General features: G+C 42.0%; 2 protein-coding genes, 8 long non-coding RNA genes and 8 pseudogenes across 30 annotated transcripts, besides 24 other annotated features; 7 read left to right on the top strand and 11 right to left on the bottom strand.

Annotated features, from left to right (window-relative positions):
• Positions 58,946-59,644: an enhancer, noted in NCBI's record as "H3K4me1 hESC enhancer chr10:29214143-29214841 (GRCh37/hg19 assembly coordinates)". NCBI's record gives its function as "activates a minimal SCP1, AML or CMV promoter by ChIP-STARR-seq in primed H9 embryonic stem cells {active_cell/tissue: H9 hESC(primed)}" and the evidence as "EXISTENCE:reporter gene assay evidence [ECO:0000049][PMID:30033119]".
• Positions 78,130-79,329: an enhancer, noted in NCBI's record as "BRD4-independent group 4 enhancer chr10:29194458-29195657 (GRCh37/hg19 assembly coordinates)". NCBI's record gives its function as "activates an origin of replication core promoter dependent on BRD2, P300/CBP, MED14 and CDK7 cofactors, and independent of BRD4, by STARR-seq in HCT116 cells {active_cell/tissue: HCT116}" and the evidence as "EXISTENCE:reporter gene assay evidence [ECO:0000049][PMID:35650434]".
• Positions 85,334-85,908, top strand: RPL21P93 (ribosomal protein L21 pseudogene 93; annotated as a pseudogene).
• On the bottom strand, positions 102,960-138,450 carry C10orf126 (chromosome 10 open reading frame 126). The gene is made up of 5 exons (NR_164114.1): positions 138,395-138,450; positions 137,595-137,739; positions 136,492-136,642; positions 111,567-111,602; positions 102,960-104,720 (listed from the first exon to the last, which is right to left on the bottom strand). It is a non-coding gene; the product is annotated as a chromosome 10 open reading frame 126 (long non-coding RNA).
• Positions 104,628-104,848: an enhancer, noted in NCBI's record as "heart enhancer 23". NCBI's record gives its function as "activates a minimal c-fos promoter by transgenic reporter assays in zebrafish embryonic heart {active_cell/tissue: heart(embryonic)}" and the evidence as "EXISTENCE:transgenic organism evidence [ECO:0001131][PMID:20075146]".
• On the top strand, positions 110,351-110,465 carry RNA5SP308 (RNA, 5S ribosomal pseudogene 308; annotated as a pseudogene).
• A 38,188-nt stretch (positions 138,451-176,638) lies between the features above and the next one.
• On the bottom strand, positions 176,639-241,208 carry LINC01517 (long intergenic non-protein coding RNA 1517). The gene is made up of 4 exons (NR_120652.1): positions 241,097-241,208; positions 240,751-240,835; positions 178,720-178,811; positions 176,639-176,968 (listed from the first exon to the last, which is right to left on the bottom strand). It is a non-coding gene; the product is annotated as a long intergenic non-protein coding RNA 1517 (long non-coding RNA).
• Positions 188,808-195,547, top strand: LINC00837 (long intergenic non-protein coding RNA 837). Of its 3 annotated transcripts, NR_038374.1 has the most exons (3): positions 188,808-189,085; positions 190,215-190,316; positions 191,914-195,547. It is a non-coding gene; the product is annotated as a long intergenic non-protein coding RNA 837 (long non-coding RNA). The 3 variants fall into 3 exon arrangements; NR_038376.1 differs by lacking the exon at positions 190,215-190,316 and having other exon boundaries at positions 188,808-188,964; NR_038375.1 differs by lacking the exon at positions 190,215-190,316.
• Positions 224,055-224,159, top strand: RNU6-270P (RNA, U6 small nuclear 270, pseudogene; annotated as a pseudogene).
• Positions 256,144-256,438: a silencer, noted in NCBI's record as "tiled region #10738; HepG2 Repressive DNase matched - State 7:EnhWF, and K562 Repressive non-DNase unmatched - State 23:Low". NCBI's record gives its function as "represses a minimal TATA promoter and a strong SV40 promoter by Sharpr-MPRA in HepG2 and K562 cells {active_cell/tissue: HepG2 | K562}" and the evidence as "EXISTENCE:reporter gene assay evidence [ECO:0000049][PMID:27701403]".
• On the bottom strand, positions 258,585-271,740 carry LOC107984170 (uncharacterized). The gene is made up of 3 exons (XR_001747283.2): positions 271,703-271,740; positions 269,615-269,743; positions 258,585-258,680 (listed from the first exon to the last, which is right to left on the bottom strand). It is a non-coding gene; the product is annotated as an uncharacterized LOC107984170 (long non-coding RNA).
• Positions 262,373-262,874: an enhancer, noted in NCBI's record as "H3K4me1 hESC enhancer chr10:29010913-29011414 (GRCh37/hg19 assembly coordinates)". NCBI's record gives its function as "activates a minimal SCP1, AML or CMV promoter by ChIP-STARR-seq in naive H9 embryonic stem cells {active_cell/tissue: H9 hESC(naive)}" and the evidence as "EXISTENCE:reporter gene assay evidence [ECO:0000049][PMID:30033119]".
• A 2,151-nt stretch (positions 271,741-273,891) lies between the features above and the next one.
• LOC105376470 (uncharacterized) lies at positions 273,892-276,829 on the bottom strand. 2 transcript variants are annotated; one of them, XR_001747282.1, is made up of 4 exons: positions 276,657-276,829; positions 275,120-275,203; positions 274,303-274,557; positions 273,892-274,123 (listed from the first exon to the last, which is right to left on the bottom strand). It is a non-coding gene; the product is annotated as an uncharacterized LOC105376470 (long non-coding RNA). The 2 variants fall into 2 exon arrangements; XR_001747281.1 differs by lacking the exon at positions 274,303-274,557.
• Positions 283,965-284,466: an enhancer, noted in NCBI's record as "H3K27ac hESC enhancer chr10:28989321-28989822 (GRCh37/hg19 assembly coordinates)". NCBI's record gives its function as "activates a minimal SCP1, AML or CMV promoter by ChIP-STARR-seq in naive H9 embryonic stem cells {active_cell/tissue: H9 hESC(naive)}" and the evidence as "EXISTENCE:reporter gene assay evidence [ECO:0000049][PMID:30033119]".
• Positions 300,075-300,983: an enhancer, noted in NCBI's record as "H3K4me1 hESC enhancer chr10:28972804-28973712 (GRCh37/hg19 assembly coordinates)". NCBI's record gives its function as "activates a minimal SCP1, AML or CMV promoter by ChIP-STARR-seq in naive H9 embryonic stem cells {active_cell/tissue: H9 hESC(naive)}" and the evidence as "EXISTENCE:reporter gene assay evidence [ECO:0000049][PMID:30033119]".
• BAMBI (BMP and activin membrane bound inhibitor) lies at positions 301,926-307,337 on the bottom strand. The gene is made up of 3 exons (NM_012342.3): positions 306,885-307,337; positions 303,313-303,600; positions 301,926-302,875 (listed from the first exon to the last, which is right to left on the bottom strand). Exons 1-3 carry the CDS (start codon positions 306,958-306,960, stop codon positions 302,457-302,459), a joined length of 783 nt encoding a protein of 260 aa, NP_036474.1. The 5' UTR covers positions 306,961-307,337; the 3' UTR covers positions 301,926-302,456.
• Positions 306,440-306,584: a silencer, noted in NCBI's record as "fragment chr10:28967203-28967347 (GRCh37/hg19 assembly coordinates)". NCBI's record gives its function as "represses an EF-1alpha promoter that drives an FKBP-Casp9 reporter gene in an ReSE screen in HepG2 liver carcinoma cells {active_cell/tissue: HepG2}" and the evidence as "EXISTENCE:reporter gene assay evidence [ECO:0000049][PMID:32094911]".
• Positions 307,310-307,869: a silencer, noted in NCBI's record as "silent region_2257". NCBI's record gives its function as "represses an Ori minimal core promoter by ATAC-STARR-seq in GM12878 lymphoblastoid cells {active_cell/tissue: GM12878}" and the evidence as "EXISTENCE:reporter gene assay evidence [ECO:0000049][PMID:35858748]".
• Positions 315,617-316,118: an enhancer, noted in NCBI's record as "NANOG hESC enhancer chr10:28957669-28958170 (GRCh37/hg19 assembly coordinates)". NCBI's record gives its function as "activates a minimal SCP1, AML or CMV promoter by ChIP-STARR-seq in primed H9 embryonic stem cells {active_cell/tissue: H9 hESC(primed)}" and the evidence as "EXISTENCE:reporter gene assay evidence [ECO:0000049][PMID:30033119]".
• On the bottom strand, positions 316,833-316,939 carry RNU6-1067P (RNA, U6 small nuclear 1067, pseudogene; annotated as a pseudogene).
• Positions 325,329-325,879, bottom strand: TPRKBP1 (TP53RK binding protein pseudogene 1; annotated as a pseudogene).
• Positions 326,449-327,012: an enhancer, noted in NCBI's record as "H3K27ac-H3K4me1 hESC enhancer chr10:28946775-28947338 (GRCh37/hg19 assembly coordinates)". NCBI's record gives its function as "activates a minimal SCP1, AML or CMV promoter by ChIP-STARR-seq in naive H9 embryonic stem cells {active_cell/tissue: H9 hESC(naive)}" and the evidence as "EXISTENCE:reporter gene assay evidence [ECO:0000049][PMID:30033119]".
• Positions 329,265-329,827: an enhancer, noted in NCBI's record as "NANOG-H3K27ac hESC enhancer chr10:28943960-28944522 (GRCh37/hg19 assembly coordinates)". NCBI's record gives its function as "activates a minimal SCP1, AML or CMV promoter by ChIP-STARR-seq in naive H9 embryonic stem cells {active_cell/tissue: H9 hESC(naive)}" and the evidence as "EXISTENCE:reporter gene assay evidence [ECO:0000049][PMID:30033119]".
• On the bottom strand, positions 332,103-332,228 carry RNU4ATAC6P (RNA, U4atac small nuclear 6, pseudogene; annotated as a pseudogene).
• Positions 356,467-356,646: a silencer, noted in NCBI's record as "silent region_2256". NCBI's record gives its function as "represses an Ori minimal core promoter by ATAC-STARR-seq in GM12878 lymphoblastoid cells {active_cell/tissue: GM12878}" and the evidence as "EXISTENCE:reporter gene assay evidence [ECO:0000049][PMID:35858748]".
• WAC (WW domain containing adaptor with coiled-coil) lies at positions 361,746-452,079 on the bottom strand. Of its 18 annotated transcripts, none has more exons than XM_047425315.1 (15): positions 451,851-452,079; positions 450,824-450,860; positions 450,512-450,624; positions 449,101-449,296; positions 401,353-401,459; positions 395,007-395,122; positions 394,026-394,138; positions 388,817-389,125; positions 376,427-376,672; positions 374,037-374,159; positions 372,936-373,084; positions 370,173-370,291; positions 368,496-368,685; positions 367,074-367,201; positions 361,746-365,321 (listed from the first exon to the last, which is right to left on the bottom strand). In XM_047425315.1, the coding sequence occupies exons 4-15, from the start codon at positions 449,237-449,239 to the stop codon at positions 365,252-365,254; spliced, it is 1,809 nt and encodes a 602-aa protein (XP_047281271.1). In that variant the 5' UTR covers positions 449,240-449,296; positions 450,512-450,624; positions 450,824-450,860; positions 451,851-452,079; the 3' UTR covers positions 361,746-365,251. The 18 variants fall into 18 exon arrangements, 17 of the variants coding, with proteins under 17 accessions (XP_047281271.1, XP_047281272.1, XP_047281273.1 ...); XM_047425316.1 differs by lacking the exon at positions 451,851-452,079 and adding an exon at positions 451,238-451,740; XM_047425317.1 differs by lacking the exon at positions 451,851-452,079 and adding an exon at positions 451,276-451,357.
• Positions 450,737-450,986: a silencer, noted in NCBI's record as "silent region_2255". NCBI's record gives its function as "represses an Ori minimal core promoter by ATAC-STARR-seq in GM12878 lymphoblastoid cells {active_cell/tissue: GM12878}" and the evidence as "EXISTENCE:reporter gene assay evidence [ECO:0000049][PMID:35858748]".
• Positions 450,997-451,106: a silencer, noted in NCBI's record as "silent region_2254". NCBI's record gives its function as "represses an Ori minimal core promoter by ATAC-STARR-seq in GM12878 lymphoblastoid cells {active_cell/tissue: GM12878}" and the evidence as "EXISTENCE:reporter gene assay evidence [ECO:0000049][PMID:35858748]".
• Positions 451,257-451,336: a silencer, noted in NCBI's record as "silent region_2253". NCBI's record gives its function as "represses an Ori minimal core promoter by ATAC-STARR-seq in GM12878 lymphoblastoid cells {active_cell/tissue: GM12878}" and the evidence as "EXISTENCE:reporter gene assay evidence [ECO:0000049][PMID:35858748]".
• Positions 451,547-451,696: a silencer, noted in NCBI's record as "silent region_2252". NCBI's record gives its function as "represses an Ori minimal core promoter by ATAC-STARR-seq in GM12878 lymphoblastoid cells {active_cell/tissue: GM12878}" and the evidence as "EXISTENCE:reporter gene assay evidence [ECO:0000049][PMID:35858748]".
• Positions 451,547-452,486: a biological region, named in NCBI's record as "NANOG-H3K27ac-H3K4me1 hESC enhancer GRCh37_chr10:28821447-28822130".
• Positions 451,657-452,340: an enhancer, noted in NCBI's record as "NANOG-H3K27ac-H3K4me1 hESC enhancer chr10:28821447-28822130 (GRCh37/hg19 assembly coordinates)". NCBI's record gives its function as "activates a minimal SCP1, AML or CMV promoter by ChIP-STARR-seq in naive H9 embryonic stem cells {active_cell/tissue: H9 hESC(naive)}" and the evidence as "EXISTENCE:reporter gene assay evidence [ECO:0000049][PMID:30033119]".
• Positions 451,847-452,036: an enhancer, noted in NCBI's record as "active region_3193". NCBI's record gives its function as "activates an Ori minimal core promoter by ATAC-STARR-seq in GM12878 lymphoblastoid cells {active_cell/tissue: GM12878}" and the evidence as "EXISTENCE:reporter gene assay evidence [ECO:0000049][PMID:35858748]".
• Positions 452,067-452,486: a silencer, noted in NCBI's record as "silent region_2251". NCBI's record gives its function as "represses an Ori minimal core promoter by ATAC-STARR-seq in GM12878 lymphoblastoid cells {active_cell/tissue: GM12878}" and the evidence as "EXISTENCE:reporter gene assay evidence [ECO:0000049][PMID:35858748]".
• WAC-AS1 (WAC antisense RNA 1) lies at positions 452,504-464,941 on the top strand. The gene is made up of 3 exons (NR_033805.1): positions 452,504-453,123; positions 458,850-458,910; positions 460,247-464,941. It is a non-coding gene; the product is annotated as a WAC antisense RNA 1 (long non-coding RNA).
• Positions 464,942-489,044: 24,103 nt separating this feature from the next.
• LINC02652 (long intergenic non-protein coding RNA 2652) lies at positions 489,045-551,850 on the top strand. The gene is made up of 3 exons (NR_134496.1): positions 489,045-489,137; positions 548,637-548,716; positions 551,751-551,850. It is a non-coding gene; the product is annotated as a long intergenic non-protein coding RNA 2652 (long non-coding RNA).
• Positions 491,127-491,696: an enhancer, noted in NCBI's record as "NANOG hESC enhancer chr10:28782091-28782660 (GRCh37/hg19 assembly coordinates)". NCBI's record gives its function as "activates a minimal SCP1, AML or CMV promoter by ChIP-STARR-seq in naive H9 embryonic stem cells {active_cell/tissue: H9 hESC(naive)}" and the evidence as "EXISTENCE:reporter gene assay evidence [ECO:0000049][PMID:30033119]".
• Positions 539,849-540,069: a silencer, noted in NCBI's record as "fragment chr10:28733718-28733938 (GRCh37/hg19 assembly coordinates)". NCBI's record gives its function as "represses an EF-1alpha promoter that drives an FKBP-Casp9 reporter gene in an ReSE screen in K562 erythroleukemia cells {active_cell/tissue: K562}" and the evidence as "EXISTENCE:reporter gene assay evidence [ECO:0000049][PMID:32094911]".
• On the top strand, positions 541,962-542,283 carry RN7SKP39 (RN7SK pseudogene 39; annotated as a pseudogene).
• LOC107984216 (uncharacterized) lies at positions 542,485-543,696 on the bottom strand. The gene is made up of 3 exons (XR_001747401.2): positions 543,604-543,696; positions 543,226-543,403; positions 542,485-542,700 (listed from the first exon to the last, which is right to left on the bottom strand). It is a non-coding gene; the product is annotated as an uncharacterized LOC107984216 (long non-coding RNA).
• Positions 547,707-548,732, bottom strand: RPSAP10 (ribosomal protein SA pseudogene 10; annotated as a pseudogene).
• Positions 552,442-552,551: an enhancer, noted in NCBI's record as "active region_3192". NCBI's record gives its function as "activates an Ori minimal core promoter by ATAC-STARR-seq in GM12878 lymphoblastoid cells {active_cell/tissue: GM12878}" and the evidence as "EXISTENCE:reporter gene assay evidence [ECO:0000049][PMID:35858748]".

Raw genomic sequence — 561,654 nt, 5'->3', positions numbered from 1 at the left:
CAAGAGAGAAACTCCATCTCAAAGAAAAGAAAAGAAAAAAAAGAAAAGAAAAGAAAACCATGACTTAGAGGGTGTGAGCAGTCTGCCCAAGCTCACACAGGTGGCAGCGCTAGGACTCAAGCTGCAAGGCTCTTGCTCTTATCCCCTCTTCTGTACCACCTCCTGCATCAATGGGTGTGTTCTGCCAGGCACGGCCCGCCACCTCCTCACACCTGCCAAGAACAGCCACGGGAACATGGCCAGCAGTGGTGAGAACAGAGCAGCCATTTCCTCACTTCCTCTCTGCTCACCCATCCCCCGAGCCCAGTCCGGTTCACTGCCCCACTTTCCTCATGGTGACTCATACTATACTGACATGAGAAAAATTGCCCTGCCTCCAAGCATTTTCTTGAGCTAGCTCTCTGCCCAAAATTTCCTTCTCTCTCCTCTCCACTAATTCATTCAACTCAGCCCATATTTATTGAGCTTCTACTGCATGCCAGGCGCCATGCTACATGCTGGGAATCTCGGACTAAAACATGATAAGCCATTGTCCTCACCCTAGCCAGGTAAACAGACTACTAGAAACAACGAGAGAAGCCTTATGACGACATAAGCAAAGGTAGATACTAAATAATATGGGAGAGATGGGCATGGATGGTTTCCTAAAAGACACCCATCCTTCTGAGCCCAGCCCAAATCCCATCTCTTGCTGTTATCATCTGTTTTTCTTCACTTCTCGTTCACCTCTCCTGGCCTTCCCCATGCTATGTTGCATCTCCTTTCGCATCCATCTGTCTTACTTAGCATCACAGGCAGACTAGTTCCAGACAAAAGAAACATTTCATAATTCTAAATCCTTCCAAGTACACAGAGTATTGCTTCATATGCAGGAGACTGAAAGAAGACTTTAAGTATAATTAACACACCCTCTCCAGACCAAATCTTAGTCTCGGAAATCCCAGTACAGATCATCACATACTGTAATCCCTCCATTCTGGCCTGGACAACTACTAACCTGTGTCCATCATTCTTTGGAATGAGCTCCTCTGCAGAGAAACCATGAACACATCCACTTCCCTGGAATCTGAGTACCAGAGAAACAACAGGTGTTACGGAGGCCAAATCCTGGCTTCCCAAGAGGGCCACGTGCTAATCCCTGGAATCTGTGAATGCATCTTAAAAGGCAAAGTCTGTAGATGTGATAAAGTCGACATCATAAAACGGAGAGATTATTCCAGATTATCTGGGTGGGCCCTACATGCAATAAAAAGTGTTCTAAGGGCTGGGTGCAGTGGCTCACGCCTGTAATCCCAGCACTTTGGAAGGCCGAGGCAGGCAGATCACCTGAGGTCAGGAGTTCGAGACCAGCCTGACCAACATGGGGAAACCCCATCTCTACTAAAAATACAAAATTAGCCAGGCTTGGTAGTGCATGCCTATAGTCCCAGCTACTTCAGAGGCTGAATCAGGAGAATCGCTTGAACCCGGGAGGCAGAGGTTGCAGTGAGCCAGGATCCCATCATTGCACTCCAGCATGGGCAACAAGAGCAAAACTCCTCCCCCCCCCCCCAAAAAAAAAGTGTTCTAAGAAGGAGGCAGAGGGAGATTTCCGACAGAAGAGGACAAGGAGGTGCGACCATGGAGACAGAGATTGGAGTAATGCGTTCACATGCCAAGGAATTCCAGCAGCCTTGCCAACTTTGATTTTGGCCAACAAGGACAGATTTTGGACTTCTGACCTCCTAAGCTACAAGAGAATAAACTTGGGTTGTTCTAAGCCACCAGGTGTGTGGTGGTGTGTTACAGCGGTCGTAGAAAACAATGCAATTGCTTTCAAGTGTCGTGAAAGACAGCAGCAGGTACATGAGCTCATGCTGGAAGATCCCAGGTGGCTTCCCCTCCTGCACTCGGGGAAGAAGGGAGCCTCTTCTTAGACTGGAGATTTGCCCTTCATGTGCTCCAAGGGACAGATTGTGGCTTTTTTTATGGGAAATGGCAAGGCTTTGGGTTGTGGGTCACTCTTTTCTTTCCTCCTCCTCCTCCTTCTTCTTCTTCTTTGTGAAATGGGGTCTTGTTAAGTTGCCCAGCCTGGTCTTGAACTCCTGGGTTCCCATGATCCTCTCATCTCAGCCTTCCAAGTAGGTGGGACTACAGGTGTGCACTACCATGCCCAATTTCTTCCTTACCTTCTTCCCCATATTTCCAGAAGTCTTTGATATAACAGAGTTTCTGAATTTTTTCACTGTATTTAAAGATAGTTCACCTAGTCAGAAAAAAATAAGCGTAAATCCTCTACCCAGAACTAAAGGAAATCAAAGCTCACTGAATGGAACCAAGCAAGAAAATGTGTTGAAAAACATGACCCACAACTTTTTCAATGTATACTTTGTGCTTCATCTCTTCATGCCCCTTTCTCCTGTCATGGATGTTGTCTGAGAAGGAGCTCTACAGTTTAGTGCTAAGACTTATTTGTGTACGGTCCAGTTGCTATAGGCTAATGCAGTAGAAGGAGTTGGAAAGAAGACAATATTGATGAAAATTCAGCAGGGTCTACGCAATTCTGTGCAAGTAGGATTTAAGGATTTTTACACCCTTAAAACAAAGGTAGTCTTAGTGCAATTTCTCCTGAAGTGGGTTCCTTCATTCCTTAGCCAGAGGTGATCTGATGCTCACTCTCGTGTTGTTGAAGAAACACTTAAAACATATGAGCCAAAAAATGCAATAGAATATATTCCTCCTATCGGGAGCATGGGAACTCTGTAATGGAGTGCTCTGCCAAGATCTTAATGAGACAAAAAAACCCTTAAGTGTTATAAAAATAAGAAATAAGAGGGCAGTGAATTTAGTTAATCCCATTGATTTCCTAATTCTTTGCCCTTATTCCCAAAGTATACATTTAGAAATGAGATGTAATTCTGGGAGTGATTTTCAACAGCCTCATAAAGGTGGGTAACTTGCACATTCTCTCTCCAGGTCTACCACCTACCACTGTAAAATATGGACAGAAGTGCATGTGGCTCTAGGGGAAACTTCCCAGGCACATATTTAATAAATGCAGTATTATGCTGTTGCGGGGGTGAGGGGTGGATAGAGCAACTGGAATGGGAGGTGTGGGGTAAAACTCTAAAGCTTCCATGCTTGGTTCCTTATCGCTGTCCTAGGCAATGAGTTAGCCAAGGGGAACTAGATGTGGTATCCTTAGTTATTCGATGGCATGGCAGCATAAAGCCACCATCAGTTTGCACCAACCCAATGTTTTTGAAAATATTAAAAATGCACACTTAGAATGTTCAAATCTGGTGTTATAGTAAAGTGGAGAGCGATTCCATTCAGATGAAAGTTACCCTAAAATTCATTGCAGGAGCTTCTGATGTGCACTATGTTATCAAGGCAGCAGGAGACGACACCAGTGTTCTTTTGTAACCCTCTTGCCTACAAGAAATATTAACTTTGTGTGTGTCTACTTTTCATGTTAAGCACCTTTCAATTTAGTCCATTTTCAGATACTACAAATAGCATTGTCATTGTCATCTTTGTGCATAGGAGCTGCTCTCCTGACTTTTCCTCTGCTTGTAGAGTATTTGAAACCAGATTTCAATGTCTAGCCCTTTCTCTGACTTCTGGTATCCCTCTTAGAAGTCATTTCTTTTCGGAGTACTTCTACTTTCTTATATGAGTTTAAAGGAACTGAAACTTCTTGCTCCCCTGGTCAAAGAAATTGCACAGATATCTAGAGTTATATACAGAAAACACCTAAATCGTCTCAAAAGATTAAGTACATCTCAAGGCATTTTTCCTTTTTCACTCAAGGTTCATAAATGTGAAGCTGGTTTTCATTTTACCAACTTTCGTCTACAATTAAGATGAAAAAAGGAAAATATCAACATCCCATAGGAAATGCTGAATTCCTGGATGTTGATCCTAAATATTCCCAGACAAGAATCTAGAAGAAAAGCAGTATATGAGTAGATCTTCACAGTCGAAACTCAGGCGATCTGGAGAGGTCCAGATAAAAACAGGCAGTATCAAGTCAATATCAAAAAAGCTGCAAAATCTTGAAGATTTCACAGTGACTAATGATTTAGGCAATTGTCAATATCAGCGGAATCTATTTGTCTCTAGAATAGGCCTAATTTTCATTCTTTTAAAAGAACTACTCTACTCCTCATTTATTCTCCACATTGATATACAGTAAACAAAATTTAGATATTACCCACATTGATGTTAGCCCTCTGTTTGTGGGTTTTCTCCTTGTTTTCAAATGTCTAAGCAGGTCTCTACCCTCTGATCCCAACAAACATCTTTTTGTTGGGAGATATCAAGAGAGTTTTACCTGCAACCAGGTAATGACTACTGGGAGGCTGTGGGTGGGAGATGAGTTATGAGCCCTCCTATGACATCTCCTGGGACACATATGATTGGTGGTGGGAGAAGCCAATCAATTACAACTCCAATCCATCATTTGAAGCCAGTTTAATACACAGGTACCTCATTTGTAACAATGCTGAACAATATATATTTTCAATTTTGAAAGAGCTTGTTCTCCCAGGAACATTGAACGCATTGCATGTGCTTTTTCTTGCTTGTTTGTTTGCCATTTTTTGCAATTCGTCTTTTAAAAAGGTGCATGTAGATCTTATTGTGATTTCCTTCCATACCAGACATGCATCACAAATTACTAATTTCATTAGTTTTCCAAAAATGAGGACAAATCCTTCATTGTATAGTAAGTACTAAAATCTTTAGGTCTATAAAGGGAATCTGGCCAAATTTCTTCCCCCAAGAACAGCTACTTTAAACCACAAGCTTCAGCTAAGAAACTTCCTGGCATCATTAGCACATTAATTAATAACCAAGAAGACATAAGAAGATTTATATATGATGTTTGCTCTTAAGTGTAATGTAATTCCCTGACTTCATAACCAAGATTTTTTCAAACCTGCGTATTGAAAGCAACAAAGAAAATACTATTCCTTTCTCCATTTACAAAGGAAAGCCTAGTTTTTCCTTTGTTTAACTATTAATGTTACTGACTGTAACCATGGCAACAATATAAAAAATAATTGAGATAATAATAAAAGGATGTTTTGTAAACTTTATTTTAATGAAGGACCATGAATTTCACAATAATACAGCTTATATGTTTATAAATGTGATCAGCCCTCAAATACAAACAAAACCCACCATTACAATCACTATCAGTGGGGGAATTTTAAATGACTGGAATGTTTTGCTAGATCTTACTTTGATTTCAAAGAAGCAAATCAGAAGGAAACAGTTTACTTTTGAGATTTTAAAGAAACCATATAAAATATGTCCACTTAATACACATTCATTTCATCTCTACTTCCCATATCTAGAGATCTATGGAGCAAGAAAGGACCTTTCAGGCCTTGTCAGTGCTTGAGTCATAAAAATAGATTCAGAAATGTTTATTTCTACTGACTTTTCCACTCTGGACTTTGGTGGGATTATTATGGTTCATGTAATTGTATTATTTTCAAAAAATTGTTAAACGTGATTGGCCTTTTGTAAGACTTTTTAATTAAATAAATTGACAATTTATGAAACATTCCCTTGTCAGAATACGAAAATTGGTTAATATGGTTATCACGGCAACAACAGGTGAGATAATTCAGGACAGGATAGCATTTACTCTAAGTCAAAAAGTAATCAAGGTTGTGGCCGGGCACAGTGGCTCATGCCTGTAATCCCAGCACTTTGGGAGGCCCAGGCGGGCAGATCACTTGAGTTCAGGAGTTTGAGACTAGCCTGGCCAACATGGTGAAACCCTGTCTCTACTAAAAATACTAAAATTAGCCGGCCATGGTGGTACACACCTGTGATCCCAGCTACTCGAGAGGCTGAGGCAGGAGAATCGCTTGCATCTGGGAGGCAGAGGTTGCAGTGAGCTAAGATAGCGCCACTATACTCCAGCCTGGGCAACAGAATGAGATTTCATCTCAAAAAAAAAGCAATCAAGATTGTGAGTTCAGCACGCACTAAAATTTCTCTGTCTGCTTCTACTGTATATAAATGCTTTCTATGCCAAATACGTAGACATTTTAGAAAATTATTAAATTGTCCCAAAGAAGAAAAAAAGTTGTACATTGTATTCAAAAGCAAGAAATAACCACCGCTATGGAGGAAGAATACAAATGCATTAACTCATGAACTAAACACAGCTAAAGTAGAAATGAGTGAATTAAAATGTGGAACAGAGGAAATACCCAGAACATAGCATAGAGAGATAAAAACATGAAAATTGTTTTTAAAATTAGTTAAAACACATGGAAAACAGGAGAATTTGATGAACAGACTTTCAGTAGGAGAGTATAGAAAGAATAAGGAGAGAAAACATTCAAATTTTTTGGGAAATTTCTAGGAAAAATGAAAGCTATAAATCAGAATGAAAATATCCACCAGGATTAATGAAGTTAAAATCTCCGTACATACCATGTTAAACTGCAAAATTTGCAGAATTTAAAACTGAAAATACTGTAAGTGATCAGAGAAAAAATTAGATTGCCCACAAAAGAAATATCACTAATAGACTTTTCATGAACAATAAAACAAAACCAAACCAAAAAAATGCCAGAAGAAAGCTAAGTACTATCTTAAAAACAGTTGAGGCAAAATAGCTATTAACTTGGAGTTCTGTTCCCGGACCATCTTTTAAGAATGAGAGCAAAATGGAAACATTTTCAGAGACATCAGGACCTAGGAAATATACTCTCTCAGATGTTTGCTGGAAGGACAGCTAAAGAATATACCTCCACAAGAAGACTGAATCCACAATAAAGAAATGTTTCTTTTTAAACATTTTTTTATTTAACTTTTATTTTAAGTTCAGGCGTACATGTGCAGGTCTGTTATATAGGTAAGCTTGTGTCACGGGGGTTTGTCGTACAGATTATTTCATCACCCAGGTATTAAGCCTTGTACTCATTAGTTATTATTTTTCCCCATCCTCTCCCTCCTACACTTCACCCTCTGAAAAAACCCCAGTGTGTGTTGTTTCCCTCTTTGTGTCCATGTGTTCTCATCATTTTGCTTGCATTTGTAAGTGAGAACATGCAGTATTTAGTTTTCTATTCCTCTGTTAGTTTGCTAAGGATAATGCCTCCAGCTCCACCCATGTTCCTGCAAAGGGCATAATCTTGTCATTTTTCCTGGCTGCGTAGTATTCCATGTTGTATATGTACAACATTTTCTTTATCCAGTCTACCACTGATGGGCATTTAGGTCGATTCCATGTCTTTGCTGTTGTAAATAGTGCTGCAATGAACATATGTGTGCATGTGTCTTTATGATAGAACAATTTCTACTCCTTTTGGTATATACCCAGTAATGGGATTGCTGGGTCGAGTGGTGTTTCTGTTTTAGGTCCTTGAGGAACAGAGGGCATAAGTTTCAAGGATCAAGACACAAATGCGGCAGAAACAGGATTCTAGTATTTCTTCCAACAGAGTTGTGAGTCGGGAAGTATTCCAAGATAACCCCAAATGTCCTTGCAATCCTATCATAATTAATAAATCCTAAAGCAGTAACAGAAAGAGGAAGACAAAAAAGAAAAGAAGAAAAGAAAGAGAAAAAATGTTGTGATTAAAATAAGCTTGAACTGAGACGTAGGTGTTAACATGGTGTTCAGATAAGGAGAGTGTTTGAAAATAGCACAGAATGTAACTATATTGCCATGTTACAGAGAATATAGACATTGGTGAATTTTAAGTTTTGAAAAAATATATAAGTATACACATTAAAACTTTATTAACACTAATAGACTAGAAATGCAATAAATAAATTTCATATCAGTAGAAAGAAATAAAAGAAATGAACGGACCGCATAGCTATACACCATCCTATGATGATAGTGGCCCTTGGGGTGCGGACTGGGAACACTAGGGTTGGAGGCTAAAGAGGATTTTAGTTTTAACTCTAATGCTTTATTGCCTTAAAAAAATACTTCAAGCACATATGACAAAATTTGAAAAGTTAATATTTCTAGGTGTTAACATTTCTAGGAATATAGGTTTTTGTTACATCATCCTTTATACTTTCTCAAATTAAAATACCACAAGCAAATAGGACAAAATTTGAAAAGTTAATATTTCTAGGTGTTACCATTTCTAGGAATATGGGTTTTTGTTACATTATCCTTTATACTTTCCCATATTTTTATTTTATTTCCCATTACCCTTTATACTTTCCCATATTTATTCAAAACAAAAAAATGGAAAGCTTCTGTGCTTATTCTGAGCTGTTATCCAAGTGTGGGTAGAACATGAATGAACTCCAAAGCAGTCCAGGTTCAAGTCCATGAAGTCTAGCAGATGAGCTCAGCTCCCGTCCGGAGCAGACACAGGGCTGTAATGCATCCCCCATCTGTTGTGTACAGGTGAGAAAAATTCTTAATGGAAGAGAACTCCAGTGAACTTAAAGGGTCATTGCCTTTTAAACACTAGTAGTTTATAAAAGCCCCATTATCTTATGCTCTCTGTTGGTTTGAATTACTCGTTCCTGGCTTCAGTGTGCAAGCAGTGGAACAAAGATATCAATATAGAAACTGCCATAGCCGGGGGTCAGCAGGGGGTTACCCAATTAGAGAACCCTTAAGAAACCACAGAAAAGAAAATAACTTCTCTGTCATAATAAGGACCCTCTCCACGGGAGATGGAACAATCACTCTGTGTGTTAGTTTTCTCTTGCAGTGGGTGAATCATGGAGCACAATGAGAAACAGTAGATTGTCTTCTGTGAATGATGGACCCTGGCGGCGGGTTGCCCATGGGATTAGTTGTTCCCTGGTACAGCTGTTAGCACTCCACCCACGCATAAGGGAAAAGGAGTTAGAAAAGACAACACAAAGGGCAAATCAGTGAATGGGCTGTGTTTGCATTTCTCTCAACGGACATTTACATGAGAAGCATTCTCAAATGAGCTGCATGCTCTTGGAATATAGCAAGATCACGCTTATTGGCTTAAGGAAGTCCTGTAAATATCCTCCTCATTCTTCAATGGTGGATCTTAGTCTCACTGGTCAGAAGGCTTCCTCTTTATTGCAGAGTCAGGAATGGCTCAGGGCAGGCACTAGATATGGATATTGATGCTACAGTCTCTACCAAAGATGGCAAAAGCCCAACTCAGGCAGTGGCAGTGGGGATAGAGAATAGGCTATAGATCTCAGAGAAGTTTTAGGGGTAGAATCATAGGAATTCGTGGCTGGTTACCTGCGCAGGAGTTGTGAGTCGGGAAGTATTCCAAGATAACCCCAAACTTTCTTGCAATCCTATCAATTGACTTAGGAAATAAGAAATAGAAGTGCTAAAGGAGAGATGGGGGTGGCAGGCAGGACAATTAGATGAAGTCTTGGAGACGTTGAGGAACATATGGACCTTTGTGGGGTAGATCCGGTAAGGAACTGGAAATGTGCAACCGGAGGTTACGTAGAGATCAGGAGATGGCAATTTAGAAATCACAGGTGCAGTGCTGGCAGCTGATTCGCAGGTGTGGGCGGGACTGGCAAAGGTAGCATATGATGTGAGAGTCCTCCAGTCAAAGACTTCTCACAGCCATGGGGGTTTCACGGAGTAGCTTCCTGAAAGGGACTGTGAGAATGGTAAGCAGGTGAGACCCCAGCCCCCATTTAAGTATAGATCAGCACTTTCTCATTTCCAAAGTAAGATCTCTACAATAGGTTTCAAATGAAGAGAGGATCCTATGGCTCAAAAATTTTTCTGAAAACCCTTGCTCTTGTTCACAGATTGGCTGAGGCTCATTAAACTTCTCCAGTGAGGAAAGGAAACACTTATACACTGCTGGTGGGAATGTGAATTAGTTCAGCGACTGTGGAAAGCAGTCAGGAGATTTTTCAAAGAACGTAAAATAGAGCTACCATTTGACCCAACAATCCCATTGCCAGGTATATACTCAAAGGAATATAAATCACTCTACCATAAAGACACAGGCACACATATGATCACTGCGGCTCTATTCACAACAGCAAAGACACAGAATCAACCTAGGTGCCCATTAATGGTGGATTGGATAAAGAAAATGTGGTACAGGCCGGGCTTGGTGGCTCACACCTGTAATCTCAGTACTTTGGGAGGCCAAGGTGGGCAGATCACAAGGTCAGGAGATCCAGACCATCCTGGCTAACATAGTGAAACCCCGTCTCTACTAAAAATACAAAAAGAAATTAGCCAGGCGTGGTGGCGGGTGCCTGTAGTCCCAGCTACTCGGGAGGCTGAGGCAGGAGAATGGTGTGAACCCGGGAGGCGGAGCTTGCAGTGAGCCGAGATCACGCCACTGTACTCCAGCCTGGGCAACAGAGTGAGACTGCATCTAAAAAAAACAGAAAACGTGGTACCTATACACCATGGAATACTATGCAGCCATAAAGAATGAGATCATGGCCTTTGCAGCAACATGGTTGGTACTGGAAACCCTAATCCTGAGTGAATTAACACAGAAACAGAAAACCAAATACTGCGTGTTTTCACTTATAAGTGGGAGCTAAACAGGGAGTACCCATGGACATAAAGAAGGGAACAATAGACACTGGGGCTTATCTGAGGGTGCAGAATGGGAGAAGAGTGAAGATCAAAAAACTACCTGTCAGTTATTATGCTGATTACCTGGGTGACCAAATTATATATACGCCAAACCCCTACAACATGCAATCTACCCATGTAACAAACCTGCACATGTACCCCTTGAACCTGAAGGTTGGGAAGAAAAAAAAACTCCAGTGGAACAGGCTTTGGGGTTGGCAGCTCTAGCCCTGGTGGAGCGCAGCTGGTAGGACCCCAGGGGCCAAGGTAGGCAGGGAGGTGAGGTCGTCACAGGTGGTCTATCAGTAAGCCCACACTGGGATGGGGAGGATGAGGAGGCTTAGAGGAAGTCGGGTCCTGGCCAGGAAGATCTCGGGGTGAGATCGGTTAAGCAGGCTAAAGGCGTAGTGAAGCACAAGCAGCCACGTCCATTTCGGGGAAAGTCCGATTGAGAACATCCCAAAGTATGAGGCTTGATAAATGGGTGGGTGGAAGTTTGTCCTCAAACAGGAAGCATGTGCCATGTTTGGCACTGTTTGAGGAGACAGGGACAGCAGCTTTAAGACCGAGCTATGTAACGGAGTCCTTTCTTACTCCACGGCTGAGGGGGTCATTGCCCAGGGTTGCATCATTTAAAGGACTCTGAGAATGTCACTTGGACAGGAGATTAAGCTTTTACCCACTGCCTCTAATCATGAAACAAAAGTGCAAATACCCCTCCCTTACACTTAACTTACATTTGAAATAAAAATACCTGAGGCCAGCATGGTGGCTCATACCTGTAATCCCAACGCTTTGGGAGGCTGAGGAGGGAGGACTGCTTGAGGCCAAAAGTTCAAGACCAGCCTGGGCAACAGAGTGAGATCTCATCTTTACAAAAAAAAATGTTAAAATTAGCCAGGCGTGGTGGCAGGCACCTGTAGTCCCAGCAACATGGGAGGATGAGGTGGGAGGAAGGCTTGAGCCCAGAAGTTGGAGGCTGCAGTGAGCTGTGATTGTGCCACTGCACTCCAGCCTCGGTAACAGGGCAAGACCCTATCTCTAAAACAAATAAATAAAAAAATAAAAATGGCCAATTATGAAAGGGACAGGAAAACTAAAGCGAGTTAGAATCAAACCTTGTCATAAAATTGCAGAACTCATGGGATCGTCTTTGATCTGGGAACATTCAAGGGTGCTAGAAGTTAAAAGGCGGGAGAGCTGAGACTGCTGAAAGGCCAGTGGATTGGGGCTGGAGTTGGGAAGACAAACTGTTTCTGCTGCGTTTGTGTTCTGACCCAGCCCAATAGCACCAACTTCATAATTGGGACTACAAACCTCTTCTAAGTCAGAGTCCCAGAGTTCAGTGTGAAACCTCCCTTCCCACTCACATTTCCTGACCCTCTTCCTTTCCTGTTTGGAAAGCTCTGAGGTTAGCAAACATGCCTTTCAGTCTGTTGCATGCAGTTGCCCCCTGCATTCCTCCATCTGCTCCCACCTCTCTACCTGGCCACTCACCTGAGCTCTCTGCAATTTCCACCACAAAGATGGCTCCAGTGCTCCAGGCAATGAGAACCCCATTCTTTCTGGACTGAACTTCAAACATCTCTTTTTTAATCTTCCTCTGCCCAGGATGATTTATTTTCCCTATCCTTTGTCTTTTATGAACCCCTCTTAAGAATATCCCTGTAAGCTAGGTCTTGGCATTTTTAAATCCTTTTTCTAAAAGAATAGGTGGGGGGAAGGACTTTACAAGCCACGAATATGATACCTTCAATGTCATCAAAACACCAGATTCATCAACCTTTCAAGTCTCCTAGAAAGAAATACCCGGGCAACCTTAATATTCCATTCCAAAGCTTAACAACTTTTATCCTAATCTGTCTCTCTTTTCATTATTTCTACATTTCAACTTTTCTGATATTGTTGGGATCCAATTCGTGTACCCCCAAAACCATTATCATTTTGGTCTTTAAAGTCTTTGTCTCAATACTTTATACTAAAAAATGCAATATAAAAATTAATTACCTTGTGTCATGGGAAGCCAGCCATTTAAAGTGTTGTCAACCTGCATTATTACCATGAGCATGACAATAAAGTTTAAGATGAATCATGTAAAGCAAAATTGGAAATGTACTCAGATGAAAGAGCCAGCAGGAGTTACAACCAAGCCTTGCAATGAAGGCATTGAACAGATGACGACATTCTAAAATTCCCATTTGTTTTTGACCAGATGCAATTGGAAATAATGATAGGTCTATGTAAATTCAACCCGAGTTCTTTTTTCATTTCAGCTTACATGATGATAGATCCTAAGATGCACATATCTTCTGCCTCTGCAAATATTCAAGAAGCAAGAAAGAACATTCGAAAGTGGCCTTTGCACCCTAATGATACATCTCTCCCCAGCATCTGTCATCAAGAATGATACTTGCCAACTCCTTTTCGTAGACATCAGAAAGGAGCATTTTGCTAATGAGAATATGTTATATGACTGCAAAGGAAATATACTCTTCATGACTGTTGGAAGAAATACTAGAATCAAAGTCAGGAAATCCGAGTCTTAATCCTGGCTCTGTCGTAAGAAGACTTTGGTCAAATCACGTAAGCCAGTCTGTGTTCACTTTCTTCATCTGACAAAAGGTAATATTTTAAAAAGCAAACAAGACAAAACAAAACAAAAAATACTTGCCCATCTATCTTATGGATTTACTGCGAACATGTCTTGAGAAGTATAAGGTATCCTAGCTGATTCTTACTCTCATTATTGTTTATAGCTTTCCGGCCTTATTCACCTAAACAGATTACATGAAGTTGCCTCACCTCCTCCCCTAAAAAGGGCAGTGCCATAAATTTAATATATGTAAAAACAATCTGCCCTGACATGACTGAACAGGAATTAGACGTTGAACTGATTTAGAATTCACTGTTCTCTCTGACTGTAAACCCTGTAATTAGAGTGAGCTATAAACCATGGTGCAGTGTAATTCCTAGGAGCATTCTAGCAAATAGTATAGAATTTTAGGGGGAAGAGTCATCGGAGATCATCGCGTCCAACCTTTCATTTTACAGATAGCAAAACTAAGGCCTGGGAAGGTTAAGAAGCAGCAGTTAACGATGATGTTGGACTTGGATCCAGATTCCTGATTCCTTGCCTTGTGGACTTTCTTGTTGAAAAGCTACCCATTGACCTCCCATAATTCAGTTGAACTGATGTGTTGCGTCAAATACCCATTTAGAGATTTCTATCACAGCTAGTGTTTCTTTCTGCCAACACAGGCCTGTCACATAATAGTGGCAGGAATTCCTCTTTTGTTATTGGCTTCCATTATAAAACTAGAGAAATGTTTTCCTGGAAAGGTCTTCCTGGTACGTTGAGTTGCTGATGTCTCCCCAGTGATACTATCTGTTCCTTGGAGGCAGACACAGTGGTGCATGGAAAAGACCACAGGTTTGGACTTAGAAGAAAAGCCTTGGAACTGGGTCTTGGTTCTAAGTCTTTGTAGTCGAGATCTTCGGGGAAAACTTGGTCTTATTCGGAGCAAATTTTCTCCTCTGGGGAATGAAATAACAATTCTGAAAACACTTTGTAAATTATAAAGTATGGTATAAATACTGGTGATTATTGCCTTCGAAGCCCAACAAAACACAGTGTGTGGCAAGCTGCAAAATTGACACTTGTTTAAAAAAAATTTGGTCCCAAATTACACAACTCGATGGTTTGGTAGGCATTGTGGGAAACCAGCAGACTATTGGTATCCACGTAAGAGTTTTTTTCTCCTTTCTTATATTTTGAATCTCTCCTCGGATTCTAACTTACCCCATTTCCATCTCTGACTCACTAGAATTTTTTCTGTGCCCTGCCATGACCTGGCTTCCTATTTTCAGTAACCAAGATTTGCTCGTTACTCAAAGCTCACTTGAGGAGGTCCTGCACATATAGAACAATATACTAAGGGAATGGTGCCATGTTGGACTGTTCGTTTTTCTTTGGCTTGGCAGTAACAGAAACTTAATTCAAACCCTCTTAAGCAAAATGGATGACTCACTAAAATGATACTAAGACAGCTCACAAAATTTAAAGTAAAACCGAATAACCAGGAATGGGGACTAATATGTCTCCTGTCCCAGGGTTCACCTAGCTTCTCTCACTGAGTTGGCCTAATTCTCTCTCACTGCGGGCAAGTCCCCTCCACATCATAGGAGATGGCCATGGCATGTCACTTTGTGACTGCAGAAACATCAGCTATGGTTTGAGAAATTTTAGAGCAGGACTCAAATTAGCCTAGCTGAGGTCTGATGTTGAGGGAATAAGCTCAGGTTCTATGAAACAAGCCTGGGCATGCAACTCAAGTGGACCTTTTTAACCTCCAACCAAAATAATTGGTTCAAAGAAGGGTCAGACATGGTTGCTCACACCTGTAATCCCAGCACTTTGGGAGGCAGAGGTGGGTGGATCACGAGGTCAAGAGATTCAGACCATCCTGGCCAACATGGTGAAACCCCATCTCTACTAAAAATACAAAAACTAGCTGGGTGTGGTGGCACACGCCTATAGTCCCAGCTACTCGGGAGGCTATGGCAGAAGAATTGCTTGAACATAGGAGGCAGATGTTGCAGTGAGCTGAGATTGTGCCACTGAACTCCAGCCTGGCGACAGAGTGAGACTCCATCTCAAAAAATAAAAAGGCTGTATCCTTTCAAAAGAAGTGCACAATTTCTGCTGACCTGTCAGAAAAAAAGATTGATGTATACCACAATTTCTATGGCCTCATTTTTCGCCTCTAAAAACAGAGCTCTTTACTAAACAAATAACATATAATCACTAAAGATCAATACCTCCAATCTGATGATTGAAAAAAATAAAAGTACCTACTTATAATAAATTATTTTTGAATGAATCTTCTATCATATCAATAACTCTTAGCAATCTAACAGCTATGCTGTACAACCATATTGGGGTACATTGCTTTGGAAGAGTCATGGCACGTGTAATACTTTTTCTTCCACCTCGTTTGCCTCTTGCATACCTGAGTCCTCCTGCATCCAGTGAATCCAACAGACATCTGAAGGTTTAGTTATAGTTCTAAGGCTGCTCATAGAGCTATAACTGAAGTCCTTGCAGGCAGTTTCTCCTTGTACTAACAGAGTTGACTTTGACTTTTCTCCAGAGCAGAGACTCTCGAGCTTTCACACGCATAAAAATTACCCGGACAATGTGCTGAAATATGGGTCCCCTCACCAGTGGTTCCCAAGCCTTTCTGTTCATCAGAATTAACTAGGAAACTGTGAAGTATTTTGGAGGCCAAGCTGCATCCCAGATTCATGAAATCCCAGTCTCTGGGGTTGGCGCACAGGCGCCAGGAGTTTCTGATGTTCACCAGGCACTTCCAATGTTCAGACAAGTTTGGGAACCTGGTATGGTTTGGCTCTGTGTCCCCACCCAAATCTCACCTCGAATTGTAATCCCTAAGTGTCAGGGACCTGGTAGGAGGTGATGGGACCATGGGTATAATTTCCCCCATGCTGTTCTTGTGATAGTGAGTGAGTTCTCATGAGAGTTGATGGTTTTAAAATGTTTGGCAGTTCCCCCTTTGCTCTCTCTCTCCTGCCACCATGTGAAGAAGATGCTTGCTTCCCTCCAACTTCCACCACGATCGTAAGTTTCTTGAGGCCTCCCCAGCCATGCAGAACTGTGAGTCAATTAAATTCCTTTCTTTATAAATTACCCAGTCTCAGGTAGTATCTTTATATAATAGCAGTGTGAAAACGGACTAATACAGACCTCCTGCCCTAGCTCTGACTGACTGTACATTGGAGCCACCTGAACAGTTTAATGAAACGAAAGTGCCTGGGACACAGCCTAAACCTAAAGCTTAATTCCAATCTGGGTGGAGGGAGAATGGGGTTATTTATTGGACATGAACATTGTTTTAAGCTCCACAGCTGATTAGTCTTCACCCTCCACTAGAGACTATGATTGGGTCTGGGGTAGAGCCCAGATAGCTGCATTTTATTAAGCACTCCCCTCTGTCCCCCCCGTGATTCTGACTCAGGGGTCTACACCTCACTTTGAGTATCATTTCACTTAGACTATGGCTGCACAAGCAAACAAACAGCACTAGCGTCTCCCTGGAGTTCATCACAAATGCAGAACCTCAGGCCCCACCCCAGCCCCCACCACCTGAATCAGAATCTGTATCCAATTTGAGCTTAAATATCCGGTCTAGAGGTGTTCCTGAATACCGGTTGCACATTGGAATTATCTGGAGCTTTAAAAAATGTGGAAGCAGGATCCCACTGTGACAGGCTTTGATCTAATAGGTTGGCGGCATTGCACCTGGATTTTTTTTTTTTTTTTGAGACAGAGTCTCACTCTGTCTCCCAGGATGGAGTGCAGTGGTACGATCTCAGCTCACTACATGCAACCTCCTCCTCCTGGGTTCAAGCGATTCTCCTGCCTCAGTCTCCCAAGTAATTGGGATTATAGACGCACACATCCATGCCCAGCTAATTTTTGTATTTTTAGGAGAGATGGAGTTTCACCATGTTGGCCAGGCTGGTCTCGAACTTATGACCTCAAGTGATCCACCCGCCTCGGCCTCCCAAAGTGCTGAGATTACAGGCGTGAGCCACTGCGCCCAGTCGGCACCTGGATTTTTTAAAGCAGCCAAAGTTGAGAACACTTCTAGAAACTCTGCTGTCGTTCATTTAATGATTATTCAGTTCTTTTCGTTGGGCTTAAAGATTTCAGTTACATCATTGACCCCTTTAGATCACATTGGAAAATTTCAGATCAGTCACGATAAGTCAGTGTCACGGCTTGAACTTGTCTGAGTTCATAACAGCAAAGCGTGCAGCTAATGCTAATGAAAAAAAATGTTTCAACTAAGGGTTTTTCTGTTCACGTACAGTTATTCCCTCATTTCTGACCTGTTTTAAAGATTATTTCCTTTTTTCATTACATACACATGTAAAAGTCTTAAGTAATAAAGCATAAAAGGCCCTAAGTACAAAAGTTTATGGGGATTTTTTTGTAATATATTCCGAAGTTCAAATTCAGTCTCCTGAAAAATGACATAAGGGCCTACTCATGAGACAGAACTAATGAGAAGGGCTTATCTTGTCTCCTGTTTACTTTGTAATAGTAATGTAATTTGTAATGATGATAAGATTCCTGAAGGATGCCATTAGAGCTGAACAAGGGTTGAGATCTGAAACTGGACACATCAGTCCAATGCCCAGCATGTAGTAGGTGCTCAGTGAATGAACATTTATTTCTTCTCAAAACCCTCTCAGCCCTATGCCCGTGTCTCTTATGATATATATCCTTTTCAGCCTGAATCTCTGTCTTGGCATCATCTTATTCTGCCCTTCTAGACTTAGATTGTAGGTTTCTTTTTTGCTGTTTGGATGGGTTTTTTTGGGAGGGAGGAGGGGACAGGGTCTCACTTTGTCTCTCAGGCTGGAGTGAAGTGCTGTGATTATAGCTCACTGCAGCCTTAACCTCCTGGGCTCAAGCAATCCTTCTGCCTCAGCCTCCCAAGTATCTGGGACTACATATTTGCCCCACCATGCCAGCTTATTTATTTATTTATTTATTTAAAGAATCTTGCTCTATCACCCAGGCTGGGGTGCAGTGGCACAAGCTTAGCTCACTGCAACCTCTGCCTCCTGGTTCAAGCGATTCTCCTGCCTCAGCCTCCCAAGTAGCTTGAATTACAGGTGCCTGCCACCACGCTCAGCTAATTTTTTTGTATTTTTAGTAGAGACCAGGTTTCACCATGTTGGTCAGGCTGGTTTTGAATTCCTGACCTCAAGTGATCTGCTTGCCTCGGCCTCCCAAAGGGCCAGGGTTACAGGTGTGAGCCACCACACCTGGCCAATTTTTTTAAATGTTTTTGTAGAGATGGGATCTTGCCCTGTTGCCCAGGCTAGTCTGAAACTCCTGGGCTCAAGACAGCCTTCCACCTTGGCCTTCCAAAGTGCTGGGATTAGAGGTGTGAGCCACCATGCCCAGCTGAGATTGTAGATTTCTTTTGAATGGAGAACATGTCTTATTTATCAATCCCACCTTTTATGCCAGAATACTACATAGCATAGAAATCAACCAATTGCATGTGTGGATAGGTCATAAGTGGATGAGATATTCCTTTGCACGATTTTCCTTGACAGGTAAGCTGTCATCTTCCTCATAGAGGTATTCAGACTGAGTTTTCTCAATTTATCTTCATCAGTCCCTGCTGAGTCAATCTTATTGAGCATCTCTTTAACTTGTCAATTCTGATCTAAGCCAGGGAATTCTGCTATGTGTGCAGCTACAGCCAGACTTCAGACATCTGAATGGCCTTGGTCTTTTTATAGTTTTTCGCATGGCAAATAGACTCAGGCTTCCGCAGACTTGCTGATACGGAGCGAGGTAAATCAATTTCCACCATGCCAGGTACTGAGGCTGAGGCTTCAGGACCACACTGCTGGACACAGAAACTTCCTCATCTTTTCTCTCATTCCAAACTTAGAATAACACTGGCTGTCTTACAGGACACCAGGAAGACTGCAAAGATCTTAACCCTGGTCTCAGGACAGACTATAGAATAAGCATCTGAGAGAAGAAATGGAGAGAGTGGGATTATTTTCCCTCTAAGAAAAGAAAGGATGATGTAGAAAGCAGGTAGTATAGGAAGAAGCAATCTCAGATAACAGAAATACAGTCACGTTTGTGTTGAAATAACTTTTCTAAGCTTATTGGGATCCTCTAGAATAATGAACTTTTTGTGACCTCCCCATCTATCATGTAGGTGGTGATTATACCACATCCCCTAACAGGAAGATGTTGACTCTGCTTCCAAGGCAAACCAGTTATGAAATACCGCCATAGCCACATTCTTGGTCCATTCTACAGTGCAATTCAACAACTGGGTTCAAACCCTTGGTGTGACAAAAAAAAAAAAAAAAAAAAAATAAAGATAAGTGGAAAAGAAAGATCGTTGATTTTTTAGACCAAAAGGAAACTAAGTTAGCTATTTCTAATTTCTCTGTGAAACACTGGTTTCCTCTTACTCCCTCAAAAACAATTGGTGTTTCTCTAGATAATGCAATTATTTATAGGCTTCTACTGAATCTTTTATATTATCCTTTTCTTAGACTTCCAGGGCAGGCACAACTGGGCAAATAGTAAAAAAGTTTATTTTATTTTTTTTTTACCTTGATTAAGTAGATTGTATGCATACATGTATTTAAAACAAAAATAAGTAAGAGAATGATAAAATGCATGACTTGAATCCTGGCTACTCTTGATGGGGGAGGCAAGAGGAGGGGAGAGAGGAGGGGCATACAGGCAAACAAAAGTTACAGATATTACTCCGGGCTTGAGTATGAGCAGGCAGTTCACGGGGCTTCACCATATTACTATAAATAAATAACCTGTAATCCCAACACTGTGGGAGGCTAAGGCAGGAGGATCTCTTGAGCCCAGGAGTTCCAGATCAGCCTGGGCAACATGGCAAAACCCCATCTCTACTAAAAATACAAACAAAGAAAAAACTTAGCCTGGTGTGGTGGTGCCCGCCTGTAGTCCAACTACTTGGGAGGCTGAGGAGGGAGAATCGCTTGAGCCCAGGAGGTTGAGGCTGCAGTGAGCTGTGATTGCACCACTGCACTTCAGCCTGGATGACAGAGCAAGACCCTGTCTCAAAAGTAAATAAATAAATAACAAAAACAAGTATTACAAAAACTATATTTCTCATTGTTCTACTTCTGCCTTGTAGGCAGTTGCATTGGTAAGTTTATTCTGTAAGCTATTTAACTTCTGACATTTTCCCCATTGATCTTCTTCCACAAGTCCAAGTGAGTAAATGGAGTCAAAGCCCACTTGGAGGCCCAGCAGCCCTCTGCTTTCTCACCCATGCCTGAATGTGTGATGACCCCTGAACTGGGCTCCTGTGCTATGAAGCTTGCCCGACAGTGGGAAAATCTCCAAGTGTGGTTCTTATGCCAGCTCTCCTTTACCAGTGAGCCAAGCTGCTAGGAGGAAGTTATGCTACTCTTTCTTATGTATATTGCACATCAGGCTCACTATGCGCTGGTTACTTGCCCAAGTCTGCTGAGACAGAACACTCACACACGCAAGTTACATGAAGTGAATTTATTACTTAGGCAGCAAGGGACAACAGAACCCTGGAATTCACGATGAGCCTGTGCCTCCCTAAGTCTCAGGAAAATTGCCCATGGCAGATGGAGTTTCATCTGTGTATGCCCCAATTGCATCGCAGCTGAGGGACCCGAAAAAGCATCCTGCCCTGAGTTTTATACCCTGTGGTTACAGGACTCATTAAGCTAAACCATTGAAGGGACATCCTTTTTCTAGGAGAGGCTGGAACAGAGCCCAGGCTGTTCCAGTCAGCTCCCCCTTATCTCAAGATATTGCATTCCCAGCACACTCATCAGTTATTATTGAGAACAAGTAAGAAATGGGAAGAAATGGGTTAGTCCAAGGCCCCCAGAGAACTGTCTTACATATATCTTTTTAAGAAATCTTTCACAAAGGAGTGGTTCTATAGGTGGATATGGGCATTCCTGGGGCTAGCTGTAATACCATGAAACACTGTAGAAGCCTTCTCAACCAACCTGTTTGATCAACTCCAGAAACATATCTGGTGCCCTGTAAGACAAACAGAACAATGGCCTGGGCTCCCAGAATGCTAAAGGTGATGCCTGGCCTCTTCTCCTGCTAACTGTTGACTTATTTGCTTACTCGGAGTTACTTAATACCTTGTGATAACAGTCATAGTCATATAATTATGAGATTTAATTTTGAGTTAAGTAAATTGATGAAAACAAATATCAGAAGAGGGTTGTTTCTATAAACCTAGGTTGAGTGTTTTGGAAAGCTAGATAAATGTGAGTTGCAAAAATGAATCAAATTAGGCAAGGGTTAGACAACTAAAAATTACTGGGTAGGAAATTCTTCAAATCTATGAGGAGTCTGCACTCTAGTTTCTTTGTGCTTGTCCTCAGTTTTATTCTAGTTTAAAGAGAGCAAAACTAGAGATAAAGCATGCTGCTTTACAGGAATGGGTTTTGTGAGGAAGAGAAAAAGGAACCCTAAGTAGAGGCCCTATAATTGGAGTAAAAGCCCTCAATCTGGCATCAAAAGCTTGGCAAATGAATATATATTTATACATGTCAAGTTCAAATTGTCTTAAAATATATATATGTGTTCATCCATTTTCATGCTGCTGATAAAGACATACCCAAGACTGGGAAATTTACAAAAGAAAGAGATTTCTTGGACTCACAGCTCCACGTGGCTACAGAGGCCTCACAATCATGGTGGAAGGCAAAGAGGAGAAAGTCATGTTTTACATGGATGGCAGCAGGCAAAGAGAGAGCTTGCACAGGAAGACTCCCATTTTTAAAACCATCAGATCTCGGGAGACTCATTCACTGTCACGAGAACAGCTAGGGAAAAACTTGCCCCCATAATTCAATCACCTCCCATTGGGTTCCACCCACGATGTGTGGGAATTGTGGGAATTACAATTCAAGATGAGATTTGGGTGAGGACACAGCCAAACCATATGAATATGTAACATTTTTAATGTTTCTTTGTTCCATATTATTATCCTTATTTTTAGTAACTGACCCACTTATAGTTTCAATTATATTGGCTAAGAAGCTTTCTCCTGTGCTACCAAAACTCACCCCCAGGACATAAAATTGTTAAATATCTGGGAAGGTAAGCAACAACAATGAAACACAAGTTTTCATCATTCTCTCCTTTGTCCTTTATTAATTTGTTTGAGTGAAGACTTAAGAGGCAGGACAGTACTTATTTAAGTACTGACCTTACCAAGAGCAGCCCTTGATCAAATTACACATGATACTCATCAAAACTTTTAATAAAGTTTTTTTTATTAACTCTACAAAATAGGAATGCTTCATTATATGACTATATTTAAAAAAAAAAAAAGGCAAAGAATACAGATAAAGCTAAGTTCCTGTGATCACACCAAACCCCATCCTAGTTCGCTTATAATCAATTTGGTAAGTACCCTTTCTGACCTCTTCCTATACTTTTACATATTTACATATATGTCTGTCTTAGTCGATTCAGGCTGCTACAGTAAAATACCTTAGACTGGATAATTTATAAAAGAAACAAAGATGTATTGCTCATAGTCTGGAGTCTGAGAAGTCCAAGGTCAAGGTGCCAGCAGATGGAGTCTGGTGAGGGTCCATTTGTCGTAGACGACAACTTTCTGCTTTATTCTCACATGGCGGAAGAGGTGAACAAGCTCCCTGAAGCCTCTTTTATAAGGGCACTAATCTCTTTCATGAAGGTGAGACTTTCAGGACCTAATAACTTCCCAAAGGCCGCACTTTCTAACACCATCACATTGGTGATTAAGTTTTAACATATACATTTCAGGGGACCCAAACATTCCAACTGTAGCACTGTCTATGTAAATGTATACTCATGTTTTATGCTTTCTGTTTTATTTTACATAAATAGTTTCTTATTACTTATTGTTCTTCAACTTAATGTTTTACACTCATCAACATATGTTGGGGATATTTTTGTAGCATTAGTTTATTTCCACAGTGGCCGTTTTTGTTGCTGTCAATCTTTTATTAATATAAACAATGCTGCAGTGAGCTTCTTTGTGATTCCTTGTGCACGTGTGTAGAAATTTCTTAGGGTAGGATACTAATGAGTGGAATTGTTAAGCCTTGAGTATGCACATATTACATTTTAATTGATAATGCCAAATAATTCTCCTAAGAGGCTGTACTAGTTTGCACTCCCATTGCTTCGCACATCTGTTCCAGTTTAATATAGAAATGACTTTTCAACTTTAACCAAACTTAGTATATGAAAAATTGTATCTCATTAGTTTAATCATTTACATAATTGGCTTTCAGATTCCCATATCTTCCTAAAATTGCCTCATCCTCCTCTTTTCATTTTTATACTGATTTTATTCTCATTTTGTTCTTATTGACATGTCAAAATTCTTGGAAGTAATACTTTGTCTATTGTATATGTTGCAAATATTTTTTGCTATGCTCTTGCTTGTCTCTTTAACTTTGTTAATAGTGTCTTTTATCATTTAAAAATATTGTTATTGTTTTCTTTTCTTGTATTTGATGCAGATGAGTTTCTCATTCTTTGTCCTTTCTGGCTTTATAAATCCTATTTAAGAATGCCTTCCCCATTTTAAGTATTAGAGACATATTTATCTATATTTTCTTTTAATGCTTTTATATTTTCATTTTCTTTACATTTAGCTGGTTAATCTATATGGGGTTTATTTTTCTAGTTAGGTTGATTACAAATAAAATTTTATTTTATTTTATTTTTACTAAATGGATAGCTGTTTTCACATGAAAGTTCTTGGAATTTTTATTGGAATTACATCGAATTTATAGATTCATATGATGATAAATTATATCTTTATAATAATGAATCTTCTCACTGATAAACAAGATATATTTATCATTTATGCAGTTTTTTAATTCTTCAGAAAAATCAGACATTATTATTTTTAAAGATCTAAGATTTTGAGCATCTCTTGTTAGATTCATTTTTAAGGTTATAGTAATTTTTTTTTTTTTTTTTTTTGAGACAGAGTTTCACTCTGTTGCCCAGGCTGGAGTGCAGTGGCATGAATACAATTCACTGCAGCCTCGACCTCCTGGGCTCAAGCAATTCTCATGCCTCACCCTCCCGAGTAGCTGGGACCACAGGTGTGTGCCACCATGCCCAGCTAATTTTTTTATTTTTATTTTTTGTAGAAAGCCTCATTTTGTTGTCCAGGCTGGTCTCAAACTGCTGGGCTCAAGTGATCCTACTGCCTCAGGCTCCCAAAATGCTGGAATTACAGGTATAAGCCACCACGCCTGGCCCTAGTTTCAATTACTTTTAATCACTATTATGAATGGGAGTCTCTTTCTCTCTCTCTTCCTACTCTGCCCTCACTTACCCTCTTCTCCACACCCCATTTATAGTTTTAAACTGTTAGTGGCAGTGCATAGCAGAATTAGTAGGTTATTTTTAGCGATGACATCATATCCTTCCACACCACCACACTCCCATATTAGCTCTAATACCTTGTCTTTTAATTTTTTTTTAAATCTAAGTTAGGGATTCCCTACCTGCTGGTCACGGACCGGTACCAATCCCTGGTCTGTTAGGAACCAGGCCGTACAGCAGGATGTGAGCAGCTAGCAAGTGAGCATTACTGCCTGAGCTCTGCCTCCTGTGAGATCAGCCATGCCATTAGATTCTCCTAGGAGTGAACCCTATTGTGAACTGCGCATGCCAGGAATCTAGGTTGCACACTCCTTATGAGAATCTAATGATAAATGTAATGTGCTTAAGTCATCCCAAAACCATCCACCTCCCTCGGTCCCTGGAAAAAATTGTCTTCCATGAAATCAGTCCTTGGCATCCAAAAGGTTGGGAATTGCTGATCTAAGTAGGTAATTTTTGTCTACATATAATAGCTTAGCATTTACTCTTTAGTTTTTTTACTCTTAATTTGTGTGTGTATGTGTGTGTGTGTGTGGTGTGATTTCGTTGGTTGGCATTGCTTCTAAAAAGTAGGATAAAAGTGACTGGTGGCAAATATTCCAGAACTTTTTCTGATTTTAGTGGGAGTTATTATAATGCTTTGTTACTAAATATAGTGTTTGCTGTCGAATTCTAATTGATATATTTTATTAGGTTAAGCCAGCATCCTTTTATAACTGATCTGGTAAGGGATTTTTTTTTTAATTTTAGGAATTCTTTAAAATCATGATTAGATGTTGAATTTTATAAAAATTGGTTTCAATAGGCCGAGTGCAGTGGCTCACACCTATAATCCCAGCACTTTGGGAGGCTGAGGCTGGCGGATCACCTGAGGTCAGGAGTTCAAGACCAGCCTGACCAACATGGTGAAACCCCGTCTCTACTAAAAAATACAAAAAATTAGCCAGGCGTGATGGCGGGAGCCTGTAATCCCAGCTACTTGGGAGGCTGGGGCAGGAGAATCACTTGAACCCAGGAGGCAGAGGTTGCAGTGAGCCGAGATCGTGCCACTGCACTCCAGCCTGAGCATGACAGAGCAAGACTCCATCTCCAAAAAAAAAAAAAAAAAAAAATGGTTTCAATATATAATAATAGGATTGCATTTTCAGTTTTAGTTTGGTTTTTTAATTGACATAATAACTATACATTTTTATGGCGGTACAGTGTGATGTTTCAATACACGTGTACATTGTGCAATGATCAAATACCCTAATTTAGCATATCCATCACTTCATATATTTATCATTTCTTTGTGGTGACAACATTCAAAATTCTCTCTTCTAGTTATCTTGAAATACACAATAGATTATCCTTAGCAATAGTCTCCCTACTGTGCAAGAGAACACCAGGACTTATTCCTCATAACTGTAACTTTGTACCCATTAACCAAGGTCCCCTTAACCTCCTTCTCCCTACCTTCTGCAGCCTCTGATAACTACTGTTCTACTTTCTACTTCTATGAGGTCAACTTTTTAAAATTCTATATATGAGTAAGACCATGCAGAATTTATCTTTCTGTGCTTGTCTTATTTCATGAAACATAATATTCACTAGGTTCATTCATGTTGTCACAAATGACAGGATCTCATTCTTTTTTATGGCTGAATAGTATTCCATTATGTATATATACCACATTTTCTTTATCCATTCATCCACTGATGGATACTCAGGTTGATTTCATGTCTTGGCTATAGTGAATAGTGTGGCAATAAACCTGAAAGTGCAGATATCTTTTTGACATACTGATTTCATTGCCTCTGGATATATACACAGAAGTGGTATTGTTGAATCATATGATAGTTCTATTTTTAATATTATGAGGAACCTCCACATTGTTTTCCATGATGGCTATACTAATTTATCTTTCCACCAACAGTGTAGAAGAATTCCCCTTTCTCCGCATCCTCACTAACATTTGTTATTTTTTGACTTTCTGATAATAGCCATTCTAACTGGGATGAAGTGATGTCTCATTGTAGTTTTGATTTGCACTTCCTTAATGATTAGTGATGTCGAGAATTTTTTCATATAACTGTTGGCTGGCCATTTGTATGTCTGCTTTTGAGAAATGTCTACTCAAGTCTTTTGCCCATTTTAAAATCGGATATCTGGTTTTTTGCTACTGAGTTGAGTTCCTTATACATTCTGGATATTAATCCCTGTCAGATGTGTAGTTTGCAAATATTTTCTCCCATTCTATAGGTTGTCTTCTCACTATGTTGATTGTTTCTTTTGCTGTGCAGAAGCATTTTAGTTTGATATAATCCTGCTTGTTTATTTTTGCTTTTGTTGCAATGTCATGAAGCATTTCTTCTATGTTTTCTTCTGGTAGTTGCATAGCTTCAGGTCTTACATTTAAGTCTTTAATCCATTTTGGGTTGATCTTTGCATATGGTGAGAGATAATGGTCTAGTTTTATTCTTTTGCATGTGGATATCCAGTTTTGCCAGCACCACCTATTGAAGAGGCTGTCCTTTCCCCAATGTGTGTGTCATTTTTGTCAAAAATCAGGAAGCTGCAAATGCATGGATTTATTTTTGGGTTCTCTGTTCTGTGCCATTGGCCTGTCTGTTTTTAATGCCAAAACCATGCTGTTTTCGTTACTACAGCTTTGTAATATATTTTGAAGTCAGGGAGTGGATTGTATGTCTTTATCTTAATTTGTTAATGTAAAGAATTATATGGCTATATTTTCTAATGTTTATTTATTATCTTAAGCATGTTTACATTAATGAGATAAATCCTATTTAGTCATGATGATGTTAATATGCTGCCAGGTTTGATTCTAATATATCTTTTTTTTTTCCTTTAACTTTTAAGTTCAGGGGTACATGTGCAGGATGTGCAGGTTTGTTACATAGGTAAATGTGGGCCATAGTGGTTTGCTGCCCAGATCATATCATCACCTAGGTATTAAGCCCAGCATCCATTAACTATTCTTCCTGATGCTCTCCCTCCCCCCACTCCCACCCCTGACAGGCCCCAGTGTGCGTTGTTCCCCCATGTGTCCATGTGTTCTGGTTGTTCAGCTCCCACTTATGAGTGAGAACATGCAGCATTTGGTTTTCTGTTTCTGCATTAGTTTGATGAAGATAATGGCTTCCAACTCCATCCACATCCCTGCAAAAAACATGATCTCATTCCTTTTTATGATGGCATAGTATTCCATGGTGTATGTATGTCGCATTTGCTTTATCCAATCTATGATTGATGAGCATTTAGGCAAATTCCATGTCTTTGCTATTGTGAATAGTGCTGCAATGAACATACAAATGCATGTATCTTTATAATGGAATGATTTCTATTCCTTTGGGTATATACCCAGTAACAGGATTGCTGGGTCGACTGGCATTTCTGCCTCTACATCTTTGTGGAATCACCACACTGTCTTCCACAATGGTTGAACTAATTTATGCTACCACCAACAGTGTAAAAGCATTTTATACTGTCCTATAATTTTTATCTAATTTCACATGGTCTCATAAAATAAGTTAACTATCTTTCCATTTAAAAAAAATTTAAAAATGGAAAGTTTGTTAAAGATGGAAATTATCTTCTTTGAATATTTGTGGAATTTCCCCTTAAAGCCAATTGGATGCAGGGAGATTCTTACTTTTCTATTTTAACGTATTTTTATTACTCTCTTCTAGCTTCTAAAACTTGTCTCTGTACTTATATTTCTCCCTTTTATTTATTTATTTTTGTTTTGAGATGGGAGTCTCGCTCTGTCACCCAGGCTGGAGTGCAATGGCATGATCTCGGCTCACTGCAAGCTCTGCCTCCCAGATTCACGCCATACTCCTGCCTCAGCCTCCCGAGTAGCTAGGACTACAGGTGCCCACCACCACACCCGGCTAATTTCTTTTTGTATTTTTAGTAGAGACGGGGTTTCACCATAGCCAGGATGGTCTCGATCTCCTGACCTCGTGATCTGCCTGCCTCAGCCTCCCAAAGGGCTGGGATTACAAGCGTGAACCACCGCACCCAGCCATATTCCCCCTTTCTTGCTTAATATTATTTACTGAAACATCTCTATTATTTCTTTGCTAACAATTACCATATGTTTTTTGATGTTATTGGTATTTTCAAAGAAGTGTCTTGTTATTTTGTAATCATTATTAAAATCAAGTGTTATCTAAAATATATTTTTTAAGTTTCATTTTTGCTTTATTTTCTTTCTTAATCACTACCTTCTTTGAATTTATTTTGGTTTTATTTTTCTGACACTTTGATTGGAAGCTTGGTTTATTCATTTTACATCCTTCTCATTTTCAAGTAGAGGTATTAAAAGTTATAATTTTTTTCAATTGGAACACTTTCAATTGCATCACAGAAATTTTGATATGTAATCTCAGCATTAATGTCAAAATATTTTATAATTTTCACTAATTTTCTATTCAGTCTAAGAGTAATTATGTGTTTTTTTTTTCATTTTTAAGCATACAGTTTCTTGTGGTAGTATTCTATTATTAATCTGCAATTGTATTGCACTGTGCTTATTATAAGTGGACAATATGATAACTTTTGGGGACTTGATGAAATTTCCTTTGTTGCCTAACACATTGTTAATATTATACATGTTCCATGTATGTTTAGAACAATTACCTATTTGCCTTCATTGGAAACAAAAGTTTTGATTTTGTTGGTCAAATCCTGTCTTCTCTATTCTTATATATTTTTTGTCTATTGTAACTGCAGATTTCAGAAAAAGGTTGTTGGGGTCTTCCACTATAACTGGATTTCTTAATTACTCCTTGTTTTTCTATCAGTATTTTATCTATATGCTTTGAGTTCATATTCTTCAATGCATAAATATTTAAAACTAAAACTTCTTAGAACAAGTTTCTTTTATGAGCATGAAATAGGGCTGCCATTTTTCACACTTTTTATTCAAACTGTTTTGTCTGTAATAAGTTGATGGCCAGGACTATTTTTTTTTTCCTCTTTAAGCCTCCTATTAAAAGAATATAAAGAGATAAAGATATTATTTTTAAGTTCGTTATTGTTATTTTTAAAGTCCACAATTCAGTGGTTTCTTTAAGTACAATTGTTTCAGAACCATTTATTGAAAAGCACTATTCATTTCCCATTGTTGTCTTGGCACCCTTGCCTAACTCAGTTGATCATAAATGTGAGAGTTTATTTCTGGGCTTTCAGTTCTAGTCCCCTAATCCATAATCTATCCTTATGCCTATAGCTTTGTAGTAAGCTTTGAAATCAAGAAGTACGTTTTTCAATTTTTTTTCTCCTTTTTAAGATTGTTTTGCTATTTTGGGGCCCCTTGCATTTTCATATAAATTTTAGGACCAGCCTGACAATATCTGCAAAAACAAAACCCCAAAAAACAAAACTTTAAAAAACAGACAGCTGGTATTTTGGTATTTTGTTAAGGATTGTGTTGAATCTGTAGATCAATCTGGGTATTGCCATCTTAATAATATTATCTTCCAATTCATGAACATGGGATATCTTTCCATTTCTTCAGGGTTTCTTTAAGTTATTTCAACAATACTTACAGTTTTTAATGTACAAGTCTTGTACTTCTTTTCTCAAATTTACTCCTAATTGTTTTATTCTTTTTTTATGTTGTTGTAATGGAATTTTCTTAATTTTGTTTTTAGATTACTCATTATTAGCGTGGAGGATCCAGCTGATTTTTGTATATTGATCTGATACCCTGCAATCTTATTGACCTTATTTGCTAGTTCTAATAGTTTAACTTCTTCCTTTTCTATCTGGATGCCTTTTATTTCTTTTTCTCGTCTAGTTTCCCTGGCTAGAACATTTAACACAATGTTGAATAGAAGTAGTGAAGGCAAACATTCTTGTCATATTTCTTACCTCAGGGAAAAGTATTCAGTCTTTCACCATTAAGTACAATCTAACTGTTTGGTTTTTGTAGATACCCTTAATCAGCTTAGGGAAATTCCCTTTCATTCCTTCTTTGTTAAGTGTTTTATCATAAAAGGGTGTTAGATATTATTAAATGCTGTTTCTGTCTATTAAGTTAATCGTATAATTTTTGTCTTTTATTCTATTGTTATGATGCATTACATTGATTGGTTTTGTATGTTAAACCATTCCTGGGATGAATCCCACTTGGCCCTGGTGTATATGTTCCTGGATTGGGCCCTGGTGTATATGTTCCTGGATTTGGTTTGCTAGTATTTTGCCAAGGACTTTTGCCTCTATATTTACAAGAGGTATTGGTCTGTAGTTCTTTTCTTGTGCTGTCTTAGATTTTTTTTTTTTAACATAGTAATACTGACCTCATAGAATGAGTTTGAAAGGGTTCTCTTTTCTTGTATGTGGCATTTGGTTTTTTTTGTGGTTTTTTTTTTTTTTTGGAAGAGTTTGTGAAGGACTATACTTTTTTTCTTTTTGCGAGAGTTTGTGTGTGTGTATTCTATCACCATATTTTCTGTTACTCTCTCCCCTGCCACCTGTTAGAGGGTTTTTACATTTTCTTTTGCTTGTTTTCTTTCTCTTCTTCATCTCCTCTCTTTCCCTTCTCTTCTCTCCCTCACCTCTCACCTCCAAAGGTATAAAATTTTTACACTCTCCTTCCCTCCTTTTATAGATTACTCTTACATTTTAACACACATACTTAAATGTGTACTACTACAAACAACTAGACTTAGTGTCTAGAGCCTCCCCCTAAACAAGAACTGAGAACATTTCTGATCTCTTACTCTCCACATCTCCGGTAACCTCACTCCTTCACTGGCTTTTCCACCACCACCAATTCCAATTACATTATCTGGCCTTTTAGGTCTATAATTCCAATAATTTTTTAAAATACTGATATTTTGTTATTTTTAAGAGTAAGTTTTATCGATTTTCTTTACTCCCCATTGCTTCTTACTTCCCTCTTCTTCTTTCTCAGAGATGATAATAAATTTTCTGTGTCTTTGTACATCTGAAAATGTCTTTATTTTTAAATTAGGCATACTTAGAAAAATATACTGTAACCACCCTCTGTATTCAGCACCTGTATTTAACAACATTTAGAACTTTCAGCCATAGTTGAGATATTTTATTTTTGCAAGTGAATTAAAACATTGCATTACATACACAGTTAAAGAATCCCTCATCTTCTCTTACCCTTCCAGAGGTAACCATTTTTCTAAAGTTCCCATGCATATTTGGGAACTTTCTTAAGTTCCCATGCATATGAAAATAATTCCCATGCATAATTTTGAACTAGATACAGAAAGAAAGAGAGATATAAAAATAATAAATATAACAAATAAAGCTGATTCCTCTGTTTTTTAAATACACATAAATGGTATCACATGGTGTTAGTATCACCCTGAACTCACATTATCAACCGACACTAGATTTATCCTGGCTCTCATATGTTACTTTGCTTCTTTCTTATTGACATTATATATATTCCACTGTTCATTTTTTTTCCATTTTCCTATGATGAGTTATTTCTACATTTTTTTTTGCACCTTTAGGTGACCTCATTGTGTAAAAATTCAAAAACATTGCCCCAGTATCTTCCTGCACTGGTTTTAGCTATGCCCATGCAGATGCCAGTCTTATTCTTCCTGCTTGGGAGTTATCTGGTGTTTTTCTCTAGATACTTACAGAACTTTTTTCTTCATTTGAGCATTCTGGAATTTCCCTATGATGCATCTTTTCATTTATTCTACATGGAACTTAAGCACATTCAACCTCAGTACCATTATCTTTTTGCCAGATATGAGAAATGTTCTTATGTGATTGTTTTGAAAATTATCTCTTCATTCTTTCTCTTTTTTCTTCCTCTAATTTGCTATATTTGGAGCTTCTGAAACTATCTTCCTTATCTCTTCACTTTTCTTCCATTTTTTTCATCTCTTTGTTATTTTCCTGCTATACTCTTGGAGAACTCCTCAGCTTGATTTTCTAGCCCTGTAAGTGTTTTATTCTGCTATTTACACAACATCTAGCAAATATTTATTGAGCACCTAGTGTGTGCTAGGTACTCTTTTGGATATGGGAATACAGCAGTAAACAAATAAAGTTACTGTCTTCAAGACTTCCTATTGATGGGAGCCAAAAAATAAACAATATATCAAGTAGTGGAACATGTGTGAAGAAAAATAATGCAAGAACAGGAGATAGAGTATAACAAGGAATGGAATAGAAAAGATGGTCAGGAAGATCTCTTGAATGACATGGCCTCTGAGAAGAGGACTACAATTCCCTGAAATTCTGCAAAATTATCTCAAAGAAGGTTTCCCCAGGATAGGAGGGTCTCTGCTAGCCCCTACTCTTCTAGCCTGACAGATCTCATTTCTGATTTAACTTTTTGACATCGTGTAAAATGAGTTGGCTGTTCTATTCTGCATCTGCTTCTCACCCTCCACTGTTCCTGCTTCGGGTGGGGAAGGCTGAGGACAGGGCCAGCCTGGTGTCACCAGGGCACTACAAAGACTCCAGGACCGCAATGGGGTGTGATTTATCACACTGAGAGTTGAGGCGGAGTCCTCTCCTGAGACAACAGAAGATGCTGCTGTCAGAGGAAAGAATGAAAACAGTGCTGGAGCGCCAGAGTCCAAAATGGTAAGGGGAAGTGAAAATGAGGAGAGGTATAGAGCAGACACTTTAATGTTTGCAAAATGTGCGAGCACCGGTGAAAAGGGCAAGCCCCAACACAGTGATATTAATTTAGGGATCCTGTTCAGGCACTTATAATCTGCCTTAACACTTGTGGCTTTTCTCTGTGGGCTGGCTGAAATGTGGTTCATTGAGGGCAAGGGAAATGTTGGTTAGAAGCGTGGCTTAATGGCTCAAGTGTACAGAAGACACCATCTAATATGTAGTTCACTATAACTAAAAGTAAAACTACTATTTGATCTAGCAATCCCCCTCCTGGATATCCACCCAGAGGAAAAGAAACCATTATATTATACGAAAAAGATACTTGCACATGCACGTTTACAACAGCGCAATTTGCAATTGCAAAAATATGGAACTACCCCAAATGCCCATCAATCAATGAGTGGATAAACAATGCCCATCAATCAATGAGTGGATATATACACCATGGAATACTACCCAACCATAAAAAGAAACAAAATAATGGCGTTCACAGCAACCTGGATGGAATTGGAGACCATTATTCTAAGTGAAGTAATTCAGGGATGGAAAACCAAACATTGTATGTTCTCATTTGTAAGTGGGGGCTGGGCTATGAGGACGCAAAGGCATAAGAATTATACAGTGGATTCTGGGGACTTGGGGGAAACAGTGGGAGGGTGGCAAGGGATAAAAGAGTACACATTGGGTACAGTGTACACTGCTCAGGTGATGGGTGCACCAAAATCTCAGAAACCACCACTAAAGAACTTATTCATGTAACAAAACACCACCTGTTCCCCAAAAACCTATTGAAATAAAATAATAATAATAATGTAGTTCACTGTAAAGGGAACCTATAAAAGCCAGTGCTACTCTAAACGGCTGTTATAGAGGATGTAATCTCCTTGACTAAGATCTAGTAGAGGACAGTCAAGCATCAGATGGATGGATGGACTACAGAGTTTTAAAGTTTCAATAAAAAGTCAAGATTCTATGAGGCTCAAGTTGAAATACAGAGCATAAGCTCATATGAAAAGAAGAATGCATTATTCAGAATAGACTTGGCTATTATACGATGATCAAAAAAACAGAAGTCTCTGTGGCTTGCCAAAGAAAGGTTTTATTCTCACTCACATAAAGTCTAATGGGAAAGATGACTCTGCAGAGCATCTCTCCTCCATCTGGTAACCCAGGGATTCAGGCTGCCTTCATCTTTTGATGAGGTGAACTGAACACATGGCTTCCATGGTTACTGAGTCAAGGAAACCAAGGCCGTGTGTTCAGATGCGATATTTCTAAGGATCAGATCTGGAAATGGGTTACAATGCTCACACCCCATTGATGAGAACCAGTCCCATGGTCCTAATCTAACTGAAAGGGAGGCTAGGAAATGTAGTCATTCTACTTGCTTTGGAAGAGGAAGATTCAATGGGATTTCGTGAACATGTAGCATTGTCTTTGCCACAGACAGATGTGAATTACATTGTATATAATAAGGAAAACCTATAAGAACCGATTTTTTAATTACTCCATGCATAAGAAGCTAATAATAATTTCTCTGTGTCCCGAGTGAAAGCTTTGTTACTCCAACTTCTCAAAAAGTGAAGGCATGTCCACCTGGAAAGTTTCACTCCATGAGCACCTGGACTCCAGATACCTTGGGAGCAATTCAAGCAGAGAAAGCTCTCTCTCAAATGGATTTTTGTCAGTTCATTTGGAAAACACTTTGGGTCCCTTGGGAGACAACAAAGATAAAAATGTCTTTATGACATTCCTCCTCCTAGGCACATTCTACGACTTTTTCAGGGTCAGGAAAATGAGTGGCCTGTCTACAGTCATCAGCCCGGTCACTGTGTCAGAATCAGGATGACAGTCAGCACACAGCTGCTTGTGCTCTTCCTACGCACACATGAGGTCAAGAGATATTTCCATTAGACAATGAGTCCCTTGCAGGTATGCTCTGGATTGGGGTTAGGGGTGCCTAAATCAGGTCAAGCAATTTGACTAAATCTCCTAACCCAGAATTCTTCCCTAAGTAAAATCAACAAAACAGATGTGGTTCTCCCATTAGTCTTTACTTGTTGTAATTACCCGCTAATGTGCCTTTTAAGGATTTAGAGGAACATTAGCCTTGAGTCTTGCAACAAAACCAACAAGTCTGCCAGGTTGCTGTGCTCGCTGGATCTTGAAGACTCACATTTCCAGCCTGCATTTTATAAGACAAACTAATTGGAATGCATGCATTTTAGAAGACAAACTAATTGGAAATTAATTGAGGAGAAACCCTGTAGTGGATTTACACCTTATCGATTTAGAGAAATATTCTTAATTTCTAAAATCCAATCTTCTTTAATCCTGACTTTCAGGAAGCAGTTTTACATTGTGGGGGGAAAAAAAATGATGCAAGCTCTAGAAATACACAGATCTTCATTTTGCTCCTCTTCCTGTGACTTATTAACTAAGGAACTTTCAGAAATCGCCACACCTCTCAAAACTTGTGCTTCCCCACCTGTACAACAGGCTGATGAAATAACTGGCCTCACGGGTTGTTTTGGGGATTAAGTGAGATGACAATATAAGATATCTGGCACCTAAGAAGTGCTCAGAAAATATTACTGTCACTGCTCCTCCTTCTAACAAGTGATCTTTTAATTATTTACAGTGCCCAAAAGAATTGCTGCTTCTAAATTTCTTCCAACCTGCAGCAGATGAGATCTGTGGAACATCAGACATCTCAATGAGAAGTGAAAATATCATCAATCATAGCTTCAGCTCTCAAAGGTGAATTTTATCCTAAAACTATTTGATTCTTATTAACATATGCTCATGTGTAGAAAATTTTTATGTCCCTTAATTTCAGGACATCTACCTTAAACACGAATTTAAAATGTGGGAATATTAGTAATCATGTTCCATTTGTTAAGCTTTTATGCCTAAGGCAATGTACCAGAGATTCCCAAAAAGTAGATACTTTGATTGGGGTAAATAATTTGAGAAAACTATCATCATAATCTCCCCAATAGCCCTTAGATATATGTGACCGAAAGAGTCAATGATGAAGGAAATGGATAAATCCTACGGCTGCCTAAGAACTCAAGCAGCTGTGATTAATAGGGCTTGTATACAGCAGGTGCCAATCAATCTCCTTATTTATAGAACATCTTCAACTTACCAAAATATTTAGAAATAAAATTTTCTAGTTAATTTCTAATAAATTTCATTGTTTAATTGAGAGTCAACCAGAAAAACCTTATTTTTTGTTTTACCTTTATTGTTCAAAGTCTCCCTAAAATGTGAATAAGAGGGATTTCTAAACAGCATTGTAGCCTTGGTCTCCTAAGAACACTTTTTTCTGAGAAGAGAAAGGCAGCACAGCATAGTAGCAAGACACCTAGACTAGATGTTGCCAGGCCTGAAGTTTACCCTTAGAATTTTCCACAATTGAGTCACATGCCTTTGGGTGTATCACTTGGCTCTATGAACCTCGGTTGCCTCTGAGATATATTCAGTTATTTGTTATATGATATTCAGGCATAAGAATTCTGCAAAAGTATAGCAAAATGAATGCATTTTCTCAACTGACAGCTGTTGAGGTTCTATATGTCCTATGAGCAATTGTGATTTGTATTGTCATTATTATTACCTGTGAAAGTCACTCATGTCCATGTGGATGTGAAAGACTAGTGCAAAGATGAGCCACAGGGCTGTTTTTCACATTAGTAAAAACTTGAAATCAACCCAAATGTTCTGCTTTTTGTTTGTTTGTTTTGAGAAAAAAAAGGGGCTAAAGCGTAGTAGTGCAATCATGGCTCACTGCAGCCTCAAACTCCCAGCCTCAAGCAGTCCTCCCATCTCAGCCTCCCAATTACCTGGGACTGTAGACACACGCCACAACATCCAGCTATTTTTTTTTATTTTTAGTAGAGACAGGGTCTTGCTATGTTGCCCAGGCTGATTTTGAACTCTTAGGCTCAAGTAATCCTCCCACCTCAACCTCCCAAAGTGCTGGGATTACAGGCATGGGCCACTGCACCTGGCACCAAATGTTCTAAATATTTGAAATATACAGGCCTGGGTTTCCCAGTGTATCTCCCCTCCCACAACTCTTTCATGAGACATTGACCACAGGTAGTTTTTTTCCATGTAAAATGTAGTATATAGTGTTATATGAACGTTGCTACTGTGTTCACAATGTGTGAGACTTGGGCCTGAGCCATAAGAGACCAGCGTGAACTTGTGTAACGTGGTCATACGGGAAACTAGCTTCCTATCATGTGGCTTGGCTCAAGACTCTGCCCAGTACACATGCTCCGTATTAAGTGATGTGAAAACTGATCCAAACAAAGTCTCTCTGTTAGGAACAGTAAGAGAGTAGCAGGGACCAATGGATCTCTGTGTCAAGGGGATGAAATGGCCCAATCACTAGTGGTGGAGGTCCCCTGAGCTTGCCTTGCCTCTTGAAAATGAGACATTCTTCCAGTCTTTCTTAAAGTCTGGTACCTGGAATGTCTGAACAACGATAAAGACAGCTTTCTTGATTTCTTCATATTCTAATCTTAGCTTTCCTCACTTAAGTAACTTAGCAATGTGTCTTCTTTGCAAACTAAAAATGTCTACGTTTAAGATACATTAGCGTATACGTATACAAAACTTGATAACTTTTTCCAAAACTACACATACAGAGGAGATCAGAAAGGAAATCCATCAATGTGTTAACAATCTGAGAATACTGGTATCTACTTTTACTTTCTCCATGTTGCTTATCTTTATTTTCTGATTTTTTTAAACACACAAGATTGTTCTTATTGGAGGGAATGAATTTTTTGTTGTAAAAATAATAAGTTCTATCCAGCTCAGGGACAAGATGACACAGAGTTACTTCTCTCTGCTCTTCCTCTCTAAAAATAGCTAAATATCCTGGAACTAATTCAGCAGACAATCATAAAAGAATTTGAAAAAGTGAGAAGAAGGCTAGAAATGTCAAGCCTTAAGGGATGATGTCAGAGTGAGTTCCTTGCGTTTTTTTGCTATGGTTCATATATCACAGACTGGACATCAAAAAGGCAGCCTTTTGGCAGCCTTGAACCACCTACAGGAATAGACAAATAAAAATACTTGCTCCTCTGCTGAAGAACTGAGAAAGGGGTGGTCCAGCGGAGACCTAATGAAGTGATCTACCCCAAACCCAAGGCAGTGGCAGGCCAATCAGCTGCAGCAGCAACTAAAACCCAGTGCTTCCAAAACTACCCCTCCATTCACACTGAAAGCTCTTCAGGGATTGATTGAGTGAGAGCCCAGCAGAAGCAGAAGAACAAAGTCAGCTAGAACAATATGCAAGGGCTCTGAAATTAAATGGTCATTGAACCAATAGCTCACAAAAATAGGCAAGACCTAAACTTAAACAGAAGTTGAAATAGAATCAAAAGCTGCCAAGCATAATATTCAAAATATCCAAGACACAACAGAAAGCCATTAATGATAGGAAGAACCATAAAAAACACAAAAGTGAGAAAAGACCATCAGCTGACAGCAGCACTGAGATGAATCATGACTTGGGATTATCAGATAAAGAACATTAAGTAGCCATCATTAAAATGCTTCTACACTTACATATTTTCTAGGAAGAAATAAAATAGAAAATCTTGGCAAAGAAACAGAAACGTTTTTTTAAAAAAAACTATAATTTATAGTGAAATTATAGAAATGAATAATACAAGTGAAAATTATAGAACTGAAAAATACAATTACTAAAACTAAAAAAACCCCACTGTATGAATTCAGTGGTAAAGTGGAGACAACAAAGAATAGAATTGGTGAACTTTAGTTTATTCAAAAAGAAAATAAACTAAAAAAAAATTTAATGAATGAATTCTTAGCATTTATGGAACAAAAATGTAAGTTTAAAAAAATTATATTATTGAACTGCCAGAATGAGAGGGAAAAGAATGTGAAGCTGAAAAGGGAGTCAAATAAATAATGGCTGAAAATGTCTCCAGTTAGCAAAAGACTTAATCCAACAAATCCAAGAGGTTGGGCAAACCCAAACAGCATAAACTAAAAGAAATTCCCACCAAAACACATCATAATGAAACTTCTGAAAACGAAAGACAAAGAAAAATGTCTTAATAATAGCAAGAGAGAAATAACATATTACCTGTAGCGGAACACCAATTTAAATGAAAGCAGATTTCTCTTTGAAACCTAGGAGGCCAGAAGGAAGTGACACAACACTTACAAGTGCTAAAAGAAAAGAAAAAAAAATTTAAAACACATAAAACTGAATGAAAATAAAAATACAATGCATCAAAATTTTGGAGAGACATCTAAAGTAGGGCAGAGAGGCAAATTTATAGCACTAAATGCTTACATTAGAGAAGAAGAAAGGTCTCAAGTCAAAGATAATAGCTTCTACCTCAATAAACCAGAAAGAGAAGAGCAAAATAAGCCCAAATCAAGCAGAAAGAAGGAAATAATAAAGAGAAGAGCAGAAAGAAATGAAATTAAAAACAAGAAAACAATATAAAAAGTTAATGCAACAAAAATCTGGTCCTATGAGGAAAACCCAATCTCTAGCAAGACTGAGAAAGATAAAAAAAGAGAAGATACAAACCACCAGTATCAGATAAAATGGGGAACCACAACAGATCCTGCAACCATTAAAAAGATAATAAAGAAATACTATGAACAATGTTATGCTCATAAATTCAACAACAGAAAAGAAATGAACCAATTCCTCAAAACCACAAACTAACAAAACTCAGCCCAGATGAAGTAGATAACTTGAATAGTCCTATAACAATGAAAGGAATTGAATTTATAATTTAACAGCTCTTGGAAAACGGTTTCACTGAAGACTCTTACCAAACATTAAAAGAAGAATTCACACCAATTTTAAACAATCTCGTCCAAAAAATTGAAGAGGATGGAATAGGTCCTAACTCATTTTATGAGGCACATATTATCCTGATATCAAAAGCAGACAAACACAGAACAAAAAATTAAAACTACAGCTCAATATCTCTTACAAATTTAAACATAAAATTTCTCCACAAAAGATTAGCAAATCAAATTCAGCAATGTTATAAAAAGAATAGTACACTATTCTTTAGTACAAGGGGGATTTCTTTCAGGTATGCAACCCTAGTTCAACACTTGAAAATCTATCAATGTTTAATCCACAGTAGTAACAAGCTAAAGGAGAAAACTCCCATGATCATATCAATTGTTGCAGAAAGAAAATCTGATGAAATTCAAAACCCAGTTATGACAAATACTATCAACAAACTGGGAATAAAGATCTTCCTCAACCACATAAAGAGCATCTATACAAATTCTATATTTCTACTCCCAGTCGTATATGACCATTAAGCTAGCACCATGCCTAATGTTCAAAGATTGAACACTTTCCCTCTAAGATCAGGAACAAGGTAAGGATGTCTGCTCTCACCACTGTTATTGGAAGTTCTAGCCAGTGGTAATAGGGCAAGAAAAGAATTAAAGAGCATACAGGCTGGAATGGAAGAAATAAAACTGCCTCCATTTGTAGATGAAATTATTATCCACATGCAGTACCCTAAGGAATCTATAAAAGGTTTTCTAGGACAAATAAGTCAGTTATTGAGGCCACAGGATACAAGATCAATACATAAAAATCAATTTTATTTCTGTATACTAACAACAAACAAGTTCAAACTGAAATAATTGCAATACTGCTTGCAATTACTTCAAAGAAAATGAAATACTTAGGTATAAGTCTAACGAAACAGATAAAAGATCTATATGCTGAAAATTACAAAGTATTGATCTTTTAAAATCATAAAAGACTTAAATAATTGAAGGGCCATATTGCGTTAGTGGATTGGAAGACTCAACATAGTAAACTTTTCAATTCTCCCCAGATCTACAAGTATAATGCAATTCTTGTCAAAATCTCAGAAAAAAAAATTTAGATAGAAAATCATATTCTAAAATTTATATGGAAAGAAAAAGTCCCTATAATAGCCAAAACAATTTTTTAAAAGAATAAAGGGGTAGGAGTCACTCTTCCTGATATTAAGTCTTACTACTTAGCTATAGTAATCAAGACGGTGTGATAGTGGTGGAGATACAGTCACACATATCAATGGAACAATAAAGAGCTCAGAAATAGACCCACAAAAACATGTTCATTTAATTTTTGGCAAAGAAGCAAAAGTGATTCAATGAAAGAAAGACAGCCTTTCTAAAAAATGGTGCTGGAAAATTGGACATTCATAGAGAAAAAAATAAACCTCAGTCTAAATCTCGTTTCTTATTTTAAAAATTAAAATGTATGATAAAATGTATAATAAAATGTATCAATGGAAAACAAGAAAATAGAAAAATTTTAGAAAAAAAAATAGAGGAAATCTTTAGGATGAAGACCAGGCAAAGAGTTATTAGGCTTGATGCCAAAAGGAAAATGTATAAATTGGGCCTCATCAAAATCTTAAAACGTTTGCTCTGTGAAAGACCCTGTTAAGAAGATGGAAAGGCCGGGCGCAGTGGCTCACGCCTGTAACTCCAGCACTTTGGAAGGCCGAGGTGGGCGGATCACGCCATCCTGGCTAACATGGTGAACCACCGTCTCTACTAAAAAATACGAAAAAAAATTAGCCAGGCATGGTGGCGGCAGCCTGTAGTCCCAGCTAATCGGAAGGCTGAGGCAAGAGAATGGCGTGAACCCAGGAGGCAGAGCTTGCAGTGGCCCGAGATCGCGCCACTGCACTGCAGCCTGGGCGACAGAGAGACACTCCGTCTCAAAAACAGAGCGAGAATCTGTCTTAAAAAAAAAAAAAGAAGAAGAAGAAGAAGAAGATAGAAAGAAAGACAAATTACAGACTTGGAGAAAATACTGCAAATCGCATATTTAACAGAGGGTTTATATCTAAAATAGAAAACAAGTTTTCAAAACTCAATATTTTAAAATATTCAGTTGGAAAATGGACAAAAGACATGCACAGATTTTTCACTGAGGAGGATATATAGATAGCAAATAGGCCTATGAAAACATGCTCAACATCATTAACCATTAGGGAAATGCAAATTAAAGTCACAATAATTGTCTCTATATACCTATTAAGATGGATAAAATAATAAATACAACACTCAGTGCTGGCAAGGATGTGGAGAAACTGGATTACTCGTACATTACTGATGAGACTGCAAATGGCACAACCACTTTGAAAATTGGTTTGCACTTTCTTTTGAAGCTAAAAATGGACTTACCATACAACCCAGCAATTGCATTACTGGGCATTTATCCCAGAAAAATAAAAACTTATTTTCATGAAAAACTTCTACAGGAAGATTTACAGCAGTTTTATTCATGCAAGTAAAAAACTAAAAACTACCTAAATGGCCTTCAATAGGTGAATGGTAGAACAAACTGTGATACTTCTATACTATGGAATACTACTCAGCAATAAGAAGGAATACACTATTGACTGATGCAACAAGTTGGATCAATTTCAAGGAAATTATGCTGAGTGAAAAAGCCAATCTCAAAAGAATACATACTGCATCGTCCCATTTATACAATAGTGAAATCATATAATTATAGAGATGAAGAATCAATTCATGTTTGCTGGGGGGTCAGGAATGGGGTTATTTGGAAAGGGAGTAAACATGACCATGAAAAGGAAGCATGAGAAAGCCTTGTGGTGATTATAGATCCTGTTTGTGACAGTAACTACACAAAGCTATACACATGATCAAATTACACAGAGCTACACACACACACATATACACACACACACACATAAATGCATGCAAAACTTTTGAAATTTGAATAAACTCTTCGGAATGTACCAATGCCAATTTCCTGATTTTGATATTATGCTGTGGTCTTGCAGGTTGTTAACGTTAGAAGATACTGGATGAAGAGGCACCAGAACTCCTTGTACATTTCTTTGCAACTTCCTTTGCAACTTCCTTTGAATCTATAATTATCACAAAATAAAAAGTTAAAAATAATAGTAAGTGCTGTTTACTTTTGGAGACCAAGGCAGGGGGTTCATTTGAAGCCAGGAGTTTGAGACCAGCCTGGACAACATAGTGAGACCTCATCTCTACAAAAAAACTTGTAATTAGCCAGGTGTAGTGTGGCATGGCTGTAGTCCCAGCTACTTGGGAGGCTGAGGTGGGAGGATCACTGGAGCCCAGGAGCCCGAGGCTGCGATGAGCTGTGATCACACCACTGCACTCCAGCCCAGGTACAGAGCAAGACCCTGTCTCTAAAACATATAAAAATAAATACATAGTAAGTGCTGTTTAAAATATTTACTTCAAAAAATACATATCCTTTTGCACTTATGTTCATTATTTTTATCCATAATTTTCCAGAAAAAAAGTTTGTGTGTAAGATAAAAACAGGAAATAAAAGCACACTAAAAAGGAAGATATTTTGAAATTATCTGAATGATTTTGAAATTATCTGGTGATAAGTGTACCCTTGCTACACTTATCAATCAATCACTCAATCTAGAATAATTGATCTGGGCCATGAGCAATTTTTAAAAACATAAAAATAAAAAACTCTTCAAGATATTTCATGGCTCCTTCTCCCCCCTGGCTGGATTTTAAGGACAGGACAAACTGCTGTTGAGAGAAGTACGATTTGAATTTAAAGAAACATGGACCAGTGTCTTCGGAGCAAACAGGAGAAAAGTAAGAAAGACCTCAACTCAGCCATCTGAAATGAACTGTTTATGAGGACAACAACCAGCTCTTCGGGCCTACTTTATATAAAACCCAGATCAGATTCTATTGGGAGGAAAAGAAAAGGTGGGAGGAGGAAGAAGCTGAGAACATCTCCAGGAGTCAGAGCTCAGAAAACAGGAGAAATCTACAAATCAGGAAAACACAAAGAATAATTATGAGGAAAGCTGTGTCAAGCACCCAGGTACAAGTCATAACAACTGTTACTATCTTACCCGGTGCAATATTTTTCTTCCAGTCCGAGACAGAAATAAACATAAACTATTCTAGAAACCTGGATTATATTACCATGTAATTGTTTGCATAGAATTAAATGGCTTGGGAAACAGGAGAGCCCAGAACCTTGCTCCCTTTGTACTCACTGTCTTAAATAAATTGTCCTGTTTGCCAATTTGCTTTTCCACAAAGAGAGGCTCCATCCTGTCTCTGAATTTTTTTTCAAAAGCTTATTTCTGCGTTTTAAAATTCATTTTCAAGAATCTATTTAGCTGAGAGTAAAACCATTTAATGACTAAAGTTTTGAATCTAAGTAGATGAAATTATTTATGTAGATCATTAGAAATACATGAGTGGCCTCTCTCGTTTCCTGTCTAGGGAAAACTTATCGTTAAATACGCTTTTGCACGGTTACTGAAACTGAAGCAACACCCAGTTCAAATCGTCTGCAGACCTTAAATTATATTTCCAAAAGCAACAGCTCTTTTCTATGAACAATGGCAATACTTGTTATGGGTTTAAATAGGAATTCTTCATTTGGAATTTTTGAATATGGGGACATTCTGGGAAATGTCCAGAAAAAAAAAAAATCCCGCCAAGGGTTCAGCAAACAGTTGCATAACCCTCTTTTTATCTCGGGTGTTGACCCAGTCATTCATTCCATGTTTGCTGTGGTGAGTTCAGCAAAGCTGGTTGCCAAGACAACCATAATCCGTGAACAGAGCCGGCTCCATTGGTGGTCGGTTACAACACGCTTTGTCCCGTCGGGTGTCCTGTAACCGAATGAATGGAGAGACAGAAAACAAGCACCTTCAGTAAACATGACCTAATGAGAGCGGCGTCCTCCAACTGCCTGGGAGGCACCGGAAGAAACCTACCAGGAGCCAGGACTCTCACACGGACAGAGGCATCACCTCCCAAAAGAAGTCCGTGTCATAAAGGGTCCCTTGGTTGTGGGGTTTAATGACATGAAACTATTCTATTCACCTCCAGGGCTAAGGAAGTATCTTTTGATTTATTGCACTGTTCTAAACACTATGTAATTAGATGAGCTTGGAACTCTGCAAGGGGGGCAGTTTGTAGTGCAGATCCGTTTCCCACTGAAGTGCATGGAGGCTGCAGGAGCGGAGGTGAAGGGGATGGAGGTGAGTAAGAGAGGGGAGTTCCCCTGCGGGGCCTTCAGACTCCAGCTGGGATAAGGCGTGGTTGTGCTGGGCAGGGACCCTGCGCCTGTGCCCCGTCCTGCAGGCCAGCAAGTCGCCCTTCCTAGGAGGCAGTCTTCAGTCTACACTCTGCAAACAGCGCCCCCTGGAACCGTGCAACATGAGGGTCCTGGCACTTTCGTGTACGAGTGTTTCTGAAAGGTCAGAGCTCCGTGGCAATTGCAATCTTACTTAAATTATTTCTGCTTCTCCTTTTCGATTAATATCGATCGAGTGTGTTGTAATGTTCTGGGACACTTGTGAATTCTACTGTCATTAACGTGTGAATCCAGGTTGATAGCAACAAAGAGTCATGTATGAAATGCCTAACCAAGAGGCTTAGATTTCCATAATCACTTAATACTTGATTCCTTTAGGATTTAGTTTGCCAAATATATCTTTCCAGAGATAGCAGCAAGTCATTAATCTCATAATGAAAGATACTAACAGGAAGAACCCTGTTCAATATAAATGTATCTTTAGTGGTACTTTATTCAGCTCTGCTTAACTAAAGCAGTATTATGGGCTGTGTACTCATTTGGAGTTTTGTGCTCCGAATCACCTGAGAAACTTTTATTAGACATACAGATGCCCAGACCACATCACAGATCTGGAGTGGTGCCCAGATACTGGTATTTATATTAAGTTCTTTTGCTATTTCAGACACAGAGCTAAATTTAAGAGTCACTAATTTGTTTGATAAATCAGAATAACTCTTGCCTTTCCAAATTCACTAGATGAATATGGAGATCTAAATTTTCTCCCACATTAGCTGTATTAACCTGGCCTGAGATAGGATTTCACTGTCCTGAAGGAAGAAGAGGCGCATAGGGCTTTTTCAACCAACATTCGTTTAATTGCTTGTTTCTTATGAAGGGCATAAGGCTGTGAACTGATCATTTTAATTGGTAAACCCAGCAAGTGCAACTCCCTCAGGCAAAATATTAGGACCTAATACAGATTCAATAGGTGTGAGAGAGACGGAAATAGGTGTATCTATTTGAGGTTCTGGACTAAGAAGGAATAATTGTAGCATTTATCAAGTATTTACTATGTGCCAGGCACTGTTTCGGTGTTTTCTGCATAATATACGCACGTAACCCTTACAGTAACTTAGCCCTCACCATGTTACCGGTGGAGGATGTCCAGGTTCTTGGCATTTTGAACAAAGAATTGGACAAAACTCACAAAGCAAGGAAAGAATGAAGCAACAAAAGCAGAGATTTATTGAAGACGAAAGTACACTCCACAGAGAGGGAGCAACTGGAGCATAGGGGCTCAAGAGCCCAGTTACAGAATCTTCTGGGCTCCGAATACCCACTGGAGCTTTCCCGTTTGCCACTTGGTGTTCATCTCATGCAAATGAAGCAGTATCCCGCAATCAGTCTGATTGCAGTCTGGTTGCAGAAAGCAACCAATCAGAGGCTAAAGTGAAGTTACAAAGTTGCACTCCTATGCAAACAAAGACTTATCCCGCAATCAGAGGTACTTTCAATTTTCCATCTGCCGCGCAGAAAAGAGGGGGTTTGCTAAGGGAGAAGCCTCTGGTCCTTCTGTTACTTAAGCTTGGAAAGTTGGGGTTTTCCTTTCAATTTAGTTCTAAGAGGTCAGCTTGAGCTGGCCTTAGGTTCCCTGCCTCCAGAGCCTATTCTCCTGCCTCAACAACAACCTATGGTAACTTTATCATCATGTCCATTTCCCAGATACAGAAATGGAGGCACTCAAAGGTTCAGCACTTTGCCTAAAGTCACACAGCTAGTAAACAGCAGAGCTGGGAATGGGAGGTGGGAGAATCGTTCTGGAATCCTCTGTCAGCCACTGCACTCTACTGAGGCAGGTAGCATTGTGTTTGTCCTGAAAAATCAGCCCTTTATGACTCTAGTAAGAACTTTTTCATTCAACCATCCTCAGTCTCCCATTTGTCATGAGTAGCTTATAAACTCATCATACAATCTTGCTACAGAAAAACCCACCAGAATTAGAATTAATTCTTTCCCAGAAATATAGAGAAGGAAAATCACTCTTCTTCTTCCACATAACTAGAGTCTTGGAGGACAATCTCAATGTGTATTTGTCAGCGAAAATGGGTGAGTGGATAGAGGTTGGAGAATAATTAGATTTCCCTGACCCTAATTCCTTATTCTACATCTAATATTGTGTCTGGCTAAGCCAGAGAAAGTCCCAGCCTCTAGGTTATATGGCAGCCTAAGTAAAAGCATGACCTCAAGGCTGACTCTAAAGAGCTATTGCAGGAGATCTTTGGCAGCTCCAATTCTATCCTTAACATATGCTGGCCACGTCTACTTTCATACTCACCTGTCAAAACTCATTTCCACCATCACCAAGGGGCCATACTAATTATTCTGTAGTCACTTTGGCATATTATAAGTTTTGTATTATTACTTCCAATAAGCATCTCACTGGCTACAGCTTAGAATATCTTTTTCATTGTTGGGATTTATAAAAGATAAACAGGATATAGAAATATATAGTATGGCTGGGTGCAGTGGCTCACGCCTGTAATCCCAGCACTTTGGGAGACCCAGGTGGGCAGATCACTTGAGGTCAGGAGTTCAAGACCAGCCTGGCCAACATGGCAAAATCCCATCTTTACTAAAAATACAAAGATTAGCCGGGCATGGTGGCGTGCACCTGTAATCCCAGCTACTCGGGTGGCTGAGGAGGAGAACCGATTGAATGAACCTAGGAGGCAGAGGTTGCAGTGAGCCAAGATCACACCACTGCACTCAAGCTTGGGCAACAGAGCGAGACTCCGTCTCAAAAATAAAACAAAGTACAGTATGCAAGTCCACAGCCTCAAGAATAGCCACTCTCAACTGAGTGGCTGTCAGTTACCGCCACAGTGTGCCCATGAGCACCCCTTCCTTGAAGTAGTTGAGAGTTGGCCACCACCAGTTCTCCCCTTGTCAAAAGTCACACCTCTGCTCTCAAAGGAGTCCCAAACAGGGATGTCTGGGTACCACTTTCTCTCCAATCTTGACATGCCAAAAGGATAAAGAATAAATAAACCGGCTTGCCACATTTGAGATGCTGCCAACCTCTGGCTTTACAGAAGTGGTCACTGAATGGTCTTTGGGACAAGTGGTGTGGGTCCCAATGGCCTCACACAAAGCCCCATCACTGATGGAGAGGAATGACAGATGTCCTTCTCCTCAGCCCCGGGCCATGCCACAGGGACACTCTGTGGCACTCCCCTGTCCACAGTGCTTTTGCTAGAGCACCATCATTGTTAATTTCAGAACAGGAGAAACCAGAAAACAGTCAAGCTCCTTACTTCTGAGCATGCATACCCGGGCCCAGCCCCACCCAGGCTCATACAGCACCTTGGCTAGAACCTGAGTCCCACCCTTACTGTGGCTGTATAAATTTACATGTGATTTTAATAAAAAATAGATGCACAAGCCCCACTCCTTGCCCAGGCTTGCTTTGTATGGCGCCCAGAACAATGCGTTCCCAGTGTGGATGTTGAATAAAGCACCATTTGATGATGATCTTCCTTCAAGGCTCAGAGCCCCCACTTTCCTCTTTAACAATAAAAGCCTTTGGCTGTTCAGCTTCCTTCTTACCCCAAAGCAGAGATCCCGGCTGAAGATCACATTCCAGAGCTTTCTGTGCCCACTGCCCCTTGGCCTCCCCTGCAAGGGTCCTCAGTGTAATTGCAGGCTCAGGTTTGACTTCCTTGGGAAATGTCTTTAAAATCAGAGAAATCTAAGCGGAGTTCGGAATCATTCTGAAAATTGTCGCCGACCCCAACCCCCAGCGTATCTTCATGCCCTGCATGGGGGAACCCATGGTACATTTGAAGGCCCCAGGCTGGGCTAGCCTGTGTTCACCGCAACGGCCTTGATCCAATCACTTGCTGAGGAAGAACTCCCGGGGAGATGAATGCCATTACAAATCTTACCCTCAACATGAAACGCCAGTGATTGTTTATTAAATTGCTCTTCAAAGAGAAAACACTGGCAGGCATGTATCATTAAAATGGAAGCAAAGGGAAACGCTGTAACCTTCAACACCGAGTTTTTCTCCATTAACCCCAGACCAATACAACTGAAATAGCCGGGAGGAACTTCTGGCCCTGAGCCCCATCAATTACCTTAATCTCAGCCCAGGGAGGGGTAATACAATCCATCCAATTTAAGTATTTCCAAACACTGCCATAAGAAAGAAAGAAAAGAAAAGACAAAGAAAAGCCCTCAACCCTAACTCCACTGTCTCAAGTCCAGTTCAGGACAAATTGCAATACACATGAGTAACATGAAAACATAAAAGACATACCCTCCAGTGAAAACCTTGCACAACTTTCCCAAGTAAGCAGAATTAATCACAGGGAACAATTACCATTTCCAGTCTGAATATTTATGACATAACAGAAAACCCCTTTAAAATACTCAGTGGCTCATAATTTTTTTTTCCACTCTTTAAATTTTTTTTTAAATTGTGGTAAAATACACGGAACATTAACGTTGCCATCTTAACCTTTTTTTCTCACACTGTCGCCCGGGCTGGAGTGCAATGGCGCGATCTCGGCTCACTGCAACCTCCGCCTCCCGGGTTCAAGCGATTCTCCTGCCTCAGCCTCCCAAGTAGCTGGGACTACAGGCATGCATCACCACACCCAGCTATTTTTTGTATTTCTTTTTTTTTTTTTTTTTTTTTTTATTGATCATTCTTGGGTGTTTCTCACAGAGGGGGATTTGGCAGGGTCATAGGACAATAGTGGAGGGAAGGTCAGCAGATAAACAAGTGAACAAAGGTCTCTGGTTTTCCTAGGCAGAGGATCCTGCGGCCTTCCACAGTGTTTGTGTCCCTGGGTACTTGAGATTAGCGATGGGCGGCCAGGCAGAGACGCCCCTCACTTCCCAGACGGGGTGGCGGCCGGGCAGAGGCTGCACTCTGGGCACTTTGGGAGGCCAAGGCAGGCGGCTGGGAGGTGGAGGTTGTAGCGAGCCGAGATCACGCCACTGCACTCCAGCCTGGGCACCATTGAGCACTGAGTGAACCAGACACCGTCTGCAATCCCGGCACCTCCGGAGGCCGAGGCTGAGTGGCTCATAATTTTTAAAAGAGCTACAGAAAAAGAAAAGGCACTCTAAATTTATGATGGAAAGTTGGGGGGAAGTCTTGATGCCCCGCCCACTCTATTTGGTATGTCCCACACATCATTTTTATTCCTCTCCCTTCCAGAATCCCAGTAATTTTTTTTTTTTTTTTGAGATGGAGTCTTGCTGTCGCCCAGGCAGGAGTGCAGTGGCATGATCTCAGCTCACTGCAACCTCCACCTCCTGGATTCAAGCAATTCCCCTGCCTTAGCCTCCTAAGTAGCCGGATTTACAGGCGGGTGCCACCATGCCCGGCTAATTTTTGTATTTTTAGTAGAGACGGGATTTCACCATGTTGGCCAGGCTGGTCTCAAACTCCTGACCTCAGGTGATCTGCCCGCCTCGGCCTCTCAAAGTGCTGGGATTACAGCCATGAGCCACTGCACCTGGCCCAGAATCCCTGTAACTTTCACTCCCACCTTTGCTGATAGGTCAGCTGAGTGGCAATGGGAAGATGGGATGTGCTGAAGGCACTAGTGTCCTCTGTTCCCAGCACTTCTCTTTTCCACTCCAGGTGTTTCCACCTTCCCCAACCTCCTCCCTCTCCAGCAGCCATAGAGTAGGCATTGGCACGCAGAAACGGAAATAACACAGGACCAAGAGTCATGGTCCCTGCTCTACCACACCTGTGTGTGATCCTATGCATGGCTCATAGTCTGCTGATCTGAAAAATGGAGGCCTTTAATTGGAGCACTTCTGGTTTCCTTCTGCTTCTATCAATATAAGAATTCTGCGATTCAAGTATTGCTTCAAGAGATGGATCCATCATTCGCTCATTCACTGAAAAAGCACAGATTGAGTAATGAGTATGTGTCAGGCACTGTTCTAGGTTCTAGAATGAAAGCAGTGAACAGAAGTGTCCCTCTGTCCCTCATGGAACTTACACTCAAGTGGAAAAAACTGGACAACAGCCAAGTACACAAGTAAAAATAGTATAATTTCAGATCACAAGTAAGAAGAAGGTATGTCCAGGGTGAGGCTATGGCTTTTTTAGGTAGCATAGTAGGGGGCCTGAATGAAGTACGGGAATGACCAATTTCTGGGCTATTACTCAAATATAGTAATGGGAGAACCTTCCAGTTATTTCAATATTTCAGAAAGTTCCATAGAAACTGTGTATTCAGCCTATATGTTAACTAAAATGATTCTTAGCTTTTGGCTAGAAATATTGCCATTTGAAATGGTATTACTGATCATCTCATTCCTCTAATCAGCCAAATTAGGGATCCTGAGAATCTTAATCTGATTGAAATATGGAAAAATCAATTATTATATTACTTATAAAGTTATTAGATGGTTGTGAGTAGCAAATATTTGAGACCATTGGCTGTAAGACTAGACACCTCTACCTCTAGAATGGACATTGCAAGCCTTCCTCTTATACAAAACAGAAATAACACCCTTGTTTTGAACATACCTAATTTTCAACCATGATTGTGTGGCCTGTGGATTAACCAGATTCCTTCTCTCTCCAAAGACTATTTTTCTGTAATTTACTATGATTCCACTTCAGACTGCAGGGAGAGAGAAAATACATCTAGTGAAATTTTACTCTTAAAAGCTGTTCTTTTGAAAGCAATGCTAAGAGAAGGAGCTGAAACTATTAGCTTAAAATTTAGGAGAAACATTGAATTTCAGTTACTCATTCTCTTCATATTTTCCAGTCTCTTCAGGTATCCAAGCATTCATACAATAATTTTAGTTAAGAAACACCTGGCCGGGCGTGGTGGCTCACGCCTGTAATCCCAGCACTTTGGGAGGCCAAGGCGGGCGGATCAGGGGTCAGGAGATCGAGACCATCCTGGCTAACACGGTGAAACCCTGTCTCTACTAAAAATACAAAAAAATTAGCCAGGCATGGTGGTGGGCACCTGTAGTCCCAGCTACTAGGAAGGCTGAGGTAGGAGAATGGCGTGAACCCGGGAGGCGGAGCTTGCAGTGAGCCGAGATCAGATCATGACACTGCACTCCAGCCTGGGGGACAGAGCGAGACTCCATCTCAAAAAAAAAAAAAAAAAAGAAAAGAAACATCTTGTGTCTCTGCTAGATGCCAGGAATACAAAATGAATAGAACACCACCTCTGTCCTTAAGGTGCTTATAGTATATAGTGGCTCAAAGCATATACTAAATTATATAGATGAAGTTTGTACTTGAAATATAGGTTATCTCTTACATTGTGTCAGTAAGAATTATGCTGTAGTAACAAACAATTCCTTTTTTTATTTTTTTATTGAGACACAGTCTCACTTTTTTGCCCAGGCTGGAGTGCAGTGGCACAATCTTGGCTCACTGCAACCTCCACTTCCCAGGTTCAAGCAATTCTCCTGCCTCAGCCTCCTGAGTAGCTGAGATTACAGGTGTGTGCCAGCATGCCTGGCTAATTTTTGTATTTTTGGTAGAGACAGGGTTTCCCCATGTTGGCGAGGCTGGTCTCGAACTTGTGACCTCAGGTGATCCACTTGCCTCAGCCTCCCGAAGTGTTGAGATTACAGGCGTGAGCCATCGTGCCCAGCCCCAAATTTTTGGTGGCTTAAAGCTACCAAAGTTGATTTTTCACTTGTACTACATGTCTATTGAGAGTTAGCAGGAGCCCAGAGGAGTTGGGGATGGGAGTGGAGTCTATTCTTCCTAAATATTTAGGTATTCATGTTGATAAAGCAGCCACCATCGTGCATATTACTGGTTGTCATGCCAAACAGAAAGGAAAGCTCTGGAGGATCTCAAGTCGGAAACTCAATCTTCTAGCACAGAAATGACACATGTTTTACATCATAACTCATTGGCCAGACTGATCTCAAGAACCCACCTACCCACAAAGCAATCAGGAAGTGGGATCCTACCATGTGCCCAGAAAAGGAAAGAACTGAAAATATTTCACGAACAGCAATCACGATTATGATAGATATAAGAGAGCCAAAAGACCTGGTCTCTGGCCTCCAAAAGCTTGCCTGCTAACAAAATTTGTTTCATCAAGAAAGAAACTAAAAGTCCTTAAAAGACAAGTTTAACAATGCCTCAGGGAAGTATAATTATTTCGTTGTTTACATCATCATGTTGAAACCTCCTGTTTAATTGGGAAGCATGCCCTCTACTTGCCCTCCACTTCTCTGTAGAGTGTTTCCAGATTAAGAAGAAGGAGGGGTAAGAAGAAGTGTAGATGTTCCTACCCCCTAGAAGCACGCAATCCAAAAAGTCATGAAAATCAGACCCTCAGATTCCATCAAGACTCTGCAAATAAGTATGTGTATTAGCTCAGTCTCCAGTCTCTCTCATTAATCCCATCCTAAGGAAGAGGAAAAGTGGCCATTGCTACCCTTTTCCCATTACCAACTGGGCAGCCTCCCAGGGCTCAAGAGCAGAGTTGAGAGTATCAAGAGAATGCTAACCTTTCAGAAGCCCCAGAGGAGAGCTGGCATTTACACTGAAGCAATTAGCCAGCAATTTTGGCATTTGTGATTGGCTCACAGAGCCAGCAACTCAGCCAGAATGCTTTTCTAATAAACATTAAGTCTGGTTCAACTTGAAAGTGTTCCCCAGAAAAGTCCACTGTACAACAGCAATCTCACATATGTAAATAATCGTTGGGCAAGTTTGTGACAGACTTTCAATTTTGATTAGATATTGTCCATTTAATTAGGATGCTCATCCCAAATCTATTGGACGGGATGGAAGAGAGGTTGTCATTCCAAGTTCTACTGTGGCCAGCAGCTGACGTGACTTCCCAGTCTAACCAGACTTAGAATTGCTAAATCTTTCTGCTTAGAATTTGATATGAAATACTAGAGGTCTTCAAACATTCATGGAAATGCATATTATGAAAAAAATTCATGAATTTCAAATTTTTTTGCACCAACATAAATTTGTACTAACTTATTATAACATGTCTGAGCAGGATCTAGTCTGAGGCATTCTGAAGGATAAGACGTCTGTTGGAAAAGAATCCCTGTCACAGCAACATGAATTCTGCTAAAGTAAAACAAGAACAAACACCAAATTTGTGGTGACACTTGGGTGAAAGAATGGTGAAATCATTAATGCTTTACAAAAAGTTAATGGGGACAATGCCCCAAAGAAAGCACTAGTTTACAAATGGCTCATTTATTTTAAGAAGGGGTGAGATGATGTAGAAGATGAAGCCCATAGCGGCAATCTACATCAATTTGCAAGGAATAAATTAATTTTGTTCATGCCCTAATTGAAAAGAACCAACAAATAAGAGCAGAAACAATAACTAACATCATCTCAATTAACTAACTAACTAACTAACAATCAACTAACTAACAATGACATCATTTCAATTGGTTCAGCTCACACAATTCTGACGGAAAAATTGAAGTGGAGCAAACTTTCCACCTGATGGGTGCCAAAACCATTGCGCCCAGATCAAGAGCACAGGAAATAGAAAGCACTGAGCTTTGGGAATTCTAAACAAGTGGCATCAAGATCCTGAAGCATTTCTTCAGGAGAAGAAACATGTAACTGGGGATGAAATATGGCTTTACTTGTATGATCCTGAAGACAAAGCACAATCAAAGCAATGGCTACCAAGAGGTAGGAAATGGTCCAGTCAAAACAAACATGGACCAGTCAAAAGCAAAGGTCATGGCACCAGTTTTTTGGGATGCTCAAGGTATTTTGTTTATTGACTTTCTGGAGGGCCAAAGAACAATAACATCTGCTTATTATAACAGGGTTTTGAGAAAGTTAATCAAAGCATTAGCAGAAAAACACCCAGGAAAGCTTCACCAGAGAGTCCTTCTGCACCACGACAATGCTCCTGCTCATTCTTCTCATCAAACAAGGGCAATTTTGTGAAAGTTTTTATGGGAAATCATTAGGCATCCACCTTACAGTGTTGATTTCAGTCCTTCTGATTTATTTTTGTTTCCCAATCTTAAAAAATCTCTAAAGAACACTCATTTTTCTTGGTTTATAATGTAAAAATGATTGTATTGACATGGTTAAATTCCCAGGACCCTCATTTCTTTAGGAATGGACTAAATGGCTGATATCATCACTTATACAAGTATCTGAAACTTGAAGAGCTTATGTAGAGAAATAAAGTTTATATTTTTAACATTTATCTTTTCATTCTATTTTCCATGAGCTTTTTAAGTCCCCTTGTAAGAGAAAAATTTGTTTTGAGGATTGAAAATATTTTGATTTCTAAGTGACACCAGGGTAAACTTTTCTACCTGTAATCCTCAAACCACTATAATTATGACTAATAAATATAATAGTAATTCTTATGATACCCAATGGAAAAAAAATATCTTTTATGACCTTGTCTACCTCTAGGCTAAAACACTCTATCTCCATGTTCTAGGTTTCTTCAAAGGCTGGTTCCCTAGCCACCTCCCCTCTCTCCTTCTACTTCCATACGCCAGCAAGTCATTTACCTGAAACTTCTCTCACCAATGACTTCTTAATTGCCCAATGCAACAGCTTCTTTTCCTACTTGACATTCTGCATCGTGGTATATCAGGAGAGTATCCTGTGGATAAATAAACAGGCTTCAGGAGCAGTAAGACCTTGAATCCAGGATCTACTCTTATGAGCACTGTGATATGAAGTCTTGGAAATCTAGGTTTCCTCATCAGGAAATGAAGATAATATGAGCTCCTATGTCATGGGTTTCTCATGATGATTAAATAGAATAATATGTGTAAACAGTCTGACAGTGCTTGGCACAAGGCCAGCTCTCAATGTTTGGTTATTGATTTTAGTATTGAGCTGGGTGTGGTTCATGCCTGTGATCCCAGCACTTTGGGAGGCCAAGGCAGGAAGATCACTTGAGGCCAGCCGGGACAACATAGAGAGACCTCATCTCTACAAAAAATTAAAACGTTAGCCAACCATGGTGGCACATGCCTATAGTCTCAGCTACTCAGGAGGCTAAGACAAGAGACTCACTTAAGCCCAGGAGTTCAAGGATACGGTGAGCCATGATTGCACCATGCACTCCAGCCTGAGTAACAGAGCAAGACCCTGTCTCTTAAAATATAAAAATCATAATTTTTTTAAAAAAGATATTAGTATTCGTGGTGGTGATCACTGTTTTCTTCTTCACACTGTCTTCTCCCCTTATTTGGTTTCTATGATACATAATTTCCTGGTATTCATTTAAAAAATTTGACGATATTCTCACTTAATGCACCAAACCTCCAAATCTCCCTCTCCTGTGTTCCCACATTAGTTCAGAGGCACACCATTTCTCACCTGGACTGTTACAACAGTCTTTGAGAAACATTCCCCATAATGGAATCTTTGCTCACTCCAGTCCATGCTCCACACGCATACATAATTCAGAAGCAAAAAACTCTTTAAAAACCTTCAAACATGGCCCTCTCCTGATCCAAACATTTTACAGCCTTCCTGGAAGTAAAGTGACCACAGTTCCCTTGGTAACCCTCTCCTTGGAAGAGCATCCCTGGAGACTCCCTTCAATTTGTTACCCTAAATGTTACCTAAGCCTCCTCCCTGGATTTCATCCTAATTTTCCTCTGTTTAGCAAAAATGTCTTCCCAACCCCCAGGCCATAAGCCAGTAGTGGTCTGTGGCCTTTTAGGAGCCAGGTCACACAGGAGGAGGTGAGCAGTCGGTGAGCTAGCATTACCGCCTGAGCTCCGCCTCCTGTCAGATCAGTGGTGGCATTAGATTCTCATAGGAGCACAAACCCTGCTGTGACCTATGCATGCGAGGGATCTAGGGTGCACGCTTCTTATGAGAATCTAACACCCGATGATGTGAGGTGGAACAGCTTCATCCCGAAACCATCCCCCCAACCCTACCCCTGTCCTGGGTCTGTGGAAAAATTGTATTCCACAAAACAGTTCTCTGGTGCCAAAAAGGTTGGGGACTGCTGGTCTACACCACTTGTGGCTTTGGTTGGTAAAACGCTTTTAATTTTGTTTAAGATAAAGTTATTTTATGAGTTAGGAAATTTTCAGCTACAAGTAACAGAAAAAAACCACCAGTTCAACTGGCTTGAACCAATAAGAGGTCATATTATGTTCTGTATCGAGAAGTCTGAAAATTGAGTGGCTTTTCAAGGTTTGTTAATCCAGTGGTTCAACCATGTCATCAGGGACCTGAGTTCTTTGCATGCTTCTATTCCGTCATCTTCAGAATGCCTGTTTGATCCTGATGGTTTCAAGAAATCACAACCTGACATGGCACTACCCAGTGGGCAGTATGCGGTCCCAACCAGCCATGAGTCAAGCATCTTTATCTCCATTTCATAAATAAAAAAAATACAGGCTCAGATAGGTTAAGTGACTTGCCCCAGGTCACACAGCTATTAGTGGTAGAAACAGGATTTGGACTTCTGTTTACCTGACTCCAAAGTCCATGCTCATAAACACTTGGTTCTACTCCTTCCAAGCATGACAGCAAATGACTTTGCCCTGGAAAAAGTAGGATTAAACGTAGTTTAAAAGTAGGATTCACCAGGCTAATATTTCATGCACACTTCATAAGACCTGGATTTCTATCATCAATCATCAGCTATAGTCACCATTCTCAAAAAATATTAATAGTGTGCTTACACTACACAAATGCGTGTAATGTCTTAATCTTTAATTTCTAATCAGAACACACATTCAGACAATGTTTTCATATAATGGTTGCAACTGGCTTCTATGTGTGTGATATGTGAGTATACATAGATGTATGTATATTCATATATACGTCTGCATATGCGTATATGTGTACGATTCCATTTCATTGATAAACTAACCAAGGGCCTAAAAAGTTAGGAACTCCGTCCAATTTATACGGCTAGTAAGACATTGAGGGGTTTTAGGAGACATCCCGATGACCTCCTGATACAATATTCTTTCCTGGAAGACGCTTAAGCTAACAAATTCCTTCCATTCAAAGTAGAGGGAATTGTAGCAGAATTTCAGTGAGCTTTTCTAAGTGACATGATGGCAATGTCCTATCAGATAAAGGGACTCAGTGCAGGGAGCACGTGTCATACCCAGCGGTGGTGCAGCAGGAGAACTAGCACATCAATCTCTCATGTCACATTTTCTCACAGACCTCTGTGAACCACAACCACCCTCTCCATTGCTTGCCTTTATTTTCTTTTTTTTCTTTTCTTTTTTTGAGATGCAGTCTTGCTCTGTCGCACAGGCTGGAGTGCAGTGGCGCAATCTCGGCTCACTGCAACCTCTGCCTCCCAGGTTCAAGCGATTCTCCTGCCTCAGCCTCCTGAGTAGCTGGGATTACAGATGCCCACCACCACGCCCCGCTTTTTCTTTCTTTTTTTTTTTTTGTATTTTTAGTAGAGATGGGGTTTCGCCATGCTGGCCAGGCTGGTCTCGAACTCTGACCTCAAATGATCCATCTGCCTCGGCCTCCCAAATTGCCGAGATTACAGGCGTGAGCCACCGCACCCGGCCTCTTTTTTTCTAATACGAGAAAAGGCATACAGATCTATTTAATATGTACACACAGAGAGAAACACCTTTCCTCCGGTCCATATTTCTATCTAGGTGAGTACCAGACACACTTGATAAGTAAGCAAGCAAATCCCTCCTTGATTAGTGGAAAACAGAGGAAATGTGGGTTATTTATTTGCCCTATTTACCTTCCAAGAGAATCACAAAACAAGTAAAGTTAGTGAATACTCCTCCCAAAACTCACACGCCAATTTTCATCCTGCCAGCCTGAACCACTTGCCCCAGGGCTTGTAAAGCAAAAGGAGGACTATAAATAATTCAGGTCTAATCCTCAGGGCAGGTGACAGGGTCCTCAGAGTGCTTCACATGTGTGTCCTGATACCTGACTCCCCGGGAACACAGCAACACCGGTCCCAGGTCATCGAGCCCTGCCGCTGAGCCTCTGCACCAAATTGGCTTTGAGAAACCACACAGCTCCCATGGCAGGCTTTTCCTCTCCTTCTGCGCCTCAGAAGCTCAGGATGATCTGTCCCAGACCACATTAAGCCAATCAGATCTGGAGCCTGAGCACTGGCCCGGCGTCTTCCTCGCTTGCGCCCAGTGGCCGCAGGCCGACCCCCTCGGCGGCCCTGATTTACGCATCTAAGTATCAGGACAGCCTTGCTATGCTGATTTTGGAGTCTGGCAGCATTTCCTGAAACGAAATGGTGGTTGGGCTAAGGCCTGGCAGCGACCTCCCGGTGACACGAGCTCATGAATACGCGGGTCTGTTGCTGCTTCTGCGGCGTAATTCTCCGTGCGGAAACCTTCGGTTAGGGGCCGCCGCCTCCCTCTGGTGCGCAGCCAGCCCCGCCGCCTTATTTCTCTTGGCCGAGCTGACATTACCGTATGTTAGCTTTGCTCTACAAGCTCCCGTGGTACAGAGGGGTGCTTCCACACATGGGGAGGATGCGGGGAGACGGAAGGAGGTGGGTGCATGTGGCTCTCCAGTGGCACCCCAGTGCTGCGCTCAGACCCGTGCCCTGAAGGATCCCTATTCCAGAGACAATCAGGGCGTTCCCCCGGAACCTCAGTAATACCTTTCTCTGAAGCACTGTGGGCAGGCATGTTTTAGCAGCAGGGGCCAGTAGCCTGTTCTTGCCAAAATCTCCTTTACCTCTTCCCCGTCTAGCTCTGGGTGGCCAAGGGAAATGGCTTGGCGGGCTGGAACTGCCTCAGGTTCAACTGAAGGGAGCCTGTGCTGCCTGGAATCCAGAAGGCAGCACAGTTTTCTTCGGGAGCCCTCAGGAGCCTCCTGAGAGCTGGAGCCAGGGAGCGTTCCCCTTTGTGATTACACTGACACCCTTCCCACCTCCCCTGCACGTGCTTCTGCTTTGATTCAGAACACCAGAACAAAATCAGATCCACCCCAAAAGAACACATGCCTTAAAAGCAGAGGAGAAAAAGGTTGTGGAGCCACAGTTGCTTCTGCTTCCCGACTCATCAAATTCTACAGCGCCTTTCAAATTACATAGAAAATAGGGCCGGGCGCAGTGGCTTAAGCCAAAAATCTCAGCACTTTGGGAGGCCGAGGCAAGCGGATCACTTGAGGTCAAGAGTTCGAGATCAGCCTGGGCAACATGATGAAACCCCGTCTCTACTGAAAATACAAAAATTAGCCGGGCGTGATGGCGCCCGCCTGTAATCCCAGCTACTCAAGAAGCTGCAGCACGAGAATTGCTTGAACCCAGAAGGCGGAGGTTGCAGTAAGCCGAGATCTACCCATCACCCCCGACTCAAAAAAAAAAAAAAAAAAAAGAAAAAGAAAAAAGAAAGAAAAGAGGGTGGCTCATGGCAAACACGTTAAGTAAGTTTCATCTCGTGTGCCAGCTCCATTTAATTGGTAGTGGTGTTCTAGAGCACTGTGCTAAGAAACCTTCTGAGGCAGAATTCAACCAGCAGGAAGGAATGCTAGTATCCTTTACTAATTTCCTTTTTTTTCCCTTTTTTCTTTTTTTTTTTTTTTTTTTTTTGGTAGAGGTGGAGTCTTTCTATGTTGCCCAGGCTGGTCTCAAACTTCTGACTTCAAGTGATCCTCCTGCGTTGGCCTCCCGAAGTGCTGGGATTACAGTCGTAAACCACCACTCCTGGATTATCCTTTACTAATTTCATTCATAGATGAGAGATTGGGAGAAGAAAGAGGAAACTGCCACTTATTTTCCACATAAGTGTCATCTTCAAGGTAGGAGACAGGGCCAAACCATCAAGTATTGAAACCCAGGCTTTACCACTTTCTAGCTGTATGATTTGGGGCAAGCTACTTAACCTCTCTGAATCTCACAAAGCCTTATCATTATATGGAAATCATATTTAAAATTATTGGGAAGGAGACAAGATTTGACATTTTAAAAGCATCACTTCCCCCTGTCCTGAGAGGTAAAGGTTGTGTCCATAGGCCTGGAATCAGATGGGCATGGGCCTGAGCCTTGGCTGTGACTGCAATGCGGGGTGAATGGAGGAGATCTAGCAGAGTAATGCCTTTATAGAGGGAAGATTTACAGAGGATAAGCCATCTAAATAGAGCTGGATACAGAGAGGAAATCATAGAAGAGTCAGGGACAAGGACAACCAATCCAGTTCCAAGTGGATGGTGCAGGAGCTAAGCCTCAAGTGCTTCCCAGACAGGTTGGAAACTGCTGTGGCAAATTTTTTCCTAAGGTCCCAGGAAGATGCCAATAGCACTTAGATGTGAGTTCCCAGACCTAAGGATCTGGCACTGGAGGGCAAAGGAGGCACATCTTAAATATTTGATCTCTCCTCTCCTTTTCCCACCTGCTAGTTCCTTCAGTCATGTGCCAGCCAGGTGTCCATGACAGAGAAAGGCCACTGAGATGAAAGGGCAACGCTGTTCAACTGGAAGCTCTTTGATTTTGCTAAACACGCTAGTGGCTTTGGGTGTGTACACCAGTTATGAAGCTATTGTCTGTCAGCTCCATGTCTTCCTTCTGTATTCTGCTCAGTGATGCTGATGTCAGACCTGCAAACCACACTTCTATATGGCCACCTGCTCTATTAGGTTCCACCAAGAAGGGATTCAAGAGGGAGACTGCAGGGCTGGAAGAGGAGAAGGGAACATATTTCTTCTTATCTGTTTCCTACTCTTTTGAGCATCATGGTAGCAATACTACTTCACTGCGCAGAGGCAGTTCCTTTCCACATCAGCCACAGAATCCAGGTGCCAGCTTTTCTAGCACTTGCACAGCCAGCTTCTTCACACCTCAGCCTTAGAAACACCAGCACCAGATAGACAATATTTCCTCTGTGGAAATCTGGGTCCCAGACCCTCACACTTCTTCTCCCAGCTCAGAGACACTAGCTCTGACTAAGAAGTACACTTTCATCCTAGGTGAGAATCCCATCTTCACAGGGCCCATCCTCAAGCATTTATGTTTTCATAGCTCCAAACTCTTCCCATAGTTCTTTCAGCCCTTGGGGTGGTAGCTGCCTTCTGCAATTGCTACCTCTGGGATACCTTACTATACATTCTGCCATTTCAGTTAACTGGTCAGTAACCTAATTCTAGTTAGCAATTCTGTATATTAAATTCTTTCTGTGAAAGTCACTGGTGTGGTTTCTGTTTCCTGCCTGGACCCTGGACTCTGAGTCAAACCTGAGAATTCTAGTAGAAGAGCATGGAATTGCTCTGCATCACAGAAGGAAAAGAATGTGAGCCTGCCAGAACAATCCAGGAGGGAGGGTGAGAGGCAGTCATGGAAGCAGCGAAGGGGGCACCCAGCAGACAGGCAGCCTAGAGAGGACACAGGGAGTGGGGAAAGGGGGGTCAAAGGGCTATAAGAGCATTTTAAGAACTGCTTGGCTGGGTGCAGTGGCTCACGCCTGTAATCCCAGCACTTTGGGAGGCCAAGGCAGGCGGATCACCTGAGGTCAGGAGTTCGAGACCAGCCTGACCAACACGAGAAACCTCGTCGCTACTAAAAATACAAAATTAGCCAGGCATGGTGGCAGGCTCCTGTAATCCCAGCTACTCAGGAGGCTGAGGCAGGAGAATCGCTTGAACCTGGGAGGCGGAGGTTGTGGTGAGCCAAGATCGCCCCATTGCACTCCAGCCTGGGCAACAAGAGCGAAACTCTGTCTCAAAACAAACAAACAAACAAAAAACCGCCCTGCCTGCTAGTCCCTCCTCTCCCTTTTTTTCCAAACCTTCAATGAAGTCTACTCCATCCATAGGTAGTGTGAAGAGAGTTAATCGTTTGTTTTAAAGACCTTTTAAGAAGCTTAGAGATGGACTTGATGCCAAGTATTATCTTGTTAACTTGTACACTTTTAAGAACTGATCATAATCCTTCTCATTACAACTGTTGAGAAAAAGCTAAGAGTCTTTGATGGGCAACATGAGTTTTTGGTCAAACAAGTCTTCAAAGCAATGACTGCCCAAGGATTCTTAGAAATCATATAACTTTTCTACTAGTGAAAAAATGATTTTCTTATCACTCTGTTCACTTCAAGGTGGAGCGAAAGATGACATTGCTGGTGAGATGTTCAGCACTCTTTGGTCACGTTGGAAAAAAATTGTATTCGGTTGTCAGAGATGAAGAATTGTTAAAAACAAAATCTTTTTTATTCCTCCTAAAGACATTACAGCTCACAAAATCTCTGATAGCTTCCTGTAGCATGTATTTTACTATTCAAGGAGACAATTGAATGGGTTTATTTCTTCTTATGTTACATCTCAGCTTTAATAAGTAATGTCTGGCTGGGTGCGGCGGCTCATGCCTGTAATCCCGGCACTTTGGGAGGCAGAGGCGGGAAGATCACCAGAGGTCCGGAGTTCAAGACTAGCCTGGCCAACATGGTGAAACCCCGTTTCTACTAAAAATACAAAAATAAAATTAAAATAAAAATAGGTGATGTCTTTGAGCTAATTTATGCTCTCCATACCTTATGATCATCTAGCTGTGTGTTGGCAAGTCCAGGATGGTGGCTTTTGACGAACTGTGCTTTAAGGCAAACCATGGAGTAGAGAAAGATGGACAGCAGAGGATTTGGGGCTTTAATGGGCACACAGCCTGCTTAGGAGGAAGCTCATTAGTCTGGAGCTCCTGCCCCTTGTCTTTGTGAAGCCATTACTGGTCCCCTGGTATGCTGCTCATAGGCAAGGCAAAAGAAATTTATAGGAATCAAAGCTTATAGAAACAGCAACAACTTTAAGAGTCAGTTTGTTTAACCAAATTAAAATTGTTCTTTTTTTCTTCCTCCATTCCCAGAAGTGCATTTCTATTTCCACTGAGTTAATAAAGAAATGCGATGCAAACAGACCTTCTAAGTTCTCTGAAGCCCATGTCCCGGTCAGGCTAATAACTACAGCCCAACACACTGCAGCCACTGTGATTATGTGGCAGGTGTTGTGTTAAGCACTTTATACATTATTGCTCATTTAATCCTCTCAAGAACACCATGAACTAGATGTTATTTTCCACATTACACAAATGAGAAGATTGTGGTTGAAGGTGAAGGAGGTTAGAGAACTTCCCAAGGGTTCTTAGCTTCCAATTAGGATAGCCAGCATTTCACTCAGGTCTGCTCTATCAGGGGTCCCCAAGCCCCCGGGTCAGTGGTTTGTGGCCCATTAGGAACCAGCCCGCACAGCAGGAGGTGAGTGATGGGTGGGCCAGTAAAGCTTCCTCTGTACTTGCAGCCACTCCCCATTGCTCACATTACCACTTGAGCTCTGCCTCCTGTCAGATCAGCAGTGGCACTGGATTCTCATAGGAGCACAAACCCTACTGTGAACTGCCCATGCGAGGGGTCTAGGTTGTGAGCTCCTTATGAGAATGTAACACCTGATGATCTGTCACTGTCTCCCATCACCCCAGATGGGACTGTCTAGTTGCTGGAAACCAAGCTCCACACTCCCACTGATTCTACAATACGGTGAGTTGTATAATTATTTCATTATATATTACAAAGTAATAATAATAGAAATAAAGTGCACAATAACTGCAATGCGCATGAATCGTCCCAAAACCATCCCCTGCCCCAGTCCGTGGAAAAACTGTCTTCCACAAAACTGGTCCCTGGTTCCAAAAAGGTTGGGGACCATTGTGCTACATTCTGTAGCCCGTGTTTTTACCCACAGTGGCATACAGACAATCTGTTTCTGGTTATATGATCACATAACTAGTTGTATGTTGGGCACAATTTGGTCTCAAACTTCGTTTTGGAAGGAGAAACCTGTGAAGACAAAGTCTGTTTGGCTTGATGTGTTGGATATCACCTCAGAGATTCAATCCATGGATCTGTGTGCTGGACAGTGGGGAGGGCACTACTGAAAAGAGGTAGAAGAAATGCCTCAGAACTACACAGACCCTGTGCTCTGCTCTACCCTACAATGGAATGGTACCTGGATCTGACATGGTGCCATTATAAATTGACAAAGTGGATTTTTTTTTAATGATAAAAAGTAGCTGGTGAAAACATAAGAAGTACAGGCATTCATTCAACAAATCTTTATTGTGCATCTGCTATGTGCCAGGGACTGTGCTAAAGACATAACAGTGAACCATGCGGACCCTTGGCCTTCGGGGAGCTTCCTGCAGGTCACTGTGCCCTGTCATGCACTGGGGTGAAAGTGTGCATTGCTAATGCCTTTGTGAAAGTGATAGCTCAATGCATAATTTTTAAAAGGCTTTAAAATGTGCTGATGCTCTTCCTATTTTTCTTCTTTTTCTTTCTCTTTCTGAACAATTTTGTCTTCATGCCATAGGTGGTATAGAACAAGGTACGTGGGGGTAGGGGAGGGGCTTGTGAGGCGCCATGGTGGCCCAGAATGGGCTGTCAGGACCATCAAGAGGTGAGGGGCTGTGTGTGCAGGGGGAGGGCTGGCCTGGTGAGGAGTCAGGGCCTGGGTGAGGCAAGAGCTTTCACATGGAGGGCAGCGGGGTGAGGAAGATGTAGAGACATGGAGGGAAAATAGCAAAAACAAAATGTGTTTACTCTTCAATGTAGCAAAATTGCATCCAGAAATTACTTTGTGGCAATTAAATAGCAAACTAGATGGGCCAAATATGGACACATAGAGATGTGGGTCACATCATCATTCATAATAGCAAAAATTTGAAGACAACTGAAATGACCAACCAGAAGACACATGACTCCAGAGCCCAAACAGAGGTACACAAATGGATATTCATTAAAACCATGGGTGACAGTGCAGATCCGGGGTGGTAAGAAGGACAGATGAAGCTGGGAGAGTTGATTATCCCTATGGGCAAAGAGAAAATTGGACCCCAACTTCACACCATGAAAAAAAAAGAATCACCTCCTGGTGGCTAAATGGGGAAGACAAAACTTCAAAATTATTTAGAAGAAATTAAGGAGAAAGATCTTTATGGCTTCAACATGGTGAATTTCTTAAAACACAAAAGTTTTCCAACTTTAAAGACAAATACTGATAAGCTTCACTACATTAACATTAAGAACTTCTTTTTATCAAAAAGGCCCCATAAAGAGAGTGAAAAAATAAGCCACACACTGGAAGATAAATTTGCAATTTTGGAACTGACAAAGAATTTCTCCAAAAAGCTGAAAAAAAAAAAAAAAGACAAACAAGTCAACAAGCAAATAGGTAAAAGATATAAACATACATTTTAAGAAGAAAAAACAAATTAGTAGTAACCAGGGAAATGCAAATTACGCCATACAGATGTACCACTTTACACACAGCAGATTAGCAATTTAAAAAGAAAATTTGACAGTACCAATTACTAGTTAAGACATGGAGCAACAGGAACTCGTACACACTGTTCGTGGGAGTATAATTTGTCACAATTTACTGGAAGAGCCATTGGATATAATCCTACAAAGATGCACACACCCTATGACCCAGTGGCATGGAGTGGTGACATGGGAGGGTGGCCCACAGGCACTTTGCTCAGATTCAAGAATGTTCACAGCCATATGTGCTGGGCTGAATAATGTTCCCCCCAAAATTAATATCCTCACCAGAGCCTTGGAATGTGGCTTCACTTGGATACAGATCACTGCAGATATAATTATTTCAGTTAAGAGGAGTTAATAGGGTGGGCTCTTGATCCCATAAGACTGGTGTCCTTGTAAGAAAAGGAGGAAAGATAAAATACAAGTAGGGAGACCCCCATGACTATGGAGGCAGAGACAATGGAGGATGTGTCTAGAAGCCAAGGACCATCAAAGATTGCCAGCGATGTCAGAGGCTAAGAGAAGGATATGGAATTGCTTCTTCACGGCAGCCTTCAAAGAGAGCATACCCCTCCAGAAACCTTGACTTCAGACTAGCCCCTGTATAAGAATGCACTTCTGTTGTTTCAATCCATCCTATTTGCAGTCTTTTCTTATGGTAGCCTTCAAAAATGAGTACATCATGTTGTTCATAATGGCTGGAAGATGCAAACAACCAAATATCCATCCTCCAGAGAACACGCAAATAAATGGGAGGATATTCATACAATGAAAAACTATGCAACTATGAAAATGAATGAACTATAGTTTGACACATCGACATGGAAGATGCCTTTACTCTTTCTCACCACTTATTGAAATTCTGATCACTCACTGAGGACACCCATTTCCAGTCCTTCCTCCTGCATAAAGGCCATGAGAGCTACCATTTACTTATTTATTTGTTTATTTATTTATTTATTTATTTTTGAGATGGAGTCTCACTCTGTTGCCCAGGCTGGAGTGCAGTGGCACCATCTCAGATCACCACAACCTCCACCTCCCGGATTCAAATGATTCTCCTGCATCAGCCTCTCGAGTAGCTGGGATTACAGGCACACACCACCATGCCCAGCTAATTTTTGTATTTTCAGTAGAGACGGGGTTTCACCATGTTGGCCAGACTGGTCTCGACCTCAAGTGATCTGCCTTCCTCTCCTCAGCCTCCCAAAGTGTAGGGATTGCAGGCGTGAGCCACCACGCCTGGCCAGAGCTACCATCTATTGACTCCTTCTCGGCAGTCGATGTCATGCACGCCCTTACTGACCTTATCCCTAATCCCTACAACAATCCTTTAAGTTAGAGATTGTTAGCCGTCTTGAAAAGAGTTAGACAGAAGTATTCAGTGCCATTAAATGACTAACCTAGGTTGCCCAGCCCAGGTGTCAGGCCCTATTCTCTTCTGCAGCTCAGCTCCAGGAAACATGTTTCCCTCCCCAGCCCCACCAAAAAATGCAGCCAACCAGACACATAATATTATTTTGGGGTCTGTAACATTACCATGACTCATGATTCTCTTCAATTCACTTGCCTTTCATCTTGCATGTCTTCTTTCTAAATGCCTTATGTCTAATTATTTCTTTTACCTCCATCATCTTCTAGAAAAAGGCATAAGCCTTATATTCCTCTAGATAACACAGGAATAGGAACCAAAAAAATGCATCGCATTCAAATATTTACTGAGCTTCCATTATGGCAAGCCTTGTCCTTGGTAGCTGAGTGGAATCGAATCTCCTGCAGCCTGTCACAGCTAGTCATACAGGCAGTAAAGGACGAAAAATGTACAGTGAATGCTTCCTTATCTGTTTGTTTTCCCTTCCTGGGAAATTCTGTCTACACAGCTGACCAAAGCTCAAGCAGAATGACGGGACACACCATCGACAGTAGTAACAGATCCACGTACCTACTAGCCATAAACAAGCTAGGTTTCCATGCTTTCTTTTTGGTATTTCTCTATGTCGCGTGTCTAGCAACAGAGTAGAATTAGCAGCTTCCAGGTTGCTGGGGTTTAGAGGCAGTGACAGATGCAGAATGAGGAAGCAAACAGATTAATATGTATTAAATGACTGCATTAGTGCTCATTACTCTTAAGCTCAGTACTTGTGTGTACATGTGAAAGTGGTATTTTTCCATGACTCTCGCCATGGGAGCTGATTAAAACAGAAGCACTCAGAATTAGCCCAGCAGTCCAAGCCAGCATCCAAACTATTTATTCCCTCTCTCCCACCCCCACCGTTTCAAGTGCCAGTCATAATTGTTATTTGATATAATGGCTCCTCAACCTACAGCTCTCACCCAACCCAAAAAGAGTTTGGTGGCTTAAGGTTTCGACCAAAGCTCCATTTCATCCTGTATAAAAGTGACTTGGAAATCCTTTTTATCCTCGATTTCTGACAAGAAAATCCAGCTAACAAGGTCATCTGAGATGCCACCAAAACAATATGCAAGGCTGGGTATGGTGGCTGATGCCTGTAATTCCAGCATTTGGGAAAGCTGAGGTAGGAGGATTGGTTGAGCTCAGTTCAAGACTAGCCTGAGCAACATAGCAAGACTCCATCTCTACAAAAAGTAGAAAAATTAGCTGAACGTGCTGGCAGCTGGTTTTTAGCATTTACAGGCCCAGCTACTCAGGAGGCTGAGGCAGGAGGATCACCTGAGCCCAGGAAGTCAGGGCTGCAGTGAGCTATAATTGCACCACTGCACTCCAGCGTGGGTGACAGACAAAGACCTTATCTCTTATAGTAAAATTAAAATATATATATATACACTATGTATCTCTTATAATAAAATTCAAAAAATATATATATATTTGCTTTATTGACTACTGCGTTCCAAGCTCTGCTGGGAGTAACTGGAGGCAAATTTTAATGCAACCCAAAGTCCCAATGCTTTATACTTGAGGATGCCTTCTCCAGTGCTTGCTGAGGAGACCTGTGAATCAGGAAAATGGCACCAGCATGCACAATCCCAAACTAAGACACTTCTGAAGATGCCAGGCCCAAAGCCATAAACATGGACCACCTTTGGTACCAAGTCATCCAGTCTTTCTTGGCATAAGCAAATGATGAGGCTTTGAATACAACTGAGCTGGCCATAAATGCTGGCTCTGCCAATGTCTAGTGATATGGACTTTGACAGTTGATTTAATACTGCTCGGAGCATCTGTGAAATGGTGACAATAATCCCTGTCCCTGTGGAGTTGTATGCAGATGAAAGGAAAGAGGATGTGAAGAGCTGCCACACAGTAGGCAAGCAGCGCTAGTTCTCCTTGCTTTCCTGTTTCACTTACTCATCATTAGACATCTGGGACAAGCAGTGACTTCTGCTGTCTTGAAGTTCACTTACTATTAATTCAAACAAGACTTCCTGACTGCAGTCTGCCCTCATTACTGGCAATGTCCTGCCTGATCTCTAAGGCAACAATCACTCATTTTGTAAATACAACCTTCTCATCTATTAGAAATTAATGAAAATTCCATGAAAACGATTTTCAGGCACTGTAGTGACATGAAACTTCAGGAACTCATTACCTTAAATGTCTCACCCAAGGAGTTGAAATATTTCAAAATCCACATGCATATAATATTAATGCAAGAGTGTATAATACGCATAGTCTTCTCCAGGGCAAGTAAGCTTTTAAAATATACTACCCCTAACTTTGTTAGAGTTTTCTTACTTGACAAGTTATTCTCTTTGCTTATTACTTTCTACCCGTGTCTTTTATCACTACTCTAGAAAAATCAAGAACAAACTATATTGGGTTGAACCCTATGAAATTCCTTATATTTGGTCATTTTTGACCTATGGGAATGACAATCTCATAAAGGTTTAACCTGCTAGAGCCAGGCCAAGGATAAAGGAAATCAGAGCAGTTCCTGAGAAAATGTGGTTGGGCTGCTCCCCTGCCCAAGGAGACCTTCGCTTTCCAAACACAAGGTCATCACATCATTGGTGATGTCTGCATTGGTTAGGTTGGGTAAACTTGACATTATTATTTGGGTTCTCTCTCCCCACTGGTAGGGCAGGTGCTAACTGAACAGATGAGTAATTATGACTGCAATAAAAGTCACTGTTGGAGGGGGTAAAACCATTATCTCCACACCCAGACTGAGGACAGCTCGCTTGGTTTGCACAGTTCTTACAACCCACAACACTGTGGGTGCCATACCCTCTTGGGGAGTTGCCATCGCATTCCGAAGCTAATGACATTAATCATTAGCCAACTCAGAAAGGTTAATGGGCGGCTCGAGGGAGAGGAATGTTTTTATGGAGTTGATGTTCCTGGGAATTGGATCAGAAGAGCATAAGGGGGCCCTGGATGGGACATGAGCATTAACAAGTCCCTCCACCCACCTCATCCCACACAGCAGGACTCTTTAGGCTCAGCAAAGTGCTTCATCCAACACTTCATGAATGAGCCAGAGGACGGGAACCAGGCACGATTCCAGATCCAGCTTCATAATCCCTTCCCAGAATATAGTTTTCTCAAAGAGTGTCTTGTAAATTAAAAATGTGTTTGCATTATTTTTATTTATTTATGTATGTATTTATTTATCGAAGACAGGGTCTTGCAATGTCACTCAGGCTGGAGTGTTGTGGTGTAATCATAGCTCACTACAGCCCTGACCTCCTGGGCTCAAGTGATCCCATCTCAGCTTCCCAAGTAGCTGGAACCACAGGCGTGCATTACCACGCCTGGCTAATTTTTCTACTTTTTGTAGAGAAAGGGTCTCACTCTGTTGCCTGGGTCAGTCTCGCACTCCTGGGCTCAAGCAATCCTCCCACCTCGGCCTCCCAAAGTGCTGGGATTACAGGTGTAAGCCACCATACTGGCAGATTTGAGAAATCTTTAACTCACCAATGGATTAGCTGTTGGGGAGTGAGGAATATCAAGGTCAGAGTAAGAGGGATTATAGCAGAGAAAATCAAACCACTGGCTGAAAACTAAACATTTCAGTTACATTGTGATTATTTCACCTACGTACATAATGAGAACCTCTAAAGACATGTAAAATATGGAATTGTTTCAACTTTTAAGTTTGCTTTTTAAAAAATGGAAGGTATCTTATAGACATAGTAATGCTTTGCACTTATCCCAGTTAGAACTAGTAAGTCCCCAGACCTCACTCACCTGTAATTACCAAAAAGATCGTGGGGCTTCGAGGTGGGGAGAGGAGTTGTTTTGTTTTTTTGAGACAGGGTCTTGCTCTATTGCCCGGCTGGTGTGCAGTGGTATAATCATAGCTCACTGCACTGCAGCCTTGAACTCCTGGGCTCAAGCAATCCTCCTTTTTTCAGCCTCACGTGTAGCTGTGACTACATGCGAGCCACCACTCCTGGTTCATTTTAAAAACAATTTTTTATGTAAAAACTGAGTCTTACCATGTGGCCCAGGCTGGTCTCAAACTCCTGGGCTCAAGCAATCCTCCTGCCTCAGCCTCCCAAAGTGCTGGGATTACAGCTGTGAGCTACTGTACCCAGCCTGTGTTTTCTTATTATCCAAATAATCATGACTTTGAGGCCCAATTCCATAACTCAAGAAAGTTATTCTTCTCCCTGCTTCTCCTTCATGAACATGTTGGAGAATTCTGGAGAGATGCTGGATGTGCCGCCCACCCATCCCAGTAGTCACTCATCCCTCCAGCCACCCTGACTCCAAGGCCGGTGCTGCAAAGCCCTGCAAGGAAATTCCCTTGAACAGGCTCAACACTGGCTTCCTCAGGCTGCTCGGCCATCCCCATGCAAGACACTCCAAGTGCAGACACAAGCTCTGCCTGTACTTCCACAATGCACAGAGAGGAGCAGCCCAACTGTTTAATAAAACTGTACTGAAGGCATGGGGCTGACACAATTACAACTCCGAGAAACATTCCCATGCTTATCAAAAGGGGTTCCTCTAGAGGGTCCCGGCTCTGAACGCCAGCCTTGGGCCTTTGGCCTAGCTCCTGGCTACCTTTTGCCTGGCTAAGCCAAGTCAGCCTCCTCTCCACCAGGCTCCAGGTCTCTTTCCCACCTCCGAATCCAGCTGGAGCCTCTCAGTCCCAGAACTAAGTGGCAGCCTTGCTCATTCCCATCCCAAGATGACTGGGAGCTTCTCCTTCCTAAAAGGGGGACCCTTCAACCACCCACCAGCTGCAATGCAGCCTCCTTGGCCCCAAACACCAGCCCCAATCACCAGTGATTCATTTCCATCTGCTGGTCTTCATAACACCACGCCTGGTGCTGTCGCCCAGATAGCCAGGGTCAAACCTGATTCCATTTCTTTTTATTTTATTTTATTTTATTTTATTTTATTTTATTTTATTTTATTTTATTTTATTTTTTGAGACAGAGTTTCACTCTTGTTGCCCAGGCTGGAGTGCAATGGCATGATCTCAGCTCACTGCAACCTCCGCCTCCTGGGTTCAAGCGATTCTCCTGCCTCAGTCTCCCAAGTAGCTGGGACTACAGGCCCCCACCACAATGCCCAGCTGATTGTTTTTGTATTTTTAGTAGAGACGGGGTTTTGCCATATTGGCCTGTCTGGACTTGAACTTCTGACCTCAAGTGATCCGCCTTTCGCGGCCTCCTAAAGTGCTGGGATTACAGGCATGAGCCACTGTGCCCGGGCAAACCTGATTCAATTTCCTTTCCCAGTCTTTCATCCAGTGTGGAGTAAAGAGAGGGTCGAGATACTTTCTGGGTTAGCTCAGGGTTTGCACTGTCCTAAAACAAATATAATCAGACAAATAGACAAAATATACATGCATTTATACATACAAACAGATATGTACACACATGTGCATGCACACACACACACACACACACACCTTCCCAAGACAGTTTCAGAGACAGTCACTAAAATCTAAATCCATATTCAAAGATGCAGCAAGGACAATGTCCCACTAAAAATGGACTCTATTTATGTTAAACAGAACACATTACTTCTCAGCCTACATTTAAAGTAACATTGAGGATGACGCTCATTACACAAATTATTGTTCTTGGACAAACTGAAGTGTTTATTCTGCTAACTTTTCCCAAAACAAAGGAAGTCACAATCGTGAATTGGTTGCTCAGCCTCTCGTAACTATGAGTAACTTTTAAGGAACAGTTCTACTGCTTTAAAAAATATTTTTCCACTGGGCATCACTACACAATGATGCAGTCATAGCTCAAAATATTTTGGAAATTCCTCCTTTGGAATTGCCTCCAGAGCCAAGAGCACATTCCTTTAGAATAGTCTCAATGGTTATAAACCTTTATACCAAGAAGAAGGTGTATTTGATTCTTAAAATAAACCAAAAATTATTTTAAAATGGAGCTGGTGAATGTAGGTGACCAAATTGGGTGACACTGCTTTGGTATACAAAATGTGGCCCTAAAACATTAGGCAAGTTTTCCTGTGCGAGTCATAAATTATCTGTGAAGGCCATTCACTAAACACACTTTAAAAATTTTTTAACGCAATACATTTTTACTCTGTACCAATCCTTGATGGGGCACAAACCCCGAAAACAACTAATTTCAATGTTAAATGGAAATATTTACAATAGTAGTATGTATGAAACCTCAAGCATCTCAGAAGAGCGGTGCACAGGAGGAGAAGAAGGGTTGGGAAGGGTCTCAGAAAAGGCTTAAGAAACATATGTCATAATAATTAGAGTTTTCGCCATGGCCATCTTGAAGGCCACAGCATTTATTTAGATATATTCATTCAGATATATTTGTTGAAGCCGTTACTCCATTGCTTTATAATCATGCTTCAGAATAAAGGAGCATGAACTTCATTTCACCCCCAGAGTTATTGTAGCAGGACCCAACAAGACATTAATTTTGCCCGTGGTTTTTGACCTTTTTTTGCTTCCTAACACACTTTCAGTTATGATCTTGGGCTTTCTTTGAGCAAAAACCTCTTGGATTCCATACACCATCGTTATTTAGGAAATCCCTTATGACTTCCAAAACATTCACATGTTTTTCCCGGAATAACATTGCACACATTTATATGCGATCACGTTTTCCTGCCCCATGTATGTTTATGAACCCCAGAGCATGTTGCTTAAGGCCAGCCCTTACCGTGTAGTGATATTGCAGCAGCTGCTGAACAGCACCCTGCTATTACAGCCCTGCATCCTGGTGAGGAAGGGAAGAACCCCAAGGATGGGCTGGGGACGTGGAGGCACACAGGCAAAGTGGGGTTCCTCCAGATGGCGTTCCATCCCAGCTCTATGACTGCCTGAGTAAAGAGTGCCTTGGGGCTTTGGGTGGCAGGTTTTACTAGTCAGGCCTCCATTTATATCTCCCCTAAAAGCCTGAAACACCAATGGCTCCTCTTGAGTTTCTCAGTCACAGTGGAGAGTGGCTCCAAGGCCCTTTCCCAGGAAAATTCAGAAGGGGTAATGACCTCAGAGTTTTCACCTGTGGCACCGGCCTGAGTTTCTCATGAGGCACCGGACTGTCATTTCTCATCAAAATCGTCTCTTGAACTTCTAAAGTAAACACCAGGAGGAAAAGGAATGAAATGGCTTTGCAACTGTGGAAATTGTACTATGTCCGGTCTACAGGGTGAAATGAGTTGCTATTTCACTAGGCCAGGTACCTATACCCTTATGAATCAAACAGCAAAAGAGGTGAAAAGGAACTTTAGCCACGTCTAAATTTCACCTAGACCCACTGTTTTATACTTTTCTTTGACTTGCTCTATAAATATTTTACTACAACTTTCAAAGTTTATAGGGTCCTTAAGACTTGTAAAAGGGTTGAGTAACTAGAAACCAATGACTGATACCTACCACAGGGATCTTGATTTTTTTTCTTCTTCTTCTTAAGATTCCATGGAACAGATTTCATTCTACCCAGGATTCCTTGAAAGGTGGCTTGAAACTCATCTCTCAATTGAAGTCATGAATCTGCAGGGGACAAAGAAAAATGGCATCCACATATCAACTCTAATTGATTTGGGGGCACTCTCCAGAGAGTCAGGAATCTGGTTTAGGTCCCAGACCTATAGCTTCCAGGGCTCAGACTCCTCAGAAGCTAAGGGTATGTGCCCCGATGACCTGGATCCCTGGTGCTGGCATCACATCCAGATTCCCCAAAGCAGAGAGGGCCCAGTCACCTGGTCCTACTGCATTCTGGGAATGACAGACATGCCACTGGTTTTAAAAGGATGTATTTCCAATGGACCCTTCACCAAGTTGCAAATTTTAATTGTATAATAGAGAAATATGCATGAGTGTCTTCTGGTTTCCAGCGACTTGAGTTTTGTTGGTTATTGAACTAATTATCCTGATTCCTAAATCCCATAAAAGTACATAGGACTATAGTTATCAGTCTAGGCAAAATTAATTCACTTGTACATTTGGATACATTTGTTCTAATGACTGAATCGTGTATCTCTTTTCTTCAAAAATACAGAGTTTGGCCAGTGCACGGCAGCTCACACCTGTAATCCTGGCACTTTAGGAGGCTGAACTGAGAGGATCACTTGTGTCAAGGTGTTCCAGACCAGCCTGGGCAACATATCAAGACCTCGTCTCTGCAAAACGTTTTAAACTTAGCTGGGCATGGTGGCACACACTTGTAGTCTTATCTACTCTAGAGGCTAAGGCTGGAGGAACAGTTGAGCCCAGGAGGTTGAGGCTGCAATGAGCTATGATACCCCAATATGATTGCCCCACTGGGTGACAGAATGAAAGTCTGTCTAAAAAATTTTTTAGAAATAAGAATAATACAGGTTTATAGATCAAAATGTGGCTCCTGAAATATTAGTTTTGAGCTTCAATTCAATAAGAAAGCCATCGTATTAGTCCATTCTCGCACTGCTATAAAGAAGTACCTGAGACTGTGTAATTTATAAAGGAAAGAGGTTTGATTGACTCACAGTTCCAAAAGGCTGGGGAGGCCTCAGGAAACTTACAATCATGGTGGAAGGTGAAGGGAAAGCAAGGACCTTCTTCACATGGCAGCAGGAGAGAGAAGTCCAAGCTGAGGAGATGCCATATGCTTATAAAACCATCAGATCTCGTGAAGAGTCACTCCTGTCATAAGAACAGCATGGGGAAAACCACCCCCATGATCCAATCACCTCCTACCAGACCCCGCCCTCCACACATGGGGATTATGGGAATTACAATTCTAGATGAGATTTGGGTGGGGACACGGGGCCAAACTATATCAGCCATACAGGAAGGGAGCGTGAGAAGCTGAAGGTTATGGTTCTTATGCTTTCTAAGTGTCTTCCAGGCCCTGAGCCCACTGTCTCACCTCCACAGTGCAGATATGCCTTAAACACAATTAAAACTGAAACCAACATTAAACAGAACTAAATGTAAGAAATTAACAGAAATTAATTACCACATATCAGAGAGACAATCGCCTGTTTAAAGCTTTAATATGAAAGATACTTCTTTGAACATAAAAACCCCAACTCTCACATATTTTCAAGGTAGTTTTGTACATTAGAAAATAATTCTCTGTATTCCGTGATGAACGATTCATCGTGGAATGCCTTTTAAAAAACAAAGACATTGAAAATGTGGTTGCAGGCTGGGCACAGTGGCTCACGCCCATAATCCCAGCACTTTGGGAGACTGAGGCAGGCAGATCACTTGAGCCCAGGAGTTCGAGATCAGCCCGGGCAACATGGCAAAACCCTGTCTCTACAAAGAAAATTTTAAAAAAATTAGCTGGTCATGTTGGTACATACCTGTAGTCCTAGCTACTTGGTGAGGCTGAGGCCAGAGGATTGCTTGAGTCTGGGAGGGAGGCAGAGGTTGCAGTGAACTATGATCATGCCACTACACTCCTCACCCTGGTCAACAGAGTGAGACCCTGTCTCCAAAAACAAAAAAGAAAAACTGTGATTGCAGACACAAACACTTAAACATAACTCTGCAAACTTTTCTGTTACCTTTGAAAACCTATTTCCGTACAGGGAGGAAAAAAACCCTTAGCCTTGTTTTGATAGGGAAATTTGATTACTCATTTGAATAGACTGAGTATGATAGTTATTTGACTTTTGAAAATGTTTCAGGTCTCCTTCCTCTCTGCTATCTTAGGATCTGAGCTTCCTGAAATTTTGAACCAAGGGCCATGAAATACATTTTCTTAGCCTTTGCTATAACATTCAGCATTAAACAGAAGACAAGAAGTGTGGCCGGACATGGTGACTCATGCCTGTAATCCCAGCACTTTGGGAAGCCAAGGAAGGCAGATCACTATAGGCCAGGAGTTCCAGACCAGTCTGGGCAACATGAGGAAATACTGTCTCTACCAAAAGTGCAAAACATTAGCCAGGTGTGGTGGTGCGCGCCTGTGGTCCCAGCTACTCAGGAGGCTGAGGTGGGATGATTGCTTGAGCCTGGGAGGTGGAGGCTACAGTGAGCCAAGATTGATCGCCACTGCACTCCAGCCTGGGTGACAAAGTGAGACTCCATCTCAAGAAAAAGAAAAAAAAGAAGAAGAAGAAGGCATGAGGTGAGAGGCAGGGAATATTCTTACAAATCCAGGATGGTTTCTTGGAGGAAATGGTCTTTCTGTTTTCAGTCCTTTATTTTATTCTTATTATGACTCAGGGACATGCTTTCCTTTGTATATTTGATCATCAAAAGATCCTTTCCATATTTGGAAAATTCTGTGCTTATGTTTGACTTTCTTGTTTTACATGGAGTGGGGGCGGGCGGGGAGGCAATTCCTGAAGTACAACGGGCCTCATCACAGAGGTTATACTTGCTCAGTGGAGTGTGATATTCATGTCTTTCTGTGCTGGATGCGTTTTTTCTTTTTAATATAGACATAAGCACTTTGCATTTCCATATGCATTTTGACTAGGTAAGTAAGACATAAGATTGGCCACTTTCACATTTTTTCTGCTTCAAGCAACTAAATTGTACACGCTATACTGACGACAGGCACAGCTTGGCACCAAACTGGATGTGAGGGGAAGATTTGGGGTGTGCCAGAGAAGCATCCGCAGACTTCAGAGCCTGCTGGTTCTTTTGAAAATAATCGCCGAGTTTCATCTGCTATCACCTGCTTTGCCTGCGTTCCTTTTGATAACTGCCTTCCTTTCAGGGCTGACTGAATAAGAGTTATTGATTTAGTGCTTCAAGATCTCACAAGATTCAGTCATGAAAATGAGATCTGGCCTCGGGGGAGAAAACCGCTTCCTGCCCAGCACAGAGCCCAAGCAGGGACAGTGGCCGGATCTGTTCAGTGCTCATTAACGAGGTAACTTTGCCATTTATCAAAGCGCAGGACCAGTCTGGTGAGCCAAAACCAGAATATGAAAATAGATCTTTCTTCTGAAGTTCAGATGTGAAATATTTTCCGTGTTTCCAAGAATTTTTTTTTAAAGCCTCAACTTTTGTCCATACCATAATTTTCTGGGAGTTTTCCTAATTAAAAATGCTGATGGGTATGGACTGTGTCCTTTCATAGAGAAGGCATTTAAGGGCATCTACAACTCACAAGTTCAATAAGATCACCCAGCATTAACATGCCTTTGATGAGGCATTCGTTTATTATCTCTAGTTATTTCTCAATAATCACACAACTGGCCTAATGACACAATGGGCTTTATAATAATGAATTTTCAAAAGAAAGCAAACATTTCCTTTGAGGCTATATTCTCCAATGAATTTGGCATGCCCTGGTTTGAAGACTTTCATCTCCAAATAGGCTGGGGTTTCTCTTTTATCTAGCGGCCTGCCTTGCTGAAACCTTCTCCGACACACAAAGGAAAGTCTAAAAAATGTCCAGTTCTATCCAAGACTTCAAAAGTGCTCAGGGAGCCAGATAAAATCTGTCCCAGGATTTTTTCTCTCCCCGATAAACGTTTAGGAAAACCTTACTTCTGAGTCCAGGGCTACTTGGCTAGGACTGAAGATGCTAATGAAAAAGTGTTTCACTTAGGAACCTTGAGTGAGTCAAAATTAGAGAAGGCTTGTTACCCAAAGGCCTGTGGTTTTATTATACAAGGCCCATATACTTCACCAAGGCTGGTAAAGTCATTCAAACAACGACGTGTCAAAAGACAGAATATAGGCAAAAGTTCTGACCCATCTGGTTGGTTGTGGCATCTCCTAACTCAAACACCTTTGAAAAAACCCTCGTAAAAGGTGAATATAAGGCCTGTTAGGCCTCAGAACACAGTGGTTGTAGGACAGAAACCTTCGATCACAGGACACTAGAAACACTCTCCAGATCAAAGTCATTCTAGTAATTGTCATTGTGCATTATGGAAAACCGAGTCCTGGGTTTGTGCCTTCCTTCCCCAGAACATGATTATTACTGAAACAGATGCATGTTGGATTTCCAGATTGTGAAGCTAAGCTGTAAGGGTCTGCCTTGTCATGACCTTACTGGCTGTGCATGGTCTAAACTCAACTACCTCCCAGTCTCCAGACTGAACATCTTAATGTATTAACTTAGAATATACTTCTTGTAAGCTTTCTTCCAACCCGGGTTCTACTCATTTTGTTGGTCAAACAAACAAACAAAAAATTCAATCTAAAATCCACAGTTACACAAGGATATGAATGTAAGAAAGGCTGAACGTGAATGATTCCAGGATAGAAGAAGTTAATAAACCAATTAACAAAATCTGTGAGCATTGCTAACCTTCAAAAGAGGAGGATAAGGTTACATTTTGTTTAAAGACAAAAAAAAAATCCTAATTAGTATCATGCTCTAAAATATACCTTTTATTGAAAGCTAAGTTTTTATTTTTAATTAGTTCAATAAATGGCAATGGGCAGCCTTCTCCTACTTAGCGAACTCACCAGGCTGTAGAATTGTTGTAGGAAATTAGCTCCATTTCAGTCTTTGATCCTTGAAGACCAAAGTGTGCAATTTTGCTGGAGTAGTGTCGGTCGTTTGTAAGACCTTAGTGAAAGAAAAGTCTTAGTGTCCCTTAAAACTCCTTTAAATATGTAAAAATGCACAATGTCAGGGACCAGGACCCCGTCTACATTAAACAAAGAACAAAGTCGATCACTTCCCATAAAGGGAAGGATTTACATTAAACTTTCCCCAGCAGAAAAAGAAAACAGAAATTAAAAAGATCAGACTGTGTTTTCTAGGGAAATCTCTGCATCTCCTTTTGTGCCTAATAATCTTCATTTACTGGGACACCTAAGCTTCTTTGTGACTTTTCATCTAAATATATATCCAAAGTTGTCTTCACTGCCTCATTAAAGTAAAATAATATCACAAGGTAACAAGTGTTTACGTTAAAAAAAGTTTGTTTGTTTTTTAATCCCAGGCAATGACTTTTTTTCAAGCTATGCAATAATAAGACACTCCCTGAAAGTTTGTTTTATTTGCCTCTGGGCTTGTCGTTTTCATTTTCCTGCCCTTTGCTTACTTTTCTGTTGCTACTAAAAGGTAAACTTATTCAGGCATCTGTGTGTGTGTGTGTGTGTGCACGCACGCGTGTGTTTATATTATTTATTGATATACATCTTAAATAACGAACTTTGCAAAATAAAATCACATTATGATGAGTTTTTTTAATCCTATTCTTAATTCTCTAATGGAGTTTCCTTGCTTTGCTTAAAATAAGTGGACCACTGTTTGCCTTTGAATTTCTTTTCCATGAAAATATTCTTTTAAATATATGCTTGCTTTAATAGCATTTAACCTGGTAATTTTGTTGTGACTGGTGCTAGCTAAAATTTGAGAACAGCCTCATGTCCACAAATGTTATATACCTTTATGCAGCTAGAATGGTTTGCCAAACATTTGCTCTATATTCCAGATTTATGATCTACCTTCATTCCTCTGTGGCCCCTAGTTTTCAGCCATATTTTCACATCATCCTTCTCTCCTCCCCACACAGGTTCAAAGTTCCATTTTCCCAGGATTCTTCTCAAAGCTCAGCAAGTATATCAAATTTCCACTTCAGCATAGTGGGACTATCTCATACAATCTGCAACTTTCAATCTCATATACAATGATATTTTAATTGTGTGTCTTACTTGCAAGATATCTGATCATGCGGTATTAAGCAAGTCCCTATATTTACTTTGGAGCAATATTTCTTTCCTAGGGCTCATTTGGCCGGCTTCACATGCTAGTGTAATAATATATCATACACAAACTTAGGGAAGAAATTAGAAAAACAGTCTATTCAGAAGAAGTATTTAAGAAGTCTACTGGGTTGGAAGACTTTCTCCCCTAGTTGAGATCATTTTATTTTTCTTAAAAAAAATTAATCTATAAATTATGTCCTAGGAGAAAACCTCACAGTGGATATTGTAAGCACCAAATCCCTTTGTACCCTTTATTTGTGTAGCAAACCATCTCCATGCCTTGTGAGAACCATATTGTTCTTCAAGATGGCAGGCTCTGGAGCAGAATTCCCTGCCTCTCAATGGCTGGGCCCTTCTCTGAGTTGGGACTAAGCCACCCTGCCTCCTGTAGTTCCATGGGCCTCACCTGGCCTGCACGCGGTATTCCTGGTTTGAATTCATCTGTGCCATTCTCCTCCCCTGCCAGATACTCGAGGATACCCATTCCCACAGTCTAGAAAACAGTTCTTAGCTGTTAGCTAAGAAACTGATCTCTATCTCTGCGTTTACAAAAACAGAATCCCCATCCCTGAACCTTCAGCTTTTATAAAGGTACTTTTGTTGAGGTGGCCACTGATTTGCTGGCATTGTATTTATGTTCAGTCTCCCATAAATGGCTGCTTGGAGCAGCCGACCACAAGAATTCCTCCCTATCTCCTTCTCCTTCCATTGTAGCTGCATAAAGGAATATAACATTGGTGGATGTGAGGTGATTCTCCAGTTGCTTTTTTTCTTGGAGACGGGGTCTTGCTATGTTGCCCAGGCTGGTCTTGAACTCTTGGCTTCAAGCGATCCTCCTGCCTCAGCCTCCCAAGTGGCTGTGATCACAGATGTGAGCCACCATGACTGGCTGCAATTAGTTAACACCAATCACAAGAAAACTACCAGGTTAAATACATATCTTTATATTTAATATATATATTTATATACATATAAATATATAGATATTTCTATATATAAATATAGATACATTTATATATAAAAATATAGATATTTCTATATATATAGATATATTTATATATAAATATAGATATTTCTATATATATAGATATATTTATATATAAATATAGATATTTCTATATATAGATATATTTATATATAAAAATATATAGATATTTCTATATATAAATATAGATATATTTATATATAAAAATATATAGATATTTCTCTATATAAATATAGATATATTTATATATAAAAATATATGCATATATAAAATATAAAGATATATACATATAAATATATATGTATATTTAACCTGGTAGTTTTGTTGTGACTGGTGTTAAATATATATATATATATATACATATATATATATATATGTATATATATATATACATATATATATATATGTATATATATATATACATATATATATATATGTATATATATGTATTGGTATATATATACATATTGGTATATATATACGAAATTGATGCTGAGGCTAATTCTAAACCCTTATTCCCAATCTGTTTACCTTGCACCAGGGTTTGTAAAGGGCAAAAACAGCAACAACAGAACACTTGGTACCAAAGGAAAAGGGAGAGTAACTAACACCTCATGCTGGCTCTTGCTCTCTGCCTCCCCGTATCCCTCTCTCCACATCTCATTGTTCCACTTAACTATTGCTGTGGAACAAATCACCCCCAAAAGTTAGCCACTTCATACAGACAGCTCTTTATGCTTGCAAATTTGGTGGGTCAGGGTTTTGGTCAGAGTACAGGGAAAATGGCTTGCTCAGCTACACCTGGAACCTCAAATGGAAAAACTCTACAGCTAGGGGTGACGAAATGGCTACAGACTGGAATCTTCTGGAAGCACTTTCACTTGTATGCCTTGTGGTTGATGCCGGCTGTCAGTTGGGACCTCAGTCAGAGCACTTACATGCGCCATCTCCACGTGGTCTGGACTTCGTCACAAGATGGCCGGCTCAGGGTCCTGTTGCAGGTATCCCAGTGAACAAGGTGAAAACTGTGTCACTTTTTCCAACTGAGTCGTGAAAGTCATGCAGTATTCTATTGGCTAGAAGAAAGTAATGAGCCCACCTAGATTTAAGGGGAGAGGATATAGACCCAGCCTCTTAATGGGAGTAGTGTCAAAAAATTTGCACTCATTTTTTTAAACTACCACGCTTATCAACATTTTCCCTTAACGGCAATATTTTTAGTGCTTTCAAAACTATCTCTTCATAAGTTTTCCCCCAGCACACACACACACATTCTACAATGCACTTTAACATAGGATATTTATGTTTCATTTTTCTCTGAATATACCTGACATTTCGTCCTTTATCTGTACAAGATAACCAAAAAAAATGTGGCTGAAAAAAATTAAACTTATGGGGAAAGACCAAAGAAAAGAATCTAGATTCAAAGGCAGGAGAACCGGGAGAGCCCAGTGGTCTGAGTTGCAGTCTGGGACCGAAAGCAGAAGGATACAGATATCCCCACTCAAGGCCATCAAGCAGAGAGAGCAACTTCTCCATTCCCCACCTTCTGTTCTACTCAGGCCTCCAAAGGATTGAACGGGCCTCACCCACATTGAAGAGAGCAACCTGCTTCACTCAATCCACTCGTTCAAATGTGAATTTCACCCAGAGACACCCTCCCAGACACACCCAGAAGAATGTCTAACCAAATATCTGGGACTTCATGTCTCAGTCACGTTGACACATAACATTAACCATTACATTCACAAAGATATAGGAACCTATTCTCAAATTCATACATTTGTTCATTCACTAAACAAATATTTATTAATGTTTAATGTGCCAGGTATGGTGATATAAGCTGAGAATACAATGAGAAAAAAAAAAGCAAAGAAGTAATACAAGGACATATTTCCTATCTATATCAACCTATTTCATCTCTGATAAGTCTAGATTATAAAATAGTATAATAATAGTACAGTAATTAAAAGTAAAATTTTGTTCCTTTAACCTGAAAATTGGGCCATCCTCTAAGTTGAAGAAAATATTTTTCTACCCCATGTTATCTCAGAAGTTACACAGCAGCTTCTATTTTGTACTGTTAATCTGAAATTGGGAAAAATGTACACAAAATTCCCAAGTACATATTCATATTTAATTCATTCTCCACATGCCTATGTGCCATTAATGTCAAAGGTTTCATTTCATTTCAACTGGTAATAATTTAAAGCCCACCAAGAGATGGAATGGTTTGAGAAATACCATAAACAATGTACAATTATGACTGCCTATTTTTCCCCAATTTTATCATGCCATAATTGGCTAAAGACTTTTTTTTTTTGAGACGGAGTCTCGCTCTGTTGCCCAGGCTGGAGTGCAGTGGTGTGATCTCGGCTCACTGCAAGCTCTGCCTCCATGGTTCACGCCATTCTCCTGCCTCAGCCTCCCGAGTAGCTGGGACTACAGGCACCCACCACTACACCTGGCTAATCTTTTTGTATTTTTAGTAGAAACGGGGTTTCACCATGTTGGCCAGGATGGTCTTCATCTCCTGACCTCATGATCCGCCCACTTTGGCCCCCCAAAGTGCTGGGATTACAGGCGTGAGCCACCAAGCCCAGCCGCTAAAGACTTTTTAAGAATCAAATCTACAGTGAAAATTAAAATAAATGGGAATTTTTCTATTTTAAAAGCTCTCCTGTCACAGTTATTTTAACACATATAAAATGCAAGATAGAAATTTCTGCCTTTTGGCCGGCACCGCCATCTTCCAGTAATTCGCCAAAGTGACGAACACAAAGAGAAAGAGGAGGGGCACCCGATATATGTTCTTTAGGCCTTTTAGAAAACATGGAGTTGTTCCTTTGGCCACATATATGCGAATCTATAAGAAAGGTGATATTGTAGACATCAAGGGAATGGGTACTGTTCAAAAAGGAATGCCCCACAAGTGTTACCATGGCAAAACTGGAAGAGTCTACAATGTTACCCAGCATGCTGTTGGCATTGTTGTAAACACACAAGTTAAGGGCAAGATTCTTGCCAAGAGAATTAATGTGTTTATTGAGCACATTAAGCACTCTAAGAGCCGAGACAGCTTCCTGAAACGCATGAAGGAAAATGATCAGAAAAAGAAAGAAGCCAAAGAGAAAGGTACCTGGGTTCAACTAAAGCGCCAGCCTGCTCCACCCAGAGAAGCACACTTTGTGAGAACCAATGGGAAGGAGCCTGAGCTGCTGGAACCTATTCCCTATGAATTCATGGCATAATAGGTGTTAAAAAAAAATAATAAAGGATCTCTGGGCTACAAAAAAAAAAAAAGAAATTTCTGCCTTTTAGATACCTCTTTAATGGTGTTACAGTCATCATCACAGTTATAAGTATGTTGATATCAATAACAATCATTATTTGGATATTTATATGTATGGTGCTAAGTAACTATTTCCATTCTCATTCAATTCAGAAACATGAGTCAGGTTTTAAATGCATCTATATTTCTAACTGGTATGAGTATATAGGAAAAATATCTAATGCATCAATGTGTCCATAGAGCTTTATCATCTATCATATATTTATAAACATATAAATATCAATATATATGTACAGAGAGAAGGAAAGGATTTTTAAGAACATAACTATATATATTACAATGCTTTGTAAAGGACATGATCCATCTGTTCATACATATTTGGGGTTGAATAACATTCTAAAGATTATATGAAGAATGTTCCCAATTTACAGTCAAGGCAGCTGAGGCCTTTAAAAGTTAAATTTCTACCCATGTTTTTTCTCATCTGCTGCTTTCCCCAACACTCCTCAATGTTTCTTTACAACTGTATGTTTTCATAAAAGCAAATAAAAATATAAAATTTACATTTGCTTTAATCACAGTGTACAGTATACACAGTGAACGGTATTCTTCTAGCACTGAGTAACTTGGACATCACCTTGCATCATTTCTAATTTCCCCAAATAGGCAAAGTCAACGTCAAGGTTAAAACTATCACGTGTTGAACTTCCTTTCTGTGTTCAGTGAGTGCAAAACATGCTCCTTTTTGAGAATTCCCAGAGGTTATTCAGGGTTATTGAGGCATAAAGAAAACAGGGCTCACAACCCAAAGCCATTGTTTCCTTCCCTGAGCTTCATTAAGACTTTGCTGCCCATCAGCCCGGTACCAGAGAGCCAAACTCGAGAGCTCAGGCTCATAGATTTGGTATCAGTCCGGAAAGCACGAGTGTGAAATGGAAGCCACATTCACTTAGTTCCCCTTACAGAAGTGTCAGCTCCACTCAGAAACCGACTGTCTTCCCTGCCAGCGAAGGAGAGGAGAGTGCTTTGTCTCGTTCATTCCATCACACAAAACCATTTGATGAGCTTGACAGCATTGCTTGCTAATTACGGGGCAAGCTTCTCAGCACGAGGTTTGTTGCATCAACAGGTCCCCGAACAATCCAGCAATTGTCTGGGGGAAGCTCGGCCACTCGGGGTTGAGCACTTTTACGTCAATTATCCCCACCGGTTGTCATGACTTGGAGCCGCTCTAGTGGAATGAAGGGAACAAAACGATACGGAACGCTGAGGCCTGCACACAGCAAATTGGCTCCAGAAAACATTCCGGTTGTATCTATGTTTCTGGCTGTTGACGATATGATGAGAGGTCGCTGTCCCACACCACCCCTGCTCCAGGAAAACATGAAAGAGCGCCCATTTGGGAGAGTCTAGCATTTAGATAGAAAGGGCTCATTCCATAGAAATGTAATCATTTTCAACCCAGTCTATGTCTGCTAGGAGTTTGTGATTTTTGAAATATGAACAAAAAGGTTGAAAAAATAAATTCTCTTTCATTCTTGGCTTTTCTGTTTTTTGTTTGTTTCTTTTTGGAAAGAGAGGGAGGTAGAAGTAGGGGAAGATGGGAAACAATATACTATTGAGAGGTGACAGCGTGCTGGCAGTCCTCACAGCCCTCGCTCGCTCTCGGCACCTCCTCTGCCTGGGCTCCCACTTTGGCGGCACTTCAGGAGCCCTTCAGCCCGTCGCTGCACTGTGGGAGCCCCTTTCTGTGCTGGCCAAGGCCGGAGCCAGCTCCCTCAGCTTGCGAGGAGGTGTGGAGGGAGAGGCGCGGGCGGGAACCGGAGCTGCGCGCCGTGCTTGCGGGCCAGCGCGAGTTCCGGGTGGGCGTGGGCTCGGCGGACCCTGCACTCGGAGCGGCCGGCCGGCCCCACCGGCCCGGGCAGTGAGGGGCTTAGCACCTGGGCCAGCAGCTGCTGTGCTCAATTTCTTGCTGGGCCTTAGCTGCCTTCCCGTGGGGCAGGGCTCGGGACCTGCAGCCTGCCATGCCTGAGCCTCCCCGCCCCTCCGTGGGCTCCTGTGCAGCCCGAGCCTCCGCGACGAGCGCCGCCCCCTGCTCCACAGCGCCCAGTCCCATCGACCACCCAAGGGCTGAGGAGTGCGGGTGGATGGCGCGGGACTGGCAGGCAGCCCCATCTGCAGCTCCGGTGCGGGATCCACTGGGTGAAGCCAGCTGGGCTCCTGAGTCTGGTGGGGACGTGGAGAACCTTTGTGTCTAGCTCAGGGATTGTAAATACACCAATCGGCACTCTGTATCTAGCTCAAGGTTTGTAAACACACCAATCAGCACCCTGTGTCTAGCTCAGGGTTTGTGAATGCACCAATCCACACTCCGTATCTAGCTACTCTGGTGGGGCCTTGGAGAACCCTTGTGTCTAGCTCAGGGATTGTAATTACACCAATGGGCACTCTGTATCTAGCTCAAGGTTTGTAAACACACCAATCAGCACCCTGTGTCTAGCTCAGGGTTTGTGAATGCACCAATGGACACTCTAGCTACTATGGTGGGGCCTTGGAGAACCTTTGTGTGGACACTCTGTGTCTAGCTAATCTGGTGGGGAGGTGGAGAACCTTTATGTGGACACTCTGTGTCTAGCTAATCTGGTGGGGAGGTGGAGAACCTTTGTGTCTTCCTCAGGGATTGTAAACGCACCAGTCAGCGCCCTGTCAAAACAGACCACTCAGCTCTACCAATCAGCAGGATGTGGGTGGGGCCAGATAAGAGAATAAAAGCAGGCTGCCTGAGCCGGCACTGGCAACTCGCTCGGGTCCCCTTCCACACCGTGGAAGCTTTGTTCTTTCGCTGTTTGCAATAAATCTTGCAGCTGCTCACTCTTTGGGTCCACACTGCCTTTATGAGCTGTGACACTCACTGGGAAGGTCTGCAGCTTCACTCCTGAAGCCAACGAGACCACAAACCCACGGGGAGGAATGAACAACTCCAGACACGCCACCTTAAGAGCTGTAACACTCACCGCGAAGGTCCGCAGCTTCACTCCTGAGCCAGAGATACCACGAACCCCCTCAGAAGGAAGAAACTCTGAACACGTCCAAACACCAGAAGGAACAAACTCCGGACACGCCGCCTTTAAGAACTGTAACACTCATCTTGAGGGTCCGCGGCTTCATTCTTGAAGTCAGTGAGACCAAGAACCCACCAATTCCGGACACACTATCTTGATGGATATGGAGTCATAGCGTTTGAAAAGAAAAAAAATATTGAGAACTGAGAAAAGGCACTTTGGGAGGTCGAGGTGGGCAGATCACCTGAGGTCAGGAGTTCAAGACCAGCCTGGACAACACGGTAAAACCCCGTCTCTATTAAAAATACAAAAATTAGATGGGCGTGGTGGCAGGTGACTGTAATCCCAGCTACTTGGGAGGCTGAGACAGGAGGATGGCTGAAACCCAGGAGGCAGAGGTTGCAGTGAGCCGAGACCATGCCATTGCTCTGCAGCCTGGCAACAAGGCATGCCATTGCCCTGCAACAAGAGAGAAATCCCCCCGCCCCCCCCAAAAAAAAAAAAACTAGAAAAGGAAAGGAAGGTATAGTGGAGAGTGCCGTTAGTTCACTGAAATTCATTTTCCATTTCTTCCTGAGCACAGTCTAGACTACATTTTCCAGCGACTTTTGCAATTAGGTATGGCGTCCAGTCCAGTGGATCATGAGCAAGCAATGAGGAACCCAGGCCTTCAGGGAGTGGGCATGTCTCGTCCATGCTCTTTCCCCTTCTCACAATGGAAACTCAGACATGCCTCTATAATCAGCTTCAGCCATGCAGAAGACAATTCTCCCAGAGAACGGGGCAGGGGAGGACAGAGCAACGACTCAAAAGAAACCTGTGTCCTTAAATAGTGGTGGAACAGAACAGGCTGCACCTGGAACATTTATTTTGGATGGTTATACAAAAGAAACTTCTTCATCTTTTAAACTTCTATACTGTTGAGACTGTGTTATGGCAGCTCAGCCTTTTACCCTACCTAATATAAAAATGATTCTCAAATCAGATCAGAAAGAGATTCTCCAGGTCCCATCTTTCCTTTACCAGCTCTCCATATGTCACATGTTGGCTGGGCAGGGTGGCTCACATCTATATCGCAACACTTTGGGAGGCAGGTATGAGAGGATCACTTGAGTTCAGGAGGTTGAGACCAGCCTGGGCAACGTGGCGAAGCCCTGTCTCTACAAAAAATAAAAAAAAATTAGCCAGGTATGAGGAGGTGCACCTGTAGTCCCAGCTACTCAGGAGGCTGAGGTGGGCTGCACTCCAGCCTGGGCAACAGAATGAGACCCTGTCTCAAAAAAAAAAAAAAAAAAAAAAAAAAAAAAGTCACACATCACTGTGCGGAAAGCCAAACCTTGGCCAAGACGAGGGCCAATGATTCCCCCAGCCCCTCAACTCTTTCCTCAGGCAAGCAGCTCACTCGAGCAGCAGTGATGATCTTCAGCTCTCCCTTTGGAAGAGTTTGTTGCTGTCATCTTAAGGCAGCAGGCAGCCAAAGGTTCTCAGGCTCGCGAGGGCTGGGTGACTTTCCTTCTGAGCAGGGGCAACCCAGTCCATAGTTCACAGAATCTCTTTCCTACCCAGAGGCCAGCAAGGAATTGTGAATGCAGGAGTCAAGTGAAATATGTGGAAATAGCCCGAATGCCTGCGTCTTTTAAGACTCACATATGAGAAGGAAATAATCATTTTTCCAGAGAGAATTCTGTATGGAGGATTATTCAGAGTGAGGTGTTACCCTACTGCTCAGAAGCAGGCAATGAGTTTAACTCATTCCCTGAAGTGATTTTTACCTTTGATTTTAAAAAGTGATGGAGATCAAAGAACATGATATGTTTGGGTTGTGAGTAGATTTATACACAAGATTAATGTGTTACTGATTAATACATTAGATTTTCATTCATATGTAGGTTTAAAGTGAACTTTCTGTAATGGTGGGTATGTTCTGTATCTGTGCTGACCTATATGGTAGCCACTATCCACATGTAGCTAATAAGCACCTGAAATGTAGCTAGTACAAATGAAGAAATGTGTGTGTGTGTGTGTGTGTGTGTATATATATATATATATATATAAAATATATATAAATTTTTTCTGTTGCCCGGGCTAGAGTGCAGTGCCATGATCTTGGCTCACTACAATCTCCGTCTCCCAGGTTCAAGCAATTCTCCCACCTCAGCCTCCCGAGTAGCTGTGATTACAGGCGCCTGCCACTATGCCTGGCTAATTTTTTGTATTTTTAGTAGCGACAGGGTTTCAGCATGTTGGCCAGGTTGGTCTCAAACACCTGACCTCAGGTGATCTGCCCACCTTGGCCTCCAAAGTGCTGGGATTACATGTGTGAGCCACCGTGCCCGGCTGAAGAAACGTATTTTTAATTATATTTAATTTTAAGACATTTACATTTGAATAGCCACATGACACTAGTGGCTGCTGTACTGGATAGCATAACTATAGACAAAGGATCAGCAACTTTTTTTCTCTAGAGGACCAGATAATAAACATCTTAGGCCTTCTGAGAAGTGTGGTCTTCATCACGATGAGTCAGTCCTGCCGTTGTAGTGCCAACAGCAGCCATAGAAAATATATAAATGAATGGACATGGCTGTGTTCCAAAAAAAACTTTATTCACTAGAGTCACTGACAAATTTGTAAATACTTTCCACAATATTTTCAGCTACTAAGGCTAAGTAGATTTCCACCAGAGTGTTAGTGACAATATAATTCAGTATCTGGATTTTTTTTTTCCTTCTTCGGTAAGAACCCAAGGAAAAGAGTGTTTTACGTGGAAGATTGAATCTCACATGTTAGCATTTCAGACCCTGTTGGACTTGATGGGAGAAAACTTTGGGGCAGGATGGTTTTCGTTCCTCGTGCTCCCACAAACCGCATTCCAGAATGAACGGGTCCTTGTTCTGCCTCCTTGAGGAGCTCTGCTCTGTGCCCCAGGCCTTGTCATGAGTGTCAGCTCCTATCAGACCTGCATCTTTACACAGCTCAGAAATGTAGGAAAAATCGCCCTGGCCAGTTTCTCTTCCACAACCAAATCTGTCCTTTCAAAGCTCATTTTTCATGCCACCTTTATTTTGTGCCAAGATTTGAAGATTAAAAGGTAAATAAATCAAAAACCCTTTTTACCACATGGTAAAGACAAATCAATACACTCAATTTCTCAGAGTCTCAGAGAAGCCATGCATCATTTTTTTTACATTTCACCTCAAAAACCATTACTGGCAAATATAGGATACATTATTTCCTGCACACTAGGGCTCAGCAAGGAAGAGAAATGGAAAAAAGAGAGTTTTGAGATGAAAGAGTCACAGCAATTAAGGAATCTGGATTAGCCTCGAAATGCTTTGCACAATCAGACATGTGGTTTAATATTAGTTAAACGTTTAATTTTAGTAAACATTTGTGCCCTAAAACATTGCTGTGTACCTTAGAGAAAGACCTTCTTCCCCTGGCCCAAGAGTGGTGGAGATGATCATAGCCCTGAGAATAAATGCTGCTCGATCATTAGGAAAGCACGTGGTTAGATGTATAATATCATCAAAGTTATATCACTAATTGTTTCCAATTGTGGTCATTCTGCAGGAAAATGAGTTTTTCTATGCAGCCATAATATTGTCAACATTAAGTAGGAAATGCTTCCATACATATGACACCCAGCACGGAATACATAACAAAGTTGGGCAGGGCGCAGTGGCTCATACCTGTAATCCCAGCACTTTGGAAGGCTGCGGCAAGAGGATGGCTTGAGCCTAGGAGTTCAAGACCAGTCTGGGCAACACAGGGAGACCTCACCTTTACAACAAAATTTTTAAAAATTAGCCAGGCATCGTGATGCTTGCCTGTAGTTCCAGCTACTTGGAAGGCTAAGGTGGGAGGATTGCTTGAGCCCAGAACGTTGAGGTTGCAGTGAGCCATCATCGCGTTACTGCACTCCAGCCTGGGCCACAGAGCAAGACCCCATCTCAAAAAATAAATAAATAAATACAATTAAAAATCAAAAACAATAATCCCAGCACTTTGGGAAGCCAAGGCGGGCTGATCACCTGAGGTCAGGAGTTCAAGACCAGCCTGGCCAACATGGTGAAACCCCGTCTCTATTAAAAATACAAAAATTAGCTAGGTGTGGTGGCTAGCGCCTGTAATCCTAGCTACTCAGGAGGCTAAGACAGGAGAATTGTTTGAACGCGGGAGGTGGAGTTTGCAGTGAGCCAAGACTGCGCCACTGCACTCCAGCCTGGGTGGCAGAGTGAGACCCTGTCTCAAAAAAAAATTTTAAAAAAACAAAATAACCAATGTTGATGGAGGCAACTGTGTATATGCTTTTGCCTTTTCTCTGGTTTGTTGCATCACCTTCTAAACTTAGCACTAAGTGTCAGCAGAGCATGGCCTAGTTGTGGTGCTTCTCGGAACACACGCAGAAGGGCCTGAGGATGACAGAACAGAGTTTAAATGAGGAACTGCTCATGTCTGCTTCTTCAGATTGTTTCCTAGTTCTTTGCCTCTGTTTCTCGGTACCTCTGGCTTTCCAATGCTCCACACTAGCAATAGCAAAGGCCCTGCTAGCATCTACACCCCAAGCTTCACCTAGCCTTAGTCAGCAGCTGCCAGGCTCTATGCACCATGTGGCTAATGACTGGGCTTGTCTAGTAGGAGGGCCAGCTTCGGTGTCAGCCAGCCAGGGTGCACTAGAAGCCAACTGTGTAACTCTCCAGGATGAGTCAATAGGTGCAGGTAGAAGGGAGGGGTGGGGAAAAGAGAGCCCTGAAGACACCACTCCCTTCTAACATTCTGGCAAAGAGAAAGAAGAGGAAGACCACAGAGGAAGGAAAGGAGAAACACCACGAAGAGGAGAATCCAGTGCCCAAAGGAGACCCAGATGGTTTTCTGCCCCCTGCAGACCCTCAGCTCTCAGGGCCCTGCCTCAGGAACTATCTGGGAATGTGGTCTCCAATGCAGGTCTCCTGTCAGGAGATTTGTCTGGAATATCCCACAAAGATTTTGAATGCACAGTTAAAACCATACCACCTCTGTGTGATGTAGGCAAGAGACTGCTCAAGCCCTCACTCCGAGGGTGAAGAAGGCTCTGGAAGTTTCTCATGCCCTGGTTATGACAGCTGCAAGGGCCTCTCCCAGAGCCACAATGTGCCCAACTGCATTCTGTAACCTGAGCAACAAAACATTTTCCCCAGCCCCCAGCCAGGGGAAACACATTCCCCACCTCAGGCTCCACAAGGGCTGCCTGGGGCTCTTGGCAAATCCTTAGGGTTGTCTTCAGGAGGAGAGTCCCAGTCCCCCGATTCTAGAGGATATGAGGAGTGAGAGAGTCCTATAAACTCAGGCCTGACTCTCAACTGGAGTGACCAAAACCTCATTCGATATCTACCTACTCTTAAGGCCTATGACAGCCTTTTACTCATTTAGAGTTTACAGTGTGTGATAATCCCCATTCCCCTCATCCAAACCCCACCCACCAAAAAAACCCAGCTGAGATAATATCCACATTTACTCAACACTGACCAAAAAAGAACCTGCATCTCCTTTTATGGTAACTGTTCTCCAATTTCTGACTCAGAAACTTAGGTCACCATAAGTGAAGTGGGGCAGCACTGGCCTTGAATAAGGTGATCTGAGTTCTAATCCATCCTCAGGAGATTCATTTAATCACATAGTGACATGGTTTGGCTATGCGTCCCCACCCAAATCTCATCTCCAACTGTAATCCCCACATGTCGAGGGAAGGATGTGGTGGGGAATGATTGGATGATGGGGGCACTTTCCCCCAGGCTGTTCTTGTGATACGAAGTGAATTCTCATGAGATCTGATGGTTTTATAAGGGGCTCTTCCCGCTTCGCTCCTGTCTCTCCTGCCACCTTGTGAAGAAGGTGCTTCCTTCCTTCACCTTCCGCCATGATTGCAAGTTTCCTGAGGCCTCCCCAGCCACGTGGAATTGTGAATCGATTACACTTCTTTCCTTTATACATTACCCAGTCTTGGGTATCATCATTAGAGTAGTGTGAAAATGGACTAATACACACAGGTTTTTTAATGTATATTAAATGACAGCTGAAAGAATGACCATCTCTCAAATTCTATGGTTCTCTAAAATAAATGACCAAATCTAGGATGCTAGAAAGTATTTTACATAGATTGACAAAGCCCTGAGGAAGAGGGATAAAAGCAAATGAAACCATCCTAATTACAACTGAGGACAAATGGCCAAATTTGCTACTTTATTAGTATTCCTGATAATTAAAGGAGTTAAAGATACCTAAGAAAGTCAAGGGTCTTAACAAGGAGTTCTAGACACCTGGAAGGATAGGATGTTAACCTCTGCAGTTAACTCAGATCTACCATATAAAGAAGTCTAGCTTATTCTTTATAGTGATATAAGAAAAGTGTTTTAGAAAACTACTTTAATAAAGGGTCCAGCTAGGGGGAAAATCGTTCATTGGATGAGAGATAAAATTTTAGCAAAAGTTGAAAATATGAAGAATTTCTGGTGTGAAGCTGTGGAGCCGAAACCCATGATTTTCCACAGAAATGTGAATCCAAAGGAAGCCAAAGATCTTAATGCACATTTCAGTGAAACCACAGGTAGAGAAACCACTGATGCTGCTACTGAACTATTCACAAACTGGATGGGGAAGATTAAAAACCAGTTTTCTTAGCATAATGTAAAATATCTACAAGAGAGCCGGGCATGGTGACTCGCATCTGTAATACCAGCACTGAGGGAGGCCAAGGCAGCAGATCACTTGAGGTCAGGAGTTTGAGACCAGCCTGGGCAACACAGGGAGACCCCATATCTACAAGAATTACAAAAAAAAAAAAAAATATATATATATATATATATGTATATTAGCTGAGCAGGGTGGCAAGCATCTGAAGTCCCAGCTGCTTATGAGGCCAAGGTGGGAGGATTGCTTAAGTCTGAAAGTTCAAGGCTGCAGTGAGCCATGATCACACCACTGCATTCTCTCTCTCTCTCTCTATATATATATATTTGATTATATATAATTAATTATATATATTTAATTATATATAAATATATAATTAATTATATATTTAATTATATATAAATATATAATTAATTATATATTTAATTATATAAATATATAATTAATTATATAAATATTAAAATATATATTTAATTATATATTTCTATATAATTAAATATATAAATATATTATTAAATATATAATTAATTATATAGAGAGAGATATATATCTAGATATATAAGATCACAGAGTGAGACCCTGTCTCTCTCTTTATATATGGATCACACCACTATAGATAGATAGATAGATATAGATATGCCTATATCTGTCACACCACTATAGACAGACCACTAAATATATATATATATGGTGGTATAATCTATATAGAGAGAGAGCTATATATCTCTATATATAGATATAGATATAATGGTATGATCTCTCTCTCTCTCTATATATATATATATAAAGAGGGAGAGACAGGGTCTCACCGTGTGTGTGTGTGTGTGTGTGTGTGTGTGTGTGTGTGTGTGTGTGTGTATACATCCACAGGAAGCAAGGAAGCAATCGGGTTTTTCTCTCTAGCCGCAATGGTTCACATAGGAAGAAGGTCGCTGGCCAGTGTTCAGGGGTGACTAAAACTGGAATATTAAAGGAAATTTCCTTCCCAGGTCATTTTTCTCCTCAAAGCAAAAGAAACCAGTGAGCATTTTATCAAGGAAGAGGGACTTGCCCTCACTGGGGTGATATGACCTCACATTGGGCCAGATGCGCTGTATCCTCCAATGAACCCCAGGACATTAAGGGGCAAGCATTTTTTAAAAAAATCAAACACCACCTGTATAGGCAATTTTCTTTGTTTTGTTTTGTTTTGTTTTTGAGATGGAGTCTTGCTCTGTCACCCAGGCTGGAGTGCAGTGGTGCAATCTCAGCTCACCACAACCTCCACCCCACTGGGTTCAAGTGATTCTCCTGCCTCAGCCTCCTAAGTAGCTGAGATTACAGGCATGTGCCACCACGTCTGGCTAATTTTTTGTATTTTTAGTGGAGACAGGGTTTCACCGTGTTAGCCAGGATGGTCTTGATCTCCTGATCTTGTGATCCGCCTGCCTTGGCCTCCCAAAGTGCTGGGATTACAGGCGTGAGCCACCACGCCCAGCCTTGTATAGGCAATTTTCTAAAGTTCTAATTGTGTTTCTCTAATCCTGGAAGTTGAGAACAGGCGAAACAGACATCAATCAGTTTGTACTACAAAAAAATCTAATCACGATAGGACACCAGCGAGATGATTGAATATTATAGGGTACATCCATAATATAGGATACCATGCAACCGTTTTGAAAGAATAAAGCACAACCTTTGTATTGAACTGAAAAAAGTCTCTAAAATATATTGTTATATTTTTCTTAAAATGTTAGTTACAGATTAAAACATATGATGTGATATGGTTTATATTTTTATATTTTTCAAATCTCACAGAAGGAAATCATGTTATATATACACATACCACAAATGCATAAAAACAAAGATCTGGGAATCTCCTAAGAACTTTGGGAGATGACTGATATAAGACAGGGGAGTTAAGGGGGTTATCAGCTGCATTTCTATCGCATGAACATTTTTCCAACTAGGATACATTGTGCATTACATATGATAAAATGATTAAGATCAGGATCTTTGATATAAGACTTGCTGTTTCAAATTTCAGTTTCACTGCTTAGTAACTGAGGTAAATGACTTACACTCTTTTAGCCTCACTTTCCTCATCAATAAAATGGAGAAAACAATAGTTCCTAACTCACAGAGTTGTTATAAGAGTTAAATGGCCAGTACACTTACTAGTTACCCACAAAGTTAAAAATTTAAAATTAGAAAAAAGACAACAGGCGTGGTGGCTCACACCTGTAATCCCAGCACTTTGGGAGGCTAAGGCAGGCAGATCATGAGGTCAGGAGTTTGAGACCAGCCTGGCCAACATGGTGAAACCCCATCTCTACTAAAAACACAAAAATTAGCCAGGCCTGGTGGAGAGCACCTGTAATCCCAGCTATTAGGGAGGCTGAGGCAGGAGAATTGCTTGAGCCCAGGAGGCAGAGGTTGTAGTGAGTTGAAATCGCACCACTGCACTCCAGCCTGGGCAACAGAGCAAGACTCCGTCTCAAAAAAAAAAAATTAAAAAAATTAGAAAAAAGAATTAAATGACCATATGATATGCACTTAATACTATGGCACGTAACACAAATTAAATGCTCAATTAATGTTAACTATTATTATTATTGCTATTACTACTTCTAAGATTATGCTTAACTAAGTACTGATCAGGAGAGCATGCCACCAGTGATCACGCCCCCATTTCAGAAACTTACTGAAAATGAGCAAATGGGATATAAGTTCCCACTAATGAATTAACAGTCACTAGAGGGGTGTCCCCTCTCCCCACAAGGAACAAGCTTACTCTCAATCAAAACTAGAGGCTATGAGTGGAGAAACACACGGCCAAGAAATCACAAAGAAGGCAGAACCCCAGTCAAAGGGTAGGGCCACTTTGATGCATATCTTGAATGCTCAAATTAATTTCTAGAACCTAACTCATTCCTGAACAATTTTTTCTTTTTCTTTTTTCTTTTTTTAGCATTGGAGTTGGGGTCTTACTCTGTCACCCAGGCTAGAGTGCAGTGGTACAATCACCGCTCACTGCAGCCTCAAACTCCTGGGCTCAAGCTATCCTCCCACCTCAGCCTCCCAATAGCTGCAACTACAGGCATATTCCACCATGCTCAGCTAAGTTGCTGGGGGTTTTGTTGGTTTTGTTTTACTTTTAGAGAAGGGATCTAAACAAAGGATTTAAAATGTGTGCTCGGGACAGACAATTCACAGCCCAAAGGGCACAGACACCTCAAGTGTCAAGGCCCCTCCATCCTAGGGAAGAAATGCTCAGGCCGTAAGAATAGGGAGGGCTGGGAGACAGGGGTGAATCAGGATTTTTCCTTCTTTTTTTCTTATACATAGGCCTCACTTCTGTTTTAAGGAACCTGGAGCTCAGCATGCTTCATTAGGTTACATAAATTAATCTTTAATATCTCAAACAAATCCAGAAGCTGTTATACAACAAAGTCATTTATTTTAACATGTTGAAACACATACCCACACTGCACCCAGAAGAACCACAATTTTTTCAAGCTATCAATTATAGCCATTAGAAACCAGATAATTCAGAGTTAGTCCTTGATGCAAGCAAGCCAAGTGGTTTAAAGTCTATTCAGAGATGTAATATACACTTTCATTACTTATAAAACAAACTTTTAGGGTTTTTTTTTGTTTTTTGTTTGTTTGTTTGTTTTTGAGATAGAGTCTTGGTCTGTCGCCCAGGCTGGAGTGCAGTGGCGCAATCTCGGCTCACTGCAACCTCTGCCTCCTGGGTTCAAGTGATTCTCCTGCCTCAGCCTCCTGAGTAGCTGGGATTACAGGTGTGCGCCCCCACCCCTGGCTAATTTGTTTGTATTTTTAGTAGAGACAGGGTTTCACCATGTTGGCCAGGCTGGTCTCCAACTCTTGACCTCAAGTGCCTTGGCTTCTCAAAGTGCTGGGATTACACGCATGAGCCACCGTGCCCAGCCAAACTTTTAGGTTTTTTGTTTTTTGTTTTCAAAGCTCATGTGTGGCAGGCAGCACTCTTCCTAACTGGCTCAAGACTGACTTTGGCCGGGCGCAGTGGCTCATGCCTATAATCCCAGCACTCTGGGAGACCAAGGTGGGAGGATTGCTTGGGCCCACAAGTTTGAGACCAGCCTGGACTACATAGTGAGACCCTAACTCTACAAAACAAAAACACAAAAATTAGCCGAATGTGGTGGCACATGCCCATAGTCCCTGCTCCTCGGGAGGCTGAGGCAAGAGGATGGCTTGAGCTCAGGAGATCGAGGCTACAGTGAGCCAAGATTGCGCCACTGCACTCCAGCCTGGGCTACAGAGCAAGACTGTCTCAAAAAAAAAAGAGAGAGAGAGAGACTGATTTTGTGCTATAGTAATAATGTTACTAAACTTAGATTTTTGAAAGTCTTCAGACAGATCCTTGAGACAACCAGGGACCAAGGGCCTACTTGAGTCAAGGTGTTAAGTGTTAGAAGAGGTTCAAACTAAACACTTATTAACTAAATTGTTAACTTGGGGGATAAGATCCCACTTAAAGAGGCAGTACTTTGACTGTTTGAGCACCAACAAGGAAATGCTGTAATACCTTAGTCATATTTGCTCTCTGGGAAAATAATAACTGAATATATGTTTACTGATAGAAGTAAGTTCTCTGAAGAATGACAGAGTGAGTGTCATTTTCTAAATATTAAACTCCTTCGGCCTGGGGGAGTGTTTCTCATGACAAAGGACTTGCTGTTTGTTTAGGTATTAGTATGTATTAATAATGAGTTTTCAAAGAGTGGAAGGGTTGAGGACTGTTTGACTAAACTCTTTCAGAGAGTTCAGTGTACATAAACTGTTCATTAACAAGAGCAGAAAGATCCCTGGAGGTAAAATTTGGATTTCAGAAATGTGATTTTTATTATATTTGGAACCAAAGCACAGTAGGAATGCATATCAGATTATAATAGAGAGATAAGATTTGAAATTCAATTACTTGCCATAAACAGTTCATGGGTACACGCTCCAAGGATCAATCAAACGAATAAAATGACGACAACTTGGAATCATGCTATTATCAGAACAGGATATCTGAGGAACATTGCACTCTAACTGAGTGCTTCAATGGAAGATTAATTATTCTGAATATAAGTAATTCTAGAAATAGTGTTTAAAGAAAGCTGGGCCTATGGTGGAAGACGGCTTGTCATTCCCGACCACTCTGAATGTTTCTCAAACTCCCCTTTGTACAACAATGTAGCAAACACTGAAGAAATATGGCCAGGAAGTTTTATAATTTATACTCTCAAGGAGTCTGCGTTAGTAATGGAAAACAGGACAAACAGACATAGAGATGACACATAGATGAGTGATATACACAGAGAGACCTCACTGCCTGGAGCACAGCGAGGATGCCAAAATTATAAGAACTCTCAAGAAACTTACAATCATGCTCAGAAAATAAAATATACATAGGCGATAACTAGTTTTCTAATAATCAAAGAACAATATATCAGAATCTAAGCATCTTAGAGGCAGTTGAGAAATTAGAGTTGATAGACTAACTCTTTGATAGATGAAGAAGAAATAAAGATATGAAAAAAATAAGGCAGAAACCAATAATTAATGAGTGACTATGGGTAAGACAGACCCCAGGCTGGTCGCCTTATACATTATCTCATGGAATACTCATGACAGCTCTGTGAGGCATGGGGATTACCCTCCTTTGACAAAGGAAAGGACAGAGGATTTGAGAGTTGAAGGAAAATCACACGGCTAAGAAGATGGATCAGGGACCAGACCCAGGTTATTTTGTCTATGTCTGTGGTCTTTCCCCAGACAATGCAGGGAGGGGCTAAGTGCCAGATCTAATGCCTGGTAACAACATGGATATGTATATTTGAACCCAGAGGAGACAAATCTGGGAAATCTTCACAAGAAAGCTGGAATTGAACTAAGATGTAAAAAGAACATAAACCAGAAACGTCTAAAGAACAAAGTAGCTCAGATGGTTTCTACCTCCAGTGTGCGTCTTTCTCACCCATAAAAGAGAAATCTTCGCCAGGGCTAGGCATAGGTCTTACTCTCCATGAAATTTTCAGTGCCAGCCCTCATATCTGGACCTCGGTACCCTGAGTAAGTGTGTGTTGAACTATTAAACGCGGAGAGACTTGGGGATGATAGTGGTAATAGGCTGTGAATTGTAAATTCACAATTGTGAATAGGCTGAGAAACAGAGAGCAGATGTTGCCTAAATGAACAGCAAATAAATGGGGAATATGAAAATTTAACAGATTTATCCAATTATGGTGTCCATTCTGCTGCCCTCCTGTCCCCCATGGGTAGCTGACCTCTGACCTTGGCTAGAAGAGTATTTGCGGTTTTAGAGTCGCTGAGCAAGGGTCACATCATTAGCCCCAAGGTTGAGGGTATTTCTCCCTCCTAAGTCCTAAGAAAGTCAGTGTGAAGGTGGACCCAGGGTCTGAGTCCACACTAGCGGGCGGGAGCAGAAAAATACCCCAGACCCACCATTACCAACAAACCTGTCAATTGCAGAACTTTGGCTGGCAACATTCTTGGCTTGCGGGTGAGGAGAGAGTTGGAAGGGACAGACAGAAAGGTGCCAGTGAATCAATTTTAGTTTTGGCAAACACTGGATGGAGACACATCAATAACGGTAGGGCTGGAGATTAATTAAGAAAAAACTTTAAATGGAAGAGATAATCTATTATATCAGATAATCTATTATAGCAGAGGCATGATCTTAGCTCACTGCAATCTCTGCCTCCCAGGTTCAGGCAATTCTCCTGCCTCAGCCTCCCAAGTAGCTGGGATTACAGGCATGTGCCACCATGCCCAGCTAATTTTTGTATTTTTAGTAGAAACATTCATTTAGTGCATAAATTAATATAAATGAAATATATCAATAGAACAGTGCTAGATATAATCTAAGTTCCAGATTTTGCCCTTTTCTCTTTTTTTCTCAAATATGTTTAGTTGTGTAATATCTCAGCAATTCAGAAGAAATGAAAACAATGACAATGACCAAGGGGTTCATCCACTAGATCTAAGAAGTATTATCCTTAACACTATCTTTCCTTTAGTTACCTTTTTATTTTTTGAGAAAGAAAATATTTTAGTGCCAGCTAAAGCATCCCCATTTCATTGTTTACTCTCCATCACCAGAGATAGACAGTAATTGACTATATTTTTATATTTTACAGACATAAAACTGTAAGCAATATATAGTAACATTTGAACATCTTTAAACGTACAGATGTGGTGAATTACATTAAAAAGATTTCCTAATGTAAACCATCCTGCCACATTAGGATAAACACTAACTGGTCAAAAATGTATTATTTAAATATTTTGATAGATTTGGTTTACTAATATTTTATTTAAGATCATTACACTCATTTCATAATTAACAATGACCTATAATTTTGCTACACTCTATTTTATTTGTTCAGTTTTATTATCAAGGTTATGCATACAAAATGATGTGGGAAGTTGTCCTTTTTCTATTCTTTGAAAAAGTTTATACAAAGTAGTGCTTATCTGTTCTTTGAAGATTTTGTAAACTTGGCTGTGTCTGGCCTGTTTTTTGGAGAGGGAGGCATCCGGGGAAGGAAGGCTGTAGATTATTAACTTGATTCACTTCTTTTGTTGATTATAGGTATATTCCAGCTTTTTCTTTCATCAGTTTTTGTAATTAATATTTTTCTAGGAGATTGTCTGATTTCTCTGTTTCCAAATGTATTGTCAGGAACTTGTCCATAGTATTCTCTTACAGGCTTTAAAATCTCCATCAGTAGTTATGCTCTGTTTCTTTTTCATGCTTTTTCTTCTCTCGTCCTTGGTCATTCTTGCCAGAGATGGCTTTATCACTCTTTTCAAGGAACCGGCTTTTAGTTGGGTTGATTTCTGCATTATTACTTTGTTTTCTAGCTCATTAATTGCTCTCCTTATCTTTATGGTTTCCTTCCTTCTTCTGCCTTCTTTCTGCTTGCTTTGCTGTTGTTTTTCTGTTGTACTGTGTCAAGCAAGTAGCTGGCAAATTTTTCAGTCTTTTTCATTTTCTAATATATGTGACTGAGGCTGTAAATGTTTATTTGAACCAGAGGTGGCCAGTCTTTTGGCTTCCCTGGGCCACATCAGAAGAAGAAGAATTGTCTTGGGCCACACGTAAAATACACTAACACTAATGATAGCTGATGAACTAAAAAAAAAAAAAAAGTCTCACAATATTTTAAGAAAGTTTACGAATTTGTGTTGGGCCGCATTCAAATATGTCCTAGGCCACATTGTGGCCTACAAGACACGGGTTGGATAAGCTTGATTTAAAGTATCATTTATTTAGGCTGCATCCTACAGGTTTTTTCTCTGCTTCATTTTAATTACTTCATAATCCGTATTATTATTTATTTTGCTCTTACAGTTTTTCAATTTTGTTATGGAGCATTTCAAACATACAAATGCAAACACTGCTTCACGTGGAATCCTTCTGGAATGTTCCCAGTTCAACATCACTGCAAGTGAGCTAATATATGCTCTTGGGTAATAACATTCTCTCGTTATTTTTACTCTAAAAATCCATGCGTGTGTCTTATTTCTTCTCTTTGAAGACAAAACTATACCTTAAATAACCTCATGTCATACAATGCAAGGGCTTTGCAAAATCCAGCTGAATTAAATCTTTTTTTAAATCCCACATGACCAGATTAAAAGCAGCCCATTTTGCCAAAATGTAGACTTGCTTCATAGACAGTTAAAAGTAATTTTTAAAACACAGCTCTCATTTCATCACTACAATTTCCAAGTTTGAACTTCTACAAAAGTTCAGGATAGTTGAACAAGCACCGTTTTTGGAACTGTAAATAAAGCAGTTGCCTATGGAACCCGGGTCCTGCTTTTTTTGCCTCTTTGCCTGCCACTGATCCTTGTCCTGCTGCTGCCTTTCCAAAGGGCTCAGTGTGTGCACTCCCAGGGAATGAGCCATCCAAGCCGCAATCCTGAGCCCAAGAAAAGCACCACCGAGCCTCCGCAGGAAAAATAAGTTGCTGCCACACGAAGGAAAAGATTCCAGAGCCTTCAGACTCCACCGCCACTGGCTCAACTGTTTCTAAGAATAGCGTGAACTGTGGGAAAAAAAAAAAAATACTGGCACCAGACATTGGTCTTTAATTGTCTCCAGGCATTAAAATAGAAACAAGCTGAAACGGAAGTGCCCCTGGAAACCCTCTCCCAGCCTCACTCAGTGTGGACCAGGAAGCGGGATGTGGATGCGGCTTCCAGAGACATGGACTCCAGAAGGCCAACCCTGCGCCGTGGTGTCACCACGGAGCACGTTTCCAGGACAGGATGGTCTCTTCCAAAGTGGAAGAAGGCCAGGGGCCAGGAGCAGTCTCCAGTGGCCCAGGCCTCACCCACTTTCAGGCTTCCTAGCGATTCTCTCGAGGCCTCTGATTGGAGGCCCCATGGGATGTGAGGGGTCCGCCTCCCAATAGCCGAAGTTGTTTATCAGAGGCTTCTCTTTCTGGTTCATTTTCATAATCTTAAATTTAGCTAATTGGTTCCTAAATCAAATTTTGCAAATAGTTTCTTGTCATAAAAAACAACATCAGCCTTATAACTGGGAGGCCTCTCAGCATAAAGGGGTGTGTGCAGTTAGATCCTATATTCATAGGCTGGAGAGCCCATCACATCCCCTACAACATAGAGGGAACTCTTCAGTTCAGAAGGCACAAAATTGTGTTTTGTTTTGTTTAATGAAGATGTGACAGTCATCTGAATACTGGGTTTCATAACCTAAACAGATTTCCAAACTTTGGGGATTGCTTCCAAATAAAAAAAAGTGCTGCATGCAGAAAAAGATCAAGGAGCCCAATTCTAGTTTCCACTCATTCAAATTTCTCTTGCCTAGTGCCTCATTCAAATTTCCCTTGCCTAGTGCATTAATCATTTTATGAAAATAGGTTTTTTCCCTGCAAGGTTTCTAGTATTTATGAAATTACTCTTAGTTGGAAACATAAGATAAACCAACACTCAAGCTTTTCTCAATTCCTAGACAAACACACTAAATAAAAGAGGTGGTTAGGACTAAGTTTTCCAGAAACCCAGTGCCAATTCCTGATGGGATTATTTCAGCTCTACTTTTTCTAACATGGTTAATTGTTGATGAAGTATGGAAAAAAACAGAAAATAAAATGAAGCTCTTTTCTCTTATGTGCATAATATTCCATAATATATGGAAGTCAAAAGCTGCTTCACAGGTGGGGAACAGGGCTGGTGCAAGGGGAGATACACACTTCAAAAGAATGCAACTTAATAGGGCTGGCAGGCCCCACGTGGCTCCAAACCCTACACAGCATGGCCCTCCCAACTCAAACTCCAGTTGAAGACCTCAGAGGGAATTGACCGGATTCTGTTTTAGAAACACATAAAACCAAAAAAATCTAGCACCAGAGGGAGACAGATACAAATGGGAACAGCCCAACAAGATGGAACATTTACAACGTAGGTCTCTCAGAAGCCCTGTCTTTGGTTGCAACCATCAGCACATGCAGAAATGTGTCACCCCCCACTCTACACCCTCCCCCAACACAGTGCTCACTGTGATCCTTATCTACCCAAACCAGATTACTCAAGCCAGAGCAGAGATTGATTGTCTTTGCCCAAGGTCGGCAATCAGCCATCAATTATACTTGCCACATGCTAGGCTGTTCCTAACTCAGAAATCTTAGAGCATTTAGTTGCACATAGAAAGGACTCCATAAATGTTTGTTGAATTGAATGGAATGATTGTGCTCAACTAATAGCCATTGCTCAACTGTTTCCCAATATCCACTGGTCCTTAACATCAACTCTCATCACTTGGACCTTCTCTTGCCTGTGTTTGTCAACAAGGTTTATATTTCAGGACACCAGACCAACTCACCTTCTAGACCCTGAACCTACCTATGTTCTCCACCAACACCTCACCCTCATCTCCGCCTTAACTCAAGATTCACCTGTCTCCACTGTCTGACATCTCTTGATCTATTCACAGCTACCAGTACTCAGCTGTGACATTTAGAAGTGGAATCAAGGAGGAGAAGGATTGTGAGGAAAGAGGAAAGAGTTTACATTTGCTCTCCCCACTGCTGTGTGCCAGGCACTGCATATATTATCTCTTGTAATTCTGTTTTTAAAGAATGCTGGAGACTAGGGAAATGATACTTCCACTGTCTGAGCCTTTGGGTCAGGAAACTAACTCAAATGCCAAGATCCCAAATGCCTTCCACAATGGAGACATTAAACCCTTTTAAGTTAGTGATTTTTAATTTACGATTTTAAATTATGAGAATTGATGAACACCCATAATGAAATTTTCATCCACCCACTATAAAATGAAGTACTAAAATGTGATTCCCTAAGGCTGAAATATACTATTCAAAGAACTATCCTTTGTTCTGAGACTATAGGGGAATCCTATCTTAGGAAGGAGTAAAATAATCTCTCATTGCAAAAATTCACATGCTCAAAATTGCTCTTCAAAATCTTTCAAGGAGGTACCAAAATCAAGTCCAATAAACCATTACTTCTTCTTTTTTTTTTTTTTTTTTTTTGAGATGGAGTTTTGCTCTTGTTGCCCAGGCTGGCATGCAATGGCACGATCTTGGCTCACTGCAACCTCCACCTCCTGGGTTCCAGCAATTCTCCTGCCTCAGCCTCCCGAGTAGCTGGGATTACAGGTATGCGCGACCACGCCAGCTAATTTGGCATTTTTAGTAGAGATGGGGTTTCACCATGTTGGCCAGGCTGGTCTCAAACTCCTGACCTCAGGTAATCTACCTGCCTCGGCCTCCCAAAGTGCTGGGATTACAGGCGTGAGCCACTGTGCCCAGCCCCAGTAAACCATTATTACTTAACAAGTTTAATCACAGCCTATTTTTCTTACAGCATTGGACAAGATCACTAGTTCTACAGCTGACTATACCTGGTGAAATATTTGGCCCACTTTAAGTGCCAGGCTGTTAAAAAGAAAAAAAAAAAAACAAGCAGAACAAAAACCTTCTCTTAAAGACTAGAATCGCACTCAGCTGAGGAACACGGAACTGTGTGGTAGTCACGTGGTTGTAAGCATATGTATAAAAGTCATCACATTTTTTGCCTTAGATTTTTTCACTTTACTATGTTTAAATTTACCTCCATAAAGTGTTGTAAGAAAGTCTTATAGTGATTATCAAATGATTTTGCAGGGAATTCTCAAACAAGAATTCTCCCTTCTCTCACAACTGAATTTTAATCAATGCACTTAAATCCTTAAGTTTTTGAGTTTTAAGCTCCCTCCTTGGGAGGAAGTTCAGTACCTAAGGAACCTTCGTAATTCTTTCATATATTGAGTAAAGATGCCAAAGTCACTGATTAAAGCTCCCTAACCTCTTAACTCATTACCACAAAACCACCCTGGGGGCCAGGGATCCTGGGTTTTCACTGCCTTCTTTATGAAACTTTCTTTCATCTTAGCGGAAATAATAACTCAAAATCAGTATGTTAGTCGGTCAAAGCATTGTTAATCCAATAGCAAATGTCTTGACTTTTTAGATTACAGGCAACTAGGGAAATACTTATAATAGTTAAGGTTTTTTTAAAAACAAACAAACAAATCTTCCATGAAGTCTATATGAATTATTTTTTTTTGTTGCTTTACAGAGCAAAAATTGTCTTAAATCTTCTCGATTTAAAAAAAAAATCAAAGTGATGCTTCCTTGTTAGCTTGCAAAACCCAGAAAATGATACTGTCGGAAAACACTAGTGATTTAATTAGCTATTAAATAGACAACTTCCTTTCACCCTCTCGATTCATAGCTCCCATGGGAGAATTTATTAACTTTAGTGGCTAAGTTCACATTAATTAAGCCTAACTGCCCTTGACCAGTTAAATAGCTAATCTGTAAAAATGTAGCTGATTTTGGATGTGTGTGTGTATAAAATTATTGATAATTTTTTATGTATTTTAATATCGCCATTGCTTCAGGATACTGCTTTACAAGCATGCATCATTAGAAGATAAATCCATAATGATAAAGCATTTCCATTCACACATGCGATCTTTCGCATCAGCCTTGTAAATTTCAGCATTGCCCCCGAACATTTCTTCACGTGTTTTCCAAAGCTAAGTCTCTGGAATCCCTGACTTTAAACTGTTGAGTAAGTTCAAGTTGAGTTTCATGCTGGCAAAGAGAGTGCCTAACTACAAAGAAATACCTACCGTGTAATCGCTGTTTCATGTCCGCTCGGACCGCCCATTCTGTTTCATTATTGCTCTTTCAGCCACCTCCAGGCCGAACACTCAGACAAAATCACTCTGGCAACTTGTGAATGCCTTCTGCTCATGTAGGATGGCTGTTTTGCCCCCTGTGCTTTCTTTACTGAGCTGTTTAATAAACAGCAGGGTAGCTGGGAATTTCTTGGAAGGAGCCTGGCAGGGAGAGGGCACCGTGGTGCCGACTTTCCAGGCTGACTCGCCGTTGCATTTGCAAACCTGGGGCTCCCCAGCCATCCCCACAGAGCTGCTGAATAGGTTGCTAAGGGCTTGGCAATGTTCTGCACAGCCACTGCTGATACTAAAGAGGCCGCAACAGGCTGGATCCCAGAAGAAAGGAACTGCTAACAGGTTGAGTCACCATGAATGCGGGACTCCTTCGTTTAATAATCTCAGACAATTCTTTCTGGGCTTAAACGCCCCACAGTCCTGTGACAATGTCCCAGAGATTCAAAGGTAAGTTACCTGATGCCTTCAGAACACATTTCCTTTTATTCACAGGATAGTAAAGCTTCTCCCTCATGCATATTCACTGGGGTTTTTTTTGTTTTGTTTTGTTTTGTTTTGTTTTGACGGAGTCTCACTCTGTCACCCAGGCTGGAGAACAATGGCACGATCTCTGCTCACTGCAACATCCATCTCCCAGGTTCAAGTGATTCTCCTGCCTCAGCCTCCCCAGTAGCTGGGACTACAGGTGCCTGCCACCACGCCTGGCTAATTTTTGTATTTTTAGTAGAGACAGGGTTTCGCCATGTGGTCAAGGCTGGTCTCGAATCCCTGACCTCAGGTGATCCTCCTGCCTCGGCCTCCCAAAGTGCTGGGATTACAGGCATAAGCCACTGTGCCACATATTCACTGTTAACCAGCCCTCTTCATTCATGGCATCTGGCCTTAAACAAGGGAATGAAAGTTTTTTGTTTTTGTTTTTGTTTTTACATCAAAAAGGGAGGGGAATAGATGAGAAGGAACATTAATATCAGCTTAACTGACCTGAAACAGCAAGTGCAAAGTTGAGGGGGATGTTGGGGTCCAAAGGTGTGTGGAGGTTCAGCAGGCAATCTTTCCCCCCCCACACACATCCTCCAAGTAGGGGAAGTGGAGATCGGAAGGAGACATTGCTCTTATTTTGGTTGTTAACTGGACACAGGTATGTAGTCATGCCTCGATGACAGTCACAAAGTCCTGGACAAGGTAACATTGGAGTCCAGAATAGATGCCCATTTTATTTCCACCTGCTATAGAATGCTGAGCGCTTAGGAAACAGGAGAGCTTTTGTAGTAGTATTTATCTCCACCCATCTCATTTTTCTGTCACTCTAGGGTGGTTGAACCATGGCATTATGTTCTCTATCTCATTCCTACTATGGGATGAGGCAATGCTTGACAGAGAAAAACTGGGATTTGGACAAGATCTATTCAATGTCCCTGCACATTGTGTAGAAGCTAGAATTGATGGTGCAAATATTACATCTTGAAGATAATGCACCTGATCTCATCCAAACTCAGAAGCTAAGCAGGTTTGGGCCTGGTTAGTATTTGGATGGGAGACCACCTGGAAATACTGGGTGCTGTAGGCTTGGCCGGGCACAGTGGCTGATATGGTTTGGCTGTGTCCCTACCCAAATCCCATCTTCAATTGTAGTTCTCATCATCCCCACATGTCATGGGAGGGACCTGATGGGAGGTAATTGAATAATGGGGATGGGTTTTTCTCATACTGTTCTTGTGATAGTGAACAAGTCTCATGAGATCTGATGGTTTTATAAAGGGGAGTTCCCCTGCACCCCCTCTCCTGCCTGCTGCCATGTAAGACATGACTTTGCTCCTCTTTCACCTTCCCCCATGATTATGAGGCCTCCCCAGCCATGTGGAGCTGTGAGTCCATTAAACCTCTTTTTTTTCCTGTGAATTACCCAGTCTCAGGTATTTCTTCATAGCAGTATGAAAAAGGATTAGTACAGTGGCCCATGCCTGTCGTCCCAGCTACTGTCATCTCAGCCTGAGGATCACTTGAGACTAGGGGATCATTTGAGCCCAGGAGGTCGAGGCCAGCCTGCACAACACAGGGAAACTTCCTTTCAAGAAGTAATAATTAACTTAAAATTTAAAAGGTGAGACTGCTCCAGGACCTAGCCAGTCTCTGCAGTTACCCTGGGTACGTCACAAGCCACAGGCACACAAGTGTAAACTCCCCCGGGGGACAAGGCCACCTCCTTCCTTGGTGACTTCCTAGCATGTACAGGGTGTTAGCTTAAACTATAACCTGTCCTCCCCAGGCCACAGGACCTTTGTCCTGGCCCCTCCCTAAGACTCACCAATCACCTCCCTAGGGAAGCAGAAGAAACACATAGGGTGCAAAGTGCCAGAGTGGCACACACCACAGTCCCAAATAATTCACCCGGGTGGCCAGGGGCTCATCTGTTCCCAGTTAAAAATACATCTACAAGCCAGAAATCTTGATTTCAAACAGATCCAAGGGTGCAAAAAGGCACTTTGAGCACATAAGGTATAGTATATAATAAGGAACATAAAGTTTCGTTAGAATAAGTAAGTGTTAAGTACACGTGTGTGTGTATGTGTGTGTGTATATATATATATATATACTAGAAAACTTTTTCAGTTAATAAAAATATATCATATATCATGCAAATACACTGTGGTGTGTAATAAGTACTTACCGTCATTGAGTTCCAATCGTACAATTCTAGGCTTACCTGAAAATGAAAAAAAAAAATCACGACATTAATTAAACCTTAAATAATAGAGACTAAACATAATTCAAGCTGTGTACTTATCCAGCATAACCTGAAAGGAATAGAAATTTCCATTACACATTCATTGCCTTAAAAGATCTTCAAAACCATCATTCATAATCATAAATAAAAATGATTGTAAATCAAAATTTCTCTGATCTACAGGGAGCAGTATGACAAAATCATGTAGAAGGATTTGTTGTGATATCATCCAGTTAAACCCCAGGAAACAGTGATGCAACAGCTCTTGGGAAAGATCCTGCGGTGTTATCAGTTCTTTCTTTCAAATTCTCTTCAAGCTTGTACATCTAGAGTATCTCCTGCTAAATGGCAAATAAGCATTGTTTCATAATGCTTATAAGGCATTCACAAAATAAAATACTGACATTTTTTGACTCTTTTTCTTGTCCATATAATGTGGATTAGTCTCCATGACAACACCAACTGTCGCATCACATTATCACGGACACCTCCCAACAACTGCTGTGCTGCTGTGACCCACAGTAACCCATTGTTCGATTTTTATTTTATTTTTCGAGACAGGGGCTCACTCCATCACTCAGGCTAGAGTGCAGTGGCACAATCATAGCTCACTGCAGCCTCAAAGTCCTGGGCTCAGGCTATCCTCCCACAACAGCCTCCCATGTAGCAGCGACTACAGGCACACACCACCATGTCTAGCTATTTTTTTTTTTATCTTTAGCAGAGATGGGGTCTTGCTATATTACCCAGGCTATTCTCGAACTCCTAGGCTCAAGCGATCTTCCCGCCATGAGTGCTGAGATTACAGGTGTGAGCTAGCACACCCGGTCCATCATTCCATTTTTAAATAGATGACCATGTATTGAAAAATCTTGGGGAAATTATTTGGCTGCTTATGTGTGTCTAGTATTTAAATACCCGGAGAAATGGGTTTCTCCTATATGTTGTAATTTAGTGTGGATGAGTGTGATTAGGAGGCTGTGGGCCCTGGAAGTCATTCCTAGTGTCTTGGTGACATCAATTCCACTGGAGCTGGCTCCCTGGGAACTTCTCCACACACAATGGGACTTTCCCAGCCTCCAGAGTCTTCATGTCCACACAAATTTAGACACATTCATCACAGAGAGAACATTCTTGAGGCTGTGTGGCAATGAAAACTTCATTTGTTAAAGGTTAATCTATGGGGGCAGCAGAAATACTCAATAAGGGGTTATTAAATTTTCTTATTAAATGTGATCAGGGAGCTTTGTTGTCTGGATGTCAAGTTAAAGCCACAACTGGGCAAAATTCTTCTGAAGACAGTCAAGCACAGTGTAATGCCCCTAACTGTAGGTCAACATACTCTGTCACTTGCACTTGAGAGTCCTTTCATCGTAATGAAATGTATCAAGTGTTGAGTGTGTGTTTTACAGCTTACACGGAGCCATAAGCCAAAGGAGTGGGTTTCAGTATTTCAGAAATTCCCTAGGCTTCAGGTTTGACAGGAGGGAAATAGGCCATTATCCCCCACGTCAGGCAAAGGTCCTGCTAGATAGAGTACGCTCCCCACCAGCCCTGTACCCTTCAACTAAGGGACACATAACATGCAGACACGTCTCAGAATAAATTCACAATAACCACATACAGTCCACGACCTCACAACTCATCTGTCCAGATAATGTATTTTACAAATAAGGACGCTGACACTCTGAAAAGTGAGAAGAATTAAGAAAAGTGAGAGACTTCAAAAGAAGGCTGAGCTCTAATCAGAAACCAGGTTTCCAAATTTTGGCTTGTTGCAGGAAACAAGGAGGCATTTGGGCACCAAAGGACAAATGTATAATGGAGCTTTTGATCCCCAAACTAGGGCAGTGATGGCTTCTGACACAGTCCACAGAGGCCTGGACCATGAACACGTAAGAGCAGAGCACTGGAAGTTCTGGAACAATCCCAAAGCTAAGGCTGAGTGCACCACGCAGGTAACAGAAAGGCTGGCCGAAGAATGAGTCAAACTGAGAACCCCCAGAAGGAGGGACCCTAGTGGGCCCCAACTGGCTATTGCTCTTTGGGAATGAGCCCAATGACGTCAAAAGAAGCCAGAAATCCAGATGATTTAATATAAAATCTCCCAATTTCTTAATGCCGGCAACCTGTTCAAAACATTTTTTAGGCTGGGCGCAGTGGCTCACGCCTGTAATCCTAACACTCTGGGAGGCCAACGCAGGCGGATCACTTGAGGTCAGGAGTTCGAGACCAGCCTGGCCAACATGGTGAAGCCTCATCTCTACTAAAAATACAAAAATTAGCCAGGCGTGGTGGCGGGCACCTGTAATCCCAGCTACTCGGGAGGCTGAGGCAGGAGAATCACTTGAACCCAGGAGGCGGAGGTTGCAGTGAGCTGAGACTGCACCACTGCACTCCAGCCTGGGCAACAGAGTGAAAAAAACAAAAAACAAAAAAACATTTTTTTAGAAAACTTGCCTGCAGGCATAATTCACTTCCCAGGCCTCCAGCTTTCCATTTCTGTCCTGAAGCAGTTCATACCGAATTTTTTTTACAGACAACCATGCATATACTGCTGGGTTGCCCTATTCATTCCTCCATCAAATTGTAGTGCATGTCTTCTGTATCCAGCTCAAAGGTCAAAGGCTGTGCAACCCAAAGATGCAGAGATATCAGGAATATCCAGGAAACCAGAAGAATGAGAGCACCATATTGCTTATGTTTGTAAGGAAGGAACTTGGAAGGATCTTGGACGGGACTTAACCTACAAGGAGAGAGTGCTGAGGAATAAGACTGTCTTGTAGCAGAGGAGTGGGAAGTCTCAGGATAGCACCGTTAGAATGTCTTGGCAAGAATCCAGTGAAGGTATTATAAGGGGGTAAACAAAGGCAGCCTCTCTGGGAATGGAGAGAAAAGATTCAAGAGATATTCAAAAACTAGTTTCAAAATGTGATCCATCAAGAGTGACACTGCCTTCAACATTAGTGGCTTCACACAACCTGCCTCTACCCTGAGGCCCGAGGCCACAGAGCAAACCTCTCCCCGGTACCCTCCCCACAGCATCAGTCACATGTAGCCAGCAAATACTTACTGGGCCCCTGATACACACAACACCTCAAAAGTTGATCAGACTAATTTTAACAAAAAGTCTTACTGACAAACACACTCATTATACCAAATGGCATTTAGATTTACTGAAACGTAAGTATTTATTATTTAAGGATGTATTGCAACATATTGTGACATCTTTTCAAGGTGTGCATGTACACAGCTTTCTGAAGAGCAATGTTTCAGGACTTATCAGTATCAGTAGGATGTTTTCAGGTGCGAGTAACAGGAAATCACAACTAAAAGTGGCTGTAAAGTAAGGAAATTTGTTAGCTCACATCACAAAAAGCCTAAAGAGAAGGTTTGCCTTAGGCGTGATATGTCAGGCTCCGGGTCCACTTCTTTGCATTTCTTTCTACTTTGATCTCCATGTGTATTAGCCTCGGTCACAGACTGGAGATAAGATGGCTGAATCAGCACCAGGCCTCACAATTAAAAGCATCTAGAGAAAGAAGAGGAGGAATCATCTCTTCTTCAATGGTTTGTAAAGGAATTTAGAACTTTTCCCTGAAGTCTCCTTCAAGCCAGCTCTCCACCTTTGTGTTAGAATTCTTTTCATATCCATCAGCTAAAGTGAGGTCACTCATGTATTCCAAAACCCATCGTTGGCATGAGTTGCACAGTCACCATGATTGGCTTAGGTTAATCCATTGTAGTGGAGTGAATATTGAGGAGTTGATGACATTAGCCACAATAATATCAAAAACCTTGGCCGAGCAGTAGCTCACACCTGTAATCCCAGCACTTTGAGAGTCGTGGCAGATGGATCGCTTGAGCCCAGGAGTTCAAGCTCAGCCTGGGCAATGTAGTGAGATCCTGTCTCAAAAAACATATATATAGAAAAGATTAGCTGGGCATGGTGGTGTGCACCTATGGTCCCAGCTATTCAGGGAGCTAAGGTGGGAGGATCGGTTAAGTGAAGGCATTCAAGGCTGCAGTGAGCTACGGTCCCACCACTGCACTCTAGCCTGGGTGAGAAAGAGAGCCCCTGTCTCTAAAAAAAACAAAACAAAACCAGAAAAACAGGCTGCAACTTTTTACCATCTTTAAAAAAAAAAAAAATCCCTTAACTCCAAGTCCCTCAATGCACCTCCTATATTCCGTTCCCTTTTGTAATAAAACTTCTCTAAAGAATTATCTGTGTTGACCATCTTTCTTTTCTCCTTTCTTATCCTTTCATGAAAATACTCCATTTAGGCAGGGCGCAATGGCTCATGCCTATAATCCCAGCACTTTGGTAGGCCCAGGAGACAGGATCACTTGAGCCCAGGAGGTGGAGGCTACAGTGGGCTGCATTCGTGCCACTGCACTCCAGTCTGGGTGACAGAGTGAGACCTTGTCTCAAAATATAAAAATTAAAAAATATATACTCCATTTAGACTTTCATCTTCACTAATCCGCAGAAACCGCCCTTGTCAAGATCAAAACGACCTCCCCATTCACAAAATGAATGGCCAATGTTGTGTTACTTGTTGCATCCGCTGTGCTTGGCACTGCTGAACAATCTCCCTTTCCTGAACACTTCCTAAGTTTGGATTCCAAGGCTACATGATTTGAAACTTCTGTGCAGCCAGAAAGGGAGCCCTGCTCTACACTCTGGCATCGCTAGACTACAGTTCTCAGACCTCAGCTTTTCTTTTCCATCCATTTTCACACCCCAGATGACTGATTCTATGCTGGGGACTCCCAAAGTAACATCCTCACCTTACCTTTCTCCCAAACTCCATACTTTGCCTATTAGACAAAACCTCTTTTGTCTAATAATGAACGACAGTTCCCCAAAAGCCCTTTTACAAGAATTTCCATTATTCTAAAAGTTCTTTAAATATCTGCAGTTCATTCTCGGTTCTTTGCCAACTTGTTTTCAGCATATGCTCAATAAATGATGGTGAGTGATAAATTATTCATTGATCATAGTAGCAACTTAGGACTCCCCTCAGATGGAAATATAATACAGATGAAAAGAACCAGGCAATTCCACAGATAGTACATAAAAGGGCACCTAGATTTTATATATTAAAATGAAGAATTAGGGCCAGGCATGGTGGCTCACTCCTATAATCTCAGAGATTTGGGAGGCCATGGCAGGAGAATTGCTTGAGATAAAAAACTCAAGACCAGCCTGGGCAACATAGCAAGGTCCTGAATCTACAAAGAAAAACAAAAATTAGCCAGGCATGGTGGTGCACACCTATAGTCCCAGCTATTCGGGAGGCCAAGGTCAATGATCACTTAAGCCCAGGAGGTGGAGGCTGCAGTGAGCTATGATTGCACCACTGTACTCCAGCCTGGGCAACAGAGCAAGAACCTGTCTGTCTCTAAAAAATGTTGTAATTAAAAAAAAAAAAAAAGTTAAGTGAAGATTTATAGTGCATTCATTCACTACGGAATGGCAAGGAGTGAGGATGCATTATTTTTTTAACCTGAAACTAGGCCAATAATTTTTTTCTTTCTTTTTTTTTTTTTTTTTTGAGACAGAGTCTTGCTCTTTCACCCAGGCTGGAGTGCAGTGGCGCAATCTCGGCTCACTGCAACCTCCGTCTGCCAGGTTCACACCATTCCCCTGCCTCAGTCTCCTGAGTAGCTGGGACTACAGGTGCCCGCCGCCACACCCGGCTAATTTTTTGTATTTTCAGTAGAGACAAGGTTTCACCGTGTTAGCCAGGATGGTCTCGATCTCCTGACCTTGTGATCCACCCACCTTGGCCTCCCAAAGTGCTGGGATTACAAGCATGAGCCACCAAGCCCGGCCCTGGCCAAGAATATTTTTAAAGCTTCAGGTCTCATTCAAGAGCAACCCAGAAGCAAAAGTATCTTATTCAATCACCAAAACACAGTAGGCACTGATCCAGAGGAAGGAGGAGCTGGCTACTCACTCCAGCGGTTCTCAGCTTTAGGCAAGTCAAAAGCTTACATTTCTTAAATCTGCAAAAAAGGAAATATGTCTGCCCTGCAAGTCTTTATAGGGTCCTGTGTTGGTAAAACTAAATATCTGGGATAATAGTCTTTCGAAGATTATTTAAAGTGATACTACATTTATTCTTATTGTACAACCCAGGGCCATATTTAATAACCAATTATTTAAGGAGTGCTACATTAACAATTTATCACAGAAACCTATAAAAAGAAATGTTTAAATTTAGACTGTCTGATATTCGAGGTTACAATTTTCCCCATAATCATTACAAGAACGATTTTTTACTAAACCCATGTCCATGATCATAAGACCGCCAAGAAATACGTTGAACTTGCAAGGTTTAACATCATTCCAGCATATCTTCCTTCTGCCAATATATTATGTCATCATTAGTGGCAACGTTTTAATTCTAAAGATTCTTTTAAAGGAAAGTCCAATTTGGCAAAGTTTTTTCCTGCCCTACTCCCACCAAACTGTTACAAATCTTACTTACTTGTCAAATTTTTGTGTAAACTAAGGTTTTCATTAAATTTTTAAATAATCTTTCAAAAATCACATTATTTTAAGGTGTAGTGAAAATTTCAATGACACTCATTTTTGGATCACTTTTAGCCCAAGTGCCACCTTCTTCCTGTCGGCTTCCATGGCAGTTCCCACTTTCAGATTCTATATCTGTAGCTAACATTACACACCAATTCTGGGTCATAGCACATATTCTTAAAATTAACTGTTTGACTTTGCTGTCTAATCATCAGTTGCTTCTTTGGGAAAACATTGGAGATTAACCACATTAAAGAAATAGCTGACATTTTTAATGGGGAAAATAAAACATGTCCCTAAACATTTCACGGAAACTCAGTATTTGTTAATTCATACCTCCAAAAAATTCTAACATTTAACATTGTTTCACAGTGAAAAGTGGGAATTAGGCAGAATAATGAACCTATTACTTCAACTATGTTCAAAGTGGCCCCATAAACTGGAGCTTTGATTTTACAATGGAGACACTGAATGCTTTTGTGTTTAATCTGTCTTCACTGTGGTTCCACAGGGAGTCCCTATATTTCAAACATGTCTGGCTTAATGAATTTTTTTTTCTTATTATTGCTGCAATCTGTTTTGTTGTCAGATTTACTCCAGCTTGGAGGGCTTTGTTATTCTCTTTTCAGGCATCAGACCCTTTCAGTTTCTGGATATGTTGACTGAGGATGCAAAACAACTGGTCTAAGTGGACCTGCAATGCCACCATGGTAGAAACCAGACGAAACCTTCAAAACAACTCCCGCCTCCTTTTGATCAGTGAAGCAACCGCAGCCTAATATTTTGAAGTGTATTTTTCTTATCTTTAGATCAACTCAAATGCATGCAGTCATGAGAACAGACCTCCCTAGAACCTCTGAGGTCCACAGCAGCCTGGCTCTCATCATTTTATTTGTGTTGAGGTCATCGTTCATCGTTAGGTGCCATGTTTTCATAATTTATAAGGATACTAATCCACTAAGAAATGGTTTCACCAAGGAAGATCTCAAAGATCTGCTCAAAGAGTCTGAAAAATCTCCATGACCCCTCAAGACGATATCGTCTATATCATTTTACCACAAGCAAAGGGCAAACTGATGTCCAGGTAAGATACAGTCACATACGCACAGCTATGTAATTTCTCCATTCCCTGATTTCTATTTAAAAAATCTGCATGCCATACTCTGGAAAATAGGAAAGTGTCGTATGACAACACAATGCCCCTGTCCTCTGATGGGGGTGTCTGCCTTTTGTGTGGCCATCGGGCTTGCTCTGCTAGAGTGTGATGCTGGCCCTACTGAGGACTTGGAATAAGAGTGGTCGAAGTTCAGGGTGGGAGTTAGCCCCTCCCTGCAGGGAGTGGACATCCCAGCATCGGAGAGGAGGAAGGATCTTAGAAGCAAAATGGAACCCTGAAGATGTCCCGAGATAGGAATGAGAGGGGGCATGGTGAGGTGGCTCACACCTGTAATCCCAACACTTTGGGAGGCCCAGGTGGGAGGATCACTTGAGGTCAGGATTTCAAGACCAGCCTGGGCAATATAGTGAGACTCCCATCTCTACAACAAATTTAAAAATAAGCCAGGCATCATGATGCATGCCTGTGGTCCAACTACTTTGAGAGATCAAGGTGGGAGGATTGCTTGAGCCTGGGTGTTTGAGGCTGCAGTAAGCAGTGACGGCACCACTATACTCTGGTCTGGGCAACAGAGTGAGACCCTGTCTTAAAAAAAAAAAAAAGGGAATGAGAAGGAATACCTCTGTCTTTATGGGCTTCTGTCTTTTGCTTCTCTTGAGGCCCTCCCAGGAGGTAGGATCAAACATGCCCACTGTCCTGTGAACACAGGGGTAAAGCCATGTGGGAAGGTGACCAAGAAGAGACAGTAATTGGAAAATGCAGTGATATGATTTTATAAGCCAGATTATTTAACATCATGTTCCTCTTTAGAATTATATCCTTGCAATTGTCCCTTTCCATTTGTTGAACTCAAGTTTAAGTGTTTAGCCTGAACACAATGGTGGCAAAGACTCAATAAGCAAGACTACAAGTCCTGCCATTTTTGCCCACAGGAAGAATCTCCCTTTTTAGAAACCCTGGCATATCTGGGTTTTATATTATTCACAGTGGGGCCAGGCACAGTGGCTCACACCTGTAATCTCAGCACTTTGGGAGGCTAAGGTGGACAGATCACTTGAGGCCAGGAGTTTGAGACCAGTCTGGGCAACATGGCAAAACCCCATCTCTCCCTAAAAATACAAAAATTAGCTGAGCGTGGTGGCACATGCCTGTAGTCCCAGCTGCTTGGGAGACTGAGGCATGAGAATCACTTGAACCTGAGAGGTGGAGGTTGCAGTGAGCCGAGATCACACCATTACACTCCAGCCTGGGCAACAGAGCCAGACTGAATATATATATATATATATATATATATATATATATATATATATCACAGTTTAGTGAATAATGCTCTCACTTTTGATTGGGTAAAGATGGAGAGAAATAGAGGTAAACAGCACACTATTTGGATTCAATTTAACCCCTGTAGATGAGAAAGAGGTATAAATAATATTAATATTACAGCCCAAACCTGCAACTCTCAAGCCTTTGAAGACCCCTTAGCTCTGGACAAACCATGAGAGTTGGTCACTATCCAGGATAGATTCACAAACACAATGAAGTGGCCAAAAGGCCAAGTTCCATCACGAAGGCTGACCACAGCCCCCGAATCAACCTTGGTCTTCTGGAGCGATAGACCCATGATGAACACTCACATCAAGTACTGGAGCACAGAGGGTGGCTGCCTCTGGAGAAGGAGATTCTCCCACATTCTGATAGTTTCAGCCTTGCTGTCTACACAGCATATATAAATTAAAAAACAAAAAGGAAGGAGGAAGGAAGAAAGGAAAGACGGAATGAAGGAAAGACTCATTCTTCATCCCAAATTGCTTTCCTTAGCTTAGGCTCAACCTCCGTTGGTATCACAGGTTGGTCCATTCTCTAACCTTGGCCACTACTGAAGACAAGCTGCCTTGAAAACACAGTCTCATTGCAAGTATATACACCCACACACACACACACATACATATACGCACACATATACACACACAAAACACACATATACATATATGCACACATACACACACACACATACATACATATACACACACATATACATATACGCACACATACACATATACACACGCAAACACATATACATATACGCACACATAAACACATATACACACACACATACAAACACATATACATATATGCACACATATACACATATACACACACACATATATATATGTATGTATGTAAGCCTGGCATGGAGGTTCACATCTATAATCCCAACACTTTGGGAGGCCAAAGTGGGCAGATCACCGACTCCAGGAGTTCGAGACCAGTGTGGGCAACATGGCAAAATCTGGTCTCTACCAAAAATACAAAAAATACAAAAAATTAGCCAAGCATGGTGGCATATACCTGTAGTCCCAGATACCCTGGAAGCTGAGGCAGGAGGATCACTTGAGCTCAGGAGGTGGAGGTTGCAGTGAGCCATGATCTCACCCCCACACTCCAGCCTGGGCGACAGAGTGAGACCCTGTCTCGAAAACTATATATATGTGTATATATATTCCACCTGTCCTCCCTTTCTCTCATTCTTCTCCACCCTAATTAGTAAAATGATTGTGAACAGGGTTCAGTCCGCACGGGAAGAAAACTCAAACCTGATATCATCAGTGTTTCCCTAGTTGCTTTTTGGTTTTGATTCATTCAGACTTAAATTCCAGGTGACCAACTCTCCTGTTTGCCCAGAACTAAGGGGTTTTCCAGAGCTTGAGACTTTCTCTTTTAAACCCAGAATAGTCCCCAGCAAACTGGAACCACTGCTCTCCCTAAGTCAGCTGGGCGAGGCTGGATCCTGGTGCTCCTGAGGCTCTTGACGACTTCTGTACCAAAGCTTATGTGAGTTCATCATTTCAAACGCAATAATCCCACATCACTGCTTCATCAAGTCAGGTTCTTGGTCACAAAAGGCCAAACTAGCAATCTTGTCAGCAGCCCCTTGGTCCCAGCTACCATTTTCAATTATAGCCCAAGGAATAAAGTAAACTCCTTCAAATCAGATTCCAACTTAAATCTACATCTAACCAGACCTGAATGAAACTCCTCAAAAGACAACAATTAAAACTCAGAAACAGACAAACCCTTAGGCTAAGGATTAAAGACAAGAGAAGTAAACATTCCGAGTTATTGCCTGGACTATAGGACCAAAAAGGGACTTTGGACATATTACAGCAGGTGGCTTAAGACTGGACCAGGAACCATCTCCTTTATGCTAAGTCCTTTGGGATTGTCTCCCGTTTTCAATTAAATGTGAAATTATTCCTGTAGATCCTATAGTTTTTGTGTTTTAAAAGTCAACCATTAGAACTCAATGACTGCCTGTGTGGGAGTAGAAAGTCCCTTTGACTGGAAAAAAAATATACGGTTGACCCTTGAATTGCAAGTTTCCACTTATATGTGGATTTTCTTCCACCCCTGCCACACCCGAGACAGCAAAACCAACCTCTCCTCTCTCTCCTCCTCCCCAGCCTACTCAACACAGAGAAAACTAGAATGAAAACCTTTATGACGATCCACTCCCACTTAATGAATAACAAATACATTTTCTCTTATGATTTGCTTAATAACATTTCCTTTTCTCTAGCTTACTTTATTGTAAGAATACAGTACAAAATACATAGAACATACAAAATACATGTTAATCAACGGTTTATCTTATGGATAAGGTTTCCCGTCAATAGTGGACTATGAGTCGTTAAGTTTTTGGGAAGGCAAAAGTTATACACAGAATTTGGAGTATGGAGGAGTATGCATACTGCCCTAACCTTCAAGTTGTTCAAGGGTTAATTGTACCTCAAAACATAAAATGGCTATGCTCTGAACATGGGGTATGACTCTTATTTTCAACCATTGGCTACCCTTGTTAAAACAGAACGGTATCATCTAGTGAGGTGGTCCTAGGAAGGAAATTACAGTTGCCCATGTTTCTCTTAGATATTTAAAGATGTCTCAGTACAAAGCTCTCAGGAAATCCTCAGAATTTTCTTCATCTCAAATTCTCTGACTTGGAAGAGAAGCTGTACGAGTAAAGAAGAGGGGAGAAAGCTATGAATCCCCCACACACTAGTAGGGTTTATTTCATGACGACGCCATCTTGTTTTTGGCTTCCGCCAGCTGGGTGGTGCTCCGGCACTGGAAACTCTAAAGCTTGCCACAGGAGCATGGGAAAATTCTGAACTTCCGAAGAGCACTATATGAGGATCATCTCAGCACGGAGAGAAAACAAAAGGAAGAGATGAGTCTTGGTGAGATCTGCGTGAACTTCATCGTGATTGCAAAAGGGTTGACTAGGGTAGAAAAAAAAGCTGAGTTGGAGAGAGGTTAGAGTTTGCAAGCAGCTTCCCTGCAACACTGCCTGCATTAGGAAGGCTCCATTCAGAAACATCTAATACCCATTATGGAAAAATAGACTTGCATTGTAGAATAAGGGGAAAAGGTCACTGCTTGGTGGTCTTAGCTTTTTATACTTTCCAATTCTTCTGCACCCTCAAAATGATAGCCACATTCAGGGCATGTGGAGTAAATGAATGCTCTTTACCCAGGCTGCCCCCCACAAAGGACGAGGGCATTTGCCCAGAGAGAGGCCTCTGCTGGGGCTGCTGCTCCTGGTGTAGGGGCTAATTAGGACACGCAAGGTCCCCAACACTTCTGTGGTGTGGGTTGGCCCGTGGATGGATTTTCCATTCGATCTTTATTTTTTTCCCCCTTCACATTTTCCACACGGCACTAAAATTACTCTTCAGAAAAGCATTTATCTTCCTGTTACTGCTTCACAGCCTGTCGCCGTTAGAGGATTTTCAGGAAGGACTAGCTGGTACCTGTAAAAATATCCACTGACTTTTATGAGTGGAACATCACCAAAAACTCCTATTTCCTTTCCTCCCCGTTCCCTCCCAACCCATCCTTTCCCTGCTACCCACTCAACTCATAAACTCAGTAAAAAGATTTCACCATTTCTCATCCTTTTTCTCACTTTTTTCTTCAATCTTTTTTTGTTGTTTTCGGAAAATTTATTTTGAGAAGAAGCTTCATTTCCAGTACCTGCAGCTGACTTCCAGAAACATATGAGAAAATGCACAATGAGATATCCGAGTGTGTCTCGTTTTATTAATATCAAAGTGTGATGTGTGTTTGCATTGCTCAACAGGGATTTTTGTTTGTTTTCATTTGTTTTAATCGTGTGTGTGTGTGTGCACGTTTGTGTGTGTGTGTAAGAACTATTTCCTCCAGGTTTTTTTTTTACTTTTTTATCATAAAAAAGCTAACTATTTTTATAATTCATGCTGGAAGATTTGGAAATACCAAAATAGGGAAGAAAAAAAAAACTTCCACCAAGCTAAAAGCCAGGAATGCTAATATTAATAATTTAGCATATTTTTCCATTCTATTTCCTGAAGTTATTGTTTTTATGCGATGGTTTAGATTTACGGGGAGGTTCATCAACTCAATTCAAGTGTTCCTTCCCTGAGAAGCCTTTCCTTGGCTTCCCCTCGTGTTCACCCCATCAAAATGAATTGTAAATATTCTCTGTGTACACATTTGTGTCACTTACTTGACTGACAGCTCCTGTTTGATGGAAGCTTTCTTTAGTTCATCTTAGTTACTCTAGGATCTAACACGTGGCAATAAATTCAACAATCAAAACAAATATTAATTTGCACAGTCTCTGCACTGGGGCAGTTACCAGAGACTGAGCATTAATCAGTGAAACAGACAGATATGAGGGCCAGCCACGGGTTGTGGAAAGAGGAGGAGCAGAGACATGGTGAGAGAAGGAGGGCTTATAGAAAGGCAGGGGCCAAACCAAGTAGGACCATATGAGCTGGGCAATGGGGAGCCACTGGAAGATTTATACAGGCATCACACTTTCCCTGGATGCTGCGTAGGAAGAAATTGAAGCCTTCCACAAGTGGAACCAGGTAAACCACTTAAGAAGCTTACGGTGAGCTGGGCACGGTGGCTGACACCTGTAATCTCAGCATTTTGGGTGGCCGAGGCAGGAAGATCACTTAAGGACAGTAGTTTGAGACCAGCCTGGGCAACATAGCAAGACCTTGTCTCTACAAAAAAAAAAAATTAAAGATTAACTGACCATAGTAGTTAACTGGCCTGTAGTCCTAGCTGCCTGGGAGGCTGAGGTGGGAGGATTGCTTGAGCCCAGGAGGTGGAGGCTACGGTGAGCTATGATTGTACCACTGCACTCCAGCCTGGACAACAGAGCAAAACCATGCCCCCACCCCCCACCCCCGCCCCCCACCCCCCCCAAAAAAAAGAAGAAGAAGAAGGAGAAGAAAAAACTGGTGGTGGCTTGGACTATAGTGAAAGAAGAGGTAATAGGTGGACGGATTCAAGATGTGTTGTTTTAGAGGTAGAATAGTCCAGAATTTCTGACAAATCGGCTATGAAGGTAAGTATAGGGAAAAGACACGTAGGCCATCCAGGTTTCTGAATGGAGCCACAGGTGGATGAAGGTGTGATTTATTGAGACAGGGAAGACAGGAGATAAATAGATTGAAGTGGCAGGAATTAAGAGTTCATTCTGGGACATACTAACTTTGGGATGCTTGTGAAATTGCTACATGGGAGTAGAGAGTGGGCAGTTGGATACACAAGTCTGAAGTTCAGAGGAACAGTGGTCTAAGCTGAGGCTATAAATTCAGGAATCACCAGCAAATAAATGCTATTTAAAGCCATGGGTCAAGTTGGGACCACCCACAGAGAGTGTGGCAAGAGCAGTGGAGGGCTCAGGAACACAGTCATACAGCTGTGTTAGGAGGGGAGGAAGAGCCAGCGAGGGAACTGGGAAAGACAAAGAAACCCAGGGGAGGTGGTGACTGCCCTTGAGCAAGGAGCAAGATGAAGGCAGAAAGCTGAGGCTGGGCACAGTGGCTCATGCCTGTAATCCCAGCACTTTGGAAGGCCAAGACGGGCAGATGACTTGAGGTCAGGGGTTCGAGACCAGCCTGGCCAAAATGGCAAACCCCAACTTTACTAAAAATACAAAAATTAGCAGGCATGGTGGTACACGCCTGTAATCCCAGCTACTTGGCAGGCTGAGGCAGGAGGATCATTGAACCCGGAAGGTGCAGCTTGCAGTGAGCCAAGATAGCACCACTGCACTCCAGCCTCAGCAACAGAGTGAAACTTTGTCTCAAAAAAAAAAAAAAAAAAGAAAGAAAGAAAGAAAAGAAGAAAGCTGAGCCCTGAGTGTGGCAAGGAGGAGGTCACTGCTCACCTGGAGCAGGAGTCACCATCAAGCAGCAGAAGTGGGAGCCCGACTGGCATGGAGAAGAGGTGAGGTGGTGAGATGGCATGCCCAGCTGACTCTTCCATGAATTTTAGGCATAAAAAGCAGACAAATGGAATGATAGCTGGACATCCTCTAAAGGATCAAGGAAAAACATTCAGAATGTTTGCATGCTGATGGGAATAATCCAGGAGAAAGGGGAAGCTTGATGAGGTTAGAGATAGAGGTGATAATAAAAGGAGGAAGTCCCTGAGATGGTGCAGGGATTGTGTGCAAGGCATGAGCATAGGAATTGGCCTTGGACAGGGGAGGGATGCATTACAATTGTACCTGGAGGGAAGAAAGGGGAACAGTGGAGGGAGATGATTATAGATTTAGTAGGAGATGGGCCGGGCACGGTGGCTCACACCTGTAATCCCATCACTTTGGGAGGCCGAGGTAGGTGAATCACTTGAGATCAGGAGTTCGAGACCAGCCTGGCCAAAACAGCGAAACCCTGTCCCTACTAAAAATAGAAAAATTAGATGGGTGTGGTGGCGGGCGTCTGTAGTCCCAGCTACTTGGGAGGCTGAGGCACGAGAATTGAGAATCACTTGAACCTGACAGGTGGAGGTTGCAGTCAGCCGAGATCGTGCCACTGTACTCCAGCCTAGGTGACAGAGCAAGACTCCATCTCAAAGAGAAAAAAAAGACACATGGTTGATGTCTAGTGGGGGTATGTGATAATTCTTTTCCATATCCTCTTCCCCCTTCTTGTCCAAGCTTCAAGTCAGCAGTTTTGATGAGAAGATTTAGTGGGAGTCTGACAGAGTTCTTCTTCAAAGAAGTGTGATGTGAGGCCACCAAGTGAGATCAAGGAGGGAAGGTGGGTGAGCATGCCCACTGAGCACACAGGAGCAACCTAGTCCAGCCTAGGGGAGGCTGGAAAACTGAGTTCCGTAGAGAAGGAGGAGGAATGGGGAAATACTGGAAGATGCTAAGCAGGGAAGTGACAGGATCTGACTAGAGGCAGAGAAGATGCGGGGTGGGCATGGACAGTAGGTTGCTGGGGGAAAGAGACTGGAACAAAAGAGACCAAGTGGGAGGCTGAGAGTTTAATGGACATGGGAGGTGAGGCAGGCCTGGAATAAAGGTGTGGTGATGGAGAGAAGTGGGCAGATTTAAGAAATACTTAGAAGAAGGGGCCAAAAAGATGAACTTGAATCAAAAACACATTTATTTATAATTTTCTTAAACAAACATGACTTCATTTTGAACTGCTGGGTAGCTATGTTATCAAATATATTAACCTGAGGGTCCTTTGGTAAGTCTGATGGTACTCCCAGGCACTGGTTTGTAAATGCCCTGGTTGAGACGTCTCTCTGTTTCCCCCAGCTTCTCAGCACAGTCTAGGCACACAACCTTGGGTAAGTGATTTTTTTTTCCAGCCAAGTGAAGCTACCCAGGGGTAGGACTGCAGCTTGCTCTGGCCTTCCTCTGCAGCAGGGAGCTGGCCAGTAGCACTCACAGTGCCTGGTGACCGTGCAACTGGGTCACACATCATAGTAAAACCTCAGTGATACCTTGCACTAGTGTGTAAGGCTATGTGTCACAACATGCTGTCATCTGTATCATTTGATCCTTTCCAACCCTGAGAGGTGAGCAGAACAGAATTAATCATCTCAGTGTTACAGATCACAACACTGGTAGCCCAGAGAGGCTAAGTGAATCCCCTAAGGTCCCAAAGCCAAGAAAAAAGGAAAGGGTCAAAACATCTTGCCCCATATATCACAAGGAGCAAGTTTCTTCCTTTATTATTTTTATGTTTTTGAGAGAAGGTCTTGCTCTGCTGCCCAGCTTAGAGTGCAGTGGCACAAACACTGCTCACTGCAGCCTCAACCTCCTGGGCTCAAACCATCCTCCTGCCTCAGCCTCCCATGTAGCTGGGACTACAGGCATGCGCCATCGTATCTGGCTAATTGTTTTATTTTTTGTAAAGACAGGGGTCTCATTTTTCTCATTTTGTTGCGCAGACTGGTCTCGAATTCCTGGACTCAAGTGATCCTCCCGCCTCAGCCTCCCAAAGTGCTGGAATTACAGGCATAAACCACTGCACCAGGCCATTCTTCATTCTAGAGCCATACCCTTTAATGTCTTCCTTTAGGGTGACAAGAAGTGACTGTGTGGACTCTCAGAACATGTGTTCCTAATTAAGAACTCTTGAACTCTACCACTGGAAAGGCCTCAAAACATCAGTGCAGTGGCTTCTGGTTGCACCCACATCATCAGAAAGCATTTATTCAGGATCTTCTTAGGCCCTTTCGCTATCGTCCAACAGAAAGAATTAATTTTCAAGGGATAAATTGATTATTTTCCCCAACTTGCCCAACCTAGTGGGCAAGTCAGGGAATGATTCTGTAATTTGCATCTATGGCCTACAATTCCAGCATCATTTAAGCAAATAGGTCACCCAAGAAGAAATCACAAGCCCTGCCTCCCGCCTTCCCTCTAAGGTTTGGCTCATGGGCTCACTCAACTCCAGGCCTCAAAAGATCTTTTCTTTCACCTTGATTCTCTTCTGCTTGTATTAGAAAGTAATAGTTTTGGGCCTCTCTTTCTCCTCCTATTTTCTTGTTTCTTCTTCCCACTTCTCAATCTAGTGTTGGTGAGGAAAATTTAGAAGGATTCAGAATTGAGAAGATAGCGATTCAAAGAGGTGAGTGGGCCAGGTGCGGTGGCTGACACCTGTCATCTCAGCACACTTTGGGAGGCTGAGTTGGAAGGATCATTTGAGGCCAAGAGTTGCAGACCTGCCTGGCCAACGTAGTGAAACCTCATCTCTAGCAAAAATTTAAAAATTAGCCTGGCATGGTAGTGCGTGTCTGTGGTCCCAGCTAGTCAGGAGGCTGAGGTGGGAGGATCACCTGAGCCTAGGAGTTCAAGGCTGCAGTGAGCTATGATTGCACCACTGCACTCCAGCTCAGGTGATAGAGCAAGACCCTGTCTTAAAAAAAGAGATGAAGAAGCAAAGGAGGGCCATAAGCTGGAGGAGGGTCTAGAATAAGGGGCCAGAGTAAGACAAGGAGCACAGAGAGGGGGCAAGCATGAAACACACTCAGCATTTACAGCCCATGAGAAAAGAATGCCACACAGGGGTTTTTTAAATTAAAAGTATCCTAAAATATATTAGAGAAAATTGTTTTTTTAAAAAAAAGTTATTTTTTTAAGGGGAATGGCTTACGAAGACCAAAATCACCACCATAGCAGTTCAAGGATAGAGAATTTATTCTAGAGAATCACAGAGGTGCAATGCCAGGTAGAAGGATAAGGAGGAAGGAGACGGGGAACCCAAGCCCAGGACCACATGTTGGAGAGCACACGGCAAGCCAGCCTGGAGGGCCAGGGCGGAAGGGAGGCCAGGGCCCATGACCAAGACCAGAGCAGAGCAACCCAGAACGGGGTGAGGCAGAGACAAGACCAGGAACTGGTGAAGCGTGTGGGAGTGGAGCGGGGGCCCTGAAAACCACTTCAGTCTTACAGGTACAGGATCCTGGCACCAACCTTCACTGACTTTGCCCCATTGCCTAAACTGGGTTAAATGCCACCCTGTTACATATGCATGCAGCAATGAGTGCTTTGTATAATTTCTACCAAAAAATTTATTTTAAGCCATAAACCATGGAAAAAGACACTACACACACACATACACACCCACACACCATTGCTTACCAAACATTGAGAAAAAATAAAAGTAATGTCCTTAATATTCCATTTAACTTTCCAGCCCTTCCATTTATTCTCAGTTTATGTTCTGTCTGCATATTTGGAGTTTAAATGTCCCTTTTCTTTCTGAAGTGGTAGTGATAGTTTGTTTTCCCACCTGCTCATCTCTCATTGAACTTCTCATCGTTCAAGTCACTTTAGATGTATCTCTGTTCACTCTATTTAAGTACATTTCCCCCACACCTATCCCATTGTTTTGTTATTGCACCCTGTGGGTTTGCTTTATCAGACTCAAGGAAACTTTCCGATGGCCATGGTTGCTCACGCCTGCGATTCCAATATTTTGGGAGGCAGAAGCAGGAGGACTGCTTGAGACCATGAATTTGAGACCAGCCTGGGCAACATAGCGAGATCCCTCTTCCTAAAACTTTTTTTATATTAGCTGGGTGTGGCAGTACATGCCTATAGTCCCAACTACTGGGGAAGTTGAGGTAGGAAAATCACTTGAGCCCAGGAGTTTGAGGCTGCAGTGAGCTTTGATCACCCCACTGCACTCCAGCCTGGGTGCAGAGCAAGACCCCATCTCAAAAAGGTGAGAGAGAAATTGTTCAGCTTCACAGAACACAAGACTGTTGCTCAAAGTGACATAAAGCATCAGGAATGTGTACTAGATCATAGAGCACACTGTCCCCTTTCAGGGCACCTCCAAAATTGATTCATTCAAAGGCACAGTGGCCTCAAGGACACACTCCCCTTCCATTTTTTGACTCTGCTAGCCACAACATGTTGGTCTCTCTCATCTGGATCCCTTCATTGTTCAAAATGGCTGCCTCCAAGGTCCCAGGGTCACCTGCTGACACAATGACCTCCAGTACAAGAGAGACTGTGTCTTCCTCCTCTGTGAGTCTTTTCAAGAACCATTCCTCGAAGCCCCCTATATCAGTCAAGGTTTGAGCAGGGAAGAGCTTGCACTCTTAGAGAATTTAATAGAAGTGAATTTAATGGAGGGGCTGTTTAAAGACTGCAAGCGAGCAAAGTTAAGAGAACCAAGGAGAAAAGGTGAAGTGCCAAGGATTATAGCAGGAAGTCCACCCTGCTTCTGGTCCTGAAGGAGAAAGGAGAAAGGAAGTTTCCACCCTTCATAAAGAGAGCTGTAGCTGAGGAAGAAAGCTTGCCCGACACGGGAGCTGTGCCTTAGAGGAATGTGGCTACTGTCTGGATCGCAGCCAGAAGGAAGGGAGTCTGAGGTCGAATTATGAATACTCTGCCCTCCTAGCAATGCCTCCATTAGCCAAATCCAGTGGAATGCCAGAGGACAAGGAAGACTTCACAGTGCAATCTTTAGAGGTCAACCTCCTGGGGCACAGAGAAAAGCAGAAAAAGACAGATGAGTTCTGGATGGAGCGGGACAAATGGAAACAGACCAGCATAAACCCCTAACAGATCTTCCCATGTACATAGTAGTCCAGAAAAGGATCTCATGCCTCCCCTTAAGCCAATCACTGTCAAGGATATTGACTTAGAGGCTTCGACTTGTCAAGATTTAACTTTAACTCATATGGGAAAGGGATAAACTCCCACATGAAATTAAAGTTTTGCCAAAAAGGGAGGAGAGAGGAATATCTGCTACAGTAAATATTTCTGGGAAAAAAAAATCTGTTTGACAATCTCTTTTAAAAAACTATTTTTACCTGAGAAAATAAAAATATTAAAAACTTTAAGCAAGGCTTCAAAAATATCTTTTGGAAATTTACTAGTCAATGAAATCTAAAAAGCTTTGGAATAGCTTCTACACACGTATAAAAACAAAAGACTATTTAGTCTCATTAGGATTTAGGGGTAGATGGTGGGCAGGCAGATCGCCAGTTAAAACAATTCTCTGGGGGACACTCTCCAGTGCTCTGTCTACTAGAGTTTTAAGTGGCTCACAGAGGTGATCCTGGGGAAGACCAACACATTTCCTCTCCTGTTCTGAAGCAGATCACAACGCACATATCACATTTAATCCTTACCCAATGCAACAATTATTACAAGAGACACAAAGGCAAAGGTAAACCGTTTATTACTTAGACTAAAAGTCACTCCCATTGTGACCTCTTTATTGAAAGAAGAACAAGCTAGGAAATGAAATGTGTGAATTGCAGACATACATCCCTGAACTGTCTCATGATAAGGAGTTGATCATTTTGTTTAATTGCAGTTGGCAAAACATTTAAAACGTTTGTCTTCTGTTCCTGAAATGCAGATGTTAGAACTATGAGGAATATACTGTGATCTCGATTTCCTTTATCTCTGTTAAACTTCCAGTTGCCTTCCAGACAATTCTGGTGTGAAGAACTAAAGTATTAAATGAAACAAAAGCTAAGAATTAAAATCAAGAAATAAACATTTATCAAATGTCAACAGTACCAAGACCTAGAAACAAAAAGGCAACAAAGATGTCAGATGTCTGGCTCAATGGATGATAAGCAAACAGGTACACATAAATAGCTTGATGTCAATTACATTTTGAGAGATTTCCTTCTGTGTGTTCTCATAGGTATGTTCTAACTCAAGGGGAAACCAGCTAATACCAGGAAAAGTATTAGCACGTCTTTGGCTCAGCATTTTTGTTACTTATAGCATAGTTATTTGTTAACTCCAGTAAAATCCTTAGCTCTGACAGCAAACAACTATATAAAAATCACAGGTGGGGCGCGGTGGCTCACACCTATAATCCCAGCACTTTGGGAGGCCAAGGTAGACGGATCACGAGGTCAAGAGATCAAGACCATCCGGGCTAACAGTGAAACCCCGTCTCTACTAAAAATACAAAAAATTAGCCAGGTGTGGTGTCGTGCACCTGTAGTCCCAGCTACTCAGGAAGCTGACGCAGGAGAATCGTTTGAACCCGGGAAGCGGAGGTTGCAGTGAACCAAGATCGCACCACTGCACTCCAGCCTGGAGGACAGAAAGAGACTCCATCCCAAAAAATAATAATAATAATAAAACAATTACAAAGTAGCCAAATTAGTCCCTCAATCCTCAAATTTCAGATGGTGATTTTGAATATTCTCCTTTATTCTTTTTTTTTTTTGAGACGAGGTTTCACTGTCACCCAGGCTGGGGTGCAGCGATGCAATCAGGGCTCACTGAAGCCTCCACCTCCTGGGCTCAGGTGATCCTCCCACTTCAGCCTCCTGAGTAGCTGGGACCACAGGCATGCACCACCATGCCAGGCTAATTTTCAGTATTTTTTGTAGAGACAGGGTTTCGCCATGTTGCCCAGGCTGGTCTCAAACTCCTGGGCTCAAGGGATCCTCCCACCTCAGCCTCCCAAAATGCCAAGATTACAGGCATGTTCGGCCTCTCCTTCAGTCTCACACATTTGTGATTGTAATGAAGGCGGAGTAGTTTGACCACAGTTCTATAAGAGAGAAGAAATTGGCAAATATGCCCGTTTGTATCTTTCAAGCACAGGCATTCTGCCAGTCACCATTTATCTTTACATTTGTACAAACAAGCTCATGGCTAAGGAAGCATTAAGATAATGACGAAGAAGAAGAAATCATTTGGAGGCAGTTAGAATAGACCTTTAGAAGGAAATGGTTAAGAAGGAATCTCAAGATTGAAGGAGATATTGATAAAATGAGAATGACTGGAAAACGGTCTAGTCAGCATCCGAAGAAGAAAAATGGGCCGCGTGTATTGAAGGTGTTGGCTTTGATGGAATTTAAGTTCTGAGAAGACTGGTTATTAAAGGGAGGAGATTTGTGGATAAAGATGCAACAAATCTCAAAGTCCATGGGCTTCGAGCTTTAAAAGAGAAAAAAGGAAAAGACTGGATGATGGAAAACCAAATAAAGAATCTTAGGTAAAAGATTATGTTCTTTGTATAAAAGCTATTTTGAGGAACTGGTTTTATTTACTAAGTGCCTGGATGAAGAAACGGAAAGACCTTCCCACTCCCACCCTTGTCTCAGCCATTGTGAGAAGCCGTGTGACCTCTTCCTAAGTCCAAGGAATTGAGCTGTTGTCAAGGATCTCAAATATTTTTTTTTAAGTGGCAGCCAAGATGTTGTTGTTGTCTAAACCTAGTAAACATATATGATTGCGGTGCCACAAATAGCACTAGGTAATAAGAAAGGCAAGAGAGTGTTGAAACAGAAGGCGAAGAATGTATCCACCACTGTCCTTAATTTTGGGTGACTATCAAATATTCAAGAGGAAGTGGCTCAGCCATAGAAGGTGCTTAATCTAAATGTGAGACCAGTTTGGTTTTGTTGCCCAGAATGTAGTTGCTTCCGAAATACAAAAAGCAAATTCCATAACAAGCAAGAAACGTCTGTGTGCAATTCACAGAACCCCAGCCTAACTCTGGTTGAAGGAGGTAGGGTAGATGCTTACATTTAAAACAAAAATTTTGCATCTGTAATTAACTTAGATTTATCTTCAATGTAGTTTTCCTACTTAACTTCCAGAATATTTTAACTGTAAGAGCCCCTGCATTAAAATACTGTAATGAGAAAATCTGGTACTACTTTGTGAATCAACTTTTTAAATGTGCATAAACATTTCCATGTGTTAGCAAGCCTCTGCAAAGCCATTGACCGCACCCGACTGCCTTATCTGTGGCTAAACAGACTACAACCCAGCAGACCAGAGCATCATGTCAGTTGCATCCTAAGGAAAGCAGACAATGAGGTTGATTTAGAAGTGCAAGAGATTTGGGGTGGGGGGTAATATTTGTAAAAAGCGTAAGAGGAAATATCAAGATTGCCCAAGCATGGAAAGCCTTCAGATCACGATGCAGATTTGACACTTACAAAAGGAAAAAGGGTAGAAAACAAGATAGACAAGAGAGAGCCTCAGATTTTGGTGGGTCAGACACGGATTTGACCAACATGATGGGAAGCTCTGGAGCAAAGAGGATTCCTGTGTTGGACAGACACGGCCTTGGTACCACCATGGTGCCGGTATTGGCTGGGAGCTGCCCAGAAAAAGTGTGGTCTTGGTTGAAAAGCTGAAGCAGATCCTCCAGGTGCTGCAGCTGGAAGCTGTCGGCTGGCTACACTCCTTGAAGCTGCCAGGTAAGTCCTTTCTCCAGTGAAGATCTGAATCATTGCACACCTCAATGCCTACCTCCATCCATCCCTGCAGGGCATCCAGTAATCTTCAAAACATCTGGGAGTTTTTCCCCAGAGTAGAGTCACTTGAATAAATGTCTTTTGGGGAAGGACAAAAGGAATTATACCCATAGACTTGGTGTGGTGTTGCTGGGTCCTTCATCCTGGGAACATGGCCACCCTTTCTATTGGGGGATTCCAGGTCTGAAAACTGCCTCAGGTTCCAGGTACTAGACAAGGAATTGCAAATGTTTGATAGAGCAAACACCCTCAGCCTCCTGGGCATCCTTGTTGGATTTTTTTTTTTTTTAATACAAGGTCTCACTCTGTTTCCCAGGCTGGAGTGAAGTGGCACAACTTCAGCTCACTGCAACCTCTACCTTCTGGGTTCAAGTGATTCTCCTGCCTCAGCCTCCAAGTAGCTGGGACCACAGGTGCACACCATCGCATCCAGCTGATTTTTGTATTTTTAGTAGAGACAGGGTTTCACCATGTTGGCCAGGCTAGTCTTGAATTCCTGACCTCAAGTGATCCACCCACCTCGGCCTCCCAAAGTGCTGGGATTACAGGTGGGAGCCACTGCGCCTGGCCTGTGTTGGCTATCTTTTGATTAGATGTATTGAGAAGTATCCTCACAAGATTCCCATCTGTTTCACCCCATCATCACTACTCTCTGTGGATTCAACTCCACAACAGCCTTTCACACCACCAGTTGTGGTCTGCAGAGGAAAGCCTTCAGCTAATTTCCCAATGGCTTGGTGAATGCTGTGTTCTCCAGACCTCCCTGGGCATAATAATCCTCTGATGGGTCTTCTGATCGCCATAATATACCAGCATGTTCACTTCCCTGAGCCTTTAAAAATCTGTTTCAGCTCCGCTCAGCATGGACCTATCTCCAGGCTTGTTGAACCACCCAAGCAGCAAGTCTGCACCATCCTCTAGGGTCTTTGCCAAGCATTAAGTCCCATATCCTGAGAAAATGCCCTCACATTCCTGTATTCTCCTTTATCCTGCCTCCTTGATCAAGCGCCTTCAAAATCCAGTTCCTTCCTTCTAGTACATGGGGGTGAATTTTTCACAGTTTGAGGGAGGTACAGTCTCTTTCTAGCTCATCAGTGTTGCCATAATATTCTTGGCTTGGTGATGTTGCGACTTACCTCTAGTGATTGGTCTGGCAACCAGGCAAGAAGTTGAGGATCCTGAGAAGCCCTCCTTGGCCCGTGGGGACAGAACTCTGTGGTGTTGGCCCATATGGGTAGTTTCAGATCATAACAGGGAAGGATGAGCCACCTCTGCAGGCTCTGAGGGCTTAGAAGAGTTTGAGAGCTCAAAATATTTGGAGGCATCCACCCAAATGTCCCCATCCCGTGCACAAGAGCTCCATGTTTTCCCAACCAGTGCTCTGATCTTTGTGTAATGATAATCATCTTTGAAGCTAGGCAAGCCTATTAAATCCATAGTTTGGTCTTCTGCTTTTTCTACACTGAATGGAGTGAATATGGGCCCCATTCCTGGAGGCCCTCAGGCCTTCACAAGTGGCTTTCAATTGCTCCCTAACTGCCTACAGCTTTTCATTATCCTAATGTAGAGCCTCAATTCAATTGAGCAACAAGCAGCCAATTCCATTGTCCTTGGATACCTTGCTTCTCTCTGACCTCTCAAATGCCTGAATCCTCTCTCCATCCGGGGCTTTCCCGTCCACCAGAACATTCTTCCAAGTCACTGACATTGAACGTTTTAGGCAGGGCTCAGTGGCCCGTGCCTGTAATCCCAACACTTTGGGAGGACAAGGCAAGAGGATCACTAAAGGCCAGGAGTTCAAGACCAGCCTGAGCCTTGCTCTGTTGCCCAGGCTGGAGTGCAGTGGCATGATCATAGCTCACTGCAGCCTCGAGCTCCTGCGCTCAAGCAATCCTCCCGCCTCAACCTCCTGAGTAGTTGGGACTCCAGGCATGAGCCACCATGCCTGGCCGCAACATTCAGATGGATTTTTAAACTACCTGAGCTAAGTTAATTTCCTCATAGATTGGATGTGGATGTGAGAGCAAAAGAAGAGTCAAGGATGACCCAAGGGTTTGCTTTGAGCACATTCCTCAGTGCTTCCAGGGCATATGGCCTCTGAATGGTGCCCATGGGCTTATAAATCCATCTCCTCCCAAGAGATAACACATTTATTTTGTCCCTGGACCTTATGAAAGTTGTCAGAATCAAAATAGAATCACTAGTGTTTTTTAAGGAAAACAACAAACAAACAAAAAACCTGAACTGGATGCAGTGGTTCATGGCTGTAGTCGCAACTCAGGAAGCTGAGGCAGGAGGACTATTTGAGCTCAGGAGGTTGAGGCTGCAGTGAGCTATGATCACACCATTGCACTCCAGCCTGGGCGACAGAAAGAGGCCCATCTCTAAAAAACAAACATAAAAAGACTTCACTCTCATCACTCTTGAGATTAAGGATTTACCTAAGTAGTAAAATATGTCAGATCAGATTCTGGCCTCAGGAACTCTGAATCTGGGATGTGAAAAGGTTTCTGGAGAGGCATTCTGTTTCTCATATCATTAACCACAGGAAGATATTATTTGGTATACAAGAGGACATTGCTTAAAGAGGTGAGAAACAGAAACTATCTCTCCCTTATATTTCTCCAAATACCTTGTAAAGTTGTGAGTTAAAGAAAAAAGAATGATGTTCACTCAAAGGGGAGATGCAAAAATAAAAAGGTAAAACCTTTTCCCTTACCCTAAGGAGATAATGTGTGCATTTTAAAAAAGTTCTAATATTGTTTCTGCAAGTCAATATATAAGCATTATTGAAAAGTCCAATCTTGCCTGTGTTTTACAGCTCTCAGCTCCTTTCAGGAAGCAACTAAATCAGAAAACAGTGTTCTCTCTTCCTTGGAGCTGGCACAGGTTTTGATAACATCGATTGAATGCCAAGCGTAAGTACAGATTGGAAGTTAGAAGTATTGCTATTGACCGTTTTCTAATATGTCCTTCAGCTCAGTAATTAATCGATTTGTGACAAAATGAATAAGAAGCTGAGGTCTTCTAAGAGCTTACCATGTGGCAGACGCGAGCTCAGTGCTGTACATTCGCATTCATGCTCTTCATCCCTGTCTCTCAAGCCACTCGTCACACCCACACTCTCCGGGCCAGGAGGCTTGCACAACCTGCACTGGGAAACTTTCTCCCACCTGTTCTTGACTCCTGAAACCCCTCCACGGTGCCATCAGCCTGATCCACTAATAGCAAAACGCCTCACATCCCAAACTAACTTCCAAATAGTCCCTCCTTGTTCTGACAAAAACTGACTCTTCCCTGAGGACGATGCTCACATCTTCTCTCATGCGCTGGCTGTTTTTCTTTTTCTTTTTTTGAGATGGAGTCTCCCTCTGTAGCCAGGCTGGAGTGCAGTGGTGCGGTCTCAGCTCACTGCAACCTCCACCTCCCGGGTTCAAGTGGTTCTCCTACCTCAGCCTCCCAAGTAGCTGGGATTACAGGCACACACCACCACACCCAGCTAATTTTTGTATTTTTAGTGGAGACGGGGTTTCACCATGTTGACCAGGATGGTCTCAATCTCTTGACCTCGTGATCTGCCCGTCTCAGCCCCCCAAAGTGCTGGGATTACAGGCGTGAGCCACTGCGCCCAGCCACTGGCTGTTTTTCATTCCAGGCCCTCCTGCCACCTCCTGCAGACCTGGAGGTGATGGAGGGACCCTGCTGGTCCTCTTTTCCCCTTCCAGAACCTTCTCCTTCCCTTCTACTGCAAATCTCGTACCATCATCATCTATCACCCCTGAAACTGTCCCTAGAAACTTTATACAATTAATCAGAAGAGAAGGGAGGGAGAGAAACAAAAATAAGCCAAGCTTGCACATACTCAGTGTTAGTCATGGGGTCAGCTGTTCTCTGATCCTTCCTCATAGTGTTTTGCTACCTATTGCTCCAGAATCACACAGACCCTGTCACAAGATTAGAGTCCCCCTTCACTGCTCCACAGATAACAACTGAACATTGTGAAATGTTGCTTTCCATTTGAGATATTCTTGTAGGTCATGCATACTGATGAAACTACTGACGCCAGCTGGTCTGAAGGACCCCACGAGAAGCTGACTCACTGAAGAATGCAGTTTCTACATCCTGATGATTTCATCCCCCTTTCCCCAACCAATCAATGACTATAGTTTTTCAGCCCCTCACCCCCCATAATCCCCTTGAAAACCTCAGCCTAGAACTCTTCGGGGAGATGGATTTGAGGGTCTTCTCCCATCTGCTCACTCGGCCTCCCTGCTGTCATCAAACCCTCTCTCTGCTGCAAAGCCTGCTGTCTTGGTGTATTGGTCTGTTTCTGCACAACAGGCATACAAACATGTTGGTCCTGTAATACCCCTGCCCAACATTGTTCACCACCTTTTTCAACAACATCAGTTCTCAGCCCATTGGCATCCTCCCCAATACTTCTCCTCTCTTTTCTGAGCATGTTCAATGCATAGATAATAATCTTTCCAAAACTCCACCATCATAGGTCATTAAACTTCTCTCCTCCTTCAGGCATCTTGACCTCTACCCTCCTAGAAACAGTCACTCACTTTGATGGCAATACATGGATCTTGTCATGCACATTCATTGCAGTCCTTAGCCCCTTTTAACTTCTAATTACTCTGGGGCTCAGTCGTTGCTGTTGTTTTCATCTCTGTCTCTACTTACTCCGTTGGAGATCTCATGTGGTTCCATGGCTTTAAATACTACCCACACACTGATAACTCCCAAATGAATATCTCCAGTCCAGTCCTCTGTCCTGAACTCCAAACCTGCATATCCAATAGCGTACTCATCATTTTCACTTGAATATCTAAAATACTTCTCTAACTCACACGTCCACTACTAAACTGATTTTCCCTACCTATCCCACTGTACCCACAACCTTCCCCATGTTAGTTAGTTGATGACAATTTCGTCCTTGTGGCCTAAAACAGAACACTTCTTGGATTCATCCTTGACTCCTCTCTTTCTCCCCTATCCTACATCCAATTCATCAAGAATATCCCTTGTCTCTTTCTTCAAAACACATCCAGATTCTGACAACTTCTCACTGCCTTTGCTGCTCTTATTCTGATCCCAATACCATCTGGAGGACTGCTCTAGCCTCCTGGAGGCTGCCTTTACTGCTCTTGTTCTGATCCCAATACCATCTGGAGGACTGCTCTGGCCTCCTGAAAGGCCCCCCTGCTCCTATACCTTGCCCCTTATCATCTATTCCATGTGATTCAGGCTTCTGTGACCTCTCTAGTCTCAGCTCCTACCATCCCAGCTCCAGCACAGCAATTCCCTTCTGCTCCTCAGTCAACCTCCAGGCTCCTTCCTTTCCTCAGCCTGAACATCATGCCGTCAAAGATCCACACGGCTCACTTCCTCTCCCTGTCTAAGACTTTATTCAAATCTCATGATCTCATATTGTCATAAGCCAGTTCTCATCATCCTATTTAAACTCACAACTTTAGCTCCTTCCTCAAACACACTATTCCTTTATCCTGCCCTACACTCTTCCTTTTCTTTGTTATTTCTTTCATTTTGGACAGCATGGCATTTATTATCTTCTGACAGTCTATATAATTTACTTTATTATTATGTTTATTATTGATTATGTTTATATTGAATTCCTTTCATCCTCTTCTTGGTAGAGATAGAGTCATTGAGCACGATAATACAGAAGCTGTTGTGTTGCAGATTACCATGGCAATAACGACAACAAAAAAAAGTGCAGTCTTTTTTTTTTAGGCTCCAATTTGAAGACTGCAAGAATCTATCGATAGAGACAAGAACAGGTCTCAACCACAAGAAGCTGCAGCAATATGAAGGAAGGATAGATGGGCAAGGAGAAAAAGGGCAGAAATGGAAGAGAGAAGGGGCTTTTGAATGTCAGTTCAAAGTGGGTTATGTTCAGAATAAAATATGACCTAATCAGAATGGAGAAGAAGCATCTGGACTCTCTGAACCCCAGCCACTGAGGAATAGGGGCCTCTTTCTGTTAATGCACCCTTTCCAATGTGATAAGGCATCAAAACAGGGTGACCGTCTTTTAAAATTACTAATAAGGAAGAAAGTCTACTAGTATGAAGCAATCATTTTTAATCCATTTTTTGATTCAACAGAATTTTTCAAGAGCCTACTGTGTGTAAAGTATTGTGGTTATACTATGGAAGATTTTAAATGGAATGAGAAATTATGTCATCCTGAAGATGCTAGAATATAGTAGAGGGAGGCCAGGCACAGTGGCTCAGGCCTGTAAACCCAGCACTTTGGAAGGCTGAGGAGGGCAGATCACTTGAGGTCAGGAGTTCGAGACCAGCCTCGCCAACACGGTGAAACCCCGTCTCTACTAAAAATACAAAAATTAGCCAGGTGTGGTGGCGGGTACCTGTAATCCCAGCTACTCAGGAGGCTGAAGCAGGAGAATTGTTTGAATCCAGGAGGTGGAGGTTGCAGTGAACTGAGATCTCACCACTGCACTCCAGCCTAGGCAACAGAGAGAGACTCTTGTCTAAAAAAAAAAAATATATATATATATATACACACACATATATATATACACATATATATACATATATATACACACATATATATACACACACATATATATATACACATATATATATACACATATATATACACATATATATACACACATATATATATATAGTAGGGGAAGAGGGCAAATAAACAGATTACTATAAATATAAAGTAGAAATTTTCATTATTGAGGCACAGCAAATGTATTAAGAACAAAGGAAGGGATTATATATTCTGCATGAGGCTAAATCAGCAAGCACCCTGGCTACCAAACTGCAAATAAAGAAGGGACGCTTTCTTTCCTAGCAGCAGTTTATGCTGATTTGAATCAAAAACGCTTTCTCTAGCACGCTAGAGAAACAAAACCCACAAAGTGATAGGCACAAGATAGAGACTTCAGGGTCCTGTGCTGGAGATCTGATGAGTAAACCAAAGCCATGACTCAATAATAGGAATTTGTCTATGGTTTGTTTCAGTATGAAGATCTCTAAGGAAATCCCTTCTGTTGCTTGGCATGGAAACATTGTGAACAACTAGGGACAAATCCCTAGGGAAAAAGGGACTCTGGGGATTACAACAGGGGTTCTTGAGTTCAGCCATGCCTCCAAAAATAGAAAGTACCCCACTGTTGCCCACTGTGGAGAATGTGAATTTGCTTTATTGACAGAGCTTCAGACCTAGAATGAATGATTTTATCTTCTACAATATGGCACAGAGTGTTGTCATTAACAATTGATATGGAGGGCACAACATTTATTAAATTTTTTTAAACTTTTCTTTCCAAATACTGAAGCCAACCGTTAACAACAAACTATTTATTTATAGACAGGATCTCACTTTGCCACCCAGGCTGGCATGCAGTGGCACAATCACAGCTCACAGCAGACTCAACCTCCCTGACTCAAGCAATCCTCCCGCCTTAGCCTCCTGAGTATCTGGAATCACAGGCACACACTACCTTGCATGGCTAATTGATTTATTTATTGTAGAGACAAGTTCTATGTTGCCTAGGCTGGTCTCATAGTCTTGGGTTAAAGCAATCCTCTCACCTAGGCCTCCCAAAGTGCAGATTACAGGCATGAGCCACTGCGCCTGGCCCATAACAATCTATTTATATGATTTCTGGAGTAGTTAGTGACTGGCCTTTCTTTTAATGTGGATCAGATTTCTCTCAACCTCTAAAATAGAAATGATTCATCCTGGAAAGATGGGTATTATGCTACCGAGCCAAAATGCTTTTTTTTTTTTTAGAATGGGAAAAAAATCAGTGTGATTTCTAAGGTTTTACCTAATATCATCCCTAGAAAACAGCTTGCTGAATGTCTTATATAGCTTTGTCTTATAATTAGATTCACATACACAGTGAAAATTTAGCATATACAATTTATTTGAAACCAGATATTTCTGTTTCATGCTGCCCCATACTTTGCCTGATGGACAAACAAAACGAATGCTTATTTTAGAATATTTAAGTTTAACAAACACAAAGCACAGTTAGTTTTCACACAACAGTGCCTCCTTGTAGCAACAACCCTACAAGGCACTTGAGTTGAGCCAGCGGGAGGACCTCCACCCCACATCTTTCAGGATAAAGTGGTAAATGGGAGGTGGTACTAAAGTCCTATAATTCCTCTTAAGCTTTTAAGAAATTCCCTCCATTAATATCAGTAGCTAGTTTTCCTTAAGGCTTTGGTCTGAAGGAATGTATTACTGGCAATCTTGACAAAAGATGTTTTAGTTTATGTGCAGTCGTCTCAAGATTGTACAGATATTTGCTTTGACTAACCTCAGAAATTCAAGCAAAGCCATGTTACAGTAGGCATATAAACAAGCAGGTCACAGGGTTAATGTTTGATGCTAACACTGACTTTTTTCTACCACTCAAAAGCACGCAGGAGCAGTAAGATGTGCTACCCAGAAGCAACAAAAGATAAACACTTAACTATCCGCAGTCAACCAGCTTGGAGCTTTCAGGCGATGAAAAGTTATTTAATTATTAAGGCAAAAAGCACACAGGCGTACGACTGAGGACACCAGAGAAGTTGATGCTTTCCAAATTTTGAATAAAAGATTGTAACTTTAAAACTGATTTTATGGAATAAAAATAATCTCAATGGATCTGTAAGAATGTATTTAAAAATTGATCTGAAAATGATATTTCTTAATCCATTAATCATTAGCAAAAAAAGAACTCCTCCATGCATGCATCATACATGATATGGAAAACGTATTGAATATTGATTTTGGCAGGGTGGGAACACATTTCCAAATGTGTTTCTGGACTAGGGATCTATGTATCTGTCTTGCCTATCTCACCTCAAGACTGAGCTCCTGGTCGGGTGGCTGACACCTATAATCCCAGTTCTTTGGAGGCCAAGGCAGGAGGATCGCTTGAGGCCCCTGGCAATATAGCAAGACCCTATCTCTACAAAAATAATTTTAAAATTAGCTGAGTGTGTTGGCGTGTGCCTGTAGTCCTAGCTACTCGGGAGGCTGAGTACTCAAGGAGGATCAGTTGAGCCCAGGACAGGAGTTCAAGGCTGCAGTGGGCTTTGATTGTACCACTGCACTCCAGCCTGGGCAACAGAGCAAGACTCTGCCTCAAAGGAAAAAAAAAAGACTGAGCTCCCCGAAGGTCCAAGGGCACTCTTTGAAATCCCACACTTGGCGGGGTGCATAGCAGAGAAACGGCTCAGAAAGTCTTGTGTTGAATTTCAGTAAAACAGACAAGATCACATCCCAACTGTTATCAACAATAATTGTGAACTCTCTTCACTTGACCTCTCTCTTAAACTTCAAGTCAAAATTCCCCATCTAGAGAATGGGAGAAGTAATTTTATGCAGCGGAGTCATGGTTCCAAAGCTTTCCACGAACTTTAAAGGCAGTACCACTCCATCTAAACCCAGATATTAATATTTAAGATACTTTCATTCTAGGGCGCAGGAGGCCAGCTTTCCCATTCCTTCAGGAAGAGAAACAGAATGTGTACCAATAAAAATGTTTGCAGGGACAAGGAGCTGCAGACTGGCTGATAAACAAGCTCTAGATTTAGTAGACGTGGTTACAAAGGTCCCAAGTTCCGGCAGTAAGTCATTCCACATTTATCTGAGACGCTCTTCTCACAGATAAATGCAGCCCTTATCAAGAGGCTACGTATGTGCCCAGCACCGTTTATTTTGGCAGTGGCTCAGTTTCTGCCTCTATAATTAACTGAGGCTGATGAGTCGACAGCAGCTCCAAGAGAGATCAGAGGAAATTTGACTTCATCTCCCTGCCTTTTATTTTCTCTGCTCTCCACTACCTGGCCTCCCTTGTGTCTTTTTTTTTTTTTTTTTTTTTTTTTTTTTTTATTAATACAGGAGAGCAAATTTAACCCACATCCTGGCCCAGCAGGGGAGCTCAGGAACAACATAAAATTCCAAATATGTGTTTTGATCCTCATTGCCCCTCTGCCAGAAACAGCAACTTCACTTCTCATCAGACACTAGCAACAGCTTCTTAATTATCCCCACAAAGAATAAGGGACACTGTCCGGATCTTTACTGAAATCTGAAATAGCCCTTAACTCTGTATTCTACTAACGAGGACTCTAGAACATTAAGGTAAATGCTCACTAATGGGCTAGTGCTTGAATTCATCACAGAAAATGCTCTCAAGTGAGTGCATAGGATAGCTGTGAAAACAAAGGCAATCAACAAGTCCACAGTTGACTACCAGTTCTAAATTCATAAACCTTCTTGTTGAATGATAGGTCAAAGAACATATGCAATATCATGGGCCACTATTTACTCATAGGCTGATATCTCTGCAGGGTGTGTGTGTGTGTGTGTATGCACGTGCACACGTCCACACAATACAAATGTTGGTTCAGGCCAGACACAGTGACTCATGCCTATAATCCCAGTGCTTTGGGAGGCTAAGGCAGGAGGGTCACTTGAGGTCAGGAGTTTGAGACCAGCCTGGGCAACAAAGCAAGATCCCTCTCTACAAACAATTTTTTAAAATTAGCCAGGCATGGTGGCACCTATCTGTAGTTCCAGCTACTCAGGAGGCTAAGATGGGAGGATCACTTGAGCCCAGGAGTGTGAGGCTGCAGTAAGCTACAACTGCACCACTGTACTCCAACCTTGCAACAGAGGGAGACCCAAACAACTTTTGGTTTCTTCCTACCACCCAGATCTTGTTTCAGACATTCTAATTCAAAAAGCAACCTCTGTATCCTTCTTCTTTTTTGTTTTTGTTTTATCCAAGGGCTGATATTTTTTTATTTATAATTGACACATAATCATTGTACATATTTATAGGGTACAGTGTGGTGTTTACATGCAGGTATACATAGCATAATGATCAAATTAGGGTAATTACCATATCCATCACTTTAAACATTTATCATTTCTTTGTGGTGACAACATTCAAAATCTTCTGTCTTGAAATACTGTGTACACTACATTGTTATTTGCTATAGTCACCCTACCCTGTAACAGAACTCCAAAACTTATTCTTCCTGTCTAACTGCAATTTCGTATTCTTCTTTATAGTAGCTCTAGACACAACGACAGGCACACTGCATGAGACTCAGTTGCTGTGCCACACTTAACTAAGAAGAATAGATTCCCCGAACTCTCTTAAGAGAGTAGCTCATGGGTTAAACATAGCTAGTGTCAGATTTTGACCTAAAGTAGCAGAATGTGAGGTTACCCATGACACATTTCCATGCATTCCTCATAAATACCCATCAGAAGATAGGCATTATCTCAGCTGGAAATGTGCCATCTTCTCCGTGATGAAGAAAAATCATTTCTATTATAAAATAATCTGATAAAAGCAACCCACATTAACAGCTTCCCATATTAACAGCATTTCATATCTGGTCATGTAAAGTGTCCTAACACACACTGTCTCCTCTAGACAGACTCCATCGTGTCCTCCTGAATGCTCCTAAACTGTGATTATCATCCTTTAAGTGTCTGCCTCCCCTGTGCAGCTGTGTTCAAGAGCAATTCCTGTCTCATTCTTTCTTTGTCTTTCTGTTCTGTTCTTTTCTTTCTCTTTTTTTCCTTCTTTCTTTCTCTTTTCTTGTTTCTTTTTTCTCTCTTTCCTTCTTTCTTTCTCTCTTTTCCTTCCTTTCTCTTTTCTTCTTTCTCTCTCTTTCTCTTTTCTTCTTTCTTTCTCTTTTTCTTTCCTTTCTTTCTTTCTTTCTTGCATTCTTCTTTCTTTTTCTTTCCCTCCTTCCCTCCCTCCTTTCTTTTCCTCCCTCCTCTCCTCTCCTTTCCTGTCCTCTCCTTTTCTGACAGGGTCTCACTCTATTGCCAAGGGCAGAGTGCAGTGTAAGGATCATGGCTCACTGCAGCCTCAACCTCCCAGCCTCAAGCAATCCTCACACCTCAGCCTCCCAAGTTTCTGGGATTACAAGCATGCATCACTGTGACCTGCTAATTTTTCATTTTTTGTAGAGAAAGAGTTTTGCCATGTTGTCCAGGCTGGTCTCAAACTCCCGGGCTCAAGCGATCCTCCCACCTCAGCCTCCCAAAGTGCTGAGATTACAAGCATGAGCCACTATGCCTGGTGTATTCATCTTTCTAACTCCAGCAGTGTGCAAACTCTCTAGCGCACCTGAGTTTCAACAAAACCATTTATAGAAATGGAATAAATCATCTCCTTTGATCCTTGCAACAGTTACGGGAGCTAACGCCGAGAGGAGTTAGACGCAGATAATTGAACACATGACCAGTGATAGAGAGAAAACAAAGGCATTTGGTGCCAGGTCTAACCTCATGTCACCCCATCAGCTACCTGCTTTAATTGAATACTCACCCAGTGAATCACTCTGCAGCTTCAATATTTATTTTCACATTAGTGTGTTTTATGCACCCACAGGGATTATTATTTCTTTGAAGGCAGAAGATTTAAAATTAATAAAACATATTGTACATTTGCATGGCTCTCAACACAGTTTGAACTCCTTCCTCATTGCAAAGAGTGTAAAAAATAACATTTAGGCCGGATGCAGTGGCTCATACCTGTAATCCCAGCACTTTGGGAGCCCAAGGCAGGGGTATCACTTGAGGCCAGGAGTTCAAGATCAGTTTGGGAAACATAGAAAGACCCTGTATTTACATAAAAATTTTTTTAAAAATTAGCCAGGTTTGGTGGCACATGCCTGTAGTCCCAGCTACTGCGGCTGAGGCAGGAAGATCACTTGAGTCCAGGAGTTCAAGACTGCAGTGAGCTCTCTCACTTTGCCTTTGCAAGACTATTGGATTCCAAGCCTAGAGAGTGACATCAGCCTAAGCCAGGCCAATAGCTCAATATTCCAGCATCATTTTGGAAAATAAATATGTAAACCATGGCACTCCTGCCTGGTTGACAGGGTGGCACCCTGTCTCAAAAAGAAAGAGAGAAAGAGAAAGAAAGAAAAGAAAGCATGAAAGAAAAAGAGAGAGAAGGAGGGAAGGAAGGAAGGAATGGGAGAGAGAAAGGGAAAGAAAAAAGGAAGGAAGGAATGGGAGAGAGAAAGGGAAAGAAAAAAGGAAGGAAGAAAAAGAAAGAAAGAAAACAAAAGAAGGAAAGAAGGAAGGAGAGAAAAGAAAGAAAAAGAGAGGAAGGAAGGAAAGAAGGAAGGAAGGAGAGGGGAAAGAGAAAGAAAGAAAAAGAAAGAAAGAGAAAGAGAAAGAAAGAAAGAAAGAAAGAAAGAAAGAAAGAAAGAAAGAAAGAAAGAAAGAAAGAGAAAGAAAGAAAAGAAAGAAAGAAAAAGGAAGGAGGGAAGACAGAAGGAAAAAGAAAGAGGGAGGAAGGAAGGAGAAAAATAATATTTAATAGTGTTCACATAAATCCTAATATGTCATTTACACAAATTGTCCAGTGATAACCATCAGGACCTGCTGTGGGAGTGAGACCTGAACCCTCCCATCCCTTTCTGTCCAGCAGCATCAGTGTATTTTGTCTCTCACTTTGCCTTTCCAAGACTATTGGATTCCAAGCTTAGAGAGTGACATCAGCCTAAGCCAGGCCAACAGCTCAATATTCTGGCATCTTTTTGGAAATTCTTTTGTCATTCCCAAACCCACCCTGACACTTGAGATTCAATGCTCCCTGTGACTCCCCAGTACTAAAGAAGTGCCAAGCTCAGATGGATTCATCCCAGTGTGAGATTTTACAGTCACTCAAGAACCAGGCACCTGGAAACTGGGAAACACTCTTACTTTCTCTACCACACTTGGAGCTTCTTATAGGATATCATATAAAGTTCAATCAGTAACTCCAATCATCAGAACAAACCTTTGATTAAACAAAGGATTTATTCCTGGGTCAATACCTGAACTTCTAGACTTCATTCAGTATCATCCTTGTAGTATTTTGTCTTACTTCTCATGCTACATGCTTTCCTTCAACTAAATTCCTATTATGAGCCACTTGATTGACTTAAATTTTTCAACCTAGCACCCACAGCATTTACATATGTAATTGAGTATGCACAAGGAGTATTTTTGTGTATTTTCACATGTACTCATTCTGTCTTTTCCCACTAAGCAATAAATAACTTGAAGTTAGAGGCTGTGTCTTTATTTTTTTATCTCCTTACAACATCCAACTCAGAACTCTGTGGAACAAGTATTCAATAAAGTTGTTTGCTCCTTAAGTAGGTAATTTTATAGAATATGATAGAAATTTAACAGATGTGACTGTGCCTTATCCATGTTGTAAAATAGAGCAGAAGAGAGATCTTTCCTCTTTAGAGATTGAGCTCTGTGAGAGTAAACATCCATCCAAATTCTATCGCTGTTCCAAGCCTTCATTTCTTTGAAGCATAGAGGTAAAGTCTACACAGAGCAACTATCTTGCAAGTAGTCACCAGACTGCATCAGTAAAGATTTACAAGGACCAGATGCAGTCGCTCATGCCTGTTATTCTAGTGCTTTGGGAGGCTGAGGCAGGAGGATCACTTTAGGCCAGGAGTTCAAGACCAGCCTGGGCAACATGGTGAGATGTCCCCATCTCTAAAAAAATGAAATAAAATAAAATAAAAAAGTAGCTAGGCATGGTGGCATGCATCTGTAGTCCCAGCTACTTAGGAGGCTGAGGTGGGAGGATCGCTGAGCCCAAGAGTTCATGGTTACAGTGAGCTATGATCATACCACTCACTCCAGCCTGGGCAACAGAGTGACACTCTCTCTAAAAAAAAAAAAAAAAAAAAAAAAAAAAAAGATTTACCCAGAACAATCAACAAAAGAAATTAAGATTCCACCCATTATGTTCTGAGAAGTTCCAAGGTGTAGGATAGGCAGATAAGAATGATTATTCATTAGGGGCTGATGTAACCAGTACTTATTTTGGAGGATTTAAAATCAAACACTAATCCCACTCAGAAAGGTTTGAGAATTAGCCTAATAGCCTAATAGCCATTGAAACGTAAGCTCTCATTTCCACAGTGGAGCCCTTCCAGGCTATATTTTGTCTCAAATAAGATGGATGCCTGAGACTGGGTCAGGCCGGTGTCCTGCACCCGTACATTTTTTTTCTATGAACTGCATGTCATCAAGAAACCATTGAAAATGGAAGTCCGCACTTTACCCATTATTATATCAATGAGATGAAAATGTGTAACCGATTCTGTCCGTTCTGTTTCCATGCTGACATGGCTTAAGCCCTTTTGCTGCATGATCATTTTGTTGGACCACATCTCAAAACTAGAAACATCAGAAACTTGTCATTTAAGTGTTCAATTTTAACTATCTATAGTTTGCTGAGTTTTTGGTGTGAGATACAGGCAGCATTGCATGACTATAAAGGATTATTCACTAGATTAAATATAATATATAATAAATTATTATATATTATATTTGATTCCTGTTGGAATTATATATATCTGATTCCTGTTGGAATCAGATGGGTTTGAACAACCCACAGAAAGTCGGTGGCAGAACCTAGAACCAAAACAATAGAAACCTTAACACTTGCTTAGCCGTGTTCCATGGAAACTGTAGAGGTTGTTTTTTTCCTCTATTCTACAGCCATTTTTCATAAGTTGATTCCAGCCTGTCTATTGACAAACAACCGATTTTGGAGCACTTAACGATCTTGGTTGGGAAAACACTGGTACTTTAAAGAATTACCAGTGTTTTGATAATTGTTTTTATGGCATGTTTGGGCATACCACATAATTTACTTAAATAAGCATCCCAATGTGAAGTTAATTAAGTTCTGAAGAGAGTTAACAAAACTCTCAAGAAATAGATTATTAAAAAAACTGCAACCAACTTGGTCTTGGCTGTCACAACTTAGATTTAGATTGCTGTAAGTATACTTAATCGTGCTTACTGCCAAATACTGTATTTCTGTGTTTGTTCATAAAAATTTAATTTGAAATGCATGTAAGGATGATACAGCCTTTTTATAAAAGGAAGTTATTATCTGTGATAAAAGCAGTTGTTGACATTAGAAATGCAGACGCAAGGATCCAGACGGGAAATGTAATAAAAAGAAAACAAATGTAGCAGAGGAGAGGGGGGTTAAAAATATGGCAAAACAAAGCCAGATGTGGCTGCAAAAATCTGCCCACAGGCAAAGCTGGAACTCCTACCTTTCATATGGGCCATCGTTGGCCATTAGAAGTAAAATATCCATCCTGGCTAACATGGTGAAACCCCGTCTCTGCTGAAAATACAAAAAATTAGCTGGGCGTGATGGCACGTGCCTGTAGTCCCAGCTACTCGGGAGGCTAAGGTAGGAAAATCGCTTGAACCCGGGAGGTGGAGGTTGCAGTGAGCCAAGATCACGCCACTGCACTCCAGTCTAGGAGACAAAGTGAGACTCTGTCTCAAAAAATAAAAAATAAAAATAAAAATAAAAAAATTAAAAAGTAAAACATGACGCAGATCTAGAAAGCAAAGTGGACGATTCAATTCACAGCTGCCTGCTGAATGCAACCTCTGCAAGTAGAGGTTGAACATTTATTCAATGAGGAATGAACAAATGAACACTGCTTCTATTTTTTTCTAAACACTGCTTCTTTTTTCTTTTTGGAGACAAGGCCTCATTCAGTCACCCAGGCTGGAATCCAGTGGTGCGATCACGGCTCACTGCAGCCTTGACCTTCCAGGCTCAAGCTGATCCTCCCACCTCAGCCTCCTGAATAGCTTGGACTACAGGCGTGTGCCACCACACCTGGCTAATTTTTTTATTTTTCTGTAAAAACAGGGGTCTTAGTATGTTGCCCAGGCTGGTCTTGAACTCCTGGGCTCAAGTGATCCTCCCACCTTGGCCTCCCACTGCTTCTTTTAGTGTCTCGGGATAATTGACTGTGGATTTCCCCCCACACTGCTGAGCCTTCTTGTTTCCATTGCTTCTTCATCAGACGTTCTCCAGTGGGGCTCCCACACAGTAGTTTAATGAACAGCCTTTAATACTATACCCCACAGAACTGCAAAGACATGAGGCTGTGTGGTAAAAACTGGTACTTCAACACATTTTACTTAGGCTCAGAAAATCTGTTAAATGTTAGATTCTTTTAACAAAACCCATGGCAGTTTCTCCCCTCCCCACATCCATACAGTTGTCATCCTGGAAATTCTTTTCACAGATCACCAGGATACCATAAGACTCCCCAGGTTCACCTTGATGTTCACCAAAGCAAGTCATTAATGATGTACTCAGCGGCAGGTGTCAGTGCTGGGTTTTGGCTAATGTTTTTAATCTTTCCTGTAAGACAAATGTGTTTTTAAACTTGTGTTTTACCCGCCCCCACTCCCCGCCCCTCCCCTAGGCTGTCTAGGGTTGCTCCTTAATGTTCAAAATAATTCCATGCTTATGCAAATAACAGAAAACTCATAGATCTCCCAAAAAGGGTTTCTTAGGGCCCAGTGCAGCGGCTCACGCCTGTAATTCCAGCACTTTGGGAGGCTGAGGCAGGCAGATCACTTGAGGCCAGGAGTTCCAGACCAGCCTGAACAACATGATGAAACCCTGTCCCCACTAAAAATACAAAACTTAGCTGGGCATGGTGGCGGACGCATGTAATCCCAGCTACTTAGGAGGCTGAGGTGGGAGAACTGCTTGAACCCGGGAGGCGGGGAGGTTGCAGGGAGCCGAGATTATGCCACTGCACTCCAGCGTGGGTGACAGAGCAAGACTCCGTCTCAAGGAAAAAAAAAAATTCCTATCACTCAAGACAGCCCATAATCTTGAATATCATGAAGCCCCTGCCATTTCCTTCTTCTCTTCCTAAGTGAATTGCTGGAAGACTCAAATTTTAATGAAACTAAAAAGCATGAAAACTGTGGGAGGTGTAGAAATAAATACTTGGTCCTACCTGAAACCCACAAAAGTTCCAGAAGGGAGGCAGCACCCAAGGGTGTGCACAGGACATTGTAGGAGAAGGACTGACCTCAAGATCCAGAATGATTTGCTAAATCTCCCACATCTGTGTCTTCAATAGCACAGAAATGTTTCTAATAACTTGGTTCACAACAAGAACCAAACGTTTCCTCAAGTCTTGCCACGAATATTTTCGAAAACAACGATGGCCACATTAATAGAAATCAGACCTGGAAATACATACCCAGGTTGTTATAAGGATATCCAGATTAGAGAGTTTAAGAAAGTTCAGACCCTTAAGCAAAGTGTCCTGTGTGATATTAGGAATTGGCAATTGAGTCCCACAGCCTACGAGTCTTGTGTTGAAACTCTCCATCCTAGAGGCGGTTTTCAGCCTCTGGGTGGAAATCTGTGCCTATCACTGTCTCCCCAGCCCTCCTTCTCCACTGATGTGGGTGGACACACAGACATACATATTGGCCAGCCAGTTAGATTTTGGCCAACTTTTTAAATGTTAATTATAAAACGTTTATTATAAAACCTTTAAAAATCAGGTTTTAGGCCAGGCACGGTGGCTCACGCCTGTAATCCCAGCACTTTGGGAGGCCGAGGTGGGCGGATCACGAGGTCAGGAGATTGAGACCATCCTGGCTAACAGGGTGAAACCCTGTCTCTACTAAAAATACAAAAAATTAGCCAGGCGTGGTGGTGAGCACCTGTAGTCCCAGCTACTTGGGAGGCTGAGACAGGAGAATGGCATGAACCTGGGAGGCAGAGCTTGCAGTGAGCGGAGATGGCGCCACTGCACTCCATCCAGCCTGGGCGACAGAGCGAGACTCCGTCTCAAAAAAAATAAAAATAAAAAAATCAGGTTTTAAAATGGCATAAAATAGATGGAATAAAAGTGTTTTATTTCATCATTTATTTTGCACCCTTTTAATAGTTCTATATTATTGCATTCTATGTATGGATGTACCACAGCTTACTTAACCAAACCATCATTGTCAAACACACATCTTTTACACAATTTTACAAGGTGCTATGCTAAGTGTAAATTTTTACACATATCTATGACAGTTTTGTGAGATAAGCAGACCTACTACATCAAAGAACACAAAGGTTTCAGGACGTTTGAAATTTATTTGTAAATTAGCCACCACTTATGTTTTACATTCCCAGCAACAATATGTGATTTCTCACTCTTCCAAACACTAATCACTTTTTAAATTTTACCACCTTGTTAGGTTAAAAACAACACCTTGTTTGGATTTGTAGTGTGTTTCATTATTAGGGAGATTGAACCTCTTGTCATTTGGTTAGTTGGTTGCTTCAGTCAATAATAAGATATTTATTGAGTGCCTATTATGTTACCAGTTCTAAACTGGGGAAGACAAATGGTTTGCAGATCATGTAAAGAACAATAAAATACCAGGATATATAACAAGAAGAAAACAAGACTTAGAAAGGACAATTGTTTTAAGAGCTGAGCTCTAGAAAGGAAGTTAGACTGATGCATTTTTTTCTCCTTATAATCTTTTGTATTTTTGTTGTTGTTGTTATTTTGTCTTGCCTTTGTTTTTTGTTGTTTGAAACAGAGTCTCTCTCTGTCGCCCAGGCTGGAGTGCAGTGACACGATCTCAGCTCACTGCAACCTCTGCCTCCTGGATTCAAGCAATTCTCCTGCCTCAGCCTCCCAAGTAGTTGGGATTACAGGCATGGCCAATACTCCTGGCTAATTTTTGTATTTTTTGTAGAAATGGGGTTTCGCCATGTTGTCCAGGCTGGTCTCAAACTCCTGGCCTCAAGTGCTCAAGTGATCCTCCAGCCTTGGCCTCCCAAAGTGCTGAGATTACAGGTATTAGCCACCATGCCTGGCCAATCTACTCTGTTTTTAAACTTGTTTTGTATATACACTATACACCAAAAAACACATACATATGTGCATCTTAAAGAATTATAGAAATTAAAAAATGAAATTAAAGAAATGAAACATAAACCCATGTGCCAGTCTCCCAGCTTAAGAAAGAAAGGTAACTGATTATTCTGCAGCCTTATAAATACCTCCACCCAGAAACAGGTTCTCCTCTTTTTTTCTAAGAGGTAAGTGCTGAGCTTTATATAAACCCCCTCCTGAATTTTCTTTAGAGATTTTAACATATGTGAACATATCTCTGATTAACATATTGTTGAGTTTGGCCTGTTGTTGAATCATATATAAGTTCCGCAATTTAGGGCTTTTTTTGTTTTGCTTGGTTCTCTTTTTTCATACACTTTGTTCTTGACCTGTATCGAGTATAGGTTTTTCATTTTCAGTGATATAAAGTCTACCATTACTTAGTATACATCAATATACTTATCCATCCTGCCATCACTGGACATTTGAGTTCAGGTTGTTTTCTTTTTAGAATTATCACAAGCAATATTGCTATGAAGAATCTTATGCATGTCTCCAGATCAAAAGTGGTGCAAGAGTGTCTTTAGGGTATATATTAGGTTGAACCACATGAAATTGCCATTTTTGTATGTCACAGACAGTCTAATTACTCGCTTACAGGGTCGGCATGTGTTTGACTTAATTCCTAATAAATTATTTTATAAAATGGTTTTATCAACTTGCACAAACACAGCAGTGTTTGAAAGCTCCCTTTGTTCCACATTCCTGCCAATACTTGGCTTTGCAAGACATTTTGATTTGGGCCACTGTAGAGGATGTGTAGTGATGTCTCATAGTGGTTATCATCATCCTGATAACCAGTGAGGTCGAGCATTTTTCATTTGTGTATTAGTTATTTATGTCTTCCTCTAGGTCATACCTGTTCATATTTTCTGCCTTTTTTTAAATTGGAGTGTTTATCTTTTCCTTATTAATTTATAAACATTTAAACAGATGAGTATTCTGTATACATATTTTTATATAAAAGGTTGAGTATTCTGTGTATATAATATACAGAATATACTTTATATTACAGAATACTCATCCTTTGTCCTTTATGTGCTGGTATATCTCAGATTATGACTTGTCTTTTCAGTCTCTCATTGATGTCTTTTGGACAGAAGATCTTGATTTTATTGTGATTGAATTTATTGATATTTTCCTTTATGATTTGTGCTCTCTGTGCTTGTTAAAGAAATTCTGCTCTACCCCAGGGTCATAAAGATATTCTTTCTATATTTTTTTCCAAGTACTTTAAAATTTTACCTTTCACATTTTGGACTGTAATCCACCTTGCCCTCTGACTTCAGCATTGTCATCTGAAAACAGACTGTGAGACGGCTTTCGTGATTTTTCCCATACACATGACCGACTGTCCTGGTGCCCCTTGTTGAATAATCTGCCATTTGTACACTGATCTGCAATTATCAGCTTGGTCGTGGATCAAACTGCTATATTTGGCAGGCCTTTTCTTGGGCTCTGTGTTCCATTCCTGTTGTCTCTCTGGGCTAATAGGCACTATCTTAATTGCTAAAACTTTATAGTAAGTCTTGATATCTTGTAGACGTCAAGTATCTTGTAGATAATCTTGATATCTTGTACATGTCCCACCTGGTTCTTTTCAAGATTGTCTTGGTTATTCCTTGGTTATTCCTATCAATTTACTCTTCTATTTAAATTTTATCACCATTGCAGTGGCTCACACCTGTAATCCCAGCACTTTGGGAGGCCAAGGCAGGCAGATCACCTGAGGTCAGGAATTCAAAACCAGCCTGGCCAACATGGGGAAACCTCGTCTCTACTAAAAATACAAAAATTAGCCAGGCATGGTGGCATACACCTGTAATCCCAGCTACTCAGGAGGCTGAGGCAGGAGAATCATTTGAACCCGGGAGGCAAATGTTGCAGTGAGCCGAGATTCAGCCTGGGTGACACAGCAAGACTTTGTCTCAAAAAAACAAATAAATAAAATAGATTAAGTTTAGAATTTGCTTATCAAGTTCTGCACAAAATATCCTTTTGGCATTCTTACTAAAATTGCATTAAGTATCTTATCATTTTGGGTAGAATTGCCATTTTTATTATGTCTTTCTACCATGAATATGGTTCTCTCTCCATTTATTTAGCATTTTTATTACAACTGAATACAATTGTATAATTTTCTGCATGAAGGACCTGCACAGCGTTTGTCAGATGCATCTGGGTTATCCTGCCTTTGCTTTCCAAGTGTACCCTCCATCCTTCCTACCATGTCATGTGCCCAGGAGACTGACTCTGTGGACAGCATCGACAGGCTCTCTGGATCCTGACTCCCTGGAATGTTGGAAGTAGAAAGCAATGGGTGGGAGATCAGAGGGCAGAAGAAGAGTGAATTGGAGGTCAGGCATGGTAGCTCATGCCTGTAATCCCAGCACTTTGGGAGGCCGAGCCGGGCGGATCATTTGAGGTCTGCGGTTCGAGACCAGCCTGGCCAACATGGTGAAACCCCGTCTCTATTAAAAATACAAAAATTAGCCAGGTGTGGTGGCGCACATCTGTAATCCCAGCTACTTGGGACGCTGAGGCACGAGAATCGCTTGAACCCAGGAGGCAGAGGTTTCAGTGAGTCAAGATCGCACCATTGCACTCCAGCCTGAGTGACAGAGGGAGACTCCATCTCAAAAACAAAAAACAAAACAATAAAATAGAAAAGCCATGCATAGCGGCTCACGCCTGTAATGCCAGCACTTTGGGAGGCTGAGGCGGGTGGATCACCTGAGGTCACGAGTTCGAGACCAGCTTGGACAACATAGTGAAACCCCCGTTTCCACTACAAATACAAAAATTACCCGGGCATGGTGGCAGGCGCCTGTAGTCCCAGCTACTTGGGAGGCTGAGGCAGGAGAATCACTTTCAACCCAAGAAGTGGAGGTTGCAGTGAGCTAAGATTGAGCCACTGAACTCCAGCCTGGGTGAAAGAGGGAGAGACAAAGTCTAAATAAATAAATAAATAAATAAATAAATAAATAAATAAATAAAAAGAGTGAATTGGGTCTTACTTCCCAGCACCTTCTCTACCAGGCAGCCGGTAGGCAGTGACTGTGCTCTTCTCCTGAAACAAACACCTCCCGCTTGCAGCTCCAGCTAAAGCTGAAATTCGCTCCAGCTTCTGCTTCCCATTCTTGCCTCCCAGGCCTGAGGGTCCCTGGCTGTTACTTGCCCGGGGGTTTGATCATCTTCGCTGGTATCCCTTCGCCCCGCCCAGACCTTTGCAGTCATTCAACTGCGTTGGAGTTGCCACCTATTTCCTGTAGAGACCCTGCCTGATACAACTGTGAGTGTGTGAAATTTCTCATGCTTTGTAAATTCTTTCGCGTTTTCTACGTAGAAAACCGTATCATCTGCAAATAGTAATATTTTATTTTTTTCCTTTCTGATTCTTACACTTTCTACTTTCCTTACACCGGCTTGTGCTCCAGAGCACTGCTGGTCTGCAGCGGCAAGAGCAGCCACCCCTGTTTCATGCCTGATTTTTAAAGAGAAGGCTTTTCATAATTCTCTACTCATAAGATGTTGGCTGTCGGTACAGGGATTTCCATCCTAAACCTTGCTTGCTAAGATTTTATCATGAATGGTTTATGAATTTCCTCAAATGCTTTTTCTGAATCTATTATGATCACAGGATTTTTCTCAAGACTACTGATATGAGGTATGACATAGTACATTTTATAACGCTAAATCAATCATTCTAGAAATAAACAGTACTTGTTCATTGCTTGCTATGGTTTGCTATTTAGGATTCTTGTCTTTAGATTGGTCTGGGGATCTTTTTTTCTCCTAAATGTCCTTGTTTGCTATTGGAATCTGGATTACATTTGTCTCATAAAATAGGTGAAAAATGTTCTGTCTCTTTCTATTCTTTGAGTTTGTATAAGCTTGAAACTAGCTGTTCCTTGAATATACAGTAGAAACTACTTATAAAAACATCTGGGATTGGTGTTTATTTTGTGGGAAGATTTTTAACTACCGACTCAAATTCTTTAAAAATTATAGGGCCCTTCAGGTGTTTATTACTTAAATCAGTTTTAAAATTTATACGTTTCTAGGAATTTTTCCACTTAACCTAAGTTTTTAAGTATTTGACATTAAGTTGATCATAGTATTCCCGTAAAATGTAATCTCTGCTGCATTAGCAGTTATGAACTTCATTCATTCAGATATTGTCATTTCTCTTTTTATTGATCTTACAAAAAGTTTGTCATTTTAAGCAGCTTTGGCTTTGATAATTTTGCGTCTTTGTTTCTTATTTTATTTCTTATTTCTATCTTATTATTTCTTTCTTCTTATCTTCTTAAGATAGATACATAGCCTTTCTTTTTTTTCCAGGTAAGCATTTAAGGTTAGAAATTATACTCTACAATATGACTTTAGCTATGTCTGCCAAGTTTCAACATATAATATTCCTGTTTTATTCAATTTTTACTATTTTCTAATTTCCACAATGGTTTCCTCTTTGAGCCATGGGTCCTTTTTATGTTTTATTTATTTATTTAGAGACGGAGTTTCACTCTTGTCGCCCAGGCTGGAGTGCAATGGCACGATCTCGGCTCACTGCAACCTCTGCCTCCCGGGTTCAAGCCATTCTCCTGCCTCAGCCTCCCGAGTAGCTGGGATTACAGGCGCCCACCACCACACCCAGCTAATTTTTGTATTTTTAGTAGAGACGGGGTTTCACCATGTTGGCCAGACTGGTCTCGAACTCCTGACCTCAGGTGATCTGCCCGCCTCAGCCTCCCAAAGTGCTGGGATTACAGGCATGAGCCACCACGCCCAGCCCATGGGTCTTTTTTAACATTACATGATAAGAGATTTATTTTAAGTTTATCTTTTAAACACTGATTTCTGGTTTATTTGTATCGTGCTAGGGACTTTGAGATTTGTAAGCTTGCTTTATGACCTGTTAAGTATAGGTGTCCCTCAGGGGCATTGGTTCCAGGACCCCCGTGGATTCCAAAACCCAAAGATGCTCAAGTTCCTCATATAAAATGGGAGTAGTGTTTGATTATAACCTATACACATCCTCCTATACACTTTAAATCATCGCTAGATTACTTATAGTACCTAATATAATGTAAATACTATGTAAATAGTTGTTATATTGTAGTTTTTAATCAGTAGTTTTTCATTGTTTTTGCTTTGTTATTATTTCATATTGTTTTGTTTTCATTGTTTTATTGTTACCTTTTTTTTTTTTTCAAACACTTTCTACTCAAGATTGATTGAATCTGAAGTTGTGGAACCACAGATACAGAGGGCCAACTGTCATCAATTTATAAATTGGCCTATGAGTACTTAAAAAGAATGTGTATTGACCAGGAACTGGGCACATTTTACACAGACACACACACACATACATACATATATATGTATGTACATTTCTCAGTAGATTAATATTGGTAATTGTGCTGTTCAAATCATCTATGTCTCCAATGATTTTTTAGTGAATCTATCACTAATTCCAAGAGAGAGATGTTTTAAAACCTCGATTTATCCTTAAAACTGTTAACTTAGGCTTTATATGTGATTCAGTGCCTACAAATTTAGAATTGTAACTTTCTGTTTAATTGAAACTTCTACCATTATGTTGAAACTGTAATAAATTATTTTTGCCCTTAAGCTAATTTGTCTTGACATGGTCCTATCTGCCAAGTCACTGAAGGCATCAGCATCCTGTGCTAGTTAAGTAATAACTGGAAATCTGGAATACAGAACCTGTCTTTTAGTAGCCACTAAATAAATTATTGTTGAAATAGTGAATGAATGGATGAATGAATACACCCAACTGACTGCCTGAATAGACAGTCAAAATAGCTTTCAGCTGAAGAGAGAAATTATATTCCCACCCACTTGTTTTTCATCCTCAAGCAAAAACCACAATACTGTAGCCAACACGAGAGTCTGTCCAATCAGTGCATTTCACCAGAGAAGCAATCTCCCCCTCCCTTGCAAATGGTGATTTTAAGGAAAAACCTTAACACTCTTTCTTAAGGAAAGTGCTTGGATAGGTTGGAAATTGAGTAAAGCTGTCAGTGACTCCACAGGGGGGAAAAAAGTTATATTTGCTGCCCCTGGTTGAAAATCAAAACAAACTTAGAATCAAACATTTTTATGGTCTGGAAAATGTGTGCTTGAGAAGATGCAGAGGAGTCCAGCAATTAAAAGGATATGAAAACATTTCATTTCTCTTGCATCGAATTAGTTTGCTGTTTGCAAATTTCAGAGATAAAATCACGTGGGTTTTCAGATCCTGTGTCTTATTGTAACAGATTTCAGGGGTGCAGGGTGGAGAAAGAGAAACAAAGACTAATGGAGAAGAGAAAAATAGAAGGAGTCAGACACAGAGAGAGGGAGAGAGAGGAAGACAGAGAAAGAGAGAGAAAGTTAGAGGCAGAGGCAGAGAGAATCCGATGGTGTACGCCCACTAAGAAACGTGCTCCCAACTGGCAAAGGGAGGAAAGGAGAAAGAAACCCTCCACCACTGAAGTTTATTTGCCTCACTTCTTTAGCTCTGGAAATAATAGATAAGGAGGAAACAGGGGGACTGGAAGGCGGGAGAGCAAAGGGAGGTTGTAAAACACTTTAATACATTAAGCTGAGGGAGGATTCCAGTGCTGGCGCTGAGGTTTCTTTCATTGATTAAGACCAGTGCCGACTAAAAGGGACAAGAGGGCGACCCCACATCCTCTCCTTTCCCTCTACAACTCCCTGTCCGTCTTTCACCAGCTCTGTCAGCCTGCATGTAAAGAGGCCTTCATCATATCTCAGAGTCCCAGCCCGGGAACCAGAATCAAGAGTTCATTGCCCCTCTGCCTGACAGGCCTCGCATTTCAGCAGTGTCAGGAAGCAGATGGAGATAACCCTTGCTTCCAGCAGAGAAGAGCAGAACCTGCAAATTTACATTCAGAGACCCATCTCATCCAACAGTCATCGTGGGGATTCCATAACACTTGATTTCTACCCAAAGAGAGCACTCATCTCAGTCTTGCTCTGCTTAAAGTAGGGTTTGTTGTGCACTTGTCTTTGAAACCCCAGCCTCTCCACTCTGCTGCACCTATGCGGCATTGCCTAATTCATTCATTTCAGGCTTCTCTGAAGCCTGACCAACCAGAATCTTGTTCGTAGAGGAAGGACTCTGTAAATTTAGAATTGAATTGAAACTGGGGCCAAGTAAGGGGTTGCATAGCTCCCTAGAAGTAAAGCTTAGATCTTCTGGGGTCTCACTCCAGGGCTCTTTCAACCTGACCACACCCCTATCGCTCAAAAAGGCAGCTAACTTTTTCCTTCTTCCAGACAGCAAGTGTCCACTAGCCTGGCGTCAATAACAATCTATTATTCAAATGACTCCCTGTGTTCCTATTTCCCTAGTTGTTCATTCTGGTCTCTTTCTTCCTACTTTGCAATGTCTAGAAACTATTACTGAGTTTATGATACATAGAGGAGATCATCTCCTGAACTGATCAGGCTTGAATGTGTGCGTGGATAAGACACACAGATCATCTTTATCGAGGGGGTTTGACTTAAGAATACACAAGAAACTAGGACAGCCCAAAAGCAGGCTCAAGCAGCAGTATAGACAGGCAAATCGTGGTGCTTCCAAGTTCATGACATACATCAGGCCCTGGGGAGAGCTGAAGCAGTGCTGGCTTAATGCTGCTCAGAATCCAACCTGAGCTGTAGACCCATTTCATGTGATTTTCCTGGCCCAAGAAGCCAGGTCAGTTTGCCGCTGTCCAGTAAGGAGTCATCCCATTGGGCAGGATGTTTTAGCTGTTAGGTCTCCTTTGTATGTATGTATGTATGTATGTATGTATGTATGTATGTATGTATTTATTTTTAGATACAGAGTCTCACTCTGTTGCCCAGGCTGGAGTATAGTGGCACAACCATAGCTCATGGCAGCGTTGAACTCTTGGGCTCAAGCGATCCTCCCACCTTGGACTTCAGAGTAGCTGAGACTACAGGCATGTGCCACCACGCCTGGTTAATTTTTTTTTTTTTTATTTTTTTTGTAAAGATAGGGGCTTGCTATGTTGCCCAAACTGATCTTGAACTCCTGGCCTCAAGCGATCCTCCTGCATCAGCCTCCCAAAGTGCTGGGATTACAGGCATGAGCCACTGTGCCCAGCCAATCTCCCTCATTTAGATCCTCAGGTTCTAAACCCATATCAGTCTCCTGAGTCCTGGACAATAACTTGGTACCTGGGAAGGAAGGCTGGCACTTAGAGTGCCTTACTCCTCTCCAGGACATCTCTCCTAACAAGTAGAAACTATTTTTTCAACTTTCCCATAAGCATTATTAATCTGTTTTCTTCCCAGTCTCTTTCAAGTTGTTATTCAACTCTTCTTTCCTCAAGCTACTCTGTCATTTACTACTCAATAAAGTCGCTCAATTTACTTACTGTCTATTCTGCCAATCAATTTCTAAAAGGTCCTTCCTCTCATTACAACAAAGCACTACCCAGAAGCTCCGGTCCCTACTGTCTTCAGGAATTTCTCATGCCATGTCAATGTCCTCTTCCCATCATGCCAACCCCATCTCAGAGATCTGCAGATCTGAGTACACATGGCATAAAGATGGCAACAGCAGACACTGCAGACAACTAGAGGGAGGAAGAAGAGATGAGGAACGGGTTAGGAAACTATACCTACTGGAGACTGTGCTTAATACCTGGGTGACAGGCTCAATCATTCCCCAAACCTCAGCATCACGCAATATACTCATGAAACAAACCTGCACGTACACCCCGACTCTAAAATAGAAGTTGTTTGCCAGCTCACATCTGTGATCCCAACACCTTGGATCGCTTGAGCCCAGAAGTTTGAGACCACCCTGGGCAACAATAGGGAGAACCTCTCTCTACAAAAAAATTAAAAATTAGCTGAGCATAATGACACACGCCTGAAGTCCCACCTACCTGGGAGGCTGAAGTGGGAGGATTGTTTGAGCCCAGGAGTTCGAGGCTGCAGTAAGCTGTGATCACACCACAGCACTCCAGCCTGGATGATAGAGTGAGACCCTGTCTCAAAATAAATAAATAGATAAAATTAAATTTACTAGCTGAAATTTTTTTTTAAATCACTAGTCATATGTTTTATATCCTTTTGATCTAACTTCTAAGGTAATTACTAAATAATTACATTATAATTTAATTAAATGATCAGTTTCACAATTATATTTTTATTAGAAATTAAGAATACTTAAATTATATATATAAAAAAGAAGTCTGCAGGTCACTGCTGGCATAAAATTTCCAGCAAAGGGTTCATGTTTCAGTTGGCACGTTTGTTACCCCACCCCCGTCTAATCGGGAACATACTTATCCTTCTACATAGGCAAACATATTAGTAACCTGCTGAATATTACTTGTTCTCCATGTCAAAGCTGTCATGTTCAGCCAACCACATAGGATAGCTTCCTCCTCTCTGCACTGTCCTTCAATAGCCTGCCCAAAGGGAGAACCACACCGACACAGAGAAGACTCTCTTCCCTGGAGAGACCACTTCCTCTCATTCTCTACATCAGTTTCTGAAACAGGTTTTTGTCTGACCTGCCTGGGTCTCACGCCCACCCTGTGGTGGGAGTGTTGTTGATTGCAAGCCATTAGTTGACTGACCCACCAGAATTATACAAATGCCAGAGTAGTAAATCCTAAAAGGGAGGAATAATCTGATTCAGACAAAATAGTAAGAGATGAGAACTTTTATCTGAGGAATACAAGTCATTTTAATTATCAAGTCCAGAGAGACATTAAAATGAGACAGCAACCATATTTTACTCCCCGCTTTGAGCTATGTATTCATCTCTTGAAACAACTTGCTATTGCCACAAGTAGCTATAAATTAACCTAATAATGCTGCACTGGACAGGTTCACAATGTATAGTCAATCACAAATCAATGTTATTTCTGTAAACCAATGAGAATTCCCGACAAGCAACTTCCTATCAGGCTACTCCCTGTCCCCGCCTCCTTTTTTTTTTTTTTTTGAGACAGAGTCTCGCTCTGTCACCCAGGCTGGAGTACAGTGGTGCGATCTTGGCTCACTGCAACCTCTGCCTCCTGGGTTCAAGTGATTCTCCTGCCTCAGCCTCCCGAGTAGCTGGGACTACAGGCGCACACCACCACATCCAGCTAATTTTTGTATTTTTAGCAGGGATGGGATTTCACCATGTTGGCCAAGATGGCCTTGATCTCTTGACCTCGTGATCCGCCCGCCTCCCAAAGTGCTGGGATTACAGGCATGAGCCACCTCACCAGGCCCTGTCCCCCTTTTTTTGCCTTTAAAAGTCTACTTGTAACTGCTGCTAACCAGAGTATATATTCAGGGCAACTTGAATCTGAATCTATGCTTCTGGGTTGCAATTCTCAAGCTTGGCCCAAATTATGTCTCTACTTATACCAATTTTGCCTCAGCTTCTTCCTTTTAAGTCGACAGACAGATCCACTGCATAGGTCTTCATTTGAAGGTAATAAAAATGGTTTTCTCTGTAGTATACAATTGATATCATAATGCATCTGTACACAAATCCCCTAAAACCATAACAGGTATTTTAACATGTTTAAAGGAAGCTTCCCTCTTACATGTGCACATATACACACATACAAACTCCAACAAAAGTGTTCATTTAAAAATTCACTGGAAAGCCTATTGAGTAAGGATTTTCACAAGGAAGTAAATCAAATGTGACTTTATTGGATATCAGATCAGCTCACTCTTTGTTTTTTAACAACTTCTTGTGTAAACTGTAAGAGAAACGCTCCTTGGGCTGGCAGAGGAGATGGGAGTTTGTTTAGGAGCTGTCTTGCTCAAGGGCTATTTTTTAGACACTAAACTCTTTCTTCTGCTTCGAGCACAGAAGCAGAGGGTTACATGAAATGAGTGAAGCACAAATAAATTTCTTAAAGGGGTGGGAAGGGGGAGAGGGAATAAAGTCTGTGGGTTTTGATATACAGTGTGGAGAGTACAGGTCAGGAGGAAAAAAAAGGGTCATTCAAACAAAGATACCCAAGAGGCCTACAAATGTGTCTCATTTTTGAGCATTATCCATTTTGGGGAAGGGGGGTTGTCGGATGTTGATTTATGCACCAGGCCACCAAACGTAACGTTTTGCCAATTTTTTTTTTAAGGAAATGTGGTCATTACCTTTGAATGAAATCCAACTAGCCAGCTTTCAATCATGCAGGAACTAACTGTCCTGGTGTGAGTTACCCAGATCCTTTTCCTAGCTGACCTCTTTGTATGATTACGTCACCTTGAGGAGAGCAGTGGAGGGGGAAGAACTTAAGAGCTTTAAAATCTCTGCTTGGGTAGTGAGGACGTAAATCCGTACCTAAATGGTAGTTATGGGTCAAGGATTGAAGACTGTCCTCACTCCCTGATCCTTCCACCACTTCAGAAACTATCAACATGGCCGGGCGCGGTGGCTCATGCCTGTCATCTCAGCACTTTGGCAGGCCGAGGCGGGCCGATCACGAGGTCAGGAGATCGAGACCATCCTGGCTAACACGGTGAGACCCCGTCTCTACTAAAAATACAAAAAATCAGCCGGGCGCCTGTAGTCCCAGCTACTCGGGAGGCTGAGGCAGGAGAATGGCGTGAACCTGAAAGGCGGAGTTTGCAGTGAGCGGAGATCGCGCCACTGCACTCCAGCCTGGGCGACAAAGCAAGACTCCGTCTCAAAAAAAAAAAAAAAAAAAAGAAAGAAACTATTAATACATCTCCTAGGAGCTTTTCTTACTGAAATTAAAAAGGGAGAAGGGCTCCGGGGTGGGATGGTTGGGCGAAGGGGGATCAGAGTTTAAGAAAATAAATCCTTTCAGAAAAGGAGGCCAAAAAAGACTCCATTTATCGCGATGATGATGAATTCCTGAATTCACTTGACTGTTTCCATTTTTCTCCATCTTTCTACCTTTGCCCCTTTTTATTTATATGTATGAGCTCCTTACATATTATGAATAATAATCTTTATCAATCATGTAGCTTGCAAATATTTTACCTGAGACTGTTGATCATATTTTTCTTATTTCACTGCATTAAACCTTTTTACCTTAACTAAATTTGGGTAAAATGTCTTTATGAAAAATGTATCGGCTCTTGATATATTGGTTTTAAAAAACAATGTTTAATGGCTTAATTAAGAATGAATATATTATTTTAAGTTTTCATACAATACAGAAGTATATCGACTACAAAAAAGAACCACTTTTACCTCCTCCCTCCCCCGGCCCCAATCACAACACACACCCCCACAGAAAGCACTATTACAGCTTGGTATGTAAATTTTAGGCTTTTTTTCTATGCAGTTGTACATGTGCATTCATACATACACACAAACGCACAAACAGACACACACACCGGAGGTATATAAATAGCATTAAACTGTACATATTGCTCAATGTGTACTTTGTCACATAAAAATATGTCTTATTAATCTTTCCATGTCAGTACTAAGGTCTCTACCTTAGCCTCTGTCTCACTCTCTCTTTTTTTTTTTTTTTTTTTTTTGGTTGCCCAGGCTGGAGTGCGGTGGCGCGATCTCAGCTCACTGCAACCTTCACCCTGAGGGTTCAAGCAATTCTCCTGCCTCAGCCTCCTGAGTAGCTGGGATTGCATGCGCCACCACGCCTGGCTAATTTTTTGTATTTTTGTAGAAACGGGATTTCACCATGTTGGCCAGGCCGGTCTCAAACTCCTGATCTCAAGTGATGAGGCTGAGGTGAGTGGATCACTATAGGTCTACCTTAGTCTTTACAGGTCTACCTTAGTCTCTCTCTCTCGTTTTTTTTTTTTTTTTTTTTTTTTTTTTTTTGGTTCACTCAGGTTGGAGTGCAGTGGCGCAATCTCAGCTCACTGCAACCTCTGCCTCCAAGTTTAAGCGATTATCCTACCTCAGCCTCCCAAGTAGCTGGGATTACAGGCACACACCACCATGTCCAGCTAATTTTTTGTGTTTTTGTAGAGATGGGGTTTCACCATGTTGACCAGGCTGTTCTCAAACTCTTGACCTCAAGTAATCTGCCCACTTCGGCCTCCCAAAGTGCTGGGATTACAGGCGTGAGCCACCGTGCCCAGCCACTTACCTTATTCTCTCTTACTGCTGCATAATGCTATGTAGTATTGGAAATATCACAATTTGTTTCCCTAATGATGGACATTTAAATTGAAAATTTTTTGCAATTATGAACAATGCTGCATTGAAAATCTTTACCCATGCCTCTTTCAACCTGTATAACTTTGTACATGTGCAAAGAATTCTCTTGGACAGAAATACAGAAGTGATGATGCAAAGAAAATAGGTATTTTTACTTTTAATAAACACTGCCAAATCAATCTTCAAAAGGCTATTACCAATGCATACTCCCCCAAAATGGAATGCAACAGAATTTTTTTGAATTGCCCAGCTAATGGGTGAAAAATAATCGATCTTCCTTACTTTTGCGAGGTGACAGCGTGCTGGCAGTCCTCACAGCTCTCGGCGCCTCCTCTGCCTGGGCTCCCACTTTGGTGGCACTTGAGGAGCCCTTCAGCCCAGCGCTGCACTATGGGAGCCCCTTTCTGGGCTGGCCAAGGCCAGAGCCGGCTCCCTCAGCTTGCAAGAGAGGTGTGGAGGGAGAGGCGCGAGCAGGAACCGGGGCTGCGCGCCGCGCTTGCGAGCCAGCTGGAGTTCCGGGTGAGCGTGGGCTTGGCGGGCCCCGCACTCCGAGCAGCCGGCCGGTCCTAACGGCCCTGGGCAGTGAGGGACTTGGCACCCGGGCCAGCGGTTGCGGAGGGTGTACTGGGTCCCCCAGCAGTGCCGGCCCACCGGCGCTGCGGTGGATTTCTCGCCGGGCCTTAGCTGCCTTCCTGCGGGGCAGGCCTCGGGACTGCAGCCCGCCATCCCTGAGCCTTCCCCCGCCTCCGTGGGCTCTTGTGCAGCCCGAGCCTCCCCGACGAGCGCCACTCCCTGCTCCACGGCGCCCAGTCCCATCGACCACCCAAGGGCTGAGGAGTGCGAGCGCATGGTGCTGGACTGGCAGGCAGCTCCACCTGCAGCCCCTGTGCGGGATCCACTGGGTGAAGCCAGCTGGGCTCCTGAGTCTGATGGGGCTGTGGAGAACCTTTATGTCTAGCTGAGGGTTTGTAAACGCACCAATCAGCACCCTGTTAAAACAGGCCACTCGGCTCTACCAATCAGCAGGATGTGGGTGGGGCCAGATAAGAGAATAAAAGCAGGCAGCCCGACCCAGCAGTGGCAACCCGCTTGGGCCCTCTTCCACACTGTGGAGGTTTTGTTCTTTTCTCTTTGCAGTTAAATCTTGCTACTGCTCACTCTTTGGGTCCACGCTACTTTTATGAGCTGTAACACTCACCAGGAAGATCTGCAGCTTCACTCCTGAAGCCAGCGAGACCATGAGCCCACCAGGAGGAACGAACAACTGCAGATATGCCGCCTTAAAAGCTGTAACACTCACCGGGAAGGTCTGCAGCTTCACTCCTGAGCCAGCGAGACCACGAACCCACCAGAAGGAAGAAACTCCGAACACATCCGAACGTCAGAAGGAACAAACTCCAGACGCGCCACCTTAAGACTTGTAACACTCACCGTGAGGGTCCAAGGCTTCATTCTTGAAGTCAGTGAGACCAAGAAACAACCAATTCCGGACACACTTTGATCTGTGTTCACTGTTTTACTAACGAGATTAAGAATGTTTTCACATGTAGATTGATTTAAGTGAATCACTTGACTGTTTCCATTTTTATCCATCTTTCTGCCTTTTTTCCTTTTTTTACTTGTATGAGCTCCTGACCTATTATGAATAATAATCTCTATTAACCATGTAGCTTGCAAATATTTTATCCAGAACTGTTGATCATATTTTATTTATATCACTGCATTAAACCTCAATTTTTTTTTCTTGCGATGGAGTCTCACTATGTCACCCAGGCTGGGGTGCGGTGGCGTGATCTCGGCTCACTGCAACCTCTGCCTCACGGGTTCAAGTGAGTCTCATGTTTCGGCCTCCCGAGTAGCTGGGATTACAGGCGTGCGCCACCACACCAGCTAATTTTTGTATTTTTGATAGAGACAGGGTTTCACCATGTTGGTCAGGCTGGTCTCGAACTCCTGACCTTGTGATCCACTTGCCTTGACCTCCCAAAGTGCTGAGATTACAGGCGTAAGCCACCCTGCCCAGCTCAAATTTTTATTGTTGGCAAAAAATTCAAATTTTAAAAGTGGTGCCAATCTTTTCTATTGGCCAGGTGAGTTGGCTTATAATCCCAGCTCTTTGGAAGGATAAGGCAGGAGGATCACTTGAGGCCAGAAGTTTGACACCAGCCTGAGTAACATAGTAAGACCCCGTCTCTACCAAAAAGATAAAAAATAAAAGTTTTAATTAGCCAGATGTGGTGGTGTATGCCTATAGTTCCAGCTACTTGGGAGGATGAAGCAGGAGGACTGGCTGAGCCCAGGAGTTGGAGGCTGCAGTGAGCTATGATCATACCACTGTACTCCCACCTGGGTGACAAAGTGAGACCCTGTCTCTAGAAAAAAAAGAAATTTAAATCTATTTTATTAATCTGTGTATTTTCCATTCTATATAAACTAGCAGATCAGCTTGTCAAATTTCATAAAATATCCCTGTTATGGTCTGAATGTGGCCCCCCAAAGTTCATGTGTTGGAAATTTAAAGCCCAGTGCAACAATGTTGAGAGATGAGACCTTTAAGAGGTGATTAGGTCAGGAGGGCACTACATAAATGAATTAATGAAGTTATTGCAGGAGTGGGTTAGTTATCTCAAGAGTGGATTCCTGATAAAAGAATACATTTGGATCACCTTCCCTGTCTTACTCTAGCCCTCTCTCTTGTCCTATCAACTCCTGCCATGGGATGATGCAGCACCAAGGCTCTCACCAAATGCTGGCACCATGCTCTTGGACTTCCCAGCCTCCAGAACTATGAGCCAAACAAATTTCTGCTTATTATAAATTACCCAGTCTGTGGTGTTGTTATAGCAACATAAAATGGACTAAAACAATCCCTTTGTAATTTTTCATGAGGTTGCATTGAATTAATAGATGATTTAGAAAAAAATTGACACTTTCACAATTTTTATTCTTACCATCCAAAAACATGATATGTGTGCTCATTCCACTTTTCTTTTGTCTTCCAATAAAATTTTATGTGTTTCTTTACATTAGGTTTATGTCTAGAATTTTTCTCCCCACAGGTTTGAAATGAACTTTAATTAGCTTTTGTCTCCAGAATTCCCCATCGATGCCTGGGCTTTAGGGTTCTCCTCACCCCCTCCAATTTGAAGGTCCAGACTGGAAAGAAGAGACACAAGAGGGGACAGAAGATTACCTAGCACAAAGTTGCAGGGGGGTTGTCTCCCTGGCAAGAGATCCCAGGGCCCAATGCCTCTCCAGCCCAGCCACAAGTACTCAGAGTGTCAGAACATATTTTTGTAATGAGAAGCGTGGGCCCTGCCTCTCCCCACTCATGGAGCAGGTGGGTGTCCTGCAGCCTTGGGGGTCACTTCAGTGGGGCAGTGGGCGTGGGCCCAGCAGAGGCACTGACAGCGAGAAGTGGCCAAAAAGAGGGTTGCACACCACCATCTCCCTGTTCGGGGCCACGCCTGGACACCTGTACACCATAAAGTCACTGCTTTCATTCTCATCTGCAGAGTCCAGCTCCTCAGGAGGCTCTTTCTGCAGCTCCAGCTGTAGTATCTGTTAACCTCTGGTGCTGGTAGTGATACATTTGCACGCTGGGCACCAGCTGCTGCTTGCAGGCTGTGTGGAGGCAGAGGAAGAGTCAATTATTTTACCACCTAACTAAAATCCTTCCTTCCTTCCTTGCTTGCTTCCTTCCTCCCTCCCTTCCTCCTTCCCTCCTTTCTCCCTTTCGTTCTCTTTCTTTCTTTCTTTCTTTCAATTCTTTTACCACCATAACTAAATTACTTTTTCTTTCTTTTTCTCTTTCTTTTCTTTTCTTTTTTGTTGACAGGGTCTTACTCTGGAGTTCAGTGATGTGATCATAGCTCACTGCAGCCTGGAACTACTGGCCTCAAGCGCTCCTCCCACATCAGGTCTCCCAAAGGGCTGGGATGACAGGCATGAACCACCACACCCCACTTAAAATATTTTCAAGACTTTCTCTAACTGTTTATTGACGGTACATTGAATTACTATTTTTCACCCATTCACTCAACAGGCGTTTGTTAAATGCTTACCATGTGTGGTATTGCAATTCTGTTTCTAGAAAGGGATCCCGAACTAGACCCCAAGAGGGGATTCTTGGATCTCTCGCAAGAAAAAATTCAAGGCAAATCCAGAGTAAGGTGAAAAGCAAGTTTATTAGAGAAGTGAAGAAATAAAAGAATGGCTACCCGATAGGCAAAGCAGCCCCAAGGGCTGCTGGTCGGCTATTTTTATGGTTGTTTCTTGATTTTATGCTAAACAAGGAGTAGATAATTAATGAGTTTTCCCGGAAAGGGGTGGGCAATTCCCAGAACTGAGGGCTCCTCCCCTTTTTAGACTATATAAGGTAGACATTGCCATGGCATCTGTAAACTGTCATGGCACTGGTGGGAGTGTCTTCTAGCATGCTAATGCATTGTAATTGGCGTATAATGAGCAGTGAGGATGACCAGAGGTCACTTTTCTCTCCATCATGGTTTGGGTAGGTTTTGGACAGCCTCTTTACCGCATCCTTTTATCAGCAAGGCCTTTGTGACCTGTACTTTGTGCCAACCTCCTATCTCATCCTGTGACTTAGAAAGCCTTTATTTCTAGGAATGCAGCTCAGTAGGTGTCAGCCTCATTTTACCCAGCCTCTATTCAAGATGGAGTCGCTCTAGTTCAAGCATCTCTGACAATTTTGATTGTCTACTGTTGGCCGGGCATAGTGGCTCAAGCCTGGAATCCCAGCACTTTGGGAGGACAGGGCAGGTGGATCACTTGAGCTTAGGAATTTGAAACCAGCCTGGCCAACATCGTGAACCCCCCCGTCTCTACTACAAATACAAAAATTAGCCAGGCTTGGTGGCAGGCACCTCTAGTCCCAGCTACTTGGGAGGCTGAGGCAGGAGAATCAGTTGAACCCGGGAGGTGGAGGTTGCAGTGAGCTGAGATCGTGCCACTGCACTCCAGCCTGGGCAACAGAGCAAGACTCCATCTCCAAAAAAAAAAAAGTCTTCTGTAGGGATACAAATGATTGAGTTTCGTATGTTCATCTCTACACAAGAAGCTATAGGATGAAATATCAGAGAATAAATTTTAATAACCAAGGTTGAATGGACAGAGAAGGCCAAAAAGTTTCAAGGAAAAGCAAAGCACTTAGAAACGTTTCCTAGTACATTTTCAACCACATTTCAAACGTCTCCTACATAAAGCAACACAGGAGAATTTTCTATCCAGTGGTGGCCAAGGTTTTTCTCTTCCTGTGGGCATGCCATCTTCCTCACAAAGAACCAAAAATACACAACTGTGGGTCCGCTTCCTCCACTCACTGCCAACCCACCCCCTTGTTTTGCATTTGATGCTGTGAAGTTCAGAGTTAACTTGCTTGGTCAACCATAGCAAGCTTGCAGTGCATTATCCGTATTCTCTTCTCCCACCTACCTGATTCGGTTTTCGCTTTTGTTCATGTTTTAAATTTGGGTTTCCTATAAACTCCCAGGAAGCAAGGCAAGGAGGGAGAAGAAAATATTTCTAAGTATCTGGGACACTAGTTGGTACAAAACAGGTTCGAAGGAGATTGTTCCTTCACATTCCTGAGACTCCCAAGGACAAGGTCAATCAGATCTGCTCCCCTTCTCCCTCCCCGCTCCCCGCTCCTGCCCCCAGCCTAGGTTCAGTGGAGACCATGTTATCCCTACTGACCGCCAGCCTTTCCGCTCTGGGGCTGGACTTCTCTCCCTAAGTCACCTCTGACTTCTCAGCCAGCAACTCTGTTCTTTCCGGCTGCCAGGGACAGACAGGACGTGAATCCTTTCATTGTAAAGACAGAAGTATTTTCTTGAGTTTCTTTTTTCTTTTTGAGTCTTTGGAAGGAGAAAAGGAAGGAACCTTCTTTCAAGGCCTGAAACAGTTTTAAAAGTTGCGTGCTCATGGCAAACAGCATTTCTCATTCTGTTTATGTGTTTTCTGCCCCACAATTCTGAATGACTCAGATGACAAAAAAAACAATCCAGGCCTGGGGGAGGGGCACCCGCAGGGGTGGTTGTTGCTTTTCATATTGTGAGGCATAAATGATACAAAATGCCAAAAGAAGCTGGAAACCAATTTTAACCTGAACTACAGGTTTGCATTTTTCCCATTTCTCTGCCTTCTCTCTGTCACCTCCATCCCACCCCCACATCCAACTTAGCTTTTCTATTGCAAATAGCAGGGCCCAGGATTTGAATGAAAGCAGAAGCTGTTTCCTCTGCTTATGATCTGCAGACAGCTGCATCACAATTTGGGCGACTTTTGCAGACTTGCCACCAATTGTGAAATAAATAACTTATCTGATTTATGCCATTTGAGTAGAAGAAAACTACGAAATAATAGATACAAATAAAGAGGTTTCTTGTTCATTTATGCACAAGAAACCTCTTTATTTGTATCTATTATTTAGTGAAGGCCATAATTAGATGAATAGCTGGACTTTAGATTTTTGTATCTTTAGGCTCGAGCAAGAGTACAATAACAAAGAATTTACAAAAAAAAAAAAAGTAATCAGGACAACCTTGTAGTAGATTTTTGACCCTTGAATAATTCAGAACCCAAAATCTACGAGAGCTACACTCCATCTGAGACAAGGAGAAATGATTCTTTCACTGCAAGAATTTCTAAAAAAATCAACTGACAAATTTTTAGCTGAAAGGGAAATCTCCCATCGAGTTTATTGAATGATAGTCATTGTTACTTAAAACAGACTCTCGTGTTCGGTTCTGATTGCAGGGTTGTGCAGTTTTTCTGTTTTTAAAACTGATGGCATTCAACGTGGCACAGGAAAGAATTCTCCCAGCCATTTTCATAATTATCTACATTTAAATTCTCCCCTTAATAAAGAAGTCCTTTTTTCCCTCAGCATCCTTATTCTTTAATAGCATTTTACCTGATTGCAAAAGTAACACCTGTGCATTGTAAACATTTTGGAAAATCCTGAAAATCACAGGGAAGAAATATACAAATCATTTGTTTCTCCAGCACCTACCAATAACTATTAATCACATTTTAATGTTTAGTCTTCTAGTCTGTACTTCTCAATATGAAAATATTCACATTCTTCACAAAAATAAGAATATGACATTTTTGCTTTTTCACAAACCATTAAAAATCTTCACCATCCTGGTTGCAAGTAGATGCCATCCGATGCTGCACCATAATTTTTTCCACGGATTCTTTCCTCCTGGGCATTTGGGCTTTTCCGGGTGGCTCCATGAACAATGGAGTTCATGGTTATAGTCATGAAGAACATAGAGTCTAATTCAACTCACCCTAATGTGACACTTCTACCCCTGTGACCAAGAATTCTCCTGGCGGGGAAAACATAACAGGAAAATATTTCACACACTTTTGGGTGAGGGTTGGCTAAACTAGACTTTAGTGCAATGATTAACATTTCAATGGTGAACTCCTCATTGGCTAGGTATACGTTCAAGCAGCCAACCAAGAAGGGGGAAAGTTCTCTCTTGAGCTTTAAACATATATTCTCTATGAAGTTACGCCTTCCCTCATTCCCTAAGAGTAAGGAAAGCTCTTTTGAACTTTTATATTCCTTTTTTGCTCTGAACTCCGTTATAATGTTTCTCTCAATTGTCCCTTTTTCCATAAAACTTTCACCCACTTTCCCCTCGGCCATCTCGATTAGCCCAGGCCCCCACAACACCGGATCTGCTCCTGTCCTGGGGTAACCATCATTATCTGTTATCTTAGGGCTATTTTAAACAAACCCCTTTTATCTTTTCTCCCAGTTTTTTTCTTTTTTCCTCCATTAGAGTTTATGTCTGATTCAACTTGGTAGCCCCACACAGTAGGCACTCAATAAATATTTGTCGAATGATTCTTTCAAGGCATCTCGGTCACAAAACTTTTTCTGCATTTAGGTCTCTCACAGGCTGGAGGCCACAGTTTAACAAAGCCAGGGCAAGGTCAGAGGGAGGCCGAGAAGGCGCTTTCAAGTTGAGTAATGAAAGGCGATGTTAATTACTGACATGGGCCATTTAGAAGGAAGAAAAATGCTATCTCTTATTAATTTTGCTGAAATGGACACACTCTTGTCAGTGGCTAATGGTTAACAAAGCCATTCTTTGCTAAAGGACAGGGCAGGAAAACCTCAGTTACGAAAGGACCAGAGCAGCCACAGTGCAGAAACTTCCTGCCCCTACACGCCTGCACCCGCCAGAGATAACGTCTTTCACCATTTTTTCCCCATGTATAAAGTTAGACGGAAAACCATCAAGGAGAGGTTAAAAGTTGCATTTCTACCAAGATGTTTATGATGGGCTTACAGGGAAGCCAGGCTCCGGCAAAGGACACAGGAATCAAGTTTACATTTTAATGGAGGGAGGCGGGAGGTGGAAAGAGGAAAAAAAGTCAGCTTGTGGAGTGGGAATTCCTCATCCTGTTAGTGGGTAACACTAATTCAATCAAGAAGAAAGGGTTTGTTGAACAGACGCTCTCCCTGCGATTTCAGCCTGCCGGATCATCTTGGTGGAAGTTCATAAATGCGTCTGAAATGCTCCCAGCCTTTCAGTCTGAACACGCGGTTTTGGCAGTTGTGAACTTCAAGTAGACCTATTTAAGCTGATCAGAGGAAACAGGCTGACAGTGAGCTGATTAGAAACCTCTTAGGGACCCTTCTTTAAAGAGGGAAAGGAGTTATTTTTTTCCATCATCTTTAGAGACCCAGGGGTGGGTAATAAAAAAGAAAGGTTGCAAGTGGGGTGGGAGTGGGGGTTGTGGGGGAAAGGAAAACATCCATTTTAGAACACGAAGAAAAACAACTGCTTTGCCAGCCCTTTCCCAACCTCCTCGCTCTTGTCAATTTCTGCTTTGAGGGAATGTTTGAAGATAACAGGAAAGGAAATCATGAAATGATATGGCAAGGATGAGTGAGGCTTAAAGAGACGAACACAAGCTGTTTCCTTGACCCAGGCTTATCTCAAGCCTGCCAAAAAAATAACCATCTATCACAGACCCATAAATAGGTTAGGAACATGAGAGTAAAATGCTGCTTTTAATGATAAAGCGATTGGTGAGTTAGTTTAGAAAACAACCATCTCAGACATCTTAGGCTTAACAGATGCACACAAAGGTATACTTTTGTCTCCAGGGGTGGGAGGTGGGGGCAAGTTCTTGAACAAGCTGAATGTGTTTTAGGAAGCAGGAGCTCCACTTGAGAAAAGTTATAAACATGAACATTCAGAAAGAACATTTCAAAACCTCTCTGGGGAAAATAGGAGTTGCTGACAATAATACACATGCAGGGAGCGATTCCACTGCAAAATCTAAATGAGTGAGAAAGCTACCTCTTTGCTAGCCGCAAAGCCTTATCAGCAACAAAAAGTTCAGGTTAAGAATTTGCTTTCCAAACCGATACCCCACAGTTGACCTAAAATAGAGCAGGCAGTCAGGTTTCTCGTTGGGGCCCTTGAGAAAAAGTCTGCAAACCTGATCCCTGCTGAAATACTCCAGGAAGAACCAGATTCTCTGGGTTACAGCCCTTAAGATCACAATAGGAGTTTCCATTCCAGACCTTCAACTGAAAATGAAGTTTACAAATTAGCTTTGAATAAATATTATGCTTCCAGTCTCCAGTGAAGAGCCACAGCTCTGAGAGAAACCAAATTAGAAAAAGACGCGATTCAGCTCCCAAACACACAGAACCAAGCCCAAGCCAACCTAGCCTGGCATGTTTCTCTTCTTGCGCTACCAAAATAGCATGGTGATGTCATGCTTTCATTCGTCCCCCAAAACCAGCCACCCTGCCCTCCTAAAAATAGCTTGATGCACTTTTAAAGGGAAAAAAGGGGGAGTCAAAATATTTTTTGAAATAAACTTTTTTTCACTTAAACCGTCAAGCAATAAAAGACTATCTTTTCTTTCCTGTTTACTTTGTCTCCCAGACTCTGTGTGTGTGTGTGTGTGTGTGTGTGTGTGTTTCCCAAAGTCCCTCTGAAAATCATACAAGAAGGAAAAGCCTTTTCCAAAATAATTTATGTAGTCTGACTTCTGAGGCCTTCTCGTGTTTGTAAATTTTCTCTTTGTTCTTTGCCAGTGAATGAACCAGACTCAGGATTAACCAAGGACTTATTTAGGAGTCCTCTGAAAAATATAAGCATATTTGTAGGGAAGAGGACCGACTTAAAGAGACTGCTAGACATCAGGGACATAGATCAGTGATTCTCGAGGCTGTTTGAGCCTCCAGACACTTGTAACACTTTGAGATACGAAAGCTTTGGACTCACTAGGGACCTGAAGAATCATTTAAGTAAGGCCCAACCATCTGCATCATTCAAAAGAAACCCAAGGTAGCCATGTGTGGGGGCTCATACCTGTAATCCCAGCACGTTCAGTGGCTGAGGTGGGAAGATCCAGGTCAGGAGTCTGAGATCAGCCTGGGCGACATGTGGAAATCCTGTCTATACTAAAAATACGAAAAAAAAAAAAAAAATTAGCCAGCCATGGTGGCAAGTGCCTATAATCTCAGCTACTCAAGAGGCTGAGGCAGGAGAATTGCTTGAACCCGGGAGGCAGAAGTTGCAGGGAGGCAGAGGTTGCAGTGAGCCAAGATTTTGCACCACTGCACTCCAGTCTGGGCGACAGAGTGAGACTTCATCTCAAAAATAAAAAAAAAATAAAAGAAGTTAGCTGGGCATGGTGGCATGCACCTGTAGTCCTAGCTACTCAGGAGGCTGAGGCAGGAGGATCACTTAAAAGGCCAGGAATCCAAGGCTGCAGTGAGCCATGATCATGCCACTGCACTCTAGCCTGGGCAACAGGGCAAGAAAAAGGAGTAGGGAGCTTGGAGGGAGGTGGCGATGGTTAATGGGTACCAAAAAAAAAAAAATGAGTAAGACATACTATTTGATTGCACAACAGGGCAACTATAGTCAATAGCAATTTAATATACATTTCTAAATAACTAAAAGAGTATAATTGGGTTGTTTGTAACACATAGGATAGATGTTTGAGAGGATGGATACCCCATTCTTCATAAATTGCCTGCCTGTATCAAAACATCTCATGTACCCTGCAAATATGTACACCTACTATGTGCCCACAAAAATTTTAAAATACATTTTTAAATTAAAAGGAACCCAGGTGACTCCGAGGCTTATTCAGCATTAGGAAGCACCCATCAGACTTGGCATGAAGGCCGATGTTCCAAAGAGCAAGCTCTCATGTCCCTCTCCCCACACCAAAAAGCAGTACCTTGTCCCAGCTCTTCTGGACACAGCCAACACCAGCTATTCCAGCTAGATTCATGATTTCAGAACATCCCTTAAAGTAACTTAGCATCTCTCCCACTTCCTTCATTTCTCATAAATTGCTATAGGTTGCCTTTGATCTCGGAGTAGACTCCCTATAAAAAGGAGGCAAAGTAACTGAGATGAAAAACAAACTTTGCCCAAGAATCCAATAAAAGATGAGTGGAGAGGGTTGCTGCCAGAGATAGGAGATTTCATTCACTAAGTCTTAAGACAGAGGCAGGGTAATGGTTAATCACTTGTTTGAGTCAAACTTACCCCCTAGTTAGGAAGGCTGGCTGTCATTTACCTGAGGGTTACATTAGAACAAAAACAAGTCCAAAAAAAAGATGGTTTCTAAGAATAAAAATATCTCTCTTTCTGGGGTCTTCTTAACTTTGTCAGAGTGCTTCCACATCTATTGTCTGTTTTTATAACTAATCCCGTAAGTAACTACATATTTGTTTGTTTTGTTTTCTTTTGAGACAGAGTCTCACTCTGTCTCCTGGGCTGGAGTGCAGTGGTGCGATCTCGGCTCCCTGCAACCTCCGCCTCCTGGGCTCAAGCAATTCTCATGCCCCAGCCTGATGAATAACTGGGATTACAGGTGCAGGCCACCATGCTGGCCTACTTTTTCTATTTTTGGTAGAGATGGGGTCTCACCATGTTGCCCAGGCTGGTCTCGAACTCCTGGCCTCAAGTGATCCACCTGCCTCAGCCTCCCAAAGTGCTGATTACAGGCGTGAGCCGCCGCATCCGGTGATATTTGTATATAAGATCTATTAACCAGCCTGTAATCCCAGCACTTTGGGAGGCTGAGGTGGGCGGATCACGAGGTCAGAAGATCGAGACCATCCTGGCGAACACAGTGAAACCCTGTCTCTACTAAAAATACAAAAAAATTAGCTGGGCGTGGTGGTGGGTGCCTATAGTCCCAGCTACTCGGGAGGCTGAGGCAGGAGAATGGCATGAACCCAGGAGGTGGAGCTTGCAGTGAGCGGAGATCGCACCACTGCACTCCAGCCTGGGCTACAGAGCGAGACTCCGTCTTAAAAAAAAAAAAAAAAAAAAAAACAACAACAACTATTAACCCAGCAAATTTTAATATTGTTGTCATTCCCTAGCTTAAGAGAAATATAGGAAAATTTTCACGGGATTATGAAATTGGTTTCTAAATACCCAGTATCTTTACAATTTATTTTTTAACTTATCAAGTGAAATATCACCAGTATGTTTATAATTTATTTTTAACTTAATTTTTATTTTATCAAATCAAATATCTGTCAGCGTTACTTTAAAAGCATTAAGACTTTGGCCTAAGTTGGACCACTGAAGTAGGGCATGTTTTCAAATTTCTGTCTTTGATCAGTGCTTTTCCTAAACCACAAGTAAATGAGAACCTCATCAACCTTAAAGATATGACAAAGTAAAGGACGTTTTAGTGCCTCCCCTGGTAAACCATTTCTATTTTCCTTGACGCACTGTCAGTGACAATGTAGACTTGATACCTAATTATACACTTAGATTCTTATGAAATTACTGAAATGGCTTCGTTGTCTGGAGTATCACCCGAGGTTCGTGGTCTCACAGCCAAGGAGAACAAGGACGCAGGCGCACAAAAGAGTGAGGTTAAGAGCAGAAGTTTAATAAGCAAAAGAAAGAGAATAGCTCTCTGATGCAGAGAGGGGTCCTGGAGAAATGGTTTGCCAGTTCAACAGTGAAATGCAGGGGGTTTTATAGCTGAGCTGGTGAGGAGGTAGTGTCTGATTTACACAGGGCAAGAAAGACTGGTTGGACCCGGTGTGCCATTTGCATAGGGTACGAATTTCTGGCCACCCCCACCCTAATCTTTTATTATGCCTGGCCTGCGCCATGTTGCCCATTGCTTTACTGTACACGTAGTAACAGTACACGTGGTAACAAAAAAAAAAAAGAAAAGATGGAGCTTCCATGTTGGACATTCCTGGTCCCGAGGTAGCCCTTTTCTGTTGGCACAGCTGCCAGCATTCCCCCATGCAAGTTTCCAGTATCTATTTTTGCAGCTGGATTTTTCAGGGTGCTCTTTGTTAGAAAAAAAATAATTTCTTGGGCTGCTTTTTTGCTAAAAGGGAAGCTCTGCCAAGGACTCTGTTGCCCTCACTCTCTGCCTAATTTCTTTCTACCTCCTATATCATTACCTTGCATGTGATCTCCAACAAACGAAGTAATCTCTACTTTCTCTGAACTTTCCCAGCAATCTTGGTTTCCAGCTTTTACTTCACACCTTTGGGTTCCTCAAGCACCCCCAAGTTCTCTCAGACTCCTCCAAGAATTTAGTGAAATGCCTAGTAGGAACAAGGGCAAGATAGTGTCTATAGTCTACAGCGACTCAGAAAACCAGAGGAAGGAGAGATCCCTCCAAAACAGGCTCATCAGGAAACCTTAATGGCTGAGACAGGTTCTTTGTTGTTATTGACGTTGTTGAAATAAGTTCTCATTCTCTCAGTCAGTCTGTCACCCAGGCTGCAGTGCAGTGGGGCAATCATAGCTCACTGCAACCTCCAACTCCTTGGCTCAAGTGATCCTCCCTCGTCAGCCTCCCAGGTAGCTGGGACTACAGGCATATACCACCATGCCCAGCTAATTTTCTTTTTTTTTTTTTTTATTTTTTGGGAGATGAGATCTTGCTATGCTGCCCAGGCTGGTCTTGAACTCCTGGGCTTAAGCCATTCTCCCACCTTGGCCTCCCAAAGTGCTGAGATTATAGACATGCGCCACTGTGCCTGGCCAAGGGAGACAGGTCTTGATCTGGGCTTTAAAGGATGGATCAGGATGCAGGGAGGAATCATTGGCTTTGTATCAGAAAGTATTCAGGGTTTACCTGGAGCAAGAACAAGCACAGGGTGTGGTGGGGGGCACCCCTGGGAGGGAAAAAGCAACTAGAAGATTGTTCTTATTTGAGAGACAGGTCTGTGGGAGACTCCTAGAAATGAAGTTGGAAGGAAAAGGTGGCAGAAAACCCAATAAAGCCTGAATGCCAAGGTGAGGGACTTGGAAATCATCAGAAGAAAGGCCTCTGAGAGCCACTCCTAACTTTTAAAGAGAGTGACATTTAAGAGGTTTAAGTTGGCAGCCATATGCAAGATGTGTCAGAATGAGGTAAATAAGCAAACTGGGTGAGAGGCAAAAGGGCCTCGACCAAGGTTTATTGATAAGTATGTTGCCCAAGACTGAGTCAAAAGTCTTGCTAAAGTCAATCTAGATTAAATCTGTCCCTTGCCTTTAACCTAGCAGGCCAATCAAGGTCTCCAAGGAAGAGATGCAATTCCTCAGAGTAGGTCTTGGTTATGAAGCCAAGTGAGTTGTTATTCACAGTTTGTGTCTCTGAGATGGGCACACATGCAGATGTGCTGATTATTTCCCTTTTTCCATTGCTGGTCACTTCCTGGCCAAATTGTCTAAAAACAAAAGAATCACAGAGTCTTAGCACTGGACATAATCTCAGCAATCCTGTGGTTCCTATCATGCACTGGTACATCATTTTGCACTGAGAGCCGATCATGTGACCGGAACTGTGCTGGAGGAGGGAAATGGAACACAGTAGTCTCACAGGAGGCAGAAGCACCTCATCACCAAGCACCCCAGCTTGTCCAACTCCTTCATTTTACAGATGGGCAAACTGAGAAACAGACACATCAAGTGACATATCCACATTCACACAGGTATTTGCGGATCCAGGTTAAATACGCAGACAGACCAGGCGCGGTGGCTCACGCCTATAAACCCAGCATTTGGAGAGGCCAAGGCAGGAGGGTCACCTGAGCACAGGAATTCAAGATCAGCCTGGGCAACACAGCAAGATCCCATCTCTACAAAAAGTAAAATACAATTAGCCAGTTGTGGTGGTACATGCCTATAGTCCCAGCTACTCAGGAGGCTGAGGAGGAAGGATTGCTTGAGCCCAGCAGTAGGCTACAGTGAGCTATGATCACACCACTGCACTCCAGCCTGAGCAACAAAACAACATCCTGACTCTTAAAGAAGAAAATACAGACAAATAGAAATATACACGAAGACTTTATATATATGTGATGTATGTGCAATATATACATATGTCTTTGTGGCTATGTATGTAAATATATATGTATATATATAAAAGCTCTGTGGTCATTATGACTATCAAAGAGTTAATAAGTGGACACCGTAATCTGGCACACACAATGCAGATAGCAAAGCTTCCCTTTGATTCAGTTACAGGAAACATATTAATGATCTTTATCACTGGACTCCCTCAGGAGAAGTAACCCGGGAGCAGAAAGGGATAACTTTTGAGAAGCACAATCATTTATTAACACGCCCACCATCCCTTAAGTACCAGTAACTACAAAGCATTCCACTCTCAGAATATACTTTCCCATCTTGGGATGCTTTCACTTAAAACAGGCAAAAATTGGTTGCATTCTGTACCAAGGGGCAGCCCTGCTGAATTAGGTCCTGTGGTTTGTTTCCAAGGTATAGCCACCAAACCTCTCCATTCACAGGATTTTTGTGGATTTGGTTTTATCTCTGGACAAGGGACCAGGCTCTGACAAGCTGCAGAAATCACCCCTTTCTCACAGAATAATGAGAAGATTGGAAAAGCCATTTAGTAATAATTTGATCAGCCAATTTTCCTCACCAGTGGGCCTTAGCACAATTGCCTTAATTTCTCCCCTGGGTTGGAGGGGTGTGTGACTGATGGGGACTCCGGTGGTGTCTGCATGGCAGGATGCACACACACACAGGGCTTGCAGCCGACAGAGCTGGAGCAGTGGCCCTGAAAGGCTTAGGGAAAATAGTTATGTTTCAGCTACAAACAAGGCCAAACCTGGAGGTGAAAAGACAATCAACAAAGCCACAATGTTGATACTCCTGAAATGGAAAACAGCTGTCTCTGAGGGAAATGTTGGCTATTCCTCTGTAGCACAGAGGCTGTATGGCAGCCACCCACCCGCCTGACTTCTCAGCAGAGGATTAGTGTTCATGAGAGAGAAGGAAACACGAGACAAACCAGACAAACCGAGTGACAAACCAGGCAAAGTCTACCTGAGAGAAGAGCAAAGGGGAGGGAGAGTAAAAGGAAAAAGCACAAAGAAAGAAGAGTGAGCAATTCTGCAGGAGAAATACTCCCAAGTTAGCAGAATGAAACAACCACAGCGCACTGCATGAAATAACAATCTGGAACTTGGTGATGGTGATCCCTCAAAAGATCTTGGAGGAATCGAATATGATTCCAGCCTTATTCTAAAGAAACTTGGTCAGTTAACAAAAAAAGAAAAAAAAAAAGTCTTTGGCAGAGTGAGGCCAATTGCAGGAGTATTCAACTGAAATGCATATGGTTTGGATGACTTTCAGCTAAAATGAAAATTTAGGATTTCAAGGTATACTTAAGAGGTTTGTTTTTTTAAAAAAACCCATCTCAAAAGATAGGTTAAAAGGAGAGGGGGTGAGAGGAAACCAATTGTACCAGTAGGGGTGCGGGTAAGGAAGAAAACAGGGAAGGAAGAACATGATGCAAAACTCAAGTGAGACCAGAACATTTTTACCGGGAAAGCCCTGGTTTTAGTTTTTAATCTATATTTTTTTTGAGACAGAGTCTCACTCTGTTGCCCAGGCTGGAGTGCAGTGGCGCGATCTCGGCTCACTGCAACCTCTGCCTCCAGAGTCCAAGAGATTCTCGTGCCTCAGCTTCCCTAGTAGCTGGGATTACAGGTGCGCACCACCATGCCCGGCTAATTTTTGTATTTTTAGTAGAGACGGGGTTTCACCAGGTTGGCCAGGCTTGTCTCGAACTCCTGACGTCAGGTGATCTGCCTGCCTTGGCCTCCCAAAGTGCTGGGATTACAGGCATGAGCCACCATACCCAGCCAGTTTTAATATATAACAAATCTTTTTTTTTTTTTTTTTTTAAGAGACAGGATCTCTCTCTGTTGCCCAGGCTGGAGTGCAGTTGTGCAATCATGGCTCACTGCAGCCTCAACCACCTGGGCTCAAGCAATTCTCCCACTTAAACCTCCCAAGTAGCTGGGACTACAGATGCATACCACCACACCCGCTAATTTTTAAATGTTTTTGTAGAGATGGGGTCTTGCTATATTGCCCAGGCTGGACTCAAGTGACCCTCCCACCTCCCTATGATTACAGGCATGAGCCACTGCACCTGGGCCAACAAATGTTTCTATATCAAAAGAGCTCTGAGTACGAAAAGTTTACAGAATCAAGAAGAGTTCAAGAGTTCTAGAAAGTAGTCTCCCGTGTGGAGCTAGTCTTAGAAAAGAGAGGCTAAATCCTGGATGCAGACACATGGGCAGCCCAAGCTCACTATAAGGCCATATGTTAACCTTCAGTCCCAGAGGCAAGCGGTGAGCCCACATGGGTGATGCCCTTGCAGAGCCAGGACACACTCCTGAATTAGATTTTTGCATACACTTACTTGATTGTTACCCATGATGTCCCAGGATGAGGGAGAACAAGAAGCATTTGTCCTTTTGTGACAGAGGGTCACAGAAACAAGGAGCCAGGGTGAGGAGGGAGTGGAGGAAAATTATATGTTTGAAGGAAGAAGATGGAGAGGCAGCAAGGATGAACATTAAAGGAGGAGGGGGGAGAGAATACAGATCTAGAATTTCTAAATTACCCTTGGCGCAAAGATCTGGTTTACCACTCAAACAGTATAATTATAAAGTTGGCGTAAAGGAGACCAGGGATCTAGTTACTAATTTCTTACTAGCAATAGCATCAAAACCTTCTCTGCTGGTAGCTGGTCTCTTGACAAAAACCGTGTGTCTTGTACATGATGTGACCTATAGGGAGAACTGGTTTTAATCAGGCTGATCTATAAAATGGTATGCGGTTGTGGTCTTGCTTCTCAGATGTCAATCTGAGCAGAGGAGAAAGTGAGGGTTGGAATTGTCAAAGTAACTAAGGTCGGGGGGAAACACTTTACATAAATGCTCCCTTGTCTTGTAGATGCAGTGTATAGGCTAAGTTTGTCAGAAAATTCAGTGGGAACCCTCTGGTGGATTTGAGAAAAATTACCAGAAACATTCCTGTTGTTCATGGTTTTTGGACCAGATTCTGCCCAGCCTCAAAAAGGAAATTCTGGCTTGGTTACAGCCTTAAATGGGTGCTCAAATCCCCTGAACATTTGCTGCAAAAGTACTTTCATTCTTACTCCATTTTGGTTAATAAGAACACCAGGCATCAAAGTCACATCCTGGCCTTATCCCTGTTTACCTTGGCAGTGATAGATATAGCCAGAGTTCCAAAGATTATTCATTTCTAAGGTACAAAATTCCCCTCTCCCCTCTGCCTTTTTTTTTTTTTTTTTCCAGAGACAGGGTCTCACTCTGTCCCCTAGGCTGGAGTGCAGTGGCTGAATCATAGCTCACTGCAGTCTCTAACTCTTGGGGGCAAGTGATCCTCTCAACTCAACCTCCTGAGTAGCTGGGACTACAGACATATCCCACCATGCCTGACTGATTTTTTTTTTTTTTTCTTTTTATTGTAGTGATGAAGGTCACACTATATTGCTCAGGCAGGTCTTGAACTCCTGGCTTCAACTGATCCTCCGATCTCAGCCTCCAAAAGTGCTGGGATTACAGCTATAATCCATGGCACCCAGCCCCATTTTTTTTTTTACAAATTTTACAGAATTTTTACATGGCAGACTTTTTTTCTATCTAATTATTACTTTTGTTTCCTAGGGAAATGCTAAAGTGCAAATGTAGGGTTTTATTTATTTATTTATTTATTTATTTATTTTTATTTTGAGACAAGGTCTCACTCTGTCACCCAGGCTGGAGTGCAGTGACACCATCACAGCTCACTGCAAACTTCATCTCCTGGACTCAAGCCATCCGCCCACTGGACTCAAGCCATCCGCCCACGTCAGCCCCACAAAGTGTTCAGATTATACGCATGAGTCACCACATCAGACCCTGCAAATGTAGATTTTTGAAAAAACAACTGCAACATTTTAGCCCTTTTTAAAATCAGGACCCCTAGGTCTTTCCCAATATAACTAACTAGCCAGTGATTCCTCACTCATCTACCTTTTTTTTTTTTTTTTTTTTTTTTTTTTTTTGATACGGAGTCGCACTCTGTCACCCAGGCTGGAGCGCAGTGGCGCGATCTTGGCTCGATGCAACCTCCGCCTCCCGGGTTCAAGCGATTCTTCTGCCTCAGCCTCCCGAGTAGCTGGGACTATAAGTACCCGTCACCACGCCCGGCTAATTTTTGTATGTTTAGTAGAAATGGGGTTTCGCCGTATTGGCCAGGCTGGTCTCGAACTCCTGACCTCAGTATCCACCCACCTCAGCCTCCCAAAGTGTTGGGATTACAGGCATGAGCCACCGCGCCCAGCCCACTCCCTTTTAAATGCAGATCTTCTGTGGGAGGATTAAGTCACTGAGCCCACAGGGAACTGTGCTGGGAGGGGAAGTGGAGGGTGTGGAAAGCCGGTGGAAAACAAATCTGTGGATAGCCTGTAGGGCAGATGCCTGAGGCTTGGGGAGACTGGGAAAGCAGGTCTCTAAAAGGAACTTCATCCTTTTTCTCCTAGGCCTCAGATGATGCTAGAGTCCTGCCAGAAATTGCAAATAATTCTGGCTCACTTTTGTATTAGTGCAGGTGCGTAGACCAGAGTCTAGAAGAGCAACAACAACGACAATAAAATTCAGTGTGTCCTTGAGGCATTTTCATGAGATGATATTAAATATATAATTAAATACTACTCATTGTTTTTTCTCACAAATATATACCCACCACCTACCAGGAACTGTCCCAGAAATTGATGAGGAAAAAATGATTTTTATGCCATAACTAATCATACCGTAATATGCACTAGAAAAAGCAAAGAACGTAAAATAGTATATCATGGGGACATTCGAATTTATAATCCTAGGAGTGACATGTAAGCTGGGCTTGAAAGAATAACCATAATTTTGCTGAACTAATAAGTAGGTTGTGGAAGAGAGTGCTAGCTGATTAGGAAAACCTCTGCTCTCCTTCTAAGCACGCAGTTAAACCGTTTTCCATCCGTTTTTGCCGTTAAGTGTGGTCATATGACTGAGTTCTAACCAATTAGAATGAGACGGCAAGGGATGTGTAGCTTTTTCAATCCTGGCCATAACATTCTTCTTCATGCTCTTCTCAATGTCCTTTCTCCTTTCATTAGGTAAAATGGAGATGATCCCCAGGGCCATCTTGGAAACAGTTTTTGAAGTTGGTAGAGTCTCGGGCCCGCTTAACTGCTGAAAGAGTAGGAAGGGGTCCGTTTCATTAGCGCGTTCAACCAAAGAGCGCTGTTAGGTGAGCAAAAACAAACCAGTTGTGTCTGAGCCAACACCCGTTTGTCTATGGGTTGTAGCAGTTGGTCCACCTAATCAAGGAAGTGCCGAGAGCACAGGACATGAAAAGACACAGCGCTAAGGTACATGGCACGTTCACGAAGGTACAGGAGAGGCAAGAAATGAGACGGGAAAGGTGGCCTAGGACCAGGTCGTGAATGACATGATAACTAAGTTTTGACTTTTTCTCGTAGGTCAGTGGTTCTCAACCAGCGGCAATTTTGCCTTCCAGGGAACATTTGTCAAAGTCTAGAGACATATTTGGTTGTCTTCACCAAGGGGAGGAGGGAGGGAAGTGCTACTGACATCCATGGGTTGAAGCAAAGGATGCTGCTGAACATCCTGTAATGCACAGGACGGCCTCCCCCACCAAGGAATTACCTGGGCCAAATAGTAGTACTGAAATTGAGAAACCCTGCTGTAGGCAGTGAGACACTAGCAACAATTCTTCTTTTTTTTTTTTTTTTTTTTAAGCTGGAGTCAGGGTCTCGTGCTGTTGCCCAGGCTGGTCTTGAACTCCTGGGCTCAAGCAATCCTCCCGCCCTGGCCTCCCAAAGTACTGGAATTACAGATGTGAGCCATCAAGCCCAGCCACAGCAGTTCTTAAAAGGAAAATCACATAATCATATTTGTGTGTTAGATAATTATAACAACATAGAGGATTCATTGAAGAGAGAGAGGAGATGAGAAAAACAATTTCATCCTTTGTTTATCAAGGACCTATTATGTGTACTTGATCATGCATCAGGCACTACAGATTCAAAGATGAATAAGAGTCCAGCAAGGGAAATAATAAGTACCTTTATGGGACTTGGGGAGACTCAAACTCTGGCCTCGGGTCTTCATCCCCATGAACCTCTTAATTAAAACAAGAGAAGGGCCTGAACTAGAGCAGGGGTTGAGGACATGGAAAAGAGAACCTACTTGAGAAACATCTCAGAAATGAAATGAACCAGGCTGAGTTTTGGAGTGGAAGTAGAAGTTGAGAGCAGTGAAAACCAAAACTGAGGTCTTTATCCTGGGCAACTACACAGATAGTGCTGCTAATAGGAAAATGCAGGAGAAGCAACAGACTTAGAGGACTGTCTTGCAGGGTTTTCTTTCTGAGAGAGAGTAAATATCAAATTCCTATAGGACAGGTACAAGCAACTCACATAAAAATTGCCAACAGCCAAAAAACTGTTTCTTTTTTTTTTTTTTTTTTTGAGACAGAGTCTCACTCTGTTGCCCAGGCTGGAGTGCAGCAGCAAGATCATAACTCAGGGCAAACTTGACCTCCCAGGCTCAAGCGATCTTCTGGCCTCAGCCTCCCAGGTAGGTAGGACTACAGGTGCATGCCACCACGCCAGACTAATTTTTTAAATATTTTGCAGGCCGGGCATGATGGCTCACATCTGTAATCCCAGCACTCTGGGAGGCTGAAGCGAGCAGATCACCTGAGGTCAGGAGTTCGAGACCAGCCTGGCCAACATGGTGAAACCCTGTCTCTACTAAAAATACAAAAATTAACCGGGCATAGTGGTGGGCACCTGTAATCCATCTGCTTGGGAGGCCGAGGCAGGAGAATTGTTTCAACCCGGGAGGTGGAGGTTGCAGTGAGCCAAGATCGTGCCATTGCACTCCAGCCTGGGTGACAGAGCAAGACTCTGTTTCAAAAATAAATGAATATATATATTGAATATATATATACATATTTTTTTTTTTGTAGAGATGGGGTCTCACCTTGTTGTACAGGCTGGTCTTGAACTCCTGGCCTCAAGCAGTCCTCCTGCCTTGGCCTCCCAAAGCGCTGGGATTGCAGGTGCGAGCCATTGCACCTGACCCCAATAAACATTTTAAGAATGTTTGGTGCAAGCCAGGGGTGAGTTGCGCCAGAGGTCTCATATCCAGAGGTCTGAGAACCAGGAGAGTCAATGTTGTCAGCCTCAATTTGAAGCAGAAGGCCTGGGAATGAGAGGAGAATGGGGCTCAGAGGGTGCTGGAGCAAGTCTGGAGTCTGAAGGCCAGAAAATCTAGAGTTCTGATGTCTGAAGATGGGGGAAAAAGATGGATGTTCCAGCTGCAGAAGAGAGAGCAAATTTGCCCTTCCTCGGCCTTTTTGTTGTATCAGGGCCCTAAAGTGGTTGGATGATGGCCATCTACACTGGGGAAGGCAAATCTTCCTCACTCAGTCTCCTGATTCAAATGCTAATCTCTTCCTGAAACGCCCTGCGGACACACCCAGAAATAATCTTTTACCAGCTGTCTGGGTATCCTTTAACCCAGTTAAGTTGACCCATAAAACTAACAATCACATTGGCATTTTAAATACATATAAAATCATTTGCATTAAAATAGTAATACATTCACATTGGCATTTTAAATACATATAAAATCATTTACATTAAAATAGTAATACATATATTTGTAATCGATATAAAACATATATACGTATTTAGATATGTATGCTCTGTAATTCAGCAATTTCACTTCTAGGAATAAATTCTACAGAAATAACCAAATGAATATACTAAAAAGTGCTCTACACTTTTAATGGAGTGTTGTTTATATTTCACTGGAAACAAATGTCCATAAATTGGGGATCGGTTAAATAAATTATAGGACTTTTTGAACTAGATGGAATACTGTACAGCCTCTGAAAATAACATACTCATTGAATGCAAAGATATTCACAGCATTAATAATAACAAATTAACATTAATTAAAGTGACCAAAAGCAGGCTATTAAGCAACCCATATGGTAGAATCACATCAATATAAAACTGTATACATCTAATAAGAATAGAAATTTTTAAATTGGTAAAAAACAAAAGGCAATCATGGTTGCCTCTGGGCGATAGGTTTGTATGTGATTTTCACTTCTTGGTGAACCCGCTAAAGATTCAGTTTTTTTGTTTGTTTTGTTTTTCAGGTTTCCTGCACCACAAGGTTCCTTTCACTTAAAAAAATTTTTTTTTATATTACACCATCTTTATTTGTACCTTACCGTCTAAGGCTATCAATCAAACTTCAGTAAGAACAGTTTCAGCATCAACTAACGAACAGTAGCCAAACCAGAGAGCAGTCAAAAGTGTTTTAAAGGGAGCAGCATCAGCTGATGTTCTGCCAAGTCTCTGGGTGTTCAGGACCATGGTCCCCCGGCACTTCCAGGCCCCTGTGGGCTGCAGGTGGATCCCCAGGAGCCAAAGGGCCGCTCAGGAAAGGGTGGAACTTGGCCTCGCAATCAGCTGGCTTCTGCCTATTATGGTCATCTTCTTTCCAGAGGTCTTGCTATCTCAGTGGACGTGGCTGTCATCCAGCCGTCCTGGGCTGTTTTCTCATAGAAGAGGATCTCCCTCTGAAAACTGTGTCATCCTTCAATTCCTGGGCCAAGTCTGGGGACACATCTTTTCTTAAAGCTTGCTGGTATGACGAGCAGTTCCCATTTTCCTGCACTTTACGAAGTCTCTGAGGTGCAAGCAGTAGACATCCTTCTCCATGGACTCCCCCTGAGGCTGCTTCATGTGTTTTCAGGGCAGTTCAGGCAGATCGGAAACCACTGGCTGCAGCTTCGGGATGTCCCTCTCCAGCTGTGCCCTTGAACCCTGCAGAGAGACCTGCTCGCTGAGCAGACCTTGGGCTTGTGCTGTGAGTTCTGTACTCCTTTGGGTTTCTTCTCACAATCGTATGTCTGCTTTACCAGTCTTTCCCTCGGGACATTCGAAGGAAGCACCTAAATTACCATTGTCATCCATGCTTTCAGAGGGACTTGCGGCCACGATGCTGGGGGACCACCCTGTTCTGCTTCCCTGTTCCCCTCCACTGCCAAGTCCTCATTTTCCATGTCGTCTTTCCTGGTGCAGATGAAGGGTGCTCAGCAGAGCGTGAGCCACCAGGGAAGCCACTCGCCTACTCCAGTTCGAATATTGGGGACTTGAGGCCATCTTGTCTTTTTTGTGTGTGTGTGGCGTCTGATTTACAACTTCTTGGTCGGGCAGCTCTGTGGGTTGCTGATGGTCCATGCTGTCATTCACATCGTCCGTGGTGTGCACTGGAAGATCTCCATGCTGTGAAGCGTGCAGGATGTGCTTCACATCAGTCACTTGGGGAAGTTCAGGAGGCTGCTTTTTCATGCTTTTTTCAGAAGCTCGCCTAGGTTAGGTCCTGATCGGAAGACCTGCTCATTTCCATTAGAACCTTCAAGCAGAGTGTTTGGAGCAATCAAGGACTGGCCCCAGCATGGATAACAGGTAGCTACCACTGGTGTGGGCTGCTGGCTGCATCTTGGCGCAGGCCTTTCTGTGGGCCTCACCTTAGACTGAAGCCCTTTGGGCCAGCCCTTCCCTCCTTCTCACTGCGTGTCGTCTCCTGACCAGAGAGGCCATCACAGCGGTGCACGCCCAGCTCACCCATAGTATCCCTAGGGTCACTGGCACTGGTCCCAGGATTCTGTACATCACTACTTACTGCTGCCCACAGGTGGGCCAGCAGCAGTTGAGGAGGCATTTCGTGGTGAGCAGCAGGTCCTTCATGGCTCTTGAGGGCTCCACAGCTCTTCCTCTTTTCTCTACTGGTATGTGGGTCACAACTGACCACTCAGAACCCTGCAGAGTGTTCCACCTCTAACACAAACAAGGGCTCGCCAACCAGGGCAAACCATCCATTATGCTGGGGGAGGAAAGGCACCGCAAATTCTAGAAAACTGTGTCCCTGATTTTGCTGTGCAAATATAAAGTGACATTACTTAACACAGTGCCTTGGAAGAGGGGAAAGAGTTCACGGCAGCCCCCAGCTCAGGCCACTGCAGGTCCCACCTGGCCTTACAGCATAGCTAGAGGGTCAAAGCCAGTCAAAGCCCCGTGTCCACGCATGATCCTCTCAGGGCAGCGTGATGGCCCGTCCCTGGTGGGGCTCATTACCCTGATTTCAAGTTTCCTTCTGCTGCAGGGAAGCCTGGTCCCGCCTACAAAGAGACTGTCTACCTTGCTAGATTGAACTATAGGACTATGTTTTCTTCATCTCTGTAACCCCAGAAGCTCTCCAGAGACCCTTATACACTAGGGACATGGTCATTGCTTGTCTTGTTTTCTTGTTGACTCTACTCTGACTTAGGGCACATCGCTTTCCCCTCTAGATCTCCATATTCAGATCTGTGAATGACAGTAAGTGGGTGAAGGCCCCTCTAGCTTTAAAACCCCTCCAATACAGAGAGTACACTGAAACCGGAAGCAGAAGCTGAGTGTGGTGAGTGGAGCATTTTCCCTGGCATGATGGAGGGGACCTATGGATCTGGCTATGAGGGTGGCATCTGGCCACTTGAATGGCTCTGCAGAGCTGGACCCTAGTTTTCAAATCAGACTCAAGAATGATCTTTAGTGTGGGTGGTTTTGTGGGGCATATATTTTTTGAGACCTTGTTATTGACACAACAGCTTCTGGGAAGTCTTTTTGACAGAGAGTATGCACAGGTGCGGGCTCCATCTGCTCGGCAGCCGCTGTCTGGTGACGGTGAGCGCTGAGAGCTGGATGGTCCTGTTAGAAAGGCAGCATGCCAGCCTCCGGTGATGAGCAGAGTGACCCGACCTTGTCTCTCCTTCCCCATGGAGCACTGCAGGCTCTTTCCCCAGACCTGCTTCTAGGCTTCCCTTCACCCGCTCCCACCAGGCAGCTGAGGCCACTTTAGGATTCCATTTTTAGTTGTACTTTTTTTTTAATTGATCATTTTGTGAGCATTTTTCTCTCTAATGCAACAGAACTAGCACAAGTCCTTAAAGATGTAGGATCTCTCAGCTCCCACAAAAACAAAGATAATGGCCTATGTAATTCTCTACATATTTAAATTGTTAGCTCTAAAAATAGATTCAGAGAAAGGGTGGACACATGTTCCAATTTTCTCATAACAGTCCTGGGTTGTGCCTGTTATCCTGGCATAGTTATTAATCCTGTCCCCTTTCACTCTCAGACTCTCCTGGTTTGGAGGATAATTTCATTCTATTCAAAGAGGAAATCTACAAAAAGGTGTCATCATCTAACCTGTATTCATATAAACATTTTCCAGTCTCACGGTTCTGTGTACCTCTCCAAACCCCTCAATCTTCTAATCATTTTGTGTATTATTTATAGGAAAAGAGCACCAGCTAAAATATCTTGCCCTTGGATTTCTTCAGCCAGCTGCTGAAGTAATTTGTCTTAGTCTTTACTGAAGACTGAATTGTATCATTAAGACTTTCTTCTAAGTCCTGTTATTTTGACTTTTTGACTCACTCTGTGCCCTCTGATACATAAAGTAGCAATAATTTGTACAATGAGCCATTGTATTTGTTCACGAGAAATTCTTCCTGTTCCTCACATTTCTATTCATTTTCCTAAAGGTATGTATTTGAAAACTTGAAAAATTGCCTGGCCCAGTTATAGTTTAATGGGAGCATTTAAACATACTTTTCCTACAAAGCTTATCAGTTAGTTACTTAACCTTTATGAATAGGTTAAATATTTTCCACAGTATTTATATAAATATGATACTTGGTTTCAAGTTAAATCTAATAAAAAGGAAGTTATTCTTGACTTAAATTACTCCCATTTCTTTTCATTTGTTTTTATCTTCCTCTTTTTTATGACCACTTGACTAAGAAAGAAATTCACAAGGCAGATGTGGAAATGTCGCTTTATAAATACAAGATTCAGCCAGTACACTGTTGTTGTCCCTGTTTTAAGAAAAGAAAAGGTAACTATTCCTCCTGGATATATGCTTTGGCCATGAAAGTGAGGTCCAAAATCAAGTCAAAGGGCTGTGTCGAGTTTAGAAAAGAAAAAAAAAAAGCCCTGGAAATGAAACGATCTCGGTGCTGAATTCAGAGTGATGGTGCAGAGGCTTGTGTGATGCACAGAAAGCATCCCAGTGTTCTTCAATCCCAACAAAACGCTCCTTGTTCCCGCATCTCCCAGAGGCTCCAAGCACACATAGGCTCCTCACTCTCTGCCAATGGGGAAACACTCTGCTCAGTGCTTTATTCATTCCCAGATGCTCTATTTATTCATTTTTCAACAAAAAGTGGCACATTGAATATGTATTCCTGGAAATCACCTGAAATCTATTCATTAGGCTTTTAGCTAATCTCTCATGCACTTCCACATCCCAGGAGCCAACCTCAATAAACCCAAGTCTCCCATCAGTTCCACAATCCAATGCCTTAGGATACAGCAGCCAGACCAGAAAAAGACCTTTAAGCCAAGTCTGCTTGGTTTTAAGAAATCAGCTAGCCCTACACATCACCTTTGACTGTCAGTAAAACAGTCCCCTGTCTATGACACCACCCAAATTACTGCCCTAGTCTAGGGCCTTATGCTTCTGCTTTCTATTTTGCTGAATTCAGAACGGAAGATTTAACCAGCATGAGGCTGATATAATCTTGTGATCTGGGACAGCCCCTGAAAGTAGGCAGGTGTTTGGGCAAAGCTTCAGTACCAAGGAGTTACTAGTTGACAGCCTGAAGCTGAATCATCTCACGACACCCTTGAGACAGTGTGACATTCAGAGTAAAGACCACAGTAAAGACCACAACAGCTCAAGTGCCACATTGCACCCAGCACATTCTATTTTTAAAAGAAAGAGCCAAATTACCATTCTACCCATCAATCCCATTACTAGGTATATAGCCAAAAGAAAATAAATGGTTCTGCCAAAAAGCCACCTGTGCTTGCATGTGTATTGCAGCACTATTCATAATAGCAAAGACATAGAATCAACCCAGTGCCTGTCAATGGTAGACTGGATAAAGAAAATGTGGTACATATACACCGTGGTATGCTACAAAGCCATAAAAGGAAATGAAATCTTGTCCTTTGCAGCAACATGGTTGCAGCTAGAGGCCATTATTATTATTATTATTATTGAGACAGGGTCTCACTTTGTCACCCAGGCTGGAGTGCAGTGGCACAGTGTCAGCTCACTGCAGCCTCAACCTCCTGGGTTCAAGCGATCCTCCCACCTCAGCCCCCCAAGTAGCTGGGACTACAGGCACACACCGCCATGCCCGGCAAATTTTTTGTATTTTTTTATAGAGGATTTCCCCATGTTACCAACACTGGTCTCAAACTCCTGAGCTCAAGCAATCTGCCTGCCTTAGCCTCCCAACGTGCTGGGATTACAGGCGTGAGCCACCAAGACCGGAGGCCATTATCTTAAGCAAACTAATGCAGGAAAAGGAAACCAAATAACACATGTTCTTATAAGTGGGACCTGAACACTGGGTACACATGGACAGAAGGATAGGAACAACAGGCACTGAGGACTCCTACAGGAGGAGGAAGAACGGGAGGCAAAGTGAACTATTGGGCATTGTGCTCAGTACCTGAGTGACGGAATCAATTGTACACCAAACCTCAGCATCACGCAGTCTACCCAGGTAATAAGCCTGTACATGTGCCCCTGAACCTAAAACAAAAGTGGAAATTATTAAAAGCAAAGTATTTGTTTATATATCAAAATTCAAATAAATTTAAAAAATAAAATAAAAGAACTTACATAGAGCTCAATAAATGGAGAAAGAAACTCCCCAGGAAACACATCTAAAAGTGTCCAAAACCAGAACTGCAAACACAGACTATTATTATCCTTGTTTTCATTTTTAAAAGTTCCAGTTAGGAAAGATGATGGTTCTAGTGTTTCAGTGTACTAATAAAATCAGAAATGCCACTAAATACGGTCAATAAAAGATGTGACATCTCAAGGAGAACAGGTCATCTGAAGTCTGGAACATCCACAGGCACAAAGGCGTGTTCGGAAATAAAGTTTGGAGACAAACGAATTATCCAAGGAACGAAAAGAAGAGGGACAATCTAGACTTCATTTTATTAATGCCTTCAGGTAAAAAGCATGCCATTAGGAGTCAGGGATGTAGGTTTCAAGTCTTGCTCTGGAAGTCATTCAATGTATGACTTTGAACAAGTAATTCAAGCCCCCTGTGTTTATTTTTATTTCCACATCTATGAAATGAACTTTAGATTTGATCATCTCTAAAATCCCCGTTCTGCTCAAAATTTATATTGTCCTGAGAAACACTGGATTTTAAGTATAAATCTCAGGAAAATCCCTGTAGCATTTCAAAGACCTGTGAAGCTACAACGCTCAAAGAAACCTTTGTCCTGGTCTTCTGACCTGATCTCCCAGAGCTGCGTCTTACACTCCCTGTTCCAGGAGTTGGCAGTGGCAGAGTGGGCAAAAGCTGGTGTCTCCAACGTGATGGGTAAATGTCCGATGGAGAAAGCAGGGAATCCATAGATAAACACGGGAGGAAATGGCTTGAGAGTCTAATCAGGCTTACAGGTATGAGCACTGCACCTGGCTTTCTTCTTCTAATTTTGAAAGAAATTAAAACATTATTGCAGGTCCCTAAAAACCCCTGGGGCCTTGGGCACTGTGCCTCCTAAAGGAGATGCGGGCTCTGGGCTCTGACTTCTGGTTGTGCGAAGGCTCCATTTGGTGGTTGGTGGGAGGGGAGGGGATGTTGTCTCCTATACATTAAGGAAAGCCTAATCCCAGCAACAGTGAAACTCCTCATCTATACTTTTAGGGAGCACTGAGGGGTGAGACCATAAAACAACACAAACCCAAGTATTGTAACTCATATTCGCATGCTTCAACACATCCTTTGGTGATGCCTAAATAAAATGTACCTGTATGTACGATTACTCCAGTTAGTGACACACGAGCTGATACGCACAGTCGAAGCCCGGTGCTATCATCCAGTCCTGGGTAAGTTCATTAAAGTCTCTGTCTGTTTCCTCATTTGTAAAATGAGATGATGAACATCTGTAATCCAGAGGGCTCTTATGAGGACTAAATGGAGTAATATAAATAAAGAACTTAGCCCCATAGCTGGGATATGGTAAACACCGGGTAAACAAACATTAGCTAAAAATTGTTCAGACCGCCATCATCACTATCATCGCTGCCACCCATGAAGACAACAGAGCAAAATGGTCTAATTTAGAACCAACGTGGATAATCCAAGAGGTCTCTTGCCACATTCACATCATCTCAGATGAAGAGTTCAAGATCCAACTATAATTATCTGACTCTTATGTTTGGATAGATTCATAAGACAATAGGCTGATGATACAAAGAATAACACAATGTATGCAAACAATAAAGAACGTAAAGAAAAACCCAGGCAACAGAGCTACTCTCTAAAGCAGCTATGGGAAAAACAGAAAGTATTCTCTGTGGAAAACACTGCTGAGTATTATTCAAATGGGGGTGATCACGCCCCCAAAACAGAGTTGTCTAAACAAGAACTAGACACAATATCATGTGGGACCTTCACCTCTGCCAAGCACAGCTGAAGAGAAACCACTTATATCCCCAAAACTCAGCAACAAATTTTGATCAAGCAAAATAGCAAAAGAGGAAAGTAGAAAACTGAGTTTGCCGTCATGTATTTGGAGCATTTGAATGCATGCATGTTTATTAGACTGAGAAACGCATTATGAAGGAAGTAATTCAAGAAATTGCAATTAAGTATTTGAGAAGGAAACCAAAGTTAAGAGGGCATGAATTCTACCATGGGAACTGCAAGAAAAACAAACAAACAAAAAAAGGTATTCATGTCCTGGTGGGGAAAAGATAACCCCCGAGGAGATGAAAGAGACTCTTACAGAGAAACGAGACTCACAGATAAGGCAAGGGAGATGGGCCCACGGAGCCAGGTCAGTAAATAGCGTAAGAAATCTAAGTGACAAGAAACATTCAAAGGGATGTACACACATTGCTGGGAGGCAGCCCTTTTCCCACAAGAAGGGAAGATGTAATCAGCATGGGCTAAGGATAAGAAATGACTTCACCCCTACCCAGAATCACTTTTGCTTTGCCTGCCTTTTACACCTGAAAAAGGAGACTGTTCTTGGTGGCGAACAAAAGAAATGGGGTGGAAAGTATAGCAGTTTTCACTCTGGGCAATTAGAATAAAGTTAGCTGGGGCTAAGACCTGGGGCTGGCAGATGCAGTCAAATGCTCTGTGCAGATGCTTATTTGAGAGAGAAAATGAGACTGTTTGTCCCCAAAGATGGGAGAGTCAGCGTATATTAGCATGCAGACTGAGAAGGAGGCAGGACGCCAGGTCTTACCCGGGGGGCTGGCTGCAGAGAAGCTGGGCAGAGTGGGCCCATGGGAAAGGGGAGTCCTGCTTCAAGATCTTGGGGGGCTCAATGGGGTAGAGCCATGCCTGGAAAGAGGGGGCCTCAGCTAATGGTGCCTTTCCACCACTTGTCAGCCCCACCCCAAATGGACAAGAAGAATGTCCCATGGGATTGGGGGGAAGGAGGAGGAGAGAGAGGTAACACCATTATATGTGCAAAGGCGTTCTCATTCTTTGCTGCAACCTCCCTTCAGCCCAGCTATCAAGAAGTTAGGCCACAGCCACTACCACCTGGTCCTGGTCCTCATTATTTTTCCCTGGACTGTTGCAATAACTTCCTTAGAGGTCTTCTTCTACATATGCCTAGCCCCTCGACTCATCCTACACCCCCAGTCTCTCTGCTGCACAGCTGCCACCAGAATGATCTTTCCAAAGCCCAAATCTAATCATGTCTATTTCCCTCTTAAAAATCTCCAGTGGTTTCCCATCACCTGTGGCTGTCAGCAAACTATGACCTATGGGCCAAATCTGGCTGTGAACTAAGAATGGTTTTTACATGTATAAAGGGTTGTAAAAAATTAAATTTAATTACAAAAAATTAGCCAGGCATGGTGGCGGGCGCCTGTAGTCCCAGCTACTCGGGAGGCTGAGGCAGGAGAATGGCGTGAACCCAGGAGGCGGAGCTTGCAGTGAGCTGAGATGGCGCCACTGCACTCCAGCCTGGGCAACAGAGTGAGACTCCGTCTCAAAAAAAAAAAATTTAATTTAATTTAAAAAGAAATATGTGACCAGGCACAGTGACTCACAACTATCATCTCAGCACTTTGGGAGGCTAAAGCAGGAGGATCACTTGAGACCAGGAGTTCAAGGCCAGCCTGAGCAACATAGCAAGACCTCATCTCTATAAAAGAATAAATAAAATTAGCCTGGCAAGGGGGTACGGACCTGTGGTCCCAGCTATTTGGGAGGCTGAGGCAGGAGGATCACTAGAGCCCAGGAGTTCAAGGCTGCAGTGAGCTGTGATCCCACTACTGCACTCCAGCCTGGGCCACAGAAGAGACCCTGTCTCTAAATAAATAAGTAAATAACTGTATGTGACAGAGAAGTAGGTCACCTGCAAAGCTTAAAATGTTTACTATTTGGCCCTCTTTAGAAAGTTTGTCACCCCTATGATTTGGGTAGGGAACAAAAACAAAATCTAAATATAAGAAGATATATGAGACCTTTTGTGATCTGAACCGCCTGCCTCTCAGCTTCCTGTCCTCATCCTTCCTGCTGGAACTTTACCCTCCACAGCTATGGAACCATACATGGCTCCCAAAATATGCCAGGCATTCTCATTTCTCCTGCTGTCCTCTTCCTTTATCCTGGAATGCCAGGCTCCTCACAAACGTGAACTCTTTAGTCAAGCTTCAGCTCACAGACTGCATACTGCGTGAGTCTTGTCATTTATTTACTTAAGAGTCTGGCCTCTCGAGCCAGGACACTGCATCCACCCGTCTCAATGGCAAGTGTCACTTGGTCTGCAAATGCCAGCTCAACTGGAAACTTCCTAGGAGCAGGCTGCAGCATCTTATCCTCCCTGTAGCCCAGCATGTGGCCTGAAACATTGTCAACGTGCAACAATAAATAAAGCAATCATTACCAAACTACAAAGAAATAATTATTTAATAATAAGTAAACATATATTGCATTTGTTGCCAAAGGTGACTTCTGTATTAATCATCTGTATCAGTCTCTAAGTCTCTGTATCATCTGTGCATCTGTAACAATCATCCATATCAATCTGTAACAATCATCTATATCAATCTCTTTAGGTCTCAGTTTGCTCATCTTTAGGACAAATTTTAACCCAGTGATTTTTAAGCCCTGAAGGTATATTATTCTATGAGAAGCAGAGTTTAAGATGGAATGCTAGCAGAAAATTTCTTGCCTATATCTCCTCAAAGAATTTCAAGAAGCAGTACTGTCTCAGAGCTCAGGAGATAGTTGTCTTTGATTTCCGGTGAGTCTTTGCCAAGAGCTTTTTTTGAGAGCCTAAGCTAGGGAGCAGGGATAAGTTAGCAGAATCTCCTACAGAGGCCTGGCTGTGAAGGGCAAGCCAATGTTCAACTGGCCTGGTGCTGAAAAGCTAATCTGGGGATGAGCATTAAACCTGGTTTCTCTCTTGTCATTTGCATTCTCTCTTTTTCACACCATAGGCAAGAGTCTGCCAATCAAAACTCTTGTGAAGGTTTGGTAAGAAGGAAGCTGGTAGCATGGCTTAGCTTTTTTTATGGTAGATATTTATTCTATTTTAAAAGGAAAAAGGCCAGGAGCAGCAGGTCACACCTGTAAACCGAGTGCTCTGGAAAGCTGAGAAGGGAGGATGGCTTGAGGCCAGAAGTTTGAGACCAGCTGGAACAACATAGCAAGACCCTGTTTCCAGGAAAAAAAAAATTAAAAAATTTGTCAGGTGTGGTGGAATGCACCTGTAGTCCCAGCTACTCAGGAGGCTGAGGCAGAAGGATCACTTGAGCCCGGAAGTTGGAAGCTGCAATGAGCTATGATCGTGCCACTGCATTCCAGCCTGTGTGACAGAACCAGACCCTGTCTCAAAAACATAAAAAATAAATGACATAAAAGTAAAAACCAACATATAAATTCTTTTCCCATTCATAAACCCAGTCCACCTCAGAATCACTGTTTTTGGTGTTTTGTTTTGTTTTGTTTGAGATGGGGTCTCATTCTATCACCCAGGCTGGAGTGCAGTGGCGCAATCTTAGCTCACTGCAACCTCCACCTCCTGGGCTCAAGCGGGTCTCATTCCTCAACCTCCCGAGTAGCTGGGATTACAGATGCACACGATCACTCCTGGCTAATTTTTTTTTTTTTTTTTTTTTTTGGTAGAGACAGGGTTTTGCCATGTTTCCCAGGCTGGTCTTGAACTCCTGGGCTCAGGAGATCCACCTGCCTCGTCTCCCAAAATGCTGGGATTACAGGCATGAGCCACCAGGCTTGACCAAAATCACTGTTACCGAGTTCCTGTGTCTCTTTCCAGAGATATTTTATGCATATAAGAACATATATTAGATATCTATCCTCCCCCCTGCCTTTTTTACACGAATGGTAGCATTCTATTCATGCTGTAATGTATTATGCTAGTGTAAAAGTAATTGCGATTTTCGCCATTGAAAGTAATGGCAAAATTGTGGTTTTCTCCATTGAAAGTAATGGCAAAACCGCAATTACTTTTGCACCAACCTCATACCTTGCTGTGTTTGCCTAAAACTATATTCTAGAGTGATACACTGAAGGGTGGCCCCCTAAAGGTGTTCACATCCTAATTCCTGGATCCTATAAATCTTACATGGGAAGAGGGACTTTGCAGTTGTGATTGAGTGAAGGATCATGAGAAGGAGAGGTTATCCCGGATTATCTAGTGGCCCAATGTAATCACAAGGGTCCTTACAAAAGGAAGGTGGAGAATGAGATATGATGATGGAAGCAGAAGTCAGAGAACAAATCTTTGCTGCTGGCTTTGAAGACAGAGGAAGGAACTATGAGGAGGCAGCCTTTAGAAGCAAGAAAAGACTAAGAAATGGATGTTTCCCTGTGATGGTTAATACTGAGTGTCAACTTGATTGGACTGAAGGATGCAAAGTATTGTTCCTGGGTGTGTCTGTGAGAGTGTTGTCAAAGGAGATTAACGTTTGAGTCAATGGACTGGGAGAGGCAGACCCACCCTCAATCTGGGTGGGCACCATGTAATCAGCTGCCAGCTCAGCCAGAATAAAAGCAGACAGAAGAACGTGGAAAGACTAGACTGATTTAGTCTTCTGGCCTACATCTTTGTCCCATGCTGGATGCTTTTTAGAAAGCATTTCTGGGTTTGATACTTATAGAGGTGACTTTGAAGTCTAAAAAAATAAGTCAACTAATTCACTTCTTGCATGATGATTACAAAACTAAAGTTTGGGGAGGTCAAGTGATTCATTGAAGGTAATATACTTATTTAAGAATAGAAATGATATCGTATACAGATACAGAGTTTCCTCGTAACCACCACAGGTTTGACCTGCAAGAGTCCTCTTATATGAGGATTTTCTTCCACCTCCACCACCCCTGAGACAACAAAACCAATCCCTCCTCTTCCTCCTCAGCCTACTCATCATGAAGTTGATAACGATAAAGACCTTTATGATCATCCACCTCCATTTAATGAATACTAAACATATATTCTCTTCCTCATGATTTTCTCAATACTATTTTCTTATCTCTAGCTTACTTTATTATACAAATACAGTATAGAATACATATAACATACAAAATATGTGTTAATTGACCATCTGTGTTACTGGTTAAGGCTTCCAGCCAACAGGAGGCTATTAGTCATTAAGTTTTGGGGCAGTCAAAAGTTACATGTGCCAGGTGCAGTGGCTCACGCCTGTAATCCCAGCACTTTGGGAGGCTAAGGCTGGTGGATCACCTGAGGTCAGGAGTTTGAGACCAGCCTGGCAAACATGGCGAAACCCCGTATCTACTAAAAATACAAAAATTAGCCGGGCGTGGTGGCAGGCACCTGTAATCCCAGCTACACGGGAGGCTGAGGCGGGAAAATCGCTTGAACATGGGAGGCGGAGGTTGCAGTGAGCCGAGGTGGCACCACTGCATTCCAGCCTGGGCAACAAAAGTGAGCCTCCATCTCAAAAAAAAAAAAAAGTTACATGTAGGCCGAGTGCAGTGGCTCACACCTGTAATCCCAGCACTTTGGGAGGCCAAGGTGGGAAAATCGCTTTAGGTCAGGAGTTCAACACCAGCCTGGCCAACATGGTGAAACCCCGTCTCTACTAAAAGTACAGAAGTTTGGCGGGCATGGTGGCTCAAGCCTGAAATCCCAGCTACTCAGGAGGCTGAGGCACAAGAACCGCGAATTCCTTGAACCCAGGAGGCAGAGGTTGCAGTGAGCCAAGATCACACCACTGCACTCCAGCCTGGGTGCCAGAGCAAGACTTGGTCTCAAAAAAAAAAAAGTTATATGCAGATTTTCATGTGCACAGGAGTTTAGCACCCCTAGTCCCTGCATTGTTTAACGATCAACTGTGTGTGTGTATGTATGTGTATATATATACACACATACATATATATACTTATACGTATATATGCATATATACACTATGTATATGTGTATATATACATACATATGTTTGTCTTCTTTTTACTTCAATCGTATATGTGTGTGTGTGTGTGTGTGTGTGTGTATGTATATATATGCTCAAATGATTCCTAAGCCATACCAGGCTGCCTTTCAGGAGGAGCTATGGATGAGTTTTCTCTAATATGCCTATTGGTAAAACTTTACTAAGGTATTAGGTCTCTCTCTCTGAGGATCTTAATTTAAATGAAACATGAACGATTTAAATGAGTGACGCTTTTTGATAAACTCATGAAATATCGACATCCCTGGTTATCCATTCTGTTGGTGGAGATGTCAGTGAGAATAACTAAGAGCAAATGTTTCAAAGGACAGGCAATCACTTTGGTTGGACATGAGGGAAGATGGCCAATCTCAGGCTCAGGGAGGAACCATGCAGACCTAGCTAGAAACAGGTGGGGCTCACCTGCAGTCATTGCTTGTGAAAATTACGTACAATTAAGAAGTTGACACTGAAGTGCTTTTGTGGTTTTTATTCTAATCACCCCAGTCCTCCATCTACAAAAATGTCTAAAATCAAAGTTAATTTGCACAGCACAGAGAAGACAAAATGAACCCAAACTTTACAGTATTATTTTATGAAGACCACTCCAAGAAACAAGGTCTCCAGTAATCCTGTCTGGCTGTTAAGGCAATTAACTAGGAGTGGGGTGCTGGGGAGGCAGGCTGAAAACCAGATTATCTCCAAGGGAGAACGAGAAGTCACAGACATTTTTCATAAATCTTCTCTTCTGGCAATTTAAAAACCAGAAAGAGATAAATGAGTGACAGATCCAACCATGCCTGTCTTTGCCATGACTAATCCATGGCTACCATCCCTCTAATCAGCAGGAAGTAGTCTCCTTTTTCTTTTAATGAGGTCACAATCATTAGTCACTCCAGTATTATCATCTGATGTCATTATGATTCTGTTTCAGGCAGAGATTGGGTGTGGCAGGGTCTCACTTTGCATCAAATATACAACCACCAGTGCTTTTCGGGGTGAACATGCTTGAACTCAACTCCAAATTTCAGCTTTCAGATGGGCAGGAGCCCCTCCATCCCATGGTACAGGAAACAGTTTTCTTCATTGTGCACCCAGTCACAAGGAGGTAGATGGATCCATCATCATGTTCTCACTGGGCGCAGTGGGACACTCCTTTAGTCCTAGCTACTTGGAAGCCTGAAGCAGGAGGATGGCTTGAGCCTAAGAGTTCGAGGCTGCAGTGAGCCGTGATCATGCCACTGTACTCCAGCCTTGGTAACAGAGTGAGACCCTGTCTCAAAAAAAAAAAACAAAAAAAACAAAGACTGCTCTTCTCACTTGTTCCCTGCTGACCCTCAGGAAAAACTCCTGTTTAACCACAGTCTAAGTGATGAATACCTGCCCTCCCCAAGATCCAGGACCCGAAGCCAAGTTTCCCTGCACATCTCACTCCCTGGCCACAAATGTGGTCTGTCTCAGCCTTGTTGCCTTGAGAGGAAAAGATGAGGAAAATTCCTGTTCTGTCCAGCTCATCCCCTCTGATGACTTCAAGGTCAGAAGGTTTTCCATCCTGCATACAGAGTGCATTGAATCTGTTGACCGAGTTGTCAAAGTTAGCAGGGTTTTTTTTTGAGCAGTCTCCCCATCAGTCACAATTATTGAACTTCACTTTAGCATTTTCAGTGCCATTTGCAAAATCAAAAGCATTACAACATGCATACTTGAAAAACAGAGTTTGCTCTTCAAAGAGTTACTTGCCTGCATTGTTTTCAACAGTGACTTATTCCTCAACTTCTAGTTAAATTTAACTCATGCTGTGTTAATTTCATCTTCATACCTTTTTTTTTTTTTTAAAGAGTCTTACTTTGTCACCCAGGCTGGAGGTGCAGTGACATGATCACAGTTCACTGCAGCCTTGACCTCTCGTGCTCAAGTGATCCTCCCACCTCAGTCTCTGGAGTAGCTAAGACTACAGGTATGCACCACCACACCTGGCTAATTTTTGTATTTTTTGTACAGACAGGGTTTTACTGTGTGGCTCAGGCTGCTCTCCAACTCCTGGGTTCAATGGATCCTTCCATCTTGGCCTCCCAAAGTGTTAGGATTACTCCCAAAGTGAGCCACTGTGACTGGCCTCATCCTCATACCTTTTTAAAGCATGTTTTCTACTATGTGAGGGTAGCAGGAAAGTGGGGGGCACTTTCCATCCATTCCCAAGCAATCCCACCTGATCGTCAAGTGATCCTTGAATCTTCTAGACTATTTGTGAATAATCTAATACAAATTTCCTATTCAGTGTAACTACACCCTGCCTGGCATTTCATGTCACTATTTCATGAAGGGCTGTTATCTGAAATTAGATTATACATTTCTTGAGAACAAAATATTCATTTTTCACCTCTTTCACATGCACGTGTCCCTGCTCATCCATAACTGCCTCCTATCAATTATCATGTTCCCTCTGTGCTGAGGGATAACAGCACAAAGTGAAAATGTGCTGAATTCAACTGATAGGCCGAGGCCTTGAAAAAGAGAGGCAAACCCAGATGTCATCTGTGAAAATTTCCACATTCCTTTTTAAACTTGAAATTACTCCAAATGAGAGCAATAAACATAAAAGTGCTCCTATAACCCTCTCTTTGCATCCGTTTCAATTTGTACTTCATTTCTAGGAACATTTTTTTTTTTTTCAACAGAGTTGTCCAGGCTGGAGTGGAGTGGCATGATCGAGGCTCATTGCAGCCTGAACCCTCCCTGGGCTCAGGTGATCCTCCCACCTCAGCCTCTGGAGTAGCTGGGACTTCAGGTGCAGGCCACCACACCCAGCTAATGTTTGTACTTTTTGTAGAGATTGGCCACATCACCCAGGCTTGTCTTGAACTCCTGGGCTCAAGTGATCCACCCGCCTGGCCTCCAAAAGTGCTGCTATTATAGGCATGAGCCACTGCACCAGGTGAGAAACATGATTTAAAGCTAGCTAGCTAGTTATTTTTCTCTGCTGGTCCAGTATTAAAGGAGATTTTCATGCAAGAATGAGATCTAGAAGAAATGATTAGAATCTTATTTTCCCGCAGCTGACATTCTATCCCGGCCTCTCAGACCTGATCAGCCATTAGAAAAGTATGGTTTCATCATAATTACAGCAAACACTCATTGACTTCTTGGTATGTGCTAGACACTGTATTAAGTGTATTAATTGCATACCTTATCTCGTCTAATCTTCACAATAATTGAAAAAGACAGGAACTACAATAACTCTCATGTCATAGGTTGAACAAACCACAGGGCATAAAAATTGAGTAACTTGCCCAAGCTCATACAGCCTGTAGTGGGTAAAGCCAAAATTCAAATCAGCTTTGTTTACCTCTTGCTACTCAAAGTGTGGTCCCTAGACCAGCAGCATTGGCACCACCTGGGGACTTGTTAAAAATGCAAAATCCCCAGTCCCACCCCAGATTTACTGAATCAGAATCCTTGAAATTGGGGCCCGGCAATCTGTAGTTTAAAAAGGTCTTCAGAGGCTGGGCACAGTGTCTGATGCCTGTAATTACAACACTTCGGGAGGCTGAGGCAGGTGGATTGCTTGAGGCCAGGAGTTTGAGACCAGCCTGGGCAACATAGCAAGACCCCATCTTAAATGGTTTGGCTCTGTGTTGCCACCCAAATCTCATGTCAAATTGTAATCCCCAGTGTTGGAGGTGGGACCTCGTGGGAGGTGTTTGGATCATGGGAGTAGGGTTCTCATGAATGCTATAGCACCATCCCCTCTGTGCCCTTCTCATGACAGTGAGTGAGTTATCCTGGGATCTGGTTGTTTAAAAGTGTGCAGCACCTGCCTCTCTCTCTTCCTCCTGCTCCAGCCTTGTAAGATGTGCTTGCTTCCCTTCGCCTTCTGTCATGATCATAAGTTTCCTGAGGCCTCCCCAGCCATGCTTGCTACAGAGCCTGTGCAGCTGTGAACCAGTTAAACCTCTTTTCTTTATAAACTACCCAGTCTTCAGTATTTCTTTATAACAGTGAAATAACAACTAATACACCATCTCTATAAAAAATAGAAATAAAAAAATTAGCCAGGCCTGGTGGCTGGGAGGTCAAGGGTGCAGTAAGCCGTGATCATGCTACTGCACTCCAGCCTGGGTGACAAAGCGAGACCCTGTCTCAAAGAAAAAGTTCATGTTTTAATTATCAGGAGCTCTTCTTGTTCTCTGACTGTTCTTGGGTCACAACAACTTGTTCTTATTTTAGGAATGTAATGTCATCCATATCATCCTAAATTGTTCCGAGAACACTAAAAAAAGGGGTTTTTTTTTTTTTTAGTTATTTTTAGTTCCCTGAGTTATATCTATTTTCTTCAGAATCTGTTGTTCTGTTTGTTCATATTAATCCTTCCCTTTTCTGAAATTGGCATAATCAAATATCTAGTGTTATATCTGTATCAGTCCATTCTCACACTGCTATAAAGAGCTACCTGAGACTGGGTAATTTATGAAGAAAAGAGGTTTGACTCACAGTTCTGCGGTCTGTACAGGAAGCATGACTGGGAGGCCTCAGGAAACTTACAGTCGTGGCAGACGGCAAAGGGGAAGCCAGCACCTTCTTCACACACAGCAGAAGAGAGACAGCGTGAAGGGGAAAGTGCCACACACTTTTAAAACCACCAGATCTCATGAGAACTCATTAACTATCACAAGAACAGCAAGGGGGAAATCTGCCTCCATGATCCAGTCACCTCCCACCAGGTCCCTCCCCTATAATCCCCAGGGATTACAATTCAACATGAGATTTGGGAGAGCCAAACAGAGCCAAACCATGTCAATACCTATGGCTCAAGGACAAAGCTGATTAGCACAGATAGCATGGGTTTCTCGGGACTCTTTCTTAAGTGAGGGAGTTCTGTGCATACACTGGGTAAGTGAGTGGGAGTGCTGTCAGGCAGCCTTCCCTATTGTATAGACCAGGCAACCTAGAGATCCCCAAGATTGTTAGGGAATAAAGAACTTTGGTGTAGTTCACACCTGAGCAAAGCTGTCTTACTTAGCCTTTGTTCCTCAGGCCCAGGGTTACCTCCAGCTTTTTTCTTTAGGCCCAGCACCTATATCCCCTTACTCTAAAGGGTTAGGGTTCTTTAGAGATGATTTGGTTTTATCCACTTGCCATAATTTGCCCATGTTTGCTTTGAAATTGCACGGTGGACTAGAGAAGAAAGAGAGGAGAAGGAAAAGCTCTAGTTGAAGAAGGGGGTTCCAAAGTCCTGAATTCAGAACTTTAAATAAACACTCTGATGGGTGCCCTCTGACCCATCCCTGTCCTTTGTGTTGGATGACTCTGAGCTTGGAGCTTCTCCAGCCCTCTCTTATCTCTAGAATCTCCTCCTCTGTTTTTACTTTTGTTTGCTTTTCATATTTGTCCATCTGCTTTCTTTCTACCAGCATGTATTTCACGCTCTGTGATTCCTTTATTGATGTCCAGCACTGTGGTTTCATTGGATAGATTAATAGACAGACAGACAACAGATGGGTAATAGTTTCAGTCATTTCAGTGGGACCTTGAGAAAGCATGAAGGTTGATAAGTATGCTCACTCTCTCTTCTTGAACAAGAAGATACTCAGCAAAGATTTCAGCATATAGAATTTTTTGTTTTAGAAGTCATATTTACCTTTTCCTCCTCCCACCCTATCAAATTATATCTTCAGAAAATTATCAGATAAATACATATCTAATAAATACATCACCTAGTAAATACTTACTTTATTTTATTTTATTTATTAATATTTATTTATTTTGAGATAGGATCTCACTCTGTCACCCAGGCTGGGGTGCAGTGGCATGATCCTAGCTCACTGCAGCCTCTAACTCCTAGGTTCAAATAATCGTCCCACCTCATCCTCCTGAGTAGCACTACAGGCACACACCACCATGCCTGGTGTATTTGTCTGTTCTCACACTGCTAATAAAGACATGCCTGAGACTGGGTAATTTATAATGAAGAAGAGGTTTAATGGGCTCACAGTTCCATGCGGCTGGGGAGGTCTCATAGTCATGGCAGAAGGCAAAGGAGGAGCAAAGTCACGTCTTACATAGCGGCAGGCAAGACAGGGAGCATGTGTAGGGGAACTCCCCTTTATAAAACCATCAGATCTCGTGAGACCTATTCACTATCATGAAAGCAACCTGGGAAAGACCTGCCCCCATGATTCAATTACCTCCCACCAGGTCCCTCCCATGACACATGGAAATTATGGTAGCTACAATTCAAGATTTGGGTCGGGGCACAGTCAAACCATATCACCTGGGTAATATTTAAAAATTTTTTTAGAAACAAGGGTCTCACTATGTTGACCAGGCTGGTCTTGAACTTCTGGCCTCAAGTGTTCCTCCTATCTCAGCCTCCCAAATTGCTGGGATTACAGACATAAGCCACCATGCCTGGCCTTAGCACTTCTTTAAGTATATACACACAGACACACATGAACATAATGGGAAATGTTAGAAGCCAAATTGTAGTAGAAACAAAAGCCTAGCTTAAAAAAAATTACCATTTGAGAATTTCAGGTATCATGAAAGTACAAACATTCAAATATTTTGTGGACATTTTCCTTTTATGGGGAATTTAATTGCATGAGGTCAATTAAGGTTGAATCTGAACATCTCTGAACCCTAATACGTCTACCAATCAGATGAACTAATAACTTTCTGGTGATATTTGGTGGCCAGCTGAGAAAGCAATGTGGTATTTTAAGAAAGGCGATAGACCAAACCAAACTAACCACATCAAGGTAATTCTATACATCTCATTTTTCAAAATGTCTATGACTGCAGGAACCTTTGAAAGTTTATAGAAAGGAAGTATTGATAAATCTATGTGTATTTCAAAGAAACTTTTTTTTAATTTTAATTTTTATTTATTTATTTTTTTTATATAGTATTTATTGATCATTCCTGGGTGTTTCTCGGAGAGGGGGATTTGGCAGGGTCATAGGACAATAGTGGAGGGAAGGTCAGCAGATAAACATGTGAACAAGGGTCTCTGGTTTTCCTAGGCAGAGGACCCTGCGGCCTTCCGCAGTGTTTGCGTCCCTGGGTACTTGAGATTAGGGAGTGGTGATGACTCTTGACGAGCATGCTGCCTTCAAGCATCTGTTTAACAAAGCACATCTTGCACCGCCCTTAATCCATTTAACCCTGAGTGGACACAGCACATGTTTCAGAGAGCACGGGGTTGGGGGTAAGGTTATAGATTAACAGCATCCCAAGGCAGAAGAATTTTCTTAGTACAGAACAAAATGGAGTCTCCCATGTCTACTTCTTTCCACACAGACACAGTAACAATCTGATCTCTCTTTTCCCCACATTTCCCCCTTTTCTATTCGACAAAACCGCCATCGTCATCATGGCCCGTTCTCAATGAGCTGTTGGGTACACCTCCCAGACGGGGTGGCAGCCGGGCAGAGGGGCTCTTCACTTCCCAGACGGGGCGGCCGGGCAGAGGCGCCCCTCACCTCCCAGATGGGGCAGCTGGCCGGGCGGGGGCTGCCCCCCACCTCCCTCCCAGACGGGGCGGCTGCTGGGCGGAGACGCTCCTCACTTCCCAGACTGGGCGGCTGCAGGGCAGAGGGGCTCCTCACTTCCCAGACGGGGCAGCTGCCGGGCGGAGGGGCTCCTCACTTCTCAGACGGGGTGGCCGGGCAGAGACGCTCCTCACCTCCCAGACGGGGTGGCGGTCGGGCAGAGACACTCCTCAGTTCCCAGACGGGGTCGCGGCCAGACAGAGGTGCTCCTCATATCCCAGACGGGGCGGCGGGGCGGCGGGGCAGCGGCGCTCCCCACATCTCAGACGATGGGCGGCAGGGCAGAGACGCTCCTCACTTCCTAGATGGGATGGCGGCCGGGAAGAGGTGCTCCTCACTTCCCCGACTGGGCTGCCAGGCAGAGGGGCTCCTCACATCTCAGATGATGGACGGCCAGGCAGAGACGCTCCTCACTTCCCAGACGGGGTGGCGGCTGGGCAGAGGCTGCAATCTCAGCACTTTGGGAGGCCAAGGCAGGCAGCTGGGAGGTGGAGGTTGTAGCGAGCCGAGATCACGCCACTGCACTCCAGCCCCGGCAAGACTGAGCACTGAGTGAGCGAGACTCCGTCTGCACTCCCGGCACCTCGGGAGGCCGAAGCGGGCAGATCACTCGCGGTCGGGAGCTGGAGACCAGCTCGGCCAACACGGCGAAACCCGTCTCTGCCAAAAAATACGAAAACCAGTCAGGCGTGGCGGAACGCGCCTGCAATCCCAGGCACTCGGGAGGCTGAGGCAGGAGAATCAGGCAGGGAGGTTGCAGTGAGCCGAGATGGCGGCAGTACAGTCCAGCCTCTGCTCAGCATCAGAGGGAGACCGTGGAAAGGGGAGACGAGGAAGAGACCGTGGAAAGGGGAGACGAGGGACAGGGAGACCGTGGAAAGAGGAGACGAGGGAGAGGGAGAGGGAGAGCAGAAACTTCTAAATCAAATATTTTGCCTCGTCATAAATAATACTTTGTCCAGATGTAAAAAAGAAAAAAAAAAAAACCAGAACGGGAACACATAGTTAAAATTGGAAAAGACAAAGGTGGGTAACACATGTAAACAAACAATCTAGGGTAATGACTAAAAGAAACATCATGTTTAGATTTTCAACTCTCACTATTATTATAAACATTTAAGACCGGGCGTGGTGGCTTATGCCTGTAATCCTAGCATTTTGGGAGGCCGAGGCGGGTGGATCACCTGAGGTCAGGAGTTTAAGACCAGCCTGGCCAACATGGTGAAACCCCATCTCTACTAAAAATACAAAAATTATCTGGGTCTGGTGGTGGGCACCTGTAATCCCAGCTACTCGGGAGGCTGAGGCAGGAGAATCGCTTGAATGCAGGAGGCGGAGGTTGCGGTGAACCAAGATCACACCATTGCACTCCAGCCTGGGCAACAAGAGTGAAACTCCATCTCAAAAAAAAAAAAAAAAAAAAAAATTTAAAAAACAGATAGGCTAACACTAATCAGTTGAATTTCTATAAAGTCATTCTTTACTCAAAATATCCAATTCATTTTATCATAACAGATGTGTATTAGAATGCATGAGTATACATTATTATAAATGGCAATTGTAGAATGATTATGGTATAGGAATCTTTTTAAAAGCTGACATTTGGGCTGGGCATGGTAGCTTACACCTGTCATCCCAGTGCTTTGGAAGGCAGAGGCAGGAGGATTGCTTGAGGCCAGGAGTTCAACACCAGCCTGGGCAACATAGCAAGACCTCCATATCTACAAAATTTTTTAAATTAGCCAGGTGCCATGGTATGTGCCTGTAGTTCCAGCTACTCAAGAGGCTGAGGCAAGAGGATCACTTGAGCCCAGGAGTTGAATACTACAGTGAACTATGGTCTTACCACTGCACTCCAGCCTGAGAGAGCGAGACTCTGTCTTTAAGAAAATAAAAATAAGGCTGGGCATGGTGGCTTACACCTGTAATCCCAGCACTCTGGGAGGCTGAGGTGGGCGGATCATGAGGTCAGGAGATTGAGACCATCCTGGCTAACACACGGTGAAACTCCGTCCCTACTAAAAATACAAAAAAATTAGCCAGGCGTGGTGGCGGGCGCCTGTAGTCCCAGCTTCTCAGGAGGCTGAGGCAGGCAGGAGAATCGCTTGAACCCGGGAGGTAGAGTTTTCAGTGAGCCGAGATCGCACCACTGCACTGCAGCCTGGGCGACAGAGCGAGACTCCATCTCAAAAATAAATAAATAAAATAAAATAAAATAAAATAAAAGTTGGCATTTGGTGCTCTTCGCTTTGCAAATAAGTAGACATAAAAAAATTTCTCAGTTCCCAAAGTTAGCTTGTACTCCAAATCCTTTTGACTTTGAAGCTGCTTGTCTCTCTTTTTCAAGCATGTGTGTGTACATGTGTGCATGTGTTTATATATATAGGTGCACACGCGTGTACACACATAGCCCTTGCTTTTCATCTCAACGGTTGGATGGATGAGGCCTATGGCCAGATTCAGCCATGCCCTACAGTTATCAAGCATGACAGAGCTGGAAGAAAAACATCTGGTCCAAGGTTGCTGTTTGCCTTTGTAGCAGAGAATTTTCTTTGATCTCCAGCTGGAGTTCTCTATTGAGTCTAGCAGATCAATTAGTTAATAGGCCATTCCCACTAGTAGCTCTACCAGCTGACTACCTAGGATAGAAATAAGTTCTATTTATCAATCCTTCCCTTCCCCTTCTACTTTAGGCACATCCTTTTTCCTCTTGAAATAACATAATTATTAAACCACTTCAGTCACTTCTGTGGTTAATGATTCCCTCCTTTTTCGGTTCCGCTCTCCTGCTGAAACCTCTTGGTGGGTTTTAAACACACCACTCCATGGCGATAGTTTCATTTTCTACTACAATTAAGGTTAGGAACAGCTTGCAGTACCAATATAAAAACCAACAGCTTGTCCAGGTTTTACTAGTTCCCTTGGGGAACTGAAACAATAATTTTTGTATCTATGTTTCCAAAAATTCAGAAGAGTAATATAACAATTACATTTTCACCTGGATTTCATTTTAGGAAGCTTGGTTCATTTTCCTTATATTATAAAGATCAGTTCCAGGAATTTAAACAAACATAAGAATTTTTTATCCCGTTTACAATGATGTTGCTATCAGTGCTATTTAGAAAAGAATAATTATATGTCAGGGAATCAAACTGTCTTATTTTGGGACTGGCACGTAGAATTCCAATTAGTTTTAATAATTTTAGTGGGGTCAAGACATTTTGTCTGAACTCAATGTTTCACCTGAACACAAAACCATTATTTTGTACTATATTTACCTATCAAAAAAGTGCTCTAAATTAGTTCTTTTTGGAAAAAAAAAAACAGGATTAGCTAAATGACTGGCTGTTTTAGACACTCCAGTTAGACCAGCTATGTACAGAGGACAGTCAACTTAATTCTCCCGTGAGGTGGTGTTTGATGCCCTGTTCAATGCGTTTTACAGCAAGAGACGCTAGTCCGGTTTCTATGCTGGGACCGAGACAAACTGTGCAGTACCAACACTAGCTCTGCCCGAAGTACTCCCCCCTGGAAATGAAACAGGGCAGCTGTCTTCCAGCACGCAGGGCATCCCAGGCTGTTACAAGTACTTCATCCACATAAAATTGCAAAGGGAATTTTAGAAGTCAGAATGTAATTATCCCCTTTGGAGTTTGGCAATGGAACAGGAGGATTAAACAGAGCTGTCCTTTGTCCCCGAAATAAAAGATGCCAGCGGCTCCACAATAGACACAACCAAGGCATGAGGAAGGAGCCTGGAGTCTTGTTTGTTTTGGTGTCCGCTTTCTCACCTCCGTAGATCACCAATTCCGTGTTCTCAAAAATCAGAGCAGGCCTCAAGGTGACCCCTTTTATGGCATCTTACTCCCATTTTCAATGCTGTTTAGAAGAAGCTAGATGTAAATATTCAATAAAGTCCCTGTGAGCTACTGCCCTTGTGGCTCAGTAAAAATGAAAAGCTACTTAAAATACAAGTCTCCAAGCTTTGTCTTGCAGAGAGCTAGAACAACCCCAGGATACCCTGGGCTTTGATGTAGAACCTTCCAAAGACCACATTAGATGGTAACTACCAGTATAACTATTCTCAAAAACTCCAGAGTGACTTATATCTCATTTCCATAAACTTTATAATAAAACACTTGTAATTAGGCTGGTAGGAAATGAACTGCTGAGTATAAGGCTTGAGAGTTTCACCACTAGGTACCTTCGGAGAATCACTGAAAGTAAGTTAGCTGCTTGATTTATGCCACGTATATCCACAAGAACAGCAAAGCCAGGACAAAGTGGAAGTTGCTGTACAGCCTTACGATCTACGCGTTCTCTCATTCCTTTGTTCAAAGCATCCTTGACATGACTCTCCTTTCCACTTTCTACTTCCTATTGGCCCTTCTGAGAAGGTCACTATCCTAAATGACTTATCCCGGGATCTGACACTCACTCCTTCTAACATCTTTTGACAGGATCCAAGTAGCACCCCAGCAATACATTCCTAAGGCCCAATGGCCCTGACTCAAGCCAGGCTGATGAAAGCTAAGATGCAGCATTCTAGAAACCCTGAGCTCAACTCTAGCCAATGCTGACATCCTGACTTTCAAACCCATCCGTTTCCAAAAGGAAAAAACTTTTCAAGCTTTCCAATCATGATAAGTTCTGAGCCACCTAATACTGATGTTTTGTAGTTGATTGGGTGAAATAGAAGTCAAACCTAGTCTCAAGCTCTCCAAGGTGACATACTTTCCTCTAGTTCTTGCTCTAGATGACAAATATCTTCTTGAGGGTAGAACCAGTGAACCTCTCTTTCCCAAGAGCCACACTTCATCAAGCAGCCCAGGTCAAATTTTACAATGTGCAAACTAGCTAGAGAATAGACATTACCTAGAAGTCAGCACACTTCCTACTCATGCAATTTTGTTACCTTCAGTAAAAAATGTCTTGGGTCACTTTCGTACAAGAAGAATAGAAATCAGTTCTTTGATGACTGTAAGTTAGCCCTAAGGTCTTGCTTTCTGGTCTTTTTCTCATCTCTTGGGTATATTTCTGTCCCATTTTTATTCTTTTTTTCCTAGCAAAAACTTTGAATTTTGGCTAGGTGTGGTGGCTCACACCTCTAATCCCAGCACTTTGGGAGGCCGAGGTGGGCAGATCATGAGGTCAGCAGATTGAGACCATCCTGGCTAACATGGTGAAATCTTGTCTCTACTAAAAATACAAAAAATTAGCCAGGTGTGGTGCCACGCGCCTATAGTTCCAGCTACTCAGGAGGCTGAGGCAGGAGAATCGCCTGAACCCGGGAGCCAGAGGTTGCGGTAAGCTGAGATCACGCCACTACACTCCAGCCTGGGTGACAGAGCAAGACTCTGTCTCAAAAAAAAAAAAAACTTTGAGTTTTTTTAACCCAGAAAATGAAATGCCAATAATAGCAGCAAATAGGATGTTTTCTTTGTGACAGTCCCAAATCTGTTTGACTCTTGCAATAGACTGAATGTGTCCCCCCAAAACTCCTATGTTAGAACCTAACCCCCAATGTGATGCTATTTGGACGTGGGGTCTTTGGAGGTCATTGGGTCATGAGGGTGGAGCCATCATAAATGGGATGTGCACCCTTATAAAAGGGACCCCAGAGAAGCTCTTCACCCCTTCCACTATGTGAGGACAAAGCAAAGAGATGAACATCCATGAAACAGGATGCAGCCCATCACTAGACACCACATATCTGAGTGCTGTGATCTGGGATTCCCAGCCACCAGAACCATGAGAAATAAATTTCTGTTGTGTGTAAGCCATGAGTCCACGGTCATTTGTTATAGCAGCCGGAATGGACTAAGTAAGACAAGTCCAATATCCAAGATCTTCTCTCGCTGCCTCTCAGTTAATTACCTGTTGTGGGAAATCCTTTTGAAAGATACTTGCCTGGTGATTAGGAGGATTTTACTGCTTCCCATACACAGGGACAAAAGCAAGGATCCAAAAGTTTTAAACAACTTACTAGAGTCAAAAAGTGAACGTGAAACAGCTATAGCCATGTGTTCTTTGTTCTGTAAAGTCATGATCACATGGAGCTCTTTAGAGAGGCTGAAGACAGGACAGAAAGGATGATGAGAGCATCCCCCTCTGATGCAACAAGAGAAGCCCACAGCTCTAGCCCTCCCACTTTATGCCTTGAAGTCCCATCTCCACTCTCATTCCATTACCTCTGGGAGTCTGCCTCTAGTCAAGTCTGGGCTTCTGAACAACCGTTTTCATTTCCTGTGTCTTGGGAACATTCTCCGTGTTGCTTATTTCTTGCAGACTTCACTGGATACTCTCAGCGTGTTGAGTTTCATCACATATGTACCCGGCTGAGCGACCCATTTAGCAAAACTCCCTTGGTTTATGGATCTGGAAAGCCCTCTGTGAAACCAACCTACCATGAGTGGGAATCCTACTTTCTGCCCTGGCCAAAATCAAGCTCCCTTCCTCTTGGCAGCCATAGAAACATGGGTGTTTTTTTCACCCAAAGTTTACAATGGGTTAACTTTCTTTTTCAGACTTGCTCCAAATACTTGTCTGGTCTCTGGGCAGGACTTGTGATTTGATGACATGTAATTTAAGTAAATACATTCAACTCTAATTTATGGGTGGAGAGGGAGACTCAGAATTTAAAACAAGGCATTAAAAAAAATAGAGGCTTCCCAATATGCATTTCCCAGGGTTTTGCTCCGACTGCCTCTGTTTTCCATGTTTCTACAGGCCAACTCCTGCTGGCCCTGAATAGACCTCCCGTGGAACAGAAGCATCAGGACATTAATCTAAGATTAAAACACACCTCCACACTGGCCAAATCATAGGCTACTCCCAACAGTACTGTTATTGATTGATTGATTGATAGGGTGCTGCTCCATCACCCAGGCTGGAAGGCAGTGGCACCATCACAGCTCACTGCAGCCTCAACCTCCCAGGCTCAAAGGACCCTCCAGCCTCAGCCTCCCAAGTAGCTGGGACCACAGGCATGCACCACTATGTCCAGCTAATTTGGATTTTTTTCTAGAGATGAGGTTTCATCATGTTGCCCAGGGTCCAAAAGTAAATACTTTTAGAAGTAGGTGGTATCGCTTGGCAAACAAGGTCAAAGGGTTAAATATTTTGCCTTCGAAGCCCTATATCCCAATGCTCTCAGATTCAAGAGAAACTTATAAATTATTTTCTTTTTTTTTCTTCTTTGGAGACAGAGTCTTGCTTTGTCACTCAGGCTGGAGTGCAGTTGTGTGATCTCAGCTCACTGCAACCTCTGCCTCCTGGATTCAAATGATTCTCATGCCTCAGCCTCCTGAGTAGCTGGGACTACGGGGATGCACCACCACACCAGCTAATTTTTGTATTTTTAGTAGAGACAGGGTTTCTCCACGTTGGCCAGGCTGGTCTCAAGCTCCTGACCTCAAGTGATCCACCCGCCTTGGCCTCCCAAAGTGCTGGGATTACTGGTGTGAGCCACTGCACCCAGCCATATAAATTAATTTATAATACTTTATTTTATACGCATCAAGTATTTAACCTGAGCACATAACCTATGGAAAAGCATGGGGCTTCCAAGAAAATACGAACTTCTAGACTCAACCATGATGCTAACTATGGGGGTTTCCTTGGAAAAGTGACATTATCAATCTGGACCTCACTTTACTTATCTGCAAAGGGAGCCCTTCAACAGGATCATGTCCCAGGTGCCTAAACCCTTAGGAAAATTGAATGGCTGTGTGTCAGCCGTGACATTTGCCAACCCGTGCCCCATGCAAAGTTATGTCTCAGGCTCCAGTGCCAGAGAGTCTTCACGTAGCCACTTCATTTCTCCTCTCCATCATGAGATTGTGACAGCCCTTTTGTAACAACAGCACCAACCCCAGAAACAGCAGGAAATCGAGAATGCTGGTCCTTAAACAAAAACATCCACATATAAAAGCCTGCCTTGGAAAAATTAAGGTAAACATCTTTTGGACTTGTTGCTATTGACAGTATGTTTTCAATTTGCAACGCAAATTCATCGGAAGCTTTTCTGCCAGGGAACCGGATGGCCCTGGGAATTGGTAATTGGTAATGAGTCGTGCAGCCTTTCAGGTCTCGGTTACCATTCTGAATGGAGCCCAACTAATAGTGAATTACCTGATACTGTTGGAAACCTTTGCAACATGAGCCAGACCCCTGGATTTCTTCCCTAGCTTAAAACATGAGTTAAAACAGTGTCTGATTGGCATTTATAAAGAGAATTAGTAGAGAACACTGCATGGGGACAAAGGTGGACAAAGAGAGAGTAAGCTGGGGGTTCTGTCTCTGTGTCTGTGGTTTTTCCCCAGGATAATCCAAGGGAAATTTCCAAGGAATGTCAGACCCAGAGAAGTGGAATTAATGTACACCTCACATTCTTGAAGGGTCAGAAATTCCAGTCTTGGAATTTTTATTTCTTCCTAATCACTCTCCCAGTCCAGAGGATCAAACTACTTTTGCAGCAACTTTCAAGGTGAACTAGATTTTACTACTTATGATTTGTTCGGTGAGCCCACACTAAAAAAAAAAAAGGACAGTTATCATAAGGGCTTTAAAAGCAAACCAAAACAATGAATCTTCTTGGCCAAGAGTCACCAAATGAACTTCTACATTATGATTTGGTCTGCTGCATTTTATTTTTGGTATCTGCAGTCTTCCTAGGGGAACCATCTAACAGAAAAACAGAACTTTTACATCACTTGCTTTCCCTGCCCAATTCAGTTCCATATTTATATCACTACTTTTCCTTTACACTCTTTGGTTTATAGTAGCAATAATTTTCCCTCATATACAGTCCAACGAACAACCAATTAACAAACGCCCAGAGTGGTAAAACATTTTTGGCTGTCTTGCCCAGTTGGTCATTAATTTGGTGAAGGAAGGGCTAACAAACTCATAAAGGGGAACTTGAATTTTAGAAGTCAGTTCAATTTTACATTATTAAAAAGGAAAATGTAGTAAAAATAATAAGAGCTTTGCCAAAACTCTACAGCAAAGTCAATTAGTCTCACAAAGAGCCTAGGAGTCTGCGATATGGACTTGCATTTGGAATCACTTAGCCTATTAGAACAATTCCAAACATCTTCTCTCTGAAACCATATTTCAGTGCTCATGGCTGCAGCTTACTGAGTAAAATTCTTTCCCCTCCTCAATACAACACAATTTAAAGTATTCTTTGTGTCTGCATATTTCAAATATACAAATATGACTTCATGCATCAATATCTTCATGCATATGTCCATCACGATCACAAAAATTTCATACATTAAGTATGGTCTTCTCCAGCATATACTAAAATGCATACTGTATTTTGTGTTGGTATGGTATATACTTTTAAGATGCCTTTAAAAGAAAAACCAATTCCAAAAAGAAAAATTACAACACTGGCATTACAAGTCTGTGGCAAAAATAAATTGCATTTTACTCTGAAGAAAAATCACTTTTATCATTTTTCACCTTATTTCAGGTATAAGGGAATGCTGTTCCTTTAATCAAAAAATTTGGCAATTGATTAAAGACGTGTCATTTGTCCATCATCATCACTATAGGCATTTTGTTCATATAAATATTTTGTTTTGCTCTGATTGAGCAATGGGAAAAGGTTAAAATGCTAAGTGAGATTATCTTCATAGGCAATTCTTGCAAAATAGCGTTTTGCAATCAACTATATGAATTAACTGACAGGTTTTTTAAAAAGAAAAATATATCCTATTTTGTTAAAATCTAACAAATATCCTCCAAACTCCTTAAGTGAAAATTATGTTGTATCTTTTCAGACTAGTGGATCCCAACTCTCAGCCTCTGTAAAAATCCTAAGTGATTGCTATAGGTTTTCCAACGAAGATTCAGTTCTAATTAACTACAATTTTGTCCATATTTTGTTTTCCTACTGCATTGAAAGGATAGCAGGGGGTTAGCGCTGCAGAAAAGAAGATTATTAAAACTTTAATAACCTGAGCCTTTGAACCTTTTCAAATTCTTTACAATTTTCTCACATTTCCAGCCCAGATGCCTGCACGTAGTTATAGGGACAACATGAACTTTTTGTTTACAATTTTATTCACCTTATTTATTACCTCCTTTAAAAAAAAAAAAAACGAAAGAGGAACACACAGAAATGTTTTAGCCCTTCTAAGCAAAATAATTTAGCTATTAAAAAATAAACTTGAAGAATGATTTTCATCCATTTTTAAGTTAAATATTTCCAACAACACAACTGTTTCCTCCCCACTGCTAGAGGTAAATTGTCAGGCAGCCTAGCAACGTGGCCAGCTGAATCACAGCATTCTTTTCAATCAAGCTACAAAGCTCCAAACGACTGAAAAAGAGAGTTCACTTTGGAAACTTGAACTCTTGAGATTGTTACAAAAGAAAGAGACCAAAAAGAAGGCATCCCTTAACATAATTAGCTGCTTGCTGTTTCACCAAAGAGAGGGATATTTGCATACAACAATAGCCAATAGAATTGGCTTTCATAGAATTCAGTGTGGCAGTTGTATTATCCCAACTCCAGATGGTTGTAGCCCCTCAAGAGCAATTATTACCTTTCTTTTAATAACAGAACCCCAGTTATTCAAGCATTTCACAAACATCTTTGTTCTGTGATCGAGTGCTGGCAAATGAAATACAAGCAGATACGTTGAAAAGTACCTTCAGGAAGTCTCCAAAAAGGTGAGCCAGGGCACTTTCTTCTTCCTTTCCTCTTTCAGTCGGATGCAATTTTAGTGTGATGGCTGGAACCTCAGCAGCCATCTTGGACCTTAAGTCCAAGGAACAAAAAGCTAAGGAAGACAGAGCACTGAGCTAGCAGGAGTCTGGGTTCCTGCCCAGCAATGGCAGACTCACTTCCAGAATTATTTTCTATATGAAAGAGAGAGAAACATCTTTATTGTTTGAGCCACTGTTATTTTGGGATGTTGGTTTGCTTAATGTGACAAAATCTAGTCCTAACATGTGCCCTCATTTTGAGGGCTCTCCTTATAGCTATAGGTAGCTGAGAAAGAGAAAACCAGTACTGGCAACCAGGAGCTGTCCTGGTACAATCAGCAATGCACAACGGCATTGTTAAAAGCTGTTCTGGTCTTCACAATTAGGTCTTGATGTTGTCCAGTTGAACATAAACAACTGCACAAAACATCAGCATCAGACAAGGCCACTTTGTGACCATGAGAGTTCCTGACAAAAATAAGATCACTCCGTGCTCGCTTCAGCAATACATATACTAAAATTGGAATGATACAGAGAAGGTTAGCATGGCCTCTGTGCAAGGATGACACAAATTCATGAAACGTTTCTTTTTAAAAAAATAATATTATTCCATATCATGTGTGAACACAGACAAAATATAAACATTGTCCAAGCCACAGAATACCAACTCCCCACCCATCCTAGCTAATACGAGTGACTGCTGATTTAGCAATTAAAGCTCTAACCTGGCTTCCTTCCTCTCACTTTCTAGATAAGATGCCCAATTATAGAATTAATTCCACTTCCTGACAGCATCCAATTCAGACCAAAGTCCCGCTTCCTTGAATCCTTTCCCAAATCACCACACACAGCTTAAATCCTGTAAGTCCTTTTTGACACTCTCCTACAGAGACACTCCACAGTTTCCAATTGTGTGTGTTCTCTCTCATCACAGTGAATAACACCAGTTTGTTCAATTCCACTTGTGTTCCTGGAGGTCTACATGGCATTCATGTTGCTATGCTGTGTCTCTCTACAATGAAAACTAAAAATAAATCTACTCAACATATCAATCTGTAATTCAAATGATCCCACCCAAATGGAAAGCCCCTATTCTTCAACAGACTTCAATCATCAAGAAACCAAAACATTAATTTGTAGTAATCAGATTCATTGAAATTATCCCCTTGTGCTATTTCCATGGCCTGGAAAAGACCCAGTCAGAACCTTCACCTGGTAGCGAGTTTGCAGTAACTACAGCAAGTTCAACTCAATGCTTCTTCAAATAAGAAAAACGTGTAGTAAAATAGACAGCTCGAAGCTATACTCTATTTTTCTCCCTTTCTTTTTTTTTTTTGAGATGGAGTCTGGCTCTGGCACCGAGGCTGGAGTGCAGTGGCATGATCTCGGCTCACTGCAACCTCTGCCTCCTGGGTTCAAGTGATTCCCTTGCCTCAGCTTCCCAGGTAGCTGGGATTACAGGCGCCCACCACCATGTCCGGCTAATTTTTGTAATTTTGGTAGAGACGAGGTTTCACCATATTGCCCAGGCTGGTCATGAACTCCTGACCTCAGGTGATCCACCCGCCTCGGCCTCTCAAAGTGCTGGGATTACAGACATGAGAAATTGATTATTTGAGTATCCTGCTCTGCCATTTTCCATGAAGTAATTTGTATATATGCTTTGTTGTCTTGCTTTTTTTTAATGTATTAATTTTTATTTATTTATTTATTCTGAGACGGAGTTTTGCTCTTGTCGTCTGGGCTGGAGTGCAATGGCGCGATCTCAGCTCACTGCAACCTCCACCTCCCAGGTTCCGGTGATTCTCCTGCCTCAGCCTCCCGACTAGCTGGGATTACAGGGGCCCACTACCACGCCCAACTAATTTTTGTATTTTTAGTAGAAATGGGGTTTCGCCATGTTGGCCAGACTGATCTCAAACTCCTGACCTCAGGTGATCCAACTGCCTCAGCCTCCCAAAGTACTGGATTACAGGCATGAGCCACAGCGCCCAGCTGCTGTTGCCTTGCTTTAAAAAAAACCTAAGCATTGTAAAATTTATTCATTATTGTATATAGCCAGAATTGAATTTATGGGTTTGTTTTGTTTTTTTGTTGAGACAGGGTCTCACTTTATCACTCAGGCTGGAACACAGTGGTGCGATCTCAACTCACTGCAGCCTCAACCTCCCAAGCACAAGTGATCCTCCCACCTCAGCCCCCCAAGTAGCTGAGACTCCAGGCACACACCACCATTCCCAGGTAATTTTTTGTATTTTCATAGAGACAAGGTTTTGCCATGTTGTCCAGGATGGATTCAAACTCCTGAACTCAAGTGATCCTCCCACCTCAGCCTCCCAAAGTGCTGGGATTACAGGCATGACCCACAGCAACCAGCCGATTATGCCAATTTATACTACAACAAATGATGAATGAGAATTTGAGTTCCTTCATATCCTTGTCAGAATTTGGCATTGCCAGGCTTTTTAATGTTAGCCATTCTAGTGGATGTGGCTATTAGCAATTCTTGGATAAGTAATAGAAGAGCACCTTTATGTAAGTATGTTAACTACTTGGATATCTTCTTTTATGAAGTGCCTGTTCAAGTCCCTTACCATTTTTCTTCTACTGGATTGTTTGGTTTTTTTCTTAGTGATAAATACGAGCCCTTTATATTTTCCAGAATGAGTCATTTGCTTTTTGTGCCCTTTCTAATATACTTTGATAAATAGGAGTTCTTGATTTTCATGTTCAATGTATCGGTATTTTCCATTATACCCAGTACTGCTTGAGGGCTGGAGTATTGCAGAAATAAGATTGGCCATGAATTAATAATTGTAGAAATTAAGTGATAAATACATGAGGGCACATTACATGATTAAAGGCTTTGGTACATATTTGAGATTTTCTATAATAAAAAGTTTTATTATTATTATTTTTAATCCAAGGGATAACTTAAGACAGGACCAATGGGATAAGCAGGAACAGAATAACAGAAGTAGAGACAGAAGGAGGAAGGAGAAGGTGATAAGAAATGAAACATATGAATTTGGAGATTTAGAAATGGAGTCTATGACTTGAACACACATCAGGAGTTTTTCACTTGGCAATCTTACTATACGATCCAAAGGAACTATAGCAAGAGTTAAATACATAGAAAAAGGATTAGGTCAAAACTGATACACTGGGAAAGCAAAGAGGTCTGAGTGTGCATACAACTCAAAACTTCCGAGAGAGAGTAGGGTTAGAAGTGGCTGGTGGCCGGGCGCGGTGGCTCATGCCTGTAATCCCAGCACTTCTGGAGGCTGAGATGGGTGGATCTCTGAGGTCAGGGGTTCGAGACTAGCCTGCCAAACATGGCGAAACCCTGTCTCTCCTAAAAATACAAAAAATTAGCCTGGCATGGTGGCGCATGACTGTAAACCCAGCTACTCAGGAGGCTGAGGCAGAAGAATCGCTTGAATCTAGGAGTTGGAAGTTGCAGTGAGCCAAGATCATGCCACTGCACTCCAGCCTGGGCAACACAGCAAGACTCTGTCTCAAAAAAAAAAAAAGTGGCTAGTGACCTACTTACTAGTCATGTGGGACAAAGACAATTAAATGATACATTTTGAGTTAACCTGAATTACTGTCAATTCTCTTTTATATGCAAAGGCTAGGAAATGAGATGTCCTAGTTAAGCCAATTTCATATGCGTAAATACCATATATTTAGTCACTTATTAAAGTAGTAAACAGAACTCTCCTGGAGCCACTTCATCCTATTGTAGAGCATTTGGCTTTCCTGAGCATGAATCTGTAGAATATTTTTGGAAGAGAAAGTTTTTGAGTCCCTACCATTCACATCATTTCATGTTATTATTCCAAATGCATGACTTTCATTTACAAGGAAAATAAGGATCTTCCAAAGATATGAACTATTCTGGGTCATTCATGGTTTTCAGCCAGGAAAGCATCTACAGAAACAAAAAAGCAGGACACTGTTATCAGACGTGGGGTTAAATAATCATAATGAAAGACCACTCCTTAATCACTCCATAGCACATGAGCCCCTTTAGACAGCTGAATTTACTTACATTTGTCAAAAACATGGCTGATTTTGGAACCAAGTTGCAGGTTATTATAGTACAAAATTCCAGTTGACATTTAGCAAGCTTAACCCAAATAAAGATGACAGTTCAGGCTATAGTAGGGCTATTAAATTTGTCATTATAACTTCTAGCCAAGTATTTGTCAACTACGTATTCATTTGAACAAAACCATATGCATTTATAAGATGTCAGCCTCCTAAGTGTAGACATACATAGGCTAAAAATCATCCCAAGAACAGCTCAATAATTCTCCTGCTGCAAAATTTAAGGACAGAGCCAACTCAGGGACACAGGAGGGTTTTCTGCAGCCTCTGGGGCAGAACTTCCAAGTTGCCTAGGAACAAGTCATTTGCTTCTATCTATTGTCTCAAGAATGCTGAGGTGCAGGCAGAACGGAAGAAGGTGGTAGCAGAATCAGATGGTTTGCAAATATGAATCATAAGGCACTCACTCATTTCTGCCCTTGTCTGCTATCTTCCTTTCCACCCCTAAGTGTTTATTTTAACCTAGTTTGATCTGTGTCAGTGCACATGGAGGCAAGGATGAATAAAAAATACTGAGGATGGGCCAGGCACAGTGGCTCATGCCTGTAATCCCAGCACTTTGGGAGGCCGAGGTGGGAGGATCACGAGGTCAGGGGTTCGAGACCAGCCTGGCCAATATGGTGAAACCCCAACTCTACTAAAAATACAAAAATTAACTGGGCGTGGTGGTGGGCACCTGTAATCCCAGCTACTCAGGAGGCTGAGCCAGGAGAATCGCTTGAAACCGGAAAGCAGAGGTAACAGTGAGCTGAGATCATGCCACTGCATTCCAGCCTGGGTGAAAGAGCAAAACTCCTTCTCGTTGTTGAACTCTTGTTTCTCTGGGTCCATTTTTCTCATGTGGTTCAACAGAGGGACTTTTTATTAAGAACCAGGCGCCCCCCAACCAAAGAACCTAAAAGAGGGATATAGGAATCTGCGATGATTCTCACATTATGCCAGTTCATGCTTCACTTAGTCTTCTGGTTCACTGTAATTCTCTGCCAGGTTTCAAGGTGCTCTCCTTGGCTAAAGCCAGACCTCAGCTGCACTCCAGCCCTGTGACAAACCAAAAAGTCCCTCATCGTGCTGGACAAAGTCTACTTCAACGTATGGCCCATGACAGACAATAGCCCTCCATTTCAGGAAATACTTTCTAGTAGACTACAAGTATTACCAACAGACTTGGGGGAAACCCACAGGCCAGATTCCCATCAATAATATTTCTAACATTATTGGAAATGTAGGAATTTCTAACATTATTAGAAATGGGAATAATATTTATTATAATAATATAGATATAATAATATAGTAATAAAATATTTTATAAATTTATAAAATATAAAATGTATAAATTTATAAAATATATAATATAATTTATAAAATTTATAAAATAATTTGTATCGAATTTTATCATTTATAAATATAAATTTGTATTTATAATTTATTATTAAAAATAATTTATGAATTTATAAAATGATATTATATAATAATATTGATGGGGATAATATTCCATCAGTAATATCAGTAATATTTCCAAGAAAAGAGGTTTCCTGAAGTTATTACTTGTACCAGATACCTTGGCTAGGTCAAGATGCCCCTTGGGCACCACTCCACACCTGCTCAGCCTCACCTGTTTCTCTTTGCATCTATTGCTGTTGGGACTAGTACTGTGTAGGATCTGATCAACAGGTGCAACCTAACAGCACCCAGACCAGGGCCCCCACTGCCAGCCCTGGTAGGGTAGTTGACACATGGGAACCAGCTTGGTGTTCCCAGATGATGATAACTACTAAATTATCATCTTTCTAATAATCTCCATAGGGTTTTAATATTTTAATCATTAATACTCTATAGGACAAACCTTTGATCATTGGAAAAATGGATCCAGTGGATAAAGGCATCCCCTCTGTTCTTTCTCTGGGCTTATGACTTCAAGACATCTCAGGCAGCCCCACGAGATTGGACACAGGAGCTGTGACCAGCTCAACGAAACAGCTCTGTAATCGACTCTCTTTCCTTCCTTGCTTCACTCCCATCCTTCACTCCTGCTCCTAGGTCATATGCTAAAATAAAGCATGTGAAGTATGACCTCAAGCTTTAACTATGTGGCTGTATCAGCTTTCCAGAGAACCCAGGCTAAGATACTAGTCTATCAGCAGTCCCAGTGTGATGATGAGTAAATCATTGATTTCCCAACCTTTGAACATTTTATATGATAGAAATATAAACTCTACTAAGCCTTCTCAAACTCCAATTCCATCACATCATCTGCCTGAACAACAAACTACAACTTCTTCTGCCATCATTCCAACTCCTCAGCTGTTCCCTTTCCATTTCTACTTTATTAACGTTTATTGGAAAGTCCCCTTGGGGTTACATTCAAGGCTGTCCATCTTCTCCCTCCTTCCCTGCCCTTCACCAGCTATATCCCCTCCCCCAGACCCAAGCTTCCCTGTTGCTGTCACTCTACGTGTAAGGTGCTCATTCTGCCGCCAGGACTTCCATTCATTAACTGTACCTAGTTAGGTTGCCTCCCATCACACCATTACTCCACCTCCCTTCAACAGCAAGATGTTGTTGAACATGGTATACAGCTGGCACTGTCAAATCCCCTTTACAAGCCAGATGCAGTGCTGTGCTCCTGTAGTCTCAGCTACTCAGGAGGCTGAGGCAGGAGGATTGCTTGAGCCCCAGAGTTCAAGGCCAGCCTGAGCAACATAACAAGACCTCATCTCTTAAAAAAAATTCCCCTTTACAGAAAAAGAGAGAAAAACTGTACAACTGTTATTTTGCTGTAATAAGTCTGCTATTTTAAAAGGATGTCCCAGCCTAGGAAACATGGAAAAACCCCATCTCTACAAAAAAATTAAAAATCAGCTGGGCATGGTGGCATGTGCCTATAGTCCCACTACTCAAGAGGCTAAGTAAGGCCTGAGGGTTGCATGAGCCCAGAAGGTATGCAGGTTCACAGGAGCTGCAGTGAACCATGATCACACCACTGTGCTCCAGCCTGGATGACAGAGTGAGACCCTGTCTCAAAAAAAAAAAAAAAAACAAAACACAGGATGTCATTTGGAACTTATTTTCAAAAAATACATGTTTGTAATGGTTTTTATCATCATAGTAGAATATTAGAATATTACCTACACATCATTTGGCAATTGAGGAAGTTGCTTTTTCCTTTTCTGTGGATATTTTGTCTCCACCCACAACTGAACTAGGACTTTATTTCTCTTGCTCTTTTCTGCTCACAGCCTCAGATCATCAACCGAGTCTGCGCATCTAGAGTGGTGCATCACACACGAAGGTACTTGCTCAGTGTGTTGGGAAGTGTGCAGGGAACCTAGCCACAGCTAAGGCCAGACAGGCATAGGAAAAACTGGCCTGGTCACTCTTCCAGCCACTGTTCTAGGATTCCATGTTCATCTCTCAACACTTATGGGGATAAATAGTTGCTAATAAGATGAAATCATAACTCTGACTTTTAAGCCATAGGAAACATTTTCCAGACATGCATATGCACACATATATATTTATGTATGTATGCATGTGTATATATATATATATATATATATATATATATATATATATATATTTTCCCACCACTTTCCTGGAGGCAAAGGCGGTGCCTGTGGATTAAACTCAGCTTTGTAGCCATTTAACAATTGCCTTAAGTGGGAGTTTTATAAAAGCATCTAATTGAGGCCAGGTGCAGTGGCTCCTGCCTGTAATCCCAGTGCTTTGAGGGGCCAAGGCAGGAGGATTGCTTGAAGCCAGGAGTTTAAGACCACCCTGAACAACATAGCAAGACCCATCTCTTAAAAAAAAAAAAAAAAAAAAAAAAGCTAAAAATTTTAAAAATCAAAATTTAAAAAATCTAATGATATTTACTAATTCTTCCCACTCCCTACTTGCCTGTCTCCTGTCATGTAAAGGCTGTCTCCTCTCTTTCAATTGTTTAGCCTCCAAAGCTGGAATCCTCCCCAATTTCTCTTTCTCTCACATATCATGCCCATCCCATTAGCAAGTCCTGTGAGTTGTAAATTCAAAGAGACCTAAATATGACACTCCTCACCACCCTGGTCCAAACCACCATCATCCTTCCCCTGAACTGTATTTGAATCACTTTCTAAATATTCTCACTGCCTCTACCTTCACCTCCCTTTTAGCCCATTCTCAACATAGCAGCTTTACAATCTTATTAAAATAAAAGGCAGGCCAGGTGCAGTGAATCATGCCAGTAATCCCAGCACTTTGGAAGACCAGGGCAGGAGAATTGCTTCAGTCCAAGAGTTCGAGACCAGCCTGGGCAACAAAGCAAGAACTCATCTCTACAAAAATAAAATAAAAATAAAAAATTAGCCAAGCATGGTGGCAGCACCTGTAGTCTCAGCTACTTGGGAGGCTGAAACTGGCGGATTGCTTGAGCCCAGGAGTTTGAGGCTGCAGTAAGCTATGATCACACCACTGCACTCCAGCCTGGGCAACAGAGCAAGACCCTGTCTTTAAAAAACAAAACACATTCACTGGGCAAGATGGCCGAATGGGAACAGCTCTGGTCTGCATCTCCCAGTTAGACCAACATAGAAGGTGGATGATTTCTGCATTTCCAACTGAGCCTCCTCTGGTGATACCCAGGCAAACAGCGTCTGCAGTGGACCTCCAGCAAACTCCAGCAGACCTGCAGAAGAGGGGCCTGGTTTTCCTTCCTAGTTAGAAGGAAAACTAAAAAACAGAAAGCAATAACATCAACATCAACAAAAGACACCCATGCAAAAATGTCATCCAAAGGTCATCAGCATCAAAGATCAAAGGTAGATAAATCCACGAAGATGAGGAAAAACCAGCACAAAAATGCTGAAAATCCCAAAAACCAGAATGCCTCTTCTCCTCCAGAAGATCACAACACCTCGCCAGCAAGGGAACAAAACTGGGGGAGAATGAGTTTGACGAATTGACAGAAGTAGGCTTCAGAAGGTGGGTAATAACAAACTACTCCGAGCTAAAGGAGCATGTTCTAATGCAATGCAAGGAGGCTAAGAACCTTGATAAAAGCTTACAGGAACTGCTAACTAGAATAACCAGTTTAGAGAAAAACATAAATTACCTAATTGAGAACATAAATGACCTGATGGAGCTGAGGAAACACAGCTCGAGAACTTCATGAAGTATACACAAGTATCAATAGCCAAATCGATCAAGTGGAAGAAAGGATATCAGAGATTGAAAATCAACTTAATGAAATAAAGCGTGAAGGCAAGATTAGAGAAAAAGAATAAAAAGGAATGAACAAAGCCTCCAAGAAATATGGGACTATGTGAAAAGACCAAATCTACAATTGATTGGTGTACCTGAAAGTGATGGGGAGAATGGAAACAAGTTGGAAAACACACTTCAGGATATTATCCAGTAGAAATTCCCCAAACTAGCAAGACAGGCCAACATTCAAATTCAGGAAATACAGAGAACACCTTTAAGATACTCCTTGAGAGGAGCAACTCCAAGACACATAATCTTCAGATTCACCAAGGTTGAAACAAAGGAAAAAATGTTAAGGGCAGCCAGAGAGAAAGGTCAGGTTACCCACAAAGGGAAGCCCATCAGACTAACAGTGGATCTCTCTGCAGAAAGCCTACAAGCCAGAAGAGAGTGGGGGCCAATATTCAACATTCCTAGAGAAAAGAATTTTCAACCCAGAATTTCATATCCAGCCAAACTAAGCTTCATAAGCAAAGAAGAAATAAAATCCTTTACAGACAAGCAAATGCTGAGGGATTTTGTCACCACCAGGCCTGCCTTACAGGAGCTCCTGAAGGAAGCACTAAATATAGAAAGGAAAAACCGGTACCAGCCACTGCAAAAACATACCAAAATATAAAGACCAATGACACTATGAAGAAACTGCATCAAATAATGTGCAAAATAACCAGCTAGCATCATGATGACAGGATCGAATTCACATGTCACAGTATTAACCTTAAATGTAAATGGACAGCTGGGTGCAGTGGTTCATGCCTGTAATCCCAGCACTTTGGTAGGCCGAGGCAGGCAGATTGCCTGAGGTCAGGAGTTCAACACCAGCATGACCAACATGGTGAAACCTCGTCTCTACTAAAAATACAAAAATTAGCCAGGTGTGGTGGCGGGCACCTGTAATCCCAGCTACTTGGGAGGCTGAGGCAGGAGAATCACTTGAACCCAGGAGGTGGAGGTTGCAGTGAGCCAAGACCGGGCCATTGCACTCCAGCCTGGGCAACAAGAGTGAAACTCCATCTCAAAAAAAAAAAGTAAACGGGCTAAATGCCCCAATTAAAAGACAGAGACTGGCAAATCAGAAAAAGAGTCAAGACCTATCTGTGTGCTGTATTCAGGAGACCCATTTCATGTGCAAAGACACATATAGGCTCAAAATAAAGGGATGGAGGAAGATTTACCAAGCAAATGGCAAGCAAAAAAAAGCAGGGGTTGCAATCCTAGTCTCTGATAAAACAGACTTTAAACCAACAAAGATCAAAAGAGACAAACAAGGGCATTACATAATGGTAAGGGGATCAATGCAACAAGAAGAGCTAACTATCCTAAATATATATGTGCCCAATACAGGAGCACGCAGATTCATAAAGCAAGTCCCTAGAGACCTACAAAGAGACTTAGACTCCCACACAATAATAGTAGGGGACTTTAACACCCCACTGTCAATATTACAGATCAACAAGACAGAAAATTAACAAGGATATCAGCTGAACTCAGCTCTGGATCAAGTGGACCTAACATACATCTACAGAACTCTCCACCCCAAATCAACAGAATATATATTCTTCTCAGCAACACAACACACTTTTTCTAAAATTGACTACATAATTGGAAATAAAACACTCCTCAGCAAATGTAAAAGAACAGAAATCATAACAAACAGTCTCTTAGACCACAGTGCAATCAAATTAGAACTCAGGACTAAGAAACTCACTCAAAACCACACAACTACATGGAAACTGAACAACCTGCTCCTGAATTGGGTAAATAACAAAATTAAGGCAGAAATAAATAAGTTATTTGAAACCAATGAGAACAAAGACACAATGTGCCAGAATCTCTGGGACACAGCTAAAGCAGTGTTTAGAGGGAAATTGATAGCACTAAAATGCCCACATGAGAAAGTGGGAAAGATCTAAAATTGACATCCTAACATCACAATTAAAAGAACTAGAGAAGTAAGAGCAAACAAACTCAAAAGCTAGCAGAAGACAAGAAATAACTAAGATCAGAGCAGAACTGAAGGAGATAGAGACATGAAAAACACTTCAAAAAATCAATGAATCCAGGAGCTGCTTTTTCAAAAAGATTAACAAAATAGATAGACTGCTAGCCAGACTAATAAAGAAGAAAAGAGAGAAGAATCAAATAGACAAAATAAAAAATGATAAAGGGGATATCATCACTGATCCCACCAAAATATAAGCTACCATCAGAGAATACTATAAACACCTCTATGCAAATAAGCTAGAAAATCTGGAAGAAATGGGTAAATTCCTGGACACATACACCCTACCAAGACTAAACCAGGAAGAAGTTGAATCCTCGAATGGATCAAAACAAGTTCTGAAATTGAGGCAGTAATTAATAGGCTATCAACCAAAAAAACAAAACAAAACAAAAAGCCCAGGACCAGACGGATTTATATCCAACTTCTACCAGAGGTACAAAGAGGAGGTGGTACCATTCCTTCTGAAACTATTCCAAACAATAGAAAAAGAGGGCCTCCTCCCTAACTCATTTTATGAGGCCAGCATCATCCTCATACCAAAACCTGGCAGAGACACAACAAAAAAAGAAAATTTCAGGCCAATATCCCTAATGAACATTGATGTGAAAATCCTCAATAAAATACTGGCAAACCAAATCAAGCAGCACATTAAAAAGCTTATCCACCATGATCAAGTCAGGTTCAACCATGGGATGCAAGGCAGGTTCAATATACACAAATCAATAAACATAATCCATCACATAAACAGAACCAATGGCAAAAACCACATGATTATCTCAATAGATGCAGAAAAGGCCTTCGATAAAATTCAACACCCCTTCATGCTAAAAAATCTCAATAAACTAGGCATTGATGGAACGTATCTCAAAATAATAGCTATTTATGACAAACCCACAGCCAATATCATATTGAATGGGCAAAAGCTGGAAGCATTCCCTTTGAAAATCAGCACAAGACAAGGATGCCCTCTCTCACCACTCCTATTCAACATAGTATTGGAAGTTCTGGCCAAGGCAATCAGGCAAGAGAAAGAATTAAAGGGTATTCAAATAGGAAGAGAGGAAGTCAAATTGTCTCTGTTTTCAGATGACATGATTGTGTATTTAGAAAACCCCATCGTCTCAGCCCAAAAACTCCTTAAGCTGATAAGCAACTTCAGCAAAGTCTCAGAATACAAAATAAATGTGCAAAAATCACAAGCACTTCTATAGACCAATAATAGACAGAGAGCCAAATCATGAGTGAACTCCCATTCACAGTTGCTACAAAGAGAATAAAATACCTAGGAATATAACTTACAAAGGATGTGAAGAACCTCTTTAATAAGAACTATAAACCACTGCTCAAGGAAATAAGAGAGGACACAAACAAATGGAAAAACATTCCATGCTCATAGATAGGAAGAATCAATATTGTGAAAATGGCCATACTGCCCAAAGTAATTTACAGATTCAATGCTTCCCATCAAGCTACCATTAACTTTCTTCACAGAATTAGAAAAAACTACTTTAAATTTCATATGGAACCAAAAAAAGAGCCCGTATAGCCAAGGCAATCCTAAGCAAAAAGAACCAAGCTAGAGGCATCACACTATCTGACTTCAAGCTATACTACAAGCCTACAGTAAACAAAACAGCATGGTACTGGTACAAAAACAGAGATATAGAACAATGGAACAGAACAGAGGCCTCAGAAATAAGGTGTGTGCATCTGCAACCATCTGATCTTTGACAAACCTGACAAAAACAAGCAATGGGCAAAGGATTCCCTTTTTAATAAATGGTGTTGGGAAAACTGGCTAGCCATATGCAGAAAACTGAAACTGTACCCCTTCCTTACACCTTATACAAAAATTAACTCAAGATGGATTAAAGACTTAAATGTAAGACCTGAAACCATAAAAACCCTAGAAGAAAACCTAGGCAATACCATTCAGGACATAGACGTGGGCAAAGATTTCATGACTAAAACACCAAAAACAATTGCAACAGAAGCCAAAATTGACAAATGGGATCTAATTAAACTAAAGAGCTTCTGCACAGCAAAATAAACTATCATCAGAGTGAATAGCATGGGAGAAAATTTTTGCAATCTATCCATCTGACAAAGGGCTAATATCCAGAATCTACAAGGAACTTAAACAAATTTACAACAGAAAAACAAACAACCCCATCAAAAAGTGGGCAAAGGATATGAACAGACACTTCACAAAAGAAGACATTTATGCAGCCAACAAACATATGAAAAAAAGCTCATCATCACTGGTCATTAGAGAAATGCAAATCAAAACCACAATGAGACACCATCTCATGCCGGTTAGAATGGCGATCATTAAAAAGTCAGGAAACAACAGATCCTGGAGAGGATGTGGAGAAATAGGAACGCTTTTACACTGTTGGTGGGAGTATAAATTAGTTCAACCATTGTGGAAGACAGTGTGGTGATTCCTCAAAGATCTAGAACCAGAAATACCATTTGACCTAGCAATCCCTTTACTGGGTATATACCTAAAGGATTATAAATCATTCTACTATAAAGACACATATGCCAGCACCAGGCTTGATGGTTCATGCCTGTAATCTCAGCACTTCGGGAGGCTGAGGCGGGTGGATCACGAGGTCAAGAGATCGAGACCATCCTGGCCAACATGGTGAAACCCCGTCTCTACTAAAAATACAAAAATTAGCTGGGCATGGTGGCACATGCCTGTAATCCCAGCTACTCAGGAGGCTGAGGCAGGAGAATCGCTTGAACCAGGGAGTTGGAGGTTGCACAGAGCCGAGATCGTGCCACTGCACTCCAGCCTGGGGGACAGAGGGAGACTCTGTCTCAAAAAAAAAAAAAAAAAGACACATATACAAGTATGTTTATTGCAGCACTATTCATTCACAATAGCAAAGACTTGGAACCAACCCAAATGCCCATCAATGATAGACTGAATAAAGAAAATGTGGCACATATACACCATGGAATACTATGCAGCCATAAAAAATATAATTTAATGTCCTTTGCAGAAACATGGATGAAGTTGGAAACCATCATTCTCAGCAAACTAACACAGGAACAGAAAACCAAACACCGCATGTTCTCACTCATAAGTGTGAGTTGACAATGAGAACACATGAACACAGGGAGGGTAACATCACACACTGGGGCCTGTCGAGGTGATGGGGGGTAAGGGGAGGGATAGCATTCGTAGAAATACCTAATGTACATGATGGGTTGATGGGTGCAGCAAACCACCGTGGCACATGTATACATATGTAACAAACCTGTGTGTTCTGCACATGTATCCCAGAACTTAAAGTATAATAATAAAAATATATATTTTATATATATATATAATATATATGTATAGTCAGCTAATGTCACTCCTCTGCTCAAAGCCTGCAAAACAATGGCCCTCAACTCATATAAAGTAAGAGCCAAAGTCCATAAGACATTCTATAAGCCTGTAAAGTTAGAAGGTGGTCCCAAGACAACTCTCACTTCTGACACCAATTGCAAGTTCTGGGGTCCCCAAGACCACCCTCAATTTTTGATAACTTGTTGAAAATATTCACAGAGCTCACTGACAGCTATTATACCCACGGTTATGGTTTCTTACAGGGAAAGAATACAGATTAAATTCACCAAGAGAAGAGACGCATGAGGCCAAGTGCAAGAGAGTTCCACACGTGGAGCTCCCAGGGGTCCTTTCCCAGTGGAGCAACAAATAGCACTGTCTTCTCCCAGCCACGATGCATGATGTTGCACACAGAGTATGGCCAACCAGGAAAGGTCATCTGAGCCTTGGTATCTAGAGCTTTTCTTCAGGCTCACTACATAGATATTGTCGACTGTCTTCATGGCTGATGTTTTGTTTTCCTCCAGAAATCAAAACTTTCTCCAGAAATCAAACTGATATGACATGACCTAAGGCCCCCATCATATTGTTTCACAATCCAGTGTACCCCAAGGCCCCAAGGTAAAAAAAAACACTTTTACCAGGCAGGACATTGCAAGGCCACAGAGATCACCTCCCAGGAGCAGAGAGCCAAGGCCAGACCTCTCTTTGGGTAAGATTAACCCTTTACTACACAAGGCCCTGTGAGGTCAGGCTCGCTGTGGCCTCATTGGCCAACATACCCCCATTTTCTCTTTTCAAAGTTATCACTTTGAAACCAATCCCAGAGGGTTGACAAGAATTGCATGCCATGGTTCTGGACAAAAATATAGTTACAATCAAGGATTCATCAGGCTGCACTCAGGCCCACTTCCTTGTTGCTAAAAGTCAGCTGGCACCAGATCCTGCCCATTTGCATCCTCATTGTTCCTATAGACAGGATATCTAACATTAGAATCATAATGCTTTTGGTTAAGGATTGCTTAAGATGTTTTTCAGACCCCGAATTCTAGCAGCCAGTTTGAAGACCCCCACAGAGGAACAGGGTCAGCCTGAGAACACAGCTTCTTCCTCTCCCTGTCTCGTGACTTCACCCTTCACTCTTCTACCAGTCAACAATCTCAACACTTCAGCCCACTCCAAAACCTTTAAAAACCCTAACTTCCAAACTCCTTGGGGAAACGGACTTGAGATTTCCTCCCGTCTCCTCGTTCAGTGACCCTAGGATTGAACCCCTTTCTCTGCTGCAACCTGGAGACATGCTGTGTGCATGGGGCAATGAACTTATCAGTGTTACAACTTCTCTCCAGCCACACCAGCCTCCTTGCTCTTCCAACACATTCAGGACACCCCAATTTAGGGCTTTCATACTTGCCATTCCCTCTGAGTGCCACCCCTATTCCACCTGTGAATACATGGGCTTCTCCAGATCTTCCAGGTCTCTGCTCAGGATTCCTCTGCTAGTGAGGTCCTTCCCCATCATCCTACTGAAAATAACGACCCCACTAGCACACACCAGCCTTCCCGAGCTGCTCTCAACTTCATGTTCTCCATGCCACTCAGCATTGCCAGTTAAGTGTTTGTTTGCCACCCATCTCATCCATACAGGGCAGGAAAAATAATTTTCTCCTCCACCCTTCCTGAGTTCTTAGCTGAGCTTCTCTGTAACAAAAGACAGATTAACAAGAGAAAAACAAACAGTAGTTTAATAGCATATATTCCTCTTGTATCCATGGGAGATAAATCAGAGAGATGAGTAATCTCTAGAATAGATCTCAAAGGTGTAATTTAAACTACAAAGAAAGAAAGTGTAGGGAAAGACCCAGTTAAGATGAGATGGCCAGAAAAATCATCATAAAACGAAGGTATATTCTCTTCAGTCTGAAGACTGAAGTCCGTGCTTTCTCTGACAAGAGACTTCTCTGATTTAGTCATCCTTCTCTTCCTAGTGCAGAAGAAGACACACTTACAAATGGAGATTTCCTTTGTAGATGTAAATTTCTCTTCCAGAAGACTAACTTTTCAGGGCTTCTCCTGTGTCTGCAGTTTCTCAAAATAATCAAATCAACATAATCCTTTAAGCCAAAGGGCATATTTTGGGATGGCATATGCTAATCTCCTACAGTCACAGTTTGGGATGGCATATCCTGAGCCCCCTCATGCAAGACACTGTAAACTCTGGCTGGCTAGGATCCTCCCTCAGCTGATTTATTCACCACTCTGAGCATCTAGAACAGTGCTCAGCGCAGAGTACATGCTCAATAAATATTCAGTGAATGAACGATTCTACATGCCTCTGAAGGACAAATGAGGAACTAGCTGCCGTATGGGGTGAGGAAACAGCTCCTCCAGGAGTTGCCCTTGTCTCTGTTGGACATTAATGAGATAAAATCCATTTTAAGTGCTAAAGAAAGAAGTACTGTAAGTTGATTTTATACTTACTTCCTGGTGGAGATTGCCTGTCTTTGGAGCCTGGAAGTCTCTGGTTCCCGGTGGATTTTGTTCTTTTCTTTTCTCCTTCATTTACCTGCTGGTGATTTTCCAGGGAATTATAAATGATGCCAGTGTTTGAGAGCCGGGAGAACTGGGCTGGAGGATCTGTCAGGTCCTGACCAGTTCTAAAAGTCCAGATCCAAGCGTACAAACAATTCCTCTTGTAGTTTTCCCACCTCTCACTGTCACTCTGCTTTCTTCCTCCCTTCCCGGTCCCTGCTGCCCTCTGACATCTCCCCTGAAGCAGTCCCTGGAGCCCTGTCTAAGGCATGGGAGAAAGGGGCCGGTCTCACACCTGCTTCTTTGTGTCAGATTTCCCTTCGAGGACTCTGGACTCCGAGGACCTCTAAGAGGGAGGCACAGCTGATAACCACTATGCACTGTGGAAGCCACCTTTGTGGTCCCACAGGAAAATTATGAGGTCACAGAGCTCTGAGGCCCCTTGCCATCCACTGTCCTCACTGCCTGCTAGGTCTCTCCCAGATCCTCAGGCAGCTGCTGACTGCCACCACAACAGACCCCTCACCTCCACTCTGATGGCAAAACTGCCCCCTGCCAATCCCTCTCCACCCCCCTTAAAACCTCACCTATCGCAGCAGCTGACATCAGCCAGTGTGAGGCAAAGATGAGCTGAGCAACAAAGTCATGGCTGGGCACCATGGCTCACACCTGTAATCCCAGCACTTTGGGAGGCTGAGGTGGTAGGATCACTTGAGACCAGGAGTTTGAGACCAGCCTGGACTTGTGAGACCCCCATCTCTATTTTAATTATTTTAAAAAGAAAAAAAAAAGTCAGAAGGCCTGCATCACAGCCAAGTGCCAAACCTCCCCAGAAGGCTTATGCTCTTACCCTCCACAGGTTATTTGAGGTATAATTAACAAATAAGCACGCATGCAGTGGCTCACATCTGTAATCCCAATATTTCGGGGAACCAAGGTGGGAGGATCACTGGAGGTCAAGAGTTTGAGACCAGCCTGAGGAATATAGTGAGACCTCATCTCTACATAAAATACAAAAATTAGCTGGCTCTGGCAATGCACACCTTAGCCATTTAGGAGCCTGGGGAGAAGGATCACTTGAGCCCAGGGACTCAAGGCTGCAGTAAGCTATGATGGCACCACTGCACTTCAGCCTGGGCAACAGAATGGGATCCATGTCTCCAAAAAAACAACAAAAAAAGTATATACTTAAGATACACAACATAATGTTTTGATATATGTATGCATTGTGAAATGATTATCACAATTAAGCTAATTAGCATATCCGTCGCTTCACAGTTACCTTTGTGTAGTGTGGGGGGTGTGTGTGTGTGTGTGTGTGTGTGTGTGTGTGTGTGTGTGTGGTGAGACAACTTAAGATCTAACCTCTTAGCAAATTTCAAACCTAGAATACATTATTATTAATCCTATAGTCACCATGCTGTACCTTAGATCTCCAGAACTTATTCATCTTATAACAGAAAGTTTGTACCCCTTAACCAATAGCTCCTCATTTCCTCTCCCCTCCCGTTGGTCCAACCTCTGGTAACAACCCCCTACTTTCTGTTTCTACGAGTTTGACTTTTTTAGATTCCACATATAAGTGACATCAGCATTTGTCTCTCTGTGCCTGTCTTATTTTACTTCACAAAATGTCCTCCAGGTTCAATGTTGTCACAAATGACAAAATTTCTTTCTTTTAAAGATTAAATAATAGGCCAGGCATGGTGGTTCACGCCTGTAATTCCAGCACTTTGGGAGGCCAAAGCCAGCAGATCATTTGAAGTCAGGAGTTCGAGGCCAGCCTGGCCAACATGGTGAAACCCTGTCTCTACTAAAATTACAAAAATTAGCCAGGCGTGGTGTTGTGCGCCTGTAGTCTCAGCTACTTGGGAGGCGGAGGCAGGAGAATCACTTGAAGCCGGGAGGCAGAGGTTGCGGTGAGCTGAGATCATGCCACTGACTCCAGCTTGGGTGACAGAGTAAGACTCTGTCTCAAAAAATAATAATAGTAATAATAATAATTAATTAAGTAATACTTCATAATGTGTGTGTGTTTATGACATTTTCTTTATCCACTCATCCACTGATGGACACGTAGGTTGTTTTTATCATGGCTATTGTGAATAATGCTGCAATGAACTTGGAAGTGCAAATATCTCTTTGAGATAGTAATTTTCTTTCTTTTGGATATATACTGAGATTTGAGATTGCTGGATCATATGGGAGTTCTATTTTGAGTGTGTTGAGGAACCTCCCTGTACTAATTGACATTCCCATCAAGACTGTGCACGTTTCCCTTTTCCACACATTCTTGCCAATGCTGATCTTTTGTCTTTTTGATGATAGTCACCCTAACATGTGTGAGGTGATAGCTCACTCTGGTTTTGATTTGCATTTTCCTGATGGTTAGTGATATTAATTAAGTACATTTCATGTGCTCGTTGGCCATTTGTATGAATTCTTTGGAGAAATGTTTTTATCATTTTTTAACGGGGTTATTTGTTTTTTGGCTTCTGAATTATATGAGTTCCTTATATATTGTGGCTATTCACCTCCTATCAAATGGATAATTTGCAAATATTTTCTCCCATTCCATACGTTGCCTTTTCACGTCAATGATTATTTCCTTTGTTGTGTAGGAAGCTTCATACCCTTTAAAAGCCCAAAAGAATAACCTAGAACTCAAAAATTCTTCACCCTGGCCACACTTGGGCAGCTTTTTAAAAACTCTGATGCTTAGGCCTGTTCCAGACCAACAGAAGCACAAATCAGGGGCAGAGAGGAGGATGGGGCGGGTATGGGGGTCAGGCCTGGTGTTGTCTAAGCTCCCCAGAGGAGTCCAATTTACAGCCCAGGTGAGAACCCTGACCACTGCCACAAAGAAGCATCTATGACAGGCTCTCTGGGATTCCTGGGGATACAGCCACCTCCACCTATGAAGGATCAACGCTCTTGTTAATGACTCCATAAACCCCTTGCGCCCCCAAACTCTCCTCCACTCTACATCTTGGCACCTCTGCTCTGCCCAGTGGACTAAGGGGCAATATAAGGGTAAGGAGGCTCCAAGCAATATCATTTCAGATAATTTGAGAGGACTCTAAGCCAGAAGATGTTACTTGTTGTTTGTCCTTTACTAGCCACCCACAAACTCCTCCATACCCACCACCCTACACCTCACCTCTCTTGGCTTAGGAGAATCTGGGCCTGCAGTCTTGGTGGTAAAATGATGTTGAAAACCATCTGAGTGGTGACACTAATCAACCGCTCCGTGTGTCTGCTTGGGTATCAGCAGCATCTTCCCATGTGACACCAGGAAATGCCCATCACCTGAATGGCCCTGTGTTCATCAGTCCTGCTTCGGTGAACCAAAAATGAAAGCCCAGACAACTCTCAGAACTCTTAGAGACACCAAATTATTCAAAGCACCTTACAGGAGAAAGTGGCACCCAGAGCAGTGGCTCACACCTGTAATCCCAGCACTTTGGGAGGCCAAGGTGGGAGGGTCACCTGAGGTCAGGAATTCGAGACCAGCCTGTCCAACATGGTGAAACCTCATCTCTACTAAAAATACAAAAATTAGCCAGGCGTGGTGGCAGGCGCCTGTAGTCCCAGCTACTCAGGAGGCTGAGGCAGGAGAATGGCGTGAACCTGGGAGGTGGAGCTTGCAGTGAGCCGAACTCATGCCACTGCACTCCAGCCTGGACGACAGAGCGAGACTCTGTCAAAAAAAAAAAAAAGGAAAAAGAAAGAAGAAAGAAAGAAAAGAAAGAAAGAAGAGAGAAAGGAAGAAAAAGAAAGAAAGAAAGAAAAAAGAAAGAAAGAAGAAAGAGAGAGAGGAAGGAAGGAAGGAAGGAAGGAAGGAAGGAAGGAAGGAAGGAAGGAAGGAAGGAAGAAAGGAAGGAAGGTTGGTTTTGCAGCCCAACAGCTCTGGCCCCATCAACTGGGACTTTAACCAACAGCTCCTCATTTTCTCTGCAGATTGGGGCCACAGGTCTGACCCCTTGAGATTTTCCTGATCTCTTGATGAGACCCCTGCGTTACATGTGTGTAGAGAAGAAAATGAAAAAGCCAACCAAAATCTGCTCACTCTTTTCCTCTAGACTAGAGCAACCAGATGATGTATAATAGATACCATCTTTCTTGCCTAAAATATAACTCTAAACAGGTGTCTGTGTGTGTGTGTTTGTGTGAGACACAGAGAGAGAGAGAGAGTGTGTGTGTGTGTAGCCATCAGGCATAAACTTATTCAAGCTTGAGTATCTACATCTGTCACTTACCCACATCTGTACATATCCTCCTAGCAGTCAATTCCTGTGACTGATCCTTCTTGGCCATTGTGCAGTGATAAAAGAAAAACTGCAGTCGAATTAAATTTAAAGCAGTTTAATTGAGCAATGAATGATATGTGAATCAGGCAGCCCCCAGAATCACAGCAGATTCACAGAGACTCAAGCACAGCCACGTGGTGAAAGAAGATTTATAGACAAAAAAGAGAGAAATGACGTACAGAAATTGGAAGTGAGGTACAGAGTGGTTGGATTGGTTACAGGCTGGCATTTGACTTATTTGAACACAGTTTGAACACTCAGCAGTGTATGAATGGTTGAAGTATGGCCGCTGGGATTGGCCAAGACTTAGCTATTGTTACAGGTGCATACTGTGAAGTTAGGGTTTCAATTTTGTCTGCCTATTAAGCTAGGTTACAGTTCATCCACAAGGACTCAAATATAGAAGTATGGAGTCCTTCTCAGGCCATATTTAGTTTGCTTTAAAAGCAGGCTTTGACACAGTGACCATTCCCTTTTTGAACCATGCTCTCCCTTGGCCTCCATGATGTTGCTCTTCCCTGGCTCTCCTCTGAGCTCTCGGGCTGTTCCAACTCAGTCCTCTGCCTTCTCTGTCCATGTTGAGGCTCTTCCATGTTCTGCCTTTAACTCTTTTCTATCCACATCTCCCGGGGATTTCACCTATATATCCATAGATCTCTTATCACCTATGCTGTGACATTAAACCATCTCTCTCCTGCCCTTTCCTGAGTACAACATGCCCCCCAAACTCAACGTGCCACAAACTCATGATCTTCCTAGCCATCTAGATCTGCTGCCCCTCTTCTTGTGTCCTCAAGCTCAGTCAAGAACACAAGTGCCATCCATTCACTCTGGAGGAACCTGGGAATCATTCCAGCCTCCTTCATCTTCCCAAAATGCCCCATCCAATCAGGGACCTGATTCTGCCTCTTCTGCATCTCTCGTGTCCCTTTCCCCACTCTACCTCTGCAGTGAAACAGTCTGACTTTACACCTTTGTCCTCTCCCTCTTGAATCATTGCAATTGTCTCTCAACAAGTCTCCTCTAGTCTCAGCAACCACCATCCTTCTCCACATGTCACCAAAGCAACAATTCTAAGGAGCAAACCTTGACCTGCTCTTCCACGGCCTGGGATCCAAGTTTATGTCTGCATCGGGAAGCAATGAGTGGGTAGATATCTGTCATAAGATAGTAGATCTTACTGAATTTGAGTGGGAGGGAAAGTGGTGAATCAGTCCAACCATGAAAATGAAAATTATTCTAGATATTTCAAACAGAGGGCATTTAATACAGGGAAGTGGCTGCAAAAGTGTTGGAAGACCTGGGGGCTCAGAAGACAGTGAGGAAGTCCAAAAAGTTGGCCTGAAGGGGGCAGTGTTCCTGGAGTCCAGGATCTGGCAGAAGCTGGTGGAAGGTGGAACCACCGCAGGGACATCTTCTGGGATCAGGAACCTAGAAGAGACATGATTACTATTGGAGATGCCAGAAAGAGAGGACAAAATGTGCCTTGATCTCTTCCTACCACTTACCCTCCAATCTCATGCCAGTGCCTCCCATTGGCCAAACCCAGCCAGAAGGCAATTATGGAAATTCTGGAAAATGATTTTCCTACAATACAGACCAGAGCAAGGGAAGGGTAGAGAATGAATCTGATAGCAAACAGGCAAATGACTGGCATAAAATTGTAGAACATTTATACATCCACAGGGTTTTTTCAAAGATAGAAAGCTCAGTAGTCAGACCATCTGATTCCACATGTGATCGCTGGAAACCTTCAACTTCTTCGCCAGGCATGGCTTGCTCAAACTTAGCTTTTTAGAAACTCTTCAAATTAGTCAGCTCATGTATTTGTCCCCTAAATACAGAATGAATATTTCTTGGCTCAAATTGTTTCCTTCTGTCTAGAATAATGATCTTGCTCTTTCTACTTATTTAAATCAAACACATCTTTGGACTCTCAGTTTTTTCTTTTGCTTTTGTTTTTTGTTAGGGATGGCATCTTGCTCTGTCACCCATGCTGGAGTTCAGTGGCACAATCATAGCTCACTGCATCCTTGAATTCCTGGATTTAATTGATCCTCCTGCCTCAGCCTTCCTATTAGCTGGGACTACAGATGTGAGCCACCATGCTCGGCTAGAATGCTAGTTTAATTCCAAACTCTTTCACTAGCATTTCCTGACAACTACTATCGGGATAGGGTTGAAAAGTGTTATCAATTCTAGCGAACCATGGTATGGTTGAAAAGTTACAGGATACACAGCTAAAATCTATTCACTATAAGGTAAGGGGTGTCATGGATGAGTGGTGACTATCTAGACCAGTGGTGCCAGTGATGAAAGCATTTACCAAGACAGTTGTAGGTAAAGAAAGGCAGATTTATTAGAGGAAGTAGAAAAATACGTTGCAGGGGAGCAACAGGCAGGCCAGCAAAAAGGAGCTGACTGTCAGGAGACAAAGGCTTGCTGGGGATTTTAAACAATAGTGTTTGTGCTTGTGCTGAAGAGGGCTTTATGCAGTACTGATATTGCCAAGGTTGCAGCGAGCTAACTTGCATTTTTCTATCAGCTGAGGGTCTGGTGATAGCTGAGTGCAGGAAGATTGTAAGTTACTTGTGCAGGAGGGTTATGTGTCTTGGATCATGAAGAAGGGCAGATTTGTAGCTTATCTGCTTCTTTTTGCATTCCTTTGGTCCCACCAGCCCAACTCCTTTTCTCTAATTAGAACTCCACAAGGGGAACTTCTGGTGCTTCCTCCATGAAAAGGATGACCATCAAGACATTAATATAACATCTGGCCTCTCACCGTCTCTTATTCACTCTGTCTAAGAGGAGGTAGAAACACTTTTCTGAGAAGAATATACTGGGCATGAAACCATCATCACAGGGTTAACAAGAATTCCATGGCAGGTTCTGGACAGAAATAAGGTTACAATTAAGCATTCATCAGGCTGCACTTTGCCCACTTCCATGTAACTGAAAGTCACATAGCACCAGATACAGACCTTTTGCATCCCCACTGTTCCTGTAGATAGGATCTCTGATGATAGAATCATAAAGCTTTTGTTTAAGAATTACTTAAGATGCTTTTCAGACCCTGCATTCTAGTGAAACGGCTGACACAAACCAGTTTGAAGACCCCACAGAGGAACCGAGTCCGCATGAAAATAGCTTCTTCATCACCCCATCCTATGACTTCACCCTGCACTCTTCAACCCATGAAAAATCCCTACAGCTCAATCCACTCTAAACCCATTAAAATCCCTGGCCCCCCAGCCACGCCAGCATAGTGAGACCCCTATCTCTACAAAAAATAAAAAATTAGCCAGACATGGTGGTACACACCTGTAGTCCCAGCTACTCGGGAGACTGAGGTGGGAGGAAGGCAAGACCTACGGAGAGAGAGAGAGAGAGTCCTAACTTCCATTTTTATATATATAATATATATATTATACATATATGCAAATATAGGAATATAGAAATATATATAAATGCAAGTCCTATACTTGCATTTATGTATATTCCTAGCCCCAAACTCCTTGGGGAGGTGGATTTGAGGTTTCCTCCTGTCTCCTTGTTCAGCGGCCTTACGATTAAACCTCTTTCTCTGCTGCAACCCTCAGTGTTGGTATACTGACTTGCTGCACATCGGGCAATGTACTTCTTATGGTCATAGGCATTCTTGGATCAGCTACACCCTTTTCCCTCTTGGAAGTGAACTTAACTGCAAGCACCAAGAGTCCTCTGTTTCTCCATGCTGTAAGTTTTACCTGGTCCAGTGCCTACATGAGTGTGGGGTAAGTATGTTGAATTTTGGAATTACTTCACAGGTCCATTTGGTTCTTGCAGTGAGCTATGGCTTCCAATTTAACCTTGAACAAAAATAAAGGAGAACTGTGGCCCATCTGCTACTCTGGACCTGTCAGGTTTTTCAGAACTTGAGCAGGAAAAACAGGTGCCATTTATCAGCACTCCTCCTCCCACAAGAAACTCTAACATGTGATTTTCATCTCAGGTTCTTATGCATAGATTCCTTGATAGTCATGTTTTGGGTTTTGTTTGTTTGTCTGTTTGTTTTGTTTTGTTTTGTTTTAGAGACAGGGTCTCACTCTGTCACACAGGTTGGAGTGCAGTGGCACAATCATGGCTTCCTACAGCCTCAAACTCCTGGGCTCAAGCGATCCTCCTGCCTCAGGATCCTGAGTAGTTGGGACAACAGGTGCATGCCAGCATGCCTGGCTAATATTTTCTTTGTAAAAATTGTTTATAGAGACAGGGTCTCATCATGTTGCCCAGGCTGGTCTCGAACTCCTGGCTTCAAGCAATCCTCCCAGTTCAGCCTCCCAAAGCACTGGGATTAGAGGCATGAGTCACACTTGGCCAATATCCACTTTTTGTTTCACCCCTCTATCTCTGATCTGGTTCTTCCTGGACTTTTGCTATGACATGGCATTTCTCTATTCTGAAATGTCAGCAAAGTGGACCCTGATCTCCACCCCTGCTAAGTTTGCTGGATGGCTTCAGATTCTGCCTCCCTGCTCTTTGCCAGAGCAACCAATACTATTGGGACGACTCATCTCCAGCCCACAGCGATCTCTAATTCTTTTGAGCACTTGGTGAGGCATGATAGCATAGTTGCTAAGAACATGGGCTCTGTAGCCAGACTGCCTGCATTTGAACAGTTTCCCCATTTAACAGCTGTCTAGCCTTGGGCAAGATACTTAAACTCCCTATAATATGGCATTACATAATAATTGATGCTCTTAAACATGACATGAATCATCAAGCAAAGTTTAAAATCTGTCCAGCATGCTCTGTTTAAGAAAGTGAAAAATATGTAACACATTCTACGAATATTTTTGTCTACAAAAGTTTACAAAATGTTGGTGCTTAAAAGGCTAAGCTTTGATTATCTCAAAACATAATTTAGAAAGGATGCATCACTTCCTGACACAATTGCATAACTGAAGCATGAGTATTAAAACTTTTGGGAAGGTTGGCTGGGTGCGGTGGCTCACGCCTGTAATCCCAGCACTTTGGGAGGCCAAGGCAGGCAGATCTCCTGAGGTCAGGAGTTCAATACCAGCCTGGTCAACATGGTGAAACCCCGTCTCTATTAAAAATACAAAAATTAGCCAGGGGTGGTGATGCACACCTGTAGTCCCAGCTACTCAGGAGGCTAAGGCAGGAGAATCGCTTGAAACCGAGAGGCAGAGGTTGCACTGAGCCAAGATCAAACCACTCCAGCCTGGGCAACAAGAGTGAAACTCCGTCTCAAAACCAAAAAAAAAAAAAAAAATTTGGGACGGCATCCTGGTAGAGTGGAAGAGGTCCATATTTGAAAGCAGGCCTGAGTTTGAATCCCATTTCTGGCACTTGCTGTGTAAACACATGTAAGTTGTTTTATCTTCTTAAGCACCTGTATCTGTCTGTGAAAATGGGGATTGAAATTACTACCTTGCAAAATCATCATGAAGCTTAAATGAAATAATGTAGGTGCAAGAGGATACATGGGCAGCAGCTCTAGGGGTGAGGTGGGGTTCTTCAACAGCCACTACCCCAACCTACTGGGATTTGGACTATGAGTGCTGTGAGTGGAGTTGGACAGAATTCTTCTGCCCACTCACCTATTTGCCCCAGGAATTTACATAGGAACAGGAAGACTCTTGCAGAGAAAGAGATCTTTTCCCCTTGCTATTCAAAATCATTTAAATATATCTGATGGGCTTAACAGGACAATGAGGTCCCTGAGAGAGAATTCTCCCTGAGGGCAGAAGGAGAAGCACACAGGTAACTCCCTAGGTAAGGGCTGAGGAACAAGATGAGCATTGACCCTGGTTCATGACTTAAATCTGTCCTGATTTAGCCTGGTGACAGGCTCATGCCTTGAGAAGAGGCTTTGTGAATGATTCTAAAGAGCTAATGAAGCCATATGATATGCACAAAGGACATCCAAAGCAGTGCTACGAGGGAAATGTGTAGCCTTAAATGCATACAAGAAGAATTGAAATAAATAAAGCATCTAAATCAGGAAAAAGCAGGCAGAAGAAACAGTAAATAAAAGCAGAAATAAATTTGAAAGAAAGAATTATAAAACTAATAAGTATATAACAGAGCTAATCATAGGAAAAAGCAGGCAGAATAAACAGCAAATAAAAGCAGAAATAAATTTGAAAGAAAGAATTATAAAAATAGTAAGTATATCAAAGAGCTAATCATAGGAAAAAATACCCTTCTTTTCCATACCTGTTGGGTGTGAATGGATTACATACTCAAAAATTAACTTATGAGATGATAGATAGATAGATAGATAGATAGATAGATAGATAGATAATAGATATAAATGATAGATTAGATAGATAGATAGATAGATAGATAGATAGATAGATAGATAGATAGATAGATAGATGATAGATAGACAGACAGATAGATAGAATAGTTGTAGAGCTGGGGACCCACCCTGTCTTAGCTCCCTAGAAAGAAGTCTGTAGTAAGAAAGGTGGGTCCTGTCTTATTCCTGGGCACCATACTGCTGTCCCCTGGGCTCGCCAGCAGAAACTCATTTTGTCAGGAGAATGGCTCTCTTGGGTCCCCCACTTAATGGGACAGCACACCCAACTTCCCTCCACTTTTTTTTCCTCTCATGCCCACATCCAATCTATCAGCAAATCTTTTTTTCTCTACTTTAGTAATAGATCAGGCCAGGCTCAGTGGCTCATGCCTGTAATCCCAGCACTTTGGGAGGCCGAGGTGGGCGGATCACCTGAGGTCAAGAGTTCGAGACTAGCCTGGCCAACATGGCAAAACCCTGTCTCTAGTAAAAATGCAAAAAATTAGCCGGGTGTGATGATGGGTGCCTGTAATCCCAGCTACTTGGGGAGCTGAGGCAGGAGAATTGCTTGAACTCAGGAGGCGGAGGTTGCAGTGAGCCAAGATCAAGCCACTGCACTCCAGCCTGGGCGACAGAGCGAGACTCTGTCCCAAAAAAAAAAAAAAAAAAAAAGTATAGATCGGAATCCAACACTTCTCACACCTCCATCCCAGCCACGCTGATCTAAGCCTTCTCATCTCTCACCCGGATTATTAACAGCCTCCTAACCAATCTTTCCATCACCTCTTGCAGTTTTTCTCTCAACACAGCAGCCAGAGTGGTCTTTTTATAACAGGTCAGTCATGGCATTCCTCTATCCAAAATCCCCCAGAGGCTTCCCACCTCCTTCAGAGTAAATGACCAAGCCCTTTCGAGGCCTACAAGGCCTTTGATAATCTACCTCGCAACACACAAGCATCCCACACCAACTGCGTCCCCTACGCCTCTCCTAAGCACTTACTGAGCTCTGAAAACCGGCCCCCCTCACATGTTCCCACGTAAATGCCTGTGCCTTTGGGGTTTCTTCCGCCTGGAACTGTTTCACCCCAGACATCACACAACTCCCTCACATCCTTCAGCTCTTGGTGAGACACAGGTTATCAGCGAGGCCTTTCCTGACCACCTACTTAAAATAGCAACCTCACTCTCCTGGCTACACACACGCCCAGCCGGTCAACACTTTCTCTGCCTATTTCCCTCTGCAGGACTTATAGACTTACCAGTTACTGCATTTGCTCACTCATTTTTTAGCTCCTTCCATTAGAATATAATTTCCTAGAGGCAGAGATTAGATGTGTCTTGGTCACTGTGTCCCCAGTGCCTAGAACCATTTCTGGCACATTTGAGGTACTTAGTAAATTAAGAGAGTAAATGAATGAATGAATGTATCTGTGGTGCTGAAAGCAAGAATACCACTGAGGCTGAGCAAGGTTGCTCACGCCTGTAATTCCAGCACTTAAGGAGACCCAGGCAGGAGGATCATTTGAGCTCAGAAGTTCGAGATCAGCCTGGGCAACATGGCGAGATCCCTGTCTCAACAGAAAAATACAAAAATTAGTGGGCGTGGTGGTGTGTGCCTGTAACCCCAGCTACTTGGGAGGCAGAGGTGGGAGGATCGCTTCAACCCAGGTGGCAGAGGTTTCAGTGAGCTGAGATCCATGCCACTGCACTCCTACCTGGGTGACAGAGCAAGATTCTGTCACAAAATAAATAAATACAACAGAAAGGGAAAAACAAAACAGATCTTAAGCAAAGTCCTTACCCTTCAAAATGAGTCTTGTAACAATAGAAACAAGAAGACTGGGCGCAGTGGCTCACGCCTGTTATCCCAGCACTTTGGGAGGCCAAGGCTGGTAGATCCCTTGAGGCCAGGAGTTTGAGACCAGCCTGGCCAACATAGAGAAACCCCATCTCTACAAAAAATACAGAAATTGACCAGGCATGGTGGTGCAGGCCTATAATCCCAGCTACTCGGGAGGCTGACACACAAGAATTGCTTTAATCTGGGAGGCAGAGGTTGCAGTGAGCCGAGATTATGCCACTGCACTACAGCCTGGGTGACAGAGTGAAACTCTGTCTAGAAAGAAAAGGAAAAGAAAAGAAAAGACAGAGAGAGAAAGAGAGAGAGAGAGAAACAGAGAGAGAAAGAGAGGAAGAAAGAAGAAAGAAAAGAAAGAAAAAAAGAAAGAAAAGAAAGAAGAAAGAAAGGAGGGAGGGAAGGAAGGAAGAAAGAAAGAAAGAAAGAAAGAAAGAAAGAAAGAAAGAAAGAAAGAAAGAAAAAAGAAAGAAAGAAAGAAAAGAAAGAAAAGAAAAGAAAAGAAAGAAAAGAAAAGAAAAGAAAGAAAAGAAAAGAAAGCAAGCAAGCAAACAGGCCGGGCACGGTGGCTCATGCCTGTAATCCCAGCACTTTGGGAGGCCAAGATGAGGGATCACCTGAGGTCAGGAGTTCGAGACCAGCCTGTCCAACATGGCGAAAACCCATCTCTACTAAAAATACAAAAATTTGCTGGGTGGTGGCATGCGCCTGTAATCCCAACTACTCCGGAGGCTGAGGCAGGAGAATCACTTGAACTCAGGAGGCAGAGGTTACAATGAACTGAGATTGCGCTACTGCACTCCAGCCTGGGCAACAGAGCGAGATTCTGTCAAAAAAAAAAAAAGGAAGGAAGGAATGAGGAAAGGAAAGGGGAAAGGAAAAGGAAAGGAAAAAGGCACTGGACGGATTTTAATCGACTGTCAAGTCTACAAAGTCAAAATCAGTGTAAACATTTGGTTTCGTTTTCTGTCTCATTCCCCTGCATAACTGAACTCTGACAACAGGATAGGAAGCCAGAATCCCTCACTCCTGGCTCCTCTCATCTCTTCCAGCTCCAGCCCTGGGCATCACCTGAAGCCAAAACAGCCCCACTGGTAACCCCTAGCCAAGGTAGCGCTCACACCCCCAATTTAAACCCATTATTCTCTTTAGAAGAACCTGGAAGAAAATGTAGCATTCAAGAGGCCTCAAGCAAGCAGCTCTTTAGAAACAATTATCTCCTGCAAACTGTGGATGCCACTTTTTTTTTTCCTTTCTACTTTTTGGCACAAAACCCTTTAAAAATAGTGACTTACTGTTGCCTAACAGGATTAAATTCTTAACTGAGGCATTTTCGTCTAATCCATGCACTACCTTCTAATCCCCTGTGAGTCAGAATGTAAGGAAAAGTTTCTATTTTGACTCAAAAAACACATTCTTAGAAGTCCCCACACCCTTGCACTCCTCAGAGCCTCCTTGCTGAACAGGGCAACCCCAAAATGAATCTTCAACTGCGGCCTCAGGGAGAAAATTCTCAAAAGGACCTTAGCTCTAAATCCAGATCAACTCTTATTTACCACCCGATCTTGCCTTGAGCCACGACTTTTTTGCTCTTTTTTTTTTTTTTTTTTTTTGTCTCACTCTTGTTGCTTAGACTGGAGTGAAATGGCGCGGTCTTGGCTCACTGCAACCTCTGCCTCCCGGGTTCAAGCGATTCTCGTGCCTCAGCCTCCCAAGTAGCTGGGATTACAGGCTGTAATTGTGCCACCACATCCAGCTAATTTTTGTATTTTTAGTAGAGACGGGGTTTCACCATGTTGGCCAGGCTGGTCTTGAACTCCTGACCTCAGGTGATCTGCCTGCCTCAGCCTCCCAAAGTGCTGGGATTACAGGCGTGAGCCCCCATGCCTGGCCTCCTCTTTCCTTTTCCCTTCTTTTCTTTGATGTACAAGCAACAGAGATGTTCCTTCTTAGGGCAAGTGAACATTCCAGAGATCTTTCAAGGAAAAGGTCCCCTTGGAGCCGTGTTCCTGTGGACAAACTCAATGTTTCATTCTATGCTACAGATTTTATTTTGAAAATCTTAACCAGAGACTCATCAAGCATCACCAATCCATTCTAGATATTCCTTATTGTTGGAAATGTAGGAAAAATAATATTGAAGTAGGAATTAAAGCATCTAGATTTTTGTTTTGTTTTGTTTTTTTGTTTTTTGTTTTGTCTCATTCTGTCACCCAGGTTGGAGTGCAGAGGCGTGATCTCGGCTCACTGCAACCTCCACCTCCGGGGTTCAAGCAATTCTCCTGCCTCAGACTCCTGAGTAACTGGGACTACAGGTGCCTGCCACCACGCCCGGCTAATTTTTGTATTTTTAGTAGAGACAGGGTTTCATCATATTGGCCAGGCTGATCTCGAACTCCTGACCTTGTGATCCACCCACCTCAGCCTCCCAAAGTGCTGGGATTACAGGCGTGGGCCATCGTGCCCAGCCTAGATTTTATTTTATTTGTATTTATTTATTTTTTTAGAGACAGGGTCTCACTCTGTCACCTAAGCTGGAATGCAGTGGTGCAATCATAGCTCACTGCAGCTTTGAACCCCTGAGTTCAAGCGATCCTCCCCCCTTGACCTCCCAAGTGGCTGGGACTACAGGTATACACCACCACACCTGGCAAAATATGTATTTTAAAAATCTTTAGTAGAGATGGTGGTCTCATTATGTGGGTGGGGCTGGTCTTGAACTTCTGAACTCAAGTGATCCTCCTGCCACAGCCTCTCAAAGTGCTGGGATTACAAGTGTGAGCCACCGTGACCAACCTAAACACCTAGATTTTAAACCCAGTTCTCCTACCTACTAGCTGAGTCACTTTACCTTGCTGAACCTCCATTGTCTCATGCATGAGAATAATACCCACCTGGGAACCTTCACAGATGAGGAGCCTAATAGATGAGTTCTTGTGTGTGAAGGTGACTCACAAGCTCCAATGCACTCTACAAATACAAGGTATTAACATTTCCATCCTGAAGTTTGCGCTTGTAGAAAATGTGTCCTGTCCCCTTTGCCCAATATAAACACAGAATGTTATTGTAGTGTTATCTTCTGCAGGGCCTCTCCTCCCTCATAAATCCTTATTATCACTGGTCCTCTGGACAATCCTGCTGGCCTACAAAAAATAATATTAATGTTATTTAATCCTGGATTATCAGGGGTTTTCTGTTTGGCAGATGTTGCTGCTCTGTTGGCCTAAGATTAGACTATTAGGTAAGGTAAATGTTTTGCAGAAGTATTTATTTCTCTAGCAGAGAAGGAATTTGCACAATTAATTCACTGGAAAGATCCACATAGATATATGATATGACAGGATTCTTTTCCATGAAATACTGCCATCACAAAGCAAAGGAGGAAAAGTGGCATGTATTCATTGAGAAGCATTTTGTAGTCCCATTTATGCCATAAGAGGGAAGGGAACCATGTTCCAAATGTTCAGAAGTCTTGTTGGAGACCAAGTCTCTGGCTTCTCGGTGCTGTACTGAACACTCTTCTATTCCACAAGGCACTTCATGCCCTTAGTGTGTCCAGCGTCAGCCTGAAAGCACACACACAGGTGTGCATTTGACAGCAGCTTTTCACTACAGCACTTACATTTCTTGAGAACGAGACCAGACACAATGACAAATTACCTCTGGGGAGGAATCAGGTATAAGCCAGGCCACCAGGCCACCAAGCTGTGTGTCCCAGGATATCAGGGCCCAGGTGGGCCTTTCCTCTTCCCTCTTTTGCTCCAAGTACTGGTCTGACCAGAGAACATTCTGCCTGATATACAGGTAAATTTATCAAAGTACGAGATGCAGAATGTTTCAGCCACATTCATCATGCTCCATTATTAGTCCGTTTTCACACTGCCATAAAGACATGCCCAAGACTGGGTCATTTATAAAGGAAAGAGATTTCATTGACTCACAATTCCCCATGGCTGGGGAAGCCTTAGGAAACTTACAATCGTGGTGGAAGGTGAAGGGGAAGCAAGGATCTTCTTCACATGGCGGCAGGAGAGAGAAGTGCAAGCAGAGGAAATGCCAGACACTTATAAAACCATCAGATCTCGTGAGAACTCACTCACTATCACGAGAACAGCATGGGGGAAACTGCGCCCACGATCCAATCGCTTCCCTGCTTCCACACTTGGAGATTACAACTCAAGATGAGATTTGGGTGGGGACAGACAGTCGAAGCTCATCACTCCATCTCTACAATCAGATAGTTGCAAGGGTAAGTAGTTGTGGAGAGAAGGCCTTGCAAATTCTACTTAGGACAAGTGGAGAGATGTAGTCTGAAGTCTTCCTAGCAGAAATACTTTGTGTGCCCATGGGAAGAAAACTGTTCCTTTTCCTTCTTTCCTTCTTAACTGAGATAATGGAGCAACTTTCCTGGTCTGTCTTTATTAAAATATCTCTTTGCAGGCCAGGTACAGTGGCTCATGCCTGTAATCCCAGCACTTTGGGAGGCTGAGGTGGGCGGATGGCCTGAGACCAGGAGTTCAAGACCAGCCTAGCCAACATGGTGAAACCCCATCTCTACTAAAAATACAAAAATTAATCAGGCATGGTGGCGGGTGCCTGTAATCCCAGCTACTTGGGAGTCTGAGGCATAAGAATTGCTTGAACTCAGGAAGTCGAGGTTGCAGTGAGCCAAGATCACGCCACTGCACTCCAGCCTGGACGACAGAGTGAGACTCTGTCTCAAAAAAACAAAAACAAAAATCTCTTCACGCAGTTTTATTCCAAGTCTGATCTTTACAAAAGATGAATGGGTGGGGTGCTCTGGAAGAAGATGATATTTGACAAGAAAGGCAGCTCATATGTCCTTTCTAGAGCATACTGTGGGTTAATAACACATTGCTGTGTTGAGGCCTGTAGGAAGTCTGTTCTGATGGGGAACTTAAATAAATCGTATTTAGCCTCTTGATGGTTTCTCCCTCCCTATTTTGTGCTTCTCAAATCCTCTGCATTTTATTTGGTCATCAACTATGAGCGACTCTTAGTTTGCTGAGCAAAGGCTGTCAACTATGCAAAGGCAAGCTTCAGCTCTCAGTCTTTTCAACCTGTTTCATTCCAAGATCTGGCTTTGAGAGGTTTGAATTGATGAGGTATTATCAAAGTACAGCCAGTAAGCACCAAAGACTCAAATTGTGTGTGTGAATGTTTACTGTCGGACATCCAACCTCCTCATGAATCATGAATCTGTGTGTCCCACGGCATGTTCCACTTTGTAGGATACATGAAATGACTGGTCCTCACATCTTTGAATGGCATAAAATTTAAAACCCACAGATTATTAATACCAGATTCTCGTTTATTGTTTCATCATTCCTGAAATCATGCTCTGTAGTAAAGACTTTCCAAGTATCTTCATATTCATGGGGCTGCCCTGGGGAAAAACAAAACAAAAACAAAATTATCCCTTGACTACAATATGTGGCACAAGAAAAATCATTTTCTACTGAATTGGCCCCTGTCACAATTATCCCCTGATGCCTGGTTTTGAATACAGAGCTTACATTTCTAATCATCCATGCTGGCATTTTCTTTACTTGATTGCCCAATTGCTATACACACAGACATTATGGTGGATTGACCTGAGTTCATTTTCGCCACAATATACTCTGTTCTCTTATGAATAAAAGACTCGAAATTCCTGAAGGGAGGGCTGTGATTGATGGCTGTGTTTAGGTAAACCTTTATGTGGGGTGGGTGGAGTGAAAGGGGCTGGGAAAGGGTCGGATCTGTACCTCTAAAATATGTAAATGAGGATAAAATTACTTCCCAGAAAATGGGGGCTAATGCAACCATCTAGAAATTTTGTTTGTTTGTTATTTTCTTAGAGACAGAGTCTGGCCCCATCTCCCAGGCAGGAATGCAATGGTGCGATCATAGCTCACTGTAACCTGAACTCTGGGACTCAAGCAATCCTCCTGCTTCAGCCTCCCAAGTAGCTGGGACTACAGTTGCGTGCCACCATGCCCTGCTAATTTCTTTAAATTTTTTGTTGTCTCTCTGTGTTGTCCAGGCTGGTCTCTAACATCTGGCTTCAAGTGATCCCCCTGCCTCAGCTTCCCAAAGAGCTGGAATTACAAGCATGAGTCACCATGCCCAGCCCAGAACTTTTTTTTTAAATTCAAAATTGGCTGGGCACGATGGCTCACACCTGTAATTCCAGCGCTTTGGGAGGCCGAGGCGGGTGGATCATTTAAGGTCAGAAGTTCAAGACCATCATGTCCCACATGGTGAAACCCCTTCTCTACTAAAAATACAAAAATTAGCCAGGCGTGGTGGCACACATCTGTAATCCCAGTTACTTGGGAGGCTGAGGCAGGAAAATCAGTTGAACCTGGGAGGCAGAGGTTGCAGTGGACCAAGATCGTGCTACTGCACTCCAGTCTGGGCAACAGAGCAAGACTCCATCTCAAAAAAAAAAAAAAAATCCACCATAAATTGTTAATGGATTGGGAGGCCAAGGCGGGCGGATTACGAGGTCAGGAGATTGAGATCATCCTGGCTAACACGGTGAAACTCCATCTCTACTAAAAAATTCAAAAAAAAAAAAAAAAAAGAAAAAGTTAATGGAAAGAGCATGCCTCTCTACATAGGGCCAAGCCTGAAGTTGATCAGATGATAGAAGCATCTTTTGGTCCATTTTGTAGGATTCTCCAATGTCCTAAGTCCAAAGTTCCCAATATAATGTCTTAATCTGTTTTCTTCTTACCATCATTTATCAGAAAAGATGGGGTTCATTTTCAGAGTGGTATGGCCATAGACCTTACCATAATTTAAAAGCCCAGTTGTTATCATCATTCATTTTAATTTGGTTTTGGGAAAAGATAGGAGGAAAGAGAGAAAAAGTTATATTCTATCAGTCTTAAAATTCAATATATAAATCAAATTTAACTTCAAATTTTCCACTTTCTGGTATTCTGCAAAAATCCACTAAATTTCTGCCTAGTCCCAAGAGGTGATGCTACCATCTTATAAGTTTAACTTTCTCTTATGCCAGATATTTAATGACCCAACATACAGCACTGCAAAATCCTTTCTTGGCTAGACTCTGCATCTAGCCATTACATCTGCCTTTAACAGACTGTCAGTCTGGCAAGAACACCCACTATATGAAGAGCTGCTATTGATCTCAGGTATAATTGGTTCACAGCCTGGCCTGTGTCAGGGTTGGCAACACAGGTCAGTGGAAATATGCACAAATTAGACATGATCAATAGGTGGTTTCCAACCTCTTTCCCATTGGCCCAAGTGAAGGTAACAAGCACACAACAATCTTGCCCACCTATAAACTGGAATTTACCACACAAGCAGTCCAACTTTTCCAGAGGATTAAGCGGGAAGGCAAGAAATTAAATTATTAAATATGATTGCTCTTTGCAAAGCATGATACTGTATAAATACCAAAAATATTACAGGTCAGATGTGGTGGCTTACACCCAGAATCGCAGCACTTTGGGAGGCTGAGGTGGGATGACCACTTGAGCTCAGGAGCTCAAGACCATACTGGGCAAGATAATGAAACCTCGTCTCTACTAAAAATAAAATTTTAAAATTAACCATGTGTGGTGACATGTGCCTGTAGTCCCAGATACTCAGGAGGCTGAGGTAGGAGGCTCTCTTGGCCAGTGAGGTCAAGGCTGCAGTGAGCTATGATCGTGCCACTACACTCCAGCCTGGACAACAGAGCAAAGACTCTGTCTCAAAAAAAAAAAAAAAAGCAAAAAAGCAAAAACAAAAAAGTTACTTTGTTAGGCTGGGCACAGTGGCTCACACCTGTAATCCCAGCACTTTGGGAGGCCGAGGCGGGTGGATCACCTGAGGTTGGGAGTTCAAGACCAGCCTGACCAACATAGAGAAACCCCGTCTCTACTAAAAATATAAAATTAGCCAGGTGGAGTGGTGCATGCCTGTAATCCCAGCTACTTGGGAGGCTGAGGCAGGAGAATCGCTTGAACCCGGGAGGCGGAGGGTTGTGGTGAGCCAAGATCACGCCATTGCACTCCAGTCCGGGCAACAAGAGCAAAACTCCCTCTCAAAACAAACAAACAAACAAACAAGCAAACATGATTTTGTATGGGGGAAAAAATGGAAGGATTCATGTATTTCCTCATCACAGTTGAGAATATGGATTAATACAACTGCATCACAGAGAATTCATTGTATCTTATGTATACACTATATCATATCACTCCTTTGGATTTTAAATTTACTAGGTCAAAAAATTTCCCTTAACAGCAACAACAGTAAAAAATAATATGTGTAGATGTTTTACACGGTGGGCTGGGGGGGCGGGAATTAATTCTTCAAGCATCAAAGGGGAGACTTAATGTTGTAGAAATGTGGCCAAGTTCATCAACTTGGAAAATTAACTTATGTGCCTGGGTTGTATTGACTTCATCTGCTCTTCCTTCTCCAGAACAAGTTAGAAACACTCAAGATTTTGCAAATAAGGAATCCATCTGTCCATGTAGTCATCAAGAAGTTGGGGGTCTCTTTCCAGTTATCTGAGAAAAGTGATTTCAATGCTCTGAAAACCCCCTCGCCACCCCCCACCTCCCCCAGGACTTTCACAAGAAATTCCAAGGTCTTTCAGCCTGGGCCAAAGGAAAAAGAAAGATATTTTTTAATTAAGAAATCAATGCAAAAGCGAAATGCCTTTGGTGTAAGTCCTCTCCGAGTCGCTTAGAAACGTGAGAAAATCTGCTCGAGCTAAGCTATCTTTAATAATACCAATTCTTCAGCGAGCTCCTCCTAGGTGGATTCACATATAGGCCCCCCCAGAGAGAGGCACCTCTGCGGAAATGAACATTGACCTCACGTGGCTGAGTCTTCTGCAGCAAGGGGATGCCATCCCTGCGGCTCCTAGAGCCACGTGTTGCTGGGGCGCATTTACACCTGGCACCGGGATGGGCGGTGCGTTGAGGCGCTTGGAGGATCCCACCTGGGCGGGGAGACTGAGCGCTGATGTTAGCTGGAGCTGCCTCAGCATTTTGTGTTCTTGATCACATTTCACAGGGATTTCACTCCCGCCCGAGCACCCTCTTTCGGCTGCTGCTGATGGGACGCGTGCATCAAGAGATCAGTGGACCCAGAGCGAGGTGGGGACGTGACACAGGGCGGCGGGGCCTCGGGGGACAAAGGGGACCCGCTCTCGGAAGGGGACGTCCGGGCGTGCGCCATCGTGAAGCGGAGACGTTTCTATTTCCAGCCGGTCTGCCCAGAGGCTGAGTTTGCCACATCAGTGACGGCTGGCCTGGGAAGGTTTCTCTAAAATAGCCTCCCACTTGTGCTCAACATGAAGCTGAACCCATTAATTCAAAACACAGCTCTGCGCTTCCTCCCCGCCGCTGCTTTCGCGACAGACGCTGCCCCAGCAGAACAAACCCTTGCATTTGGAGGCCCGCGCGGCTCCGGAGCGCTGAGCCCGTTTGTCTAAACAGCTCTCAGCGGTGGTTCTCATTACAGGGAGACAGCCCCACGCAAACAGACAGCCCTGCTCCTTTAAACACAGCAATTTGGGCTTGTCTGTTGCTCCCTGCTCTTTTTTTTTTTTTTTTTTAAATCATTTGGACTGTAAAGTAATTAGAGGGATAGACATTCCCAAAATAAGAAGATCAACAGCTGAGCTTTGTAATTCTAACGTGAGCACACATATCATTTCAGGCTCTCCCAGGACCCCTAGGCAGGTACGATTTCAATAATCAAAGCGTTTTGCATACATTTTCTAATTACCACTCTTGCCCTTGGATTTTTTTGTTTTTGAACTTCCAAGCTCGCCAGTGCCACAGAGGGTGGGCTCCATCCCCTCTGTCACCGCCTGGCTTCTCGCTCCCATCCTCAGCCTTGCCCACCGCTGAGCACAACCTTGGTTTGTTTTTTTCCCTATCAAAGCGCTGTGCGAAGAAAGGAAAATAGTGTTTTGAGGGGGAAGAGTAAGGAGTGGTAATTATATTCCTAATCACATGTAATTTAAGAGAAAATGAGTAGATGGGAGAGGCTATTTAGCTCTTGACTCCGTGTAATTCCACAGTCTGGGACCACAGGCACCCCACTGTCACCTGGGTGTCTTTCAAAGCCACCCTAGGCTCAGCAGCCAAACGGTTAATTACAAGGGAGAAGCTGCTCTCCAGCAACTGCAGCTCTAACTGTGGAACACTGTCATTAGATGACAATGGCAGCCTTTGCCCCAAATCCAGAGCCTACCTCAGACTGTTCCCCTGGGTTCTCTGCCCCACTTCCGAAGTGGGAAAGGCACCAGGCATGTACAAACACATGACAACAAACAGTAGGGCTGCACTCCGTTTAACATACCAGTATTTTTGTGCTCAGTACATTAGATATGTCACTCATGACATTTGCACAATTCAATTAATGAACGATTGAATAATTTACTGAGCAAAAGCTACTCACATGGGTAACATTGTGCAAAGAGTCACATTTGTTAGTTCATCTGTGAAACAAACACCGACTCAAGGATTGCTGAGAGGATTTAATGAGATAATAAATAATAATGACTGGGTGCGGTGGCTCACACCTGTAATCCCAACACTTTGGGAGGCCAAGGTGGGCAGATCACTTGAGCCCAGGAGTTCAAGACAAACCTGGGCAACATGGAAAATCCTCATCCCTATAAAAAATTAAAAAATTAGCCAGGCCTGGTGGTGCATGCCCGTAGTCCCAGCCACTTGGTAGGCTGAGGTAGGAGATCACTTGAGCCCAGAAGATTGAAGCTACAGTGGGCGGTGATCACACCACTGCACTCCAGCCTGGGCAACAGAGCAAGACCTTGTCTCAATAAAACAATAAAATGAAATAAAATTAATAATAATGATAATAAAACTTTGAACACTGCCTGACACAGCAGGTGCTTAGCAAATATTAGATATTAATACGTAAAATTCAAGCCTGAGCAACATAGTGGGACTCTCTTTTTTTATTTCTTTATTTTATTTTTCAATTTTTTTTTGAGATGGAGTCTCGCTCTGTTGCCCAGGCTGAAGTGCAGTGGCACGATCTCGGCTCACTGCCACCTCCACCTCCCGAGTTCAAGCAATTCTCTTGTCTCAGTCTCCCCAGTAGCTGGGACTACAAGCGCCTGCCACCATGCCCTGCTAATTTTTTGTATTTTTAGTATAGACTGGGTTTCACCATATTGGTCAGGCTGGTCTCGAACTCCTGACCTCAAATGATCCACCCGCCTCGCCCTCCCAAAGGAGACCCTGTCTCTTAAAAATTTTTAAATTAGCCAGGCATGGTGATGCACACTTGTAGTTCCAGGTACTCAGGAGGCTGAGGCAGGAGGATGACTTGAGCCCAGGAGTTCGAGGCTGCAGGGAGCTATGATTGCACCACTGCACTCCAGCCTGGACAACAGAGGAAGACCCTGTCTCAAAAAAAAAAAAAAAAAAACCTTAAAATTCCGTGCATATGAGTTGTGTGTCCAGTACTTTACATACATCTTATTTCATATTTACAATAATACCATGAAGAAGACTATTCTTGTTCACATTTCACCAAAAACTGAGAATTAAAGAGATCAAAAAACTGTGCCCAAGGTCACACAGCCAGTAACAGAAGTGGGATTTAAACTCAGGAAACGTGACTCAGCAGTCTGTTATTTAATCAAAACATTCCTCTCTTTCTCTCCCTCCCTACGTCTTCCTCTGTCTTATCTTGTGCATATAAATATATGTATAATATTTTACATCTTTAAATAATTTCATACAAACGACCTGTTGTTAGAACCTAAGGATTATTATTTTCCCTCAAAGAGATTTACCGCATCTCACAATTTATAGCTAGAGTGCTTGATTGACATAGAGTTTTATTGAAAGTTATGTTTTAAGTGTGTTGTCTTATCTCCAAAATTGTACTTTAAGCTCCTCTATAACCACACTATATCTATTCAGCTTTGTATCCCCCCACGGTTTGCCCTTTAACATCAGAAAGAGTGCAATAGATAGTATGCATTAATTAAGTTCAAAATGAATTAACAAATACATATTGAGTGCCAATACAAGGCATTATTCACCATGTTCTTTTCATTCAAAAAAAGTTTAACATAGCCAGAAATTAAAGATAACTTCACAATATCTTTGCCACATGGCACCAATAGCAGACGCTCTCAAAAACAACAACAACAACAACAAACTTCAACGTTTGAATTAAATGATGAAATTTCTTTCTTTTTTTGAAATAGGGTCTCACTCTGTCACCCAGACTGGAGCACAGTGGCATGAACACAGCTCACTGCAGCTTTAGTCTCCTCGGTTCAAGCAATTCTCCCACCTCAGCCTCCCAAGTAGCTGGGGCCACAGGTATGCACCACCACACTTAGCTAATTTTTCAGCTTTCTGTAGAGATGGGGTCTCACCATCTTTCCCAGGCTGGTCCCAAACTTTTAGGCTCAAGTGATCTGCCCTCTTCAGCCTCCCAAAGTGCTGGGATTACAGGTGCGAGTCACCGTGCCAAGTCAATAATTTCTTAGACTAACATGGGGCAGGAGCCATAATGGTCCCATGACTTCTCAACTACAAATAGTTGCCAAAAGTGGTATCCACAGCCATACTTTATAAGTGAAATTTTATTAATCAATTGATGTATATGAACATAAATGCAGAAAGGGGAGCAATACGTATTTGATGTTGCCCTGGACTATTATAGTGGTTAAAAATGGAGGAAAATTATTATGATAAAGGTAAGGACCTATTTATTCAATATATAAGTACTGATTATCATGTCTTCTACATTGAAGGTGTTACAAAGACGTTTAAGAAATGGACTGGCAGCCAGGTGTGGTGGCTCACACCTGTAATCCCAACACTTTGGGAGGCCAAGTTGGATGGATCCCTGGAGGTCAGGAGTTCAAGACCAGCCTGGCCAACATGGTGAAACCCCATCTCTACTAAAAAATACAAAAGTTAGCCAGTCGTGGTGGTGTGCACCTGTAATCCCAGCTACTCGGGAGGCTGAGGCATGAGAATCACTTCAACCCCAGAGGCAGAGGTTGCAGTGAGATGAGATCACACCACTGCACTCCAGCCTGGGTGACAGAGCAAGACTCCATCATAAAATAAAATTAAATTAAAATAAAATAAAATAAAATAGGCCATCCATGGTGGCTCACACCTGTGGTCCCAGCTACTCGGGAGACTGAAGTGGGAGGATCGATTGAGCCCTGGAGGTCGAGGTTATGGTGAACTGTGATCACACCACTGCACTCCAGCTGGGCAACAGAACAAACCCCTGTGTCAAAAAAACAAAAGGGAAAAAATTAGCTAGGCACAGTAATGTGTGCCTGTAGTCCTAGCTACTCAGGAAGCTGAGGTGGGAGGAGCCATTGACCCTAGGAGTCGGAGGCTGCAATGAGCTATGATGGCACCACAGCACATCAGCTTAGGCAACAGTGACCTTGACAAAAAAAGAAAAGAAAGAAAGAAGAGAGGGAGGGAGGGAGGAAGGGAGGGAGGGAGGAAGGAAGGAGGGAAGGAAGGAAGGAAGGAAGGAAGGAAGGAAGGAAGGAAGGAAGGAAGGAAGGAAGGAAGGAAGGAAAGAAAGAAAAATAGGGAAAAAAGTGAATAAGACACTGGCTGTGAGCTCAAAGAACTCAGAGTCCAATTGGAGAGGTGAACATGTAAATAGACAATGACAACACAATGTGGTAGGTGCAATAACAGCTAGAAACATAGAAACGGAATGTCCTGAAAGCCCTGGAGAGAAGTCAAGAAACAGCAGAAGAAGTGACATATTAACAGGGTCTCGAAGGCACTATAGCAGTTGGCTGGGTAGAGCAGGAAAGAAGAGCCTTCCACACAGATAACAACATGAACACACAGCAAGAATAATACTAACAAAGCATGTTCATGTTCATCATTTCATTCAGCAACTTGAGGGTAGGAAGGACAAATATTATTATCCCCATTTTACCAAGATAGAAGCTGAGGCTCGGAGCATTTCACTTTCCTAAAAATTAGTACTTGCAGGTCATTTAACCCCAAGTCCAGCTCCCTTCTGTCTAAGATAGACACCAACCCCTGAAAAGTGGAGGAAATATTGCTCCTGAAAGGAGTATTTTACTTGTTTTAAAATTGGAAACTGGCAATGGTGGAAGGAGTGGTGAGCATTCATAATTTTATGAGGCTTAATGATATTATGGCTGCAGGTTGAGAGTTGAAGGTTCTGGCTGGATGTAACAGTTATGTCCCCTTTCAATCTAGGTGTCATAAAAGAAGAGAGGGCCACTTCATTAACAGTGCTCTCAGGGTGGGCTCAGTGGCTCACACCTGTAATCCCAGCACTTTGAGAGACCAAGGTGGGAGGATTGCTTGAGGCTAGAAGTTTGAGTTAAGCCCGGCCAACATAGCAAGACCCCATCTCTATAAAACAAGACAAAAGGAAAAAAAAAAAAAAACCACCACACAATGCTTTCATTTTCCCAGAAGGGGCTGCACTTTAAAATAAAAAGTGGTTTGAACTGCATGCCTGTGTTAGTCCATTTGGTGATCCTACAACAGAATACCTAAAACTGGGTAATTTATCATGAACAGAAATTTATGTTTTCACAGTTCTGGAGGCTGGGAAGTCCAAGGTCAAGCCTCTGGCATTTGGTGAGGGCATTCTTGCTGTGTCACCCCATGGAGGAAGGCAGAAGGCCAAGAAGAGGTGGTGAGGGACAAACTCACCCTTTTATAAGGAACCACCTCCCACAATAGGAGCATTAATTTGTCCATGAGGGCAGTACCCACATAAACCAAACACCCCTCATTAGGCTTCACCTGTCAGCACCACGACACTGAGGATCAAGTTCCCAGCACAAGAACTTTGGGGCACACATTCAAACCATAGCAATGCCTTCCTTTGTTTGGGCCCCTTTGTCCTGCCAATAACAAGCTGTTATCATTCTTCCTCTTTAGCATTTTCAGGCTCTTCTTCATCTTCATCATTAAACAGCCATCTTCCTTCAATGCCTTCAAAGCTTGACACATGGACAAAGGGCACATTTTTATATCAATTGATGCAAAAATGAATTAAGATCTTTATCCATTGTGCTGGTGTATGATTTTTAAAACTTGAATTTAATACTCAGTAATGGCATCAGAGTTGGGTTGATCTGGGTCCGACTAACTTAAAAGTAACTTGCCACAGAAGACAATAGTGATTTCCAGTGACAAAGAGCTCAGCCAAAAGTGTTGTTCTTCTCACTTGGTACATTAGGAGGAAAATACCATAGGTCTCATCCCCCACCAGATCCAAGACTTCTAGCTTTTTACTTGTTGGGTATCAGAAAAGCACAGAAAGAGTTTTTTCCACATTGGTCGTACTCAACTATAAAACTTGCTCCAAGGCTAAAAATATTCCTTAAAATATACCCCTGTCACCTGCACACAGAGTAATGGCACCACTTTGGGAGGCCAAGGTGGGCAGATTGCTTGAGCTCAGGAGTTCAAGACCAGCTTGGGCAACACAGTGAAACCACATCTCTATTAAAAATACAAAAAGTTAGTTGAGCATGGTGGCATGCATCTATAGTCCCAGCTACTTGGGAGGCTGATGTGGGAGGACTACATTGAGCTCAGGAGGTCAAGGCTGCCGTGAACTGGGATTGCACAACTACACTCCAGCCTGAGTGACAGTATGGGATCCTGTCTCAAAAACAAAATTTTTTTAAGGAAATTACTGGGAGGAAGCCTAGGCTGTGCCCTTTGTCTACAAGCCAGTTGAACTTCTCCAGAAGTGGTCTAAGTGTTTGCTCCTAAGATTAGAGAATGAGTTGAAATAAAATTTTTAAATTGCCCGCCAACTAGTTAATGCATTTTAAAATAGGCAATGCCAATCAACTTTTTCAGACATACTTAGAAAATGAAGCCTATCATTTGCATCCTTCTGAATTGTACTTCCTGCCTTTGAATTTTAAAAAAGCAACACTTGTGTTCTCAAAAAGAAGGGTAACATCAAGTTCACACAGCAGCTAGAAACGTGATAAATCCACCAGGGCCACAGTGATGCCTGCCTAAACTAACAATCCATTTATTGCTACAGTTCGCTGCCGTTGTCATCACTTTCATGCCTCTAATTACCTTACATCTGTTTTATGTTTGAAGTTTACAGCACTTGCCCACTTTGGCTACACTAGTTTACATCTAACACCAAACACATGTTTATGTTTACCACATACCAGTTCTGCATTCTTAGACTTAAAATTATATCAACTTATAATCCCATTAATGGAAAACTTATGAGAAGGATCCGGCTCCTTTAATAAAACTAGAAAGAACAACCATTTGGATGCTGTTAAGTACAAACCCATACCGAAGGCTAAATGCTTCAATTAGATGCACCCCGTTCAGGTAAGTGGGCTTCATGAAACACTATCTTGGCTGCTGAGTATAGACGATGTCTTGTAGTCCATTTTCTGGCACTCCATGCTGGAGTTCCCATCTTCATTGAAAAGATAAAGTGTGATCAAAGAGTAATTTGGGTGTGCTTTGTTCAAAATATATCAAATTTATATTGGCATCTTGGAACTTGGCATTTTTAAAGTCACATTTGTGAATAAAATAAGTTTTCCATTTTGAGACTGACAGGGGAGGCAAGCGAGCAGTGTTTTACCATTTGGCAACACCTGCCCCCTCCATATATAGAGCTCCCTACAACAGAGCTGGGTACGTGTCTGGATATCTGTGTCTACTGCTGAACGATCTCCAAAGAAAACCACAGATAAGAACATTATTTGGATCTTGGACCATTTCTGAGGGATTTCAGCTCTATAAAAAAGGGGGGAAAAGACCTTGGGAACTGTAAGCAATTAAATTCTGCTCACGTATGCTTCGTTCCACTTAAAGGAGAAACTACCCTTTCCTTTCAACCTGTTTTGCCAATTTCAATCCTCTTGTTGGGAACCAGACTGAGAGTCTTGCCCTCTACTGGAGTCCAACATCTATTAACAGGAAACTTGATCTTCAAAACCAGTAAATAAACAAGAGGTTTGATGACCTTTTGATGACCTTTCTAAGTAGCATTCCTTTAAAACAAAAAATAGCTCTCTATCTAGAATACACTAATATAGACGACTGGTCTAGCTGTCTGAATAAGAGGTCGTATCTTAAAGGAAATGCACTATGTAGCCTGAACAGTAGCAACTCTTCTATCTTTTGCCTCTACCTCTCCAGAACCGACACTGGGTTTTAGAGAGCTTTTCCCAGGTACATCAGAATCTTGCATTAAAAATCGAAGACATAGCCTGGGCAATATGGCAAAACCCCATCTCTACAAAAAATACAAAGAAAACTAGGCATGATGGTGCACACCTATAGACCCAGCTGCTTGGGAGGCTGAACAAGAGAATCATCTGAGCCCAGGAGGTCAAGGCTGCAGTGAGCTGTGATGGCACCACTGCACTCTAGCTGGGCAACAGAGCGAGAACCTGTCTCAAAAAAAAAAAAAAAAAAAAAATCGAACACATCAAATGAGATTAGAGTTTGTCCTGAAAAGCCAGCCTGGGCTTGTCTGAACTCAATGATCGGATGCCTTTCCCTTTCATCTAGTGGCCTGCTCAGCCAACACGAAATCTAAGTGGCACTTTTCCCCCATGGGATACTTGCTGCCCTGGACGTCTCCCTGTTTCGTGGGGTCTCTGAAAATCCTCTCTGATGGGGATCAGCATGCCTGCCCTGTGTCCAGCACAACCCAGAATAAAGATGTGCTGGACAGCACAGGGAAAAGGGTGAAGGAGGGAAGGAGCAGGAAGGGAAGGAGTACTCGTGACTGAGCTCAGCAGCCTGAGTCCTGCTGAATCATGTCAAAGATTGTAATTCATGCTTGCAAAGCAGCATCAATTCTGTTCACTCGGGAGCCTTTCTTTACCATGTCAGGCTAACTTTTGTATTTTTAGTAGAGACGGGGTTTCACCACATTGGTCAGGCTAGTCTCGAACTCCTGGCCTCATGATCTGCCAACTTCGGCCTCCCAAAGTGCTGGGATTACATGCGTAAGCCACCGCGCCTGGCCATAATGGGTTCTTAACAAATGGTAGCTCTGATGATGGGGACCAACCCCCAAGATCACAGAGCTGGGGACTGGAGGAACAGGGACTCCAGCTTAGATCCTCCACCACCAAAGGCCTTACCCTTCCAGTACAGGCTGTCTGGCAGTGGCTGCAGAGGTGAGCAGCAATATGGTATTCTGCAGGGGCTGCACTGTCGGCAAACAAAATCCGTTAAGATCAGGGATTGTTGGGCTGAGCATAGTGGCTCATGCCTGTAATCCCAGCACTTTAGGAGGTTGAGACAGGAGGATTGCTTGAGTCCAGGAGTTCAAGACCAGCACGGGCAACATGGTGAAACCCCTTTTTTTTACCAAAAAATAAAACAATTAGCTGGGTGTGGTGGTGGTGCTTACCTGTAGTCCCAGCTACTGGAAAGGCTGAGATGGGAGGATTGCTTGAGCCGAGGAGATCAAGGCTGCAGTGAGGTATGCTCATGCCCTGTACGGTAGCCTGGGTGACAGAGTGAGACCCTATCTCAAAAAAAAGAAAAAAGACCAGGGATTGTCTCAGTCCATTCAAGTTGCTATAACAAAGTGCCTTAGACTGGGTAATTAGTACACAACAGAAATTGACTGTTCACAGTTCTGGAGGCTGAGAAGTCCAAAATCAAGGCACCATCAGATTCGGTGTCTCTTGAGGGCCCATTCCTCATAGATGGTGCCTTCTACGTGTCCTCACAGGGCAGAAGAGGAAAGGGGCCAACACCTCTCTTAAGCTTCTTTTATAAGGGCACTAATCCCATGCATGAGGGTGGAGCCCATGTGACCTAATCACTTCCCCAAAAGCCCCATCTCTCAATACGATTACACACTGGGGATTCCATTTCAATACATGAATAGTGAAGGGGCTCATACCTGTAATCCCAGCTCTTTGGGATGTGTAGGCAGGAGGGTTGCTTGAGCTCAGGAGTTCAAAACTAGCCTGGTCAACAGAGTGAGACCCCATCTCTACAAAAAGCCAGGCATAGTAGCGTGCACCTGTAGTCCCAGCTACTTAGGAGGCTGAGGTGGGCAAATCACTTGTGCCCAGGAGTTTGAGGCTGCCATGACAGCCTCGGTGACAGAGTGAGACCCCATATCTAAATTAAAAAAAAATTAGGGGGACACAAACATTCAGATTATAGCAGGGATTTAGGTTCTATAAGATACATTTGTCCACATATCCCCAAGTCTATAAAAAGATACTAATGGACAAGTACCAAGGTGTTATCAGTGGTTGTCCCTGGGTATTAAGTTTTCTGGGTGTTGACATTACAGTGGTTTTTATATTCTTTTTATTTATCTGTAGTTTCTAATTTTGCTCAAATGCTCATGTAGTAAGAAGAAAGTTTGGAATCTACTGAAGAATATCTATAGCATGGAGTGTCTGCCTAGTGGACCTATGATACTTAAAGAGAACTGGGGCCTAGTGCAGTGGCTCACACCTGTAATTCTAGAACTTTGTGAGGCCTGAGTTGGGAGGATCACTTGAGTCCAGGAGTTCAGGACCAACCTGGGCAACATAGTGAGATGCAATCTCCACAAAAAGTTAGTCAGGCATGGTGGTGCATGCTTGTAGTCCTAGCTGCTCAGGAGGCTGAACTATGACCACGCCATGGCATTCCAGCCTGGTGACAAAGCAAGACCCTGTCTGTGGGAAAAAAAAAAAAAAAAAACAAAACTGAAACCGAGTACCTGTAGGTAGCCTTTGAAAATCTTTATTTTAGACCCCCGAAAGGTCTGCTCCAGCAGAACTATTCTTTTTTTTTTTTTTTTTTTTGAGACGGTGTCTCGCCGCATCGCCCAGGCTGGAGTGCAGTGGCACAATCTCAGCTCACTGCAACCTCCGCTTCCTGGGTTCAAGCGATTCTCCTGCCTCAGCCTCCTGAGTAGCTGGGATTACAGGTGTGTGCCACCATGCCCAGCTAATTTTTGTATTTTTAGTAAAGACAGGATTTTACCATGTTGGCCAGACTGGTCTCGAACTCCTGACCTCAAGTAATGGGCCCACCTTGGCCTCCCAAAGTGCTGGGATTCTCAACCAAGCCCAGTTGAGAACTGCTCTTTTAACGGGGGTTGGAGGGTACTTCGTTTTTTGTACAGAAGCTTTATTAATGGCATTGAATGCCATATCAAGCATTAAAGCAAGCCTAGTGACAAGATGTTGCTGTCCTTCCCTTTCATTTCTGTCTCTATTCCCAAATGACAACAGCCATTTGAATCAGAGATACATGCATAGATTGGCCTTGACTTCTGCCATAAGGAATTACTCACAGGGTGTGTTGCAATTGTCTTCAAGGATGTCTTTCAATAAAAAGAGCATTTGACAATCTTGGCAAAGCCGGGCCTAAGCCCCCTGCTCTAAGCTGATGAACTTGGGACTCCCTCTGGGGACAGAGTCAAGTGTTCTGAAAGTCTCCTGCTCACAGAGATTTCACATTCTCAGTTTAGTCTTTCCTGCCAGATAAATGGCCCTAGACACCATGACCAAGTTCATTCACTTTGTCCATCCACCCACCATCCAGTGAACTCCTGGCCTCTAGGCATCTCTTACCAGTGCCAGGGCCTGGACACCACCTCTGTCCACTGCACCTTCCTTTGCCTTCTAGAAGCATTCCATCTAGATCTGCTTTTTCATTTTCATTCTGAACTTCCTGGATCTAAAATGATGTTTATTTCCCCATCAGAATTCCAGCTCCTAGCTAGTTTCCAAAGTCGACAATAGTGAACTTGTTCATCCCGAGATTGTTAGTGACTGATACAGATTTATGAGTGCATGTCCTGGGAAAACATGTCCTTGGAAGAGAGAAAAAAAAAGAAAATTAGAGAGAGAAAGGCCCAATCAAAGGAGAGGAGTGGCAATGTTGTAATCATGGGTACTGCAGGCTAGTAGAGGAAACATTTGCAAGCCTGCACATTTCCAGAACCTTTGAGTATAATTCAGAGCTGCAGCCTCGCCTGCATGTGAGGCTCACCCTGCTTTTGACATGACATGCTGCAAAGCTGTGCCCTTGGAGAACTCTAATGACCTTTCTCACTGCTGGAATCTGTATCCACAGTTTCCCTTGTCCACTATAGTGGCAAGGGCTTCTCTGTTCACTTTCCGAGTGACAGCTGGTGGAGGACAAGAAGCCAGGCTGGGAGGCAGAAGGCTGGAGCTGGCCCATTTCCACCCCAACTCATACAGCAACCTTGGGGAAGCACAGTGGCCTCGCCCTCAGCTTCTTCATCTGTAAAATGAAGAGATTACACTAAACCACTGCTTCCCAGGCTCTTGGATTTTGTACCAAAAATGCTTAAAACAAAGCTCTTTTCAAAAACGTTTTAGCTTTATCTTTCTTTTAAAAAATACTTTTAGACATATTGTCCAATAAAAAAAACATGGGTTGGGGGCAGTGGCTCACACCTATAAGCACTTTGGAAGGCCGAGGCAGGCAGATCACTTGAGGTTAGGAGTTCGAGACCAGCTTGGCCAACTTGGTGAACCCCATCTCTACTAAAAACACAAAAATTAGCCAGGCATGGTGGTAGGCACCTGTAATCCCAGCTACCCGGAAGGTTGAGGCAGGAGAACTGCTTGAACCCAGGAGGCGGAGGTTGCAGTGAGCCGAGATGGTGCCACTGCACTTCAGCCTGGGTCATAAGACAAGACTCCGTCTCAAAAAAATTAATTAATTAATTAATTAATGATAATAAAATAAGATATTTTATACCAACAAGGGAGAAAAACAAAACTTCAAAGTAAAGATCAGTCATTTAAATGAATAAATGTAGTTTCTTAAGAAAACTCACTATAATCTGAATTTTTCTCTTTGGTTGGGAGCCGTCAACATTCTGGCCTGGAATCATCCCTGAGGTCCCTTCTAGCATCATATCCTAGAGAAGGAAAAATTTAAAAGGGAAAAAAAAAAGCAAACCTTTAGGATAGAGTCAAAGCAGCTCCTTCAAAGCCAATAAGGATGCTTTAGAACTCGGGATAATTTCAGGCTCCACATTTAAGCAAAGGCTTTGCCATCCAGTAAGACTTTAAGAGGAAGGATTTAAAAATCCATCTGTTTGCCTCGGGGGACTCAGAGCAAAAGCAAAGTTTCAAGCTGATAGGCTCATGATAATATAACATATTCATTAGGTCATAAAGGGTGAAATACATGACGGCAGGTTTGGAGCCCCTCATTTACACAGCTTTTAGCAAACTCACTTTATATACCCCCAGCTGGAACTGCTTCTCCAAAGCCATTCCCCAGATTGCATAATTGTTCATTATGTCTTCAGGGAGGGTCCCATCTGCAGTCACGAATCCCCATGAAAATTTGTGGGAAAATATCCTTGCTCTTTCATTACATCTAAAATGTGATCACCCGATATTAAAACACAAAGCGCGGCTACATTTTAAAGGTAAACTGCAGAGCTAAATTGAGACTTGACTTAATCCCATTTTTATGGGCTGATTAATGTCCCGAGTAACCAGGCTGGGAGGAAAGTTAATGCCTCTTTCCTTTAATGGAATGCACCATGTTTCTTGCTTTTTATCAGGGGAGCACATTGCTACCACTGTGGCTTCATACAGAACAAGACTCAAAGCGACTGTCAGAACTTTCTCCTTGTGTCAAATGGACCTCAAATTATCCATGCACCAAAATTCTTAAAAGTCCAAGTTTCAATAAAGGAGGGAAAAAAGGAAAATAAATGGGAAGTTGAGATTTCTTCACAAGAAGATAATCGTGTCTGCTTGTGGCAGCTTGAGATGAGATGATGTGTAAACTCTGCCTCAGTGGTAACAGTAATAGCCACTTGTTGAGTAGCTACTCTGTGCAAAGAATTGTGCCAGGCACTTTGCGTATGTCTTCTTCTTCTTTTTTTTTTTTTTTTTTGACAGAGTTTTGCTCTCATCGCCCAGGCTGGAGTGCAGTGGCTCCATCTCGGCTCACTGCAACCTCCGCCTCCTGGGTTCAAGCAATTCTCCTGCCTCAGCCTCCTGAGTAGCTGGGACTACAGGCGTGTGCCACCTCGCCCGGCTAATTTTTTATATTTTTAGTAGAGATGGGGTTTCACCATGTTGGCCAGGCTGGTCTCGAACTCCTGACCTCAGGTGATCCGCCCACCTCGGCCTCCCAAAGTGCTGGGATTACAGGCATGAGCCACCGTGCCCGACCTCTTTGTGTATGTCTTTTTATTTAACCCTCTGAGATAGCTGATATGAGCCACACAGAGGCTGAGCAACCTGCTCAAGGAGCAGACTTAGGCTTGCCTGACTTATGGGCCCCCCTGCCCACCAGATTGACCTCCCTGACTCTTCAGTCTCCCATCTACCTTGGACAGATTCACTTACCCACCAACGTGCAGCAGTTTAAAGAAGACATCCTTTCATTCATCCATTGACTCATCAGTGAAGAAATTAACATTGTATAGCGCTCTTTCCAAAAACAATATGGCCAGGCTGTCTAGATCCCTCCCCTCAACCTTCGCCCTGACCACAACCACCACCCCAAGCACCCTGATCACAGCTACCACCCCAAGCCCCCACCCCAACCTGAGACATGTGGCAATTTCACTCCTTGTCCCTTGAGTCCATACCTCCATAACTCAGCATGTCACATGCATACCCATTGTGAAAAATATCCATTATCACCATAGTATTACCAACACATTATTACAGGGCTTTACATGTCACAGAACTCTTTCTGATGAATTATTTCATTTGATAATTACCTTAGGCTGAGGGAGGAGGGAGAAAGATAAATTATTTAAGGCTGGGCACGATGGCTCATGACCTTAATCCCAGCACTTTGGGAGGCCAAGGCAAGAGGATTGCTTGAGCCCAGGAGTTCAAGACCAGCCTGGGCAATATAGAGAGACTCTATCTCTATAAAAAAATACAAAAATTAGCTTAGCATGGTGGCTCATGCCTGTAGTCCCAGCTACTTGGGGGCGCTGAGGCCAGAGGATCACTTGAGCCCGGTAGGTTGAGGCTGCAGTGAGCTGTGATCATACCTCTGTACCCCAGCCTGGATGACAAAGTGAGACCCTGTCTCAAAAAAATTAATTAATTAAATTTAATTTAAAAATTAAAAAATTGGCCAGGTGTGACAGCTCATGCCTGTAATCCCAGCACTTTGGGAGGCTGAGGTAGGCAGATCACAAGGTCAGGAGTTCGAGACCAGCTTGGCCAACATGGTGAAACCCCATCTCTACTAAAAATACAAAAAGTTAGCCGGGCATGGTGGTGTGCATCTATAATCTCAGCTACTCAGGAGGCTGAGGCAGGAGAATCACTTGAACCTGGGAGGTGGAGGTTGCAGTGAGCTGAGATTGCACCATTGCACTCCAGCCTGGGTGACAGATAAGAGATTTCGGGAAAAAAAATTAAAAATTAAACTAACTAATTAATTAATACTAATAAAATTATTTAGGCCAGGTGCAGTGGCTCATGCCTGTAATCCCAGCAGTTTGGGAGGCTGAGGTGGGTAGATCACTTGAGGTCAGGAGTTTGAGACCAGCCTGGCCAACATGGTGAAACCCCATCTCTACTAAAAATACAAAAGTTAGCCCGGCGTGGTGGCAGGCGCCTGTAATCTCAGCTACTCAGGAGGCTGAGGTGTGAGAATAGCTTGAACCCGGGAGGCGGAGGTTGCAGTGAGCCGAGGTCGTGCCACTGCATTCCAGCCTGGGTAACAGAGCAAGACTCCATCTCAAAAAAGAAAAAAACCAAGCTGGTTACAGGTTGGTTGCAACCTGGTTACATTGTCACTTGATTGTATAGTATTTTGGTTTCCAGAAGCTCCTATATTAGGCTGAAGGGTGAAGAAGTTATCATTTTCCAACACATCTGCCTTTTTCTCCCCTTGCTTGAATCTCCAATATTTATCCCACCCAGTTCCTTTCTTTATCCTCTACTCTTCACTTTCAAGAAAAAATAGGGCCAGGAGCAATGGCTTACACCTGTAATCCCAGTGCTCTGGGAGGCCAAGGTGGGAGGCTCACATGAGGCCAGGAATTCAAGACCAACATGGGCAGCATAGCAAGAACTCCACTCATCTCTACAAAAAAAAAAAAAAAAAAAGAAAGAAAGAAAAAGAAAAAGAAAAGAAAAGAAATTGAGGAATTGACTGGTCATGGTTGTGCATGCCTGTAGTTCCAGCTACTCAGGATGCTCCTGAGGCAGAAGGATCACTTGAGCTCAGGAGTTCAAGGCTGCAGTGAGCTATGATTGTGCCGCTGCACTCCAGCCTGGGCAACACAGAGCAAGATTCCGTCTCTTAAAAGAAGCGACAGAAAAAAAAGAACAGAACCTATTTGCATGCACTAAAGTATAATAACTGAGAACAGATCAAAATGTAACTCTTGCCACGCCATTTTTATCAATAGGGATTCAATGTCTTATCGAAAGGCATAGTTTTAAAAGTTCACACGTTAGCTGATGGGTCGGGAGAAATGGCAGCGAGAGAGCAGCAGAGCTTCTGGAATTAGAAAACACACAGCTTCAGCCGGGCACAGTGGCTCACACCTGTAATCCCAGCGCTTTGGGAGGCCGAGGCAGGCGGATCACCTGAGGTCTGGAGTTTGAGACCAGCCTGGACAACATGGTGAAACACCGTCTGTACTAAAAATAATACAAAAATGAGCCGGCCGTGGTGGTGGGCGCCTGTAATCCCAGCTACTCGGGAGGCTGAGGCAGAAGAATCACTTGAACCCAGGAGGCAGAGGTTGCAGTGAGCCCAGATCGTGCCACTGCACTCCAGTCTGGGCAACAGAGCAAGCCTCCATCTCAAAAAGAAAAAGAACACAGCTCCTGGGTGTGCTTTCTAGCACCGTCCAGTGATTTGCCTCTCATCAGGTCAGACAGTCCTGAAGCAAACCCAAGTATCTGTGCTTCATCTCCCTCCCAGACCCCACCCCGCCACCAGGAGTCAGTCCTGATGCTCCCTCAGAGTCTCCAACTGCCCCACAACCTGAGTGGGCCACACAGCCAGGGCTGCTGCAGGCCCACGGTCGTCTAGCAGCCTGGTTGGCCAGGGATATGGGGCCAAAAGGGGTGCAGACCGCCGCTGTTATCTGCCACTTCCTTCCCAGTTGGTTGTTGTAAAACTACGGCAAATGAGAAGAGGCAATCAGCCCCCCTTTTTTTTTATGGTGTTACTCTTAAAAGAAATAATAGCTAATGATAAATAACATGTATTTAATACTTACCATGTGTCAGGCACTGTTCTAAGCATGCATTAACCTATTTAATCATTACAGCAATCCTTTGACGCAGATGCTACGACTGTCCACATTTTATTAGGAAACTGAGGCTGAGAGAGGTTTGGTGACTTTCCCAAAGGCACACAGCTGCAAAGTGACAGCTGGGACCCAAAGGAAATAGACTTGAGTACTATCCACAGCAACTCCATTAAGGAGTGATGTGATCCGGAGCCAATCCTTCAACTTCTCTGGACTCCTCCGAAAAGGACGCTGGACTAGATCACCTCTGACCACACTTAACTCTCTCATCTAATGAATTTAAGCTCTTTTGGGAAGTCCCTCACCCACCCCTGAGCGCTGGAACCTAATTCATTTTCTTGGGAGTGGGTGTGAATCAGATCCTCCTGTTTCAAAGCCCAGTGGAATCCCAGGCATGAAGTACATTCTATAAATGTTCGGTTGTTATCGTTATTACTGCGACTTTAATGGGAAGTATCAGCACTAATTTCCCCTAACCCCTTCAGGGGTTTTTCTTATCCCTGGATTCTTTTTCATTCACCACTTAGACAACAGCAAGGGAGAACATTTTATTATTAACATTTTATTATCTGCGTGGAGGCATCTGGCTTTGCACTCTCCCTCCTCCCCAAACCACCTCCACTTCATCAATTCCAGTGATAAATTATTTATTCCCGAGACGACTGTTTTTTCAATCCTAGGCTTGGAACAAGGAGGAAAATAGCTACATTCCCTTCACGCTCACGGTCAGCTGTCTGATTTATTTTCCCCTTTTGCCAATTCTTCTCCTCTCTTTTCTCAGCAGCTTTTCTGCTAGAAGAGTTATATCTTAAAATTGCCCTGAGGCCTTAGGCCACCAGTGACAACCCATCCCATGCCGGAATGCATTTCTTTTCTGACTTTGGGACTAAAAGCAGAGAGATTGGACAGTATTTTAATGGCTTCTTTTTGGAGGTTGTAGGGGTTTTTATATTTTGGTTTGGTTTTCAGGTTTTTGTTTTGTTACATTTTGTTCTGTTGTTTTTGGTTTTTTGTTTTTTTTTTTGAGACAGTGTCTTGCTCTTTCACCCAGGCTGGAGCACAGTGCTGTAATCAAGGCTCACTGCAGCCTCATCCTCCCAGGCTCAAGCAATCCTCCCCCTTCAGCCCCCACAAGTAGCTGGGATTACAGGCATGCACCACCACACCCAGCTAATTTTTTTTATTTTTTGTAGTAACAGCATCTTCCTATATTGCCCAGGCGGGTCTCAATCTCCTGGGCTCAAGTGATCCTCCCACCTCAGCTTCCAAAAGTGCTGGGATTACAGGTGCCAGCCTTTGTGGCTGGCAGGTTTTTGTTTTGTCTTTCTGCCTGAGGGAAGGATCTCTAGGTGGGAGGATCCAGAGGGGTCCCACTCGAAGGGAATATGGAGTTCCTATGAAACTCACTCCAAGCAAGTGAGGCAAGCCTTCTTGTTGCCTAGTGGCCCTGACTGACTACTGTAGAAATGCTGCATTTTTTTTTTCTTCCTGAGACGGAGTCTCACTCTTGTTGCCCAGGCTGCAGTGCAATGATCCGATCTCGGCTCACTGCAACCTCCACCTCCTGGGTTCAAGCAATTCTCCTGCCTCAGCCTCCACAGTAGCTGGGACTAGAGGCGTGCACCACCATGCCCAGCTAATTTTTGTATTTTTAGTAGAGACAGGGTTTCACCATGTTAGCCAGTCTGGTCTCGAACTCCTGACCTTGGGCATCCACCCACCTTGGCCTCCCAGTGTGCTGGGATTACAGGAGTCAGCCACCGTGCCTGACCCAGAAATGCCACTTTCAAGATGACACTGCAGCGCCCTCTTACCCCCAGGAAGACACATCCTGACTTCTTTCTTTGGGGTGAAGCTTTGTCAAAAATCTGTTTAGGCCAGGCACAGTGGCTCACACTTGTAATCCCAGCACGTTAGAAGGCCACGGCAAGAAGATCACTTGAAGCCTGGAGTTCAGGACCAGCTTGGGCAACACAGCAAGACCTTGTGTCTACAAAAATTCAAAATAAAAACATTAGCCTGGCATGGTGGTGCATTCATGTAGTTCCAGCTGCTCAGGAGGTGGAGGCAGGAAGATCGCTTAAGCTCAGGAGTTTGAGGCTGCAATGAGCTATGATCACACCACTGCACTCCAGCCTAGACAACAGAGTGAGACCCTGTCTTAAGAAAAAACAAACGACAAAAAAATATGTTTAAAGGCAACAACAACCAGAAAAGAAGAAGACATTCCAGAACCAGATCACTGCGCAAACTGATATCCTGCTCCTAGAGAAAAGGAAACTTCAGGAGCAACTCAAAAAGCAAGAAGAATGGATACACTGCAACAAACAGAATCTTCGGTCCAAAGCAGGGTGCTTTTCCTGTATGAGGAAAATTAGCAATTACAGGAAAGCCATCTCCAGCTCAGCCTCTTAGGGCACAGTCTACAGAGCCCCCTGATTTTCAGAGGAGAGAAAACAACGATTAATAAAATTCCCGAAATTGAAGTATTGAATAAGATACTGCTTTTAGTGGCCAGTTACGGTGGCTCACGCTTGTAATCCCAGCATTTTGGGAGGCTGCGGTGGGTGGATCACAAGGTCAAGAGATCGAGACCATCCTGGCCAACATGGTGAAACCCCGTCTCTACTAAAAATACAAAAATTAGCTGGGCGTTGTGGCACTAACCTGTAATCCCAGCTACTCGGGAGGCTGAGGCAGGAGAATCACTTGAACCCGGGAGGCAGAGGTTGTAGTGAGCCAAGATCATGCCACTGCACTCCAGCCTGGCGACAGCAAGACTTCGTCTCAAAAAAAAAAAAGAAAGATACTGCCTTTAGCAAACTCTAGTTTTTCAGGAACAGGTTTAGTTTCTGTTAAGAGATTGAAGAACATCAGTCAGAAGAAGCAAAGGGAAACTCAGCATCTCCGGAGTCTTCAGGTTCCTAGAATTCCAAAGCTGGACACATAAATGAGGCTTCTCTGAAAGAGACATGCAGCATCCAAGAGCAAGACCCAAGTCAGAACTATAAAATCACCCACGTCTAAAACTACAGTCATCGAAACTGCTGACTTGAAGCTTGGACAAGAAGGTGGAACATGGGCCGAGCACGGTGGCTCATGTCCGTAATCCCAGCACTCTGGGAGGCCAAGGCGGGTGGATAGCTTGAGGTCAGGAGTTCAAGACCGGCCTGGCCAACATGGTAAAACCCCATCTCTACTAAAAATACAAAAAAAAAATAGCCGGGCATGGTGACATATACCTGTAATCCCAGCTACTCGGGAGGCTGAGGCATGAGTATCGCTTGAACCTGGGAGGCGGAGGTTGCAGTGAGCCGAGATTGTACCACTGCACCCCATCCTGGGTGTCAGAGTGAGGCTCCATCTCAAAAAAAAATAAAAAAAATAAAAAAAGAAGGTGGAACATGACGTGGAGAAGAATTACCATAGACCCGTACTAGACTGGTATGTTAGAAGTTAGAAGTTACTGATAATAGCTGGCACAGTGGTTCACACCTTCAGTCTGAACACTTTGGGAGGCTAAGGCAGGAGGATCACTTGAGGCCAGGAGTTTAAAACCAGCCTGGGCAACATAGCAATACCTTGTTTCTAAAAAATAAACATTTTAATTAGCCAGGTATGGTGGTACACATCTGTTGTAGTCCCAGCTACATTGGAGGCTGAGGTAGGAGGATCACTTGAGCCCAGGAGTTTGAGGCTGCAGTGAGCTATGATAGTCCCACTGCACTTCAGCCTGGGCAACAGAGCAAGACCCTTTATCTAAGAAAAAGAAGTTGCTGATAAATTCATTAAACTAATTCAATAAAAAAGAATAAGATTAAATGTAATAATGTAATAATACAGAATGTAATGTAAATAACCCCTCTTCTGGAACACATGATGTTGTGTGACACTAACCTGCATCCACAGCACATTTGTGTTCCATTCTATCAGTCCTTGCTCTGCCTGGATCAGCCAGGACTGTGGCTGCTGGCCTCTCGCTGTCTCTGACCCAGCCTGACCAGAACAAGGTCCCCCTTAGTAGCCCCATTCAGCAGCAGTTAGAATCTGGAATTCACTTTGCACTTGTGACCTAGAGGACATTTACAGTCAAGTACACCTTAAATCAGCCAACCGTGTCCAAGTGGCTGTGTCCCTCAAATTCAAGTTAGTTGCCAATTCTCTCTGCAGGACTGGAAATCTGAACCCAAACCCCAAGCCAGAAGCCTTTCGTAGTACTTGTTAACCTTCTCTCACCATGGGCTGAATGAATTTGGCACATATAGCCCTGATGGAGTCTCGGTCAGAATGGGTGACCACTCAGCTCCAAGGCACTGCCTGCCGCCTGCCTATGTTCAAGGTCCTTGTCCCCTTGGCAATGCCAGGTCAGATCAGGCCACATGGGCCTCAGCTCTCCACCAGTCATCTCACTCAAGGGACATGTGTGCTGCCAATGTCCCTTTGGACCAACCCCGCAAAGGCCTGATTTCCTCCCTCTTCTGTGGTACCATGGAGGTCTCAGGTCGGTGGGCTCCAAACCAGCTGAAGATGTGATAAATCCTGACCATCCAGGAACTATTTGATAAGAACTAGGAACAACAAGACCTGGTTTGGATGTTTGTTCCCTCCAAATCTCACGTTGAAATGTGATTTCCAGCCGGGCACGGTGGCTCACGCCTGTAATTCCAGCACTTTGGGAGGCTGAGGTGGGTGGATCACCTGAAGTCAGGAGTTCGAGACCAGCCTGGCCAACATGGTGAAACCCTGTCTCTACTAAAAATACAAAAATTAGCTGGGTGTGGTGGTACACACCTGTAGTCCCAGCTACTAGGGAGGCAGGATCAATTGAGCCCAGGAGGTGTAAGCTGCAGTGAGCTAAGATGGCACCACTGCACTCTAGCCTGGGTGACAGCCTGTCTCAAAAAAAGAAAAAAAAATTATTAGGTAGGTGCAAAAGTAATTGCAGTTTTTGCAATGACTTTTAATGGCAAACCTCACAATAATTTTTGCACCAACGTAACAACCATTTTGTGCTTACCTCATCAAGAACCAGTACAAAACAGTTTGTGCAGTAGCCTCAATCTGTGGGCCTTACCTCAAGGCAGCCCACCCTACAGTTTGGCCAGCAAGGCCAAGGACGGTGTGGGGAGCTATTAAAAATGATGAGGAGCCCAGATCACGAGGTCGGGAGATCGAGACCATCCTGGCTAACACGGTGAAACCCCGTCTCTACTAAAATCACAAAAAATTAGCCGGGCGTGGTGGTGGGCACCTGTAGTCCCAGCTACTCGGGAGGCTGAGGCAGGAGAATGGTGTCAACCCGGGAGGCAGAGCTTGCAGTGAACCGAGATTACACCACTGCACTCCAGCCTGGGCGACAGAGCGAGCCTTCATCTCAAAAAAAAAAAAAAAAAAAAAAAAGAGGAGCCAACAGTCTAGGCGGGCCCAGGGCATGGCTTTGCCTCAAATCACTGCAAACTCCGGGAGTGAGCCTTTGCTGGTGACCCTGCTGTTTCCCTACTCCAGGGTCTCAGTTCTCAAGGCTCCTGGCATCGGATTTAGCTTCTGCTTGGAGACCACCCATGACCCTGCGGCTGACTCCACTGAATGGTAACCTGTTCCATTTGTTTCCCTGTTCCACGTCCCAGAAAGAAATTTAATTTCCTCCTACTCTTCTAATATTCCTTTATGTTTTCTTTCTTCTCCCTCATTCTTTTTGTTTGTTTTGATTTCTCTCTCTTCTCTCTCTCATGCAACCATAGAATACAGAAAATCAAGATGATGGCCATGCATGGTGGCTCACACCTATTATCTCAGCACTTTGGGAGGCCAAGGTGGGTGGATCACTTGAGGTCAGGAGTTCGAGACCAGCCTGGCAAACATGATGAAACCCTGTCTCTAAAAAATACAAAAATTAGCTGGGTGTGGTGGTGGGTGCCTGTAATACCAGCTACCCAGGAGGCTGAGGCAAGAGAATCGCTTGAACCCTGGAGGCAGAAGTTGTAGTGAGCTGAGATCACGCCATTGCATTCCAGCCTGGGTGACAAAGCGAGACTCCATCTCAAAAAAAAAAAATAAAATTAGCTAAGCATGGTGGCAGGCACCTGTAATCCCAGCTACTCTGGAGGCTGAGGCAGGAGAATTGCTTCAGCCCAGGAGGCAGAGGTTGCAGTGAGCCAGGATCACGCCACTGCACTCCAGCCTGGGTGACAGAAAGAAAAGAAAATCAAGATTACTCAGGTACACATAAAGACTTCTCGAAAATTGCTAAAACTGGCCAGGCATGGTGCCTCACACCTGTAATTCCAACACTTTGGGAGACTGAGGCAGGAGGATCACTTGAGGCCAGAAGTCCAAGACCAGCCTGGGCAACATAATAAGACCCTTTCTCTACAAATAAAATAAAACAATTAGCCAATGTGGTGGGGTGTACGTCTGTATAGTCCCAGCTACTCAGGAAGCTGAGGTGGGAGAATTGCTTGAGCCCAGGGGTTTGAGGCTGCAGTGAGCTGTGATTGCACCACTGCACTCCAGCCTGGGCAACAGAGCCAGACCTTGTCTCCACAAAAAAAAAAGAAAAAAAGTAACTTCCTTCCAATACCTTGTCCAGGGCACTTTTTAATGTGTTGAAATAACCAATCCAGAATTATTTTTCCCTCCCTCTCTCCCTCTTGCTCTCTCTCATACATTTCATTTAAGCAAAATTTGGAAAAGTTAAACGTTGACCTTTGATACGCTAGTTATTCTGAAGTAACCTGAAGTCTTAATTTTCTTATTCTAGCATTTTATCAGTGCCTGACAAGTTCCATTAAGCTGCTTACTTTAGTTCTGAAATATCAAATATTCACTGCTCAGTGAGAAGCTGAATGTCTCTGGGCTGGCTGATTATTTTGGAAATAGAACTCTGCTCTTCCATGAATTCAATCAAGGAGAAAATTCCCCCTGACTTGCACTCATTGACTGTTTTCTGAAAGGAAATTCTTTTAAGATACTGTTATGGATAAAGTGAATGAGTTGTCAAAGCATGGTTTTGAAAGACGTTGTTTGAGTCTGTTTTGTGAGTAAGACACTGTCAGGATATAATTATAGTGTCTGAGTGCTGTTGAGGATTTAGAAATACAATTTACATGAAGTTTGACATTTTGCGACTTTACAAACTATATGCTGATGCTAGTCACTGAAATTGCACCAGGGATCTCCTGTTCTTAGTGAGGAATTAAACATCAAGACTATTGAAAGAGTAAATTCAATACATCATTTTTTTCCCTGCAGGTAATTCTATATGTTTCCAAGGGAAAAATTACTCACTTTAAAAAAACGCATTTCAGAATGGTTCATTAATATAAGCCACAAAAAAGAATCAGAATCAATTGATTTCTGCTTCTTTTGGTCTCAAGGGTGGTTTGTAAGGAAATAGGCAATGAGAAGTAAGTGAAAGGATGAGATTGTGTTTTTCCCCCATCTTTCATCCCCTACAAAGCCAAAAAAAAAGTGGGGGAAAGTTAGTTAACAGTGGTCTCTCCTTATCCCTAGAGTAAGTGGGTCATGAAAAAGGAGAATAAAAATTTGTTTCTCAGACGGGCACAGTGGCTCACACCTGTAATCCCAGCACTTTGGGAGGCCGAGATGGGTGGATCACTTGAGGTCAGAAGTTGGAGACCAGCCTGGCCAACATGATGAAACCCCATCTCTACTGAAAATACAAAAATTAGCCAGGTGTGGTGGTGTGCACCTGTAGTCCTAGCAACTCGGGAGGCTGAAGCAGGAGAATCGCCTGAACCCGGGAGGCAGAGGTTGCAGTGAGCCGAGATCATGCCACTGCACTCCAGCCTAAGCAACAGAATGAGACTCCGTTAAAAAAAAAAAATTGTTTATCATAGATTCCAGAATGTTCCAGAATGACACATAACATGTGGAATCTTCCCTTAAGGAGTCAAACCTGGAGAGAAGAGGAGAAATTTCTTCTGATCCCCCAAACTGCATCCCAGAAATAACTATACCAAGAATTCCTTCCCAGTTCCATAGGTAGGATAGGGTGTGTCTTGGCAGAAATAGTGCGATTGGGGCAGGGCGCGGTAGCTCACGCCTGTAATCCCAGCACTTTGGGGGCTGAGGCAAGCAGATCTTCTGAGGTCGGGAGTTCAAGACTAGCCTGACCAACATGGAGAAACCCCGTCTCTACTAAAGATATAAAAAATTAGCCGGGCGTTGTGGCACATGCCTGTAATCCCAGCTACTCAGGAGGCTGAAGCAGGAGAATCTCTTGAATCCCGGAGGCGGAGGTTGCAGTGAGCTGAGATCACACCATTGCACTCCAGCCTAAGAACAAGAGCAAAACTCCGTCTAAAAAAAAAAAAATGAAGAAGAAGAAATAGTGCGATTGGGGTTTAGCATGGTTTTGCCTCCTGAAAAGCAGAGAAGACCCTATATGAGACAAAGTGTCATTGTACGGTTTCCATTCGGATATAAAACCTTGAAAATTTAATATTATTGTTCTCACAAGTTTTCGGTATCCTTTGGGGTGAATGTGTCCCAGTGATTTAATCCCAGCAAGAAATCCCAGGTCTGAGTCCTCCTCACAGCATGGCCTTGAGTGAGTCACTTTGCCAGTGTTTTCCAACTAGGAGGTAGGGAGAACACCCAAATTTGCAATATTTTTGCACCATTTAAGTATTAAACATTTAGGCCAATAAGAAACATAATTATTTGGCCAGACACAGTGGCTGACACCTGTAATCTCAGCACTTCGTGAGGCCAAGACAGGAAGATCACTTGAGGCCCAGGATTAAAAACCAGCCTGGCCAACGAGGTGAGATCCCATCTCTATTAAAATAATAATAAAAATAAATAAAAAGAAGCATAAATATTCCTTCTTGTTGTTTCTTTTGTTTATTTATTTTGGGTTTGTTTTTGTTTTTCAGAGACAGGTTCTCGCCTTGTTATTCAGGCTGGAGTGCAGTGGCACCATGATGGCTCATTACAGCCCTGAATTCCTGGGCTCCAGTGATCCTCCCACCTCAGCCTCCCGAGTAGCTGGGACGACAGGCACACACCATCATGCCTGGCTAATTTTTTATTTTTTGTAGAGACAGAGTCTCACTATTTTGCCCAGGCTGGTCTTGAACTCCTGGGCTCAAGCCATCCGTCCACCTTGGCCTCCCAAAGTGCTGGAACTACAGACATGAGCCACCACATCAAGTCCTTGGTGATCTTTCTAACCAACACACAGTCTACTCATCTTAACATTTCAGCTTATTGTAGAAAAATTTCAAAAACAAAGGGCAATTTCATTGCTGTATAATATTCATCTCAAGTAGGAAGAAAAACACAAAGTTATTTTTAAACTTATTTTTAAGCAGGATTGTCTCTAAGGTTCTTTGTTTTCAGGGTTTTTTGGTTGAACTTTGTTTTGTTTTGTTTCATCTTTATTTGGGAGACTCAAAAAAATTAATGCATTTGTTTTAAGCTATACAATAATGTTGCTACTGCTTTTGTTAATTACAATGTTTGGACTTGTTTTTCTCTGCCTTCATTCTTTAGCTCTAAGTCTGAGGTTTATTGTAAATTCAATTACAAACAATGTTGCAAATAGGTAGTGGTTTTATTGGTTGAAAAAGGAAAGATGGCCTCAAGAATGTAACTGTGTATACGCCATTTTCCATCTTCTTAAAGCAAACTTTATTGGTTATAAACATGAGAAAAAGCAGACACAATTCAAACCTGTATTTACAAAGGAATGAGAATGAAAAGTATGAAAGAAATAAAAATATATAAATACATAAAAAAGGCTTATCTTTATTTCAAAATAGCATTTTAATAATAATTCCCGTTTTATAATGCCTTACCCAAGGAGATCAAACGGCCTTCAGGGCACTGTAGAATTTTAATAACATGCATTTGAGGGTGGAGGAAAGCACTGTGATCCTCTAACTCTCACTTTACAAATGAAAAAGATGAAACTGAAAGATGACTTGGTTCACTAAATCTCGCTACTCAGTACAGAATCTTGGAATAAGTTGCTCTTTTTTTTTTAAAATTAGCTGGGTGTGGTGGTGTGTGCCTGTGGTCCCAGCTACTCAGGAGGCTGAGGCAGGAGGATGGATTGAGCCTGGGAAGTCAAGGCTGTAGTGAGCTGTGATCATGTCATTGCACTCCAGCCTGGGTGACAGAGAGACCCTGTTTCAAAAATAACAATAATAACTTATCCTTTTAAAAGAAAGAGGATGGGTGTGGTGGCTCACACCTATAATCCCAGCATGTTGGGAGGCTGAGGCAGGCAGATCACTTGAGGTCAGGAGTTCGAGACCAGCCTGGCCAGCATGGTGAAACCCCATCTCTACTAAAATACAAAAATTAGCTGAGTGTGGCCGCATATGCCTGTAATCCCAGCTACTAGGGAGGGTGAGGCAGGAGAATCGCTTGAACCCGGGAGGTGGAGGTTACACTGAGCTGAGATTGTACCACTGCACTTCAGCCTGGGCAACAGAGCAAGACTCTGTCTCAAAAAATAATAAGAAGAATAAATAAAAGAGAAGAAGGACATGAAGTCAGAACAAAAGGAGGCAGAGTAAGCCAGAGGTGGAACCCCAGAGACAGCCTGAGCTGTGGAAACTTGCAGATGGGGAGGAAATATCAAGTCAATAGGGAGAGTTGACGGTAAAACATCATCATCAGCAACAAAGGTCATTTCAAGGGAGCAGAAGGGGGTTAAGAGCAAGACCCAGGATGGAAGGAAATATTCACAAGCTGGTCTGCTAATGCAAAACATGCTGGAACTGCCTTCTGGGTCTCACGCCGCAAGTGCCTGCGGAAGGGGCTGGTGGCTCCTTAAAGGTGCTGGACAGATGTGGAACACACAGATCAATTCCTGGGCTTGGGGAAGCCCCACCGATTTGTCAATATCTTAAGTAACATACACATTAGCCTGATATATGAACACTAAATCACAGGAGCATTTATGCCCCAACTTTTTTTTTTTTTTTTTTGAGGTTCTTGCTTTGTCACCCAGGCTGGAGTGCAGTGGCACAATCATAGCTCACTGCAGCCTCAAACTCCTGGGCTCAAGCAATCCTCCTGTCTCAGTCTCCTGAGTAGCTGAAATTATAGGTGCATGCTGCCACACCTGCCTAATTTTTTGATTTTTGTTTTTTGTAGGGACAGGGTCTTACTATGTTGCCCAGTCTGATCTTAAACTCCCAGTTTCAAGTGATCCTCCTGCCTCGGCCTCCCAAAGTGCTGGGATTGCAGGTGTGAACCACTGTGCCCAGCTCCAGCATTTCTTAGTAAGGAACAATAAATGACTAGGTGTTGGGTTTATGATTTATACTAAAATTATTAAAGCTGTATTGTGTTTTTAGTCCAGCTTTTTTTTTTTTTTTTTTTTTTTTGGAGACAGCATCTTGCTCTGTTGCCCAGGCTGGAGTGCAGTGGCACGGTCTCGGCTCACTGCAGCCTCCACCTCCTGGGTTCAAGCAGTTATCCCGCCTCAGCCTCTCGGGTAGCTGGGATTATAGGCACATGCCACCACGCCCAGCTAATTTCTGTATTTTTAGTAGAGACGGGATTTCACCATGTTAGCCAGACTGGTCTCGAACTCCTGACCTCAGGTGATCCACCTGCCTCAGCCTCCCAAAGTGCTAGGATTACAAGCATGAGCCACCATGCCCGGCTAGTCCAGCAAATTTCTTAGAAGCCCAGATTCTCATGAAAACAGACCTCACTCAGTTTATGAATTAGAAACATGCTCTAGAACAACAACAACAAATTTAAGAGAAGATCTCGCTCTGTTGCCCAGGAGGGAGAGCAGTGGCACCATCGTATCTCATTGCAGCCTCAACCTCTCAGGTCCAAGCAATCCTCCTACCTCAGCCTCCTGAGTAGCTGGGACCACAGGCATGCACCACCATGCCTAGCTAATTTTTAAATTTTTTTGTATAGATGGGGTTTCACCATGTTGCCCAGGCTGGTCTCCACCTCCTGGGCTCAAGCAATCCTCTTGCCTCAGCCTCCCTAAGTCCTGGGATTGCAGGCGTGAGCCACCACTCCCGGCCTGGGACAAAATTTTAATTTGCCTCTTTCCTCCCTATGAGACAAACTTTGCCAGCCCTTCACCTGGACCCCCAAGCAGAAAGACAGTGCCAGGAGCTCATACCACCCGTGCTCCAGGCACAGCTGTCGCCTAGAACTGTGGCTTGGTGCCCCGTCAGCAGAGCAAACAAGCACACTCAATAGGTGTGTATTCATTAATAGGATGTGCAAAAACAGGTATCTGTTGTAACATGGAGCAGATAGCATGCCCTTCCTGAAGAGTGTTAAACTATTGTGCTGATATTGCACATCGTAACTGTTCCTAATATGTAATATTTTCCTACAAGGGATATGTTAGTTTCAATATGTTTAAATAAAAATTAAGTACTTTCCTACTGTCTTGAGCAAAATAGAATCGTGGAAAGTTAAAAGGAATTCAAGACACTCACACCCACAAATGAAAAACCTTAAACATCACTGGATCTTTTTTTTTTTTTTTTTTTTTTTGAGACAGAATCTCACTCTGTCGCCCAGGCTGCAGTGCAGTGGCATGATCTCGGCTCACTGCAACCTCCACCTCCCCAGTTCAAGTGATTCTCCAGCCTCAGCCTTCCAAGTAGCTGGGATTACAGGCATATGCCACCACGCCCAGCTAATTTTTGTATTTTTAGTAGAGACGGGGTTTCACCATGTTGGCCAGGCTGGTCTCGAACTCCTGACCTCAGGTGATCCACCCACCTCGGCCTCCCAAAATGCTGAGATGACAGGTGAGCCACTGCGCCCGGCCTGGATCTTTGGGTCTACCTGAAATCCAGCTCTTCCATTTGTAGAGTCAGCGTGGTGACCTCTATCATCTGTGTGTGTTTCCTAGGCATTGTGAGGGCTCATGAAGGAACGATACTTAATAGGAATTGCTAACTTTCACAGTGTTTTTAGGAACTGTGCTAAATCTTTATTTGTATTATCTCATTTAATCCTCACAACAACCCAGAGTGCTAATAAAACCCAGGGTCGTGGCACAAACCTGTAATCCCAGCTACTCAGGAGGCTGTGGTGGGAGGATCACTTGAGCCAGGAGTTCGAGGCTGTAGTGAGCCATGATTGCACCATTGCACTCCAGCCTGGGCAACAGAGCAAGACCCTGTCTCTAAAAATAAGTAAATACAAACTTTAAAAAATAAAGTGCTGATAATATTATTACCTTCATTATGTAAGTGAGGAAATTGAGAGGTTAATTAGCCCAAGGTCATACCACTAGTAACAGGTTAAGTCTGAACTTGAACCCAGGTCTCTCAGAGTCCGGAACCATACATACTCATAGCAGCTTGTTTTAGTTCATTCTCACACTGCTGTAAAGAACTACTTAAGACTGGGGATTTATGAAGAAAAGAGGTTTAATTGACTCAGTTCCACAGGCTTAACAGGAAGCATGGCTGGGAGGCCTCAGGAAACTTACGATCATGGCAGACGGTGAAGGGGAAGCAAGCACTTTCTTCTCATGGTGGCAGGAGAGAGAGAGAGATAGAGAGACAGAAAGACAGAGACAGAGGGAGGGAGAGAGGGAGAGAGGGAGTGGAGAGGGGGGATGGAGGGGGGAGAGAGAGGGAAAGAAGGAGAGAGGGGAAGAGGGAGAGGGAGGGAGGGAAGGAGAGAGGGAGGGGGAGGGAGAGAGGCGGGAGGGAGAGAGAGAGAGAGGTGCCACACACTTTTAGATAGGGAGAGGGAGGGAGAGGGAGGGAGGGGGAGGGAGGGGGAGGGAGGCGGAGGGAGGGAGAGAGAGGGAGAGGTGCCACACACTTTTAAATAACCAGATCTCGTGAGAACTCACTCACTATCATGAGAACAGCAAGGGGGAAATCCAGTCCCATGATATAATCACTTTCTACCAGGTCCCTCGCTGACAGGTGGGGATTACAATTTGACATGAGATTTGGGAGGGGACATAGAGCCAAACCATATCACAGCTATGCAGGCTTATAAAAACATTAGGATGTGGGCTGGGTGTGGTGGCACACACCTATAATCCCAGCACATTGGGAGGCCAAGGTGGAAGGATCACTTGAGCCCAGGAATTCGAGATCAACCTGGGCAACATAGTGAGACTCCCCGTCTCTACAAAAATTTTTTTTAAATTACCTGAGTGTGGTGGTGTGCACCTGTATTCCCAGCTACTCATAAGAGTGAGGTGGGAGGACTGCTTGAGCCTGGAAGGTTGAGGCTGCAGTGAGTCAAGATCCCATCACTGCACTCCAGCCTGGGCGATAGAGGGAGATCCTGTCTCAAAAAAGAAAAAAAAATTAGGATAAGCACTTTCAGAAAAAGCTTCAGAAAAAAGGGCAGGTTCTTCTTTAGGCCAGGTGCAAAGGTGTGACTTCCCAGAAGAAACGGGAAGACCAAAAAAAAAAATGGCCAATGTATTTTTCTCCAGATGAGGTATTTGTGTATGGATATTCTGAAGAAAGGGTTTTCTTTTTCCCCCTAGCAGTTGTTTGCTGTCACATGCCAGCAAACATGGCATGTCACAGCAGTTTGCTGTGACTAGCCAGCAGAGCCCTAGAGGAACTGCAGGACGTGGTCACCACTGTCTGTGTTAGTCCAGGGAACCAGCAGAGCTCTTCTGCTTCTGAAGCCTACTTGAGTTAATGAAAATCCTAGGGACCCTGCTGAACCCAATTCATTGCTGAGAGCCATGAAAAATAGCTCCATAAATCTGCCTCTGAAGAAAAGGTCAGGCTTCCCAGGTTGGGGTAAACAAATTGAGGATTTCAAAGCAACCTGTTAGCTACTCACGCCAATTTGCATACAAAGCCAACAAACAACCTCCCATTGTTAAAGAAGATGGTGAAGGATGTTCGGGTTTTATTGTCCAACTATGGTGACTGTCACAGTCCAGTCCCTTGAAAGAGTTACCTCGCAACCTGCTTCACAATCAAATGTCAGGACAGGGAAATGACCCTTGACATTTACCAAGCCCAGATGGACAGACGATCCCCCCCGGCAGGCCGCCTCCTAAACCAGCCGCACCTTCTTGCTCTGTCCAGGCTGTGAAATTGGTGACCAGATGCCTCCACTTCAAGCGTGTTAAATGCTACACCAGGTTTAGCAGAGAGAACACGATTTCTGACTTCCAGCCAAGGCGTTTGCATTTTAAAATGTCCACAACAGTGTTCCTTTTAAAGAGGGAGATTTTCTCTTTTCCACGTTTATTCAATTTTTAGTAAGCACCACTGGAGGGGGATGAAGAGAGCTTGGTTAGTAGGTACCAATAGATAGTTTGACAGAAAAAAAAAATAAGACCTAGTGTTTGACAGATCAGTGGGGTGACTATAGTTTACAATAATCTATTACATATTTCAAAATAACTAGAAGAGAATAATCCAGATGTTTCTAGTATACAACAAAGACAAATATTTAAAGTGATAGATACCCAGCTATACTGCTTTGATCTGTACAAATTACATGAATGTATTAAATTATCACATGTGCCCCCAAATTATGTATATCGATCGTGTATCAATTTTTTAAAATCTAACACATTAAAGAAAAAAGCAGGAAGCAGGTTGATACTGGTTTGAGCCAGGACTCAGAAAATATAAAGATATGTATAATATTTTAAGATAAATAAATAAATAAAAGGAACACAGGACACTAGAAAAAATAGTGTATAAGGATTGTGAAGTCAAGAATGACCTCCCCTTCTCTTCCGCTCCTGCCACCCCTGCCCAACATATACATTCTTTTTTCAAAATTTATCTTTGCACTTTGGGAGGCTCTGGAGGGAGGTTCACTTGAGGCCAGGAGTTTGAGACCAGTGCGGACAGCAAAGTGAGAGCCTCACCTCTACAAAAAAAATTTTTTTTAATTAGCTGGGCATGGTGGTGCACAGCTGTGGTCCCAGTTACTCAGGAGGCTGAGGCGGGAGGATTGTTTGAACCCAGGAGTTTGAGACCAGCCTGGAGACTCCCTCTACCAAAAAAATGAGATAAGGCCAGGCGTGGTGGCATGTGCCTGTAGTCCCAGCTACTCGGAGGCTGAAGCAGGAGGATCACTGAGTCCAGGAGTTCAAGGCTGCAGTGAGCTATGATCCCACCACTGCACTCCAGCCTGACCTACAGGCTGGGCTTACGAAAATAAGTAATTTTTGTAAAAGAACACTATATAATAATGTGATAAAATAAATAAATATAGGCCGGGCTCATGCCTGTAATCTCAGCACTTTGAGAGGCCAAGGCAGGTGAATCACCTGAGATCAGGAGTTCGGGACCAACCTGACCAACAGGGAGAAACCCCGTCTCTACTAAAAATACAAAATTAGCCGGGCATGGTGGCACATGCCTGTAATCCCAGCTCCTCAGGAGTTTGAGGCAGGATAATCGTTCAAACCTGGGAGGCAGAGGTTGCAGTGAGCCGAGATCGCACCATTGCACTCCAGCATGGGCAACAAGAGCGAAACTCCGTCTCAAAAAAAAAAAAAAAAAAAAGAAAAATATAAAAGTGTGAATTATAAAACTGCAATGGATGCACAAGAGCTATTTGGATTTTGAAGTTAAAGGTAAACTTTTCATGAAGACGCTAAGTGTTTGTGAAGGGAAGGGAATTTATAACTTGGTGTGTCCTTGAATGAAAGAGGCAGGGAGCTATTTGTTGCTTTTATTACAGCTTCTGGGCAGAGGTTCATTTCCATGAGAAGAAAAGAGAATTTGCCAAAGTTGCCCTGGTATAGCAGGGCCTGTCAAGCCATTGAGGATGAAATACTAAATCAGGTAGCGTATTCCAGGTTCTCAACATTTTTGATCAACAAAACTCTCAGTGGCTTGTTCTTAACTCCTTGGAGAGACAATGGTGGAAATTTTGGATTATCTTTAAATACTAAAATGAAAGTACAACTCTTAGTTCAAAGGAGAATAGTGATACACTTCTGGGTGAGAATTAGTCCTTAAATGAGCTTAGAGCCTGCACCAAATATAAAAGGTAGACTCAGATATTTGACCTTAGCAATGTTTCGTTAATGTTCAGGCCCATTGGAATTTTTTCTCAACTTCCTTCACTAGCAATTTGTTTTCCTTTAGGCTCTCCAGACAAAAATTATAAATCTGTAAAGCAATCAGTTAGGATAGAGAAATGAAAGAGAAAGACAACATTTATTTACTAAAAACCAGAAACAGGTGCCTGAAAACAAAAGGTCTTAATCTGTCCTTCATCTAATTCTCTCCTTTGGATTTTGGAAATGTACAAAGGTTATTGATCACAGCTCCTGCCCACGGGGAGTTCACAGTTTAATCCCCAAATCCAGGTGAGAAAGGCCCTCATTTACCAAGGCAACTGTGAATTAAAGCTATGGTATCAAAACCACATCCACTAAATTTAGGGGGAAAAAAACACTCCACCGTGAACTTGTAACACTTAAAAAGTAAGAAACTTGCTTTGAGAAGTGTGGTGTTTTTCCACTGTCCTCATCGGTTCCCTAGGGAAATTCCAAGGGGAAGAAACCGGGGATAAAGAGCTTTTTGTATTTCTCTTGGTTTTAACTGCTAAAACAATTTTTGTTCCATTAGGTTTGTAATGTGAGATCTTTCAGAGTGAATTGACACAACAGCCTCTGAGTTTATTAATTCATCACAACTTAGTCTTCATGTGTCTAAAAACAAATTGCTGACTTCTTGCAAGTTCCAAATGTACTTATGCAATGCCTTGAAAATTGTTAAATGTAAAGTTATTCCAGGATTACGAAGTCTATTCAATTAGCATGGCATACACACACACACACACACACACACACAGCATGCATAGTTTTCAGCTGATCTTTCCTGAGTTCTATTCAGATTTAGTCCAACATCAATCTAATCTGCAAGATACAGGGAGCTAAACACCATTTGAAATTGCCCCTGAGAGGTCAGCGGGCCATTAGCTCCTAGATAGAATGAATTTCCTAAAAGTCTTGAGGAATGACAAATGCCTTGAGATATTATCTCACTGCTTACCCAAGTTATCTCCCCAGATTGCTTATCAATGCCTTTCCTGTTACCCTTTTCATATTCAAAGAATGGGAAAAGTTTGCAGAAGTTTGGCTGATAGGTCTTCCCTAGCAATAAATACTCTGAAATTCTAAAAAAGCACATCCCTTGGAAAATTGCTGCCTTGCTGGAAGAAGTAAATCCCCAACTGGTTAATCTCAGCTCTGCCACCTTCCTGATTCTATCCTCAAATTCCTGGAATGGCAGACAAATGAATTACACCACCACGCTGCAAAACAGTGCAGTGTTAGCAGATTAACAAGGACATGTTCAGAGTGTAAAATGTACTCCAAATAAAGAGTTGCCAAAATTTGAGAGTTGAATTTCGTCATTCTATGGGATCTCTAATTCCCCAAAAAAATCAATGATCTGCTTTTTTTGAGGCAGCAGATAGAGTCATATTGACAGGATGAATTGGGTAGAGGGAAGGGGAGTCAGTTGGGATCTGGAGCAGTCAATTTTTCTATTATAAATGTTGGTATCTGGAGCATTTAATTTTTCTATTATAAATGTTGGTATCTGGAGCATTTAATTTTTCTATTATAACTGTGACCCACAGAGTAACTAAATTAATTTCATCCAGGGTAATTAAATGATTTTTAACTCACTCCTCCACTTCCAAATTCACAAAGTTCTAAAAACTAGTTCTAGAAGTATTTGTATTTTGTTGGGAGCACCCGTGGGGCAGGCTGTAATCGATTGTGGCATTGAGAATCAATTGTTGAGAATGAACCAATCAGACATAAGCCACGCAAACAATATGGACACATTATCTGCTACCTATCAAATCCATTGATTTTCTCAATGGTTTGACCATTCGGAGCAGCTGAAACTCCAAGGGAACTTCATTCTATCAAATACTAGAAACTCAAGTAAGTTTATATGATTAAAACATTCTCATCAGTAGCCATCTGTATTATTCCAGAAGGAAACAATTACAAATGAACCTATTTAATAGGCATGAGAGGCCAAAAATAATAAATTGAAAATGAATATTTAAAATGCCATATCCAGTCTGCAGGTGACTGGCAAGTCTCAAGTATGCAAAGATCTTAAATATTAAAAAGCAATATTAATGTACGGTACAAATAATGGGCACAAGTTCTCAGATTTTAAGGAATATTATGTGGGCACAGTTTATGCAAGAATGTTGTGTATATGAATGAAAATAGCTACAATGTCTCTTCACAATAATCCTACAAGGTGTTACTACGGCCCCCATTCCACAGGCAACCACAGGCAACAAAAGTGAATATTCAAAGAGCTTACATAATTTGCCGAAGTTCGCACAGCTGTGGAGGTTTAAAGACATTTGAGCTGAGAGGCAGAGAAGAGGACCAATTAGAGGCTGTAAGGGAAAAAAAAAGCTATCCCGGCCCCAAAAGAGCCAGTTCCCTAGTCATGATACTAGATGCCACTGCTTTCAAGCTTTTAGCCTATAATCAACCCATATTGAAACCAGATTTATGAGCTCTTCAGAGGAAAGCTTTGTGATTTTCTAAAGCAGACATGTTTGGTATTTTATAAGGTCAAACCCCCTACGGTGTAGTGTTTTTAATAAAATCAGTTCAGCAGAAATTAGAGACACACCAGTCAATTTCTAGGAAGCCTCTAAGCCATTCAAAATAAAAGGAAAAAAAAATAACATAAAAGACATAACCATGCACAGATCAATTTTTTCAACAGTGGTAGAATGTAAGGAGTTGTAGATAGAAAATCATCTTGGCAAATTTGGTCCCATGTCTCTAGTTTGGGCAAATTTCCACTCAGAAAGGAAAATTCCTTTTGGGGGGAGTTCTATGACAATATTAAGCAAGGGTTGTTCCTGGTTAGCCTGGCCTTGTGACACCTCAGAGTAACAGTAAACATCTCTAAGACGGAAAAACAAATAAACCAGTCACCACCACTTCTGACATCACTGAATCAGGTAGACCCTGGACCTTATCTTAGTCCTTAATCTCTGGCTCCTGGCAACTTCTGCACTCTCACAGGGAAGCAAAAGTAAAATCTATATGTAGTTCTTAGTTACATCCAAAGTTGAGGTGCCTGCAGTATTTTCATAAGAAGGCGGATCTGACTTTCAGATTGGTGGTGAGGACACGTGTAAAAACTAAATGAATATCAAGAGAGAGGATTTTTTTAGGAAAAGAGGCAGGGCTGGCCTATTATGTGGCTAGAAGCGGAGCCCCAGAAAACTGAGAGGCCATGGGCACAGTGCCACCTCCCCACAGTACAGGGAGCTGTAAATAGCCTCGTGAATATACAATAGGAAGAACAAAGGCCCAAGATCAAGTGGAGAGGCTGCATGCATCCTCCATGAAGTTTGTGGTAACACCAGTCCAGACATAGGCCTCTCTGGGAGGAAGGGGTTCACTGATTTCAAAGTGTTTCAAAGCACATGACTTTAAATCCTTCATTGTTTTATTTCCTAAAGAATTGCAGAGTTCCTGGTTAACCTGTACTTGGAAAAAATGAGGTGAACCGGCCCTCATCAGGGCAAGCAGAGAAAAGAAACTCTGACTACGTAACAGATATAAAAACTGGCCACTTGAAGAATTGCTGAGCTTGCATAATGTCGTACATGAAATGAGAATGTACAAGGAGCAAGAAGTCCTTTCATCTCTAAACTACAATCTACTATAATGTGATCAAGAGCCAGAGTGGGGTTGGGCAGAGTGGCTCACACCTTAATCCCAGCACTTTAGGAGGCTGAGGCAGGAGGATCACTTGAGGTCAGGAGTTTGGGACCAGCCTGGCCAACATGGTGAAAACCCTGTCTCTACTAAAAATACAGAAATTAGCCAGGCATGGTGGTGGGTGGCTGTAATCCCAGCTGCTTCAGAGGCTGAGGCAGGAGAATCGCTTGAACCCGCGGCGGGGCAGGGGGCAGGGTGGTGTGCACCACGTGTGGTGTGTGGCGAGTGGGGTGGAGGTTGTAGTGATACATATGGCGCCACCGGACTCCAGCCCGGGCGACAGAGTGAGACTCAAAGAGCCAGAGGTGGAGGTGAGGGTGGAAATTTCACCAACAGACAACTTTGATCAATTCCCTTGACAGGTTTGAAGGGTTGGGTTCAACAATTCTTTGGCTTCCTCAAAAACTGACATACATAAAGCTTAACATCTTTTATAAAATATAAGGCATGCATGCAAGAGCTGCTCATCTTAAAAGGGACAGTACGAATGCTATCATTTATTAATATGTGTTTATTCCACAGCTTAGTTTTTTGGGGCAGGTGGTCTATTAATATTAATAAAAGAAAACCCCATACTCGAATATGCAGGCTGTAATTTTTTTTTTTTGAGATGGAGTCTCCCTCTGTTGCCCAGGCTGGAGTGCAGTGGCACAATCTCAGCTTACAACCTCTGCCTCCTGGGTTCAAGCAATTCTCCTGCCTCAGCCTCCCGAGTAGCTGGGACTACAGATGCACGCCACCACGCCCAGCTAATTTTTGCATTTTTAGTAGAGACAGGGTTTCACTATGTTGGCCAGGCTGGTCTTGAACTCCTTACCTTGTGATCCACCTGCCTCGGCCTCCCAAAGTGCTAGGATTACAGGTGTGAGCCACCGCGCCCGGCCTACGGGTTAACTTTTAAGCAAAAATTTCACATATACAAAGGAATTCAGAAGATACCCTCCATGGCATAATATTCTCACATTTAAAATAAGAAAGATCCACTGGGGGCACGGGAAGTACACAAATAAAGCATACGTTTAAATTCAGGATGGGCAATGTTATCAGGACAAAAAGTCTTATAAGAGGAAACATTGTTTCCTAGCTGTATTAGTTACTGGCTAAAGCCAATGTTCTATTTGGTTACATAAAGGATCATTTGGGAGGATGAAACCTAGTAGCAGTTATTTAAATCAATTGGTGTATCGTGTTCACTACAGAAAAGCTTTCTAAGTATTAAAAAAAAAAAAAGCATCACACTGTTGAAGCACAAGGTTTAAAATTAAGTGTGTTGTACAGTAAGGTTTGGCTAATTGGGGAGCCAAAATACTTAATTTGGCTTAGGACAAAATAAACTGGCCAATTAATCAACAGTAAAAGGAGACAGTGACTGACTTGAACAAAAAAACAGTTGTTTAGTTGGTTTTTTTTTCTTTTTTGGGTGGAGGTATACACATTGGAAAAGGTATTCCGGAACACCTGGATCAAAATGACCTTTGCTAGGTCAACTCCAGAAATTGATCAATCATATCTGACCTGGTACACATAAATTCCAGATCTCCTTCTTAGATGAAAGCTAAAACCAGAGTTATCCTATAGCCAGAATGTGGGTAAGACACTAAAAGATGGTCAGTATACATTTAGAAACTCCACACTGTAAGAAAATTACACAGGCACATGGAAGAATAAGCAAGATCTTGGTCTTGTTTAAAAAAGAAAAGAGAAAAAAAAAAACCAAGCCACATCCTAGAGTTGAGAACAAATTATTAACAGCAAATGGCCATTTGTATAATTAACATGTACTGTCTCACGTTTCCCAGTTAAATTTATGAAAGACACTATTAAATTTCAGACAAAATATATATATTTCTTTTAAATCTTTACAATAAATCAAGATGTAGAAGCTTACATAGGGCACATTTTTGTTTATTTAGGTACTCAATTCCAGCTCCCTTGGATGCAAATAACCCTGGTGACAGTGTGTACAAAGTCTTCTCTTTGCTTTTTATAATTTTAAAAGCAAATAACACATTTAACTGTATTTAAGTCTGTGCAAATAATCCTTCAGAAGAAATATCCAAGATTCTGTTTGCAGAGGTCATTTTGTCTCTCAAAGATGATTAAATGAGTTTGTCTTCAGATAAAGTGCTCCTGTCCAGCAGAACTCAAAAGGCCTTCAAGCTGTTCAGTAAGTGTAGTTCAGATAAGACTCCGTCATACGAATTCCAGCTTCCCGTGCCCACTGTACATGCCCCAGTGAACAAGCGAGAGGATCTTATCGTTGCTGAGGTCTGCTTGTCTCATTTTATCACAGGTCAGACAGCAGTTCTCGTGCCCACTGACCGGCACCATGCATTCCAAGTCTAACTTTGCAACCTGCCCCTTTTTGGAATGGTGTCCGTGAAAGCTGTAGTGCAAACGGGAGAGCATCTGTTGCCGCTGATCCTGCAGCCTCTTATTTTCACTTCGAAGCATCCTCAGGGCCAACATAATAAGCAACACTAAAATCAGCCCTCCAGCAATGGGCACGGCAATGACCGCTGCCCGGAACCACAACTCTTTGGAAGAAGTCAGCTCCTGCACCTTGGTGATAAGGTTTCTGCTACCATCATGCTGATACCTGTTTCCTTGTCCTAAAGGAGTACAAAGAAAATGATCAAACTCCATGCTAACTCCTCCTAGGGATATTCATAATCATCAATTCATTTTAACCAAGAATTCCATTAAAAAGAAGCTTACAATTAAATCAACGATATTTAGAAAACATTGCAAAACTATCTGAAGAAGCTTACAAACGCATTTGTTTACAGACTGTCATTACTGAGATGTAATGGCCTTTTAATGTCTTCAAAATGTTGAAAAAACAGGCAAAACCTATTATGTAGACAGACATCTAATGCTCAGACATAAAAGCCACTCAATCAAGATGCATCTTTGCATCCAGCCAGGCTTCTCCCTCTGGTGTCTCTAATTACATTAACAACAAAATCAATAGCAGACATACAAAGTCGTGGCTGTCACAAGTCTATAGATCAGGCAGGCATTCTGGTTAGAAACGGCTTCCACCTACCTGAGGCCTCACCCCTGGGAGGAGAGAGAACATCGTGCAGCCCTCTGTAATTGCACATGTCTTCATGACAGCATTCCAATGTGGGTATGGTGGTGCCAGAGTGGTTTCGGGCCTGTTTGGCTTGGCAGATGTCTGTCGTGCTTGCAAGAGAGTCCAGGCAGCCATGGGTGAGTGGGGAATTTGAGTTCTGAGGATCAAGAAGTCTAGAGAAGCAGGCGCTGAGCTCAGATTTACACATATAACCAGTGGCTACACAGTGGGCAGCATCACAGTAGCATCGAATTTCACCTGAAAACAATGAGAAACCACCTCAAACTCTGCTCCAGAGACCAGATAAAGCAACTATTTAGGCAACTGCTAAATCCCAAATTCAAAGGCATGAACTTTTAGATCATCCAAGCTGAGGGCTCCAGTCTACAGAGCCTGGAGAAGCCCTTCCTGCAGCCAGTGCGTAAGTTTCAATCCAGTTAAACGTCATTTTGGCAATGTAGTAATCCCAATAGCAGGTTTCTGAGGAGTTTAGAGTCATTTTAAAAAAACTTTTGCTTTTTGAAGGAAATAGTAATGAGTATAATTTCTCCTACCATAAGGTATAACACATTATTTATTCATTTTAATCCTACATGACCATACAACATAAAAATGTTAGGCTTTTTGATTTTGTCAGTATAAATATTTGATCGGAACTACTGAATTGTTTACTATCCCACAGGACTGCACCAAGAGTTAAGAGCTTTAGCTAACACCTTATAAAGTTATTAACTAGAAACACAACAATCTAGAAACTGCCCAGGTCAGGAGGTTTTAAAACTATGAAACTAGGCAGCTATTTGCAACCTCTCTAGAAAAGGCAAACTTTTTGCCTATAAAGATCTTTTCATGCAGAGGAGCTTTTAGTCAGTATATTGTAAAACAGGAACTAGGCAGTTTACAATTAGTGGTTTGCTTGCCAAAGTCAATTTCTTTCAGCCCAAATGGAAAGTCATAAAAGGTGGGGGGAGTATAAAACTGCAAGGCTAACTTCTCCTCCTCCTCCTCACAAGTTTTACATGTAATTCGACATGTGATCTAAAAGGGGAAACACTGAAACTGAAAATCCTCTGCTGGTTGAATGAAAAATCCTTAAGGAAACCTCAAATTTTCTACAGGAAGTGATTAAAAGTTTCCTTTATAAAAACTTATTTTGTGAGTTGCATGGCTCCGTTCACATTTTGTCGCAGGGCAAGATTGGAGGCTTTAATATCAGTTTCTCGTTGAAATAATCTGGGTCTTCAAGTTCTCACTAATACAATATCCACCTAGTGGACCCTGGTCGCTGTCACATGCCACAGCGAGTAAACTAAACTAATGCACACGCCTCTTCCAGTTTCCCGTCTGAAGATCCGAAACCTCCACTCTGAAATTAAACACCGGGATCTGCTGTTTTACAAACCTCTTCCCACCCTTACCTTTATTCTTCCCCCTCTCTCTGAACGCCCCAGTAAGGTGTCTCATTTAATTATCTGTCCAAATTCCAGACCACGGTATTGTATGCTCAGTTTTCACCGGACGCTGCTAATGCTTCGGTTCTAAGGAAAACCAGCCCGCTAAACACAGATCTTTGGCAACCCTTAACAGTCCAAAGCTAGGGGTCTTGCTCCTAAATCTGCACTGGTTGGGCCCAAGTTCCTTCTCTGCTTCAAGTAAGAACCTTGCTTTGCAGAACCACTTCTCTGCTCTTTCTCCTCCTCCCTCCAAGCTCACTTTATTTTCCACATAAAGCTCACCAGTCTTCTGGGGTGATGACTACATATCCCTAGTTTGACAAATTCCATATATAGATTTAAAGTATAAATAAAACAGATTAAAAGCCCATTTTGACCCTATTAGCTTCAGACCTTGTACAGAAAAGGAAGACTGAATACAAGTAAAATGCTGCTTAAATGTTTATGAGAGCCTATTTTCAATGACCTAAAAACAGCCTAATAAAATTTTGACAGGTAACTGGGAAAGTTCTAACTACCTTTTTTTTTTAATTGGAGCCACATTTTAAGCAAGGAGAATGGACTTTTGTACCACTGTATTAAAACTATATTTCTGTCGTTCATAAAGTTTCTTCCTGTGGCATGCAAAAGGCCAGAAAGGGGACTGGTATTTTGAAACTGTGGAACAATGCCCTTCTGTTTCTGTCCCCTTCTCGTTACTGTATGTAGTGATTAAACAAAAATGTCTGCTTTAGTCAAGATGGCTACAGGAGAGACTGCTGGCTTCTTTTAAAGCTTTTGAAGTCCGCAGCCGTCAGAAATCTCTGATCCCCTAATTATATCATTATCAGGCACATAGTTTCGGTATCTGTGACTTCATGTCAGCCTCAGTCCCTCCCTGTTCTGCCCGCCTTTGATAGGGCCAGGAGGCTCCCCTCTGCAAGCCACAAGGGCTGTTATTTAGGGTTAATTACACCCTTCCTTCCAAAATAAATAAATACTGTAGCACATCATCCTCGCTGGGCTAGCTTATGCTTTAACCTCATGCCTGCTACATAGCAATTAAAGAGAAGTAGGGGGCTGCAAAGACTAAACTGCTTCCTACTTAAAAAAATTATCTGTTCACAGAACAGTAGGTAGATTTCACAGCAGGGAGGTGAGGAGAACCTTGAAATTCGGAGACAGTTCGGGTTATTTCTTTCTAAAAGGTGAAAGCCTGCAGAGGAAAGAAGAAACTGACCCGCTGCCTTTTTTTTTTTTTTGGTCCTGTTTGTAAAATATGAGGTGAGTGGCAGTGAGACGCTGACAGAGCCTACTCCTCCCGGCTGCTGAAAAGCAACACAACACACACTTCTGCACACCTCGGACACCTAAACTCTCAGGGAGACCCACACACTCGCTCGCACACAGAGAGATGTACGCAGAGACACACTCACACAGAGACTCAGATGCACATTCAGAGATACAAAGACACTTAGAGACAGACACAGAAATGCATTCAGAAAGACACACTCAAGATCAGAGATACAGAGACTCACACATTCAGAGACACAAAGACTCAGAAAGAGACACAGAAATGCATTCAGAGATACATTCAAAGAGACACAGAGATACGCTGAGTGATACAGAGGTTCAGACACACTTTCAGAAACACAACGACACTCAGAGACACAAAAATGCATTTAGGGATACTGAGACTCAGAGACACACTCACAGAAATACACCCTGAGGCACTCACACAGACACGCTGAGGGCACGCGGCAGCTACAGGCCAGGATCTGCGATTCCTCCCGGCCGCCCGAGCCCCCAGGGTGCGGAAGCGGCGGCGTCGAGGCCGAGACTCCGGCCCCGCTCCCCGCTGGGCTGCAAACGCGCCGCTCCCCGCAGGCAGAGCCAGGAGGACCCTCTGATCAGCGCCTGCCCTTAGATCGGAGTCCGCATCCACGCGCCAGGCCACCGCCGCGACTTCTAAGAACACAGCAACTTGTCGCGACCTGCGGCTCCGGCGCAGGAGGGAGCCTCGCCTGCCGCTAACAAAGCCTCTGCAGCCGGCTCCAAAGCCCCGCGGCGAGGACGGGACCCCGGGCCCCGTGCGCCCCCGGCACCCACCTTTGGTGAGCAGCACGGCCATGGCGCAGAGCTCCAGCTGCAGCCAGATGAAGATGTAGCTGGAGTGGCGATCCATTGACGCCCCGCACGGCCGCGGCGCCCCCGCCGGCTTCCGGAGCCCCGGCTCGGCGGCAGCCTACGACCCCCGGAGCGCGCAGGGCATGGGCCCTGCCCGGAGCGGCGGGCGCCGTCAGCGGCGGGGCTGGGTTTCGGGCCGCTGCCGGAGCATGGAGCGCGGCTACAGGGCGCGCCCAGGAGCCCAGAAAAGTTTCCCGGTCCCCCGTCGGCGGCCACTGGCTCCCTTGCCCCGCTCGACTCTAGGGACGCACGCTAGCCCCGGGTCGGGAGTGGGCTCCCGGCCTTCAGTCCCCGCTAGCGGCCGTTCTCAGCGAAGAGAGTAGGGTCTCCACAGCACGCAAGGGTATCCGCCGCAGCTCCCGCCCGCGCCAGCCCAGGTCTCTCCGGCTCCGCGCCGTAAATAGCGCCCCGCGCCGGGAGCCGGCCTGCACCGCCCCGCCTCGCCCCGCCCCACGGCGTCCGATTGGCCGCCGGGCTCCTGTCAATCCGCCCCGCAGCGGGGGGCGGGCCCAGACGCGAGCGCTGGGGGACCTGCCCGGCGGCTCCGAGCGGCGCCGGCGTCTGGGGCGCCCGGCTGGGGCGCCCGGCTGGTGCGCTGCCGTCTCCCGCGCTCCCCCTTGCGGAGGCCTGCGCGTCAGTGACCTTCGCGAGGCGCCGGGGGAGCCCAGCCCCGGGACCGGCTCGGGAACCCGCCTCCGAGACCCTGACGGCTCAGCCTCGGGTGGTCAGCGTTCCCCAGCGCGGGGCTTCTTTTGGGTGCCCCCCGAAACACGCAGGGGGTCCGTGTGGTCGTCCTCCCCGGCCGCACTGCGTTTTCTGGAACCCCCAGGGGCGAGTGACAATGCCCCGGCCTGTGCAGGTGGCGGAGGAGGGTTCGGGTGGGAGCCCGGGGGAGGCGGCCCAGCGCTGGGGTCTGCATTCAGCCTTCGCCCCCCACCCCCTCAGCGTGTCCGCCTCGAGCTGCCCGCCATGGGATCAATAAAGCCCAGACAGACTGACTGTTGATCCGTTAGGAGCCGCTAGGTTCTCCCGGGTACGCGGGACGAGTAGCGGGCTAGAGACACTTAACGAAAATTAGCAAATCCAAAAGCACCCGGCGCCAACGAGACGACACTGGCCGAGACTGACACTCAATTAACCACCCCCCAAACAATGGCTGGCAAACACGCCGGCTGACCCTGATCAATATCAGCCCCGCAGTGATCTCCTCCTTGAGATGCTAATTCATTTATTAGGGATCGCGGGGCTGCCCTTCCCAAGGTACTCAAGGTGGTCTTGCTGTAGTTTTGTTTCCCCCTCCGCTTTGGAAGGAATTAAGGTTAAAACTCATTATCTGAGGGAATGTTCTTTTATCCTCTCCCTCCAAAACCTGAGATGAACAAAAGTCGACCATTTGCAAAATTCTTCTTGAGAATCTGCCAGAGCTTCCCTACCGGATATGTCAAAAGGGGGTGGGGGGTGGGGAAGGAAAGAAAGAGAAGCACATTTCATGCTAAGGTGAGAATTATAAAGACAAATCCTTTAGGACTAGAGTGCAGACATGAGCTTTGAGACTAAGAAAAATGTACATATGTCTTGAGGACTGAAAGTCAAGGCGAACATATCTCAAACGCCTAACCTTTTAAAGTTGTTGAAAGTCTGCAGAGCTGCAGGATGTAGTTAATGAAATTGTCTTTGAAAAATAATGTTTATGTGCAGAAAAATAAAATAATTTCATAAACTGATGCTCAGACCATTACTTCTCTAGATCAAAATTGCATCTAAAAGGAGAGAAGGAGAAATCCAGTAGAAGTTTTAAAAGAAAATTAAACTGGTTAGGGCACCAGGTAAACAGCAGGTTTCTCAGAAAAGTTTCTCAAGGGGCGTGCTGACAAGGCAGTCCTGGGGCCGAGTTTGATTAGAACTTCCTGGCTACTAGAACCTTGACAAGTTAACAATTGTAAGGGTTTTATGCAGACAAGACTTTTTTTTTTTTTTTTTTTTTTTTTGAGACGAGTCTGGCACTGTCGCCCAGGCTGGAGTACAGTGGCGCGATCTCGGCTCACTGCAACCTTCCGCCTCCCGGGTTCAAGCCATTCTCCTGCCTCAGCCTCCTGAGTAGCTGGGATTACAGGCACCTGTCTCCACGCCTGGCTAATTTCTGTATTTTTATAGAGACGAGGTTTCGCCATGTTGGTCAGGCTGCTCTCGAACTTCCGACCTCGTGATCCGCCCGCCTCGGCCTCCCAAAGTGCTGGGATTTACAGGCGTGAGCCACCGCGCCCAGAGGACAATACTTTTTATGTAATGATTACACTCTCTTTTAGAGTCAATTATTAGCTAAAAGGAAACTTTCAGGGTATGTTAGTTCAACCTGGCCTCCCACCGTAGGCGAGGCTTGCAATGTCTGGGGGTATAAAGATGTCAGAAACTAGATAGTAAATCTCAAAACAATGGAGCTGGACAATAATGGAGATTTATGTGCATGATGTTACAATGCCTAAAAGAAAGAGGTTAACTAGTCTAGGAAGGTAAAGAGAGCCGGTAAAGTCTAGAAGCAATGACATTAAGGATTGGAAGAAGACCATTACAAGCACAGAGGACCACAGGACTTAGGCATGAAATATGATTGTGTAGGTGAGTAGGAGTGGTAAGCAGCGAACAGGTAGTTGGGATGACAAGCAAGTCTTTGTGATTGCAGCATAAAATGTGAAGAAGTGAACAGAGACGTATCAGAAATGAACTATACTTCCCTTTGATACAGATAAATATTTAATGGAAGAGGTCTGGGGAATGTGTTGGTGAAAGTTGCATTCTAGTAGACACTTTCTGAGTGTCTCCCAGCCCAAGTCAGAGAATGTCCCTTTTCCCGGAGTGGGCGTTGGCAACCTGATTAGGAGACTCTGATCTCCTAATCTCTGGCCATAGCTAGTCACATGACCCAGGTTAGGTCAGTTAGATTCTCTCTTCTGTGTCTTTGAGCAGACATGCTGCTCAGTCCCTTGAGGTCATTTCACGGGAGACATAAAAATTTTGCTTTGGGGCAGCTGTAGTCCACCTGTCTGCAGAGGAAGAAAAATAATGAAGATATGCAAAGTGGCAAATACATAAATCCAAATGGATTTCCAGGCACTCAGCGTCACTTCTTGTCCTTAGGTTAATTCAGTAACCTTAATAAAGTCCCCTTTTTACTTAAGGTTCTTTTCCTTGCAACCCAAAGAAACCAAACTAAGATATTTGTATTTTATTGAATTAATGTTGACTTTGAGCACTCCAGGTTGTATATATTTTTTTGTTCCAAGTCCAATTCTGAATAAGAACTTGGGATCCATTTTTTAGACAATGATTTCAACTATTTTGTTTTTATTATTAATGGGCAAACTTTCTAAATGACCAGAAATTAAAGAGAAACAAGTCCGCACTTTATCTAATGGTTCTGGGGAAGACATGGACTTTTCAACTAAATGAATCAGAGTGTTTGAATCAATGTAGAATATCAAAATCAGTTTAGGGATAATGTGTCAATCATAAGGCCATATCAATAGTTGAGAGAATAGGCAACAATTTTAATTCAATTTAACATTCTTAAGGAAAATTGCTTCTCTAGAGAATTTTACTTATGCTTTGCACATAATTCAGTTATTACTTTCCTACATGTAGGTTGATAAGTAGAGGGAAAAAAAATAGTACAATCTACTGTCCTTTTGAAGTTTAAAGCAAGAAATGAAATCAACGACCAAAATTCTTTTTACATCTACAAAGGGATTCCGAAAATACCTAGGAACAAGCTCTCTATACCCAAGAACAGAAAACTGATTCTAGACCTAACTGAAACCGTTAAACAGTAGAATAGTTTTTTATTACCTTCAAACAGCATTCAAGATATAATTTATCCATGGGAGATATATATGTATATATATAGGCGCGAGCCACCATGCCCGACTAATTTTTTAATTTTTTTGTAGAGATGGTGGTCTCCCTATGTTACTGAGGCTGGTCTCAGAATTCCTGGGCTCAAGCAATCCTCCTGCCTGAGCCTCCAAAAGTGCTGGGATTATAGGTGTGAGCCACCATGCTGGCCGTATAGATGTTTTAAAGATTTTAAATGATGTCTTTGAAATTATAGGCTAAACATGTAACTAAATGGCACTAAATTGTGAATGGGAGAGTAGAGAGTTACTTGCTTTTTTTTGCTTTTTTAGAGACGAAGGCCTCCCTCTGTTACTCAGGCTGGAGTACAGCGCTGCAATCATAGCTCACTGTAGCCTCGAACCACTGGCCCCAGCCTCCCAAGTAGCTAAGGTGCTCCCCACTGCATGGGGCTAATTTCTATACTTTTTGTTGAGACAGAGTCTCCTTATGTTGCCCAGGCTGGTCCCAAACTTCTAGCCTCGAGTGACCCTCCCACCTTAGCCTCCCAAGTAGCTGGGATTACAGGTGTGAGCTTGACTATCTTATCAGAGAGTTATTTGTGTTTAAGGGATTCATAGCAGAATAGGAGCTTATTTGTTAGGTGACCAGATAGAACAAAGGAAGATTATACAATCTGAGAAAAGCGCATCAGAAGTTCTTCCCTTAATACCAAGGATAAGAACAAGAATTCTGTTCATTGATGACCTCACTTAGGGTGTACTCTCTTCATAACCTGTGTCCATAAATCTCGTTAAAATGCATTAAATATTTGAAGATATGCACGTTTGGCTGGCATTTTATTTCATGGCTTGAACTCACACATCAAATATAATGTGTGTCTTGATACTTTGTAAATGATAAAACAAATACTATATAGTTAGTTATTTTCTCAGGAATTATTATGAAATAAAAACAATGACAGTGGCCAGAACATAATAGCAAATAAATAAATAAATAAATAAAAATAAAACATTTATAGTACATCGTTAGTCAACTTGCTTAATTAAAAGGAAGAGAGACACACTAAAGATTAATTTAGGAGGGGTTTGTGGTATGGACAAAATAGGCTTATGGTATGGTTACTACTAACTGGTCATTGACAAGCACCGCTTATCAGCTCGGGGAGCCAACCTTCCTGGAGCCAGAAGCCAGAGACTTGGGCCTCTTTTTCTCAGGGTTGTCTTTGCTTCTCACCTCTTTGCCAGTGGGCTGTCATCCTCTCCTTATTTGTAGTTTTTACTCTCATAATTTCTGCTTTTATTTTTTTTTTGTCCAAGCATGAGTCCCCTATACAGAGAGATACTACCCAAGAGATGGTTTCACCTTCTATCACTACTGCAAACTATCACAGTCATTTGTTCAGCTTACGGAGACACCATCCCCAAATACTCAGTCTGTGATCTCTTGGGCTTGGATAGGGTTCTGGCTAATATAAAACCTGGGTACTGCTCTCAGCAAGGGTGTGAGCCAGAAAGAACACACAGAAAGAGATATGGGCAGGCTGGCACCATAAAGCATGTCATATTATATAAAGTTAATTCACCTATAAAGCAAAATAAAGTAGGCCAGGCTCAGAGGCTCACACCTGTAATTCTAGCACTTTGGGAGGCTGAGGTGGGAGGATCACATGAGTTCAGGAGTTTGAGACCAGCAAGCCCGGTAGCAGATGCCTGTAGTCTCAGCTACTTGGGAGGCTAAAGTAGGAGGATTACTGGAGCCCAGGCGTTCCAGGCTGCAGTGAACTAAGATCACACCACCACACTTCAGCCTGGGCAACAGAGAGAGACCATCTCAAAAGAAAAGAAATATATTAGTGAGTGAATTTTGACCTTAGCCAAAAGGCTGAGAAGTGATTAGTGAGTGGAATTAAGATCATTCCTCCAAGCCAGGCACGGTGGTTCATGCCTGTAATCCCAGCACTTTGAGAAGCTGAGGCAGATGGATAACTTGAGGTCAGGAGTTTGAGAACAACCTGGCCAATATGGTGAAACCCCATCTCTACTAAAAATATAAAAATTAGCCGAGCATCGTGGCACATGCCTGTAATCCCAGCTACTGGGGAGGCTGAAGCAGGAGAATCTCCAGGAGGCGGAGGTTACTGTGAGCCAAGATTGCGCCACTGCACTCCAGCCTGGACAACAGAGTGAGACTCTGTCTCAAAAAAAAAAAAAATCATTCCTTCAAATTATTACTTCTGTGTGACTTTATCACTTGAGTGTTTGCTATCATCTAAAATAACTTAATGTAGCCATTTGAAGACAGCCCATTTTAAACAGACTGAAGACTCAGAACCTTGCAGAGTACAAGACTTTCCAGAGTCCAGGACCATTTTGAACTCGTGGATTATTTTTAATATACAACAATCTTGAACATCTTGTCTTCTTAGTGGGGCCATGGCAACGAGCAGAGCTTTTTATTAGTTTCTTGAGAAAGGTGAGTATTTGGAGTGAATAGTCAACCTGGCATTTTCCACATATAGTGGCGGGGGGAAGAGCAGGCAAGATGCCCATGATGCAATGTCTATGAGCAATGGCATTGCTTGCCAGTCTGTATGGAATACATGAGCAAAATCCATCAATATTACAGCCAAAGGGTCAAAGTAGTCACTTGTTTCCTTGGAGGTCCATCCACTTGGCTCCACCCCATACCACTTAGTTGTTCCTCATTAAATGACAGGAGTATATAAAAAGAGTTCCCTGGGCCTCGCAAGGTGGTTCACACCTATAATCCCAGCACTTTGGGAGGCCAAGGAGGGTGGATCACTTGAATCCAGGAGCTCAAGACCACCCTAGGCAACGCGGTAAAACCCCATCTCTACTAAAAATACAAAAATTAGCTGGGTGTGGTGGTGCATGCCTGTAATCCCAGCTACTCAGGAGGCTGAGGCTGGAGAATCCCTTGAGCCAGAGATGGGGAGGCTGCAGCAAGCCGAGATCGCACCACTGCACTCCAGCCTGGGTAACAGAGCAAGGAAAAAGTAACACTAAAGTAAGAAACTGAAGTCCTGCATTTGTATCCACACTCCATTACTCAATGTTTTGTTTGTGTGTTTTTTGAGACGGCCTGGCTCTGTCACCCAGGCTGGAGTGCACTGGCACAATCTCAGCTCACTGCAGCCTCCACCACCATGGCTCAAGTGATCCCCTCACCTCAGACTCCCCAGTAGCTAGGACTACAGGTGCATGCCACCGCACCCTGCTAATTTTTAAATATTTTGTAGAGACAGGGTCTCGCCATGTTGCCCAAGCTGGTTGTTTATTTTATTATTATTATTATTATTATTATTATTTTTGAGATAGAGTCTTGCTCCATTGCCCAGGCTGAAGTGCAGTGGAGCGAGCTCACTGCAGCCTCCACCTCCCAGGTTCAAGCAATTCTCGTGCCTCACCCTCCTGAGTGGCTAGGATTACAGATGTTTGCCACCATGCCTGGATAACTTTTGTATTTTTGATAGAGGCAGGGTTTCACCGTTTTGGCCAGGCTGGTCTCGAACTCCTGGCCTCAAGTGATTCGCCTGCCTCAGCCTCCCAAAGTGCTGGGATCACAGGCATGAACCTCCACGCCCAGTATACTCAATGAGTTTTTATGAGCCAATCAATTGGCCCCTTGGTACTCAGTTTTCTTGCCCATAAAATGAGAACAAGAGTGTTTGGTAGCCTGCCTGCTCCAGAGATTGCTACTAGTACAACTTGAGGTCTTCGTGTAAGTTTTGTTAACTGTGAATCTCTATAGAAATGGTGACCAATTTTCCTTAGAAATCGGTCTAAGGAAAAAATTTGTAATATCTGAATGTATTTATGATGGCTTCAGGACTTCCCAGGTGGTTTCAGGATTTTCTCCTCCCTGGAGCTGAAGATTTGAAGTGCAAATAATGTTACTGCCAAGTCAGACTGCAGCCTGGGCAGGGTGGTGGTATCTCTCTAAAAACGCGGAATCTTGCCAACAAACGTTTGCTCCCATGACTGGTGATAGTCCAAGAATCAGCTGAGACAAATTGGTCGCCTAACTTATCATTACGCAAGAAACTTAGCTGCTCTCATGGAACCATAACTCGTGCCTCTAGTCTGCTGGAAAACACAACTCTTCCACCCTGCAACGTGACACCTTGAGATAACCCATCTCCTATCCAATGGCATTTTTCGAAGAAGTCTGATGTTGCTTATTCACTTTCAAACGGAAGCATTTCCCAAGAAAATCCTGACTAATTATGGATACACTTGCCATGAACTGTACTCATGAGCTGTCCTTTTTTTTAGGGGTGATCAAGAGATTTCTGAAACGGCTCCTGCCCTCAAAATGCTTCTAATCCACCTGCCTTTTTTTTTTTTTAGGTGACTGCCTAATGTTAACAAAGATCTGTAGGAATGATGGGAAGGGGCACTGGTACTTCTCTCTTTCCTAATCCTTCAAGTCATACCTGAAGATCCGCAGTTTTTCTGGAGACAGGTGAAGTCCAGCCCCTGAAAGACGCAGACAGTGCAGAGAGAAGAGCCTATGTTTTTATATTTTTGTCAAGGTGATGTCTCAAGGTACAATCAAAGCCTTTTCAGATCTGAAATCTTTTCGTTCCCATCAGCCAGCACGACTCCAGCGAAGAGAGTGGGAGGAGGGAGACGGGGGTGTCCAGGAAGATTAACCTTCCTATTGACAGATCGGGAAGTTTCGGGAAAATGTACTCCAGGTTCCACACATCGTTACTAATTCCCGGTTCTTTGGACTACAAGTAGAAAAGTACTTAGAGAAATTAGTTTAAGTATAAGATAAATGCTGATCCCCGGGTCCCTCTAAGTTTCTATTGACAATGGAAAAGTAGCAGCCGCAGCGCCATTTCGGTTCAATCGAAGAGATATTAGCATCCGTTTTAGGCAGGGAGAACATCCAAAAAGATCGATACTGAGGGGAGGGCGAGGCTGGGAGAGCGATCGGGAGCCGAGAGCGAGTGAGCGAGAGAGGGCGAGGAGAAGGAACGGGAACTAGTGAGAGATCCCTCGGGGGAAATGCAAACGCTGGAGAGAGGCACCAATTATGATAATTGAAGGTAATGGTGCCGAGGCGCCAAGGAGCTCCGCGCTGTTTTACATCATCCAGCTCCAACCCAGACGCGCCCGAGCCCGCCCCTCCCCGGCCGAGTCCACGCCCTCCCGGGCTCTCTGGGGCCCCCGCCCCGGGCCGCCCGTGCGCAGCTCCGGTGCCCAGCGCGCAAGGCGCGCCCCAGTCCCGCGCGTCCCAGCCGCTGTCTGTCTCCCCCACTGCCTCCTCTGTGCTGACTCATTGAGCGACCCCGACTTGTCTCAAAATAAAACAGGGGCACAGACACTTGTAGTCTGGACAGACTCCCCCCGAGGCTAGAGTCTATAGGAACTGGAGACATCCCTGTACCGATCCTGGTACCAATGCGCCCCTGTTCGCGCTGTGGTTCTCAGTCTCGCTCCCACCGCAACCCCTTCCCCCCGTAACTCGAGAAATTTAAACCAGCGTCTTAAAAATAAACCGCGTGGGAGCCCGGGAGTTCGTGAATGTGGCCGACAGGATAGGAAAAGGTTTTATTGTTGTTCAACTTCTGACCAAAATGGGATCTTTGAGTCACTGAATTTTAAGGAGTCAGGAGATATGGAACAGCAGTTTCCCTGACCTAGAGGTTCAGAGAACAGACCCAGGGACTTTAGGGGCTGGCCTTGGTATGAGTGAGGTGTGTTTTTCAAAACTACTGGGTTTTGTTTGTTTGTTTGATTGATTGATTTCTTTTCTTTCTTTTTTTTCAATATGTTTCATTTTATTTTGAAATTGAAACAGCAAAATGAAGTGGTTTGTGGCTGAAACAACCTCCACGGGAAAGAAAACTGGAGTGTTCGTTCATCCATCAAAGAACAAACGCCAACGTCTGAGCCAACGACCCCAGCTCCCCCAGACAAAGCAGTGAACAGATTAAAGGATGGGAGGAAGGATACAATCAAAATCGGGTGGTGATGGCTGGCAGATAAAAATATGGAACGCTTCATGAATTTGCGTGTCGTTCTTGCGCAGGGGCCATGCTAATCTTCTGTGTATCCTTCCAATTTTAGCATATGTGCTGCCAAAGCAAGCACTTTTTTTTTCTTTAATAGAGACAGGGTCTCGCTTTTATGCCCCGCCTGGTCTCAAACTCCTGGCTTCAAGTGATCCTCCTGCCTCAGCCTCCCAAAGCGCTGGCATTACAGGCTTGAGTCACCATATCTGGCCAATTGATTGCTTTCTTTTCTTTTTTGTTTTTTTTTTTGAGTTGATGCCTCACTCTGTCGCCCAGGCTGGAGTGCAGTAGTGCAATCTCAGCTCACTGCAACGTCTGCCTGTGTTAAGCGATTCTCCTGCCTCAGCCTCCCGAGAAGAAGGGATTACAGGCATACGCCACCCACACCCAGCTAAGTTTTGTATTTTTAGTAGAGATGGGTTTTTGACATGTTGTCCAGGCTGGTCTCAAACTCCCAACCTCAAATAATCCGCCCACCTGGGACTCCCAAAGTGCTGGAATTACAGGTGTGAGCCACCTTGTCTGTGCCAGTTGATTGTTTTCTGATTATAAAAGTAATGGATCACTGTAGAAGACTTGGAAAATACAAAAAAGAATCGTGAAAACGTCTGTGGCTGCGGCGGGTGGCAGGGAGTCTGTTCCTAGGCCAGTTCCCGAGGCAGAACCAGACACAAGGAAGCAGTGGCGAGGTGGGCTCCTGTACCTGGGGCCCAGCATTAGCTTGGGGCTTAGTCACTTACCAGTGTGTGGCTTCGGGCAAACATTGTTAAACCTCTCTAGACTTCATTTTGTCACCTGTAAAATATGACTAATAAAATGAACTCTAAGATCCCTTCTCGGCTCTGTGAAAGGCAACCTCAGAAATCAACTCTGCCTCCAAAACAAGTGGCATGAGCTTCTCCACCAAGTCGAATAAAGTGGAATTACTACTTTCCTAGAAATGCTTTAAGAAAGCGTTGGAAAAGCAGATCTATGACTCCATCTGTCTTTCAGGAGCGCTGTCTCTTAAAAACAGATGTGACTAATAACACAAATATTTGGCAGGTGCCAATACATGTTAAAAGTCCAGTCCAAGGCGATGACCATTCTGATCACACCATTCTAGAATGGTCAACCCAGTGGAAAGTGTGGCATCTTTAAAAATTCTGTAATGAAGCAGAGTGATCAAGTTGGTAAAAGCACTTAATACCACATTCACACAGGGAATGTGAAGGAGGGACTTACATGATAAGAAAGGAGACTTCATTTGTATAATTGCAGAGGTCACAGCAAGGACTAGTGGGTGCCAGGGAAAAGGCACCACATAGGTTTAAGATAAGGAAGAACTTCTAGGAATTAATTCTGTCTGAAGACAGCACAGGCTGTGGTTCCCAAGCACCAGGAGAAGTCCAGCAAGGGACACATGGACTAATTGTTGAACCAAGTGACCATATAAAATCTCTTTCAATGTCAAGATGTTGTCATAACAGCGACATCTTCTAGTTATCATTTCCTTTAATATTAGAGATGACAATGATTTTTCACAACTAGGAAGAACGCTGCACACTGGATCTCATCTAAGGAGTAAGAACCTGAGTGTCAGCTCGGACTTTCCTGAGCTGTTCAAGACCAAAGATGCCCAACTGCGGAGAGAAATGAGGGCAGGTGCGCAACTCACTTCAGAACAGGCCGAGCACCAGGGCTGGCGGGCTGGCTGCGACTGCTTAAGAGGAACAAAAAAAGGCATGAGATGAGGCCATCACATTCCTATGACCCAGCCCTCCCTAACCTAGCAGGCCTGCTCACAAGTGAATAATTACGGGAAGGGCTGCAGAGGGCAGAGGGCCCACAGAAGACAGCTGTAAGTAGGATCTTTTTTTTTTTTTTTTTTTTTTTTTTTTTTGAGACAGAGTTTCGCTCTTGTTGCCCAGGCTGGAATGCAGTGGTGCGATCTCAGCTCACTGCAACCTCTGACTCCCTGGTTCAAGCGATTCTCCTGCCTCAGCCTCCTAAGTAGCTGGGATTACAGGCACGCGCCATTATGCCCAGCTAATTTTTGTATTTTTGGTAGAGACGGGGTTTCACCATGTTCACCAAGATGGTCTTGATCTCCTGACCTCATGATCTGCCCGCCTCAGGCTCCCAAAGTGTTGGGATTACAGGCGTGAGCCACCGTGCCCAGCCCATAAGCAGGATCTTGATTCACGTTTAGGATCCATTTTAAACCAATGGGAGTCTCCCAAACGTGTATTCTGTATGACTGAAAGGCACTTTCTCTCTCCCTTTTCTGACCAGTCTCTAAACAATGCCTCATGTCCATTTTGTTTTGGTCAACAACTGGACAGATTTAACTTTCGATGGATTAAAGGTAAATTCTGTCTGGCAGGCTCTACCAATCTTCCTTATAAGTTATTTCATATCATGGCCGGGCACAGTGGCTCACACCTGTAATCCCAGCACTTTGGGAGGCCGAGGCGGGTGGATCACCTGAGGTCAGGAGTTCAAGACCAGCCTGGCCAACATGGTGAAACCCTGTCTCTACTAAAAATACAAAAATTAGCCGGACCTGGTGGTGGGCACCTGTAATCCCAGCTACTCGAGAGACTGAGGCAGGAGAATCGCTTGAACACGGGAGGCGGAGGTTGCAGTGAGCTGAGATTGTGCCACTGCTCTCCAGCCTGGGCAACAAGAGTGAAACTTTGTCTAAAAAAAAAATCATTTCATACCGTATCATAATTCCAGACAAAAAAGGCAGAGGAAGGAGGTGGGAGAGAGAGGAGGGAAAACCCAAGTAGATCTGATATCTTTCTTTAAGGAGCAGTCATAGTTTATTTTCCCTGCTTTTGCTAACACTTTTCCTTGGTAAGTACCTCTTGAGGTGTACCTACTGGAGGTGTACTGGACCTTCCAGTACCAGGAATAGATCACCATATCCCAGCCTCTTGGCTTTTCTTCTCTTGAAAACACTGTCCTCCCCAGTCCCCTCCCAAGTTTTCTGCACATCACATAGCCTGGTAGCAAGAGAAGCAGCTTATGCTCCAAACCATCAAACCCTCTTTATTTTTTTTCTTTTTTGAGACATAGTCTCACTCTGTTGCCCAAGCTGGAATGCAGTGGCACAATCTCGGTTCACTGCAACCTCCGCCTCCCAGGTTCAAGCGATTCTCCTGCCTCAGCCTCCCCAGTAGGTGGGACTACCGGCACGCACCACCATGCCCGGCTAATTTCTTTTGTATTTATTTTTAGTAGAGATGGGGTTTCACCATGTTGACCAGGCTGGTCTCGAACTCCTGACCTCGTGATCCACCTGCCTTGGTCCCCCAGAATGCTGGGATTACCAGTGTGAGCCATCGTGCCCAGCCTCAAACCCTCTTTTATCAAATGTTTGGATTCTTACACGTACATCATTCAAGTTACTTAAAATAATGTGTTCAGGCCAGGCCTGGTGATTCATGCCTGTATTCCCAGAGCTTTAGGAGGCCAGACTGGGGAATTGCTTGAGGCCAGGAGTTAAAGACCAGATTGGGCAACATAGTAAGAACCTTCTCTACAAAAAATATGAAAATTAGCCAGGCATGGTGGTGCATTCCTGTAGCCCCTTAGTCGGGAGGCTGAGGCAGGAAGATTGTTTGAGCCCAGGAGTCCGAGGCTGCAATGAGTTCTGCTCAAACCACTGCCTTCCAGCCTGGGCAACACAGTGAGGCCCTGTCTCTAAATAATAATAATAATAAATAATAATGCTGTGTTCATTCTCTAGAGAATAATTATGTTCCAAGCTCTAAAAGACTGAGGCGAGGGGAAGCAAGCAAACAAACAAAAAACCCACCAGGGTAACCACTGTTTCTTCAGCCAACACTGGAACTTTGGCATCTCTTATTACTTTTATTTTCCAGAGAATAAAATGCCCTCTTAACGGAGCCCAGAGCTTTCTCTTCCATCCTCCCGCAGGGAGGGAGAGGTCCTGTCGCAGGTCTTTCTCGCCCTCTTGTGGTGAGAGGGAAGCAGCGCTCAGCTGGGAAGACAGCAGCTGCTGTTTGCTGTTGATACAAGAAGCAAGGTCGTTCTAGGAAATATTTAGACTCGATATTTTAATGACTCTGTCTCCATGTCATGCAATGATCTCAGTAAAAGAGGACTGTGACCCCTGTTCCCAGAGTCTTTTTAAGGCTTCAGACAATAATGAGCCAAATTCCCTTTGTGCATAAGACAGAGAAGAGGTGGTGTTACCTCCAGCAGGTGCATATATGCCATGAAGTGCAACAGTGGCCATTGTTCTAAATAAATCACCCTTGCCTAAGAGTGTGTGCCACCCACCAGAAGGGAGAGTTTCTATTCTGGGCCATCCGAGTTCATTTCTGGGTCTTAATATTTTTGAATGGAAATGTGCTAACTGAACAGTACAAGGCATCATTCCTAATCTCTATGATCTAAACCTGGCCTTTTTTTCCCCTACAAATTTAGAAACTTTTTGTTTGTTTGTTTGTTTGTTTTTGAGATGGAGTTTCACTCTTGTTGCCCAGGCTGGAGTGCAGTGCAGTGGTGTGATCTTGGCTCACTGCAACCTCCACCTCCTGGGTTCAAGTGATTGTCCTGCCTTAGCCTCACAAGTAGCTGGGATTACAGCCTCCCAAGTAGCTGGAATTAGCCACCATGCCTGGTTAATTTTTGTATTTTTAGTAGAGATGGGATTTCACCATGTTGGCCAGGCTGGTCTTGAATACAAACTTTTTGACTGACTCTGACTTTAAAAAGCAAACAAACAGGAAGCCCCCAAACAGATGAATTAAGAAATGATCCCCTCCTTTCCTGATCTATATAACACCAAATGATGGGCGACTGAATTTTTGTCCCTAACTGAAACTGACAGCATTGTATTAACAGGAACTCTTATCCAGTTGGAGACCAAAGCCAAGAGACTAACAGGAAAAATCAGCCTCTAACTCTACATTAATCCCCAGTCTATACTGATCATATTAATCATATAGTTCATGCGGATGCTAAGAGCTATGTGAGACCACATCAGCCACTCTTTAAATTAAATGATGGGGGCTGGATGCGGTGGCTCACGCCTGTTATCTTAGCACTTTGGAAGGCCGAGGCATGTGGATTACTTGAGCCCAGGAGTTTGAGATCACCCTGGGCAACACAGTGAAACACTGTCTCTACAAAAAATACAAAAATTAGCCAGAAATGGTGGCATGTGCCTGTAGTCCCAAATTCCTCAGAGGCTGTGGTGGGAAGATCGCTTGAGCCATGGAGATTGAGGCTGCAGTGAGCCATAATCATGCCACTATACTCCAGACTGGGCAACAGAGCGAGATCCTCTCTCAAAAAACAAACAAAAATTAATTAATTAATTAATAAAAATGAGGCTGGGCACGGTGGTTCACGCCTGTGATCCCAGCACTTTGGGAGGCTGAGGCGGGTAGATCACCTGAGGTCAGATGTTCGAGACCAGCCTGGCCAACATGGTGAACTCTGTCTCTACTAAAAATACAAAAAATGAGCCAGGCGTGGTGGCGGAAGCCTGTAATCCCAGTTACTCGGGAGACTGAGGCAGAAGAATTGCTTGAACCCAGGAGGCAGAGGTTGCAGTGAGCAGAGATTGTGCCATTGCACTCCAGCCTGGGTGACAGAGTGAGACTCCATCTCAAAAAAAAGAAAGATCACATCTGTCTCTGATTTTACAGTTGAGGGGACCAAGACTAGGTTAAATGGCTTCCTCAAGGTCACACCAACTGCACCGAAGCTCTGAGTTCAGGACACCACCCTCCATCTCAAAGGCTGGGAAGCTATGAAGGGATCATCACTGGCAAATAGTGGTTTGTTTCTCCTTGAACAGGATGTGGCAAGAAATTGTTAAGAGAGGGAGGAGAAGGGAAGGAGAGGAAGGGGAGAGACTTTATAGCTGAAAATATGGGCTGTTTTTGAGTTGATTAAATAACTACCACTCCCAAACTTGTCTCAGTTTCTATGAGCCTAAAGTAAGGAATTCTGGGAATGAGTTTTAGGTCATTCTTGGATTTCAGCTTTCAGTTACAGGAAGCAACCTGTCTAGGGAGCTGTCAGTAGCTGCTTTCTCCAATGCTTCATTTTATTTGCAAGGTCCTTCTGCACAGAGCTTGGCCTTCTCCTATGGAAAAATGCTCTATGGGAAATTCCTGACCCTCACACCAGTCAGGGAAATGGCTTCCATGGAAGGGACACCCCAGGGCCCCTGGGGTCCATACCTGGTTCCATTTCAAGGACCATAAATGGGAGACCCACCAATCGCTAAGGACCTGGAGATGATTTTATCTTCCAGGCTGAAACTGCCTTTGAAAGATGACGATAGTGAGGGAGGTGTAGCATGGCTGACTCCATCTTGCTCTAGCCTCACAGGCTGGCTGTCTTTGCTCACACCTGGGCATAGGCCAAGTTAACCATGGGAGGAATTTAGTTTATAGTTTAAGTTGGAAGCAAGAATGATAATGGTCCCTCCCTCAAAGTAACCCCTTCCTTGCTCAGGGACCAAAAACTAATGAAAGGCGATGAGATTAAAATTATGGGAGGGTCCTGAACTCTGCTAAAATGTAGGAATAGTTTCTATAATCCCTTACTGCTCAGGAGTTCTGTGGCCAGAAGCCACAAGATTTGTGACTTCCCCAGTTGCTCCTATAGATACCACCATTGGTGTAGAAGCTCAGATTGGTCTTTTGAGATGTTTTTCAGATATTTGCATTCTGGCAACCGACTGGCCCCACCCAGGATCGTGACTCATGACTCAACCAGTCCTGTGGCCATCAACCAGAGGCAGACTCAGTGAACAAGAAGCATTTTTCCACACCCTGTGATTTCATCACCAACCAGTTAGCAGCATCCATTCCCTAGTCTCCAGCCCACCATACTATCCTTGAAAAACCCTAACCCCAGTTTTCTGGGAGACTGATTTGAGTGACAATTCCAGTTCTTTCACACGGCCAGCCTCAAGTCAGTTAAACTCTTGCTTTTGCTCTGTCGCCAAGGCTGGAGTACAGTGGCGTGATTTTGGCTCACTGCAACCTCCGCCTCCTGGGTTCAAGCAATTCTCCTTCCTCAGCCTGTCTAGTAACTGGGATTACAGGTGCAAGCCACCATGCCTGGCTAATTTTTGTATTTTTAGTAGAGACAGAGTTTTGCCATGTTGGCCAGGCTGGTCTCAAACTCCTGACCTCAATTGATCTGCCCACCTCGGCCTCCCAAAGTGCTGGGATTACAGGTGTGAGCCACCACACACAGCTTAAACTCTTTCTTTACTGCAATACCACAGTCTCAGCGAACTGGTTTTGTCTGTAGCAGGCAGGAAGAACCCATCAGGCAATTTACAAGACCAAGAACAAGGAAGGTAGCTGTAACTTCCCCTGGGGCCCCACCCTCTGGGCTAGAACGAAGTGGGTCTACCTAAACCCAGCTTCTCCACCTGACCTTGCTCCTTCAAGCTCTACTGCCTTCAGGTCACAACTGCATGGTGCTTTTGCTCTGACTACAAGACAGGGAGAGGACACACAGGAAGGGCCCTGGGCTGAGAGTCGCCTTGACATCAGCTGTTGGCCTGGCTCTGGGTCAGACTTCACTTAGCCCCTTGGGTTGCAAAGTCCTCAGCTACAAAACAAACTGACCTGAGAAATGGCTTCTCAAGTCCCTCCTGGCTCTAGGAGTTGAAGCCTCTTTTGTGCGGCTTGCTCACACTATGCAAGATAGATAATGAAAAGGCTGTTAAAGTGGAGTCCTCGTTCTTGGTTCTTGCAGAGGCTCCAAAGACCTAGGTCAGTGATTCTCCAACTTCAGCATGCTTTAGAATCATCTGGAGTGCTTGGAAAAACAGATTCATGGGCCCCATTCCACAGTGTACAATTTAGTAAGGTTGAGGTAGGGCCTGAGAATTTGCATTTCTTCTTTTTTAAAAGTGTTTGCAATTTTTATTCCAATTACATAAAAATAAAATATATTTGAATAGAAGTAGAAGACTAGAAGGCACTAACAAATAATAGTAACTGGTTATCTTTTAAAACAATAAAAGAGGTGGGACCAAGGCATGGTGGCTCATGCCTATAATCCTAGTGCTTTAGGAGGCTGAGGTGGGAGGATCGCTTGAGGTTAGGAGTTTGAGACCACTCTGGGCAACATAGCGAGATGCCATCACTACAAAAAATAAAATAAAATAACATTTTAATCAGCAAAGGAAAATACATTTGTTTTGTTTTGTTTTGTTTCGTTTTTGAGACGGAGGCTCACTCTGTCGCCCAGGCTGGAATGCAGTGGCACGATCTGGGCTCACTGCAACCTCCTCCTCCCAGGTTCAAGCAATTCTCCCAAGTAGCTGTGATTACAGATGCGCCACCACTATGCCCAGTTAATTTTTTGTATTTTTATAGAGATGGGGTTTCACCATGTTGCTCGGGCTGGTCTTGAATGCCTGAGCTCATGTGATCTGCCCACCTTGGTCTCCCAAAGTGCTGGGATTACAGGCCCAGTGTTTTCTTTAATGCCGAAAATTTCTGCAAATAATTCTTTTCACAAAACATCCTTTTCACAAAACATTCTTTGTTGACATTCTACAAATACCATCCAATAATGTTCCCAATGCTTTCTTCTTGTGGAGGGAGTGTATATTTCTTTTTGACTTTTGTAATATTTATTATTTCAGGAAGATTTTTCAGAGAAACCTGCTGACCTTCTATTTGAGATATTAGATATCCTTGATTTATTTGTTTTTCTCCCTCGTTAGTATAAACAATTGGAATTTAAGTGTCATTTGCTGAGATACCACATTTTTTCAATGCCTCTGAAATATTGTTATTTGGGGAAAGGTTGAAAATAATTTCAGTAGATAGAGCTCTTGTCTTCATTTCTCCCAGTTTGTAGAGGCAAACTGCTTTCTTTGTGGCTGCAAATATCTCAAATGGATTGACAATCACTGCAGGATGTATCAGTGAGCCATCAATGACACCTTCCATGGCTTTCTTTCTCAAGTTCCCCACATTTTTTACGTCTTTAAATAATATTAATAGAAGGGTCAGCCGGGCACGGTGACTCACTCCTGTAATCCCAGCACTTTGGGAGGCTGAAGCGGGCGGATCACCTGAGGTCAGGAGTTTGAGACCAGCCCGGCCAACATGGTGAAACCCTGTCTCTACTGAAAATACAAAAATTAGCCAGGCGTGGTGACACATACCTGTAATCCCAGCTACTTGGGAGGCTGAGGCAAGAGACTCACTTGAACCTGGGAGGCGGAGGTTGCAGTGAGCCGAGATCGGGCCACTGCATTCCAGCCTGGGTGACAGAGCAAGACTCCGTCTCAAAAAAAAAAAAAAAAGTGCCGAGCACAGTGGCTCATGCCTGTAATCCCAGCACTTTGGGAGGCTGAGGTGGGTGGATTACCTGAGGTCAGGAGTTCGAGACCAGCCTGGCCAACATGGTGAAATCCTGTCTCTACTAAAAATACAAAAACTAGCTGGGCATGGTGGCACATGCCTGTAGTCCCAGCTACCCAGAAGGCTGAGGCAGGAAAATTGCTCAAACCCAGGAGGCAGAGGTTGCAGTAAGCCAAGATGGTGCCACTGCACTACAGCCTGGTGACAAAGCAAGGCTCCATCTCCAAAAAAAAAAAGAAAAAGAAAAAATAGAACAGTCACCCATCCAGTCACCTGTCCAGTCTCTGGTGCATCTCCTGCAGGTCTTGTAAGTTCCCAGGTGATGCTGATGCTGCCAACTGGGGACCACCCTTTGAGAACCTTTGGCCTAGAGCTAGAGGCACCAGGTATTCTCCAGTTCTTACAAGACATGCCAAGAGACTGGAACCCTACTCTGCCAGCAATAAGAAGGCTCCTACAGGCAGACACCTAACCCTATACCTGACGACAGATTCCGACACAACCTGTTTCCTAAGGTCAGTCTCATGGAGACTGTTCAATGATAACTAATATTCACACGGTGCATTATAGTTTTCAGAGAGCTGCACTTTACTTCATTTGTTTCTCCTCACAATTCTGTGATATGGATACCGTATCTTCATTTTTGGAGAAAAAAAAGTCAAGTCAAGTCTTTGATGAGTGTCATGGTCAAGACTTGGACGAGTGTCATGCAGCTACAAAGAGGTGGAGTGGGGACCCAGGACTCACCCAGGTCTTTTGAGTCATCCGTGATCTCTGTACTTTACCAAGCTGCACTTCAATCTACTCTTCTGGTTTACTGGAGCACTGGGGTTTTTTTTGTTGTTGTTGTTTTTTGAGATGGAGTCTTGCTCTTTCACCCAGGCTGGAGTGCAGTGTCACCATCTCAGCTCACTGCAACCTCCACCTCCAGGTTCAAGTGATTCTCCTGCCTCAGCCTCCTGAGTAGCTGGGATTACAGTTGGGTGCCACCACCCCTGGCTAATTTTTTTGTATTTTTAGTAGAGACGGGGTTTTACCATGTTGGCCAGGCTGGTCGCGAACTCCTGACCTTAAGTGATCTGCCCGCCTCAGCCTCCCAAAGTGCTGGGATTACAGATGTGAACCACCATGCCCAGGCTGGGGCACTGTTTCTTTTCTTTTCTTTTCTTTCTTTCTTTCTTTTCTTTTTCTTTTCTTTTCTTTTCTTCTTCTTTTTTTTTTTTTTTTTTTTTTTTTTTTGAGACAGAGTTTCTCTCTTGTTGCCCAGGCTGGAGTGCAATGGTGTGATCTCAGCTCACTGCAACCTCCACCTCCTGGGTTCAAGCGATTCTCCTGCCTCAGCCTCCTGAGTAGCTGGGACTACAGGCATGCGCCACCACGTCCAGCTAATTTTTGTATTTTTAGTAGAGATGGGGTTTCACCATGTTGGCCAGGCTGGTCTCAAACTCCTGACCTCAGGTGACCCACCCACTTCTGCCTCCCAAAGTGCTGAGATTACAGGTGTGAGCCACCGCGCCCAGCCCTGGGGCACTGTTTCTGACCAGAAAACTACTTATTGAGGTGCTAATTAGGGATCATTTTAACACACGCAAAACTGTGTTATTCAGATGGCCATTTTTCCCTGGTTCCATTGCAAATCCCAGTAGAAACCTGACCTGGAAGCCCTTGCTCCTGCATTAGAACATGGCATGGAAATAGTCTGGTGAAATAGTGAATTAATTTTCATTGTGTTTCAGTCATTGTCCTCAGTGGTGTCAGTTTTTCTGTACCGTCCAATGTGCTGGAGAACAACTCTCTAGATAGGATTGTCCAAAGATACATTTTGATACTTAGTTCTCAGTTTTGATTTTTCAAATCCCTGATCACTTTCTTTTTTTTATTTTTTGAGACAGAGTTTCGCTCTTGTTGCCCAGGCTGGAGTGCGATGGCATGATCTCAGCTCACGGTGACCTCCACATCCCAGCTTCAAGCGATTCTCCTGCCTCAGCCTCCCTAGTAGCTGGGATTATAGGCATGTGCCACCATACCTGGCTAATTTTGTATTTTGGGTTGAGATGGGGTTTATCCATGTTGGTCAGGCTGGCCTTGAACTCCCGACCTCAGGTGATCCGCCTGCCTCAGCCTCCCAAAGTGCTGGGATTACAGGCTTCTTTTTATTTTTTTAAAGATGGGGTCTCGCCATGTTGCCCAGACTGGTCTTGAACTCCTGGGCTCAAGCGATCAACCTACTTTGGCCTCCTAAAGTGCTGGGATTACAGGCATAAGTCACTGCATCTGGCTCTGATCACTTTCTTAATTCCTTTCTGTCCACACAGAACATAATGAACAGCAAGTTCTTAGAAGTATTTGGCAGACAGTTAACATAAAGTGATGACTGCAAACAGAATAAGCTCATTCTCCTCTGTAGGTAACTCTTCTGCATTGACTATTAGGAACTTCCTAAATAATGTTACTTAAGTGATGTGTCAGCCTCATTCTTGATCAGTCCTTCAGGGAATGCCAGCTGTGGAGAGGATGCTGTTGCTGTCTTTCATGATGAATGACCCAGTGTAGTTAAAGGGAATTCAGCCCAGTTTACTAGGATGGACACACACACACACACACACACACTCACAATCACCTATCACCTTAAATGTTTCTACTTTAGGACAAATGGACCATCTTACAATGACTTAACTATGCTTGTCCTATGGTGAAACATTGACTCTTGACATAGGTTTTTGTTTGTTTGTTTGTTTGTTTTTCTTTTGGAGACGGAGTCTTGCTCTGTCGCCCAGGCTGGAGTGCAGTAGCACAGTCTTGGCTCACTGCAACCTCCGCCTCCTGGGTTCAAGCAATTCTGCTGCCTCAGCCTCCTGAGTAGCTGGGATTACAGGCACCCACCACCACACCTGGCTAATCACCCAGCTAATTTTTGGTATTTTTAGTAGAGACGGGGTTTTTTTTTTTTTAATTAATTAATTTATTTATTTATTAATTGATCATTCTTGGGTGTTTCTCGCAGAGGGGGATTTGGCAGGGTCATAGGACAATAGTGGAGGGAAGGGCAGCAGATAAACAAGTGAACAAAGGTCTCTGGTTTTCCTAGGCAGAGGACCCTGCGGCCTTCCGGCCTTCCGCAGTGTTTGTGTCCCTGGGTACTTGAGATTAGGGAGTGGTGATGACTCTTAACGAGCATGCTGCCTTCAAGCATCTGTTTAACAAAGCACATCTTGCACCGCCCTTAATCCATTTAACCCTGAGTAGACACAGCACATGTTTCAGAGAGCACATGGTTGGGGGTAAGGTCATAGATCAACAGCATCCCAAGGCAGAAGAATTTTTCTTAGTATAGAACAAAATGAAGTCTCCCATGTCTACTTCTTTCTACACAGACACAGCAACAATCTGATTTCTCCAACTTTTCCCCACCTTTCCCCCTTTTCTATTCCACAAAACCGCCATCGTCATCAAGGCCCATTCTCAATGAGCTGTTGGGTACACCTCCAAGACGGGGTGGTGGCCGGGCAGAGGGAGACGGGGTTTTTTAGTAGAGACGGGGTTTCACCATGTTGGCCAGGCTGGTCTTGAACTCCTGACTCAGGTGATCCACCTGCCTCAGCCTCCCAAAGTGTTGGGATTACAGGCGTGAGCCTCTATGCCTGGCCAACATAGGCCTTTTGAATGAGAGATTAAAAACCATGTTCATTCATCCTGAGATTCTCCCCCCATCACAGGGTCCTCCTGCATTCCTCATCAGTGATGCTGAGAGATGAGTGGGGCATAGGGTGTCAGTTCTGACCAGTGGAAGTCTCCCAAGCCACAAGGGATGGAGAGAATTGGGCTTTCTGGTCTTACAGTCAAAACCCCATCTTCGAAAGCCTATTTCCCTAAGACCAGACTCTAAGGAGAGAGGAAAGGGGAAATGCTGTGGCCTCAAGCCCTCTGGACAATGTGAAGGTTGGATAGTTGGTCTTGAGCAGCAGTTAGACAGAGATGAGCCCAGAAGGGCAGTAGTGGCCGAGCAGAGGTAGGGAGAAGTAGGGAAAACGCCGCCCTGATGCATGACGAGGGCATGGACAGGAGCACCAGGGCCAGGGGCAGGAACCAAACTTTCCCAAAGTCCTCAATGAGTTGACAGAATGCATTTTTTAGCAAACTGGTTGAGAGTCATCCAGAACAGGATGATTCTGCCTTGAGATCTTCCTCGTTTGCTCGTTTGGTTTTTTTTTTTTTTTTGAGATGGGGTCTCACTGTGTCACCCAGGCTAGAGTACAGTGGTGCGATCTCAGCTCACTGCAACCTCCACCTCCTGGGTTCAAGTGACTCTCCTGCTTCAGCCTCCTGAGTAGCTGAGATTACAGGCGCTCACCACCATGACCGGCTAATTTTTTGTGTTTTTAGTATAGAGATGGGGTTTCACCATGTTGGTCAGGCTGGTCTTGAACTCCTGACCTCAGGTGATCCGCCCACCTCGGCCTCCCAAAGTGCTGGGATTACTGGCATGAGCCAACATTCTGTGGCCCCATTCTTGGATTTTATGCACTCAATCAACTACCTTCTCACCTAAATTTGGTTGCATAGCTTTGGTGAAAGTCAGGCCTCTCCTTCAGTGAAAAAATAATTTTAATACCTAATTATTCATCTTACATAGTAGCACAATAAAACGCACCACATTCTGAAGAAATTTCAGAATTACGGAAATAAGAGTCAGGAAAATTCAGATGGGCTACAATATCCACTACCTTAAACTCCAAAGACAAGGTTAATATTTACATATTTGTGGCTGAGCATGGTGGCTCACATCACACCTATAATCTCCAGCGCTTTGGGAGGCTGAGGCAGGAGAATTGCTTGAGGCCAGGAGTTCGAGACCAGCCTGGGCAGCATGGTGAGATCTCATCTCTACAAAAAAAAATTAAAAAATTAGCCAAATATGATGACATGCACCTGTGGTCCCAGCTACTTGGGAGGCTGAAGTGGGAGGATCACTTGAGTGCAGGAATTCAAGGACACAGTGAGCTATGATTGCAGCATTGCCCTCCAGCCTGGGTGACAGAGGGAGGTGCTGTCTCTAAAAATTAATTAATTAATTTAATTGATTAAAAAAACCATTTGGAGTCTGGGCGCAGTGGCTCACACCTGTAATCTCAGCACTTTGGGAGTCTGAGGTGGGCAGATCACCTGAGGTCAGGAGTTCGAGACCAGCCTGGTCAACATGGTGAAACCCCGTCTCTACTAAAAATACAAAAAATTAGCCGGGCATGGTGGCTGGCACCTGTAGTCCCAGCTACTCGGGAGGCTTAGACAGGAGAATCGCTTGAACCTGGGAGGCAGAGGTTACAGTGAGCAGAGATCCCACCACTGCACTCCAGCCTGGGTGACAGAGCAAGACTGTCTCAAAAACAAAACAAAAACCATTTGGTAAGCTGTAAAGATCCATTACTGGTATTCCATGGAACGGGTATCCTAGAAGGGACCATGAACGGGAGAATGAGCTCAAAAGAAGAACAACGGGAAGATGCTGAACACAGACTTCTCCTGCTCACAGTTGTGCCTAAAGGCTACCATAGCTGTCCTTGGAATATGCAGCTCCTCAAATAAAGTTCTATTGCTGGTGTTTGGTGTGTTCTATAGGCAGCATTTCAGTATGACTTACTCTAAACTGAAATGTTTTGGACTCCCTGCTCATGTTCCCTAGGTTACAGACAAACAGCCTACAGATAATCTCAGATGCTACCAGCACTTGGGATGAGAGGCCACTAGGCTACAGGGCGCCCGCCCATACTAGGGAGCCGCCTTTCCCCACACTCAGCCCATCAGCACTGGAGAGAGGAGGCAGGGGGAGGAATTGCCCCTAATGCACTGCTTTTGGTTTTTTCTTTTTTTCTTTTTTTCAAAAATTGCACGAAGATAAAGCAAAGCTGTAGTTGACGCAGGTGTGTTGTGTAGACGCTTGCAGTTCCACCCTCGCTGTGTGCTCATTGGATAGTAACGCAGCCCCAAGTAAAGGATGGTGGTTGCTGCCAATGTACTTCCATTCCACCGGGGTGAGGCCCACCAAGCAAATGGTCTATTTGGAAAAAATATAAGGACATTTGCTCTCCTACCCAGAAATGACCTTTGAACTTAGAAGAAAATGAATAAACACATAAAAATAAAAAAAGAAAGAAAATGAATAAACACAACAGAGTTAGGTTATTACATAGTGAGGTTCATTTTCTTCTAAAGTAACAAGAGTCACAACATACATGTTGAAGTCTGATACACTCTCTGTTCCTCTCCCTGCTATGGGTTCCCCACTAATAACTTTATGAGCTCAGGCTGAAATGTCAACTTGAACTTTAGCGCTTGCGGCACAACCAACTATAACTCAGTTTAAGCATACTTATTTTATTTGATTGAGTGTTTCAATTTACTCTGCACTTCCTGAGGTTCTTGGGTTAAAACAACATGATCTAATGCAATAAAAACTAGCAAAAATATATATTTATTCTTTATTTCCAGTAGCACAAGGCCAGTTGAATCTACCCAAAGCATACCTAAACAGTGTTAACAAGCCTGCATGCTAAATGATTTTCTCTCCTTTCTGGTGCCCACACATTCAATTCAGAAGCCCCTTGGTTTTGCAATGGCATATCAACATACGCAGTTTCAGGACTAACCAAGAGTGTCTGCAAGCTAAAAGGTGGTGTTAATAGTGAGTGCATAAGGAAGTTTCTGAATAGTTTTGAGGCAGATCAGGCCAAGGAGAAACAAGGTTTATTCTTCAATGATTAATATTAATTTCATAACTCCTGCCAGGAGTATAGAGCATACGAACTTTACAATTTTTATTTTTATTTTTTTGAGATGGAGTTTTGCTCTTGTTGCCCAGGCTGGAGTGCAGTGGAGCAATCTTGTCTCACTGAAACCTCCGCCTCCCAGTTTCAAGCAATTCTCCTGCCTCAGCTTCCCGAGTAGCTGGGATTACAGGCATGTGCCACCAGACCCAGCTAATTTTTGTATTTTTAGTAGACAGGGTTTCACCATGTTGGCCAGGCTGGTCTTGAACTCCTGACCTCAAGTGACCCACCTGCCTCTGCCTCCCAAAGTGCTGGGATTACAGGTGTGAGCCACTGCGCTCAGCCTGAACTTTACAATATTCTTGAACACATAAAACCAGGAAAGGGACCAGGGAGAAGCTGGTACTTGACTTGGACCTTAAAGCAAGAACAGGAGATTTAAAAAGAGAGAGAGTGAAGGCAGGAAAGAACAAGTGAGAGTGGCATGCATGCACTCAACAAATATTAATAGTGCATGAACTGGCTGGGTGCGGTGGCTCACGCCTGTAATCCCAGCATTTTCAGAGGCTGAGGTGGGTGGATCACTTGAGGTTGGGAGTTGGAGACCAGCCTGATCAACATGGAGAAACCCCATCTCTACTAAAAATACCAAAAAAATTAGCTGGACGTGGTGGCGCACATCTGTAATCCCAGCTACTTGGGAGGCTGAGGCAAGAGAATTGCTTGAAGCCAGGGGGCAGATGTTGCAGTGAGCTGAGATCACACCATTGCACTCCAGCCTGGGCAACAAGAGCGAAACTCTGTCTCAAAAAAAAAAAAAAAAAAATAGTGCATGAACCATGTGCCAGGACCTGGACTAGATGCTAGGATACATCCGTGAATACAAATATCTCCTGGAACTTACATTGTCACAGAGGGAGACACACAATGGACAAGTAACATATAGAGGTTACAGATGGTAATAGGTCCAATAGAGAATAGTGCTAGGAAAGAGGATGGGGGGTCCCGAGTGAGTTAAAACAGAGTGACCAGGTGGTGCCTCTCTGATAAAGTGACCATTTTAGTGAGACCGCAAGGAAGTAAGAGAGCGGGTTGTCCAGCTATAAGGAGGAAGTTTTCTGCACAGAGGGTACAGTAAGTGTAAACGCCCTGTGGTAGAATTATGCTCAGAGAAAGCATGCATTCTCAACGGGGCAGACAGCATCCTGAGGGAGTGAAAATTCATTCTTGGAAGATGAAGAAAAACTTCTCTCTTTTTTTTTTTTCCCCCGAAAGGGAGTCTCACTCTGTTGCCCAGGCTGGAGTGCAGTGGCGCGATATCGGCTCACTGCAAGCTCTGCCTCCCGGGTTCAAGCGATTCTCCTGCCTCAGCCTCCCGAGTAGCTGGGATTACAGGCACATGCCATCACGCCCGGCTGATTTTTTGTATTTTTAGTAGAGACGGGGTTTCACTGTGTTAGCCAGGATGGTCTCTATCTCCTGACCTCGTGGTCCTCGCGCCTTGGCCTCCCAAAGTGCTGGGATTACAGGGATGAGCCACCGTGCCAGGCCTTTTTTTTTTTTTAGACAATGTCTCACTCTGTTGCCCAGGCTGGAGTGCAGTGGCGTCATTTCAGCTCACTGCAACCTCTGCCTCCCGGTTCAAGCGATTCTCATGCCTCAGCCACCCGAGTAGCTGGGACCACAAGCACATGCCACCACACCCAGCTAATTTTTGTATTTTTGGTAGAGATGGGGTTTCACCACGTTGGCCAGGCTGGTCTGCAACTCCTGACCTCAAGTGATCCGCCTGCCTCAGCCTCCCAAAGTACTGGGATAATAGGCATATAGGCATGAGACACCACATTCTACCAAAACTTACTCTTTTCTTTTTTTTTTTTTTTTTTTTTTTTTTGAGACGGAGTCTCGCTCTGTAGCCCAGGCTGGAGTGCAGTGGTGCGATCTCGGCTCACTGCAACGTCCGCTTCCTGGGTTCACGCCATTCTTATGCCTCAGCCTCCCCAGCAGCTGGGACTACAGGGGCCCATTGCCATGCCCGGCTATTTTTTTGTATGTTTAGGAGAGACGGGGTTTCACCGTGTTAGCCAGGATGGTCTCGATCTCCTGACCTCGTGATCGGCCCGCCTCGGCCTCCCAAAGTGCTGGGATTACAGGCGTGAGCCACTGCGCCCGGCAAATCAGTGGCATTTCTATGCACAAACAATGAACTAGCTGAAGGAGAAAATCAAGAAGGCAATTCTATTTCCAATAGCTACAGGAAAGTATCTAGGAATAAATTTAACCAAGGAGGTGAAACACCCCTACAAGGAATACTACAAAACACTGGTGAGAGAAATTGCCGAGGATACAAACAAATGGAAAAACACCCCATGCTCATGGATGGAAATAATTAATATTGTTAAAATGACAATACTACCTAAAGCAATTTACAGATTTAATGCAATCTCTATCAAAATACCAATGACATTCTTCACAGAAATAGGAAGAAAAAATCCTATTATTTGTGTGGAACCACAAAAGACCCTGAAGCAATCCTAGCAAAAAGAACGAAGCTGGAGTCAGAACACTGCCAGACCTCAAAATATACTACAAAGCTGTAGTAACCCAAACAGCATGGCATGAGCATAAAAACAGACACTTAGACCAATATAACAAAATAGAGAACTCAGAAATTAATCTGCATATCTACAGGCAACTAATTTTTGGCAAAAGTGCGAAGAACACTCATTGGGGAAAGGACAGTCTGTTCAATTAATGGTGCTGAGAAAACTGAATATTAATATGCAGAAGAATAAAACCAGACCACCACCTCTCACCCTATATAAAATTCAACTCAAAATGGATCAAAGCTGGTGGGAGGGGAGCATAAAAAAATAAAAATAAAAATAATGGATCAGAGACCTAAGTATAAGATCTGAAACAATAAAAATACTAGAAGAAAGCATAGGGAAAATCCTCCAGGACACTGGTCAGGAATACATTTTATGAATAAGACCTCCAAAAACACAGGCAACAAAAACAAAAATAAACAAATGGGATATATCAAACTAGAAAGCTTCTGCACAGCAAGGGAAGCAATTAACAGAGTGAAAAAACAGCCTACAGAATGGGAAAAATATTTGCAAATGATTTATCCAACAGGTGATTAATATCCAGAATATACAAGGAATTCTAACATCTCAACAGCAAAAAATAATCTGAGGTCAGGAGCGGTGGCTCACGCCTGTAATCCCAGCACTTTGGAAGGCTGAGGCGGGTGCCTCACCTGAGATCAGGAGTTTGAGACCAGCCTGGGCAACTTGGTGAAACCCCATCTCTACTAAAAATACAAAGTTAGCTGGGTATGGCGGCGCATGCCTGTAATCCCAGCTACTCGGGAGGCTGAGGCAGGAGAATCACTTGAACCCAGGAGCGGAGCTTGCAGTGAGCCAAGATTGCACCATTGTTTTCCAGGCTCGGTGACAGAGTGAGATACCACCTCAAAAAAAAAAAATCTGATTAAAAAATGGGCAAATTATCTGAACAGACATTTCTTAAAAGAAGACATACAAATGGTCAACAAAGATATGAAAAAAATGCTCAGCATCACTATCAGGGAAATGTAAATCAAAACCACCATGAGATATCATCTCACTCCAGTTAGGAGGACTATTATTAAAATGACAAAAAGTAACAAATGCTGGCGAGGGTGTAGAGAAAAGGGAATTCTTACACATTGTTGGTGGGAAAGCAAACTAGTACAGCTACTATGGTGAGTGGTATGAAGGTCCTTCAAAAAGGGCCTTCCATTTGTAGCTACAAATGGAACTACCATATGATCCAGCAATCCTACTACTGGAAATTTATCCAAAGACAAGGAAATCATTATATCGAAGAGACACCTGTATCCCATATTTACTGCAGTACTATTCACAATAGTCAAGATACGGAATCAACCTAAGTGTCCAACACCAGATAAATGGATAAAGAAACTGTGGTATTTATACACCATGGAATACAATTCAGCCATAAAAAAATTAAATTTTGTCATTTGAGGCAGCCTCGAAAGAACTAGAAGACACTATGTTAAGTGAAATAACCCAGGAACAGAAAGTTAAACACTGCATGTTCTCACTCATAGGTAGAAGCTAATAAAAGTTGATCACATAGAAGTAAAAAGTAGAACAGAGCCTACTAGAAACTGGGAAGGATAGGGGAAAGAGAGGGATAGGGAGATTTGTTAAAGGATACAAAATTACACTAAGAAGGAGGAATAAATTCTAGTGTTCTATAGCACTACAGGATGACTAGAGTTAACAATAATATATTAATATTACATAGTTTCAAATAGCTAGATGGAAAATATTGAATGTTCCCATCACAATGGAATGATAAATGTTTGTGAAGATGGATATGCTAATTGCCCTGATCTGATCACTATAAATTGTATATATCAAAATATCACTATGTACCCCATAGGTATGTGCAATTATTATTTGCCAATTTAAAAAATAAACTAAATTTTAAAATTGTCCATTCATCAGGAAGACATAACCATATGTTTGTATATGGTTTGTATATGTTTGTATATGTATATCTAATAATAGGTGTTTGAAACACATGAAGCAAATATCGATATAATTAAAGAGAAGAGAGGCATTTTCACAATTATAGAGGTTTTAATATCTCTCAGCAATTAACAGAACAACTAGGTAAAGAATAGAAAATACACAGAAAAACCACGCATGGTGGCTCATGCCTGTAATCCCAGCTACACAGGAGGATTGCTTGAGGCCAGCAGTTTGAAACCATCCTGGGCAACTTAGCAAGATCCCATCTTTATAAAGAAATAAATAATACTTAGAAGTTCTGAACACCATTGACTACCTTCCTAGAACACTATATCTAACAAGAACAGAATACAGATTATTTTCAAGTATATATGATACTTACCAGGATGGACTATATATATATATGCTGGGTTATAAAAAAAGCCTCAATAAATTTTAAAATATTGAAATTATGCAAAGTATATTCTCTGACTATAATGGAATTAAATCAGAAATTAAAAACAGTAAAATAATTAGGAAAGCCTCAAATATTTGAAAATTAAACACAGGTTGGGTGCGGTGGCTCACGCCTGCAATCCCAGCACTTTGGGAGGCCAAGGTGGGTGGATCACCTGAGGTCGGGAGTTCAAGACCAGCCTGACCAACATGGAGAAACCCTATCTCTACTAAATACAAAATTAGCCGGACATGGTTGCGCATGCCTGTAATCCCAGCTACTCGGGAGGCTGAGGCAGGAGAATCATTTGAACCCGGGAGCTGGAGGTTGTGGTGAGCTGAGATCACACCATTGCACTCCAGCCTGGGCAACAAGAGCTTGACTCCATCTCAAAAGCAAAACAAAACAAAACAAACAAACAAACAAACAAAAAACCAAAAAACACACTTCTGAAAAATCTATGGGTCAAAAGAAAAAATTATCAGAGAAATTAGAAAAGATTTCCAACTAAATGATAATCAAAATAAGCCAGGCAGAGTGTTTCATGTCTGTAATCCCAGCAATTTGGGAGGTTGAGGTCGGAGGATTGCTTGAAGCCAGGAGTTCCAAGACTAGTCTGGGCAACACAGTGAGATACTGCCTCTACAAAAAATAAGAAAAAAAAAAAAAATTAGCCAAGTGTGGCCGGGCGCTGTGGCTCACTCCTGTAATCCCAGCACTCTGGGAGGCCCAGGCGGGCGGATCAGGAGGTCAGAAGATCGAGACCATCCTGGCTAACATGGTGAAACACTGTCTCAGTAGAGACAGTGCTTATTTTTAGTAAAAAATACAAAAAATTAGCCGGGCATGGTGGCGGGTTCCTGTAGTCCCAGCTACTCGGGAGGCTGAGGCAGGAGAATGGCATGAACCCAGGAGGTGGAGCTTGCAGTGAGCCAAGATCGCGCCACTGCACGCCAACCTGGGCGACAGAGCAAGACTCCGTATCAAAAAAAAAAAAAAAAAAAATTAGCCAGGTGTGCCTGTAGTCTTAGCTACTCGGGAGGCTGAGTGGGGAGGCTCACTTGAGCCCAGGAGTTTGAGGCTGCAGTGAGCTATTATTGCACCGCTGTGCTTCAGCCTGGGTGATAGAGCAAGATACTAACTCTAAAAAAAAAAAAAAAAGTGAAATACAGCTGAAGCCATGCTTAGAATCTAGATGTCCAGCATAGCTCACCCTAGTCTATATTTTGAATATTCCTGACCTTTTAATCCTGCCTCAACCAGGGAGAAGGTCTCACTGAACTCCTGGAGCTCTGCAAAGCCAAAGCTTCTTCAGGTACACACCCTCTGTTACAGGAGGCCTCAGAGCGGAAGGAGAAAGGAGCAGGCTGGCTGTGGTACAGATTTACGAAAGATCAGTGATCAAAGGCCATAAAATACAGTAGGTTTCTGCAAAGTCCAAGCACTTTAAACATCACCATTCTAAATAAACTACATGAGGAGATGCCCCAATAAGGTTCTGAAAACTGGAAAGATATTTTTTCCCCGCTCCCATGTAGATACGTCACAGTCTTCTGCTTTTCAGTCCAACTCTGATTCAGTTTTCTAGATAAATAAACCCTCCCAAGACCTGATTCTGTAGCTTCACCCGAGTGGACGTCATCCGATGTCAATGGAAGTTCTGCCAGTGTAAGAACTTCCTGACTGAGGCCTGAGCTGGTATTTGCTCAGGTACCTCCAAACCTCTGTCATGGTACCTCTGAGCCTCTTTTATTTTATTTTATTTTTGCTATAAAAAGGCGGTGGGGATGCTCAACAAGAGTTCTGCTTAAGTGTCACCAGTAAAAGTCATTTGCCAAGGCATGAATAGTTTATAATCACAGTAGCATGGCAAGAGAAGTATCTCTCACTTCTCTCTTGATTGACAGTGTCAGTGTTGAAACTCATTTTGCCACCTCACACACCAGAACTCTCATTTCGCAGCTGCCTGTTGGTCTCCACGTTCTTCTGTTCCCTGAACCCATTTCTTGGTTAACTCAGACCACAGACACTCCCCTCCCCCAGGCTAGGGAGAAGCTCCTCCCTTCAACAGCCCACACTCAAACCAGGACCAGCCTTGAGGCTGTGTCAAGAAGGCCCCAATTCCCTCTGCGTTCCCTCGGGCTTAGTGACTCCCACTACCTGGGAAGTCTTCCCTTTGTCAAACCCATACATTTTACAAAGTTTGAAAATTTCATTTCCCCGCTGGGCACAGTGGCTCACACCTGTAATCCTAGCACTTTGGGAGGCTGAGGCAGGCAGATCACTTGAGGCCAGGAGTTCGAGACCAGCCTGGGCAACATGGAGAAACTGTCTCTACAAATAGGCAAAAATTAGCCGGACATTGTGGTGCACTCCTGTAATCCCAGTTACTTGGGAGGCTGAGGCAGGAGAATTGCTTGAACCTGGGAGGTGGAGGTTGCCGTGAGCCAAGATGGCACCACTGCACTCCAGCCTGGGAGACAGAGCAAGACTCCATCTCAAAAAAAAAAAAAATTTCCCGTTGGATCAACCTTAGCCGAGACAGACAGTTGACTCCCATTCTTCCCATGATACCCTTTTGTGTATTTTTTTTTTCAAGATGGGGGTCTTCTTCTGTCCTCCAGGCTGGAGGGCAGTGTCACAACCATGGCTCACTGCAGCCTCTACCTCCCGGGCTCAAGTGATCCTCCCATCTCAGCCTCCCTAATAGCTGGGACTACAGATGTGCACCACCACATCCAGCTAATTTTTATTTTTATTTTTTGGTAGAGATGGAGTCTTTCTATGTTTCCCAGGCTGGTCTTGAACTCCTGGCCTTGAGTGATCCTCCTGCCTTGGCCTCCCAAAGTGCTGGGATTACAGGCATGAGCCAGTGCACCCAGCCAATCCTTCGTGTATTTGAGGACCATTTATGACATGGACTAGCCATATTAATGACATTAATCACTCGAGTTCCTTTCCCAAGATTAGTCACCAATGTGGCTGTCCCATGACCTCTCTTCCATCTCTGGGTACTGCTCCCTTTTTGCCAAGGTCAGCCCTGAATGCTCAGTCTGCTGAGGGCCTGACCAAGACAGCAAACTGGCAGCCCTCAGCTCGCAGTCAGTTCCCTAGCAGTTCTGAGCCTAGGCTGTGTGCTGCTGTTCCTTCCTCCATGTCACCTCCCTTGGTAACTCTGCTTTTGCCGAGCATTAAGAAGAGGAGCTTGTGGCAGGGCTTGAAAGGCAGGGACCCTACATGTGGCAAACAGCACTGATCCCATCTGTGTCACTCCTTGGCACACTGGATGGGACAAGACAGCTTCAGTAGCTGCCTCTGCCTCCTCTGCCAAGAATAAATGCCCAGACCTTAACTTTTGTGAGAAGAACTTCCTGTACCATGTTCATCTCAGAGTGTCCTTCTTCTACTCACAAGACAGGGCTCTTCCCCAACTGCAGTGGCAGCCTTAGGGCCACCACCTTGGGTTCAATGTGGAGACTCCAGACGCACAAGGCAGGGCCTGGAAGGGGCTCCAGGAGACAAGGCAGGAGGGATGGAGCACATGGGCAGCCTTCCTCTCTCTGCCAGTTTCATCCACCTACCCTTGGGCCCTGCCATTCTGCAGGAGGAGAGGAGTTGGGTGTTGACGAGGAGAGACTTTACCTGCTTGGCACTCCAACCCATGGCTAAGGATCCTTCACCCACCAAACTTCACAGCAAGTAGGCTGAATGCAGCAGGACTCACCCTCCACCCGCCACAGCCAGGAAGTAAAGGGAGGGCCCCCCAATTCTGCACCCAAACTCCCTCTGGGAGCACCCTGGGCTCAATAAAGGGCTCTCCTTCCAGCTTATTTTACTTCCAAATACTTATTTCCTTTTTATTTATTAATTATTACTATTATTGAGACAAGATTTTGCTCTGTTGCCCAGGCTGAAGTGCAGTGGCACAATCACAGCTCACTATATCCTCGTTTTCCCACCTCAGCCTCATGAGTAGCTGGGACTACAGGCACACATCACCACACCTGGCTAATATTGGTATTTTTTTTGAAGAGACGGGGTCTTGCCATGCAGTGCAGGCTGGTCTCGAACTCCTGGGCTCAAGTGATGCAACCGCCTCGGCCTCCCAAAGTGCTAGAATTACAGGTGTGAGCCACTGCACACAGCCTAAATACTGATTTTACTTCTTGGCAGAACAGCTGGAGGTAAGAAGCCCAAGAAGGGCTGCTTCCTGGAAAAAGGAAGAAGCGCAAAGCCTTGAGTTCAAGATAGTTCCCCAGCACGTTCTATAAATTTGGGTTATAAAAACATCTGTCATTTATTCATGTGTTAATGTTAATTGCTTGAGTTTCCACCTTCCAGTGAGTAGGAGCGTGTTAGTAGAAGAAGAAAGAGGTAGGTGCGGAGGCTAAATGAGACAAAAAGGAGCAGAGAGGGGAGAGGGGAGAAGGAGCTGAATGCAGACATTGATTTTCTTCCTATCTTCTCTCTTTTTTTTTTTTTTTTTTTGAGACAGAGATTCGCTCTTGTTGCCCAGGCTGGAGTGCAATGGCATGATCTTGGCTCACTGCAATCTCCACCTCCTGCGTTCAAGCAATTCTACCTCAGCCTCCTGAGTAGCTGGGATTACAGGCATGTGCCACCATGCCCAGCTAATTTTTGTATTTTTAGTAGAGACGGGGTTTCACAATGTCGGCCAGGCTGGTCTCAAACTCCTGACCCCAAGTGATCCACCTGCCTCGGCCTCCCAAAGTGCTGGAATTACAGGTGTGAGCTACTGTGCCTGGCCCCTATCTTCTCGTTTTTTAATCTGCCCTACAACTTCCCTCCCATCTTTTTCTTTTTTATAAGCATATAAGGGCTTCCTTACTTAAAAGCTGAGTGTGGCTCTCCCCTTCCTTGATGGCAAGGGCTTCCTAAGTGTGGGACAGACCGACCTCAGTGTTTCTGAGTTTATGGGGCTCTGTGGGGCTGCCTCCTACGTAACCACCTGCATGACTGGCTTTGTTGGTGACTTGGCCTCTTGAACAACCCCTGTGATTCCTGGATCACTTTACTCTTCCTGGTGCGAGACAGTGATGGAGAAACACCTCTTCCAAGATTTTTAGTAGGAAGTAGGGAAGAGTTGTATTTTAATAAGCAAATAGTGAAAACAGCAAGACAGTAAGCTCTTTCAGAATGGTATAATTGGGAAGAGACCAATGATTCTGGTTAACAGAGCTATTTAATACATAATATGTTGGTGGGGCACAGTGGCTCATGCCTGTAATCCCAGCACTTTGGGAGGCCGAGGCAGGTGGATCACCTGAGGTCCAGAGCTTGAGACTAGCCTGGCCAACATGGTAATACCCCATCTCTACTAAAAATACAAAAATTAGCCAGGCATGGTGGCGCATGCCTGTAGTCCTGTAATCCCAGCTACTCAGGAGGCTGAGGCAGGGGAATTGCTTGAACCCAGGAGGCAGAGACTGCAGTGAGCTGAGATCACCCCACTGCATTCCAGCCTGGGCAACAGAGAGAGACTCCAGCTCAAAAAAATAAATTAAAAAAATACATAATATATTAACCAATAATTTTTAGCAAATATTTATAACACTAAGACTGTAATGAAAATAGGTGTGATCTTCTGATGACTGAGCTAGACCATAAGTTGCTTGAGAATGGGGGCCATCTGCGCATCTCCCAGAGCCCTCCCCTCCCTTATTGCTGATCTGTGTGGCAGTTGCCTCTCCCTGGGGTCACCTCTGTGAACATCCAGCGTCCCTGTACTAAATGGATGGAGTGAAGCACTTGTTACCAATAACGATAGCAACAACAATCACATATCTCTTCGAACACTTTCGCATACATTCTCTCATTTGATTCTCACAACCAACCATGCAAGCTTTATAGGGAAATATTTCCATCTGCATTTTACAAATGAGAAAACTGAAACTCAGAAGGTTAAATGACATGACTGCAACTCTAGTCAATGAGAGACCCAGGACCCCAATTCTGTGGGGCTGGGAGTTTGTCCACTTCTCCTCTGAGCTCTGATGCTGGAAGGCAAAGCCCCATCAGCATGTGCAGAGATCACATGGTGAGAAAGGAAGCCAGAGAGAGCCAAAGGAGGTGCCACACTCTCTTTAACAACCAGCTCTCATGGGAACAAATAGACTGAGAACTCACCAGCCTCCCCCCGACCCCCTCATAGGGAGGGATCGACCCCCATGACCCAAACACCTTCCATTAAGCCCCAACTCTGACCCTGGAAATCCAGTTTCAACATGAGATTTGGAGGTGTCAAGCAACTATATCCAAACTATAGCAATGCTCCACATCACTAATGATCAGGGAAGTGCAAACCAAAACCGTGAAGAGATACCACCTCACTGCTGTTTGGATGGTCATTATATATGTTAAAAAACAACAACAGAAAACAACAAATGCTGACAAGAATGTAGAGAAGTGGGAACCCTTGTGGACTATTGGTTGGAATGTAAGATGGTGCAGCTGTTATGGAAAATAGTATGGAGGTTTCTCAAAAGCTTAAAACTAGAACCACCATATGATCCAGCAATCTTGTTTCCGGCTATTCTAAAAGAATTGAAAGCAGAGTCTCAAAGAGATACTTGCACTTCCCTGGTCATTGCAGCATTATTCCCTATAGCCAAGAATTGGAAACAACCTAAATGCCCCTCAAGGGATGAATGGATAAAGAAATTGTGGTAATACATGTACAATGGGATGTTACTTTGCCTTAAAAAAGAAGGAAGGCCAGGTGCAGTGGCTCACACCTGCAATCCTAGCACTTTGGAAGGCCTAGGTGGGTGGTTCACTTGAGTCCAGGAGTTCAAGGCCAGCTTGCCAACACGGTGAAACCCTGTCTCTACTGAAAATACAAAAATTAGCTGGGTGTGGTGGTGGGCGCCTGTGATCCCAGCTATTCAGGAGGCTGAGGCAGGAGAACCGCTTGAACCCGGGAGACAGAGGTTGCGGTGAGCCAAAACGGCACCACTGCACTCCAGCCTGGGCAACAGGGGAGACTCCATCTCAAAAGAAGAAGAAGAAGAAGGAGGAGGAAGAAAATTTCTGCCATATGCATGGATGAACTTTGAGGAGATTATGCTAAATGCAATAGGCCAGTCCCAAATCAACACACACTGCATGCACAATTCCGCTTATATGAGGCAGCTAAAGTAGTCAAACTCATAGAAGCAGAAAGTAAAATAGTTACCAGGAGCTGATGGCAGGGGGAAATGGGAAGTTGCTGTTTAATGGGCATAACATCTTAGTCATGCAAGATGAAAAAGTTATGGATATCTGTTTTACAAAAACATGCAAGTAAATAATACTGTGCTATACACTTAAAAATGTGTTAATGGCTGGGTGTGGTGGCTCACCCCTGTAATCCCAGAACTTTGGGAGGCTGAGGCAGGTAGATCACCTGAGGTCAGGAGTTCAAGAGCAGCCTGGCCAACATGGTGAAATCCTGTCTCTACTAAAAATACAAAATTAGCCAGGCATGGTGGTGGGCACTTGTAATCCCAGCTACTCGGGAGGCTGGGGCAGGAGAATTGCTTGAACCCCGGAGGCAGAGGTTTCAGTGAGCCGAGATCCTACCACAGCACTCCAGCCTGGGCAACAAAAGCAAAAACTCTGTCTCAAAAAAAAAAAAAAAAAAAAGTGCGTTAAGAAGGCAGATTTCACGTTAGGTGTTTTTTATCACAATACAATAATGAGGGTTAGCTTGAACACTAATTTTTCACCTATTTTCCCCTTATTGAATTGTAAGCAATTTTCTTCTTGTCATTAAATATCTTGGAAAACAAAACAAACAAGTCATAAATTGTGAAGTAATATTCGTAATACACACATCAATAAAAAAAGAGGATCTTCCCTATAGAAAGAGTTTCCTAAAGTCAACATTTTATATGATCATTTTTCACTCATCAGATTACCAATATATAATAAGAATGACAGTGCCTGGGCCAGAAAGGGTGTGACAAAGGGCATTCTCTTCAATGTTGCTGGCCAGATTAATTGGTCCATACTGCTGGAGGTCAGTTTGGCATTGTCAAAAGTCTTAAAAATAGATATTCCTTTTGGCCTAGCAATTTTGCATCTCAGAATTTCTCCTGAGCACTAAACAATCAAGTAATGTTACATATATAAGAATGTTATCTAAAGCACTATAAAAAATTAAGAAAAGCCTCCAGACTAGCTTACTGAAGTAGGCCAAAAAATTTTTTTTAATTAAAAAACTTTTAAAAAAAACCAACCTTGATGTCTAACAACAGGTGGTTGTCAGGAAATAAATGATGATATTGCTGTACTTAGAATAATATGTGGGCAGTAAAAATCATCATGTGGTTCTATGTTCCTTGACATGCAATGATATCCATCTATATGTTAAGTGTAAAGAGAAGTTAACAAAACAATATGGATGGGATGATTCTAGTTTTGTAAAGATATATTTTGTTTGTATAAGTTAACTAATTAAAAAAATCTGGAGATATATCTGTGTGTATATATATACATACATATATAAACAATGGTTATCCTTGAATAGAATAAATAAAGGATGTTTTATTTTTCTCCTTACACATTTCAATATTTTTCAAGCAATTTTTTTTCTTTTTTGAGACAGGGATCTTGCTCTGTTGCCCAGGCTGGAGTTCAGTGGCACTATCATAGCTCACTGCAGCCTCGAACTCCAGGCTAAAGTGATCCTCCCACCTCAGCCTCCCGAGTAGCTGGGACTAAAGTTGTGAACCACTATGTCCAATTTTTTATTTTTGTAGAGATGGGGTCTAATTATGTTTTCCAGGCTGGTCTCAAATTTCTGAGCTCAAACGATCCTCCTGCCTTGGCCTCCCAAACTGTTGGGATTATAGCTGTGAACCACTGCATCTGGCTTTTTTTTTTTTTTTTTTTAATGAGCATGTGTTTACTTTAAATTGGGGGTGGTTGCAGTGGTAGTAACTTTCCACTTTGAAAAAAACATTTCACAAAAACATAAAAAAATAATTGTGGTCCTTCTACATGAAATGACTGAGCAGTTACCAAAAATCCAATTTTGGTTTTGCATTTTCCCCCAAGACGGAAAGCTCTGTTTTGTCTACAATGCTCCTGGCAGAGGCTATGTTCCCTGCGTTCCCCTGTGTCTTCTCCCCAGCCCTTCTGAATACGTTGGCTTGGTTCAACCTAAATAACAATCAGCTAGTTCGACTCTAAGTCCTTGGAGCAGAAGGTGCAGATTAGTTTAATCTCATAAATAAACTAATTCCTCTGGAAGCAAGGACAAGTCACAGCTTAATTCAGATCTTCTTCCAATCAATGAAATCTTCGCTGGTGTGGACCAGGTGATCCGCTCAGGCTAGCAGCCCGATGGGTAAGGACACATGAGTCTCACCAGGACCCTGGGACCCCAGCCAGTAACACACAGTACTAGTACCCTCACAGTGGCCATGTAATTTATCATCCAAACAGAAACTGGTTTTTTTTTCTTTCTTTTTTTTCTTGAGACAGAGTCTTGCTCTGTCACCCAGGCTGGAGTATAGTGGCATGATCTCGGCTCACTGCAACCTCTGCCTCCCGGGTTCAAGCAATCCTCCTGCCTCAGCCTCCTGAGTAGCTGGGATTACAGGCATGCACCACCATGCTGGCTAATTTTTGTATTTTTAGTACAGACAGGGTTTCACCATGTTGGCCAGGCTGCTCTCGAACTCCTGACCTCAGGTAATCTGCCCGCCTCAGCCTCCCAAAATGCTGGGATGATAGGCGTGAGCCACTGCACCCATGATAGAAACACTTTTGAGAGGGAAATTTAGGGTTACTTGAGGTGCCAGTTCAACAGACATAAGTGGAACATTGCCAAGCAAACCAGGCTGCAGGGTCGCCCTCCCCAAGATGCTCATGGCTTTTAAGCTGAGATGAAGGCCTGTGGTCAGTGCCTACAGAAGCACAGTCCCACCTGCTCTGCCCTACTCAGGAATTCCTGAGATATAAGAGCAGTCAACCTCACTGGATTTATGGGTGACTTTGGGGTCTAACAGGGAGGGCTGAAAAAGAGCTCAAAAAACAAAGGTGGGTTCTTTATCTTATTTCACAAGCCTGGTTTTGTGTGTTTGGCAGGTGTTGCAGTAACCCCCTGACCGGAACAGCCCAGTAGCATGCCTGGATAGAGAAACCCTGCTCCATGCACACTTGCAACACAAGCCGCCCTGAGTCCGTGCAGGCCTGCAGGTACAGACAGGACCTCGTGGGAGGTCACTCCTGCAGCTTCATGGGCACTGTCATATCCAGTCTAAGGCTGGACCCTGCTCTCTGAAACCTCACTCAGTCACTTTCTTTTTTTCTTTCCTTTTTTTTTTTTTTTTTTTTTTGAGACAGAGTCTTGCTCTGTTGCCCAGGGTGGAGTGCAGTGGCACGACCTTGGCTCACCGTAACCTCTATCTCCCAGGTTCAGGTGAGTCTCCTGCCTCAGCCTCCTGTGTAGCTGGGATTACAGGCACCTGCCACCATGTCTGGCTAATTTTATATTTTTAGTAAAGACAGGGTTTCACCATGTTGGCCAGGCTGGTCTCACACTCCTGACATCAAGTGATCCACCCTCCTTAGCCTCCTAAAGGGCTGGGATTACAGGCGTGAGCCACCGCACCTGGCCACACTCAGTCATTTTCTAAAGGAGCTTCTCTGAAAGACTAACATCACTGCTCCTCCCGATGGCTTGAGGGACCAAGACTAGAGGTGGAAATAGGGTCCCTCCATTGGATCACTGGGCCCTTCATGGATGCTGTGCTGCTCCCCACAGCCCCCGGTGCTGCAAGGTGCCAAGAGCGACCTGTGCCATCCACAGCCTCCAATGCAGCACCAAAGCTATAGGGTACCCTGTGCAGAACCGGGAAACCTCCCATCTCACTTACTGCCAACTTTATTCTTCTAAAAATCTTGGAGTCATCCTCAACTCCTCTCTTCCTCTGAAACCATACATCCCATTCAACAGGCAGTTCTATTGAGCTGCCTTCAAAATCTCCCAGGACCCTGCCTCTTGTCACAATGTTGCTGCCTTGCCCTGGTCCAAGCTACCAGCAGGTGTACCTGGGTTACGGCAGTAGCCTCCTGAAGGGTATCCCTGCCTCTCTCCTCACCACCACCCCCATTCAATCTGTTCTCAAGACACAGCCCTTGGAAATGTAAGTTAGATCACGTCACTGCCATGATCAAAACCCTCCAATGGGCATATCTTGCTTAGGGTGAAAGCCAACGTTCTTACCAGGCCTCCAGGCCCTGTACCATCTGCACCATGTGTGCCCTGTTACCTTTCTCCCCTTCTCTCTTCCTCATCTCCACACTGGTCACTCCATTGCTCCACACACTAGTAGTCCTGTTCTAACCTGGGGACTTTGTGCCAGTGGTCTCCTCTTATGTATGTATTATGTATTTATTTTTGGAGACAGCATCTCCCTCTGTCCCTCACACCCAAGAGCAGTGGTACAATCTGAGCTCACTGCAGCCTCGAACTCCTGGGCTCAAGCGATCCTCCCACTCCAGCCTCCTGAGTAGCTAAGACTACAGGCATGTCTAGCTGAATTTTTTTTCTTAAAATTTTTTGTAGAGATGGGGTCTTGCTATGTTGCCCAGGCTAGTCTTGAACTCCTGGGTTCAAGTAATCCTCCCGCCTCAGCCTCCTAAAGTGCTGGAATTACAGGCATGAGCCACTGTGCCAAGCAGTTTCCTCTTTGTGACGCTCCCTTAGCAATGGCCAAATCAAGTCTTGGCATCAATGTCACCTCTCAACCAAGTCTATTCTGACCACTCCATTTAAAATTGCAGTTGGTTCTTCTGGCCACATGCACATCTGGATTTTCTTATCCTGTCCCACTCTATATCATTTCCCACCTCCTAAATGACCACATAATTGGCTTATCTATTATATTTACCATTTATTGTCTATTCCCCACTGTGGAAGCTTGTGGGTTTCATGATGGCAGGGGTTTGTTACCGTTGTTGTTCACTGATGTATCTATCCTAAGTACCTAGGACAGTTTCTGGCACATAAGTAGTTGCTCCATTAATATTTGTTGAATGAATGGGCTGAGTGCAGTGGTTCATACCTGTAATCCCAGCACTTTGGGACGTCAAAGCGGGCAGATCACTTGAGGTCAGGAGTTCGAGACCAGCCTGGACAACATGGTAAACGCCCATCTCTACTAAAAATACAAAAATTAGACAGGAATGGTGGCACGCGCCTGTAATCCCAGCTACTCAAGAGGCTGAGGCAGGAGAATCGCTTGATCTCGAACTGCAGTGAACCGAGATGGCGCCGCTGAACTCCAGCCTGGGCAAGAGAACGAGACTTGGTCTCAAAAAAAAATTTTTTTTGAATGAATGAGCAAAAAATCCGTCTCTCTTTACCAATAGGCATGACACCTTGTCACTTGGGCGTTGAAGCCACTATGCTTGTGCTCCTGCCTGTGAGTCCTAGAGTCTCTTGTGAAAATATTCCTTTCTCCTAATTCATAGGTACATCTGAATCTCAGAGATAATTGCACGACTGAAATTAAACTGGTCCCAAAGATGGAAGAAAACAGGAGAAAGGGCAGGAGAACTCCCTGAATGCAGCCTCTCCGATGTGGCTCCGTATCAGAGAACACATAGGCGGTAAAATCCGGGCTTAACCTCCCAACCACCCAATGACTGCTTGGGCAGGTGAATGACAACCCCACAGGGTTGTGGCTTTGTTTGGTTATAGAGATTATTATATACAACCACCTAATATATGGTAGGTATTTGATAAATGATTGAACCTTTTAATCTGCCTTTTCAGCCCAAGAAGCATGTTTGTAATTGCCATTACAAGGTGGTTGGGCATTTCCGAGGCTCGTTACCATTGACTGGGCACCACCAGCTTGCTGGGTAGCTGCTCCTATCTGAGTCATGCATGGTAGCCCTGGCTAAATAAACAAACTGACCTGGAATGGAAAGCTGAAAGATAAGAGAAATGTAGCGCGTGAAACAGTCTGACACAGTTTTGATATTTGCCCTGGCCCAAATCTCATGTTGAAATGTAATTCCCAACTTTGGAGGTGGGGCCTGGGGAGGTGTTTGGATCATGGGGGTGGATTCCTCATGAATGGCTCGGGCTATGCCCTTGGCGATAAGTGAGCTCTCGCTCTGAGTTCACACGAGATCTGGTCATTTAAAAGTGTGTGGGACCTCCCTCTGCCCCCACCCTCAATCTCACTTGCTCCTGCTTTTGCCGTGTGACATGCCTGCCCCCGCTTCACCTTCCGCCATGATTGTAAGATTCCTGAGGCCTCCCCAGAAGTCGAGAAGATGTCGGCATCACGCTTCCTATACAGCCTGCAGAACTGTGAGCCAGTGAAACCTCTTTTCTTGATAAGTTACCCAGTATCAGGTATTTCTTTACAGCAATGTAAGAACGGCCTAACACACAGTCATTGATGCAAAAACAAGTGACTAGTTAATGATGTTAATTCTCTTGATGACTTCTCTTTCCTTTTTTTCTTTCTTTTTTTTTTTTTTTTTTGTTTGAGACGGCGTTTCGCTCTTGTTGCCCAGGCTGGAGTGCAGTAGTGCCATCTCGGCTCACCACAACCTCCACCTCCCGGGTTCAGATGATTCTCCTGCCTCAGACTCCCGAGTACCAGGGATTAGAGGCATGTGCCATCACGCCCGGTTAATTTTGTAATTTTAGTAGAGATGGGGTTTCTCCATGTTGGTCAGGCTGGTCTCGAACTCCTGACCTCAGGTGATCTGCCCGCCTAGGCCTCCCAAAATGCTGGGGTTACAGGCGTGAGCCAACGCTCCCAGCCCCTCTTCATGATTTCTAATTGTAGAAAGCAACAAATGAAGATGCAGTAAAGAGACACACACACACACATATACACACACACATATGCACACATTCCTGGTTCAAATTAAGCACTCTCAGGTGTTAACTGTGAAATCAACTTATATTGCCTTTTCTCTCAGGAAGATTTTTCAAGTTTCCTCCTCTTAAGGTTTAAAAAAAAAAAGCTCCCAGGCATTGGTTACAAAGCAGTCATTAATATGCTTGCAGTTCTGCAGAGGTAAGAGAGCACCTACTCATTGGTGAGTGCTCAACCCACTAACTAGCATCTCTGTCTTTGGCAAAGAGAAGAATGATGTGTCATTCAGTAGACTTGGCTTCTCCCAGCTGAATTTTACTTTCTTTTATTCCTCTAAGTGACCTGAGTAAAATAGCAAAGCTCAGAGTTAAGCAGGCCCATATGAATATCATCAGTCTCTTTACACGTGTTTTTCTGTTTTAATTTCTTGCTAACTCCTTAGAAAAATAAACTTCACTATCTTACTAATGCCTGCTTTTCACCCAATTATCCTAGCTGTAATAAGTACTATTTCTTGAGCACATTCTATGGGCCAAACACTGGGCTGGCACATTACCTACGTGATCTCATTAAGTTTTTACAGTCACCGTTCAGAGAAACTTATGCAGCTGGGCACTGTGACTCATGCCTGTAATCACAGTACTTTGAAGGGTTGAGGTGGATGGATCGCTTGAGCTCAGGAGTTCAATACCAGCCTGGGCAACACGATGAAACCCTGTCTTTACCAAAAATACACAAAAATTAACTGGATGTGGTGGTGCCCACACCTGTCATCCCAGCTACTCAGGAGGCTGAGATGGGAGGGTCATTTTAGCCTGGAAGGTGGCAGGAAGCAGAGATCATGCCACTGCACTCCAGCCTGGGTGACAAAACAAAACCCTGTCTCAAAAACAAACAAACAAAAAAGCCAGAGAAGGTCACCCAGTCCCCTGGTGAGGCAAGAGGAACTCACATGCACTCTGAGAGCTGATTTGCGCAGTCTTACAATTAGAAATGAGCAGGGTTGACATTTGAACTCAGGTTCACCTGAATTTCTTTGTTTTTTTTTTTCTTTTCTCTCTTTTTTTTTTTTTTTTAGAGAGAGAGAGAGACAGGGTCTTACTTGGTCACCCAGGCTGGAATGCAGTGGCACAATTACGGCTCATTGTCACTGTAAACCCAACCTCATTCCTGGGCTCAAGCAATCCTCCCACCTCAGCCTCCAGAGTAGTTGGGACTATAGGTGCACCACCTTGCCAGCTAATTTTTTAATTTTTTTGTAGAGATGGGGTCTCGCTATGCTGCCCAGGCTGGTCTTGAACTCCTAGCCACTACATTTCTTTTCACTGATTGTCTTGGCTGACAACTTGGTGCTCACTTTGGAGATTAATTCCACCTTGCCCTGTACTATAAACTCAACATGTAGAGAAAGCCCAGGTCCTCCTGTGCCAGCTGAGTTTCAGCTTGTCCCCAATCCTCTCAGGGCACTCGCCTTTCTTAGTTTCTTTGCCTTCCAACCCAGACTCTGTTGAGAATAGAGCTTTGCACAAATCCATGCAGTGAGTTCCATGTGGGCTGGAACCTTTGTGCCCCTCCACTAGGTGCTCATTGTGTCCATGGTTGTTGAACTAAGCCTTGGTCTCCTCACCCATGACCTAACCCCTTTCCTAGTCTGTACAGGCTCCTGCCCTCTCACTTGCTGTCAGCCTCTGGCTGCTATCTTCCTGTATAGATCAATCACTGTTAGCTGGGCATGGTGGCTCACACCTCTAGTCACATGTACTTAGGAGTCCAAGGTGGGAGCATTGCTTGAAGCCAGGAGTTCCAGACCAGCCTGGGCAATAGAGTGAGACCCTGTCTCTATAAAAAATTAAAAAATTAGCCGGGCATGGTGGTGCACAACTGTAGTCCCAGCTACTCGGGAGGCTGAGGTGGGAGAACCACTTGAGCCCAGGAGTTCAAGGCTACAGTGAGCTATGATTGTCCCACTGCACTCTAGCCTGGGCAACAGAGCAAGACTGTCTCAAAACAAACAAACAAACAAACAAACAAAAAGAATCACTGTCCACTTTGGGCTGTTGCTCACCTGCACTGCTAACCCTGTTCCACCCGCAGCAGCCCTATGTCCTTCTCCTCTAAGCCGGTCCATGGCATGGAGGTACAGAAGCCAAGTCGGCTTACACGATGAGAGTGAATGGGAAGTAGATCCCTCCAGCCACAAGGCTTTGGGTTTTTCAGAGTGGTTAGAATAGGGCAGGCAGATGCTTCCTGCAGCTTCCATGTTGCTAAACAGTTTGCTCCTTTATTCCTTTCCTATGTCCTAGGCGCGGTCTAGACTGCTTCCACTGCTCACGGATCAATGCAGATCTGAGTGGCATGTGCATAGGGTCACCAGAATGGTAGACTTGAGGATCCTCCCCAGCTCAGAAAACTCCTATAAACACCAAAGGATAAACCTGAGGCCAGAAGACAGCCAAAACCAGCCAAGGAATGATACACAAGGCAAGCATTCTCAAAGACACAAAGCTGAGTGTGCTGGGGCTGCTGTTTCCCATCTCACTTCCAGCTTGTCTGGACAGAAGAGCCCCAGAGCTATCAGCTTCCACAGGATGAGAGAGGTTCAGACAAAGAGCAAGAGGGAGTTTGCCAGAGTGTATGACTGCTTCCAGTTTGGGGGCCGGGGTCTTTATTCATTCAGTAATTTTTACCAAGCACTTTATTTTTAAGAGATTGGCTCTTGCTCTGTCACCAAGGCTGGACTGCTGTGGCACAATCATGACTCATTGCAGCCTCGGACTCCAGGGCTCAAGTGATACCCCTGCCTCAGCCTCCCAAGGAACTAGGATTACAGGTGGGTATCACTGTGCCCAGATAATTTTTGATTTTGTTAGAGACAGGGTCTTGAACTCCTGGCCTCAAGTAATCCTCCCACCTTGGCCTCCCAAAGTGCTGGGATGACAGGTGTGAGCCACCACATCTGGCATATGGAGCATCTCTCATGTGCCAGGCCCTACTGTAGGTGTGGGGACCGAGCAGTCAATAAACAAGACCAAGTCCCTGCCCTTGGTGAGTTTATTTATTACTCGAGTAGCAGGAAAGAAACCATAAATACGTTAAAAATAAAATGACCTTTCCTGATACAGATAAATTAGTGTAAACTTAGAGAGGGCCACATGCCATGAAAAAAATACGCAGAGTGGGCCGGGCATGGTAGCGCACGTCTGTAATCCTAGCACTTTGGGAGGTTGAGGCAGGCGGATCACCTGAGGTCGGGAGTTGGAGACAAGCCTGGACAGCATGGTGAAATCCCTTCTCTACTAAAAATACAGAAATTAGCTGGGCATGGTGGCGGGCGCCTGTAATCCTGGCTACTTGGGAGGCTGAGGCAGGAGAATTGCTTGAACCTGGGAAGTGGAGGTTGCAGTGAGCCGAGATTGCGCCACTGCACTCCAGCCTGGGTGACAGAGCAAAACTCCATCTCAAAAAAAAAAAAAAAGAAAAAGAAAATACCCAGAGTGACAGGATAGCGAGACTAGGAAGGGAAGGTCCCCCGGGGAGGGGCACTGCAGCCAAGACCTAGGAGGTGTGAAGGAACCAATCACCTGAGACTCTTGGGGGATCATTCCAGGCAGAGGAAACAGCTGGAGATAGCAGAGTGGATCTGCACTAAGAAGGGGCATTTGCCCAGCTCTTGAACGATGCTGGGTGCAGATACCTAGAGGAAGAGGCGGGCATTCCCAGGAGAAAGGGGCAAGAGGAGCTCTGACAAGGGAGGGCACACACCGGCAGCAGGTAGAAGAAATCAGTGCAATGTTGGGTGGACGTGGGCAGTGGCAAGAGCTGTCAGGGAGGGCTCTGGGTCAGCTTGCTGGCTGGGATGAGCCACCCAGTGACCCCGAGTCCTCTCCAACCTGCTTCTTAGGAGAGGCTGATGCCATCCTATGAAACAAAGCAGCTACTGTGCATGCTCCGGAGGGAGCTTGGCAAAGCCGGCCGAGGGCCTGAATGTTTCCATTCTAGGGTGGTTTTGTGCCAATATATTCTGAACCCAAAATCAAGATTCTTTGTCCATCAGGTATAAGTACACTTATGCTACAGGATGGACTCTGGAGGCCAATGGATAACTCTCCTGTGCTTGCAGCCTGTGACGCAGTCCTGCTCTCAACATGTGGGTGCTGTCCACCTCCCTGACTCTGCAAAAGAAGCCACTGTCCACCCATACCCAGGTAGCTCTGCGAACAAGGTGACTAGAGCAGAGGCAGAAGAGGTTTTCGAGAGGACAAAGCCAGCAGTGGCTCAGTTGTGGAGAGAAGTGAGTCATCATGGTTAAGTAGCCAGCACGTTGTATGCACTTGCACGGTGTCAGGCCCTGTGCTCAGGGCTTTCGTCACCCGTATCCCTGCCAGTCATCCTACATAGGATAAAACAAAACCCAGCATTCTCTGGGTCAAGTTGCTTGTACATGGCAAGTCAACAAGGAGGGGACAGAATGAGGGTTTGAATTCAGTAGATCAGCCTCCTGAGACAATGTATAGAACATCTTCCCCCAAAAGAGGTATATGTTCATTAAGTTCTCCGTCATTTCCCCCTTCCTATGTCTTTAGGGATTTACTTGAAGTTCTGACATTTACTTTGAAAGTGCAACCACCCTTCTCTTGCCCCATCCCTAGTTTCCCAGGGAGGCTTCTCACCGGGTAGTACCGGCTTGCTGAATGTAGCTCAACACCGCCACCTGGTGTTGAAGGCCCACGACAAGCCCAGTGGCCACCACAGACGTGGCTGAGACCCAGTGTTCCTGACCGCTGCTTTAAAAGGTTTTGTATTTTTTTTCGTTCTGACTCCAAAAGAACATGCTCATTGTAAAACATTTCAGTATGCTTGTAGGGAGTAATTGGAAAAGCCTGCTTGCACAATAGAACGTGAAACCTCCTCTGCTTTGACCTCCATAGGGATATTTCTCTAATTATTCCTGTCCCCAAATTCCATCAAATTGTGTTTGCTTTTGTGATGACAGTATATATGTAAATTTTTTTTTTTTTTTGAGACAGTCTCGCTTTGTCACCCAGGCTGGAGTGCAATGGCGCGATCTCGGCTCACTGCAACCTCCACCTCCCAGGTTCAAGCGATTCTTGTACCTCAGTCTCGCAAGTGGCTGGGACTACAGGCATGCACCACCACACCTGGCTAATTTTTGTATTTTTAGTAGAGATGGGGTTTCATCATGTTGCCCAGTCTGGTCTCGAACCCCTGACCTCAAGTGATCTGCCTGCTTTGGCCTCCCAAAATGCTGTGATTACATGTGTGAGCCACCATGCCCAGCTTATTATAGTTATGTAGGATGATGGCTTTATTCTTAGGAGAGTCACACTAAAGTGTGTAGGGGTATGTCCCACCGTTTCTACAATTGGCTTTCAAATGGTTCAAACAAAAGAGCATACAGAGACAGAGAAAGAGAGGTAGAGAAATAGGACCACGTTAATCATTGAATCTCAGTGGGGAATATACGAGTAGGTGCTCACTGTATAGTTCTTTCAACTTTTTATACGTTTGATATTTTTCAAAATAAGAAGTCACAGCATCACTGTTGAGTGAGGAGAGAGGAGAGACAGCTGGAATGTCAAACATCCACACTTAGAAAAGCTGACATGAGTGCCCTTCCATATGAGTGGGACTCCTAGGCACTGCATGGTGCTAACGAGCAAGCTGAATGATGTGGGATGGATTCCAGCCAAGAAACTCAATGGTAGCATTAAACCTTCTTGGAGATATGCAGTCTTCCCCTGCCTGAGAAGTTCAGTGGCCCCAGCCAAACAAAACATGGTAATTCTTACACGGCATTAAATGCAATTCACCAGAGTGATTTGCAGCAAGAACCTCCTATTGACCATCATCAGTGATTCTTTGGAAGCAGAGAGGATGCAGACAAGGGGGTCCCCATGATGAATGGCTGCCAAGGCATCAGTGGAAAGGCTTGACATTTGCTCTGCAGTTTGCATTGACCTTGTCCCCAGGCACAGTTTTCCTCTTTCCTGGTTCAACTACATGGTAACAGCTCAGTTCCTTCCTCTAGTGCTGGACACAGACACATTTCTCTTCCTAGGTTCTCACCTTCATTCTCTACCAGCGGCTTTTCTAACACTTTTCTGTTTTTACACTAAAGCAGGAAATGCTAGCTCCAGCAAAGTCCACATGGAAAATAACAATAGGTGAAGAGACTCGATTAAGGTTCCCAAAGTGCTAGTTGATATCTTGTCTTGCAGGGTTGGGGCAGAGGGGAACGGGCATGTGTGGAAGAAGTAGAATGAAAAGATCTCACTAGGATCGTGGGAACCAGAGAGTGCGTCCATTTCTGAAGTTAATCGCTCCCGTCATCTGACAAATTCTTCTGGGAGACATGCATTTAACCAAAGTAAATGTTGAAAAAATTTTGCAATTGGTTCACATAATTGGAAACCCCACTGAGGGAAAAGCAGTGAAAAGGATTTTGTAATGAAGCCTCTCCTTCCCCAGATCTGCATCTTTTTGTCCCAGGCCTGCCTGCAGGGCTCCACTGTTATGATGTCATCCCTGTGAGATTTCTTGAAGGCAATTCACACTGTGTTCAAACTGGAAAGTTTTTTGCACATTTAAAAGAGGACCCTCGGCTGGGCGCGGTGGCTCACACCTGTAATCCCAGCACTTTGGTAGGCTGAGGCGGGTGGATCACCTGAGGTCAGGAGTTCAAGACCAGCCTGACCAACATGGTGAAACCCCATCTCTACAAAAATACAAAAATTAGCTGGGCATAATGACAGGTGCCTGTAATCCTGGCTACTCAGGAGGCAGAAGCAGAATTGCTTGAACTTGGGAGGTGGAGGTTGCAATGAGCCGAGATGGTTGCAGTGAGGTTGAACCTGGGAAGCAGAGGTTGCAGTGAGCCCAGGCTGCACTCCAGCCTGGGCAACAGAGTGAGACTCTATCCCAAAAAAAAAAAAAAAAAAAAAAAAAAAAAATCAACTAGACAGCCTACAGTGCTATAGAACACTTTTATTTCTCCCGTCTAGCTGTAATTTTATATCCTTTAACCAATTAATCAGTTTCTCCCTATTCCCTCTCCCCTTCCCAGCCTCTAGTAACGACTTTCTACTTCAATGATACCAACTTGTTTAGGTTCTGCATATGAGAAGTATGTATCTTTCTGTTCCTGGCTTATTTCACTTAACATAATGTCCTCCAGGGAATGACAGGATTTCATTTTTTTAATGGCCAAATAGTATTCCATTGTGTATACGTACCACACTTTTATCCATCCACTGAGAGACACTTAAGTTGATTCTCTATCTTAGCTATTGTGAATAGTGCTTGCTGCAGTAAACATGGGGTTGCAGATATCTCTGATACACGCTTTTCTTTAGGTATAGGAAATGCTACTAAAGGAATTGCTGGATCATATGGTGGTTCTATTTGTATTGTTGTTTGTTTTTTAAGACAGTGCCTTTCTGTGTGGCCCAAGCTGGAGTGCAGTGGCATGATCTTAGCCCACTGCAATCTCCGCCTCCCGGGTTCAAGCGATTCTCTTGCCTCAGCCTCCTGAGTAGCCGGGATTACAGGCATGCACCACTGTGCCCGGCCCTATTTGTAGTTTCTTAAGGAAACTCCATACCACTCTCCATAATGGCTGTACTAGTGTCACATTCCCACCAACAGTGATTGAGTTCTCTTTTCTCCAGTCCTTGCCAGCATGTTATTTTTCATCTGATAACAGTCAAAAGTGGAGTTGATATCTCGTGGCTTTGATTTCCATTTCCCTGATTAATGGTATCAAGCATTTTTTCACACCACTGTATTTTAGGTAGTATCTTTGGAACTCTTGTGCTTGTGAAGATACAGACAAGTGTAGCCTGAAACGACTCTTGACATCTTAAAAGTGAGAGCCCTCACCAACCATGGTAGTATTTTCAGCTTATCACTTTTTTAGTTCATAAAGGTAATAAAATGTCAAGGCATCAAAATGTGGGGCAAAACGTGAAATTTAAAAGGCTTATTGACAAATATCTGTTGATTCTCCAACGTGTGTTGATTCTTCTAGGTGATGGGGATACATAAGTCACAAAAATGACAAAAATCACTGTCCTTACATTCTGTTGTCCCAAGATAAAGCCCTTGAACTGCCTACAAGTGTAAGAAACAGTTCATACTAGCACACTTAGATACGCTGATCAAATTGGGCAATTAACAGAAGGCATCTTAAAAAAGGAAGCTCATTTATGGGGAAAAACAATGGCATCAAGTTCTGTTCAATCTTAATCTTCCCATCCATTGCAAAGGCAGGCAATTCTTACATCCTAGCCTTTTTCCTTTAAGATGGGTATGGGTAGTACAGATGTTTCATTAGTGACACAGCTTAGAATGTGATGAGTGCCTGGTTCCTGTTCTAGAAGTCAGAAGGGGGCTGGTTGGATGTCAAAGCATCTTCTAAACCACAGGTGAAACCTGTGAAACCAGGTGACCTAGTGAAACCAGGCCAATCTCCAACCCCCATGCCTCACCCAATCCTGGCTTTAGAAGCAGGGTCACTTCCTCCTACCAGTCCATCTCCCCAGGATTGTCGCATCAGAAGCAGCATCTCATTTCTCATTGGCTTATTTACTCCTAAAACGTGTTCCTCTTAGGAATATGCTTACTGGTCCCTCTTAGGCTATGATTACCGGTTTAGTTGGTTACCCTTGCTTAGAGACTACATATGCTAACAATTTAGGACAGGTTTGCAGTTAGGTTTTGGTGATCAATCGTAAAGTGTAATCATTTTTTTTAAAAAAATGCTACTTGCTGTTCCTCTTCCATCTCTCAAGGTGAGGGGACCAAAATCAAAACGAAGAAAAAAAATTCATTAACCTTTTTACATCTTCACAGGTTCAGATTCGTCCAAAGCCCTTTAAACATTCACAATTCACTCAACACATCTGGTGTTCTTTCGAAGAAAACCTGAGTGAAGAGTGATGGAGGTGTTTTTAGATGGTATGAGCCATCAGCAAAGGCTAAAAAACAAAAAAAGTCTCACTAAGGCTGGTCTCAAACTCAAGCTCAAGCAATCCTTCCACCTTGACCTCCCAAGTGCTAGGATTACAAGGGTAAGCCACTGCACCTGGCCCAGGAACGGCCTCTTTGAGGAGACTGATAAAGGGGCAGCAAGCTGTACCAATTTCTATCACGAGCTTTCTAGGCAGAGGAAAGCAAACCTGCAAGGAGAGACTGCAGCGATGAAAACGTGGCAATAACCAGGGGCTTGAACACGCAAGCCATGGTATGAGCTCTGGGTTTTATTCTGAGTGTGAATCATTGCAGGATTATGAACAGAACAGCCTGGTGGAGAACAGGTTGTGTGTGTGCGGAGGTGGGGTGGAGAAAACCTTGGGAGATCTGAGTAGAAGCAGAAAGGTTAGGAGGTTGTGGCAGGGATTTGGTTCAAAGATGATCGTGGATTGGACTAGAGAGGTGAACATTAAGGAAACATTTTCAAAGAGCTTGTGGGTCTTGATGGATTAAATATCGAGTGTTAGAAAAGAAGGATGACTTGATTTGGGTTTTGGGCAACTTTAACAATGATGGTGTCAATTACTAAAAAACTAAAAGAGAATAATCTGAGGCACAAACCGTGAGTTCTTTTTGGAGTGCATGCCGTGTTAAGGAAAGCATCTAAGTGGACTGTTTTTGGGAACTCAAAGAGATCAGGGCTGGAGATAATCGGGATGTAAAGTAGCACATGAAGGGGTTTTTAGAGCCAAGAGCCTGGATGAGATCTTCTAGACAGGCTGCACTTTAGGGCACTATCAAAGGTCGTGATCAGGAAAAGGAGGGTACCGCAAATTAGAGCAGGACCTAAAGAATCCCAATTTTACGTCATAATTTTCACTAAAATGTTTCAGAGACTATTGAAACACACCGACTGATTAAAATCTCAGCAGTAATCTGTATTTTAAATTTCCTTACTCAAATGCAAATTATGCATTCTAAGACTTTCAAAACACAGTTCTGAAATAACTGCACAATATAGTCAAAACATATTTATTACTTTTCAGTGTCATTTTGTACACTCCCGTACAAATACAAGAATATAGCCATATTTACAGGTATTGAAAAGAAATCTGTATATTCAAACCCAACATCTAAATACAGTAGCTGGAAGTCCTGAACTACAATAGTTCCGGTGCGCAGAGTGAATTATTTCCCGCGTTGCCCTCTCCCCTTTCAAACAGTCCCTCAAAGATATGGTGGTTTTTGAACATAATAAACTGTTTTTGGAAATGGGTAACAATTCCTGGCAAAGTTTTAAGAACCTCCTTCCCAAGATTTTACAAGTGTGAAACAAAGATTTAGAAGAAAAATAAAACTACTAATTTGGACTGTTAAAAGAAGCATAATGTCTTGAAACAGGGCTGAAGCATGTTTTTAGTCTGGAATTGCAGTCATTTTAAAATCAGGTTAGACAAGTTAGAAAAATAAAAAGCGTAGGAAAGCTGGTTCTTCAGGGGAGTCTGTAACCTTCTTTCATCAAATATATTGTTACAATACCACGACATTTTAAAAGTTTGAATAGAGACTACTGATCTTTTAAAACGGGGGGGGGGGGGGGGGGGCAGGGGGAGGGAAAGGCCACTCAAGTTCCCTAGAGGCTATTCAGTACTTCTATTTTCAAAGTATCTAAACCAAGGTACATGTTCAAATCCATAACCAACTAGATAAGGAATACTCTAGTCCAGAACATTATGCTTATTTTAATAGATATTCCCTAGTTAAGGTTAGGAGCTGGATACCTTGTATTAAGGTGCAATATTTAAAATATTTCCACAAAATTTTAGATTTTCTGTGTTTAAAAATTCACTACTGGCCAGGAGCGGTGGCTCACGCCTGTAATCCCAGCACTTTGGGAGGCCAAGGCAGGCAGATCACCTGAAGTTGGCAGTTCAAGACCAGCCTGACCAACATGGAGAAACCCCATCTCTACTAAAAATACAAAATTAGCCAGGCGTGGTGGTGCATGCCTGTAATCCCAGCTACTCGGAACGCCGAGGCAGGAGAATCGCTTGAACCCAGGAGGCAGAGGTTGCGGTGAGCCGAGATCGTGCCATTGCACTCCAGCCTGGGCAACAAGAGTGAAACTCTGTCTCAAGAAAAAAAAAAATTCACTATTAAGAAATACCAAATTAGGCATCTTCTCCTAAATATATGTGACTAATTCATTTAGGGATGTAAACTTTTTTGAAAAACAAAACATAGGTACACAGACCAGTAGACTATAAGCAAATCAAATTCAAATTTACCTAAATCACAAATTGCCATCTGATCAGGAAACATTTGCCTATTACAACAAATTGCTCACTTCTTTCCAGGAAAGATACAGTAAGGTTTCTAGCTGAACACACAGCTCTTTGGGGTTTCATTTACATGCACTAGTTAAATTCAGCAGATGTTAACAATCTCACAGAGGTATAAACATGACAATAAATTAATGACATGTCTTTTCTTACATTTAAAAAGTATCCTTAAATTACAGGAAAATATCTTCAAGATTTTAATTCCTTTTAATTACACTGGAACATTTTTGTATTTTAGAAAACACCAACACTATCGCTTACAGTTAACTTTTTGAGCTTACTGAAAAGCCTGAACATTTAACTTCCATACTTTCAATATATGCTTAAAGCACAAGAGCAATTTCAAAATTTATGTTAGCATCCGAGAATGTAGTAACATTGACATTGATGTCTAACATAAAAAATAAGCCCTTGGTGCTGCCAGTTTTGGAAGCACTTATCTGCCCCAACAGAAAAAAAAAAAAAAAAAAAATCACCAAAAAACCCTAAACCAATTTAAAGAAAAAAAAGAAGAAGAAGAAGAAACACCTTTCTAAATCAGATGGCAAGATTTTGATGGTAAAGGTTTTTTTGTGGGGGAAGAAAAGATTTTTTTCATGCGGAAACCCTTGTGATTTGATACATTACTGGCAGTGTGAAGCTAAGGCTATGTGACTAATATTTCAGCAAAGGAAAAAAAAAGTCAAGGTAATTTTATAGTAGCAATAGTTTCTTTTTTTATTTTAATATACTTTAGGAAACAATATACAAAGCTGCGCTTTCCTGCTATTTCCAGATAACAGCAGGAAGCTCCAATTACACAAATTTAGCGTTTTGTGATGGCTAAGAACAGCAGTCAGCACCAGACTTGAACAGTTAGCTACAACACAAACATCCTTCCAAATGAAATGTCATAATAGCAAGACAGGTAAACCAGGGTTTAACAAATGACAACCACTTGGGAAGTGACTTAATCATTCTTGTTGAATTTCTTATTTCATTAAATATCTCATACACAATTTCCTGTTAATACGTTTTAAACAAAACCTCCCTTAAGGAATTATTTCAATTAAGTATAAATATTCAACAAGAACAGTTCTGATAAAGAATCCCCAGGTAGTTCAAATGCTAATGTGCACTGACCGAAGGAAAAGAAAAATAACAATTTTTGTTTGTTTTAACATGTTTATTACAACAGATACAATTCACATCTGACTAGCTCTGTTTCCTCTTTCCCCTCCCACAACCACGTTCATTGGGCCATTTCCTTATATTTGAGCAATCAATGTACTTTGAGCACACATGCCTGTCCAGCAGTACTTTTAAGTCCATTCTTAACAGGGTGCAAATGGATTTCAATAATTTATACAAACAAGTAGGTTATGCTCAATCACTGCAATTTTAAGCTACTGTACACAGGAATGAAAAGGTTATAGAAAAGTGCCATAGCAACAGTGCCTTAAGAAAGGAGATAAAGAGGAGCCTTAAAAAAATGGATAAAATCAGAATTTCAGAAGGAAATGGAAACACACGGGAAATGAAAAACATTTCTCTGCAAAACAAATGGAGAAGCACTGCTCTTGATCAGGTGCAAGTGTGGAAACAGTTGTTTCATATTTTGTACACTGCCCATATGGTTCAAAATCGTATCCTTAGACACAAATCGCCTGGCGCTTGCACTGAATTTTTGAAAATGCAAGATTTCTGAATGATAAATTAACCCCCCCAATTTTTTTTTTTTTTTTTTTAAAAAAGCTAATTTTGCAGACAGGTTTACATGTAAAAGGCTAGGTATTTAGCCACCTCAGCATTGATTAGTTTTGGATGTCTAAGCTCTGTTACACATGGCTTCCCATGGCTTCACTCTACAAAACATATTTACAACGTGAAGGATACATCTACAAGAAATCTACATTTCAAGGGTTTTACAAATCAATCTTGTATCTTTCCCCTGAATTGACTCTCACAGACCCCGTCCCCTTGTCATTTCCTTTGCCCAGCTTAACGGTCCAAAGTCTACTTAAATGCAGCTCAAAAATGTTAAGATTGGGCAACAGATTTACAGTTCCTGTTCTCAAAACCATGTGCAATTATTCACATCTTCACACCATGAAGGAATTCTGATTTTTTAGCTTTTCAAGTTCCTTAATTTGTTGTCTCAAAAATAGTATCCTGAAAAAAAAAAGCAGACATTAGAACCTGTGTACATATACAAATATTACAGAAAACCCGAGCTTTTATAATTAAAATTTTTTAAATTAAAACAAGTGATTTCTAATTAAGGCAAAGAAATTTAAAAAATTATTTAACTATAAATTGGTTTACAGTTAAGACAAAGTAAACATTTAATACATAATATCTATTAAAGTATAAGGATGATGAAAGGATGTTTTAGTTTTCAAACAACTTTTTATTTTATTTTATTTTTTGAGACAGAGTCTTGCTCTGTTGCCCAGGCTAGAGGGCAGGGGTGCAATCTTGACTCACTGCAATCTCCGCCTCCCGGGTTCAAGCAATTCTCCCTGCCTCAGCCTCCTGAGTAGCTGGGATTACAGGCACCTGTCCTTACGCCCGGCTAATTTTTATATTTTTAGTAGAGACAGGGTTTTGCCATGTTGGCCAGGCTGGTCTTGAACTCCTGACCTCAGGTGATCCGCCCACCTTGGCCTCCCAAAGTGCTGGGATTACAGGCGTTAGCCACCGCGCCCAGCCTTTTCTAACAATTTCTTAATAATTCCTTTGGCTCTAACAACTTAAAATGTATTACTTTATAAACCGTATCATCACAATAAAGAAAGCAGTAGCTATTATACATGAAATAAACCTATACTGCATGTTTTCTGGCCCACTATACAGTAAAGAGTAGAATTAACCAGGTGTAAGAGATTAATCATTTAGAAGAGCAATTCTCAATGTAGATGTAGGTACATAAAAATGAAGCCAAAAACCAAAAGTTGAAACACACAAACCCCAGTTACCCAGATTCCCATGAACGTAAAAATATTTCCTGTTTTTACTCTTCTCTTCTGGGAACTATAATATTTATTGCCTGTACACATGAATTAGGCATAATCAGGCTGGCTTGATATTTGACTGTATATACTGTTTTCCTAAGATGCAATAATGAATAATTTCCCAAAAGTCGAATGATGTAACAAGCCAAAATGAAGTTTGTTAGAACTACTTTCAGAGCAATCTGACTATAAGAACCCAAGTTGTTACTCAGAGAGTACCTCCAGATATTTTAGTAACTGTAAATAAACTTACTTTTTCAAGTTGTACTATAAACTCCATTTGGTATTTACTAAATATTTATGGTTTCTTGACAAGATTCAATCGACCTGTAACTCTGTGACTTGCACAGACAGGACATAAAGCCATTGCCAAGTTTGTCCTCAATTCTGTAATAGGCATTAAAAAATAATACCTATGCTATTATTATTGTGACCTAGATATTCTACTTGAGTGAAACACTAGATTAAGAAATACAAGACAAGAGTTCAGGTGAAAAATACTAAGACAGCAGATACACTAAACTTGCTAGACAAATTCTTTCTATACTTTTCAAGGGATCTATTGATGATGCAAGGACAAATAATCTGAAATTTCAATGGAAACACCCTCAGCAAGAGAGGACATTTATAATTAGTTGTGGTCAATATTTCATTTTTTCAGTAATATATTATTGCAGCTTATGGAGTTATGAGAAAAGTCTAATGAAGCATTCATCATGGGTTAAGAGAAAATCGACAGGCTTTATCCTTCACGAGAAATATTAACTTATGAAAATGCAGTGATAGAATGTGATCAATGTATCGAAGAGAACTTTACATTTCATAAATAAAATGTGATTTACATTCTTTAGTTCGATTTAAGAATCATAATCCTGAGAAACATAAAAATATATTTCAGTGAAAGACTTACCTTTGCTCTCGCAAAGTTGCTTGAATTTCACATACTCGGACTAAAGATCTTAAATTTTTTAATTCAGTACAAATTTCGGACATGTGAATAGTTCCCATGTTATGCGCTTCTTCGCGTAATCTTGATGCCTGTAATTAAAGAAATGAAGAAAACATAAAATATAAACATTAACATACACAAAATAAAACATTAAATTTCTGAGTACAATTTTATACTAGGATTAGAGAATAATCCTTTTCCCTTCAATACACAAAAATGCTGGTGAACCTAATGGGGAAAATTAATTTGTTTTAAGAAACTGTCTCTAAGGGTGGAAGGTACTTATTTTAATATTTCTCTTCTAAGTTGGAGAAAATAGGATTTCCAACCTGAAGCTAATACAGCACTAAGAAAGGACTCATAATTTGTGGTTAATAAAAGATGCTGGGTCAGCCAAAGAGATTGTCATTTCTGCAAGTTCAGGTATTAGATATTGATTCAAGAGCCTCACTATACTCCTCTATCGTAAGACACACAACATATTCTCTGTAAACTTTCGAACACCCCAGATGGTCAGTTATCTGATAAAAAGCAAGAGGCAAATGGCAGTAACTGGAATGTCCTAAGGTCTCTCATCCCAAAGCAAAAATGTTTCCTAACTTCCAGTTGCTAGTCTAGTGAGAGAGTCATAGAAAATTAAGTGGGGTTTTTTTTTGTTTTTTTGAGACAGAGTCTCACTGTGTCACCCAGGCTGGAGTACAGTGGTGCAATCTCGGCTCACTGCAACTTCTGCCTCCTGGGTTCACGTAATTCTGGTGCCTCAGGCTCCCGAGTAGCTGTAATTACAGGTGCATGCCACCATGCCTGGCTAATTTTTATACTTGTGGTTAGAGATGGGGTTTCACCATGTTGGTCAGACTGGTCTCGAACTCCTGGCTGGCCTCAAGTGATCCACCTGCCTTGGCCTCCCAAAGTGTTGGGATTACAGGTATGAGCCACTGCGCTTGGCCAGTAGATTAACAGTGCTAATGGAATCTGAAACTATCAGAGAAGCTGAGTGGAAAAAGTACACTGGCTTTGAGCCACATCACTGTTAACTGGGTGACCCTGGGATCAAGGTCTTATGCACTATTTGGTCTTAAGGACTTCAACTCTATCTACACTGCTTAGCTGTTTTAAGAAGTAGAGAAAATAAATATAAGGCATTAAGCACTGAGCTAACTGCTGAGTACTTGACAACAGTGCCTATAATTATGTTAAAATATTTTGTAAAACCAGAAAAGTTATCTTATATATCAAATATTTTTTAAATGACTACAAAGTTAGAGATTCATTATTTTAAATATTGCTTGAATTCAGTGGTCACATTAGATTCTCTAGAAGTTGATTAAATTCTGTTTTGCTAATCATCCAAAGGTAAAATCTAGGCTGTACATAACATACCTGCTTCTCTGCATGATCTGCAGGCCATCCTTGAACGTGTTTTATGAGATTTTCACTGAAGTGTGCTGCTAGTGCAGGCGTTAATGAACACGTGGATCGGGCAGAAGAATTCTGTGGTACAACTGTTGCATTTGATGCATTACTACTATTAGAAGTATGATTGGGACCAGGTGATGGACTTCTCTGGCTACTAGAAAACAGAATTGAATGTGTAGTATGTTTAAAAGTAGTTTCTGGGTATCCTTATCCTAGAAACTGCATGTTAATACCTTTTATTAACTTAAAGATATCCAAATTCCTAAGAAAAATTTGTTATTTTAATGTCAAATAAAGAGAATTAATAATCCAAAGTATATGATTCCTCAAAACACTTTAGGGGGAAAAAACCCTTTTAACACTACTGTCAGAGTCAAATGTAAACTACTCTCCAAATCTGAGAGCAGAACCTGTTAACTTTGTGTACCACAAACACTAATAATATAACTAAAAAAAGTCACATTTTAACAGCTGTAGATGCACATCTGAAGACTGCTCATACACATCTAGATAAGGGGAAAATATATATTGCCTTTGTTCAACGTCAGAACTGCTGAATCAGAGGGTGAAATAATGTGAAGCAAAATACAGACATTTTATTGGATAGCACTGAACAAGCACAGTGGCAAAACAAAACCAAAAAAATAACACTCTGAGATTCTTTATCTTCTTTTAAAACTGAATGGTTTGGGCCAGGGTTGGGGATATGGTGGTGAGAACCAAAAAATTTAATCACCCAAGTTGATCTCCTACCTGCTTCACCAGACTTGGCTCTGAATGAATTTCAGTTATTTCCAAAAACTAAATCTCCCAAAGGATGAAGAGTTTTCATCACTGAGGATATTTAAAATAATACTGCAGCCTCTAAAAACAATTTAAAAGAAGAATTTCCCAAAAATGTTCAGAGCAATGGCAACATTGCTGGAGTAAGTAGACAGCTTCCCAAGGTCATTATTTTGAAGGGAACAACTCTCATTTGGAGGTGTAAGTTCTGAAATGCTTGTTTAGAAAACAACAATAAAAACAACAGTTGAATTATTTTGCTACCTCATAGCATGAAATAAAAAACAGGAAAATCAATCAAATGAAAACCATTCATTCAACAAATGTCATTTAAAGTTGTGTTGTTAATGAACAAAGAAAAGTGCTAACACAATACAGCAGTATAGAACTATCTAAAAAGCCATCCGTATAGGGTCACAGTTAAGCTATTGGGAAAGCCTGACATATACCAGTTGGGAAACATTGGCCCAAGTTTTAGATACCAGACTTTGGCTTTCATCAATATACTCAAACCAAAACTGCTATGAGGAGGTTAAAAAGTAAGGTAATTCCAACAAATATTGTAAAATCGTGTGCCTTTCTGGTACAAGTATCACAAATCTTTAGCCCCGTCATATTCCACTGTGTAAAATTTTAAAGAGCCACTTTCTTCAAAATAACCCGGGCTTCACTACTAGAGACAATAACCTACCTCTTGTATACAGGTTTGTCTTTGTAAATTTTACAACATGTAAGCCTACTTTAGGGTATTCATGGAGTTTAAAGGTTAAGTTCTATTTTACAGATATAATATTCAAACAATGCAGTGTACCATCATTAAATAAAACAATGTGGTCTCAATATACAATATCAACCTACCTTGAGCGCTGAAGACTTCGAGGAGAGACAGGTTCATGACCTTGCTGCTTGTCAGCAGTTACAGGCTGCTGTGTGGCTGACTGTGACACTGGTCCTTGCTTAACTACTGGAGTACTAACCTGAAATGTCAAAATCTGGTGAGATGGTCTCCAAATCTAATCCACATCTCTCCCCCCAAAATCTAGGTAATCGTCTTGAAACATGTAAAATGTGGCAGTCAAGTTCTGAAACTTAGATCTCATTTCTTTGTGAAAATGGCCCAAGGTCATAAAATTACTTCCCTATCAAACTAGGGCTGGGCGCGGTGGCTCACGCCTGTAATCCCAGCACTTTGGGAGGCCGAGGCGGGCGGATCACGAGGTCAGGAGATCGAGACCACGGTGAAACCCCGTCTCTACTAAAAATACAAAAAATTAGCCGGGCGCAGTGGCGGGCGCCTGTAGTCCCAGCTACTCGGGAGGCTGAGGCAGGAGAATGGCGTGAACCCGGAAGGCGGAGCTTGCAGTGAGCGGAGATCGCGCCACAGCACTCCCGCCTGGGCGACAGAACGAGACTCCGTCTCAAAAAAAAAAAAAGTAACTAGTTCTCCTTTACAGCTCAGTTTTCTTTCCAATACATTATTATCTCTTCTGATTTACTGTTACTTTTATATCAATAAAAGTAAATTATGTATGCTACCACATCATACACATATGGATGCTTAGATTTTAATGATATGGAGAAATATGTGATTGGGCTATCAGAAAATGAGTTATGGCCCATATAAAGTTCAACATGAGAGTTTTTCAAAGAGATGTTACTCTACAGAGGTAGACTGAAGTCCATGATTGCCAATCAGGATATGTATTATATTCAGAAGCCACATAGAGAAAAGCAGTTTAAAATATAAGCTCTAAATTGAGGCACAAAGGCAGATGGAGTCCTTTGTGATTAAGTCACACCTCACTGCTGTTTTTCTTTTGGTGGGGTGAGGGGATATGATTAATAATTCTCCCTAACAAATCTGGAATGTCCTGCTTAACTTCTGAATATTACCTATCAATTCTAGTCAAGTCTTATAAAGAACATTTTATAAGCACTACATAAAAGCTCAAATGTTCAATTATTTTAAAAACAACTTGAAGAAGTTTTTGGAACACAAAAAACGAACAGCTACCTGCTTAAAGGATTTTTTTTTTCCAGACAGGGTCTTAGTCTGGTTGCCTACTCTCAAGTGCAGAGTGACGTGATCTTGGCTCACTCCAACCTTGAATTCCCAGGCGCAGGTGATTCTCCTACCTCAGCCTCCTGAGTAGTGCACATCACCATGCCCAAGAAAGTTTTTCAGAGTTTCACTCTCTTGCCCAGGCTGGAGTGCAGTGCCGTGATCTTGGCTCAACTGCACCTCCACTTCCCAGGTCAAGTGATTCTCATGCCTCAGCCGCCCGAGTAGCTGGGATTATAGGTCTGTGCCAGCACACCCAGATAATTTTTGTACTTTTAGTAGAGACCGGGTTTTGCCTGTTGGCCAGGCTTGTTTCAAACTCTAGGCCTCAAGTGATCTGCCTGCCTCGGCCTCCCCCAGCAAATTTTCAAATTATTTTTGTAGAGATGGGGTCTTGCTATATTGCCCAGGGCCTAATTCAATCCTCCTGCCTTGGCCTCCTAAGTGCTGTAATTATAGCTGTGAGCCACCGCGCCCAGCCTTCTTAAAGGAGTTGAAATGCTCAGTTTACAAGTGACTATAAAACCAATACTACCACTTATTTCACTTTTAACCACTATTTACTATACTCTTAAAATGCCACCCTGAAGACAAGTTCTAAGCTCCAAAAATAACATCTCTTTTGCCAAAACTCACATTTTAATTCTTTCCTCCTTAAAATACTGGCAAATGATAAGGAACTGCATAATAAACTAACAACTGTAACTTGGAATTTTAAAAATCAATCTAAATTGACCCTAAAACATGCAATGATCAATGGCCAAGGTAGGGAAGGGATGAACAAACGGGAAGACTTAAAAGCTGACCAACCACCTCTTTCAAGTTATATTTCAATGCATTTTTATTTTTGGGCTTCTGCTTAATATCTTACAAAGAATTATTTGGCATTAAAAAGTCTGAAACAGCCCACTGTTTCAAAACTACTCAAAAGAAATTCCCCCTACATTTACCATTTAGACCAGCAATTTTCTAACTGCACCTATGGAGCCAACCATGTAAGATTCTGCTGGGACAAATACAGGCAATATAAGCTTAGTAAAATGGGTCCCTGTATTCACAAACACCTAGGTTTCAAATTCTGACTCTACCACAAAAACTTAACTGAGAGTTTGATTTTCTCATCTATTAAATAAAGCAAGTGATTCTCACGATGTGAAAGCTAAACATACATTAAGTTCTTAGCACAGAAACTGCCTCATTTTTGAAATACAAATATGGAAAAGTCACTGGAAAACATGTTCATTCATGTCTTTTGGAGTTTGAAAATTCTACAAATATTAAGACTCAGTATATCCTCTTTATCTCACTCTCCATGTGACAAATCCCAAAACCATTAGGGAACAGACTCAGATGGTTTATTAAAGTAGCACAGATTCAAAGCCCCCCTCTATCCCTCAGTGAACTGAGAAATTCTAGGCTGCATCTACTATCATACCTGTCATTCATTCCACCACTACACCTCATTCTCAGAGGGCTTTTTCTATAACAGATTCTAAAATGTTATTGACTTTCCAAAAGTAAGTAGTTTCTTTTCCGAATGTCCCTCAAAGGTGACATACCTTTGGCTGTGATGAAACAGGAGGAGTACTGATCAAAGGTTTGATAGGGACTGTGTTAGTTTGAGGTGTGCTTATTCTTGGAGAAACATATGATCTTGGGGATGACGCATCAGATGTTAAAGACATCGGAGACTGATTAGATGGCTGGGCTGTAAAAGAGGGAAGCAATTAATTTTAAAGAAAAACAAAACAAAACAAAAAACTAAAGTCCTTTGTAATATATGTGGCAAAGATATTTGTATTACTCTAAACCCCCCCACCCCCATATTACCCAGAGAACACTTATTGGAATAAATCAGAATCTGACCTTCTCACTGGGCCACACTGACTAAGTGAGCTGTGTGTTCAGAGGTAAGCACACCCAGTGTGGCCCACTCTCCTTTATGTGGCTGGAACAGGAAGCTAGGCCTGAACCTAATCTCACATGGAAGGCCTCCTCACCATCCTTATTTCTTCTTTCTTATTCTACATTTAGGCCCAGGTATCCCACGCAGTCTCCTGCTCATGAGGCTAGCCAGAGGGTTGCAAGAGTCTTTGCACCATTATACTTCCATTCCAGACAAGGCATTCCTGCTGTTTATCAGCTTTCTGACAAAGTGACCCTTTCACTTCCCATTTGCTCCTATGTGTATCTCTCTCCATTTGGATACCTTCATGAAGAGGGATATCTAATTCAAGGCAGAAAATGAGCATTTCCATATTATCCAGTCAAAAAACATCTAACGTCAATCTGAACCAAACTTCAACTCTTCAAATACATGCAATGTTTCACAAAGATATATGGCACATCATAGTTTACTTTCAGCTTTGGCATAAAAAAACTCATTAATAACAAAGTCTGAATTAAATACTGTCTTAAATAATTACAGATTTGATGGCAATACCTTAAGACAAATGTCAAAGCTTGCTTCATCTAAAAAGAAAGGAAATAAAAATACTACTGTATATGCCAGTGTTACAAAAAAAACAAAATTATTGTAGCTAATCTCTTAAAAAACTAAAAAAAAAAATGAAAGAAAAAACTAAATACAAAAAAGGGCTATTAATTCCAAAACAAAATCAAGATGCCATTCTAGAGATATCTAAGATGAGTAAGAATACCTTGTGTAGAGAGCTGAGCAGCTTGAGAAATCAGAGACGTTATGTTGAAAGCAGATGGTCCAGCAGTAAGAAACTTATGAATTATAGACTGCAGTGAGGCTTGTGTCACAGCTGCTGTAAGAACTAAAAACATATTATTTCATACATTCATATAAAAACAAGAGGCTTATGTGGCATTAGTAACAACCTGACAAGGAAGAGAACTCACAAGAAACTGGAATATTTCAACCTAGAACTCTCAAAATAAAAGCCTACTAGATAGGAGTAATACAATGGGTCCCAAATTTGAAATGATCTGAGGCAGAGAAAAAGAAACTTAATGGGTTTACAATAAAGGTAAACCAACAGAGTTTCTTTTACACTAATTAAGATGATCACCTGAACAAAGTCTCTCTACAAAATTTAACGAGTGTTCACAGGAACTTCCAATTATGTCAGAAACCTATTCATATGTGAGTGTTCAGTATGTTATATGGAATTAACTGGATAAACAACTGCTATTTCATGTGATTGCCCTTTTAGACAAGCTGGCCATTCAAATCCTATATCAAGATCCACCCTAATAAATCTAAAAATGGATACAAAAAAGGGAGTATTGGCCGGACATGGTAGCTCACACCCAGCACTTTGGGAGGCTGAGGCAGGTGGATCGCCTAAGGTTAGGAGTTCAAGAGCAGCCTGCCCAACATAGTGAAACCCTGTCTCTACTAAAAATACAAAAAATTAGCTGGGCATAGTGGCAGGTGCCTGTAATCCCAGCTACTAGGGAGGCTGAGGCAGGAGAATCGCTTGAACCTGGGAGGCAGAGGTTGCAGTGAGCCGGGATTGCACCACTGCACTCCAGCCTGGGCAACAAGAGCAAAAACTCCATCTCAAAAAAAAAAAAAAAAAAAAAGTATTTAGGAATACCATGTATTTTTGATGTGTAAGATATTTTATTATTGACATTAACTATTATTTCTTCAACTATTTATTTTGGAGACAGGGTTGTGCAATCACAGCTTACCATAGCCTTCACCTTCCAGGCTTAAGTTATTCTCCCACCTCAGCCTCCCAAGTAGCTGGAACTACAGGCGTTCACCACCACACCTGGCTAAGTTTTTGTATTTTTAGTAGAGATGGGGTTCACCATGTTGCCCAGGCTGGTCTGGGCTTAAGTGGCCCACCAGCCTCAGCAAGTGCTGGAATTACAGGCATGAGCCACTGCATCTGGCCTCCTCAAACTATCTAAAAGCCCCACTTTGCCTAAATGAAACATTTACCTACCACACAAGAGAACTGCGTGGTTAGAGAATAAAATAAAAATACAAAAAAATTAAGGACAGTAAGAACAGACTAATGACCAACTAGCCTGAGATAGCTTTATTTTTAGGATAAGAACTTAACCACTTAACACTACTTTTAAGTATATTATGTGAAAATGTACATAAAAATTGATCACTTTATTTTTATTTATTTTGAGATGGGGTCTTGCTCTGTCAGCCAGGTTGGAGTGTACAGGCACCATCTCAGCTCACTGCAACCTCCGTCTCCTGGGTTCAAGCGATTCTCGTACCTCAGCCTCCCGAGTAGCTGGGATTCACAGGCATGTGCCATCACGCCTGGTTAACTTTTGTATTTTTATTAGAGATAGCGTTTCACCATCTTGGTCAGGCTGGTTTCAAACTCCTGACCTCAGGTGATCCACCCGCCTCGGCCTAAAAATTTATCATTTTCAACAGAAAATTTTGCAGTGCTTTTAGGAATTAACGTGTGAATCTGAATAGTTTCCAAATTAACACATCTACTTTTATTCATACTTTTTCAAAGTGGCTGACTAAATATTCTGAAACGTAAGTAGCATTACTGAAAAGCAAGGCTGGAATTAAATAATGCAATTCACCAGGAAAAAAATGGCAACATTTTATCTAGTACCTATCTCCTCCCTTCTCAGAATTTTTTGAAAGTATTTTAAGTAGCTACCTGAATTCCTACTTTTCTAGTAATTAGCATATTTTAAATATTCTGAGTAATTATTTATACAGGTTTTTTAGAAACATACCAGAAGTTTTAATACCGATTTCAACAAACGCTCGATTGTTTTAATGTAAAATTTCACCATACACATTATGTATATAGAATGGCTTACCTCCAGTAACTACCAGACACATAACAAGTATTGAAAAATATACACAAGATCCAAGCACCACTAACTCAATTATACTACCAATGGTCTTAAACTACAGTGGATATAAATTTCCAAACTCCAAAAACAAAAAACAAAACAAAAAAAAGTGTTCAACTATAAATTTCAAAAGAAAACAAAGACCATTCCTAAACTGGGGATTTTACTACTTACATAACTTTGCACAATGCAAATAAATTTTTAAAAAACTGTTATGAAGATTTACCTTCATTTATTTTAGATATGTCCACATTAGAATTATTAAGCTGCAGCGTGGCTTGCAAAGCAGGAAGCAATTGTCTAAGAAGATTTGGGTCCTGAAGTAAGGGAGGTATTGGCGACTGTGGAACAGGAGAAACAGGGACCGCTGAAGCAGATGTTGGAGGTGCAGATGTGGGGTTCAGTCCAGAGGCAGAAGACGTGGAAGGAGTTGTGCAAGAATGTGATACGGGTTTGTCTCCTGATGTAGATTCTAAATAAAAAGATAATCAGCCTGAAAAATTACCTGAATAGAGAAAATTGGAACAAACATCAAAGGAACACCTCTCATGTGCCAGGCACCTAACGTAAGTAATCTCATTTAACCCTTACACACTGGAGCACACAGAAGATGCTCAGTAAACATTCACATGACTAGAATAATGATTTAGACATTTCTCACCCTATTTCATAGGTAAGAAAGCTGAACAAGAAAGGTTAGATAACCTGAAGCCATAAAACCTGGTAAATCATACCCATATCTGATTTGAAAAGTACCAATCTGTCTACCACCAATGCTATCTCAAAGATAATTATTTATTAACCACACATTCAAATAAGCTTCCATTAGGATAAAAGGACAATATAATTCTACAGGATTTAATTTATATCTCATGAAATAAGGTGAAAAATGTTTATGGCCACAGTAACAACCTACCTCAATAAGACACTGGTCTTAATACAAATCAGGGTAGGTACACCAAGGTGGTTACACCCAAAATGGGCTAAAGATGTGATGAGAAGAGACTTTTATACTTAATAACTGAGTTTTGTAACTACATACTTCCCTTTTGTAATTCAATATATAAGGCAATGAGCTATTTGTTTCATTTTAAGATTATTAAAAAGGACACTTTAATATTAAAAACAACCCACCTCATAGTATTTAGAAATAAAGGATGTATAAAATACGCATGGAAAATTATTTGAAAGCTGTTGTTTCAATTATTTATATAGATTTAATGTAACTGTAATCAAAGCCCCAAGAGCACTGTTAATACTATTTGACAAGCTAGTAACATAAATCCTGAAGATTCCATAACCTGAAGAAAAAGAACACTGCCAGCAGGACATGCCCTGCCAAATATAAAAACTTACATTTAAAACAAAGCCAGTTAAAGGTAGACTGAACTTTTGTGTAGGTATTTAAGTCTTTAAAACTCTTAGAGGAAAACACAGAAAGGTATCCATAACACCAAGCAGATGTGTAAAGTTACAAAAAGCAGAACAATTATATTCAAAGTAGTGGTAATCAGACTATTTAAAGAATTTCTATACGTCAAAATAGACAAACTGCCCAATAGAAAAATGTACAGAAGACATTATTTCAAAGAAGGAACTTGAATGCCTAGGAAATTCAAGAAAAGATGCTCAACTTCATTCAGAATCAGGACAATGTAAAATAAAGCAACATAACCCTTTACACTCACCATAATGCAAAAATTTTAAAGTCAGACATACCAAATGTTGGCAAAGAGTAATGAGAACATTTACTCAACATTTCTGATGGATAATAAATTGATATAACCACACTGGAAAGTAATTTGGCATTATTTAGAAAAGTTGAAGATACGAACACTACATGACCCAGTAATTCCCCTTTAGGTACACACCCTCAGTGAAACTCAGATATATGTAAATCAGGAGAAAATTCAAAGACTATCACAACAGCACTCTGTTTGCTTTTAGTATAAAACTAGAAACAACCTATTTCTTTAAGATTTTCAAGATCATATATACAGTACTAGCAAGCTTATTGAAAACAGACTCCCCTATGAGTCTTTTTACACTACTATAATGGTCGAAAGAACTAGGGATAATAGCTCTCTAAAGTGTGGATCTCACAGCTGATTTAAGTACATTTCAAAAATGTGTTGATTAACCATGATGAACTCAGAAGGACTAAGATATTTTTATTTGCGTAAGGGTATACACTTTTAAAGGAAGGTGCTTGAATCCAGCAGACTGCCTATTATTTTCAGCTTTACTGTTCTGGATTCATAGACAAGCATAAAGAAACTCAAATAAAACGATAAATGTTTTCCTTGCGAAAATTCTGCTGTCAGATGGACGTGGTGGCTCACGCCTATAATCCCAGCATTTTGCAAGGCTTGAGCCCAGGATTTCCAAGACCGGCCTGGGCAACACGGCAAAACCCCGTCTCTACTAAAAATACAAAAAATTAGCCAGCTGTGGTGGCTTGCGCCTGTGGTCCCAGCTACTCAGGAAGCTGAGGTGGGAGAACCACCTGAGCCACGAAGTCGTGGCTGCATTAAGCCGTGATTCAGCCACTGCAATCTAGCCTAGGCAATGGGAGTGAGGCCCTGTCTAAAAAAAAAAAAAACCAAAAAACTGCTGTCAGCTATTGTATTTTATGGGGCAATCAATTATAGAGCATATTAGCAGTATTCTCCAGATCACATCCCTCTTAAAGGTTCTTTCACACACAACTTGGGGGCATCCTGATTAATATTAATAATGAAATAAACTCTTTATTTCTACTTACTGCATGAATTAAACTAGTATTAATATCCCCCTGAAATTATCCTCATTCTTTGTTATTTCTGTAAATTTTCTTCTGCTTTTAACAGAAACAAGTTGGAGAAGAAAGTGCAAGGTGTTTACAATTTTATTTGGTGCTACCAAATCTACGAGACATGAAAATTAGCAGAAGGGCTTAAAAATCCTTCAGTGTTGCTCATCAAGCCAAGCAAAAGGGAAAATACTCCAAAATAAAAAAAATACACATCATCATTAACAAAAAATAACAAAAACATCCTTAATTTCTGTTTATTTACCCCAAGGATAGACTTCTTTTGCAGTTTTGGGGAATTACAGGTGAGTAGTGTGGAAACCAGTTGATTCTACTTAATATTTATGGGACTCTTGGGCAAGTGACATCTCTGAAGGCCACAACTTCTCTATGAAAAGGTTTGATTTTATTAAACCTTTTAATAAAGGTATTAGTCCTCAACAGACTGCTCATCGGAATCACTTCTAAAGTTAAAAAACAAAACAAACCAGATACCTGGGCTCCAAGCCACATTTACTGAACGGAAGCCTGGGCATATCTAACAACTTGTAGAAGTTCTATGTGTGATTCTGGCACTACTTGCTGTTTATGCAAAAATAGACTGGAGAACCTCCAAGGTTCCTTTTAACTTTAAAAACAAACAAAAGAAAAACATAAAGCAAAATTGAAAAAATATAGCACAATGTGGAGAACTGAATTGAATAAAGATACGATCAGGGACAGAAGCGAAATCTTTTATCCATGCAGGTCTTCAGCATGCTATATTTACACTTTTTTTATTGCTCCACTCTCTCAACCAAAGACACACATACAAACGTCCTTCCAAAGCATGTTGTAAGTTATTTACATATTTCTTATGTTACATGCCTCAATCTACATGTATAATACTAAAAGCTGAGTTTAATAATACAAACATAAAATGCTATTCTGAGAGGTAGTTTTAGTTTTATCACTGAAATAGTATAAAAGGTAGAAGTTTTATATTTAAAGTGTTGATTGGGTGCCCCTCCCCTTTGGTTTGGAGTGCCCTTACACAAATCTAGTGTATTACTCAGTATCTTCTATTACATAACATTTATTATCCCTCCTTTGTACTAGGAACATGAGCTTCCTCGGGAGAGGAATTGTGTTGTATCTTTTCTTTCCTGAGATACAGTCGTTCTCTGTCACCCAGGCCGGAGCGCAGTGGCGTGATCTTGGCTCACTGCAATCTCTGCCTCCGGGTTCAAGTGATTCTCCTGCCTCAGCTGGAATTACAGGTGCATGCCACCACACCCAGCGAATTTTTTGTATTTTTAGTAGAGATGGGATTTTGCCATATTGGCCAAGCTGGTCTCGAACTCCTGGCCTCAACTGATCTGTTCACCTCGGCTTCCCAAAGTGCTGGGATTACAGGCATGAGCCACCACGCCGGGCCTTGTTGTACTTTTCTCTGTAGCCCTTGTAGAAAACAGGACTCGGCACCAAAATGGCATCAACATACACTTGCTGCCTGGGTGCCAGTTAATGACAGCATTCTTCAATACAGGTAACAGGAGCATGTACACATGCATTCGCATTTAACTTCTAGGCCAATCATCTTGATTGGCCTCAAAACTGATAATGCTAAACAATAAAAAAAAAAAAAACACCTGATAATGCTGGGAAGGTAGGCCTTACACTTCCATCGACGTAACAGTCAAAGAAAACGATGAATAGCTCATTTTATGCTATATTCATAAAGCTAAGTAACACTATGTAGAGACAAATTTAACTTAAACTTATTTTAAATAATCTTATAAAAATAAACCACCTTTTGTAAACACAAAGGCAACAAAACTTTGGAATAACTTAAAAAAAATCAGTGTACTTTTAGTATAGAAATATATATATATATACATATATATATATATATATATATATATACATACATACATATATATATTTTTTTTTTGAGACGGAGTCTTGCTCTGTCACCCAGGCTGGAGTGCAGTGGTGCAATCTCAGCTAACTGCAAGATCTGCCTCCCGGGTTCACGCCATTCTCCTGCCTCAGCCTCCCGAGTAGCTGGGACTACAGGCGCCTGCCACCTCGACCGGCTAATTTTTTGTATTTTTAGTAGAGATGGGGTTTTCACCGTGCTAGCCAGGATGGTCTCGATCTCCTGACCTCGTGGATCCACCTGCTTCAGTCTCCCAAAGTGCTGGGATTACAGGCGTGAGCTACCGCACCTGGCCTACAAATACATAATTTTAATTAACAACTTCATTTGTCTGAAACCTTTTTGTCTAATTTGTTAGGATATGAGGCTAATATGCTTAATAACATGTTTTACATGTTTGCAACAAACTGAACATAAACAGAAAATCCACATCTTTGAAAAGAGCTAAACACAAAGAATGAATTTACGTGAGAGAATGTAGTGTTTTTCATTAAAAAGTCAGTTCAATGCTTTCTTCTGCGCTTGAAGAATATATCAGCCCTACTCTCACTGCTTCAATGCAAACTTTTCCAAGCATTAAGGAAACCTAGACTACTATAGATCAAGCTCGTCCAACCCATGGGCCACGGGCCACATGAAGCCTAGGACAGCTTTGAATGTGGCTCGACACAAATTTGTAAATTTTCTTAAAACATGCAATTTTTTTAAAAGCTCATCAGCTATCATTAGTTTATTTTACGTGTGGACCAAGACAATTCTTCTTCTTCCAATGTGGCCCAGGGAAGCCAAAAGATTGGATACTCCTACTTTAAATGGTCTTTCAAAATCACTCTTTAGTAATGGAATAATATCTGGTTTTAGCTCTAGTGTTGACTTGTGTGTGCCTATGATCTTTCAAAGGATATTTTGTGATCTCTTCCTAAGCTATTTTAAACTTTCCTTCACTCTCCCATTTGACATTTCTGTGACTTGTATATCTGACCAATTATTTGATATGTGCTGTAAATATCACCCTTTGATTTTAAATTCTATGTATTTAAGAGACAAAACTTCTTAATGCTTTATAATTATAAATTATTCACTTGTATTTCCAAATTCTGCTGGGGCAGGGCAGCCTACCAAAGACTAGACGCATAAAAATCTGTTGCTATAACCTCTTTCTAGGGTTTAAAATATTATCACTTCAACTCTTGTTATAGGTACCCTTGCAAACTACTGTAAAGAGCATAAACTAAAGTCAAACTTTATTTCTTACCTATATTTTTCTGGTATCTCAAATCCTTTTCAATATACAGAAGATCTAAAATGATACTGGTAATAAGTGCACTTCTAATCATTACTTTCCTGTTGTGTTTTGACAGTTGCTGTAATACTGAGCAGGACATGGGGACACATGAAACTCAAATTACTGCTACAAAGGCAGCCTGCTTTATCTATTTTGTAATAGTGGTGTTACATGGGAAACATAGAGCAGATTATGAAGAGGTATGTAAGTGTAGTAGGAAAAAACCATAAGGTAGGTAGGTGACAACACCTAAATCTGTGACTTTAATTTTTAAATTCATATTTTTACTCATGTATCCTTCTAGAACTTAATGCATTTATAAATGTATATAAATATGCTGTTTTACAACAAAGAAAGTATTCTTTAACTTGTTTTATTCAACTGAGAAAATCTTCATGTTAATACACACAAAAGATAAGCAACTTCCAACAGATTTTGCTAAAGTGACATCCCCTACTAGCAAGACCCACTTACACACTCCCACATACTGTGCTTCCCAACATTCAATTGTTGTCATTAGTCTCAAGAGTGAAAAATATCCTCCTAGTAATCTTAATTTTCAGCATGCACTGGCAATCTTTCTCTTGCATTGTTTTTACCCTGGTAAAGTATACGCAGCATCAAACTTACTATTTTAACCATTTTACAAGTATAATGCAGTGTCTTTAAGTACATCCACATTTCTGTGCAACTATCACCACTATACGTCTCCAGAACATTTTCATCTTCCCAAACAGAAACTTAACACCCACTCCCACCCCGGACACCACCAAACAGTCCCTGGTAACTACTATTCCAGTTTCTGTCTGTATGAATTTGACCATTCTGGGTACCCTAGTATATGTGGAATCATAAAATATGTGTCCTGCTCCTGGCTTATTTCATGTAATATTCTCAAGGTTCATCCATGTTGTAGCATGTATCAGAATTTCACTCCCTTTGAAGGCTGAATATTGTATTGTTAGTCTATGTATCACGTCGTATCCTTTCATCTGCTAATGAACACTTGATTGTTTCTATCTAATGTTTGTCTGTTGTGAATTACTAGGAACACCCGCATGTAAGCATGTTTTGAGTCTCTGCCTTTCTTTTGGGTATGTATCTAGAAATGGAATTGCCAGATCCTACACATAATTCTGTTTAACTTTCTGAAGAACTGCCGAACTGTATTCCAGAGTAGCTGCATCATTTTACATTCCTACCAACAATGTACAAGGGTTTCAATTTTTTCATACCCTCCAAAACACCTATTTCCATTTTTTAATTATAATAGTCATCCTAATGGGTATTAAGTGGTATTTCATTATGGCTTTTGAATTGCATTTCCCTAATGACTAAGGAGGCTGACCATCTTTTCATGTGCTTACTGGCCACCAGGATATCTTCTTTGCAGAAATGTTTATTCGAGTCCTTTGCCCATTTATGAACCGTGTTGTTTTACATGGTTAAGCTGGACTTCTACATATATTCATTCATCCCTTATCAACATACGTGATTTACAAATATTTTCATTCTATGAATAGCATTTTCACTCCCTTTGATGTACAAGTTTTTAATACTGACGAAGTCCAATGTGCCTATTTTTTTCTTTTGTTGCCTGTGCTCTGGTTATCATATTTCAAGAAATCATGGCCAACTCCAATACCATTTAGATTTTGTTTTCTTCCAAGAGCCTCGGTGTTTTAGTTCTTAAATTTAGGTCTTTGATCCATTCTCGGTGAATTTTTGTATATGGTGCAACAGCTCTTCTCTAATTTTCTGTTCATTGGATTGTCCACTGTTCTATTGGATTGTCTTTTTCATTCTGCTTTGTATGTATCTTTTTATGTATCTTTAATGTATCCTGTTACATGTCGCAAGTATTTTCTCCTGTCTGATACTTATCTTTCAACCTTTGTTTATTGTACTTTTTATAAAGAAGTTTTAAATGTCTATGTGGTCAAATTTATTAATTTTTAAAAAGACAAATCCATTTTGGGTCTTGATGAAGACTTTCCTTACCCTCAAATTACAAACAATATTTCCTAATATTTTTTATCAGTTATTTCTTCATTAAGTTGACTAAACCTAGTTAAATTTAATGACTAAGACTAAATTCCTACACTAAGTTATTCGATTATTCAATAAATATTTGAATAACTATGGCCAATCTTTCTAACTTTTCATGAATATTTAGTAAGCCTAAAAATTATTTTAAAGCAAAGCAACTGAGTGCTGAAGTTGGCCCACTACCACTGCCAGTTAATGACCATCTACATCAGCTATAAGAGCCTAGCTTTAACACATACTGAAGTTTTTGAGTTCATTCAATTGTCATTTAGTCTACAGATAGCATAAAAACAGAAGGAAATTTTACTTCAAGTGACTGACTCACACCTCATATTAAAACGACTAGTCTGTCCTGCCCTTTACATATGGCACCAGCATGTGAGTATGTGATTATTTACACATGTTCATACGGAGAGCTAGCTTGAGATTACTAAATAGGTCTAATTCTATGGCTACTTTGTTTTGTTTTCAAATTTATCTCTGCTAATAAATCATAATTCTAAATCACTAAATAGAGAACTTACTGAATAAGGATATTAAACTCTCCTGACAACTTGGTCATAGCAAACAATAAGGACCCACGTTTCCTATTTTGTCATTTCACCAATCTAGAAGGGATGGCAGAGTTAGAGCAGGTTTAAAATGGCCATTTGGGTGCCAACTGATAAAATTCAATTTTGTATTTTTTTGGTGTATCAGACTTTCTCTACTTGTTGTATGGTGGTCCAATAAAGTGATCATACATAGATGTTCAAATGTTACCCTAACAAACAACTATAGACCTAAATGGGGTCACCTCACTCCCTTGTTTCACTCTACCTAACATCAAGACTGTTCTCTGCAAAAATAAAAGAGCTCTGCAGCTTTCTCTACCGTTCTGACTACTCATGCAGGCACAAAACTTGAATTCACCTTAGGTTCTTTCTCTCAAATGACACACTGGCATCAAACAGATCTAAATCCATTGCTGGTATGCTTTAATCAGATGCACAACACATACACAAACTTCTTTTTCTCCAAATACTTTTTTAAAAACCATGACCAGTGCAAGTGCTCCCAACTCTCAACACCTGTTCTTGTAGCATCCATCTACAACAAATATTTTAACACATAGAACATGGATGCCTATACAACATCCATTACACACATGTAGTATAGGCATCCATCCAACATTTACACACTGTTGTATAGGCATCTACAACAAATATTTACACACTGCCTATTATCTGTCAAGCACTAGGAATAGAGCAGTGGTTAAGAAAGACAAAGACTCTGCTCTTATACACAGCATCAACCACTGACATCTTTAGACACAGCTCAGCTATACTATCAGTGCTTAAGAACAACAGGCCAACCTGATTTGAACCATCAGCGCTTAATATAAATTATTTAGTTGTTAAGAAAAACCTAAACAAGTAAAATCACTAATTTTACTTGTTTTAATCATTTTAATCATCTACTGATGAGAAGAGTCAATAGAAAGCTTAATTTAAATAACATGGATGTCTCCGTTGAGAAAAAAAATATGTCAAATGGACATTTCAGAAATATGGAGAACAATCTAAATGAACAATCTAAACAGACTAAATGGAAAACAATCTGTAAAGATTAAAGTTGCTATAAAACTTATCTAAGGATGTAACAGTCTTCAATTAACATACAAGGAGAAGTACTTGGAAAGACTGCACAATTTCCCCTATAAAAACAGATAATTCCATGGTAGGTAATCGAGTTTCTTCCTACAAGTTTAAGAATACTATATATAAATTATGCACATGCTTGTGATTAGCAAACACACTTCGTGAAATTTAAACTCGAATCTACTCTGTCAGAAATTTTACATTACGAGCGTCCGAACTGACATAGATGTGCTGTATGTTATGTCTTTCATTACATTTGGTTTTGAGGAAAGAACAGTGTTGTGGAGAAGCTGCCTCTAACACCACACGTTTGAATTGGGGTAATGTTTAGGCTCTTCATTTCTAAGATAAGAGATATTACCTTCCCTCACCAGTGTTGTTTTAAGGAATAAACTAAAATGAACATAAGACAATTAGCATCAAACTGCATGGAGGGAAGGGTTAGAAGGTGAACAAAGTACAAAATACAGTAAAACATAATGTTGAGCCCTAGAGGGGATATAATCTAAGTGAAAAAACTGAAATTACAATGTTTAAGTGTTGTAACAAAAGAGTATTGGATTCAACAGGACAGCAATGAAAGAAAGAACATGTTCTATTTAGCAAAAGCTCAGGACAGGAAAGATAATGGCAAGTCCTAACAAATGTCCAAGTTTGCAACAGATGAATTACAGAGAATTAAGAGTGCAACGGATGGAGACCAAGCTAGTAAAACAGACTGCAACCATCCTGTCAAGTGCTTGCTATAATCTAAGCATGGACTTTATCATCTGGATGTTTAAAAAACCACTAGAAGTTTCTAAGCAAGGAGCCGACACAATTCAATTTAAATGGTATAATGATGCCACTGTTAAGCGGATAGACTGGGTAAGAAGATAATCAGGAGATTATTTCAAGAGAACCTGGCCAGGTACGGTGGCTCGCACCTGTAATCCCAGCACGTTGGGAGGCCAAGGCCAGAAGACTGCTTGAGGCCAAAAGTTTGAGACCAGTCTGAGCAATACAGTGATTTTTACAAATTAACAAACGGAGAGAGATGACCTGAATTTCAGTAAGTGAAATCTCCACGAAAGATTTTTACAATTAAAACAGAGAGAGAGAATCTGAATTTCAATGAGTGCTAGGAGAAAGAGCCCAAGATTTCTCAATGGGTGGGTGGGTGAGAATGTTTAAGAATAAGGCAAAGTTAGGAAGAACAGTGCTGTCAATTACTGCGAATCTAAGAATAAATTGTGGGAAAGGGAGAAATTAGGGACACACTGTATATGAGGATACGTAACAAATACTAAGAGTTTACAGAAGGTAAGTAGATACGTAAGTCTGAACTAGAACTAAAGACTTGGTAGTCATAACAGTAACAAAATGACTACCAAGGAATATGGTTAACAAGAAAAAGAACCAAACAGAGGAAAAAAGGCTGAGATGCTGATATGTAAGCAGGAAGGAACAGAAATAGGCAACTGAAGGAGTGTAGTATCACAGAAGCCAGAGAAAGAATTTCAAAAAGGAGTTAAAAAGTGTTAAATGTACAAAGGTGACATGGGATAAATACTTTCAAAGGGTCATCAGAATTTTAACTGACAAGGATTGTTAAAGTAAAATTTTCTGTGAGCAAATTGTCAAAATTATAGGAACTTAAGAAACCAAAATGTCCTATGGAAAATATATTAACTATAGCATTAATTCAGATTTCATCTCTCAATATTTCTCTTTGCAAATATGTCACAGGGTAAATCTGACATTTTATGTATGAATTTTGGTACGAACCATCTTTACCGAATTTGACATTTGGAACAAGCAATAATCTGACACATTATGCACTGTATGATATATATACTAAAGTATATGGTTGAATAACAAGGAAAATTCAAATAACATGTATAATACATATGCATGTATTACATGCATATAACATGTAATAAGAAAATTTCAAATAAAATGTATTTATAGTTGAGTTTCTGCTCAACTATAAATATTAGTCTCTATTAATCTAGATTTTAAGGGGGCTACAAGTTCTTTTTTAGGATTCTTTAAAATCACACTGTAGTTCAAGGAGAGAGGAAATCAGAAACAAAAGAAATCCAACTATTTGAGCCCTTTTGTCAACAAATTGAATCAATGTGAATTAATGTATCAAGCCTCTCCTAAACCCACAGCACATTTAAAAGCGCATCAACACTTACTAATGGTCTGCTAATGGATCTACCTGTGACAATTTATTTACTACATTTTAATTTCCTTAGATTCTTAAAACATACTATGAAGTACAAGTTTCAGATTGTGAATGGTCTATGCAAATTTTATCACACTGCTTATGTTGTGTCACACCTTCCAAGTAGTTGTTCTTAAATTTTTCTGTAACTTTTTAAACATGCTATGATTATTGACACTGAGTTGGATAAACGCAATTTGGGTTGCAACGTTTAACTTCCACTCTTCAGACTTAAGGTCCAATTCAGACATTAACACGCCTTATCTTATGGCCCACAACTTAATTTTCTAATCACAAACTGAAACCAATAATGAAATGTTATACAGACATTAGTTTTAAAATACCTCTATTTATATTAAGTATTAAGAGAAAACTGAGACGATTTATAAACTAAACTGTCAAGACAATGATCACAAAAACAGAAAATTGAAGAGACAGTTACTTGACTTTAACAAATTACTTAAACCATTATTGTTATAAATTAAGCACTTGACTTAAAATTCAGAGGCAAGAAACAGTTCTGAGGCTGGATAATTATAAATTAAAGAAAAAAGCTAAATATTGCTAACTCTACACCTAACTCTACACAGAAACATTCTAAAAGACTTTTTTAAAAATTTATAATTCAGAGCCAAAGGAAATAATGTAATATATAAGAAACTTAGAAGAAACTTAGAAACTATAGTTCAACGTGCAGCATCTAGTAATAATGGCATACCTTTTCTTTCTGTTTTCTGTGCAGGGACAGAAGATGTGGGTGTAGGCAGTTTTGATAAAGTAGATGCTCCATTAGCATCAAATGATTTCTTTGGCTGGTGATCAGACTGTAGCGTAAATGGACTAGAAGGAACAGTGCTTGGGGTAGCAGTTGGATGAACCACTGGTTTGATGGGGTGCTGTACTGGCGTAGAACTACTGTGAGTCTCTGCTCTTGGCAGTCTGTAGTCTCTGTCATTGTGTCTGCTTGTTTGAGACAAAATATTCTGTGGGAGCAAACTACTGGCATCACTGGAATGCTTGTCTTCCACTTTAGTTCACAGTTCGAAAAAACAGATGTTGGAATGACAGAAGGGGGAAGAAAAAAGATTACATTAGAATCCTACCTTTAACATCAGCTAATTTAGCAACATACTTGTACTTACATATTCTTTTATAAAACTGCAAACCCAGTTAGTGTCTGCAGTTTTACCACTAGCATGTAAATATGCAATACTGGAAGAGGAGGAGTTTTTGCTCAACTATAAATATTCATCTATACTCATATTTCAAGGGTGCTACACATTTTTTAAGGATTCCTTAGAATCACACTGTAGTTCAAACAAAACACAAAAAAAAAAAATCAACATATGGAGTTATAATATCTTATAAAATTTTAAAAAATGTTTTAAAGGCAGAAAAAGTAAATGCTTCGTTCTTTTACACTACAGGTCACAGATTTTAATAACTGAATTATTCACAGTGGTTCAACTGCAAAGGAATATTAGGCTTTATTAGCCTGGTCTTTCTGAATACTAAGCTACAATTAGTTGCCTCTAAAGCAGTTTATAAGAAGGCTTAAATGAAATCATTTTAAGATGACTGAAGTTATGATGAACTGTGAACACAGTAAGTAAACCAATCTGTAGTATTTTTAATGTTACAAATACCAGAGAGTTAATAAAATCATGATGCATAATGCTATCTGAAAATAGAAGTCCAACACCCGCAGCATAGTCAGAACAATCTACTTATCACTAGGTGTATTAAAAACAAATCCTCTTTCAATTTAAAGCCACAAAAATACTTTAAGCTCAGAAATACTGAAAACAGTTCAAAATCTATCAATTTAAATTCTAACACCATGATTCCACAAAACAGTACAAAAAGAACGAAAATTTCAACTATCATGTTGAAGTTCATTCAAAGTGTCCAATCTAAATTACAATATTCCCAACAATAACTAAAGAATTAAAATAACCTCCAAGGAGAGAAACGACCTAAAATCCAAGCATGTGATGTACAATAATTTTACTAAAGGATGCCCTCTCTGTTGATTATTGTATAGTTTTTTTCAATTCACAGCTCCTCCAATTGTAAAGACCAAGACAAAACAACGAAGGAGGAACATTCAAACTAGAAGTCAGTTTCAAAGCTGTCAGTACACAACCACTACATGGTACACCACAACAAAAGGTACCGGAATACCACCCAAAAAGTCAATCACATCAAAGCACGAGGTCTTCTGACAATGACTTACTACATAAAATTCCGTGTTATAAATGATACAATATAAAAATCTACAAAAATGAACAGAATACAAACATCTGTTGTATGATAGTAATATATAAGTAAGCTATCAACTTGCATGAACATAAAATTTAAAAAGTTTTATTCTACAGTTTCTACCTGCAATGAGGTACAACTAAGACAGAAACCTTTAGAGACAGACATAGCAGGAATAATATCATGCCCAACCCTGTATACAATTTTTATTTCCTCAACCAAGAAAACTTCCTTTCAGTTCTATATCGCTAGTCAAAATGTATCAAGCGTATGTACTCCAATGAAAATTAAGGATGATACTTCTAACATTTTTGAATTAAAAAAACAAAAAGGGCAGCAGCATTACAGGAACAGGGGACGCTATAGCTGTAACAGCTTTCTATACTTACAACTCTAGATAAACACAGTTAAAGCAGTGCCTGTTTGTCACCCTCCCAGAGGGTGGTGCTTTGCTTGTCCTGACTGGAGAGAGGGGAGGTATGCTACTGGCATCTAGTGAGGAGAGGCCAGTTATGGTGCTCAACAACCTACAAAACAGGAAAGCCTTCCATAACAATTACTTCACCCAAAGTGTCATTAGTGCTTCTGTTGAGAAACCCTAAGTAAGGTTTCTCTAAACATAGAGCCATCAACATATAAAGCACAGGTTTGCAAAAATAAAAATTAGTAGCAGTTAAACGCAAATTAAAAATTTTATCCATATAATTTTCAGTATCAAGTTGTGGAGAATATTAACATTTGATAAAATATTTTATTTTTTTTTTTTTGAGAGAGTCTCACTGGAGTGCAATGGCATGAATCTCGCCTCACTGAAACCTCTGCCTGCCTCAGCCTCCCACGTGGCTGGGATTACAGGCGCGCACCACCACGCCCAGCTTATTTTTGTATTTTTAGTAGAGACGGGGTTTCACCACATTGGCCGGGCTGGTCTCAAACTCTTGACTTCAGATGATCCACCCGTCTCGGCCTCCCAAAGTGCTGGGATTACAGGCATGAGCCACCGTGCCTGGCCTTTGTTAAAATATTTTAGTGCTTTACAAACACTTAATATATTGCAAAAAAACAAAAACAAAAACCTCATTAAAACCTACTTTATCTCTTTACATGTAAAAATCTTCTGAATCCTTCCCCCTCTGCCATCCCCTAAAGTTCTTTTATTGGTAGTCAAGAACAAGCTTTAAGCCATACTCTACACAAACACCAATACACCGAAACACAAGGTAACACTCTGCCAATATGTTTTGGATAGACTAAGTTAAATACTTGAATGGCTTATTCACTTTATTACTAAGTTGACCAATTTTTTAAAAAAGCAACAACACAGCTAAGGTTCTTCCTCAAACATCACCTAAACTAAAAAAAAAGTGTGATACATGACTACATTTCAACACAAGCACAGACACAATGACTCATCATTTGCCTATCTAGGAATTTAACTGAAGGCAGTAATCAGAGAAGTGGGCAGATATGAAATCATAATCTTGTTTACAGTAGGAAAAGGCTGAAAACCTCCCAAGTATTCATTGATAGGGGATTATTTGTCAATGAAGGTATACCTACGCAATCAATATAACAACTGCAGAATTATAAACAGACATAAAAACATATTCCTGACACATTGCTGAATAAAAGAACAGGTAAAAAACAGCAACACAGAATCCCATTTTTCAAATACATACATATGTAATTTGTATACACATTTATATGCATACAGAAAAAAAAGTATATATTCCAAAATGTTCCAGGGTCATGGAATTTAAAAACTTTACCTATTTACGAATATGGCCTACTTTTGAAATCATGAAGAAAAACAAGTTAAAAAGTTATTTTTATACTTATCTATCACTCATCACTCATTTTCTTTTTTCTTTTTTTTGGAGACAGAGTCTTGCTCTGTCACCCAGGCTGGAGTACAGTGGTGCAATCTCAGGTCACAGCAACCTCCACCTCCTGGGTTCAAGCGATTATCCTGTCTCAGCCTTCCGAGTGGCTGGGATTACAGGCATTCACCACCACACCTAGATAACTTTTGTATTTTAGTAGAGACGGGGTTTCACCATGTTGGCCAGGATGGGCTCGATCTCTTGACTTCGTGATCCGCCTGCCTCAGCCTCCCAAAGTGTTGGGATTACAGGTGTGAGCCATCACACCCAGCCATCTGTCACTCATTTTCTGTGCATCCCCTCCCCTGCAATTTGCTCAAAAAACCCACAAGCTGGGTGCAACTTGTTTATGTCTAGAGGAAAACCTCGGTCTCATTTTTAATTGTTTGACAAAAGTCAGTTTATTAAGATATAAAAAGAAATGGGACTAGAATCTAATTCTTCCATCTCAAAATTCAATGTTCTTTAATATGCCAACTTCAGTACTTTATACCATTAAAAAAATTATATACAATTTCACTGATTTAAAAATTTAACACTTAATCCTGCAGATGTATGTTACTGTTTCATCTTAAATATTTTCTCCCATCAAAAACTCAATAATCCCTTCTAAGACCAAATACACCCCCAACTTTTTGGTTTGAGTTATAGGAGCAGGATTGAAACATTGAAGTCTAAGAATTCCCAGAAAACATCATCTTGAAATTCTTCTCAAAATTGCAAAAGGAACCCAGGAAGTCTATGTGACAGTTAATTTTTTTTTTTTTTTTTTTTTTTTTTTGAGACAGAGTCTGACTCTGTTGCCAGGCTAGAGTGCAGTGGCAAGATCATAGCCAAATGCCAGGGCTCAAGTCATCTTCTTGCCTCAGCCTCCCAAGTGGCTGGGATTACAGCTGCGTGGTTAATTTTTAATTCTGTGGACACTGGGTCTCGCCATGTTGCACAGGCCGGTCTCAAACTCTTGGCCTCAAGCCATCCTCCTGCCTCGGCCTCCCAAAGGGCTGGGATTGCAGCAGGCATGAGCCACGGCACTGGGAGTAAATTTTATTCAAGTTAAGGGAAGCCAGTGGAAATAGAATACCTTTAATAAAGCTTCAAATTTGGAGAATGAATTACAAAATAAATGTATGTTATACAAAATTGTCCCACGAGCACAAAATTTGGCCTCAGAAGAACACTGAAGTATGCCCACGGTTTTATAGATGAAGAGCACCTTGGAACAAAAAGGTGTAAGTTTTCTAGTAGACATTTTAAAATTGTGTGGAAATTCAAACTAGAGATGTTACACAGATCTGTGATCATGGTGAAATTAGTTTCTACATACAAGGATAAACAAGTTACTCACTGGTAACATAAAAAAACAAGTAGCTATTCTGGTGTCACTGTGTGTAGCTATGATTCAATTATTAGACTAAAAGCCGGTGAGATTTGTGTCCAGTTTAATAGGACACAACTTAAGGGCAGGCAGGTAGGGTGGGAGAGGAAGCTCCTGTCTGGGGGGATCAGGGGAAACCAATCCAAAACAAAATTTTACTGTTTGCAATTCAACTCCATTATAGCCATAATGTGTAGTGGGAAACACATACCTGTACTACTCGACCGTGTATCTTTTCCCTTTTCAGGGACCAAAATGGTGGAGGGTATAATAAATCCAACATAAAAGAATCTCCGTATGTTTCTATTTATTTTAATTTACATATGTAGATGGCAATGGATACAGATTTGAAAAATAAATACGAATAAGTCAAACATACATTTCAAAGAAAAAAAATTAATACTTACTTCCACTGGCAAACCCACTAGTGGCTGTTGCTTGCATCACCTCTCTTCTGTAATCCCTATCTTTTGGGAAGCTGTTGACTGCCATCTTGTTTGCTTCTTTTTGTCTCTGTTCTCTAAAAATAAAAAAAAAGATAAACATATAAAAATTACATTAAGGGCATGAGTTTCCATACTAAACAGCTCTGGCCAAATGCCTAACAAATGGTATACAGAAAACAAAAGGAGTGAACATGGTCATAATTTAACTGGTGTGTGAGATGGAACGTAGCAAACAGAACACTAACATGTCTCACTAATGGCAAAATTATACCAATTGTTATACCACTAACGCCATAACCAAAGCTCAGCAATTTTAATTCTACATGTGAAAGAAACATTACGGCCTTATTAAACTATTAAAATTTCCATCAAAATTAAAGATGCATAAATGTAGGTATTTTATTAACTATACTGACTATTCAAAAGTCCTTTGTGGACAGCTGCCTATCTATCCTAGATTTTTTTTTTTTTTTTTTTTTTTTGAGATAGCATCTTGCTCTGTTGCTCAGGCTAGAGTGTAGTGGCACCATGATGGCTCACTGCAGCTTTGGCCTCTTAGGCTCAAGCCATCCTCCCACCTCAGCCTCTTAGTAGCTAGGACTACAAGTGCATGCTACCACTCACAGCTAACTTTTTGTAGAGGCAGGGTCTCACTATGTTGCCAGGGCTGGCCTCAAACTCCTGGGCTCAAGTGATCCTCCCGTCTTGGCCTCCCAAAGTTCTGGGATTACAGGCATGAGCCACTGCACCCAGCCAGGTTTTTTGTTTTTAAAAGTAAAGACAAACTATGGAAAACACGAAGGGGCAACCAACCACCGCAACTAAAAAGTGTAGATGGGCAGCACTATAAAAAAGCTAAATTAGAATGTTTAATGCTGTAAGATGTTAACCAGTAGAACCAAGCTAGAGAAATAATGTTTAATTAGATTAAAAGCTAATTACCTTTCAAGCCACTCTTTTGGTTTTTCCCATTGTGAAACTTCTGTTCGACAATTGTAGTAGTACTTTTTCCCAGAAGAGCTAATATGCTCAGACCAGTCATCTGCAGAATCATAAGGCTTAAAAATATATTTTTTACAATTAGAAAATGTTAATACTATTTAATCACATGAAATATCAACAACATCAAAGCACACATACAGGAAAACACTTATGAGATAAAGGTACTCTGAACTAGAATGCAATTATCTGTGTAAGTATTTATAAGACCTTAGTTTATGAAAATCTTCAAAGACAACAGAACTTTATAAAATATCAAAATTAAGCAGAATAAAAATTAGATTGTTAGGCACAGAAAGAAAACTGTGAAATTAACATCACCTTGATTTTAGAAAGCATGACAAAATCTCCCACCACAATTTTAATTGTTGAAATCCAGTAACATGGGGGTGGGGAATGCACTCTCGACTAGATGATGGCATGAAATCATCAGTTCTAAATTCTAAGGCACAATACTAATTATATATGGTATAAAAGAGAACAATCTTGCCTGTATTAACTGTTACTCAGTGAGAAAAGGAACCAAAATATGTAAACATAAACAGAAAGCTAATTAAAAGCTGTAAGTTTGTTTCACCTTCAAAATCAACAAGATGGATCAAGTACACATAAACCAGAATCTTGTTCTCATGTAATATACAGGATTAGCAGTATCACTCTTTTTCCCATAACTAAAAATGGTCTTTCAAAAATTCTCAGGTACAGTCTCTTCCAGGTAGTTTTATAGACAACGTAACATAATGAAATTAGAAAGATCTGAAAGGTCTAGTTTCCACGAAACGAATCTCACAAAGATTAGTTAAGTATCTAATTGCCCCCAGGAAATCTGGTAGAATCTCAACTATCCTGGTTGAATTCCTTATTTTTTCAAAGGAGCTTACTGAAATAACATTGATTATATTTTGTCAAATAGCTAGAAAAGAGGATTTTGAGTGTTCCCAACACAAATAAATGAGATGATATGCAAATTACTCTTTTGAACATTATAAAAATATACTGTATGTATCGAAACATCACTATGTACCCCATAAATATGTAGAATTGTCAATTTAGAAAAATTAAAAAATATTTAAAAAGATTAAACCACTTAAAAAAATGAAATAATGTACTATACTATCATAGCCTATCCTTCTGGGTTCACTGTATCGTGCCACAATTTTCAAGCTTGAGGAAATGAAGTCTTATTCACTGCCTTACCCTTGGCCCAGCTTTAATTTTAACAACTAGGAAACAAGCTGAGAGAACTTATGAGTTGTCTATAGGTCACAAAACTAATTAGTGGTTTATCAAAGGACAAAAAACTCTGGTTTCCAAATGCCTATTATTTCCACTAAATTAACACCGAGTCTGGAAATTCCCCTAATAATTCTGAAGGCAGTTGGAAAAAGATCACAGACTCTGCCATGTATTTATATGCTCAGGTTTACATCCCAAAATAATGAGGGTGGCAAAGCAGCCCTGCGCCCTCACACCTCAAAAAGCAGTGGAGAGTTAATTTTCAATCCCACTAGCTTCCAGAAGCCTACAATCAAGCTTTAGGAACCCAATCACAAAGGGCCAAATTCAGGAAGTTCTTCCCTACCACCTACTCCTCCCTATACATAAATTATTATGCAACTGATCCCTTCTACGGATGTTATCTGGAAGGCTTGGTTTGCTTGCCAAGTGGTTATGTGGAATTACTGAACTGAAGAGGTAGAATGAGATTTGAGACTAGTGGACAGAGGACACCAGAGGTCAGTATGGTCTAGGCCAGTGCTCTTCCAAGTGATGGTTTGCCAACTTATCCTGGAGGAAATAAGGAGTTTGCATTTGAATATATAAACATACTGTTTCTTTCACAGAAGTTGTGCTTTAAGGAAAAAAAAAAGTCAGCTGAACTAAACATTCTATTTAAGTGATTAACATTCTGGCACAACCTCCAGGACAGAAAGTTCACAAACCCGAGCACCGGTCTACCACACTACATTGATTTTGCCTATCAAATTCTAGATTAGTCCAAGCTGATACCTTACACTTAACAGAATTCCAGGGTAGAGCATACAATCACATACCAATAACTTTATTTTCTCCACCCCACTGCCATCCTCAAGGAGTTAAGGAAAAAGAAACCCTTCAAATTATGGGATAATTTTTACAATGCCGATGTGCAATAGCAGGTGTCAAATTTCTTAACTTTACAAAAAGAGTAACTAATATTGAGGACTTAAACGAAAGGCCTGCAAACATTTAAAGTTTTCTAGATTTGGCCTGGGATGGTTGCCAATATATGCTCTAAAGCAGCTCTCCAAGTGTTATCCAGGAAACCTTGGGGAACCCCAACAGCCTTTCACAAGACCAGAACTATTTTCATAATAATACTAACATGATTATTTTTTTCTTCCTCATTTTACCACAAGCATACAGTGAAGTTTACCCAGAGGCTCAACAAAACACTGGATGTATCATAACAGATTGAATGCAGAAGCAGATACGAAATTATGAAATTCTAAGTGTCTTTTTCTATTAAGTCAAACATTACTAAGATGTTCAATGTCTATTTTTTTAAAAATTACTTTTCACAAAGATGTTACATATGTTACCATATAATGGGTTTACAATTGATATTTTAAATGAAATGAATAATTTCCCAGTTTTAATTTTTAATATGGTAGATATTGATGAGACTCAAACTTTTTCTTTCCTTTCCGTTCTTCCCCGAGATGAGGTCTTGTTATACTGCCCAGGCTGGTTTCCAACTCCTGGGCTCAAGCGAGCCTCCCTCCTCAGTCTCCTGAGTAGCCAGGACTACAGGTGGGAAGCACCTCGCCTGGCTCAAGACTCAAAAGCTCCAAAGTATGCAGATGATACTTAGTTGATAACAAGATGAGCTGGAATATGAATGCAAACTCATACAGGATTGAACTTAAGCACATCCCAGCAAATCAAAATTGGCATAGAATATTTAGAAGGGAAAATCTCAATTACAGTGTCTTTAAATAAAAATAAGCAACATTTTTTTCCTAATTCAGAGCCCCCTTTGAAAAATCAAATATGCACAACTAATCTAAAATAATCTACAAGTCATACCATGATTTTTTTATTTTACCTTTTATTATTATTATTTTTGAAACAGGGTCTTGCTGTCGGCCAGGCTGGAGGTGCAGTGGCGCAACCATAGCTCAACGCAGCAGCCTTAACCTTCTGGGCTCAAGCAATCCTTTGCTTCAGCCTTCCAAGTAGTTGGGACCACAGGAACACACCACCACACTTAGCTATTTATTTTTTTATTTTTATTTTTTTGTAGAGACAGGCGCTTACTATGTTGCCCAGGCTGGTTTTAAACTCCAAGCCTCAAGTGATCCTCCTGCCTTGGCATTCCAAAGTGCTGGGATTATAGTTGTGAGCCACTGCGCCCAACATTCCCATGACTTTTTTGTGAAGGAGGCATTCACCAAGCTTTTCCTAATCTTTACCATAAGCCAGGCTCTGCGGTAAACACCCCACAATAAATGTTTATCAGAGGACTTAGCAGGGAAGTACATTAAATGTTAACGCCTTAATCTGATACTGAAAATAAAAGATAATTTCAACTTGGTTTTTAATAGTTAACTTGATTTTAAAAAATCACCCACATACCCAAATATCTGTGTAGATAACTCTAAAGCCAACTTTTCAGGTAAGATTAAATTTACAGTTCATAAGGGCTGTTTGTATCATTCCCACTAGGTACATTATAATGCAAAAGACCACTACTTATGCACCTACAGGTGAAATCTAGAGAAACCAGAACGCGGATTCCAGAAACACAAAACATTTTATCTATTCTAGTAATGGTCTTCAACTTTCACTCACATAATTAAGTTCCCTGACACCCTTATGATTTGAATCATTCAAGCTTATCTACGCCCATTATTTATTCTTTCTGACTTCACTGGGTTAAACCCACTGCTGTAAAATCCTAATAATCAAAGTTTGTCTTCCCTGAATGAGGTGTTTGTTTTGTTTGCATTTGTGTTTTACAAAATAAAAAAAAAACAATGCCCACAAGGGCTGCTGCTGTCCTAGGAGTAGACAAATAGCAAATCTAAACTGTCAATGACAAGTGGAACTTTAGGTTAGTGTTACTTTGTAAAGTAATAGACTGTTTTCCAGGAAAACAGGCAGATTCATTCTAAAATCCTGAATATACATCTCACTGAAAATGATTTGCCCCCCCTTCTCCCCACTTGGCCTCATCCTCCCTTCCCTACTTGGAAAAAAAAAAAAAAGAAAGGAAAAAGAAAATGACCCATCACAAATAGTTTGACGATAGCACGCGTGAAGGCTTAGCGAGCTGTTTTCTCAGTCCCAGTCCCACCCTTTGATAGTCCGCTCTGTGATGCTAGAGCTGGGACAGTGCAAATTACTCTCTATTTAGCCAGATGGCTTCCTTCCTCTTAGAAGCATTAGACGAATGAAAGGCAGGAGAAAGGAGCAGCCGCCGTTGTTACCAGCTCTCGGCTACCATCCCACCACTAGAACTAGCTTCACCATACCCTCAGAGGTATTACTACCAGCTCTGTGGGGCTCCTCCTCTATGCTACTGGGTTCTAAAACCCCAAATTCATCCGGTTGTTCAATAGCCTTGAGTGGTGATTACTGTATGTGTTACCTGAGGGTTCCTTTGTTTTTTTTCAGTATCTGCTTAACCAATCCCATATATTAAATTCTGTGTTAAAACAATTAACATGATTTTCTTTTCTTTTTTGAGACAGTCTTGCTCTGTCACCCAGGCTGGAATGCAATGGGGTGATCTTGGCTCACTGCAACCTCCGCCTCCCAGGTTCAAGTAATTCTCCTGCCTCAGCCTCCCAAGTAGCTGGGATTACAGGTGCTTGCCACCATGCCAGGATAACTTTTGTATCTTTAGTAGAGATGGGGTTTCACCATCTTGGCCTCAAGTGATCCACCCGCCTTGGCCTCCCAAGTGCTAGGATTACAGGAGCGAGCCACCGTGCCTGGCCAATAGTATAATTTTCTAAATGGACACTAATACTATCTATTTTTATCCAAATATTATCCTAATGTCTCAATTTTCTATGGAAATGTACTATCCACACTGCTTCAACAAGAAACAAAAATAAAATCTGAAGGTCTTTCAACGTCAATTAAGACATGATGATCACTCAAATACTCAAAGCAAAATCAGTTGGACTCAACCTACACCTTTGTCAGCCTTCTCATTGTTCATTCTTTCCTATATTTCCACACTGCTACCCGAGATAATTTTTTAAATTGCAAATATGATGTTATTTTACTGATTATATCCTTCAATACCTCTCCACTGCCTTATATATGTATAATTAATATTCCTTGGCATGACATAGAGCTTCTTATGATATGCCTCCCACTTACCTCTGTAACTTTAGCTCCTGCCATTTTTCCACACTGTCAAAATTCTGGCAGTTCTCTAACCGTGCTACACTATTTTACACTTCTACATCGTTGCAAGCTCTATTCCTTTGTATGCTATGAAGTCCAGAGCTCTTTTACTGCCCAAGTTTTAGTCAGCCTGTTGGGAAGCATTAGTTATACTTTACTATCTTCCTCACCCAAGCTGGGAGTCCTGTGTTGAGCACCCTCCAAAGCAACTTTAACAGGCACTATTTGTTTACTTTTCTGTCTCTACCACAGGTCCCAGAATTCCTTTAAGATGGGCCACATTCCATATATATGCAGCTTAGCATATGCCTGGTGAATTAAAACCTTATTAATTTTTTGCTGAATTAAAAATTTCATTTAAACCTATGACTTAAAATTCAAAATAAATAACTTATTTCATTAAACTAAACTTCTGAAAATATTTAAAATCCCTCACTGGGTTTCACACCCTTGTGGACAGGTAACTGTATATCCCTAGCGTCTGGGAGAGTGTGTAAGACACAGTAGATAATAAATGTATCCTATAAGGAGTTTATACACTATGGAAAGAAAGTAAGCTTAACTTAGACCACTTTAAAGAAGTTTCAGCCTGAAGTTCTTTTTATCTCAGATATCACAACAGAAAAACATTGCTTTGTACAGGAATCCTAATTAAGTAATACCAAAGATACTATCTTCTGACAACTCTTCAGTTCCATTAATAAGCTTGGCTCATTGGTTTAAAATAGGATAATAATAATATCAAATAAACACATTAAGACTGTGATTGAAACATTTTTAAAAAAAAAGACATTAGATTTTACAAGACTTGCCATGGGTTGTATTTTTTTTTTTTTTTTGCAAAAAATTCCAAAGAAACCATATTGGACATGTTTATAATACTTACTGCATCTGAAGTTTTGCTTGGGTTATTGCTTGGATTAGAAGAATGTGAATTTGAACTATGAAGAGCACTGTGGTTGTGTGAATTTTCTTGTGGAGAGTAACTGGTCCCTTAAAAAAATAAAGAACAAAGTGAATTACAAGTAAACTGTATTTCATGTTTAATCTAAACTGTTTTCTATCATACTAGATATTATTTTATATCTCTAAACGAACATCTTACATAAGCATTAGGAATATATACACAGTCATACTTTTTATAGTATATAAAGTATCTGTGAACCTACTAAAGATGTGGCTTTAAATATTATACATAGTTGTCATCCTGATATGTCCTGGAACAGCAGCATATAACAACCTTTTTGAGAGAAACAAAACCTTATCTTTATCATTTGTAGCAACTTCTGGGTTTTCTTAAAGTTTTACTGGACAAAAATAGAAGTACAATGTGCACAGAAAAAAGGCACAAGAACTCAAATGATACAGAACTAAAAGTCACTGTTATCAGTATGTTTTTGCAACTGTATTTCAATTTCTTAACAGTTTCCCCTATTTGCCTTTTAATAGTCTTGACGATTTTTCAAATAAAACAGCATCAACTTTTTTCAAGAAGTTAAAGAGTCTCAGGGAAGGTGCTCACTTATAAGATGATAAAGATGACATCAAGACTCTTTTCCTAACAGGTCCAACTCTATCTAAAAATTGCTTAAGAGTAACTCAAGTTTTATGAAAATCTGTATATGTCAGTGACCACAGAAAAAAGTTTCTCTTGCTTTAAGAAAAAGCAGGGTATAAAAATCCAGACTTGCAAAAACACTTTGATGAATGACACAAAAAGGTTCACCACAGAAGTCTAATGTTAGTATTTCAATATCATTCCTTAATTCTAGATTTTTCAGCAACAAAGTAACATAATCCAACTGGTATTTTTTTTAGTAAGTGATCTAGGAGTGGCATGGAGGCTACACTATTATGAACAAAAACTAGAAGTGCAAAGAGCAATTTAAATGCTCCAGTGGTCCAGGAATTATCAGTTAGAACCAGGGTGGATAAAAGCAGAAATGAGTTAGGAATATTATTTCAATCAATAGAAACAACTAAATGGTAAGAGGAAAGGTGAACTGAGACAGATGATGACTATAAGGTTTTAGATATCCAAGTGAAAATGGTCCGATTAATACAGAACTAGGAATTCAGAAGAAAAGGTGTTAAGTAGATGTGGATTTGGAAGTCTTTTCTATTAGAAGTCAAAGGTAGGAGAGGTGACTAACTGCTTTGCATGTAAGCAGCAGGCACTAAAAAAGTTCATGGACGAAGTAAGAGTATGACAGGAAAAAAGGCAATGGCCAAGATTTACCCTCAGATAAGGGTCTGCTTATAATGGAAACTACATGCAGATTCAAAGACTCAAGAAAGCTAGTGATGTCACAAAAGATCAAAGAGAATTACCTAAGTACAATGGTTACTTAAGAACAACGTAGGTGGTATGATAGAGGATATTTCCTAAGAAGTCTGATGGGTTCTTCTACTTATTTTGATTTCATCTTGCTGTACAGTATTCTACTTATATAGATAGAATACCCTAAACCCCCTTTTAAATAACAGGAAGCAAGAAATAAATCCTCAATAAATGCTCTATGAATGAACAGAATCAAGAAGAAATCAGTCAAAAATAAGCTGAACACTTTGGGAGGCCGAGGCAGGTGGATCACCCGAGGTCCAGGAGTTCGAGACCAGCCTGACCAACATGGTAAAACCCCATCTCTACTAAAAATACAAAAGTTAGCTGGACGTGGTGGTGTGTGCCTGTAGTCCCAGCTACTCGGGAGGCTGAGGCAGGAGCATGAGCATCACTTGAACCTGGGAGGCGAGGTTGCAGTGAGCTGAGAATTGTGCCACTGCACTCCAGCCTGGGCAACAGAGCAAGACTCTGTCTCAAAAAACAAACAAACAAACAAACAAACAAAAAGGCTGAGTATACAGGAAAAGTTAACAGAAGCCCAGAGACTGCTATCTTTAGAAAGGCTTTCTGGCACAGCTGGCCCTTGACAGACATGTGGGAATCTAGACTTCCAGAGGGATCTCACAACCCTAACTGATAAAGAGGTGAAAGAGGTGCTCACTGAGGCCAGGCACAGTGGCTTGCACTAGTCCCGACTACTGAGGAGGTAGAGGCAGGGGAATCCCTTGAGTCCAGGAGTTCGAGACCAGCCTGGGTGATATAATGAGAACCCGTCTTAAAAAAAAAAAAAAAAAAAAAAAAAAAAAAAAGAATCGCTCATTGTACCTAAGCTGTTTGGGTATATAATATGGTTTGTACTGAACACCTGCTTTCCTACTGGAGTCTGAAATTTTGGTACATGCAAGGCAAAGAGTACCTATATAACTCACCAAATCCAGTAAAAGCCGTGCACACTAAATCTCTAGTGAGCTTCCCTGGTAGACAACATTCCACAAGTGTGTCACAATTTGTTGCTGGAGGAATTAAGTGCATCCTGTATGACTCTTAGGCAAGAATTCTTAGAAGCTTACACCTGGATTCCTTCAGATTTTGCCCCATGTGCCTTTTCTCTTTGCACCTGTCCACTGTAGTAAGTCACAGTCATGATAATGACTATGTTGAGTCCTGAGAGTCTTAGAGAATCACCAAACCTCACAAATGGTTTTAGGATCCCAAAATGCTTAGTAACAAAGGAAAATTAATACTTCAAGTTTTAAAGAAAAACATGAGATCTATGCTGAAATTTCTACTTTTCAGATATAACTCCAAAGATTTTTTAAAAATCAGATTTACAACTGAATATAAGAAGTAGAACTAGTAATATGGACTACTAGAATATATATGCACTACTCGCAGAGTGGGATTTCCATGAAAATTTCCTTAAGTTTGTCGACAGTAATGGAAAAAAACCTAATCTTACTGACTGAAATAAATCCCAGAGTAATCCATTAAAAAGCCTGGGTTAGATACCCCACTCAGACATTTATTTGCACACATTCTTGAACAGTATGTTCTATGCTTAAATCTATGAAATGAAAGTGCCACATTAAAAGTTTGCTGAAAGACCTGACAGGTATTCTACAAACATAAGGTATATTACAAATGAGGTCTATTGACCTCTCTCATGAGGTTAAGATCCAGAAATTCACTCCGCTTTAGTGACTATTCCTGAAGTCAATGAAAACTCAAATACTGACAAGCATTCCAATTAATTATACCTCTAAAGAAATGGTATGCCTTCCACCAGCCTGACAGAAGTTACCAACTAACTTTTAGGTCTAGTGTATGTGTTTTCAGAAGGCACAGCATAATAATCAAGTCATAAGCATCAAGGCACACCAGCCTGACTTCTCTAAAAGAGAAAACGGAATCAGTTGTTGATGGGGAAATTATTTTCAAAGACAAGAGCTTTTTGGATAGGGACCAGATTCCACATTCTATGGAGATTTACTTAGACTGCTTATCAAAAACAAAACTTAAAATGGGTGAGGAGTAAGATAAAGATATTTTTCTGAAAGACTAAGAATAAACTAACATTCTTAAACAGATTTCAAATTCACATAAGAGGTTTTATACAAAGCATGGCAGGCAGTACATCTTTACATTCCAACTAGAAAGATGCCCTTTGGACCTGAAGGTAGTGCAGATTTGCCCCTGAATAAAATGACAATAATAAGGTAAACAAAGTTAAATGTCTCAGAATAAAAGCTTCAGCTTATATTACCTTACATACTTTCTTTGGTATTTCATTTGAGCCTCTTACTTTCTCCGTGTATCTCTTTCCAAACTGAAGTAATACACAAGTAGAAGAACAAACTGATTGTGCACATCCTTCCCAAGGCTGGGGTAATGGTGGTTATGATTTTCTAGAGCCATACCGAAAAGAAGTGCTACAACACAAAATTCCTTTTAAATCTCCTATCTTAAAATATCACATGAATTTTTATATGCGACCTCACAAGTTTTAGATTTCTTTTATTATAATACAGAATCTAAGGCTAAGAGAAAGAATATAGTAAGACTTCTGAACCTATCCAGTAAGAGCAGAATCCACGCATAAAACTTGAACTCAGAATTTCAATCCCAAATCTAGTGAGTATTCAAGCACACAAAGGAAGATAATATATACATGCTGGTGAGAGACAGAGTGCATAAAGGGTACTTTTTACTGTATAAACAGCATTGTCTCCATTGCTTCATTGGGTCACACACTGGGTCACACAATGATCCAAAAAAGCAACGGAGGCAATGCCATTTATACAGTCAAGTACCTTTATGCACTGTGTATATTACCAAGGAAAAGCTCGCTATTTAACGACAAAAAAAAAAAAAAATTCATCTACCCAAGAAATACTGTATCAGTGAGTAAGTGGGATAAAAATGTTTTTAAATGTTGTACATTTAAACCAACCTCAAGAAATTAAAGTTAGGACTGATAAAGTTAAGTCTTAAAGGAGTCTAAGAAAAGGATGCTATTGGGAATGACTTGGTTTAGGGAGAAGAGCAGGACAGATATAGGGGCTCTATACTTAAGCTTGCAACTTTAAGAACTTAAATGGTGAGCAAAATTCTCCCTTCCAGTGCTTAGCCAGGGCAAATTATAAAATGGAGATGTAACAACATGACTGGATGCTAGTTTCAGACCACCGTCCAAGGGTCGGTACAAGAGAATGACATTTTCCCTGACAAAATCTTCAGTATTTTTGACAGAATAATCCCTATTTGGCATCTTCTGAAACTTCAGAAGCTAAAATTTAAGGGTGAGAAGGACACAACCTATAGTTTCAAAGAGTGAGGGCCTAGGAAAATAATCAGAAAATGGTCCAAAAAAAATTCATCAAAACATACCTGACTCAGCGAGAAATGGACATTAAGCAATTACAATGCCCTTCCATTTACAAAAGGGAACCAGGATATTAGGAGTAGGGAAAGCAGAGGGAGGACATACAACTCTATATGATTAAATGGCAGTGGGAAAGGCAACCAGCTTTCAAAAAGGTGGAACAACAGTTTTCAGTCTACTCAGGAGCAAAATATTATGGCATTTATGTCCTTATTCAGACCCTGACAACCGCCAGAATTTATTACCAGATCCACAGACTTAGAAGTCTTAGTGTCTTTATTCTCTTTAAGACACTAAGGAAGGAACAGGTATATCTGTATACTAAATGAAATAATTCAAAGACATCTACCATCTCATATTGCTTTCAGACAAAAGCAAAAATAGGACTGAATAAAGCTCAGTAGTGGATCTGAATCTTTAGTATATTAAAAATTGTAGATCTCAAAGTTGTCTTTCTCAGAGATTCTAATTCACAGTAATTTTTAAATTTTTTTGTTTTGTTTTGTTTTGAGACAGGATCTCTCAGTTACCCAAGCTGGAATGCAGTGGCACGATCTTGACTCACTGCAACCTCTGCCTCCCGGGCTCAAGAGATCCTTGTGCCTCAGCCTCCCAAGTAGCTGGCACTACAGATATACGCTACCATGTCCCACTAATTTTTGTATTTTTAGTAGAGACGTTCACTTTGTTGGCCAGGCTATTTTCGAACTCTTGTCCTCAAGTGATCCATCCACCTGCCTTGGTCTCCCAAAGTGCTGGGACTGAAGGCAAGAGCCACCATGCCTGGCTTAATACCTGAATTTTTAATAGGCATTCCCAGGATGGTTCTAGTATAGTTAGCACCCAGGCCACACATTGGGAAACAAAGGTTTACGAAGTCAAATGGTAGAGGACACTCAACGAATCTCCCCTGAAAAGATGGCAATATGCTAAAAATAAACTGATGATCATACCCTCTTCACTTACAGAGATTATTATACTCTACAGGTCAGTACCTTCCCAAGATCTTCTTCCTCTGTTACTCTGAATGCTGTACTACCTTCCAGTGTCCTTGGCCTTTCATCACTCCTAACCAGCGGCCACAGCACTTAAAAGAGTTTCACCAAGAAAGCCACATATCTGTACTATACGGTTTTTCTGCTATAACATGATAAATGTTCGCCTTGAAAAGACTGAATTCTGCAAAACTGCATATTAAAAAGTCTTATGGGAAAAATAGAACAAAGCCGTTCAAAATTATGCAACTTTATTATCAGAGTACTAATAAAAACTTGAATAGCACAGACAAGCAGCTCAGCATGGAAATCAATTACTTTCAAGAGATAATAATGCAAAAAAAACCATTAGGATAAAAATGCAGCTATTTAGGGGTAAGAACATGGAAATGGAAGTAACTTCTGAGCATTATCCTTGACTAAAAAAAATTTGTACACACGAACCAATACAACTTTAGTTTATAATAATATCATTCTGCAATTTACCAACTGTATATCAAGAAACCTGGTGGTGAAAAGCGAAACTTATAGCTAACCAGGTTTTGTCTCTTGCGGGAGGGAAAAATGGATCACAACAAGTATCAACAATTTGACAGCTGGTTGTACAGTTACTCCCTCTACATTTGTGCTATTCAATGACAGTCACTGGCCACACATAGCTACTAAGCACTTGAAACACAGCTAGTAGGAATTGGGATTTTCTGTATGTGTAAAATAGATACTAGATTCCAAGACTTAGGTAAAAAAACAAATGCAAAATATCACATTAATATTTTTATATTGATTACATGAAGTATTTTAGCTGTATCTGGTTAAATAATAAATATAATTGAAATTCCAGATGTTGGCTACTAAAAAACTTAAAACTGCATATGAGACTCACTGGACAGCATTGCTCTCCATGAAGGTGAGCTGATATTTAGTGAAAGGGGGCCAGGGATGCCTACTGGGCATTATACATGTCTCCCAAAGAACTGTCTAACATCTGAAAACAAGCTGCTTATAATTAACTGAGTCTAGAACCAAAATCTGCTTAGCACAGCATGCTAAATTTTCCAGGAATACAGCTGCTATGCAAATTGTACTGTATAAAACTTAATTCTTTTTTACACATGAACCAATACAACTTTAGTTTATAATAAGGTCATTTTTTGGAACTTTTATCAAAATGTTCACTACTTGGAAAAATCTCACCACTGACAATAATGCTATATATATAATACATCTGCCTTATATCTGTCACAAACAAATGACATTAAGTAGATTCCTTTGTTGACAGGTTCAAACATTGAAGTGGCAGAGATAAACGCTAGATGAAACACTCAACAAATTTCATTGTTTAAAAAACAGTACTGCCGTATCTTATCTTAAATATATATATATGGCTACATATTTTTAGCACAGTGCTACAAAGAGTTTGTGAAAATTACACGTAACATTATTTCTATCTGCAGGCAGTATATGTTATTATGTATATATTACTATGGCGATTTTATACCATACAGTCATGTGCTGCTTAAAGACAAGGATACGTTCTGAGCAATATGTTGTCGAGCAATTTTGTTGTGCAAACATCCTAAGAGTGTACTAACGCAAACCTAGATGGTATAGTCTACTACACACCTTGGCTATGTGGTATAACCTATTGCTCCTAGGCTATAAATCTATACAGCCTGTAACTGTACTGAAGACTGTAGGCAACTATAATACAATGTTAGTATTTGTGTATCTAAGCATATCTAAACATAGAAAAGGTACAGTAAAAATACATTATGAGATCACCTTCACATACACAGTACTTCATTTATGGAAACATTATGCGACAGGAGAGTTTTAAAATGGGAGGCGGCACGTGCAAAAGAATGAAACTGAGTTGTGTTTGAAAAGACACTACCAGAAAGTGAAAAGACAACACATAGAATGTTGCTAATCATACATCTGGTAAGACTTTTACCTAATTCTACCAGTAAGAACTCCACAGCTCAATAAAAATAATCTGATTAAAAATGAGTAAAAAATCTGAACAAACATTTCCTCAAAGATGACATACAAATTGCCAAAGCGCATATCAAAGATGAACAATGGCATTAGCCATTGGGGAAATGCAAATCAAACCTGCAGGGAAATAACACTTCACACCCACTAGAATAGCTATAGTCAAAAAGACAGGCAAAAACAAGTGTTGGTGAGGATGCAGAAAAACTGGAACCCTCTTATACAAACTGCTAATGTGAAAGTAAAATACTGCATCTGCTTTGGCAAACAGTCTGGTAGTTCCTGAAAATGTTAAGCATAGTTATCTGTAGCCATAAAAAAGAACAAAAGCACATCATATATACAAACAAAACATTGGGTACTCGGGGACGTAAAGATGGCAACAACAGAAACTGGGGACTACTAGAAGGGGAGGAAAGGAGGAGATAAGGGTTGAAAAACTAACTGTTGGGCACTATGCTCAGTACCTGGGTGATGGGATCATTCGTACCCCAAACCTCAGCATCACTCAATATACCCAAGTAACAAATCTGCAAATGTACCCAACTAAATCTTACACAAACAAAAACTTAAAAACAGGATATCCTCTATTAGTTGAAGATATATACAAAATACTAATAATAAACAAGTACTATAATCCTGGGTTAAACAGAACATCAACATTTACCAAATAATAAGCTCTAGGTACCATTAATGTAACTTTTTCTTTGATTCATTGATTCATTCATTCATTCAAACATCTACTTGTGTACCTAAAATGTACTGGCACTATACTGGCAAACAAGAATAAAGCAGTGAAAAAGAGATGAAAAAAACCACCGACCAACCAATCAGTTATATGAGCCAGCAATCCCACGCCTAGGTACATATTCAGAAGAAATGAAAATATATGCCCAAACACTGTACATGAATATTCATAATGCATTATTCTTGGCTGGGCACAGTGGCTCACACCTGTAATCCTAGCACTTTGGGAGGCTGAGGCAAGCGGATTGCCTGAGCTCAGGAGTTTGAGACCAGCTTGGGCAACATGGTGAAACCCCGCCTCTACTAAAAATACAAAAAATTAGCTGGGTGCGGTGCTGTGTGCCTGTAGTCCCAGCTACTGAGGAGGCTGACACAGGAGAATCGCCAGAACCCGGGAGGCAGAGGCTGCAGTGAGCTGAGATTGCACCACTGCAGTCCAGCCTGGGCAACAGAATGAGACACTGTCTCAAAAACAGCAACAGGCCGTGCACACTGGCTCACTCCTGTAAGCTCAGCACTTTGGGCAGCCAAGGCAGGCGGACTGCCCGAGGTCAGGAGTTTGAGACCAGCCTGGCCAACATGGGGAAACCCCGCCTCTACTAAAAATACAAAAATAAGCCAGGTGTGGTGACGCATGCCTGTAATCCCAGCTACTTGGGAGGCAGAGGCAGGAGAATCACTGGAACCTGGGAGGCGGAGGTTGTAGTGAGCCGAGATCGTGACACTGTACACAGAGCAAGACTGTCTAAAAAAAACAAAAACAAAACAAAACAAAAAAACACATAATGCATTATTCTTAAAGTCAAAAAATAAAAACCAAATGTTTACCAATTGACAAGAAAATGTGGCATAATCATGCAACAGAATATCATTTAGCAACAAAAAGAAATGAGTACTAATACATGCTACAACATAAATGAATCTCAAAAATATGCCAAGTGAAATACCCCAGTCACAAAAGATCAAATATGGTATGAGCCCATTTATTCAAAACATTAAGAATAGACAAACCTGTCGAGACAGAAAATGCAGTAATAGTTTCTTAGAGCTGAGGGTGAGGGGGGTGTTGGGGGATGACAGTTAAAGGGTTTGTAAGTGATATAAATATTCTAAAGTTGATTTAGAACATTGGTGACTACTAACTGTGAATATATTAAAAATCAGTGAACTATACACTTCAAATGGCTGAATGGTATGGTATGTGAATTACACATAAATAAAACTTACGCCCCCACCAAAAAAAGCAATCTACTATACATGTGACTTTAATTTGTCTAGCTTAGACACAGTCCTTAATTCTTCAGTTCTCAACACCTAATCCCATGGGATGCTTTGAATAGAAAGTGGTGCACGACTGTGAATCTGGAATAAGCTGTACTGACATTCTCTTATGGCTTAAATGTACCTTATAGGCTCTGAGAATTACTGGAGTAAAATTTTAACCTAGGAAGCGAAAGCCTAAGTACTGATATGTAAAACAATATGGGTGAGCTTTGCAAACACTAAGTGAAAGAAGCCAGTCACAAAAGACCACATACTGTGTAATCAGTTTATATGACATATCCAGAAAACAAAAATCTAGAGAGACAGAAAGTAGATCAGTAATTGGGGAGTTGGGCTTTGAGAAGAAAAAATGAAAGTGACTGCTAATGGGTATACAGTAATTTTGGGGGGGAGATGACAATTGTTATGTGAATTTCATCTCGATTTTTAAAAATAATCAGGAATTCCAGACCAGCCTAGGGAAATATAGGGAGAGATTCTGTCTCTACAATAATACTAACAAATATCTTAAAAATAGAAAAAAAAATAGCCATGTAAAATATTTTTTAAAAGAGATGGCTGGTCTAACCATGTTAAGAGCCACTCCTTTAGTGAGACTAGCAATCAGGCAATCTGGGCTTCACTTCAGATTTTGCCTCTACCTAGGTGGGGGCCCACCTGTGGTCACTTGTCAAATAAGATATTGCCTGACACTGTACACAGCTGAAATAATCACAACAAAGTCTAAAATGAGATACTTATGAATGTTTCTAACTTCTTTTGACCCCTGCCATCTGACTTTTCACTAAGGAATTAGCTAAGATTTCAAGAGTAAGGTTTTTGTTGTTGTTGCTGAGACTGAGTTTCGCTCTCATCGCCAAGGCTGGAGTGCAATGGTGCAACCTTGGCTCACCGCAACCTCTGCCTCCCGGGTTCAAGCAATTCTCCTGCCTCAGCCTCCCAAGTAGCTGGGATTACAGGTGCCCACTACCACGCCAGGCTAATTTTTGTATTTTTAGTAGAGACGGGGTTTCACCATATTGCCCAGGCTGGTCTGGAACTTCTGACCTCAAGTGATCAGCCCACCTCCACCTCCCAAAGTGTGGGATTACAGGTGTGAGCCACCACACCCAGCCAAGAGTAAGATTTTTAGATCCTTTATACATTCTGTATCTACTCTCCTCTATCTCCCACTCTATTTCTTGGTCATGTTTGATTTCTCAGCTTAAATGTCACATCCTCAGAAAAGCCTTTCTTGACCACCAAATTTAAAGCAAGCCCCCATCATAGCACACATCTCTCCTTAATGGCTTTTTTTTTTTTTTTTTGGAGACAGAGTCTCACTCTGTTGCCCAGGCTGGAGTGCAGTGGTGCGATCTCGGCTCACTGCAAAATCTGCTGCCCAGGTTCAAGCAATTCTCCTGCCTCGGCCTCTCAAGTAGCTGGGATTACATGCACCTGCCACCAAGCCCGGCTAATTTTTGTACTTTTAGTAGAGATGGGGTTTCACCATCTTGGCCAGGCTGGTCTTGAACTCCTAACCTCGTGATCCACCCGCCTCGGCCTCCCAAAGTGCTGGGATTACAGGCCTGAGCCACTGTGCCTGGACAACAGCTGCTTTTATGCAGTGTAATTACATCCTATATTGCTCCCTGTTTTATTTTTAAATTAAGTAGTTATTCTAAGGGAGGAAAGCATTCCTCTGAGAGAAAAAATATAGGTTAGTGTAAAACAGTAAGTTTTATAAAAATTTATCAAATTATAATAAGATTCTAAAAGGTGAGCAAGTAATATAGCTAAAAAACTGAGTATTATCCCTTTTCCAAGCTGACTGATTAGAGTTACAAGAACAGAAGGCAAAAAGAAACAGAGGCAGGTACCTGCATACACATAGGTGTCTCCAAGTAATTTTACCTCCTGACCCTAATTAACCAAGAAGTGGATTTCAACTTTGGAAGCCACATGGAACTCACCTCTCAATCTGAAAAGGAGTGAAAATGAGCACAAAGCAATCTTCAAGTACATGCTGCGCTTTCATCTGTCTGAGTTACATTAAGATAGTAAAGTAAGGCAAGCTACAAAAATCATCTCACACAGAAGATTTCAACTTGGTACAGTAGACAACAACCTTCAGTCAAGGGACACATTATGAACAACAGCATAAAAGTAGGAAAGTACATGGTGATAAAGATTCAGAGGGCAAAGTACAACAGTCTGACAGGAACACGGTTACTGTACCTGCGATGTAACAGATGTGTAAAGCTGTTATGCTAGACTACTAAGGGGCCTTGGATACTAAACTAAAGAAAGAACAGATCTCATCTTCTGAATAACAAATTCTCAAAATTATTTACTTTTCACTTTTAAGCATTTTTCGATGCTTCTGAATAGTACTCGCGGCATCACAAAAAAGCACATGAAAAGTATATATTTAAGGGCCAGGCATGGTGGCTCACGCCTGTAATTCCAGCACTCTGGGAGGCCAAGGTGGGTGGATCACGTGAGGTCAGGAGTTCAAGACCAGCCTGGCCAACATGGCGAAACCCCAGGTGTGGTGGCGAGCGCCTGTAGTCCCAGCTACTCGAAGAGGCCAAGGCAGGAGAATCGTCTGAACCCAGGAGGCCGAGGTTGCAGTGAGCCAAGATCGCGCCACTGAACTCCAGCCTGGGTGACAGAGTGAGACTCCAACTCAAAAAAAAAAAAAAAAAAAAAAAAAAAAGTATATCTTTAAGGATAACACAACTAAAGAAGAAGAGTCTTTCTAGAAAAACAGTTATCTAATTTTTTCCCCAACTATTTAAAGCCACAGAGTTCTTTCCTTATATGGCTGGCTGTTCATCCTTCAGGTGTTAATTCATAAGTCAGCCTTTCCCTGACCAATGTAACTACTCTGCCTACGTCACTAACACTACTGTTTGAATCACTATTTCCTTATCACACAATTATCCTTTTATATATTTTATATTGTCTGTCTCTTCCACTAGAAGAGAAACTCTGAGGACAGGGATCTTCCTGACATGCCACTGGAATAATTTCATAATTACAACAGTGCCCAGATCTGACAGTACACTCCAAAATAAAATAAATGCATGAATGAAAGTCCAATACTTAAAAGCAGAGCTGCTCCTATTGCAACAGGATAGTGGGTGATTAAGGATCAACTCTTAATTCAGTCTGTTCTTAGACCCTCTGGGCTCCATACAGCATCATTTAATAATAAGGGATACAGAGAGTGTCTGCAGATGAGCTGCCGAAGGCTGGAGATAACAAATCTTAGTGTCATATCCAAGAATATAAACATCATCTATTAAATACAACTATTATAAGCATAGCAAAAAAGTTTTAAGACAACACACTATACCTGTAATACCCACTAAAAATACTTAGAATAAAAGTTGGTAACTAGTAACTTTAAAATTACTCTAGCCTCCACTCTATTATCTGTACAAAATAAAATAAATTGGAATAGTACTTTTCCCAAAAATATGTGGTATTAAAGAGAGAAAAAAGGTAGCGTATTACAGCAGAGTTACCTCAAGGAAAACTTTAAGTAAATTCTCCCTTACAGATAAGGCAATTTCAATACTGCTCATGTGTCTCAGCTGAGACATGTGCTCACAAAGCAGTATTTATTCTAAAACTCCATCTGTTTTGGGTGCTTAGTCATCCTGCTTTTATGCTGAGACAACCAGAGGTGCATTTTTGGATAGAGCCATTGATAACCCAATATTGGACACTTTTGGTGCTGTTGAACTATGAAATGGTTGTTTATTCAAGGGAAAGTACATATTGCCACACTGCCTAAACCAATTTTATACACAAAAAGAAACAGATGGAAATGTTACTTACTATAAAGTACTGTACTAAAGATAAAAACAGAATCTCAATGATTACTGGAGGGGAAGCCCCAACAAACCATATGTATGACAACATCTCTAGACATATCTCTTCACTCTCCCTTCAGTCCCAATCTTTGCATTCCCCACCAACCTCCTTGCCCAGCCACAGCTCTAGCCGAACTAGATTATAGAAGTTCACTGAGGAACTGTTTCAAACATTCAGAGATTAATTCTCAGTGTATATATGCTCCAGAAACAGATTCAATCATAAAAGTAATCAACTGCAAAATGCCGACAAACAATAGAATAAGAGAATTCACAACTATATACACCCCTTAGCACAGGAATACAAAATGGCTGAATAATCAGACTGGCAAAAATATAATTCTTAAATGTTTATGTCTTTAAAATATGCTATCAAAAGAGAGCAGTTGATAACATTCAAACAGATTTCCAACAAAGCATTAACAACTAATTGTAGGAATAGATGAATGTTTCCTTAATATGAAAAAGTTTTTGCATAATGATCATTTACCACCAGGCACAAGAACGAAATTCTCATAAATCTATTTTTACCATTATTTTTAAAAACTGCAGTACTATTTTATCTGATTTTCTATAAAGAACAGTTATTAGTATTAACAGGCTATAGAAAAACACTTAGAAAAGGTGAGTCTCCTTATAGTTTTTCTATATGTACATATTGTAACCAAAAATAGAATCATGCTACTTTGTGTGGGGATTTTTCTATTTAGTATCCAGGAACTTCTTCATTCATCAATAAATGTGCCTCTTACACCATCATTTTTAACAGCAACTCCACATGTACAATGCATATATTGTATGTAATCCACATGTACAATGCATATATTGTATGTAATCACAGGGACATATATGTTCTCTAATTACTATTTATCTGGGTGTTGGAATTCCCAACTCATATAAAAAGAACTTAGGCCGGGCACAGTGGCTCATGCCTGTAATCCCAGCACTTTGGGAGGCCAAGGTGGGCGGATCATGAGGTCAGGAGTTCAAGAGCAGCCTGGTCAGCATAGTGAAACCCCGTCTCTGTAATAAATAAGCCTGACATAAGGGGAACATCACACACCAGGGCCTGTCGTGGGGTGTGGGGAGAGGGGAGGGATAGCATTAGGAGATATACCTAATGTAAATGACAAGTTAATGGGTGCAGCACACCATGATGGAACACGTATACATATGTAACAAACCTCACGTTGTGCACATGTACCCTAGAACTTGAAGTATTAAAAAAAAAAAATTAGCCTGGCATGGTGGCGGGTGCCTGTAATCCTAGCTACTCAGGAGGCTGAGACAGGAAAATTGCTTGAACCCGGGAGGTGGAGGTTGCAGCGAGCCAAGACCGTGCCACTGCACACCAGCCCGGCTGACAGTGCAAGACTCCATCTCAAAACAACAACAACAAAAAAAGAACTTAGTATCTAATATTGAAATAATCATATGAAAGTTATCTTAAAAGACCTATTTCCAATTGACTTAAAAAGCCATTAATTCAGCAACTGGAATAATGTATTTTTGCAAACAACTCAGATGAATCCGACAGCAAACTGACACTGAAAATTACGTTAAAAGTAAACTTTCAAAAAGAAGACAGTTTGAGAATATGTTTCTGTATTTGCCCTCTATAACACCTATCAAAAATAACTAAAGGGACCAAAAAGAATATGTAATCAAATCTAACAAGGCAAGTCATAACTCAACAAACCGTCTCTGACAAATGGTTTCAAGAGACAAATTAAATCCATACTGAGGCCGGGCGAGGTGGCTCAGGCCTGTAATCCCAGTGCTTTGGGAGGCCAGGGTGGGCGGATCACTTGAGCCCAGGAGTTCGAGACCAGCTTGGGCAACATAGCGAGACCCCCATCTCTACAACGGTGTGGTGGTACCTGCCTTTAGTCTCAGCTACTTGGGAGGCTGGAGTGGGAGGATCACTTAAGCTGAGGAGGTCAAGGCTGCAGTGAGCCATGATAGTGCCACTGCACTCCAGCTTGGGCTATAAAGTGGGACCTCATCTCCATTTAAAGAAAGAAAGAAAAAAAAGAAAAGCCCACACTGAAATGCAGGAAGGTACAAGTTCCAATTCTTGTCAAGGCTACATATTTTGAAAACTTATGGCAGGCAGAAGAGGTGGGAGAGAAGGGTCATCTGTACCAATAAACTGCCTTTTTTTGGCCCAGTGATGTAGAGAATTGTCAGAAGGGAGCCCTGCGCCACCCTACATCTTTGCCTGGATCCCCAGGTGTAATCTCTAAGAAGAGACTTCATCAAATACTGTAAACCTTCAGAGTAAATATATAACCTCCTCACTTTATCACTCTCTTCCAAATAAATGCCTTTCATAGCTCTTTCCTTAACCTGGCCTCAGATTACAAACACCAAATTTTAAGGGCACAATTAAAATAGTGTCCAAAAGAGTAAGACGCAGAATCAGAGAGTATCTAATCATACTATCCACACTGGATCCACTCAAAACAAACACACACAAAGCCTGTACAGACATGGAAGTGGGGGTATACAACATAAAGAAAATATACTTCGAAAGAAATTTCAGGAAACCAAAAACTTTAGATAAAGTCCCCCCAACAAAAAAGAAAAAAAAAAAGAGCTGGAATTTAGAGGAACTTAAGGAAAAAGATGAAATTATTTAAAAATAAAACCACATTAGAAGTAGCAAAAGAATAACATGACTGAAAGCAATGTCAATCATAAGGAAACAGAACAGAGAAATACCATAAAGCACATAAGACAAAAATGTAAAGTACTTAGAGATAAGATGCCCAATATGAAAGATGAAGCCAATATATGCAAAACTGAAGGTCCTGAAAAAAAAAAAAACAGGGAGGACATTCAAGGGGATAATAAAACAAAACTTCCCTGAAATAAAAGAAGATCTGAATCTGCAGATTGAAAAGGACTCACCACATACCAGCAAAAATAAAGAACTGAAAAAAACTGACACATGTCCTCATATCCTGGTGGAGCTGCTGAATTTTACCCATTAACAAAAATTCTAAAAGCATCCCAGCAGAAGCATATCACTTACAAAACAAAAATGGGCTGACCTTGGACTTTTCCACAGTAACACTAAATGCCAGAAGACAATGGAGTAATGTCTTATGGTAAGAGAAAAAAACTGGATGTGACCCAGAAAATTATTTTCCAATCTAAGATGTCATTCATGAGTAAAAGCAATAGGAAGACATTCTCGAATACACTGGGGGAGAGGAAACTACAGAATACAGACAATCATAAGAAAAATCAACATACATTCACAAATGGAGTAGCTGTACTTTGAGGACTGACAGTGTACACCAAATCCAGCTAAACTCACCTGCTTACTGTCTGAGATCAATAGCCACTCTGATTACCATGTGCTTATTTTGACAACTTAATTTGTTTTGTGTCCAAGGACTGACATTATACAGTAAATATTTACTCAAAATATATTCCTCACACTTTTTCTATTTTTTTATAAAAACAGTCAACACTTGCCCCACCCTACTCCCAGCATATGCACACACACACGTGCACACACAATACTCACTTAACAAACATTTAATTTATTGAACATTTATTATATGCCAAAGCTGGTATAAGACACCAAAAGAGTAAGACAGAAAGTATTCTTCCCTGGAGCTTTGTCTGACTTTCCAAGCTTTATTAGGCATCAAACAAAACTGAAGTGCTTTTTAAGATTCAAGTCTCCTACGTCGTCTAAGGCAGAGTAAGTAGCCTTCAGTACTATATTTTACTCTAATTTTTTTTTAACACAATGGCAGTACTATAAGTATGAAACTTTGGTATAAATGTCAGATTCTAGATTGTGCTCCTGCTTTCTGCACACTCTAATATTTTTAAACATCTCGAAAATACAGAGTGGCAGCAAAATTACCTGTAAAAACATACTAGCTCAAGAGTTTGACAGGCTCAAAATAAATTACCTTAAATACATTAAACAAGAAGTGTATTTGTTATACAGTATGTACTGACCAAAATTAAAGTGCAGGTTGTACAGAAAGAGCTGCTTGTGTTATTTTATGAGCAAAATGAAAAGCTAATTTGGTACATTTAAAAATTAGCATCTAGCAAATTCCTTTTAAAAATTCAGGTATTTCCATAATAACCTACAGAAAAATGTAATGAGAAGACAACAGATAAAAACAGTAACAATTTATAATAATATTATTTGATAATTGATGACAATAAGTGAAGATTATTCTGCTTTTAACTGTCACTAGAACATTAAGCAGAGCTGGGTGGGGTGGTGCACACCTGTAGTCCCAGCTACTCCAGAGGCTGAGGCAAGAGGATTGCTTGAGCCCAGGAGTTCCAGGCTGCAGTGAGCTATGATTGAGCCACTGCACTCCAGCCTGGGTGACAGAACAAGACCCTATCTCTTTAAAACAAAAGTAAAAAATGTTAAGCAGCTAACCTACCATATGAATTTTGCAGTTGCACTCTTGGGAATTTATCACAGAGATACAAAAAGTTATGTTCACACAAGAATCTGTACATGAATGTTATAAGAGCTGTACTGCTAACAGCCTTAACCTGGAAACGATCCACATTTCCTTCAATGGCGTATGGTTAAACAAATTGTGGGACATTCAAACCAGCGGTTAAAACAGGAACATATAACAACTTGGATGGTTTTCAAGGCAATTTTGCTGAGTGAAAAAAAGCACATTTCAAAAGGGTAATGCTATACCATTTATACATAACACATTCCTGAAATGACAAAACTAGAGAGGCTGAGAACAGATTAGTAGTTACTAAGGGTTATGGAAGGTTAGGCTGTGCCTTTAAAAGAGTAGCACAAAGAATTCTTGTGATGGAACTGCTCTGTATCTTGACCGTGGCGGTAGTCACCTTAACGTATTCATGCAAAAAACAACAACCAACCCTGCATGGAACAAAATACAGACACACACACTGCATGCAAATCTAGTAAAATCTCAATAGAGACAATGGGGATTATCATTATCAATTTTGAGGCTGTCATAATATACTACAGCTACGCAAGGTGATGCCATTGTGGCAAACTGGATGAAGGGTATACTGAATTTCTCTGCAGTATTATTTCATAATTGCAGGTAAATCTACAATTATCTCAAAATAGATTTTTCTTCCCCTAAAAAACTAGCTAAATATAAACAGGTGAGGTTTAAACCCAAGTATAACCTTTATGTCTATTCTCCTGCCTATTAACAAGCATGAGTAGTGTGGTATTGTTCTCCTTGTCCCTAATGATAAAGACATTGTTGGTGGATGTTCTTTTGTCACTGCTCCTCAGTATCCCCACTAACATTCCTTAATTTCCACTAATGTGTTTTCATCACTCCCACTACTCCTCTAACCACCATGGCCTTCTCTGTCTTCTCTTCTTCCATCTCTATGACTTCAGTCAGCATCAAAACTTAATCCAAAAACTCATTTTTGCCTTCTAGCTACAACAACAGTATCTGACCACAGGACATTTTCCCTTCCCATTGTTCTTGTTCCTAGGGTTTTTGTTTTGTTTGGTTTTGTTTTTTTGAGACAAGGTCTGGCTCTATCGTGCAGTGGCACAATCTTGGCTCATTGCAACCTCCACCTCCTAGGCTTAAGCCTTCCTCCCACCTCAGCCTCCAGAGTTGCTGGGACTACAGGTGTACACCACCATGCCTGGCTCATTTTTGTATTTTTTGGTAAAGATGGAGTTGCCCAGCCTGGTCTCAAACTGAGCTCAAGGGATCCGCCCGCCTCAGCTTCCCAAAGTGCTGGGGTTACAGGCATGAGCCACCACACCCAGCCTTTTTCTTCTACTTTCAGATTGGATGGTGTTTCAGAAAACAAGCCTCTATTCAAATAATATTTTACTATAATTCTTGTTAAAAATACTGTATACTAAGCTGGGCACAGTGGCTCACGCTTTTAATTCCAGCACTTTGGGAGACCAAGGCAGCGGATCACGAGGTCAGGAGATCACGACCATCCTGGCCAACATGTTGAAACCCCGTCTCTACTAAAAATACAAAAAAAAAAAAAAAAAAAAAAAAAAAAAGCTGGGTGTAGGCAGCATGCACTTGTAGTCCCAGCTACTCAGGAGGCTGAGGCAGGAGAATTGCTTGAACCCAGGAGGCGGAGGCTGCAGTGAGCGGAGATCGCGCCACTGCACTCCAGCCTGGGTGACAGAGCAAAACTCCGTCTCAAAAAAACAAAAACAAAAAACAAACAAACCCACTGTATACTAAATCTCTTGTGTTGCTATCATTAAACTGCCACAAATCTAAAACATGTTGAAGAACCAAAAAGACTAAAGATACCTTATGTCAAAATATACTATAAAAATTCCCAAACTTAACTGATTACTGTTACAAAATATAGCATTTTAAGAATTCTAACAAATATTTCCTAAAATAGAGAACTATTAACTCTTTTGTTTTTCCTCTAAAACCTCACTTGTTCTACCTCCTAGAACATAATCACTAAGGTTGGCCATTAAGTGAAAATTAAGAAAAGATAGGAACACTGGGTATTACTAATCTTCCCAACTAGAAGGAAAAGAATCAAATTACTTGAAAAGAGTAATGCTAAAATGCTCGGCCACATGCGGTGACTCACACCTGTAATCCCAGCACTTTGGGAGGCCAAGGCAGGCAGATCACTTGAGGTCAGGAGTTCGAGACCACCCTGGCCAACATGGTGAAACCCTATCTCTACAAAAAATAAAATTGAATAAAAGAGTCATGCTGAAAGAGTAATATAGTTCTTTGTACCTAACTCCAAAGAGTTTTACTCAAACATAAAACACAAAAGAAAATAAAATTTTTGATCACCCGCTGCACACTAGTAATTGTTACAGATTTCACCGTTATTTATTTTTCAAGAAAATCTTTGCAGAAGGTAGTAAAAAATACATTTTTCACAGTTTGAAAAACAGCATTAAAGAAAAAAAAAGCCCAAAGCCACAAACTGGGAAGACAACCACAGGCTAGAGGTTTTGCCCTAATGCTAACTTTGTTATTTTCATTCTATCACTGTCATTAATGCACTACAATTTATACAACATCTGATATTTGGTTACAGTATAGCCATAATGTAATTAGTTTAACCTCTTCAAATAAGCACAGAATGAAATGCCTAAATGTTTTCAGCTTTATTAATGTTTACTACCTTTCTTATCTCATAAAAATATGTTCTGAAAATATATTCAAATTCAGAAACATTAATAACACTTACTAAATCACCATATCATTCAGCATCTCCTATGTGCAAAGACAATACATACCAGACCAAAAATCATGTTGTAAAATACCAGATCAATCACTATATCAGACCAAAAAATCATGGTTGTAAAATGATCAATCATTATATTTGCAACAAATTTTCAAATATTGTCACTGCTCTTAAGAAACTGGAAAAAAACACATAGAAAATCTACTAGAAAATTGGCTGGGCCTGGTGGCTGATGCCTGTAATCCCAACACTTTGGGAGGCTGAGGTGGGCGGATTACTTGAGGTCAGAGTTCGAGACCAGCCTGGCTAACATGGTGAAACCCCGTCTCTACTAAAAATATAAAAATTAGCCAGATGTGGTTGCGCACACCTACAATCCCAGCTACTCAGGAAGTTGAGGCAGGAGAATCACTTGAACTCAGGAGGCAAAGTTGCAGTGAACCAAGATGGCGCCACTGCACTCCAACCTGGGTGACAGAGCACGTGACTCCATCTCAAAAAGAAAATCTATTAGAAAACAGAACTAATCTCAGCTGTCTGTAGCATATCACAGATCATACTCAGCTCCTAGTCTCTGCACCCTACCTGCTTCTCATCCTTACCCTTCTTCCCAACAATTCCAATTCAATGAGGGTAGAGGGTGGTTGGGAAGGTGTTGATGGTTTTGGGGTGAAACGATTCCACCTCAGATAAGGCATTAGTTAGATTCTCATAAGGAGTACATAACCTAGATTCCTCGCATGCACAGTTCACAATAGGGTTCTCATGCTCCTATGAGAATCTAATGCCGTGGCTGATCTGACAGGAGGCGGAACTCCGGCTCCAATGCTTGCTCAACTGCCGCTCACCTCCTGCTGTGAAGCCTGATTGCTAACAGGCCACAGAAAGGTACTGGTCTGTGGCCCAGGGGTTAAAGACGCCGGGGTTTCAAAAAACCTGTATTATTTCACCCATTATCCCACCTAGCGAAAAAACTTAAAAGTTCCATAATCCTTTTTTCCCACAGGGTCAAATTCCATTAAATACACACGTGCTCTAATGTAAATCGTTTATGCCATCTTTAAAAAAAAAACATTTAAAAGTGAACTTTTCATTTTGGATTAAATTCTTGTCAAAGGAAAATCTGTAAAACTGCATTTTGGATAAATCCAAACTAGAAACAAGATAGTCAAATTATGGGAATGACAAAATCAGGACAATTCTGGGAAGAGAAGGGTTAGAGAATAAAATGACTGAGAACAGGTAGTACATGGGGGCTTCCTTTATGTGTAATTGAGTGGCGAGTACCCAGTTCTGGAGAGCTGTAGCTGATCATCACCTTGTATTACTGTTTGTGTAACTTGGCCATCAATATTTCATGTTAAAAGATAGAACATAAGCTAAAATATTTTGAAATATTCCCAAGTCCACTGATAACTGCTCTCCAGCAATGTCAATGCCCTCTAGGTTGCAGATTTTCAGTTATTACAGTATCTGATCTACTGGCAGACCTAGACACAGTATACACTCACATATCCTTGAGACATCCTCTTCATCTGGCATTCAGTAGACATTCTCTTCATCTGGCATTCAGTAGACATTCTCTAGGTTCTCTTCCTACCTCACATGCCACTCCTTCTCGGTCTCATTTGCTAGTCTCTCCTCATATCCTTGCCTCCTCAACATAGTAACACAGGGATCCCCCCAAAGCCTTAACTTCCTGTCTACAGCAGGAGTGTACAAATTAGGAAAATCTGCCTACTGGTCAAAGCTGGCAACACCCCTTCACTTCCATCTTGCCTGTGGCTGCTTTTACACTATATAGGCAGACTTGAATACTACTACGTTTGCAAGAGACTCTATAGCAGCAAAGCCAAAAATATTTACATGTGTCCTTTACAGAGTCTGCAGGTTCCTGGTCTTTACTCAATTTCTTTAAGAGTCTGGGTGGAATATACTAGTTTCACGGTTTTAAATTCCATGTACATGCAGATAACCTCAGCCCAAATCTGTGCCTTCGACTCTAGACTCTACCTACTTATTTGCCTACTCAACATCTGTTTGGTGTCTAAACCAGAATCTCAGGCATAAGACGACACAAAAAAACAAAATTCCCGATTCTCTTCACACCACAAACATTTTGCTCTATAGTCTTCCTCATCTCAATAAGCAATTCCAGCTAATGCCTGCTTCGGCTTAAAATCGTGCCCCCCACACACACTCCTAACTCCCGACAGGATCTCGCTTTGTTGCCCAGGCTGGAATACAGTGGCATCAGGACGGCTCGCTAGACCTCCTAGTCTCAAGCTATCTGTGATTGCCCCCTCAGGTGCCTCCCATCCCCTAGCAGCTGGTACTACAGGTGCCTACCACCATGCCTGGCTAATTTTTAAATTTTTTATTTTATTTTTTGCAGAAACAGAGTCTCACTATGTTGCCTAGCCTGGTCTCGAACTCCTGGGCTCAAGCAATCCTCCCATGTCAGCCTCCCAAAGTGCTGGGATTACAAGCATGAGCCACCACGCCTGGCCTTATTCTTCGTTCTTAACTTCCAGTTCATCAGTCAGTTGATTCTTTCAAAATTATCCAGAATCACATTACATCTATTGTCATTACCCTAATCCAAGTCATTCTATTCAGAGGAAAAACCAAAATCCTTTCCAAAAGCCTGCAAGACCTTACATGATCTAGCCCTTGTGAGAAAGAAAAGAAACATCTATCTGAGGAATGTGAACCCTTTCATCAGGCCCAGAGAGGCAATGAAATGTGACACGAAGTCATGTCTCACTCCCCGCTCAAGCTAACTAATCACCTCTTGAAGTTTCTTGCTATGTGGGTTCTAGACTGACACCAAGTAGCCGTAAATTAACCTAACAATGATATGCTGGACACCTTAACTTATCCCTTATCATTAACGATAACAATAATCAGTGTTATTTCTGTAAACCAGTGGGAACTGCCATCAAACATCCTTGTATCAGCCCACTCCTTGTTTCCTTGTCTTTACAAACTTGCTTGTCACAAATGCTAAACAGAACACCTCCCAGTGTTTTTGGGGCTGCAGTGCTCAACCTTGGTCCAAAGGAAATCTCTATATTAATTTTGCCTCCGTTTCCTTCTTAGGTCAACTCGTTACTCCTTCCCTGAACTCATCTTGCATTACTTTCCCACCAGAAACACACTGGTAGCTAACTTGTTTAAACAAACACTCTCACCATAAGGCCTGGACATTTACTGTTCTCTGCCTAGAACACACTTCCCTCACTCCCAAAGCCACAGGCTTAGCTTCCTCATTGTTACATAAAAAAGCAACTCCTACTTCCCAAGCATATCTTACTACTTCCTCCTTTACCTAGCTTTATTTTTCTACAAGACAGCACTATCACCAACTCATATACTATCGCACCCAAGAGAACATCAGACTTACACACACACACACACACACACACACACATCAGGTTTCTCGAGAGCAGAGATTTAACTAATCTGTTGTCTACCATACCCACAGTACTTGACACACTAGGCTGCCTGATATATTTACGTACTACGTTAAGTGTCTCATGGAAAATATTACACCCACCTCCAAAGCTTTATTTTACACATTCTATTTGTTATATTAACAAATTGAGCTGGGTTGATTTGCACCAAATGAACTACCCGTATTCGTCATTCTAGGATTTTCTGATATTTTCCAACATTCCAATAACATCAAAAGCAATACTTGACCTCTAAGGGCCAGCCAACTGTATCAAGTAAAAAGCCCACAGTGCACAAAAATTATATTCTACTCTTTGCAACTTATCTTTACCACAGGACAGCACCACCTTTGGATTCCTTGAATTTCTTGAGTGCACCAGACTTTATTGATTCACTGTAAAGCAAACTCACTATTATTTTACTTGCTTTCATTAATACCCATGATTTTAGTCTCTGATACAATGAAGGCAATGAGGAACAACATAAAAAATAGAAAATTTTGGAACATAACACAGGTGGTTCACTTACATAATTTTTTTTTACAATTTATATTTATACAAATAGATTGCTACACATAACTCAAAAGAATTAAAATTAAACAAACCCGGCTTCCTAATGAAAATGAAACACACTCAGCCAATCACAGGTGGCCAAATAGGTATTAGTTACAATGTCTTGAACTTCCCACTTAGTCCAAATAAGGCAACTGCTCAAACATTAAGAAATCAAATAATTTCTTTGCGCTGCTTCTGCATTTACCCTATATTAGCTTTCCCCTCAAACACCGCAGGCTGAGCTCCCTAACTGCTTAAGGTCTGATTGTAAATCACTCTCCTCAATAAAATCTTTAAATTTTAAACACTAGAGAACAAAGTGGCAACAGAAAAAAAAAGGAGAAAAATAATTTCACAAAGTTTTCTCTCTAAAGATTGAGTTTTCTTGTAGATATTTTATAAGGAAAGAGATAGGCCAAAAGATGACCCACAAGGAGTTTCTCAAAGTGTTTCAAGTGACTCTAAGAGTATTTTCTTTTTTTTTCCGAGACAGAATCTCGCTCTGTTGCCCAGGCTGGAATGCAATGGCACAATCTAGGCTCACTGCAACTTCCGCCTCCTGGGTTCAAGCAATTCTCTTGCCTCAGCCTCCCAAGTAGCTGGGACTACAGGCGCCTGCCACCACACCCGGCTAATTTTTTGTATTTTTAGTAGAGACGAGGTTTCACAATGTTAGCCAGGACAGTCTCAATCTCCTGACCTCATGATCCACCCACCTCGGCCTCTGAAAGCGCTGGGATTACAGGCGTGAGCCACTGAGCCTGACCCCTAAGAGTATTTTCTTAACATCTATCAAAATCTATCCAAAGACATTTTTTCCACATTCCAGGACCATTTTAATAAAGCTATTCCTTTTTCTCTTTAAAGACACAATGTCTCATTCTGTCTCCCAGGCTGGAGTGCAGTGGAACAATGATGGCTCACTGCAGCCTCAACCTCCTAGGCTCAAGCAATCCTCCTGCCTCAGCCTCTCAAACAGCTGAGACCATAGGGGCACACCACCACACCCAGCTGATTTTTAAAAATTTTTGTAGAGACAAGGTCTCACTATGTTCAGGTGGGTCTTGAACACCTGACTTCAGGTGATCCTCCCACCTTGGCCTCCCCATGTGCTAGGATTATAGGTGTGATCCACCACACCCAGCCTACAACTATTCCTTTATTTTCCAATTTTGACTGTTTATACAAAAGAAAATCTCATATCCTTTATATAGCTAATGACACTGTATAATATTGACAGTTTTATAATATTATCACATTGCTTCAATAAGGTGATTTTTATTGGCACTGAAAATGCATTAAATTATGCCTAACAGTTTATTAGTCAATATTACAAGGCACTCAAATTTATCTTTAAAAATCTGGCACAGGAACCTGAGTCAGGATATAAACACCTATATTACCAGTTGTTATTAGAAAAAGGCTGTTCAACTTAAATAACCGTGACTTATACCTATCAAAATTCCAATGAAATTTTCAACACAAAAAAAAAAACTCCCAAAATTTGTAGGGAACATAAAAAGACCACAAATAGCTAAGCATTTTGAGAAAGAACAAAGCTGGAGGTATCACAATTCTTGATTTAAAAGCATCTTACAAAGCTATGGTAATAATAAAAAAAGTATGGTTCTGGTATAAAAACAGAAACACACACCAATGCAACAGAACACCCAAAAATAAACCCATGCTTCCACGGTCAAATAAGCTTTGACAACAATACACAATGAGAAACGGAAATGGAAAGCCTCTTCAAAAAATGTTGCTGGGAAAACTGGATAGCCGCACGCAGAAGAATGAAATTGGATCCTTGTTGTACACCATATACAATCAGTAACTCAAAATGAATAACAACTGAAAATATAAGGTCTGAGACTGTAGAACTCCCACAAGAAAACATAGGGGACAAAACAGCTCTTTGACTTTGGTCTTGGCAATAATTTTTTGAATACTACACCAAAGGCACAGGCAACAAAAGCAAAAATACGTGTGACTATATCACACTAAAAAGCTTCTTGCACGAAAAAAAGAAAAAAATCAACAAAACGAAAAAACAACCTACAAAATAGTAGAAAATATTTGCAAACCATATTTGTGATAAGGGGTTAAGTATCCAAAATCTATAAGGAACTCACCAGCTTAATGGCAAAAAAAAAAAAAAAAAAAAAAAAAAATTTAATGGGCAACGAAATTGAATCTACCATTTTTAAAACATACAAATGGTTGACAGGTATATTAAAAAGTGCTTAGTATCACTAATCAGAGAAATGCAAATCAAACTGCAATGATCTATTAGCTCACACCTCTTAGGATGGCTATTATGGAAAAAACAAGAGGTTAAGTGTTGGTGAGGGTGCAGAGGAGGGAACCTTTGTACACTATTGGTGGAAATAATGGAAACCAGAATAGAGGCTTCTTTAAAAATTAACAATAGAACTACCATATGATCCAGCAAACCTACAACTGGATATCTATCCAAAGGAAAGGAAATCAGTATCTCAAACAGATATGCTCGATATCTGATCAGGGTTCTCATCCTCCACTATCTCCCAGGTGATGTCTAATCACCCTGGCCAATATTCAGCAGGAATCCTGCTTGGCTGGTGTCCTAGTTTTCTGTTGCTATAACTGAATACCAGACTGTGTAATTTATAAAGAATAGAAGCTCATTTAGTTCGTGGTTCTGGAAGCTGGAAAGTTGTACAGCATGGTGCCAGTCATCACATGGCAAGAGGTCAAGTGCACACAAGCTCAGGTCTCTTTTCCTCTTCTTACAAAGCCACCAATGCCATCATGGGGGCCCTACACTGGTGACTTATCTAATCTTAATTACTTGCCAAAGGCCCAACCTCCAAATACGATCAATATATGAATCTGGGAATTAAGTTTCCAAGAAATAAAAATTTAGGGAACGCACTCAAACCATAGCAGTTGGTTTAGCCAAATCCCCCTCACCACTGTATGTTTCCTTAGTAATTTTCCACCCACTGACTCCTACACTACTCCTTGCTATGAATTCCCACTTGCTCATGCTGCATTCAGAGTTGAGCCCAACACTCCCACCAACCCCAAGACCTGGTTGCAGTGGTTCTTGTATCTACTGCAATAGTCCCAGAAAAAAAAAATCTTCCTTACTGTGCTTTAAACAAGTATCACTGAATAACATTTTCTCTAATGTAAGGCAGGAATGTGCCTGGAATGCTCAAGGAACTACAATGTTCATGTGACTGAGTAAACCTAAGTGAAGAGCATAACTCAGAGATATAAGGTTGGAGAGGTAAGGGGGCTAGGCAGGAGTTAACAACGTGTAGGGCCTCATGAGCCACTTGCAAGGACATCTGAGAGGGTTTTGAGCAGAAGAGTAACTGGAGCTCATTGCTACATAAAGATACTGAAGAGTAGAAGGTTGGAAAGCAGAAAGACCGGTTAAGGAGGAGGCTCAAGATTACTGGCCTGGCAATTGGGAAACTGTAGTTTCCACTTAACAAAATGCCCAAGACCTGAGAAAAGCAGGTTTGGGAGGGGAAAACACACAATTCTGTTTCAGACACTAAAATACTATCATCATAAACTATTATATGTGATAACGGATATGCTAAGTAACCTAGACTTGGGGGTTGAGAGGACAGAGGAAGTAACTTTTAAGTTGAAGCCTGAAAAATAAGGAATTAACTAGGCAAAAGGAGCTGATGGAAAGAGAGTATTCTAGAAAGAAAAAGCATGTGTGAGGTACCCAAGATAAGTCAGAACTCTTACCTCAAAGAACATCTTCAATGAAAGAGCAAAGCGGAGGGGTGGAAAAGTAGAAAGACATAGGAGTTGGCCACTGTAATGTCTGTGCTTCATTTTAAGGGCAATAAAAGATTTTTACAAAAAGAACAAGCAAGTGTGCTTTTCTTAAAAGGTGATTCTGACTGCAATGTGGAGAATGAACTGGGAGGGAATGGTGGGGTAGTATGACTCTTAGAGCAAGAAACAATCATGGCCCAACCTAGAAAAAGTGAACAAATTCACGAGCTATTCGTGGATATTGGGGATAAGGGAGAACAATGAGCTAAGCAAAATAAGGGAAACCAAGATACAAAAATGAACTTAAGTTAATACAACTCTTAAGTTTTATTAAACCTCAGTAGTTCCTTCCATTCCACAGCAACAGAAGCAAACAACTTTACAAATATTAACTGATTCTAGATATCTGCATTTTGAAAAAATCCATTTTCACAAAAAATAAATCATCACATTTAGGTACAGTCATGTCTCAGTATCCATGGGAGACTGGTTCTAAGATGCTCCAGCTGATACCAAATTCCACAGATGCTCAATTCCCTTATATGAAGTAGTGTAGTATTTGCATATAACCTATGCACATCCTGTGTACTTAAAATCACCTCTAAGGCTGGGTGCGGCAGTTCATGCCTATAAATCCCAGCACTGTGGGAGGAAGAGGCGGGCAGATCACTTGAGGTCAGGAGTTCGAGACCAGCCTGACCAACATGGCGAAACCCCATCTCTTACTAAAAATACAAAAATTAGCCAGGCGTGGTGGTATGCGCCTGTAGTCCTGGACACTTGGGAGACAGGCAGGAGAATCACCTGAACCTGGGAGGTGGAGGCTGCAGTGAGCCAAAATAGCACCACTGCACTCCAGCATGGTTAACAGAGCAAGACTCTGCCTCAAAAGAGAAAAAAAATCTCTAGATTACTTATGATACCTATTACAATGTAAACATTTCTTATACCCTATTCCTTAGGGAATAAAAAAGAAGTCTGTACATGTTCAGTAAAGACACAACCATCCTTTTATTCCCCCAAATATTTTCTATCTGTGGTTGGGGAAACCACAGATGTGGAATCCATGGATATATAAGGCTGACTGTATTAATATTTACACTCTACTTATATACCTTAACAACCTTAAAACTTTAACTTAAAACAGTAACAACCCTTCCCTCAATCTTAAACGGCACTATAAAACCATATAATGCCTTTGTTCTTCAACACCATGAGTGCCTTAAGGGAAAAAGAAAAAGCCATACATTTAAAATACAAATACACAAGAATTTCTGAAATATGAAATTCATTTTTCATTAAAAAAATTAAACCCACCAGAAATAAAAATTGTATTTGCCCAGTGGATTAAGTTTAAAATGCTTAGTATCTACTATTTCAAGAGTCAAAATGAGTATTTCCTGACTTAAGCAGAAAATGAATACTGTATCTGGCAAGCAGCTTAAGATTTACTAAATTGAAAGCTGTATTAACAAGGCTACAAAGTAAATCACTTTTTACATAAACAAAATTTGTAAACAAATAGTACATACAGTACATACAGCAAAAACTATAAAAGATTTGTTTATAATAGTTGTGAAAATTTTCAACCTTGTTTCTCAATTTAAACCTAATAAATCCAGAGATAACTATTTTCCTGTTCCATCCTTCTCTATATACTGATGAAAATATTAAATGAACATTGGGGGAAAATATTCCATTCGTCTCCACACAAACAAATGAAGCCATAAATACTACCTCGGGCAGGGAAAGTTACCATGAGCTGGCAGGACACAGAACAAATATTTGAAAGCAGAAATTAAAGTACAAAAATCGAAAGGCTCTCCTGTACAGGTCTCAAATCATTTATTCTGAAAAGGACCTTGGAGATTATCAAATTCAACCTTGTTCTTTACCCAAGAAGACAAAAAAAAAAAAAAAAAAAAAAAGCAGCCAAGTGGATTTGCTCACTGTCAAAACACTAAAAACCAAAATAAAAACGACAACATCCAGATCCCAAGACTGTTCTAATACTCTTTTTTTCTCATTTTAATTCTTGTTATCGAGTTAACAATACTCTCTACCAGCATACAATCCTAAATGATACATAATATCCAAACCCAAAAAGGAAATTCCTCATACACATTAGAATCCAGTCAATATTCAAAGAGTTCTGACTATATGATTCAAAATTTTCAGTTTTAAATTTTATTTGGTGTAATTCCTTAACATGATGCTTTCTCAAAAACCCAAAGGCCAACCAATTAAGGGTCTTCTAAAGTAAAACTACACAAAACACAAGCCCTCTATATGCTTCCTTGCATTCCTCCACTGACAGCAACATTAATGATATTGAAAGAATTACAATAGAAAGAGGAGTAGTATCTAATGTCATAAGGAAGAAACAGCGCTAACAAACCAAAATATAAACTACCACTCTGACCAACAGGCCTGATTTTAACCACCTGATTCTGATAAATTCTGAGCCTAGGCAGAAGAAAAACCATAACGATACATCACTGCAGCATCCACAAAATTAGTGCTTTTTAAAGTCAGAAGATGGCTTTTCAAAAACCACACATATACCTAAGAATAAATACTAAGAGGAAAAAAAACTGAAAAGTAACAAATAATGTATTGATTTTTAAAAAGTAAACATTATTACAATACACATACAAGGGCTGGGCGTGGTGGTGGCTCACGCCTAAAATCCCAGCACTTTGGGAGGCCAAGGCAAGTGGATCACCTGAGGTCAGGAGTTTGAGACCAGCGAAACCCTGTCTCTACTAAAAATACAAATATTAGTTGGGCGTCGTGGCGCATGCCTGGAATCCCAGCTCCTTGGGAGGCTGAGCGGCAGGAGAATCATTTGAACTCAGGAGGCAAAGGTTGCAGTGAGCCGAGATCGTGCCACTGCACTCCAGCCTAGGCAACAGAGCGAGACTCCATCTCAGGAAAAAAAAAAAAAAAAAGAAACACACACACACACACACACACACACACACACACAAGTAGACAGGAAACATAAAAGCATTTAAGTCTAAAATGACATCAATTCTCAAAACATTAACTGTTTCTGAAAAACAATTTCAGATCCTACAGCATTCGCTCCAATATCTTAAGCTAATTAATTATTGGGGATGGGTTTAACCATTAAAAACAATTCAGTGAAAATAACAGTAAATAAGATAAAAGGCAAGCTGGTTTATATTGTTTCAGATAAAAAATAAGATAGGACTGAAGAGAAACCAAGACTGATCTGCTATGTGGCCCCTGGCTTTTCCACAAGATGTGAATTCAACCCCAAGAAGACTTTTTACAACTGAGCCACTGCTCGATTATAATAGCTTATATGCTTTCAATCGGTTTACTTGTAAAAGTCATAGTTTTACTGTCAAAATGCACAAGCTCAAGAGCTAAAGTATGCCCATGTAATAGCTGCATTCTTTTTTTTCCCTGATACAAAGTGATGAAAAGTCACTTTACATCATTATAGTCAGTTTAGGAATAAAATCACAACATAATGAATCACCAGTTCAAAACAATTAGCCATTCTCAAGGATGCAGGAAATAGAACACTAAATCTGAGAAGTTTTACGGATGTGTAAGTAGCTTCAAAAAGCTTACTGAATATTCAGATACAGGATATCTGGAAAACAGACCACCACTAACACCACCCCAAAATATCCCCCCTATTATTCTACCTAATTTACTACAGAAAGGAAAACCATAAAAATCTCCTTAGCTAGTGAGATATGAATTTAAGAGGGTTTGAGAAACAATGATTTGGAAAAGGAACAATAAAATTAGTGAAGAGCCTGAACTGCAAAATTTAAAATGTCACTTCAGTATTCAAATCACATACAGCTTTCTATAGGATTATACTAATGCAACGGACACTAGTCTAACCAGCCGGGCTACTTAAGAGATTGATAATGGTTTGGAATTAGCACATCAATTATGTACACAATTTTTTTTAAAGTTTATATGCTTACAGTTCACACATTTTCCTGAAAGCCTGAATAGACTATTTGCTTCCTCCACAAATAATACAAGAGCAACTTCAATTCAAACACTATAGGAACTCTGTAGTAGTAAATTCTTATGATTTTACTCTTAAATGCACTTAAAAGTTTGAGGGACATCAGTTCTCTGAAGATTTCTGCCACTCACCTGTTCCTGAATATGTCAAATGACATAAGACATTTAACATTTACTGAGCACATATATATACACCAGACCCCCCTCCACACACACATACAAATCGCTGCCTATTAGGAGCTCAAAGTGTAGCAGGCAAACAACATATGTAAATAATTACAAATCTCTACAAAAGAGCTATAATAAAGATAGGCTCAAGGAAGGCTTCATAAAATAAAGTGGGACCTTGAAGGAGTAAGAGGTTTGGCAAAGGAAAAAAAAAAAAGGTGAGGTAGGAGTGGAGAGAGGACAATTTTGGCTATGAAAACACATACAATGGGACAACAGCATAAAAAAAAAAAAGATGCCTAGGACTGGGTAAGTGCTTTTACATGACTAGATTATAGAGAAGGCAGAGAGTGGCTGAGAAAAGAGTAATGTGAACTTTGGGTAATGGTGGCTCATAAAACAAACTTTTTTTTTTTTTTGAGACTGAGTCTTGCATTATCACCCACTGGAGTGCAGTGGTGTGATCTCCGCTCACCGCGACCTCCATCTCCCAAGTTCAAGCGATTCTCCTGCCTCATCAGCCTCCCGAGTAGCTGGGATTACAGGTGCTGGCCACCACACCCAGCTAACTTTTTGTATTTTTAGTAGAGATAGGGTTTCAACCATGTTTGGCCTGGCTGGTCTTGAATTTCTGACCTCGTGATCCATCCACCTCGGGACCTCAAACTGCTGGGAGTACAGGTGTGAGCCACTGCGCCTGGCCAAAACTTAAAACTCTTTAAACTTCAAGTTATATTTATACAAGCCAGAAACCTAGTCTGAGATGCTAACTTTCAGGCATGGACATAACAGTTCATTTCAGTGGCCTCTTATGTACATTAGATAAGAAAATGTATCTGATAAGTATATGTGGAAGCGGAGAGAAAAACTCATTTTTGGACAACTGTCATCAATACAACATAATTAAGACCTATAAAATTCAGGCTTTCAGGGTTAATGAAAAGAGTATGTTTAAATTTGTAGTTAATTTTTACTCAGCTGCGGGTAAAGAATGAGACAACAGGTCTGTAAACAAGATATTGCAATATTTTAAAACAGGGCAATGAGTTCTGGAAGTTGCCCATAAACACAGGAAAAAAGAATCAGGGACAACTTCCCAGGCATTAATCAGGACAGGGAATAGCCAAATTAGAAAAAGATTTAGGAAGATTATCTATAGAACATTAGGTGGTGGCTGTCCAATAAGCAAAGAGATATGTAGGCCTGAAAATCAAAGGATTAAAAGAAGCATGAGATACCCACAGCTATACCCAGGTAGGGTATGAAAACTGAGAAAGCAGCAAAGACAGAACACCTCAGAAAAAGTAACTTTTGAGTCACGGCTCAAGCATGAGATTAAAACAGCAGCACAGAAAGGAAAGCCAACACCATAAAAAATCAAAAACTTGTCTGGATGTGGTGGCTCACACCCATTATCCCAGCACTTTGGGAGGCTGAAGCAGGAGGATTACTTAAAGCCAGGAGTTCAAGACCAGCCTGGGTAACATGGTAAAACTCTGTCTCTATAAAAAATGCAAAAATTAGCCAGAAGTGGCAGCATATGCCTGCAGGCTCAACTACTTGGGAGGTTGTGGCAAGAGGATCACTTGAGCCCAGGAGTTTTTTTGAGGCTGCAGTGAGCCATGACCATACCAGTGCACTCCATTCAGCCTGGGTGACAGGACAAGACTCTGCCTCAAAAACAAAACCAAACCAAAAAAAAACTACAAAAATTGAGTTTCTTAGCTGCACTAGCCACATTTCAAATGCTCAATATACACGTAGCTGGTGGCTACCACACTGGACAGCTCAGACAGCAAACATTTTCAACCATATATTCTATTTGATAGAGTTGACCTAGTCTCGTATTCCCAAACATGAATAGACAACTATGAACAGCAAGCATCTGAGGAACCCAGTAACACGGGTATGATGCACCAAACTCAACCAGAAAAACATATATTTAACATGAAAAAAACTAAAAAATAACCCAAATTCTCAAGAGTATTTCTAGTAAATCAGTTATAAAATCACAAAAAGCTATGAAAAAAGCACAGCACCCAAAATAAAACTTGGAATAGGTGGATGAAATGAACACAGCTTTAATTATCAGGGGGTTGAAAGAAGATGCCAAGAGATTCTCCCCAGAGTGGAGTGTACACTTAAAAATTATCTAACTACTGTACTTACTATTTACCAGGCAAAAGAGAAGTAGAATAGAACCAAAAAACATCTAACAGGAGTTCTAAAAGGAGAAAAGTTAGAAACAAGTAAAAGAGAAGAAAAAAAGAGTGTGGAAGATGACTCTCTAACGGATAGGGTTAGACAAAAAGGCACTAAGCATTCAGGGTATTGTCCAGGGTCTTTAGAAAATTAAAATGTTGGCCGGGCGTGGTGGCTCACTCCTGTAAATCCCAGCACTTTGGGAGGCAGAGGCAGGTGGATCACCTGAGGTAAGGAGTTCAAGACCAGCCTGGCTAACATGGTAAAACCCTGTTTCTACTAAAAATAAAAAAAAATTAGCCAGGCATGGTGGCACGCACCTGTAATCCCAGCTACTCGGGAGGCTGAGGCAGGAGAATCCCTTGAACCCGGGAGGCGGAGATTGCAGTGAGCCAAGATTGCGCCACTACACTCCAGGTTCAGCAACAAGAGCGAAACTCTCTCTCAAAGAAGAAAAAAAAAAAAAAAGAAAAAGAGAAAGAAAATTAAAATGTAATTAAAAAATTAAAATGCACTAATTAGAAGTAACGAAAAAAGGCCTACACTTACAAAGTGAGATTTGTGAAGTTTTAGATCCAAGGATAAAGAAGGAAAAACTCTAAATTTTCAAGCTGGGTAGGAGAGTAAATTAGGAGTCATACATCCCAATGGGTATCTATCCATGAAAAAGAACCAGGTTTGATTTTTAGAAATATCTTCAGGGAAAAAAAAATTAAAGGATAAATGATTTTTTAATATAGCCAAAAGATAATTTATTCAGACATGAAAACAAAATGAAGACATTTCCCAATGTGCAAAGTCTTAGATTACGATTCACAAAAAAAGTTACAAGTCTTTTTTTTTTTTTGGAGATGGAGTCTCACTCTTGTTGCCCAGGCTGGAGTGCAGTGGCATGACCCAGGCTCACTGCATCTTCTGCCTCCAGGGCTCAAGTGATTCTCCTGCCTCAGCCTCCCAGGTAGCTGGGATTACAGGCACATGCCACCACGCCCAGCTAATTTTTGTATTTTTAGTAGAGACGGGGTTTCACCATGTTGGCCAGGCTGGTCTCTAACTCCTGACCTCAGGTGATCCGCCCACCTTGCCCTCCCAAAGCGCTGGGATTACAGGGGTGAGCCACCGCACCTGGCCAAAAGTCCGAAATCTTTAAGCAAACATATGTAACACACAAAGCAAAAAGTGCTTTTAAAAATGAGAAATGAAATGAACTATGCTATAAAATAATCCCATCTGCCAGAAAATGCTAAATCAAATAAAGATACAAAAGACATACTACATAATTATTCATTAAATAATTTAAAAGCTTATCTACTGACAGAGATCTTTGTACCCAACAGGAAATACATTATTTTCAAATATCCCAAAAATATCGACAAAGTATCCAGAGATAATAAAAATTCTAATTCCAAAAAGCCAAGAAAATTAGAAACAAAAAGAAAGCCTAACAGTGATTTACAAAACTGATTCATTTAGATTTTTAAAATACCCTTAATAGATTTGGGTTAAAAAAAAAAAAGACAAATCAAAACTGAAATTACATTTAGGCTTGAATAAAAAACGAGATAACTCTTCAACTTTCCATCAAAACCTATGCAATATGAACAAAGCAGCAAAGTTCACAAAATTTACATGTTTAAATAAATAAAATTGGTCAAACTCAAAGGGGAGAGTTCATTCTGTTTTTCCAAAATAATTAACACTGGCATTTATTTAACAGCTATATAAAAAAGGAACTCTCATAATTACACAAAAATATAAAATTATTTTAGTTTTAGAAAGTACTACTTTGGGACTTAACTCATTATTCTTTAAAAAAAAATCAAAGTATCATAACTGCGATTCAGGTATCCGTGCATATTAAATATGAATGCTTAGAAGACTGACAAGGAGCCAGCAGGCAGCAGAACAGAAACCAGCCCCAATAACCACAGAAAAGGCTGAAGGCAGCAGAGAACAGTACTTCTAGCAGCTTGTCACTCTGTACCCCAACTTCTCCAGCTTTCTTCCATTACAATGAATCTTTTCACAATCAACAGGCACACAATTCTATGAAGTTAGAACAAATTATTAAATGCAGAAATATTTCATCATGATCCTCTCTTCATCGTAACCAAAGTACTCCAATGTAACATAATTCACTAGCATTGCTTTTTTAGCTACCAGAAAAGATTAGTTCTATGAATACAGAACAGGTCAGAACCTTTAGGAAGACGCCAATAGTAGGTCATGCTCTTTTGGCACTGTCATACAAAGTCAGAAGTAATTAAAGCCTACACAGAAAGACTAACACTATCTAAATATATCAACCACATACATTCTAAATTTCCTTTAAAATGCAAATACTCCTAAGAGTAAACTTTAGGAAATCTTTTGTTAACACCTAAGATCAGCCTAAGTATACTCTACTAACTTGGAGAAAGGCTATTTTTCCAACTGAGATAAAAGCTAAATGAAATTTACCACTGAAGTGTCTCAGGACAGCTTAATGCTAGAGACGAGGTGTTATGGTGGAAATGTAGTACCTAAGTAGGTATTATCTAAAGTAACACCAGTGGCTCCAGATACTACCCAATGTATCTCACTGGCCTGTCCAATTAGAAACTTCTCTACTGCTGGGCATTAGATGCCCTTGCACAGGATATTAAGTTAGCTATTTAATAGCAATTACTTACAAATCCTATCTGTGAATCTAGATGATAGAGAATTCTTTAAAACAAGAACACATTACACAATTTGCCAAATAACCACTCTAATAATCAGACTGTTAATGATAAAACTCACATTCCTTAATGTCCACTTCAGAGTTCCTCTTCCCTTCTGTGTACTCTCCCTAAATCTGCAGTTTATAAATACTTAAATTAACCCAGTGTTTATTTTAAAATTCAGTTTTCTTTTTCTTCTTTTAGACGGAGTTTCGCTCTTGTTGCCCAGGGTGGAATGTAATGGCGTGATCTCAGCTCACCACAACCTCTGCCTCACGGGTTCAAGCAATTCTCCTGCCTCAGCCTCCCAAGTAGCTGGGATTACAGGTATGCACCATGCCTAATTTTGTATTTTTAGTAGAGATGGGGTTTCTCCACATTGGTCAGGCTGGTCTCTCCCGAACTTAGGTGATCCGCCCTCCTCGGCCTCCCAAAATGCTGGGATTACGTGCATGACCCACTGTGCCCGGCCTAAAAATTCAGTTTTCTAGGCTCCATCAACTATTGCTTTGATTCTGGGTAATGGGGAGGGAGTCAAGGAAGCTGTAACTTTAAAAGCTTCTCAGGGGAGCCTAATAAGCAGCCTAATTTGGGAACCATTACTCTAAACTTGCACTACCATTTTTTTTTTTTTTTTTTTTGAGACAGAGTCTCACTCTGTCACCCAGGCTGGAGTGCAGTGGTGCAATCCTGGGTTTAAGCGATTCTCCTGCTTCGGCCTCTCGAGTAGCTGGGATTACAGGTATGCACCACCACGCCCCAGCTAATTTTTGTATTTTTAGTAGAGACAGGGTTTTACTATGTTGCACAGGCTGGTCTCAAACTCCTGAGCTCAGGTGATCTGCCCGCCTTGGCCTCCCAAAGTGCTGGCATTACAGGCGTGAGCCACCGCGCCTGGCCGTTTTCTGTTTTTTTAACCCTTACATCTATCCCCAAAAATCTCTGAACCACAAAGTCCTGGAAATGGGCAAGTTCCAAGTTAGAATGTTCCCACAAGCCACATCATGTAACTCTCATTTGGCAAACTGTCCAGCATGTTTCTTCCTAACCCTAAACAAAGAAAGCAGCAGCAGCTTTAGAAGTAGCTATAGGTTGCTAATCTGACACTAAATTTAATCACAGAAATAAGAGCAAGCCTAATAATCTACTCTGTCACAGTCTGGGCACTGAGGTAAATGCTTTACAAATATACACAATTTCATTTAACCCCGCAACAATCCTACAGGGATGGACACAAACACTCAGAAATTAAGTAGCATGTTAGGTCATCTAGCTAGCGAGTGCCTGAACCAAAACACCAACCTAACTGAAAAATGACTTTCCTAATTAGCTAGAAATATAAAGTAGGTATTTCCTGAGCCCCAAATGAAAACTACTTCTAGTCAGTCCTCTAAGACTGACAGTCAACACCAAGTATTTGTTTAATCCACTACGCAAATATTAATACAAGCGAATAAAGGGAACACAATGCGAAACAATTTTACAAAAAATCTGGAAAGAAGTGGGCTCAGTGACTCATGCCTATAATCCCAGCACTTTGGGAGGCTGAGGCGAATGGATCACATGAGGCCAAGAGTTCAAGACCAGCCTGGCCAACATGACAAAACCCTGTCTCTACTAAAAATACAAAAATTAGCTGGGCGTGGCAGTGCGCACCTGTAATCCCAGCTATTTGGGTGGCGGGAAAATCACTTGACCTGCAGAGGCGAGCTTGCTGTGAGCAAAGATTGCGCCACTGCACTCCAGCCTGGGATGACAGAGTAAGACCCTGCCTCAAACAACAAGTACAACAACAGCAACAACAAAAAACAAAACAAAGGAAACCAATTCTGGAAAGATTACAGAATACTAATTATTTTATGGCATGAGAATGTTTTCTATGAAAACTAGTGATTAACTCTTAAATGAGAAGATACAAGGTGACTTTCTTTTTCCCCTTTTCTCTGCATTTCCTAATTTTTCTACAATGAGCGTGTACTAACAAAATTTTAGTACAAGAAGCACTATATAGCTCAAGGACCCATTAACTCCAATCTTGCTTTGCATAAATATGGCATTTCAGAAGTCAAGCATACAAAATACTTTCCTTAGAGAAATAAAAATATATGTAAAAGCCAGACAGGCCAACAGGGCGATCACATTCCTCAGAACCGCATTGTCCAATTCAATAACCATCATTCACATGTGGCAATTAAACACATGAAATGTGGCTTGTCCAAACTGAAATGTGCTGTAAATGTTAAATAGACACTAGGTTTCAAAGATCTTGTACCAAAAAGGGAATGTAAAGTATGTCATTATAGTTTTTAAGGTATCAATTACAAGTTGAAATATTTTTGATATATTAGGTCAAATAAAATATACTAAAATTGAATCATTTTTAGTTTTTAAGCAAAGCTACTAGAAAAGTACACATATGGTTTGCATTTGTGGCCAACATATTTCCACTGGACGGTGCTGCTATAGAACCTTGTTACTCTAGTGAAGTGTAGGTATCACCCGAGATCTTGTTAAAAGGCAGATCTTTGGGACCCACCCCAGAATTACTGACTATAGTATCTCCAGGTGCTTAGTATACACATTCAAGTTTGAGGAATGCTAATCCAAAATACTATAATTTCATTCCCCTTAAATTATAACAATCCAAATTTTTTTTATCTATCCATTTAGTTAAATGCTATAAAGTTTCAGGCACTATTCAAGGTAACAGGAATACAAGGTGGATAAAAACATTAAAACTCTCACTTCCTCTTCTGGTGGAGCTTATATTCCACAAAAGGCAAGCAAACAAAAACTAAAATACAGTCAGTTCTGCTATAACATTTGTTTCCAAATAGACAAATTTGTTTGAAGGCTACTGATCTATCAGAAACCAGCAAATTTCCCACTTATGTGTATTTTCACCTGTGAGAAACACTAGCTACATCAAGCTGCACAGGAATTTACAAGGCAGACACAGCTCAAACATCTAATAGCTATCTTAGTTCATCATGAATTATGAGTCAGGTCCATCCACATTTGATGTTACAAGTTTTTGTCTCGTATCAGGTATCTTCCATCCATCACTTTACAGTAATTCATGAACTGCAACCCTTCCAATGAGTGGCCACTTTCACAAGAAGTCAGGTTTTGGTCAAGGTAAAGTGCCATTTATTGCGGTGTTATTCTTTAACCATTTTATACGTGTAAAACTAAGTTACAATTTTTATTAGGTTCCTATCTTTTTAAAATGTGTCACTGACAATGTTTTTGGTTACTGTGCTCCTAACTCCATTTTCCCCATAAATTGGTCTGGTGCAATGTTGCACAGCACCGTGACTTTCAGAAATGCCCATGTCATGTTATAGCAGAATGACTATAAGTAAATCATAACAGGTCACCTTCATACAAGGAAGGAACACGCAGGGGCAAGGAAAGACAATGATGAGAATGACTGTTTCAGAGTGTTCAGCAAGGGCAGAGAAGGCCCTGTGAGAGGGTGACACTTAAGCAGACACATTACTGAAGTGAGTGAGCACAGTAGGAGAAACATAAAGGCACATAATGTGCAGAGCCCCTGAGACAGGAACAAACTTCTGCCTGCAGGGCCAGTATGGAGAGAGTAGCACAAACAAGGGGAAGATAGTAGAAGAGGCTGAAAAAATACCCAGACACCAGATTACACAGGATCTATTATAAGATTTGCTAAGAAACAGGGAGTCACTGGAGGGCCGTGAGCTTGAGAGAGATGTGAGGTGACTGGCATTTTAACTGGATCACTCTGGCTACTGTGTGGGGAAACAATCATACAAAGCAAAATGGACTCGGGAACACTAGGGGGCTCTTGCAGAATTCAAGCTAAGAAAAGGTGGTAGCCAGAACTAAAATGATAAAATAGTGAGAATTAGTTATACTTGGAGTATAATTTGAAGGCAGAGATAAAATTTTATGTGAAGAGACTTCCTTTCCAGTTTCAACAACAGTAGGCTAAATACTTTATAATTTCATCAGTACAACAGGAATAATACTGATCAGCCTATTTCAAAGAGCTACTGTGGAGTCAGATGAGAAACAATATAGAAACCCTTTGAAAATTATAAAGCATCATACAAATCCTGAAAAGGACTGTTCATAGAATATATTTGCAAGCCCCAAATAACCAAATAACTGATTTTGCCAGGGGGTGGAGGTTGCAATGAGGTGAGATCGAGATCGTGCCACTGCACTCCAGCCTAGGTACAGAGTGAGACTGTCTTAAAAAAAAAAAAAAAAAAAAAAAAAACAAAACACACACACACACAACCCCACAAAAATTGGTTTTGTAATTATCAAATTGACAATGAGTTATATCTAGTGCCTGGTATAGCATCCCAAATGCCCAGCTTATTTCCATCTTCACTCTTTCCAGCATCATAACAAAATGATGCACTACCCCCCAAACAATTCTGCACAACAGAATAAGGTAACAGATGCTTAATAGACACAAATTAGAATATATAAATTTTCTGTGAATTACAGACCAAAACCCCAAGTATGTTACACCAAAAATTTTAAATACTTCCTGCACAACTAGAAAACAGTTCAATTAAGACTGTCTTAAGGATCTAAGGATCTAAGTGAACTCATTCCAAAATACTGATTGTAAAATAGAAATACCATTAAATTATAAACAATACATAATAACCATCTCTCTAAAAATATAAAAAGTTAAAATGTGATTATGAGAAGCGTAAGACAAATGACTTGGTACTAGTGTTCAAATTTAACAATTTACATGCACAGATGCTTACATCACAGACACTGTTTTCTAAAATTAAAAAAAAAACAATGAAGAGTTGAAACATTAAGACTGCTACTCCTTCAATCTTATTCCACTTCTCTTGAAACAGAGTATGTTTCCTGTGTTTTCTAAATTGACCAATGGAAATCCAATGCAAACATTTCTGCATAGTATTATCACAAAGCATAAATCAATGAAAAAAGGTCATGTGTCACTATTTTTACTAGACAAAAAATACTTAACATCAGTCAAACGTATTATTAAAATCCAAACGTTAGTGTATTATATTCTATGCAATGTTTCCACTTCGTAAACAAGTCTTTAAATATGAGGGATTAAGAGAAAATGGACTTTTCCTAGTGAAATCTGTGTCATGCTTCCATGTCAAAACTTATTTTTGAAAATAAAACACTGATGTGATAACTGCGCCTAGAACTACACAAATACATCTTATCAAGGTACTATAATTTGGCAAGTTGTAACCACTGAGGGAAGAAGGGTGAAGATATTAGCAGGATAAAAGCAAAAATGCCTTCAAACTAATTCATGCCATAGTAACCACCACCAAATAAGCTTTCAATACCCAAGTGTTTAATCTCTGACAGCATACAAGTTACCGAAGTTAGAGAACTAGTTTCTAGACTGAGCTGTTGCTCTCTGTTCAATTTTATTAAATTTTCCCTCATTTGTAAAACTGGAAATAAGGATACTATCTGTTGTCTTCCAAAGTTAACATGAGTATCAAAAGCGACTGTTAATTTGTATACTTACTTTCTATACAACATTTCTAATGTTAGTAATTTGTAACATTACTAACTCAAAGCATATTTCAAAGTCATCTAAACAACGGTAAGACCATGTTGCTCAACTGCCAGTCTATTATTCAATGTGAAAGACTCAAACGTTACTAAATTATATTAAAAAAAGACATTATCACCAAATAATCCCTACTAATTCCTTCAAAATGTTAATAGTAACTTTTATTTGAAAGTTAGGGAGATGAAAATACATTTCCAAATTTTTCCAAAGATATAGCTAAATGACAAAATAAAAACTTCACTATGGGCCAGGCGCGGTGACTCACGCCTGTAATCCTAGCACTTTGGGAGGCCGAGGCAGGTGGATCACTTGAGAGCAGGAGATTGAGACCAGCCTGGCCAACTTGGTGAAACCCTATTTCTACTAAAAATACAAAAATTAGCCGGGCATGATGGCGTATGTTTGTAATCCCAGCTACTTGGGACATTAAGGCAGAAGGATCGCTTGAACTCAGGAGGCAGAGGTTACAGCGAGCCAGGATCACACCACTGCACTCCAGCCTGGGCAACTCTGTCTCCAGAAAAAAAAAAACCAAAAAACAAACCCTAACGATTGTACCTTAAGGTTTTTGCTTTTGGTTACTTTAAACAAGATTGTATGTTTTCAGACAGATCACAGACTATATAAAAATAACTCATTTCACAAAAAAATATTTTAATTATACTCTCACATAACCTATCTTAAATTTACAATAGACATTATTTCCTTTAATAAATCCTAATGGATAAAATCTCTAACTCTAAACTATACACGCTATGTTACAGCAAGTCTTATTTTAACTAGCAAGGTTTTTGGGAATAAAAACCTTCACAATCCCTGATTTCTCACTTTTTATATTGTATCTGCAAGTCCTTTCATACATTACTTCTGAACGAGCATTTTTCAATGAAATCCAAGATGCTAAGAAATCTAGTAATTACTGAAAAATGCTGTGATGCCAGTAAAGCCTAATCCTAAGGTAAACAAACGCACAAGTTCCACATTTAACTTGCTTTGTAAAATGCAAGTTACAAATCATAGCATATAGGTTATTATTAGTAAAGAAAATCATTAAATCTTAAAATGAAAAACTGGGAAATTTGAATTCAGTAGTTCAATGCATATAGTAAGTAACCTGCTGTAATCTTAAGTTTTTTACATGCTTAGAGCTTAGATAATCCAACTCACTTGCATTTGATTTTTGATAATGGTCTTGAATTTATATACATTAATTTTTTTCTTTTTTTTTTTTTTTTTTAAACAGACGGGTCTCACTCTATCAACCCAGGTTAGAGTGTGGTGGCACAACCACAGCTCACTGTTAACCTCAAACTCCTGGGCTCAAGCAATCATCCCACCACACCCAGCTAATCAAAAAAAAAATTTTTTTTTTTTTTAGTAGACACAGGGTCTTGCTATGTTGCCAAGGCTAGTCTCAAACTCCTGGCTTCAAAGGACCTTCCCATCTCAACCTCCCAAGCAACCAGCATTACAGAGATGAGCAGCTGTGCCTGGCTGAATTCTTTTTTTTTTTTTTTTTTTTGAGACAGGGTCTCAATCCGTCTCCCAGGCTGGAGTGCAATGGCACAATCTCAGCTCACTGCAACCTCCACCTCCTGGGTTCAAGTGATTTTCCTGCCTCAGCCTCCCTAGTAGTTGGGATTACAGGCACTCGCCACCGCAACCAGCTAACTTTTGTATTTGTAGTAGAGACAGGGTTTCACCACGTTGGCCAGGCTGGTCTCAAACTCCTGACCTCAGGTGATCTGCCTGCCTCGGCCTCCCAAAGTGCTGAGATTCCGGCGTGAGCCACTGACCCGGCCTGAATTCATTTTTGGATAAAAATCCAAAGGAGTTTATAATGCCTGCAATAAAAATCATACATATACACTTTTAACATCTTAGTGCCAAACACATCATTAGCAATAAAAAATAAACACCAGAAAACAAATTATAATGACTAAATATCTCACTATAAAATGAGGAAAAATCACCATTTTACGTTTTTTGAAGAGAGAATATCAAAGATGTACTCTCAATTCCAGAATGGAGATATACCTCATATTATTATTTCCATATAATATAAAGGAATATGGCAGCCAGGTATGTTAGAGATGGTAGAGACAGGAATGGAATCACAGTATTAGCTGGAAGACTCCAGAAGACGACAATCAGCTAGAAAGAAAATTGGAAAGTGGGGCCTAACTTAGCAAGTGATTAGATCAGAAAAACATCAAGTTTCTTGCAAATGAAGCTAAAGAAACATCAGGAAAGATGCAAATTTTTAAAAACGAAAAGCTAACAAGTACCTGGAGTTCATACAGGTAGAAAAATGAAAAAATCAAAGTGAAGAAAAAATGGGTACAGAAAAAGTAAGTGGCTAAAACACCACTAGCTCTCAAGAGTCAAAGCATTTAAGAATAGCTTCAAGGCCAGGATCACATCTTGACTCCCAGGAGTATCACACAAATGTTGGCACACAGTAGATGCCCCAGGTTTGTTGAATGAATAAGCAACAGAATGTTCTTGGGATTACTTCACCTGTAAAAGAATTGGCTGAGCAAGGTTTGCTGGAAATGATTGAAAGCATTTATAACTGAAAAACTGACTTCTTGCATTTGGGGATAAACTGGATCATAGTCACTAAAATAAGAGCCTATTTGTAAGAAGATGAGGTGCCATATCCTATTTTGTTACAATCACCAAATTTTTCAAAATAAATACAGTATAGTACAACCAGTACCTGCTCTCCAAGAGCTAACATTAGAAATGAAATCCACTATAGAAGAGTGGTTGATAGAGAGTACCATCTCAGGCTTTACATAATACTATGGAAAACTTACCCACAAAACTGATAACTCTAAAAGCTTAATTTTGCAACCCAATAACTTGTAACACTTTAATAATCAAATACACCTGCTACTACTGTTACAAAAATGTGGTTTATCTGCATAAATAGCACTAAGCTATAACTACATTCAATAGAGAACTACTTTCTTCTCATCCAAATTATTCAATCCCAGTGCAATCTTCTGACTGTATTTTCTCAAACCAGTAATTATGTAGAGGAAGCCAATGTTTCTCAGTATATGATCACACTGAATAAAGCTGATTTCTATCCTAGGTGGACAAAAGGGGCAAGATGCAAGGTATTTTTTTTAAAGTAAGCCAAGTATTGAAGAACTAGCTGCCAATAGGGGCAAAAAGTCACATGGTACTTTACTGAGTTTCCTTGGAAGCTTTTAATATTGTAAATCTGCTTAAGATATGTTATCTACTTAAGCAACATGTAGGAGAGAATATAGGTGTCTTTACTGAAATTGCTTTGTTCCTTAATGCATGCTTTTGACATGAAATGTAATTCGGGCAAATTAAGTCTGAAAATAGTTACTGAGAATTGGTTTTGTTTACTTATTCTCAGACTCCTACCACAAAGAGCTTGAGGCAAACTTATAATTGAAGGTACAGGACTGTGCAAAAGAAATCAGACTAACTTTTAAAAAGAATATTTCAATGAACCAGGTATAAAAATCACATCACCAAAACTGGAGAATACTGAAAATGTTTACAACAAAAAGCAAGAATGTATTTTCTAAGTCATAAATAATTTTTTAAATCTGGGAACTATCCTGAAAAAACATAATGAGTTTTTAAATTCATAGTTTATCATTGTAATTAGAAAACAGATTTGAACACCTTAAAAAGTAACAAACTGAAGCAACAATAAGGATCTCAAACTGAAATCTTTAAAAGGTCAAAGTTCCTTTCTTGGAAAAAAGTCCTGCATTTTTCCCATCCTTAAGAAAGCATGTTTTAAACTATATTCATAAATGCATTCCCTTATTATTAAACACTAAAGTCCGCTTTTTTTTTTTTTTTAATGGAGTCTCACTCTAGCACCCAGGCTGGAGTGCAGTGGCACCATCTCAGGCTGACTGCAACCTCCACCAACCAGGTTCAAGTGATTCTCCTACCTTAGCTTCCTGAAGAGCTGGCACTACAGGCGCCTGCCACCACCACCATGCCCAACTAACTTTTGTATTTTTAGTAGAGATGGGTTTTCACCTGCTGGCCAGGCTGGTCTTGAACTCCTGACCTCAGGTGATCTGCCCGCCTCGGCCTCCCAAGTGCTGAGATTACAGGCGTGAGCCACCGCGCCTGGCCTTAAGAGTCCACTTTTTAGATGCTCACATCAGCATCTTGTTTCTACAGTAACTTGTTCAGAGTAAAAAAAAAATGATAGGATTAAAATATTTTAATGACATAACTGAACAGTAACTTCTTCAAGCTAGAAATACTACTGCCGCCTTTTATATAGAGCTATTGTTAAAACTGTATGTCAAAGTTTCAACAAGAAAGATACTCACCACCATCCCTCTCTCTAACTCTGTGAGTATGCACATTTTTGGCCTTACTGTGACCTGTGCTGTCACTGTATTTGTTTTCAGGACTATCAGATCTCCGCAACATTTTATTTGGTGGTGAAGGATCTCCGGCGTCTCGCATCTTTTCATGTCTGTGATCACCGCTACTGGGGTGACTCTTCGATGAATACTTAAGTGCCTGTAAAACATCACCCCCCCAAAAAAAGAGAGAAAGAATTGAAACCTTAAACTCCCTAATTTAAACATAAACTTTGGTGTATTATCATTAAATTTTATGAACTTACAAAATTAAAATTTCCACTTTCAATTCTGCTTTACTCTTTAAAGTTTCTCAGACAAAAAACCTAATGCTTAAGCGTTACAATAAGACTCCTGATAACAAATCACACTAAACACAAAAAAAACCCACTCCATTATCTTATAAACCACCTTGCACACTGATTCTGCAAAAAATAAAAAAATTTGGCTGAGAATATTTAGAATCATTTTTTGATAGTCAAAAGAAAACTAGAAATTCAGTACTACTATAATCAATTTCTGCTCTACAGCTGATATACACAAACACATGTATAAATAAGCACATGCATATTTTTGCAAACCTACCAAAAAAAAAAAAAAAAACCCACACACCAGTTTCTCCAATTCTTTGATTCAAATAAAGCATTTCAGACCTAACTTCCTTACTCTCCCAGGTGTGGGAAACAATTTTAAGGTATAAAAATACTAACCAAAATAAACTAATGTGAGTACTATTTCTAACTAAGCATAATGCGCTCAAAATAATCGTTTAGCTTTATTCTAACACATATCTTAAGACAATCATGATGTACTAATCTGTTGCAATGTGTAATCAGCTATGCTTTGGAGGACAGATTCAGTAAAGTTTAATTTTTGACATATCCAATGTTTTACATATCAGAAGACAGTGTTTTCAAATTCAGCTGTATAACACAACCATCAGGTTAGAAACCTGCTCTCTAGTCCTTTAAGATGTAGAAAGTGTTTTCTGCAGTCATCTGATGGTTAACAATCATTATGAGGTTTCCCTCCTGAAAATTGGGGCCACTTTCATCATAATCCTTAGAACTTCACACACAATGACTGCAGTAACAAAAAGGAACCCACCTACCTAGAACCACCTACATCAGAATGATTATCCAAGTACCCAAAGACCTCAATTCTTACAGAAACAAAAGCACACATATCTTTTACTTGTAAGGCAATTAAGTATACCAAAAATATTAAAAGGGGAAAGGGTAGTACTTTATAACCGACTTGAAAGTTGTAAGTCATTTAGCTATTTACCCAAGTTCTTCACTTAATTTTAATACCTTTACATTAACTTTTCAGTTCCCCCAACACAATAAATAAATAAATAAGCCTCGTAAGTCACCTATCATCTCATCCCATCGATTCCTTCACTCGCAAATAATCAAATAATCGAGTCAGGTCTTTCTGGCTGCAAATGATTCTTTTTTCCTAAATCAGCGAACTCCCTCCAGTCACCTGTCAAAATAAGTCACTAAACCTTGCTGGAGAGCGCTAAAGGAACCAAACCTGGAATTTTAAGGGGATCCGCGGTGCTAGTTTCAGATGTGTTGCACCGAAGGGCCTGTATCGACTTCTGAGGCCTGCGCTCGAGTAGCAGTCCCTCCCTTCCCCCTCCGGCCCCTTCCAATCCCTCCACCCCGGCCTCGGCTGGTACCTGGTAAGGCTGCGAGTCCCCCCTCCGGTCGTGACAGCTGAAAAACAGGAAGAGAAGGCAGCGACATAAGACACGGCGCGGGTGGGGGGCCGGGGAGGAAGAAAACGGGGCCCCCGCCGCCCCTCCCCGCGGGAGACCTACCGAGCGCCCCAGCGCCGAGCCCCGCACGCACACGGCACAAACCCGGAGCCTCCGGAAGGGCCGGAGAGGGCGAAATGCCGCGAAGCCGGGCCCCCGCTCCCCGCCACACTGCGTTCCCGCCCGCCCGCCCGCGCGGCCGCTCCTCCTCCCCAACCCGATCCGGATCAGGGTTAACAACAAAAATGGCGGCCCGGCCAGCTCCAGATAAGGAGGAACAGCCCCCCCGCCGCCGCCCCCCGCCGCCGCCCGGCCCGAAACGAAAAGACAATTTACCCATCACTGAGTCTCTGCTGTTTCCTCGCATACATTACCATCAATGCCCGGCCTGTGAGTGTGTGTCGGGGAGGGGGGAGAGCGGCCGCGAAAGGCGGGCGGGCGCGCAGGCGGCGGCGGCGGCGGGCGGCGGGCAGCCCCGGCACCTGGGCCCGGCGCGCCCTCGGCGACTCTCATCAGCTCCCAGTTACTGGCGCCGGCGCTCCCGGGCCATCTCCCTCCGTCGACACCACGCTCACTCTCAGCCGGGGCAGCGGCGCCAACTACACGGCGGCACCGCGAACCGGGGGGAGGGGGGCAAGACGACGCGTCCGGCTCAGCCCCGCGGAGAGCGACTGCCTCCTCCGCCTTCTCCTCCTCCTGCTCCGCCGCCTCCTCCCCTCCTCCCCCCGCCGCCGCCGCTGCTGCCGCCGCCTGGTCCTTCTTCTCCTCCTCCTCCTCCCGCCGCCGCCGCCGCCGCTGGTGCCGCCGCTGCCGCTCCACCAACTACATCCGGGCAACTCGGACGCTGCCGCCTTCGGGAAACCTCGGCAGTTTCCGCCGGGCCCCTCCTCTCCCACCCTCGGCCTTCCTCCCCGCACCGCGCGGGTCCGGAACACCGCCCTCGGCAAACCTCGGCTGGCTCCGGCCTTTCTCCTCCTCTGAGGCCTGGATCTTCTCTTCGCGACCAGTCTGCCCTTTCCTTCTTTTCCTCACTCGCGAGTCGGCCACCGCCGTTCCCGTTTAGGGATAGTCTCGCTCGGGCGCCTGCTCGAGGCTGATCTCAGGGGCTCCGGGCTGCGCAGGGAGGGAGCCGCCTTCCGGAAGAGGACGGTGGGGCGCGAGGGAAGCCATCGCGGACTAAATAAGGGAGGCTGCAGCGGCTGCGCGTGCGCCCAGAGGCGCAGCGGGAGGGGGTGCTCTCGGGCGAGCTCTCCGGCCGCGGCCCCCGCCCCTGCGCTGTCGGGCGGGGAGGTCGGAAACCCCCTGGCGAGACCACGGGCGGACGCTTCCCGAAGAGCTGCCTGGGCTGCAGCCGCGGAAGCTGCGTTCTGGGGAGCGGGGAGCGTGCTCCGGCGCCTTCGGGCCGCTGCTGGAAGCCGGAACCGAGCCCGGGCCGCTGCCCCTCACCGGACGCCGCGCGCCACCGGCCCTCCGCGGGGCAGGGGCTGCTGCGAGCTCGCCGGGCGCCCTTTAGACGTAAGTCTCACCCTGCGCCCCGAGGCAGGAAGGAGCGCGTGCAGTCCCGGCCAGAAACGGCTAATAGGAAGGGCTGAGGGGTTCTGTGTTCAAGGCAGAAGGCCGTGCGTCAGGGCGGCCCTCAGCGGAGATGCGTGCACGGAGCGGGGAGCGCCGCTCGGGGCAGGGAATGAAAGCGGCGCTTGAGACTGGAAATTTAGGGAGATGAGTTCCTTGGGAACAACGCTGAACCATCTCACTGCCCCACCCTACCCCTTGTTATTTTTTTTTGAGACAGGTCTCGCGCTGTCGTCCAGTCTGAGTGCAGTGACGCGATCACGGCTCACTGCAGCCTCGACCTCCGGGGCTTACGGGTCATCCCACCTCAGCCCTCTAAGTAGCTGGCACCACGGGCATGCACCACCACACCCGGCTAATTTTTTAAAAAAAGTTTTTCCGGAGATAGGGTCTCGCTGTGTTACCCAGGCTGGTCTCGAACCCCTGGCCTGAAGCGATCCTCCCGCCTCGGCCTCCCAAAGTGCTGGGATTACAGGCGTGAGCCACTGCGCTCGGCTTTTCACCCCTTTCTAACGTTTTCCATCCCTTTCTAACGTTTTCCATACCCAGCGGTGCCCTGCCCACCCTCTCTTTATCTCTCACTTTTCCCTCCTCTGTTTCTTCCTCGCTGAAGTCCATTGGTGAAAGAAAATTCATGTGAAAGTTCTCAGGTGTGTTAAGTGAAATTGCTACAAATTTGATTTTATGTACTGCTGCAGGTACATTGAGAGAAGAAACGTGAAGTATACCAAACAACCGTTAGTTGAGAGTGGTGGTATTCGGGTGATTGGTTGACTTTTTTTTTTTTTTTTGCACTATTTGTAAGGCAACATAGTTTAATGAAAAGAATTGTGGTAAACATAATTAGGTGATTAACACAGAAGAGGCAAATAGTAAACAAGTCAGAAGAAACAACCCCCTCCAAAAAATAAAAAGTAACTGATTTACTTGGTATCCAAGAAGTTACGTTATTGCTAGACCTAATAGAATGGAGAGATGGAATGATGTAGGGAGAAAGGCTCTGAAATCACAACTGGTTGGAAAAAAAATTTTAATTACATAATCTTATTTGTCACATCCATCTGCCAGATGTAGAGCTTATTGCTGTTTGTGGAGATGTGCAGACCAATAAAAAGCCTATTTAATGCTCTCTTAAACTACCAGTAACTAAAAAAAAAAATTGACAGTGACTGAAATTATGAAAACAAAAAAATTCGGTAGCATCTTAACATGTAATTTCTGACATATTTGTAGTGAATCCATTGAAGACAAACATCAGAGGAGTACAACAAATAACATTTCATAGAAACTTTGAAAACTGGCAGCAAAATTACTACTAATTTGTTTGATAACTAGATGTCTGCTGAAATTGGTATAAACCATTTGCTCAAAAGTAGCCAGGCATGGTGATGCATGCCTGTATTCCTAGCTACTCCCAGAGGCTGAAGCTGAACAATCACTTTAGTCCAGGAGTTCGAGACTGCAGTGAGTCATGATCACACCAGTGCACTCCAGCCTGGACGACAGAGGGAGACCCTGTCTCAAAAAGTAAATAGGCCGGATGCAGTGGGTCATGCCTGTAATCCCAGCACCTTGGGAGGCCAAGTCAGGTGGATCATTTTGAGGTCTGGAGTTTGAGACTAGCCTGGCCAACATTTTGAAACCCCATCTGTACTAAAAATATAAAAGTTAGCCAGGTGTGGTGGTGTGCGCCTGTAATCCCAGTTATTCGGGAGACTGAGGCAGGAGAATCACTTGGGCCTGGGAGGCGGAGGTTGTGGTGAGCCAAGATCTTGCCACTGCACTCCAGTCTGGGTGACAGTGAGACACTGTCTCTAAATAAAACCACATTATCAAAAGTCTGATCTGCTCTCCTTTACAGAAATACTTTATCTTTACTTCTCTCTCGAACCCACAGACTTCATTCCCACACTTCTGGACCTGTTCAAGATCATCTGTAGCATCCATGTTTTCAAGTCTGATTTTTATTTCTCAGTCTTCATCTCCACTTGTCAGCAGCATTTGACACAGCTGATAACTTTCTTCTCCTTAAAGTTCCTTATCTTGCCTACCAGGATTTCATTTTCTTTCTTGCTTCTCTTCCTTCCCAAATGGCTGTTCCTTAGACTCCTTACTGGTTTCTCCTTCTTTTCCAGCCTCTAAATGCTGGAGTGGCGTGAGATTCAAATCTTACAACCCGCACTCCTCTGTTCTCTCTCCCTAGGCAATCTCATTCAGATCTCTGGCTGGATGAAACCCACATTTGAATTTCCAGTCCACACCTTTCCTCTGAACACAAGACTCACACTTAACTGCCTACTGTATAGCACTGCTTGAGTTTCTAACAGGCATCACAAACTTAATGTATTCAAAACGAAACTCTTAATCTCCCCCCACCCCAAACAAGTCCTGCTGAGATCTTCCCAATCTCTTGAAATGACAACTCCATTCTTCTAGTGGAGGCTAAAAACTTTGGAGTCATCTTTGATTGTTTTATATCTCACATTGACTCCATCAACAAATTTTGCCAGCATTACCTTCAAAATGTATCCACAATCTGATCTCTGTAACCCACCTCCAGCAAGTTCACTCTGGTCCAAGCCACCATCATTAAACCTGGACCGTGGCAAAGGCTTTCTAACTGATCTTGCCCTTCTATGCCTGCTTCCACATTGTTTGCTGTCTCATACAGTGCAGTAATCCCTTAAAAAGTCAGATAATATTCCAATCTTGAATAAAAGCCAAAGTTATAGCCATGATCCACTAGGCCATATGTAAACTGCCTGTTACTTCTGGCTTCTTATCCACTGACTTCTTTATTTGCTCTTTTTTTGTTTTTGTTTTTGTTTTTGTTTGAGACTGATTCTCACTGTCGCCAGGCTGGAGTGCAGTGGGATGATCTTGGCTCACTGCAACCTCTGCCTCCCAGGTTCAAGCAATGCTCCTGCCTCAGCCTCCTGAGTAGCTGGGACTACAGGCACGTGCCACCACACCCAGCTAATTTTTGTATTTTTAGTAGAGACGGGGTTTCACCATGTTGGCCAGGATGGTCTCCATCTCTTGACCTCGTGATCCACCCACCTCAGCCTCCCAAAGTGCTGGGATTACAGGCGTGAGCCACCGCGCTCAGCCCTGCTTTCTCATTCTTTTCCCACCATTCTACCCTCCCTCCCTGTTTTCTCCAGTATACCAAGCATGCCTCTGCCTCAGGACCTTTGCACTGCTGTCCCTTTGCCTGGAATCCTCTTCCCCCTTAGTACTTGCTTGGCTCACACCCTCACTTCTTCAGGTCTCTGCTTAAGTCTTGTCTTGTTTAATTGAGAACTCTACATGATGGCGCCCTACCACCATGTTGCTCCCTTAACCCTGATCTATTTTTCCTAAACCATTTGCCATATATTTTGTTTATTGGTTGTTTCCCACTAGAATGAATGCTTCATGTGGCATACCATAAATATTTGTTGAATTAAAGGATATTTGCCTGCAGAAACGTATACGATAAAAATAGCAAAATTGAATTCTCAAGAGGAAAAAGCTTGGGTTCTATTTCTGTTTGCTTTGTGAAAGAATAAAAGAATTACAAATCCAGTCCTGTTCTCACAAATAAGATGGAGGATAAAGCTAGATTATTCCTAATACAGGCAAAATATTGTAATAGATATTAAAAAATGTACATGAATTTGCATGTATAGCAAATCTTAAAGCAGATTATTTACACTGCTATCTAATGAGAAATATCAAGTTTGCAAATGAGTAAAAGACCCATATTTCAACCTGTAGACTGAATACATACCAACCAATAGAGGGGAAAAACTATCAACTCATAGGTTATATATAGGTTGACCAAGATTTTAATGTGATTCTATTGAAGGAAGAACTGAAGGAAGAACCAAAAAGTGAAATCCTCAAGCCTCTAGTTGTGAAAGGGATTTTTTTTTTTTTTTTGAGACAGAGTCTGACTCTATAGCCAGGCTGGAGTGCAGTGGTGTGATCTCAGCTCCCTGCAGCCTCCACCTCCCGGGTTCAAGCGATTCTCCTGCCTCAGCCTCCCAAGTAGCTGGGACTATGGGTGCGTGCCACCACACCCAGCTAATCTTTGTGTTTTTAGTAGATGGGGTTTCACCATGTTGGCCAGGATGGTCTCGATCTCTTGACCTTGTGACCTGCCACCTCCGCCTCCCAAAGTGCTGGGATTACAGGCGTGAACCACCACGCCTGGCCAAAAGGGACTTTAAAAAGCTTTGTTGCAATTTCTAAAACATCATAAGGATATATTTCCAAAAATTTTCACATACTTCATTTCTATCTCTTTTTTCTCTGTCCTTGCCTTCCTCACAAACTCAGCCTAGTATAGTGATTAAAAGCGTGGGTTTTAGAATCAGTATGACATTGCGTAGAGCTCAGGCTACATTATTGACTACCAACATCACCTTGGGCAAATTACTAGTCTTGAGGATTATCCTGCTTTGTCTCTAAACTTCACTTAATAGGGTATAGTACTGTTTGTGAAAAGTAATTGAAATTGTGTAAATAATTTAGCAGTACCTGGCACATACATGTTTCGCTACTGGTGGTTATTCATTTTGAAAAAATAGTATTGAAGTTCTGCGTATCAAGTCTTAGGAACATAGTGTTAAGCAAAGTCACTTGGGTTTTGCTCTTATGGAGTTTGTATTTTAAGAATAATACATAACTAAAAGGAGATGCTTTGGGATCTCAGATTTGTGATATGAAGCTTTCATTCAATTATGACGAAAAATAAGAAACTGCAACAAAAATTACTATCTAGGAAAGGGGAGTAAACACCAGGACGTCACCATATCAACATATGGTACTAGGCAGGGATGATGTAAATAATGCAATCAACAGATCTTGGGAGAATTACTTACTGACTCAAGATTGGCCATTTTTTAAAGTTCTTCCAAGTAATAGATACTAAAGTTCAGCTAATATTGAGAAGCATACCCTAAACCCTTTACCTGTGTCTGGCGAAACTTCAACCTGAGTTAATCCAACCATTCATTTTCTGAGCACCTCTGAGCAGTTGCATGCTGCTGAAGATTATAAAATAATAGAATATACTGATTCCACTTAAGCCTCATCATCACCAAAATCAAATGACATAGTAATTTAGAAAGTAATAAGTGCTACAGAGAACAGTAGGTAAAGTGTTGGATGGAGGAGTAATGTTTTCAAGTAGAGTGGTTATTGAGCACATGGCGTTTGAGCAAAGATTTGAAGGTGATGAGGTAGCAAGCTATACAGGTGTCTGGAAAGGAATGTTTCTGGCAAAGGGGACAGCAAGAGCAAAGGTCCTGAGGAAAGACTGCCTAATGTGTTCAGAAATAATAAGGAAAGCTCTGTGATTGAAGGGCAGTGACTGAGAGGGAAAATATTAGGAAATGAGGTGAGGTTAAAGAAGTGGGTGGAGGAACAGACTGTGAAGAATCTTATAGGCCATTATAAGAAGATTGGCTTTTATTCTGAGTTAATTGGGAAGCCATTGAAAAGTTATGAGCAGAAAATGACATGGCTACTGTGTTGAAAATATCTGTATTGCAAGGCAAGGAGCAGGGAAACCAGTTAGGATCCTACAGCATTGCCTAAGTGCTTCAGGTTACTGTTTCAAAGCGGAAAGTAAGCTTCTCATCTAAGGCCATTTTCTCTATCTGTCCTTTCTTGCCACCCCCCCTTCAGTTCACCTTATATTATCAATTATCCCTTCCTTTGTATATTCAAACTCTCTTTCATCTGGATTATTTCCACTGATCTTTAAACATAATAAATCCTACCACCAGAAAACCCTTTCTTGACCGTATACTCTTAACTGCTCACTTCAGCCAAACATCTGCTAAGTCTTATTTGTGGTACCTCACTTGTTTCATTCTTTACTCTCGTATTGACATTTTAGGTCACTATTGTTTGACATCTGCCCCCGTAATATTAGCAAAATAGATTTCCCTGAGGCAGTAGTTCTTAAAGAGGCAGTGCTGAGTCTCCAGGGGGCATTTGGAAATGTGTGGCAGTATTTTTTTTTTTTATCACTGCTATATTTTCAGTATGACTTAAGGGTGAAGGGTGCTACAGATATTTAGTTACCAGAAGTCAAAGATGCTAAACATGTAGCAATGCGTAGGACAGTTCTTTATATTTAAGACTTGTCCTGCTCAAAATACCAATGTTGTCTCATTTAGAAATAGTGTTAAGGTCACAGGTCACAAACAACTTCTTTGCACCTATGTTTAATGAACATTTTTTTCACTCTTTCTTAATCTCAGAATATTTGACATTGATAGTGCCTCCCTTTGCGTTGCCCTTCTCTCTCGCCTTCTATGGCACAACACATTTTGTATTTTCTTCTTCCTTCTCTGACTGCTCCTCTCATTACTTTTCACAGAGTCGTCCTTGTCTACTCCACTACCAAATGTTGAAGTTCTTCAAGAATCAGTCCTTTGGAGGTGATGTCATTGAAAATGATGAGTAGGAAACTCCAAGAGCGCATTTCTCCACAAAACCAGTGAATACATTGGCACAAATTGTCAGAATCAATTTTATATAAATTCTGGAAATTAGTCAAAGGTTTATAGTAACCAAGGAAACATCTTTTTAAAAAGATGGCTGAGGCTGGATGCTGTGGCTTATACCTGTAATCCCAGCACTTTGAGAGGCCAAGGCGAGCAGAGCATTTGAGTCAGGAGTTAGAGACCAGCAAAAAAATTAGCTGGGTGTGTTTGCGGGCACCTGTAATCCCTCAGGGAGGCTGAGGCAGGAGAATCGCTTGAACCTGGAAGATGGAGGTTGCAGTGAGCCAAGATCGTGCCACCTCACTCCAGCCTGGGTGATAGAGTGAGACTCTGTCTCAAAAAAAAAAAAAAAAAAAAGTCTGAATCCTGAATCTCAGGAGCGCTTTCTATCATTTAAACTTACCCTGGTGCCACCTCCCTGTCCAGCTTTGAAAACAACGACATGCATTTCTGATATCTGTTCCTGGTGCCAAAGGGAGCAGGATGGCCTTGTTTTCTTTTCTTCTTTCTTTTTTTTTTTTGAGATGGAGTTTTGCCCGTGTTGCCCAGGCTGGAGTGCAGTGGCGCAATCTCGGCTCACAGCAACCTCCGCCTCCCGGCTTCAAGCGATTCTCCTGCCTCAACCTCCCGAGTAGCTGGGATTACAGGCACTTGCCACCATGCCTGACCAATTTTTGTATTTTTAGTTGAGACGGGATTTTGCCATGTTGGCTAGGCTGGTCTCGAACTCCTGACCTCAGGTGATCCGCCCACCTCAGCCTCCCAAAGTGCTGGGATTACAGGCATGAGCCACTGTGCCTGGCCGTGGACCTTCTTTTCAAAGAATTATGGAGGCTTATTTTAGTTCCCCTAACTTGGAAATCTCCTGAGGAAGAAAGGTGACTACAGGCATTTGTCAAAAATTTGTAAAGGCAAGTTTATTAGCCTCTGCCATCGGGGGCAAAGAATAATAGCTAAGGCAAACAATAGACACACCAAAAAGCCTGGGAGGAAAAGCTGGAAAGTAAGATATTTTGGAGAATAAAGGCTTTTAAAACTTCCACATATTCTTGGGAATCCAAAAGGCCACATGTACATGCAGGGTGAGCAAATAGAGAAGACTTGAGAAAGCCTTAAACTCTCACCTCTGGCTAACCATCAGGCTTGCTCAAATAGGAAGTGAAAACTAAGGTGAATTTGTTGCTTAGCTGAATGTTGAAGGTGTGCCCCAACACTTACACAGAGCCTACTGGTAAAGACTGAGAGTGTTTTCTTTTTGTCTTGGTTTCAGGCATTTAAGGAAATCTGTTTCTCTTTTGGATCACTAGCTGCAAATTAAGCTAACAGAACAGGAGCTCAGCTGGTCACACACAGCAACGAATACAGACTTTATAAAGTTCAGAAAAGTTACCAAACAGTGGTAACCATAACAAGTACCAACAATGAACTATGGGGAGGGAGGAGAATCTGATTTCCAGAGTTACCACATTATAATACTATTCAAAATGTCACATTTTTAGCAAAGATTACATGACAAGGAAAAACCAGAAAAGTATGGCCCATACACAGGTAAAAAAAGAAATTAATAGAAACTACCCCTGAAGAAGCACAGACTTCGGATGTACAAAACAAAGACTTTTCATCAACTCTTTTAGATATGCTAGAAGAGCTAAAGGAAACCATGGACAGAGAACAAAAAAATTAGGAAAGCAATGTCTCATCCAATACAGAATATCAATAAAGAGATTGAAATTGTAGAAAAGAACCAAATAGAAATTCTGGAGTTGAAAAGTATTATAACTAAAACTGAAAATTCACTAGAGGTATTCAGCAGCAGACTGGAGAAGTCAGAAGAAAGAATCAACAGGCTTCAAGATAGGTCAATTAAGATTATACAGTCTGAGGAGCAGAAAGGAAAAAGAATGAAGAAAAATGAACAGAGCATAAAAGACCTCTGGGACTCTATCAAGCATACCAGTATATGCATGAGGGGAGTCCCAGAAGGAGAAGAAAGAGAGAAAGGGACATAATATTTGAAGAAATAATGGTAGAAAATGTCCCAGCTTTGATGAAATACATGAATCTAGATATTCAAGAGGCTCAAAGAACCCTAAATAGGGTAAACTCAAAAAGACCCACACCGGAATGCAAAAGTGAGCTGGGTGTGGTGGCACGTGCCTGTGGTCCCAGCTACTCGAGAGGCTAAGGCAGGAAAATCGCTTGAACCCAGGAGGCAGAGATTGCGGTGAGCCGGGATTGCGCCAGTGCACTCCAGCTGGGCGACAGAGCGAGATTCCATCTCGAAAAAAAAAAAAAAAAAAAAAAAAAACTATTGCTGCAGTCATTCAGATGGAAATGGGGAAAGAATAATATTAACTGATTTCAAAAAGGACTTGAAGATGTGAATCATCTATTTTGCTGAAGAAATCTTAACTCTTTGAAATTACTTTTTGTTGCTGTTGTCATACTCTTAGGTGCCAAACTGCGGTAAATTTTTTATCAGTGAAGTGGAAGCATGTGTTTTGTTGTTTTGGGAATTTTTATCAAGTATCTTCAGAGAAGATTATTTCCTGCTTTATCTTCAAAAACTGGAAAGGAAGGGTCAAAGAAAAGACAGTAGCTGGCCGGTCATGGTGGCTCATGCCTGTAATCCCAACACTTTGGGAGGCTGAGGTGGGCAGATCACCTGAGGTTGGGAGTTCGAGGCCAGCCTGACCAACGTGGAGAAATGCCATCTCTACTAAAGATGCAAGGATTGGCCGGGCGTGGTGGTGCGTGCCTGTGATCCCAGCTGCTCAGGAGGCTGAGGCAGGAGAATCGCTTGGACCTGGGAGGTGGAGGTTGCGGTGAGCTGAGATCACGCCATTGCACTCCAGCCTGGGCAACAAGCGAAACTCTGTCTCAAAAAAAAAGAAAAGACAGTAGCTTATGTTCATGTCAAGCACCTCTCATCACAGTCTAGTTCCAAGGAAAAAATTCCCAGCGTTTTCTACATTCGGTGCTGCGTCATCTGAAATCGGCACATTCCATGGAGGAAGGAGTCCTGCTTTGTTGCATGTATCCTAGGGTTTAATGTTGGTAAATGAGTCACTCTAGCATTTGTAGAAGGCTCCCTGAGACTCCTGCAGCAGTCGACCAAGCCCAAGGACATAATTGAATCTGGAGAGTCCTGGGGCCTTGTTTTGAAAAAGACTTGAAATACACATAGGAAGAAAGGCATAAAAATAAATGTTCACTTGTCTCTGCTGTGAGTATGTGTTCCAACTTTTCAGTGATGGCTTTGAGAATTCTCAAACTTGACTGGCTCTAAGTGTATCTGGTGGCTTTTGTATCGTAACCTGAAACTGGCTTAGTACTTTTTCCTAAAAGCTCAGGATTTGAGAATGAGGACCCCTTCGCCAGGAAAACATGTATACACTCAAAATTTTGCTTGCAGTTCTAGGGTGTTTAGACCTTTCTCAGATACCTGTGCATCTTATGGGTTTTGTTTTTCTCTTTGAGACAGTCTCACCCTGTTGCCCAGGCTGGAGTGCAGTGGCATGGTCTCAGCTCATTGCAGCCTCCGCCTCCTGGGTTCAGGTGGTTCTGCCTCAGCCCCTTGATCGGCTGGGATTGCATGCATGTGCCACCATGCCCGGCTCATTTTTGTATTTTTAGTGGAGATGGAGACAGAGTTTCACCATGTTGGCCGGGCTGGTCTTGGGCTCCTGACCTCAGGTGATCCGCAAGCCTGGGCCTCCCGGGGTGCTGGGATTACACGCGTGGGCAACTGCGCCCAGCCCTTGTGTACCTTATGTGAGGAAGTCCTGCTCAATCAGGATCGGTCACGCAGGCCCTGATCTTGCTACTCTGGTTCCATGTCCTATGGAAGACCAAAGTTTACCAAGATAGATTTTTCCCTTCATAGTGGCAGATACTGTTAACCCCTGCACCATCTATAACTCAGAAATCCCCACCATTTCTTCCCCTGGGCTTCAGAATAGAATTGCCTGGTTTCTCTGATGATCAGCACACTTCCTTAAAACCCAAATCAGCAAGGAATGAACAATTTTGTTTGGCATGGATGAAATTAGCACTGTTTGGCTCGGTAGGCCCCAGACAGGCAGGCACCTTAATTTTTTCCTTGCATATTCTAGTCTTCAGAAGCATTGCCTTTTGTCCTACTGGTAGTGACATAGATCAATAACAGGGCATCTGGGGATTTTAATCCTGAAAACAGTGAGTCTGATACTGCTTGTGTTTTTCATCAGTGTCCACCCCGAGTGGGTCTTCCTGCTATTCTCTTCACTTAGTTGCCCCTCACTTGCCATCTGAGCAATTGGCAAGGATGTGCCAGGCCTAGGTTAAACTTGGAAACATGCTTGACCATTCTATTCCCTGGTCCTTTAAGATCAGTTTGGCTGCAATTTTGGCTCCTTGGACCCTCAAGCATAGCTGGTAAATCAAGTTAGAGATGTAACTGCCTTAAAACGTGCCAGCTTAGGCTGGGCGCGGTGGCTCACGCCTGTAGTCCCAGCACTTCGGGAGGCTGGGGCAGGCGGATCACCTGAGGTCAGGAGTTCGGGACCGGCCTGACCAACGTGGAGAAATTCTGTCCCTACTAAAAATGCAAAATTGGCCGGGTGTGGTGGTGCATGCCTGTAATCCCAGCTACTTGGGAGGCTGAGGCAAGAGAATTGCTTGAACCCAGGGAGGCGGAGGTTGCAGTGAGCCGAGATCACGCCATTGCATTCCAGCTTGGGCAACAAAAGCAAAACTCTGTCTCAAAAAAAAAAAAAAGTGCCAGCGTATGAGGTAATTAGATTGGTTCTCTCCAGAGGTAACCTGCCAAGAAGAGATGCTATAGATGTTACTCATATACTGTAAAACATTGTGAAATCAGATTACTTTAAAATGATGTATTACAAAGTTTTGCAAAAAAGCAGTTGTGACTGTGGAAGCCCAAGGCTTATATCCCAGCTCTGTCTTACACTAAATATGGGTAGAGTGTTTCCACTCTGTCCATAAAATGGGAGCTAATATTCTCCAACCTGTGTGCCTGACATGATGGTTAAAAGGATTAAACAAAACAATAGTTTGTAATTTATTCTGTCAGAGCACACTGCTGGTAAATAAAAGGGAGTAAGTTGACTAAAACTAAATTTAAAAAAAAATCCTAATAAAACAAGTTTGTAATTTATAATTGTATACAAATAAAAGATGTTACAAAAAAAAAAAAGACCCACACCAAGACACATCATAATTAAACCGTCAAAAGTCAATGACAATCCTGCAAGCAGCAAGAGAGAAGCAATTCCTCACGTACAAAGGATTCTCAATAAGATTAATAGCTGACTTCTCATTAGAAACCACAGAGGCCAGGAGGCAGAGGCAGTGGGATGATATATTCGAAGTGCTGAAAGAAAAAACTGTCAAGAATTCTGTGTCCAGCAAAACTATCCTTCAAAAAAAAAAAAAAAAAGTGAAGGAGAAATTAAGACATTCACAGATAAGCAAAAACAGAAAGAGTATCTCACTAGTAGTCCTGCCTTACAAGAAATACTAAAAGGATCCTTCAGCCTGAAATGAAAAGACACTAGACAGTGATTCAGATCCACATGAGGAAATAAAAAACACTGAAAAAGATTTAAATACATAGGTAGATATAAATGAAAGCAATAATTATATCTGTGTCAAAGCACAATGTATAAAGGTGATTCATGATGAGGAAAAGATGAAGTATAGGAGCAAAAATTTTGTGTACTATTGAAACTAAGTTGGTATTTATTTGAAATAGATTGTTATAAATGAAAGTTAATTGTAATCCCTAGAGCAACTACTAAGAAAATAACTAAAAATTTTGGAAAGGGAATAAAAATGGTATGCTAGAAAATATCTAATACAAAAAAGGCATAAGGGAGGAATTGAGGAAGACATAGGGAAAACAAATAGCAAGGGGCAATGTCCTTCCTACTAATTACATTAAATGTGAATGCCTTAAATTCCATTTAACAGATGGAGAGATTGGCAGAATGGAGTCTTTTAAATGTTCTAACTATATCCTGTTTACAGAAGACTGACTTTAGAACCAAAGACACAAACATGTTGAAAGTGAAAGGGTGTCACCTTAGTTTTCTTTCTTTTTTTTTTTTTTTGAGATGGAGTTTCACTCTTTTTGCCCAGGCTGGAATGCAATGGCGTGCTTGGCTCACCACAACCTCCGCCTCCTGGGTCCAAGCAATTCTCCTGCCTCAGCCTCCTGAGTAGCTGGGATTACAGGCATGCGCCACCACGCCCAGCTAATTTTGTATTTTTTAGTAGAGATGGGGTTTCTCCATGTTGGCCAGGCTGGTCTTGAACTCCCAACCTCAGGTGATCTGCCCGCCTCGGCCTCCCAAAGTGCTGGGGTTACAGGCTGAGCCACCGCGCCCGGCCAGCACCTTAGTTTTCTTGTGCTGCCGTAACAGAATACCTGAGACTGGGTAATTTATATAGAGCAGAAATTTATTTTCTCACAGTTTTGGAATCTGAGAAACTCAAAATTACGACATTGGCAGGTTTGGTTGTCTGGTAAGAGCTGCTTTCTGCTTCCAAGATGACACCTTATTGCTGCATCTTCTATAGGGGAGGAATGTTACATCCTCAACGTGGCAGAAGGTAAAAGGGCAAAAAGGAATGAAATTCCTCATCAGGCCCTAAGTTAAGGGCACCTAATCTCATTCATGAGGGGAGGAGCCCTCAAGACTTAACCACCTCTTACTGGCTGGGCGCAGTGGCTCACGCCTGTAATCCCAGCACTTTGGAAGGCCGAGGCGGGTGGATCACAAGGTCAGGAGATAGAGACCATCCTGGTCCTAGTAGAGACACGGTGAAACGCGGTCTTTACTAAAAATACAAAAACAAGATTAGCCGGCCGTGCTGGCGGGCGCCTGTAGTCCCAGCTACTTGGGAGGCTGAGATGGGAGAATGGCGTGAACCTGGGAGGCGGAGCTTGCAGTAAGCCGAGATTGCGCCACTGCACTCCAGCCTGGGCGACAGAGCAAGACTCCGCCTCAAAAAAAAAAAAAAAAAAAAGACTTAACCACCTCTTAAAAGTCCCACCTCTTAATACCATCATGTTGGCCATTAAGTTTAAATATCTGAATTTTGGAGGGCACACATTCAAACCATAGCAAGTGGAAAAAGACATTCCAAGATATCTCAGGTTCACATGGAACATTCTTCAGAATAAAACATGTTAGTCCACAAGTCTCAGTTTTAAAAGATTGAATTACAAAGTGCCTTCTCTGACTACAATGGAATAAAACTGAAAATAACACACCCTTAAACAACCAATGGATCAAAGAAAGATTAAATCACAAGAGAAATCAGAAAATACTTTGAGATGAATAAAAACAAAAATGCAGCACCCTAAAACGTTTGGAATGCAGCAAAAGCAGTGCTCAAAGGCAATTTTATAGCTGCACATGCCTACATTAAAAAATACCTAGAATCAGCAACCTAACCTTCCACCTTCAGGAACTAGAAAAAGAAGAGGAAATCAAACCCAAAGCTAGCAGAAGGAAGGAAATAGTAAAGACTGGAGTAGAGATAAATGAAATATACAGTAGAAAATAGAATCCACAAAACCAAAATTTGGTTGTTTGAAATAATAATGTTCACAAACCCTTAAAAAGACTGAGCAAGACAAAAAGATTCAGGTTACTAAAATCAGGAATAAAGTGGGGACATTACTGCCAATCTTACAGAAATAAAAAGGATTGTAAGGAAATACTATTAACAATTATATGCTAACAAATTAGATAACCTAGATAAAATGGACAAATTCCTAGCAGCACACAAACTACCAAAACTAACTCAAGAAAAAACTAAACCTATAACAGTACTAGTTAAAAAAAAAAAAAGTAAACCAGTTAAAAACAAAAAACTTCCAAGATAGGAAAGATCAAACCATGTGGCTTTACTGGTGACGTAAAGTATTTTAAGAGTGCCAGTCCTTCTCAAACACTTAAAGTAGGGGAAGAGGGAATATCTTAACTCATTATATGATGCCGGCGTTACCCTGGTACCAAATCCAGACAAAGACATCACAAGAAAATAAAACTACAGTCCAATAGTTCTAATGAATATAGATGCAAAGATCCTCAGCCAAAGTGAATCCTGAAGCACATTACAAGGATATCCACAAACAAAACTGTTAGAGCTAATACCTCAATATCACAGGATGCCCAGGATCAACATACAAAAATTAGTTATATTTCTGTATCCTTGCAATGAACATTTCAAAGTGAAATGAAGAAAACTCATTTACAGTAGTATCAAAAAGAATAAAATACTAATAAACAAGATGTAAGACTTACACACTGAGAACTACAAAACATAGTTGAGAGAAATTTAAAAAGACCTAAATAAATAGGCATTTTATGTTCACGTATTAGAAGACTTTGAAAATGGCAATACTCCCCCAATTAACCAACAGAATCAGTGAAATTCCTATGAAAATTCCAACTGCCATTAATGTAGAAATGGGCAGGTTGATCCTAAAATTCATAAGAAATTGCAAGGATGTGGCCAGGCGCGGTGGTTCAACGTCTGTAATTCCAGCACTTTGGGAGGCTGAGGCGGGCGGATCACGAGGTCAGGAGATAGATACCATTCTGGGTAACACGGTTAAACCCCGTCTCTACTAAAAATAAAAAAAAAAAAAGTGTAGCCGGGCAGGTGGTGGGCGCCTGTAGTCCCAGCTACTGGGGAGGCTGAGGCAGAAGAATGGCATGAACCCAGGAGGCAGAGTTTGCAATGAGCCGAGATCGCGCCACTGCACTCCAGACTGGGTGAGAGAGCTAGACTCCATCTCGAAAGAAAAAAGAAAATGAAAAAAAGAAATTGCAAGGATGCCAAAACAGTCTTGGAAAAGAACAAAGTTAGAAGACCCACATTTTGTGATTTCAAAATTTACCACGAAGCTACAGTAATCAAAAGAGTGTGGTACTGACATAAGGATAGATATGTAGGCCAAGAAAACAGAATTGAGAGCCCAGAAGTAAGCCTATACATCTGTGGTCAATTGATTTTTGACAAAGGTGTCAAGATAGATCACTGGGGAATAGAATAGTATTTTTAAGAAATGCTGAGGATACTGGGTATCCACATGTAATAGAATGGATTTGGACCCTTACCTTACACCACATGCAAACATTAAGTCAAAATAAATCAAATACCTAAATATAAGAATGAAACTATACAACTATTAAAAGAAAATATTGGGGTAAGTCTACATGACCTGGGATTTCCCAGTGGATTCTTAGATATGATACCAAGAACTCAAGTAGCAACATGAAAAATAGATACAACTGGGCTTGATCAAAATTTAAAACTTTACATATCAAATGACACTATCAAGAAAGAGAAAAGAGAACCCACTGAGTGAGAGAAAATATTTGCAAGTCGTATACCTGGTAAAGCTCAAATAACTCTTACAAGTCATCAGTTAAAAGACGACCCAAGTTAAAAATGGGCAAAGGACTTGAATAGACATTTCTCCAAGGGAGATATTCTAATGGCCAAGTACATGAAGAGATGCTTTGCATCATAACCTTCCACCTTAAGGGAAATGCAAATCAAAACCACGATGAGATACCACTTTCTATACTCACTAGGGTGCTATTATTAAAAGACAAGTGTTGGCAAGGATGTGGAGAAATTGGAAAGCTCATAAATTGCTGGCGGAAATATAAAATGGTGCGTTCATTATAAAATAGTTTGATGGTTTATCAAAATTTTAAACGGAATTAACATATAACCCAGCAGCTCTCCTAAATATATACTCAAGAGGATAGAAAACTAATCAAACAAAAACTTCTGCATGAGTGTGTATAGCAGCACTATAATAGCCAATAAGTAGAAACAACCCAAATGTTCATCAATAGATGAATGGACAAATTGTGGTATATTCATATAATGAAAAACTACTCAGCCATAAAAAGAAATTAGGTACTAGTATATGTTGCAACATGGATCAACCTTGAAAGACCTTGCTAACTGAAAGAAAAGGCCACATCTTACATGATTGTATTTATGTGAAACATCTAGAAGAGGCACATCCATAGAGACAGAAAACATTGGTGGATGCTAGGGGTTAGGGAAATGTAGAAGTGGGGAGTTGCTGCTTAATGGGTTTCTTTTTTGAGTGATGAAAATATTCAGATTTAGGTAGTGGTGATACTTGCAAACATTGTGAATGTACTGGAAGGCACTGAATTGTACAGTAAAATGGTTAAAATGGTGAGTTTTATGTCATGTGAATTTTACCCCAATAATACCTCAATAATAATTTTTTAAAAGTAGCCCCTCTCTTAGTCCATTTTGTGCTGCTCTAACAGAATACCCGAAACTTTATAAAGAACAAACGTTGGCCGGGCACTGTGGCTCACGTCTGTAATCCCAGCACTTTGGGAGGCCGAGGTGGGCAGATCACGAGGTCAGGAATTAAGACCAGCCTAGCCAACATGGTGAAACCCCGTCTCTACTAAAAATAACAAAAACTAGCTGGGCGTGGTAGCACATGCCTGTAATCCCAGCTACTTGGGAGGCTGAGGCAGGAGAATTGCTTAAACCCGGGAGGTGGGGGTTGCAGTGAGCTGCGATCACGCCATTGCACTCCAGCCTGGGCAACAGAGCAAGAGATTCTTGTCTAAAAAAAAAAAAAAGGAACTATATTGGCCCACATTTCTGGCAGTTGAGAAGTCCTAGATGAAGGGGCCACATCTAGTGAGGGCCTTCTTACTGCATCGTAACGGTGGAAGGCATCACATGATGAGAGAGAGAGCAAGAAAAGGTGCTTTTGTTACAAGCCCATTCCATTATAATGAACCCACTCCCATGATAACAAGCTATTCATGAGGACAGAGCCATCATGACCTATTCTCTAATTAGGCCCTACCTCCCGACACTGTTGCATTGAAGATTAATTTTCCAACACAAGAACTTTGGGGGACACAATCCATAGCAGTCCCTCTCTTCACTAATTTCTTTCCATGAATTCTTCCACTCCCCTGACTTTTGTGTGTAGTTACCATCTATACACAGATGCTTCACTAGAGGCAGTTTGTATCTCCAACCCACATCTTTTTTTTGAGTTCCAGATGTGAATATCCTGCTGTTTACTTACCTACCACCTCCACACATAGCTTCAAATGCAACTTTGAAATATAAAACTGAGTTCATTACCTTTTCTCCTAAATTTGATTATCTGTGAATGCTTTCTGTCTCACTAAAGATAGCTTCCAGTCATTGAGAGTTTGCTGTATGTTTGGACTAAAGTGTTAATCCATTAATTTACTTAATCCTCACAAGAACCTCAGATAATACTATTTTCCATTTGCAGTGAGAAAGTTGAAAGGTAAAATAACTTATTGAAATCACACACCTTTTAAGGAAAGGCTAGCCCTCAACAAAGGCAGCCTGACTTTTCAGAGCCTATGTTCTTAATGCCATTGCTATACCATCCTCTAACTTTTTCTAGAGACCTAGAAGTCATCTTTGTCACTTCTCTCCTTTACATGCTTTATCAAGTTGATCATGAGGTCCTATTGATTTGACTTCCTAAATAACTCTCACTCCATCCAGTTCATTTCATCTGCTACCACCAGCCTTATTCAAGCAACCATCTTTTGTCTATACAATGGCCTCTTAACTAACCTCCCATATTCACTGACAACAACCTAATAAAAATATTTATAAATATAAATTTGTATCTTACAGGTAGGGAATTTATATTCTTCTCTTATTATGCCCAAGGAATATTTCCAAATATTAATCATAAGATTGATCACCTAGAAAACCTTAGTGAATCATGAAAAGTAGAAATCTTAAGAGCTGCTTTTCAGATGATAGTGCAATAAAACCTAAAGTCAACAAAGGTTGTTTTTGTTTCTTGATGATTTTAACTGTTGGTTTACTATCAGTCTCTCCAACACTCCTGCCTTAATTCTTGGTGATTTTAATATGCACATCAATGATCTTTCCAATATCTTGACCTCCAGCTTCTTGGACACCTCTTTTCATTCCACTTCAGCCACTCCTTTGGTCATTCCCTAGTTAGATCTGCTTATTACCATTAACTGCAAACTCAATTATCTCAACTTCATGCATCCACCTTTCTGGCTGCCACATCCTGTCTTTCCAGCTTTCCCCTCTAGATCCCTAGCTCCTCATAATTATTTATCTTTGTTGGTAATTCTAATCTATTGATTCTATCACTGTTTCACTGCCCCTCACCCTTATTTTCCTCCTCACTTGGCTTAAATTCCATAGCCAGTCATTGATTGGATATTCCTTTTACCCACTGACAAAACCGTAACCCTAATCATTACTTATCTACTCCATTCTTGCTCCCATGTAGCTGAACATGACTGGAAGAAAAATGCAAGAGTTTCACTTTAAATTCTTGAAGACAAACCTCATGTGACCTCAAAATGCTGCCAGTCAATCAAATTATATTTTCTCCAAGTTTATTCACTTGTAGTCAGCTTGGGCTGCTACAATAAAATATCATAAAGTAGGTAGCTTGTAAACAACAGATTGTCTTCCTTCTGGTTCTGGAGGCTGGGAAATTCATGATCAAGGCACCAGCAGATTTAGTGTCTGTTGAAGTCCAGCTTTGTGGTTCATGGATGGTGACTTCTCACTGTGAGAAGATATGGTGGAAGGAAAGAGGGGTCCTTTCTTGAGCCTCTTTTATAAGGACACTAATCTCAATCATGAGGACCACCCCCCATAACCTAATCACCCTCCAAACGTGATTAGGCCTTCCAATACCATCACCTTGTGGGTTAGGATTTCAACATACGAATTTTGAAGGGACACAAACATTCAGAGCATAGCACCCCCTTTTCCTGAAATGATTTTATGTAATGATTTTATGTAATTGTCTCTTCTCGAATATCCAACACTCTATTCCCAGTCTTACCCTCGATGATAACTCTTGTTCCTATTTCCTGGAGAAAATCAGAGCAATCAGAAGAGATCCCCTGCCACTAAATCTATCCTTCTAGCAGCTTGTGAACTCATATAATTTTCTTTCCAGCCTGTTACCATACATATATGCATGATGTCCATGCTCTCATCTAAAATCAGCCTCTGCTTGTGTACTAGATCAGGGTTGACAAAATGCAGCCTGTGGCCCAAATCCTGCATTTTGTTTTGTTTTTGTACAGCCCGTAAGCCAAGAATAGTTTTTACTTTTTTTTTTTTTTTTTTTTTTTTGAGACAGTCTTACTCTGTTACCCAGGCTGGAGTGCAGTGGCACAATCTTGGCTCACTGCAACCTCCACCTCCCGGGTTCAAGCGATTCTTCTGCCTCAGCCTCCCAAGTAGCTGGGACTAGAGGCACCCGCCACCAGGCCTGGCTAATCTTTGTATTTTTTAGTAGAGATGGGGTTTCACTATGTTGGCCAGGCTAGTCTTGAACTCCTGACCTTGTGATCCACCCACCTCAGGCTCCCAAAGTGCTGGGATTGCAGGCATGAGCCACTGCGCCCGGCTAGTTTTTTACAATTTTAAGTGTTGGGGAGAAAAAAGTATATACAGCAGAGACCATGTGTGATCCACAAAGCCTAAAATATTTACTGGCTCTTTCCAAAAAAATTTTACTGATTCCTGTACTAGATCACATTCTCTCACACCTACTTGATAGTAACACAGCAATTCTTCCTTCTCTCTTCTACATTAACCAGTGTTTGCCCTCATTCAAGATTACTTCCACTAGCATTCAAGCATTCTGTTATTTCTCCCATCTTTAAACAAACCGAAAAAATCTCGATACTACTTTTCTTGCCAGTTACTGTCCTGTTTCTTTGCTCCCCTTCGCAACACAGCACCTTGATTTTTATTTTTATTTTATTTTATTTTGAAACAGGACCTTCTAGCATGCTGTATAATTTATGTATTATGTTTATTGTCTAGCTCCTGCCCCCTAATGGAGGCTTCATAAGGATAAAAATCAGAATCTCTTTCGCTCTGTGATATATTCCAAGCACATGGCTCATAGTTGATACTTCATAGATATTTGTAGAATAAATAAAAATGAATTTAAAAACTTCCCAATTCTTTAAAAACACTACAAAATAATTACTGGATTATAGCAGAAGTCAAATTTGAGATTACAAGTTGTATACAAATTGGAAAACTGGAACACTTCATATGAATATGTATGGGAAGTGAATCAAACCTAAGCCCAGAGAAGAATTCATAGCTTTAAAGGAATATAATGCCAAACAAAATAATTCTTACTGTGATCAGAGCTCTTACTAATAATGTTCTCTCTATCATCACTTCCTGCATCAATCTCCTAGCAAAGCTACTGGGCTTTCTCTCCCAAAGTTATTACATTAGAAGACGGTTCTCAATATGTAGTTGCTGGGCTAACACCATCAACTTCACCTGAGAACTTGTTAGAAATGCAAATTGTTTTAATAAGCCCACCAACTGATTTCAATACACACGATTGTTTGAGAATATTGCATTAGACTCAGGAAGCTTATTTCTTAGTGCCTTTTTCTTTTCTCACATAAAAGAATAGAGTCTGCTGTTGATTCAAACACTGTCTTGCTTAGGGAGGCAAATTTAATGGATCAGACAGGGTTAATAGATAATCGTTTCTCCCGTGTTAGCCAATATACAGTTATCTTTAGGGCCAGGCACGGTGGCTCACGCCTGTAATCCCAGTACTTTGGGGGGGCCGAGGCAGGCGGATCAGGAGTTCAAGAACAGCCTGGCCAACATGGTGAGACCCCATCTCTACTAAAAATACAAAAATTAGCTAGGCGTGGTGGTGTGTGCCTGCAGTCCCACCTACTTGGGAGGCTGAGGCAGGAGAATCGCTTGAACCCAGGAGGCGGAGGTTGCAGTGAGCTGAGATTGTACAACTGCACTCTAGCCTGGGCGATAGAGTGAGACTACTTCTCAAAAAAAAAAAAAAATGCATTCTGGATGCATTTTGTTCACCATGTATACCTTGAGTATCATTACCTTAACTTCTATTTTTAAGATGAACCAAAACAAAAATATTGTGTTGAAGTCATAATCATAGGCTTGTATCAGCCTTACAGTTTTTATCCTGAGGTTCATAATCACAAACAAATTTTTGTAGAAAATCCTGTTTAATATCCACGAATATGTTTTAAAAGAAATATCAAGACATATTCAGAACATCTTAAGAATTTACAGAAGGGTGCTCTTGGGCAACCTACTTTCTCAGCATGAGGAAGCTTTCTCTCTCTTCTTTTTTGTCTATTAAACTTTCCACTCCTAAACTAAAAAAAAAAAAAAAAGAATTTACAGAAGAGCGTAAAATAATTTGACTGAGTCAAAAAACCATTTAATTTCCTGGTTAGAATAACTTAATAGTGTAAAGATAACTTCTTTACACTATTAATATATACATGTAATGCAATAATTTCAATCGTAATCACAACTTTGGAGAAATGAGGGTAGTATTTGGTAAGTTGATTCTAAAATTTATCCTGAGAAATTAATTCATGGAAAAATTTAAAATCATGAGGAAGAAGAAGAATGTGGGAATACCATACATTAAAATGTACTGTAAGTCTAGAGTCATTTTAAATGTATGTTATAGCTACTGGAAGAGACAAATACTACATGAATCAAAATACTTCAAAAATACCTCCATATGGCCATGAGAATTGAATGAATTATAAAGGAGGCATTTTCAATCAGTAGCAAATTGATGGAATATTTAAGAAATAATGTTGGAACATGTATCTACTCATTCTGAAGAAAAAGTTAAATCTCTACATTGTACTCCGAAATAAGTTCTTAATGTATTAAATACCTAAATGTTAAAAAATAAAGTATGAAAGCGCTAAAATAATATATAGAATTGTTTTAATCTAGGTATCAACAGAACATGAAACCCAGAAGCCACAGAGAAAAACACTGATAGATTTGACACATACAAATTTATAACTTCTTTATGATGAAAAATATAAATAAAGTTAAAAGTTAGGTTATGGATTTGGAGAAAATAATTACAATACATAAAAGAATCAAGAAGTTAATCCATATACTATACAAAGAACTCCCAAAATTAGTAAAAATACCAACTCAACAAAAAGTAGATAGAATATATTAACATATAGATGAGTCAGAAAAGGAAATACAGATGGCCAGTAATAAATGTTTAATCTCATATATAAAGTAAGAAATACAAATAACATTGAACTTTCAGTGTAAGGCTAGACTGAGCACCCATATGTACCTCTCTTTCAAGGTCTTACTTTATTTTTCTAATTTCACTGTTACATACCCTTATGTGTATCACCTCATTATTACCATCACTCTACAAATAAGGAAACTGGGACATAAAGTAGTTAAATCATTTGGCCAAAGTCAAACAGGTAATAAAAGCGGCAGAGCTGGGGTGTGCACTCAGCATTTGGACTGCAGGATCTACCCTCTAACCCACCATACTATGCTACCTCTAAATGAATTAAAGCAGGTCTGGGAGTGGCCAAGACACTTTCAGAGAAGATCTACGAAGTTAAAACTTTTCGTAATAATAGCAAAACATAATTTGGCTTTTCCACTCCTTCATGAGTGTGGCAGTGTCATTTTCCAGAGGCTTCATGACATGTAATGTTGCAAAAGATTAAATGCAGAAGCAGATACGAGAATTCAGCTGATTTCCATTAAGTCTCATCTTAAAAGAGATTTACAAAAAAGTAAACAAAGCCACTCTTGTTCGGAAATATGTAACTTTTCATGAAAATATTTATAACGTAATTAGTTTATTTTAAATGAATTTATAGTTTTAAATTTCTCACTTTTAATTTCTAATTGGTAAATATAAATAGATAAAACCCACATAAACAAAAGCTCTTTGTATTCCTCAATAATTTTTAAGGATGCAAAGGGATCTTGAGGCCACAAAGTTTGAGAACTACTGAATTAAACAATTACCTCCAGTCAACTGACAGCTGAGCCAGTTAGGCCTCTATCCCCCTTCACTCACAAATACAGAGGGAACCCTCTGGGAATCTGTGGCTTTTCCCCCAGGAATAAAATCTCAAGAGGTCTTATGTAGGCTACAGCAAAGTATGGTAAGGAAAAACATTTGAGATGGTACCATGTCACTATCAGCTGTTCTCTACTTCCTGGGCACAAACTTTTGCACAAGTGCAAACTGTCTATTGAATAGCACCTCTGTTCACTAAATGGCCCCACTGTGGCATGCTAGCAGATGCTCTCTGTTAGGGAAAGGGACGTGCTTATCTAGTATCAACAGTAAGAAATCTCCTAGATGACAAAGGAGTGACTGATGTTTGTAATCTGTTGTGCCTGAAAAGGCACCTGATTCTGGTTTTCCATTTACAATACTGCAGTGGCTCACTTCTGTAATCCCAGCACTTTGGGAGGCCGAGGCAGGCAGATTGCCTGAGGTCAGGAGTTCAAGACCAGCCTTCCCAACATGGTGAAACCCTGTCTCTACTAAAAATACAAACAATTAGCCGGGCGTGGTGCCGGGCGCCTGTAATCCCAGCTACTTGGGAGGCTGGGGCAGGACAATTGCTTGAACCCGGGAGGCAGAGGTTGCAGTGAGCCAAGATCGAGCCACTACACTCCAGACTGGGCGACAAGAGTGAAACTCCGTCTCAAAATAAATAAATAAATAAATAAAAAGTTTCCTTTTAAAATAAATTTAGTGGCCAGGCGTGGTGGCTCATGTCTGTAATCCCAGCACTTTGGGAGGCCGAGGCAGGAGGATCACCTGAGGTCAGGAGTTCGAGACCAGTCTAGCCAACGTGGCGAAACCCCGTCTCTATTAAAAATACAAAAATTAGCCAGGCATGGTGGTTTGCGCCTGTAATCTCAGCTACTCAGGAGGCTGAGGCATGAGAATCACTTGAACCCAGGAGGCGGAGGTTGCAGTGAGCCGAGATCGTGTCACTGCACTCCAGCCTAGGTGACACACTGAGACTCCATCTCAAAAATAAAATAATAAATTTAATTTTCAAAATTGAGTTGATTTAAAGAAAAGTGTTAAGAAAATGTTACATATGTAAAGATGGCAAAAATTGTTAAGTGAAGGAAGTTTGAGAAACATTGCTAGAAAGCAAATCATTAGTCTGTCTCGGGTGGGTCTTTGATGTAGTAGTTAGGGGTCTGAGAAAAATGGGGCAGACACGAGGTAACTCCAGACCCCCACGCTAAGGGAGATAAGAAGCAAAGTGAAAGGGCAACTCTGCCTGAGAGTGAAAGATTGAAACTCTGCACCCTGGCATTCTCTGGTCTGTACTTGTTCCTTCCCCAGTAAATCTGCTTACTGGTATGTTTCACTCACACAAAGCTTGTGTTCACCCCTCTGTGTCTTCTACTGCTACTCAGTCTTCATTGGAGACCTAATTTTCCCTTAAAACTCTTTATGATTGGCCAGGCGCGGTGGCTCACGCCTGTAATCCCAGCACTTTGGGACACCGAGGCGGGTGGATCACGAGGTCAGGGGTTCGAGACCAGCCTAACCAACATGGTGAAATCCCTTCTCTACTAAAAATACAAAAATTAGCTGAGCATGGTGGCAGGCGCCTTAATCCCAGCAACTCAGGAGGCTGAGGCATGAGAATTGCTTGAACCTGGGAGGTGGAGTTTGCAGTGAGTCGAGATCGTGCCACTGCACTCCAGCCTGGGCGACAGAGCGAAACTCCGTCTCAAACGAAACAAAACAAAAAAACACTTTATGATTGGCCAGGCGCGGTGGCTCATGCCTGTAATCCCAGCACTTTGGGAGGCTGAGGCAGGCGGATCACGAGGTCATGAGATCAAGACCATCCTGGCTAACACGGTGAAACCCCATCTCTACTAAAAATACAAAAAAATTAGCTGGGTGTGGTGGTGGGCGCCTGTAGTCCCAGCTACTTGGGAGGCTGATGCAGGAGAATGGCATTAACCCGGGAGGCGGAGCTTGCAGTGCGCCGAGATCACGCCACTGCACTCCAGCCTGGGCGACAGAGCGAGACTGTCTCAAAAAAAAAAAAAAAAAAAAAAAATAGAAAAACACTTTATGATCATCTATCTGATAAGGAATTGCTACCCAGAATATATAAAGAACTCTCTACAACTCAACCACACACACACACAAAAAAAAACAATTAAAAAATGAGCAAAGGACTTGAATAGACATTTTCCCAAAGAAGATATACAAATGGCCAATAATCCCATAAAAAGATGCTCAGTGTCACAAGTGAAATGCAAGTCAAAACCACAGTGAGATACCACCTCACACTCATTAGGATGGCTATTATAAAACAAAAACAAAACAGAAAATAACAAGTGTTGGTGAGGATATGAAGAAACCGGAACACTTGTGCACTGCTGGTTGGAATATAAAATGGTGCAGCTCCTATGAAAAACAGTTTGGCAGTTCCTCAAAAATTTAAAAATATATTTACCATATGATCCAGCATTTCCACTTCTGCGTATAAACCCAAAAGAAAGCAGTAACCCTAACAGATGTTTGTACACCAATGTTCATAGCAAAGTTATTCTCAAAAGCCAAAAGGTGGAAGCAACCCAGGTGTCTGTTGATGGATAAATGGATAAACAAATGTGGTATATACATACAATGGAATATTATTCAGCCTTAAAAGAGAAGTAAATTTTTAAATTTTAAAAGAGAATCGCTTGAACACATGCTACAACATGGATGAAACCTGAAGTTATTATTCTAAGTGAAATAATGTCATCATGAAAGGACAAATATTGTATGATTCCACTTATGTGAGGTGCCTATAGTAGTCAAATTCATAGAGACAGAAAGTAGCATGGTGGTTGCCAGGGGTGCAGGGAGAGGGGAGCAGGAAGTTCTTATTTAATGTGTACAGAGTTTCTGTTTGATATGATTTTGAAAGTTTTGGAGGTGGATGATGGTGATGGTTGCACAACAGCATGGATGTACTTAATGCCACAGAACTGTTCATTAAAAAAATGGTTTTACTGGTAAATTTTATGTTATATATATTCAACCACAATTTTAAAAAAAACCATTAGGAACTATTATCCATGTAACTTAAAATACGATCTGAATCGTAATATAATATGTCTCATGTGAAACAGATAACGAGACATACAGCACAGATGGCCTCAAGGTACTAACCAATCCCTGCTCACAAACCACAATATTTAATGTAATTTGCATGGCATGGTTATCTGTTCTTTTACTCACAGATTAAAAATTTAGACAGATAGAACATTGCATTTAGGTCTCCATTTTAGGCTTTTCTTTTGCAACCCTGGTAATATTACAATACAGCAGGCTGGAGCCAAAAAGGAAGCAGTGGGGCTCTGTTGTGCCAGGAAGTTACCCCAAAACAGAAGCACCTGTTATCCAACTAATGTGTGATGCAACCGTGCTTGGCCAGGGAGTTACAGTGCTACAACAACAGTTGTCCAGGACCTACATATTCAGATCCTTGGTTTATCCAAATCATTTTGCTGTGCAGACTTTCTTTTTACAAAACAGTACATGTGCTGTACAAAACCTTAAGACAATGGTAAGCACTTTTTTAATAGGAAAGGTGATTCATATTTCAAAACATTTTCATAATTTTATCTGTTTGTTACCAAGATACTATAGTCACAGTTTTCTTGTGAGTCAATGGTTGGTTGTTATTTATATATTTATTTTTGCTTATTTATTTATTTAATATTTTTTGAGAGCGTCTCACTCTGTTGCCCAGGTTGGAGTGCAGTGGCACGATCTCGGCTCACTTCAACCTCTACCCCCCGAGTTCAAGCGATTCTCCTGCCTCAGCCTCCCGGGTGACTGGGATTACAGGTGCATGCCGCCACACCCAGCTAATTTTTGTATTTTTAGTAGAGATGGGGTTTCACCATGTTGGCCAGGCTGTGGTTGTTATTTAATATATAATATTAGAAACTGCATAAACTAGCAACATTTCTCCAAGAAAGAGATAGTTTAGAAATGGAAGCACAGCCGGCTGCGGTGGCTCACGCCTATAATCCCAGCACTTTGGGAGGCCGAGGTGGGTGGATCACCTGAGGTCAGGAGTTCAAGCCCAGCCTGCTCAACATGGTGAAACCCCGTCTCTACTAAAAATACAAAAGTTATCCAGGTGTGGTGGCAGATACCTGTAATCCCAGCTACTTGGGAGGCCGAGGCAGGAGAATCCCTTGAACCTGGGAAGCAGAGGTTGCAGTGAGCTGAGATTGTGCCACTGCACTCCAGCCTGGGTAACAGAGTAAGACTCAAAAAAAAAAAAAAAAAAAAAGAAATGGGAGCAGCTCTTTAATCTTTTCCTTCTGCGTGCGCGTTCTCTTGCTCCTTATTCATTGCTGTCCTATATGCTGTTTTTCAGTCCCAAATGCCACCTGTATCTAGGAAGCTTTCATTCTTGACCAAATCCTGGAGCACTATGCAACTTCCGCAGCCCCAGTATAGAAGCAGGAGTATTAATTCTCAGGTCAAACACAAATTAATCAGTGAATACAATGATCTTCTACTTTGGTTTCTTATTCTTGCAATTGTTTTGCCAGTGAATAGTGTCACTAGGTAAGCTACATGTAGCTCTTTGGCTTCTAATGGCTTATCATTGCCTCAGAGGCTTCTGTATTATCCTTCAGCGATTTGTCTTTGAAATGAAGCAGAAGGAAAGCCTGCCAGTGGTTTCTTGGGGCCCTTTATTCTCCTAAATTTTAGAGAAATGGTACCTATCTAGAGGTCTTTGGTAAAGCAAAATTTGCTTAATAATAGAGTGTGTTGTAGAATCCTAGAGGTTTCTAATATTTTCTGTAATTGTCTCTTGTTAATGTAGGGTTTCTCTGGACCCTGCAGCTGGCAATCATTACCCCTGTCAACACTCTCTCTTTACAGACTCTAATGCTCCATCAGCTCAACACAGCATCCACGTCCTCAAAACCTTCCATCATAGTAAACATAAGACTCGGTAAGTGTCCTGAGGCTTGAAAGAATACTCTCACAGAAGTCTCACATAAGTGTTTGAGGCTTGAAAGAATACTCTCACAGAAGTCACATCATCCCAAAGTGATAACAATATTTGATTAATTAGGAAATATTGGACATTTATATGAGTGGAATTATCATATTTCCTCAAATACTGCATGAAAATTGGGTGCCTAGTAATTCGTTGCTACGTTGGATTAATCTGTAGCCTGCATGACTCCATTGATCTATCTTGCAGGAATTCAAATTATGAAGATAGTATCTGAATATGCATGTTTGAAAGATGTTTGTTTGTTTGTGTTTACCGAGTCTTATGTTTAAAACTGTGATGGAAGGTTTTGAGGACATGGATGCTATGTTGAGCTGATGAAGCATTAGTGTCTGTAAAGAGAGAGTGTTGAGGAAATATGATAATTCCACTCATATAAATGTCCAGTATTTCCTAATTAATCAAACCTTGTTATCACTTTGGGATAATGTGACTTCTGTGAGAGTATTCTTTCAAGCCCACCTTTGGCCTGCATTATGTGCCTTTAGGCCACTGCATTAAAAGCACGTAGCAGGGAGCACACTTGGCACATATAGGCAGGTGCTTGTCCTAGCAGCCCAGCCCAGCAGGGGCATATGACTCCATCGGCAGGGTTCCAAATTCATATTAGTGTTGTCTGCTTGCCAGGTGGTATAAAACTGTGCGGTAGTACTGAATTCTTTCCTTTTACAATGCTGTTTTCCATCTGGCTTTGATTCTTTTTTTTTTTTTAATCACAAAGTATACTTCCAGAAAAAGGAATATACATTACCTGTATCAAAAAAGACAGGCCATCTTAAATTAACATTTGAAAAACTAGATTTCATCTGCAAAATTCTAAAATAAATTTTGGATGTTTTTCTATATGCAAGTTACTTTCATATTCGAAAGAAGATTGACCCGTTTATATAAGTGAATAAATTTACCTGTGGAACACTACAAATATAAAAGCTCTGTCAAAAGGAGGCTTTCTCCCAATATTTTTTCTCCATTCTTTCTTTGTAGAATCCCTAGTTTTTAGTGGGCCTCTCTCTGTCCAGAAAAAGATTGTATTTCTCCACTTCCTTTGTAACTTGACGTGGCCATGTCTGTCCAGCTGGATATAAGCAGGAGTGGTGCGTGGAATTTTCAGGAACTATCCTTAAAGGGAAAAGGTTCTTCTGCTTTTCTCCTTTTTTTTTTTTTTTTTTTTTTTTTTCTGAGACGGAGACTCGCTCTGTCGCCCAGGCTGGAGTGCAGTGGCACGATCTCGGCTCACTGCAAGCTCCGCCTCCCGGGTTCACGCCATTCTCCTGCCTCAGGCTCGCGAGTAGCTGGGACTACAGGCTCCAGCCACCACGCCTGGCTAATTTTTTGTATTTTTAGTAGAGACGGGGTTTCACCGTGTTAGCCAGGATGGTCTCTATCTCCTGACCTCATGATCCACCCGCCTCGGCCTCCTAAAGTGCTGGGATTACAGGCGTGAGCCACGGCGCCCCGCCTGCTTTTCTCCTTTCTGGCTACATTGTGAATGTGAGAGCTGGAGCGTGAATACGCACCTTAGACTATGAGTGGAAACCATGTGCTAAGGATGATAGAGCCAAAGATAAGAGCCCGGTTTCCTGGCATCGTGGGACGGCGCGTCACCTCTAGAGAGACTACTACCTCCCTAGAGAGATTTTTAACGTGAGTGAGAAAGTAATCTGCTTTTTTGATAAACCACTGTAATTTTGCATTTACTGTTATTCGTAGCTAAACTAATTTAAATGGGTAAACCCTCAGATATGGGAAGAAATTATCTCCTTTTGAAAATACACCATACTGGCAGGGCGTGGTGGCTCACGCCTGTAATCTCAGCACTTTGGGAGGCCGAGGCAGGCGGATCACGAGGTCAGGAGATCGAGACCATCCTGGCTAACACGGTGAAACCCCATCTCTACTAAAAATATTAAAAAAAAATTAGCTGGGCGTGGTGGCGGGCGCCTGTAGTCCCAGCTACTCAGGAGGCTGAGGCAGGAGAATGGCGTGAACCCGGGAGGCGGAGCTTGCAGTGAGCCGAGATCGTGCCACTGCACTCCAGCCTGGGCAACAGAGCAAGACTTCGTCTCAGAAAAAAAAAAAGTTGCTGTACCAACTTTTTTGTACTGTTTATCTATATAACAAGTTTACCTATATAACAAAACCTGCACATGTACCCCTGAACCTAAAAAAAAAAGTTAAAAGAAAAAAAAAGTTGCGGTAACGTTCTAAGAAACCTTCCATAAGAAATATAACTAATATAAACTCCTACTCATAGCTTGATTAAATAAATAATGAAAAAAGGCCGGGCGCGGTGGCTCACGCCTACAATCCCAGCACTTTAGGAGGCCAAGGTCGGCGGATCACGAGGTCAGGAGACAGAGACCATCCTGGCTAACACGGTGAAACCCTGTCTCTACTAAAAAAAAATACAAAAATATTAGCCGGGCTTGGTGGCAGACGCCTGTAGTCCCAGCTACTCGGGAGGCTGAGGCAGGACAATGTCATGAACATGGAAGGCGGAGCTTGCAGTGAGCCGATATCGTGCCACTGCACTCCAGCCTGGGCAACAGAGCGAGACTCCGTCTCAAAAAAAAAAAAAAGAAAGTTATTAGCTATCACAAAACAATGATCTGAAGAAGTTAGCTGATTTTGGATACTCATTTCATAAATGGCTCATATAAATAACAAAAGTAACTAATGAAAGTGTAAAATTAAAATATATTAACTCTGAATTGAGTCTAAATGAATCCACGATGATTAAGAATTCTTACCCACCCACTTCAAAATGGAAGCATCAGTTTCCAGCAAACACATTTTACTTCTCTTTATATGAGTAGCAGTTGCTAGATCTTTTTTTTTTGTTTTTTTAATTGAGATGGAGTCTTGCTCTGTCGCCCAGGCTGGAGTGCAGTGGCACGATCTCAGCTCACTGCAACCTCCACCTCCTGGGTTCAAGCTATTCTCCTGCCTCAGCCTCCCGAATAGTTGGGACTACAGGTGCGCACCACCACACCCAGCTAATTTTTGTATTTTTAGTAGAGACGGGGTTTCACCATGTTGGCCAGGATGGTCTCGATCTTTTGACCTTGTGATCTCCCTGCCTTGGCCTCCCAAAGTGCTGGGATTACAGGCATAAGCCACTGAACCCGGCTGTGCTCTTTTAATGTACTCACAGTTCTGCACTATTCTCATCAGCCTAGCTCTCAGTGGAAATACTGAGCAGAGATGCTAGCTGGGCTTCCTGGGTCGTAGGGGCTGAGAAAGCTGTGAAACTCACTCATTTCCTGCATCAGGACTTACTTTGGTCCTGGATGAATAATATTGAAGATATATGCTTAAAATATTCCTAACATCAGAATTTGTGCATGTGTTTTCTTCCCCAGGAAAGCTATGAACACTAAAAATTTTGCTGTAAGCTTCCCTGTGTCCTCTCTCCCTCTCTCCCTTCCTCCTCCCCTGAAACTAAAAGGAATGTTAAAAAACCCGTTTTTCTGTGACCAGCAGACCTTATCTATGCTCCCAATTCCAATTCCCTGTAAATACAATTTGTAAGGTCTTGTGAGATCCTGTCTCCTTTGCCATGCTGCTGCAAGGTTATAAAGTAGATAAAACTTAAGTTACAATTCCGGTTCGCAAGATCTGAGACATATTAATTGTCTTTGTTTCTCGCTCTGGTAACATCTTCCCATCCCACGTATTTCCGGCCTTAAAGAGTTTAAAAGGTGATGAAAAATCTAACACTGGCTACCCACTCGGGACCCCTTCCACGCTGTGGAAGCTTTGTACTGTCACTCTGCTCAATAAAGTCTACAGCTCTTTTTCTCTCGGTCCGATCCCTGTCTCTCTCGTCACAGGCTACCGCCACACCAATCCTTTGGCATGGCTAAGGCAAGAACCTTTGGCATTACAATGTCAAACTCTAACAAACACCTGCCTTACTCATAAAGGACACCTATTACATCTAGAGACAAAAATTTAAAACTGAATGATACTTAGTCCAATATCTTCATTTTAATAAACAGGAAACTGAAGCACAAGGAATAAATGATTTGTCACAGATAACACAGCTAGAAACAGGGTTTCTTGATCCCTACCTCATTAAAATACAATTCATTGTCTTAACCATCAGTGAGATTTGTGATTGGAGGCAGTAAGAGGGGACCCTAGAAACAGGCCAGACTTAGCAGAAAAGAAAATGCTTGTGCACAGAGCTGCTTCTCAGTAAATCACACCAAAATGATCACCTGCAAGACTATAGAGGCCAAACTATTATAGACGCCAAGAGTTGGACTCACGAAGGCAGTAAGTAGGGAAAGAGATGTGGTGTAGTAAAATGTTACTAAGAAAGGACTTCAGGCAACGATAGACACGTATAAATAAAATCCACCTGGAGGGTGGCCACAGTGGCTTACACCTGTAATCCCAGCACTTTGGGAGGCCGAGGCAGGAGGATCACTTGAAGTCAGGAGTTCAAGACCAGCCTGGCCAACATGGTGAAACCTCGTCTCTACTAAAAATACAAAAATTAGCCGGGCGTGGTGGTGGGTGCCCGTAATCCCAGCTACTCGGGAGGCTGAGGCAGGAGAATCGCTTGAACCTGGGAGGCAGAGGCTGCAGCGAGCCAAGACTGCGCCACTGCACTGCAGCCTGGGTGACAGAGTGAGACTCCATCTAAAAAAAAAAAAGAAAATCCACCTGGAATGTGGCCTCAGAATCCTTCCGTCAAAGCCATGCCTTGTTGACTCACTTGTCTCTCAAAACTTCTTTCTCTTCTCCATCTTGTTTGCCCATCAATGCTTCCTTCAGTTGCTTATTTTAGCCAGATTATTCTGCACATAATTTTTTTTTTTACATGGCAGGGAGAAAGGTATAAAGTACGGAACACATAGGCAGTGTAATTCTCCTAAGTCCTGAATTCCCTTGACTTAGTCTTAGCTACAATTGTTTAATAATTTCCCCTATGTATTTAAGGGAAATAAAAGGTTATGTTTCCCTTCAGAAGAACCATGGGATTGCTGCATGATGCACCTAATTGTCCACACTTTTGGAAAACAAACTTGAAGAAAAATAAAGACAGCATTAAACTTATATATTTATGTGACTAGAATACCTCCTGCCTATGAAACTTGTTAGAGGATTAAATACATTTAAAGAAATAATCCAGAAATGCTTCTATGAAATTTACCAAATAGAGTGTTAAGTACCTGAAAAGAAATAAGACTGGGAGGCTGAGGCAGGTGGATCACTTGAGCCTAGGACTTTGAGACCAGCCTGGGCAACACGGCGAAACCCCATCTCTACAAAACAAAAACAAAAGCAAAAACAAAGTAAAAACTAGCCAGGCATGGGGGTGCACCCGTATTCCCAGCTACTGGAGGGGCTGAGGTGGGAGGATTGTTTGAGCCTGGGAGGCTGAGGCCACAGTGAGCTGTAATCACACCACTGTACATCAGACTGGGCGACAGAGTGAGATCATGTCTCAAAACAAAACAAAACAAAACATGATGGGTGCGGTGGCTCACGCCTGTAATCTCAGCACTTGGGGAGGCTGAGGCGGGTGGATCACCTGAGGTCGGGAGTTCGAGACCAGCCTGACCAACATGGAGAAATCCTGTCTCTACTAAAAATACAAAATTAGCCAGGTGTGGTGGCACATGCCTGTCACCCCAGCTACTCGGGAGGCTGAGGCAGGAGAATCACTTGAACCTAGGAGGCAGAGGTTGCAGTGAGCTGAGATCACGCCATTGCACTTCAGCCTGGGCAACAAGAGTGAAACTCCCTCTATTAAAAAAAAGAAAAAGAAATAAGATAGCAGAATCTTACTCTCCAAATCTGCTTTCTTTTTCTAATATGTACTTTAAAAAAATATGCAGTATTCCTCTTGGTAAAGCATTAACTTAGTGATTAGATTGTGCATGGCAGTGGCAGCCAGTGCATCATTAATCTTAGAGGACTGTTCACTCTCATCAGTTGTCAAAAGGTAATGAAGACTGAGAATTTCTCAGCCCTATTGATAACACATGAGTACAGGCTGATTTGTATTTATTCCATGATCCTATTTTAGTCCCTTTTGGATAATGGAATCCCAATGTGTTATCTGTCTTTTTCTTCCTTCCTTCCTTCCTTCCTTCCTTCCTTCCTTCCTTCCTTCCTTCCCTTCCTCCTTCCTTCCCTCCTTCCTTCTTTCCTTCCCTTCCTCCCTCTCTTTCTCTCTCTCTCCTTCTTCCTTCCTTTTCTATCTCTTTCTTCTTTCTTTCTTTCTTTTCTTTCTTTTTATTTCTCTTTCTTTCTTTCTTTCGTTCTTTCTTTCTTTCTCTCTCTCTTTCTCTCTCTCTGTCTCTCTTTCTCTCTCTCTCTTTCTCTTTCTTTCTTTCATCAGGATCTCACTCTATTGCCCAAGCTGGAGTGCAGTGATGCAATCATAGCTTACTGCAGCCTCAAACTCCAGGGCTCAAGCGAGCCTCCTATCTCAGCCTCCTGAGTAGCTGGTACTACAGGTGTGCACCACTACACCTAGCTATTTTTTAAAAAATTTTTGTAGAGACGGGGGTCTCACTATGTTGCCCAGGATGATCTTGAACTTCTGTCCTCAAGCAATCCACTTGCTTCGACCTGTCAAAGTGCTGGGATTATAGGCGTAAGCCACCACACCCAGCCCTGATTGGATTATTTCTTTTTAAAATATCTCTTATACTTTCAAGTAAATTGACATTTGTGAACTTTCTATTTCTATCATTTATTGTTATTATAGAAATTATCATCTTAAAGTTTGAACATGTAAACATCCAGCTTCTGGAGATTGTGGTCTACCTAATTCTGAACCCTGGGAGTTTGCATCTAGGGTTGCTTAACCCTATCTGTAAAGTAGGAAAGTTCCAGCTCAGACTCTGGAATAATTCACATCCTCTGTATGTGGTGGATAAGAAACAAGATCTTCAGCCCAACACTGGGTCATCTGATCCTGTTTCCCCAGTATATCCAGGAAGTTGATTCCTTATTTAGACTTCTGTGCCTGAGTCCTTGCCTTCCACCTTGGTACATCAGAAACCTGACTGTGGCTTTTCTTCCTATGCCTCACTGACCCCGTTCCCTGCAAATTGGACTCTCCTCTATCTCCCCAATTCCATCTAGCCTAGTGAATGAGTTGCTCCTCTGCACGTCACTTTCTGTGACCAAATTCCAACAGCTACTTTTAGACCTTTCTGGCATTATCTCCCCTTTCTTCTGGAGCTCTTCCAAAGGTCTGACATTTGGACATCTACCAGTCACCTGCCTTTGTTGACAAAAATGTGGTAGAGCTAGAATGCAAGACCAGATTTCATCACCTCCAAAGACTGCTTGTCTGCACCAGATCCAACCACTGTTTATATGGACATTTTGAAAAGGTTCCCCAGATGAAGGGCCAAGATAGTGGCTCACCCCTATAATCCCAGCACTTTGGGAGGCTGAGGCAAAAGGATCGCTTGAGGCCAGAAGTTCAAGATCACCCTGGACAACAAAGTGAGACCCTGCCTCTAAAAATAAAAGTAAATAATAAATGTTTACAAATGTTCCCCAAATGAGAGATTTAGCAGAGCAAGTTCTGCAAAGAAGGCCTCTTGCAAACACTGGCTTCCTAAACAGTCAACTCACTGGGGCAAGAGCCAACTCTCTTAATCTAGTTGATGTCAGCGTAACTGAACGCCTGTTAGTCGAGGTGAGACACTGTCCCCTAGCAGGGCTAGGGCATGGAGGTAAAGATGACCCATGATAAGGTGGCCTCATTTGGTAGCAAAGGCAAATTGAAGATTTCTTGATCCATAAATCAGTCTATAAAAAAAAAGTAAGACTTTGGACTAACAGTCACTAGATTTTGGATACCTGGGGGGTTTTTTGTTTTGTTTTTTGTTTTGTTTTGTTTTTGCCTGTTTGCAGGCATCCAACACTCCTCTCGAATCGGTGTCTTGCAGAAGCAGAAGAAAAGTAATACATCTATTGTTTTTGAAATGAAAGCAGGAATTATTTTGCTGCAGAGCTATAGCTTAACATTTTTAGCAAAATGTGGATCCTTCTTCTCAATCTTCATTTAGGATGCTGTGACTACAACCCTCTGTTTAGTTAGTGGAATTGAGAACAAGGCCCAGGTGGATGATTGAGGACTAAACCCCAAACTTGCCTTGGATCACTCCACTGTTTCAGGTAAGATCAGAGAGTAGTTAACTCTGAGTTATACAAATTGTTGTCTGCAGTAGCATGAGAATACAACTTTCAGATCTCCTACTGCAGGAAGCATAATTTATTTCCAGCCCTAGCTGCTGGTGTGCCCAGGATTGAGGCCACACTTCCTGTGGGCTGCTCCCAGTCAGTGACTGAGTATGGCAGGGATATCAAGGAGGCCCCTTCCTGGGAGGCAGGGGCTCCTCTAATGGGCAACTTAGGTTCACTGACTCCCTTTTGACCTTGCTGAAACTTTCTGAGAACTACAAGGCAGTCTATGGCCTGTCTTTCCTCCTTCCTCCCTCCCTCCCTCCCTTCCTTCCTTCCTTTCTTTCTCCCTCCCTCTTTTTCTCTTTTCCTCTTTCCGTCTCCAGTTTCTTCCATTCTTCCTTCCTTCCCTTCTCCTCCCTCCTCTCCCTTCTCTCTTCCTTCCTCCCTCCCTCACTTCCTTCCTTCCTTCCTTCCTTCTTTCCCTCCTTCCCTCTGTCTTCCCAGGGGGCAGACGTGTGTCATGATCTGATGGCTCTCCTATCACCCTCTTGTTTCCTTCTCATTATCCCTCCCCAGTGCCCCAGTATTTTCGCCAATTAATCTCTTATCCAGCTAATCCTTTTTTGGCATTTGCTTGTCAGAGAACCTGGACTAAATCATTATTTAACTAATTTGTTTTGCATGTGTAATTTAGGATCAAACATCACTTCTGAGTTCGGGGGCACATATCATTCTTTAGAAGGGGGAAGACCTAATGCTGAAAAACAAAAACAAAAACAAAAACAAAAACCCAATATGTGCATTCTATGGATCAACTGACTCTGTTGACCTAAACATGTAGAACAGTATTCCAGTTCTTAATACTTTAAAATCTCTAGAGCAAGGCCTTATAGCTTGGAAGAAAACCATTGGAAAGCCAAAAGGAAAGAAGTGGCACCAGCCAATTCTCCTCATTCTAGGCCCAGGGCAATGAACTTAGGGAGGAGGTCGTGCAAACTGGAAACCATAGCCTTGTTTCATGGCTTAACTGGGGGTGGTTAAGGCTCTGAGAGGCAGGTTGTCACCTCATTATCTATCCACCCATGCACACAATGAAGTCCATGGAGAGCTCACTGTATGACCAGCACTGGTGGGCCCTGAAGATAACAGAGGTTATCCTCAAGAAACTCAAGTCTATGGAGAAGATAGGCTTGGAAACAGACTAATGACACAATACAAGCCCTAAAACTGAGATGTGAACTGACTTGGGAAGTATGGTAAGGACACCTCCGACTGCTTGGCAGATGGAAAGGCATTTAAAGTGGAAACTGAAGGACAGAAGAGATGGTCAGACAGTGAAGAGAAGTGACACTAAGGAGCCCCATTCACAGAGAGCAAAATAGATACATCTACAGTCTTTTTCTTCTTTTTCTTTTTTTTCAGCCAGGGTCTCACTCTGTCACCCAGGCTGGAGTGCAGTGGCGCGATCTCAGCTCACTGCTGTCTCAACGTTCCAGGCTCAAGTGATCCTCCCACCTCAGCCTCCCAAGTAGCTGGTACCACAGGTGGATGCCACCATGCCCAGCTAATTTTTATCTTATTTTTGGTAGAGATGAGGTCTCCCTATGTTACCCAGGCTGGTCTCTGACTCCTGGCCCGAAGTGATCCTCCTGCCTCAGCCTCCCAAAGTGCTGAGATTACGGGTATGAGTCACTGTGCCTGGATTTTTTTTTTCTCACACAAAGAGAGAGGAATTAAGTTTCTTCTCTTAAGGGAGGCAGTATCAGAGGATTTGTGGATATATCTTTAAAAACATCATATTGTTTTGAAAGACTACCACTCTGAAACAGACATAATTAGCATAAATGTAGAAAAATGCACAAACTACTTGCTTCAAGTACTTGTCACAAACTACTTCAGTGGATAGACTTCATGCCAAGACTTATCTAGAAGGTAAGGACAGGTTTTTTTGTGTTGTTTTGTTTTGTTTATTTTTTTGAGACAGAGTCTCTGTCGCTCAGGCTGGAGTGCAGCGGCATGATCTTAGCTCACTGCAACCTGTGCCTCCTGGGTTCAAGCCATTCTCCTGCCTCAACCTCCCAAATAGCTGGGATTACAGGCGCCCACCACCTCATCTGGCTAATTTTTGTGTTTTTAGTAGATACGGGGTTTCACCATGCTGGCCAGGCTGCTCTCAAACTCCCGAGCTCAAGTGATCCATCCACCTCAGCCTCCCAGAGTGCTAGGATTACAGGTGTGAGCCACCACGCCCGGCTGACAATGGCAGTATTTATCCTTCCATTGTCATTACTGCTTAGCATTGATCTGCTCACACATGGGGTCTTGAAATCTGAATTGCTTTACTACAGAGAATAAAATATTGATAAAGAGATTGGTATCCATGCAACATATTCTTTAAAAACAGGATTCTATCTTTAATAATTCAAAATAAAAAATAAGTCCCTAAAGGGCTGTATTTGAAATTGTAGCCCCACAACATACAGAGCTGGTGACACAATTTGCAACCTGCATATTTGCTGAATTGCTTGAGCGTGTATAGAGAGCATTAGAACGTGTATATAGAGCGTGTATAGAGAGATTACAGAGGCTTCTTATTTATTTATGTATTTATTTTAGAGATAGATTCTTGCTCTGTCACCCAGGCTGGAGTGCAGTGACACAATCCTAGCTCACTGCAGCCTCAAACTCCTGGGCTCAAGCAATCCTCCCACCTGAACCTCCCAAGTAGCTGGGACTGCAGATTCAGGCCACCACATGCCTAGCTAATTTTTAAAATTGTTTGTAGAGATGGGGTCTCGCTGTGTTGCCCAGGCTGGTCTCGAACTCCTGGCCTCAAGTGATTCTCCTGCCTCAGCCTTACAATGTGTTGAGATTACAGGCGTGAGCCACTGGGCCCTGCCTCCAGAGGCTTCTGTATGGATTCCGCTGTGATCGCTATGCACTAACACCCTGGGCCTCTCAGTCACAGAATGGAATGGGACGGGTTATAGAGCTGGTCAGAGCGGGTGTGGCAGATAATAAGCATCTACTTGTTGTTTTACAATGCCCTCAAAATTCTATGCAAGATCATAATCAAGTAGAGAATGCTCAAAAGAGCATTTTCCACTTCCTCCCAAAGCAATTTGCTAACATACGCACTGTTAATAATTCTCTTAAGTAGCTTAATTTTTCCTGTGTATAATGATAATTGAATTTTTTTCCTCTCAGATGTATTCATCTGTTTCTTCCTGTGTTTCTTTTTCCTTTCTGATGAGAGAATGAACCCTCAAACCGCTTCTAATTTAAGCTAACACCGCACAGGCTTTTTTGTAATATTGTATTTGCTTTCCTTCCTCTTCTCTTTCCCCAGAGTGTATTACAGAAGAGTTGTAACTATTTCTCAATTTTAAACAGCTGCTTTCTGGGGAAACAAACCAGCCGGAGAATAAACTTAAAAAAAAAAAAAAAAAAAGATCAGCACCTTCTCTCTTGCTTTTTATTTGTTTTATTTGTTATTCGTCATGTCTGTGGTTATGGCTCCTCCAGGAGACCACAGAATTTTATCAAAAGAATTGCACATAAATCACAGCCTATTTTTACCAAAACTGGGATTTCTCTTTTTTTTGAGACGTAGTCTTGCTCTGTCACCCAGGCTGGAGTGCAGTGGCGCGATCTCGGCTCACTGCAAGCTCTGACTCCCAGGTTCACGCCATTCTCCGCCTCAGCCTCCGCAGTAGCTGGGACTACAGGTGCCCACCACCACACCCGACTAAATTTTGTATTTTTTTTTTAGTAGAGACAGGGTTTCACCATGTTAGCCAGGATGGTCTCGATTTCCTGACCTCGTGATCCACCCCCCTCAGCCTCCCAAAGTGCTGGGATTATAGGCGTGAGCCACCGCGCCCGGCCTCAAAACTGGGATTTCTGTGTATCAGGGGCTTCCTAGTATTACATACTTTTCTCAGGTCATTTTTCTTTCTTTCTTCTCTTTTTCTTTTTTTGTTTGAGACTGAATCTGGCTCTGTCACCCAGGCTGGAGTACAGTGGCGTGATCTCGGCTCACTGCAACCTCCACCTCCCAGGTTCAAGCGATTCTCCTGCCTCAGCCTCCTCAGTAGCTGGGATTACAGGCACCCACCACCATGCCTAGTTAATTTTTGTATTTTTAGTAGAGATGGGGTTTCACTATGTTGGCCAGGCTGGTCTTCAATTCCTGACCTCAAGTGATCCACCTGCCTTGGCCTCCTAAAGTGCTGGGGTTACAGGTGTGAGCCACTGCACCTGGCCAATTCATTTTTCTTTCAGAATCTCTTCATTCTCCCTCCCCTTTCCTCTCCCTGCCTCCCTCCCTCTCTCTATTGAGGCTGAGGGAGTTGACATTCTTCTTTGCATTTCTGGTGGTCACTAGCAGTTCCACCATCAACATTACCTTCACTGCTGAGTAACTGCACAATTTCTCCTCCTCCCTTCCAGTCCTACACAAACACAAGTGCCTATGAGTTGGGAGGTTTTTCCTTTTGTCTTTGTGGGAGGGGTGGGGCAGTTGTAGTTTCATTTGAGTTTGCTCATGTGTATTTTCCCACTCTAGTGTAGGAGCAAATAGGAGCTAAACTAAGTACCAACAAAATATTTAACATTTACCAGCAGTGAACTGGCGCTGAAAGGACCAGGGTTGTTCCCTGACATCGCTTCTTGCTTGGCCAGTGAGAGGCTTGTGCTGTGTAACTGACATAGCCCCTTGGACTCCAAGTTCACTTTCCTGTATATCTAAGTCTTCCATTTTTTAAAGATTGTCATTTTCAAAATGAAAGTCAACAATAATTACCAGTTTAATTATTTATTTTATCACACTAGCTCCTTATTAACAGTCAACAATCAGAAGTCTCTCAAGAAATTGTACCATATCGAAGACAGTTTTCTGAAAGTGGATGCAATTGTTGTCAGCATAGTAAGGCAAATATGAATATTAAGGTTGGGTTGCCCCAGGAAGCAGTATCTGAGATGGAAACTAGTGGGCAGGATCTTTATTAAGGAGTGTTCCTGACCACTATGGAGAACAGTTTGGAGGTTCCTCAAAAAATTAAAAATAGAGCTACCATATGACTCAGCAATCCCACTGCTGTTATATACCCCAAAGAAACGAAATTAGTATATTGAAGAGGTATCTGCACTCTCTTGTTTGTTGCAGCACTGCTCACAATAGCCAGGATTTGAAAGCAACCTAAGTGTCCATAAACATATGAATGGATAAAGAAAACATGGCACATATACACAATGGAGTACTATTCAGCTATAAAAAAGCATGAGATCCTGTCATTTGCAACAACATGGATGGAACTGAAGATCATTATGTTAAGTGAAATAAGCCAGGCACAGAAAGACAAACATGACATGTTCTCACTCATTTGTGGGATCTAAAAATCAAAACAATTGAACTCATGGACATAGAGAGTAGAAGGATAGTTACTAGAGGCTGGGAAGGTTAGTGAGGGGGCCGGGGGGAGGTGGAGATGTTTAATGAGTTCAAAAAATAGTTAGCAACAATGAATAAGACCTATAATTTGATAGCACAACAGGGTGACTATAGTCAATAACAACTTAATTGTACATTTTAAAATAACTAAAAGAGGCCGGGCGTGGTGGCTCACGCCTGTAATCCCAGCACTTTGGGAGGCCGAGGCGGGCAGATCACAAGGTCAGGAGATCGAGACCATCCTGGCTAACACAGTGAAACCCGGTCTCTACTAAAAAAATACAAAAAAAAAAAAAAAAATTAGCCGGGCCTGGTGGCGGGCGCCTGTAGTCCCAGCCACTCGGGAGGCTGAGGCAGGAGAATGGCGTGAACCCGGGAGGCGGAGTTTGCAGTGAGCCGAGATTGCACCACTGCACTCCAGCCTGGGCTACAGAGCGAGACTCTGTCTCCAAAAAAAATAAATAAATAAACTAAAAGAGTATAACTGTATTATTTGTAACACAAAGGATAAATGCTTGAGGGGACCGATTCCCCATTCTCCATGATATGATTACTATGCATTTCACGCCTGTATCAATACAGCTCATATACCCCATAAATATATGCACCTGTACACCTGCTATGTACCCATACAATTTTTTTTAAAATATTTTTTTAAAGGAGTGTTCCTGGGAGCTTACCTTGAGAAGGAAGGAGAGAGGACAGGGAGGATTAGGCAAAGGGAGAAGTTGGGCTCGGATGGAGTTTTGACAAATGCTGTAATCACAGAGAGCTCTGAACCCAGGAAGGCCTTCCAGAGCTGTCGCAGTTGAGTGAGAGGCTGTGTCAATTAGTCACTGGACATGGGCCACCCTGGGAAGGGCGAATGACCGTGGGTAAGGTTTTTCAGCTGAGGCAATTCCGAAAATGACAGCTGTCTCCTGGCAGAACCTCCCACAGCTCTGGGACTGAGGCCTTCATTCCTGAAGGGGAACCTGGGTGGTACATTACAGTGTTCACTACAGCCGGCATGCCCTTTTGCAAGAAGAGCACACCAAATTCTGTGTCTGAAAGTGGAGAACGCACATGACCTGTGGCAAGGTCATCTCTGTGGTGCAGGCAAAGCCTCTGCACCCTGAGACTGGTCCATGGTCACCAGGCAAGCTCTGATCATAGCAGTCAGAGAAAGAAGAGTAGAGAAAGAAGTTCATAATCCCCTGCACCACCTCTGAGTCTCTTCCATTATTCTAACTTTCCAATGACAACTCAGCTGACACTCGACCTCTCACGCTTGAGCAGGGGAAGAGTTGGCTTTCCAGCTGGAACGAAGACCCAGCCACATGCCTGCATTCACACCTCTTCCAGTCTCTCTCTCTTTCTTTCTTTCCTTCTTTCTTTCTTTCTTTCTTTCTTTCTTTCTTTCTTTCTTTCTTTCTTTCTTTCTTTCTTTCTTTCTTTCTTTCTCTTTCTTTCCTTCTTTCTTTCTTCCTCCCTCTCTCTTTCTTTCTTTCTTTTTTCTTTCTCTCTCTCTTTCTTTCTTTCTGACAGAGTCTTGCTCTGTCACCCAGGCTGGAGTGCAGTGGCACGATCTCAGCTCACTGCAACCTCCACCTCCTGGGTTCAAGCAATTCTCTGCCTCAGCCTCCTGAGTAGCTGGGATTACAGGCGGCCACAACCACACCCAGCTAATTTTTGTATTTTTGGTAGAGACAGGGTTTCACCATCTTGGCCAGGCTGGTCTTGAATTCCTGACCTCATGATCCACCTGCCTCGGCCTCCCAAAGTGCTGGGATTACAGGCGTGAACCACCACACCCAGCCCCAGTCTTTTTCTTTTTTAATATATATTTTAAAATATGGGGTCTCACTACATTGCCCAGGCTGGTCCAAAACTCCTGGGCCAAAGCAATCCTCTGGCCTCAACCTCCCAAGTACCCAGGACTACAGGCGCAGCCATCACACCCAGCTCTCCCAGTCTTACACCTTCCCTCAGATGTCACCCAAACAAATCTTTTCCCTTTCTCACACTTAAGTCCTATTTACTTTCCTTTTGTGATAACCCAAAAATATGGGCCAATGTGAGGAAGGGGTGACTTTTCTGGAACTATAATTCCCCCTGGCCTTTTTTTTTTCTCTCCCCTTGTAGCCAATTGACCCTGATAATGGAATACTCTTATCAACACCCTTTTAATGGAATATGGCTGTCAAGAATCCCCACCTACACCATGTTTTTCTAATGTCATTTTGGAGAAGCAATATCAAAAATAGATACCACCTTCTGACATTCTGGAATGATTTGCATTAAACTCACAAAGGTAAATAGAAGAATAAGGCAGAACTACCTAAAAACCATGATCAATCCTTTATGTCAGGACAAGAGAATGTATTCATATTTCCCTTTGAAGTTTTCTTTCAGAGTTGAGCTTTGTAAACACGCGTATTGGAATATGTTACAGGTTCTGCTACGGAAGCACCAGGGATTCTCTCTAGGTCCTGCTGGTCACACAGAAAGCCAATCACTGACACAATGAATATTGCCAAGGGAGAAAGGTTTTTTAAAAAAAATTTTGTTTATTTATTTATTTATTTATTTTTTGAGACAGAGTCTCGCTCTCTCTCCCAGTCTGGAGTGCAGTGGTGCGATCTCAGCTCACTGCAAGCTCCACCTCCTGGGTTCACACTATTCTCCTGCCTCAGCCTCCCCAGTAGCTGGGACCACAGGCGCCCGCCACCACGCCCGGCTAATTTTTTGTATTTTTAGTAGAGACGGGGTTTCAACATGTTAGCCAGGATGGTCTCAATCTCCTGACCTCATGATCCGCTTGCCTCAGCCTCCCAAAGTGCTGGGATTACAGGTGTGAGCCACCGCGCTGGGCCAAGAAAGGCTTTAATCGGGTGCTGCAGTCAAGGAGATGGGAGCTCATTCTCAAATCCATCTCCCTGATGACTAAAAGTAGGGGTTTATATAGCAGAGAGGAAATGTAACAATGTGTAAGAAAACAGGAAGTAGGGAGGGGCTAGGAAACAATCACGACAAATTAGGGGTCCACATGTCATTGGATGTGGTTGTCTGGTGAGTTTAATTTCTTTTTCTTTTTTTTTTTTTTGAGAGGCCTGAAGTTGATTTCTTAAGGAAGGAACTCACATAAAACAAATGTAAGTTTCAACGTTTAAGACCAGAAGGGTCAATTTTTGTTTATCAAAAAAAAAAAAGAAAACAAAACAAAAAACCCAAAACTCTCTATGGGATTATTGGGTCAGTTTAGTTCTGTGACTTGTTTGTATTTACAGAAGAATCTTCTAACTTTATATTTTATTTGAAATCTTTGGCTTTGAGCATTGAATAATGACAGATCACTACCAGTCATTTTAGTCTGACTAGAATGAAGTAGGGCTTTCTGTGTATACAGTGGGAAAGTAGTTGGACTGAGTCAGTGAGGAAGAGCCGAATGGGAGTTGAGATTCTTTTCTATTTTCTTAGACAGATAAGAAATTGAGAGGACCTGAAAGACCTTTGATGAGATAAATGATATAGTGTTGAAGTCAGAAGGTTTTCTTCTATTTATTTATTTAAGACAGGGCCTCGGCTGGGCGCGGTGGCTCACACCTGTAATCCCAGCACTTTAGGAGGCCGAGGCAGATAGATCTCGAGGTCAAGAGATCAAGACCATCCTGGCCAACATGGTGAAACCCCGTCTCTACTAAAAATACAAAAATTAGCTGGGCATGGTGGCATACATCTGTAGTCCCAGCTACTTGGGAGGCTGAGGCAGGAGAATCGCTTGAACCCAGGAGGTGGAGGTTGCAGTGAGCCGAGATCACACCACTGCACTCCAGCCTGGTGACAGAACCAGATTCTGTCTCAAAACAAACAAACAAACAAACAAACAAACAAAAAACTAGACAGGGTCTCCCTGCATCTCCCAGACTGGAGTGCGGTGGCGCAATCATAGCTCACTGCAGTCTCCACCTCCCAGGCTCAAGTGTTCCTTCCACCTGAGCCTCCTGAGTAGCTGGGTGGACAGGTGTGTGCCACCACATCTGGCTACTTTAGAACAATTTTTTTTTTTTTTTTTGTAGAGGCAGGGTCCCTATGTTGCTTAGGCTGGTCTTGAACCCCCAGCCTCAAGTGATGCTTCCATCTCGCCCTCTCAAAGGGCTGGGATTACAGGCTTGAGCCATCATGTCTGGCCAGTTTTCTTCTATTTTAAAAGGAATTTTAAAGTAATGAGAGAGAAAGGAAAGCATAGAGAGCAAGTACTGCAATGATAGGAAGAAATAAAAATATGCACAAAAAAAATCAGTAAGCCGTGTAAACGGATCTCTCAAAAGAAAAAGATGGAAAAGAAGAAGTAATCCTTTGGAGGCATCAGTTCAATCTCCTAACGCTAATTCATAATATTTATGATTTGAATTTCTGTTTTGCTTATGAGATAATACTAATTTTTAAATTTTTGGTTGTCTTGGAGTTCCATCAAGTTTTATACTGGTGACATCGAGTGCTAAAAGCTTATCCATTCTAAAAAGACTGCTGGATACAGCCACAGGCCAAAACTGCTAGTCTTAACATCCTTCCTCTATTTCTTACTTGTCCGTAGAAGAGAAGCAATTAATTGAGGAGGCAATAGACGCTTAATAGATTTTATCTGTCTTTGTCACATAGCTAATAAGCATTAAAGCCAGTACGTCTTTAATCCAAGTATGGGTTATCCCAAAGTCCATGCTCTTTCCACCACCTTAGCCTCATATTTAATAAAGATTTCTGAGTCAACATCAAGAACCTGTTATTGAAAAGACCTAAAAAAAATGCCAGAGTCAGATTTTTAAGGGGCGACTGAATTTCAGAGGAATACATCAGGGAAAGTGAACTGAAGACTTTTAGTTGAGGAAAGAATATCTGATTCTTAAAGAAATTACTTAATTTGAAATTCTAAGTATAGTATAGCTGTGATTTTCCAAGGAGAGTGTTCTTAAATTGAATCAGATTCTGAAATATATCGACAACACAGAAAAATGTGTGATTTATATGCTAAATGATTAGACAAACAAGGCATAGACAAACAGAAAATAGAAACCAGAGGTTATGCTTCCATAAATAAAGTAAAGGAGACAAATTGAAATAAAAATAAGATAAAAAAAAGAAAAGGAACAGAATAGAGCAAAGCAGTTCTTGCTACCTCTTTTTAAAATCTTTTCCCTACTTTTCGTGGCCCAACACTTGTGTTTGCTGCAGAGAAACAAATGCTGGCCTTGAGACTCAAATAACTACAGTTGACCCTTGAAAAACATGGGTTTGAACTGCAAGATCCACTTATACATGGACTTTTTCCACCTCTGCCACCCCTGAGACAGCAAGACCAACCCCTCCTCTTCCCCATCCTCCCTAGCCTACTCAACATGAAGATGACGAGGATGAAGACTTTTATGATGATCCACTTCCATTTAATGAATAGTAACTATATTTTCTCTTCCTTATGACTTTCTTAATAACATTTATTTTATCTAGCTTACTTTATTGTAAGAATACTGTCTATAATATGCAGAACCAACATACAAAATATATATTAATAATTGCCTGTTTATGTTATTGATAAGACTCCTGGTTAACAGCAGGCTATTAGTAGCTAAGTTTGGAGGAGTCAAAAGTTATATATGGATTTTCAACTGCGTGGGGTTCAGCACCCCTGATATGGTTTAGCTGTGTCCCCACCCAAATCTCATTTTGAATTGTACTTCCCATAATCCCCAGTGTCATGGGAGGGACCTGGTGGGAGGTAATTGAATCATGGGGGCCGGTGCTGTTCTCGTGATAGTGAATACGTCTCAGGAGATCTGATGGTTTTATAAGGGCAGTTTCCCTGCACATGCTCTCTTGCCTGTGGCCATGTAAGACAGGCCTTTGCTCTTCCTTTGCCTTCTTCCACGATTGTGAGGCCTCCCTAGCCATGTGGAACTGAATCTGTTAAACCCCTTTTCCTTTATAGATTACCTAGTCTCAGGTATTTCTTCACAGCAGTGTGAAAATGAACTAATACAGCCCCTGACAAAGGTCAGCTCTAATACCAAGGGGTGTAGAGGGAGCTTAGTCCTTCTTTCTTCTGCTCTTGGTCCTTCTTTCTTTCTTCTGTTAAAGACCTGATTGTGAACCTGAGACATCCTGGTTGATACAACCAGAAAGATCAGGAGAGGATTGTAAAGGGAATAACTTTTTCTTGGTGTGAATCTACGTTATTTGATCCTCATCCAAAAGGCAATTGTGTCTCAACTGTTGGGTAATGCTGCCCCACAGCAATCAGTAGCAAGTAGTTACTGACTCAGTTAATACCCTCAAATTATGTCTTTGATATTAATCTCAAGGATCATAGAAGATACTAGATAATTCTAGAAGACACTAGAAGATAATTCTTGCATAAGGAAACATAATATCTACTCATGTACTAGCATGAAACAATTAGCACTTTCTCAACAACAACAACAACAACACTAACAACAACAAAGTCACTTTGGAAGGCTGAGGAAGGATGATCACTTGAGTTCAGGAGTTTGAGACCAGCCTGGACAACATAATGAGACCTCCAAAATTAAAAAATTTGACTGGGTGCAATAGCTGACACCTGTAATCCCAGCACTTTGGGAGGCCAAGGCAGGAGGATTGCTTGAGCCCAGGAGTTTGAGACCAGCCTTGGCGACATAGTGAGACCTTGTTGCTAAAAAAACAACACACACACACACACACACACACACACACACACATATAGTTTTTGTTTTTTAAACAGAGCCTCACTGTGTGGCCCAGGCTGGAGTGAAGTGGCATGATCTCGGCTCACTGCAACCTCTGCCTCTCTGGTTCAAGCAATTCTCATGCCTCAGCCTCCCGAGTAGCTGGAACTGCAGGTGCCCACCACCACACCTAGTTAATTTTTGTATTTTTTAGTGGAGATGGGGTTTCACCATGTTGGTCAAGCTGGTCCCAATCTCCTGACCTCATGTGATCCGCCCATCTCAGCCTCCAAAGTGCTGGAATTACAGGCGTAAGCCACCGCACCCAGCCAAAAATACATACACCTTTTACTTCCAAGAGAAGTTGGTCTTTGCTAATACTCTTCACAAGGCAAACTGGAATTGTCCTTGGAATTGGAGACTGGGTTGGGAGAGGAGGAAAGGCACTTCTACTGTCAGAAGGCGGAAGTGCTGGCACCATGTTTAAGATGAGCCCTGTGTTCAATATCAGCATATATGGCAGAACTGAGCCACAACCAGAGGTGTGTGAGATCCTTAGGAATTAAAAATGAGATTCTGACTCAACAATAAATAATGTAGAAACCTGCATTGTTTAAAGTACATATGTATTTTGGATTTAAGAGAAATTTGAGGTTTCCTGTCATGGTTAATGGTAGGGATATGAATTTTTAAAAAGTGAATTCTTGTCAGAAGATGTAGCAGAGCAAGTTCTGGATTTTTTCTCTGGTCAACCACTAAATGATTCACTTTTTGTCTTGGTTACTTTTTTCCAAGTGTTTTCCCAAGGGTTTTGTAGTACTCTTCTTTCACCTACAGAAAGTTTTGTCTCTCTTTTTTCTTTTCTTTTTCTTCCTTCTCAATCTGTCACCCAGGCTGGAATACAGTGGCATGATCTCAGCTCATTGCAACCTCTGCCTCCTGGGTTCAAGCAATTCTCCTGCCTCAGCCTCCCAAGTAGCTGAGATTACAGGCACCCACCACCATGCCCAGCTAATTTTTGTATTTTTAGTAGAGACCAGGTTTCACCATGTTGGCTAGGCTGGTCTTGAACTCCTGGGCTCAAGTGATCCATCTGCCTCACTTCCCAAAGTACTGGGATTATAGGTGTGAGCCACCTCACCTGGCTTCTTTTTTGCACAATTTCAAATGTGGCAAAATTAGTTGCAAAGATAGGAGTTAATTTTAGGAGCCGATATTCTAATAAAGCTCAGATTATAGAACTGTACACTTACCATTACTTAATGTTAAATTAATCTAAGACACTCAAGTACACTGATGCATGAACAAGAAATAGGGGTTTCAATTGATTAGTTAGAATAAGACTAGGTTATGCTGCAATGACAAATAAAATTTCCATGACATATTTACTGGCTCACATCCACTTTAGTGGCTATACATCCACTGAAGGTTGACAGGGGCTTTGATCCTCAGACCATAAGAGACTGAAGCTGACATTGGCTCACTATCTTGTTACACTACCATCTCAGCACACATCTCAAAGGACACTACAAAGGGCATGGTGTGGAGGACTCACAAACCAAATCCTCCTCACAGCCTGGTGGCCAGACCTAGTCACATGGCTCCAACTTAACGGCAAGAGCTACAAAAAGAGAGGAGTACCAGAGATGGTGATTCTTCTCATTGCTACCACACCATGTTATTTGAAAAATAATCTGTGTTATATGTAGACTGTATGAGTATTGCTATCATTTTAGAAACATGCTTAATGGACTTTTTATTAAAAAGTCATGAGGGAGCTGGGCGTGGTTGCTCATGCTTGTAATCCCAGCACTTGGGAGGCCAAGGTGGGTGGGTCATTTGAGGTCAGGAGTTCGAGACCAACCTGGCCAACATGGTGAAACCCCACCTCTACTAAGAATACAAAAAATTAGCCGGGCATGGTGGCACGTGCCTATAATCCCAGCTACTTGGGAGGTTAAATCACAAGAATCACTTGAACCTGGGATGCAGAAGTCCCAGTCAGCTGAGATTGCACCATGGCACTCCAGCCTGGGTGACACAGCAAGATTTCGTCTTAAAAAAAAAAAAAGTCATCATGGGAAGAGAGTCACAGTTTCAACTTACACAGAGTTGAGCTTTGATATAAGAATTCTTGCCTGGTGCAGTGGCTCACACATGTAATCCCAGCACTTTGGGAGGCTGAAGTAGGAGGATTGCTTGAGCTCAGGGGTTCGAGGCTGCAGTGAGCTATGAGTGGCACGGTACCCCAGCCTGGGTGACAGAACAAGACCGTGTCTCTAAAAGAAAACAAATAACTCTTGTAATTACAGAAGTCTGTACATTTTCATAAGTAGTGGAATCATTGGAGAGCTGGTCCCTATCCCTTAAGATTTTAGCACAGTGAGTCTGAGGTGCAGTCCGGGAATTTAAATTTTAACAAGCACTTCTGGGGCTTTTCATGCAAGTGGTCTTCAGGGTTTGATAAACACATGAGCACTGGTTTCTGCTTTCTGACAGTGAAGTGTCAAGGCTTCAGCTTGTGTGTGCGCATGATATTTTATTTTGACGAGTGGGGTGCTAAGAAGCAGATGGCTGTTTCTTCTAGCACATTGATCTTCACAAGTTGAAAGCCTCAGTGGACATGGATCCCAAGGCTTCAAAGGTGTGTGGACAAAAGCAGCTGAAAGTGAGAGAAAGTAGAAAGCACAGTGCAAGAAGCTGCGGAGGATGCAAAAGCCATGAGCAGGTGCGGAGGAAGAATGGAAATGAGGGTGAAAAACATCCCAGTGGACAAACCATGTCGCTGGAGAGAGGGATTAACTTATCTGGGTCAACATATGGTCTGGTGGAAAGAGAACATGCTGAAAGCATTCCACAATATGGCAAAGGATTTTGTGATGGTTTTATTTAGAACCACTTGACTGAGAAGCAAAGATGGGTCTGAGAAGGGGCAAAGTCCTGCTGAACTCCCTGTCATTGGAAATGTGATCATTTGCTAAAGAATTAATCAGAGACGTACATGAGTATTTATGTTCAAAGTTTTTGCAGCATCTTTGTAATTATGAAAAATTGGAAATCACCTAAGTGTATGCCACTTGGAAATTGGTTAAGAACATTAGGCTTCATCCATGTGATGGGATGTTATGTAATCATTAAAAGGGTTGTTGGCTCACGCCTATAGACTCTGTATTTTGGGAGGCTGAGGCGGGAGGATTACTTAAGGTCAGGAGTTCAAGACCAGCCTGGACAACATAGGCAGACTCTGTTTTTCCAAAAAAAAAAAAGCCAGGTGTGGTGGTGCATTCCTGTAGTCTCAACTATTTGGGAGGCTGAGGTGGGAGGATCACCTGGGCCCGGGAGGTTGAGGCTTCAGTGAGCTATGATCATGCCACTGCACTCCAGCCTGTGTGACAGAGCAAGAACATGTCTCAAAAAAATAAATAAATAAATAAATAAATAAATAAATAAACAAAACAAAAAAACAACAAGTGGTATTGGAACATCCAGTAAAGGCAGTAAAATTAACAGATTTACAAAATTTCCTTCTAACACTGACTGGAATGAAGAAAACAAGATATACCAAAAGAAACATCCTCCAACACTGAATCTAGGAAATTTTTCCAACCTCATACCACAGACTTCAAGACATCTAAATCCAAATACAAGACACCCAATGCATCCAAATAAAAAACAATTAGGTCTGAATTGAAATAAAATTCTGGGAACCAACCCACAACTCCCTTTTTGGAGTGAGCTGCAGCACGTGGTGAGAGAAGGCTGCATTTCTAAAAAATCCCACTAGTACTTCTCACTTCGGAGGAACAGGAAATAGGGGCCTGAGCTGGCAAGAGAAAAGATCTGGAATGTTCTGCTTGGGGGCCCTTTTCCCCTGCTGTACAGCTAAACATCAATCCAAGGCCACAGTGGTGGGAGAGAGTACAGAAATAGGCTTCTAGCAGCAATTGTCCCTGAGGGCCAGGCAGCTGTGACATAGCAAGCTGGCTGGAGAAAATTACTTGTGGCCACAACAGACAAGGCGTTCACACGCTGCTGGGCTGGGATCCAGCTTCATATCTGATCCGCCAGAGTGGGGAGACAAACCCAACCCTCCAGACCCACTGCCCAGCTATGGGACAGGGTCTGTCCCTTAGGGACTGGGGACCCTAGTCAAGGGTTTCATCAAAATCAGAAATAAGATGAATGGAAAAATAGGCCAGGCATGGCGGCTCACACCTGTAATCCCAGCACTTTGGGAGGCCGAGGTGGGCGGATCACTAGATGTCAGGAGTTTGAGACCAGCCTGGCCAACATGATGAAACCTCATCTCTACCAAAAAATACAAAAATTAACTGGGTGTGGTGGAACACGCCTGTAATTCCAGCTACTCAGGAGGCTGAGGCACGAGAATTGCTTGAACCCGGGAGGCAGATATTGCAGTGAGTTGAAGTTGCACTCTAGCCTGGGCAATAGAGAGAGATTCAAAAAGGAAAAAGAGTTCCCAGCTTTGACTGCACATAGACCCACTTTCCTCCCCACCCTTCTCAGACAGCTTTGGGACCAACAAATAAAAGTGATTTTGATCCAAGCCCCAGCTCATATTCCATAGAGAAGATGCAAATTGCATGCAGGTAAACAGAGAGATAAGCAAAAGAGACCACAGCAGTATTATTTAGGGGGAATAGTGGGCCCATGGAGAACTGCCACTATTTCAAAATGACTAAGCAACAAGAAACACAGTGTGGTGTCTGTGCAAGAATTCTGCCTCTCATCTAAAAAAGAAGGAAGAGGAAGAAAGGAGCTTAAAACGTGCAAGACAAAGAATTCTCTCTGGAATAAAATTTCAGAAAATTGTTTCTACTCCTAAGCAAATTAAGAAGACACATAAAATCAAAATAATGGAATGGAGAGGATCTCTGAAATACCTGGGACTTAAATATACACAGTAGTTTGAAGAGATGGAAGAGACTCCTCATTGTCTCCCATTAGGAAGGGCCACATACATTTTATGAAGCCATGACTTTTTTTTTTTCCGCTTTAGAGGTAGGGTCTTGCTCTGTCACCCAGGCTGGAGTGCAGTGGTGCAGTCATAGCTCTCTGCAGCCTCCAACTCCTGGGAAGTCCTGTGCTTTATAGGATATTTAGCTCCACCCTGGCCTCTACCCCTAGACATCAGCGGCATTCTCCTCTTCCCACACACAGTTGGGAGAAATAAAAATGTCTCTAGATATTGCCAAATATTCCCTGGTTGTTGGGGGGTGGGGGGCAGGTAAAATCACCCCCAGTTGAGAACCACTGTTTTAGAGATTAAGTAGCTTGCCCAGGTCTCATAAGAGAGAAGGGGTCGGATTGTTCGTTTGTTTGTTTTAGTACTTTATTGTTGCTGTATTTTTTTTCTTTTTTCTCTTTAGAGATGAAGTCTCACTTTGTCACCTGGAATGGAGTGCAGTGACATGATCTCGGGTCATTGCAGCCTTGACCTCCCAGGCTCAAGCAATCCTTCCACCTCAGCCTCCTGAGTAGCTGGAACTACAAGCACATGCCACCACAACTGGCTATTTTTGTATTTTTTTGTAGAGATAGGGTTTTGTCTTGTTGCATAGGCTGGTCTCGAATTCCTGAGCTGAGGCAATCCTCCCATCTTGTTCTCCCAAAGTGCTGGGATTACAGGCGCAAGCCATCACGCCAGGACTGTATTTTGTATTTCTTTGATAACAAGGCCATTATTTTATTGTAGGCTCATTAATCATTTGAGTTCCTTTATTTCAGATAATTTTCTTTTTTTATTTTTATTTTTTTGAGACAGAGTCTCCCTCTGTCCCCAAGGCTGGAGTGCAGTGGCATGATATCGGCTCACTGCAAGCTCTGCCTCCCGGGTTCACGCCATTCTCCTGCCTCAGCCTCCCGAACAGCTGGAACTACAGGCGCCCACCACCATGCCCAGCTAATTTTTTGTATATTTCGTAGAGCCAAGGTTTCACCATGTTAGCCAGGATGGTCTCGATCTCCTGACCTCATGATCTGCCTGCCTTGGCCTCCCAGAGTGCTGGGATTACAGGCGTGAGCCACCGTGCCTGGCTTCTTTTTGTTTTTTTGAAACAGGGTCTCACTCTGTCACCCAGACTGGAGTGCAGTGGTGCAATCATAGCTTGGTGTAATCTTGACCCCCTGGGCTCAAGGAATCCTCTTGCCTTGGCCTCCTGAGTATCTGGGACTACAGGCATGAGCCACCATGCTATGCAAATTTAAAAAAAAAAATTTGTAGAGATGGGGGTCTCGCTTTTTATTGCCCAGGCTGGTTTTTTTTTTTTTTTTCTTTTAGATTCAGGGGGTGCATATGCGGGTTTGTTACATGGATATGTTGTGTGATGCTAGGGTTTGGGCTTCTGTTGAGCCCATCACCTGAATAGTGAGCATAGTATCCCATAGGTAGTTTTTCAACCCTTGCCTCCCTCCCTTGCCCATTTTGGAGATGCCAGTGTCTGTTGTTCCCCATCTTTATGTCCATGTGTACCCAATGTTTATCTCCCACTTATAAGAACATGCGGTATTTGGTTTTCTGTTTCTGTTTTGCTGCAAAAGACATGATTTCATTCTTTCTGATGGTTGCAGGAGTCAGATTTTGAATCCAGGTCTGAATCAAAGCTTATGCCTTTTGACCGGGCACAGTGGCTCATGCCTGTAATCCCAACACTTTGGGAGGCTGAGGCAGGCTGATCACTTGAGACCAGAAGTTCGAGACCAACCTAGGCAACATGGTGAAACCCTGTCTCTACTAAAAATACAAAAATTAGCCAGGCATGGTGGCACATACCTGTAATTCCAGGTGCTTGAGAGGCTGACACACTAGGATTGCTTGAACCTGGGAGGCAGAGGTTGCAGTGAGCCCAGATTGTGCCACTGCACTCCAGGCTGGGTGACAGAGCAAGACTCTGTCTCAAAAAAAAAAATTAAAAAGCTTATGCCTTTTGCCGTCATGCACTTCCCTGTCTTTTCCAACTTCACCTCCTGCACGTCTTCCCCCTGCCTTCAGGTATGCTATACTCTTCCTCCTGCCATGGTTTCTGCCCTAACCTCAGCCTGGAACTTTCTTCCTTTCCCGACCTGACTTGGACAATTCTGATCATTTATCAACAGATAGCCAGAGTTGTCACCTAGGGCAGCCCCAACTCCAAATCCTAAATTCAACGACATCAGCCTCTGACCACAGCCTCTGTGCCCTCCACTGCCTGCCTCTCACCCAGGCTCTGCAGGGTTAAGACTGAATGTGCTTGTGTGCTATGATTTGCCTAGAGCCTAGGGTATAGAAGACCGGCTCTTGTTTGCTGAGTCGAATTAAGTTGAAGCCCACTACACTTCCTTCTCTATCTCATTGAGATATCTAGGACCTCAACCCTTCTTTTCTTCCCTCAGTTATTCATTGGAAAGTTATTTGCCAAATACCCTTGCCACATAGTCCCCATCGCAGTCAGGGTTCTCCAGAGAGACAGAACCAACAGGCTTCATATATGAGAGAGGATTTATTAGGGAAATTGGTTCATGTGATTATGGAGACTGAGAAGTCCCCACAACCAGCAATCTATAAGCTGGAAACCCTGAGATGCTGGTAGCATGGCTTAGTCCAAGTCTGAAGGCCTCCAAGCCAGGGAAGCTGATGGGGTGTAACTCTCAGTCCAAGGCCAAAGGCTGGAGACCCTGAGGGACTGCTGGTGTTAAGTATTCAGGCCAGGGAGCCTGAAGTTGTTGTCCAAGGACAGGAGATGAAGAGTGTGTCCCAGCTCCAGCAGATAGATGGACATATTGGTCTTTTCTCTGTTTCTATTCTCTCTGGGCCCCCATCAGATTGGATGGTGACCACGCTGAGGGCAGATCTTCCCTACCTCGTTTACAAAGACTCAGATGCTATCACCTCTGGAAACACCCTCACAGACACACCAAAAATAATGCTTTACCAGGTTTCTAGGCATTCTTTAATCCAGTCAAGTTGACATCAAAAATTAACCATCACACGAGGCAGGCAGATCACTTGAGGCCAGGAGTTTGAGACCAGCCTGGCCAACATGGTGAAATCTCGTCTCTACTAAAAATAAAGAAAATTAGTCAGGTGTGGTGGCATGTGCTCCACTTATAATCCCAGCTACTCAGGAGGCTGAGGCACGAGAATCACTTGAACCCCAGAGGTGGATGTTGCAGTGAGTCAAGATCGTGCCACGGCACTCCAGCCTGGGCGACAGAGGGAGACTCTGTCTCCAAATACAAATAAACAGACCAGGTGTGGTGGCTCATGCCTGTAATCCCAGCACTTTGGAGGGCCAAGGCAGGCAGACCACCTGAAGTCAGGAATTCAAGACCAGCCTGGCCAATATGGTGAAACCCCGTCCAAAAAAAAAAAAAAAAAGGAAGAAAGAAAGAAAGAAAACAAAAAATAAAAAAATAAATACCATAAAATAGATTTAACCATCACAGTCCCCACTCTCAGGAAGCGAGTCAGTGATAGAAGATGGAGATGAATTTTTTTTTTTTTTTTTTTTTGAGACGGAGTCTCGCTCTGTCGCCCAGGCTGTAGTGCAGTGGCGCAATCTCGGCTCACTGCAAGCTCCGCCTCCCGGGTTCACGCCATTCTCCTGCCTCAGCCTCCCAAGTAGCTGGGACTACAGGCGCCCACCACCACGCCCGGCTAATTTTTTTGTATTTTTAGTAGAGAAGGGGTTTCACCGTGGTCTCGATCTCCTGACCTCGTGATCCGCCGCCTCGGCCTCCCAAAGTGCTGGGATTACAAGCGTGAGCCACCGCGCCCGGCCTGCACATGAATCTTTATACTTTAATGGGGGCGAGTGGCAGAAAATAAATAGGCAGTTATTGCAATTTTATGGGATGTGCTATATGGGAGGTGGTGGTTTTGTTTGTTTGTTTTTCTATCCAGACTAGACTCCAATTGAATCACTTTCTTCCAAAGGTTCTTGAGTCCCACAACTTCTCTCCTCATCTTAACAGTTGCCTTGCAAACCACCAGACTGAGACGAACGTGCGCTAACCTTATGGCTTCACGTAGCTTCTCAGAAACTCCTCCAAAACTTGACCTCTCTCCTCAAATTTCCCCCACCTCTTGATGGGGAGGGGACTTTGCTTCCAAAAGGCCTGGCCAGAAACCGTCTTTCTTTCTCACCCATGCACTTCCCACCCGTTTCAGAGGCCAAGCTTTCCCTGAACCTGTCTCTCCTGAAACCTTGCTCCCGAATTACCTTCCCTCTGCCTCTGTGTTGTCATCTTCTCACGTCTCTCCATTCATGAAAATCTGTCCAGAACCCTTGGCTTCCCTCAAGCTACTATCTCACGTTTTCTTTCCTTTTCTATAGCCCATTTATTTGAAAACGCCATGTTCACTCATCATCTGCATTTCCTCACCTCAAAAAAGCTAGACTATCTTTGTTGGTGTCTGTAAGAACCTCCTCAGGCTGGGTACCGTGGCTCACACCTGTAATCCAAGCACTTTGGGAGGCCAAGGCGCGTGGATCACCTGAGGTCAGAAGTTCGAGACCAGCCTGGCCAACATGGCGAAACCCTGTCTCTACTAAAAATACAAAAAATTAGCCAGGCGTGGTGGTGGGCGCCTGTAGTCCCAGCTACTTGGGAGGCTGAGGCAGGAGAATGGCATGAACCTGGGAGGCGGAGCTTGCAGTGAGCAGAGATTGAGCCACTGCACTCCAGCCTGGGTGACAGAGCGAGACTCTGTCTCAAAAAAAAAAAAAAAAAAATTCCTTCTCCTGGCTCAGAAGCTCCTCCACTGAGCACCTTGTGACCCCCCGCCCCTGCCAGCAAGAGAAAAACCCGCTTTGACTGTAACTTTCCACTACCCACCCAAATCCTATAAAACTGCCCCACCCCTATCTTCCTTGCTGACTCTTTTTGGACTCAGCCTGCCTGCATCCAGGTGACTAAAAAGCTTTATTGCTCACACAAAGCCTGTTTGGTGGTCTCTTCACACAGATGCGCGTGACATGAATATATTCTTGCTAGAAAAAAATTGAACAATATGCGTGATGTGAAAAAAAGCTGCCCTATCCTTCAATCTCCCAACTGTAATCCCCGTCTCAGAGGTAGCTATTGTTTTCAATTTGGTGAATATCTTCCCAGATCTTTACTTCTTATATTTACTTACAAAGATGAGTGTATACACAAATACAGCTTTTTATGTATATGTGTGTTGGGTATGTATATATATGTGTTTATATAAGTAAGTGTCACATTATATGAGTTGTTCCATACCTTGCTTTTAAAAATTTATGTCTTGAGGGATTTTCACTTCAGAACAACATATATTTAACACATTTTTTAAAACGGGCTGGTTAGTATTCCTCACGGTGGAGACACAATCTTTGATTTAACCCCTCCCCTGTTGGCTGAAATTTAGGGTCTTTCCAATTATTTGGTATCATAAACAACATAACTCTGAAAATCCTTGTACTTCCCTTTTAATCCACATGGGCAATTATTTCTCTAAGGCAGATGGTGAGAAATAAAAGACAGGGGCTGAATTTTAAGTGCATTTTTGTTTCTTGTGTTTGTACATACTGTCCAAATGCCTCCCCTGAAGTCCTGACCATTTTTTTCCTTTGAGACCGAGTTTTGCTCCTGTTGCCCAGGTGGGAGTGCAATGGTGCGATCTCGGCTCACTGCAACCTCCGCCTCCCAGGTTCAAGCGATTCTCCTGCCTCAGCCTCCCAAGCAGCTGGGATTACAGGCATGCACCACCACGCCCAGCTAATTTTGTATTTTTAGTAGAGATGGGGTTTCTCCATATTGGTCAGTCTGGTCTCGAACTCCCGACCTCAGGTGATCTGCCCTCCTTGGCCTCCCAAAGTGCTGGGATTACAGGCATGAGCCACTGCGCCCAGCCAGTCGTGACCTTTTCTTGTGTATGTTGTGGGCTTCCCTAGAAGACAAGATCATTTTTTTTTTTTTTTTTTTTTGAGACGGAGTCTCACTCTGTCTCCCAGGCTGGAGTGCAGTGGTGCCATCTCGGCTTATTGCAACCTCTGCCTCCCAGGTTCAAGTGATTCTCCTGGCTCAGCCTCCTGAGTAGCTGGGATTAAAGGTGTGTGCCACCATGCCTGGCTAATTTTTTTTTTGTATTTTTAGTAGTGATGGGGTTTCGCCATGTTGGCCAGCTTGGTCTCAAACTCCTGACCTCAGGTGATCCACCCTCCTTGGCCTCCCAAAGTGCTGGGATTACAGGTGTGAGCCAAGACAAGGCAATATTTTTAAAGGAGTGACTTTTATTTAAAAATGACAAGCAGAATTTTGCCTCTGGAAGTTGAAACTCTAACTTTGGGGTCCTCTATTTCATTGTAACGTGGGTGTGAATCTCATGTCACCAGCTCAGATGTGCCAGACATATCACCATACTCCCAACCATTTCATTTGCACCTGAAATGAAGCCTCAGTCAAATTAGGGGCTATTAGTGAATTCCTGTGCCACTTAGTGTGGGGTTCGTTTGCATCCCCTAGGCCTGGTTGCTTGGTTGTGGCAGAAGACAGAGAGCCACTGGTGAGGAGTGGGGTGAGGATGGGTTTGGTGTTTTTTTTCTTGCTGTTAGCTACTCTCAGAGGCCACTGCAGGGGTGCATGCTCTCCCATCTGGTCCTTGTTGGACTGTGCGTGTCTCAGCTGCATGGACGCACCAGACCTGGCTCTTTCTCTGCTATTTCTCACCTCTTGGAGGCAGAGAAAATGCTTGGCTGTACTTCCTTGACAGGTTGGTGTGCAGGGAATTGTATCCGACTCTCTCCATCCCCACTGTGCGGCTGTGCTTTATAGCCACACCGCTGACCCTGAGCTGGTGGGGTGGAAACTGGGAGCTTTGACACACCCTGGACTTTACATAAGCACAGAGGGACGGGACCTCTTCTCTTAGATTCCCCAAGCAGATCTATGATTTCTAGAAATCCTTGCCTCCACTTGGCCCCAGGCCAGTTGTAGGGAGAATGGAGGGGGACCCATAGGTAGGGTGAAGATACATTAGTGCCGGTCGGCCTGGACCAGTCCTGGTTCGTGTCTGTGTCCAAGGCAGAGTCATTAACAACACTCCCTTTCACTTTCGGAAGGGTCCTGGTATAGACAGTAAACTGTGTCATCACCCTACTCACACAGAATCTAGTTTATCTGGTTCTTTTTTCATTCTCCCCTCTTCCAACCTTGAGAATCGATATCTCATTTTGATTTAGAAAACCTGGTTTTTAACAAGCTCCTCATATTCTAATTGAGTGTTTATGGTGTAAGATTCATGCTGTGACTCTTTCAAGGCCAGGCATTTGACACTGAAAACCCAGATGTTTGCAACTCCAAAAGCCATTTCCCCTGATTTCCTGATGTAATAACCCTTTCCTGGGTTGTACAATGGACGTCGCACAGTCTACTCTGTCTGGCAAAAGGGCCACGGAGTAGAAAGAAATTATCACTAATGAAAAACACATTGCTTAGGATTCTAAAAACTTATCTTACCACATCTCCCTCCTGTAATCCCTCCTGCCTTTACAAAGAAAGTTTACTTCTCATAGAGGTGTCCACTGCTACCCGACTCGCCAGGAAGTGGGATCAGAATCTTGGCTCTAAGCTGGGGGATCTGGAGAGTTTCCATGCAAGATCCGTGTGGTTTGCTGACCTAGGACCATCTGGGGTGACTTTGGCCAATCACAGGCCAGATGCGCATCCTGAACACAAGTACCCCTGAAGGTCGAGGAGTTAGACACAACCTTGGAGAGTCTGAATTGAGTGAAATTACCCTGAATTCACTAAAGTGAAGTTTCTGCCACCCATAGGAATGGGCACACAAAATAGAAACTAAATAAAGTCATGGAAAAATAAAGCAAGTTCTACTTTTTGCATATCTGAGTTGTGGCCTCGGACTCACCCCAGCTACATTCAGGGACTCCTGTGTGACTTATATTAATAATAACAATGATGACAGCAATGATGATGGCTAATATTTATTGACTGCTTGCTCTGTGCCAGGCTGTGTTCTAAGGGCTCTCCGTGTCATTCTATTGTAGCTACTATTATGTGTCCCATTTTACAGAAGAAAACTGAGTCACAGAGAGATGAAATGATTGTCCAAGGTCAGAGTACACATTGGCCCCACAGACTGAAGACAAATCCCAGAATGGTATTGGCAGCAGGTCACTCCAAGACATGAGAACACTGGTGTGCAGAGATGAGGCAAATGTCTTAGAAATTCTTGTTGATTTAGAAATATTAATGGGCTGTGATGAGACTGCACTGGGGAGAAAAAACCCAAAACTATAGTTTTTGAGTATATGCAGGATAGCCAGCAAAACGAAGACATTTAGGGGCAAGGAAATGATAATTTTTTTTTTAAGGCGGAGTTTTGCACTGTCGCCCGGGCTGGAGTGCAATGGCGTGATCTCGGCTCACTGCAACCTCCACCTCCCTACTTCAGCCTCCCAAGTAGCTGGGATACAGGCATGTGCCACCATGCCCGGCTAATTTTTTGTATTTTTAGTAGAGATGGGGTTTCACTATGTTGGCCAGGCTGGTCTTGAACTCCTGACCTTGTGATCCATCCATCTCGGCCTCCCAAAGTGCTGGGATTACAGGCGTGAGCCACTGTGCCCAACCAGAAAGGATAATTTAAAGCTCTTCTGTGCCTGGGTGCGGTGGCTCATGCCTGTAATCCCGACACTTTGGGAAGTTAAGACGGGTGGAGAGCTTGAGCCCAGGAATTCAAGACCAGCCTGGATGACACAGTGAGACCTCCGTCTCTCTCTGCAAAAAATACAAAAATTAGCCAGGTCTGGTGTCACATGCCTGTAGTCCCAGCTACTCAGAAGGCTGAGGCAGGAGGATCACTGGAGCCAGGGAGGTCGAGGCTGCAGTGAGCCATGATCACACCACTGTACTCTAGCCTGGGGGACAGAGAGAGACCCTGTCTCCAAAATAAATAAATAAATAAAAATAAAAGCTCTTCTGGGAATTTCAAAGTGAACTAAGATTTGTCCTAGAAGGAGAGAAGCCTTGTAGCTTGTTGCTCCACAACAGCGACCCCAGCCCTGACCACCCAGGTAGAGGGATCCCAGGCTTTAACCTGCCACGAATTCCTCGAGCCACTTGCAGAGCTGCTGTGCTTTGGAGGTGCCTCCCAGATTCATGGCCAGAGTGAAAATGCACTCATCCTAAAGGGGATGAGGTTTTTACTTTGTTTTGTTTTGGAGACAACTTCTAAGAGTTTCCGGAAGAGCAGCTTCTCCTGATTTTGTCAGTGGGAAGTGGAACATTTGACAGTAGACCGGTAGACCGTCACACACATGCTAAAGTGGGTGCGTGGGGCACTTCTGCAAACTGCAAGAGCCTAGGCTAAGCCTGTCCCCTGTTCTCCATCTTGCTAGACAGCCAAGGCCTAGAAGAAACGAGGAGGAGAAGAGGCAGGGCTGGGCATGCAGGTTGAGGAATTAACTCCCATCACCTGGTCCCCTGAAGGAGAGGTACTTGTAGTTCCACACTCCAAACTGGCTAATAATAACCCCCAGATAGGTGAGGAGATTGGAGAGAGAGGGGTGTGGCTGGGGAGGCGGCAGGTCTTCAGAACCTCCCATACAGCAGGGCTTGGGAGCAGGAGAGGAGAGACGACCTCAAAGGATGTCTGGGCCTAAGGGCCTGGGGCCACCTTGAGGTCCCTGTGCACCCCATGAGGCACAGGCTGTAGCTGAGCATTTCCTGGTGTGGCTGAGTACAGTGTGGATGCAGCACAGAAAGCCAGAGCTTGGCTAAAGGGAGCTGTAACCAAGCCAGAGGCAGTCTCAGAGGATGCGGGGCCTCAGAGGAGGCCTGTGGAGACAGAAGAGCCTGAGGGACCAGGCATCTTCTCCCACAGATGTTGCAAGTCCCACACTCTCCATTCCCAGAGTTTAGACGCAGCTCTAGGAAGCGAAGAGGGAAAAACCGGAACTGCTGAAAGAAGTTATAAAACTGGCTGAGAATGGCCTGAATTGGCTAAGATTTAATTTTCACTCCAACTTAAGGTTTGGTGGTGAGTAGTGATGATATTTCTTAATATAAATAATTTATTTATTTATTACAAAAAATCAAAGTTCCAATTCTTGTATATCAGACTTTAAGTTCTAAGTAATTCGTACCCATGCTGTTTGTTTTGGGAAGTTTGCTTGAATAGGCCCTATTGTACTCAAAAAGTAGCATCTGAAATTCTTTTTTTTTTTTTTTTTTTTTTTGGTAGAGGTCTTGCTTTGTTGCTCGGGCTGGTCTTGAACTCCTGGGCTCAAGCAGTCCTCCTGCCTCGGCCTCTCAAAGCGCTGGGATTACAGGTGTGAACCACTGTGCTGGTCTTAACACCTGAGATTCTTAAAGAAACCGGGAAATCACAATTAACTCGAAGGCAGATGAAAAGAATTCTGGTTTGTGCATTCCAATGACTGGTGATTCTCTTGATTTGTGATGTGAGAGGTGGGAGCTGTGGCTCTGTCTGAATGAAGACAATGCCAGTTCCTGTGGAAGAAGGTTTTTGTTCACGTTTTGATTGTTGCTTACAGGCAAGAAACAAAGGAAAGAAATGGAAGTGTCTGTTTTTGAGAGAGACTTTGAGAGACCTGCAGGAACCCATAGATTTGCAGTGGGCTCAGATGATAGTGGGAGGGTGGATCCCCGGACTCTCTGGTGCTGAGGGCATTGTATTAAAGGGCTGTTGGCAGAGACACTGGTGACTTTGTGCCAGGGCAGCAGATACCCTTCTTCGAGCAGCCTCATGGCCAGTAGAGGTCAAACAGGAGGGAGGAGCTGGGCAGGAAGAGCCTGGCAGCAGGATGGCTGGGCCCTGGGAGTCACAGAAGGTAATGCCTGGAAGACTTGGATATAACACAAAGACGCTGAGACTCGGACATGTGGGTTACGTATGATGGGTGTGAAGAGCTCCATAATGATTAGGTGCAAGAATATCACATTTCTTTACTTTTCTGAGTAAAAGCAAATCTGGCACAATGTTCACTGGCCTGGCTAACAGGATATTCCAGTCCGTCATTAAAAAAAATTGATAATTTACGCCTAATAATTATATGTATGTATTGAAGCAATGTGATATTTCAATGCATGTAGACATAGTATAATGATCAAATTGGGGTAATTACTGTATCCATCACTTTAAACATTTATCATTTCTTTGTAGTGACAACATTCCAAACTTTCTAGCTATCGTCAAAGGTAGAATACATGGTTATTTGTGATAGTCACCCTACTGTGTAACTGATATGGTTTGGCTGTGTCCCTACCCAAATCTCATCTTGAATTGTAGTTCCCATAATCCCCATGTGCTGTGGGAGGGACCCTATGGGAGGTCATGGAATCATGGGGACTGTTACTTCCATGGTGTTCTCATGATAGTGAGTTCTCACGAGATCTGATGGTTTTATAAAGGGTGGTTCCCCTGCATACACTCTGTCTTGCCTGTCATCATGTACGACATGCCGTTGCTCCTACTTCATCTTCCACCATGATTGTGAGGCCTCCCCAGCCATGTGAAACTGTGAGTCCATTAAACTTCTTTTTCTTTATAAATTACCCAGTCTTGGATATGTCCTTATAGCAGAGTGAGAATGGACTAATATAGTAATATAACAAAAAAACTTACTTTTCCTATCTAATTGTAACTTTGTACCCATTGACCAACCTCTCCTGGTCTCTCCCTCTCTCCTTCCCTGTCCTCTCCCCAGCCTCTAGTAATTACTAATCTACTCTCTACTTCTACAAAATCAATTTTTTTTTTTTTTTGAGACAGAGTCTTGCTCTGTCTCCTGGGCTGGAGTGCAGTGGCGTGATCTCTGCTCACTTCAAGCTCCGCCTCCCCGGTTTTACGCCATTTTCCTGCCTCAGCCTCCTGAGTAGCCGGGACTGCAGGCGTGCACCACCTACGCCTGGCTAATTTTTGTGTGTGTGTGTGTGTTTTGAGTAGAGACGGGGTTTCACCGTGTTAGCCAGGATGGCCTCGATCTTCCTGACGTCGTGATCCGACCGCCTCGGCCTCCCAAAGTGCTGGGATTACAGGCGTGAGCCACCGCGCCCGGCCTACAAAATCAATTTTTAAAGATTCTGCATATGAGTGAGATCATGTGGTCTTTGTCTTCCTGTGCCTGGTTTATTTCATGCAACATAATGCCTGCCAGGTTCATCCATGTTATTGCAAATGGCAGGATTTTATTGTGTTTTATGGCTGAATAATATTCCATTGCGTGCATGTGTGTGTGTGTGTGTGTGTGTGTGTGTATTTATATCATATTTTCTTTCTTTCTTTTTTCTTTGAGACAGAATCTTGCTCTGTTGCCTAGGCTGGAGTGCAGTGGCATGATCTCAGCTCACTGCAATCTCTACCTTCGGGTTCAAGTGAGTCTTCTGAGTCAGCCTCCCAAGTAGCTGGGACTACAGGCATGCGCCACCACACCCGGACCATTTTTTTATTTTTAGTAGAGAAAGAGTTTCACCATCTTGGCCAGGCTGGTCTTGAACTCCTGACCTCAGGTGATCCACCCGCCTTGACCTCCCAAAGTGCTGGCATGATTACAGGCATGAGCCATGGTGTCCAGCCTATATCACATTTTCTTTACTCATTCATCATTAGATGGGCTACTATCAAAAAGACAAAAAATGACCAGGTGCAGTGACTCATGCCTGTAACCCCAGCACTATGGGAGATTAAGGCAGGAGGATCACTTGAGCCCAGGAGTTCAAGACCAGCCTGAGCAACATAGCAAGACCTTGTCTCTCTGAAAATTTTAAAAATTAGCCAGGTGTCATGGCACATGCCTGTAGTTCCAGCTACTTGAGGGGTTGAGGTGGGAGGATTGCTTCAGCCTAGGCTGCCAAAGCTGCAGTGAGCTGTGATTGTGCCACTGCACTCCAGCCTGGGTGACAGAATGAGACCCTGTCTCAAAAAAAAAAAAAAAAAAAAATGCTAGCATGTATGTGGAGAAAGGGGAATAATTTTTTTTTTTTTTTGAGACAGAGTCTCTCTCTGTTGCCCAGGTTGGAGTGCAACAGCGTGATCTCGGCTCACTGCAACCTCCGCCTCCCAGGTTCAAGCGATTCTCCTGCCTCAGCCTCCCAAGTAGCTGAGATTACAGGCGCCCACCACTACACCTGGCTAAGTTTTTTTGTATTTTTAGTAGAGATGGGGTTTCACCATGTTAGTCAGACTGGTCTCGAACTCCTAACCTCAGGTGGTCCACCCACCTCGGCCTCCCAAACTGCTGGGATTACAGGTGTGGGCCACCACGCCCAGCAAGAAAGTGGAATACTTATACACTATTGGTGGGAATGTCGATTAGCACAGCCATAAGGAAAACAGTATAGAGGTTCCTCAAAAAATTAAAAATAGAACTACCATGGGGGCCAGGCACGGTGGTTCATGCCTGTAATCCCAGCACTTTGGGAGGCTGAGGCAGGTGGATCACAAGATCACGAGTTCGAGACCAGCCTGACCAACATGGTGAGACCCCTTCTCTACTAAAAATACAAAAATTAGCAGGCTTGGTGGCACATGCCTGTAATCACAGCCACTGAGGAGGCTGAGGCAGGAGAATGGCTTGAACCTGGGAGGCAGAGGTTGCAGTGAGCCGAGATCACACCACTGCACTCCAGCCTAGGCAACAGAGCAAGACTCCGTCTCAATAAAAAAAAAAAAAAAAAAAAAAAGGCCGGGCGCAGTGGCTCACGCCTGTAATCCCAGCACTTTGGGAGGCCGAGGCGGGTGGATCAAGAGGTCAGGAGATCGAGACCATCCTGGTTAACATGGTGAAACCCCGTCTCTACCAAAAATACAAAATAATTAGCCGGGCGTGGTGGTGGGCACCTGTGGTCCCAGCTACTGGGGAGGCTGAGGCAGAAGAATGGCGTGAACCCGGGAGGCAGAGCTTGCAGTGAGCAGAGATCGCGCCATTGCACTCCAGGCTGGGCGACAGAGAAAGACTCCGTCTCAAAAAAGAAAAAAAAAAACAGGACTGCCATGGGATTCAGCAATCCCAATACTGGTTATCTATCCAAAGGAAATGAAATCAGTGTGTTGAAGAAACATCTGCATTCCCATGTTTATTGCCTCACCATTCACAATAGTTATGATATGGAGTCAATCAGGAAGTCATTTTTGGAAGGCTATGTCTCCAAATGAAGGCATTTATCCTCTGGGTACCAAAATCTCCCAAACAGAATCTTGGGTAAAGGAGGCAAATGGTTTGGGGTAGGTCAGTGATGGTATATACCATTGCTTCCATTGCTTGGATTCCCCAGCCAAGTGGATCCTGGCTCCAGGAGAAACAGCAGCACTGGCCAGAAAATATGCTGTGTCCCTATAAGGTATCTCTCCAGCTGGCACAGGAACCGGCTGCCAATAGACCATTCCTCTGTTCTCCTGAGCCACCTGCTTTTGGAGATGGGACACCGTGACAAGATCAGTGAGTCCCGTGGGCATTAGCCTCTTGGCTTACTTTGTCTCTGCAAAATGTTTCTTCATCAGAAGTAATATTGTGTGGGAGACTATGACAGGCTACAAGCCATCTAGCACGAGCATAGAGAGAGTGCTGGCAGCAGCATGACAACGGCCAAGGAAACCAAATCCAAATCCGGAAAAGTGCCTGTTCCAAAGGGAACAAATCGCTGCCCCCTCCCTGATGGAAGAGGTCCAATGTAATCAACCTGCCACCTGGTAGCTGCCTTCTCCCCCAGCTTCCTCATTCCACTCAATGGCACAGTCAGTCATGCAGCTGAGCGGGCCAAAATCCCAGGAGTTTGCTGTCATTTGTCCTTTTCCCTCACACTCAATATCCAATCTGTCAGCGGGTCCTATTATCTCTACTTTTAAAACAGACCCCAGATCTGATCTCTTCTCAACCACCTCCACCTCTATCACCCTAATCCAAGCCACTGTCATCTCACCCGGAGCACTGCAATAGCCTTCCAGCTGGTCAGCCTGCTTCTACTCTACACACCAGCCAGAGTGATGTTTTAAAATTTTAAAAATTGTGATAAAATATATATAGCATAAAATTTACTATCTAAACCATTTTTAAGTAGGCAGTTCAGTACTGTTAAGAACATTCATATTATTGTGCAACCAATCTTCAAAACCCTTTTATATTGCAAAACTGAGACTCTATATTCATTAAACACTAACTCCCCATTCCTCCTCCCCTGGTTCCTGGCAACCATTATTCTACCTTCTGTGTCTATGAATTTGACTACTCCAGGTATCTCACGTGAATAAGAGGAATCGCACAATATTTGTCTTTTGTGACTTGTCTATTTCATTTAGCATAATGCCCTCAAGACTCATCTCTGTTGTAGCATATGTCAGAATTTCCTTCCTTTTGAAAGTGGGATAATTTTCCATTGTATGTAGGTACCATGTTCTGTTTATCCAGAGTGAATTTTAAAGACATGTATTAGGCTCAGTTTACTCCACAAAAAAATGACATAGGAAAGAAGCAAATGGATAAACTGTAATGTGATTATACAGTGATTTGAACAAACCAACTGGAAAAAGATGTATTTGAGACAATGGAGCAATTCGAACTAGAATTGGAGATTTGTTAAGGAAATATTTTAAGAAATAGTCATTTTTTGCTTTTGTGATAAGACTATTGTGGCTAGGTTTTTAAAAAACTTTTTATCTTCTAGGGATACCTGCTGAAGTATTAATGAATAAGTCACTACCTGGAATTTGATTACTCTAGAAAATCTACGTGCATGTAGGGAGAAATCAGGTGAAATAAGATGGGCAAAATGGCAATCATTGTTGAAGCTGGTGATGTATAAATGAGGGTTTATTATATTTTCCTCTCTACTTTTATATATATTTAAAGATGTCCGTTAAAAATTCTTTCTCTTTTTTTAAGACAGTTTCGCTCTTGTTGCCCAGGCTGGAATGCCATGGCACGTTCTCAGCTCACTGCAACCTCCGCCTCCCAGGTTCAAGCAATTCTCCTGCCTCAGCCTCCCAAGTAGCTGGGATTACAGGCATGCACCACCACGTCCGGATAATTTTGTATTTTTAGTAGAGATGGGGTTTCTCCATGTTGAGGCTGGTCTTAAACTCCTGACCTCAGGTGATCTGCCCACCTTGGCCTCCCAAAGTGCTGGGATTACAGGCGTGAGCCACCGTGCCCGGCCTAAAAATTCTTAAAGATACTTACTAGACCTATTCCATTACTCTTCTAAAAATTTTCCAATAACTTTTACCACTCATAGAATAAAACGCACCAGTATAATATTATAGTATTATTGTAGTGTGATAGCATGATATTCCTGTATAGAATTGTGAGGGTTACATGAATTTACAGATGTAAAGCGTTGGGAGGAGTGCCTTGTGCATCTTAAGTGCTATACAACTGTTTGATATTAGTACTAGTTTAACTTATTAACAATCAAAAGGGGAATTCACTATGCTTAAAATTTAAAAACCCCACTTTTTGAAGACTTTAAAATAGGACTTTTATAAGTCATGTTCATAGAAAGATAAAAATTATGAATAGTAAATAAAATTAGAAAAATCAGTGGAGGAAGATAGCCTTTTAAAATGGTGCTAGAGTAATTGGACACCCCAAAGCAAAAAATATGACCTGTGTCCTAGTTTTATACCACATACAAAATTTAACTCAAAATAGATCATGCACATAAATGAAAATGTAAAAGTGTAAACGTTTTAGAGAAAAATGGAAGAAAAAAATCTTCATCATCTAGGGATAAGCAAATCGTTCTTAAGTCTTGCCATCAGAAGCAAGATTCAAAAAGGGAAATGTTGATAAATTAGACTTCACCAAAATATTTACATTTTTACTTTGTAAAATACTGTCATGTACCACACAAAGACATTTCAGTCAATGATAGACTACATATACTATGGTGGTGCCATAAGATTATAATACCGTATTTTGTCTGTACCTTTTCTATGTTTAGACATAGATACACAAATTCCACTGTGTTACAACTGCCTACACTATTTAGTACAGTAACATGCTATACAGCATTGTAGCCTAGGAACAGTAGGCTATATCATGTAGCCCAGGAGTGTCATAGACTATATCATCTGGATTTGTGTAAGTACACTCTATGATCTTTGCACAATGAGGAAATCACCCAACAACACATTTCTCAGAACATATCCCCATCGTTAAGTGATGCATGAGTGTGCCCAGTTAAAAGGAAGAAAAGAAAGCCACATACTGGAGAAAATATTTGCAAATCGCATACCCAGCAAAGGACTAGTATGTAGAATATATAAAGAACTCTCAAAACTCAACAGTAAAATAGCAAACAATCCAATTAAAACATGGGTAAAGGACATGAAAGACATTTCGCACATATATACGTACATATTTACACACACATATACATACATATTGATGGCAAAGAAGCACATGAAAAGCTGTTCGACATCATTAGACATTGGGGAAATGCAAATTAAAATCACAATGAGATTTTGGCAGGGTGTAATGGCTCACACCTGTAATCCCAGCACTTTTTGAGGCCGAGGTGGAGCAGATCATTTGAGGTCAGGAGTTCCAGATCAGCCTGACCAACATGGTGAAACCCCCTCTCTACCAAAAAATACAAAAATTAGCTGGGCATAGTGTTGCATGCCTGTAATTCCAGCTACTCAGGAGGCTGAGGTGGGAGGATTGCTTGAGCCTGGTGGGCAGAGGTTGCAGTGAGCTGAAATTGCACCAGTGCACTCCAGCCTGGGTGACAAAGTCTTAAAAAAACCAAAAAACAAACAACACACACACACACACACACACACACACACACACACAGAGAGAGAGAGAGAGAGAGATTTATATGTCAGCAGATTACAGACTAGGAAACCCCAGACCCTCTACCCCCATGGAGACACCAATTCAACAGCATTACAGGGACCAATTCCTTTGTGAGAAATCTAGAAACTAATTAAGAGGCTTCTGAACCCCAGGTGAGCACAAAAACAGCCTCATGGAAGCCAACTGGAAAATATGCGGCAGTTGCTCTCCATAGTCCCATCCCCGGCTTAGCATGGCATGATCAGAAGAAAAGTTGCAGCTCCTGGCTTCTCCCTGGGAAGCGACAGAGAAGACTGAAATATATGTCAATGTTTAGACTTTTCAGGGGTCTGTCCAAACAACTGGTTTCTGTTGTGTCTGAATTTAAGAAGTGATAGGAGCCGGGCGCGGTGGCTCACCCCTGTAATCCCAGCACTTTGCGAGGCCGAGGCGGGCGGATCACGAGGTCAGGAGATCGAGACCATACTGGCTAACATGGTGAAACCCCGTCTCTACTAAAAATACAAAAAATTAGCCGGGCGTGATGGCGGGCGCCTGTAGTCCCAGCTACTCGGGAGGCTGAGGCAGGAGAATGGCGTGAACCCGGGAGGTGGAGGTTGCAGTGAGCCAAGATTGCGCCACTGCACTCCAGCCTGGGCGACAGCGCAAGACTCTATCTCAAAAAAAAAAAAAAAAAAAAAAAGGAAGTGATAGGAAAAGGTACCAGGTTGGGAGCCACTGAGAACAAAGCTAAGGTTTGGGCTAGTATGCACTCACTCACCATAGCCCCTCCCCTGGCTCAGTGTGGTGTGATCAGAAGAAAATCTCCAACTCTCAGCTTCTTCGTTGGTAGAGAGAGAGAAGAATGGAGTTTGAATTCAACATCCTGGCTTTTCAGGGGGCTGCCCAAGGGACTGGTTTTTGTTTCACCTGTCTTGGAATGCTGATATGACTTTAGGTATACTTTAGGTACCCAGGGGTTACTGAGAACAAAAGAGAGCTAAGTAGTTTGCTGCTGCTCCAGAAGACCTGCAGTGCAGCAGACAGAGGCTGATACAGCTCAGTGGCCTCTCTCTTGGTGAAGGGGGAAGGAATAGGAAGAAGAGTGGAGTATGCATCCAACATTCTGGCTTTTGAGGGGGCTGCTTGAGGAACAAGTTTCTGTCTCATTGACTTGACATGCTGATGAGATTCAGCATACTCTAGAAGCCTAGGGCTGCTGAGAACAAAAGAGAGCTGGGCAGCTTAAGGGAGCTCAAGAAAACCTGCAGTGCTACAGAAAGACACCAGAGAAAGCAAGAGATTACTAGCTTCTGAAAAAAGAAACTGTGAAATCACTCTAATTGGGATTTTACATGCACAAGTCCAGAGAATAGACACCCAGAAAAGGTTTGAAAGGCCCACAGGATCTCTAGTTGGGCTGATTTTGTTTTACCCGTACAAAGTTAGTCTGCAAATACAGAGAGGGGGCTATATTTATTTATTTTTCTCAAATGTGTAGATCTCACCACAGATTACAAGGCACATAAAGAAACAAGGAAATTTGGCAAGTGCAAAAGAGTAAAATAAATATTCAGAAACCAACCTTAAAGAAACATAGATATATGAACTACCTGAGAAAGAATTCAAAATAACCATCATAAAGAAGTTCAATGAGCTCAGGAAAAGGATGAGAATGTTAACAAAGAGAAAATATAAAAAGAACCAAACAGAAATTTTGGAGCCAAAGAATATAATAACTGAATTGAAAAATTCACTGGAAGGGTCAAACATTCACTAAACGGGCTAGGTGCAGTGGCTCACACCTGTAATCCCAGCATTTTGAGAGGCTGAGGCAGGAGGATCACTTGAGCCCAGGACTTCGAAATCAGCCTGGGAAACATAGTGAGATGCCATCTCTACAAAAAATTAATAAAAAATTAGCCAGACATGGTGGCACATGCCTATAGTCTCAGCTACTTGAGAGGCTGAGGCAGGAGGATCACTTGAGCCCAGAAGCTTGAGGCTGCAATTAGCTAAGATCACACCACTGCACTCCAGCCTGAGCAACAGAGTGTGACTCTGTCCCAAAAAAAAAAAAAATTGCTAAAGGGGTTAAGCTTCAGACTTGATCAGTCAGTAAACTCAAAGACAGGACATTTGAAATTATCCAGTCAGAGCGGGAAAAAAAAAGATGAATGAAAAAGAATGGGCTGGGCACAGTGGCTCACACCTGTAATCCCAGCACTTTGAGAGACCAAGGTGGGTGGATCACTTGAGGTCAGGAGTTCGAGACCAGCCTGGCCAACATGTTTGAAACTCTGTTACCAAATACAAAAATTAGCTAGGTGTGGTGGCATGCATCTATAGTCCCAGCTACTTGGGAGGCTGAGGTGGAAGAATTGCTTGAACCTGGGAGGTAGAGGTAGCAGTGAGCTGAGATCATGTCACTGCACTCCAGCCTGGGTGACAGAGTCAGACTCTGTCTCAAAACAAAACAAAACAAAACAAAACAAAAAAAAGAAAAGAAAAGAAAAAAAGAGTGAAGAATGTTAAGGGATTTACAGGACACTATCAAGCAAGCCTATATATACATTATGGAAGTTGCAGAAGGAGTACAGATAAGGGAGGAGACCACCCCTCATATTGTCTTATGCCCAATTTCTGCCTCCAAAGAAAGAAGTAAAAACTAAAAGGCAGAAATGAAATCTGCAGGCAGACAGTCAGACACCACACCCTGGGACCGGCAGTTAAAGATAGACCCCTGACCTAATCGGTTATGTTATCTATAGATTACAGACATTGTACAGAAAAGCACTGTGAAAATCCCTGTCCTGTTCTGTTCCATTCTAATTACTGGAGCATGCAGCCCGCAGTCATGTACCCCTGCTTGCTCAATTGATCACAACCCTCTCACGTGGACCCCCTTAGAGTTGTGAGCTCTTAAAAGGGACAGGAATTGCTCACTCGGGGAGCTCAGTTGTTGGAGACGTGAGTCTTGCCAAAGCTCCCGGCCGAATAAAACCCTTCCTTCTTTAACTTGGTGTCTGAAGGGTTTTGTCTGCGGCTTGTCCTGCTACACAGAGAGAAATGAACAGAAAGCTTATTTGAAAAAAAATGGCTTAAAATTTCTCATATCTAGGGAAACATATGGATAAGATTTAAGAACCCCAGGAGACTCCAACTATGATAAATCCAAAGAAGTCTACACCAAGACACATTACAATTAAATTGTTGCATGTCTAAGACAAAGAGAAAATCGTAAAAGCAGCAAGAAAAAAAATGACTTGTATGGACAAGATAGCCCTCATAAGAGTATCGGGGGATTTCTTGGTAGAAACCTTGCAGGCCGGAAAAGAGTGGGATGTTATATTCAAAGTGCTGAAATAAAATGAAATTAAAAAGCCCTGCCAACTAAGTGTTCTGTCTCTGGTAAAACTGCCTTTCATAGGTAAAGAAGAAAGACTTTCCCAAGTAAACAGCTCAGGAAATTCATTCCCACTAAACCTGCCTTACAAGAAATGCTAAAGAGAGTCCCTTAAGTTAGAACAACAGGATGCTAGACAGCAGCACAAAAGGATATGAAAGTATAAAGTTTACTTGTAGAGGTTAATATATAGAAAAATACAGAATACTGCAATACTGTAACTGTGGTATGTAAGTCACTTACAATTCTGGTGTAGAAGTTGAAAATCAAGTACAAAAAAGAAATATAACTATAAAAATATGTTAATGAAGGCACTATATAAAAAGATGTAATTTGTGACAGCAATAACAAAGTGTGGGGAGGAAAGAAGTAAAAAAGTTATTTTGGTATGCGACTGAAGTTAAGTTGTCAGCTTAAAATAAAGTGTTTCAACTATGAGATGTTTTGTTTTATTTTATTTTATTTTATTTTATTATTTTTTTAGACAGTCTCGCTCTGTCACCCAGGCTGGAGTGCAGTGGCACAATCTCGGCTCACTGAAACCTTTGTCTCCTAGGTTCAAGCAATTTTCCTGTCTCAGCCTCCCAGGTAGCTGGGATTACAGGCACACACCACCATGCTCAGATAATTTTTGTATTTCTAGTAGAGGCAGGGTTTCACCATGTTAGCCAGGCTTGTCTTGAACTCCTGACCTCAAGTGATCTACCCGCCTCAGCCTCCCAAAGTGCTGGGATTACAGGGATGAGCCACCATGCCCAGCCTACAAGATGTTTTATGTAAGCCTCATTGTAACCAAAAAGAAAATACTTATAAGATGACACACAAAAGGAAATGAGAAAGGAATCAAACATGCCACTGCAATAAAAAATAAATAAATAATCAATAGAACAAAAAGGCTGATAGCAAGAGAGGAAAAGGGATGAAATTCTATAAGAAAACAATTAACAAAATGGCAATAGTAAATCCTTCCCTTCAGTAATTACTTTAAATGTAAATGGATTAGACTCCTCAATTAAGACACAGAGTGGATGAACAGATAAAAGAACTAAGATTCAACCATGTGCTGTTGATAAGAGACTCACTTTATTTATTTATTATTTTTGAGATGGCGTCTTGCTCTGTCACCCAGGCTGGAGTGCAGTGGCACAATCTCGGCTCACTGCAACCTCCGCCTCCCAGGTTCAAGTGATTCTTGTGCCTCAGCCTCCTGAGTAGCTGGGATTACATGCGTGAGCCACCACACCCAGCTAATTTTTGTATTTTTTAGTAGAGATGGGGTTTTACCATGTTGGCCTGGCTGGTTTCGAACTCCTGACCTCAGGTGATCTGCCCACCTCAGCCTCCCAGAGTGCTAGGATTACAGGCGTGAACCACCGTGCGTGGCCAAGAGACTCACTTTAGATTAAGGACACACATAGGCTGAATATAAAAGAACGGAAGAAAAAATGCATGCAAATGTTAAACAAAAGGGAGCAGGGGTGGCCATATTTATGTCAGACAAAAGAGACTTTAAGTCAAAAGTTGTCACAAGAGGTAAAGAAGAACATTATATAATGACAAATGGGTCAGTTCACTAGAAACATATAAACTTTTAAAATATATATGCACCCAGTTTCAGAGCACCCAAGTATAAGAAGCAAATATTGACCAAACTGAAGGGAGAAATAGATAGCAACACATTAATAGTAGGAGATTTCAAATGCCACTATCAACAACTGATAGACTATCAAGGCAGAAAATTAATATGTAAACAAAAGACTTGAACAACACTGTAGGCAAATAGTTCTAAGAGACATATATGCAATGTTCCATCCAATAGCAGCAAAGTACACATTCTTCTCGAGAATATACAGATCATTCTCCAGGATAGATCACTTGTTAGGTGATAAAATAAGTCTTAACAAATTTAAAAAGATCGAAATAATACCAAGTATCTTGTCTGATGACAATGGGATGAAACTAGAAATAGTAGCAGAAGGAAAACTGAAAAATTCACAAATATGAAAAAATTAAACAACACACTCTCAATCAATGGGTCAAAGAAGAAATCAAAAGGATAATTAGAAAATATCTTTAGACAAATGAAAACAAATATACCCAAACTTATTTGATACTGCAAGAATAGTACTAGGAGGGAAATTTATAGCAGTGAAGGGCTACATTGAAAAAGAAGAAAGATATCAGTAAACAACCCAACTTTAAACCTCAAGGAACTAGAAAAAGCAAAGCAAAGTGAGCATAAACTTAGCAGAAGAAGAAAATAATAAAAATTATGGAAGAAATATGTGAACTAGAGAAGAGAAAAATAATTGCTGACATTATCTGATAGATAGAAAACCCTAAAGCTTCCACCAAAAAATCTGTTAGAACTAATAAATGAATTCAGCAAAGTTACAGAATACAAAATCAACATACAAAAATTAGTTGTGTTTCTATATGCTAAAAACAAAAAATCCAAAATGGAAATGAAGAAAACAGTTCCAGGGCTGGGCACGGTGGCTCATGCCTGTAATCCCAGCACTTTGGGAGGCTGAGGTGGGTAGATCACAAGGAGTTTGAGACCAGAATGACCAACATGGTGAAACACCATATCTACTAAAAATACAAAAATTAGCCGGGCGTGGTGGCACGCACCTGTAATCCCAGCTACTCCAGAGGCTGAGGCAGGAGAATCGCTTGAACCCGGGAGGCGGAGGTTGCAGTGAGCTGAGATTGTGCCACTGCACTCCAGCCTGGGTGACAGAGTGAGACTCTGTCTCAAAAAAGAAAGAAAGAAAGAAAGAAAGAAAGAAAGAAAGAAAGAAAGAAAGAAAGAAAGAAAGAAAACAGTTCCATTTACAATAGCATCAAAAATAATAAATATAAGATTGAGGAATAAATATAAGGAGGTGAAAGACTTGTACAGTGGAAACTACAAAACATTGTTGAAAGAAATTTAAGATGATACAAATAAATTGAAATGTTTCATTTTCATGGATTGAAAGACTTAATATTGCTAAAATGTTCATACTACTCAAAATGATCTACAGACTAAATGCAATCCCTGACAAAATCTCAATGGCATTTTTTTTTTTCAGAAATAGAAAAAAAAATCCTAAAATTCTTATGGAACCACAAAGGACTCTGAACACAATCAGGGTCCTTTGACAAAAAGACCTGGATTCTTGAAACTATCTTAAAAAAACAAATCTGGAGGGCTCACACGTTCTGACTTGAAAAGCTATTGCAAAGCTACAGTAATCAAAACAGTATGGTACTAGCATAAAGACAGACATATAGATCAATGGAATAGAATAGAGACCCCAGACATAAATCCACACATATATGGTCAAATGACCTTCAACAAGGTGCCAAGACCACACAATAGGGAAACTAGTTTCTTCAGCAAATGGTGCTGGGAAAGCTGAATATTCACAGGAAAATAATAAATTTGGACCCTTTTCTGACACCATACACAAAAGTCAACTCAAAATGTTAAAGATTTAAACATAAGACCTGAAACTACGAAACTTCTAGAAAAAGACATAGGGGGAAACCTTCATAACATTGTTTTGACAATGATGTCTTGGACATGACACTAAAAGCACAAACAACAAAAGCAAAAATAAACAAGTGGGACTACATGAAACTAAAAAGCTGTGTGCTCAAAAGAAACAATTATAGAGTGAAAAGGCAACCTACAGAATGGGAGAAAATATCTGTAAACCATAAATTTCATGTGGGGTTAATACCCAAAGTATATAAGGACCCCCTACAAAAAATAATAAATAATCTGATTTTAAAACGGACAAAAGATTTGAATAGACATTTTCCCAAAGAAGATGCTCAAACGGCCAACAGATATATAAAAAGATGCTAATCACTAATCATCAACGAAATGCAAATCAAAACCACAATGAGCTATCACCTCACATCTGTTAGAAGGGCCATTATAAAATAAACACACACACACACACACACACACAAACACACAGAAAATAAGTGTTGGTGAGAATGCAGAGAAACTGCAACCCTTTGCATTATTGGTGGGAATGTAAAATGATGCAGCTGCTATGATAAACAGTATGGAGATTCTGTAATAAATTAAGAATAGAGCTACCTATGATCCAGCAATCCCACTTTTGGGTATATAACCAAAAGAATTGAAATCAGAGGCTGGGCATGGTGGCTCACGTCTGTAATCCCAGCACTTTGGGAGGCCGAGGCGGGCGGATCACAAGGTCAGGAGATCAAGACCATCTTGGCTAACACGGTGAAACCCCGTCTCTACTAAAAATACAAAAAATAAGCCAGGAGTGATGGCAGGCACCTGTAGTCCCAGCTACTCGGGAGGCTGAGGCAGGAGAATGGCGTGAACCCAGGAGGCAGAGCTTGCAGTGAGCCAGGACCGTGCCACTGCATTCCAGCCTGGGCGACAGAGCGAGACTCTGTCTCAAAAAACAAACAAACAAAAAAAGAATCGAAATCAGAATATTCTTCATTGCAGCTTATTTTTGTGAAGAAGATTGAAGAAGATTCTGTTTTCAATTCAAGATTTACAATGAATCTTCATTGCAGCTTATTCACAATAGCCAAGAGGTAGAAACAACCTAATGGATGAATGGATAAACAAAATGTACATACATACAAAATGGACATATACATGGTATACATATACAAAGACATATTATTCAGCCTTAAAAAAGAAAGAAATCCTGCCATACACAACCACATGAGTAAAACTTATAGATATTGTGCTAAGTGACATAAGCTAACCATAGGACAAATGTTGCATGATTCTCTTTATATGAGGTATCTACAATATTCAGTCTCATAGAAGGAGAAAGGAGAATGGGGGTTGCCAGGAGTTTCAGGAAGAAGGAAATGGGATATTGCTATTCAATGGGTTTAGAGTTTCAGTCATGCAAGATGAAAAAATCCTAGAAATCTGTTGTGCAACAATGTGCTTACAGTTAACTATGCTATGCTATGCTATTGTTAACTATAATACTATACTAACTATAATACTATACTAACTATAATCTGTAATAACTATGGTTATTATAGTTATATTATATTGGTGCAAAAGTAATTGTGGTTTTTGCCATTGATGCTGCAATTACTTTTGCACCAACCTATTAGTTAACTATATTATACTAACAATATTATACTATAGTATCTATATACTTAGAAAGTTAAGAGGGTCGATCTTGTATCATGTGTTTATTAACACATTAAGAAACACTCATTCGGCCAATCTGTTGGAAAAAAAAGAGAAAACCACAAAGATATATCAACACCTGTGAAAAGAATAAAGTATAGATAAAAAATAAAGATCATCAACACCTGTGAAAAGAAGGAAAAAGAAAAAAAAAGAAAAGAAAAAAGCAGAGACAACACCAAATGCTCTTGAGGATGCAGAACTGGTGGGCCATTCACACATGGTCATAAGATATAAGATTAATAGACAAAAAAACATTTACTCCCTTATACTAGCAACAAGTATGTATAAACTGAAATTAAAAATAGAATACTATTTACAATTGCTCAAAAAATGAGGTGATTAGGTATAAATTTAATAAAACATGTATATGCTGAAAACTATAAAATGATGATGAAATTAACTGAAGATATAAATTAAATGAAGAGATATATATTGAGTTCTTAGAGGAAGGTCTCAATTCTTTTCCAAATTGATCTATGGGTTTAACCCAATGACAGTCAAAATTGTAGTAAGCATTTTTATAGATATAGACAAGAGTATTCTAAAACTTACATGCAAAGTCAAAGGAACTAGAACAACTAAAATAATTTTGGAAAAGAAGAATAAAGTAGGAGTAATAACTCTAAAACAAAAATAAGCAAAGCCAAAAAAGTTTGCACTGTCCATCAGAGAGCCCAGAGTTTTTGCTTACCCCTCCCTAGCCTACCTTCATTAAAAACTATTGGCCGGTTTATTATTTTTTTTACTGTATTCAGCTTAGTGATATTTTGCGATAGTTATATTTTAAACACAAAGAGCGAAATTGTGAACGGAAGTTTTTATTTAACATTTGGAGTGTGGCTAACTCAAATTGAGTCACATCTTTTGAGATCAAGTTCCATTTTCTTGCTATTGCTGCATAAATATTACCTATTTGAACTGACTGAAGAAAGTGTGTACCATCATGCATCTCTTAAAGACAGAGATATGTTCTGAGAAATGCATCCTTAGGCGACTTCATCATTGTGTGAACATTATAGAGTGTACTTATGCGAACCTAGATGGTAGAGCCTACTACAAACTTAGGCTATGTGGTACAGCCCCTTGTTCCTAGGCTGCAGATCTGTACAGCCTGTTGCTTTACTGAATACTGTAGGCATTTGTAACGCAATGGTAAGCATTTTTGTATCTAAATATATCCAAACATAGAAAAGGTACACAAAAATAAGGTATTATAATCTTGAGGGACAATCATCATGTGGTCCATCATTGACTGAAACATTATATGGTGCACGACTGTCTGCATTTTTTTTTTTTGAGTCCGAGTCTTGCTCTGTCACACAGGCTAGAGTGCAGTGGTGCGATCTCCCCTCACTGCAACCTCTGCCTCCCAGCTCCAAGTGATTCTCATGCCTCAGTCTCCCAAGTAGCTGGGATTACAGATGTGTACCACCACACCCAGCTAATTTTTTTGTATTTTTAGTAGAGACGGTGTTTCACCATGTTGGCCAAGCTGGTCTCGAACTCCCAACCTCAGGTGATCTGCCCGCCTCGGCCTCCCAAAATGCTGGGATTATAGGCATGAGCCACCTTGCCCGGCTCCACTTTCAACCTAGAGCACTTTGTGCTTTTGAGTTCAAAAAGCCAATTTTACACTGACAGGGTGAGCTATGTAGTATCAAACCACAGTTTTCAAAACAGGTATAAGTTTTATTTCTCTATGATATTTCAGTATAGGCTAAATATACATCTTCTTGCCCATTTCTGAATTATTCTTTGTGTAAAATGTGAATGTTTTTTAAAAAGCAGACTGTTTTGTTGAATAACTACATGTATACATAGTTCTGCTAGAATGGAGCTAATTCATTCCATGTTGTAAAATGGGTTGAATACAAATTTTTTTAAATGTTCATTTCCAGATCCTAAATTCTTTGTTTTCATGAATGAGCCTTCCACATTTCTTTGATTTAAAAAATGGCATATATTCCTCGGTTTTCCAAAGCTGGTAAATACAGCACTCCATACAGTCTGGAAATCTCTTCCCTGGCTGCACTTGCAGAGAGAACTGATCAAAAGCTCAAAATGAGCCTTCTGGCCATTCTCATCACACTCTGTTCCCTGGAGAGTGAAATCTTTTTTCAGATTAAAGTAGATTGTTCAAACAGATATTTTTGTGATTCCTTCTGTCTTCTAATCCAATGTGTGATTATTTTATGTTTTAAGCATAATTACCTCCCAATATAAGACAGATTTTTCTTACTTATTTGCATGTCAACATTTTCATTATGCAAAACAATTTTAAATATTTAACTGACCACCTTGTTTTGCTAAGTAGAATATAAAGAGAATTATGTAGAATCAGTCTCTGCTTTAGAGATGTCTGTAGTTTAAAACAGACACCCAGACAGTGGTACATTGATATCAGAATAAAAATATTAAACCAATGTATGATAGGAAGGTGAAATACTAACATTATCCCTTCCCCACTATGACTGGCTTCCAAATTGAGATTTTTTTCAGAGATAAAATGACTCCATATGTTAAATTGGTCTGTGTTTTTACATCTATCTGGTCCTATTGGGAGGAGAGAGGAAAGATGCTCTCTGATAAAAAGATCTGAAATGGAAAGGAGGTGAGAATGTTGAACTTGGACAATAAGACAATGAGTGTCCACTATAAAGCACGGACCAAAGGCAGCTTGGGGTAATTGAAAAAGGACCCATTGTTAAAGTAGACAATAAATTATCCATACTCCAGCTCTGCCATTTCCTTGCTGTGTGGTGTTTGGGAACATGATTTAACCTCTTTGAGTATGTTTTCACATTTAGAGAAGCAGAAAAATCGTGCCCACCGTTTCGGATTGTTGGAAACATTAAATGTTGGGAAGATTAAACACTCACGCAGTTGGAGTGATTAGGGTTCTTTGGGAGCTGGGACCGTGTGCTAGGACAGAAAGGTTGGCCTGTGGTTTGGGGTGTGGATCAAGGGAAATGCCTGCATCATGGGTCAGAGCAGATTGGGAGACAAAGGAAAGCTAAAGCATCGAGGCCACTGCATGGAATTGGCCTTCTTGCCTCTTTGTACCTTCCTCTTATTTCCTCTTCCTCTTAATCGACATTTATTTATTTATTTATACTTAATTGTTTTGAACCGGAGTCTCCCTCTGTCACCCAGGCTGAGGTGCGGTGGTGCCATCTGGGCTTACTGCAACCTCTGCCTCCCGGGTTCAAGTGATTCTCCTGTCTCAGCCTCTCTAGTAGCTGGGATTACGGGTGGGCACCACCACGCCTGGCTAATTTTTGTATTTTTAGTAGAGTCGGGATTTCACCATGTTGGCCAGGCTGGTCTTGAACTCCTGACCTCAAGCGATCCACCTGCCTCAGCCTCCCAAAGTGCTGGGATTACAGGCGTGAGCCACCGTGCCCGGGCAATTGACTTCTTTTTAAATAGTTAATTTTTTTTCTTGTAAGCATTCTTGCTATAAAATGCATGCTTACTGTGTAAGAAATTTGAAAAATATACAGACTAGTATGCAAAAAAGAAAGATAGAGAATTACTAAATGCTGAGGACACATGACCTTTTCCAGAACATTAAGTATTGGGAGTAGTATCATTGGGTCAAAAGGTCGTAACAATTTTTTTCTATTTTTTTAGAGACAGGGTCTGGCTTTATTGCTCAGGCTGGAGTGCAGTGACAGAATCATGGCTCACTGCAGCCTCCAACTCCCAGGTTCAAGTGATCCTCCTGCCTCAGCCTCCCGAATAGCTGGGACTACAGGCACACACCACCACATTAGGCTAATTTCTAAATTTTTTGTAGAGATAGTGTCTTGCTATGTTGCCAATGCTGGTCTTGAGCTCTGGGCTCAACTGATTATCCTGGCTCAGCCTCCTAAAGTACTAGGATCAACATTTTTAATGCCTAAAGTACTAGGTTTTAACATTTTTAATGCCCACGTGCCCACTTACAAATTGCTTCTAGGGTGTTTGCAGCAATTTATGCTCCCATCAGCACGGGCTGGGTGCACTTATGTACAGGGACATTTCTAGGTCTTCATAAGCTGAGACAATCTTTTGGAAGCCTTAGCCCATCTCATATATTAGAGTGAGGTGGTGCTTGCCATTATCTGCACTTGTTTTTTTTTTTTTTTCTTACTATGCAGATTTCTGGAGAATCATTGTGTATGCTTGAGAATCCTTGCAAAGCAAAAAGATCTACAAAAATTGCATTTAAGATAATGTGATTATTCTGAATCCTAAATTTAGCAATTAAGAAGTTCAGGGCCAGGTGCAGTGGCTCATGCCTGTAATCCCAGCACTTTGGGAGGACGAGGCGGGCAGATCACTTGAGCTCAGGAGTTCGAGACCAGCCTGGCCAACATGGTGAAACCCCGTCTCTACTAACAACAACAACAAAATACAAAAATTAGCCGGGCATGGTGGCACGCACTCATAGTCTCAGCTATTTGGAGGCTGAGGCAGGAGAAACATTTGAACCCAGGAAGCAGAGGTTGCAAGTAGCCGAGATCGCACCACTGCATTCCAGCCTGTGTGACAGAGAAACTCCATTTCAAAAAAGAAAGAAAGAAATTCGGGATGTTATGGTTTTCAACATTTATTAATTTTTAATATTATTGTCATATCTTTGATTTTTTGTCCTATCTCTAGCAATAAAGAAACGGGATGTTATGGTTTTCAATATTTATTAATTTTAATTTAATTGTCGTATCTTGTAGCCAATATATTTTTTTCAGATTTCAACATATTTGCAGTCTCTGAAAAAAAATTTCATCAGCCTTGAACCCTGAATTAGAGTGGCTGATCGATAAAATGTCACCTCCTATGTCATCTTTTCTAATTGACCAGCAAAATGACATTATTCTTTCTTTTTTCTTGTTTTTGTTTTGTTTTGTGTTGTTTTGTTTTTTTGAGACAGAGTCTTACTGTCACCCAGGCTGGAGTTCGGTGGCATTATTTCAGCTCACTGCAGCCTCCACCTCCTGGGTTTAAGCAATTCTTGTGCCTCAGTCTCCCAAGTAGCTGGGATTACAGGTGTGCACCACTGCACCCAGCTAATTTATGTATTTTTAGTAGAGATGGGGTTTTGCCATGTTGGTCAGGCTGGTCTTGAACTCCTGGCCTCAAGCAATTCTCCTGCCTTGGCCTCCCAAAGTGCTGGGATTACCGACGTGAGCCATGGTGCCCAGCCTTTCTTTTGTATTTTGAACCGTATGATCTATTTCTGGATATTTATTGGGTATTTTTTATGGAAAGTCCTGTACTCAAGGAAACTGAGTCTAGTAAGAGAGAACATATGTCTGATGATGATTACCAGAAACAGGTGTAAAGAATTCAGCTGTGGGAAATCCAGAGAATTCAGAAAGCAACTATGGGAATTCAGAGAACAAAGAGATTATTTCTGTCTCTAGTTGTCAGGGACATCTGGATGAGGCATTCTTGTTTGAGCTAGGCCTTGAGGCAAGGGTAGAATTTTAACAGGGAGAGGGATGGAATGGGTTAACTCATGATATGCAAGATACATAAATTAAAAGATATTTTATCTAGGCTGGGTGCGGTGGCTTGCACCTATAATCCCAGCACTTTGGGAGGCTGAAGCAGGAGGACTGCTTGAAGCCAGGAGTTCAAGACCAGCCTTGGCAACATAGTGAGACCTCATCCCTTAAAAAAAAGATATTTTTATCTTGTAAAATATAAGAAAAATACATGTATATGGCTGGGCACAGTGACTCATGCCTGTAATCTCAGTACTTTGGGAGGCCGAGGCTGATGGATCACTTGAGATCAGGAGTTCAAGACCAGCCTGGCCAACATGGTGAAATCCTGTCTCTACTAAAGAAAAAAAAAAGTTACCAGGGCGTGGTGCTGCACACCAGTACACCTGTAGTCCCAGCTACTGGGGAGGCTGAGCCAGGAGAATCACTTGAACCCAGAAGGTAGAGGTTGCAGTGAGCCGAGATTGCACCACTGCACTCCAGCCTGGGTGACAGAGTGAGACTCTGTCTCAAAAAAAATTAGTCAAGTGTGGGGGTGCATGCCTGTAATCTCAGCTACTCGGGAGGCTGAGGCAGGAGAATTGCATGAACCCAAGTGGCAGAGGTTGCAGCAAGCCGAGATCATGCCACTGCACTCCAGCCTGGGCGACACAGCAAGACTCCATCTTAGAAAAAAAAAAGGAAAGAAAAATACATGTATATGAACCATCCAAGGATCTTGTTAAAATGCAGGTTCTGATGCAGTAGGTTTTGGCCGTGCCGTTTCTAAGAAGCTCTCATGTGATGCTGATATGACTGGTCAGGCATTTCAGGTTGGTGGAACAACAGGAACAAAGGCAGAGGTGGGAAAACATCAGAGGAGCTGCCATGCGGAGAGAAACAAGAACAGTGCAGTCAACCAGAGTGTGGTCGCTAGATGGTGAAGCCGTGGGAATGAACTGCCATGGCAGATCGGATCCAAACTGCAGAATGTTTTGAATGTCGAGTTTCAAAATGTGAACTTTATACCACAAACAATAGGGAAGCATGGAAAACCATTGAGCAAGTGAATGACATGATCAGAATGTGTGTTAGTGACATTAATCTGGCCATGGTATGCAGGAGCCAGGGAGACCAGTGCGGAAGCTAACTCTAACAGTCCAAGTGGGAGGTATTAAGGGCTTAAGTTAGAGAGATGCCTGCAAAGTCGGAAAGGAAAAAAAAATTCTTTTATGTAGCAAATGGATGCTCAAAACTGTAAATCGGATAAATAAGTGAATCAGTGAATAAAGTAAAAGGCTTAGCAAAGAAAGAGTGAACAGGACATAATGGTCAACAGGTGACTTTACTTTTTTTTTTTGAGACAGAGTTTCAGTCTTGTTGCCCAGCCTGGAGTGCAATGGCGCGATCTTGGCTCACTACAACCTCCGCCCCCTGGGTTCAAGCGATTCTCCTGCCTCAGCCTCCTGAGTAGCTGGGATTACAGACATGCGCCACAACGCCTGGCTAATTTTTGTATTTTTAGTAGAGACGGGGTTTCTCCATGTTGGTCAGGCTGGTCTTGAACTCCTGACTTCAGGTGATCCGCCCGCCTTGACTTCCCAAAGTCCTGGGATTACAGGCGTGAGACACTGCGCCTGGCTGACTTTACTTTTTATATATGGGAGAATGATGACACCACTAACAGAAAACTGAGGAAGAGCTGCTTGTTTTTTGGCAAAACATAACAGCAATACTTACTGAATACTCACTGTGTGCTATTTATAGTTTTGAGTGCTTTTAATACCTTGTCTCATTTATTTATTTATTTCATTATTATTATTTTTTGAGACAGAGTTTTGCTCTTGTTGCCCAGGCTGGAGTGCAATGGCGCGATCTCTCCTCACTGCAGCCTTTGCCTCCCGGGTGCAAGCGATTCTCCTGCCTCAGCCTCCCAAGTAGCTGGGACTACTTGCCGTACACCACCACACCCGGCTAATTTTTTTGTATTTTTAGTAGAGACGGGGTTTTGCCATGTTGGCCAGGCTGGTCTTGAACTCCTGGCCCCAGGTGATCTGCCCACTTTGGCCTCCCAAAGTTCTGGGCATGAGCCACCGGCCCCTTGTCTCATTTAATCTTTATCACAATCCTGTGAGAAGGTACCATTTATTTGCCCCATCTTAAGAAAAGAAACTGAAAAAAAGAGAGGTTAGGTAACCTGGGCAAGGTCACACAGCTAGTAAGGGCTGGAGCCAACACTGGAAGCAGCGAGTGCAGGTCCAGAATGCAACTCTTAATTGCTGACCTAAGTCTCATAATGTATTAGATACTTTTTGCGGTAGTTCCCTCACCCATTCTCCTTCTGGGGCAGGGGCCATCCGGATCCCATGCCCCTGGCCACAGCTAAGTATCTAGGGGAGGAGACTTGTCAGGATAGGCCACCCACTGGCTGGCCTGACACCTAAAATCTGGTGCCCTGGTGGGAAAAGTGAATTGGGCCAATCCATTTCCTCTTCTGAAAACCTGGAATGCGGAAACACTGATTTTGGAAGATAAGGGAAGAGAAAAGAAGCCCTTGTCCCTGCCCTGCCTGAGAACATTTTTTTTTTTTTTGTGCTCCTGTGATCAGTGGCCTTTCATTAAGTCCTTCTTTTCCCAAAATACCTTAGTCTCTGTTCTTTGTACCCAAATGATCCTGATTTCATCTCATTTATTTCCTTATAAGAATTTATCCAGATTCTAGGCTGGACGCAGTGGCTCACACCTGTAACCTCAGCACCTTGGGGGGTCAAGGAAGGAGAATCACTTGAGGCCAGAAGTTCAAGATCAGCCTGGACAACATAGCAAGACCTCATCTCTTAAAAATAAATAAATAAATAAATAAATAAATAATTAGCCAGGTATGGTGGCGTGCCTGTGGTTTCAGCTACTCAGAAGGCTGAGGCAGAGGGATCACTTGAGCCCTCCAGGAATTCAAGGCTGCAGTAAGCCATGATTGTGCCACTGCACTCCAGCCTGGGTGATAGAGTAAGGCCCTGTCTCTTAAAAAAATTTTTATCCAGAATCATTGAAAGATGAATAAAATACTTAGGTATTGCTGGGTAAACGCTAACCCTCCAGTTTCTCCTCTTTCTGCTAAAAAATACATAGACATTTGTGAAGTAATGTGCGTTTACAGCATTCACAAGTGAAAGCTTGGAAGTCAAACTTCAGCCTACACTAGCAAGAGAGAATGTTTGGGTGAAAAATGTATTTCTGGCAAAGAGTGCCCACTGTCCTCCATCTGCAGGTTCTTCTTTCTTTCAAAAAAGCCATTCTCCCTGCTGTAGCAGGATTAAGGGCAGAGATATGGGTGAAAGTCTTGCATTGAGAGCTGTAGGCAACTCAATGTGAGACACACACAGGCCTTACCAAACAACAGGCTTTTTTTTTTTTTTTTTGAGACAAGGTCTCACTGTGTCACCCAGGTTAGTTGGAGTACAGTGGCAAGATCATGGCTCCCTGTCCCCTCAAAATTCTGGGCTCAAGTGATCTTCCTGTCTTAGCCTCCCAAGTAGCTGGGACTACAAGCATGCACCATCATACCTAGATTAAAAAAAAATTTTTTTTTTGTAGAGGTGGGGTCTTGCTATGTTGCCCAGGCTAGTCTGGAACTCCTGAGCTCAAGTGATCCTCCCTCCTTGGCCTCACAGAGTATTGGGATTATAGGTGTGAGCCACCACACTGGGGCAAACAACAGGCAGTTTTCACTCTATTCTGGAAGAGACACCTCCTCAACTTTTGTGCTATTAAGAGTGAAGACACCTAAAGCCAAAGAAGAATGCTGGATGGAAGGGTGATGTGGCTGCAACGCTGATCACCCCATTGATGGCCAGGGTAGATTCTGCCCATCTGGGTAGCATCCTATCCAAGTCACTGCTGCACATGCCTCCTTCCTTGAACGGCCCACTGGCGGAGCAGGCTGCCTTCCCAGACAGAGGAGCACATTTCTTCAGTCCAGGGTGCGTAAGTGTCTGTGCCTCTTGCTAGAACATTCTAGTAAACTCTAGAGGCAACTGTGTGGAAGAGTGTAGTAAGGAAAGCTTCCAAGATTCCAGACAGAACCAAAGCAGATGCAGGAGCAGCCTGCCTGTCAAAAAGATAATTTATGTTCACTCACTACTTAAAACTTGAGTTCTGGAAATTGGCAAGAGAGAGATTAAAGTTGTCTGTAATTAGCTGTTACTACTTTCTACAGAGTGTTTATTGAGAGTGGAAAATCCTTTGGCCTTGTGGCCTCCTGGAAAACCCCAATTCAGTTTTCAAGCTTAACTCCAATGAGAATCTTCTCTGACCTTCTCAGGCACTTGTTTTTCCTCCCTGGAGCTCCCGCTCAGCCTGGCACATGGTTTAGTAGAACAATTTTCATTCTTCCATGATGATTGAACATTGAGATGTGTTTTTGGATCCCTCAAGGTCTGGCACTGTGTTTTACTTTTGTGCCCAGTGCTTGGGAAAGGAGGGAGGAGCGATGACTTAAATTGTAGTTCATAGATCACTGGACTGCAAAGGTCTCTTTCCAAACCTGAGGATGAGAACTGTGAATCAGAGCAAGGTTCTGGAGTATGAGCTGCAGGCAGTAGAGGAATGGGTGTGTTCTCTGCTGTAGGAAGAAAGCTGCAAACAAGAACAGATGCTCCTCCACTTATGATGGGGCTACATCCCAATAAACCCACTGTGAGTGGAAAACATCGCAAGTTGAAAATGCATCGAATAGAACTAATCTACTGAAATCATAGCTCAGCCTAGCCTACCTTAAACATGCTCAGAGCACTTATGTTTGTCCGCAGTTGGACAAAATCATCTAACGCAAAGCTGATTTTATATGAAAGTGTTAAATATCTTATGTAATTTATTGAGTACTGTATGGAAAATGAACAACAGAATGGCTGTGTGAATACCTGAAGTACTGTTTCTACTGAATTCATGTTGCTTTTGCACCATCATAAAGTCAAAAAATAATTAGTTGAAAAATTATAAGTAAGGACTGTCTGCATTTGGTGCCAAAAGAGTAGAAGGTGGCAGAAATAGAAATAGAAATAGTACTTACCAAAATTCACATTCTCTTCTTCCTGGGCACAGAGTCATATCACATTTCCCAGCCTACCTGGCAATGAGGTATGGCCGTGGGAGTGACTCCTGCCAATAGGATATGGTGGAAGTCCCACGAGGATCTCACATGAGGATCCTCCAGGCATTTCCCTCTTCTGCTGGCTGGATGCCAGTGTCTAGAGAGACCAAAATCAGAGCTGCTCCCCATCACTTTCCCCACCCAACAGGGAGCACAGGTTTGAACTCTTAAGCAAGTAAGAAATAACCTTGTGTTGTATGGGGGGTTAATTGTTACAGCAGCTGGCAATCCCTAGCTCATGCAGAGCGTTTGGCTGTTTTTCACCTGAGGCAGTGGTAGCCCAGACTCATCTCTTACCTGAAGCATTCTTGGGGTTCTTCAAGTTATAATGAGAGAGAAGACCCTTGAAGAGGAGAAAAAAATTACTCGACTGGCAAGATGAGGTTTCAGAGAAGCTTGATTTGACTATTAAGAGATATTTGATGGCCAGGCACAATGGCTCATGCCTGTAATCCCAGCACTTTGGGAGGCCGAGGTGGATAGATCACTTGAGGTCAGGAGTTCGAGACCAGCCTGGCCAACATAGTGAAACCCCATCTCTACTAAAAATACAAAAATTAGCCAGGCATACTGGTGCGCGCCTGTTATCCCATCTACTCAGGAGACTGAGGCAGGAGAATCGCTTGAACCCGGGAGGCGGAGGTTGCAGTGAGCCAAGATTGTGCCACTGCCCTCCAGCCTGGGTGACAGAGTGAGAGACTCTGTCTCAAAAAAACAAAACAAAACAAAAAACCAAAAAACAAGAGATATTTGACTTCATCTTGTACTTGAAGCTGGTGAAATGGGATGTAGCTCAGTTAACATGAGCCTTATGGTTAATATTAAACATTTATTTCTTCATTTCCTCCACTGATTCATTATTTTAATATTAGAGAAGGTTACTTAATAACATAAGAAAATACTCAAAACAAGCTGTTAAGCGAAAAAGCCTACTAGAAAATAGTAGATTCAGCATAATCCCACTTTTAAAAAGCAAGCCAAGAACCTAAAAATATATTCACATACACATTGACCTAGGAAGGTGACATCAAACTATCAAGTGGTCATTTGTAAGTAGTAATAATAAGTGTGATTTTTTATTTGTCTTTATTCTATTCAATGTTTTTCAGCCTCTTCCCAGTACACATGCATCACTTAGAGATTAACAACAGCAAAAGCAATAGAAGTTATTTTTAAGTAAAATATAGAGAAAAATGTTGTCTTGCAATTAAAAAAAAAAAGATCCAGTCTCTTCACTCATTATTACTGGGAGTTCTCGGTCAAACTCATATCCCAAGCAGAGACTTGGGGATCCACCAGTACTTCAATAATCCTAAAGTGGCAAGCAACAATCCTTGTTTCTGTTGAATGAGCAATCTTGTTTCTTTTTTTTTTTTTTTTTGAGACGGAGTCTAGCTCTGTCACCCAGGGTGGAGTGCAGTGGTGCTATCTCGGCTCACTGCAAGTTCTGCTTCCCGGGTTCACGCCATTCTCCTGCCTCAGCCTCTCGAGTAGCTGGGACTACAGGCGCCCGCCACCATGCCCAGCTAATTTTTGTATTTTTAGTAGAGACGGGGTTTCACCGTGGTCTCGATCTCCTGACCTCGTGATCCGCCCGCCTCAGCCTCCCAAAGTGCTGGGATTACAGGCGTGAGCCACCGCGCCTGGCCACAATCTTGTTTCTTTTGCTTTTGTTGAATTATGCTGGGTGTTTAATCTAGAACTTGAAAAATAGGAAGATCAGGCTAGGCATAGTGGCTTATACCTGTAATCCCAGCACTTTAGGAGGCTGAGGTGGGGTGGGAGGATCATTTGAACCCAGGAGTTGGAGACCAGCCTGGGCAACATAGTAAGATGGAGACCTCATCTCTACAAAAAGTAAAAATAAATAAAAATTGGCTGCGAGTGGTAGCACGTGCCTGTGGTTCCAGCTACTTCGTAGGCTGAGGTGGGAGGATCGCTTGAGCCTGGGAGGTCAAGGCTGCAGTGAGCCGAGATCGTGCCACTGCACTCCAGCCTAGATGACAGAGTGAGACTCTGTCTCAAAGAAAAGCAAGCAAGCAAGCAAGCAAGAAAGAAAGAAAGAAAGAAAAGTAGGGTAGGGGCCTGGCATGCTTGCTCACACCTATAATTCCAAGACTTTGGGAGGCCTAGGAGTTCACTTGAGCTCAGGAGCTTAAGGCCAGCCTGGGCGACGTGGTGAAACCCCTTCTCTACCAAAAATACAAAAAAAATCTGGGCGTGGTGGTACACACCAGTAGTCCCAACTACTTGGGAGGCCGAATTGGGAGAATTGCTTGAGCCTGGGAGTTGGAGGTTGCAGTGAGCTGAGATCATGCCACTGCGCTCCAGCCTGGATGACAGAGTGAGATCCCATCTCAAGGAAAAAAAAAAAAAAGGTAAGAGAAAGTAGGAAGATCTCACAGAGAGTTTTGCATTGTTAAAGTCTCTTAAAGACTTTATTGCTTTCCAACAAGCATGTCTCTATACTCTTATTAAATTTGGGAAATATATCAGTTTTCTTGGCTAAACTCAGGCAAATCTAGCCGTGGGAGTATTCCAGTGCTGTCAGCATCAGAAGAGTTCTTTTCTTCTCCTTTGATTTACTTGTTTATTTATTTAAGAGACCGAGTCTTGCTCTGTCACCCAGGCTGGACTGCAGTGGCACGATCATAGCTAGCAGTCTCCAACTCCTGGGCTCAAGTGATCCTCCCACTTCAGCCTCCATAGTAGATGGAACTACAGACATGTGCTACCAAGCCCAGCTAATTTTTTTTTAAGAAACAGAGTCTCACTATGTTGCCCAGTCTCGTGTCTCCTGGGCTCAAGTGATCCTCCCACTTCAGCCTCCATAGTAGATGGAACTACAGACATGTGCTACCAAGCCCAGCTAATTTTTTTTTAAGAAACAGAGTCTCACTATGTTGCCCAGTCTCGTGTCTCCTGGGCTCAAGTGATCCTCCTGCTTTGGCCTCCCAAAGTGCTGAGATTACCTGCATGAACCACCACATTCGGTCTTTCTTCTGCTTTTATTATCACATCCTAGCTAAGAGTGTGATGAATCTTCATTTCGTGAGATGAACAGAATTCCACCAGCAGGTTAAAAATACTTCACATTCTAAAGAAATGGAAGGCTGACCAAAGCGAAGGTTTCAGGAACATCAGGCACCACTCAGGCAACTGAGATTTCAGCACCCCTCCCGCCTCTTCTTTTGGCTATCTCTGGTCATCCTGTAACATAAATGCTCTTTTTACTGGAACAGAATAAATGTGGTCTTTATATTAGGGAAATCCACATGTTTGGAAAACTTCACAGCTTGTTGTTTGAACGCTAAACACAAATCGAGGAAAAGGCAATGAAATTAGAGCAACATTTGTATACCAGACTTCATTGCTCTCTAAATTCTAAGCATTTACTATGAAAAGATCCGGATGGAGATGATACAGACATGAGAAATATAAATACATGTTTGGAGGAAGTGTGGATTATTGGAAAGGATGTAGACTTTGGAGCTTGACAGACACAGAGTCAAGCTCCAGCTCTGTCACTTACAAGTGGCACGACCTGAAGCTAGTTTTTAACTTCTCCAAATCTGTTCTTTCAGTGGGAATATGAGGATTATAGCACCTATTTGCAGGGTTGTTGGGAGAATTAAGGAACAAAAGGTACGAAAAGCACTGCACACAGTACCTGGTACACAGTGGATGCCCATTCATCATGTTGACTCGGGTGCTAAGGCAAAAGAAAACCAGATTGGAGTGAAAATCGGAAAATGTTGAGTGAAAATAAACTTTTTTTTTGAGATTGAGTCTCATTCTGTTGCCCAGGCCGGAGTGCAGTGGTGCAATCTCTGCTCACTGCAACCTCTGCCTCTTGGGTTCAAGCGATTCTCCTGCCTCAGCCTCCGGAGTAGCTGGGATTACAGGCATGTGCCACCACGCCCAGCTAATTTCTGTATTTTTAGTAGCGATGGGGTTTTGTCATGTTACCCAGGCTGGCCTTGAACTCCTGAGCTCAAGCAATCCGCCTACCTCAGCTTCCCAAGGTGCTGGGATTACAGGCGTGAGCCACTGCACCTGGCTAAAAAAAAATTTTTTTTTTAAATTAGCTGTGCGTGGTAGCACATGCCTGTAGTCCCAGCTATTTGGGAAGCTGAGGCAGGAGAATCACTTGAGCCGAGGAGTTTGAGGCTGCAATGAGCTATGATCGTGCCACTGCACCCCAGCCTGGGCAATGGAATGAGACCCTTTCTGTACAAAAAATTTAAGAAGTCTTTATATAAGGTATTTATGCTTGTAATGAGTTAAAAATACATATTCTTGCATGTGGTAAAAAGTGAACATGCTTCTCTTCTTCTCTATCAATCTCTCTTCCCAGGGGAAACCACCTCTTCTGTTTTTTGTGTGTTTTTTAAAATTTTTTTTAGGAACTGATGTTTATTTTCCATCAACGTTGTTTCCATGTTGCTTAATAGCCGGTACAAGAGCAGCTTAAGACCATTCAGTGGTTGCCCCTACCCATTCAGTGGCTTGAGCAGTGAGAGCTGCAGACCAGTCTTCCACGGCAGGCTGAGCGCTCCAGTCTTCAGTAGGGAACAGCTGAATAGGCACAGAGGGCACCCGCACGCCGTCAGACCAGTCTGCAACCTCAGGCTGAGTAGCAGTCAACTCAGGAGCTGGAGCAGTCTGTTCACCCTGAAATTCCTGCTTGGTCACAGGCTTTTCAGCAGCAGCCTGCTCTTCTTTTTCAGTCTCTTCAGGATCCCTGTAGAAGTAGAGATCAGGCATGACCTCCCACGGGTGTTCGTGGGAAATGGTACCACACATGTGCAGAACTTCCCGGGGCAGCAACTGCATCAAACCCACTGAGCGAGCTTCCGTGTTGTTGCATGGGATGGCAATGTTCACACAGCGCAGAGGAGAAGCTGTGTGACACAGAGCAATGGTGGGAAAGTTAACATAAGATGCCTCTGTGAGAGGCTGTTGGTCAACCCTGGGGACAGTAACCACAAGAAGCCGTGGCTCCCGGAAGGCTCCCTGGATCTGGTTAGTAAAGTTTCCAGGAGTGAAGTGGCCAGCAATTGCTCTGACTCCAGTGGCAGCAGCAAACTTCAGCACAGTCCTCTGGCCAGTATTCCTGGAGGTTATGACGCTGACATCAGCAGGGTTTTCAGTGGCAACAATGGCGTGAGCTGCAGCAGAAGCTTCTCCCAGGTCCTTTCAGATTTAGGATGTAGATGCCATCACTTTTCCTTTCGTAGATGTACTGTTCCATTTGGAAGTCAAGGTTGGTGCTACCTAAGTGGATTTCTGCTGCATAACTTAAGGACATCCTCCTCCTTCATTTGCAGGACATCAAGGGCTCCAGACATTGAGAAATTTTCCCTTTAAGTTGCGATGGGAATCCAGAAAACGCCATATGGACCCCTCTGTGAGTAGCATGGAAAGAGGAAACCACTTATTTATTTATTTATTTTTAAAGAGTCTCACCTTGTTGCCCAGGCTGGAGTGGAGTGATGGATCTGCAACTTCCATCTCCCGGATTCAAGTGATTCTCCTGCCTTGGCCTCCCGAGTAGCTGGGATTACAGGCACCTGTCATCACGCCTGGCTAATTTTTGTATTTTTAGTAAAGACAGAGTCTCACCATGTTGGGCAGGCTGGTCTGGAGCTCCTGACGTCAAATGATCCACCCGCCTTGGCCTCCCAAAGTGTTGGGATTATAGACGTGAGCCATCACACCCAGCTGGAAACCACTTCTAATAATGTAACAGGTTATATATTGACACATAGACAGTTTTTATGAGATTATACTATCTCTCTACATTTTTTTCTTTTTATTGAGATGGAATCTCACTCTGTCACCCTGGCTGAAGTGCAGTGACATGATTTCAGCTCACTGCAACCTCTGCCTCCCGAGTTCAAGCGATTCTTGTGCCTTAGCCTCCAGAGTAGCTGGGATTACAGGCGCGTGCCACCATGCCCAGCTAATTTTTCTATTTTTAGTAGAGATGGGGTTTCACTATGTTGCCTAGGCTGGTCTCCAACTCCTGACCTGAAGTGATCTGCCCATCTCAGCCTCCCAAAGTGCTGGGATTACAGGCATGAGCCACTACGCCCGACCTATTTACACATATTTTTTAAACTGCTTTTTAAATCTTAACATTATACCATGGACATCTTTTCACATAGTAAATACAAATTTTCCTCATGTTTCCAACAGTACAGTAAGAGGCACAGTAGAACCTAGGAATTAAGAGCATGGACTACAAAAAAAAAAAAAAGTTATAGGCCGGGCATGGTGGCTCACGTCTGTAATCCCAGCACTTTGGGAGGCCGAGGCGGGTGGATCACCTGAAGTCAGGAATTCGAGGCCAGCCTGGCCAACATGGTGAAACCCCGTCTCTACTAAAAATACAAAAAAAAAAAAAAAAAAAATTAGCCGAGTGTGGTGGCAGGCGCCTGTAATCCCAGTTAATCTGGAGGCTGAGGCAGGAGAATTGCTTGAACCTGGGAGGTGGAGGTTGCAGTTAGCTGAGATCACACCATTGCACTCCAGCCTGGGGGACAAAAGCGAGACTGTGTCTCAAAAAAAAAAAAAAAAAAAAAAAAGCATGGACACTACTCGGGTTGGATACTAACTTGTGCCCCTTAGGTTGTGTGTGAACTTGGACAAATGACTTCCCCTCTCTGCGTCTTAATTTCTCTATGCATAAAATGTGTTCTGATAAAATGCTTGTAGTGGCATATGAAAAATGCTCAATATCAGTAATCCTCAAAGAAATGCAAATTAAAATCACAGTGAGATATCATCTTATACCAATCAGATTGGCTAGTATTAAGAAGTAAGACGATAACAGATGTTGTTGAGGATATAAAGAAAAAGGAATGCTTATACACTGTTGGGGGGAATGTAAATTAGTACAACTTTTATGAAAAACAGTATGGAGATTTCTCAAAGAACTAAAAATAGAACTATCATTTGATCCAGCAACCCCACTACTGGGTATCTACCCAAAGGAAAGAAATCATTATAGCAAAAAGATACCTGCATTCGTATGTTTATCCCAGCACTATTCAAAATAGCAAAGATATGGAATCAACCTAAGTATCCACCAATGGCTGACTCGATAAGGAAAATGTGGTGTATATATACAATGAAATACTATTCAGTCATAAAAAAGAATAAAATGTTTTTTGCAGCAACATGGATGGAACTGGAGGCCATTATCTTAAGGGAAACAACTCAGAAAGTCAAATACCGCATGTTCTCACTTATAAGTGGGAGATGAGTCATGTGTACACATAGACATAGAGTGTGCAATGGTAAACACGGGGGACTGGGAAAAGTGGGAGGGTGGAGGAGGGTGGGTGATGAGAAGTTACTTGGGTCCAGTCCACAGTCTTTAGGTGATGGATGCACTAAAAACCCAGACCTCACCACTGTGTAATATATCCATGTAATAAAACTACACTTGTACCCCTGAAATGTATACAAATAGGCCGGGTGTAGTGGCTCATGCCTGAAATCCCAGCATTTTGGGAGGCTGAGGTGGGCCGATCACCTGAGGTCAGGAGTTTGAGACCAGCCTGGCCAACATGGTGAAACCCTGTCTCTGCTAAAAAATACAAAAATTTTTTGTGCACCAGGCATGGTGGTGCATGCCTGTGGTCCCAGCTACTGGGGAGGCTGAGGTAGGAGAATCGCTTGAACCTGGGAGGCGAAGGTTGCAGGTGAGCTGAGATCACACCCCTGCACTCCAGTCTGGGTGACAGAGCAAGACTCTGTCTCAAAAAAAAAAAAAAAAAAAAAGAGTATACAAATAAAAGAAAAGGAAAAAAATGCTTGTTGTGGGGATGAAATAATTAATGCGGATAAAGCCTCTAGAATAGTGCTAGGGCATGTAACAAGCCATAACGATTCTGTCTATCCTTAGTGAAGTTTTAAGTTCTTTTTAAACTTTATTACAAACAATGCTACAATGAAGGTTTTATCACATCTTTTTGAACACTTTACTAGTGTTTTTACAGGACAGAAGTCAGAATGAGGGATCATGTAGGATGTTCACACAAAATTAGAATGGACATTGCCTAACTGCCTTCCAAAGTTGTACCCATTTACCCTCCAGCCAAGAGTGTACAAAATGGTTCATATTCCCAGACTTTTGCCCAAACTGGATTCTATCATTTTGAAAAAAGTCTGCCCATCTAATAACAACTGATCTTTGACACATTGAATTACAGTATAAAGAGGGCTTTACCCAAATGGCCCACAAGGCTACCTAACTGGGCAGAGGCCATACATACGTATTTTAAAATTGCAATAGAAAATTCTTTATTCAACATCGAGGCTTATAAAATTCTTATCTTTTCCTCCATAAGGCTTCTATGTGTCTTTATTCTGAACTAAGGGTATATGAAAATAAATTTTCCTTTCCTTGATTTCCTTCCTTTTAAATTCTGCAGATGCTGTGAAATACTTCAGTACTCAGGAGAAGTCACGTTCTGGTTGCTGCAAGCGTGTGATACCCTGTCATTAAAATAAGAAATAGATTGTTATCCTCTGCCCTCCTCTGTGCATATATATATGTGTGTATGTGTGTGTGTGTGTGTGTGTGTGTGTGTATAGATAGATTTTTTTCTTTTTTTTGAGACAGAGTCTCACTCTGTCATCCAGGCTGGAGTGCAGTGGTGCGATCATGGCTCACTGCAGCCTTAATCTCCTGGACTCAAGTGATCCTCCCACCACAGCCCCCCAGTAGCTGGGATTACAGGCACATGCCACCACACCTGGGGTAATAATTACACATATGATTATATATATATATATATATGTATTTTTTTTTTTTGTAGAGACTGGGTCTAGGTATGTTGCCCAGGCTGGTCTTGAACTCCTCAGTGCAAGGGATCCTCCCACCTCAGCCTCCCAAAATGCTAAGATTGCAGGTGTGAGCCACCAGGCCCCACCCTTTGTGCATTTTCTGAGACCTATCTTTCCAAAACTGGTCTCTAGGAGATGAGCAGGCAGGTTGTAAAGGATTTAGTCTCTATCACAGACCCAAATCGGAGAGAAACAACTTGGAAACGCCAGGGTTAAATCAAATTAGTGTTCAAGGCCATATTTCCGCTTTTTCATGTTCCTGAGTTCGGAATCCACATTTGGCCGCTGGGCAGTGGGAATTAAGGAAGTTCTCTGGGCTGCCCTGTCGGCTCCAGGGGTTTTATCTGCCATCTTGTTCGCCCTCTACTGGTGTTTCAAGAGAAGAACATGAATGGGAAGAATGGCTTTCTCTGACCCTGGGAGATTTTTTCTTGCTTATTTTCGTTCTGGGAAATCAAAATTCCAGTTGAATTCCGTAACTATAAAAATGTTAAGAGAAGACATGTGGGTTTCAATGGAATAGACTAATTTGAATTACCATAGGTTTTCGGAGATGGGGTATGGAGATAGGAAAAAACTCTGGCTTTACTTCTTTTTATATATGTCTTACTGTTTAGTTCTTCAACTATGCATTTTCTGGTATGTATAATGGTCCTAAATCATAAATTTAAAGAATAGAATGCATGTGAATCTATATCAATATCTATCTCTGTCTACATGAGCTATCTACATCTATTCATATAGCTGTATATATTCTGGAACCTTGCCAATCTGGGGAACTCAGAGCTGAAAGCATCCTAAGAGACTGAAAAAGAACACAGGGGTTGACACCTTCCACTTATAACCAGACCCCTCAATCCAACAAAATATAATCGAATGTTTTCAGAGCCCTAAAAGGCTTTTTTTTTTTTTTTAACTTGAGATGGAATCTTGCTCTGTCGCCCAGGCTGGAGTGCAGTGGTGTGCTCTTGGCTCACTGCAACCTCTGTCTCCCAGGTTCAAATGATCAAGCAATTCTCATGCCTCAGCCTCCCGAGTAGCTGGGATTACAGGCACGCAACACCATGCCTGGCTAATTTTTGTATTTGTAGTAGAGATAGAGTTTTGCCATGTTGGCCAGGCTGGTCTTGAACTCCTGACCTCAGGGGATCTGCCCTCCTCAGCCTCCCAAGGGATTACAGGCATGAGCCACTGCGCCCAGCCAAAAGGCTTTCTTTAATTTACAAGTTCTGTATAAGATCTATTCTAGGAAATTCTCAAAGCTTCTAGGCATTATAATGATAAAGATTCATTGAAGAGCCCATTATTTCAAGAGTTCTGGTTTGCATGTGAAGTGCATGCAAGACAGCAAACCCCACACAGGGAGGTGACGTCACACAGGGAGGTGAGGGCCCCAGTCACCAGCCTCCATTCTGAGCAGGTGGTGGTGTTTTTCTTAGTCTGGCATTCTTTACATCCCTCTGGTCAAAATAATTGGCAGATGAGCCAAACCTGGCCGCTTCTTCGCTGGGATTTTACGTTAATGCTGGAAGAGAGAAGCTGTCTGTTTTCTCTAGGGTAACACCTCTGGGTTATAAAGGTCTAAACCTGTCTGTGATACTCATCTATTCCCACCGACTTTATGGTGGACACCCAGGAGAGTGGACATGCAGAGAAGTAGACACAACTGAAATGTGTTTTGAGGTAGAATCTGCTGGAGGATTGAATTAGAGGCAAGAGACATGCAAAAGGTAAGAGTCAAGAATAACTTCTAGATTTCTAAATGAGGTCCTGGATGAATGTGTTGCTATTTCTTAATATGGGGGAGAACCAGGAGTGGGATGGGAGATGAAACCAAAGCTTGGCAGTGACAATTGGGAGTTCTGTTTTGGACATATGGACTTTGAGATGCTGTGAGATAGCCGAGTGGAAATGTCAAGTACGTAGTTATATATGTGACTTTTGAGAAAGGGAAAAAGATTTGAGCTGGACGTATTAATTTAGAAGCTGTGACATAAACTGTATGTAAAGATATTGGAGTGGATGAGAATATTTAGGTATAGAAGATATTAAAAAGAGGGCCCAGGACCAAGTTTTGAGGAGAATCAAATTTTGCTGATTGAGTAGAGAAGGAGAACTTAACACAGGAGATGCTGGTAAGGTGGGGAAAAGTAGAATGGGAATAGGTTGCCACAGAATTGGAGAGAAGAGGGTGTCAAAAAGGGGAGAGTGGTCAACTCAGTCAAAAGCTGATGAGAATTAGAGAAAGTTGAGGTCAGAGACACATTCATTGGGCGTGGCAATATACACAGCATTGGTGAAGTTGACAACAGCATTTTCGGTAGAGTAATGGGCATGAAAAGTAGTTTTGAGGCAGGGAGAATAGGGTCTGGAGGCAGGGAACCTAAGGCCGATTCACGCTGACTTCCTAGAACTAAATCAAAAGGAAAACCCCACCTTTCCACACCCAAGTAACAAAAGGACAGGAGGCTACTTTGTTTGCAACCGCCTGCCCCTTTTTCTGCCTGGCAGATGGAAAATTGAAAGTACCTCTGATTGGTTGCTTTCCTCAACCAATAAGACGTTTGCATAGGAGTGTAACTTTGTAACTTCACTTCAGCCTCTGAGCCTCTGATTGGTTGCTTTCTACAACCAATCAGACTGATTGTAGGCCAACTCTTCCTTTGCATAGAAGTGTAACTTTGTAAGTTTACTTTAGCCTCTGATTGGTTGCTTTTCACAGCCAATCAGATGTTTGCATAGGGTGTAACCTTTGTGACTTCACTTCAGCCTCTGTTGGTTGCAGCAGCCAATCAGACTGATTGCAGGCTACTACTTCATTTGCATGGGGGGGTACACCAAGTGGCCAATGGGAAACCTCTAGAGGGTATTTAAACCCCCAGAAAAAATTCTGTAACAAGGCTCTTGAGCCACTATGCTTGGCCTGCTCCCACCCTGTGGAGTGTACTTTCGTTTTCAATAGATCTCTGCTTTCATTGCTTCATTCTTCCCTTGCTTTGTTTGTGTGCTTTGCCCAATTGTTTGTTCAAAATGCCAAGAACCTGGACACCCTCCACTGGTAACAGTTTGAAGAAGGTTAAAAAGGAATGGTGGTGACCAGCAGTGCAGATGGCATTGTGGGTTCAAGGGAAACTGATGACCACCCCCCCACACACACATGCACGCACACACAGAGTACAAATAAGTAGTGCAATCAACAGAGTATTTAAAAAATATTTTAGAGACTGTCATTGTGTCCTCTGGTGTAAAAATTCATTCCATATGTCTTTGACTCCTAAACAATCAGAGCCCAAAATCATGAAGACTACAACATAAATATTGAGGGGTCCTTAGGTATAAAAGTGGAGGAGCTACTCTCACTTCCACTCCTTGCTTCCCCATTCATATACAGTTTATTCAAATTATTCATGGTAGTTACATCCTATAAAGTTTCTTCTAATGCTGAATTGGCAAATAATGAACTGTTGCTCCAAGAGGAAAGACTAGGTTATGTTCCTGTGAGCCTCTGGTCATAAAATTTTTGCCAAACAAAATGCCACCCTAGGCATTATATAGGTTTGTTTGCCAATGTCCTTGTAAAACAAGCCAGTCTCATCAGCATTGAAAGCCTACTCTTGTACATAACCCTTTCCTGTATAACAGTTGGCAGATATTTAAAAAAATTCATCTGCAGCCTCCTGATCTGCAGAACCTGCCTCACATGCAAGTTTAATGTTTCTCAAGCTCTGTTGCCTTTTGAAATGTGAAAGCCAGCCAGCACTAGCTCAGAAGAGTTTCACATTTTCATACCCCTGGGTGTGATGGTTAATTTTATGTGTCAACTTGACTGGGCCTTGGGGTGCCCAGATATTTGGTTAAGCATTATTTCTGGGAGTGTATGCGAGGGTCTCTCTGGATGAGATTAACGTTTGAAACAGTAGACTGAGTAAAGCAGATTGTCCTATCTAATCAGTCAAAAGCCCGAATAGAATAAAAAGCTGAGTAAGAAGGAACTGTCTATCTCTGCCTCACTGTCTTCAAGCTTGATCATTGGTAGTCTCTTGCCCTTGGGCTTGGACTAGAATTTAAGCCATTAAATTTTTTAAAAAGAGCTTAGGTCATTGCTAATTCCTTATAATAAATTACTCTCTCTCCATATATATATTTATATATGTATATATACACTATATATGCTATATATGAGATACATATATTATGTATATGCTACATTATATATATATAGCAAGGATATATATATATATATATATATATATATATATATATATATATATCTTATTGGTTCTGTTTTTCTAGAGAACCCTAATCCACTAGGTAATGTGTCTATAAATTTATTACTGGAGCGGCCTGACTTATAGGTCAGTGCATTTCTTTCTCCTTTTCCTGGATGTATTGTGTTGTTGATTCATTCACATTGAACTCACAGCCAACAGCACTATAACTTATGCCTGAATGAAGCTTATCTAACACATACATTTTCTCCATAAGGCACATCACAGTCTTCCTGTTTTTAGGAATACTAGACAGCACTTTAGCATTATGCTTAGGGGCCATTTCAAACAGCAGAATCACCAACAAAAAGCATAGAAAGTGGGAAATATGGCACTAAATAGACACTGAAAATAATGCTTATTTATAGTATGGGATCTGAAACAAGAAACATTGCCTTGTTCAGCCTGAGCTGGCAACATGCAGAGGGCAACTGACATTTCTTGCCACCTCTGCACATGTCCTCAAATAACCATGAAAGTGCCATTGGTATTGATTTTAGGGTTATAAATAAATTTTAGCAAGTAGGCAAATTTGCAAGCACAGAAGTTATGAATGATGAGGATTGACTATATGTTGGTTTTGGAAAAACCAATACCATATATTGATGATCAGTTCAGAGTCTATACCAAAATTCTATAGCAGGGCTGCAACATGACATGTCTTTCCAGCTGGTGCTAGCATGTTATTTAGACCCGTCTGTAATCCAGGTTCAAATTTTTCTCATCAGCTAACAGGATATAATAAACTCCCTGTGAGGCCTTACGTCTTTTGAGATTGATTGAAGTAGCAGTGGACAGGAATAGCCCGGTTGGGAAGATAAGTCACCTGTTTATGCAATTCGTTTGTGTCTTCAGGACCTGCTCAGTCCGGATTAGGTGTCTGACACTTCCACTTGATAATGGACTGCTTCTGGGCATCTCAACTGTATAGAGAAGTGAATCAGAAAACAACCATTTTGTCATGGCCAGCTCAATCACATTGTCCCCTCATGTCCCATAGCCAGGCACTCAATTTCTACCAGGGTTCAGTAGCAAGCCAAGAGCTGTTTCCCAAAATGGAAATTGTTACTAATGCAATACAGCATAGCCTTGCTTTAAAATCCTATTCTCCAGTCAAGGTTAGCTTCAGCCTCCATACAGACTTATCTTGCTCTGGGCCCTACTCAAAGGTGGCAAAAGAAAATATTTTAGTTTACTTAGTATATGAGCTGTAGAAAGAGACCTAAAATGCAATATGGGTAGCTTCCAAAATCCACAACATTCCATCAAGTATTGTGCTTCTTTCTTTTTTAAATTTAAATTTAAATTTTTTTGAGACAGGGTCTCACTCTGTTGCCCAGGATGGAGTGCAGCAGTGTGATTATAGCTCACTGCAGCCTCAAACTACTGGGCTCAAGTAATCCTCCCCCTTCAGCCTCCCCAGTAGTTAGGACTACAGGCATATTACCACACCCAGATAATTTTTTAATTTTTTTTGTAGAGATGGGGTCTTGCTATGTTGCCCAGGCTGCTCTCAAACTTCTGGCCTCAAGCAATCCTCCTGCCTTGGCCTCCCAAAGCACTAGGACTTCAGCTATGAGCCACCACACCTGGCCTTGAGCTTCTTTTGTAAGGGTAGGAGGTCCATATTTTCATGAGATTTTCCTCCCATACTTTAGCAGGCATATATCTTGGTTGGGCATCCAAGGAACTTCCTAATTCCAGTCCACCCATATAAATGTCATCAAAATAGTGAATAACCAGGATGTATAGTTGGTAGGAATATCAAGTTTTCAAAAAATTCCCTTGGGTAAGGCAAGGGAGGAAAGGAGACTGATCATGAAGGTGTCCTGCTGTCCTTTCCAGGCAAAAGCACAGTGTTTCTGGTTTTCTCTGTTTATTGATTGGAGAAGGGGAAGCATTTTCTAAATTCATAGCAGCACATACCACATACCTGTGCCTGTGCTGCCTTGCTACCATAAGGAAATCATATCCAGAAAAGCAGCTGTAATTAAAGTCAGTTATTAATTAGGCTTGGGTTAATCCACTGTCTTTTTCCAAGATAAGTTTCTCTTCTGCAAAGACTCTACAACTGAGTGTAATGGGGGATATCATAGGTATAACCATGTCTTTATTGTTCAAAACTTTGAAGGAGACACCAATTACTACAATTCTTCAGGAATGTGTTATTGCTTTTTGTTTACTCTCTCTGTAGGGAGGAAGAACTCAAAGGGCTTCCACTTGGCCCTTACCACCATAACTATCCTTTTTCTACAGGTCAGAAGACAATGTGAGGATTTAGCCAGTTGATGAAGGCAAGAAGAAAGGAGATTAGTTATTAGCTGTGTCTGTCTCTTTTATTCAGAAAGCAAAAACTCACCCAGACACTTCACATGAAGTTTTCACTTCATGTCTAATTGACAAAATCTTGCCACTGACTCTAGTGGCAGAGGAAACTAGAAAATTAAGTATGAATTTAACATTTCCAGTCTTGATAGTAGAGAACAAAGGAGAAAGCTTTGGGGAATGAAATGTGGGTTTACCACAACTCCTTATAAGCCAGGGCCTTATCATAGCTTTGATACCCTGACCTTTGCTATCTCTTATCCCAGGGATCTGTTATTTTCTGGCTGCCACATGCATTCCAGCTCTATGTGGCACTGCCATCAGAGAGCTTAGGGTTTTGTGGGGAATACAAGCAGTGCTGTAGGGAAAGGTTTTGCTGTTAACTTGCATTTTCTATTCTTTTGCTTTACCATCCCCCAGCCACCAATAAAAAAGCAGCAATGCCTTCCTATGATGCATTGTCCCCAGGGGAAGGGTGGATACAGCCTAGCAAAAAGCAATCATTATTTAGCTTTGAGCTTCAAAATATGATTTTGTTTTTAGAGACAGGGTCTCACTCTGTCAACCAGGCTGGAATACAGTGATGCAATCATAGCTTGCTTCAGCTTCGAACTCCTGGGTTCAAGCAATCCTCCCACTTCAGCCTCCTGAGTAGCTAGGACTACGGGCGTGCACCATCACACATGGCTGAATTTTTTTTTTTTTTGTAGAGATGAGATCTCACTATATTGTCCAGACTGATCTTCAATTCCTGGCCTCAAACGATCCCCTCAAAGTGCTGAGATTACAAGCGTGACCCACTTAGCCCAGCCTCAAAATATGATTTTTGAACTCCTTAGCTACCGTATCAGTCTGAAAGCTGAACACGTTTGATTTTTGATTGAGAGATAATACGCATGCCTTAGAAAAATCAAAGATTCAGAGCCTAGAAGATGGGAACACAGATTTTATTAACAATCAACTCTAATGTGGGTAAAAAATAGCAGTTCTTCCTGAGCTGAATGGAATAAACTTGTTGGATTAAACAAGTTGAGAGTAAGTTAGGTGCCCAAGAAGCACCCTCCCACCCTCCAGAGAAACGCGCCTGGGCTTTGCATTCCAGGGGGTTGGCAAGCCTGTAGGAGAGACCCACATGAACCATGGTTCGAGGCATTGTCCAGGTAGATGGACCTGACTGCAGTGCTGTAGAGTTCTGCACCCTGCACAATGATGTGAAACAACAGGTCAGAGTTCCCGAGCCCAGGGAGAAACTAGAGGCATAAATGCTCAGAGGAAGGGTATAAGGGTGGGAAGGGAGCAGCCTGGATGAAGGTGAAGAACGAGTGGACCCAGTGATTTCACCAGAGGCCATGTCACGGGCCTTGGATATCAGCAAGTGATGACAGCCCTCAATACCTAAAACCAGGTGGTATGTCCCTTCCTCTTCAGAGGCCAGAAAGACTTGGAGAAAGACTCATGGTCCAGATACTCCATTCTTTAATGTCAAGATGTTACCAAAGTCACCCAGAAACTTAGATTATGTGCAGAAAGAAGTCAGCTGAAAGGAAAACTGACAGGATCTTAAAATTGCCTGCATATTTACTCAAAAGAGACTGTTTCACTCCAGAAGGGATTCCTAGGTGGCCAGAATATGTGTTTTCTGTCATGTATGGCTACGTGGCTCAACAGTTAGTTGAGTTTTACTACAGAAAATAAAGAAAGCTACCTTTCCTACACATCCAATTTGTGGCTATCAATTTCATACCACCTTCACCGGGGAAATTGATAATTATAATGCAATGTGATATGTGGTAAATAAATCATTTGAAAGCAGTAGGAACTGAGAAAGGAAGCATCTCTCTCCTCAGGAAAAAATAAAATAATTCAAATAGGAAATTATATTTGAGATGAGTTTTGAAGGGTGAGAAAGTACTTGCTAAACAGACAAGTGAGGGAAAATTGTTCAAGCAAAGAAAACAGCCTGAAGACACAGGGCCACAAAAGGGTAAGGTGTGTTTTGGGAAATGGCAAGAAGTCAGGGTGGGTAGAACTTGAGTTTTGCAGGGCAGAGTAGAGGAGGCCAGGGCCAGGCGTGGGGGTGTGCACCTGTAGTCCTACCCCCTCGGAAGGCTGAGACAGGAAGATCTCTTGAGCCCAGGAGTTCAGGGCTGCAGTGAGCTATGATCATGCCACTGCACTCCAGACTGGGTGACAGAGCAAGACCCTATACCTGCAAACACTAGCCAGGCATGGTGGTGCACGCCTGTAGTCCCAGCTACTTGGGAGGTGGGGGCGAGAGGATCGCTTGAGCCCCAAAGTTGGAGGCTGTGGTGAGCTAATGGCACCATTGCACTCCAGCCTGGGCAACAGAGTGAGACCTTGTCTCTAAGTAAAAAAAAGAAGCAATAAGAAAAATAATCAAAGTGTACATTGGATTTGGTTACAAGAAGATCATTAGTAACTCTACCAAAAGCATATTTTTAGGAGTGGTGGGGGCAGATGCCAGATTGGAGTGGGTTGAAGAATGAATAGGAGGTGAGAACTGAAGCCAGTAGAAGTAGGCAATTCAAGGAGATTGGCTGTGAAGGGGTAAGATTTCCATTTTGGACATATTTTGCTAGAGATGCCCTTGTGATGTTAAAGTGTAGCTGTCCAGAAAGTCACACATAAAAAACTATAGCTAGGGAGCATGTCTTGGATGCAAAAATAGATTTGGTTTGCAACAATGTGTAAGTGGTTGCTGAAACCTGGGATTAGATGAACTCCCCAAGCAACAGTGGGAACAACAGCAGAAGACAGAATCAAAGGCAGAGCCTGGAAGATAAAAACATTTAAGGGGCGGCCAAAGGTATCAGAGCCCTAAGAAGAGACTGATGACTAATTGTCAGAGATGTAGGAAGAAAACCAGGAGAGCATG

The sequence above is a fragment of the Homo sapiens genome, chromosome 10 (assembly GCF_000001405.40).
Source record: "Homo sapiens chromosome 10, GRCh38.p14 Primary Assembly".
Taxonomy (NCBI): Eukaryota; Metazoa; Chordata; class Mammalia; order Primates; family Hominidae; genus Homo; species Homo sapiens.
Note: the sequence above shows the minus strand (reverse complement) of the source record. Positions and strands in the feature narration are given on the sequence as shown.

Excerpts from the sequence above, each read along its gene's own strand:
- BAMBI (NM_012342.3), bottom strand. The coding sequence starts at position 306,960 with ATGGATCGCCACTCCAGCTACATCTTCATCTGGCTGCAGCTGGAGCTC. Across the intron at positions 303,601-306,884 it reads GGCCGTGCTGCTCACCAAAG|GTGAAATTCGATGCTACTGT; the intron begins GTGGGTGCCGGG and ends CATTGTTTTCAG. Across the intron at positions 302,876-303,312 it reads TCCCAGGGGTGAGGCCTCAG|GACAAGGAAACAGGTATCAG; the intron begins GTAGGTGGAAGC and ends GTACTCCTTTAG.
- WAC (XM_047425309.1), bottom strand. The coding sequence starts at position 451,414 with ATGAGAGTCGCCGAGGGCGCGCCGGGCCCAGGTGCCGGGGCTGCCCGC. Across the intron at positions 389,126-394,025 it reads TAGTGGGTTTGCCAGTGGAA|TGGAAGACAAGCATTCCAGT; the intron begins GTAAGTATTAAT and ends TGTGAACTAAAG. Across the intron at positions 370,292-372,935 it reads CTGTTTCATCACAGCCAAAG|GTTAGTACTCCAGTAGTTAA; the intron begins GTATGTCACCTT and ends TTGACATTTCAG.